At 34.6% G+C, this 483,889-nt stretch overlaps 1 protein-coding gene and 3 pseudogenes across 1 annotated transcript; 3 read left to right on the top strand and 1 right to left on the bottom strand.

Annotated features, from left to right (window-relative positions):
- Positions 1-3,474: 3,474 nt before the first annotated feature.
- LOC109248236 (CUGBP Elav-like family member 2) lies at positions 3,475-4,600 on the top strand (annotated as a pseudogene).
- A 74-nt stretch (positions 4,601-4,674) lies between these two features.
- Positions 4,675-5,609, top strand: LOC109248237 (iron-sulfur cluster assembly enzyme ISCU-like; annotated as a pseudogene).
- A 1,637-nt stretch (positions 5,610-7,246) lies between these two features.
- Positions 7,247-8,088, top strand: LOC109248238 (leucine-rich repeat-containing protein 17-like; annotated as a pseudogene).
- Positions 8,089-178,906: 170,818 nt separating this feature from the next.
- LOC109248239 (protein eyes shut homolog) lies at positions 178,907-480,682 on the bottom strand. The gene is made up of 12 exons (XM_053905309.1): positions 480,549-480,682; positions 391,289-391,486; positions 386,753-386,874; positions 331,130-331,251; positions 292,421-292,680; positions 282,673-282,769; positions 282,381-282,488; positions 267,703-267,848; positions 193,875-194,049; positions 192,868-192,946; positions 179,848-180,047; positions 178,907-178,919 (listed from the first exon to the last, which is right to left on the bottom strand). The coding sequence occupies exons 2-12, from the start codon at positions 391,413-391,415 to the stop codon at positions 178,907-178,909; spliced, it is 1,449 nt and encodes a 482-aa protein (XP_053761284.1). The 5' UTR covers positions 391,416-391,486; positions 480,549-480,682.
- Between the last annotated feature and the right edge of the window lie 3,207 nt (positions 480,683-483,889).

The raw sequence follows: 483,889 nt of genomic DNA, 5'->3' as shown, positions 1-483,889 counted from the left end.
TTTTTCCCCCTATGATCATCTGTTTTGTTTCTTAAATTCCACAAATGAGTGAAATCATATATTTGTCTTTCTCTGACTGACTTATTTTGCTTACCATACTATACTCTAGCTCCATCCACATTGTTGCAAATGACAAAGTTTCATTCTTTTTTTATGGCTCAGTAATATCCCATTGTGTGTGAGCATGTGCATGTGTATATATCACATTTTCTTTATCCACACAAATACTTGTGTGGGGAGATTCCCTAGTGACCCCTATTACCCTAAAACCTGGACACATTTAAATTTATAAAATAATTTTAAATTTAGCATATAACTAAAGCCATTATAGAAGGCAATATAACATTTAAAGTATTGGTTCTGCTTATTCTTGGTTTGATAGTGATATTACCTTTCATCTGGAAATTCTCTCATTCAAATGTGTTTGCAGAGATTCAGGAATATACAACTGTACCTTGCCTTGAGGTGATATAAAAGGTTGAACTGTGGTCCCTAAACAGTATGTCCAAGTCCTAATACTTGGTACCTGTGATCATGACCTTATTTGGAAAAAAGGTTTTTGCAGATGTAACCAAGTTAAGGATCTTTGAGAAGAGCTCACCCTAAATTAACCGGGTGGGCCTTAAATTCAAAGACAAGTCTCCTTATAAGAAGAGAAGACACATAGGGAAGAGGGGCATGTAAAGAAGGAGGTGGAGGTTGGTGTCATGCAACTCCAAGTCAAAGACTATGTGGAACTTCTAGAAACTAAAAAAAGGTAGGATTCTCTCCTAGCACCTATTGAGAAAGTGTGATCTGTTGACATCTTGATTTTAGATTTCTCTTCTTTACAACTGTGACCAAAAAAGTTTCTATTGTTTTAAGCCACAAGTTTGTAGTAATTTGTTATGTCATCCCTAGGAAACAAATACAAGGAATGGCATTGAGTGCATCTGCTTTGTTTCCTTTTCATATTATTCCTTCAAGGCTAATTTTATACAAACCACTAAAATGTCAGTTGTCAAACCATGGTCTAAGAAATGATGGAGGATATACAAACAATAATTAAAGTGCAATGTTCTGGAGTGTCTGTACTGAGTGCCTACAACATGACAGATCTTTTCTGAATCCTAGAACATATGAAAAAAATGAAATTTTGTGTCTGGCTTCAATATAACCTGCCTAATTGAGAAAATAGAGAAGTAGCAAATTTTATAACATATTAAGGATTATAGTAAAATAATTATAAAATAAAACATATGGACAGGTGCATTTGGCTTTAGGAAGAATATATACAAAGATGAGAATAAGAACAGTGTAGCTTAATCCAGAAATTACAAGAAATCTTAAATGGCTGACACATAATATGTGAAGGCAAGTCTGGGGTGTTGATAGAAAAAAAAGGATAGATTAATAAATGGAGATAAGAGAATTCTATAATTTTAGATTTCAGTTTATACAATAGCTAATATTTACTGAAAACTCATGCACAAGTAACTTTTCTAAGGTCACAGCACTAGCAAATTACATAGTTGGAATTTAAAACCAAAAAGTGTGATTGCGTGGCGCACAGCCTATACTCATTATCCAATTTTGGCTCTTTATTTCCAGCACCTGTCTCTACCAAGCCAAAGCTAATAAATAATTATGTATTAAACAATCCAGCATGTTCTAGCAACCCTAGTATGCTACACGCTCACTGAGCCTAAATTGAAGACTCTGTCCTAACAACAAAACCTGTTTTAACTATGTATGGATGTATGAACTCATTTTTCACTAAGAAGTAAAAATCCTTGATAATAAATTACTACTGAGACTACGAACTTTCTTCTTTGTAGCTTCTAGAAACCCAATTCCTTTTAGAGGAAATTCTCTATTGGTGGTGTTCCCCTATGGAAAATAAACAAATTAGGGTTCGTTTTGTTCATGACTGAAGTTTTCACTGCCTTTCCTTTAATATCATAAGTTGTTCTTCAAAAATACTCTTATTAATTTAGATACTTGCCAGCATTATAAGAAATGCCTAGTTATCCACATTCTAATCCATCATCAATATTAATATTATTTTTAAGTTACACTGCAAAGAAAAAACAACTATATGCCTCATAGTTCTTTTGAAGGAAGTAACTTTAACAATTATTTAATAGGTTCTTTTTCTTAAAATAATTTTAGACTTATAAAAAATTTATAGAAGTTTATAGGAAAGTTGCAGGGGTAGTTAAGAGAGTTTCCATATACTCCATACCCAGTTTCCTTTATTGTTAACATCTTACATTAATATGATACATTTGTCATAGTTAATTATCCAATGTTGGTAAAATATTATTATCTAAAGTCTGTATATTATGAGAATTTCCTTAGTTTTTCCCTAATGTTTTTCTCTTTCCTTTTCTTTAAAAAAATTTTTTTTAATGTTTATTTATTATTGAGAGACAGACACAGAGCGTGAGCAGGGGAGGGGGAGAGAGAGGGGAAGACACAGAATCTGAAGCAGGCTCCAGGCTCCAAGCTGTCAGCACAGACCCGACGCGGGGCTTAAACCCATAAACCATGAGATCATGACCTGAGCGCTGAAGTCAGTCGCCCAGCCAAGTGAGCCACCCAGGTGCCCCTCTTTCTTTCCTTTCATTTTCTCTCTTTCTTTCTTTCTTTCTTTCTTTCTTTCTTTCTTTCTTTCTTTCTTTCTTTCTTTCTTTCTTTCTTTCTTTCTTTTCTGTTACAGCCCCTTATCCAGGACACAAGAACATTTAGTTGCCATATCTCCTTAGCTCCTCTAAACTGTGATAGTTTCTTATACTTATTGTCTTTGTTTTAAAGTTTTATTTCATTTGAGAAAAACCAAGACATTGTGAGTAGGGCAGGGGCAGAGAGAGGGAGAGAGAGAATCCCAACCAGTCTCCCCACCACTAGCACAGAGCTGAAATGTGGCTTGAACTCATGCAACCACCAAATCATGACCAGCTAAAACCAAGAGTTGGATGCTTAACCAACTGTGCCACCTAGTTTTCAATTTTTTTTTAATAAACTCCAGAGTTCTGAGAAGTATTTGTTGCTGTCCTTCAACTTGGGCTTGTTTGATGGTATTGTCACGATTTTACTGGTGATAGGAGTATTAGGGATAAAGATAGCAAAACTCATTTTCATTAAGTCATATCAAGTATACCCTTTAGAAGGAAGTAGCCATATACATCCCACACTTAGGGGTGAAGAGTTATACTATATTTCCTTAAGGGGCAAGTATCTACAACATAATTTTTCTTTATTCATACATAAGTTTTGTTTATTGGAATGGTGATGATGATGCTCATCATTGTGAATGTTAAAATGTATTTGTGACTGTAGCTAAATATAAATATGCCATAGAACTGTGAAGTCTATGTAGTTATGTAAACTCAATAAAGAAATCATTTTGGATAATTTACAAAAAAAAAAGCCCCCTTTCCCCCCCATCCTGCACCAGAGCGCAGAGCACGTGCTGAGCACACAACTTCTGCCTTCAAGCTGGATTTTCTCCCTGACAAGATGGTTGAGGGCTGCCTGCTAATTCCTGACAGAATTAACAGCACAGCCAACAGATGAAAAGTGCTTTGGATCACTCAGACCAACCAGACCCAGATCCCATTAAGAAGTTTGTTGGACAGATCCCCGGTCCTGGTTGGAAAGGAAGCTGGGAGAACTTTTTGAGCCTTACGGAGCCATCTACCAGATCAGCATCCTCCCCGACTGGAGTCAGAACCCTCCCCAGAGTAAAGGTTGTTGCTTGGTAACATTTTATACAAGAAAAACTGCACTTGAGGCCCAGAATGCACTGCAGAATATTAAAACTTTACCTGGGATATATCATCCCATTCAACTGAAACCTACAGATAGCGAAAAGTCAGACGCCATGGAAGACCGAAAATTGTTCATAGGAATGGTTTTGAAGAAATGTAATGAGAATGATATCAGTGATGTTTTCTCCATTTGGCCAGATAGAAGAATGCCAGATTGTCCCGGGACCCGATGGGCTGAGTCGAGGCTGTGCGTTTGTCACATTTTCTGTAAGGGCAATGGCACAGAATGCAATCAAAGCCATGCATCAGTCTCAGACCATGGAGGGCTGCTCCTCACCCGTCATAGTCAAGTTCGAAGACACTCAGAAGGACAAAGAGCAAAGGCGCCTCCAACAGCAGCTGGCACGGCAGATGCAACAGTTCAACACTGCTGCCTGGGGGAACCTGACAAGTCTGGGCAGACTCACCCCACAGTACCTGGCGCCTCTGCAGCAGGCCACCTCCTCCAGCAACCTGGGTGCGTTCAGTGGCATTCAGCAGATGGCTGGTATGAATGCCCTGCAGTTACAGAACCTGGCAACGATGGCAGCAGCAGCAGCTAAGGCCCAGACCTCAGCCACCACCACCAAGCAAACCCTTTGTCCACCACGAGCAGCACCCCAGGAGCCCTCGTAAGTCCAGTGGCTGCTTCAACCCCCAACTCCAGTGCTGGTGCAGCCATGAATTCTCTGACCTCTCTTGGGACTCTGCAAGGGCTGATGGGAGCCACTGTAGGACTGAATAATATGAATGCACTAGCGAGTACCATCAACAGACATAGCTCCCTGAAAACAAGGGGTTTGATTTGATCACCTGCCTGTCCTTTCCTTGGTCTGCAAAGTAACATGCCAGTGGGAATGGCTGTCCTCCTCAGCACGTGCTCATGACTGCTGTGCGAGGTCCTCAGGTCCGTGTGTACGCCTCTCTGCATCCCATCTGTTGTGCTTTGTTGGTATTTTCCCTACATTACCATGAGGGACTACAGACGGACTCTGTTGAATGGCAGAGAAGCTATGACTATGAAGTTCTTGTGTGGAGTCTATGTCATACAAATGTTGTTTCCAGCAAGGACAACAGGCTTAAATTATTTTGTTTTTTATTGTTTGCAGTTGGGGTAATAAAGGTATGTATAGTCCATGGGGAATTAAGAATGTGTCTAGTTTCAAACAGTCCCTACGAAACAGTGTGAACCAGGAAAAGTGTTTACTTAAACCAAAAATCGTGAACAAAGAAACAAACAAAAAATATAACTGTCTTCTGCTTAGCCTGTGCAGGCGCAAGCCCACAAGACTGCAGCGGTTGGAGCCGACCTTCTGAGGCGGGCAGGGTCCGCCCTGCCGCTCTGAAGCCCGCATCTGTCTGCTTGGCAGCTGTCGGCTCCCACCCGGCTCTATCACAAGACAGTTGTTGATCACTGTGAAAATCTGAGGAATGTGCGCTCCCTTGACAAGACATCAAAAAATGTTGGATATGGATTGGTGGGAGCTCCAGCATGTGGTGACTGGATGGAATTACAGATTCAAGTAGATGAAAAAGGGACGACTGTGGATGCCAAGTTTAAAACATTTGGCTGTGGTTCTGCAACTGCCTCATTAGCCACAGAATGGGTTCTGCAACTGTGTCATTAGCCACAGAATGGGTACAAGGGAAGACAGTGGAGGAAGCCCTGACCATCAAGAACTCAGACATTGCCAAGGAGCTCTGCCTTCCCCTCCTGAAGCTGCACTGTTCCATCCTGGCGGAAGATGCAATCCAGGCTGCCTTGGTGATGACAGACTGAAACAAGAATCCAAGAAAAGAGAGGTAGAGAAGAAATGAGCCCTCAGCTAAGCGTCCAGCAGGTCATATACACTGTTTGTCCACCCACCACGCAATCACTTTAGATGTTCAGAAGCCCCTGACACTACAGTAAAAGAGCCCTGAGACATGCACAGCACTTGCTGGTCACATTGTGGCTATAACGCAATCAAAATACACAGTTTACTTGTTCCAAATCCCGTGCTTTATTTCAGCCCACTTCTATCGCCTTAACCCAGTTTGTGTATATTTTGAATTGTGTGCATGGCCTGAAAACTAAAATCAGAAACGAAGTCTCAAGTATGGTAGTCCACGAAGTACACAAATGCCAAATTTCACTTGAAACTATCTGAGGAAGATTACCAGTAGAAGGCTTTGGTATGATTGTTTGATACAGCCAATTACTGTACATAAAACAGATTTGCATACATATATATAATAAAATAATGTAAGACCATTATTTTATTATATATGTGTATGCAAATCTGTTTTATGTACAGTAATATACACATAGTTTTATATACATATATATATGTGTGTGTGTATGTGTGTGTATACGTATATATATATATATTTGATTCCAGTATAGAAACCCCCATGTTGAGATGGTCGGGAGTGAGAAGAGGTAAGCAAGGATGGCTGGTTTCTCAAGGCTACGTGATAAATTTCACATATATATATAATATATATAATTCATATATATATTGTCTTGAGAGAAAACTGAAGGAGTAGCTAATAGTCTGTTAGGCGAAAGATCATTAAAACAGGTTCTTTGATTACTGATAAAGGTGTGATTTTTGGCAGATTTGTTGGAAGGCGTTTAAAGAAGTGAGTGATATTGGTATAATAAAACTCCTTCTAGGGGTTCCTGGGTGGCTGAGTTGGTTATCTGGCTGACTCTTGATTTCAGCTCATGTGGTGATCTCACTGTGAGTTCCATTACCATGTGGGGTCTGAGCTGGTGCTGAACCTGCTTGGGAGTTTCCCTCTGCCCCTCCCCCCATTCTCAAAATAAATAAACTTAAAAAAAAAACCTCCTTCTGTTTCCCTATAGTTATGCATGTGAACAAGGTTTCTCAATGTTTAATCTCTGAAAATGGAATGTAGGAATGTGAAATATATATATATATATGACATATATACATGAAATATATATGCTATATGTTATATATATGTCATATAAATGACATACATATGAGACATATATATGACATATATATGACATACATATGAGACAAATATATATGACATATATATGTCATATATATGACATACAGATGAGACATATATATGTGTGTGTGTGTGTGTGTGTGTATTGTTGCTTGAACATGTATATTATCACCTAGCCTGGAGAAACCAGCAATCCTTGCTTGAACATGTACCTCTTCTTGCCCCGGGCTCATCTCAACATGGGGGTTTCTATACTGGAACTTTACCTGGCATTTGATTCCTATTTTGGGGCCATTTCAATTCTTTACTCCAATCCTACTATTATCTCAAATGGGACATCTCGAAGGACTAATGACTAATCAGCCCATGATCACACGTTACTTTGGTGTCATGGATTTGGTATTTTTAAATTTTAGAGGGGAACTTGCTATCACTCATCTATCTATCTATCTATCTATCTATCTATCTATCTATCTATCTATCTGTCATATATATATGACAACCCGTGGCATGTACTCATGAGATGGAAATGCTTATTTCAATGTTGCAGATTCCAAGAAACCTGGATTTGGGGAACTACACCAAGTGTGAAAGCCCACAAGATCTAAAAATCAAAAGCTGCTTCAGATAAACCTTGAACAGTTATGAAATGAAGAAGAAAGGGAACAATTAGACCTGAAACCCCAATGTCAGGGAGACCCCCAGTCATCAAGCCCGAGGTAGACTCTTCTCTTTGCTACAATTACATGTTTCCCATACAAACGCTGGACTGCAAACAGAAAGAGTGGAAGAAAGTTCCAAACAATATCCCTCCAGACATTGTTAAACTTGACTTGTCATACAATGAAATCAACCAGCTTTGACCCAAGGAGTTTGAAGATATTCATGAGCTAAAAAAATTAAACCTCAGCAGCAATGGTATTGAATTCATAGATACTGGTGCTTTTTTAGGATTCACACATTTAGAAGAGTTAGAATTATCAAACAAAAGTCTACAAAACTATGATTGTTGTGTATTAGAAGACTTGTATTTTTTGCAACTCTTGTGGCTCAGAGATACCCTTGGATATGTGACTACAATATCCACTACCTCTACTACTGGTTAAAGCACCACTACAACGTACAATATAATGGCCTGGGATGCAAGATGCCTGAAGAATACACAGGGTGGTTTGTGGGAAAATATGTTCACAGTTACTTTGAAGAATGCCCCAAAGACAAATTACACCCTGAGACATTTGATTAAGGTCGAGAAGATGATGACTGGGAGAAGATTCATAGGGATCATGCAGCAGAGAAGCAAAGTACAAGAATCCCTATAGTAGGATAACTTAGAAATTATTCTGGTTGCAACTAGTTTTGAATTGCTATACCAGTGTCAGAAAACCATATGTTTACATTTTGATTAGCTGTGTTGCCTATTTATGCAGTATCCAGCTAAAGGAAGATTCCCTTAATTATTATTATTATTGCAAGAAATTCTAGCAATCAAAGGAATGCTTTCATCCTGCTTGCCTGCCTGTTTGCAGACCAGCCTTTGGCAAAGACTCCACACAGGTAAACTGCAGGAGTTGGGTCCTACTGATGGCATTGGAATTTCATATGTCCTGTATATATGTTTTTACTGCCTTTTGCAAATAAAATTAAAAAAAAAAAACTTGGTTCATTTAATATATATATATGTATATGTATATATGTGTGTATATATATACATATACACATATATATGTAAATATATATGTATGTAAATATATGTATCATATGTATATGCATTGCTATATATATATGTTATATATATGTAAATATATATAATATATATATGTAAATATATATATATCATATGTATATGCATTGCTAGCTTAAGGAAGAATATATACAACTATATGTGTATATAATAAGCCCTATTATGTATATAAACTTTGCTGAGATTTGAGTGGTATTGTTTTTAATCTATAGATCAAGTCGGGGAGAAAACAAGTTGGGAAGAAATGACATCTTAAAAATATTGAGTGTTCTAATTAGTAAGAAATATTTCTCCATTGGGGTGCCTGGGTGGCTCAGTCAGTTAAGCATCGACTCCTGATTTCACAGGTCATGATCTTATGGTTCATGGGTTCAAGCCCTATATTGGGCTCTGTATTGATAGCGTGGATCCTGCTTGAGATTCTCTCTCCCTCTTTGCCCCTCCCCAGATCATGCTCTCTCTCTCTCTCTCTCTCAGAATAAGTGAATAAACATTTCTCCACTTACTTAGATTGTGAATAAGAAATATACCTCAATTTATTAGATCATGTTTATTTCATGAGTGTTTTGCAGTTTTCCACATACAGATGTTATAGGTATTTTGTTAGATTTATATATAAGTCTTTTATTTTGGGATGGTTGTTTTGTAAGTGGTATTTGTTTTTTGTTTCTTTCTTTCCAATATACCAATGTTCATTGCTAGAAAGCAATTGATTTTTGTATACCTTATATCTTGCAAACTTGTTAAAGCATCTTATTAGTTCCAGGGGTGGTTTTTGAAAAAAAAAAAAAAAAAAAAAAAAAAAAAGTAGATTCTTTGGAGTATCCCACAAAGACAATTATACCATCTGTGAATAAAGACAGATCAATTTCTTCTTGTCCTATCTGTAAATATTTTATTAGGTTAAGGAAGTTCCTACTAGTTTTTAGTTTTTTGACAGCCATTATCATGAATGAACTTTGACTTTTCTCAGATGATTTCTGTGCATCTAATATTATAATTTATGGTTTTTCTTATTCATCTGTTAATATCATATGGTCAAATGATACATGATATGCTAATATGACTGATATGATTATATGTTTTTTAAATTATTTGTGAATATGATTAATTAATTACATAGATTGGTTTATGAATGTTAAACCAGGCTTGCTCTCCTGGCATGATCCCCACTTGTTGATTTCAGGCTTGAATACAGTCCTCTTCTTGTAATCTGCAAATGGCTTATAATTTTAATTTAAACTTTTATCATTAAACTTTTACTCTTTTTGCAAGGTTGTGTCATCTTTATATTCTTAGCTTGAATAATGAAAAGATTCTATACATCCTCTTACTGTTTTGCTTTTTGTTTTAGATAGAGAATAGGAGAGGGGGGAGGGGAAGAGGGGCAGAGGGAGAAAGAGAGAGAATCTCAAGCAAGCTCCAGGCTCAGTGTGGGACCTGATCCCATGACTCTGGGACTATAACTTGAGCCAAAATCAAGAGTTGGATGCTCAACCAACTGAGGCACCCAAGCTCCCCACCCATCTTTAAAATATAGAAATGCATAACAGTTTTTAGCCCTATACTCTACAAAAATATTTATACCATGACTAAGAATAATCCTTAATATATCAAATAATTGAGCTATTTTTATTGCTGTTATAGGCAATTTAATCTCAAATATATCTATTTACCTCAGAAACATCTTAATGGGATTTCTGACATATTGAAATGATGTACCTGGTTTGTTTATACAAAAAGATGTATTAAAGAACTAATAATACACCTCTGTCTTAAAAAATAACAAGCTGAACAGACTGAAAAATTAAACTATTCCTGGTCCACAAGAGAGGGAGGGAATGGGGCAAACCACTGATCCCAACACTGAAGAGACAAGGGAATACAGGGAGTCCTGGGTTACTGGCATAGAGACTCACACAAGGAAATTGAGATGGGCACCAGAGCCTGAGAAAAAAGCTTGAGCTTTAATTGATGCATTGCTAGAGGCTTGGTGTGGAACAAGTCTGAGAGAGAAGTGCAGGGACTGAGTCATACGAAGGTCCCACAATATTTTGAGATTTACCCCCAGAAGCCTGACCACGTTCCAACAGTAAATATCAGAGAAAAACCTCCTCCTGCTTCTGACAAGGGAAGGGGGGGAAAGTTACCATGTTGAAATACACCAGAACATTCTGCTTTTTTTTAAATGTTCATTTATTTATCTTTGAGAGAAAGAGAGAGTAGGAGCAAGGGAGGGGCACAGATAGAGGGAAACAGGGAATCCCAAGCAGGCTCCACGCCCAGCACAGAGCCTGATGCGCAGCTCGATCCCAGAAACCATGAGATCATGATTTGAGCAGAAATCACGAGTCAGACACATAAATGACTAAGCCACCAGGCACCCCCAGAACATTGTTCTTAATAAGGGCTGCCCTCAGGAGAAGCTAGCTAACAAGAGTCTACCTTGCTGGGGTATTATCAGAACCTAACTCACCTAGGGAAGGGAAATACCAAACCCCAATTAATTTTAGCCTTCCATGTGGGGAAAGGGAAATACCCAACTCCATCCCACTCTAGCCATTCCATCCCACCTATGTGATCTGAGAAACACTTGTGAAGTTCACAGTCCAGAGACATACTCACCAAAAGACTGACCCTAATCATAGGACTATGGAATGCTTCCCCTCTTCCCACACTTAATCACATTATTAAAGGCCTATTTACAGCAATGGGATATTATTCAGTACTGCAAAAAAGAGTATAAAGCTATAAAAAGGCATGCAGGAAATTTAGATGCATATTGCTAATCCAAAAAGGCTATGTATTGTAAGATTTCAACTATATGACATTCTGGAAAAGGCAAAACTATGAGTAGAATAAAAGGATCAGTTGGTTGCCAGTGATGGGGAGGGAGAGAAGGGATGAACAGGCAGAGTACAGAGGATTTTTAGGGCAGTGAAAATATTCTGCATATTATAATGGATATATGGATATATATCCATATATATTGAATATATATTATCTATATGTATATTGAATATATTTATATGTAATATATATATTCAAACCATTGAACATACAACACTGAGTGTATATCCATATAACGGATATATATATCCATTATACACACACACACAGACACACACATATATATTTAAACCATTGAATATACAATGCTGAGTGTGAGCCCTATGGTAAACTATAGTTTTGGGTGATTATGATGTGTCAATGTAGGTTCATCCTTGATAACAAATCTACCATTCTGGTGAGTGATGCTAATAATGGGGGAGATCATGCATGTGTGGGGGCACGAGGTGTATGGGAAATATGGGAAATCTCTGTATCTTCCTCTGGATTTTGTTGTGAACCTAAAACTGCTAAAAAAAAAGTCTTTTAAAACACTAGTAAGAAACTACTAAATTATGAAACTGTCACATCGAGTTTTTAACGCAAGACTTGATCTACAAAACTAGGGGAAAGGCCATAAAACACAAATTAATTATGAAGCATAGCAATTTAAAACACTGAAAGCAAATTTATTTTAATGAGAACTCAAAAGAAACTTTCATAGAGACACAACATCATACTTCCATTGAGTACTTGGTGCAAAAAAGTTAGTTTGGACTTCTATTAACAAGTGGTAGGAGCTACCCTCAAATGATGATTCAAATTGGGAAATACTACTTCATCACCTGTTGGAGACAAGTTGCAAATAGAATCATTAAGTATGGTTTGTAGCTATTTTGTTAACAACCTTTCCTGGCCACTCTTCTATAAGCACTCTGCTGGTCACTACCTCTTGAACAAGCTCTTCCTGCAGATCCCACTGAAGTTGTAGATACTGTCCTTTTGATATGGCTATTTTTATTTCACATTTACTAAGATCAACATTGTGGTATTTCTATCCCATTATGTTCCTGTTCTTCTCTCTTAAACAGGGTGAAACATAATCCATGTCTGTTATTGTTCTTGTTTGTGGGGATCTCTATGGATTCCACCACACCAAAATAACCGCTTGGGGAATTAATCAAGTTAAACTCTGAGGCACATAACAAAGTCTGCAAACATGTAAAACAAATAAAATAATGCCTGGTATCATCCAATGGGGTAAGAAATAGTAAGTAGTATTTAAAAACTGAATTTCCCTCCCTCCCACACAATCAGTTCTATTCAAACCTTTTTCTTTTTAGTTGAGATGTGTTACAATTGAGTTTTAATAAGACTTAATTCAACTTACATTATTAAACTCTTACTTTACTTCAAAATATTTACTTTCCAATTTAGAAAGTAGTATAGTCACGATCTCTAATATTCCATTTGCCAGATTTGAATACCATAATTTAGTAGGATGTTGTTTAATAAGTATTAAGGAAGCAACCATATTTTAGTATCTTTTTTTTTTTTGCATTTGCAAAGCATCAACATTAAAATGTTAACTACAAATGCTCAGAAGCTGATCATTTATTCAATATCTGGAACCTTGCTGAAGCCAATAATTCTCAAGTTAGAATAGCTAAAAACTATCAAATATGCAAATAAATCACTTCATACAATTTCAGAATCCTCACAGTTCTTTTCTGTGATCTACCTTTTTTCCCCTCTAATAATTAGTGACAACCTTACATAAATCCATTTGCTTTAGAATACACCAAATTATGGAGTGCCTGGGTGGCTCAGTTGGTTAAGTGTCTGACTTCAGCTCAGATCATGATCTCCCAGCTCATGAGTTCAAGCCCTGCGTCAGGCTCTATGCTGACAGCTCAGAGCCTGGAACCTATTTCATACTCTGTGTCTCCCTCTCTTTCTGCCCCTCCCTCACTAGTGCTCTGTCTCTATAAAAAAAAAAAAAAACATTAAAAAAATTAAAAATATGAAATATATAGAATATACCAAAATATGTAGTATCTATCCCTCTGAATGTTAGATATTTCCTTTACAGGCTACATAACTGATTGCACTTAGTTATTAGGAATTCATATTCTCTGCTTAATTTTGTGTATTTACTTATATCTTAGTCAAAAATTCACACATTCTGGAATTGTTGGCTTATTTTCATATAAATAATCACACTTCTGGAGAATAGCCATAGGCAAAATAAAACAAAATAAAATTATTTTACATCTCTCTTATCATTGTGTTCTGATGCCTTCTTAGTCCTGGATGATATATTAGGTAATTAGACTGGAACTGAAATGGTTATATAACTGAATTAGATCTAGGAATCCAAATATTTTTGCTTAATATATTCATGTGAATGACTATGGATTCACACATTGACTTTTTTTGCTCCTTTTGCTTATATCAATATTTTGATATAGTAAACTACCTAATTCCTGGGAAACACAACAGGAACACCACGTTGAAAAGTTGGGGATATCCTAGTGAGTAGGCAAAACCAATGACCTGAACACAATGGTCTTGATCATTTGTTCAAAAGATATTAGGCTATGTTACTTATTTTCTGTACTATTCATTTGAGCATACTGTATCTTCTAAATATTTAAAAACATAGGAATTTTAAACTCTTGTGATTGATTTGTTGCAGAAATGGTGATAGACTGAAATCTGAATTATTATATGTATTTGTAAATGTGTAACTTAATTTTATTATAGCCTTAAGTAAATTGCATAAAGTATAATCCTAATTAATATGAAAAATAAGTACTTTTATTAGTATTTCCTAAATTATGAATCCTGAAGGCCATTTTTAATTTAACATTTTTACTTTTATCCTGATTAATTCTATTGTCATTTACTATTAATTATGCATACAAATTAAGAGAATATTCCCTGAAGGCAATTATTACAACAAAAATCTAAGTTTTGTGAGACCACTTTACAAATCAGAATATTGTCTAAATAGCTGCTGAAATTATATATATGGAGAGCAAAATAATTTAGATAAAAGGAAGCAATAATAACTACAACTCTCTCAGTGATTATGAATGCACAAAACTCACAATGAATTTTATTTCATATAAGTTTTCAGTAAAACATTGCTTCACATTTGACTCTTGAGAGTTTATTTAAGTTTCAGACTACTAAGTTGTTTTGATTTAGGATGCTCTACCTGCAGAAACAGACAAGGACTTAAACACAGGCTGCTTATTTGGGAGGTGATGCAAATAAGCAACAATGAAGAAGTAGGGAAAATGAAACAGGGACGTAAGAGAGTCATCTAGGAATGTACTATTTAGTTCTTTGCCACTGTGTGTAATGGTGCTCAGTCCCACTGTAGTGGTTTTAAAACTCTTCATCCTTTTCAAAGCAAAGACCCTAATTCTTGTCTCATCGAGTGTAGGCTCTACTTCATAATTCATTGCTAAGGTGTAGCCAGCATCTGGTCAAAGTGTGGCTTCCTCATTCTTCTCTCTTTGGTTCTCTCAGGCAAGCCAACTGCTGTGTCATGAAGATACTCAAGTATCTATGAAAAAGGCCGTATGGAGAAGAAGTAAATTCTCTGGTCAACAATCACATGAGTGTACTTGGAAGAGGACCTTTAGCCCCATACAGGTCCTTCATATGACTCACCCAGCTAATGACTTGACTGCAACCTAATGAAAGATCCTGAGCTAGAATCACCCTGATAAGCCACTCTTAAATTCCTGAATCACAGAAATGGTGAGATAATAAATGCTTGCTGTTCTAAGCCACTGGACTTAGTGGGGGGGGGGCAATTTGTTATATAGCAATATGTAACTATGCATTCAATGAGGACCATCTGAAGATCTGTGGAGAAGGCACAATAGAAGGTGTTCTGGAATGATTGAGAACCAGAGCAATTGTCCACTGACTCGTACTGCCCATTAGTCAAGGGTTGTCCCCATGGTATTAACATATTCATAGTCTAGATTGATTTATGAGGGGCTAATGGGTGTGTATGCTCACTAAGATCCCTCAGCTTCCAAAAAAAAAAAAAAAAAGTATAAGGTATAACAGTGGAGGTTGAAGTGAGATATAGTAAATGTGTTTAGGAACTTCCCAGCACAGATGCAATGGGATAAAAGCAACAAAAGCAACTGCTACAAATGCCACATATGGAGCCCCAACCTATTTTGTATGTTAAATAACTTCCCAAAAATAAAGAAAAAAAAAATGGAAAAAAGAAATCAATACACTTAAACTACACTGTGATCTTATGTTAAGAGAAAGTTTTTTCTTCTACATTCTGTTTTTAGGAATAATTCATTTAACATAAAATAAAGCAGACTTTTACCCTGGGAATTATTTTTAAGAGATAATATGCAAACAACCAGAACCAACCTGGGCAATGAAACTTATCTTAATCTATTATAACCTGTACCACTATGTCTATATTACTCTATTATGATCAGAATGATTTTATCAAGGCAAAATTCTCAATTATTATTCAGAAACTTTGCTTATTTATAATAAACTGCTATATTCCAGCTCGCAAAATACTATTATATAGTAACAATGGGTAAAATTTCTACCTATGTACAAGGCATGTTGCAAGATCATTTACATACATTTGTCAATCCCCAAAACACGATACAAGATAGATATTATTTTTAGGCTACCAGTGATTGGAGCTCTCTATTTGGCCTAAATTTAAATTAAAAAATTCACTACTTGGTATTTACCCAAAGAAAATAAAAAATACTGATTTGAAAAGATACATACATGCACCGCTATGATATCACAGTATTATTTACAATAGCCAGATATAGGAACAGCCTATATAACATCCTTAATGAATGGATAAAAAAATATGAGGGGTGTGTGTGTGTGTGTGTGTGTGTGTGTGTGTGTGTGTACACAGAGAGAATAATATTACTTAGCCATGAAAAAAAAAATGAGATCTTGCCATCTGCAACAAAGTGGATGGATTTAGAGGGTACAATGCTAAGTGAAATAAGTCATTCAGAAACAAATACCACATAATTTCATCATATATACAATTTAAGAAACAAAACAAATGAATAAACAAAAAAGAGATAAACAAAAAAAATGAAAGCTTAAATACAGAGAACAAATTGGTCATTGCCAGAGGGGAGATGAAAAGGGGGATGGGTGAAATATATAGAGAATTAAAGTACACTTATCTTGATGAACACTGAGAAATGTATACAATTTTCGAAACATTATATTATACACCTGAAACTAATATAACTCTGTATGTTAATTATACTTCAATTAAAAAAAAGCCACTTGGCAGGCACAATTTTAGGAGATTTCACTGGAAACAATATTCCCCATTCCAAATCCTGATGCACTCAGATACCCAGGTATGGAAGAATTTTCTGATGAAATCTTTTTAAAGTTTTATTTAAAGTCCACAATTTCTAGTACTGGAATATCCTAAATAACATATTCAAGAAATAGTTGGATTCTTCAGGACCTTTCCAAAATTAAAGAACACATGACTTTACGAAGAAACTCATTTGATTTTTCAAAAGTTCTATTAGCAAAAAGTAAATTACCTTGAACCACCATTATTTTTTTTACATGCAAAGTGTTAAACATTTTGCCAGAGTATCATTATAGTGATGACAAATACCTTTTTCTTATTCTTCCAATCACTGTATGACATTCTCTTAACAGCAGAAACCCATGGGCTTTCAAATCCATGTTCTAAGCCTTTGAAAATACATTTTATTTTGTCACAAAATTTTCCCATTTCCTTGGGAAACTTGCTAACATTCTCAACCTATTCCTTATGAAGCAGTGTCCAGACCTCTGTTATGACTACACATCCCTGGAAGAACAGGTTCTTCCAACAACCAGATTTTTCCTCCTACCCTTCACTCCCATATTACATTTAACAGATGTCTTATATGTTCTGGCATTTGTCTCAGTATATGGATACATATATGTATGTTGCTAGAGAAATTAAGGTCATCTCATAAAGAGATAAAGTTTTGTACTACTTTTCTGTGAATAAACAGTAATTATCTGAGTAATGTTGGAGAGATGGTGTGTTAGAGCTGTTTAACATTCCACATTTTAATATTTCAAATGTATTTTATTTCAAGAACTATGTACACATGAGCCATATGGTATATATGTATGTTTGTATTTATATCTATCTATTTACATATGATGAAAGCTATCACAGAATTATAAGGTGTAAAAAAAACTAAAAAGAGGATCATAATTTCACATTAAATTATGAAAAAGTCTTAAAACATTAAAATATATGCATTGCCAAAGTTTCCCTGAGGTTGCACAAAAATACACTTAAAACCCTCAACAAAGTAGGGATAGAGGAAACATAACTCAACATCATAAAGTTCACATACTAAAGACCCACAGCTAATATCATTATCAATGGGAAAAACAGAGCTTTTCCTATACAGTCAAGAACAAGACAGGGATGTCCACTCTAACCACTGTTATTTAACAAAGAAGTGGAAGTCTTAACCTCAGCAATAAAACAAGAAAAAGAAATAAAGGGCGTATAAACCAGCAAGGAAGAAATCAAACTTTCACTATTTGCAGATGACAGGATACTCTATGTAGAAAACCCAAAAACTCCACCAAAAAAATTATTAGACACGAATTCAGCAGAGTTGGATATAAAATCAATGTCCAAAAATCTGTTGCATTTCTATACACCAATAATGAAATAGCAGAAAAAACAAATCAAGGAATTGATCCCTTTTACAATTACACCAAAAAATATAACATACCTCGGGATAAACCTAACCAAAGAGGTAAAAGATCTATGTGTTAAAAACTATAGAAGACTTATGAAAGAAATTGAATAGGACACAAAGAAATGGAAAAACATTTCATGCTCATGGATAAGAAGAACAAATATTGTTACAATGTCTATACTATCCAAAGCTATCTTCACATTTAATGCAATCCCTATCAAAATACCACCAGAATTTTTCACAGAGCTAGAACAAACAATATTAAATTTGGAACTGCAAAAGACACCAAATAGCCAAAGCCATCCTGAAAAAAGCAAAGCAAATCTGGAAGCATCCTGATTCTGGACTTCAAGCTATATTACAAAGCTGTAGTCAACAAGACAATATGGTAGTGGCACAAAAACAGACATATATATCAATGGAACAGAATAGAGAACTCAGAAATGGACCCAAAACTATATGGTCAACTCATCTTTGACAAAGCAGGAAAGAATATCCAATGGCGGCGGGTCGGGGGGTGGGGGGAGTCTCTTCAACAAATGGTGTTGTGAAAACTGGACAGAGACATGCAGAAGAATGAGCATGTACCACTTTCTTACACCATACACAAAAATAAACTCAAAATGTATGAAAGACCTAAATGTAAGACAGGAAACCATCAAAATGCTGGGGGAGAACACAGACAGCAACCTCTTTCACGTCAGCTGGAGCATCTTCTTCTTTTTTTTTTTTAATTTTTTTTTTAACGTTTATTTATTTTTGAGACAGAGAGAGACAGAGCATGAACGGGGGAGGGGCATAGAGAGAGGGAGACACAGAATCTGAAGCAGGCTCCAGGCTCTGAGCCATCAGCCCAGAGCCCAATGTGGGGCTCGAACTCCCGGACTGTGAGATCGTGACCTGAGCTGAAGTCGGACGCTTAACCGACTGAGCCACCCAGGCGCCCCTGGAGCATCTTCTTACTAGACACATCTCCAGTGGCAAAGGAAACAAAAACAAAAAATGAACTATTTGGACTATCAAGATAAAAAGCTTTTGCACGGTGAAGGAAACAATCAACAAAACTAAATGGCAGCCTGTAGAATAGAAGATATTTGAAAATGACATATCGGATAAAGGGTTAGTATCCAAAATCTATAAAGAACTTATCAAACTTAACACCCCAAAAGTAAATAATCCAGTTAAGAAATGGGCAGAAAACACAAACAGACATTTTTTTCAAAGAAGTCAGCCAGATGGCTAACAGGCACATGAGAAGATGCTCAACATCACTCATCATCAAGGAAATACAAATCAAAACCATGATGAGATGCCAACTCGCAGCAGTCAAAATGGCTAAAATTAACAACACAGGAAACACAAAATATTAGTAAGGGTGTAGAAGAGGAGAACCCTTTTACACTGGTGATAGAAATGCAAACTGGTGCAGCCACTCTGGAAAACAGTATGGAGGTTCCTCAAAAAGTTAAAAATAGCACTGCTCTATGACCTAACAGTTGCTCTACTAGGTATTTAGCCAAAGAATACAAAAATACTGATTCCAAGGGGCACATGCGCCCTGTTTATAGTAGAATTATCAATAATAAGCAAACTATGGAAAAAGTACAAATATCCATCGACTGATGGATGTGTGTGTGTGTGTGTGTGTGTGTGTGTGTGTGTATATATATATATATATATATATATATATATATATGAGAGAGAAGAGAGAGGGAGAGAGAGAGCACGCGCGCGAGAGAATAGAATATTACTCAGTCATCACAAAGAATGCAATCTTTCCATTTGCAATGGTGTGGATGGACCTAGAGTGTATTATGCTAAGTGAAATAAATCACTAAGAGAAAGACAGTACCATATGATTTCACTCATGTGGTGGAAGTTAAGAAACAAAACAAATGAACACAGGGAAAGGAAAAAAAAGAGAAAGGGAAGCAAACCATAAGGGACTCTTAACTATAGAAAACAAACTGAGGGTTGATGGAGGGAGCTCAGTAGGGGCTGTGTTAAATGGGTGATGGTCATTAAGGAGGGCATGTGTGACAAGCCCTGGATATTGATTACATGTAAGTAATGAATCACTAAATTCTACACCTGAAATCAATTTTTCTATATATGTTAGATACCTGGTGTTTAAGTAAAAACTTGAAAAAAACAATAAAATAAAATGGGTACTTTGTTAAATAAAATAAAATTATAAGATTTTGGTTTCTGACATGCCCCCAAACCTAAACATACCCCATATTTTCTTACTGCATCCTTTACTTCTCCTTTGATTAATCTTTAATATATAAATTATTATCCTTTGAATGGCTTCTCATGTAATCATTCTTATTTTCTCTTCTTCAGTTTTAACTAGTCTAGATCTAATGTCCACAGCATAGTTTATGATTGAAGCAATTCTCCAATGGAACTTTTGTCAGTTTTATAAGATCCTGAATCCTTGGTAAGAATTTAAATTCTACTTTTAAGTTGGTTTCCTTTATATTTATATTGCATTTTCTGCCAAGGGGAAGATTCATGATTCCTCAATTTGTTTCCTCAATTTGTAGGTAGTATTTACTTAAGAGGCATGTTTGAGTTGGGGTTAATATTAAAAGAGAATTTTTAAATTTCCTATACAATTCTATAGCAGCAGGATTTAGAAAATTTGCACTAAATAAGAAATACCCAGAGAAAGAAAGATCCCTTGTAATTACTTAACAGTAAGAATACGCATTTTAAAAATTACACTTCTTAAGGCACCTGGGTGGCTCAGTGGGTTAAGCATCCGGCTCTTGATCTCAGCCAGGTCATGATCTCAAAGTTCATGGGATCGAGCCCTGCATTGAACACTGTACTGACAGCATGAAGCCTGCTTGGGATTCTCTCTCTTCCTCTCTCTCTACCCCTCTCTGCTCATGCTTTCTCTCTCTAAAATAAATACATTTTAAGAATTATATTTTTCTACTTTCCTTTTTAAAAATATAACAAAAGAGTTGCATCATGGCATTACATATTTTCCATCTTGCCACAAGGCATAACAGAGAAATAGAAATGTATAAAGTATATTTCTTTCTAGATAATTGCTTTTTTGGAGTTTAATTTTAAGCTAAAGTTTGGACGTATATTCGAATTCAGCATGGAATCAGAATTTTCTGAAATTCTTTAAAAGTCTTTATTGTTGTTAATATAGCTAAAATGGTTAAAAATTCTCAAACATGCATGTCTTTTATAATTTTCCAGGAAATAATAGAAGTGAATTAGAAAACTGACCACTCATCAGCCTAAATCAGATCATAATTAATAAATCACTGCATAAACTGAACTTTAAGAAATGCCTGTGGGATTTTTTATATGCAGATAATTTATTTCTCTCAAGAGCATCTATGGTTTCGATTAGGCTTATTAAAATGCTGATTAACTATTCTGACCTCTACTTATTTACCAAACTGTATATTTCCTGAGGATCATTCTTTCTGGTTTGCAATTTTGTTTTTAGAAAACTGAGTAAAGAAAAAACAAATCCAAGCTCCAATTATAGAAACTGATTTATGTAGTAGAGTCACATTTATGCAAAAGAAGGATAATGAAAAATGTCATGAACTCTATGAAACTCATAGCTGTGAAATTACTATAAAATATTTTCATTTTTCATTTCTAAAATAAGTACATAGCAGTGAGAGAACATGATATGTGTAAGTGCTTCTCAAACTTTAATGTATATATACATACTAGAATAAATTTCTAACAGACTGTTTCTTTTCGAAATGATGTTTAGTTATAGAAAGCTACATCTTGCTTCCCCAAAGAAACTATAACCAGGTTCTCTATTATACTTAAAATACTGAGAATTTCAATTGCGTTTTTAATGAAATACACAAATTAACAAATTTAATATTTATTAAAATCAGTAAATATATACTTTTAAAATTATAATTATTAAGATCCGCTAAATGTCACACAACTGGTTACTTTACCTTTACAAGAAAAAGCTCCTGTCTGGTCTCAAGCAAATTCTCTCCATTTTTCATGTTCTTTTAATTTTTAACATTTGTATTACTTTGGTGTTTTAGGACACTTCTAGAAGGAGTGAATCATCCAGCCTGTATATTTTTTAGACTATCTTCATCTTGGGCTGAAAGAATCCTCCCTGACACCATCTATCATCAAATAGTTTGTATTTGGAGAGTGGGCGGGGAAAGCAATAGCCTTGAAGTAAAAAAGCATGCTAACTTTCAAGCAATTTTCCCTGACCATTATTTTTCACTCTAGGATTTTCACTCTGTGTTAAGAACATGACACAGGTGTTCATAGTTCTCTACCAAATACCATTTTAATGTCAGATTATTAACCAAGGTATTTAATCTGCTATTTTTTTTTAATTTTTTTTTTACGTTTATTTATTTTTGAGACAGGGAGAGACACAGCATGAATGGGGGAGGGTCAGAGAGAGAGGGAGACACAGAATCTGAAACAGGCTCCAGGCTCTGAGCTGTCAGCACAGAGCCCGACGCGGGGCTTGAACTCACGGACCGCGAGATCATGACCTGAGCCGAAGCCGGATGCCTAACCGACTGAGCCACCCAGGCGCCCCATAATCTGCTATTTTTTTACTTTAACAATCATATATATATATATATATATATATATTTTTTATATATATACACACAAATATAATATATATTATATATTATATATATTATATATATGTTAATGTTTATTTTTGAGAGGCGGGGGGCAGAGGGCAGAGAGAGAGGGAGACAGAGGACCTGAAGCCGGCTTTGTGCTGACAACAAAGAGCCTGATGCCAGAGCTGGAACTCACGAACTGCAAGATCATGACCTGAGCTGAAGTCGGATGCTTAACCAACTGAGCCACCCAGGCACCCCAACAATTATATATATATTAAGTTTATTTATTTATTTTTGAGAGGGAGAGCTCGGGAAAGGGCAGAGAGGTAGAGAATCCCAAGCAGGCTCCATGCTGTCAGCACAGAGCCTAGTGCAGGGCTTGAACTCCAGAACCATGAGATCATGACCTGAGTCGAAATCAAGAGTCAGATGCTTAACTGACTGAGCCACCCAGGACCCCCAACAATTTTATATTTTTAACAGTTCTTTGGTTGCTTCAGGAATTTCCTTTCTTGTTCACTTCCTTACCCACTCTATTATTTTGCAATGGCTGACCTAACAAAGTAACACAGACTGGTTGGCTTAAAACACAGACATTTATTCTCTTACAATTCTGGAATACAATGTCCAAGATCAAGGTATTAGCAGGGTTGGTTTCTTCTGAGGGTCTCTCTCATTGGCTTGTAGATGTTTGTCTTCTGGTGTCTTCATGTGATTTTCCCTCAGTCTGTTTCAGCATCTCTTCTTATAAGGACATAAGTCATATTGGACTAGGTCCCATTTCTATGACCTCATTCTACCTTAATTATACCTTAATTACTTTTTAAATACCCTATCTCCAAATAGTCACATATGAAATTTGGGAGACACAATTCATAATCCCTGCCTCTTATCTGTAAATCAAAAGAAGTCTAGCCCTAGATAACAATGAGAAAAAATGCTAGGAATACACTCACATGAATGAAAAGCATAGACATGAATTCTGAAGTAAAGTTAAACATTAAAATATGAAAAAAAAAATAAGGCAGGTCTTAGAAAGAGACTAAAAGCTATTTTCAGAAACTTCACAGAAGTTTACACTTTCAGACACTAGTATTATATATAAATCTCTTTCTTGGTCAACATTGTGCCTTTTAAAATTATGGTTAATTATTAGGATTATACATTTTTTTCTATTTTTCACTATGTAAGCCCCAAAAGTAGAAGTTTATGCTATAAAATTAACATAAATTTAAAATTCCTCTGCATGACTTTTGTGCAAAAGGATTATATGGGAAAACCCAACTCTGAAGATTTGAAAATTCATGCAAAGGGTAGAAAAATAGTCATTATTATACTTCATGATGAAGACCAAAAAAATTATTTTTGAATATTCCCTACTGTTCTTTGTAATCACTAAGCATTTAGTGTCTCATTTAAGATAAATGGCTATTGGGGCACTCAGCTCAGAATCCAAATTTAGAAGCTTTGTTCAAGAAGCTTAGGATTTCTGGCATCTCTTCCAGTTAACTATGTGACATTTCTACTTTATGGAAAATGTTGAGTTGAAATGAAAATCTGCCAAACCAGGTAGAGCAGGCAGATATAGATATAGTTTTTTTCTTAAGAATTATATATATATAATTATATATATTATATATTATATTTTATAATATTATTATATATTATATAATATTATTATATAATATATAATATTATTATATTATAATAATATTATATATTATATAATATAATTATAATATAATATTATTATATTATATAAAAATATATATAATTATATTGTATTATATATTATATATATACATATATATATATATATAATTTCCAAAGCAGTATCATCACAATAGAACTGCTTAAGGACTTATATTGTCTTGCCACTTGACATGGTACAGATCATATAGTCCAGAGAGAAAATCAAATAAATGTGGAATTTTGTTTGGTTTGGAGGTGAGAATTTGACTCAAGCAATGCTGACTAGTTTTCTTAGGAGATGATTTCATTTTTCTTTCAAATTGTAGCCTGAGAAGATGGAGGCTCAAAGTTATCAATAGCAGTTTTCCATCAAGTATATAGAGTTCCCTTTTGAATAAAGCCAATATAGCATAGAGGGAAAAAAGTAAAAAAAAATAGAGAAATGATTTCTGGACTATATCATACCTGGATCCAGCTATGCCTGAAATTAGATTCATAAATGAACTTCTAGGTTTTATGAGCCATAAAAACTCTAGATGTGCTTTTAATTGAATTTATTTAGTTTTTTTTTAAAAAATTGAAGATGGCCAGATCTCAATACAGTAGTTTGTATGAGTTAAAAAAAAATGTAATGTAAAGGAGTGAGTGAGAATCAAGAGAATAAGAGAAATTAGGACTGAAAATTTTATTTCTCTTGTGAGTTACAATCATATGAGAATATGTACTTTTTTTAATGTTCAAAATGGCTTTAAGGAATGCATACTTTCTAAAGACAGAAACTATATTCATAAGAATTATTACAAAGCTAATATATCGTTAAGATTTATACTTACCCTTAACCATTTTAAATACCCTAATATCCAAAGAGGTAGTAGAGTATTATGACATTATTAAAACATGCTGATCAGGGAAATATCTATGAAAATATGTTTTACAAACCAGTTCCTGATTTCAGCCTATTATAATTTATCTAAATATAAATTTTAATGTTAATGTGGTGATCTGTGCTCTTCTTCGCAATTGCCAACTATAGCTCATGTAATATTCTCAGTGTTAGGACAATCGTTTATCTGCGCTAAATAGTTCTGAATCAAATGAATGTATACTGGATGGGAAAAGCTCCATACGAGCCTGCAGACTGCAGTATCAACATGTCAACTGTCTAAATTTCTTTGTTGGTAATTCTTTGCTATTTAAAGCTTTTTTTAAAAAATCCCTAATCACATTTAGTGAGCAAATAACTAGAAATAATCATTTAGGACTCCATTCATCAGAACATTATTATTTTACATCAGCTAAGCCTTTATGAGATAGCTGAATTTCTTTGGGGAATAAATAGTGTTTACTACTTCTCTTTGCTATTCAACTAATAGAATGTTTTAGGTCTATCTCAGTGCTAAAGCCCACAATGAACACTAAGCAACTAGGAAATTTTAATGAACACATCATTATCTGAGCAATGAAACACTGAAAACCAGACACCAGAGAAGTTGTGTGTTTGAATCAACAAATAAAACAGAAGAGTTAAGATTTCAATGATGTGTTTAAACAACTCAGAGTAGAACTATTTTAGATGAATTACAAAATTGGATTCTTTCAGGGAACATCAGTCTAGTATGTAGTTATGGATCTGAAATTGACTACATGAGGAGTTCTCCAGAAGATGATTTTAACTTAACAAAAATAAAGAGAGAGTAGTATGTAATAAGAAGGGTGTGCAATAGTAAGAGCTAAGGCTTTGATATTCTTGACCTAGAGATGACACAGAGATGAGTAATGTCTCAAGAAATTACCAGCTGTATGACTGTGATAAATGACATATTTTACATTTATAAATATGAGTAACTCTTTTCATCTGTAATTTCAAAATTATGTCGGAACTAAAATCACTCAAAATATGTCTATTTTGAGGATAAATAGTAAATGGGGAAATGAAAAAATCAATATAAAATGTACCTATTTTGTTATAAAATTTAGAGTACTTTTAAGTGCTAGTGATTTTTTAGTGTTCTCTTTTTATTAGTGTTGTGATTATTGTAATTTACATTATTAAGTGAAAAAAGGCATGATGTTGAAATGAATAAGTTAAATTCTTATTTCCACGTACCTTAATTCTCTAAGAGAATTAAGAAATTAATTATTATTCTATTAAGAATTAATAGAAACTCCTTGCTAATCTTTATTAAAAATATCTATATTTAAAAATGTATTATGGATTCTGCCCAAAATAAAGATTGTTATAATATCTGACTGCTATATTTAAAACAATTGAAATAACAATATTGAAAATATTATCTTATGAAGTAATGACAACTTGGGGATAAAAAGAATGGGGAAAATTATGACTTACTGATTACAAAATGCCATGATTAAAGATACATTTTTATAATTTTAAGGTGAAAATGTATTGGAGATTTTCAAGAAAAGATTTTGGTACTATTGTATATAGTATGGTTTGAAAGTAATGAAAAGAAACTTATCTTTAGAAACAGAAAGAACTAGTCAAAGAACCTTTTCACAATAAGACATTAAAAAATGTGAATGACTTTAAAACTGTGGCTGCAGCAAGTTCTTACTCAACACCTCTGAAGGCAAGGGAAACAAAAGCAAAAATGAACTATTGGGACATCATCAAAATAAAAACTTCTGCAGAGCGAAGGAAACAATCAGCAAAACTAAAAGGTAACCAACAGAATGGGAGAAGATATTTGCAAACGACCTATCAGATAAAGGGTTAGTATCCAAAATCTATAAAGAACTTATCAGACTCAACACCCAGAAAACAAATAATCCATTGAAGAAATGGGCAAAAGACATGAATAGACACTTCTCCAAAGAAGACATCCAGGATCCACATAATAGTGAAACCATATGGTATCTGTCTTTCTCTGTATGACTTATTTCACTTAGCATAACACTCTCCTGAGAAACTTAATAGAAGACCATGGGGGAGAGGGAAAAAAAAGTTACAGAGGGAGGGAGCCAAACCATAAGAGCCTCTTAAAAACTGAGAATAAACTGAGGGTTGATGAGGGGTAGGAGGGAGGGGAAAGTGGGTTATGGGCATTGAGGAGGGCACCTGTTGGGATGAGCACTGGGTGTTGTATGGAAACCAATTTGACAATAAATTTCATGTTAAAAAAAAAAAAAAGAAGAAGAAGACATCCAGATGGCCAACCAATACATGAAAAAATGCGCAACATCACTCATCGTCCAGGAAATACAAAACAAAACCATGATGAGATACCACCTCACACCAGTCAGAATGGCCAACATTAACAACTCAGGTAACAACAGATGTTGGCAAGGATGTGGAGAAAGAGGAACACTTTTACACTGCTGGTGGGAATGCAACCTGGTGCAGCCACTCTGGAAAACAGTAAGGAGGTTCCTCAAAAAATTAAAAAAAAAAAACTACCCTATGACCCAGCAATTGCACTACTAGGTATTTAACCAAGGGATGCAGTATGCTGTTTCAAAGGGGCAGATGCACCCCAATGTTTATAGCAGTACTGTCAATAATAACCAAAGGATGGAAAGAACCCAAATGTCCATCAATGGATGAATGGATAAGGAAGATGTGGTATATATATAAACACAATGGAGTATTACTTGGCAAGCAAAAAAATGAAATCTTGCCATTTGTAACTATGTGGATGGAACTAGAGGGTATTATGCTAAGCAAAAGTGATATTTGTCAGAGAAAGACAAATATCATATGACTTCACTCATATGAGGACTTTAAGATACAAAACAGATGAACATAAGGGAAGGGAGCAAAAGTAATATAAAAATAGGCAGGGAGACAAAAAGATAAGAGACTCTTAAATATGGAGAACAAACTGAGGGTTGCTGGAGGGGGGATGGGCTAAATGGGTAAAGGGCATTAAGGAATTTACTCCTGAAATCACTGTTGCACTATATGCTAACTAACTTGGATGTAAATTTAAAAAATAAATAAGAATAAAAAATAAAATAATAAAATAAAATAATAAAATAAAATAAAACAAAATAAAACAAAATAAAATTGTGTGTTTATGGGTGTGCACATGTGTGTGTGTATACCAAGACAGAATTTTCTTTGGATTTTGGATGGGCAGGGTTGTAGGGCATTCTTCAAATAGGCTAAAACTAATGAGTAAAAATTTGATGAGAAATAGGATATGTATTTAGTTTCAAAGTATCTCTGATTTAACTAGCTAAAGGGAAAGATAATACCTTTCAGTGGGGAAGTCTGATAGAAAGTGATGAAAGTTCATGTAAAGAATGGGATGCAACAACAACATGTACCTCCTAGAGGGACACTTTGGGAAGGACACAGCATAGCTAACATAGCATTTTTGCTGAAAGTGTATAATCTGAATCAAGTTGTATGTGTGTATGTGTGTTAGATAAACCAAAATTGAGATAGATTACACAAAGTAATTGTCTTATACTCATCCAAAAAATGAAAGTCATGAAAGACAAAGGAAAGTTGATAATGATTCCAGAAGACATAACTAAATAACTTCTAGAAATAGATCCTGGAGAGGGAGACATGGAATAGATAAATAATTTAAAAGGATTTTATTGAGATAATTGATAAAATTTTACTAAAGCCTATGTATTTGAAAAAGTAGTACATGGAATTTAATATCCAAATCAATAATTTATTGCAATTAATAATTAGATATTCTCAATCTCTTGAAATCCAGAAGTATTAAGTGGTAAAGCACTACAGCCTACAAAGTTCCCTCATGGTTCAGAAGAAAATGTGTCTGTACGTGTATGTGTGTATAAATGTGTGTATATTGGTTTTCATGATGAGATAAACTTCTGTTACTGGGAATGCACCGATATACAGGTGCTCTAAGTATACTAGTGGGAGTGAAAATTAGACTTCAGCAATATGTTTAAAAGCTTACATAAATTTGCATTTATTTTGAGTTAGCAATTTTCCTCCCAGGAATTTATTCCAGGAAAGCTATCATCAAGAAGACAAAGATGAACTAATGAGAACATTTGTAGTAGGTAGAATTCTAAGCTGACCGACAATCAGGTGTAATCTCCTTCCCTTGAGTGTGGGTGAAACCTGTAACTATAATAAATATTCTGTGATTATGTTAAATTGCATGGCAATGGCGAGATTATCCGGAGTGAGCCTAACATAATCAAGTGACCTCTTTGAAAGCAGAGCGGTTTTTTGTTTGGTTGTTTGTTTTCTGACTGGTCACAGAAGAGGCAGAGAGACTCACACTGAGTGGCCTAGAAGAAAGCAAAACATGTGAACATGGGGACTATGTGGCAAGAACCAAAGGGTGGGATCTAGGCACTAAAGATGTTCCCGGGCGGATAGGAAAATGGGGCCTCAGTCCTATAACCACAAGGAAATGAATTCTGCCGACAACCAGTGAACTTGGAAAACAACACTGAGCCCCAGATAAGAACTGCAGCCGAGTATAGCTTTTGATAGCAAGTAACTGGAAACCATCTATATATTATCCAGAAAGACCAGGTAAGGAAAGTATGACATGGTATATAGTAATTAACTCTCATGGTTGCAAAGCCTATCTACAGACTATGGGAGAACTGCATGCAAAATTCTGTATGTTGTGCACTCATATATTTTTTTTTATTTTTTTTTTAATGTTCATTTATTTTTGAGACAGAGAGAGACAGAGCATGAATGGGGGAGGGGCAGAGAGAGAGGGAGACACAGAATGGGAAGCAGGCTCCAGGCTCTGAGCCATCAGCCCAGAGCCTGACGCGGGGCTCGAACTCACGAACCTTGAGATCGTGACCTGAGCTGAAGTCGGACGCTCAACCGACTGAGCCACCCAGGCGCCCCTCATATATTTTTATAATGCATATTGTTATGGGTGGAGTTGTTCCTCTCAAAAGAGATATCTGAGTACCCCAGAATACAACCTTGTTTGGAAATAGGATCTTTGGCAGATAGATTCAAGTTAAGATGAGGTCATTAGAGGGCGATCCAATCCAATATGATTGGTGTCCTTATGAAAAAGAGGAAATTTGGACTCAGAGACAGACAAACTGAAGGAAGACCATGTGAAGACCGGGAAGCCACCATCTACAAGCTAAAGAATGCCTGAGGCTACAAGTGGCTGTGGAGAACTACTGAAGTTTCTTCACAGTTCTCAGCAAGAATCAACCCTGCCAATACCTTGCTTTTGGACTTCTAGCCCCCAAAACTGAGACAATAAATTTCTGTTGCTTAAGCCACCCAGTTTGTGGTACTTAGTTATGGCAGCCAACAAACTAATCTGCATCTTTATTTGCTCATGTTGATGGAACTACAACAAAATTTAACAAGTGACTATTTCAGTTGTTGGGGATTTATTTTGCTGGGTTCTGAAAATAAAATTGTATTTAATCACGCTTGACCTATTAATGTCACAATTTCATATCCTTCAGCCTTGTAATTTGTTTTATATTTTTTGCACTCAAGTTTTGAGATATTCATAATAAGTATTTAGTACTTTTATAGCTAAATACATTAAATAATAATTACAAAAAAAGATAACCCTCCTCAAATCAGCAAAAGTTGGGAGTATTTATATTTAATATTTATATTTATATTATAGATGTTAAATAAAGATTAATAACTAACTTGTAAAGTCATTTCCTTTCTTATATTCCCTTTTCTGCATTCGGTCTCTTCATAAGTACCTGTGACATTTCATAGTTTATTCATTATTTGCATATATGTCAGGTTTTAAGTTGAAATATTAGATATAGACATCACTAAAAACAGCAGTTTTCTGTTTCTACTGGGGCAAAATAATTAATGGGAGATTAATATTGAATAGTCAGAATATGCACTTGACTTTTCTTATAAGACTTCAATTCATTGTCTAATAAATTAATAAAAGCTCTCACTTGTGCAAAGAATATTCTTATCTGCACACATTAATGTTGATTCAATGACTCAGTAAAAGATAAAAATTTTCTAAGGAACATGCTATTGGTGTCTAGTGGGAAAGACAGGCATCAGACTATTTTAAAAATACATGGTTAGCATTATGATGGAAAACTTACATGAATTATGTGGAACTAACCAAGTCAAAGGTGAAAAAATCTCCCTGAGGAAGAGATTTGTAAGGTGAAGTCTTCTGATTTATGCAGGATACGTAGAAATGAGCAGCAGAGGAGGCTGGGGGTTGGGCTGTATAGAATGTTGATTAAAAATAGAACATATATCACTGCACAAAGCTCTGTGATCTTGGTTAAACACCCGAAAAATGGTTATGATGCCATTGTCTGTTAAATACATGATTTCTTTTGACATCAATCTTGATTTTTTAGAAATACTTTTCAAATCTGCATTTTCTGTCAAGAATAAATCTCATTAACTGCTCCACTCCAAACGGCCACTTCTGTCATGGAAAATTTATATAGGGACAGCTATACATTATTAACAAGCTATGAAAAGTCACTGGCTAAATGTCATCAAAGCTGAGATATAGCTGCACCTTGGGATTCATATAGCAAACAGTTTAGTTTTAATCATCTTGGACCACAAGATGTCTTGACATTTGAGCAGCAACTTTTTTCCTCTTAACTTGCACTGGAATCAAACCTCTATTATCTCAGCCATAATTTTCAGTTTAAACTGTGATAGAAAGTTTTACCTTTTAAATTAAAAACGTGAAAAAAAATCGATCCATCAAAGACCTTATCGTTCATTTAATCAATGCTCCCCTGCAGCTTTCTCCTCCCTTCCCCCCTTCCCAAAGAGAAATGAGCAAGGGCAGCTCTAAAATTCAAGCATCTTTAGAGCTGCCAGAAAGTTTTTGAGCTAACTACATTTCTGTTACATTAATACCAACAAGAAATGACCTTGCTGAACTGCATTAAGATAGGTGATTGATTTTGTTGTGGTATTTTTTTTTTATTTTGATAATATAAGTAGTTTTCATACTTTAAAAACATGTATTTGAAACTTTTTCTGCTCACGGTCTAATAATATCCTCAGGGCATAAATCTATGATGGCCTCAGAATATACAAATTTAAAATATATTAACAATATTTCATTTAAAATATTTAGTGTATATTATGGACCAAAATTTTATTAAGATCTATCATTTTAAATTCTTATCACAGACCAGTAATGACAGCAATATAAAGAAAATATGATTTTTTAAATTAATAATGATCAGAAAAATATAAAACAGATATATCAATAAAGAAATCATATTCACCAACAAAATTCTATCAAATATATCTTGGATTTGGGGTGCCTGGGTGGCTCGGTCAATTAAACATCCAACTCTTGATTTCACCTCAGGTCATGATCTTGCACATCTTGAGATTGAGCCCTGCATCAGGCTCTGCACTGACAGTGCAGAACCTGCTTGGGATTCTTTCTCTCCCTCTCTCTGCCCCTCTCCATTCATGCTCTCTCTCTCTCTCTCAAAATAAATTAAGTTATATATATATATATATATATATATATATATATATATATATATAAAACTTGGTTAATAAAAATACATTGCATAACTTGTGGGAAAACATGGATGCCTCATATCTTTTGTATTTTTTCTATGTATATAAGGCAACAAGCTACAGATGAGCATTTATTAGAAATAATTACCTTGTTCCTCTATTTCCAAATTACCAGGACATAAGTGTATTTAGATATAAACTTTACTTTTGCTTCTTGGGTAATTTCATGTTAAGAATGCAACACATAGGGGTGCCTGGGTGGCTCAGTCAGTTAAGTGTCTGACTTCTGCTCAGGTCATGATCTCACGGTTTGTGAGTTTGGGACCTGCGTCAGGCTCTGTGCTGACAGCTCAGACCCTGGAACCTTCTTCGGATTCTGTGTCTCCTCTCTCTGCCCCTCCCCTGCTCATGCTCTCTCTCTCTGTCTCTGCCTTTTCTCTCCCCCTCATAAATAAACATTAAAAAAATTAGAAAAAAATGCGACACATAAATAACTATAATCTCCCCATAAAATTTAAACATGCAATAAAGAAGGAATAATCAGGGACTCAGTAGCCTAGAAATAGCTAGATCATGCAACTGAAATAAGTAAGATATTCTAAGAAATAAGTAAGAGGTTCTAGGACTACAACTTCCCCATTCTATAGTACCCTGTAATAGTTGTTTGCTTTTCATAAACTTAAAAAAAAGACTAATCATTAAATTAATAGGTTACTTATAGGTCTTTATCAGTTGGCTTCTATCTTATTTTTTAAAGTATATCATAAAGTCAGGTATAATTAGCATAATAAATTTGTATGTGGAAATGAAAGTAGATGAAGGCGTATAAAACTGGCACATTGCTTCTTAACTGTTCTAAGTATGTTGATGCTTAAAAGTATAAGTTTACAGTATTTTCACTTATTTATTTATTTGTTTTGAGGGAGGGAGGGAGGGAGGGAGGGAGAGAGAGAGAGAGAGAGAGAGCGAGAGAGAGAGAGCAAGTGAGCAGGGGAGGGGCAGAGTGACAGGGAGAGAGAGAGAATCCCAAGCAGGTTCTGGGCTGTCAGTGCAGAGCCTGACCACTTAACTGACTGAACCACCCAGGTGCCCCACATTATTTGCACTTTTTATGTTGTCAGAAAATATATGTAATGAGAAGTGCCTGTGGATGTCTTTCGGTCTTTGACAAGCTGAAAAAGCACTACTTTTATCTGTGCTTCTCCTTCCCCTCCTTTATTTATTGAACAATATTCAAGTAATATCTTTTGCCTATTAGTATGAGACAGGGTAGTAGGATCTATACAATGATAAATAACAAAAACATGATACTTGCACGATTATAATCGAATAGAGAGAGAAAAACAAGAATCACACAAAACAATAAAGGCTACCATAGTCTATGCAGGTGTCTCATGGGAGATAAGACCTCATTTGTTCAATGGTTGAGAAGTGGGGACAGGTTTTCCTATACCTGTTCTTTTGAGAATGAGTAGAGGAACACCTAACCTGGAAAAACAGGCTTAATTTAGGTACACCACGGTATTTAGTCAACAACTGCCCCTATAGGTTTTATTGGTTGATGAAATATATGCTACGTTTTGAGAATCTTTCCAGGATTTGGGTGTCTTGGATGGGCTTCTCCAGAAACAGATCTGGGCAAAGAGTTTCAGTGGAATTGGTTTTGGGGGAGATGTAGAAAACACCGAAAGTTGAGTAAGTTGGTGGGGGGAAAAGAATGTAGGAAATAAATTATTTATTAAAGGGGTGATTAGAGTTTATTCTCCTGGGGAATCTCTGGTCAACTTTGGTAAACACACTTCAGAATTATGTAACCTGATGGGATGACAAGGTTAAAGGATGGACACTCCAATTCAATTCCCATCAACTATTGTTATGAGCTGCATTCTGGATTGGGAAGATGCTAAATTGGGAAAGGACATTAATTCCCAGGAATTTCAAATCTTCTTTGCAGGAAGAAAGTTTCTGAAATTTCTCAGGCTCAAAGACACAGATATAGATGGCTGGAAGAGGCTATGACAAGTTAAAATCATAAGATCATAGTTATGCCGGTGGGATACTGACATCTGGTAACATCAGCTAAAATTACTTGCATTTCTTATGACTATAAACTAAAAGTCAAGGTTCAGAGTTTTACCCAGTAGAAATGCAAATAATTTCTGTTCAGTGGAAACAAATAACTTTAAAGGTTATTATTCATTGTTCGGTAGAACAGTGACCAGATTTTTATCCCGTCCACCATGTTATTTTCAAATGCCTTTATTAAACACATTTACACACAATCAAATACATTTATTAAATGTATCACTCCTAAAATGCTCTATGAACCAGTCCTAATATCTTAAAGGTTCTTTCATCAATTAATAAGTTGAATAAAATATTTTACACTTGCTCATTTCATATTTACTTGAAAACCTACTTATACTGTTTAAAAATATAATTTAATTAGTCTGTGGTACATATTAAGTATTCTATAGGTGTTATCAAATTTAATTCTCAGAATAATACATGAAGACAGGTATTATTATTTTATAAATGAGAGCAATTGCATGTTAGTAAGGTTAAGTAATTTGCCCAAGGTCACACAGTTGGTAAATAATAGATTTGGATTAAGACTCAGGGAATTCTGACTTGGAAGCCTTTTGCTATACTATACTCCCTTCACATCTTGAGAAAAAGTACTCTACATTTTCTGATAGAAGAGATTTCTTCCACTTAAATACGCAACTACAAGGCAACTGTGCACATATGAGCCATAAAAACAGCCCTTTACTTAGGAGAGTCAGATTTTTTTTTAATTTATAAAAGAGGAAATTAGAATATGAAAATATGATGATTTTCCCAAGGAGATAGCAGAATTGGGCTCCCTAAAGTTACTAATCTTGCTAAAAATCCAAAATTCTCAAAAAATTAGTAGTAATTACATATACTTGTAAAACAAAAGAAAATGTATTCTGATAAAATATACCATCACGTATATGGGGGGATTTTTTTAGTTCTTATTGTCATTAAGTCACATAAAAGTCCAAGTGAAGAAGTCTTTTTTTTTTTAAATTTTTTTAACATTTACTTATTTTTGAGACAGAGAGAGACAGAGCATGAATGGGGGAGGGTCAGAGAGAGAGGGAGACACAGAATCTGAAACAGGCTCCAGGCTCTGAGCCGTCAGCACAGAGCCCGACGCGGGCTTGAACTCACGGTCTGCGACATCATGACCTGAGCCTAAGTCGGACGCTCAACCGACTGAGCCACCCAGGCGCCCCAAGAAGTTTTTAATTGGATACCACTTTGTGAGGCAACACAATTAATTGGTCAGTTAAATTTTTCAAAGGATTGGTAAGTGAATTGGTCATTGTGGACTCAATTAAACAGCTTGAACAAATAATCTCCATCTCAGGATTCTTAAAATAACACTTATTTCTTGCTTATGAGATAAGTCCACCACAGGTCAATCATGGCTGCACTCCTTCATCATTGTCCTTACTCTGGACCCAGTCTGATGGAGCAGATATCATCTGGAGCATCACCAATGAGCATATAAGTAAAAGAAGTGAGACCTTCAAAATTTCAAAGCAGAATTTAATCTCTCTTCCTCAAAGAGACACTTCATTTCTAGCCAAATTCATTAGCCAAAGACATTGATGCCGGTGCACCAATACAAAAGCACAGTCATACCATATGTCTGAAAAAAGAAGAACTAGAATATTTGGCAAAAAGAACTAATGAATACCCCAACATAAAATGAGGTGGACATCTACACCTATATTTATTTGTATAATCTGTATATATTACTATGTCTATTTCGTTGTAAGTCTGTGAAAAAATACACAGGAAAAGATTTGAATAGATATACATATTGCTGAAAATGTATGAACAGGATATAACTGTGATAAAATATATATTTGAAAAGTTTTCATAATTGACACACTATATATTTTTTCTGAAACTTTGTTTTAATAATGTTCTCACATTTATAAAGTTTTACACTTGGGATTTTCAAATAATTAGTAAATTTATAAATATGCTTTTTAAAAATAGTGAAATAGTCTTTTGTGGATAAAGGAGGAATAAACTGAGAAAAAAAGTGAAAGGGTAAGGAAGAGATGGCAAAAGCAAAACTTAATTAAATTATAGTAAGTGCTTTGTGTAAGGGATTTATCCAAAATTCAATTTCAAGCTATTATAGTCTAAATCAAATTTAGCTTTACTTGGCTCAAAGAAGATTTTTTTCCCCTTTAGACTGTACTTCACGTTCCAGATTTTATATAAATTTAGACTCAGAGCAATAGTTCTAGTCACTATCAATATTGTCATTCTCTGCCCTTTGGATGCTTCAAAATTATTATTTCAAAAAAATTCATATTATCTTTTAAATGTCTTAAATTAATGAGTCTGTTAATTGATTGTTACAGGAATTTAAAACAAACTTGGAAATCATTATTTTACTGACATAAGAAACACACTTTACATCTTCATGCTTTAGTTTACCTAACTGTCATCACCCCTTTTTTTTTTCCCACTCCCAAGAACCCTTTTCTTTTTGTTCATTTTGATCTCAGTCCCTAGTGTTCACAAGAAGCTATGCTGTTACTGCTTTTTAAAGTTAGGCCACCGGTCTTTATGTATGTACTAACATTTCATACATTTATTTCAAACATTCCCTTTCTAAAGAGAATATCCTGACTCCCTGACCTCTGACCCTATTCTGTTTCCTTTCACAATAATTATTTCAAGTAGTCTGTATTCACTGCTTTCATTTAAAATTTTCCACTCACTCCCAATCCATAACTACTTTTACCTGCAATGCTTAGTCCAAATTACTCTAACAACCAGATCTAATGATTCCAAAAGTCAGGACTCTTTCTTAATCCTGACTTTTTTTTGAAATTTGATGCAATAGATCAATTACTTTTTGAAGTTCAGTCCTCCACTAGCTTCCCTGACTGCCATTACAATTTTATTACTTATTTTCCCCCCACTGTTTCCAAGTTCATTCACCCAACTCTTAAATGTTGATGTTCCATTGAGCTCTAGTGTCTGTTGCCTTCTGTTTCTTTTCTGCAAGTTCTTGCTAAGTGATACCACACCTAAAAATGTCATTTATACCCAATGTGACAATGTTTCCAAACTTTTGTTTCTAGTTCCTACTTCTCTCATTGAATTAGAACTACTTGCTCCATTGTCACTTAGTTATCCCCCATGCATGGTCCACAGATACCTCAAAATGAACTTATGTAACACCAAACTGTTTATCCTACCCTCTCCCCAACTTAACTCCATGTATTCAATAGGCTATATAAAATGACTTTTCCCCTTATTTCTCCTGATTCATTAAGTCCTTTCATTAAGTCCGAAATATTTCTCAAACTTTTACCCAACTATGGGTATTTACTACTAATATCCTTTTCCTTAGAAGAAATTAAACTTTTAAACTTTTCCCCAGGTTTCTGTTCCTCCAATCTAATTTTCACCATCTACATTTTACTTTTCTAAACCCTAGATTGTATATGTCACTACCGTTCTTTTTGGGGAAAAAAATAAAAAGAGTTCTGATGTCTCCCCTTTCATGAACCATCAGCGTTAAATTACTCCTAGTACTCTAAACTGTAAATGGAGTGTGCTAGATTAGACAGTCATAGGCAATGAAAAGATCATGGCTGGAATGCAGATTCCCTCACTTCTACACCCATTCAATCTCACTTTGTAAAATGAAGTGTATATATTTAAGCTAAATTTATCATGAATTGTTTAGCATCAGAAGATAGCATGCAGTATCTGACACATACTGTTGCTGATTCATTCATTCCTAGGCATAATTATGTTTTTCTAAGTCCTTACCAACCTCTTATCTTTCCTGCAGTAGGAATTTCATCAGATAGACATAGAGAATGTCTATACCTCAGTCTGGAAAGAGAAAGAGAAAGAGAAAGAGAAAGAGAAAGAGAAAGAGAAAGAGAAAGAGAGAGAGAGAGAGAGAGAGAGAGAGAGAGAGAGAGAGAAAGAGAAAGAGAAAGAGAAAGAGAAAGAGAAAGAGAAAGAGAGAGAGAAAGAGAAAGAGAAAGAGAGACGCCTAGATCTTGGTCACTTAATCCTATTCATGTACTACTTACCTCAGAATAGTGTGTTCTACAAATTAGAAAATTATTCCTTGCTCTTGTCTAGATCCTAAGCGGTAGCACTGATGAGATGGGACATAGTGGCTGAACTGTAACTAGAGAGGTATTAGAGAAGCTCATAGGCGGGAGGAAAGACAAAATAAATCACAGCTAAGGAGAAATACAAATGTTACAATAAGGAAACTAGTGCTAAATACTATTTTGCAGCAGGAGACAGAGCCCAAAATTAAATACCAAGAAAAGAGTCGGACCAGAAAATAATATGGAGCAAATTTGAAGGCAGAATAGAAAAGAATGGAGACACAGTTTAGTATTGAGTCCAGGACTGATTCATGAGTATTGAAAGACCAGTTTCTTTTATTGTGAAAAGTAAGTCCTGGACATGATCCTCTCTTATTTGTCTGTTTTTCTTCTTATCTATTTATGTCTTCACTGGTTGATATTACTAACAGTTTTAGTAGATAATGTAGCTGTGAGTATATAGATAAAATTTTTTATTTTCCTTCCCTAGGTTGAGAAGCACACCTGACTCTATAAAGCAAGAAGAAATATTTGAAATAATCAAGAGGTACAATATAGGGGAAAGAGCATTCTTTGGGAAAAAAAGGCACTAGCTATATCAGTGATATGCAAGTGGAAGCAATTCTGTCCCCCCCAGGGAATATCTGGAAATGCCTGGAATCATTTTAGGTCTTATCAACTGGAGAAATAGAAACAGAGATGCTGGAAAAAGTCCTACAATGCACAGGACATCGCTCCACACCAAAGAATCACCTGGCCTTAAACTCTATGATTATGGGAAATTCACCTAATTTTAATCTAAAATGGACTTCTTCTTATGGGCTTGTTGGTGTTAAAAAAGATAAGTTATAACACATTAAACAAATGCTATTCACCACAGCAATGTTGAAAGTAATAAATTTTAAAGCTAACAAGTTTCAATTAAAAATAAACTTGTGATTCTGAGATGAATCAAAAATAAAATTTAAATATTGTCACAGATCCTTCCAAATACAAATATGAAAACAAGAAATTTTAACTTTATAATCAAATGTATATTCATATAAAAAATGAATAACTTCAAGCAAAATCAAGTTAAATAAATAATGGATCCAAGGCAAGAAGTTTAAAAAGAAAATTTTGTTAGAGACGAGATAATTAAACAATAAGGAGAAAAACAGCCATTAACAGATAGTAGGGTTTAAAAAGAGTCACTTTTTAAAATATGTAAGTGTTATTACTCTCAGTGACCAAGACAGAACCCACAAAAAAGTAACAATCTGATAAATTCAATTAGAAAAAAAAAAAAAAAAGAGAATAGACTAATGATAAATGGATGGGCTTGGGGTGGGAGTGAGATTAGATATTAATTGGAATAGTGATGTTTACCTGGAAAACACGTTTTCTTGATAAGCAATAACATATTTTTGTAAATGAAAGTCTCACTTTGAAGTTTCAACAGTTATAACTTCTAATACTTACTTTGTATTTGCATTATATTGGTTAAAGATTATAGAATACTATCATAGAACAGCAATGGTAATGTATATTTTTTCAGGATTCAAATTGGAATGTTCTTAATGTTTCATTGTTAAACTTCACATATTTGTGTTAACATACAGCAAATTTTTTAAGCTGAGTCAGCATCCTTATCTTCTTCATTAGCATGCCCCAATGATTTTTTACTGTGGATTCTTTTTTTAAAGCTTATTTATGTATTGAGAGAGACAGAGAGAGAAATAACGCAAGGGAGAGACAGAAAGAGAGGGAGAGAGAGAATCCCAAGCAGGCTCTGTTCTGTGAGTACAAAGCCTGATGCAGGGCTTGAACCCATGAACTGTGAGGTCATGACCTGAGCTGAAATCAAGAGTCAGATGCTCAACTGACCGAGCCACCCAGGCGCCACTTTACTGTGGATTCTTACCATCATTATTTATTTATAAAATTTGATGATAATAGTCTCTACTTCATAATTCTGCTTAAGAATTAAATGAAGCCATTCTACATAAGCTACTTAGAACTAGATAGCTTCAGAACATAAACTAGAAGACTTCTATATTGTATATGCTCTAGATCAAGTTATATATAAGAAGTGGCTGGTACTAAATTTGAAATCACTCATGTAAAATTTCTTGGCCTATGTTTTTTCTTGCAGACATTTTTTAAAATTTTTAAAATGTTTTTAACTTTATTTTTGAGATAGAGAGAGACAGAGCATGAGCGGAGGGGGTGGGGGGTGGGGGCAGAGACCCAGAATCCAAAGAAGCCTCCAGGCTCTGAGCTGTCAGCATAGAGCCTGAGGTGGGGCTCGAATCCACAAACCATGAGCTCATGACCTGAGCAAAGTCAGATGCCTAACTGACTGAGTCACCCAGGAACCCCTCTTGGAGATATTGTTTTAAACTTTTTCCTTGTCTTTTATTTTGATATTCTGCTCATGTTATTTTTCCCCTTCAGACAACTTTATTTATATTTTTCCTGAGTATTGAACATTTTCAAAGATTTTAAAATATTTAATCTCTTTTAACTTTAATATTATAGACTAAAGGGGTTCACTGATCACCAAGTACAATACATGAAAAAAAAGATCTATGCTAAAATATGCCATTATGGAAGTTCCAATATCTGTGTAGAGGGGAATATCCTAAACAAATGTGAAAAAAAAAAAAAAACATGGTAAATAACTGAAACTAAGAATAACATTTGACTTGCCAACATAGCAATTCTATCAATATTATGAGGAAACTATTTCCCCAATTGGTAATGTTCAATCAAGTGTGATGGTAAGGATATTCTTTGATGTCACAGATTTGAAAAGAAATCAATCTCCCAAGCATCAATTTTTTCCCTGGATGCTAATGGAGGAAAGCCAAGAAAAAATCCAAGGTCAGAAAGCAGTCAATTTGGCCTCTGAGATGCCTAAAAAATAAATAAGTAAAAATTTTTAAAAATGAACTGGTAGCTTATCAAGTAGTTTAACATTGTGTAGAATTTTGAGTGGATGATGAAGGATGTGGAAATAATAACTATGGAAACAGTAAATATTCTTAACTCTGAATCTAAACTCGACTCATTTTAGTGTAATTGGAAAAAAAATAATAAAATACACTCTATTAGAAATATTAAGCTGTTAAAATGTTAAAAAGGCCAGAAACTGTTTGGTGTATAAACATAGGAAAGATAAGTTATAGAGAAGGAAAAAACTCATTAAGAAAGGAAAGACAAAATGTATGAAGGAAGAGAGGAGCTCAAAAATAGGGCTTGATTTCTGACTTTCTGAACAATAGGAGTAAAAATCTATCACAAACTGATGGGAGAGTTGTTAACCAACAATATTCTTGGTATGTTCTTTATTAAAGTTACATTATAAGTTTAAATTGTACCATACACCAAAATTAAATCCAAAAAGTTGAACTCATGTCTAAACTAAAAGGAATAAAACAGAATGAAACAGATGTGGAGACATTGTCCTGTTTTTTTTTTTTAATGTGAAAGAAATTTTAATTATAAAAAGCAACAGGAGATATCACAAAGAAATCTCTAGTGGATTAGAAGAATCATTTCTTTAAAATGTATATAAGTAATAAAACAAAACCGTCAAATAGATGGTTTTGATAGAGAGAGGCTCTATTGCATCAAAAGAAGAAGATATCAGGCTTAATTAAGAGAATTACAATGTATTGTGTTGGTACATTAGGGTAAAATAAAAATATAGATATAAATATAGATATAGATCAAAACATTCTATGGAAAGACAAACACAACAGGCAGAACCACAGAATGCTTACACGCTTGCAACCACAAAGCTAGTCTGAGGTCAGAGTACTCAACTAATTGACAATATCTTTTCGGTACAACTGAGCCACTCATGCACTAATCCATATGGCCCTCAAAACATGACTTCACCTTTCTGTGATAGTGCTCAAGAGGATCCATGAACCATGCATAAATGGACAGTTTAAATTATAATTAGAGGTGGCTTAAAAAAAACACATATTTTAGTTAAAATCATCCCAGGCAGGATTTGGAATGGGAATAATGCTTTGGACCAAGATAAAGATATAAGAAAAACAAGTTGATTACATCAAAAGGATTAAACAAGCCCTTCCATGTGAGTGCATGAAGCTACAGGTACTTCTTTTGTCTCTCCTGTTCTATTGTAACAACCAAGACAATAAACTAAGAAGCTTTAGATCTACACTGTCTCACCTAACACCAGCTAGGACAAACAGCATTGCCCTTTCTCTTGGTAGACCATGTGAGCAAGCTTTAGCTACCTGTTGCTTATACTTCTCTCATTGCCTCTTGCTATTATGTAGAGGTAGGTAGTGGGATAGATTAGGTAGCATTAAATAAAAAGACGTAGGAAACTTTATAAAAGTATGCAATAGATGTGACAAATGTGTGAGAGTAAAAAACAAATTAAACCTTCCAAAAAAGGAGTGGAGAACTAAGGTTATAGAAACCTCATAGAAACAATGCAGTCAGTAGGTACACAATATAGAATCAAAGTTACGTATTTTAAAATAGGAATGAGATCTTTTGGACTGGGTAGTAAGGGGGGGATCTATTACTTCCCTTTTTTGTCTATCAAATTTTAGGGTTTTATGCAGAAATATACCACAATAAAAGAAAGACAGGATGGAGTTCTTCCTCTCACAGCTCTGGATTTATATTCCATATGTACTACTGGCTGTGAGTTCTCCAGACTCTAGATTATTCATTACTTAGTGAAGATTAAGTAAACTTTGTGAATAGTACTTAAACAAAAAGCTAATCACAAGTACAGCCACCAATGTTTTGATGAAATGTTAGCAAGTGTGACCATTCAAGAGTTATTTGGTTTTCTTGGTATCAGGAGGTATATATGCTATTACACTTCTACTTGTTTTTCTGCTATTAATCTTTTATAACGAGGGGTCTCAGCCAAGAACCTCAAAGGATAGAGGGAAAATTAATTTCCTCCCTTAAGCCATACACTGTATTATAACTTCTATATAGGTGAGGATTGTTTCAGGTTCACTCTACATTCTTCTACCTGGTTCATTATTTCACACATTATCTTCTTGTCACATTATTAAATAAGTGACTAAGTGAATGAATAGATGAACAAAGAAAATGATATTATAATCCAACATTTAGTTCCATGCCATGCCTATCTTTACCATGTTACATGAATCATGTCATACACTGGGGATATCAAAAATAATAGCATATGTCCCCTGCCCTCAAGTTCGTTAAATGAGAACTCTACAATGTCATCTAAGTTAGTGTTTAAAACGTGGGCTTCTTCTACTTCAACATAGTCTCCATGGATTTACTTACTTTGTTTTATCTCTAAGAAAACAAAGTGAAATGAATTGGCTTAAATCTTAAACATATGTAAGTGAAACTTCCCAAATAGGATTAAAACTAGTAGCAATTATAACAGAAATTTAGGTATCACCTATGTAGCAATCCGATCTTATTTTACAGATTAGTCTAAAACGCTGGGAGTAGCAAAGGGCCTTAAGAAGCCTGAATGGGTATGATCTATACAGAATATTATCTGGACCTAAAAAAACCCCTGTACTTCACCACTGGATGTAAAGAGAAGAAACAGAGATTGAGAGATGGTGGTGGTGGTTGGGGGCAGGTGATTTCAGAGAATGAAAAGGTGAGGAAAGAAAGCCTGGGTTGAGAATGTGTAAGAGTTTTGTGGAATTCATTGACCAGTACTGTGAGTGGGAGAACTGGGAGGAGGAGAAAGGTTTTAAAAAGCGATTGTGTGTGTAATGAAATGAATCTCCTCTAATGTTCTTTAAGAGACACAATTAAGGGTTGCAATTCCTTTTTAATTATGTACGAGCACTGGTCCATGCTTTAATAAACGCAAATCTCTGCAGAGTCTTGGTCATTTGGGCCTTGGGATTTATAAAGGTTACTGTTATTTTATTTGTTTTTAAAATGTCATTTATCTTGGTTTTGCTCCTTTTCAGAATGCTGAGATTGGGAGTGAGAAATACTTTCAAAATCAGGATTTCACATTAGTAGGGAAAAATGATACTTCCATGAGATAGTCAGATTCATAAAATGTTGCTTAATCTTGTATTTGATTTTGCATACAGGTCAAGACAGCCTTAACAATCCCCTCAGTTTGGTTAAACTTTACACAGGTTTCTTCCTATACCTAGGCCCCTGGTCTCCCTTTCCTTAAAGCATGGGTTCTAGAACACTTGTAATCATAAATTCTTCCCCGCCCCCTTCAGTGATGTAAATTTGTTTAAAGTCTCTCGTCAGTTTGAAGATCCAGGATTGTCTTTCTCAAGGACCTGGGAAAGGACCTTTGAATAAAGTCTTCTTTGCTTAACTTTGTCCAGTACAACTTTTGCTGTGAAAATCTAAAGTGGCAAAAAAATAAAATAAAACTAAAAGGCCAATAATAGTAATGGAAATTTACAGAAAGAACTGTGTTATGTGCGACCTTTTTGCTATTATTACATCACACAGCTTTCGTTGTTTATACTTCAAAATATAGGTATGAAAAATTTTGCATTCCTTTATTTCTCAACATCAAATTTAGTATCTTCTGAGCCATAGGTGACCCTCTGGCAAGAAATTCAATATTGCTTGTTCTGGCAACTAGCCTTCATCCCCTTCCATGAGCTCTTCCAAGAATCTTGGCCTTGATGGTGTCAGAAAACTGGCCAAATACATAAAAACATGTTCCAGAGGGGATGCTGGACTTTTATTCCCAGAGCTCAGGTCTGTGTGATTCCCCCCCCCACCCCCCAGGAGTTACTGCCTCAGGTATATCAAGGGTTACTCTGCCCAATAGTTTTCCTCCTTCCTCTGTCCATCCCCCCAAACCAAATGATCAGTAAAAGGAGGATCCTGGACTCTGCTGGTAGGATTCACTTCTCCACCAGTATTTGACAGAGCTCAGAATTTACCTCAAGGCTACATTTCTTTGTCCCAAGTAAAAAACAAAAACAAAAACAAACAAAAACAAAACAACACACACACACACACACACACACACACACACACACACACACACATTCCTCTGCCTCCATCATTTTTTCAGGGCTTAAAACACCTTATTCTTCTAAAGAAAGCCATTTCTTTCCCTGAAGGAGGGCTAAGGGAGATACAGGGGTGGACTATCTTCTTGAAACAAGGTATTGGTCTTTTTTTTTTTTTTTCCTAGATGTGTGAAAAGAATTCCATTTGGGTTAATCCTTTGTCTTTAATTCACTCTGCAAACAGATTATATATTTTTGTAATGATAACAACAGTGAATGTACATTTGACAGTTATGTGGCAAACATTACCTTAATATTTTTCAGATACTATATCATGATCATAATTGGAAACTTTAACAAAAAGTAATTTTAGAAGAGTAGGCCATTTACTACAATAGACTATGAATACTAATATAATGGTAAAAACAATAAAAGATCACATTATTATTGTGCACTTAAATTAATATGCAGATACCCACCAAGGAAAAATTACATATCCTTAAATTAAGGACATTTTATGGAATCCTTACAAGAAAGTAAGTAAGTATGGCGTTTTGTTACTGAACTACTCTGTATTTAGATTATATCTAGATACCTTTGAAGAAAAGCCATTTTGTAGCCTTATCTTCCAGAGGTTTTTCAAATATATATATTTGGTTTTGTTAGATTTTGCTTTTGAACATTCTTCTCCCTGTAACTGGTGCTCCAGTCCCTGTTTGCCCATTCCCTGGCCTACGCCCCTTTTAAAAATCATCTTACTCAGCAGAATGCAACAGTACACACAGAGGACAACTTTCCATGACTCATTTGCATTTGCCTATCACAAGGAAGGCAGTGCCTTCTCTCTCTCCCTCTCTCTCTCTCTCTTTGAGGTACAAATGTATGTGGTCCGAGTTCTCTGTTGTTTTTTTTTTTTTTTTTCTGTCATGCACTTTGTATGGCTCAATGACTTTGAAAACTAAACTTTCTTCCTCTTTCCCCAGACTAGGATTCTAATTTAGGTATAATGGGATTTGAACCTCCCTCAAGCCTTTTAAAATATTCAAGGGAGGCATAAAAGAAATAGCGGAGAGACATTCACTTTTCATTACTCTGTATGATGAGGATATTGTATTGCACACATACTAATGTAAATTCCTCTAAAATATATAATTTCCACCCTTTTATTCTCTCATTGTTCCCTTTCCACAATCAATTTGGATTCCTGAGACCTTACACAACTGAACTAAATAGCTTTTCTGAAGCTGATGTGCCTTGGTCTTTTGAATTCAGTAACTGCACACTAGATAGAAGCTATAAGTAATAAATTTCGCTTTGTGACTCTTCCTGACAACAAGAAAAAACATTAATTTAACTTCTCTGGTTAAACTTGAACCAAGGCCTGAAAAGTAGATAAGTGACTCAAGCTATTTACTTTACTCCTTCTGCCCTGTAACCCTCAAAGGGAATGAAATATTGCAAGTACCCTAAAGCTTAGTTGAAAGAAGAGCTTTTATATTTAGAAAAAGTTACAGATATATGGCATTAAAATTTAGAAATATCCATTTCTACTTCTGCAGGGCTTCTATCTTTCCCTAAATTTAGTCTGGATCCTCTTAAAGCTATATTGGGGGAAGTATTTTAACTTTAGAATCAATTTCATCTTCCTTTTTATAATTCAAAAATATGGAATATGTTTTTCAATCATTTCTGCAAAACCAAACTTAAATTGCAGGATTTCAGATTCAAGCTATTATTTTATACGTCACTATCCTAATAGATTCCTGTAGTCCCTTCTCGGCTACCACACAGGTAAATATGGCCCAGGCATCCCAGAAAAAAAAAAAGTCACTAAAACAATAATTTTGATGGGACATATAGGAAATGGAAGATACAGATTATTCATGTTGACCATAGGTGCAGCACAGTATAATCGAGTTATGATAATACTAACTCTATCATGTGAACAGATGCTAAGAAGCAACATGTTCAATTACTATTTGAATACATTACCTTATTCTCTGTCCCTAATAAAATATCCTGGTGCCACAGTTTAAAATGTCTTGAAACTTCGATATACTGCTGCCAGGAGCTACAGAAGTTTTAAACGTCACTGTCTAATTCTTTTGCCTCTAACATAAAAAATATTTTTGTTGATAATTTGAGTGAGTTAATCTTATATCTACTCACACTATTCATGATAAATCTCTCTCTTCAGGATCTTTAAAATACACTGACATCTCCTTGATGTGATATTTGCTGATAACTGCAGAAATAATCATAGGTGATAATTTTTATGCCAATTTAATATCGATGCTGGTTTTAAGGATGCCTACCAGAGCATATCTTGATGCCAATGCCTGAAAGCACACTGATGCAATGCTACAAAGCAACAATCAACAGTAGGTTAAAATAACAGCTAAATAGAGACCTTTATCCTACTAGAAAAATTCTTTTGTTTTTAATGCAATTGGCATGTAAATTAAGTAATGAATATAATGTATGGTCTAAATCCTACTATTATTTAAGGACTTAACTGTGGTGAGATAGAACTAATAGAAAAACAATGATGCAGCCTATAGACTTCAAAGACCAAAAAATTTATAAAAAATATGTTGATGACACTTTTGACTGGTGATACAGAAGAATGTTCTATAAAAGTTGAGTAGAGGCTAATAAATTTCAATAAATATTTAAAATCTATTCTCAAAGGTATGAATTTACCCATCTTTTATTGGCAGAGGGGAGCAGCAGTACAAATATCCTTGGGAAGCCTGACCTTTTTGAGCAGAGGACAACTGATACATCATGTAGAACTTTTCAGTAGGTTCTCATAGAAGACTAAATGTCCCTATTTATTTGAGACTTTATTCACTAATACTTCAATTTGGCAAAGTGTGTCCATTTTTTCCCCTTATGTGATGGGAAGAAATTTAAGGACTTTATTTAATAACTTCAAGCTCTCTGCTTATACAGAGCAAGCACTATTACTGCCAGTAAAATAAAAGTCCTCTATCCTTAGGAGCAGCCCTGAATCAGTTCATGGGGTTTCTTAAAGCAGAAGGAGGTTCAAAATCCAGATGAGATGGGGGATCATCTTTATTCCAAATTCCTGGTTTCATATTTACTATAATCTTTAATATGCAAAAACATGATTAATTGCCTAAGCAATGGAAAGTTCTTGGTTAATACTGTTCTTTCTTGCCTACACAGAAGACTCAGTTTTTTGTTTTTTGTTTTTTTTTAATCCACTATGTCTCTTCCTTTTCTGGCAAACACACACGTGTACATGTGTGTATACATATACACAATGACTATTCTGAAAAAAAGAAAATTTCTTGAAAAAAGAAACTGTCTAAGTTTTAGTACTTAAGTCTTTCCCCAAAGGCCATCTCTATATATGCTTGCTTTACTATGGGGCTTTCTTCATTTTTAGTCTCAATTATTTTGTGTTGATGACACTCTAGCCCTGATCTGACACAATGCTCAAATTGTCAATAACCTACTTATCCTCACACAGGTCAAAATCAACATGTCCAAAAATAATTGTTTTCTTCCCAAGAAAATCCCAAAACTTTATAATGAGTTTTAATTAAGACTGCATAAAATTTTAGTAATGTAGAGTTAAACTTCAAATATTTTGACTCATTTTCCTTCAATACTAAATTTCAGCCATATACCAAGTCATGTATAGTCTACATTCAAAATGTCTTGAACTTCTATTCCCTCCTTTTTTACATTCTCACTCCAGGTACCTCTAGTTATATATTACCTGGACACGTTCACTAAGATAATATCAAAGTACTTCATTGCTATATTCCTTGACTTCAATTCTTATTAAAAGCTGTGGTAAAATAAATACTCCCAAGCTGACATTCTGATCATATTCCTATGTGCAGAATCTTTTCTAGAGTCCCATTGTTATGGAATTAATTACAAATTCCTTAACCTCTTCAATTTACTAAAATTTTATAAAGAACTTTTGCTTATGTTAGGAGGACTATATTTTATACATACACACCCATGCAGACACATAAATACTTAATAAATTATGGTTTATTTTTAGCTGCATTTCTGACTTCACTTTTTAAAATGATTTAATTTTGGATTTTTAATACTTTTCATTATGAATAATTTTAACATAAAGGAAAGTTGAGAAATAGCATAATCCATACCAGTAAATTCACTGCAAGACTCCATATTTTTTAACATTTTATTAGATATCTTTTGTGTATGCTCATGTGTGAACATACACTTTTTGAAAATTAGTTGGAAACGTAACACTTTATTCTCAAATACTACAGTAAACATCTCTTAAAAACCAGGATATTCTGCTTATACCTAAGAATACTAATATAATCTTAATCGTAAGAATATAAGAGTGTTAATCATAAATCATAAATATTAGCTGACATATTGGTCTCATTTCGTTCTTCCCAATGTTCCCTTAATATATTTTACAACTGTTTTTGGTTTAGTTTTTTTTTTTTTAATTTTTTAACGTTTATTTATTTTTGAGACAGAGAGAGACAGAGCATGAACGGGGGAGGGTCAGAGAGAGGGAGACACAGAATCTGAAACAGGCTCCGGGCTCTGAGCTGTCAGTACAGAGCCCGACGCGGGGCTCGAACTCACGGACCGTGAGATCATGACCTGAGCTGAAGTCGGCCGCTTAACTGACTGAGCCACCCAGGCGCCCCTAGTTTTCTTTTTTAAAGAAGATATAATAAATTCTCCTGCACTGCATTTGGTTACTAGAGATGTTTTCTCTCAGGGCACCTGGGTGACTCAGTTGGTTAAGCATCCAGTTCTTAATTTCGGCTCAGGTCAGGATCTCATGGTTTGTGAGATTGAGCCCAGCATCGGGCTCTGTGCTGAGTGTGGAGCCTGCTTAGGATTCTCTCTCCCTCTGTATCTCTGCCCTTCCCCCACTCTCTCCCTCGTTCAAAATAAATATTTTTTAAAAAGAGAAATGTTTTCTCTCCTTTAATGTAAAAGAGCCTCTTACTTGTAAAAAAAAGCTTACCAGTTGCTTCATAAAATAGCTAATATTATGAAATTACCAATTGTTAACATGGTTTTTCTAAACTCTGTATTTCTGCTAAGTTGGAACTTAAATCTAAAGGCCAAATTAAATGATGTAAGCCATTTTTGGTTAGAAACATTCATGAGTCCTTTATATAGTATCACATCAAGAAGCATATGTCAGTTTGTCTTATAAATAATTTTAAATTTGGCTGATTAAGATGATGATTTCCATATCTTTTTCTTGTAGAGTGTATTTGTTAACTCCTTTTGCAATTAGCACATATGCAGTCATTGATACTTTTACAGTGATGGAAAAACATTTCTCCTAAAGGTTTTAGTATCCACTGGGGGATCTTCAAAATTCAAGTATTTAAAAATTAGAAGTTGGATATTAATGATTTTTCCAATTGTCACTTTCATACACAACAAAATTATTTTTTTTCTTACCAATTAGGGAAGAATTACAATTTCTCTTAAAAAACCAAAGTAAATGGGGGCGCCTGGGTGGCTCAGGTTAAGCGTTGACTTCGGCTCAGGTCATGATCTCACGGTCCATGAGTTAGAGCTCCGCGTCGGGCTCTGTGCTGACAGCTCAGAGCCTGGAGCCTGCTTCGGATTCTGTGCCTCCCTCTCTCTCTGACCCTCCCCCGTTCATGCTCTGTCTCTCTCTGTCTCAAAAATAAATAAGCATTAAAAAAATTTTATAAAAAAAAACAAAGTAAATGATTAATTCTTTCCTTTTAATTGCCAATATTAAGAATAAGGAGTTGAGGGACGCCTGGGTGGCTTAGTTGGTCAAGCATCCAACTTTGGTTCAGGTCATGATCTCATGGTTACAGAGTTCCAGCCCCATGTTGAGTTCTATGCTGATAGCTCAGAGCCTGGAGTCTGCTTAGGTTTCTGTGTCTCCCTCTCTGTCTCTCGGCCCCTCCCCAACTCGTTCTCATTCTCTCTCTCTCTCTCTCTCTCTCTCACACACACACACAAAAATGAATAAACATCAAAAATATTTTTAAAAAAGAATAAAGAGTTGAATAATCATTTCCAATGGCAATAAATTAAATTTTTCTCTCACTTTTTTTTTAGGTAACACCAAGAAGTTACAGATTTCTCTGTTATTTGATAATCACTTGGTCGTTATTCCTTTGGATGCTCACAATATGCCATTTTTGAGAACTGGTCACTCAGGCTGGGTCTTATGTCCTTTCAACATATCTCTATTAGCTTTTGAGTACCAAAAAGAGGAAATTTGATTTTCATGTACCAAAATATATGCTACTAAATACATGCAATAGGAATACTGTGTTAAAACTCACTTTAAATAATTTTCTCTATATAGTATTCTTACGAACTGTGTGCAAGTTAATTTGTTTAGCTTGTTTTTAATTTCATATTTTTATAAATATTTTTTCTTTTCATGTCATGACTATTATACATTTAACATGAATCCATGTCTATATATTTACAATCTATATAAAAAGTTACAAAAGTTCAGAAGTTACACTTTCATTCCTATACCCTTCTTCCCAACCCCTTCCCCTAGCTACTCTTCCTTCCAGATTTTTCTCTTTATTAGTTTCTGGTTTATCTTGCCAGTGGTTCTTTAAAAGAAGCCAGCGTTGGGGCGCCTGGGTGGCTCAGTCGGTTAAGCGGCCCGACTTTAGCTCAGGTCATGATCTCCCGGTCTGTGAGCTCGAGACCCAGGTCAGGCTCTGTGCTGACAGCTCAGAGCCTGGAGCCTGTTTCAGATTCTGTGTCTCCCTCTCTCTGACCCTCCCCCATTCATGCTCTGTCTCTGTCTCAAAAATAAATAAATAAATAAATAAATAAATAAATAAATAAATAAATAAAAAATAAAAGAAGCCTGCATAGCTTTTCTTTGGCACTTTATCTTCATAAATAACTTACATACTAGGAATTACTCTAGGTAAACAAGAATCTTCCCATGCTTTTTTTTTAATTTTTAATTTTTTTTAATTTGTGTGTGTGTGTGTGTGAGAGAGAGAGAGAGAGAGAGTGAGTCAGTGAGCAGGTGCAAATGGGGGAGGGGAAGAGAGAGAAGGAGACACAGAATCCAAAGCAGGTTCCAGGCTCTGAGCTGTCAGTACAGAGTTCGAGGCTGGGCTCAAATTCCAGAGCTGTGAGATCATGACCTAAGCCGAAGTCATAAGCTTAACCAACTGAGCCACCCACGGGCCCATTCCAATGCCTTTTTATAAATGTGTTCCTAGTATACCTTTATGTAGATACTTCATCATTATTTTCCCATCAGGCCAACTATTAGTAGACATTTGGATTGTTTCTAATATCATGATGTTGTATGTAACGCTCCAGGGAATAGCCAAATGCATATATTATTTCTCTTAGTAGAAATATATTTTATGACAGAGTCCTAGAAGTGGAATTGAGGGGCAGTGGTTAAGTGCCTATGTAATGTAATTATACTGGACATTACCAAGTGTTTTGGCTACTTCCAACACCCTCTCCCCGCTCCCCCCCCCCCCCCCCCCCCCCCGCCGGGTTTTTATCATTTTCTTTTTATTTGGTAAGAGTTCTTTAAATGTTGTGGAGATTAGCTCCTTGACTTATTTTCTCCCTGTGGGTAATTTCTAACTTTATTCTTATCTCTTTCATAATAGCTATCCTTTGCAGACCAAATTATTCCACAGGAAAAAAAAAAATAGATTCCATACATGTGAAAACAAGATGTCTTTTTTGTGTGCATTACAATGAGGGATACACACACACACACACACACACACACACACACACACACACATATATATATATATATATATATATATATATATATATATAAACTTAGATGACAGGAAATAAAATTCTATTCAATAAGTAAAAGAGGTCAAAATAAAATAGAGTTTGGAAAGAGTATTTGTGTGTGCTAGAGTCAAAGTAACTGAAAGAGAAAGAAGCAATGAGAACAGGAGGATAGGCCTATAAATGAAGAAGAGGGGAGTCTACTTCCAGAACGCCAGCATGAGCTGCCTTGTTGATGTGATTTCCAGAGAAACAATCTGAACTGATAAAAATTGTAACAAAAAAACCATCATTTTATATCCCATAGGCAGCCATAGAGCAAATGAACAAACATTTTTCAAGAAAACTTACTAAGTCTTGAAAGAGCATGAAAGCCTGTGCCACTTGAGGTAGAACCACTAACTGAGTTCCCAGCTCAGTGTGTTGGAATCTCTCCTTTGGGTGGGTGTGTGGAAGGAGGTGAAGCTTCCTCTGCCCTCAGCTCAAGAGATACAGTATCTCACTGTGAGGGGGAAGGCCACCTGCAGGCGTTTCTCCTCTCCTTAATCTTTGAGTCCAAAGGCTAAATTCTGGGAGTGTGGCTGAAAGGTCAAGGTCTCCTGCTCTACCCCACTCTCACTCTCGGGGCGGAAGTTCTACCCCCACTGTAGCAGGTCAAGAATACTGGGAGTCAGTTTTTCCTAGCCCCTGCTTGCCTACAGATGGAGGAGATTCCACATTCAGAGAAAACCAGAGGTCATCACATCCACCCAGGGTTTGAAGCTGTTGCTTAGAGATTTTGCCCAAGAGAAGAGCCAGTGCATAAAACAGAGGGCTGCTACACACTCCCTAAGGAACTGATTTTATTTGAAACAGGATGTGGAAAAGTTCAAGCCTAAAGGAAATTTTGAAAACAGTGCAGATTTTAGAGGTAAGCACTTAAGAGGAGGCTGGTATATTTATGAAAGTAATAGACCTAACCTTAGGCCAATTAACTTACTGGAGAAAATCAGAAAAAGAGGCAGCTAACAAGAATACTGGGTTGGGGGATGGAGTGAGAGGGGTTGGGGTCTGGGGGCAGTGTTCACAGTAAACCTCAGAAAGCAGCTTCAAAAGTAGCTACTTTAGGTATTGGCACAAGAGTTTGTATCAGAATAATCCTCTTGCAGATAAATTTTTTTTAATCTGAAAATATAAAATATAACTGAAGGCACTGGAGAGTGACAAAAAGAAAAAAATACAGGCAGAAACTAGAGGAGATTCAAACTTACAAGAAAATAATTGCACTGAATGCGATTTATTACTGAATTTCTACTGCCTGAGGATAAAACATAGTGCCTTCCTGTAAATGGGTGGCTACGAGATCAAGTGTAAAGCTGCAATCCCATGGCTTCATAAATCAGAGGATAGAGGGACAATAACTGAAAGAATAACTGGAAGGTGGGGGAGGGGGGCGCAAATGCTAGAAAAAAAAGCGCCACAAAGTGGGAGTTCAAAAATCTGAATTTGTTTGAAATATTCACCCAGGTCCTTAAATAACCCATGAACAGTTGATTCACAGGGGAGATTCCAAGTATCCCAAAGTATGGCAGTTGCTATAAAGTTAAAGGTACTCAGCAGAGACTTTAGCTGCTGCCCACTGTAGGGAAGATGGAGTTTAGGGATTTAATCCTGTTAAGCTGTCTGCTGGGTACAGAAGTCAAAATTTCTCCAGAAAAAGAGACTCAACAATATATCCACCACAATGTCCAGTATAAAATTACATTGTTATATACACATGAAGAAAAACAAGAAATTTTAACCCAGATACTAATTTTGCCTGTGTCCCTCAAATGCTTTAGCTAGCCTTAATTAACAAAGAACTCAAAGCAGCCATTATTAATACATCCAAATAGTTAAAGGAAAATATGGTTATGATGAATTAACAGATAGGAAATATCAGCAGGGAGACAGAAACTACAATACAGTAACAAAAGGAAATTTTGGAGCTAAAAATTATATTACTTAAATTAAAAATGTATTGGATATGCTTCATATTGGAATTGATAGGGCAAAAGAAACTAGATTCAATCACTAGATAACTAAAAAAGGAAAGGCAAAAAGATACACTCAAGAAAATAAATGAAATATTAAAAACCTTCAATCAACCAAAAAATAAATAAATAAAAAGAAGAGGATGAAAAGGAGATCAAAACCAGATGGGATGCATAAAAATTAATAACCACAAGGTAGACCTAAATTCAGCCATAAAGTTAGGAATCTCAAAATGGATAAAAATGGAGCCCAAATATATAGCCTAATAAAGATATGTAATTTAAATATAACTACACAGATAAGATAAAATCAAAAGGATGGCAAAATGTTACTGCAAACAAGAAGCATAAGAAATCTGAAGTTGATATATTAATATCAGACAAGAAAGAGTTCAGGAGAATGAATATCACCAGAGATAAAGAAAGAAATTTCAGAGTGATGAAATAAGCAAAATATTAGGAAGATATAATGATCCTAAATACAAATGTACCTAAAAATAGAGAAATAAATAATTGGAAATTTTAGTTTCTTTTTAGGCATTTGATGCACAATCTTGAAAATATAATAATGACATAAAAGATGTGAATTAAAATTTCAAGCACCTAGATCTAATTTAGTTGTAAAAATATACACTCAATAACTTCAGAATATATATTCTTCTGAAGTACAAAGAAACATTAACCAAAGAAAATAACATGCTGGGCTATAGAATATGTCTCAGTAAATATAAGAGATTAAAATCTTACAGACATGCTCAGAACACAATAAGTTCAAAAGAAAATAATTAAAACAATGTATTGACTGAAATCACACATATTTGGAAATTAAGCAATGAACTTCTAAATCCTTCAAGAGTCAAATGTGAAAATCACAAGGGAATTAGACAATGCTCTTAATATAATAGTATTAATAATAATTAATAATACATATATTAATAGTACATTAATAATACATTAATAATAATGCTCTAATACAAATAGTAAATATATAAGCAGATGCTAAAGTTTTTTTTTTAAATGGGGAGATAAATGAATGGCTAAAGAAGATATACAATAAAATATTACTCAGCCATAGAAAAGACTGCAATCTTGCCATTTGCAACAATAGGCATGGATCTAGACAGCATCATGCTAAGTGAAGTCAGTCAGTCAGAAGGACAAATATCATAGGGTTTCATTCATATGTGCAATTTAAGAAAGAAAGCAAATGATCAAAATAAGAGCGAGAGAAGCCAAGAAACAGACTCTTAACTATAGAGAATAAACTAGTGGTTACCAGAGGGGAGGTAAGTGGGAAGGGTGAAATAGTAGATGGGGATTGGGGAGGGCACTTACCATGATGAGCACTGAGAAACAGATGGAATTGTTGACTTACTCTATTGTGAAAAAATTGGGAGAGAATCTGAATGCAAACTTCAGAAGTATTAAAAAAAAAGATTTATACCAATGAAAGCAAAGTTTGAAATCACCACGTTCTGATGTTTTTTTTTTTTCTTATAGAAAATATTTTATCTTTCTAAGTCAGAAAATTAAATGATAATAGCTGAAAACTAAAAATAAAAAATAGATGCAAATAGATGTATTTTTCAAAAATATGATATCCAATTTTGTTGAATTTGACTTGGTATGTCTAACAATTGCTTTGAGAAAGGAGTACATATTATTTTACTATTAAAGTAAAATGCAGTAAAACTTTTATCCTTGTGCTATTGGTTGAAACTGATTTTTTTTTCTCACTAGCTGCCAATCCAGATATTTTTTGAAGTTCAACTTTACCTAAGTAAGAATAAGGTAGCCATTGTCTTTCAAGGTAATTGGGCTTTAAATATACTTGGACAATTTTTACACATTTGAAAAGAAAATTTCTAAAAGGTAGAACAGTTCTCTAGGATGGATGTTTATATAAGTAGAAGAAAAAATGTAAACTTTATACATTCTTTCTACAAGATAAAATACAGGATGGAGACTACCAGTATCAGTCCTTCATGATTACAGCCCCATGCTTCTCTAAATTAAAGGACCAAAAAGTATTTAATTAATATGCTCATACATATACAACACACACACACGAATAACTTTAAACACTTTATAATAGACTTAAAAAGAAAATGTTAATTAATAATTAAAAAATATGTGCATTCACTTAAACCAATCAATTTATGTAATCGGTTCAGAAGGTCATGTGAAATATTTGAACAGGTCTGGAAAGATGTACCACCTCAAGGAACATCTGTAAGTAAGTCCTCCCACAAAGTAATGATTTTCAAAGTTCTTTCTATTGAACTCTGAGTTCTTTATAGTTTATACTGTCAAGGGCCATACAAAGAACACAAAATCAGAAAGAGTTTTCATTATTCATTTATTTATTTAGTATACTTTTATTGAATATTTAATGCTATATATACTCTGTAGTGTGCACTGTGGATACAGTCATAAATATTTGAAAAGATGAATTCAAGCATTCTGGTATAGAAATATTTAAAGGGTAACTAACAGTTTCTATGGAGAATATGTGGTTTTGGGGGTAGGAAAGTCTGAGTGGCTAAAGCAATGCTTTAAACAAGACTTGAAGGAAAAATATTTTACTGGTAGAGAAAATTAAAAAAACATTTTACCTATCAATATGAAATATGTGACTAAATATGTGATTAAATAATACTGTGATTAAACTATTTTTTTACACTTTCAAGAACGAGGAAGTTTCTGAAGTTTGCCCTGCTCACAAGCTAAGATGTTAACATGGCATATATTATGCAGGATGGCAGAAGAAAAAGACAAGGTCAAAGAAAAAGAACCTCATTACTCATAGCTCAGCAGGTAGGAAGTTTTATATTTTTTTGTTCCCTTTGCTCAAGTCCCACAGGGCAATGTAAGAGTGACTCAGGTGGCTGGAGCTCATGAAGTCGTTTTGTGCCACCGAAGGAACGCTGAGCTTGGAAACCCAAATCGTTCAGAATGAGTTACAAACCACCTTACCACTGCTCCAAGGGCAGTATTTTGTTTATACTGGACAGTAAACAAATTTGTTCTCTGCTCCTGAGGGGAGAGACCATCCAGACTGTTTGTTATATCAATATACCAGAAAAGACAAAGGTGGTCAGTGTCTGTTTGCAAGGTGTATAAAATATCTGAGAAATCAATGAAGAGATGTCTCCCAACACACACCTCGGGATAAAACTATTAAACACCAAACTTTAAAAGTGAATATTTTAAAACAACTTTGATTGTAATTTTGCTAAAATTAAAACTTTGATAACTACAAAAGTCAATTCAGTGTCATCATCTGTTTTTCATTTTTTTTCATGTGGAATAAGATTTGTACATGAGAAATAAGATATCTTAAATTTTTTTAATGTTTATTTATTTTTGAGAGAGAGAGTAAGGGAGCAAGTGAGCATGAGTGGGAGAGTGGTAGAGAGAGAGGGAGAAACAGAATGTGAAAGGGGCTTCAGGCTCTGAGCTGTCAGCACCTAGCTAGTGCAAGGCTCGAAAGCTACGAACTCGGAGATCATGATCTGAGCTGAAGTCAGATGTTTAACCAACTGAGTCACCCAGGCACCCCTGAAATAAGATATCTTAATAAACCTCCAATACAAGAAAACTTTAGAGAATAATTATTCTTGTGCTGTATTTTAATTCAATAAAGGTATTCATAAAATTACATTTAACTATGTTTATATGTGTCATCATCAACTAGACAAAGCTCATTTGAGCCTTGTTATAATAATAAAAACCCCTGAATTTATTTCATGCACCAGCTTTCCGAAAAATGTCAGTGTGAGTGCATATTAGTTCTTAAATTCAACAAAATGACGAAAAAGAATAAAAATAAAGCAGAAAAGCTTATGTAGGCTAAAAATTGCCACACTAGAGTCTTTAAAAATTTTTTATTTCATTTATTTTTTTGTTTATTTCTTAGAAATAGAGTGTGGGAGAGGCGGAGAGAGAATCCTAAGCAGGCTCCATGCCCAATGATTGGGAGATCATGACCTGAACTGAAATCAAGAGTCAGACACTTAACCAACTGAGCCACCCAGGCACCCCATGCCACACTGCATTCTTTGAAAAATATCTACTATATACAATTTAATTTCAACCAATTTAAAAGAACAGTGTGGGAGACACACAGCTCTCTCATTAGAAATGCAATACAGTATTATAAACATGTAGAGAAGATCCTGAAGGGCCCCAAAAAATGTCTTTTTGGAGAGGCAGGAATAGAGGAATATTGGACTACACAAGAGTGGAAAATCTGACTGCAACCCCCTGCCTTTTTTCTGGGGATTAATGGTGGCAGTGAGAAAGAGGACCAATGGTAAGCCTTCCAATGCTATTTCCCCACCTTTAACCCAGCATTCTTGTAAGAATGGGCAAAACACTAAGAGAAGTCCACTTTGTTTTTAATGTTTATTTATTTATATTTGAGAGAGAGCGATAGATGGCAGGGGGAGAGTGGGGTGGCAAAGAGAGAGGGAGATAGAGAATCCAAATCAGGCTCTGTGCTGTTAGCAGAGAACCTGCTGCAGGCTTCGAACTCATGAACTCATGTGAGAACATGACCTGAGCCAAAGTCAGATGCTTAACTGACTGAGCCACCCAGGTGCCCCGAGAAGTCTGCTTTTTATTTACAGATGAAAAACATGTGTAAGAAGGAAAATACATACTGACATTTCAAATTAAATTTAGGTAAATCCTATTTCTAGAGAGTGACAAGTTTCACCTTAGGAGAGGTGAATCAAAGAAACTATGAAAGAAATTCTGAACTAATATGTATGAAATACTATGAAGGCATTTGGACAACTGACTTACATATGTATTTGAAGTGAAAAAAAATAAAAAAAATATATGGGGGAAATAGTTGAAAATGTATGATCGTAATCCCATTTATACCTGTAACTTGTTTCATTTCAATAGGAGCATTCTAATATAAAACATTTAACACGTGCTACATTTTTCCTTCCTTTTTTAAAAAACCTCTTTTAATGTCGTTTTTGAGAGAGAGAGAGAGAGAGAAGAAGTGGAGGAGGGGCAGAGAGAGGAGACACAGAATGCAAAGCAGGCACCAGGCTCCGAGCTGTCAGCACAGAGCCCGATGTGGGGCTTGAACCCAAAAACCCAGAGATCATGACCTGAGCTGAAGTCGGAAGCTTAACCGACTGAGCCACCCAGTCACCCCTACATTTTTCCTTTTTATACATCAACAAAATTGTAGTTGAGCATGAGTCTTCTAGATTGTATTTCCCAGCCTTCATTGTAAATAAGTTTGGGCAGGTAATGATATAATCCAATGGAATATGATTTTACTTCTGAGGCTAGCAGGTAAGGATTTTGGAGCAATGTCCTCTGAAAATAATTAAAAACAAAACAAAACAAACAAACAAAAACCCTGAGGGTAATGGGAGAACAATGACTGAATGACCTCATGAAGCAGAGTTACTCCAAAAAATCTGAATAGGTCTTATAACAAATCGATGGTTATAAAAGAGAGAAATACACATCTACGTTAATTAAGCCAAAATATTTTGAGATCACTTTGTAAAAGCAGCTTAAATTTTCTCTAACAAAAATAATTGAAAGTGAAGTTAAATTACCTATTAAAATAAAGTAGGTAGGTTACTATGAATTAATGTAAAATATAAACCACGGATTTTAATGTACGTAACTACAGAAAATAGAAATACACAAAGCAAAAATACCTGGAAAAACAAGAAGGAGCCCACAAAAATACAACTGAGGGAGTACTATTTAACAAAATCTTTAGTTCTCAACATAATAAGTTAAACCCAGGTAAGTAAAGGACCTGAGGAGAAGGAGTTCAGGCCTGGGAAAAGTGAGTACTCTCATATCTTGTTGACCTAGCCATTCTAAAAACTGGTTTAAAATAACAGACGTGTGCAAAACTGTATCTCCATTTGGCAGCATTGCATACAACCGTAAAACACACAAAGACAATCTATATTCAAAACAACTTATTCTGATATTGGGCTTTTTTTTTTTTTTTGAGAGAGAGAGAGACAGACAGACAGACAGCAAGAGGCCAGCTCAAGTGGGAGAAGGGAAAGGGGAGAGGGAGAGATAGAGAATCTTAAGCAGACTCCAAGCCCAGAGCAGAGCCTGATGCAACGTGAGGCTTGGTCTCAAGATATGAAGTCATGACCTGAGCTGAAATGAAGAGTCAGATGATTAACCAACTGAGCCACCCAGGTGCCCCTGGCTGATTTTAAGATATAAAGATAAATGTAGACAAATTAGATTTCCCAAATTTGTTTATGTCTTTTATTAAATAGATCAGATCAAAATAATTTAATCCTCTTACTCTCAATTCCAAATTTCTGGGTGTCTGAACTTTCCAGCTTGTTAAAACTACAGCCGTATGCTGGGAGATAAACTTCCATAGGTCTCTTGTGTCTCTGCATGTCATGTGCACAGAGACATTGACAACTTTTGTTCTCTACTATCTTTACAAAGATGCTTGTCTCCTTCTAGAGTAAAGGGCAGAGTTCTGTGCTGTTGACCTGAGTGGGAGCGGGTAAGATAATGTTTCTCTCCATGGGAAAAGCTGGGTATATTTGCTAGCAGCTCTCTATAAAGGATCAGGGTTTCCTAAACTTGCATTTTCCCAGGGGTGACACAAACCCACAGCATGTGCAGCATACACCTGAGCTGTTATGCATTGCTATATAGGACTGAGAGACTAGAAGAGCAAAAACAAACATGAAGGTCATGGTGTCTGCTGTACCACAACTAATCAAGTCCTTCATCTTTGACTTAATTGTCTCTTGTATTCTATCAGCATGTATGAAACTGTGGCAGTCTATCTAGTAAGCTTGCAAGTGGAGTGAAATCTCAGTCTCTTCACAGTTCTTGACATCTCATGTTTATTCTGAATACTATATTAGTTAATCCATGCAGAGGACAAAGATTATACACACACAGACATAAACAATGCACTAAATGATCTTTCTATGAACAATTGTAAAAATATATAGGCTTAAGTATAGTACTAAAAATATATATCTGGAAAAGTGATGAAAATGTGAACCATGATTATCATTGAACATTAGGACTTTCCTTTATTGGGCTTCTTTTTCCTTGGTGTTTTCTAACGAACATGTATCCATTTATAACATTTTTTCCATTTGAAAATATGAAATATATATTCATTATAAAAGTGATATTAATGGTCAGTGTTTTCAGAAATTTTAAACTTTAAAAAGGATTTTCTTTGATAAATATGTAAATGTATTTAAGGAATAACCTATAGCCCCTTAAAAATTAGTCAGTATCCCAAGCTTAAAAATAACACTTGATGGAATACATTAAGAGCATTTTTTATACATACTGTTAGTTACATGAAGAAGGTAGTAATGCCATCTATTTTCTACTTGTTTCTTTTTTCTATTTTATAGATCTATAAATTTACCTATATTTTAAACATTTGTATAAACAATTTATATTCAAAAGCTACGTAATTATTTTAAACAATATCTTTACTCATGTGTATACCTCTATTAGGAAAATCTGAAGATCATTGTCCATAAATCACTTTTAGATGTTTTTGGTGCAGTAAATATACTAATGTCAGTACTGGATATAAATTGTGTAGACCATTGAAATCCAAAATGAGAAGCTATACTGTATGAACAAGCCATTAGCCAGGTAAGAAAATTTGTCCTACAGAGGAAGGATGCAGTAATACATTGTTCGTATTAAAATGTGAGATACTCCGGGCACCTTGGTGGCTCAGTAGGTTAAGCATCTGACTTTGGCTGAGGTCATGCTCTCATGATTCATGAGTTCAAGCCATGTTGGGCTCTGTACTGATAGCTCTGAGCCTGCTTTGGATTTTCTGTCTCTCCCCCCACCCCCTCTCTCTCTTTCAAAAAAAAAAAAAACAAAAAACAAAAACAAAAACGTGAGATAACCATTAACATGATAGACCATTTATTTTAACTTTGCAGCATGAAAATTAATGTCATGAGCAACTGGTGATCTCGTTGGTGATGCTTTATTTAGGCCTATTATATTTTTTAGGCTGATTTTCAAAATGTTTATAACATATTTTTTTGTGCCCTCTAGCTAAAAATCTAGGAATCCACTTTGTGGTTTATGATAAAGTTTTTTCATGCTCAATACATCCAGAATTAGGACATTAGCTTTCTCAAGTATGAATAAGAAATATAAAAATAAGAATACGTTATAGGAGATATACTTCCAAAAGTATTTCCTTTTGAAAAGTGGGTGGGGAGATAAGCTAATAAATATCTTATAAAAAGGGACATGGATATTCTTTTTTAAATTTTTAAAAAAGTTATTCATTTATTTTGAGAGAGACAGAGACAGTGCAAGCAGGGGGATGGGTAGAGAGAGAGGAAGAGAGAATCCCAAGCAGGCTCCACACTGTCAGTGCAAAGCCTGATGCAGGACTTGAACCCATGAAACCATGAGATCATGACTTGAGCCGAAACTGAGAGTCTGATATTTGACTGACTGACCCACCCAGGCACCCCTATTCTCTTTACTGATTAAATCCTCAATGCACACATGACAAATATTAGATACAGAAAAATTAAGTAGATTGCCCAAAGTTGAACAGCTAAGAATTTACTGGGTCAAAAACCCAATCCATTATTTTATAACATACACAAAAACAAAATCAAAATGGATTAAAGAGTTGAATTAAGATATGAAACCATAAAACTCCTAGGAGAAAACATTAGGGGTAAGCTCCTTGACATTGGTCTTGGCAATGGATTTTTTGGATTTGACACTAAAAACAAAGGCAACATAAGCAAAAACAAACAAAAGCCCTACATGAAATTAAAAAGCATCTGCTCCACAATGGAAATCATTAACAAAATGAAATACAATCTATAAAATGGAGAAAATGTTTGTAAACCACATATCAGATAAGAGGTTAATATACAAAGTATACAAAGAATTCATATAAGTCAATAGCTAAAAAAACAAAAAACACAAAAAACACACAAATAACCCAGTTAAAAAATGGGCAAATAGCTTGCATAGACATTTTTCTAAAGATGACATACGAATGGCCAATAGGTTCATCAAACAGTGCTCAACATCACTAATCATAGAGGAAATGCAAATTAAAACCACAATATCACTTTACACCTGTTTTGTCTATTGTCAGAAAGAAAAGAGGTAACAAATTCTGGCAAGGATGTGGACAAAGGGAAATACTTGTACTGGGTGGGAATGTAAATTGGTTATAGTCACTAGGAGGTTCCTAAAAAAAAAAAAAAAAGAAAGAAATTAAAGAATTTTATATGATCCAGCAATCCCACTACTGGATATAAATCCAAAAGAAATGAGACCATTATCTTGAAGAGATATCAGCACTCCCATGTTCATTGAAGCATTATTCACAATAGCCAACATATGAAAAAAAAACAACGGAGTGTTCACAAATGAATGGATACAGAAGATGTGGTATATATACACGTGGGAAAGTGGTTCAGCCATGAGAAAAAGTAGGAGATCCTGTCATTTAAGATAACATGAATAAACCTGGAAGCATCATGCTAAGTGATAAAAGCCGACATAGAAAGACAAATCTGCATGGTATCAGTTACATGTGGACTCTTAAGAAAACAAAACAAAACAAAACAAAACAAAACAAAACAGGTCAAAGTTAAAGAAACAGTAAAAAGAACTGTGATTGCCAGGGTCTGAGGGGTGGGGGAAATGGGAAGGTTGGTAAAAGTGAGCAAACTTGACATTATAAATGAGTAAATTCTAAAGATCTTATGTATAACATGATGGCTATCACTGATAATACTGTATTATATAATTGAAATTTGTTAAGATAGTAAAACTTAAAGTTTCCCACAAAAAAAAGAAGATATATGTGAGAAGTGAATGATATGTTAAATAACTTGACGGTGAAACTTTTTCATAATATACATGTGAATTTTGACAACATGTATGTCAAAACATCATATTGTACACTTTGAATATCTTACAATTTTGTCTGTTAATTATACCTCAGTAAAGCTAAAAAAAAACCCTCCACAAATCCATTATTCTCTTTATGTAGATATTTTTCACATGATATTTCACAGAAGGTATTGTCATATTCACATTAACCTTGTGAGCACTCTTAAAATACATTTAATATGCAAATATTTTCACTTTGAACATATGCATTTGTTCATACACCTAAAGCAAAATTTGGTACAGAAAGTATATACAATTATTATATGTACAATATTTAAAATTTGGCTAAACTTTGGATAAATAGAAAATATGACAAGTTTACTGGATGCAAAATGAATTTAGAAAATAGCTTTTCCTGTATAATTCTATTCTGTGTAAATAAATACATATATAATACATATATACATATGTATATTTCAAACAACATGATTGCTTGAAGGACTTAATACTTATTCCATTATGTAAAGCCATAGTAAAAATTTAATGGAAAATCTCAGAGCATGTATCGTTAATTAGTCGTTATAACCAAAAGTAAACAAACTTAATAGTACATGCATAGATGACTTAATTTTGACTTGTTTCTTATTCTCTGCAACCCAGAATTTAATTTGTTCAGAAAAGACACTGAAATTAAGTTTTCTGGATATTCCTGAAAAACAGTAAATCAAGTTTTGAAAATACTGAATTTTTTTAAAAGCTCCCCTAGGGTATGTGACAGTTTATGAGTAAAAGATTATAACTACAGTACTAATTGGTATGGACACTCTGGGCAATAAAATCTGAGCAGAATTTACCCATGCATAATCAAAAGTGAATCTGGAATTCTACAAATATGGTGCAGTTTTAGTGGAAGAAAAATGAAGCTAGTAGACGGAAAATGGGTTCAGTCCATTTCTCATTCTTATAAAGAATAATTTCACTGTTGTTAGCAACTTGCACTTAGAACTTGGTAGTTATTGTGGCTCAGTTGGTTAAGGTTCTGATTCTTGATTTTGGCTCAGGGCATGATCTCACTGTTCATGAGTTTGAACCCTGCTTTGGGTTCCACACTGACAGAGCGGAGCCTGCTTGGGATTCTCTCTGCCCCTCCCCCACCACTGCCCCCCCCCCCAAGATAAATGAATAAACTTAAGGAAAAAAAAAGAATTTAGTAATTGTCATATACAGCCTGTTCTATGGGCTTTCCAAAGATTCTCATCTAATTCTCAGTACAAGCTTATGCAATGTATATTATTATTTCTACTCATTAAGTGGAAAACTAAGGGACAAAATGATTAAGTAATTTGCCCAAAGAGAAATTGATATTGAATACACAAAAGAATTTCAACCTAGGTATTCCTGCTCTGTGGCCCACACTCTTAACCACTAGGCTACATGATATCTAGTCCTAGATCTCATCCCTTTGCGTTTAACTAAACAAAATGAGCGCATGTGAACACTCACAGAGACACACACCTTGATACCTTTTTGTTTTTGCTTTTTGTTTTCCAAAGCAAAACGGTTTTGTTTGCAAAAAGGTTCCGGAAAAATATTATATACTTCATACCCAGTTGCATCTGTCCCTTTATAGCCACCAGCTAATATTATTATTACATGAAATATGTTAAGCTCTAGGTAAAATTTAGACAAAGTTAAACAAAACTAGATAAGACTTTTAAGTATTCACAGCTTCCCATTTTCTGCCCATCCTCTTTAATAAAAATTACATGGGGGGAGGGGGGAGCGCCTGGGTGGATCAGTCGGTTAAACGTCTGACTTCAGCTCAGGTCATGGGCTCTGTTGCTGACAGCTCAGAGCTAGGAGCCTGCTTCAGTTTCTATGTCTCCTGCTCTCTCTGCCCCTCCCCCACTCATACTCTGTCTCTCTCCCCAAAATAAAAAAAAAATTATTTTTTTTTTAAATTACATAGGTTTGATTTAGTATATTCTATTAATGGGGGTAATGAGTACAGGTGCTTAATTCAAAGAAGTTATAAAAAACAAAATTGACTTGGAGGAAGAGTGCTATGAGGCCTGTGAGACAGGCAAACAGAAGTTTTTGAGAAGTTTGAGCAGAAAGAGGGGAGTGAATTTGAACAGTTTTCATGCAATGCCAGATTTTGGAGAAAAAACAAATTACTAAAACTGAGCTTCAGGGTATGATTTCCCCTATTCTGCCACTTTCAGAATGTCAACAGCAAAGATTTACAGGATTCTTCATGCTGCTCATGTGAATTGTATTTATATTTCTTTAGCAGATAAGACATGTTGTGATTGGTCACAAGGGAGCTCAACTTCACTGAGGCATAATAATGATGATTTAAAAAGAATCAAGCAACATTCAAAATATCAACTAATGAGATGTAAGAGAGTTCTGCATTTAAAACTAATAGGCTGTCATGGAGCAGTAGTCTTGTATCACAAATATGGGGGGTTGAAATTGATGAGAAAAATACTACCCATCATGAAAAAGCATCCCACCTGTTCACATAGTTCCTTTTAGGATACAGTTGGGAAGATCACCATTTACTTCAGGTTGCTCATTTTTCTGTGGAACATTTACACAGGTACACACAAAAGGTCTTGGGGATAGCTTGAGTTATGGTCAGGACAACTTATTTTATAGTTCAAAAGCAGCAGCCTGGTTTTCACTTTATGAAATAATATAGTTGCTGCCACCTCTAATAAACCTGAAAGTTACACAGGGATTTTGTGGACCTGATGTCCAAGGACAGAGAAAAAGTATCACCCCGAGAAATGTACTAGAATATAGAGATACAGGGATTTCTGTAGAATACAGTTTTCTGACAAGGTCATCTCATTTCAGTAAGGCATGAATCAGCTGTTAATTCTGTACTTAGACACTCCATTAGTAATAATTAAAAAGATATTGTTTACCTCACAATTGGACCAGTAATTGATTTACATGTAAATAGTTAAAGGCTTTAAACCACCTGCTACAAGCTAAAAACAACATTATATTTTAATAGTTGAACTCAAAAACTCCTATTTCAGAGCACAGAAAATACTCCTTTGTATTTCAAAGATAGCTAACACTTTTTAAAAACCATTTTAAACACAACTTTATACATTATGACACATATATATGTATACACAGTCATTTGTTCAGGGTCAAAATATGTCATCTGTTCAAGGTTGAAATATGTCATATGTATTAAAAGTAATGAGGGGGATATTCAGGCACACGTGTATGGCTCAATGTACAAAATTGTATAAGAACAATACATGAATTTGGAGAAGAGACTGGACTTCTGTGTCTCTGAGTAAATGGGTCAAGACAGAGAGGGATTTATCATGGGAGTCTTATGGAGTTGCTTAAAGAATTTACTTTTTATTCATTTTTATACCCTTAGAGTACAGTGCCTGTCATAATAGGTACTTAGTAGGCACTATGATAAATGAAGAGATAAGTAAAACAAGTTTAAAGAATGAGCAATTGCACTACTAGGTATTTATCCAAAGGATACAGGAGTGCTGTTTCACAGGGGCACATGCATCCCAATGTTTGTAGCAGCACTATCAACAACAGCCAAAGTATGGAAAGAGCCCAAATGTCCACTGACAGATGAATGCATAAAGAAGGTGCGGTATACATGTGCGCGCATGCACACACACACACACACACACACACACACACAATGGAGTATTACTTGGCAATCAAAAAGAATGAAATCTTGTCATCTGCAACAATGTGGATGGAACTAGAGTGTAATAGGCTAAAATTAGTCAGAAAAAGACAAATATCATGTGACTTCACTCATGTGAAACTTAAAATACAAAACAGGTGACAGAAGGGAAGGAAAAATAATATAAAAACAGGGAGGGGTACAAAACATAAGAGATTCTTAAATATAGAGAGCTTAGGGTTGCTGGAGGGGTTATGGATGGAGGGATGGGTTAAATGGGCAAGGGGCATTAAGGAAGACACCTGTTGGGATGAGCACTGGGTGTTATATGTAGTGGATGAATCACTGGATTTTACTCCTGAAATCATTATTACACTATATGCTAACTAACTTGGAAGTAAATTTAAAAATAAATAAATATATTATTTAAAAAATGAGTCCAACCTAGCTAGCTAGAAAAAAATTTCTGAATTCATATTCTGAATATTCCATTCCACAGCCTGAAACAAGTTGTGTGTGGGAGGTGTATGTGAACATGAGTACAAGAAACCCTCTTAATTTGGCTCACCTAGAATTTGCATGGAAATATTAACCTATGAGGCACACAGCTTAGGTGGAACATACATCATAGGGAGTCTTGATTAAGGAGGGGAGAAGATTAGTGGAAATACATTTAAAAGGGAGGGGATGTGGTAAGAGAAATATAGAGTCATGAATTAATATTCTGTAAACAGTGAATGACCCTAGAGAACTTAAGGAATCTTGTGTGTATTTATTGGATAATAGCACCAACTACACAAGAATTCTTATACCAAAAAGTTGCAGTTCCAACATGGCAACTCCATCATCACTAGTGCTACTAGTGCCATTACACTAGTTTTGTGAACAAACGATTTATTCATCTCTCTTGCAATTTGTTTCAATGAGTGGAAATACTTAGGCACTTTGGTACCAATGCCCTGGAGAAGAAGTGGGAAGGCTGTAGAATGAAACAGAAGGTAATCGGGTAACAACAGAGCAGACTTCTCCAAGGCAATGGAGTGTAGCACAGCTTGTTTCAAAGGATCAAATTCATAAAGCCACACATCAAAACAACTGTTAGAACAAGGCATTCTGAAAGCATCCCCGATACCACTGACACACTCAAAATATTCATAAACCAAACTAAACAAGGTTCAAGCACCCACATGTCCCTATCCATCTTTTGAAGTGTAAAACAGCCAAGGAAAATGCATTTTTTAAATAAGTGCACCTAATATGACTTTGTAAAGTAACTATGTCCTAAAATGCCAGTATTATGGACAATAAATATAAAATCAAAGCAGTAAATATTCCTCCAAACATACTGAAACACTGAGCAGCGTTCCCTTTTGGGTTTCAGAATATGCTTTTCAAAACTGCAGCAGGAAAAGAAAAAAAAAACTGGCTTTGAACTTCCTCTTACTCCTATTCAACTTAAACTCATCTGGATTGGAACAATGGTCACCTGTAGCCTCTGCATGGAACGTGACGGCTTTCAAAATTCTTTTTATGATACTGTCAGCATGAAAACTCACAATCATGCCCCAAGTTTGATCTTTTAATGGCATTATTTTTTAGCAGAGTTTTGAATAAAAGAATTATTATGCTCTCCATTTGTTTAAAAGGGGGAGGTGTCCTTTATATGTTTATAAAAGTCTAGGTGTTAATTGTTCAGCTAACACAGGTTCCTGAAGGCATCCAGTCAAGCAGCTTGGCAGCAGGAACCTTGGGGAGTGTAGGGAACTTAGCAAAAAGAAATATGAACGTGTATTGCTTGTGTACATATTTATTGAAGGGCAAGACTTGTTCATGGTTGCAGGTGAAATGAACAATCCTGCAAAACTAAAGCCCCTCGAAATTGCTATGATTCTGAGACCCAAGCACAGGCTACTTAATATGTGTGTTAAAAAATGTCTTCTGTGAAGCTTCTTCTTATGCTGAGGATGGCTTTCCTGTACTTCTTATTTCAGAGTTCCTGGAAGAGGACTATCCCACTTTGGCAAAACTCCATGAAACTAATAACCTTGGGAAAATGTGCATAAAAATGCATTACTGCTTGAATTAAAAAAAAATGCATTACTGCAGGCATTATATTCCAATACATAAGGTTCTCTACTTTCTTCATTTTCAAGGGCTCACAAAACCATATATTTTCAGAGGCCTAATTGTGTTCAGTTATTGTGGATTTCTTTTTTTTTAAATTTTTTTAATGTTTATTTATTTTTGAGACAGAGAGAGACAGAGCATGAATGGGGGAGGGTCAGAGAGAGGGAGACACAGAATCTGAAACAGGCTCCAGGCTCTGAGCTGTCAGCACAGAGCCCGACGCGGGGCTCGAACTCACTGACCACGAGATCATGACCTGAGCCGAAGTCGGCCGCCCAACCAACTGAGCCACCCAGGCGCCCCTATTGTGGATTTCTTAATAGCAAGCTAAACATGTTGGTATTTTAAAAGATTAATTTGAAACAGTAGATCCTGGAGATGCTGGTCTCTGTGAGAGACAAGTTGCAATTATTTCAGTGATATTGTTTTCAGGTGATATGTTCCCCATTAGAATGGTGGTTAAAAAAATAGGAACACTGGGAAAGATTATAGAAATGCTTCAATAATCATTAAGAACTGACAAATTGGGGCACCTGGATGGCTCAGTCGTTTAAGAGTCCCACTTCGGCTCGGGTCATGATCTTGGAGTTTGTGAGTTCAAGCCCCACATTGGGCTCCATGCTGACAGCTCAGAGCCTGGAGCCTGCTTCAGATTCTATGTCTTCCTCTCTCTGCCCCTCCCCCACTTGTCATCTGTCTCTCAAAAATGAATAAATATTAAAAAAAATTTTTAAAAAGAACTGATAAATTATCGCAGGTGGTAGAGGAAGGAGGATACAAAGATAATCTCAAGATTTGGGGCTTGAATAACTAATTGATCATATTAATGAGAAAAAAAAGGAAAGCTATTTTGGGGGGATAGAACAGGTTATTTTTATATTTACTGAATCTAAGGAGCACCTGGGAGCTCAGTTGGTTGATCGCCCGACTCTTCATTTCAGTTTGGGTCATGATCTCATGGTTGGTGAGATAGAGCCCCATGTTGGGCTCTGCGCTGAGAGTGCAGAGCCTGCTTGGGATTCTCTCTCTCTGCTCCTCCCCAACTTGTGTGTGTGTGTGTGTGCATGCACTCTCTCTCTCTCAAAATATATTTACTGAATCTAGGTTATAAATTCAGATAAGGAATAACCAGGATGCGGGCACCTGGGTGGCTCAGCCAGAAGAGCATGTGACTCTTGATCTCAGGGTTGGGAGTTCTAACCCAGTGTTGGGTGTAGAGATCAATCAATCAATCAATGAACTTTAAAAAGGAAAGAAAGAATAACCAGGCCTTTAGTGTGGAGGCCACGATGTAACGGATTTCACTGCCAACTAACAGAGATGTTTTAAAATCCTCATCCTACACTTGACTGATGCATGTTATGGGAAAAGTTATTTGACTTATTGGACATTCATAATCATGATCTATAAAATAAATAGGTTAATAAGACATCTACCTCCCCCCAGTTGTTGGGGGTACAAAATTAGATTGTGTATAAAGTGCTTAGAACATATTAAGCACTTGAAAATATTCTCCTAATTTCTCCTCTCTCTCTTTCCCTCCCCTTACTCTATAGCTGTGCCAAGGTATAGATGACCGAAATAAACTGTAGCTTGAGAAATACAGAGCTCTTTCTGTTTATTTCAAAAAGAGCATATCAAATTGAAGTACATGCCCTTTAAACTATGCTATGAGGCTTTTCTCAAAATTCCATCATGTGATTGCTATGGATGTTTACACTTAGGTTTAAAGTTGAGTGAGGCCAGAAATTGCAGTACAATGCTGATTTATTGGGTCTTACGAGGAGAGTCAGTACCTCAAAAAATCTTGAGAAAGGGTTATAATATATATTTAACTCAATGTGAAAATTCCTCAAAATTATTTATCTTTCATACTGCCTTTTTTTTTTTTTTTGATGTGTGCAGAATGCACGTATCTCTCTCTCTCTCGATATGTAATAAGCTCCGGCACTCTTATGAAATGACACTGCTCTGAGCTATTTTGCCTCTTACTACAGTCAGTTTTGTTATAACACTTGTTTTGTAAACATAAATTCATTCCAGTGTAATTGACATATTAGGGAACAATTTGAGCATAACGTGAATTTCATGTTTGTCATGCACGAATTCAATCCTGAGAGACACAAGGTGAATGCTGAAAACACCTTCTTGCTGAACAAAGGCATGTAGGAATCCACCATGCGAACATAAACACACATCTCAAACATCTACCAATTCCCTCAGTTCACCATGTGTGTTAGGAGGCACGTCGGAGCACATCTGCAGTTACAACCTTCCATCTGACTTCAGATAACCCTCCTTCCACTACTTCACAATAACTCAGAAGCTGAACCCTTCCAATATCTGCTTCCAAAAAGCAAACTCAAGGTCTTTATCACGGTAAAGTGCATATTTAATGTAATTTTAAAATATTAATTATTTATGCATATATAATTATACTACCACTTTTATTAGTTCCCTATCTTTTTAAAAATGTGTTCCTAACTGTTGTTGAGTATCATGCCCTTTACACATCTTTCACATAAGGCTTGTGAATTTTATTGCATGATTTTGCTTACAGTGGTACTTTTTTATGAATGCATATGCCACAGAGCAGAATTGACTCTGTCCATGAACGTCTTGACCAGGCAACACGAACCTCTATGATACTGCTTTTCCTTCTGTGAAAAGGGAAAAATTGTGGTATCAATCTCATAGGGCTGTTGAAGAATTAAAGAAAATAATGTGCATTGAGCATTCAGCACACACCATGGGGTTTCATAGTACTTAATACATGTTTTATATCACGGTAGGCAGATTAACAGCCCCCCCCCCATTCCTGGAATTGCAAATAAATGGAAAAATGGACTTTGAATATGTAATTAAGATCTTGGACCTTAAACTAGGGATAGAGCCTGTCTTATTCAGGTGAGCCCACTGTAACCACAAGAGCCCTTAAAAGTAGAAAACTTTCTTAGGTTGGAGTCATGGAGAGGCAACAGGATTGAGTGAGATTCAAGAGAAGGACTGGGCACATTGCTGGTAAGTTGAAAATGGAGGGAGGAATTGGAAGTGGGAATGCAGGACAGGAGGCTTTGAAGAGAAGCTCCAGACTGACAGCCAGCGAGAGAAAGGAAAGGTCGGCTTTGTAACTACAAGTAATTGGATTCTGCTGATAATCTAAATGAGGTTAGAAGCCGATTCTGCTGAGCCAGCAGACACCTTGATTTTGGTCTTGTGAAGACTGGAGCAGAGAACCAAACAACCCCACCCATCTTCTGACCTATGGAATTGTGGGATAATAAGTGTGTAATGTTTTCAAGTGCTAAGTTTGTGGTAATTATTATAGGAATAGAAAACTAATGCAGATATTTTTATACCTTTCATTACAAGAGGAGTAAGCTCTTATTGGGTAAGGAAGACTACTACTTTAAACCAAACTGTATTTACAATGGAAACTTTTCTGGGCTCAGCCCTTTTACACTTTGGTTATGGATAAGGTATATGAACTTGGTTTCTTGTAAAAATATCAGGCATGTTAAAATATCATTTCATCAAGAAAACTAATGTTTCTGGACATAATTTTTTTTTCTTTATACAAGAGATTCTTTCCAACTTGCCTTCAAACCTGAATGTAGTCATATTTCTACTTTTTAAATTTAACCAATCAATCATAGGTTACTACCTTGAGGAGAAGCATGAAAGGAACAGAGAAAAAGCTCCAGAGAAATGAGCCTCAGAAAGATGGGAAAGGCACTACAGACAAATTGCATTTGCCCCCATAATTAGTTTTAGGCCAGTATTTCCTTATGCTTCACTAGAGTTTGTACACATACAAGTAAATCCTGAATCTTGTAGTTGGAAGAGGTGTAAGTAAGCCTATGTAATAGCGTCCTTTTGCTGCTGTAACAAAGTACTTCACAATTAGTGTCTTAGAACAATAGAAATGTACTATCTTACCGTTCTGGAGGTCTGAAGTCTGGAATAGGTCCCACTAGAGTTAAGTCAATGTGTCAGCAGAGCACAGGGTTTTTCCAGGAGGCTCTAGGACAGAATCTGTTTCCTTGCCTTTTCCAGATTCCGGAGGCCACCAACGTTCCTTGACTCCTAGCCCCTTCTTCCGTGTTCAAAACTAGTAACGTGATATTTTCAAATCTCTTTCCGACCTTCGCTTCTATTATCACATCCCCAATCTCACTCTATCCCCACCTGCTTCTCTTTTGTAAAGATCTTTGTGATTACATTGGGCCCACCTGGATTATCCAGGAGACACTCCCATCTCTGGATCCGTAATTATATTAGCAAAGTCCCCTTTGCGCTATAGGGTAGTATATTCAGAGGCTATGAGATTAGAATATGGACATCTTTGGAAAGCCATTATTCTTACTACAGTCTGGAACAAATATATTTTTTATATTTCTTATATTTCTATGGTAATAATAAATGTTTTGCAAATTATTAAATAGTTACAATCCTGTTTGTTCTTAAATCAAATTTCCTACAGACTTCCATCTCCTCAAGTCTTTTTTACTTAATAAATAGATAGAACTTTTTTGTAAGACAAATAGGCTGGAAGAGAAAAATCGATTCCAGAAGAAGACCATATTAGTGAAGGGGGAAAAAATAGCAAAACAAAATATATTTCTGAGTTCCTCCAATATAATATAATACACACACACACCTATCTTTATTTTTATTTTTATTTCCATCAATCAATTTTTATATATATATACATATATATACACATATATATGTGTGTGTGTATATATACATACATATATATATATATATATATATATATATATATATATATATGGGTTTTGGTGGTTCCTTTGGTATCCTACTTAAGTATCTAAATGTATAAAGATTTGCTTTTATTTTTTTAATAGCCTAAATAAAGTATGGTGAGCTTATTTCATATTTTTTAAAGTTTATTTATTTTTGAGAGAAAGAGGGCAAAGTAGGGTCAGAGAGAGAGGGAGAGAGAGAATCCTAAGCAGGTTCCACACTATCAGCACAGAGCCCAACATGGGGCTCCATCATCATGACCTGAGCCGAAATCAAGAGTTGGATATTTAACTGACCGAGCCACTGAGGTGCCCCTTATTTCATATTGTTGAGCACATTTTAGACATCTAAAACCAGGTAGCATTCCATAAACTAAAACAAATATAATAAATTACCCATATATTCTTTAAGCCAAATATTCCAACTTATACATTCAATCTACAACTACTTATTGTCTACAAAGTGCCAGGTGCTGTTCTAGGTGTTACTGATTCAGTAGTACCACAGACAAACAATAACAAAAGGAATAAGAAAAAACAGACACAAACATCTGCCCATATAGAGCTCACATTCCAGTAAGTAGCTGGAGAATGAATGGGTGCGTGAATGAATGAATGAATGAATCTTAAATAGGTAAAATGTATTAGATAACAAGGAGTGCTAAAGGAGAGTGAGAAAAGACAGGGATGAGGAACTAGGGACAGGTGTACCCAGGAGAAACTTAAATGTTAAATAGGGTGTTTATGGAAGGAGTTACTAAGAAGGTCATATCTGAGCAAAGAAAAAAGGAAGTGAGGGATCAAATCTTGATTTGAATCTCTGGAGAAAAGAGTCCTAGAAGAAGGAAGTACAAAGTCTCAGAGCAGGCAGTGGGACTTATTGTTTTGAGACTTATTCTTATTTCATCTTTTTTTTAATGCTTATTTATTTTTGAGAGAGATACAGAAACAGAGACAGAGAGACAGAGAGGCAGAGCATGAATGGGGGAGGGGCAGTGAGAGAGGGAGATGCAGAATCCAAAGCAGGCACCAGGCTCTGAGCTGTCAGCCCAGAGCCCGATGTGGAGCTCAAACTCACCAACCGCGAGATCATGACCTGAGCTGAATTTGGATGCTTAACCGACTGAGCCACCCAGACACCCCTCTTATTTCATCCTTTAACCAATAATTATTGATGGCCTCCAATGGATCAAGCAGTCTAATAAACACTAGGAATGTATCAGTGAACAAAAGATTCTTTTTCTTCAGGGAGCTTATATTCATTCCAAGGGTAACATTACTTCCTTACAATTAATTCATTCTACTCTACCCATTACCTTTACGAAAATGAGGGAAAATTATATACCCTCCTCTTAAAATTTCCCTATTTATGAAACTATGTAAGCATAGCCTGCTTACCTCAACAGGGTACTTCAGAGATTTTGTTGCTTACAGATACAGAGTACTAAGGCTGATTTTTATAGTAATATGTTTGGTTGGTACAATGATCATGTGAAAATCTGAATTTAGTTTTGTTACTGTTAGTTTGAATTCTAGTTCCATTGTAACTAGGCCTTACATTTGTAGGATTCCTCAGTTGGAACCAGATGACATTCAGAACAAAACTGATTTTATGAAGATGATTTCCTAGAGTCTAACACCCAGTAAATGCAGTCAGTTTATTCAAACGTTACACAGTTTCCAGAGTAACGTATGTTGCACAAATAAAATAAATCATGGATTTAGGGAGAAGCTAAAGCATTGTCAACTGGGCTGTAAATGTTTCAACATAATAAACAGTATAGCGGAATGGAAATGGCTCCACAGCTGAAGATTTCAGTTTGTGATGGAGGGAAAAAAAGATCTGCTTTAGGTAGGTAAAAAAAGAGAGCATTGTATTCAATTTTAACAACGGAGATGATCTAAAAGAAATAGCATATATTAGGATTGTCAGCATGACAATGGTTGGACTGTATATAATAAAGTCAAAAGATATTTTGACCAGAAAGGGGATAAATCTGACAGTTTCGCAAATCAGAATCCTAGGCAGCACAGATGAGAAAATATAATTGAATGTTTGCTAAGCTGATGCATAGTTAATTTTTCACAGCCCAAGGCAACAGAGTATGAGAGATGGACAGGAGTGTTAGCAGGTATGATAAAAGTAAGAGGCAGAGGAGAATAAAACGAATAAAAAGAGAAATAAGGCAACATTCTATCACATATAAAATATTATTTTCAGTAACTTATTTGGGAAAGCAAACTGAAACTTATAATTCTGAATGTATTCACAGCTATCATTTTGAACAATACAGAGCTAGATTCAAGTACTATTATAGTTTACCTAAAAATACAGTACCTGTTAATATAAAACTGAATTTTCCCATAGCCAAGAAGGGAATGCACTTCATTACCAGTGTTTCCCAAAATAATTCTAGGAAATAAGCTCATTTCAATTGCATTAGGTGTTCTTTTTGACACAGGTATTTGGGTCAGTTTTTCTCTGGCCATTTACATCAATTGAAATTGTCATTAACTTAAGGATAATTCTATTTTAAGCAAATTTGAAAAGTGATGATTTTTTTTATATAAAATGGATAAGTTTAATAACAGATTCCTCATGTTCCCTTCAGTAAGTGTCAACATTATGCTTCTAGTGTTATATAGGATTTTTGAATTGTTATCACAGAGACAAAAACTTAACTTTAGGTTGAAAATACATCTTTAAATTCTGAGTATTTTGTTAGCGTATGGTCTGTAGCAGCTACTCTTTATATTAAAACTCGGAAAGGGTAAAACGCAATGGCTCCATAGTTGCAGATTTCAGAGGAGGGATCTCTTTCCTCCTAAGAAATCAAGGAACTGATTCAAGAAAATATGATCAGGCTTCTGCAGAGGGGATAGCATTCTACATCCACAGTTTGTGTCCTTAATGCCCTTGCCATTCTGACTCATGAGCCATACCTGCAAATCCTCACCAACTCATTACCCTTGTCAGTCACTTACACATTTACAACAGAAAAATGAGAAACATATCAAAACTCTTTCAGAAGAAATGCAACAGTAGAGACAGTCCAATGCGGTCATCTTTAAAAATCAAGAGTGTGTGTATATCTTCTATGTAGAGTGCCCAGAGATATTTTCTTTTTATAGTCCAAACTAAAAATGGCACTGCTAGATGCTTTAATAATCTTTATTGCATCATATTTGTGAATATTATACTACATCACTGCCATCTGTGGCGATTCATAAATCACAGAGCAATAAAGCCTCCTAATAAATCTTATGCTCACTCTCTTCACATTATTGGCCCCTTTTATTTGCTGATGCAAGAACTCTTCCATATGTTGATGCAGCATCTGTGATCTATGTATCATTATCCTTTATGTCTAATATCATTTTCTATAAATCAATATCCTTCCTCCTTGAAGATGGCCCTGCAGAATGAGTTGCTGTCTGCTAGTTGGAGCATTGCGGAAAAGCTGGATGCATGGCATGGCTTGCCATCCCGTCGGTACTCTGCGGAAATGTGAAGGTGGTTTGGGGACCTTTCACAAGTTTTGTCACAGCCTTTCCCTGTTAGTTCTTTGGCCCCGGCAAACAGACTCAGCAGTTTTATTCTAATCACCACACTGTGTCCCAATGGTCAGCGATCTTTTATCTGTGCTTATCATCACTGTAACTCTGCTCTGCTATTTGACATTCTCCTTCACCATAACCTCATGGTGGTTCCACTTCTATCTGGCTCTATCTGCTAAAAAAATCAATCACTGAGGATTTATTTGGCACTCATAATAATCGTCTTATTGTTGCTTTTGTTTTTTTTGTTTTTTTTTTTTTTTGTTTTAAATGTTTAACGCAAAGGGCCATGCTACAGAGTGCACTTAGTGATGATTTGACAGTGAACCTGAGTTGCTGATTTAAGAGCTTAGAGGTGAAGTTAGACATACACCAGTTCTCCGAGCCATACACGTTGGGACTCCTAGAGGGAATGCTATCAGCAATTTTGTGTTATATGTCATTTGCCTGCCAGCATCTCAGAGCACGTGCAGTTTTGACATAGTTTCTGTTGTCTTACCTACTAGCACAGGTAGGTGACAGTACATTGCTGAGAAAGAATTCAGATTGCTTTCCACTTCCTATCATGAGTGCAGATTTTTAACTTGAAGCAGAAAGTCCAGTGTAAATGGAAATATGTCTGCTTTCATATTTTACAGACTTAGTCTAAAATGTGTTTGATTTGATATCACTTTAAACCACCAAAGTCCATGTGCTGCTCAAAAATCATAAAACATGCAATCCTATTTCTCAGTAAAGCATAGTTTATATCTTAAAATCAGATTTCTTTTGAAACTTCATGTGCTAGCACAAAGCGTTAATAATGAATGGGGAAGATACATAATCTTTAGCAATATGTCAGAATGCCTTCACAATAAATTATATATATATATATGTATATGTATATATACAATATATATATATAATTGCATACCTCATTTGGCAAATACTTAAAATATTAAATCTTTTTACAAAGGTTAAATTAAACTTACTTGCAAATAAAAATTTCAGAAAGAGAACAAATAATACACTACTAACACAAATATACCACATTTAAGTAAAGCCAATTTTAAGAGCCGGCTTCAAATTTTGCTAGATAAATTATTGATGAAGCGAGTTACTACAAAATCCCTTATAGTACATCTAAATAACCTGACTAAATTAAGAATCTTAACACTAGGCATTGAAACAAAAGAACAAAACACAAATACGAAGAGAACAAATAATATATTTATTGGGTATAATAAATAAAGAAGAATGTAGAAAAAGGTCATAGCACCAAGTATTTCTTCTCTCTATTCTCCCATTCCTGGTTTCACATGGGGAAATCTTCCATTCAAAATTCTCTTACATATCCGAAATGGATATGGCTTATAATAAATGATGTATTATCTGTCTGTCCCCTTTCAGACCAGGATTTTACTGACAGTAAGGCCTCATACACAAATACTTCTATCCAAATGCAAAGTCATTGTGGTAGAAATGGGTAAACAACTGTTACCTGACTAAACAAGTAACGCAGTACATTCATCCCACTCATTGAGGAGAGGCTATAAGGCTTTGTGACATTTTCCTGCTGTGCTCTGTCAGCCTAATCTGGCCATCCAGCCAGAATAACGGTCCAATCCTCCAAAGTCCTATATCTCATTGGCTTATTTACTTCTCAGACTCACTTAGAGAAACAATAATTTAAATCATTATTGGTTCAGTTGATTTGTCTTTGTAGAGAGACAAAATCAGAATCAAAACATTCTTATGCCCTTGTCCTTACTATCAGCACAGTATTGAATCTGACTCATCCATTCAGACAAACACATTTCTAAAAAGTAACTGTAAACCATTACTTTTATATCTCTTTTCCCAATTTGAAAAAAAATAAATAGTAATATTATGTGAGAAATGTCTCAAATAAGTGGTCAGAATTATAAAAAAATTATATGTATAAGTTACTATTTGTAGAAATTCAGTTTTCCTTTTGGTATTATATTACACTTTTTAGATTTGTATTTCTAGGCTTAAAAAAATAATAATTTAAGAAGAATTTTACCTGTCCTCTCAATTCTTATCTAGAAGCCCTTTCTTGACTGTTCAGTCTCCTTTAACGCTAGCTATTCACTTTTGCCACTTTCCACAATGGTCACTTAGAAATCCGGAAAAAGTAGCTTTCCCTGGCCCGTTCCACTTTATCCACCATCATTTCCAGGCCCTGCATACCTATGCTGTTATGTCTCATTTCTATGCAATCTGTATTCTTCCCTCACCAGTCCACCAAACTGCTTTTCATTTTCAATACACTTCTAATTACAACCTTAACAATGTTTTCTCTCATTTTTTAAAAAAAAATATATTTTCCAAGTTAAAGGTCATAACCACCTCTTTGCTTCCTAAGGCTTTGCTCCTTTTAGCTTTTTACCACAAAACACTCATTTCTTTCCATTCTTCTTGATCACCGCGTTTTTTTTTCCTTCTGCAGACACTAAATGTCTATATTTGCCGAGATTTCCTTTTTACATCTCTTCTTCCTTTATATTTTTCCACCTGAAATATCATCCATTTTCAAGTAATTCTCTATCACCTCTGTGCAGATAACTCTCAAGCCTGAATTTCTTTCTCTTTTTTTTAATGCTTATTTCTTTTTGAGAGAAAGAGAGAGAGAGAGAGAGCATGAGTGTGTGTGTGGGGGGGGGGGGGGGCGTGCAGAGAGAGAGGGAGATAGAATCCGAAGCAGGCTCCAGGCTTTGAGCTGTCAGCACAGAGCCCAACACGGAGCTCCAACTCAAAAACTGTGAGATCACCTGAGCCAGAGTGGGACGCTTAACCTTAACCGACTGAGCCACCCAGACACCCATCATGGCTAAATTTCTCTCTATGACTCACTCCCTGAACTGCAGATGTGATTTTCAGCTACAGGCTGGATATGCAGCTTGATATTTTAGCAGTACCTCAGATGTGACCTGCCAACAAGGACTTTTTAATTTTCTTTTTTTTTTTAATTTTTTTTTTAACATTTATTTTGAGACAGAGAGAGACAGAGCGTGAATAGGGGAGGGTCAGAGAGAGAGGGAGACACAGAATCCGAAACAGGCTCCAGGCTCTGAGCTGTCAGCACAGAGCCCGACGCAGGGCTCGAACTCATGGACCGCGAGATCATGACCTGAGCCGAAGTCGGACGCCCAACCGACTGAGCCACCCAGGCGCCCCGGACTTTTTAATTTTCAAATACAAAAGTTGTTTTTAAAATCTTATCTCAATTGCATTTTAATAATGTTGGTTTCTTTGATGCCATCTCTTTGCATGGATTGGGTCATACTGCTACTCCTTCCCTGTGTCCTCTTCTGGTCCCATCATTGTTAATCTTAACTAGGAATTTAGTTAAGATATTTTTTCCCCGCTGTATAAATGTATCTGTTATTTTGGCATCCATTATCACCTATTTCTGATATTGCCTACATCTTGATTCCTAAACTAGAGATAATTACAAATATTTTAATTTTTTTCTTGGCATTTTGAGTGAATATCAGATGGACATTACAACATATTAAAAATTAAAATCATATCTTCTCTGACCTGTTCCTCTGAGTCTTATTTCACAATTAAACAGCATCACCATCCAGCAAGACCTCTCTAGCCCAGAAGTTGGAAGACATCACTGAATCCACATCAACCTCCACATCCATTTCATACATAAGTCTTATTGTTTCTACCTTCAGAACTGCTTTTATCAACCTCCTTTCCTCTTCCTCTGTTATTATACTCTATAATTTCTAGGGAGCTGGCCTCATAAAACATGAAATTAATCATGTCACTACCTTGTTGATACATGTAAGGGACTCTCCAATGCCTACAAAATGTAATCCAAAATCTTTATCATGATGCAGTATAAACCAAAGTGTTTTAACGATTTCCATTTTTAATCAACACTTCACGTTACAGATTCAAAGAGCCTCTTACCTTTCCCACAATTTTATGATTTGACAATTTCCAAGACTTTTTTCCCATTCTATTCCTTTTGTGTAAGTTGCCTCTCATCTTTTCATCTGCCAAACAAAATCCAAATGATCGTCGAGGGTCCAATTCAGATCTCACCCCTCTTTTATGAGCCTAAAGCACTTTTTCTTCATGTTACCAGGCAAACTTAATGGTTTCCTTTTCTAGACAGTAAAATTATTTGGTTGTTATTATGTGTGATGGATATCCATTAATTTATTTGCCTGCTTGTAAATGAGCCCTGGAGGACAGAGAATGTCTAATTTATCCTTGAATTCCTAGCATTTCAAGTATTTCAACATTGCCTAGCACTTGAGTTCATAAACATTTATTGAATCAACTAAAATGATCTAATCTTTTAAATATGCAAGCATGATCTATGTGCCTTATTTAAGTAAACATGACTTATGACTTAAGAGCTAATTACAGGTAGATGTTATATAACTATTTTGTTTCATGACAATCACACTATATTTCTACCAAAATGCCAAAGTAGGAAAAGAAGAGATTCAGGTTGGAAATGTCCTTGGAAAGGACATTTTTCTTCTATGGTAAATGTAAGAATACAGCCCTGACTAATTCAACCACAGCAAAGTCCTTTTATAGAATTGAATCCTGTGACTCTATTCAATGAAGTTAATGGTTGTTTCACATGAGTGATAGTGATGTATTGAGATTTAAGGAAGGGTGTGGAAGATAACACAGTAGAAAGTAGATATAATATTTAAAATATAATTCCTCTAGAATGAAAACAAAATCTATAAGAGAGGGCTCCACAGAAGCGTAATGTTCCATTTCAGGCTTTCAGAACAGATTTACAAATGAAACATTTCATAAACAATGAATAACGTGCACTTAAAGAACCTCACACAGAGGAAAATTGCAACTGAGCATGCATAATTTGCACTACAGTAATCTTATTTTCTAGCAAAAGCAATGAATCCTGTCACCAAATGGGAGCCAAGACAAAGTGACGGGATGCATACTGATGTTACTGAAATTCTCTCTGGAGGACTAAGGAGACAAGAAAATAATTGTGATGAGTTTTGTATTTTTAATTCTTAACTGGCAATAAACGTAAACAAATAATTTGAAGCTTATTTTCATCAAAGTATAGATCTACAGCTTAAAATATTAGGTCACTCATAAAACTGAATAATTAAACATATTAAATACTATATTATTCTGGGGGACAATCATTTCTGCACTGTAAAATTCTACTTATTATTATAGATTCTGTTTGCACCAGCTTTTCTACTTCCCTCAAAGCATGAAAATCGTGGGCTTAAATTTATTAGATACTGAATTGTTTCTTTATTTGTATACATATAATTCATAGGTCATCCAGCAGTAATAAATTTTCCCAGGAATCAACTCCCTTGCATCAACCTATCACCAAGCAGCAGCCTTATTACCTATTAGGTTGTCAGGAAACACAGGTTATTGGTGCTTCTTTCACTCTCTCTAAATGTGTTATAGTAGTTAGCTGCATAACTATCTTCTGAAACTTAAGTAGTAAAAAACTCTCACATGTCTTGTGAATGAAGATGAAGACAGCAGCGTAACAGCATAGCTAAAGTAAAGGTGAGATTGAACAACACAATAAGCTACCTGGACCCAGAAGACATGTACAGAACAGTCTACCCAAGAATATATATTCTTCTCAAATGCACATAGGACATTTTCCAGTGTAGACAATATGTTAGGCTACAAATTAAGTGCAAATAGATTTTAAAAGACAGATAATATGCAAAGTATCTATTCTAACCACAATGAAATGAAATTAAAAGTCAATAAATAATAGAAGGAAAACTGGAAAATTCATAAATTTGTGGAAATTAACATATTTTAAGCAACTGGTGGATCAAATCAAGAAATCTTAAGGGAAATTAAGAAAAGCTTAGAGATAAATGAAAACATAAGCGCAACATACCAAAACACATGGAACAAAGTGAAAGCAGTGCTAAGGGGTAAATTTATGGCTATAAATGCTTATGTTAAAACAAACAAACAAACAAACAAACAAACAAACAAACAAAAACCAAGAAATATCTCCACTCTAGCTTTACAACTGGAACTAGAAAAGAAAACAAACTAAAACCAAAGCTAGAAGAAGGACTGACAAATTGTAGCTAGCTGGACGTAAAAAAAAAATAGATAAGAAGACTCAAAATATTTAAATAAAAAATGAAAATGGGGGCTTTACTAATAATTCTATAGAAGTAAAAAGGATTTTAAGATTATTATGAGCAACTGTACCTGCACATTGGATATCCTACACAAAATGGACAACTTTTTACACTTAGAAACCATGAACAAATAAAAAAATCTGAATAGACCTGTAACTAACAAGGAGATTGAATCAGTAATAAAATATCCTCCCAAAAAGAAAAGCCTTGGACTTTATTGCTGCCTGAATGGCTCAATTGGTGAGCATCCGACTTCAGCTCAGGTCACGATCTCATAGCTCATGAGTTTGAGCTCCGCCTCAAACTCTGGGTTGACAGCTCAGAGCCTGGAGACTTCTTCAGATTCTGTCCCTGTCTCTCTCTGCCCCTCTCCCACTTGCACACTTTCTTTCTCACTCTCTCTCTCAAATATAAATAAACATTAAAAAAATTAAAAAATTAAAAAAAAACCCTGCTTATCAATATCCCTTAAGAGCATGGATGCAAAAATCCTGAACAAAATATTAGCAATGCAAAACAGAAGCATATAAAAATGATTATATTTTACCAAATAGAATTTATTCTTGGAATACAAAGATGGTTCAACATATGAAAATTGCCCCATACAACACAAAATGTTTTTAAAAAAGGAAAAAAGTCCATAAAATCCTTTCAGTTGATGCATAAAAAGCATTTGAAATTCAACATTATTTCATGATAAAAACACTCAACAAAGTAAGAATGGATAAAAATTACTTCAACATAATAAGCCCATCGATGAAAAGCTCACAGTGGACATCATAGTCAACAGTGAAGAACTGAAAGTTTTTCATCTAAATCAAGAACAAGGGAAAGATGTCTGCTTTTGCCACTTCTATTCAACATAGTACTAGAAGTCCTTGCCAGGGTAATTATTCAAGAAAAATAAATAAAAGGCATCTGGATTGGAAAGGAAGAAGAAAATTATCTGTGTTCACAGATGACATGATTTTATATTTCAAAATCCTAAAGATTCCACAAAAGTCTATTCGAATTAATAAATGAATTCAACAAAGTAGCGGGATACATCAACATACAAAAAAATAGTTGCGTATCTATACAGTAACAATGAACAATCCTAAAAGGAAATTAAGAACACAGTTTCATTTACAGTAGTGTCAAAAATAATAAAAACATTTAGAAAGTAATGTAGCCAACATGGTAAAAATTTTGTACAATGAAACATAAAAACATTTATGAAATAAAATAAATAAATGAGAAGATACCAATTGGAATGTAAAATGGTGCAGATGTTGGAAAAATATAATAATTCCTCAAAAATTAAAAACAGAATGAACATATGATCCAGCAATTCCATTCTGGAAATGGAAATGCAGAGTCTTGCAATGTAATGGAAAGCAGAGTCTTGAAGAAATATTTCTACACCAATGCCCATAGCAGCATTATTCATAATAGCTAAAATGTGCCAACAACCCAAGTTTTCACTGACTGATGAATGGATAAACAAAATATGATATATGCATATAATGGAATATTATTCAGCCTTAAAAAAGTAAGGAAATTCTGACATGCTATAAAATGAATAAACTTTGAGAACATTATGATAAATAAAATAAGATAGTTACAAAAAGACAAATATTCTATGATTGCACTTATTTGAGGTAATCAAATAATCATAAATTCATAGAGTAATCAAATTCATAGAGACAGAAAGTAAAATGGTGGTTGCCAGGGGCTGGAGGACAGATGAATGGGGAGTTATTGTTTAATGACTGATCTATTCATTAATGATTAAATTATGATAGAATAGAAAATCTGAATAGAACTCTAACTGGTAAGGAGATTGAATCAGATATCAAAATTCTCGGGATTTACAAAATGGTGTTGGAGTAGGAGGACCCTAAGCTCCTTTCGTCCCATGAACACAACTAGATAACTATCAAATCATCCTAAATACCCCAGAAATCGACCTGAAGACTGAAGGGTAAACTCCACAACTAAAGGGGGAGAAGAGGCCACATTGAAGAAGCTAGGAAGTGTGGAGATGTGGTTTTAGGGAGGAAAGGATCACAGGTGCTGTGGAGGGGAGGGTGCTATGATCATGGAGAAGGAAAAGAGAGAGAAGAACACACAGGGGAATGCACAAGAACACTTCCCCAAAGCCATTGGCTTGGAATACGAGAAGGGATGGATATCATGAGTTCTTACAAACAGTGGGTTTAAAACCTCGAGTTTTAAAGGTCAGTGGGCTTGGCTGGGATAGAGCCAGGAGGGCAGTGCCATGCTCCTGGAAATAAGGCAGGCAAACAACTTGGAGCAGACAGTGTGGAAACAGCAATCTGAAAAACACTTGGGGTACATAGGGGAGAGATTGTTCACTATTCTACGAGCACTTCCCTGAGAGGCAGCATTCACGGAGACACCTCTCTGGGAGCAAAGGAGCTGGCTGGTGCTATTTCTCTCTCATCCCTCAGCATAAACACAGAGCCACCTGCAGGGAGTAGCTCAGCATGGACATTAGCTGCCTAACTTGCTTACACCACACCCCACCCCCTGTGTTCTGGCAGAACTGCCCCTCTCAGTCAAGCTTGCCTGAGCCCCAGTATGATAGGTCCCACCCACAGAGGACCACCAAAAACCCCTGCCATACCACATCTCCTGACCAGAGAGCACACCTAGTTAAAACTTGCCACATTCAGGCTAGGGACAAAATATTGCCTAGAGCAGGCAAAGAGAGCCTCTGCAGACAACTGGATTGAAGGACAGAGCAGCAAAACACAACAGTAGAGCACATGTAGCACACACTGGAGACATTTCCTGAAGTGGCAGGCCCTGGGCACTACATGACCTCTTCTTCCCAAGGCCGTTACTTTCAAGAGCAGAAGACACAGCTAGCTTTCCTTTCTTTTTCTTCTTTCTTTTTCTTCCTTTCCTTTCCTTTCCTTTCCTTTCCTTTCCTTTCCTTTCCTTTCCTTTCCTTTCCTTTTATTTTCTTTTTCTTCTCTTTTCTTTCCTCTTTTGTTTGTTTGTTTCTTTTTTTTTTAAATAGGCTTTATGCCCAGCACAGAACCCAAATCAGGGGTTGAACTTATGACCCTGAGATCAAGACCTGAGCTGAGATCAAGAGTTGGACACTTAAACAAATGACCCACCTAGACACCCTGACATAACTGCCTTTTCTAACACACAGAAGAAGGCAGAGACTTAGACAAAATGCCAAGATGGAGGAATATCAGTGACTATCAGGATATCAGCGAGACACTTACCACAGAGATAGAAGAGTTAAAAAAGAATCAATTAGAGGTGAAGAATGCAAGAAACAAGATTGGAATGAATAGCAGGCTGGAAGAAACAGAGGAAATAATTAGTGACCTAGGAGACAAAATAATGGAAAATAATGAAGCTGAACAAAAGAGAGAAAGAAAACTTATGGATCACAAGAATAGACTTACGGAATTCATTGACTCCATAAAATATAGTAGCATTCATATTAAAGAAATCCCAGAAAAAGAGAGAGAAAAGGGGGCAGGAAATTTATTTCAAGAAATAATAGCTGAAAACTCCCCTAATCTGAAGAAGGAAACAGACATTCAGATCTAGGGGCCACAGGGAATTCCCCTCAAAATTAGCAAAAGCACGCCAACACATATTAGACAGATATTAGATGTTAGACATCTAGATATTAATAACAACAGATATTAGAATTAAATTTGCAAAACACAGTGATAATGAAAAAATCTTAAAAGCAGAAAGACAAAAGAAGTCCTTAGCTTACAAGAGAAAACCCATACGGCTAGCTGGAGATTTCTCAACAGAAATTTGTAAGCCTGAAGGGAGTGGCATCATATATTCAAAGTGTTAAATGGGAAAAATCTGCAGCCAAGAATATTCTATCTAGCAAGGCTGTCATTAGAATAGAAGGACAGATGAAGACTTTCCCAGAAAAAAATTAAAGGAGTGTGACCATTAAACCAGCACTGAAACAAATATGAAAGGAGACTCTTTGAGTGCAAAAGAGAGACCAAAAGTGAAAAAGAAAGGATCAGAGAAAATCGCCAGAAACAATGACAAAATAATTAATAAAATGGCAATAAATACATATTTGTCAATAATTACTTTGAAACAAGTGATCTAAATGCTCCAATCAAAAGATATAGGGTGTCAGAATGAATAAAAAAAAATAAGACTCATCTATACGCTGTCTATAAGAGACCTATTAGACCTAAAGACACCTGCAGATTGAAAGTGGCTGGGTAAATAAACATTTATCATGCAAATGGATGTCAAAAGAAAGCTGGTATAGCAATACTTTTATTAGACAAACTAGACTTTTTTGTTCTTATATTGTTTTTATCCTGCTTTGGTATCAGGGTAATACTGGCTTCACAGAATGATTTTGAATGTGTCCTCTCTATTCCATTATTTGTAAGATTTTGCTAAATATTGTCATTAATTATTTTTTTAAATGTTTGGCAGAATTCACTAATGAAACCATGTAGTCTTGGGCATTTCTGTGCTGGGAGATTTTTGGTTACTAATTAAACTTTCATTCTTGTTATTGGTCTAAGAAGACTCCCTATTTCCTGGACTCAAGTTTCATGATTCAATCTTCGTGCATTTTTAGGAATTATCTATTTTTTTCCCTAAGTTATCTGATTAGTTAGCATATAATTGTTTATAGTAATCTTTATCACACTATGTATTTCTGTAGTTTCTGTTATATTGCTTTTTCTTCCATTTTTCATTTTGGCTTGTGAGTCTTCTTTCTTTTTCTTAATGTAGTTAAAGCAATGCCAATTTTATTTATTTTGTTTGAAAAACTGATCATAACTTTCAATGTTATTTGTTTATTCTGATCTCTATTTTATTTATTTATGGTTTTTCTTTGTTATTTCCTTCCTCTACTAAATTACAGCTAAGTTTCTTCTTTTTCTAGTTCCTTGTGGTGTAATATTAAGTAGTTTATTTGAACTCCTTTTTTTAATACAATCATTTATATCTTAAAATATTAAAATAGAAACAGAATTAACAACAACAATAACAAGGAAAAGAAGTCAAAACCCACTCAGCAAAGAAAAGCTCTGGACCTTATGGCTTCAAAAGTGAATTCTTAACAAATATTTAAAGAAGATCATGACACTAATGACTTAAAAACTGAAACTCTGCAAGCTGAAAAGACTTCTGGAGATGGATGGAGGTGATGGATGTACAATAGGGATAGACTTAATACCACTAAATGGTACACTTAAAAATGGTTCAGTACATGTTTATGTTGTCTTCTTAAAATTATTTTATTTTTCATTATTTTTAAATGCTTTATTTATTTTTGAGAGAACACAAGTGGGGGAAGCTCAGAGAGAGAGGGACAGAGGATCTGTAGCAGGCTCTGTGCTGACAACAGCGAACCTCACGTGGGGCTTGAACTCACGAACCATGAGATCATGACCTGAGTTGAAGTCAGGTGCTCATCCAACTGAGTACCCTTATGTTGTCTTTTTATGCAATAAAACAATTGGGAAAAAAGTAAAGGTGAGGCCTGTTTTTATGTTTAAAAGGATTCCATGATTTTATCTCAACAATAGTCTACTTTCTCATCACATGATGCTTGAACAATGACCTGACCCTGGCACAGAGCATGGGCTGCATTCATGTATGTTGCACGAAATATGAGGACATAGATGTTGTAAAACAATTCAAAAGAATAAGTGATTTTTAGGGGCACCTGGGTGGCTCAGCTGGTTGAGTCTGACTCTTGATTTCAGCTAAAGTCACGTTCCCAGGATCATGGGATCGAGCTCCTTGTTGGGCTCTGTGCTAAGTGTGGAGCCTGCTTAAGATTCTCTATCTCCCTCTGCCCTTCCCCAACTCATGCCCTCTGTCTCTCTCTAAAAAAAATATAATAATAATAAGAAGTGGTCTAGTCAGTGCAATGTCCAATGCCACATACTCAACTGAATATGACAATGTCAAATTTATCATCACTTCTAACTCTATTTGAAAATTGAATTGAAATCACTACCAAGGCTGTGTAGTGTCATAAAACCCAAGTGAGGTAAGTTACATTACTGCTTAGCAAATAATCATGCCCTATTTCCTTCCATGAGAAGAATACATTTCCCTGACTAATTGATGTTGGGCATAGCTATATGACTTGCTTTGCTGGGTGGGATAAGAGTGGAAATGATCTAAGCAAAACTAGAAAATTGTTTTTCAGATTTGACTGAGCCTTATACTTCTCTTTTCCCATAAGAAGAATGTGCGTCAGGTGGTTGGAGGTGTAAGGAGAATGAGAAACAGGTAAACTCAGTTCACAGCTAGGACACAAGTGCAACTGAGCTAAGTGTAAATGAGCTGAATTCCAGTTAATCTACAGATGAGTAAGTGTGAAACAGATGCTAACTGCTGCACATGATATTATGGCTGTAACTAACTAATACACTAAGGAAGAAATGGAATTCATCAAAACACAAACAGAATCAAGATTTTAAAAGCCTCAAGTTTGTGAGATTATATTGGTTTAACTGGGTGAAATAGTTGGAAAAGTGAAAGTATAGCTTTGCTTATGCATGCAAAGGTAACAACTGAATATTTTGAAAGGTAGGGTACCTAGTGAGAAAATAAAGAAGAAAAAATAGCAAATAGATAAGTCTTAAAATTTTTATTGATGAGGGGGCGCCTCAGTGGCTCAGTTGGGTAAGTGTCTGACTCTTGATTTCGGCTCAGTTCATGGTCTCACGGTTTGTGGGATCGTGCCCCGTGTTGGGCTCTGTGTTGACAGTGTGGAGCCTGCTTGGAAATCTCTTTCTCCGTCTCTCTGCCCCTCCCCTGCTCATGCTTCCCCAGTCTCTCTCAAAATAAATAAATAGACATTAAAAAAACATAAAAAATGTTTTTATTGATGAAAGAAAGGGAAGAAATAAGACTGATGCTAGAAAGGGCATTTGGGACGAGAGAAGGGTTTTTGATTTTGTTATTCATTTCCTTTTTTTTCATAAAAAAGAAAGGATCACAATGTATTTACAATTATAAGAGAAATACCAATAAAGCAGGAGAATTAAAATGCAAGAAAGGAAGTTATTGACTGACTTGAAACAAAACCATAGCTCAGTTCGTTTAAGAATGACATTCAGTACACAGTGAAAGACATGAAACAAATTCTTGCTCTGAGACGGAGAAATAGAAGAAAAGTGATGTTGCAAATAATTTCTAAAAATGTGTGGAAGGTGTGTCCACACAGAACTGTTGAAATGAGAAGAATGAAGATGGGACTTGTGCTGGATGGATATATTTGCCATCATGGGACGAGGGGATTGCACTGTTGAATAACATAAGACTCCAAACAACTTTTGGGGGGAATTTGTTGCCTGTTTAAAATGTATGTTTAAGATGATTGCTGACAAATAACAAAAGCCAAGACTACGATAAGTACACTTACAATGGCAACCAGGTTGAAACAATGGTTCAAAGATCAAGAATGGATAGAGTACAGGGAGTTATTTTGGTTTGAACATATTTCAGGTCTGGCTCCACTACTTTTTCTCTATTTGACACCTTACCAGCAGACCCCATAACTTCTGACCAAAGCCTTTTAATGGCACTCCAGTAGCCACGTGGCAAAGTTCACTTTCTTTGATGTGATAGATTATGATTCAGCAAATATTCACATATAGACCTCCAGCCAACAGGAGGAATATACTTCCCTATTCTGTTATACAACTAGTTATTTTCTAAGCTTTTACTCCATTATTACACATATCTCAGTGCTCCTCTCCTTTCATTACCTTGAATGCTCACGACCATTATAACTTTCCCCAAGAAACTTTCTTTAATTACTTTATCTCCTATGGATTTCTTATTATACAGAATTGTTTAGCTCTTACTATCTTTCATCATTTCCTTAATATTATGCAATTTTTCATTGTTTTTCTCTCCATGAATCTACCCACCTTTCTTCTGTCCTCAAGTAGAATTGCTAGCTCTTAGGGAGAGAGTGTATTGATGATCATTTTATCCCCTCTACTTAGAAGTCTACTGCATACTTTTGTGACTATTAATACATATTTATATCAATAACAAATATAATAATTAACAGGTCACACTTTCAAAAAACTTGACTTTATCCACGTTATTAAATATCACAATATCTCCCTCTTGGCAAATTTATTCTAAGATCTGACCTTAACTTCAATAACTAAAGATCCCTTTGGAACAGGCAACTCAATGTCTAGTGACCCTTTATTTCTGCTTTCTAGTTTTCAGTGTAGAATAACTAAAAATTCACCTTGGAAGAAACAGAACCGAAGAGATTTGATCAAAACAGTGTCATCTTTTATATAAACAAGATTACTATTTACTTTCATTTGAAAAATAAGGCACAGACATGACAAGAATATAAATTATATGAATTATAGTAATTTATTTTTAAAGGAAATGGCAAAATGTTTTAAAATAACAGAATATATGAGGCCCTCAGTATAGCTTCATTTAACATAATAATAAAGCAAACAAAATCCTGAGATGAGATCCATAATTTCTATTATATTTTTAGTGCTTACCCAATCTTTGACCTTCTGTTCACATCACAGATACTTTGGGTGGAGTGAAGATATGCTGGGGCCATATAAAGAAATTCTGTTTTGATCAAATTAATACAATTCAGGAAGACCTTTTTGAGGACTGAAGTGAATAAACACTTTGACCTTCACTCCCAGTAACACACATTTTATCTGTGAAAGTTATCTATAGAAAAATAAAAGGTTCTGACACTTTAAAGTTTTGTCTGAAGTATTCCTTAGCAAATTTGTTTATAGAGAAAAGTAGATGTATGGTATATACAATAGGCATAATTTTTACTTTGCATCTGTTTTGCTGCAATTTGTCTTCTGAAAATACTGCTATAAGAGCAAAGAGATCATAATAAGATTGATCTTCTTAGCAAAAACTGTGAAGTTTTGTTTATATAACCTGTCATAAATTGTTATTTTATGTGAACTTTTCTAAATATTTCTATTGTCTACTACAAGTTTTTGTAAAACACGAGGTGACTATGCTCCATTTTCTCTAAGTCCTCTCTCAATACAAAGACTGATTTTTTACCTAAAATTCATTATTCTAGAAAGTGTGTGTGTGTGGTGGGGGAGGTTGTGTGTGTGTGTGTGTGTGTGCATGAGAATGGAGGTGTGATATAAAGTGCACATAGATAGAAATGGGTACAACTAGGACCCTTTCAGACATGGGGTAAACCAAGATTACCAAATTTTTTTCTTAATTTTAATATATCTTTGAGTAGTCACATATGATGATATTCTCATTAATTATGTTCTAAGGAAAAAAAGTGGTAGAAAACCATATTGATGCTTCTTTTCTTGTTCCTCCATTGTTCCTCTATTTTCCCCTGATGTATGCCTGAAATTGCATGGAAGTATATTTAAATGAACCTAAATAAATTAATAGGTAACTAAGTCATGAATTTGTAGAATAAGTTATATTTTAAGATTAGAATGTCAAATCTAAATGACTCAATTCATAGTACAGTATAACTTTTCTGACTTTTTCTGCTGTCTACTTACATTCAAGTTTGGATAATGATACAATTGATCTTAAAATAGTATCGATATACTTCTCCCAAATACTAATTTATCCATATGGGAAAAATAAAACTATATGGTTTAAAAAATAAAAATAATAATTATACTGTACAACTTATACTTTATCTTATTGAACTATTTCTATTTTATAGCAATTAAATTATGTAATGAGTTGGGTTTCACTTTCTTAAAGTAAAATGAAATGATTGAACATATTTGAATTATTTTATATATTATTGAAAACTAGGAAAATATAAATACTTATAATTATTATAATTCATGTATAGGATCTGAGAAATTATTTTTCCTTTTGACTATCATAAAGTTGTAGGTAGCATTTTAGTGACATATAAAATGTAATTTATATTGGTAGACTAAACATCAATAAAATTCCTATTCCATGTTAGAATGTAAATAAAAGAAGAATACAGAAGAGTGATGATACATGTTGCAAACCTAAAAACAGAAGCTTGTATTATAATTAGCTTACTTTAAGACTCTTTTAGAATTTTATATTTCAGTTATGATCAAGATGCTATCTTGGTCCTGATGGGTTTTTTTTAAATGAATTAAATTTAATATTAATTATTAGATGCACACTCAAAAATTAGCTTCAGAAGTTCTCAAGCCTATCTCATATTATTACAAACTTTTTCCTCTAACAGCTTATCCTACTGATTAATGAAAATTCATAAGAAATGCCTCTGAAAATGTGTTAATTTAAATTTATAACAATTTTTGAAATTTTGAAACAAGCTTTTTCAATTTATTATTCCTATACTTTCTCCCTTATATATTTGAAGAAACTTGTATGAATATTGCCTTTTATAAAAGTTGGATAGTTCAATAATTAAAAATAAATAGGGATTATATCATTAAAATAAAATTATATTTTAAGAGCATTAAATAAACAACAAAGAGATGACTGACTCCTTGTAATATTTTCCATAAATTCAATATAAAGATCTGTAAAGAATGATTAAAGAAATAATAGAAATGTTGATTTCCTAATATTATCTTCATTCTTCCAGTGTTATTGCACTAACTCTGACTCAGTAACAATGAAACTACATTAACATATTTTTTCTCAGAATCATTAAGAGGTATTGATTACCAAATCTTTTCTGAATTCTCTCTACACCTTTGGACCATTATCATAATTGTTACTATTTCACCTTTTCTGTGCAGTCTTTGTCAGTAAGCCAAACATTTTCCTTTCTAACTGCTTTTTTTAAATGTGTGTGTGTGTGTGTTTTTTTTTTTATTTGGGGGCACCTGGGTGGCTCAGTCAGTCAAGCCTCCGACTTCAGCTCCAGTCATGTTCTCAGGATCACAGAGCCTGGAGCCTGCTTCGGATTCTCTCTCTCTCTCTCTCTCTCTCTCAAAGGTAAATAAACATTAAAAGAGAGAGTGTAAACATTGAGAGAGAGAGACAGAGAGAGAGACAGAGAGAGAGAGTGAGCAGGGGAGGGGCAGAGAAAGAGAAAGAGATACAGAATCCAAAGCAGCCTTCAGGCTCTGAACTGTCAACACAGAGCCCGAAGGGGCTTGAACCCACAAACCCCGAGATCATGAACTGAGCCAAAGTCAGACGCTTAATTGACTGGGCCACCCATGTGTCCCTTTCTAACTGCTTTTTAAAAAAATTTTTTTAATGTTTATTTATTTTTGAGACAGACAGGGACAGAATGTGAGTGGGCTAGGGGCAGAGAGAGAGGGAGACACAGAAGCAGAAGCAGGCTCCAGGCTCTGAGCGGTCAGCACAGAGCCCGACGCGGGGCTCGAACTCACGAGCTGTGAGATCATGACCTGAGCCGAAGTCGGACGCTCAACCAACCGAGCCACCCAGGCGCCCCTCTAACTGCTTTTAATATGATATCTCTATTGTGAAATGATTCTTTTATTAGGCATTTCTATGTGTTTTAACTGGTCATATTTATTAAGTATATATGCAGAGTCTCACCACTGTGTTATACACTGAGCCAGGGATGAGGGATACCAATGTGAACAAAATCAGTCAAGGGGAACTTACTAACAACCAGAGAAGACAGAGAATAAGGAATTACACAAAGGAATGTAAAATAACAGCCCTAAATTCTACAAAGGAAGATTTCATGATAAGCTGAGGGACTTGTCCCTGTCTGGGAAACAGAGGGATACAACTTACAATTTCATATTACTTTATGATGTTTCGTTACCTGGTAATTCTCACTTTAGATGAATATAATTTGCCCTCTGAGTTGTATACCATCCCAGCTTGCGAAGGAACAATGTAATATACTAGCTTTTATCCATTACTTTGAACCTAGGCACATGGAAAATGTGACTGATAGTTTATTGACACAAATGCAGACCAAGATCATTACTGTGGATGAAATCTTGTAATAATCCACTGTGACATGACAAGTTTCTAGAGATGTATCTTTAAAAATGTCATAAAAATAAATTTCTTTACTAGAACAACCTAATCAGACTTCACTTTATTTAGAACAATGATAATCACAAATAAAACAAGTCTAGACAGACCATGGAAGAAAGAAAAAATGTTTATATATTGGTAATTTTAACAGCACAGTTTTTCATTATTTGAATAAGAAGCTCACATTTTCATTTTGCAGTGGGCCCCTCAAGTTATTTTAGTTGACCCACCATAGCTAAAAATAATCAAAAAGTCTTGTCCACCCTCTGAGTAAAAAGGGTTAGTCATGCAACAATTATTTCAGAGACATCTCAATAACTTTATAATAATTAATATTTGGTTTTTGAAAACTAAAGCTATTTACTCAAATTGAGAAAATAAAACCATGCTGTGATACCATTTCCTAGAGAAATTCTTAATGCAGATATTTAAAATCTAAACAGGAAACAAGGTCAAAAGTACAGGCAATGTTTATATATTTCAACCAAGGAACTCAGATTATAATCTTATGGGCTGCAGTATCGATTTTCCTATAAAGACGAAAGAAGAACATAATTATCATGACCACATATAAGAAAGTTCTATGGTGCAAACATATCAGTGTATTATTACCGCAGAGATACGGTTAGGCACCTTAATTGCTGATGGTACCCAACAGGTTACAAATCTACTAGATGTTCAAAATTATTTTATTTCCTAGTTGAACCTATCGTTGTTTATCAGACAGTTCCATCCAAAGCTGCTATTTTTCTATACGCATAAGGATTTGTAATTTGTTGTCTAACACAAGTCCTTGATTGTTGTCCTGAATAACATTAAAAAATGGTTATTTATCAAAAACATTCTATAAGGACCTTAAAACAATGAGACAAAACCTCCAAATTTTCAGAAATTCCAAACTATAGTTTACCATAAAGGTTAGTGTCCTAGACTAACTCCATTAGGGGTTCATCGTCCATGTGGTGGTGAGGGAAGTAGAAAAATCCTTATCTTGGGAAAAGAAAACAATTGAATAAGAAATGTTATTTAGTCTTATTTCATGTTAATACTTGTAGAAATGTGTCACTACTTACTTCACTGAGAAGTGACCACTTTATATTGAGCAATGAAAACTATGAAGCCATGCAAAAATTAATACAATAAAATACACGAAGCTACTGAGATTATAATAATTCTATGTAAAATACATTTACAAGCAATTCCAATGAATGTTCTAAATCTTGAAATGCATTATTGTATTGCAGCTACAAAATTTACATTAAATGCTCAACTATAATTTCAACTCATAAAAACTGAAAAATATGAGAATGACTGATATTAGTCTTTTAGACTTAGTACTTCAGTCTAAGGTCACAGAATCTGTAAAACAGTTAAAGGATTATTAGTTTGCCTGTATTTCTCACCTTGGGGAACAGTGGTCTATGGAAGCAGAACAAAACATTTTTTTTTATTTGCTGCTTTTAATGCTTTATTTTATTTTAGTTTTATTTTGGAACCTAATTTATTTGGGACCTGTATTCTAGCATAATTAAGCAGAATGAGACCATACAGCATTTATGCCAGAGAAGGGTAATGGCTCCACTCTGGTTGGTACCTCTCACATGTCTGGGGTGGGGTACGTTTGACGCTTGTCACTGCATGGCTAAAAGTCAGAGATCCATATAAAAGTCACACATCCAGAATCTGTCCAGAAAGAACATTTGACATCTCATCTAATTTTTGTTGTTGTTGATGTTACTGATTCACAAGCAAGCCACATTCTGTTTATAGAAAATAACCAATTCCAGTGTAAATTCTAATAAGGAAGAGGATTGATAAGCTCCATTATTTTTCTTATTTTGAGACCTGAATACAAATGAATGATACTCTATTTTATAACAGTGCATGTGCAAAATGCTTAATTTTCTTGGCCACACACAGTTTACTTTATTTAATTTTTTTTTTTTTTTTACATTTACTTATTTTTGAGAAACAGAGTGAGACAAAGCGTGAGCAGGGGAAGGGCAGAGACAGAGAAGGAGACAAGAATCTGAAGCAGGCTCCAGGCTCTGAGAAAACAGTCAGCACAGGGCCTGATGCGGGGCTGGAACCCACAAACTGTGAGATCATGACCTGAGCCGAAGTCGGACGCTCAACCAACTGAGCCACCCAGGCGCCCCACCACACACACTTTTCAAGTGGAGAAAGTCCTACATTTTACAGTGACAGGGGATCTAGCTTGAGGCCATCCATTACATATGGCATAGTGATGATTTGCAATCTATAGCTTCAGGCATATACTGGGATTTATTAAATGCAATAATCTCTTCCTCTCTTTTGTTAATGACCAAATTTATTTGAGGAGACTATGTTAGGGATTCAGATGAGGAGGAGAAAGAAGAGGTATTTTGAGGGCGTGAAGAGTGAATAATTCTTTAAGAGTAGGAAAAAAAATCAGTGAGTTTTATGAATTAATTATGAGCTGATTACCTCTCCTTTGAAATATCCCCCAGTTACAGTACCTCTCAGGGAGTGGTTTCATGTACACAGCGAGGCTGATCATATGCGTTCAGTTTTCCAGTCTTGTGAAAGCTTCCTACACCCTAAGTTGAGTATGAAAGCTCCAAAACCACTAGTGATAAAGGAAATATGTAGGCAGGGCAGTAAGATAATTCAGTAGTAAATGTAGAAGCCCGGTGATCTGAGGATTTATTCCGCTTCCTCCAACATTGGGCTGTCTTCTAAGATTTATTTTTTGTTCTGGGATAAGGGAAAAGGAGATTCAAAAATGATCCCAGTTGAATTTCCCTCCAGCCAAGTAAGACAGAAGCTAAGGAAAGTTTAGGCTGAGGCTTAATAAATAAATATGGTGTACATGAATTTCTTGTATATGACTAATATGTGTTACGAAAGTTTGTTTCAATCATTTGCATTCTTTACACATTTAAATCTGTAATTTATCTGGAACATCAGTGGTAGTGCCTATAGAATGATAGAGTAATTTCATAAATATGATATATGTAAGTAACAAGACATAATATTAATCAGGACCAACATAAAATAGCTTTTGGTTTTATTATATCTGACTAAACATGTAATTGCATAATTATATAAGTTAAAATACTTGGTTGAGAAATTTCAAGGTATGTTTTCTTGGTTCTGTGTACTATAGAGTTTCTTTTTTACAGTTTTAATATGTTTACTATCGATCTTCAATTAAAAAAATCATGTATGTCATTCTTAACTACAGATATTTTAGAAATTTCTCACTAACAAATGATCTATTCTTACTGTTCCAACTGATTTTCAAAGAAATTTTATTATTTTACAATAAATGGGATTTTCATATCACGAGATCAAATGTTATAGAGCTTAGGGTATTTGTAGAAAAATCGATTGTTATCCATTCATTGTTTCAAATAGCAAAAGTGTTCTAGATCATTTACTTGATTTTTTTATCTGCAAATTTTATTTGGAGATACTGTCTACTATCTATCTGGAAATAAAGGCTAAAATATGTGGACTCATTATAAAGACAAAATAATTGCAGAATCATTTTCACTTTAAAACAACACAAACAAAAAATTAGATAAATAAAACAAAACAATCAAATTATAATGTAAACTGAAAAATGGGTAAAAGATGTCAAAATATTACTGCTCTTTAGTTGAAATATAAGTCATCATATTTTAATTACTGTTACATCATTCTAACAAACAGAAACCACTATCAAATCATTTTCTATTTCTACTGTAAGACAATTTTATAGTGCATAGATGACTATCTTTGTTAAGTTTTGACATATATTTATGTCTTTATAGATCAAAAATGTTGATGAGAAGTGTTGGCTAGGAGTGCCTGGGTGGCTCATTTTGTTGAGTATCCAATTTCAGTTCAGGTCATGATCTCGTGGTTCATGAGTTCAAGCCCCCCATCAGGCTCTGTGTTAACAGCTCAGAGCCTGGAACCTGCTTCAGATTCTGTGTCTCCCTCTCTCTGCCCCTCCCTTGCTCATATTCTGTCTCTCTGTCTCTCAAAAAATGAATAAACATTAAAAAATTAAAAGAAAAAGAAGTGTTGCTTAATTGGCAGTCTTTTATGAAACTGAACTATTATGAAGACTCTTATTTTCTAAAACAGATATTTTGCCATTCAGTGAGTTTTAGAAACAACAAAGTCTTCAACATATCATCCAGTAGCATCATTGAATCATTTTTCCAGTTGGCAAAGAAATCAGGAAATGAGCTGAAAACCACTAGGGCCACACACTACTAATCTATAAATTAGATTTTCTAGTTAAAAGAGATTTAAATCCCAAATTGGATAAGACTTAGAATGAGAAACAGATGCTATTTGTATTGTGCTTCTTATCAGATAGTGGGTCTCCTGAGGTCACATTAAAGTGACACAATCAAAGCATCTCATCACCTGCTCAATGTTAGGTTATTTTAGATATTTGCTAGGATGGTTCTGGAGTGTTCATAACCAACACTCAAGAAGAGTTTCACTGCCTGTATGGAAGTAGATTAAAAGTTAAATAATCTGCCATGTGCATTAATGCCGTTAGGTAGTATAAGAAATAACTGTATTAAAGCTTAAGCTAAAAACAAGGCAGCAACTGTCAAATGAATATGTGTATAATAATTCATACACATTGTACACACTAGACTAAAAGTAATCTAGTTTTAGAATACACATAAGTAAAAAAGAACAGTTCTGGTTTTGTTGAGGAAGAAACGAAATATGATCAAGAAATCTTTAACTCAGGGAATATTTATTTTAAATTTTAAACAAGAGTAAAAAAGAATTGACAATTATTTTGATCACCTGGATTCAAAAAATAATATTTGACTGCAAACTGTATACTAGAACACTCTTAAACAATATTTCTAGGTATAGTGGAAAGACTTCTGCTCAGAACTATCAAAATTGGAAATAGATATGTTTTTTGTTTGTTTTTTTAATGTTTATTTTTGAGAGAGAGAGAGAGAGAGAAAGACAGAGTGCAAGCAGGGCAGGGGCACAGAGAAAGGGAGACACGGAATCCGAAGCAGTCTCCAGGTCTGAGCTGTCAGCCCAGAGCCTGATGTGGAGCTCGAACTCACGAACCTGAGCTGAAGTCAGAAGCTTAACCAAATGAGCCACCAAGGAGCCCCCTAGATATGTTTTTTTTTTTTTTTAATTTAAAACTCAGAATAGATATGGGCAAATTTCTATCAATATTTTCTTAATCTTGTAAAGTAAAATTCTCATATGCAATTTAAGGGAAAGCAGAGTGTCATGTATCCTACTTTCTATTTTGGCTTTTTGGTTAAACAAAATATACTAATATCTGGTAATAAATTCACATAATTTTTTAAAAAAGGAAACTGTTTTATTCTTTCTTTTGAAATATCTCTCCAACAGTTAATTTTCGTTTTCCATAAAGTTCAGGAAACATTTTCTAAGCATTACAATGACCTTTCTGAAAGATGTGTAATAAAAATGCAGACTATTAGTAAATTGACAGGGAAGCAGGGATTTAAAAAGTAGATAAATACATATGAACATACATAATATCAACTATTTATAAGCCTAATAGGGGAATAGAGATTTAAAGTGTGCAAAATAAAAATAAATACATTTATTTTGGTAAGCAATAATATTTTTTAACTGAGGTAAATTCATGTACAATAAAATAAACCATTTAACTGAGGTACATTCATGTACAAATAAAATAAACTACTTGGAAGTAGCATTTAATACATTCATGTTGTACAAATATCACTTCTATCAAGTTCCAAAATATTTTCATCATCTCCAAAGAATATTCTGTGTCCATTAGGCAGATACCTAAGCAACAATGTTTTAAAACTTATTAGCCCTTGGGATACAGAAAATTTGCATTACTATGTAAAAATTCAGGAGAGAAAAACTTTATATGTTCTTGAAATATTATGAGGATTCTACATTGACAAATTCTTCTACTCATAGTAACTTCAATTTTAGTGGAAATAGTTACCTGTGAACACTTTGTTTGCTTTATATGTAATATAATTCAAAACAGCTGTAAGTAGGGTAGAGTCTAATTTAATTTCTTTGACTCAAAGTAGAGGAGTATACATCTTATAATTTCATCTCATTTCATTACAAGTGTTACGTACATTCTTACACAGCCTTTAAACCATAGCCTCACTAGGTTGCTGTGGCCCCCATAGTGGATATAGAAAAGGAACCACTGGGGTGTGAGAAAGAAGCATTTGAATTCTCATACTTTTCAATTTTTATATGGGCTATGTTTTCAAATGTTTATGATGAAAGAGTACAATAGTTCATCTGTATGTTTTTTAAACAACTATTTGGGGAATATGATTAACTAATTTGGTGTCATTGGGTTTCCAGTATCCGTCATGCTTTTTCCATGGCTCCCTCTTAAGTATTTTGAGTCAGTTCTACCCCAATATCCATTCATAGCAATCTTCTGTCCAGATTGTATAGAAGCTAATGTTTTTCTTATATGGATAAAGTAAGTTTGACAGCTCATCCCTCATTGGTCACCCCAATTCTCTAAATCTTCCTGCAGGCTGTCTAATGTCCTTTGGCATTGTAATACGATTCACCTATACTTTTACAGATTGTAAAAGGCTGGAAAATTTGATCATTTCAATTTTCTGTGGCTGATTAATTCTGCCACGGTATATGTCTGGTCTTAGAAATAGGAGGGCTCAGCAGATTACTAGTTGCTAAGAGCTTTCTTGCCTGGAGCTGTCTTCCTCAAAGCAACAGTTTGGGAACATAATATTTCTCTCTCTGTAACTGTCTGCAGGCCACCAGTCTTAACCATCCTACAAGTAAAGGTATAGTTAGTCAAAGTAACACACATTAAGCTTAGTTTTTGTGAGTGCAGAATACACTACAGTATGAATGTTGATAAGGATCAATAAGAACTTTTAGTATTCAAAGGTCATATATTCCAGGTCCAGGGTAATTTTTCCTGACTCTTTAATAACACAAGACTTGGGCTAAATATAACTACCTTTCATTTCCAGCAATTTCCTTCTTTGGGCAATTCCAATGCTTTTCTGAAATCTTTTTTCTTCTCTACATCTCCCTTTATGGTAGCCCTTATGTTACTATCAGTTTTGATCTGTGGTTGTCAGAATAATTTAATGGCTCCTTCATCCCTCTCAGTGATCTGTTCAAGACATTAATATATGCAGAAGAAAGCCCTAGAATATTCAGGACTCACACTGGGAGTTACTTCTCTCATACATCCCCATTCTCTCTCCTTCTGCTTTAGGATTTGCCCAGGGGTTCAGAATTATCGTCTTCTTTATCTTATATTAAGTCTATTCCCCCCAAAATACATGATTTGAAAGGCAATAATTATGTATGTCACTTAGATTGAAGTTTTGTTTTCTATGCCTGATGATGAATATTGTCAGCTATTGTTTTTTTCTTTGATGCTCTTCATATAATATCTACATATATATACAATTTATATCAACTAGAACTGTTGCAAATAAATATGATTAAGAATATAGCACTGATAAAAAGTGCTTAGAACATATATTTTTACTGCATTAGTAGTTAAATTGTACTGTGTGGTACTTAAAAGCAAAGAGACATTTTCATGGTAACTTTTGTTTTTGGGTCACATATTATATTTAAAGGCATATAATTCACTAGGAAACACACTAAACATACTTAATTATATATACACATAACACATTTCAGAGATGTTGGCATTCCAGCTACTTTAAGGAGGAAAATTTGAGTACTCAGAAATACCGAAATAGCAAATATGTCAGTGTCAAATATCTGTCAGTTACCTTGGTTATAGTGCTTATCTCTGTCTATTTTGTGGGAGGAACAGAAGGCAGATATTGAAAATTATGGTAAATAGACAATCTGTTCTTTGTTTATCATTGCTGTACTAGTTTTAAATCTCTAAGAATTCCTTTTTTTTTTTTTAAATATCTGGAATCTAGTTGATTAGTCCTTGGCTATGAACTTCCATAACTGGTGGGTCATATCATTCTGCCAATTATTCCTTAATAAAAGTCTCTCCCAATTCCTGTGTCTCTACCTGAATTTCCACGGTCTACAAGATTGGCCTTTGTAGCTAAGTATTATATATACTCGAAATACCTAGCCTTTCAAAAGAACTCATTTATCATGGCGCTCCACAAAAAGAAGGACATATGTGAATCCTGTGTGGCCAGAGAAGACAGAGGTTGAGAAAACACAGTGGAATCTGAATCTTCCAGATGTTTTAATTACCCAAATGGGTGTGGGAATACTAGCATGCCTTACACAACATCTCTAACTATTTTCAACGTTAAGAATTTAGAAAATTATAACTTCCATAATTTTAAAAATCCTATATGCCAGAGATTTTATGAGCACATATCTTTAACACTAGCTGATTATTTCTTTAAAAAAAAATTTGGGGCGCCTGGGTGGCTTAGTCGGTTGGGCGTCCGTCTTCAGCTCAGGTCATGATCTCACAGTTTGTGAGTTTGAGCCCCGCATCGGGCTCTGTGCTGACAGCTCAGAACCTGGAGCCTGCTTGGGATTCTGTGTCTCCCCCTCACTCTGCCCCTTCCCTGCTCATGCTCTGTGTCTCTCTGTCTCTCAATAATAAATACATGTTAAAAAAATTAAAAAAATAACTTTAATGTTTATTTTTGAGAGAGAGAGAGAGAGAGAGAGACAGTGTGTGTGTGGTGGGGGGGGGGGGGTAGGGGAGGCAGAGAGAGAGGGAGACATAGAATCCAAAACAGGCTCCAGGCTGGCTCTGCGTTGTCAGCACAGAGCCCTGACGCACAGCTCAAACTCACAGACCGCGAGATCATGACCTGAGCCACCTAGGCGCCCCAATACTAGCTGATTATTTATATTTTCTTACCAAAATGATGAGATATAAAACACAAACATACTTTCACATGTAGTACACTATTAATGTAGACTGTATTTTGCTCATCTTTTGTTCATCTACCTTTAACATTTTTCTGTTATCCAATTTCTAAACGATACAACACTTAGAATTTATTAGAAGCTCCATTGTCTTCTAAGACTAAAAAACACGGAGTTTGGAGATAGTTTTTTTTTTTTTTATTCTCTTCTTTAAGAGTTTGATTAGACCCAAATGTTCAAAGCATAGTTAAGTGAAAAGTGGCTATTGCTAACATTTGAAAGCTTACTACATGCCAACACTATATATTGTAGGTCATGCACTTGAGCCCTTAGAATTCAAAAGGCCATAAGAAATGGTTTCACTACTATTATGGATTGGATATCTTAATGATCATTCTAAAATTATTTTGACAAGTCTCCCTGAATAAATAAAATAAAATAAAATAAAATAAAATAAAATAAAAGGTTCAAAACCAGACTCAAGAACCTAGATTCTGTTAAGCAAATATGCCATCAAAAACTGCGAAGTAGATTTGAAGTACCATCTGCTCTTTGGTACCCCAGATATTGTGCTACAGGGGGATTCTATGAGGATAGTCAAGTTATAGTCAAACTTTCTTTAGGCTGTCTCTTTCCTTTTTATGTTGCATGAAGCATGTTTGTTTGTTTTGTTTTGCTTGCTTGATTGTTGCTTTTAAAGATTATTTATTTATTTTGAGAAAGAGAGAGGGAGAGAGAGAAACCCAAGCAGGCTCCATGCTGTCAGCACAGGACCCAAGGCGGAGGGGGGAGGGGCCTGATCTCACCACTGTGATATCATGACCCGAACCAATACCAATAGTCTGAGGCTTAACCAGTTGAGCCACCCAGTCACCCTGCATGAAGCTTATTTTTTTAAGCCTACCTGGAAATTCTGTGAACTACATCGTACCCTATACAAAATTCCTTTCTGTTTACACTAAGTTGGACTATACTGCCTGCAAAGAATAATATTAAAATAAATGTAGTTTATAAATTAGGTAATGGAGGCTAGAAGAAATTAAATGACTTGCACAAGCTTCTGTGACTAGTCAGTGTCAGAGCCAGGAACCCAGCTTGTCTGCTTTGGGGTCCATAAGTATAGCCATTGTGCTTTTGTGCATTTTTTCCCTCTTTCACAGACATTTTGACTTTTGATATTTGAGTAAATGATAAAGTTTGGGAGGAGTAAAATCTAGTATTTAGGCATCACAGAAAATATCTTAATATCGCTAATAATAGAATGCCTTAGAGTAATTGGAGTCATTTATATTTTCTAAGGATGTTTTATAATTGTATTCTATTATGTGATTCGGGATTAATTTGTAGAAAAAAATGGTTTTTGGTTTACTTTATAAGACTCAATTTTCCGTATGAACATGATATTTATTCCAAAAAGGCATCAAAATGACTAAACATTTTATTACCTGGCTATCTTTACAAAGCTATTCTTTACAAAGATTTTGCCAAAAGCTAAATATATAATTAAACAGGCAGCAAAAGAGGTACTAAAACTAAATCGGCTTGTTTCTCAGGTTTCATATGACAAATTTTGAGTCTCATCTAGTGGCTCTAGATCCAAGAAGTAATACAATAGTAAAGAAGAGTACAGAAGCAAAGAGCCCGAGAGTAAAGAAGGCATGAATAAAGACAAAACCATGACTTTGAATTTAAAGCACTAATGAAAGCAGTAGTAGCTAACACCTAAATAACAGTAGTAGTAGTAGAAATAACTAAATGGTGAATAAGATTTTTTCACCAAAATGTGTCATAATGTGTGTTAGCCATAGAAACCTAAATTAGAAAGAAAATAAAAGATAAGAGAGCTAGGGTTATAAATTTAAAAGTCATCTGCATTGCCATTCCCTTATAAATGGCAATTCAGAATAAATCATGTCACAAAAGGAATTTAAAGGCTATTTTACATGTCTATATAAATATTCATTTATATAGAATTGCATTTTGTATTTATACATTTATAAATGTTAAAACACAACAGTCAAACATATCAAGATAATATTTGTCCTGAGACTTGTTCTATTTGAAATTGCTCTTTTAGCAAATTATGAAGCAAAAATTATTTCCACCCAAAACAAATATATGAATTTAGTGTACCATAATAGAGTCATAAACTGACCTCTACATTCTTTAGGTATTAAACATTTAATATTTGTCCTTTAAGTTGAAAATTTGGTTCCAAACTTTGTTTCAGAATTAAGCTCCATCTAGTTGTTCCAAATTCTTTTGACTGTTATATTTGATTTATAACAGCATTTAAAGTCCTCAGCAGCACCAAAACATTCCATTCCATTTAATGATATGCTTGTAGGCATCTACTGTTTTTCAATCTGAGACTTTAATTTGAGCAAAGACTTTGATTTTTAGTCATTAGATGCATATAAAATATGAATGAGGAATAGGACCACAGCAGAATTCAAGCTGTGATATTTCATAGCCTGTTTCCAAATACCTTAGATCTAAGATTCTTTCTACAAATTTAAGATGTGTTAATTTAGCAAGTAATTTACAATACTTGCTAAAATAATACATGTAAGCTTCAAAAAAAAAAAACTTTCATGATTGTAAGCACTGGGATAATTATAGTTCTCTGACTTATCTTTATTTTTAGTTGAAAACAGAGCTGTATTAAAATTGGAGCATTATTGTAGTCCTTTGTGCTTCATGTCTTACATGTAAAACTAAGACAAGCAGGCCCCTTCTACTCAGTGCACAATAAATCTTCCTGCACAGAGTTCACAATAACATATATGTACTGTTATCCTACTATGTATCATAGGTACTTGCAGAAAAAAAAGCATCCTGAAAAACCACTCAAGAAACAGATAATTGAAGATAAATTTCAAAATCAAAATCAGCATATTTCCTGAATTGAAAAATAATAAATCTGCAGTGCTTTTTCTACAGACATGGAATTTCTTGACGAAGTTGTTCAGGAAGAAGAAAAATTTTAATATAGTCACTTTGGCATTAGGCTCATTTATACTCTTTCTTTAAGACTTGGTATATGGATCTTCACAAACACATACTAAATTATTATCTAATTTAAATGTTTTAAAATTTTTTTAATGTTTATTTTTGAGAGAGAGAGAGAGAGCAGAGGAGGGGCAGAGAGAGAGGGAGACACAGAATCTGAAGCAGGCTTCAGGCTCTGAGCTGTCAGCACAGAGCCCCATGTGGAACTCAAACTCACAAACCACAAGATCATGACCTGAGCCAAAGTCCAACATTCAACCAACGGAGCCACCCAGGTCCCCGATTATTATCTAATTTATAAAATACAAAATTCTTACAATAACACAGAAACCCCTATATAACCTGTTCTCAACCTACTCCCCATTCTTATCTCTTACTACTCAACTCTCTAACTTATGAACAAAATTCTCTCTTTCCCAGGAGAGACATGCCCTACATGCCTGATGCTCTCTGTTGGTTAGGAATGTGGTCATCCATAATCTCTCTGTAGAGAAGTCCTACTGTGCCTTGAAAAGTCACTCCTGTCAACTCCTTTTCTTAAGACAATGGGTAGTAATTCTCTCCTCTACTCCCTGACATCTTGTTCAGACTTCTATTGTAACATTTATTACATTGCCTTGGGATTATCTTTTATTTCATCTTTCTTATCCAAAAATTGAATATTGGAATTTTGGAATATTGGAATATTGGAAATTTTGGTGTCATAACTATTCTATAACATTTTAAGATGTATTATTTTAAAATGTATACATCCCTTTCACAGACAATTTTATCCCAATCCTCTAAATATATATATATATATATATATATATATATATATATATATATATGTAGAGAGAGAGAGAGAGAGAGAGAGAGAGAGATAGGTTACCAGTGATTGGTCAGCTTGGCCCCTGAGTGTTTGGTGTCTTTTGATTAGAACAATGACAAAGGAAAGAATCTATAACTCTCTTCCCTGAGTGATAACCTGAAGAAACAGAATTTGCTCCCAGTCTATATTATTATTATTATTGTGCTTGTGGTAAACCCCTGAGGGAGTTTTGTTTTTTTCTGACACGAGGACACAGACCCTGTTTCTTTGTCCTTGCAATGCAAGGTGTGCAATATCCTGACTGTAAAGCGAAGCAGTGACATACTACACTCTTCCTGGTACAGATTTATTTTCCTTCCTTTACATTGGTCTAGGAGAAAAATAAGAGATGGAGCTAAGTCTAATTTTTTTTTTTACTAAACAATCTGCTTTGGGGAACAGGGTAATCGATTTGCAGGGAAAAAAAAGAAAACACTCTTATATCTTCCTAAAGAGTAGAAAATTAGTTTTTATTTGTAATGAGACAGGTAGCTATTAAGAGATAAAAGCTACTTGGCTAGATAATCAAATTCTTTTTTGAAAAGAATATATCAATATATCACTGATCATTGTATATAGATCATCTCATAGATTCAGTGCTACGATGAACAACTTATCACCACTTCTCTTAGTCTACTTTCACTCAAAGCAAATTATAAGTTATTTTATGCATTTATAAATATAATTTTATCTATATTATTTTACCTAAAGCAATTCTCTTGTCATTTCACCTACTGTTATAGTGGAAACAATGTGCACATATAAAATGAATTGAAATGTATAAGAAGAGTCATCCTATTTTTGGAAAGAAATAATATAACACTGATAGTTTAATTCATTTCTGCTATCTCATTTCAAAATATAATCAGTTGCATTGCAAGAGTAGAATAAATTAGTAATTGAATGGTTAAAAAGGAACTAGAGTTTCTAAATATATGTCACAGGTAAAGAGAGAACTACATCTAAAACCAAAAAAAGGAGGCTGTGATTATCTAATGATCTACAAATGAGTAAGATAACTCACTGCTTTTGAGTTATTTTTAATAATAGCAAATAAGGATGAAATATTGACAATTAGCAAAGAATAAACCTTCAAGCATAAAATTCTTGAAAACAAGGTAACAAAACACTTCATAAAATGAGTAAGATAGCCTCTAGAGGATACTACATGTTAATACCATGGGTAATGGCCATATGTAACAGTGCTAAAATAAGTCAAAGCAAGTGAAAACACCTTTTTATGACATTTAAAAGTTTTGCATAATATTGAAGTCAAATAAATCTTCAGCACAAAAATGTACATTGAATTTTGCTAACCTACCCCTGCACTTTTGTACCCTCATTGAAAGTACAAAGGATATGATGTCTTTTTTTAAATTTTTTTTATCACATTTATTTATTTTTGATAGAGAGAGACAGAGCACAAGTGGGGCCGGGGCAGAGAGAGAAGGAGACACAGAATCCAAAGCAGGCTCCAGGCTCCCAGCTGTGAGCACAGAGCGGCGTCGTCAGCACAGAGCTCCACCCCGGTCTCGAACTCACAAACCACGAGACCATGACCTGAGCCGAAGTACGACGCTCAACCGACTGAGTCACCCAGGTGCCCCCCAATGATATGATGTTTAAAAATATTCTATACTTATCAGAATGCTGAGTCCAAACTCTCTGGGCAAAGATAATTTGGCACTGGCCTCCTGTCCTCTCACCCCAAATAGTTATACGCTTTCTATCCTTCCACATTAGCATATGCACTCTTCCATTTTTCTCTTCAACTTTTGCATGCCACACATACCGGCCTCTCCTTGAGGCTCCACTCTAGTGAGGATTTTTAGATATTATCTTGTATGTAGGGTGACCAACCATTCAGGTCTGCCTACAATGTTCCCAGCTTTAGCACTGAAAATCCTGTATCCCCAGAACTCCCTCAGTCCTGAGCAAACCAGAATGGTTGGTCACTCTACTTGTATGTTCTCTATAACACAGCTTCCGGTTTAAAGCTGCCTGAAAGCAGGAATGGTGTCAGGGCAGATGGAAGCAGAAAAGGAGAGAGAGCTAGACTGAAACAATCTACACACTCAAATTCTCTTTCGGTGGCTGTGAGGTATGAAATGAACCAAAACTACTTCCTATGGCTGGAGCAAAGGAAGCTTAGAACTTTGTGCCTGTGTCTCCTGCCAGATGCTGTGGACTCATCAAAAGGACCTAGAAGAAAGAAGCTATTGTGTGGAACAGACTTGAATCTCAATAAATCAGCATGGCCTTTAATTGGGATTGTCAGTTGGAGGTGATGAGCAAGTCAAGGGCACAGTGCCTTCCCAGGGCCAAAAGGAACGGCTACATGTGACCCCAGCCACGGATGCTTCAGTAGGAACCCCGTGAAGTCAGAAACTGACAAAGACAACTGATGAGATGAGACATGTCAAAAGGCCCTGGCGGTTCCAATGAAGAATAGTTGGCCCCTCAGAGCCAGCCATCCTCTCCAATTCTTTGATGTAGCTTCCTGGGAGAAGGAACAGCAAGAAAGGAAAATAAGCACGCTTTTTGAAAATACTTTGCTAAAAGAGACTGTCTTATGTGGGAAATAAAGGACTAAACATTTGCACGTCACATTTTCCTGCCATTGGTGGATTTGGAGATTTCTTAACTCTACTTGAATTCAGTTAGAGATTTCCGCATAAGTGAGTTGAAACTATCAAATATAAAGCCATTACAATTTTGTCTCTAGGAAGTTGGAAACTGAAGGCTCAGAAGAGATTCATATGGAACAGTGAGGGATGAAGAGACATTTACTTTCTCAATGTAATGTAGAGATGCAGCCTGTTTGAAGGTCAACCACAAATTCTGATTATCACTGAGAACTTACTTATAACTCCCCTTTTCCTGAGAAACTGACTTAGTTTCTCCATGTTTCTCCATATTTAAATAGGAATAATAACAATGCTAATAATAATACCTATGTCCTCACAAGTGGTTTTTGAGAATTATCAGAAACAACATATGTTTGTGGTAAATATTAAGTGCTCAAACAAAAAATAGCTATTGATGTTATTACTAGTATTAGTTTAATTTCTTTAAAAGCTTAAAAGCAAATAGAAAAAATAAGCACAGATAAAGCATACTGTATATACCTGATGTTTCTATTCTCCCATTTATAATATAATATATCAAATAACATTAATATGAAAATGTAAAAATTTCCGTTGTAACTGTTATAGTGATTGCTGGAACAAATTAAAAAGAAATTAATGGATTCCTCATTCAGCAAGTTTCAGAAGGCAAAGGCTAACTTGTTTCTGCAACACACACAATGGGGGCTCTGTTCCTTGATTACCTATACATTCATGTGCTAGAGTCTGAGCTGAAATCATTGGGCCCCCTGAAAAGCCATTAGTTGTAGCTGACATCAGCTGCTTGTAAAGTTTCTGTAAAGGGCAACATGAGGGTGATATGATAGGGAAGTGGGGCTTATTCTGCTGCCTCTGCTGAGACTAAGACATGATTAGTTTCTCCAAAAGATTTATCTTCTCTTTTTGTTATTTTTTTTTTCTATTTATCCACACAGGGAGAAGCAGATATATGTATGCATGTGGTTCCTAAGGTAAACATGCATATATTTTCATATATTTGAAAATGTGTACACACACTCATATGCACATACAGACACACACACGTTTCCTTTGATATAAAATTGTTTAAAATTTATTTGGTACCCTGAGTCCCTTTCTATGCGAGAGTGACTATACCTTTTAATACACCACTGCTTCACCATCTTGAAAGAAAATATGCATTTATAGTGTATTGATTTCAAGAAGTATATCTATTGTCTACTTTAGTTTTGACTGTTCCAGTTTTGAAATGGAATTTACTTCATAAAATTACCTGCAGAGTATCACGTTAAAAATAAATTCCCTGTAGAATAATAATATTAAAAATAACTTACTATAAAACCCAACTCTAAAAGGGGAATACAAATACAACAAGCAATATATTGCTTGCCAATTTTTCTTAAAACAAATATTCATTGCTCCTTTTATTTTGAAAAAAAAAATTTGCTCTAACATTACAAATTACCACAGATATACAGTAAAATTTTTTTTTTAATGTTTACTTATTTTTGAGAGAGAGAGTGAGAGTGTGAGCGGGGGAGAGCCAGAGAGAGGGAGACACAGAATCAGAAGCAGACTCCAGGCTCTGAGCTGTCAGCACAGAGCCTGACGCGGGGCTCGAACTCACAGACTGCTAGATCATGACTTGAGCTGAAGCCGGACGCCCAACCAAATGAGCCACTCAGGCGCCCCAAAGATATACATTTTAAAGAAATGAAGCTGGATGTTAAGGAATTACCTTTGTGAGTACATCTCACAATTAATAAATTCTGAAAATATTTAGCACAAAACTTTCAGTTGTACTTTGTTGAGTTGTTGGCTCTATTTTCAAATAATGAGGACCCAGAAAAAAAAAATAGCTAGGTTAATTTCAGTTAATAAGCTAGGAAAAAGTTTTGAAAACCTAAATTCTTAAAAGAAATATTTGTATCACTTTTTTAAAAAGTGTTTATTCAAATTACAGTTAACAGTCAGTATAATATTAGTTTCAGGTGTCCAATACAGTGATTTAACACTTCCATAAATCACCCTGCGTGTATCACAAGTGCACTTCTTAATCCTATCACCTATTTAGGATCACCTATCACCACCCACCTCTTCTCTGGTAACAGTCAGTTACAAAGAATTTGTTTCTTGGTTTGCCTCTCTCTCTTTTTATTCCCTTTGCTCTTTTGTTTTATTTCTTAAATTCCACACATAAGTGAAATCATATGGAATTTGTCTTTCTCTGATTGACTTATTTGACTTAGCATAATACTCTCTAGCTTCATCCATGTCGTTGCTCATGGCAAGGTTACATTCTTTTTTATGGTTGAGTAATATCCCATTATATGTATGTATACCTCTTCTTTATCCATTCATCAGTCGATGAACACTTGGGCTGTTTCCATAATTTGGCTATTGCAGGTAATGCTGCTATAAACATCAAGGTGCATGTATCCCTTCGAATTAGTATTTACGTATTCTTTGGGTAATACCTTAATGCAATTGCTGGATTGTAGGGTGCTTCTATTTTAAGTTTTAGGGGAAACTCTATACTGTTTTCCAGAATGGCTTCACCAGTTTGCATTCTCACCAACAGTGTAAGAAGGTCTCTCTTTCTCCACATCCTCACCAACACCTGTTGTTTCTTGTGCTGTTGATTTTCACCATTCTGACAGTTGTGAGATGATATCTTTTTGTAGTTTTGATTTGTATTTCGCTGACAATGAGTAATGTTGAACATCTTTTCATCTATTAGTTTATTTTTGTTTCTGTTTCCCTTGCCTCAGGAAACATATCCAGAAAGAATTTGCTATGGCCGATGCCAGAAACATTCCTGTATTCTCTTTTAGGATTTTTATGGTTTCAGGTCTCACATTTAGGTATTTGATCCATTTTGAATTTATTTTTGTGTATAGTATAAGAAAATCGTCCAGTTTCATTATTTTGCATGTTGCTGTCCAGTTTTCCCAACGCTGTCTGTCTTTTTCTCATCTGATATTCTTTCCTGCTTTGAAGATTAGTTGACCACATAGTTGTGGGTTCATTTCTGGGTTTTCTATTTTGTTGCATTCATTTATGTGTCTATTTTACCTTTTAAGTGATACGAATATAGTCTCACACCAAATCAAGCATTCTAAATGAGTAGAAAGAGGTAAAAGCCTTTATCACCTGCTCCTGAATCTTAAGACATTTTTTGCTTATATCTTCCTGCCACCCTTCCTCCCTCCCTTCCTATATTCCTGCCTTCCTCCCTTCCTCCCTTCCTTTACCATGAAAAAAATATCCAAAAAATATTCATTGCGTTTATCCTGTCAGTACTTTCATACTGGCCCTTCTACTGAAAAACAAATTTGAGAACATTTCACAGATAAACAAAATCAAATATACTTATTATTTTATGGTCTACTAAGTTCTTACTACATAAGCCTATGAACAGAATTTGGGTATTTTATTGTTTTGAAGTATTAATTAATTTGCATTATTTCTCACTTTCAGAAAAGGGTTGAATCAGGCAAAGGAAGAATTGATTCCTAGAGAAAAGAGATGTGTCCAGTTAGGTAAAAGGAAACTAAAAAGAAGTCAAATATTTTTTAAAATCTACATATCACTTAAAACTATGAATAGAAAGGGAAGAAAAGTTTAAAATAAATATATATATTTTAAAAAGATATACAATTTTAAATATATTTTATATATTTATATATTTATATTATTATATCTATTTATATATACATTGTAAATATAGTTATATATTTATATTAATATATATTATATTTATACATTTATATATTTTATATTTATATAAACATATATATTATACTACATATTATATAATTACATATAATACATACAAATTACATAGTATATATATTACATTTTTATTTTATATATTTATACATAAATTATAAATATATTTATATATTTACATTATTAACATATACATATATATATACACATATTTACACTGATTACCCTATAAGGTAATCAGAGACACACTCTATGTTCATGTGGGCTGCAAATAATTCTTACTCCTAAATCACATAAAGGCAAAAAAGCATTGTTTTATGGGTGAAGTATCAATTGAGTCATTGCAATATCCCCATTATTAAGATGGAAGAAAATTTAAATTATCATAGAATAATTAAGAAATATCTGAATAGCAATATATTTAAATATTACATTTGATTAATATATTTTTGATATGAATATCTCAAGGCAGTAATAGAGTAGAATATCATTTTAAAATATTTTGGTATCAGTTACACTAAAATTCTAAAAGTGTTTCTTAAGAATAAAAAAGGCAACTTCAGAAATTTCATATTTAAAAAATAGAATATATAAATATGATGATGCTGATAATGAGTTTTAATAATTCCTTCATATACATGAATATTTTAGCAAAATGGGTACCCACACAAAATGGGCAGGGGTGTGGAAATTGAATTATATTTTATGAGCAATTTAGAACAGTTGAAACAGAGCCTGATGGTATGCTTTGGTCCTTTTAAAAGGTCATTTACCTTTTTGTTCCTTGTAGAAAATTATTGGCAAGGAATTCTTTCTATAGGGGTCACCAATGTGAACCATTTCCTTTAACCATTTCCTTTCCTTGGTCATATCAGAAAGTTTTATTATAACTTCAGGGTAGTTCTTTGATAAATTGATAAGAATGTCCTTAAATGAATATGCAACCATAAAATATGCCCTTTGGTGATAAAGTTCAGGAGTAAAAGTTTCTCTCTGAGGTGGTTTGAAGTTTGAGGAAAATCAAATTGCCACAAACCACCTTAATGTGTGAAGTTTTGACTGCAGGACCATCCTTTAACAACAAAGAAAATGCTGCTTACAACCTTATTTTCTCCTCTGCCATCATTCATGTCTATAAAATATGTATATATTATTTGTGTATATAAAATATGATTATAATAACATTTATCTTATTATTTTAGTTTTTTAATTGTAAAAACAACTAACTTTAGATCTACCCTTTTAGTAAAATCTTAAGTGCACAAGACAGTATTGTTAACTATAGGCACAATGTTGTAATGTAGCTCTCTAGAACTTATTTATCTTATAGAACTAGGTAACTGAAACATTACACCTTTTCTCCACCAACTTCACTTTCCCCCCTTTCCCTAGCCCCTGGCAACCACCATTCTATTCTCTGTTTCTATGAGTATGGATAACAACATTAAAGGCAGAAGAAGATCATGAGAGATTTCTGTAGGCACAAGGATAAGGAAGAGTCTATGTTTCTTACATTGGTAATGATTTCAGGAAAAGAGTATTGCCAATCGCTTATGTGCTGAACAAGGCTTAACCAGCTGCCTCCTTGAGTCACCTAGTGGCTTGTTTATTGCACCTGGAGCCAATGCCAGGGAGTCACTTTGATGTTACAGTGAGATAGACCTGATTCTTCAAGAGGAAAATAAGAGCTTATATTATTTTCTTTTATACTCCAGATGAAAGCTACATTGGTTAGTGGGATAATGGTTAAACAAGGTGTGATCCATTATATTACTGCAGGGCTAAACATTTTTTTTTTTTTGTGCTTTTCAAGCTCTTCCTGAGGAATAGCTAAGGTTTCAGCACAGTTATGGTGTTGCCCTGCTCCATTTTCAGCAGGTGTGCGTGGTACTGACCACAACAATGTTCATTTAGAAGATGGCCAGTTTCTGCATCATTCAGTATCAGAGGCAGCGGTAATGAGATCTGAGCTCCCACAAGAGTAAGCAGGAAAAGAAATAAAGACACTAATCTGTACCCTGGGGATTCACTGAATGGAAAGGTAGTTGAGAGCTTGAAGTTATTATATTTTTGGACATCATTGTAAGTTGATATTGAAGACAAGGTGTAGGCAAACATGTTCTGCAATGGGTTATATAGTAAATATTTTTGGTTTAGTATTTTATGATCTCTGTTGCACCTACGCACTTCTGCCATTCTTGCTCAGAAGTTGCCAATACGTAAATGGGTAGGCAGGGTTGCATTCCAATGAAGCTTTATTTATAAACAATTAAATTTTAATTTCATGTAACTTTCACATCATGAAATATGACCCTAATTTTTATTTATTTTTAAGATTTTGTTTATGTAACAACTATTCTTAGCTCATTAGCAGGATTTGGCCTTCATAGTTTGTCTACCTATGTTGTAGCCAATCTAGTGAATGACTAATCATTTAAGTATAGTTTGATAAGTGCAAAGATGGAAAAGGACAGGATATGATATGATTGGATCACTTAGAAAACATATTCAGGGGTGCGTGGGTGGGTCAGTTGGTTAAGCATGTGACTTCAGCTCAGGGCATGATCTCATGGTTTGTGCGTTTGAGCCCATGTCGGGCTCTGTGCTGACAGTACAGAGCCAGCTTAGAATTCTCTTTCTCTCTCTCTCTGCCCCTCTCCCATTCACGTTCTCTCTCTCTCTCAAAAATAAATAAATAAATAAATAAATAAATAAATAAATAAATAAATAAATAAATATTTTAAAGGCCATATTCAGACATTTTTTAAAGATTCAGAAAAAATTCCTGATGGAGATAAGGAAGCTGAGGTAGAAAACATGGATAGAAGGTACCCAACTGAAGCTGAGGATAAAGTGTGTGAAGCCAAGGGGGACAACATAGTCAGAGACTGAAGAAAGTAAAGCAAGTTTAAGGAACTAAGAATATTATAGTAAAGTCGAACACATTTTGTCATGTCTCTATGTATACATTGTAATGTATGTTGATAAATGTACTTGCTTATTTATTTATTCTCACTGAGAAAATAATTTTCTTTACTTTTGTTCTCAGTTTCCTTCACATGAAGTTTGATAATAACTTTGGTGAGAACAGGCACTAGCTATAACTTGATCTTTGTTGTACTCCCTAGTAGTTTTTATTTTTTTCATTTATTTATTTAAATTAAAGTTAGTTAATATACAATGTAGTATTTGTTTCAGGAGTAGAACCCAGTGATTCATCACTTACATATAACACCCAGTGCTCATCCAAACAAGTTTGGCCATCCCCCCACCTATTTAGCCCATCCCCCCACCTACCTCCCCTCCAGCAGCCCTCAGTTTGTTCTCTGTATTTAAGAGTTTCATGTTTTGCCTCCCTCTCTGTTTTTACCTTATTTTTCCTTCCATTCCCCTATGTTCGTCTGTTGTATTTCTTGAAGTCCTATTATATCTCTTTCTCTGCTGACTTATTTCACTTGGCATAATATACTCTAGTTCCATCCAGTTGCTGCAAATGGCAAAATTTCATTCTTTTTGATCACCAAGTAGTATTCCATTGTGTGTGTGTGTGTGTGTGTGTGTGTGTGTGTGTGTATACACCATCTCTTCTTTTTTTTTAAATTTATTGAGAGAGAGAGAGTGAGTTGGAGAGGGGGGAGGGGCAGAAAGAGGGAGAGAGAGAATCTCAAGCAGCTTTTGCACCGTCAGTGTGGAGCCCAATGCAGGTCTCAAACACACAAAATGTGAGATCATGACCTGAGCTAAAATCAAGAGTCAAACACTTAACTGACTGAGCCACTCAGGCACCCCTCTGTTTTAAATTAATTTATTTATTTTTATTATTTTTTTATACCACCACTTCTTTATCCATTAATCATTTGATGGACATATGGATTCTTTCTATAATTTGGCTATTGTTGATAGAGCTGCTATAAACATTTGGGTGCATGTGCCCCTTCAAATCAGCATTTTTGTATCCTTTGGATAAATATCTAGTAGTGTAATTGCTAAGTCATAGGGTAGCTCTATTTTTAATTTTTTGAAAAATTTCCATACTGTTCTCCAGAGTGGCTGCACCAGTGTGCATTCCCATCAACAGTGCAAAAGTGTTCCCCGTTCTATGCATCTTTGGCAACATCTGTTGTTTCCTAAGTTATTAATTTTAGCTATTATGATTCTATAAATAATTAATCATCAGTAAGTATTAGGAAGCATACTGTGGGAGTTTGAGAGATTGTTTGGGATCTGGCCCTATGGAAATTTTCTTTTGAATGACTCTTAAAATAATTATACGGACATATTTCAGATGTAAAGGGGACACAGATATAAACAGGAATCGAAAGTCTTCAAAGAAATTAAAAACTATTTAATTTTTAAATTTTTAATGTTTATTCATTTATTTTTGAGACACAGAGTGACAGGGCATGAGTGGGGAGGGGCAGAGAGAGAGGGAGACACAGAATATGAAGCAGGCCCCATGTTTAGCAAAGAGCCTGACACAGGGCTCAAGTTCACAAACCACAAGATTATGACCTAAGATGAAGTCAGATGCTTAACTGACCCTGCTACCCAGACGTCCTTAAAAATTATTTTTGAAAAGATCATATTAAGGACATTTTATCTGCTGATAAAAAGAACATACACTGAGGGGCGCCTGGGTAGCTCAGGTTAAGCATTTGACTCTTGATCTCAGCTCAGGTCATTATCTCATGGTTCAATTCCTGAGTTCAAGCCCCTGTGTCAGGCTCTGTGCTGAGTTTGCAGAGCCTGCTTGGGATTCTGTCTCTCCCTCTCTCAGCCTCTCCCCTTCTCCGATTCTCCCTTTCTCTCTCAAATATCAAAATAAATAAACTTAAAAAAAAGAACATACATTGGAAGGCTATACAGGTACATTTTTTCTTTTCGAACAGTTCTAGTCAGAAAAGTCAGACAATCTATTCTCAGAGTAGTTGGTTTATCACTACTTGTTTTTATAACATTTTAGTTTCTGCACGGAAAAAAAAATCCCAGAAGGATCTATCCCATAGAAAAACAGATTATTTTACCACTGTAGTTGAGTGGAATTTGTAAGTGCATTGACCCATAACAGTGTCCAGTGATTCTGAAGTCCACCGTTTCAGTAAATTTCTTTTAAACTCAATCTTCAAAACTAGATGCTGCTTAAAATAAGTGACTTTGGGAGACTTTGAAGGTATGCAGCACCATGATGAGTCAAATACTACTTAAAGCACATAATATCTCCAAGTGAATTATTATTAGCAGTAATAGTATTCATAAAGGAACCCTCAAATGAGCTTTCACACTTATACATAGAACTCTTTGCTTGCATAAAGTATTTAAAAAAAAAGTGAAGCCAGCTACATTAGAGTTCAACAATACCACCAGTATCCCTAGGCCCATGCTCTTTGTAGGGTAATTCATTCTAAGATACAGCAAAGTTCACTAACAATGAATTTTAATTTTTTTTAATTTAAGAAAAAAATTATTTTTTTTTTTTAATTTTTGAGAGAGAGAGAGACAGAGTGTGAGCAGGGGAGGGGCAGAAAGAGATGGACACACAGAATCTGAAGCAGGCTCCAGGCGCTGAGCTGACAGCACAGAGCCAGACGTGGGGCTGGAACGCATGGACTGTAAGATCATGACTCGACCTGAACTCTGATGTTTAACTGAGTGAGCCAGCCAGGCCCCCCACTAACAGTGAATTTTATACCAAAGCCATCTTTAGTTATGTTTCCTGAGAGTCCTATGATTGAATTTTGGTTTTTATAGCAGCCTAACATAGGCCTTTTTTTATTAAAATATATGTTTTCTTTCACAAAGTTAATTTTAGTATAAACTTTCACATATTTTCTCCTATATCAGCTCTCCTGTTTATCATGGTCTTCTCTTCCATGCTGGTAGTTTTTCAAAGTTCTGTGAACATGGTTGTCATTTAGTTTAGAGTATAAGGATCTGTTGATTCGTGTAGGCAGCTATAATTTTATTCGTGTAGGCAGCTGTAATGGGTTCCTCAGTGGGTGTGTAGATCTTTAAGGGGTCCTGTGCCCTGGATAAGAAGGCTTCCTCAAATCCCTTCTAAGTGGATGTGGCATGGTTCATTTAGGTTTGGTGGATACCCTTTCACAATTTTTTGAATTATGAGGCTTTTACTAGAAGACAAACATTTTTATTCATTTCTCATCTTGCCTTTTCTTTCATTTTCCTTGTCTCTACTTCGGAGAACCAGAATTTACTTAACCTGTGATTTAATCTCAGGCCCTATCACCCATGTTAATAGGTCTTACTGCTGATCATTCCATTCCATTTCCTAAGAGCAGTCCAGTTTTGCCTGGGATCAGAACTGCTTGACTCAGAAAAAGCACAAGGTGAGCTAGAATGGCCTGAAGTTCACAGTACTATCTCGTAATTGCCCGGATTCCCCTGGGCTTGGGTCCTCCTCCTATTCTTTTTATGTATACATTGAGCTTTGATTATTACTGAAATTTCAATTGCCTCTACACTAGTTGTTTTTGTTGTTGTTTTTTTCCACCTTTGTGTGTTCTTTCTGCTATGGTTTACTTCAGTCTTGCTTCTTTGACAATCATGAGTTTGTTTTCCAAAATTTGTCAAAATGCCTTGGACACCAAAACTATTCTTTCTTAATTGCTGGCACTGTTAAAACTTTATCCTAAAAATAACAAAAACAACCAACAACAGGTTTTTGATTTTTCAAATAATTTAACTGAAAGGGGATGTAAATGCATATGACCAGTTTATCATCTCAATCCATCTTCCAAACAAACGTTTTCTAAAATAATCTTTTCTTATTATAATACTTTAAAATTTTGTTTTATAAAAATACAGTGCATCAATAAATAAAATTAGGCAAAGCTCAAGAATTCTATCCACAACAGATAAATACATTTAAATGTTGCCTGTGTGTTTGTGTTTGTGTGTGTGTTTCTTGGTAGACCTATATGAGCTCATATACAATATATGGTTTCTTAGGCCATGATGTAATGATACTCATCTACAACATCATATTTATTTCTGGATACAATTATTTGTATGAGAATATAGAAGAAACACTCCAGAAACAGATTCTCCTGGTGATGAAAATCAATAAAGAAGAAAAGAATAAATAATAATTCTATATTACCTGACTATACACTTAAATTTGTAACACATATATAAACATGTGTGTATAATCATATACACATATGTACATATATGTATCCAATCACTTATTGTGGTATATATTCTCAATGTTTCTATCATGAAAAAATCTCTGTTGTACACTGACACACACACACACACACATATAAACACAGGAAATGTCTCCAATTTATTTATTGAATTGTTAGATAATATTTTTGATTATCTATTGCTAAATAGTACAAACAATATTGATTATTGTTAAATAATATTTATTGAATTATTTATTTATTGTTAGATCAGAGTCTTTTGACAGACATTATCTAATGGATCCCTAAAAGAATTGTACTTCACCATTTTTATACATAATTACCAAAAGTATATATTACAGTATTTTATATCTTGGCTAATTTAAGAAGATTAAATGACATTGCAGTTTTGTCAGAAATCTGCTCTTTAATTAAAATATGAATTGAAAATTTTAATATACTTGTTAGCATTCCCTATTTTTTCAAGCATTAAATATTCACATTTTTGTTCATTTTATTATTGTTCATGTTTTGTTTCTTATTGATTTTTAAAAATCCTTTACTAATTAGGGTGGGTGGGTAGCTCACTTAGTTAAGAATCCAACTTCATGTCTTAGGTCATGATCTCACAGTTCATGAATTCGAGCCCCACATTGGGCTCTGTGCTGACAGCTTGGAGCCTGAAGCCTGCTTCAGATTCTGTGTCTGTCTCTCTGCCCTTCCCCTGCTCATGCTATGTGTCTCTCTATCTCTCTCTCAAAAATAAACAAACATTAAAAAAATTTAAAAAATAAAAATATTTTACTAAGTTATGCAAAAATATTTGTCACATTATTTCACATCTTTCCTTTTGTTATTAAAATTAGTTTTATCATTTCTTGAGGTACAGAATGTTTAACATTTTACATAATAATATTCATCAATATTTTGCATTTCTCCTTAGGTCATATTTCTAAAGACATTCCCACTTTCACCTATATTTCCATGTCTTTAATTTTCACCTAACAATCTTTAACATTAGGAATTAATTTTATTGCAAGTGTGTGGTACAGACCTAATCATGTTCCCCAAATGTATAGCCTTTCATCCTGACATATTTTACTAAGTGCTCTATTTTTCTACATTTATTTTTCATGCCACCTTTAATATATAATAAATATTCTATATCCTTATTTATGTGTTTGTATCCTCTCTCTCATCTTGGGATCTACTTACTGCCCTTATTGAAATTATGTATAAAATTATTAGAAATTGAAAACTACACATTCACAATTAAAATATCACCTAGCTAACAGGCCCCAACAAAGACACTTGAATTCCCATTGAATAAAATTAAAAACAAGAATGCTATTAATGGATTAGGATAGAAAGTTCAGAAATAGGTTCTTTCAGTTGAAGTAGCATATTTAACCAATGGAAATTAATGGGTTCCTTAATAAACCTGTTGGAACACCTACGTCAAATCTGGGAAAGCAAAAATAGGGTAAAAAGCTGAGTTTCTATTTCATGTCAGACACCAAAGTATTTCCAAACCTAATAATAAGTATTAAGATAGAAATGATAATAGAAAAATACTGATAATCTATAAAGCTAATAAAGTCATCTAATATTTATTAACTTTAACAAAATGAGGTGACTATTGTATATGTATTCAGCAATGAATCCACATACACAGAAATATACATATGTACATTCAGCAATGTTGTCTCTTCTCACTACTCCTTTTCAACATCATATGGAAGTCTTGTCAAAGGCAATATGACAAGAAAAAGAAATAAAACATGGTTCACGTATTACCATCTACATAGAAAATGCCAAAAAATTGACAATAAAACATAATGCCATTTACATCAACAACAGACAGATGAAATAAATGGGTATAAACTAACACAACACGCACAAGAGCTACATGACATAAACTATACAACTTTGGTTAAGTAAATCAAGGGAGAATCAAATAAATGGAGAGAATACTCCATGTTCATAGATAGGAAGATACAACATTGTGAAAATGTCAATTCTTCCCAACTTAATCTATAGATTCAATAAAATGCCAATGAAAATACCAGCAAGCTATTCTATTAACATTGACAAATTTCTCCTAAAATTTGTGTGTAGACGCAAAAGACCCAGAACAGCAACACAATATTGAAGGAGAAGAACAAGGTTGGATACTGACACTACCCATATTCAAGAGTTACTGTGGAGCTACAGTAAATCAGAGTGTGATTCTGGTGAAAGAATAGACAATTAGATAGACATCCCAGAAATAGATCCACACAAATATAATCTATTTATCTTTGACAAAAAAGAAAAGGTAATTCAAAAAGAAATGATAGTCTTTTTATGGAATATGTAGGAAATCATAAATATCTACATACTTAAAAAAATAATTCTTGACATAGACATCATACCCTTTAAAAATTAGAATTGATCATAGACTTAAATGTAAATCCCAAAACCATAAAGTTCCTGTAAGACAACATAGGAGAAAATCTGTATGATTTTGGGTTTGTCAATGAATTTTTAAATACAACACCAAAGCACCATTCATGAAAGAAAGAAGTGATGAGTTGTACTGTAATTTTATTTTATTTTATTGTAATATAATTCTAAAATTAAAAATTTATGCATTGCAAAAGACAGTAGCAGGAGAATGAGAAGACAAAACACAGACTGGGAGAAAATATTTGCAAAAGGCATGTTTGGTAAAGTACTGTTATACAAAACACAGAAAAGCCTCTTAAAAATCAACAATAAGAAAATAAACAACTTCATTTTAAAATGGGCCAAACTTTTGTAGCAACGTGGATGGAACTGGAGAGTGTGATGCTAAGTGAAATAAGCCATACAGAGAAAGACAGATACCATATGGTTTCACTCTTATGTGGATCCTGAGAAACATAACAGAAACCCATGGGGGAGGGGAAGGAAAAAAAAAAAAAGAGGTTAGAGTGGGAGAGAGCCAAAGCATAAGAGACTGTTAAAAACTGAGAACAAACTGAGGGTTGATGGGGGGTGGGAGGGAGGGGAGGGTGGGTGATGGGTATTGAGGAGGGCACCTTTTGGGATGAGCACTGGGTGTTGTATGGAAACCAATTTGACAGTAAATTTCATATATTAAAAAAATAAATAAAATAAAATAAAATAAAATGGGCCAAAGACTGGGGCTCAGTCGGTTAAGTGGCTGACTTCAGCTCAGGTCAAGATCTCACAGTTCGTGAGTTTCAGCCCCACAACGGGCTCTGTGTTGACATCTCAGAGCCTGAAGCCTGCTTTGGATTCTCTGTCTCCGTCTCTCTCTGCCCTCCCCTGCTCATGTTCTGTCTCTCTCAAAAATAAATAAACATTAAAAAAAATTAAATGGGCCCAAAACCAACAGACTCCTTACCAAAAAAAACATATAGATGGCAAACAAGTATGTGAAAGGATGCTCCACAAGTCATCAGGGAAATGCAAATTAAAATGTCAACGAGATACTCTACTCACTCATTACAATGACCAAATCCAAAACACCTACAGCACCAAATCCTAGGAAGAATGTGGAGAAATAGTCATGTTCATTCATTGCTAGCGGGAATGCAAAATGATATAGCCACTTTGGAAGATCAGGAAAAAAGCCAATCTGAAAAAGTTACATTGTATGTGATTCCAATTACATGATGTTTTGGAAAGGCCAAAACTATCGAGGAAGTAAAATGATCAGTGCTTTCCAGGTGTTGGGGGAGAATGAGGGAGGAATGAGTAGGCAGGCACCAGGGATATTTTGGACAGTGAAAATATTCTGCCTGATACCAAAATGATAGATACATAACAGTATATATTTGCCCAAACCCACAGAATATACGACATCAAGAGTGAACCATAAAATAAACTATGGACTTTGGGTGACTATGATGAATCAATGTAGGCTCATCATTTACAACAAATATACTATTCTGGTTAAGGGTTGTTGATAACAGGGGAGGCTATGCATGTGTGGCAGAGGGCATATGAGAAATCTCTAAATCTTCCCCATTTTGCTGTGAACCTAAAACTTCTAAAACAGTAAAGTCTTAAGAAAAAAACTTATCCATTTATAGAAGAATGCAACATAGAGTCAAATACATATGCATACACTGCATTGTGTACATTTAAATATTTACATGAAACAAGATCATTAAAGGGACTATCCTCGGAGCTTTCTATGATTAAGTTTAACCACCAGTGGATTTATATCCACAGTAATATGAGGAAACACACAAACAAACAACAAAAAAACTTGTTATTAAATCTTTGTTACAGCAAGCAGTTAATCCTTGATTACGAAATCAGATCTTCATGAGTAATAAAAAAACGAGAATAACTTTTTATGACTGTTGTAATGTAGCTCATAGGTAAGTATACAGATAATATTTATCAAAGCAAAATCAGTGTTTTCAGTATGATCTGAGCATTGTCACATGAGCATTATCAAGGGCAACAACTACATTATATCTTATGTAAACTAGAGGCCACTTACGTAACCATAGCTGGCCTTGTTTTTAAATTTTGCACTAAGTTGTAGCAAAAGCTCCAAGAAAAGGTGAAGACTTAGAAAAGCAGAACACAAGAACCCTGTTTCTACCAGCCCGTCTTCTCCCCATGTCACTAGCAAGACCCCACATGATCGACCCCAAGACATGACCTTTGCTGCCCACCTGCACGTACCCACTGACTATTGTCCCATATTTTCCTTAAGTTCCTATTTCCAGTTTATCTTTTGACTCAGAAAATGACCAGATGTGCAAAGCATCCCATGATGGTAACCAAAACTACCCGTTTAAGAAATAACGACTGTCCTGATGTAGAGCTCTGGCCAGCCAAGACCACCCAGACCAGTTTGAGCTCAACCACTGATTCATACCACACAGATGGACCATGGAGTGACCAAGAGTTACCTTATCCTGATTATAATACTAAAATCTCCTCCCAAGGAAAAGCGCCAACCTCATTAACATAACATACAATGTATGTATAGGCACGTTCCTTTAAGGTGTGTGCACGACCTAACTCTACATATGATGACAAAACTCCCCTTTCTGAATATTCACCCTAACCCTAAATAAAACAAACCCATTCATCCTTGCTTGGGGAGTCATGGCTTTGGAAATTACTTCCCATGATTTCCTTATTTGCTGCAAATGAAGCTTCCTTCCTGTGATAAGGTATAGTCTCTACCTGTAACTCAGCAAGAAAGGAATTTATTGTGTTAGTGCAGTTAAAATCCAGCTGTAGATCTCCATGTGGCCCACACTTCACCAGCTCCCAAAACCAGATGTAAAAGGGCCCTGGGTCTTTTTAGGAGAACCTCACAAATTTCATGTTAATCTCTCTCAGAATTTTGCTTGTACCTCCAAGATTTCTCCAGGGTTGGTTGTGGGAAAGAGATTCAGGAAACTGAAGATCTTTTGTCAAGAGGTCTCTAATCTTTCCTTATCATTCCTCTTTCTCTTATATTAAAAGGCAGGGGAAAACAACAGAAAACGGTTAACATAAACCAATGGTTAGAACTGCAAAGGCTTGTAATTGGGGTTATTTAATGTTAATTTGCAGGTTTATCTTCATTCAATCTGAAGTCACTCTTAGACCCATGTAGAGAAGAAAAAGCATAAAAGCACCTGAATTCACTTATGTATCTGCTTAGCATGGAGTTAATTTTAGCATTTTAATTAAACTTAGAATGTTAATTTTAGCATTTGCTTTCCATTTACCTCTGTACACCATTTTTGTAGTGACTAAGGTCCCATCCTGATCTTTGACTAATGCCCCTACAAGGACTTTGTCTTCTGCCCTTGGATCTTCATCTGTCATGTTTAAACTACAATTCCTAAAACTGAATCTCTTGATAACATGTACTTGTTTCCTAATTGTCGGTCTACCCTAATCTGGTCTCTCTAAAATCAGTCTCCAAATGTCTCACCTTCATTTGAACGTCCCGGTATAAAATCACTCTTCTCAGACTAGATTTTTGTTTCATCCATCCTTGTAACTACTTTCTTTGTTAAACTTACCACATTTTATCTGATTCCTTCATTTAATTTGACACCTTGTGCTCCTACCCACAGTTCTTCCACTTGATGGTAAATTAGAATATTGTAAATGATATTTATATTTCCAACTATTTAACATTTGTCTCACGGACTAGTGTTTTGTCTCCGGGGAAAGGTATTTCTAATACCTATCAGATAAGTAGATTTACTTATACTGTAATCTGGGAGTGCAAACTCAAATGCCTAGAGATGTTTGGGACAGATGTCAAGGAGTGAAACTCTCCCTGGGGTAAGCCAGCAGGGAGTGGTAAGGCTGAAAATCTCATGACTGCTTAAATCCTCCAAAATCAAATCTAAAACTGTGTAAAGTCCAAGTCAACAGACAAACAAATAAACAAACAGACCAAACAGGTATGCTTTGCACTGCAACCTTGAGCAGGCAGCAAAGTTTGTACTAAGACATTCACCTCCAGTCCAAATATATTTACTTCTACTCCCAAGGCTGCATCCAGTCATTCTGTGCCTTCTTGTTTTCCTTATATCAAGACTGCTCACATGGTCTACTTTTAACAGGCTTTTCTCTCAATAAAAATTAAAAAAAATTAATATATATTTTTGAGAGACAGAGAAAGAGCACCCACACAAGTCAGAGAGAGTTAGAGAGAGGGAGACAGAGGATCTGAAGCAGGTCCAAGCTGTCAGCACTGAGCCTGATGCAGGGATCCTACTCATGAACCACAAGATCATGACCTGAGCCAATGTCAGACACCCTGCCTACTGAGCAACCCAGGTGCCCCTATCAACAAAATTATCCTGAGGCAACAGGATGCTAGACCATGGTTCAAATCCCAAGTCTACTTAGTAGTTGAATCACCTGAAGCAAACGATTAACTTCTCTGAACTTCAGTGTTCTCTTTTATTTATTTAAAAATTTTTTTAACATTTATTTATTTTGAGACACAGAGAGAGACAGAGTGCGAGTGGGGGAGGAGGAGAGAGAGAGGGAGACACAGAATTCTAAGCAGGCTCCAGGCTCCCAGCTAGCTGTCAGCGCAGAGCCTGATGTTGGGCTCAAACCCACGAACCTTGAGATCATGACCTAAGCCAAAGTCGGATCCTCAACTGACTGAGCCACCCAGGCACCCCTCAGTGTTCTCTTTTATAAAATAAGCATAATTATTTACATATTGAATAGTTGTAGTAATATTAAAGGTAAACACAAAATAAAGGTTTCATGCTATTCCTGTCGTCACTCTCATACATTCTAAATATTGTATATTTTTTATTTAGGCCATAAAACCCTCTTAAGAACAGTCCTGCTCTTAAGTTGGACTTCAGGACCAGAGAAGCTACAGTAGAGAAATATTATTATCTATAGTTAAAATTCTCAATAACTATATTAGTGTTTTTATATGGAAACTTCTTCATGAATTCTTGTTAAAAGTCTGAAACCTTACAAGTATATAAAAAAAGGTGTAAACAGGAATGTGGTATATCTAAATTTGAAAAAAAAAACCCGAAAATGATAAAATATAATTGCTAGTTATTTGTGTTTTGTTTCCTCTGAGACTTATCTTTCATTGGTGCTGATGTTTTAAAACAACATTTTCTATCAGGTTCAAGTTCTACATACCCTTTACCTTTTTCCCCTTGCAAAATTTATCAACAAAACAGAGCCTGCTGCAGAACTGCTGTTTCTATAAAAATGCAAATGGCACTAAATCAAAATGGGCTGCTGAAAAAACAAGAATCAAATATCATACAAATCACCCAGCTGCCTGGACTTAGAAGGAGAGCATTTGAAAGCTCATATGTGGACTGATATTGCCAATTGACATACTCTGTTGTTTTAAGCAAACCCTTTAAAAATTCATTGCTTGAGCAGATCTAGCAAACCTGTTTTTCTGGCCAGATATGCTTTTCCTATTTCAGTGGCTTATGAAGTTTCATAGGATGAGTTTTAAATTACTCTAGAAATAGCTATAGGGGATCCTATTTACATCATAAAAGATACACTGACTGAACCAGAGGGTTTATGACAATCTGTAACACTACAGAAAGATTTTTCATTGTGATGCAGGGTATATAAGGAGCCATTTCTTGAACATATATAGGAAAAGAAGTAACCCTTTATATTTTCATTTAAATATATATTTTTGGCTCTCCGGTAGGCCATACACTCTTTGAGGGAGAAATTGTATTCAGTTCTTTGCTGACTACTGCTGTCTGTGTCATTATATAAAATTATCAGAAATAGTAAGGCTGCCTATATTTAAAGTGAGACTGCTCTAAGCTCTCACCATAAATATCATAATAAGCCTTTACTTTATTTCCAAATAAAAATATAAACACATGTAATAGTATTTTCTTTTGGTGCTTAGCAAATGAATACCAATTGCCACACTGTCAAATTGGTATCACAAGCTAAAACAGTTGACACTTGCTGAAAATCTCTTCCCATGCTTCATTAGCTAGACTAAGAAGTAAGACAAGAACATTCCTGTCATTAGGGTCCCTACTACATTTCAGATGTTATCTAATTATATAGCAGATTGTGATATAAAATAGGCAAGCCAGACTGCTGTATTAAGAGGAACTCTGGCTTCCAGATAATTACATGATTTTAGTTACTATTCTTTATACCTTGGAGTCTCAAAGCACTTGACAGCCAATGGCCTTAGTTTGGTAGTGAGCATGCTATTGGAATGTTCTGATAAAGTCTGATAAAGTTAAATAACCAAAAGAAATAAACGGCAGCTAAAAGGATGAAGAAACAGAATGCACGTAAGGCTGCGCACTTCCTTTGATTTGTTTATAGTGCTTCAAATATCACACTCTGACCAGAAGTAATGAACAGGTCCTGAGCTTTCCTTAAATGTGTTTTATGCTTGCTTTGCTGTTAATATGTTGATTAGTTTTCATAATGAGATCACAGCAAAGTTGTTACTTCTAAATAAAATCTTTGCCACAGGTTGCAAGTAGTGGACACTATAAACTATAAGTAATAAAATGCTTGCAATTTCATCTTGCTTGTTTTAAATTGAGACTATTCCTCCTTTGGTTCATATATGAGGTATCTTGGGAAATTAACAACCATCCTCTAACTTACTTCATGCTCTGTCTATAAACCTTAAATTCTAACAACAAAAGCTATCTTAATCGGAAGAAATTGCCATGAATTTGAAAATAATTTCAAGACCATGGGATAATTAATTATAAAATAAACCTTATCTACATTTATCTAATGCTGGTGGACAATATTAAAATATAGAGAATTATGAACATGAATATTTAAGGATAACATTTAAGTTTCTGTGAGATTCCAATCCAATTAAACAGCTGATTAAATGCTTTCCTTTCAAATTAACTAATTGATTTAGTTTGTTCATTTTAGAAAAGTACTGGTAGGTGTAATCTTGTAATAATGCATAATCCAAAGTCTGGCTGCTACTTAGAATCCAGAATGTGTTTACATACATGTATCAGATACCAGAAGAACTTGGATGGGGGCTGATGCCATTATGGGTAGCGAAGAATTTATCTTAACTTGAAGCTGAGAGTGTTAAGATCATGAAAAGGAAAGGATCCACATTTGAAATGCACCCCATGTGAGGTAAGATATTGCTTGCACCATGTTCAAAAAAATCTGCAAAAGCTTGGGCTCCAAGTGTTGGCAGAGTAAAATTAAAAAGTCCAAATGTTTGCAAGGGTTATTACACACAAAAAAAGAAGACCATCTACCGTTAGGCATTCTCCTCTATTTCTAACAGATCTACCCAGTTTCTGATGGATTACAATCACGAGAAAACTTCCTGCTGGATTGCTGCTTCTCTCTAAAAATTTAAGCATGATGCCCTCACTCAAAGAAAAAAGAAGTCTCTTGGGGTGTCATAAGAGAATAAGAAGACAAGCCTCTAACAGAGAAAATATTTCCAAAACACATATGAATAAAGGGTGGTATCTAAAATACAAAAGAAGTTTTAAAATTGAACAATAAGGACACAATAGAACTAAAAAATGGGCAAAGTATTTCGACACTTTACCAAAGAAGATATACAGATGGCAAATGAACATATGAAAAAGATGCTCAACATCATCCATCTTTAGGAAAATTCAAATTAATACAAGATATCACTACACACCTATTAGAATGGATAAAATCCAAAACACTGACAAAACTAAATGATGGCAAGGATGTAGAGGAACAGGAACTCTCATTTGTTGCTGGTGGAATACAAAATGTTACATCCACTTCAGAAGATATTTTGGTAGTTTTTTACAAAATTAAACAGACTCTTTCCATACAATCAAATAATCACATTCCTTAGAATTTACCCAATGATCTGAAAACATATGCCCAAAAAAACAAAACAAACTAAGAGACAAATAGCATATTTATTCAAAATTGTCAAACCTTGGAAGCAACGAAACATGCTTCAGTAGGTGAACGAATACATAAACTGTGGTGCATCCAAACAATGGGATTTTCAGTGACAAAAGAAATGAAGAATCAAGCCGCTAAAAGAGGAATCTTAAACATATATTGGTACGTGAAAGAAGCCAATTCTAAAAGGCTATACACTGTATAATTGCAACTGTATGACATTCTGGAAAGGTGAAACCATGGAGACAGTAAAATGATCAGTAGTTGCCAGGGGTTGAGGCTGGAAGGATGGAAGAATAGGTAGAACAACAATATTTTTATGGCAGTTAAACTATTGTGTATGATAATATGATGGTAAATTAATGCCATTATACATTTCTCAAACCCATAGAATAGTAACCCATAGTTAACTATGGACTTTAGTTAACAGTAAAGTGTCATTGTTTGTTCGTTAACTGTAACAAATGCAAGATGGTACCACATTCATGCAAGATGTTAATAAAAGGGGAAAAGGGGATAGTGGAGTATATGGGAACTTTTTGGACTTTTCACTCGGTATTTTTGTAAACTTTAAACTGCTTTAAAACATCTATTAATTAAGGGGAACCTGGGTGGCTCAGTTGATTACATGTCAGACGTCCGCTCAGGTCATGATCTCATGGCTCGTGAGTTCGAGCCCCACGATGGGCTCTGTGCTGACAGTTCAGAGCCTGGAGCCTGCTTCGGATTCTGTGTCTCCCTCTCTCTCTGCCCCTCCACTCGCACTCTGTCTCTCTCTCTCTCAAAAATATGTAAACATTAAAAAATTTAAAAAGTCAATTAATTAAAAGAATAATAATTTAAAAAGTGTTGTTAGATGAATTAACTGCAAAACGGAGTGATCAGAACAAGTTCAGTAATTATGTGATCTCTCCCCTGGAAATCACCTGTCTCCAAGGCCAACCCCGTATGCTTGTTTATGTGAGTAACATTCTCTAGACTTATACAGTGCTTATCTTGCAAAAATTATTCAGCAGCTACACCCTCATCTCCTTAAGAATAAACACAATCCAGAATAAATTTAAGAATAAACACAATCCAGGTCTTGGTATTTGGAGCTTTGTGAACATAAAATACTGGTGTCTGATATCCCTAGTTCAACATGGGTCAAATAAGTAGACACCTGAAAGATAATCACTATAAAAGAAAGATGACATATGCCAAATGAAGCAGACTTTTAAATCAGAAGGTTTAAAAATAAGCATGTTATATGGTCTTAAATATAAATGGAAGGGTATAAATAATGAGGCAAGAATAAGATCTCATTTAAAAGTGGATTTTTGGTATATGAAAAAATACAGTAGTTGAAGGAAAGAAAATGATAGATGGGATATTTAAATATGATTATTATAGCTGAAGAAAAAAAATGAATGATTTGAAAGTTTGATCTGAGGAATGTACTGGATCTATCTACATTCTGCTCTATTCTTATGATGAATACAGACACACAATAATCAACATGGCTGCCATCATGAAATATGAATAAGGAATTCTGTGTATCATATTCCGTTGCTATTTTTGTGAACTTGTACAAGTTATTTAAATGCTATGAGTTTTGTGGTCTTCATCTAAGAAAACATATGACTGTGTTGCTTTGAAGATCTTTTAAATGTCAAGATTATATAATATTGCATTACATTATAGGGCCCCATTTTTTAATGATATATTAGTACTGCATTTTCAGTATACATAGTAAGAACTATTACATAGTACTATAGCAAAACACTATGATTATATATATATAATACTATATATAAGAGAAATACTATATATATATATATATATATATATATACATAGTAATAGTATATACTATAGTATATAACAATATAGTATAGTAATAGTATATACTAATATACTATACTATATATAGTATATATACTAATATACTATACTATACATAGTATATTAGTATATTATATATTAGTATATATATTAAGAGTATAGTACTATATATATAATAGTGAAATAAGCAAATATAGAAAAACACCATATTAGTATATAGTACTATATATATATACATACATATGCACACTATATATAATAGTATACATACTATATACATACTATTATATATAGTATTTCACTATATATAATATATGTAATATATTAGTATATATATTAATAGCATAGTACGATATATAGTATTATATATATATATATATATAATGATAAAATAAGCAACTATGCCTAAAGAAATTAGAAATAGAACAGTAGGAAAAATAATTTATGGAATTCATAAAAAAGTAAATTTTGCCTTCCTTTCTTATGGTTCAAACATGCTTCTTACAAAGATAATGAATAATAAGCATTATTTACGATTCGTAAAATAATTTTATGGTTCACACAGTACCTTACAGATTCAAAATCTATTTTTTATTTTATTTTTTTATTATTTTTTTTTATTTTGTTAATATATGAAATTTATTGTCAAATTGGTTTCCATACAACACCCAGTGCTCATCCCAAAAGATGCCCTCTTCAATGCCTGTCACGTACCCTTCCCTCCCTCCCCCCCCCCATCAACTCTCAGTTTGTTCTCAGTTTTTTTTTTTTTAATGTTTATTTATTTATTTATTTATTTATTTTTTTAATATATGAAATTTACTGTCAAATTGGTTTCCATACAACACCCAGTGCTCATCCCAAAAGGTGCCCTCCTCAATACCCATCACCCACCCTCCCCACCCTCCCACCCCCCATCAACCCTCAGTTTGTTCTCAGTTTTTAACAGTCTCTTATGCTTTGGCTCTCTCCCACTCTAACCTCTTTTTTTTTTTTTTTTTTTCCTTCCCCTCCCCCAGGGGTTTCTGTTATGTTTCTCAGGATCCACATAAGAGTGAAACCATATGGTATCTGTCTTTCTCTGTATGGCTTATTTCACTTAGCATGACACTCTCCAGTTCCATCCATGTTGCTACAAAAGGCCATATTTCATTTTTTCTCATTGCCATGTAGTATTCCATTGTGTATATAAACCACAATTTCTTTATCCATTCATCAGTTGATGGACATGTAGGCTCTTTCTTTATTAACATTACATAAATGTATGGGCACAATAATAATAGGACACAGGGAGAACTTTTAGACCCTCCTAAAGACCTTTTTAATCTCTCTACTTTTCAGTCGACAGATTCTGTTATCACAGATAAAAGAGATTCTTTTCACATTTAATTAATTTCCTTGTCTTCTTATTTTTAAACAAAATCATAACAACATTGTACCCTGTAGTCCTAAATATTTCATAATTTTTCCCAACCAGTACTCTAAATTATAAACTACCACAATTAAAAATGGATTACATGTTTGACCTTTCAGTGCATTTTATTATTTTCCTCTGTTCTCCCATTGCTATGCTATGCTATCTCTGATTTTATAGAACTGGTTACATTGAATTGTACCTTTAATGCAATGGAATGCCTGGCAGGGGATCTATGCTAATTTAAGAGTTTCTTAGTCAGTAGCCCTTGTGAGAATATCCAGCATTCATACCAACTAAATGATACAGACTAAAAGAAATATCTTTACAGAGTCACATTTTACAGAAATTTTACATAAAGCGTGTCATGATCTGAATGCCAGATAATTTTCAGTTTATTCCCCCAAATGAAAGGTAAATCTGGTTTTAAATCTTATCTGCATACATATCAAACAACTTGCATTCAGACGTAAGGGAAATTACTGGAAGATAGCAACGTGGAAGTGGTACTAATTAATCATGTACCCTTGCAAAAATTAATTTTGTTCAATTTAAGGTACAGTTAGTTTTATGGCTCAGGCTCATTCTAACTGATTCTCAGTAGTCTAGTTTAGGACCATAAACACAGGATAAATCTGCAGATTAGTATTCACACAATTTAAAGTACAATTATAATGTAAGTTGTATTCCTATCAACATAAAAACAACATACAGTGCAATCTCAAGTCTCTACCTGCTCAAACTAACAATAAAATCATGGTTTAGCAACTTATACCATTTGTGCAAAGACCCCCCCAAAAATATTTTTTTGTTTGTTTTTGTGTGTGTGTGTGTGTGTGTGTTGTCTCTAGATTATCATACAATGTCCCTTCTCTTGCACAGGTTCCAACTCTCTTCTGTATTACTTAGGGTATATGCCAATTTTCAATGAACAAATATTTTCATTCCAGCAGATATCCCAGAGATGATTTTAACATGTAATGACATGTTAAGTTACCAAAGTCTAAGTCACACATAGTATAGTTACAGAATGGGAAAGGAGTGGAATGCTTTCATGGGCACATATGTGAATTTATGGACAAATACAGAAGTGCATACCTTTGGAGTATTTTTTCCCATTACTTCAATCACTTGTCAATTACAGAGTCATCCAATGGCAACAATATTGCATTCTAAGCACATATTAATATAAGAGTGGATTATCTTTTTTATTAAATTATTTTAGAAAAATCTTGGAGATTAGAGGGTAAAGAACTATGATTCTAATAAATGAAATTGAGGTTTGATTAATCAATTTAATTCTGAACATAGGTAAAACGAACTGTTAAACTTAATAAGAAGAAATCTTGTAACCTCCTGTCATGTTTTGAATCAGGTATCACCAGAATTCAAGCAGCTTAAAGAAAACCAACTTTACAACCAGGATCAAAGTATCCTTTAAATGAACAGACAGGCACATATGTGGGATTTCAATTTAAAAACATAACTATAATTATTAGAAAAAATCAACCAATATGGGTATAATTAACTTTCATTCAGTAAAATTTTCAGCGAAATGTACACTATTCAGCCACATCCCCCGCCCCCCAAGATTTACAAAGCGGAATTACCATTTCAAAAACTTTTACTCTTTCTGTATCGTTTACAACTCCTAACAGTTGAGGAATATTTATAGAAATTTATTGTTATTTAGTTTACATTATAAAGATACTTTCTGAGGCATTAATAAAGCCCCCATGCAGATACTGTTTTGGGGCTGTTTCTGTATACTTCCATGTATTCTAAAACGTATATACTGGTTTTAAAGATGTTTTAATCCACTCTGGGGAAAGGCACTATACCTAGCAATTTAAGGTATGGAATATCTTCAGTTTGGAGAAATTCAAAGATTCTTGCTTGCTGTTTGCAATTTGGTGTACAGAGTTTAGAATCTTCTTTATAATAACAACATTACAGATTAATCCTAATATTAATTACATCTTGATATTCCTAATGAAGAATCTTATAAAGGATATATTCTTTTTTCTATCCTCTTTCTTTATGGCATAGTTTCTCAATGTTATCACTATTACATTTGGAGCCAGATAATTATTTGTTTTGAGGGTTGTTTTGTGATTTATAGGATGCTTAAGGAAATCCTGTACTCTACCCATTAGATGATAAAAGCAACTTCCTCTATGAGTTGTGACCCCAAAAGTATCTCCATACATTGCCGAATATGCCATAGGAGATAAAACTATGGAGAAGCATAGTCTTATGGTATGCCATGAAATTTATTAGGCCTGCTTTATGGATAGGATGGCATTTAGATTTTATGGGAGACAAGTATACAGTTTTCCCATTATATTTTCACCTTTAGTTATTGATACAATTGTGTAGTGTCTCTTTGAAATTATTTTACTCTTAATTAAGAAGCATATTATAGATGTGATAGATGATTAATATTTTTAAGAGAATGAAATAAGAGGAAAAGGCATCAAAATATGCTGATTTTTGTAATCATTATACAATCTATCTCTGAGAAATAGCCATAATTTCATAGTTGTGCTGTTAGCATAATAATTACTCATGTCCCCAATAATGACTCTGAGGCATTAAAATAACCTCAAATGACTTCTGAATCATAGAAAATTAACTTACACCCAGGAGATTTTAGGGATAGCCACATATGCTATTTTCAGTCCATAGTTGATCATTTACAAAATTTTTATTGACCACCTCTTATAGGAAAAACATTATTGGTTTGTAAAAATTAATAAAAAGTATTCTCTAACTTCAAAAAATATATTTCTTAGTAGAGTTAAAATATATAAATTAATAGTATAAACAATGGTTATGTCATAGGAGAAATAAAAATGTGCTATGGGAATTTAGAGAAGATTGGGGCACCTGGGTGGCTCAGTGGGTTAAGCGTCCGACTTCAGCTCAGGTCACGATCTCAGGGTCCGTGAGTTCGAGCCCCGCGTAGGGCTCTGGGCTGATGGCTCAGAGCCTGGAGCCTGCTTCTGATTCTGTGTCTCCCTCTCTCTCCGCCCCTCCCCCGTTCATGCTCTGTCTCTCTCTGTCTCAAAAATACATAAACGTTAAAATTTTTTTTTTTTTAAATAGAGAAGATAAATACACATTACATATTATCCATGGAATTTATTTTTTTAGTATATCTTATTATCTAACCATTATATAATATTTTTTAAACATTTATTTACTTTTGAGACAGAGAGAGACAGAGCATGAACAGGGGAGGGGCAGAGAGAGAGGGAGACACAGAATCTGAAACAGGCTCCAGGCTCTGAGCTGTCAGAACAGAGCCTGATGAGGGGCTCGAACCCATTGGCTGTGAGATCATGACCTGAGCCAAAGTCAGGCGCTTAACCCACTGAGCCACCCAGGCGCCCCTATGTAACCATTATAAAGACAAGGCATTAGTACCAAGATAGTTTCAGATTTTCACAAACATTTGAATTTGTCAGAGAGTAAAACTAAACATTTGCATGATTGTAAATTTGAACTACTTTTATGGGACAGAATCTGAAGTCAAGGCTGATGATATAAAAGACAACATATTTGGAGTGAAAAGCCTTTAGTTTAATGATACTCTGCCTCTTAACAGCAGGATGACCTTGGCCATGTCTGTATGAAGAAGAAGCACACATACACACCCAAAAACCATAAGCACCTAAGTTATGGGGGATTTGGAAAGTTCTTCATATTTCCAGATAAATGGAATTGTTGTGATCTGACTAAATAAAAAATCAAGATGAGAATAGAAATATTGAAAATACACATAAAAATGACGTGGGACTTGTTCTATAGAAAATTAAGAGGCACTAAAGTTTTAAAAATAGTTATTTAGGTGGTGCCTGGGTGACTCAGTCAGTTAAGCATCTTGACTTTGGCTCAGGTCATGATCTCATGGTTTGTGAGTTCAAGTCCCGCGTCGGGCTCTGTGTTGACAACGTGGAGCCTGGAACCTGCTTCAGATTCTGTGTCTCCCTCTCTCTCTGCCCCTCCCCTACTCACACTCTAAATCTCTCTGTCTCAAAAATAAATAAACATTAAAAAATAAAAAATAAAATTTAGTTAGCATTCTTAATTTTTTTTAATATAAGCCCACTAGAAACTCTACTATAATGAACTGATTGGACAAAATATTGGACATAAAAGATGGCTTATAAGGTTATTGAATAGTTCTAAGAAGAAAAGATAAGGGCACAAACTGAGGAAAGGAATCTGCAGAAGAGGATATGTATGAAAGATAATGAGGTAGGAAGTATGTATAGGTTTCATTGGATTCCCCAGGACCAGACTCTTAGGCAAAGAGTAGTTTCTAAGTCCTCTGAAAAAATGCTCTTGGGGGAGACTATTAAGGAAATGGAGAAAACAGAACAAGAAGAGAAAAACGGGTATAATATGAGACTTGATTTAATGTAAAAGCTATGTAAAAGGAAATACACAATACATAGAATATGAGGTTATGCACATAGAACTAGAAATAAAAACAGAATAAAATTACTTAAGAGATGGATTTAAAACTGCAAGATATCGTGTATAATATTCAGTATTTTATTATTATTATTATTATTATTATTATTATTACTATTAGTATATTGTTCTATACTTAAAACAATTGGAAATCTCTTTACCAAACTATTCCAAATGGTTATCTCTGGGAAACAAGACTATAGAAGACTTTATTTCATACATGCTTAAGTTAATTATTTATAATGGTCATACAGTTACTTTTTTGGTTAAAATTAATATTATAATAAGCTGAAGTTGCAAAACCAATTCACAGTCTCTGGTGCATTTCCAAGGCAAAACAAAGAAGAATAAAAGTGCTTGGGTGCCTCAGTAGGTTAAGTGTCCAACTCTTGATTTTGGCTCAGGTCATGATCTCATGGTCAGTGAGACTGAGCCGGGCATCGGGCTCTGTGCTGACAGCATGGAGTGTGCTTGGGAATCTCTTTCTCCCTCTCTCTGTCCCTCCCCTACTCTCTCTCTCTCTCTCTCTCAAAATAAATTAATAACAAAGAAGGACTTGCGAGGGAGATGGCAGAGTAGGAGGGTCCTAAGCTTACCTTGTCCAGTGGATACAACTAGATAACACCTGTATCAGTGTAAATAACTCAGGAAATGACCTGAAAACTGGAAAGGCAGTCTCTCCACAGCTAAATGTAGAGAAGAGACCACAATGACGAGGGTAGCAAGGGCAGAGATGCAGTCTGGAGCTAAAGAGACGCATAGGACTGCCTGTAGGAGGGAGGGATGCCGCGGGTTTAGAGAGAAGAAAGAAAAGGATCCTCACACCAGACACCCCAAGCATGGGGAAACTGCATGGAGAGAATGAATCCCCAAAACATCTGACTAAACCAGAGGTACATAATTTTGTGAGTTCTTGCAATCAGTGGGTCTTAAAACCTGGATCTTTAAAATTCAGCAGTGTTGCTCTTCCAGAGGGGACAGAGTGATAGGAAGCTGAGTCTCCACCCTTAAAAGGATAGCAGAACAAACAGATACAAAGAGATACAGCATAAAAGTAGCAGTTTGGAAAATGTCCAGAGTATACAAGAGGTAGATTTGTTTGCTAATCTCGGAGTGCAGGCTAGAGAAACAGGGATCATTGAGAGAGTTCTCCATGACAAAACAATTGGCTGGTTCCATTTCCCTCCCACACCCACCAGTCCGGATACATGGACACTTTAGCAACTAGCTCAGTGCCAACACTCACTACTTTATTCACTAACAGCACACTTGATCCCCAAGTTCTCCCACAGAAAAGCCTCCTCCAGCCAAACTTCTACTCCATGTTGCCTCATGGAGGCAGTAGATTCACAGTAGATTCACACAAACCTTGTTAACATATATGTCCTGTCCCCTTATTCTCCTGTAAAACTTCCCCTTCCACCAATATGCCCTTGGAAGTAATAAAGATTAGGGTAGAAACAAATGAAATAAAAACTAGAAAACAATAGAACAGATCAGTGAAACCAGGAGCTGGTTCTTGAAAAGATTAACAAAATTGATCTTCAGCCAGATTAAAAAAAAAAAAAGCCAGAGGACTCAAATAAACAAAAATCAGAAATAAAAGGGAAGATATAATGACCAACACCCACAGAAATACACATATTATAAGAGAATATTTTAAAAATTGTATGCCAGCAAACTGGAAACCAGGAAAAATGGATAAATTCTGAGAAACATATAACCTGTCAAAATTGAAGCAGGAAGAAATAGAAAATTTGAACAGACTTATTACTAGCAATGAATTTGAATCAGTAATTAAAAAACAAACAAACAAACAAGTCCTAACAAACAAAGTGCAGGAAAAGATGACTTCATGGGTGAATTCTACAAATCATTTAAAGAAGAGCTAAAGAGTTAAAACCTATTCTTCTCAAACTATTCAAAAAAAATAGAAGAGGAAGGAAAGCTTCCAAATTCATTCTATGAGGTCAGCATTACCCTGGTATCAAAACCAGATACAGATACTCAGGAAAACAAGAGAGAGAGAGAGAGAGAGAGGGAACTACAGTCCAATATCTCTGATGATCATAGATGCAAAAATCCTCAACAAAATATTAGCAAACCAAATACAACAATATATTAAAATAATCATTCACCACCATCAAGTAAGATTAATTCTAGGGATGCCAGAGTGTTTCAATATTTGGAAATCAATCAATGTGATATACCACATCAATAACAGAAAGGATAAAAAAACACGATTATTTCAATAGATTCAGAAAGAGCATTTGACAAAATACAATATCCATTTATGATAAAAAAAAAACCCTCAACAAAGTAGGTTTAGAAGAACATACCTCATCCTAATAAAGGCCATATATGAAAAACCCACAGCTAACACAAACTCAGTGGTGAAAATCTGACAGCTTTCCCCCTAAGATCAGGAACAAGACAAGGATGTCCACTCACCACTTTTTTTCAACATAGTACTGCAAGTCCTAGACACAACAGTCAGATAAGGAAAAGAAATAAAAGGAATTCAGATTGGTAAGGAAGAAGTAAAACTTTTACTATTTTTAATGACATTTATATATAGAAATCCCCAAACACTCCACCAAAAACTACTAGAACTGATAAATGAATTCAGTACAGTTGCAGGATACAAAATCAATATACTAAAATCCATTGCATTTCTACACACTAATAATAAAGCAGCAGAAAGAGAAATGAAGGAAACAGCCCCATTTACAATTGCACCAGAAATATTAAAATACCTAGAAATAAACTTAACCAAGGAGATGAAACCTGTACTTGACAACTATAAAACCTTGTTGAAGGGGCACCTGGGTAGCTCAGTTTGTTAAGATTCTGACTGGCTTAGGTTGTGATCTCATGGTTTGTGAGTTCAACTCCCGTGTCGGGCTCTGTGCTGACAGCTTGGAGCCTGGAGCCTGCTTTGGATTCTGTGTCTCCCTCTCTCTCTGCTCCTTCCCCACTTGTGCTCTGTCTTTCTCTCAGAAATAAATAAAAACATTTTAAAAATGGTTGAAAGATATTAAAGATAATACAAACAAACGGAAAGATATTCCATGCTCATGTATTGAAAGAAGAAATATTGTTAAAAAGTCCATACTACCCAAATCAATCTACAGATTTAGTGAAATCCATATGAAAATACCAATAACATTTTCCACAGAACTAGAACAAATAATACTAAAATTTGTACTGAACCACAAAAGACCTCAAATAGCTAAAGCAATCTTGAAAAACAAGAACAAGACTTTAGGTATCACAATTTTAGATTTCAGGATATCGTACAAAGCTGTAGCCATCAAAACACTATGATACTTGCATAAAAAGAGACACATGGATAATGGAACAGAACGGAGAGCCAGAAACCCATGCTTATATGGTTAATTAATCCTACACAAAGGAGGCAAGACTATTCAATGGGGAAAAGAGAGTCTCTTCAACAAATAGTATTGGGAAAACTGGACAGCCATGTGCAAAATAATGAAATGGGACCATTTTCTTCCATTATACACACAAACTCGAAAGGGATTAAATACCCAAGGGATCAATACCCAAGGGATTGAAATCATAAAAACCCCAGAAAATAACATAGGCAGTGATTTCTTTGACATCAGTCATAGAAACATTTTTTTAAAGATATGTCTCCTCAGGCAAGAGAAACAAAAGCAAAAATAAACCATTGTGACTACATTAAAATAAAAACTTCTTCACAGCTAATGAAGCAATTAACAAAATTAAAAGATGACATATTGAATAGGAGAATATATTTGCAAATAATACATCCAATGAAGGGTTAATACCCAAAATATGTAAAGATACAAATCAACACCAAAGAAACCCAAGTAATTCAAATAAAAAAAAATTTTTTAACGTTTATTTATTTTTGAGACAGAGAGAGACAGAGCATGAACGGGGGAGGGTCAGAGACAGAGGGAGACACAGAATCTGAAACAGGCTCCGGGCTCTGAGCTGTCAGCACAGAGCCCGACATGGGGCTCGAACTCACAGACTGTGAGATCATGACCTGAGCTGAAGTCAGACGCTCAACCAACTGAGCCACCCAGGCGACCCCAAAGTAATTCAATTGAACATGGACAGAAGACATGAACAGACTTTTCTCCAAAGAAAACACAGATGGCCAACAGAGACATTAAAAAATGTTCTACATCACTAATCATAAGGGAAATACAAATTAAAACCACAATGAGATATCACCTCACACCTGTCAGAATGGTTAGAATCAAAAACACAAGAAAGAACAAGTGTTGGTGAGGATGTGGAGAAAAAAGCAACCTTCGTGCACTGTTGGTAGGAATGAAAACTGGTGCAGCCATTGTGGAAAACAGTATGGAAGTTCCTGAAAAAATTAAAAATAGGATCACCATACGATCCAGTAATCTCACTACTGGATATTTACCTAAAGAATACAAAAACACTAATTTGAAAAGACATATCTGTATCTATCTATATCTATACCTATATAGATATTTATATAGATATATACATATCTACATAGATATATAGATATCTATCTATATAGATATAGATAGATCCATATCTATATAGATATAAGGAGATATATCTTAGGATATATATAGGATATATCTATATCCTATAGATATAAGGAGATATAAGGAGATAATAAACATATCTATATCTATATAGATATAGATATATCTCCTTATGTTTATTGCAGCCTTATTAATAGCCAAATTACAGACATAGCCCAGGTGTCTATTAATAGATGGATGAATGAAGATGTGGTATATATACAATGGAATATTATACAGCCACAAAAAACAATGAAATCTTGTTATTTGCACAAAATGGATGGAGCTGAAGAGTATAATGCTGAGCAAAATAAGTCAGTCAGAGAAAGATAAACACCATATAATTTCACTCATATGTAGAATTTAAAAAAAAAGAGAGACCAATCAATAAAGATAGTCTTAACTATAAAGAACAAACTGATGGTTACCAGAGGGGAGTTGGGTGGGTGGATGGATGAAATAGGTGAAGGGGATTAAGAATGCACTTAGCTTGATGAGCACTTAGTAATGTATGAACTGTTGAATCAGTATATTGTATACTTGAAACTAATATAACACTGCATGTTAACTATACTGGAATTACAATTTTTAAAAAGACCAGAAAAAAAAAAACACATACACATAGACGAATAAAATATCTTCCTCATTGAATTTTGGGAAATTTCACACATTCAGGAAGCTAGTAAAAAGAAATTAATAAAGTTAAAATAAGTTTTCATAGGCCTAGTGCATGATATGTAAAGCGTTTAAATTTATTTTACAAAACTGGTATGAAACTGAAGCCAAATTTGATATGTATCCTCATTTTCACAGTAAATACACGTATGAAGAGACATGTATGAAGAGCTGGAATTCTGTCATCTATATGACGGGTATAAAATTTATTAAAATTTTATTCCCTTGGAAAGTTTTTCTTTAAAAAAATTAAACACAGGAATTAAAATCTGTTGATTTCATTTCACCAATGTTTTACAGTTATTTTCTTTTTTTAATGTTTAAATTTTTTTTTAATTTTTTTTAATGTTTACTTATTTTTGAGAGAGAAAAAGACAGAATGCAAGTGGGTTGGGGCAGAGAGAGAGGGAGGCACAGAATCCAAAGCAGGCTCCAGGCTCTGAGCTGTCAGTACAGAGCCCCATGCAGGGCTTGACCTCACGAACTACAAGATCATGACCTGAGCCGAAGTCAGACACTTAACCAACTGAGTCACCCAGGTGCCCCTAGAGTTATTTTCTAAGGACAAATCCATGAGAAAATAAATGAAAAACTAACTTCTCAAATAACTAAGTTGTGAAATCAAGAAATCCAAGGGAATAAAAAAAATATATATTTTTTTAATGTTTATTTTTAAAGGAAAGAGAGAGCGTGAGCAGAGGAGGGTCAGAGAGAGAGGGAGACAGAATCTAAAGTAGGCTCCAGGCTCTGAGCTGTCAGCACAGAGCCTGACGTGGGGCTCGAACTCACAAACTGTGAGATCATGACCTGAGCCGAAGTTGGTCGCTTAACCGACTGAAACACCCAGGCGTCCAAGGGAATAAAATATTTTTAAGTTTGCGTTTCTTATGCCACAGTTGATTTATAAAATCAATATGCTTTTTATTAATCATTCTGTTAATCCTGAATGGAAGTCTTCATGTCTCAAGATGCTGGGATGCTTCTCACAGAAGGACAAATTCTCACAAGGAAAGGATAGAAGTGTCTCCAAGATAGAGCTGCTAGATTTAGCAAATAAAAATATAGGATGCCCAGTTAAATTAGATTTTCAAGTAAATGTTGAATAATTTTTTGTATAGGTATTTTCTAAATTAGTATGTGCTTTTCTTATTGATATCTTAGCCCCACTCCAGACCTATTAAATCAGTGTCTGGGAATGGGGACCAAGGCATCTGTTTTCTAAAAAGTTCATCAGTGATTCTAATGTGCAGCTAAGGTTGAGAATCACTGTGCCTAATGATTATTCATTAATCAAACCACCTATGTGATATATGCAATAATAATTACACCGCCACACCATACAACAAATCCAGAGATGGATAAACTTTAGCCCTTGTGCATCCTGTTAGCCACAGTAATCTTTGGTTAAGAATTGCTACCAACTTTTCAACCTTACCCTGATCTCCACTCTGGCTTCCTATTTCCTATATTGGAGAGTAAGCTATAGGCGCATTACCCATTTCATTTCTTCATGTCAAGGTCATCAGTAAATGTGTGTAAAAATAAAAATAATGTCTATTTGGGGTGCCTGGGTGGCTCAGTCGGTTAAGCATCTGACTGACTCTTGATTTTCGCTTAGGTCATGATCTCATGGTTCATGAGTTCTAGCCCTGCACCAGGCTCTTCACTGACAGTGAGGAGCCTGCTTGGGATTCTGTCTCCCTCTCTCTCTGACCCTCCCCTGTTTGTGCTCTTTCTCTCTCTCTCTCTCTAAAAGAAAGAAATAAACTTAAAAAATAATAATAATGTCTATTATAAAACTGCATAATATGGAAATGTTTAATTTGCTATGTAATAGGCATTATGTTTCATCTCATAAAAAACATACAAGATGGTTGAGGATGCTAAATGAGTGGTTAGGAAATTTTTTGTCAGGAAACACAGTCATCTGCTTTCTTGGTATGCTAGTTAACTTTTCTGGGCCACCATTTCTTCATCGGTAAAACTGATAACTTGATTTGGTAACTGTCTAGTCTAAAATATCTATAATCTGGTGTTTAAAATGTCCCTTGGAAAAACTAAGATGGAAACATATAACTTATTAGATGATCAATATCTTCTGACTATTGTTATTAGAGATGTGCATTTTAATAAGAACATTGTGGAAATGAAATAGATTATTGTAGTATTTTTGCTCCATACTTGTCATTAGGGAGAATTCTTATATACAATTAAATGCAGACTAAAAATTGCAGTCTACAATTTATAGCAACACTGTGAACTTTTCAAAATACTGAAACTCAGTTTTGGAGAAAGTAAATGTGTCTTGCTTTCAGCTCACTGGCAGGAATAATCAATGACCTATTTGGTGTCATGAAGTGGGGACAACAAAACTTCATGAATTTTAATTAAGATTTAGCTTGTCCAATGACATAGAAACATCTCTCAATACTATCTGCTAGCAACTGACATTATTTCTATAAGTGACTAAAGAGTGGCTTTTTTTAAAAAAAATAATTAGTAGGCTATTAAGTTATATATTTTTTTCCTTCTAATCTCTGCCCTGGGATAAGTACATTCCACATTTTAACTTTTCTTGTTTTTTAATTTTACTATAAAAGATAGTGATTGATGATTATTTTCCTAAATTTAAAATATTTGGAATATGTCACAATTTACAGATATATTTTATCAAATACATCTCAATATTTTAACCCTGAAGAAGAAATAAATGTGTCATTAAATACTATATATAATAGTTGTAAAGGGATGAGAAATAGCCAGTTCTCAAATATATATTATTTTGTTCACCATTAAATAATACAAGAAATGAGTAGGTTCATTGTCACCCATAAGTAGTTTTAGTATTTATGATTCAAGTACATTATTCAATTTATCTTTTCATTGAGCTAAAGGAAAATCAACTTGAAAACATAAGTGAAACTATATCCATGTCTTCTGATGTGCCCATTGTACATCAAAATTATTATGAATATTGTTCTGATGCACAAACACAAATGGCAAAATTTGTGCAATGTAGATGAAAATTGGAATTAGCATCATTTCAGTGACTATGCCAATTAAAAACGTATGTCAATATCTGCAGCAGAAAAAGCAATCACTGTTATTTTCTAATTAGTCAGGCCTTTTGTCCTTCATTAGAGACATCAAAGGCTGTCAGCAAATTCAAAAATCTTTAATAACCCAAAGTGTTTAATATTCCAAACACTAAAATATTCCAAAGATAGGTCTGAACTTCCTGCCCATCTCTATTCTGCTTTAGGACCCCAAGTTTGCCCAGTATTTCCCAAGCTGAAAACTGTTTGAAAAGCAGATTCTTTGAAGAAACAAATTATCTTTTATAATAGAAGTTTAAATAATATACCATTTGAAAATGTTGTCTTCATGATGAAAAGATTATATGTACTTGATCTTACAAAGTTCAGGTACATATTTTGATATTTACCATAAACTTTATGTTTTGTTACTCACTTTTATATTCTTAATATTTATTATGTGAATATTAAAATTGCTTTTAACATTCTTAAGATTACTTGTGATATCTTCTTAATCAAATTTCTGAGTTTTGCCTGTATTTTATTGCATTTTCTTTCTGTTCTTTCTATATAAACAATTCTATTACCTTTCTTCTAATCTCTTTGAAATTATTACTTTCTTCTAATGATCAAGTTAAATACTTTGTTAGTTATTTACACTTCATATTTTCTAATATGTGCTTTAAAGAATATAAATTCCATTTTCTGTAATACTGTTTTATCTGTATCCAAATACCTAAATATATTATAATATATATTTATTTTATTTTGTCGAATGTAAGAACAGCTTTTTAACTTCCTTTTTTTTTTTTTTTTTTTTTTTTGTCATAAACTAACATGCTCCCTGATAGTAGGACTAATTTTGTCTGCTTTGTTCATTGTTGTATGCTCGCAATCAGAATAGAGCCTGGGACATAATAAACCTCAGTAATTAATTATTTGGTTCTAGAGGTTTCAGCAGTCTTGAACTATTTTTTACATCATTAAATTTCTTTGATATTGGTGTAAATCGAGCCATCATACACTTTTTGCACAGACTGGCATTTTCAATTTATCACAGTATTTTTTTCCCACCTGTTCCTTGGGTTGGATAAAAGTTCTTTTATTATTAATATTTTTCAGTTTATGAGTGTAAAGTGATTCCAGGTTTCCTTTCACAGATTGTGCAAGCACCTAGGGAATCATTTGCATTAGGGTCCTTTTTCTGTTTTTATGACTTGGGGAGACCCAAATAATCTTCTGACCCTGTATATTTGGTAAAATCTAGGCTGCAATTTCTAGAGAACATACAAATACATATTTAAGCCTGCTACCACTTGAGTTGTCAGTATTTTAGCGGGACTATACAATCTATTTCTAATTGCCTTTTTCATTTCTAGCCTCTAGCAGTTTCTATTTCTTTCTTTTGAGTTTTGGTGCATATTAAAATTTCCTTTATCATGTTTTATCTAGCATTTGCAAGTGGTTGTGTTAATCTCTGTTGTTGAAAGTTCATAAGCTTTCTTTAGATTAAGTCTTGATTTAAAATGAGTGTACCCAAGTTTTGCTGACCTAAGAACTGTTCTATTTCTTTAAGGAAAATGTATACAAATTAAAGGATTATCCTCTAAAAGCTATCATAACTCTCTTATTTCAGAATTCCTATAGCACTTACTGTTACACCCATGGATTGAGCACCACCAGGAAAGAGTTTCTCCTCTCAAACACATTCTTCCTTATTATCATGAAAAAATTGTATTTATCCTAATTTAAGATTGTTCTTAGGGTCCAAAATTGAACATATTTTACCTTTTGTTATTCTTGACAACTAACATTACATCATAGCCTGATAACTTCAGTATGGCCAAAGCCACGGTCCTTTAACAGTACATTTATTCCATAAATATTTGTTGTACTTTTACTACTTGTCAAACACTATTTGTTATTATTTACTGTGTTAGTTGCTGAAGGTATAGAGCTACATAATGCAGACAAAGCCCTTGCCATCATGGATCTTATTTTCAAAAGGGGGGGGGGATCAAAAAGGGCAAAGTCTGGTTAACTCAGACACAACTCAATCCTTCAAAACGTCAATAAATATTTCAAGAGTTCCTTCTATATTCCAGGGCTACAGAAAATAAGAATTGTCACTCTTATAGTCAAGTAGAGACAAAAGGCACTGAGATTGGCACATCACTATGTAACTAACTATAGGTGTGGGAGGCACAGGCTGAGAGAAAAAGATTATTTTAGAAATTCTAGCAGAATGCAGTTGGGGTTTTACAATGAGTACGTCTTGCTACTTGAAGTATTCTAGCCTAGCTAGACTGAGTTCTTACCTTGGGAGTTGGATATTTTTTATTGGTTCAACTTTTGAGCATGTCATTCACACTAACCTCATTAGTATTCAATACTGGAGCACTCAGGGGCAGTGGGGTGGCTCAGTCAGTTAAGCATTCGACTCTCAGTTTTGGCTCAGGTCATGGTCTCACGGTTATGAGTTCAAGGCCCACATGGAGCTCTGTGCTGACAGCGTGCAGGCTGCTATGGATTCTCTCTCTCTCTCTCTCTCTCTCTCTCTCTCTGTGCCCCTCCCAGCTCACACACTCTTTCTCTCTCTCTCAAAAGTCAAACAAACAAACAAATAAACGAACACTGGAGCCCTTACCAAATCATCTTAGCTGACTTCCATTTACGGATATTGATCCTCAGATATTCTAGGCTTAAGAAACTCTTGTCCATGTCTTGCCTATAAATCTAGAACCCTCCCTCAAAACTCATGTTTTTCTCAACATGTTTTTGTTTGTTTGTTTGTTTTTACTTTCCTTTGCTCAAGGGCCCTTGGTTGGAAGTTCATTCTTCTTTGGAGCTGAACTATTCTAATGATAAATCCTGGGACTATTCTCAAGTTTCTCTACACTCCCTCCAAGGTGATGAGAACCTTTTTATATGCTGCCAAGAAGGTTTGCTGACTTTCATTCTTGGTTTTCAATTGCTTGTTTATCACACTCAGCCTTTTTTTTTTTTTTTTTTTTTCTAGATGACAATGGAGTTTGGCAATAGCATACAACCTATTCTACATGTTTTTTTCCAGGCTCTTGTTGAGCCCTTTTCAATCTACAAATGCATGGATTTCGGTTCTCAAAAATGCTATTCAAATATTCCATTATTAATTTTTTCCTTCGTGTTATTTCCTTCTGAGAGTACTAAACATCAAATGTTGGATCATCTGAAACTTTTATTAATTTTCTCATCTGATCATCTCATATTGCATCCTTGTGATTTTTGAGGTAGGGAGGGCATCTGCCTTCTGGGAAACTTTCTTAATTTTATCATTCAAGCTTTCCCTTTAATTTTTAATTCTTCTATATATATATTTTTTTAGTTTCCAAAAGCTCTTATGTTCTTTGAATTTACTTTCCATAGCATGCTATTTTGTGGTTGTTGTTTTAAGTGTCTGTATATGTTGCTTACTTCTCTTAATTGAGGTTACCAATTGTACTTTTTAAGCTTTTTTTCATATTTTATTTTATTATTTTTGTAACAAATGTATTTATCTATTTATCTATTTAATTTATTGTCAAATTGGCTTACCTACAACACCCAGTGCTCATCCCAACAAGTGCCCTCCTCAATACCCATCACCCATTTTCCTTCTCCTCCACTCCCCTGTTCCCCCTTTGTTTGTTCTCTGTATTTGAGAGTCTCTTGTGGTTTGCCTCCCTCCCTCTCATTTGTAACTATTTTTTTCCCCTTCCTTTACCCCATGGTCTTCTGTTAAGTTTCTCAAGATCCACATATGAGTGAAAACATGATATCTGTCCTCTGACTGACTTATTTCACTCAGCATAATACCTCCCAGTTCCATCCACATTGCTGCAAATGACATGATTTCATTCTTTCTCATTGCCAAGTAGTATTCCATTGTGTATATAAGCCACATCTTCTTTATCCATTCATCAGTTGGTGGACACTTTTGAAGCTTTTTATTTGTCCTTCGGCTCCTGCACTGCCTTCAATTCCTCTGAGTTCCTCTTAGTGTTTCTTTATTTGATCCTTTTAATGTTAGAGTTCTCCAGATGTCTAGTGATCCCTGTCTGTCTGATCCTATTTAAGAGTGAGGCACTAAATATCAGATCGCAAGTTTGTTGTGAATTTGCAAATTTTAAGGGTCAGGTATAGATTAAGGTGACTAAGGAGGGACATGACTATTTCATCAGTATCTCCAACAGGTAATGTGCCCTTCCCCAGGGAGGAAGGATTGGTGCTTTCTGTAGCCTGAAAATTATGAATTTGAGGGCCTGTCCTCTGGCAGCTGAGTAGGAAGAGGGGTTTGGATCCTCACCATTTAATGTGTAGATAGACATCATTCCTTGGGGTCAGCACTGTACTCCCCACATTAGTAGTGCATCCTGTTCACAATTCCAAATTTCTTGTTTTAAACTTTCTTGAGGATAAATTTTCAATATTCTGCTTATTTGTGCATATGCTTGTGAAAAAGGGTTAGAGGGAATAACTGAGTACTTGGGAAGAAAGTATATCTAGGTGTTTAAATCTTTCTAACAGTGGCATTCAAGAGCCTTCCTTTTTCAGCTCCACCTTCAACCTTGCCTTCACAGGTAGCAATTGCCTCCAATTCTTCATCCTTTTAAGAATACTTCAGGATTTTTTTATTCTTTTAAGAATAATTCAGAAATTAAGAATGTTTCTTAATTTCTTTCCCTACAGTCACTTTCTCTTGTCTGCAAAGTTAACAAAAAATTACAGCTTCCATCATTCAATTAACATCTTTTTTTGTGTGCGTGTGGTGTCCTGTCTTTTTCTTTTGTTCTATGAAATTATTGTCTTTCAAAATATCCCTTATATGGCTATTTTAGTAGTGTTTGTGGAATTTGCAGTGGTAAAGACATGTATGTTCAACTTGCTACGTATAACCAAAAAGTCCATAAGTCACCTCGAAAAATGATTTCAATGATCAGTCTCTCATTCAGCACTCATATCCAGTTATTCTTTATTGTTTTTAATTTTTTTAAGTTCATTTATTTGAGAGAGAGAGCATGAGTAGGGGAATGGAAGAGATAAAGGGAGAGAGAGAATCCCAAGCAGGCTCTGCACTGTCAGCATGGCGCCCAACATGGGGCTCGAACTCAAGAACTCATGAACAATGAGATCACGACCTGAGCTGTAACCAAGAGATGGACACTCAACCAACTGAGCCACCCAGGTGCCCCTCCAGTCATTCCACTTTAATTCAAACACAGAAATACATCTCCAGTAAGCCCACTATTCTCCATTCCTTGTGCTATTATGTCACTATAATATTTGACCTGAGTTACATTTCCAATATTGTCCTAACAAATTCCATTCTTCAATTGCAACAAATATGTTTATCTTTCTAAAAAAACAAACATGACTATGTCATTCTCTTTCTCAAAATTTTTCAATAATTCCTCTAATTCCTAAGAATAATGTCTAAAGTTCTTAGTGGTACACGCAAAATGCATAATAATCCAACTCTCAGCCACCACAGAACTTGGATTGTACTCAAAAACCATCCCTTTGCCTTGCCCAACCAGATGACTATGAACATGGGGTTATGCACACACACACACACACACACACACACACACACACACACACACACACACACATATGCTCACATGCTCCATGAGTATCAAGCTATTTTCAGTTCTATAAATATGCACATTTTTCTTTTATGCTGTACTACCTACCCTAATTCCTCTATCAAAATCATCTCTTTCTTCACAGTCTTCATATTGTAGTTTAGCTATAATTCATACCAAGGTATTTTCCTGACTCTGTATTACAGGACCTACATTCATGGTATTCTCTTTTTATTTTTTTTTAAATTTAAAATTTTTTTTAACGTTTATTTATTTTTGAGACAGAAAGAGACAGAGCATGAACAAGGGAGGGGCAGAGAGAGAGGGAGACACAGAATCTGAAACGGACTCCAGGCTCTGAGCTGTCAGCACAGAGCCAGACGCAGGGCTCAAATTCACGGACCGTGAGATCATGACCTGAGCCGAAGTCGGACACTTAACCGACTGAGCCACCCAGGCGCCCCTGGTATTCTCTTTTTAGCCCAAGGTGTCATTCACCACACTGCATTCTTTTTTTCTTCCCTTTCTCTCTACTACCACCTGCTGTGCTTTACTCCCAAGACTGTATCCTCTTTAAAGGTGCTTATGCATTTCCTATATTCAATTTTAATTCCTTCCACACTACTTAGCACATAGCCAATGCTCAATAAGTACTTGGGAAAAAACAAAACAAAACAAAGACTACTATAAGTGCCAAAAAAAAAAAAACTAGGGGAATGTGAATAATATTTGTTATAATTAATTTGTGGGGATAAGCAACTTGTCATTTGATTCATTCTTTGTTTTTTATGAAGAAGCTACAACTAACAAATCCTGACACAAAACAGCCAATGAATCATTTATCATCAGATTTATTTTCTCATTAGATTCTTTTTTTAAATAAGAAATTTATCTTTTGGAAAGCACTAAGGGGATCTTTTTTACTTTGCTTTAATAGGTCTTACATGTAAAAACAAATAAAAGGAAAAGAATAGAGTTTGTGTTTAGTCATCAAAAGAACTGCAACAATATGGCAGAAATAGTAGAATGGGCCGTTACATATATTTTTTATTTCAAGACTATTAAAGCATAATAATTATTTATAGCATTTAAATGATGATCTAAATGAAATGAGAATTACAGATTCAAAGTTAGTTTGATTGTAAGACATGAAGAAGAAAAAATATGGGTGCACCTAATTATCAATTAGCAATCTCCTCATAAGCTGCAAAGAAGAAAAGAATACATATATTCTTATGACTATTCTATATGTCAAACACAAATGTAGCAGAAAGGAATACAGTTGGAGGGATTTTCTAATAAATTTGTGGCACTGAAACCAAGATAAATTGCAATAGATCCTTTACTGAAGATATTAAATAGTAGAGTAAAAGCATCCTACTTCAGTATCACTAAGTGTAGAAAAAGGAAACAAGAACATGAACATATTTTATTTTTTAACTGTTTCTTACCTGTATGTAATGCTTAATTTATAAAAAGGTTATCATTTTAAATATCCAATTGCTGGTATCTTTTTTAAAGGCAAAGGGAGATCAAAATGATATTATGAAGAAGCATTTTTGTCTTTAATATTTTATCTATTTATTTATTTATGCATTTTATTAATAAAATAAGAATGAAAATGGAAGGAAAAAATGATATGTCTACACAGTTTAAAAACATCTTGTGTTATATTTTTAGATTTTATTTGCAAATTTATGACCAATATTTTATATGCATTTTTGCACATGCTAGAAACATCAGTTTTTACTTATTCTATTTATGCTTTCTCTCTTTTTACTGTAAATAAAAGTCTAAGAATTTTCATGGATTATAGCTTTTCCCATTCCCCTTTCATCATAGTTCATTGTTTTCCATAATGTACAAAAAAAGATATATAACATACCCAGTCCATTTCAGCTTAAGACCAGGAAAAATCTATAAAGTTTACAAGTCCTGTAAAACCCTTCAAAGGTAACTCTGCAAGGAAAAAGTAGTGTTTTTTATGTTACTTTTTAAGTTGGCAAATAAACGTTAGTGAAATAATAATAACGAAATGGCTAAGTAGAGTTTTAAGTTGATGCATAAATGTTATTGAAATAATAAAAATTAAAAAACATGTTAGGTGTTCATTCACCAGGACCTAAAATTTACTGTTTATGCACAATGTTATTACTACAGAAAGGACATCAAGCACTGTAGACCATAAAGATTTTCTACTTCTTGATAATTGGCAAAGATAAATTTAAAATTTTTAAGAGGAAACTTCAGAATAGGGATAAACCACACAATGCAATATTTTCATGTTATTGAAGATTATACTTACATCTTAAGTAGTTAACTGGATAAGATATATATCACCAAAGAGAAAATTTAAACAATTTGTGACTTTTAATTAGTGATGATTTAATTGTTAGCAGAAACTACAAACATTTTTTTGTATTATTTTGTGCTTAAAATTGTCTAAAACCTGTATAAAAATCCAAACTAATAACTATATTTCATTGTTTCAAATACTAAATTCAATGTTTGCCAAGCTTAAGACCTATTTTAAAGAAAACACTATTCTCATGGCCTACCGTGTTGTACTGAATTATTTCTAGTATATCATTTAAATAGCAGCAAACTTAAAACATGCCAAAAACTCTATATACTTGTAGTTTTCACAGAACTGTATGACCAGGGAAAATTTTGACATAGTACACACAGAACTACAAATCTAACAAAGTTTAAATTAACAGTAAGTTTATATGATTGATGAAGTTGTTTGTTGAATTGTATTGACTTTTGCAACATGACTATGATATTCACCATCATCATGCATATGCTGTGGAGTTCAACCCATCTATATTCCTCTTTGCCTTATAATGACTCAATTCTTTCACACTTTTGTGTATTAAAATTATTGTGAAATCTTCACTCATCCTGTTGTAATATGATGTCAGGTGGCTATTGCTTGGCTCCATTTCCAAATATACAAAATAACACTGTCCAAATTATTTTCTATTAACCTCTGATGATGAAAGTAATACTACTAGGCTACAAAGTAATGGGAAACAGAAATATGCATGTGAGCCATAATATTCTGTGCCAGTACCTGATTACACACTCACAATCCAAATAATTGGGAAATAATTGGGTTTTGAGATATTGATAAATATTAAAATATTAAATTAAGATCATTACAGTAGATAATTGTTAGACATAAAGCATATGTCCTTGGGCCCTAGTCCAGAAAACACTACCAAAGAGTCATCATAAGGGTTAGATAATACCTAAAGTTAGGCAACATTAAAATGTGATAAGAGACTTAATTTTTATGTCCTATAGTAATTTCTAGGATTAGAGTGAGGTCATTTGCCTTTGAAAAATTAACAAAGGATAAAAGATATAGAAATAAACCTGAAGTGCCAAAGTATGGAAAATTCAAATATTTTAAGGAGTCAGTGTTTTCAGTTCAGCAAAATTGATGTGTAACTTTGAACAAAATTTATTTCACATAGTGTGCTATTAAATTTATAATGTTAGAACAAGAAAGACTTCCCAAAGGGTTTCTCTGTAAATATGTATATATATATATATATATATATATATATATATATGCACACATATTTTCCATATATATGTATATATATATATGTATATATATATATATATATGAAAGATCTTTAGTAATTATCTAAATATCCAGGATATACAGAGAAATGTAAATCTCTAATTATGCTGAAGCAAAAACTTATTCATATACAACTCAAAACTGATGTATGGAAGTCACTTAGACAATAAATGCATCTGACTGCTATTTCTACATTTGCCATGCTACTTATCATTATATGACCTTAACAAGAACACCACCTCCTACTATTAGTTATAAGAATAAATGGTATATTGAAATGCAAGGAATAAATGGTTCTTTACTGGAAAATAACTATGTAAATATCTTAGGCCTTGTGTTTATCAGTGTAAAGCAATTAATTCTATTTTTATCTACATTTTACTACTTGTTTGGGATACAGTAATAAAATATTTACAAGTTAAAACTACAAAAAGTTGATTGATATTGTACAGTTTTGGGGAATGTACTGATGTAGAGGATCTTATTTGGTCAGTGGAAGATGTAAAAGCCCTTTAGTAGCTGAAAAAAAATGCTCGAATGTATATTTAACAATCTTATCTAAATGTGGTTTTAATAGAGGGCTATAAATTAGCTGTTGAAGATATAACTAGATCTTGTCCTAGACCTGATTAAGAAAAACATTAACTTTGATAGCTACTTTTCATTTTATTTATGGTTTCAAGTTCAATGGCTTGAGTTTCACGAGTAAATATTCCAGTGAATGTTTTTACTTTTATTGGTGTCCAGTCACTAGAATAAATTTCCCCTTCCTCATCTATTTTATTATTATATAAGTTCCAATTCTTTTTATTTCTTGGAATAGGACAACTCAAATAATTAATCGCCATAGCTATGATATTTTGAAAGCAAATCACAGGAAACATAATTGAGATATAGACTGTCATTATTTTATCCTACACACACACACACACACACACACACACACACACAAACTAAACATCTCTTCTTCACTTTGAGCTTTTGTACTACAGGGACAGGAGTAGAAGTTGGCTTTTATTTTTAAAGAACACAGAGTATGATATTTGGGTTTCCTGGAGAAATGTAAACCAGGCAACAGTCTCTGAGAAAGAGCAAGATGGAGGAGAAAGTTGAAGATAGAGAAGTAAATATCTCAAGTATAAGAGAGGAAACAATTTCTGAGGGGTGGTATTTCTGTAGTATTCTTTAGTAGGGTATGTTGTCCTACCCTGCTAGGGTTTTAGAGTGGAGGGCATTTGATTCAGAAAAAAAAAGAATGTGGCACTTCTTATAAACATATACACACTTAGGTCTGCTATATATATAAGGACCACATCCAGCATTGCTAAGAGACTATAGTCAGGGCGCATGCATAGTATAATGGTAGCAATCTACAGAGATGAAGCAAGATGATTTTCAGACAAGAATGTTGACTCAGTTGCAGTATGACATATAGGGATGAGTCTGGAGTAACTACTGGTTTAGAATATACCTCTAAGTCTATGCTGAAACTAAAGTTGATTTAAAATGCTTACGTGATAGAATAAAACAAAGAGAAAACAAGACACATCTGAATGGTAATGAGTCAAATAAAGAAGACTAAGACATGCTTCTGAAAAGTCTATTCTGCATCCAAGTCACATAATAAGTTATTGATGTTTTGTTCCATAACGGAAGACTGTGCTTTTTATGTGGAAGCAATTATCCTAGGAATCTATTCAATGCCTCAGATTTATATGGGGCTTGTGGGATGGAGCATTCATTAAGAGGCACACAGGCTTCTGATGAAAGGAATCATTGAGTAAATAGTAAGGAAAGAAACATCTAACTGGTTGTTTTCCCAGTGAGTTGCTTTCCCACTATTCCCAGGAAGGAGAGACTAGTAGTGTGTTTTTAAAAGCCCATTGAAGAAAGAAAATGTAAGGCATGCCAGCAAGGGTAGGAGTTAGAGATTTGGTAGGGCAATCCACTACGTAAAAAAGAGATTTAATGTGGGGCACCTGGGTGGCTCAGTTGGTTAAGCGTCAGACTTCTGATTTCGGCTCAGGTCATGATTTCATAGTTTGTGAGTTAGAGCCCACATTGGGATCTGTGCTGACAGTGTGGAGTCTGCTTGGGATTCTCTGTCTCTGTCTCTGTCTCTGTCTCTGTCTCTATCTCTCTCTCTGGCCCTCCCCTGCTCGTGCTGATTCTCTCTCTCAAAATAAATAAATAAACTTAAAGAAAGAGATTTAATGTAACCCCCAAGTTATCTGATACAAAATTGAATTTCAGGTTTTGAAATAATAGGGACCAGCCCCTACTCCCCCACCGCCCCAAGTTCCAAGGAGAAAGGGCAGAACCAAAGGGGCAAATAACAACCTGACACACACAGAGATCTTCTGAGGTATCTAAGCTGCCAATTCTGGCCAAGGGTCGCAAAGCCAAGTTGAGCCACAAAGGGCAGAACTGCCTCTCCTCAAATTAATGATATAGACCTGAGTTTGAATGGTTGTACTAAAAAGAAGAGTCCTTTACCTGAATATCCTACATACCTTTTAAACCTAAGACTTTTCATATGACCCTAGGTTATGTGAGAAATTCCAGGACACATTAATGAAATTCAATATTACATCATCCTATAATTTGGGGCTTGGAATTCACTTATATTTTAATTTAGAAAAATTAAGTAATAGGTATTTCTTACACTGGGGTATGGTGAGGGAAAATTCATGCCACTTATACTTTCATTGTCAATACTTTCCATGATAGTTACAGATATAACTGCTTCTCTAAAGCACTGTAGGGTTTCAAGCAAGGAGAAAGTCTGAGGGGAGTTCAGTCTACCAAACCTACCAATCCTAATTAGGTCAGTCAATATCAGGCAGTTCTACCTTCCAAATTCCAAATGTTGTGATATATGCTGTCCAGGACTTGGAAGCAAGCAGTTGGCTGAAAGAAATACTAGAATCCGATGCAGGAAAGGAAAGCAAAGCGAAGCTGGAAGAACAAACTTACTCTTCAAGAGCACAGGGTAGTGGGGTTAATTACATTAAGGAATGGGGCCCTGAAGGTATAGCCAGAACTGGCCAAAAAAAAAAAAATTAATCTTCATAAGTGATTCCAAGTTTAAAAATCTTAATTCACATTCAAAGCCACTTTTGTGGCCCCCCAAAGTTATCTAAATACATTGTTTTGAACTTGGAAGTTTGGAATTAAATGGATGATTTTTCAGAGAAATCCTGACTGGTAAAGGAAAAGAAAACTATGAAGGTCAGTGACATCTATGGGCATTTCTGGTTTCCCAAGGCATGCTAATATTGTGCCTCCAAACCAAAGAGTGATAAAAAACGGTATATTTAACATTTCATATGGTAACATCTCACCTGGCCGACCAATTGTAGGAGATAAATCTTACTTACATTTTTTTCTTTGAACATAAGCTTATATTTATAGAACTAGCAGAAATAATATATATCATAAAATACAAACTATAAGAATATGTTTTAATTTTCTATACATAATTCTGAAAAGAAATCTTAAATGAACTTAAAGTTTAACACCTGCATATAAGGGCTTGCATTTCCTCATCTTCCATATAAATCTTAAACAAGAGATAGACTCAAGAGATCACTAAACCACAAATGCAAACTGCCTACTCACGCTGCCAAAAAGCCAGATGGCATTCAAACTTAAAAAGAAACAAAAACAAAAAAAAACCAAAAACAAAACAGAGAAAGAGAATGCTTTCCCAATTTCCAATACCCATATAACACCTGCCTACTCCAATTATTAGATACTCAAAAGAGATACTAAGAATGGGATATCTTATACATTATATAATTGTTATGAATAAACCAACGATATATATGCATATTAAAACTATTCTGGGGCGCCTGGGTGGCTCAGTCGGTTAAGTGTCTGGCTTCGGCTCAGGTCATGATCTCACAGTCCGTGAGTTCAAGCCCCGCGTCAGGCTCTGTGCTGACAGCGCAGAGCCTGGAGCCTGCTTCGGATTCTGTGTCTCCCTCTCTCTCTGCCCCTCCCCTGCTCATGCTCTGCCTCTCTCTGTCTCAAAAATAAATTAAAAAAAAAAAATTAAAAAAAATTTAAAACTATTCTTTCATTCATTATATTCTTTATAATTTTAATGATATTAAGTAATACACAATAAATATTAGAAATCCCCAAATTAAAAAGTATATCATTTCTTTTAGGTTAATTTCCTTAAAGGAATCAAAGGGAAATCTTGCCATACTTATGTATGCCTACATTGTGATATACAGTAAGTATTTAACTTGGACTATTACAAAAGCCTTTAACTCATCAATTTTTATGTTCCTTAATTTTATGAATTCTAAAGTTATTAACTCATATTTCCTGAGGATTTTAAGGGTATTCATTATCTTATTTATAGATATGTTAAAACATAGTTAATAACATAAAAAATGGTTAAATATTTTTAATCATAAGGATATGAGGTTTTGAGATACTAAGGAATATGTTTAAAATTAAACTATTTACAGATCAACAATCCTTTCTATGTGTTTTGTTACACGAACTTTATTTTATTTCCTGAAAAATTATTAGATTATTTTTTTTCTTTTTTTTATTATTTAAAAAAATTTTTTTTAATGTTTATTTATTTTTGAGACAGAGAGAGACAGAGCATGAATGGGGGAGGGGCAGAGAGAGAGGGAGACACAGAATCGGAAGCAGGCTCCAGGCTCTGAGCCATCAGCCCAGAGCCTTACGCGGGGCTCGAACTCATGAACCGTGAGATCGTGACCTGAGCTGAAGTTGGACACTCAACCGACTGAGCCACCCAGGCGCCCCAATTATTATTATTTTTTTTTCTTAGCTTTAATTTTTATTTATTTTGAGAGAGAGAGAGAGAGAGAGCTAGCCGCAGAGGGGCAGAGAGAAGGAGAGAGAATCCCAAGTAGGCTCTGCACTGTCAGGGACTTGAGCCCATGAACCCTCAGATCATGACAGAAACTGAAATCAAGAGTCCAATGCTCAACCGATTGAGCCACCTAGGTGCCCCTTAGATTATTTTAATTACGAAGAAGGAGAAGGAGAAGGAAAAGGAGGAGAAGGAGGCGAAAATATACGTGACAGAAGCTATAGTGTCTATATATTTCTATAGGTCTTATTTCTGTTTATTATGTTCCCAGGTCAACAAAATTCGTTTGAAAACTCACTCAGGCTGACTTTTTTGCATTATTTAAGTTAAAAGGCTTTGGGCTAACAATTATTTCTGACTGAACCACAGAACTACACAAAAGTAGGAGACCTAGGATCTATTCCCACTTTGACTGGAGACAACGATTATCAGATAAATGAATTTATATAAACAACAATGCCTAAAAAACCTAGAGCCATCCTTGACTCTTCATCTTACTCCCACATTCAACCAATATTAACATTTTTTATTTTAAACTCCCAAATCTCTTTCAACCCTACCCATCCCCTCCTTTTTCATGGTCTCTTCTGGACTCACTCAGCCTTATTTATCTAGATCATTACAGTACTTGGCACTTTATTTTATTAGACAGATAAATTGCTCCCAAAAGTTATTTCTCCAAAATACAAATCTGACCATTTGACTCCCTGCCTTATGAACCTTTAAAGAATCTCTTCTCTTGTCATTTACAGGATTAAGTCCAAAGTCCTACAATATTTTACAAATCTATGCAGGGTCTGGCTCCTTAGTAACTTAGCACATCTGTTTTTGTCACACCTGCAATACATTTTTAAAAGTTTTACTTTTATTTATTCTTGGAGAAAGAGAGAGAGAGAGGGAGAGAGACACTGTGTATGAGCAATTGGGGGAGGGGCAGAGAGAGAGGGAGAGAGAGAGAATTCCAAAGAGACTCTGTGGGGACAGTGCAGAGCCTGACAGGGGGCTCAAACTGAAGAACTGTGAGATCATGACCTGAACCAAAATCAAGAGTCAGATGCTTAACTGACTGAGTCACCCAGGAACCCCAATACATTTTTAATTTAAATGACAATGAACTCCTTATAACACAGCAAAGTCTGCATGTCATATCACCTTTCCTTGCTTTACGGTTTTTTTCATCTGCTTTTGTTATCAAATATACCAGTGTGATGAGCTCCTCCTTCAAGACAGTGTCAAAAACCACCTCTTTTTGAAACATTAAAGGACACATCAAAAGAGAATGGGTAACTTTTTTACTGTATTCCCCCACTGAAACTGTATGTATTTTTACTGCATTGCCCTTATACACCATGTTGCATTTTTCTTTTTCACAGATTTCCTTAATAAACTATAAACATATTTATCTAAGACATGTATTTACCTCTATGCCTTTAAGTATATGCCAAGTCAAAAACACTCAATTAATGTTTGTTGTATAAACAGATGACTTAGCTAATTAAAAAAAAGATATTTACATAGAGTTGGTCATATATGACACAATATAATGCTATTCTGAATATATGTAATCAAAATATATAAAAACAAAGTGAATGCCTTTCTATGTCTAAATAACTGGAAGATATTAAAAATTCTCTCTCATTCTCTACTCTCTCCATCTCTATCTCTCTCTCTCACACACACACACACACACACACACTCTGTCTGCCCGACTCTCCTACACAAACACTTGCACTGATATTTCAATTTAAAATACTGATATTCAATTTAAAATACTGATATTTCAATTTAAATAATTTAAGATCATCTTCAAGAATCTCATTATTAAGTTTATAGTTCTCCCAGGCCTAAAATATTTGGGAGAAGCTTGGAAACCTTATGGATAAGGAAAAATCATCTTATTAAATTTGGAAGGCAAGAAGACTTTTCAGCCATATAAATTGGTCTAGAAAAGGTATTACTAAAGAACTAAAGTATGCTGTAAATGTACTGATGCCCTGACCTGTGGTGATACAGAAATTCCACTGACAGTAAGAAGTATGAGCAATTTTTTTTTTCTTTCTTTACTGCCCAACGTCTTTGATGAAAAAGTACTGTCAAACTAGACTGCAGAACGTGGCATTAAAGTTTAATTCTGTCCAATCAGGTAGGCAGAGATCAAATTCTGACACTGGCTTTTATTGTGGAAGAGATAAAATTTGTGAAAACTCTTTTAAATCATTGTAGCAAACCAAAAATATTCTAATAGCCAAGAGGAAAGATTTCCAGTTTTATTATTTTTCTTCATTGTTAAAATATCTGTGTAAGTGTAATGTAAAATAAGTTTGGAAAGTTTTTTTTTTTTTTTTTTCCAGAGGAAGCATTTTGTTTTTATTTCAAACTTTAACACTGCCCTTATTTAATCCTTAAGAACCCTGGTCAAACTTTTGCATAAGTGCTATTACATATTAGGTAATCCTATACATTCAATGCATTAACAACAGAAAAATATAATTGTAATTTCTGATATTAAAGTTCTCCTACATTTTCTACTTCAATAATAAAAACAAAATTAATGTTTATAGAATTTCTTTTCCCTTGCAATGTCGACAGTATTCATCAATGACTTATGGCCAAAATTTGAAAACCAAGATACAAAATGGGTTATATTTTTTAGAAATAATAAAAAGATGTACATTTAGGACACTTGATTTGTACAATTGCAAAAGTTAGACTAAAATGCTATAACAGAGACACACAATGAGCACAATAAACTATTCAGCAATGTTCAAAATCATTATTTATTTTATTTCCTATCATCTGAATAAACTATCTTCCTAGAAAAATGGGATATTTATCCCATTATTAAAAAAAAATATGGGGCGCCCTGGGTGGCTTAGTCGGTTGGTTGAGCGTCCAACTTCAGCTCAGGTCATGATCTCATGGCTCGTGAGTTCGAGCCCCGCGTCGGGCTCTGTGCTGATAGCTCAGAGCCTGGAGCCTGCTTCCGATTCTGTGTCTCCCTCTCTCTCTACCCCTCCCCCGCTCATGCTCTGTCTCTCTCTCTCTCTCTCTCTCTCTCTCTCTCTCTCTCAAAAATAAATAAACATTAAAAAAATTAAAAAAAAATAAATCTACCTCAATCATTATAACTTAAATATTATGGGAAATTCACCCTTACTTTTGGAAGGGCTTTCCTTCCAGAAAACATTTGACTATAAAAGTCATGATTTTAGTAGCAGTGCTTAGTTGAAGGGAATGAATAACTACATATTGCTTAAAATTTGCATTTGACAGGGGCATTTGGGTGGCTCAGTCGGTTGAGGATCCAACTTTAGCTCAGGTCATGATCTCATGGTTCAAGAGTTTGAGCCCGACATGGAGCCTGCTTCAGATTCTGTGTCTTCCTCTCTCTCTGACCCTCCCCTGCTTATGTGCACGCTCGCGTGCTCTCTCTCTCTCTCTCTCTCTCAAGAATAAATAAACATTAAAAAAAATTTGCATTTGAAAAATTTCCATACAGTTAGTTTCCATACAGGACAAGCATTAAACACTAAAAATAATTAAACATATACTTTTAAAGAAAAAAAAGTGTTAAACTGTTATTCTGTCTGCTGATAACTCAAGCAGAAATTAAAAATCACATTCTATGAATTGCTAAATGATGTGAACTGGAAGAAAAGTACTTTTATTTTTTATATTTTATTTTATATTTTTATTGAAGTATAATTAACATAGTGTTATATTAGTTCCAGGTGTACAATATAATTATTCAACAATTCTTTTCATTTCTCAGTGCTCATCAAGATAAGTGTACTCTTAATCCACTTTCTCTATTTCACGCATTGCCCCACCCTTGGGCAACCACAAGTTTGTTTTCTGTATTTAAGAGTCTGTTCTTTTGTTTGTATCTCCTTTTATTTGTTTGTTTGTTTTGTTTCTAAGATTCCACACCTGAGTGAAATCATATGAAACTTCAAGATTCCAACCTCAAGGATATTGTTTTGTACAGTAGTTTCCCAAGAATTACTTGATGAGTTAAATAACATAAAAATTAATGTTACCATGAAATTCATGTTTTTCTCAATTCTTTTTTAAAACTTTTTTTTTTTAACATTTATTTACCTTTGAAAGAGAGAGACAGACAGACACAGTGTGAGCTGAGAAGGGGCAGAGAGAGAGAGGGAGAAACAGAATCTGAAGCAGACTCCAGGCTCTGAGCTGTCAGCACAGAGCCCAACGTGGGGCTTGAACCCAGGAACCATGAGATCATCACCTAAGCTGAAGTCTGGCAGTTAACTGACTGAGCCACCCAAGCACCCCTTGTTTCTCTCAATTCTAATCTTTAATCTTTTGAAATTAAATGAGTATTTGCCTAAAAGATATAGAAATCACCAATTTTCATTATAATTTTGTGAGAGATCAGTAATGTTCTTATTTTATTTTCTACATGTGGTAATAAACTAAAATGACCTTAACTATGTCCCCAAGAGGAATAAAAATCTATCTAAAACTTAACTTGGTGAAACAGAGCAATCCCTATGTGTGCTGTATAGAGTCAAATTCTTCATATTGAATAAAGAGGCTTTCTCTGTCACTAATATAAATTTTCTATTTAACACATAAACATTATTTTTCTTTGGATTTACTTTCACATTTGCTGTGTTCGACATTGATTTGTGTCTAAAATAATCTATATTTAACTTTTAAAAAGCAATGATTTGGTCATGAATTATTGTCAGGGATTTTTAAAGGCAAACTACCATATAAATGCTCACCATTGATTTTTACTTATTTACCTAGGGAATGACAAAGAACACATATATCACAATAGCACTAGCCAGAGAATAAAGTACATACATTATATTCAAAGTCAATCCCAAACGTTATAAAAAAGTTGGAAATAAGCAAATATTAGTGTAATTCTACCTTAATGTTTTCTGTGATGTTGATTTAGTAAAATGATATTTTAGAGTGATTTAATTTATTAATATTTGGAAAATCTATAATCAATGTTAAAAACACAGTGGTTCAAACAAATAGAAAGATATTCCATACTCATGGATGGGAAGAAGAAATATTGTTTTCCAAAGAATTTCCAAAGAAATCTTCAGATTTAATGCAATCCATATGAAAATACCAATAACATTTTTCACAGAACTAGAACAAATAGCACTAAAATTTGTATGGAACCACAAAATACCTTGAATTGCCAAAGCAATCTTGAAAAACAAGAACAAAGCTGGAGATAATCACAGTGCTAGATTTTAAGATAGACTATACAGTTGTAGCAATCAGGGGCACCTGGGTGGCTCAGTCAGTTAAGCATCCAACTTTGGCTCAGGTCATGATCTCAAGGTTCATGAGTCTGAGCCCTACACTGGGCTCTGTGCTGACAGCTCAGAACCTGGAGCCTCCTTCAGATTCTGTCTCCCCTCTCTCTCTGCCCCTCCCTGGTTCATGCTCTCTCTCTCTCTCTCTCTCAAAAATAAATCTTAAAAAAATTTAAAGTTGTAGCAATCAAAACAGTATGATAGTGGCACAAAAATACACACAGAGGTAATGGAACAGAATAGAGAGTCCAGAAATAAACCTACACTTATATGGTTAATTAATCTACAACAAAGGAGGCAAGACTATACAATGGGGAAGAGATGATCTCTTCAACAAATGGGAAAACTGGACAGCTACATGCAAAATAATGAAATGGGACCATTTTCTTATACTATAAACACAAATAAACTCAAAATGGATTAAATATCTAAATATGAGACTGGAAACCATAAAACTCCCAGAAGAAAATATAGGCAGTAATTTCTTTGACATTAGCCATAGAACGAGTTTTCTAGATATGTCTCCTTAGGTAAGGAAAACAAAAGCATATTAAAGTTTTGAGACTACAACAACAAACCTTTCCATAGGAAGAGAAACCATTAACAAATGACAAGGTAAACTACTGAATGGGACAAGATATTTGAAAATGTTATGTCCAATACGGAGTTAATATTCAAAATATATAAAGAACTTATACAAGCAAACACCAAAAAAAAAGTTATCCAATTAAAAATGGGCAGAGGACATGAATAGACATTTTTCTAGAGAAGACATATAAATGGACAGCAGGTATATGAAAAGATGCTCAACACCACTAATCATGAAGGAACTAGAAATCAAAATCACAATGAGGGGTGTCTGGGTGGCTCAGTTGGTTAAGTGTCTGACTTCGACTCAGGTCATGATCTCATGGTTCATGGGTTCAAGCCCGGTGTCAAGCTCTGTGCTGACATCTCAGAGCCTGGAGCCTGCTTCTGATTCTGTGTATCCCTCTCTCTCTGCCCCTTCCCTGCTTGAGTTCTGTCTCTCCCTCTCTTGAAAATAAACATCAAAAAAAATTAAAACAAACACAATGAGGTATTACTTCACACCTGTCAGAATGGCTAGAATTAAAAAGACAAGAAATAACAAATATTGGCAAGGGTGTAGAGAAAAAGGAACCCTTGTACCCTGTTGATGAGAATGAAAATTGGTATAGTCACTGTGGAAAACAGTATGGACTTTCCTCAAAAAATTAAAAATATAAATACACAAGATCTAGCAATTTTACTACTGGGTATTTATCCGAAGAAACCAAAAACAATAATTCTGGAAGATATATACACCCCTGTGTTTACCGCAGCATTATTTATAAAAGCCAAGATATGGAAGCAGCCCAAATATCAATCAATAGATTAATGGACAATGATGTGGTTTGTGTGTGTGTGTGTGTGTGTGTGTGTGTGTGTGTACATGATGGAATATACAACGAGATCTTGTCACTTGCATAACATGGATATACCTAGAGGATATAACACTAAGTGAAGTAAGTTACAGAAAGACAAATACCACATGATTTCATTCATATGTGGAATTTAAGAAACAAAAAAAAATTAATAAAAAAGAAACCAACCAACCAACCAAACAAACAAACAAAAAAAGTTCACAAACAAACCAACAAACCCAGACTCTTAAATATGGAGAACAAACTGATAGTTGCCAGAGGGTAGGTAGGGGTGTGTGTGTGTGTGTGTGTGTGTGTGTGTGTGTGTGTGTGTGTTTGTGTGTGTGAAATAGATAAAAGGAATTAAGAGTACATTTATTGTTTTGGTGTAACTGTAAATGGGATTGATTCCTTAATTTCTCTTTCTTCCCTTAATTACTGATGCATAGAAATGCTACAGATTTCTGGACATCGATTTTGTATCCTATGACTTAACTGAATTCTTGGAACAGCCCAAGTGTCCACTGGCTGATGAATATATAAAGAACATGTGATACACACACACACACACACACACACACACACACACACATACACACACAGAGGAATGTTACTTGGAAACAAAAAAGAATGAAGTCTTGCCAATTATAGTAACATGGATGGAACTAGAGTGGAAGTAGAGTGTATTATTAGAGTGTATTATGCTAAGAAAAATAAGTCAGAGAAAGACAAATGCCAAAGAAACAAAACAAATGGGCAAAGAGAAAAAAAAAAAACAAACTAGAGACAGAAAGGCAAACCAAGAAACAGACCCTTAAAGATAGAGAAAAAAAACTGATGTTTACCAGAGGGGAGGTGGGTGGGTTGATGGGTTAAATAAGTGATGGAGATTAAGGAATGCACTTGTGATCAGCACCAAGTGTTGTATGGAAATGTTGAATCACTCTATTCTACACCTGAAACTAATATTACACTGTATGTTAACTAACTGGAATTCAAATAAAAACAAAACAAAAAAGAAGACACCTTTTTTTTTTTAAGGAAAGTGTGATGGAAGTAAATCCTCCCCACACTTTTTTATTCTTAAAAATTATTTATTTATTTATTTATTTATTTAGAGTGAGAGAGAGAGAGAGAGAGAGAGCATGTAAGCAGGGGAGGGACAGAGAGAAACAGAAAGAGAGAGAGAGAGAGAGAGAGAGAGAGAGAGAGAGAGAGAGAGAGAACCCTATCAGGCTCCATACTGTCACCTTGGAGCTTGACACAGGGCTCAATCTCACAAATCATGAAATTGTGACCTGAGCTGAAATCAAGGGTAGGATGCTTAACTGACTGAGCCACCAAGGTACACCACTTACCCTGATGAGCACTGAGTAATGTATAGAATTGTTAAATCATTATATTGTACACCTGAAACCAATATAACACTGAATATTAATTATAATTCAATAAAAAGAAATGCACTAAAAATTTATAAATTAAATTTTAAAAAACTTAGTATATCACTTGATTTGGAGAACAAATTGCAAAATGTATAATTTAAAAAGCACCCCAAAATATTGAAAATTCCTGTGATGGGTTTTAAAGAGTATGAACATAGGAAAATATTTAATGATTAATTATAAGAGTTCTGATGGCTCAGAGAGTCATCAAAAGGAGTCCTCATTATTAAAAAATAAATTTTAAAATAAGGAAATACAATCCTACGTTTGAATATAGCAAAATGCATACTAATTTGATTAATGAAATATATATTTTAAAATTAAAATTTTATAATTGGTAAAAATAGCATTTTACATATAACAATCAAAATAGGTTCACAATTTAAATTTGAGTATCTTCTGAAGCAATGTGCTAAAATAGCAACTATAGTGTTGATATAGTCGACCTATTAAGGAAAATGAGTCCTGCTTATTATTCTACCACTGGTAATACTTTATAAGGCAATATAATGCAATTTCTTTTTCTTTTCTTTTTTTTAACACTTATTCATTTTAGAGATAGCATGAGCAGAGGAGAGGCAGAGAGAGAGGGAGAATACGAAGCAGGCTCCAGGCTCTGAGCTGTCAGCACAGAACTTGATGTGAGGCTTGAACTCAGGGGCCATGAGATCATGACCTGAGCCAAAGTTGGACACTCAACCAACTAAGGCACCGAGGCACCCCTTATTTTTCTTATAAATTGATTTTTTTTCATTATTAATTTAACTTTGGATTCATGGTAAAATGTTTATTTTTGGAGAGTGTAAAAAAATAAAAAGTTGTTAGAGTATTTAAAAGCCCATCTGATATTTCTGAAAACATAAATAGAAAGCCACCAAAGTGTGGTTGTTAAATATGGATATTTTATTCCAAGTTATAAAATGAATTAACTTGCAGCAAAGATGATATTAATGGTTGTTGAAAATGAGTTATTGTAGATCAATACCCTTACACTCTGTACACTTCATTAGTTACCTAACATCTCTGATTTTTCTATCCAAATATAGAAAGAACTAGAATCTATCTTTCCTTACTTATGATACTAGGGGACTCAGGAAAGCTTATCTCCAATGTTTGATGTACCAATATGTTTTGGTTGCTGAGATTTTATAATTAACAATTTATTATTTTTATTGATGTTTCTGAATATTTTCAAAAAATTTTAAACATTTATTTATTTTTGAGAGAGAGAGAGGCAGTGTGAGCAGGGGAGGGCAGAGAGAGAAGAGAGGGAGACATAGAATCCAAAGTGGGCTGCAGACTATGAGCTGTCAGCAGAGAGCCTGACATGGGACTCGAACTCACGAGCCATGAGATTATGACCTGAGCTGAAGCTGGATGCTCAACCGACTGAGTAACCCAGGTGCCCCTTGAATATTCTTTAAAAGGAAAAATACCAATGTGAGTAACCAAATATGTTTTACTTCTCTTTTAACATAATACATATAGTAGTATGAACTAATTACACTTGGTTTATGGCAGAACATGTAATGAAACTTAGGTGAATGAGAAGTGTAAGGGCCTAAAGTACTTCAAGAATATGGAGGCAATGACCAAGAAGAGCTGAATTTGGAGGAATTATCAGACTGAGGGGACACTTCCAGCTAAAAAGTTGTGGCAGATGGAAAGAGATGCTGCAACGCCGAAAGTAGAGAACACCAAGGGAAAAATTATGTGGAACAGGATTTCACATATTAAAAACAAAAACAAGTATCTTTTATGCCTCAGTGCTTTGTTTTATAAATTAATTGCTATATTCTTTATAATCTACATAGTGCCAGAGAAAAAGTTATGTATAGTGTTTTTCCTTATTTCTACAGCCCTCTGCCGTGTGATTCTAATTTGGATTTTAGTGTAATTTCAACATAGTTTTTATGGTTTAATAAAACTTGCACACATTAAAATGCTATTAAACTGTTACACATGGTTAATAATACTTATGGACTTCTGAAAGCAGCCATTATTAAACTGAACAAAGTCATTAATGTCTTTAAACTTTGCACCAGAATATAAAGTACAAAAGAGATGTTTAACTGTACCTACACAACAGTCATGGTATCTGACTATATAAGTTTTTTTTCTTTTTTTACCACATGTATATATATATTTTTTGTTTTAGTACTCTAATGAAAATTAAAAAAGAAACTCATTGTGTTCTTGAATTGACTTTCCCACCTATCATGACTTTGCAGGAACTGACTGCAAAACTCCCATGCTTTTGCTTTTTCCTCTACATACTAACTAGACCACCAGAGATAATCTCTATAATCTTCTTTATCCCTAAAATTCAATGTGTTAATAAGAAATACCATTTAAGTTTGGACTAGAAATACAAAAATAAATTATTATATTTTCTGCACAAAAGGTTATTTTCATTTCTTTTAAAGTAACAAATAATGCAAAGATTTTGAAAATCTTATCAATTATTAACCATTTTTAATATTTTAAACATTCATAATTATTAACTTAATATGTCTTCATTGGGAAATATAAATGACCTCACTTAGAGTTTGAGTTGTTTAACACATATATTGCTAAAAATAAATTTAGGTATTTGAAATGTCCTATCACTTCTCTAGAAATGATCTGAAGTACGATTATAAAATTGTCTTTAAATTATGATTGAATTACTTCAACATAATATTCCCCAGCACCTAACAGCCCAGTTGTTATTTATCCAAAACTAATCCTAGCTTATTTTGCTTGAAATGGTTAACTGATTTAAATTGTCAATATTCAAAGCAATATTACCTATGTATGTGTCCATTGTAATGAGGAAACTAGCTACATATCACTGGCTTATTCATTTTACCATCTTCCAGGATCACATTCTAAAAGGTCAGACTTTTAGTACATCCTTTCTTTTTTCCTTCATTTTATTTTACATTTAAAGATTCTATCTATGCCTTTCAAAATTTAGCAACTATCAGGAAGATTAAAACGTGAGTATTGGCTATTTCTTTTTTTTTCCTTTAAGTTTTTTATTTATTTAAATCATCTCCATACCCAACGTAGGGCTCAAATGTACAACCCTGAGATCAAAAGTTGCATGCTTTTACCTACTGAGCCATCCAGGTGCCCCAATAGTGGCTATTCTTAGTGTGTTTCATTGTTGTAGTTATAAAATAATCTAAACTAATCAGATGTCTTCATGAGAAGTATCAGCAATGACCAAACTACAAATCTGACACATCTCAGATCTAGAGAAATCCAACATTCAATGTCTAGAGAGTGAAGTGGAGATATTTAAATGGGCCCACACATGCCAAGCAATTTTACCCTGGATGTAAGCCACAATAACACATGTAGTTAAAATAGGCTTTCTCAGGCATGCCTCAGTACATGCTGCTACTCCACTCCTTAAGTGGTAAGTCCTATCATTTAAAACAGTCTTATAGACACAGAAATAAAGAAGAGTCTGGCCCATAGAGGTGGGATATAAAAGTGGTCATAGGAGACATCTGGGTAACAGCAATAAAAATCAATAAACATAAAAATGTTAGTAACTGAGACTTCAAGTCAAGTTAAAGAATTCTAACAAAAAATGAGGCAAGTTATAAAAACTTTGAGAAAAATGAACTCTTCAAATAAATTACTTTGAAAACAGAAAATAATACTATGGTTTGCTAAGTGGGCATTGCATTTACAATGGAAGAAAACAGCTACTTAAAAAGTGCATATCCGGGGCGCCTGGGTGGCGCAGTCGGTTAAGCGTCCGACTTCAGCCAGGTCACGATCTCGCGGTCCGTGAGTTCGAGCCCCGCGTCAGGCTCTGGGCTGATGGCTCGGAGCCTGGAGCCTGTTTCCGATTCTGTGTCTCCCTCTCTCTCTGCCCCTCCCCCGTTCATGCTCTGTCTCTCTCTGTCCCAAAAATAAATAAAAAACGTTGAAAAAAAAATTAAAAAAAAAAAGTGCATATCCATTGAAATGTAAGAGAAAATAATATTATCCTAAGGAAAAATTTCATAAAACCAGATAAAAATGGTTGAGAAGTAGACAAATTTAGAGGGAATTTTTAAAAAGAAATAAAAATAGAAAAAAGAATAAAATGCCTGACAGAGTTTAAAGGTTGTGATTGCAGTATGTAAGCATTATTAGTACCCAAAGAAGAATGCAGAATGAATGAACCAGTATTAATGCCGAAAAGAATAATAACAGAATAATAAAATTTTCCAGACATGAAGAAATAAATAAGAAAAATATATAACATCACATATTCTGGTTAAATGCTTCAATGTCAAAGATAAAAGGGAAGGGAATTAAATTATAAAGTATCTACGTGCCAGTCACTGAGTATTTTACACATCGTTTTTAATTAAAGAAATTAAAAATCATGTATCAGCTTTTATGAAGCAAGTGAATCAATTGCATTCATAAAACATAATGTTCATGAGAATAGGCCATTCTCTTGTTTATTTTCTACAATGATGGAAATGAAAGCAAAATAACAACATTAACTACATAATCCTCAAACAATAATAAGGTCTAAAAATTTGTACTTCTCCAAGTTCTAATTCATATGTTAAGCTAAGAACACAACAAAATATCTTAGGTTTTCAGTTTCAAATTTCCGAGTTTGTCATATAGGATAAGTTTTTAATCAGAAGAAAATTAGTTTTCTCAAAATCATTAGGAAACCAATAGTATAGAATATTCTATAGATCATTAAAGGCTGAAATCTTTTACTAACAAAATGACATCAAAAAGAAGACTTCAGGATAAGTGTCATGAAGGTGGAAATTTATAGGCTTTGACTTTTTCCCCATTTAAAATCAAACAAAATTTAGAAAGCTGATTAACTAATAAACCATCAATGAGAACACAAATATTAACACTGATTTGTGTAGACACTGAAGGAAAATGAACATAACAAAGACAATGACAAAAATTTTACCACATTTCTAAGAGTATGCTTTTTTGATTTAACTTGAAGAATGGAAAAAAAATGGGATCTAACAGTAGGTTTGATACAGTTTTTTAAATAAAGAAAGATGATTATTTTATTATGGTTTAAATATATCACAGATTAATCCTTAACCCACAAACAAATCTATGATTCAATTTGCAAAACAGTCTCTCCCATGAGTTTTCTTTTTAAATAAATGGCTTGATCATTGTGCTAACTTGGCACCAACATCTTTGGCTACTCACAGTCACTGTGCAAATCCCCTAAAAACTGAAATTCCCAAGGCATTTAATTACCATTCACAGACTTTCAGGAGCTTACAGGAATGTTGAATCAGCAGGGAAGTTTGAAGACAGACAACTCTTATTTAAATGCAATTTGGGGGTGCATGGGTGGCTCAGTCATTAAGCATCCCTCTTGATCTCAGCTCAAGTTTTGATCTCAGAGTCTTGAGTTCAAGCCCTGTGTTTTTTAAGTGGAGTCTACTTAAAAAAAATGTAATTTGAATAACCTTGCAACTGTAATGGCTGCCTATGTCCCTGGGAGATAAGCTAGGAAAAGAAGCAGGCCTCTTCAGTCTAGATTCCAATGACTTCATGCTTTAAGAAAGGTCAGTGTAACTAGCCCATGGATAACATCTCCTAAATGGAACATTTGTAGCATAGCTTGTATAGTGCTTGAATTAGCAAGGTTATAAAAATATACATTTTAGTTTTAGGTTCACTTATTTCTATTTTTTTTTTTATTGAACAGAATGAGTTTCCATGACTCGAACCTTCATTTGTAACATTGTATTAATTGGAAGTAAATGTTGAACTTACTGTTGTTGACTTCATCCAGGCACTGATTAGGTTCAATCAGAGGATCCTTACAGTGCTCAAGTGATCATTTTTATAATGATATTTTAGAAAATTACAATTCTATTGGAAACATCTTTACTTTCTGTACTTTATCAAACTACCAGTGTTAAATAAGCAAAATTCATGCTAAAAATACGATACAAAACAGAGACAACACACACAACCACACTATAAATAAAAATGGCATGTTAGGTCATATGTAATAAAGAATAACAGTGTCATAATAATAACTGAACACTGTATGTATATGTTAAATGAAACAATAATAATCTTGGGTTTATGTAAAACAATCACCTATGTGTACTTCATTAGAGATATGCCCTAAATAAGATAATACAGCAGAGATCAAAATAAATAAAAGGGCAAAAACACACTGTAGATATTGAACAAAGAAAATATGGTGGTGTCAATAATAAACATAATGCAGAATATATTAATATTTTTTTAAATAACTGATAAAATATAAAAATAATAGATATACTTTACTATTAAATAACTATGCACCAAAATAAACATGTTCAACCTTCCCAAAATTTAAGATATTTAGAAGAAATACAGTTGTTCACAGATTTTAACTTAATATCAAGCTCTCAAAAATCAAAATGAAATAGAAGAGGTAAACTATTTTTTAAATATGTGGGTTCAATTATATTTTACAAATAGAACAGGTAATGGCTAACTTCTCAAAATAAAAACCATTTATATATTATGTAATCATAAAAAACAAAGGTAATGGAAATTATCTCCTAAGAATTTTTAAAAGATATTTTAAATAGTAGTTGGTTCAAAAATACAGTGACACATTAATTTATTTTTATAAATCTTAGCACATAAAAATTTTTTATCAATTGTTAAGATCTTAGAATTGTAAGTACAGCAGGAGGACTAATGAATCTTTGTAATAAGTCTATTATAAATATGAACTATCTAGGTGTCATTCATGTAGTGTAATATTTAAGAAAAGAAACAATTCAATTCTGGGAAGGATAGGGGATATGAAACAATTATAAAATGAGAGATAATAAACTTTAGAAGTCCAACATGGAATTTATATGAGTATATAGTATTTTGAAAAATATGAAAGTAAATGCTTCCTTAGAATTGTTGATTTAAATTTGTGATTTCATTTTTTTAAGATGAAAACGTACTCAAAAACTTAGTATTTATATTTCAGCGTGCATCACTCTTATGATGTTTATATGCTTTCCTAAATATATGTTTAGTTAATTGTGGGTAAATAAATACTGACCTGCAGTAAAACATGTGTCCAGGTCCATCAACACAAATACTTCCATTAAGACAGAGGACCAAATTCAGTTCAGGCTCAGCACAACCATCAATATGTATTTCACAATATGCACGAATGTATCCACTCAGGCAAATGCAAGTAAAGTCATCGACTGATTTCTGACAGAAGTCTTCATTTATAGAAAGGTTTGATGTACAGTTCTAAATTAAGAAATAAAGAATCAAATTTGATTATTAGTGATAAGACTAAACATTTTATTAAACTTATTTTATTTAAATATTTGTAAGAAATCAATATGCAAGCTTATCTGATATTCCATTCCTCTAGAAACTGAAATATGTTTTTGGTAATAAATGATTTTCGTTTTTTATCACCAGAAATGTCCCATTATTGATTTTTCAGCAAAAAAAACCAACTTTATTAAACTTTGCTAAAACATGTGCCATGGCAGTGAATACCTACCCTCCTGCACACCCAAATAATGATGCTAAAACAAATTTCCTATGTATATAATATCAGGAATTCACTGACCCTTAGTATACATGCCAGCTTGCCTGGAACAGCCCTAGATTAATTCTGCTGTCTTAGGGTGATTAATAGTGCCTTTATTAACTCTCAAAGGAATCCTGGGTTTGAACACATACTTAGAACAGACAATTCACAATGGACTTACATCTACAAAACAAGGCATCTTTAATATCTGCTTTTATTCCATTCATAGTTGTTTTCCCCCCCCCAAATTGTTTTAATATGTATATTACTTTTTCAGACTTATTAAGGTATAATTGACCAAAAAAAAAAACAACCCTGCACTATATTTAAAGTGTACAGCATAATGATTTCATATACATACACATCGTGAAATGATTCCCACCACTGAGTTAATTCACACACCTATCACTGCACATATTCACCTTTCTTCTTCTTGAGAGTAGAGGGAGTGAGAACACTGAAGTTCTACTCTCTTAGCAAATTTTAATTGTAGAGTAGTGTTATTAATATAGTCACCATGTTATATATTAGATCACCATAATCTGTTCAACTTATAGCTGAAAGTGATTTTCCAGCATTTTCTATTTCTCCTATGCCCTACCCTCTGGCAATCAATTATTCTATTCTCTGTCTCTGTAAGCCCAGCCTTTAAAAAAATTTTTTTTTTTAGATTTTTTAACAAGAGAACCCATGTAGTACAGTATTGGTCTTTTAGTTTGGCTTATTTGCCTTAGCATACTGTCCTCCAAGTTTATCAATGTTTTTGGAAATGGTAGAATTTCCTTCCTTTTAAGACTCAATAATATTTCATTGTATATACAGACACCACATTTTCTTTATCCAATCATCTATTGATGAACACAGTTTGTTTCCATACCTTGATTATTGTGAATAATGATGCAGTAAACATGGAACTACAGATATCTTTACAAGGTGATGGTTTAATTTCTTTCATCTATTTACCCAGAAGTGTGATTACCGGATCATATGATGGTTATATTTTTAATTTCTTGAGGAACCTCCATAGTGTTTTCCATAGTGACTCTACCAGTTTACATAGCTATCAGCAGCATAAAGGGTTCCCTTTTTTCCACATCCTTGCCAATATCTGTTATCTCCTATGTTTTTGCTAATAGACCTAATAGGTTGGGACAATTATCTCATTGCAGTTTTGATTTACATTTCCCTGATCAGTGATGTTGAGCACCTTTTCATATATCTACTGTCCATTTGTACAGCATCATTGCAGAAATGTCTCTTCAAGTCTTTTGCTCATTTTTTAAATTGGATTATTTGGGGTTTTTGTTTGTTTGCTTTGCTTTGTTTTGCTACTAAGTTGTATGAATTCTCTATATATTTTGGATACTAATCCCTTATTATATATGTGGTTTGTGAATATTTTCTCCCACTCCATAGGTAGTTGTTAATTTTGTTAATGGTTTCCTTTGCCGTGCAGAAGCTTTTTCAGTTTTATGTAGTCCCACTTGTTTATTTTTGATTTTGTTGCATTTGCTTTGGGTGTCAACTCTAAAAAAAAAATGATTGCTAAGATCAAATATCAAGGGATTTACCAGCTATGTCTTCTAGGAGTTTTAAGGTTTTAGGTCTTACTTTCAAATCTTTAACCCATTTTGAATTGTTTCTGTGATGGTGTAAGACAGGAGTCCAGTTATTATTTTGCATGAGGCTATCAGTTTTCCAAATACCAGTGTTTGAAGGGACTATCCTCTCCTCATGTGCATTCTTGGCTCCTTTGTCATAAATTAATTGACCATATTTACATAGATTTATTTCTGGGCTCTTTACTGTGTTCCATTGATCTGTGTTTCTGTTTTTATGCCAAACCATGCTACTTTGATTACTATAGCTTTGAATATAATTTAAAATTAGGAAGTTTAATGCCTCCAGCCTTGTTCTCCTTTCTCAAGATTGCTTTGGCTATTTGGAGTCTTTTGTAGTTCCATACAAATGTTAGGTTTGTTTTTTTATTTCTTTGAAAAACCATTTGGAATTTTGATAAGCGTGGTATTAAATCTATAAATTGTTTTTGATACTACAGACATTATAACAATATTAATTCTTCCAATCCAAGAATAGGAAATATCTTCTCTTTTTTTCTTTTTTTTCCCTATACCTTCTTGAATGTCTTGCATCAATGTTTTATAGTGTTCAGTGTATGGGCACACTGGTTAAATTTATATTAAATTTATGTTTCACCTCCTTCGTAGTTAAATTTAGTATTTTATTCATTTTGGTATTATTATAAATGGGGTTTCTTTCTTATTTTCTCTTTCTGATAGTTCATTGTTTGTGTATAGAAATGGAAATAATTTTGGAGGGTGCCTGGGTGGCTCAGTAGGTTAAGTGTCTGGCTCTTGATTTCAGCTCAGGTCAGGATCTCATGGTTCGTGAATTCAGGCTCTGCATCAGGCTCTGTGCTGACAATGCAGAGCATGCTTGGGATTCTAAGTCTCTCTCTCTCTCTCTCTCTCTCTCTGACCCTCCCCTAGTCACAGTTGCCCTTTGTCTCTCTCTCAAAATAAATAAACGTTAAAAAAATTAATAAATGCAACTAACTTTTGTATTTTGTCTATTTTAGAGCATGGCATATCCATGTTAACAACTTAACTGTGAATGCATACAAAAGCTCTAGATTTATGCATTCTTAAAATTCGGGATGTTAGGGTGGGGTCCAACCCATAACTTCTCAAAGAGAAGATGGAAGTTAGGGATTTCTTCTTCTTGTATGGCAGTGTGCAGGAGTGGGATTTATGGTGAGAGTGTGTCTCAGCCTTTCCTACCAATTTCAGTGTGGGTATTTTCTCAGTTGCTCAATGTGTGGTAGTTTCTGAATTTCTCTCAAGGGGACTTGCTCTGTGCATAGCTGTACATTCAGTGCAGCCAGGGCAGGAGGGAAATTCAGGCACCTCATATGCCGCCGTCCTGGTCCAGATCTTATTGTGTATCCAATCATAATCTTTTAATTAGCCAATTTTCCCATGCATTTGCCCAAATTTGTGTCTGGCATTTCTGCATCCTATAATTCTAGAAGTACAGACAGAGGCTTTGTGGAACCTGTAAAATATCTGTCTCTTACTTTTTAAGCATTGGAATATTGTTATACTTTTATGCTACTTTTAGCCACCTATTAAATAAATGGTATTTTATTTATTGTAGGTACATTTATGCATAAAATGGTGACAATTTCATCCACTTCATACAGGCTCCTGTGAGAATTAAATAAAATAGTAAATATAAGGTAATTAGCCCTGTTCTTGGAACATAACAGCTGTTCAGTAAATGTTATATTCTTTCCCTTTATATACTGAAGGCCACAGGCCTTGTCAGCCTCTATTTCAGTCATTTGGCACTTCCCTACAACAGTAAATCAGATTTTGTTGGTATATTAATGTCTACCATATCATGCTATATGCTTCTTAAGTTTACATTTTAGATATTATACATGTGCCTATATTCTGGAAAGCAAAAAGCATGGTGCTTTAAATATGGTATGTCATCATTTTTCAAGGTAATGTTAACTCTGAAAATATTGGCACCTATAATTCTGAGAAATAATTTCTGGAACTTTGTGACATCATTAGTAAAACATTTTTATGTACTCTTAATATGTTGTCTACACATAATTTCTTTTTAAAAATTTTTTAATGTTTATTTATTTTTGAGAAAGAGCGAGACAGAGTGTGAGTGACGGAGGGGCAGAGAGACAGGGAGACAGAATCTTATGCAGGCCGTAGGCTCTGAGTTGTCAGCACAAAACCCGAGGTGGGACTCGAACTCACAAACCATGAGATCATGACCTGAGCTGAAGCTGGATGTTCAACTGACTGAGCCATCCAGGTGCCCCCAGGATTTCTTAATGAATATACAGAAATATGAATCATTTGCACTCAGGAATCTAAGTTACTACATCTTCAAACATAGACATAGAACTATGGTACACAAGAAGCTAGAGCATAGGCAAACATGTGATATTTCTTTAATATTTTACTCTGAAAATGGGTATTTTCTAGAACTACCATTAGTTAGACATTTATGCTTAGAAACATTTAGTGACTTTTAAAAAATGTTAACATAACAATAAAATTCACACTGAAAAGGCTAATGGAAACCATTGCATTCATATCATTTATCAAATGGAAAATTAAGGATGTCAAAATCACTAGAGAATTTAATTAGTATCCCTTTCAATAAGAAATGGATTGTGCCCTTGATTATAAAACTCAAGTCATGCTTGGAACTCAGATGGTGATCTTTTACACTTGCCCAAGTGATAGAGATAAATGCATGACTTTATACGTGAATGCCATTTGGATATTTGTTCCACCTGTGCTGAAAATGTAAACTCCTTAAGGATAACTGAGGGCACTTAGTAGACTTTGTAAAGGTACTGCAGTTATTTTCATGGAATGTAAATGCAGAATTCCACAGGGGATAACATGGAAACAACATGTTTCCTTCTTAGTCCTACAGCTGGGTATATATAGAATGATTTAATAGAAAGCATTACATAAACTAATTGAATTATATCTCCCATGGGAAGAAAACGATCATTTTTAGACTGCCAAAAGTTCTGTCTCTAGGGTTAACAAGAATCTTTTACCAAATTAATTAGCAGGCTTAATGGAAATACAAAAGCAATTTCTTTTCAGAAAAAGAAATCAAATATTCATTTATAATTCTTAATCTTTCCTGGTGCAAAACTTAAGGCAGATGCCTTTCCTTCTGTTCATCATAATTTATATTATTTTGCTATACTCTATTTAAATATAATAAAATGATTGCCAAGAAGAATTGACTAATTTAATTTCAGAAAATGAGAAAAGTAAAAGGTTGGGGTATTTAGAGAAAGAAAACAAAGCTAAGAGTGATGTTGCAGATCAGGGCAATCTGGACAATTAAGCTACACCCCAATACTATGTTCATTCAACTTGCATTCAAAACACCATGCCAGGAAATGTACAGAAGTGTAGCAGTAACAGAACAGTGATGTATTCATTATGGACTGCTTAGCCAGAGCAAACTACCAGATTGGCTAGTAAATGTGTCAATTATCTCTCTGATAGTTGTGTTCCATCTGAGTTGTATAGTTTAGATGCAGAAGTTGTTCTGTGATCTCTGAACTTCCCAGAAGAACAGAAAGTTTTTACTTGAGATCATCTTTATCATAGTATTTCTCTCATAGAATCATATGTTTTCTTTTTTTTACACTGCTGTTTTTAAGGTAGTGGACTACTTTCTTCAAATAAGATCTTGGAGAAACAATATATTAAACAGATAATCATGAAACTGTTCTATCTGAAGAATGGAAAAAGAACAAGGTACCCATTGCAGCCTTAACTTATCTGATGCAAAGACTTATTGAAAGTCACAGAATTTCTCAAATTGTGTGTAGCTCTGAATAAAAACTACTAATGTAGTCTACTGTTCCTAAGACTTAAGTTGACAATGAATACTCAGTAGCTTGTTAAATTGAAGATTTAAACTCAAAAGATTTGGTGTGAGGCCTGAGTTTTTCCATCTCTAACAAACTCTTAGGTGATTCTGATGCTAATAGACCATGGACCAAACACTGAGTAGAAAAAATCTAGTCCAAAAATTTTATTTTATTTTCAAAAATGAAACAAGCCCAAAAGTGTTACTGACTTCACCAATGTCCTATAGCAAGATGATGTCAGAATAAAATCTCACTGACACAAAATGCCTTGAATTCCAACTTAGAGCTCATTGTACCACCAAGCTTTGGTTTCTCTCTCAGAGGAATCTCTTGGCCGAGAAATATGACAATGTATATGGTAAAGACTAAATATCTCTAAAATTTACTTCCAATATAGTTTTGAATATGGGACTAAAGCAGTTAATAGGAAGAAGATTTTGATTCCCAATTAATCTGATTTATGATATTTTGATGTAAAGAAAATGCATTTTTAATTTTTTATTTCAATAAATTAAACAAGATTATAAAATACCAAAATTGGGATATTTGTAGTAAATATTTTCTCTTTTGAAAAATAGTTTCCTGGAAACTGTGTTTCTGAAGTAATTCCAGGAAAGAGAGCCACTGCAAAACCACTGTCTCAGAAGCAGCCTGAAATACACAAATGAATCAAATATGGAAAAGTACATCAGGGCTGAATGATGAACATCAATGAAGAATGTCAATATTCTTTAAAAGTAACGTAGAGTTCTAAAGACATTTAAAAAAGCTAACACTTTAATATATACTATTTCCTCAGGTAAACAAAGGGATGTTGCATAAGAAACCTAAACGTGGGAGTTCCTGGGCGACTCAGTCAGTTGAGTGCCCAATTCTTGATTTCAGCTCAGGTCATGATCCCAGGGTCATAGGATTGAGCCCCACATTGGGCTCCATGCTGAGCATGGAGTCTGTTTAAGATTCTCACTTTCTCTCTGCCCCTCTGTCCAGCTTGTGTTCTCTCTCTCTTAAAAAAAAAAAGAAGAGAAGAAAGAAGAAAGAATAAGAAGAAGGAGGAGGAGGAGGAGATGGAGGAGGAGAAAACAATCTAAAGACTTAAAGTATATATTCAAAATCTTGGAAGTATATTGTGCTATAACTTGGAAAAATGAGGGGTTAAGCATGGGCAAATAATGCAAAAGATTGAGAGCATTTTGAATATATTATTAAGGAATCTGTAACATTATAAGGGACATAGGGTTGGTGTTGGTGGCCAAGACAGGTTGGGAAAGGAAGTACAACTCCTTTTGCCCACTGGTTTGTTCTGATTCAGGTTTGGGCTCACTCTTGCATTAGGGATAATAGAAATCTGCTTCTATTTTGGAAATTCAAGACTCATGAAACAAGAAAAATGATGGAACGGATAGAGAAAATATGTGAGAAAAATATGTAGGAAAAGATTCCTAAAAAACAAACAAATACGGTGGGAAAGGAATAGCCTTTAGTGACAAATACATTTGTCACTAACCACAACATCCTATACCCTGAGGCCAAAAGGAAATACACACACACACACACACACACACACACACACACACACACAAATGACAGAGTTTTAAAAGTAATAATAAGTATTTCCTGCAATGAAATTGAGTAATATTAACTCACACTTTTTCATCTAATATAGATAATTTTTAGAAAATGTTTATTATTTATTTATTTTGAGAGAGAGCAAGATGGAGAGAAAGGGAGAGAGAGAGAGTGAGGAGGGAAGACATTCCCAAGCAGGCTCCACTCTTGTAACCTCAGAGCCTGACGTGGGATTCCATCTCACAGACTGTGAGATCATGACCTGAGCCGAAATCAAGAGTCCGGCGCTCAACCAACTAAGTCACCCAGGCTCCCCTAATATAGATAATTTTTAAGAGTAATACACTTAAAATAAATCTCCATCCAGAAAGTACTGATTAAATAAATATGGAACCTCCATACACTAGGATATTAATAAGAATAAAGTAGAACTATGTATGTTAATGTAGAATTATCTGCAGTGATAAAGTGAGAAAGCAAGGTATCCTGAGTGTGTGACAAATATTACCATTTGTGAGATCTATTTTATTTTAAAGATGTTTTTAATCAAAGGACATAGATATTCCTTGCAACGACCTCTGGGAAATAGGAGACATTTGGGGCAAGATTACAACTCAAACTTTACCCTGAAAAGCATTCTGATGGATCAATCATTTAATTGCAAATAAAAAGGAAATAAGAAAAATAGTAGAACTTTTTGAATAAGTCCTTGTTGAACTTGTAACAAATCATAGAACCTTTAGAAAGTATATCAGTAAATGTAAAAATTTTGAATGTCAGAATCCACTACATACTAATTGAACATTGACAACAAAAAAGTCAATGTACATAATGTATATGATAGATAAAGGTAAATAATCTTATTATATAAGAAGCCCCTTATGAAAATTTCAGCTTATATTCAAACATACACACAATCACACACACACACACACACACACACACACGCACACGCACACGCACACACAGTTATTTTCTTTAATCATTTCTTTTCTATTTAAAGAACTTCCTTTAGTCCTTCTTTTGAATTAGATCTGCTCATGATAAATTCTTAGCTTTCCTTCAGCTGAGAATGTCTTGATTCCTTCTTTTATTTTATAATCATATTTTATGGTTTCCCATTTTAGTACTTTTCTTACATATTTATAATTTGGTATTTAAAAAAAAAATTCTCCCTTGTAGCAGTTATCTTTCTCAGCCCCAATGTCTGCTTTCTATATCTCCGCACTCTCTGTTCTTTTCTGTGAGTGTGTGTATGTGTACCCAGAGTTGAGTTAATTACATTTGTCACTAACTACAACATCCTATACCCAATCATGGATTTGCTTTTATTGTAGAATTAATTCTAATGTTGTAAAGCCTGCCTCAAATTGTCAGATTTACAAAAACAAAAACAGAACAAAAGAACTTAGCTTATGGTTTTCCCCACTAATTCTAACATAAACTTTTCCTTCTCATTTTCCAAAGAGCTTCAGATATAACACTCTGCCCCATACTGACCTAGAATGTTCTTTTCAATGAGTACTGCCCATGTTTCTCTACTGCTCTGGTCTCTAGCCTAGAAAGACGGACTCGGACATCAATCCATGAACGCCCATTAGAGGCTATTATCTGGGCATTACAACATAGAGGAAGTTACAATAAATAGGTAAAGATACACATTTATATCTATATAGATATCTCCAAATGGAGCTGATGAGTAGGAGGTATGCCTAAAAATTATTTCATCTCCATTTCTCATATATATAAATTATCCAATATTTGCAAAATGAATGACAAAATTATATTTAGAGTGTACTTAATGTATTATTTAAAAAGACACTAAAAAAACTCTGTTGAACTGCAATAATTAATATAAATGACAGCATGAAATTTTATTTATTTATTTTTTAAGTTTATTTATTTTGAGAGACAGAGAGAGAGAGAGAGAGAGAGAACAAGCAGGGGAGGGGCAGAGGGAGAAGGAGAGAGAGGATCCCAAGCACTGTCAGTGCAAAGCCTGATGTGGGCTCGAACTCACAAACTGTGAGGTCATGACCTGAGCCGAAATAGAGTCACACACTTAACCGACTGAGCCACCCAGGCACCCCAACAGCATGAAATTTAAAAAAGCAGAACAGAATAAATAGTCCTAAAACTGACCCATACATAGGAACTTAGTGCATGAAAAATGAGGCAACCTAAATCAATAGAGAAATAACAGATCCTTTGATAAAAATTATTAGAAAATTGGGTCGCCTGGGTGTCTCAGTCAGTTGTTTCTCACCCTTGATTTCAGCTCAGGTCATGGTCTCATGGCTCAAGAGATCAAGTCCTGCAGTTGGGCTCCATGCTGACAGCACAGATCCTGCTTAGGATTCTCTCTCTCTCTCACTCTCTGTCCCTACCCCAATCTATTTCTCTCTCAAAATGAATAAACATTAAAAAAATCTCTTGGAAAATTATTTGCCCTACTTTTTATCAATCATAATAATATATTCACTGTGAATTAAAGTACTAAAAGTGTTATTAATCCTAAAATTGTACTGGATGAGAATATAAGAAAATAATTTAAATATTGCTGTATGAAAAGACTTTCTAAGGAGAGATGCAAAGCCCAGTGTCATAAAGAAAAAAGTAAAAATAAAATATAAAAATCTCACAATTTACAAGTCTTATAAAGTAAAAGTAGCTAAGCTCTAGACAAGATTTGTGATTTTGCAGAACCCAGTGGATTTTACCCATAATTTGGAATAATATATACAAACCAAAAAGGAGAAAGCAAGAAATAAAAAAAAATACTATTCATCAAAGGCTCTGAATAGACAAGGCACAAAGAGATACAAACAGCAAATAATCTTATGGAAAGGTGCTTAATCTTGATAATAACCTAGGAAAACAATAAAAACAATGCATGTCACATTTTCCTCATCAAATTAGTAAACAAAGAAAATGATTTTATTTACTAGGATCTAGGGAAGTTGGCATGTTCATAGTCTCATTAAATAAGTGAAATTCTTCAACACTTATTAAAAGGAATGAGTCAGGCTCTTTCCACCATCTTTCCACGGCGCCATAATGGGGCTCATGAATGTCATGGCAGATGCTCTCAAGAGCATTAACAATGCTGAAAAGAGAGGCAAATGCCAGGTTTTTAATAGCCCATGCTCCAAAGTCATCGTCTGCTTTCTAACTATAATAAGAAGGATGATCACATGGATGGATTTGAAATCATCGATGATCAAAGAACTGGGAAAATTGTTGTGAACCTCACAGGCAGGTTAAACATGTATGGAGTGATCAGCCCCATATTTGAGGTACAACTCAAAGATCTAGAAAAATGGTTGGCAGAATAATCTGCTCCTGTCCTGCCAGTTTGGTTTCATTGTACTGACAACCTCAACTGGTATCATGGACCATAACAACCTCAACTGGTATCATGGACCATAAAGAAGCATGATGAAAACACACAGGAGGGAAAATCCTTACCCCATAAAATAAACTTACCCCAAATCACAGACCTGACAAGTGGAGGCAGAATTCAAAGATAGCTTTAAGGTACCAAAATCAATGCCTTTTAACTATCCCTTGTTGTTCTGTATGACTTACATAGTTCAAGCTTCTCAGTTCCTAGCAAACCGTAAAAACACATAAGCTTTATATGGGTCTTACTAATTCAACTTTGATCCTTTTTCTAGGAATGTAGTACAAATGTGCAGATAAAATGCCTCAATGGACAATAAATCAATAAGTAAGTAAGTAAGTAAGTAAGTAAATAAATAAATAAATAAATAGATGAAAGGAATGAGTCATGGCTCTATGTATTATGGTGCAATGGTTCCTAAAATACACTAAGTGAAGCAAAAAGTCACTAAATAAGGAGGATAACGAATCCGGTCTCTTGTTAAAATAAAAATATTAGGAAGAAAATTTAGGTAGAATTAGGAAGAAGTATATAGGTAGAATTTAAGAATGGTTCTCATAATATTGTATGTATGTGTATACGAATATATATAAATTTGTATACAAAGAAAATATTTATTTATTTATGTATTTAATTCTGAAAAGAATGCCACATTTATACTATCAAAAGAGGGTTTTAGAGATTGCCGTAGGCAATATGTGTAAAGAAGATAGATGCCTTGGCCATTCTCCACCAAGGAACTTACTAGTTACAACATTTCCTTTTCCATATCAAGTATGGCTTCACTATCTAGAATAAATCAATGTAATATCAATAAATAAGTTTTAAAAAATAATGTGTCAGAAAATGTGCTAATTATTTTACATGTATTATCTAATTGAATCCTCACAACAACCCAAGACAGTGTTACTAAAATTACCCTCATTGAATAGTTAAAATACGATTTCAGAATATAAATAATTTATCCAAGAACACACAGCGGGTAGCAAGTAAACAGCAAAATAATGGCTCAATCTTGTTTCTCCTTAATGCATTTAACCACCCCATCACTCCCTCTGAAAGGACTGTTTACTGTGTACCTATCATGTCACATGTGCATTATCCCATCAATGACTTTGTGATGTAGGAGCTATTATAGCTATATTTTACTGATAAGGGAAAGAGACAAAGGATTTAAATAAAATATCCATAGTCTCACAATATTAGAGGCTCTTTTTAGTCCTTTTACTTCCTTTCTTTACTATGTCAGACAGAAAAGATTTGGAAGAATGTCCCATTATTCAGGAAGGCTCACAAGTTTCTCATCTACCAAATATGATCCTAAACTTCAGGTAACTGACATTTCTCAATAAATGAGGCATAAAATACCATGACTCAATCACATCACAGATTTCTGAAAACTGGTAAACAGATCTTGAGAGTGTTACAGGTATTGGTGTTCTTTACCTGTACCACCTCTTGGCACATACATCCATTATTTACTTTCTTCTTGTGATATCTGGATCAATTTAAACTCCTCTCATCCTTAGACATCCACAGACACCTGTGAGTCTCAAGACCAGAATGGGGAAGGTAGAGGGCAAAGCACAAGCCTTTTGAGGCTTCTTTTGACAATGACCACTTTCAGGAAGTAATTATTACTATTTTCTAAAATTTTTAATGTTTATTTATTTTTGAGAGAGAGAGAGAGACAGAGCACGAGTGGGGGAGGGGCAGAGAGAGCCAGAGACAGAATCTGAAGCAGGCTCAAGGCTCTGAGCTGTCAGAACAGAGCCCGATGCAGGGTTCCAACTTGCAAGCTGCAAGATCATGACCTGAGTTGAAATCAGATGCTTAACCAGCTAAGTCCCCCAGGGGCACCCCAGGACTTAATTATTGAGGGATCCAGATTGTAGAAATTGATGATAACAAGAGATAAAGGAGGAAAACTGAACAGAAGCTGTGATTTTTCATTCTGTTTAGAACAATGTAGAAATTCCAAAGGAGAAAATTGAAAGAGCAGTTAAATCTTTAATAACTGTTCATTAATTTGAAACCCATAGCAAGTAGTTTGGTTTTTATTTTAAATTACTTTAGATTTAATAAAAATTATGAAACTTACATTAATCTTGATCTCACATCTTGAGCTAGTCCATTCTGTAACACATGAACATTGATATTCAATAATGAGATCTATGCATCTGAAACACAGAATTAAATTTTTAAATAATTAAGAAAATAAAGTCTAATTTCAAGGGAGTTTCACCATTTAAAGTTTTTCTTTTCTAGTTACTGTAAAAAAATACATTCCCATAAGCAACAGAAGGCAGAGTCTGTTCCTGGTTTCTTATCCTTCAAGGTGACTGGACTGAGAGAACGGATCAATTTTAATTTTTGCCGTCTTCCCCATGGCAATGTAAAGAAAGAGCAGTTTCAAAGATAAACAGTATGTCTAGAGTTCATGTAGGGAACTGAAGTCAGCTATGGCCAAACTGCATTGCAATGAGCTACCCATCCTCATCCTCTCTTCCCTGTTTACAAGGTCAGTGGCAGGACTAGAAAAGAGAAATATTGTTGCAGAGGCAGTCTGGTGCATCTACGAGCCATTCTTCTTTGCCACATGCATCTCCTAGAAATATCCAGGGTCTGAGTTTGCATAAACTAATATTCTATCCATGAGCAGAATGGTCACTATACAATTCCATAATGTCAAACAATACCTTACATGCACATAGGGATGAAAGAACCAGTCTACTTAGGGACATTTTAAATACTAAGTGTGTGGCATTATCCCTTCACAGAGCAAATAATAGAATGTCTCATCATCTTACCTTCTACTTCTATTACTGAAAGCAGTTACCTTTAAGTATATTAAAGTCCAATTAATCCACATTTATTGAAAATTACTTTATGCTAATGAGCAGAAGTAAAAGAAGGGCAGAGATAATGTATCAGTACACTGCATTAAGTAAAACAGGCAGCATCTGTCATCTTAACTGTGCTTAGCTCTTGTTTTATGAAAGAGCGTAATTAAAATTATCTTTATCAACTTTCCCTTGACATTAAGTCTTAAATATTGTGAGTTAAATTTACTTTCGCATTTAATAATAGAAAAATAAAAATAGCAACCTTCCATGTAGACAAGGATTTGAGAGGCAATCATTTGCATTTGCTTCACAGTGTGTTCCAGAAAAGCTACTCTTGCAGTCACAGGTACAATGATTGATGCCGTCAGTGCCAGCTCCATAATGGAGACAGGGCTTTGATAGACCTTCATCTATATTTACTTCATTACAATTGATGCCTACAACAGAAGAGACAAGACAAAACATGAGACCATTTAAATGCAAAACTCAAAAGTTTGTTCCTTATGGTAAATGTCACCAAGAAACGAAGACTCCGTCTCCATAAAGGTAATTTGACACATTGTAGCAAAGGAAAAACATTTTTCAAGGTTAAACATGTTTAGAGGTCTATGAACTTGCACACTACTAATTTAATGTAAATGAGAAAAACAAAGCACAAGCTGTCACTGTAAATAGTAATCATAGTTTTTTTTTTAATAATGATTCTTGACAGTTTAACATTTCTTACCAACACAAGTTAAGAAAGAGCTTGAATTTTTCTAAATTTGGTCTTGGTGAATCTGTTAATGGACTGTCTGAGATTTCTAAATGCAACCTAATTTTGGTGAAATATCTAGTGTTTTCAAAGGCCAAGTTTTAAATATTTATTAAGCACCTACCATGAGTTACCTCTGTGATCAACTAGGGGCACCAAACAAAAAAAAAAGGAAAAAAAAACCACAACAAAACAAGAAAAGAGAGTGACCCTGTTAATCCAGAAACGTGATGTCAGAGGCAATATTTATAATTAGAAAACATCTGGAGAACAACATAAACAAAGCTTAATGGAAAGCTAGATTCTATTTTAGGTTTTACGTGTGAGAGATACTAGGAGAAAGTAGAGAGACAAGGTGAAAATGGTTGGAATAATCTTTTAGTCATTGTGTCCATCCCTACTGAGCACCTAGCTACCATTGATTGAGCACTTGTTGATGCATCAGGCCCTGCGCTGAAGCTTTTACATATATTACCTCAGTTAATGGTCATCTAACCAGGAGGCAGATATCATTAACTCTAGCTCACTGGTGAATAAACAAGGGTTTGGAGAGTTTTAATAATGTTTTCAAGTCACACAGGCCATAACAGTAGACTGGGATTCAAATCAGTCTCCTGGAATTATGCTTGTGATTATTAGTTTAAATGGACAATTCTGCAACTACTATGATACGTGCATAAGCTACTGTGCTGAGTAATACAATAGACACTGTTAAAAACAAGACAATAGACCCCAAATAGAGTCATGTCACCAAACCAAGACTTAATTACAGTTTCAGCTCTCCTAGAAAAGGAATCTTAAACCAGTCAGTCAGGAATCACCTGATCGGCACTAGTTAGGTAGTCTGCCTGAAAGACCTCTGTCATGCCCTAATGAGTGCAATAATCAACCTGCTTTCCTGCCTAGAATAACTTCCTAGTTTCTGCTCCCTTTAGGCCATAAAAGTCTTTCATTTTGTACAGCTCCTCTGCTCCATTCTATGTATTAAATGGATGCTGCCCATTTGAATCAATTTTGGGGCAAAGTAGCTCTCAAAATTTTTAATATGCCTCAGTTTATCTTTTAACAGTTCCAATTAAAATTGTCTCTAATATCCAGAAACATAATATTTACCTGAGAATAAAGATAAGCTTATTAAACACGTAGTTATCATAATGCTTATAAACAGATAGTTGTAAATAAGCTAGCTGGAAATAAAGAGAAGGTTATAAGTAAATAAGTTTATTACAATGAAGAGAATAATAATAATAATAATAATAATAATAATAATAAATAACTGATACTTGGAGAACTTACTTTGTGCCAGGTACTGTTGAGAACTTATATAGATCAACTCATTTAAACTATAATAATTTTTTGACATGGAAATTGGTCTTCCCACTTTAGAGAATAAGAAAATAAAGCGCAAGATCTCACAGCTAGTAAATGGCAGAGTGCCTGCTGTTAGCCACTATGTTATACCATCACACCACATCTTAATATGCAACAGTATGGTGTCTGTCCTAATGAGAGAGGAAACTGAGTGCTTTGGGAATTTAAGAAATGAAGTAATTGAGTCCATGTCTGAAAAAGAGGATCAAGAAAGCTTTGATGTTTGTGGAGAAAAGGAATCTGAGAAAATTCAGATAAATAGTTTGAAAGCGTACATTCTAGGTGAGTTAGATATCTCAGCATTTGTTTGCATATCAGGAAAAAAGTTGACTATTGGCAGATAGGCAGCCATTTCACAAAGTGATATCATAACTTTACTATATATCTATATCTATATCTATATAATAGTAGAATTATCTATTCAAGTTATCTAATCATATATATCTATATACATATCTATATATATCTATATATATGGCATATATACCATATATAGAAGATTGTCAGTTTTCAAGTCAAAATTCTATTACATAGTGGTTACTTTTTTTTTATCATAAATGTTATTACCTATATAGAACTTTGGATATTAATGATGTTATAAAAATAATGTGTGTAAATTGGTCAAATCTGCAGCCATATTTAAAAGGACTATAAAAACTTAGGTTCAGAATATGGATTACATAAGCATTATAGAGCACATTAGGTTATTAATAATAAAACCAAAAACGGATTGGACCCCCTTTCCTAAATCTCAGTGGCTCATGTCACACAGCTCCATGACCAAGGGGAGCATACCCACTTTACATTATCTTCATTCTGGGCCCCAGGTTAATGGAACATCTCCTACCTGGGACATTGTCATCATCGTGGGACAGGGAAAAGGGCACTTGGCAAACACATACTGGTTCTTAAATCTCCCACCTACATTTCATTTGCCAAGTCACATGAGAAAGCCTATCTTAAGTGGAATAGGCATTAGCGGTCTTCCACAATGGAAAAGAACAGATATTTATAACAATAGTAATTTTAGTGAAGACACATTAGTCATTGATTAGGACATCACAGGTTTATTCAGATGATCAAGTAAAACTATGTATTTAAAACAACTAGTCCAGGGCCTGATACATATTTAACACAAAATAAATATCATTTTCTTGGCAAAAAATCACAACTACATTGTATAAAACAAGTGATTTGGTGTTTCCAGAGGTATCTTTCTAATTAACATGACAAGTAAAAAGTGTCTCTGTAGGACTATGTAGAATATTGGCAGAATCGGTGACAAAAATTTCAGTTAAAAAGAGATGTTCAATTCACCAGAAAAGTGTGGCGCAAGGGGTAAAATGATAAAAGGGAATTTGGCAGGATGCATCTAGCACTATTTAGAGCAGGAGACTTGATAGAAGATACTACTCTCTGCTGTTGAATTATTCTCTGTAGAGAGGGCAAGTATGTCTCAAATTCAGTTTAGCAACATCATCAACATCATCTTAGGAATTTTTCATTCCCCTACTGTTTTATTTAGCAATTATAGTATTAATTTGACTTCCTAAGTAACTTCCAGAGAGAATAAGAATGTAATGATTAGCTGACTTGGACACTCTTGTCCCTGTAAGCAATTTTTTTTTTCATTTTTAACACCATAATCCTTCAGCACCGTATAGATTGTGCCCTCTTTTCACCTCTTTAGTTCATTATATTCTATCCTTACCCTTGACTACTATGCTGTAGTTACACTGAACTTATGTCTCCTCAAAGACTTTGTTCCTCCTCCTGGCCCTCTCTTTTCCTAGATTTCACACAATTCATTCCTTCACTTTCTTCAGGTGTTTATTGAAATGCCATTTTCTCAGTGAGGCCTAGTTGACTACACTAGATAAAACTGCATCCCCTTCCGTATTCACAATCACTGTTATCCTAATTTTAATATTTTCCCCAATGGCAAATAAAAATATGTTCATTTATGTTTTTATTTTTGTCTACTTTTCCTGTTACAAGCTTAACTCCAAGATGGCATGAATTTTGTCTGTCTAGTTCAATGCTTCCTTCCTTCAATTCATTGTGGAGTGTGCGTGTGTGTATTTATATTTTGCTTTACACATCATTTTTGTTTTCGTTTTCCCTCAGAAGTCTTTGACTCTTCCCAAACAAGAACAAAACAGTTCTTGTGAATCTGGGGAAACTGTCAGTCCTTGGAATGGTGAGAATCAGAATCTGGAATAAAGTGATGTCTCTGAGGTGTGTGCCTGAAAGGCATGTCTTATCTGTGCAGTCGGGGGGAATTATTTAATGGAATCTCTATTTTTCCCTACCTTCAAACAGAGAAGAATTCATGACAAGTTAAAAAGTAATAAAGGTGTGGAGAGTGTTAGACTTTGGTTTAAAATGATCTCCCATACATAATTACCAACATTGAGAAAGAAGGAAATACTGTTGTTTGTGACAACATGAACTTTCAGGGCAGTAAGCTAAGTGAAGTAAATCAGACAAAGACAAATATTGTACCGTATCACTTACATGTGGAATTTAAAAGAAAGAGAGAAAGACAGAAAGACAGACAGAAATAAAAGAAAAGAAGAAAGAAAAAGAAGAAAGAAAGAAAGAAAGAAAGAAAGAAAGAAAGAAAGAAAGAAAGAAAGGGTCAAGCCCACAGAAAGAAAGAAAGAAAGAAAGAAAGAAAGAAAGAAAGAAAGAAAGAAAGAAAGAAAAGAAAGAAAGAGTCAAGCCCACAGAAAAGGAAGAAAAGCAGTTGTCAGGGGCTGGGTGTAGAGGAAATAGGAAGAGGTTGGTAAAATCACACAAACTTTCAGCTATAAGATGAATAAGCTCTCAGGATCTAATGTATAATAACATGGTGACTATAGTTGATAATATTGTATTGTATAATTTCAAACATGTTAAGAGAGAAATATTCTCTTAAAAACAGATAAAAGTTCTGAGGTGTTAATTAACTACATGGGAGAATCCCTTTATAATGTACACATGTATCAAATCATCATGTTGTGCACTTTAAATAATCTTACAATTTTGTCAATTATAGCATAATAAAGCCAAAAACAGAAATTGTATATTACCACCATAAATGGAAAAACATTATTATGCTCAAGAAATGAAAAATAACCAAAAAAAAAAAAGCAACAAAACATAATTGTCAACCCATCCAAACTTTAAATTAGTCATCTTCAAACTATGGATCAAAATATCTACATTGTAGCATAGTTGGGAGACTTACAGAGAGTACATATACATTTCTAGCAGCATGAAGAAGAAAAGAAATGGTGTTTATAGTAACTATTATTATAACAGTAGGTTCATTTATTTTCTTTACAGTATTCGAATCTGAATGCTTTGACATTATCTCCATGAATCCAAGCAAATCAAAAAGAAATATTATTAGTATTTGTTAGGCATTACCTAAGGCTTGCTCAAAATCTCAGTCTTAGTTCTTTGCCTACTTTGCCTTATATGCCAGATACTTCCTACTACTCTTCAATGTATCCAACACAGATTTATTGAGCATCTATCTATTTGGGGTCAGTCATAGTTCTGGACTCCTTCCATACTTAGTTCTCGTTGACCTGGTATGTACTTTCACAGCATGTCTCCATCACAGTGTAACAAAAATTTTCCAAGTAATTTAATGAGAACATTATGGGTTTCATTTGACCAGAGAAGAAACATCACAATTTTTTTTTTTTTTTGCTACGCCTAACTTCTTTTCTTTTCTGCTATCTTGCTGTCTGCTTTGGGGCTTAGAAAGCCACAAAATATATCTTAGAATAATAGTTCTATAGTTACGAAATATCAATATATCTCTAAAGAGACCAAAAGATTATATAGTTTTTAAATATTAAGAAAAAATGAGAATTTTATAGGATTTTACTTATTTCTTTTTCTTGGGATCACAGGTTGATTCTTAATCTTTTTTTTTTTTTTTTTCAGCTAACAATATTTCTAGACTTACTTTTTAGACTATGCTATCTTTTTTAAAAAGTTGGACAGGCAAAGGAGTGATTCAGTGGTTATAGAAAGCTATAAATGCAATAGAGTTGCATAAACCAGGAGTAAATGGTATACATACAAAATTAAGAAACTAAGAAAACAAATTTACTAACATTGATGGTTGACAGCACATAGTTGGGATCACATTAAAAAAAAAGTTTGCTCTCTGTGCCAGAGCCTCCCAGCTTTAAAGTCATTTTATTCCCTGAAAAATATTTTTAGTAAGAATAAACTTTCAGATGTAATAGGTTTCCATACAGTTCTAGATAAAGATTTGTGTATTTGTGAATATACTAGATCTTATTTAAAATCATTTATAGAATTTCATGCCACACATCTTCTGCCCAGTGAAGTTTAAGTGCTTTTAACATACAACCCATATTATCAATATTATTTCTTTGGAAAGAAATGTTTTAATTTTGGCAAACATATCCACAACAGACAAGTTTATATTTGGAATATTTTCAAATATTAGAGTCCTCAAAAACAGTAGAGTCCTTTATTTTATTAATAGCATAGACAACTCCTTTTCTAAGCAGAGTATATGATAACTTGTGGAATTTGGAAGACTTCCCATGCCCCTGTCTGTGTCAAAACCTTCTTTACCAGACTGTCTCAACATGTGCCTCTGTACTGAACATTTTCACAGTAGAAATTAAAGAATCCTTTAGAGAAATAAGCCATTAAAGTATATGAACTGAGAAATGTGATCAGTAAAATATTTGTATGCATAGACAATGTTATAACAGAAATAATATATGCAAATATCTATCATCTATCTATCTATCTATCTATCTATCATCTATCTATCATCTGTCATCTATGTATCTGTCATCTATCTATCTAACAAACTTTTCTCAAGTCTGTATTCCTTGTCTTACTTTCTCTCTAAGCCCTCTTCACCCAACTTTCTCCAACTGGTCAGTCTTACATGTTGGACAAGTTTTCCAAAATGGCTTTTCTGATTCCTAATCCTTTTCATTTATGTTATCCTAACAAAATACTTAACCATCACTTTAGTGTCTCCTGAAATAAACGTAGTATTTTTAGCCTAAAACTATTTTCTCTGGGTCAATTGCCTTGCTTACCATTCCTCTGATGCTAATAACTACTCTAGTACCCTAGTTTAGAAACCTAATAGAATTATCTGTGGAGTTAAAAAATATATATATAAATTCCCATATTTGAATCTCTGGGGAGTATGTCTGACAAGCTGTATTCTCAAAAACATCTCTCCAGATATTTCCAAAGCACAGGCAGATGTTATGAACCACTGTTTTCATCAAACTAGATTAGAATTAAATATTATATTTTCCTATATCTATGTTTACACCCTGATAGTTCTGCCTGGAATGTTATACCCTTATCTGCTTATTGGAAGTGTGATTTTACCCAGGCCCTCTTAAAATCCTAACTCATTTTTAAATGTTTTTTTTTTAAATATTGCCTAACAAAAATTAGCTAACAATTTTTATCAGATTATCCTTAAAGTATACTTATTTGAATTATTGTCTTATATTCCATACTTAATGATTGAGGACAGAGATCATATCTACTTATTTTTACTTCATATAAAATTCCAAAAACAAAACTTCTCATGTTGTCAATGATCAGTCTGCTCATCTAATGTTGAAAATATCCAAATTATGATGACATTTTGAAAATGATTACAACAGACATAATAGGATGATACATATGAATGACCTGATAAATTAATGCAGAAACACAATACTCACATAATCAATGGACTTAGTAATCAATGACTTTGAAAATTCAAATGGACACATCTAGACATTTATTTATTTATTTATTTATTTATTTATTTATTTATTTAACTTAGAGAGACAGAAGCAGTGCGGGGGGAGGGGGGAGGGCAGAGAGAGAGGAGAGAGAGAATCCCTAGCAGGCTCTGTGCTTACAGCAGGGCTCAATCTTAGGAACCAACCCAAGAGATCAAGACCTGAGCTGAGATCAAGAGTCAGACACTTGACCGACTGAGTCACCCAAGCGCCTCTATTCTTCTTTGTTTGCACTGAAAAATGCACGAGAGACTGTGAATTGGTTTTGCAACTTTAGTTCATTATAATATTAATTTTAACCAAAAAAGTATGACAATTATAAATAACTAATTTAAGCACGTATGAAATAAAGTCTTCTATAGTCTTATTTCCCAGAGATAACCATTTGGATTAGTTTGGTAAATATATTTCCAATTGTTTTAAGTATAGTATGTTGGTACTTCTTTGTCCAATGTTGTCAGTAAATAGACAAACACAGCACCAACAGCTTTACTAAGAGATCAGAACTCAGGCATAACATTCTAGATTACTCCACCAGGCAAACCACTAACTAGCACATTTTACCAAATAAGGATGAGAGTAATAGAAATTGCAGAGAACAGGAAGATGTATATCAGCTATAGTATCAAAAACTGCTTCAGTGGCAGAAGTTATAGTTCTTTCCAGTCATCACCCTCTTGTATATTTACTCAGAAAAAAACCAGACACATCAGAATTTATGGGAAACATTTTTCAGATGAAGTATATTTATTTTTGAAAGTAGTTGTGGTTGACTGTGGTATATGAAGTAATGAGCATCCCAGATCTTTGTTCAAAATAAAGGAACTCATGTCTCCTGCTGCTGGAGGTGTTGCTTTCCAAGAGTTTGGATGTGAATTCTTCCCCATGAATTGAATTTTCCTTGGCAAAGGGAATTGCCTTGCTCAAGTTTGGGCTCTCTCACTGGTTGTTATATGGTATATGAGAGTGACTCAATTTGGGTCAACTCTGAAGGATGCTTCAGCATGCCTGGGTGATTAACTGAGGCTTCTGTTATAACTACCTGTTAGTTCAACATCTTTCTTTCCCAGTCCTACTCTTGTTTCTCTCTAACAGGTACTGTTGTTGAAAATATCCTCAAGAAGTTCCCTGCATGTAAATCTCAGTTTCATTTTTGGGAAGCCTGACTTAGGAACATTTTTCTAGGAAATGAACTTTTCCTTCACAATATTTGGTTAGAAAAAATAAAAAAAGTGTTGAAGGTAAATAAATTATAGTTATTAGCAAAACATATATCATTAATGCAAAAATAAACTTATGTGATTTTAAAGTTTGAACCTTCAAATGCCATAAAACAAGTATAATTAGATTTTATATGTTGATCTCAAGAGATGCCCTACAGTACTACTATATGTTGAACTTCCGAATAAAAGTACTAACATATTAGGTATTGGATTAAACAAGGATGGATTAAGCATTTAGTTAACAATCATTTTGCTACTGTTCTCGTTGTGAGGAAAGATTTTATGGAGATGATGTTTAACCCATGTTTATTTTCAAAAGCTCTCTCAAGAAATTTTACTGATGCTTTCTTTTTCTATCTATAACTAGCCCAAGATTGGGCGAGGAATTTTAAAATTCATTATAGTAGTCCTTAGAGCTTTGGGCATAGGACAAGTATCAATAAATATTTGATGATAAAAATGATGATGATAATGATGCTCATTTGTATCTTGTCTCTCCTTATCTTTTTATACCTCTTTTATGAAAAGAAGGGAGGCAACTCTTCAATATCAGGCCAGGATTAAATGAAAGCTTCTCTCTCTTAGACTTCATTACCATAGGAATGTGGCCTGACATTAGAGTACTTCATAGTTCATTGGAAAAGTCATAAAAACAATTACTACACCATTAGGAGGAACTTTTAAAGAGGAGATCAAAGTACCCTTCACAGAATTGCTAAGACAAGCAAAAACAATATTCCAATTCATGTATGTTGCTCCCTTATTGTTTTTAGATCATATCAAATGAAGAAGTCAAGAAGCATGTGAAATGAGCCATGTATTTAATTAGGCAACTATGTTGAGAGCTTTGGAAAAGTGAGAAGTTGTTCAAGGTGAAGGTATGTAGTGTATATGTAAATGCAAATAGGCATATGAGGACAGATTAAAAGTGGAAGATATCAGACAAGAGAAAGTGTTAATATTCATAACAAAGTGAGAGAGATAAGTCAGAGTCCTGTTCTAATGTATAGATAATCATTTATTATCTCAGGCATTGACTGAAATGAACATGTTAAAATATTGTCAGAACTTATGAAATTCACACATATATACCTTGGAGGACACACTTTAAGAATGATTATTGGAGGCTAGTCTGAATGAGTGCCCAGAATAGCCTACATGCAGTTAGTGTGTGTTACTGAGTATCAGCAGACTGTTGCACTCCATCTTCCAACTCATAAGGCTAACAACTGAGATCATTAGGATTAACTTTATGGTTTATTATATATAGAGATAATTGCATACAACTCTTTGTTTCTGATTCTGCATACCTTATTCAATCTACTTCAACATCAAATTCTTATTTTATCTTATATGCATATCAAAATCTTTACATAACAAAGAAAGTACTTCAGTAGACAAGACCGAATATTATAAAAGAGCCATAAAAAATAAGTTTGGAGAAGAAAGCGATTTTGTAAAAAGAATTGTATTTTAGGCTACTTGTGTTTACATTTAATGAAAATAAGAAAAAAATAACTAAGAAAGAATATCTTGATATGATTAAAATTTGAATATGTGACAATTTCATTTTAGATAAACATGGCTGATACTCAATGGGATATACTGACACATGACTAGTGTCAAAATATTGAAAAGTACATGTAGTGTTGCCTCAGTTGGTTAAGCGTCCGACTTCAGCTCAGGTCATGAACTTGCAGTTTGTGAGTTCAAGCCCCCCATCAGGCCCTGTGCTGACAGCTCAGCCTAGATTGCTTCAGATTCAGTGTCTCCCTCTCTCTCTGTTCCTTCCCCACTTGCACTCTGTCTCTCTCTCACCCTCTCTCTCAAAAATAAATAAAATTTTTTTAAAAAACTAAAAAAAAGAAAATCCATGTATTTTAACCACCCAATGTGACTCACATTTCTTGGCTGACCCAGGCTCTCTACTGACTATCCAGACTTCACCTCTGATAAGTAAGGGATGACATGTGGTGCAGAAACATTAGGGTGTGCTTGCGTGCTTATATCAAACTGATCGTTACATAATTTTATTATGACCTCTGAAGATAAATATCATAAATACATTTTGAAAAGCACCTCATATAAATCAAATGACATTTAGTTAAATTTTGTTGAATTTCACTAAATTGTAATTTTTTGTATTTGGTAGCAATCAGAAGAGAACCAGTCTTTTAATGCCTTTAGTAGGCCAAATTATATTTCTATAGAGAGGAAATATATCTTGAGCACTTGAAATCTTTCTTTAATAATTCAAAAAAAAAAGTAAGATTAAAAGACCTACAATTATGTGACTGGCAGCTGACAAATGGAAGCACTTTACAGAGTCCTGGGGCTGTGAACAAAATGTGTGACATTTTGCAATGCATGTTTCTCTTATTTCTGACAAATCCACCAGGAACTCCACCAAGGAGATCAATGAAAAGCCCAAAGTTTTATTCTTCATTTGAATGGGCCCTAAATCCAGGGTCTTGATTAAATTTAAAGATTTCGTTTACCTCATACCCTCCAGGTTATGCACAGAGACATTCTGACATCAAGACTGATTTAGGTTCTGTGAAGCAATCTAACATATCAAAGAGAAACACTGCGGGAAAACAAAGCAGACCAACCAGTCCCTTGGCCCAAGCTGTGAACAAAGATAGAGTAGAAAATAAATGTTCCTGATTAGAAACAAGAAACCTGTTCAGCTTATAAAATTTGGGGGTTCTTCTTTAATAATAAAAAATGCAATAATGACAATAATAATAAAAATGCAAAATCATAAATAAAAATCAGGTACAGTAACTTGGAAGAACAACTTCTAGGTGAAGGTCCCTAAAGGTCAAATCAATTAGCTTCATAGTAAACTCATCTGTACTCGCTATTATTTTTAATACAGAGCTGCATGGAAAAAAATGAAAAATTTTCTAAATAATATTATTTCTACTATTCTCCATATGCTTAATTCCACAATTTACTTAAGTGGGAAGTACACTTTAAAACTAAGTCAATTTTGGAGGGAGCCAAGATGGCAGAACAGCATGGAAGTTTTTTGTGTGTCTTGCGTTCATGAAATACAGCCAGACCAACATTAAACCATCCTGCACACCTAGAAAACCGATTGGAGGATTAACACAACAATCTGCACAACCTGAACCACAGAATTCAGCAGGTACACGGCATGGAGAGGTGAATTTGGAGAGAAAGAATCCATGGAGGGAAGGGAGCCTCTTCTGTGGGTGGAGAGAGGACGGAGATGGTGTCGGGGGGAGAAAAAGGGAAAAGCACCCCTCCCCAAAAGCAGCTGGAGAGAAAGTGGAAAATTGGAAACAGCCGCAGGGACTAAACTAAAAAGGGAGAAAGGAGAAAGGAGAAAGGAGAATGTTTAAATTCCATTAAGACTGTTAACAAGGGGAGCGCAGAGTCTACAACTCCACAGCTTGATACCTGGCGGTGCTCTGGTGGGAAGGGTGAATCCCCAGGAGCACAGTGGGGTCCTGGAGGTTCTCGGGCCACACGGGGAAAAGCATTTCCACTGCTGGAAGGACACTTGGTAGAGCTTTTTGAGGCCACCTGGTCCCAGCAGACCCCAGAGAACGGCCACATTTGCTGGTGCTGGAACAAGGTCAATAAGGGTGCAACCTGGTGCCAGATGTGTGTTGTGATTTTCCATTATCCCTGAAATGCTGCTGCTACGCTATCTCATGAACTTTTTCTGGGCGGGCTGGCACCTGGCCACAGTCTCAGGGCACCGGCAGCAGCAGGGTCCAGCACGCCTCCCTGGGTGCAGCCGACATTCGGCCATTGCTCATTTGGCCATTGCTCGGTGAGACCCTCCTGCAGAGCGGTGGAACGGGTCAAAGCCGCAGTCCTTCAGAAGTAAAGGGCCGGGGAAAACAGCAGCATCTGAGACAAAAATTGGGAGACAGGTACTGTCTGGGGCCTGGTCACGGAGAGTGAAAAAGCGGGAGTGGGCGAAACCTGAAGACAGAGGATGGGTGCACGATTGCTGATCCGGGAAAACAGACTGGGTAGCTGTGTGGCGCAATTTTCACTGCTCCCGCACATGAGCATAGGCACCTACCAGCACAGCAATACACCCCAGTAAGATAGCAGCGCCATCTAGTGGAGAGCGGAGCCATTACGCTAAGCCCTGCCCAAATGGGCCAACCTCACTCTTCAAGAACACAAGTCTCATAGCCGGTTTAGTTTACGGACTATAAAGCTCTACAAAGACTGACTTCTAGGGGAAAACGAAGTAATTTCAGTCCTATTTCAATCTGTTAGAAAGTTCATTTATGCAATTTTCTTTCTTTTTTTTTTCTTTTTCTCTTTTACACTTTTTCTTGAATACAGAAAAAGAAAAAAATCCTTTTTATTTTCAATTTTTATTAAAAATATTCTTTAATTTGTATTACCATATTTTTTACTTTTCTGTAATTTTTTTCACATTCTATTTTACTTCCATCATTTTATTCTAGTCTACATCAGTGTATTCACCTTTTCAAATTTTCAAAAAATTTCCTTTTTATTTCTTTTTTCTCATTCTTTTTCCTTTTTTCTCTTTTTCATTTCTTCTCTTTTTCTTGATTGTGGAAAGAGAAAAACTTCTTTTTTACCTTCAATATCTATTAAAATATTTTTATTTAATTTTTTACTATTTTTTTGCTATTATGTAATTTTTTTCAAATTCTATTTTACTTCCATCATTTTATTTTAGTCTACTACAGTGTATTCACTTTTTAAAATTTTCAAACGATTTCCTGTTTTCTTTCTTTTTTTAAGTCTTTTTTCTCTTTCTTTCTTTCCTGAATACAGAAAAAGAAAAAATTCATATTTATTTTTAATTTTTATTAAAAATATTTTTCTTAGTTTTTTTTCTATTATATTCTTTACTTTTGTGTATATTTTTTCAAATTCTATTTTACCCACATCATCTCATTTTAGTCTACTTCAATGTACTCGCTTTTTCAAATTCTCAAACGATTTCCTTTATTTTCTCGCCCCCCTTTTCTTTCTCTGTTCTGTCAAACCACTTCTGACACCTAGACCAAAACACACCTAGTATCTAGCTCACCTATTTGATTTTTGTGTGTGTGAGTGTTTTTACCTTTTAATTTTAATATTTTTTTAATTTGATTTTTTTAATTTAAATTTTTCTACCTCATTAATTACTTTTATCCCTTCAAAACGACAAAACGAAGGAATTCACCAAAAAACAAAGAGCACAAAGAAATGACAGCCAGGGATTTAACCAACACAGAGACAAGCAAGATGTCTGAACCAGAATTTAGAATCATGATGATAAGAATACTAGCTGGAGGCAAAAATAGATTAGAATCCCTTTCTGCAGAGATAAAAGAAGTAAAAACTAGTCAGAATGAAATTAAAAATGCTATGACTGAGCTGCAATCATGGATAGAGGCAGCGGCAGCAAAGATGGATGAGGCAGAACAGAGATCAGTGATACAGAGGACAAACTTACAGAGAATAATGAAGCAGAAAAAAAGAGGGAGATGAAGGCAAAAGAGCATGATTTAAGAATTAGAGAAATCAGTGACTCATAAAAAGGAACAACATCAGAATCACAGGGGTCCCAGAAGAGGAAGAGAGAGAAACAGGGGCAGAAGGGTTATGTGAGCAAATCATAGCGGAAAACTTTCCTAACCTGGGGAAAGACACAGACAGCAAAATCCAGGAAGCACAGAGGACGCCCATTAGATTCAACAAAAATTGACCATCAACAAGGCATATCATAGTCAAATTCACAAAATACTCAGCCAAGGAGAGAATCGTGAAAGAAGCAAGGGAAAAAAAAGTCCCTAACCTACAAGGGAAGACAGATCAGGTTTGCAGCAGACCTATCCACAGAAACTTGGCAGGCCAGAAAGGAGTGGCAGGATATATTCAGTGTGCTGAATCAGAAAAATATGCAGCCAAGAAATCTTTATCCAACAAGGCTGTCCTTCAAAAGAGAAGGAGAGATAAAAAGTTTCCCAGACGAACAAAACTTAAAAGAGTTTGTGACCACTAAACCAGCCCTGCAAGAAATTTTAAGGGGGACTCTGAGAGGAGAAAAGATGGAAATAAAATACATACATACATACATACATAAGTAAATACCAAAAGCAACAAAGACTAGAAAGGACCAGAGAACACTACCAGAAACTCCAACTCTTACAGGCGACATAATGGCAATAAATTCATATCTTTCAGTACTCACTCTAAATGTCAATGGACTCAATGCTCCAATCAAAAGACATAGGATAACGGAATGGATAAGAAAACCAGATCCATCTATATGCAGTTTACAAGAGACCCACTTTAGACCTAAAGGCACCTTCAGATTGAAAGTAAGGGGATGGACAACCATCTTTAATGCTAATGGTCAATAAAAGAAAGCCAGAGTAGCCATACTTATATCAGACAATCTAGAGTCTAAAATAAAGACTGTATCAAGAGATGCAGAAGGACCTTCTATCATAATCAGGGGGTCTATCCACCAAGAAGTCCTAATAATTGTAAACATTTATGCACCAAATATGGGGGTCCCCAAATATATAAATCAATTAATCACAAACATAAAGAAACACATTGATAGTAACACCATAATAGTAGGAGACTTCAGCACCCCACTCACAGCAAAGGACAGATCATCTAATCAAAAAATCAACAAGGAAACAATAGCTTTGAATGATACATTGGACCGGATCGACTTAACAGATATATTCAGGACATTTCATCCTAAAGCAGAAGAACATACATTCTCTCCAGTGCACATGGAACATTCTCCAGAATAGACCACATACTGGGACACAAATAAGCCCTAAGCAAGTACAAAAAGAATGAGAACATACTGTGCATATTTTCAGACCACAATACTATGAAGCTCCAAATCAACCACAGAAAAAATTTGGAAAGGTAACAAATACTTTAGGACTGAAGAACATCCCACTAAAGAATGAATGGGTTAACCAAGAAATTAAAGAAGAAATTAAAAGGTATATGGAAGTCAATGAAAATGATAACACCACAACCCAAAAACTTTGAGATGCAGCAAAGTATATAGCAATCCAGGCCTTCCTAAAGAAGGAAGTATGATCTCAGATATACAACCTAACCTTATGTCTTAAAAAGGTGGAAAAAGAACAGCAAAAAAAAAAAAAAATCCAAAACCAGAAGAAGACAGAGAATAAGAAGGATTAGAGCAGAAATGAATGCTATGAAAACCAAAAAAGCAGTAGAACAGATCAATGAAACCAGAAGCTGGTTCTTTGACAGAATCAACAAAATTGATAAACCACTAGCCAGTTTGATCAAAAAGAAAAAGGAAAGGAGCCAAATAAGTAAAATCAAGAATGAAAGAGGAGAGATCACAACCAACACAGCAGATAAAAACAATATTAATAGAATATTATGAGCAATTATGTCCCAATAAGATGGGCAGTTTGGAAGAAATGGACAAATTCCTAGAAACATATACAGTACCAAAATTGAAACAGGAAGAAATAGAAAATTTGAACAGACCCATAACCAGTAAGGAAATCGAATTACTAATCAAAAATCTGCCAAAAAACAAGAGTCCAGGGCCAGATGGCTTTCCAGGGGAATTCTACCAAACTTTTAAAGAAGAGTTAACACCTATTCTCTTGAAGCTGTTCCAAAACATAGAAATGGAAGGAAAACTTTCAAATTCATTCTATGAGGCCAGCATTACCTTGATTCCAAAACAAGACAAAGACCCCACTAAAAAGGGGAACTATAGACCAATTTCCCTGACAACCATGGATGCAAAAATCCTCAACAAGATATTACCCAACCAGATCCAACAATTAAAAAAATCCAACATTAAAAAAATTATTCACCACGACCAAGTAAGATTTATACCTGGGATGCTGGGCTTGTTCAATGTCCACAAAACAATTAACGTGATTCATCACATCAATAAAAGAGAGGACAAGAACCATAAGATCCTCTCAATAGATGCAGAGAAAGCATTTGACAAAATACAGCATCCTTTCTTGGTAAAAACCCTCAAGAAAGTAAGGATAGAAGGAACATACCTCGAGATCATAAAAGCCATATACGAACGACCCAATGCTAATATTATCCTCAATGGGGAAAAACTGAGAGCTTTCCCCCTAAGGTCAGGAACAAGACAGGGATGTCCACTCTCGCCACTGTTATTCAACATATTATTGGAAGTCTTAGCCTCTGCAATCAGACAACACAAAGAAATAAAAGGCATCCAAATCGGCCAGGAGGAGATCAAACGTTCACTCTTTTCAGATGTCATGATACTCTATATGGAAAACCCTAAAGATTCCACCAACAAACTCCTAGAACTGATTCATGAATTCTGCAAACTTTCAGGATGTAAAATCAACGCACAGAAATCGGTTGCATTCCTATACACCAACAATGAAGCAACAGAAAGAGAACTCCAGGATTCGATCTCATTTACGATTGCACCAAAAACCTTAAAATACCTAGGAATAAATCTAACTAAAGAGGTGAATAATCTATACGCTGAGAACTATAGAAAGCTTATGAAAGAAATTGAAGAAGTCCCCAAAAATGGGAAAAAATATTCCATGCTCCTGGATACGGAAAAACAAAGACTGTTAAAATGTCGATACCACCCAAATCAATCTACATATTCAATGCAATCCCTATTAAAATAACACCAGCATTCTTCACAGAGTTAGAACAAATAATCCTAAAATCTGTATGGAACCAGAAAAGACCCTGAATAGCCGAAACAATGTTGAAAAAGAAAACCAAAGCAGGAAGCATCACACTCCCAGACTTCAAGAGGTACTATAAGCTGCAATCATCAAGACAGTATGGCATTGGCATAAAAAGAGATACTCAGATCAACTGCAGAGGTACTATAAGCTGCAAACCCAGAAATGGACCCACAAATGTATGGCCAACTTATCTTTGACAAAGCAGGAAAGAATATCCAATGGAATAAAGACAGTCTCCTTCGCAAATGGTGCTGGGAAAACTGGACAGCGACATGCAGAAGAATGAACCTGGACCACTTTCCTACACCATACACAAAAATAAACTCAAAATGGATGAAAGACCTCAATGTAAGACAGGAAGCCATCAAAATCTTCCAGGAGAAAGCAGGCAAAAACCTCTTGATCTTGGCCGCAGCAACTTCTTATTAAACACATCTCTGGAGGCAAGGGAAACAAAAGCAAAAATGAACTACTGGGACCTCATCAAAATAAAAATCTTTCCCACAGTGAAGGAAACAATCAGCAAACTAAAAGGCAACTGACAGAATGGGAGAAGATATTTGCAAATGACATATCAGATAAAGGGTTAGTATCCAAAATCTATAAAGAACTTATCAAACTCAACAGCCAGAAAGCAAATAATCCAGTGAAGAAATGGGCAGAAGACATGAAGAGATACTTCTCCAAAGAAGACATCCACATGGCCAACCGACACATGAAAAAATGCTCAACTTAACTCATCATCAGGGAAATACAAATCAAAACCATAAAGAGATACCACCTCACACCTGTCAGAATGGCTAACATTAACAACTCAGGCAACAACAGATGTTGGCGAGGATGTGGAGAAAGCCGATCTCTTTTGCACTGCTGTTGGGAATGCAAGCTGGTGCAGTCACTCTGGAAAACAGTATGGAGGTTCCTCAAAAAATTAAAAATAGAAGTACCCTACAACCCAGCAATTGCACTACTAGGTATTTATACAAGGGATATAGGTGTGCTGTTTCGAAGGGACACAGGCACCCCAATGTTTATAACAGCACTATAGACAATAGCTAGAGTATGGAAAAAGCCCAAATGTCTATCGACTGATGAGTGGATAAAGAAGATGTGGTATATATATTCAATTACTTGGCAATCAAAAAGAATGAAATCTTGCCATTTGTAACTACATGGATGGAACTGGAGGGCATTATGCTAAGTGAAACTAGTCAGTCACAGAAAGACAAATATCATATGACTTCACTCACATGAGGACTTTGAGACAAAACAGATGAACATAAGAAAAGGGATACAAAAATAATATAAAAACAGGGAGGGGAACAAAACAGAAGAGACTCAAAAATATGGAGAACAAACTGAGGGTTACTGGAGGGGTTGTGGGAAGGGGGATGGGCTAAGTGGGTAAGGGGCCTTAAGAAATCTACTCCTGAAAACATTGTTGCTCTATATTCTAACTAATTTGGTTGTAAATTAAAAAGATAAAAAAAATAGGGGCGCCTGGGTGGCTCAGTCGGTTAAGCGGCCGACTTCGGCTCAGGTGATGATCTCGCGGTCCATGAGTTCAAGCCCCGCGTCAGGCTCTGTGCTGACAGCTCAGAGCCTGGAGCCTGTTTCAGATTCTGTGTCTCCCTCTCGCTGACCCTCCCCTGTTCATGCTCTGTCTCTCTCTGTCTCAAAAAAATAAATAAAAACGTTAAAAAAAATATAATAAAAAAGATAAAAAAATAATAAATGATAAAACTAAGTCAATTTCATCATAAAACTAGAAATCTATGATGAAAAATATCTATTGAACCCACTGCTCTCATATTTAACTTTCTAACATTAAAAGTACTTTGACTGATGTGCTTGTTTTAATCCTTAAATCAACAGTATAACATTTTACTCATACCAAAGGTTTAGGCAATGGATAATGAGCTGCACACCAATTCACAGTTTCATAAATTTTAGTATAGTTTCTGGAGTAGCATTTTAAAGACTATATGTCTTAAGTATTTAATTTTAAAATCCAGTTAAAATGCAAAGTCAGGTGATAATTATAATGCTTTGTGTTTTTTTATGGCAGTTTATGATTTACAAATAAACTGCATGTGTCCATTTGATTTAATCTTTAACCAAGCTGTCAAGTTGATGTTATCCACAGGAAACAGATGAGGCACACTGAGAGCTGTACTGCTGAGTGACTTTGTCCTATATCAAATAGTCATAAAAGCCAGCTTTGGATTGATGTCTTCTGATTTAAAATGAGTGGTCCAATGCATGTTATGTAGGAATCTGAGTTTAAAGGTATAAAGATACAGTGGTGTTCTGGTAAATGTTTAACAACTTGCTCTTAGAAGAAAAAACTATTAGGGGGAAAGGTCTTCTTTATAACATTATCTAATTCCCCTTGTGTAAATCATCCCATTTTTAAAATTTCAATTAGCAAAGTTATGTCAACCATCTCACTAACTTCATAAAAATTTAATATTCAGCATTCATAAGCCAGTGTGAGAAGGCTTTATCACACTACAGGAAAGGTACTTTCCTGACTGTTTTCTTGAAGTTGATTAAGATATTAGAGAAGTGCAAACATGTGTATAATGGATGAGTAAGGCAATCCAGATGGTCAGTTATGGAAGTTGGGATGTGGCACTAAAATGAGAAAATCTGTGTAATGTATGTGTGGCAGAAACCGTTCCTCAACATGTTATCAGATATTATCATCATTAATGAGCATAATGGGGCTGAGAATTAAAAGGTAACTTGGGGGAGTATTTACACTACTATGAGTATGAAGGTCATAAAATCATTTTGTTAAAAAACTCATTGAGTCTTGGAGGAGGGGCCAAGATGAGGAAGAGCATGGAACATTTTTTTACATATCTCATCCCTGAAATGCAGCCAAATCAACACTAAACCACCTTGCACACCTGGAAAACTGATTTGAGGATTAACACAACAATTTGTACAACCTCAACCACAGAACTCAGCAGGCACACAGTGCGGAGAGGTGGACTGGGGGAGGGAGAAGCTGGGGAGGGAAAGGAGCTGTTTTTGCCTGTGGAAAAAGGACAGAGATGGCAGGGAGAGTACAGGAAAAGCAATCGCCACAAAATAGCAGCTGAAGAGAAAGTGGAAAAGTGGATACAGCCACAAGGACTGAACGAAAAAGGAAGAAAGTAGAAGGGAGAGGGTTTAAGTTCCATTAAGACTCTATAAACAGGGGGAGCGCAGAGTCTGACCTCTGCAGTTTGATATCTGGTGGTGCTCTGTTTGGAACCCCCAGGAGCAGAGAGTGAGGAATGGGGTCCTTGGGCCACATGGGGGGGGGGTCCCCTCCTAGGAGGACATTTGGTAGAGGCTATGCGGTCACCCCACAGGCAAAGGTCCTAGTGGACCCTAGAGAACAACCACCTTTGCTGGTGCTGGAACAAGGTCATTAAGGGTAAAGCCTGGTGCCAGATATGTGTTGTGATTTTCCATAAAACCTCAACCACTACTGCTACAAGATCGCACAAACTTTTTCTGGGGTGGGCTGGTACCCAGCAACAGTCTCTGGGCATCAGCAGCAGTGTGATCACCCAAACGTTCCTGGGGGCAGGATGGCACCTGGATATTGCTCAGCAAGACCCTCCCCCAGAAGGTCTGAGTGGGTCAAAGCTGCAGTCCCTCAGAAGTGAGGGGTTGGAAAACACAGCTCCATTTGAGATAAAACTCAGGAGGGAGGTGCTGCCTGGCAGACTGATGGCTGGGTCATGGACACTGTAGAAGCGGGGAGTGGACGGAAGCCAGAGACAAAAAAGGGGTGCTTGATTGCCAGTCAAGAGCACGTAGCTCCGACATTAGAGACTGGGTAGCTGGGTGATGTCATTTTCACCCCCCCCCCCCGCCATGCATGTGCATACACGCCTAGAAGAGCCACAGCAATCCACCCCAGTAAGCTGAGCAGCACCATCTAGTGGAGAACGTAGCTGTTACAATAAACCTCGCCCAGCAAACTGCTCTTGACAAACACAAGTCACTCCACCTGCTTAGTTTACAGACTGTAAAGTGCTTCACAGCTTGAATTCTATGGGAAACCAGATGTAATTTCAATCATACTTCATTCTGTTCACTGGTCTTTTATTTAATTTTTTTCTTTTTCTTTTCTTATTCTTGAATACAGAAAGAGGAAAAAAATCTATTTTCATTTTCCATTTTTATTAAAAAGATTTTTCTTTAATTTTTTCTACCACATTTTTACTTTTTTGTAAATTTTAAATTCTAATTTACTTTCATCATTTCATTTTATTCTCTTTTATTACATTCATTTTTTTCAAATTTTCAAATGATTTCCTTTTTTTCCTTTTTTCCTTTTTTTTTTTTCTTTTCTTCCCTTTCCCTTTCTTCTCTAATCTGTCAAGTTTATTTCAACAACCAGACCAAAACACACCTCGGATCTAGCATCCTTTTTGATTTCTTTGTGTTGTTTTTAATTTTTTAATTTTAATTTTTTTCACTTTATTAATTCCTTTTCATCCTCCAAAATGATGAAATGAAGGAATTCACCCAAAAAGAAAGAACAAGAAAAAACGACAGCCAGGGACTTAACACAGATAAAAGCAGGATGTCTGAACCAGAATTTAGAATCTCGATAATAAGAATACTAGCTGGGGTTGAAAACAGATTAGAATCCATTTCTGCAGAGATATGAGAAGTGAAAGATAGGATGAAATAAAAAATGCTATAACTGAGCTGCAATCTTGAAAGAATGCCACAGTGGCAAGGATGGATGAGGCAGAGCAGCAAATCAGCAATGTAGAGGACAAACTTACGGAGAATAATGAACAAGAAAAAAAGAGGGACACCAAGGTAAAAGAAAGAGCATGAAATAAAAATTAGAGAACTCAGTGACTCATTAAAAGTCAATAACATCAGAAGCATAGGGGTCCCAGAAGATGAAGAGTGAGAAAAAGAGGTAGAAAATTTATGTGAGCAAATCATAGCAGAAAACTTTCTGAACTTGGGGAAAGACACAGACATCAAAATCCAGGAAGCACAGAGGACCCCCATAAGATTCAACAAAAATTGATCATCAACAAGGCATATCATAGTCAAATTCACAAAATACTCAGCCAAGGAGAGAATCATGAAAGCAGCAAGGGAAAAAAATCCTTAACCTACAAGGGAAGACAGATCAGGTTTGCAGCAGACCTATCCACAGAAACTTGGCAGGCCAGAAAGGAGTGGCAGGATATATTCAGTGTGCTGAATGAGAAAAATATGCAGCCAAGAAGTCTTTATCCAGCAAGGCTGTCCTTCAAAAGAGAAGGAGAGATAAAAAGTTTCCCAGACAAACAAAAATTAAAGGAATTCATGACCACTAAACAAGTCCTGTAAAAAAATTTAAGGGGGACTGTCTAAGGGAAAAAAGACATAAAAACAAACAAACAAACAAACAAACAAACATGAAAACCGAAAAAGACAAAAAGCAACAAAGACTAGAAAGGACCAGAGAACACTACCAGAAACTCCAACTCTTACAGGCGACATAATGGCAATAAATTCATATCTTTCAGTGCTCACTCTAAACATCAATGATCTAAACGCTCCAATCAAAAGACATACAGTAACAGAATGGATAAGAAACAAGATCCATCTATATGCTGTTTACAACAGACCCATTTTACACCTTAACACACCTTCAGATTGAAAGTAAGGAGATGAAGAACCATCTATCATGATAATAGTCACCAAACAAAAGCCGGAGTAGTCATACTTATATCAGACAATCTAGATTTTATATAAAATACTGTAACAAGAGATGAGTAAGGGCATTATATCATAATGAAGGGGTCTATCCACCAAGAAGAACTAACAATTGTAAACATTTATGCTCCAAGTGTGAGAGCACCCAAATATATAAATCAATTAATCACAAACATAAAGAAATTCTTTGATAATACCATAATAGTAGGGAAACTCAACACTCCATTTAGAGCAATGGACAGATCATCTAAACAGAAAATCAACAAGGAAAAATGGCTTTGTATGACACACTGGACCAGATGGACATAACAGATATATTCAGAATATTTCATCCTAAAGCAGCAGAATACACATTCTTTTCAAGCACACATGGAACTTTCTCCAGAATAGATCGCATACTGGGACACAAATCGGCCCTCAACAAGTAGAAAATATTGAGATCATACCGTGCATATTCTCAGACCACAATGCTATGAAACTCAAAATCAACCACAAGAAAAAATTTGGAAATGTAACAAATACTTGGAGACTAAAGAACATCCTACTAAAGAATGAATGGGCTAACCAAGAAGTTAAAGAGGAAATTAAAACGTACATGGAAGTCAAAGAAAATGATAACACCACAGCCAAAACCTCTGGGACACAGCAAAGGCGGTCATAAGAGGGAAGTATAAACCAATCCAGGCCTTCCTAAAGAAGGAAGAAAGGTCTCAGATACACAACCTAACCTTATACCTCAAAGAGCTGGAAAAATAACAGCAAATGAAACCCCAAACCTGCAGAAGTTAAGAAATAATAAAGATCAAAGCAGAAATCAATGCTATCGAAACAAACAAACAAAAAAACAGATCAAGAAAACTTGAAGCTGGTACTTTGAAAGAATTAACAAAATTGATAAACACCTAGCCAGTTTCATCAAAAAGAAAAAGGAAAGGACCCAAATAAATGAAATCAACAATGAAAGAGGAAATATCACAACCAACACAGCAGAAATAAAAACAATATTAATAGAATATTATGAGCAATTATATGCCATTAAAATGGGCAATCTGGAAGAAATGGACAAATTCCTAGAAATATATACAGTACCAAAACTTAAACACAAAGAAATAGAAAATTTGAACAGACCCATGACCAGTAAATAAAATCAAATAGGTAATCAAAACTCTCCCAAAAAACAAGAGTCCAGGGCTGGATGACTTAAAGCAGAATTCTACCAAACTTTTAAAGAAGAGTTAACACCTATTCTCTTGAAGCTGTTCCAAAAAGTAGAAATGGAAGGAGACTCTTCCAAACTCTTTTGATGAGGCCAGCATTACCTTGATTCCAAAACCAGACAAAGACCCTACTAAAAAGGAGAACTATAGACCAATTTCCCTGACGACCATGGATGCAAAAATCTTCAACAAGATATTACCCAACCAGATCCAACAATACATTAAAAAAATTATTCACCATGACCAGGTGGGATTAACACCTGGGATGCATGGCTGGTTCAATATCCACAAAACAATTAACGTGATTCATCACATCAATAAAAGAGAGGACAAGAACCATATGATCCTCTCAATAGATGCAGAGAAAGTATTTGACAAAATACAGCATCCTTTCTTGATAAAAACCCTCAAGAAAGTAGGGATAGAAGGAACATACCTCGCGATCATAAAAGCCATATATGAACGACCCAATGCTAATATCATCCTCAATGGGGGGAAAACAGAGCTTTCCCCCTAAGGTCAGGAACAAGACAAGGTGTCCACTCTTGCCACTGTTATTCAAGATATTATTGAAAGTCTTAGCCTCAGCAATAAGACAACACAAAGGAGTAAAAGACATCTAAATTGGCAGGAGGAAGTGAAACTTTCACTCTTCACAGATGACATGGTACTCTATATGGCAAACCCAAAAAATTTTTTCCACCAAGAAACTCCTAGAACTGATTCATGAATTCTGCAAAGTTGTAGGATATAAAATCAATGCACAGAAATCAGTTGCATTCCTTTACACCAAGAATGAAGCAACAAATAGAGCTCAAGGAATCAATCCCATTTACAATTGCACCAAAAACCATAAAATACCTAGGAATAAAAATAACCAAAGAGGTAAAAAAATCTATACACTGGAAACTATAGAAAGCTTATGAAAGAAACAGAAGAAGACACACAAAAAAAGTAAAAATGTTTCATGCTCCTGGATTCGAAGAATATTGTTAAATGTCGATACTACCCAAAGCCATACTACCCATATGTCAATACTACTACTTATTCAATGCAATCCCAAAATAACACCAGCATTCTTCGCAGAGCAAGAACAAACAATCCTAAAATTTGTATGGAACCAGAAAGACCCTGAATAGCCAAAGCAATCTTGAAAAAGAAAACCAAGGTAGGAGGCATCACACTCCCCGACTTCAAGAGGTACTACAAGCTGTAATCATCAAGACAGTATGGTATTGGCACAAAAACAGACACTCATATCAATGGAACAGAAAAGAGAACCCAGAATGGACCCACAAACGTATGGCCAACTAATTTTTGACAAAGCAGGAAAGAATATCCAATGGAATAAAGACAGTCTCCTTCGCAAATGGTGCTGGGAAAACTGGATAGCGACATGCAGAAGAATGAACCTGGACCACTTTCCTACATCATTCACAAAAATAAACTCAAAATGGATGGAAGACCTAAATGTAACACAAGAATCCATCAAAATCCTCCAGGAGAAAGCAGGCAAAAACCTCTTTGATCTTGGCCGCAGCAACTTCTTACTCAACACGTCTCTGGAGGCAAGGGAAACAAAAGCAAAAATCAACTATTGGGATCTCATTAAAATTTAAAGCTTCTGCACAGCAAAGGAAACAATCAGCAAAACTTAAAGGCAACCGATAGAATGGGAGAAGATATTTGCAAATGACATATCAGATAAAGGGTTAGTATCCAAAATCTATAAAGAACTTATCAAACTCAACAGCCAGAAAGCAAATAATCCAGTGAAGAAATGAGCAGAAGACATGAAGAGACACTTCTCCAAAGAAGACATCCACATGGCCAACCGACACATGAAAAAATGCTCAACTTCACTCATTATCAGGGAAATACAAATCAAAACCACAATGAGATACCACCTCACACCTGTCAGAATGGCTAACATTAACAACTCAGGCAACAACAGATGTTGGCGAGGATGTGGAGAAAGTGGATCTCTTTTGCACTGCTGGTGGGAATGAAAACTGGTGAAGCCACTCTGGAAAACAGTGTGGAGGTTCCTCAAAAAATTAAAAATTGAGGGGCTCCTGAGTGGCTCAGTTGTCTAGCATCCGACTTCAGATTGGGTCATGATCTCACAGCTCATTAGTTCGTGTCCCACATCGGGCTCTGTGCTGACAGTTCGGAGCCTGGCACCTGCTTCAGATTCTGTGTCTCCTTCTCTTTGCCCCTTCCCAACTCGTGCCATGTCTCTGTCTCTCAAAAATAAATAAACATTAAAAAAATTAAAAAGTGAATTAAAAATAGAACTACGCTATGACCCAGCAGATGCATTACTATGTATTTATCTAAGGGATATAGGTGTGCTGTTTCAAAGGGGTACATACACCCCAATGTTTATAGCAGCACTATAGATAATAGCCAGAGTATGGAAAAAGCCCAAATGTCCATCGACTGATGAGTGGATAAAGAAGATGTGGTATATATATTCAATTACTCGGCAATCAAAAAGAATGAAATCTTGCCATTTGCAACTACATGGATGGAACTGGAGGGTATTATGCAAAGTGAAATTAGTCAGTCAGAGAAAAAAATATTTTATGACTTCACTCATATGAGGACTGTATTTATTTTTCACATGAGGAATTTAAGATATAAAACAGATGAACATAAAAGCAGGGAAGCAAACATAATATAAAAACAGGGAGGGTGACAAAACATAAAAGACTTAAATATCGAGAACAAACAGAGGGATGCTGGACTGATTGTGGGAGGGGGATGGTCTAAATGTGTAAGAGGCCTTAAGGAATCTACTCCTGAAATCATTGTTGCACCATATGCTAACTAACTTGGATGTAAATTAAATAATAAATAAGCCCTATTGAGATTAAAAAAAAAAACAACTCATTGAGTCGTATGTACTAGGCAAGCACTGTGGTAATAGCACAGCAACAGGCTTAGGTACCATTTGAATGTTAATATTATGGATAAAACTTAGCCACAAGGATGATATGAAACCTCTTAAAAACCAGGCTATTATTAACTGGTAGAGCTGGGATTCAAACCCAGGGAATCAAATATGAGAGTCTTCATTAAACATTCAAATAATTCTGTGAATAATGTATTAGGGAGTTGTCAACTTTATTCTGTTAAAATAAGAATGACCATTGAAAACTATGTGTCAAGGCTAGAGACAAGGGAAGCAGTGGGGTGGCAGTTTCATCAGCACAGTTGTTAATCAGTAAGAACTGAACTGTGATGATGATAATGACAATAAAATTAAGTGACACAAAAAAGTATCTCCATTTCATTTTAGCTCATCATCAAATTTCTCTTTCTTCTTTCTTTTTTCATAAAACCATATTAAATTTTAGAAAATAGTGGAAAACAGGGGCACCTGGGTGGCTAAGTTGGTTGAGTGTCTTACTCGATCTCAACTCAGGCCATGGTCTCATAGATTTCGAGACTGAGACCTACATTGGGTTCTGCAATTCTGTGCTGACAGCAGGGAACGTGCTTGGGATTCTCTCTCTGCCACTTTCTCTCTCCCACAAAAATTAAATAAGTAAGTAAATAAATAAATAAACCTTTAAAACAATGCTGGAAACTAAACAGAAATAAAAATAATTTCTATAATCTCATAATCTTAATATTTTTGTATATTCCCTTTTTATATTTTAATTTTGTCCAAATGATTACCTATATGAGCACTTTCATACATACATATATTCCTTTTCAGTTATTGTTACTCTTTATAATTTACACAGGGGAATATGTCTTCTATGAGAAAATATTATGTCAAATGAATATTTAACTTCACAGGTGTCTACCTCCCTTGCAAGCAGTGACATGGGTATTCAAACTATGAGGCATAATTTTTCACCAAAAAAAGTCGCTATTTTAAAAATAATTTTTTGTTTATTAATTTTAGAGAGACAGAGTGTGAGTGGTGGAGGGGCAGAGAGAAAGGGAGACACAGAATCCAAAGCAGGCTCCAGGCTCTGAGTTGTCAGCACAGAGCCCAACACAGAGCTCAAACACACAAGCTGTGAGACATGACCTGAGCCAAAGTAGGATGCTTAACCCACTGAGCTACCCAGGTGCCCCAGAAGTGGCTACTTTTAAAAAAGTAATAATAAGTAATAAGTAATAATAGCAATAACCAGTAATGGTGAAGATGAAGTAAAATACACACTCTCTTGCATTCCTGGTTGGTCTTCAAATTACAACAATCCATCAAAATACAGAAAAAAACAGGCTTTAGTAAGCAATTTAGCCAAATGCTCTAAACAGTTTCTTCATCTGTGGCAAAAGACAAACATGCCCAAATACATTTCCCATAAAATTCTACTTTAGAAATTTGTCCAAAGGACATGCTCATAAATGCTTCATATATACTTAGGAAGATGATTATTTCAGTATTTTTTAAATTTTTATTTATTTTTTGAGAGAGAGAGAGAGAGAGAGAGAGAGAGAGCAGGGGAGGGTCAGAGAGAGAGAGGGAGACACAGAATCCGAAGCAGGCTCCAGGGTCTGAGCTGTCAGCACAGAGCCTGACATGGTGTTTGAAACCACAAGCTGTGAGATCATGATCTGAGCCGAAGTCAGACACTTAACTGACTGAGCCACCCAGGTGCCCCTCATTATTTTTGATAAAAGTGAAAATTGGAATATATACAGATGTCTAAGTTTGAAATTAATTATACTAATTCCTTATGATGAAATTTTAGGCAGCTATTAAAAGTCATGCCATGAAGGGGCACCTGGGTGGCTCAGTCGGTTAAGCGTCCGACTTTGGCTCAGGTCACGATCTCACGGTATGTGAGTTCGAGCCCTGCGTCGGGCTCTGTGCTGACTGCTCAGAGCCTGGAGCCTGTTTCAGATTCTGTGTCTCCCTCTCTCTCTGACCCTCCCCCGTTCATGCTCTGTCTCTCTGTCTCAAAAATAAATAAACATTAAAAAAAAATTAAAAAAAAAGTCATGCCATGAAAAATTAATAAACATTATGAGGTATTTTTAAGAACATGTTATTGCTAATTAAAAAAGTCAGGTGACCAGATACTATGTACTATGCATAAAACTAATTATAAAACTACCTCTAATATGTTATCCAAATAATGCTATAGCACTGGACAACTGTTACTAGGTATTTTGCATTCTTTGCTTTTGAGTTTTCTATAATTTTCCTATTTCTACCTTCTGCATGTATTGTACATTTTTAATGAAAAAAATTGTATATTGATGGATTAGACTCTTTAATTTAAAAATAGAATGTTTTCACATCCTTTATATCTAACCAATGTGTTTTCAAAGGACCACTCTGATTTCTGATGGCAATATTGCCACTTGTGCTTGCTTTAGTTCAAATTTATTGATGTATTGTAGCTTAGTCTTTTATTTTTAGTATCCTGTGCAATTTAGTTTTAGATGTGCTTTTTAAATGAAGCATCATTTGGAATTTTGTTTTGCATCTGCTCTGGCAGACATTGTCTTAAAGATGGCAGTATAAAGATATTCATGCTTGTTTAGGATTTATTATATTTTGTCCTGCATCTGATAGACTCCTTTTAACTTTTTTACTCCCTCTCCTCTCTCCCATCTCTTTAGGTTTTGCTGTCTAGTTCTTTCACTAGTCTGCATGATTTATATTTTTTTAAGTTTATTTATTTTGAGAGAGAGAGAGAGAGGGAGAGAGAATCCCAAGTGGGCTCCATTCTCAGCGCAGAGCCTGATGCAGGCTGGATCCTATGATCTCTCTCTTTTTTTTTAATTTATTTATTTCTGAGAGAGAGAGACAGAGTGCGAGCAGGTAGGGGCAGAGAGAGAGGGAGACACAGAGTCTGAAGCAGGCTCCAGGCTCTGAGCTGTCAGCACAGAGCCTGACGCGGGGCTCAAACTCAAGAACTGTGAGATCATGACCTGAGCTGAAGCCAGACGCTTAACCTACTGAGCCACCCAGGTGCCCATGGATCCTATGATCTTGAGATCATAACCTGAACTAATATCAATAGTCTGACACTTAACTGACTCAGCCACAGAGGCACCCTTGCATGATTTATCTTTTATCTCTGTACCAAACACAAGTGCAGAAAGTTTATGATTTCTGAATGAATGAATGATCTAATAATCCAAATACAGAAATGACAGTTCTGTCACACAACTTAAACTTTATTTACATTCACATTAAACCAAGTGAATGTACATATATTTTTAATTATAATGTAAGACACATAGAAATCAAATGGAGAGACTTTTCTTGATTGCTGTTCTTTCATTTTCTCTATACACAGATCATTTAACTTTTTATCTAAAACTCCATTTCATTTTCTAAAATATTACTTTGTCTTATACTTTTTTTCAAAATAAGGAAATAGTTAAATTTCTCCATACAAGTTTTGTTTCATGATGTATTTATGTGTATCAATAAGTCTACTAGGTTTAACCCAAGAGTTCTTTTTCACTACAACTTTCAAATTTAAGAATTCTCTCTCCTTGTTTTACCTGTTAGTGGCTTTTTATATATTTCTGGTACATCTGTAAGATTTATTTTGCAGGGAAAAGAGACACTTAGCTAACATGTTGTTTGAGAATATAAATCTGAAAATGCCTTTGTGTGGTCTTTTCAGGGAAATGGCAGCTTTGTATCATATGTGACTCTCACACCACTGTCTTTTATCTGTTATTAAAGAGGAGGAGAAAACATAAAGTCATTATGAATTTAACTCTTCTGAAATCATCTCAGCAAGAGAAATTCTGGTGCAAACTGATGATATATATAAGAGTATGTTCCCATTCCTCATCTAATTTTTCATCAAAATCAACCACAAATTGATGAAAACAAAAACTAAGAACTGACTTAGAACAAGAAAACATATTTCTACCGAACTTAATGCCTACATGCGTCTTTTACATTGATTTCTTATGTCTGAAAATCTAGGTCCAGAAGCTCATTAGGGCAGCTTTTCAAGTGGTGGTTAATTCCATAAATTCATTTGCTTCAAGGTGCTGGTTAGATGCAGATAAAACATTATAAGTATCATAATCAGACTTGCAGATATAGTAGCAATTTCTTTCATTCGGCATTATCTTCCTTTCAAAAATTAATTTGAATGTTTTCTAAGAATTAATGACATATAACAATATCAGCTATTATGTAGTGAGTCTCTCTCTTTGTGTCTGTGTGTTTGTGTATATGTATACATATAAAACTGTTATTTGATATGTACATCAAATGACACCATGTTAAGCCTTTAATTCATTAAGTAAATGCTAACAGAATTGGTATACTTCACATTGCTCTAGACTTTCTATAGATATGTGTGGGGTAAGAGAAGTGACAGTTACATTTGTTTCCTTATACCCCACTTATGATTATTTTCTTTAATGCTTGACTTGGTTAATTGTGACTCTAAATGAATAATACATTCCTTTGCATTTACATGTAAAACCTAAGCAACTAGGAGGAGCTACAGCTCCATGGTAAATTATAATCTGTACTTGAAGAACTTCAATATTAAGAAAGAGTTTAAAAAAATATATGACATGTATATAATTTAAGGTACCAGAATTAATTTTGCCTCCTTCCTAGATCTTACCAATTATATATTCTATTCATAACAAAAATTCTGTCATTATTCTTGATGATTAACATCTAGTAATTAAAAACATTTTGCTATGCTTTCTAGATCTGCCCTTATTTCTGCTGCATTGATCCAATGCAATCATATTGAATTAATTTTTGCTTGAGTAGTTCACTATAAATACAATGAAAACCCATTATTTCATTTTGAAAAGTTAGATTGGATACATAAATTTCATTATTCATTAAATAATTAGTGACCCCAAATATATTTCTTTTGTAGATTCAATCAGTTATATAATGATTTTTTTATTTTAATTTCAGTATGACAAAAATACCAAAATTGTCTTACTTGGTTTTTAAATTGTGTGCACTGTGGCTATAGTACATTATACCGCTTAAAGCAATGTTATTTATAGTAAAAATTTACAGTGAATATAAATTTAAAAATTTAAAAATTTAAAAATTATGGGTGATGATATACTCATTTAAATAATTTTCCCAGAGAATTTAATTTACCACATTTTAGGATTTTAGAATATTTGACTAGTTCTTTTGTACTCATATACACATATAGACATATGCTCATATATCAAGATCATTCCAAATGACATATTTTACTATTACTTGCATGATGACTAACATTACATTGTCATGATTGATTATGAACACAAATTTGTCATCAAGTAGACTTGACTCAGAATCTTGCCTCTGTGACTAATTAGGTATGTGACCTTAGTTTTGCTAGACCTTATCTATAAACCTGTCATAATATTTACCATAAATATTTTTGCTACAATATTAATTAACTAGGTGAAAAATTTCCAAGTTTATTGTTATTATTGTAGGATGCTATTAAATATTATTAGGTTGGAACTGGGTAAGAAAAGATTATTTGCCTCCCATCTTGGGACATATGCAATAAGATAAATCATTACAAATTGAAAAAAATGTAATTTGCAGTCTTTGATTTCACTGTGTTTTGAAATTCTAAGTGAGGGTGTTATGAAAGTAAATAATATAATATGGGCTTTGAGAATTGAGCCTTCCCTATATTTGAATTAGTGGGTTGGCCCCTAGGTGGGGGCCACTTGATGGGAGGAAGGCATCTTGGATTCCTTCATATCCAGAATATTTTCAATTTCCAAAGGAAAAATGCAAGAGACTTTCCGACTAATGAATAGCCCTGAAATTTGTGATTCATTTCTTGGGATTAGTTAGGATCCTATTGTCTTTTGAGAACTGAAAGAAAATCTATAGGATATAAAATCATAAAACAACTGATATTAAATATTGTCATGTATAGAATCATAAAACAACTGATATTAAATATTGTCATGTAAAGAAAAAAATCTAGTTAGTGGCAACTGTTACATAATTGCTCAAATGATTTGGTTTTTATAATTGACACATGTGACTTCAAATCAGGTTTTTTCATTAGAATACAGAACTGTCCAATATTGCAATAGGTACAGGTGGTGATTTAAATTTAATTAAAGGTAAATTTAATTTAAAATTCAGTTCTTTAGTCAGACAGGGCACATTTCAACTGCTTAATAGCTACATGTATCTTGTCACTATAGTCATATACATCACAGAATAGACCATACCCATCATCATAGAATGTTCTATTATACAACATTGTTATAAACCAGTGTTCCTCAACTTAAAAAAAAATCCTATAGTCTTTTGAGACTTTTTCCCCCCAATCACCCATACTGTGAAATTTTAATGCCAGAGATATATGTTTTATGCAACTATGTCTTACACATAAAAAAGTAAGATCCTCCAACTTCATTGAGAACGCATGATGTAGACTTATGGAAAGAAAAAGAATTAATCCACAGACTAATGCCATAAAAAGAAGAACAGAATTTTTCCACGTGTTCATTCACATTTAAAAATTCTATGAACCATTTATTTACCTTCCTGAACATGCAAATAATTGTAATTAAAGTGAATATGTTGAGGAGCAGTCACGGAGCCAACATGGTGGAGAAGTAGGGGGAATCCATACTTCCCGTGTCTCTCAAACAAAGAAGTGTAGAAGCCAAAGGACTTTGAACACCGGAGCCTGGGAGGAAAGGAGACTGAATCTACTAGGAAGAAAATGGGAAGCTAGAAAAAAATAGTTGGTGTTTTGGGGTTTTTGTTTTTAGTCTTTAGGTTATTGTTTTTGTTTATTTGTTTGTTTGTGTTATTTGTTTGTGTGTTTGCATGCTTTTGTCTCCTGTTTGTCTGTTTTCCTTTACAGGGCTATTCCAAAGAACAAAAAAAGCACATCTGGTGGAAGGTCCAAAATATTACTAGGAGTAGGGTAATAAAATAAACAAAGTCAGCAATAAACAAAGTCAATAAAATAAACAACAGAGAGCAAGTAACAATCCCCGAAAAAACACCTCCTGAAGGGCAGGGCCCTGGACAGTGTATGACCCTCCTTTAATATAGCAGTGCTCCCAGGTACAGAACACACACCAAGCTTTTTTTTTTTATTTTATTTTAAATTTATTTATTTTTGACAGAGAGTGCGAGCATGAGCTGGGGAGGTGAAGAGAGAGATAGAGGGAGACACAGAATCTGAAACAGGCTCCAGGCTTCAGGCTGTCAGAACATAGCCTGATGCGGGGCTTGAACTCACAAACTGTGAGATAATGACCTGGGCCGAAGTCGGACGCTTAACAACTGAGCCACACAGGCGCCACCACAGCCAGCTTTTAAAATGCATAAGGGACAGAAAATTAGCCAAAATGATGAAACAGAAGAATTCTCCTCAAAAGAAACTTCAGGAAGTAGCAACAGCTAATGAATTGATCAAAAACTATTTAAACAATATAATGGAACAAGAATTTAGAATAATAGTCATAAAATGAATCTCTGGGCTTGAAAAAGCATACAGTATAGCAGAGAATCTATTACTACAGAGATCAGGGGACTAAGAAATAGTTATAAGGAGCTAAAAAATGCTATAAATGAGGTACAAAATAAAATGGAGGCAGCTACGGTGCAGATTGAAGAGGGAGAAGAGTGAATAGGTGAATTAGAAGACAAAATTATGGAAAAAGAGGAAGCTGGAAACAGAGAGAGAAAAAAATCCAGGAGTACGAGGGGAGAATTAGATAACTAAGTGATGCAATCAAACAGAACAATATCTGTATGATAGGAATTCCAGAAGAAGAAGAGAGAGAGAAAGGAGCTGAAGGTGTACTTGAACAAATCACAGCTGAGAACTTCCCTGGTCTGGGGAAGGAAAAAGACATTGAAATCCAAGAGGCAAAGAGAACACCCTTCAGACGTAACTTGAATCGATCTTCTGCACGACATATCATAGTGAAACTGGCAAAATACAAGGACAAAGAAAGAATTCTGAAAGCAGCTAGGGATAAACAGGCCCTAACATACAAAGGAAGACACATAAGGGTAGTAGCAGACCTATACTGAATATTGGCAGGCCAGAAAGGAATGGCAGGAAATCTTCAATGTGATGAACAGAAAAAATATACAGCCAAGAATCCTTTAGCCAGCAAGTCTGTCATTCAGAATACAAGGAGAGATAAAGGTTTTCCCAAACAAACAAAAACTGAAGGAATTCATCACCACTAAACCAGCCCTACAAGAGGTCCTAAGGGGGATTCTGTGAGTGAAATGCTGCAAGGACCACAAAATACCAGAGACACCACTACAAGCATGAAACTTACAGATATCACAATGACTCTAAACCCATATCTTTCTATAATAACACTGAATGTAAATGGACTAATGCTCCAACCAAAAGACATGGGGTATCAGAATGGATAAGAAAACAAGACCCATCTATTTGCTATCTACAAGACTCATTTTAGATCTGAGGACACTTAGGATTGAAAGTGAGGGGATGGGGAACTATCTATCATGCTAGTGAAAGTCAAAAGAAAGCTGGAGTAGCCATACTTGTATCAGACAAACTAGACTTTAAATTAAAGGGTAACAAGAATGAAGAAGGGCATTATATAATAATTACAGGGTCAATCCATCAGGAAGAGCTAATAATTATAAATGACTATGTGCTGAATATGGGATCCCCTGGATATATAAAACAATTAATTACAAACATAAGCAAACTTATTGATAAGAATGTGGTAATTTAGGGGACTTTAATACCCCTCTTACAACAATGGATAGATCATCTAGACATGGGATCAATAAAGAAGCAAGGGCCCTGAATGATACATTGGATCAGATGGACTTGACAGATATATTTAGAGCTCTGCATCCCAAAGCAACAGAATAGACTTTCTTCTCGAGTGCACATGGAACACTGTCCAAGGTAGATCACATAGTGGGTCACAAAACAGCCCTTCATAAGTATAACAGAATTGAGATCATACCATGCACACTTTCAGACCACAATGCTATGAAAATTGAAATCAACCACAGGAAACAGTCTGGAAAACCTCCACAAGCATGGAGTATAAAGAACACCCTACTAAAGAATGAATGGGCCAACTAGGCAATTAGAGAAGAAATTTAAAAATATATGGAAACAAATGAAAATGAAAACACAACAATCCAAATGCTTTGGGATGCAGCGAAGGCAATCCTGAGAGGAAAATACATTGCAATCCAGGCCTATCTCAAGAAACAAGAAAAATCCCAAATACAAAATCTAACAGCACACCTAAAGGAAATTGAAGCAGAACACCAAAGACACCCCAAACCGAGCAGAAGAGAAATCATAAAGATCAGAGCATAAATAAACAATATAGAATCTAAAAAAAAAAAAAAAACCAGTAGAGCAGATCAATGAAACCAAGAGTTGGTTTTTTGAAAAAATAAACAAAATTGAGAAACCCCTAGCCAGGCTTCTCAAAAAGAAAGGGAGAGGGCCCAAATAGATAAAATCATGAATGAAAATGGAATTATTACAACCAATCCCTCAGAAATACAGGCAATCATCAGGAAATACTATGAAAAATTATATGCCAACAAACTGGACAACCTGGAAGAAATGGACAAATTCCTAAGTACCCACACACTTCCAAAACTCAAACAGGAAGAAATAGAAAATTTAAGCAGACCCATAACCAGCGAAGAAATTGAATCAGTTATCAAAAATCTTCCAACAAATAAGAGTCCAGGACCAGATGGTTTCCCTGGGGAATTCTACCAGACATTTAAAGCAGAGATAATACCTATCCTTCTCAAGCTGTTCCAAAAAATAGAAAGGGAAGGAAAACTTCCAGACTAATTCTCTGAAGCCAGCATTACTTTGATTCCCAAAACCAGAGAGAGACCCAGCAAAAAAAAAAAAAAAAAAAAAAAAGAGACAGAGAGACAGAGAGAGAGAGAGAGAGAGAACTACAGGCCAATATCCCTGATGAATATGGATGCAAAAATTCTCTACAAGATACTAGCAAATCGAATTCAACAGCATATAAAAAGAATTATTCACCATGATCAAGTGGGATTCATTCCTGGGCTGAAGGGCTGGTTCAATATTTGCAAATCAGTCAATGTGATACATCACATTAATAAAAGAAAAGATAAAAACTATATTATCCTGTCAATCAATGCAGAAAAAGCAATTGACAAAATTCAGCATTCTTTCTTAATAAAAACCCTCGAGAAAGTCGGGATAGAAGGAACATACTTAAACATCATAAAAGCCATTTACGAAAAGCCCCAGCGAATACCATCATCAGTGGAGAAAAACTGAGAGCTTTCCCCCTGAGATCAAGAACACAACAGGGATGTCCACTCTCGCTGCTGTTGTTTAACATAAAGTTGGAAGTTCTAGCATCAGCAATCAGACAACAAAAGGAAATCAAAGGCATCAAAATTGGCAAAGATGAAGTCAAGCTTTCGCTTTTTGCAGATGACATGATACTATACATGGAAAACCCAATAGACTCCACCAAAAGTCTGCTACAACTGATATATGAATTCTGAAAAGTCGCAGGATACAAAATTAATGTACATAAATCAGTTGCATTCTTATACACTAATAATGAAGCAACAGAAAGACAAATAAAGAAACTGACCCCATTCACAATTGCACCAAGAAGCATAAAATATGTAGGAATAAACCTAAACAAAGATGTAAAGGATCTGTATGCTGAAAACCATAGAAAGTTTATGAAGGAAATTGAAGAAGATATAAAGAAATGGAAAAACATTCCATGCTCATGGATTGGAAGAATAAATATTGTTAAAATGTCAATACTACACAAAGCTATCTATATATTCAATGCAATCCCAATCAAAATTGCACCAGCATTCTTCTCAAAGCTAGAACAAGCAATCCTAAAATTTGTATGGAACCACAAAGACCCCAAATAGCCAAAGTAATATTGAAGAAGAAAACCAAAGCGGGAGGCATCACAATCCCACACTTTAGCCTCTACTACAAAGCTGTAATCATCAAGACAGCATGGTATTGACACAAAAACAGACACATAGACCAATGGAATAGAATAGAGACTCCAGAATTGGACCCACAAAAGTATGGCCAACTAATCTTTGACAAAGCGGGAAAGAATATCCAATGGAAATAAGACAGCCTCTTTAACAAATGGTCCTGGGAGAACTGGACAGCAACATGCTGAAGAATGAAACTAGACCACTTTCTTATACCATTCACCAAGACAAACTCAAAATGGATGAAGGACCTGAATGTGAGACAGGAAATCATCAAAACCCTAGAGGAGAAAGCAGGAAAAAACCTCTCTCACCTCAGCCACAGCAATTTCTTATATGACACATCTCCAAAGGTAAGGGAATTAAAAGCAAAAATGAACTATTGGGACCTCATCAAGATAAAAAGCTTCTGCACTGCAAAGGAAACCATCAACAAAACTAAAAGGCAACCAACAGAATGGGAAAAGATATTTGCAAATGACATATCAGACATAGGGCTAGTATCCAAAATCTATAAAGAACTCACCAAACTCCACACCTGTAAAACAAATAATCCAGGGAAGAAATGGGCAGAAGACATGAATAGACACTTTGGTAAAGAAGACATCCAGATGGCCAACAGGCACATGAAAAGATGCTCACCGTCACTCCTCATCAGGGAAATGCAAATCAAAACCACACTGAGATACCACTTCATGCCATTCAGAGTGGCTAAAATAAAGAAATCAGAGACTATAGATGCTGGAGAGGATGTGGAGAAATGGGAACTCTCTTGCACTGTTGGTGGGAATGCAAACTGGTGCAGTCACTCTGGAAAACAGTGAGGTAATTCAATTTCTAATCGTTTTATAAGTCTGCTGCATTAAGGAATTATCTAATCCTTTCCATTTCCACTGCCACAAGTCTAAATCAGATCTCTGTTTACTTTATATTTAAAATCATGTAAGAGATTATTTGTTTCTTTTCAACTTAATCTATGCTCACATAATATTTAAATTGATTGTCTTACACAGGCAATTCCTGTATTGCTACTCTATTGCTTTAAGACTTTCAATGGCTACCTGTTACCAAGACTTAAAGTACAAATTCCATATTTCTTATTTCTTATTTTTGACTAGTACTGAAGAATTAAATCAAAACTTGTCCAACAATGAGTTCTCTGGAAGAAGCTCTCTGGAAGAAGAAATAAGAAAAACGAACCATTATCTCAAAACTTTTTAAAACACTGCAATATCAAAGAACAGCTCTCATATATGTGTTCTGGAAGAAGATTAATGGTTGATGAAAATTATTCAAAGTTCAAGTTGTTCCTAGAATTGAACACTGTTCACATTCTCAGAAGGTGTAGGGAAAATGAGGATGTGTTAGTAACAGAACAGGATGTTGAGCAGCCAGTCTGGGGTCATAGGTTAGTAGTTGTTGGTTAGACAATTTTGGAGTTTAGCCACAGGGATTGGGAAGAACAATTTGGGGCCAGGCTTTTGCAAGTGTATATGGAAAAATTAAGTCCTATTGGACTTTCACAGTTTGTATTTCTAGTTTGTACATGAAAAGATGATATAATGTTATCCTCAACAGAAATGCAGAGACATTTCATAGCTTTACTACCCGCTATTTTATCAAAGCAATAGTTAATATTTCAGTGATAAGAATTTTTGAAATCTAAACTGAGATGTCACTGTTGATTTTGACATAACATAATTATATTAACTTAATGTGGTAATACAGTATATTTGAGGGAAGGATTAGATTTTCTGTATGCAACTAATGTGATTGTATTACAGTTTTCTATTACTTTATTAAAAATTATAATACAAACATTAACACAAATCAAAAATTAACTTATTATGGGAAACAGTAAAAATTAGACAAAAAATTAAAAATATATGATCCAACAATTCCACTTCTGGGCATATATCCAAAGGAAAGAAAAGCACCACATCACAGAGATACCTGCATTCCCATGTTCACAGCAACATTATCTATAAGAGCCAAAACATGGAAACAACTTAAGTGCCCATCAATGAATGAATGGATAGAGAAGTTGTGGGATAGATATAAACTATATATTTATAATTATATATTATTATACACAAATATAGTAATATTTATATAATATTTAGATATTATATATCTATATAAATGGACAATTGTTCAGCCATAAAAAAGTAGGAAATCTTGCCATTTGCAACAACATAGATGGAGTTTAAGGGTCTTATTCTAGTGAACTAGTTAAAGACAAATACTGTATGATCTGTCACTTACATGTGGAATCTAAAAAACCAAATAACAAACCAAACAACAATAACAAAAAATTCATAGAAAAATAGATCAGAGTTGTGGTTACCAGATGTGGGGGGAGGTAGAGGTTAGGAGAATTGGATGAATGTGGTCAAAATATACCAAGTACCAGTTATAAGATAAGTAAGTACTGAGGATGTAATGTACATGATGACTATTGCTAATACTGCTATGTAGTACATTTGAAAACTGTTGAAGGAATAAATCTTAAGAGTTCTCATCACAGGGGAAAACACACATATTTTTTTCTTTTTTTCTTTTTGGCAACCAAATTACATGATAAATGTTAAGTAAACTTATTTTGGTAACCATTTAATAAGGTATATAAGTCATTATGCTGTACACCTTGGACTTATACAGTGCCATACAATTATATCTCAATAAAACTGGAAAAAAATTTCCAGCTCAGAAAAATTTATTTATTTATAAGAATTCTAACAAATATGATTAATATATTTAAATTACTATAATGATAAGAAACTGTTTCCCTTAGTTATTATTGATTCTCTTATATCTTGTGTTCTTCATTTTTCTATTCAGAAGTACAAATTAGAGAAGTCTGAGTCATCCATGAATTCCTTATGTCCCAAACCTGACTTTTTAAAAAAAATATTTTTAATATTTATTTATTTGAGAGAGAAAGAGAGAGAGACAGAGAGAGAATATGAGCAAGGCAGGGCAGAGAGAGAGAGGAAGACACAGAATATGAAGTGGGCTCCAGGCTCTGAGCTGTCAGCACAGAGCCCAATGTGAGGCTCGAACTCATGGGCCAAGCCATGAGATCATGACCTGAGCTGAAGCTGGACACTTAACCAACTGAGCCACCCAGGCACCCCATCCCATACCCAGCTTTTTAATAATAAAAAAATTTTCTACTTCCCTGGCAACTGCCTTGGGTCTGTTTCACTACATCTCAAATGTGTTTTAAGGACATTATTTTTCTAAAAAGGACATTATTTCAACAACATCCTTTTTGGATTTACACTAACTTCTACCATATCAATTTATTTTTTTAAACGCTAATAATATTTTATGTTTTCTGCTTGATAACTTTCAATAATTTCTCCATGAAAAAAATTCTTATTGAAATATAATGCCCTTCACATTTTCTATACCTTTTTAGCCTTACTGTGAACCATTTATAGAATGGAACTCTAATCATACCCCTTGACACTCAATGGAGATGCTCCATCTGCAATAATTTGGATTTCCTTTTCCTAAGTTCTCCAATTGTGAAGGTGCATTTTCCTTTGAATCTAAATCCATATGCCACATTATCTTTGGATAATATTCTGATACATTAGAGTGGATAGTTTCTTCCTTTATCGCCATATAAATATGTATAGTTGCCACAATGAGGCTAATTATTTATTTGCAAGACTCTGAGCTCGTTAAAACTTCATTCATGCAGTTCTAGTACCTAATACAAATGCTTGTCACTTTCACCTTACTGTATATGGAGAAATGATTTTTATTATAATAATTTTCATTAGATGATTGGGTGATTTCTTAGGTAACTTTCTTTAAAACTTTTTATTTCTTCATAAATTTTAAGAATGATTATATTATTATTTCAAAATAATTTTTAGTGACTGTGGCTATGCCTTGATTATTGAAAAAGCAGTTGTTTACACATTTTAGTAGTTGATCTTGAGTTGTAGACGAGGTAAATGGCAATGGCCCAGAGGTTTGAAAAATGCATATGAGGAGTTAAAACTGCTTTTATAGTAAAGGTTGTAAAAGCAAGAAGCACTTCTGGGGAAGTCTTTTCAGTTAACAGCATTGCTAGGAGATTGAAGAGAGAGATTTATAACGATGGGTTGATGTTTTCAAACAATCAACAGGCCCAGGAGACAAAATTATGACAAATAGCTTGTTTCCAGTGGGAATGGAGGGAGGGAGTATAGGAGATCAGGTGTATGAGCTGGAGGATAAATGTCTTAGTTGCACTGTACACGAGAATACAGCTGGTGTAAATAGCATGACCTGGGTAATAGTACACAGAACAAGTGAAGGAGAGGATGATAAATTTAGAGATTGCCACTGTGGATCATAGTGTGAGTCCATCCAGTGTAAAATTCTTCCTATGGCAATAACCAATATTTAATGTTCAAAAAGAAGATGAAAGCTCACAGACTGTGCCTAGGTGACTTATTCAATGTTATTCATCAGGTGACAAATTTCTGTATCAGTCCCATATGTAATCATTGAACATCTTGAATCATGCAGTTTGAATAGTCTCGTCATATATTTTTCTGGCGGATCCGCAAATAGTATTGGTGGACATAAAGGTAGTCAGGCTTATAAAACAATTCCTGTCCACTATTTGTTTTAACGATTTCATTTGCCATTAAAATCTGGTAATCCACTTCAGGTTAGACATATACAGAAACTGAGTATCATTTAGACAAGCTGGAGTCACAATACACTTAAACACATGTTAAACAGTAACGTACTGGCATTCACATAGCCAATAAAAGCCAGCCTGCTTTAGAATGTTCAAATTACTCTTAACTTATGTTTCTGTATTTATAATTTTTAAAACTGATATTATTTTTAAACTACTGAAATCCTCAGAAGAATACAATTGTTATACATTCCTACTCAAATAGACAAAAGTAGATTATATCAGGTTATAATCAGAGGAAATGGAGTGAAAAACAGAACATATTTATCAAGTATAATGCTGCTACTGATTCAGACCTTGCTCTTGAGAACATCAAAAAGGAATGATTAAGAGCAATACAAGGACACTGTGTGCCAGGAAGATGAACCAGTGAGAAAGAAAAGCCATGTTAAAATCTTGAAGACACAAAACAAGTAACTCTTTCATTTAAAGAATATATCTTTCATAATCTTCCTTATTATACAGGCAGTGGCTGTGAACTGTTAACTAAGGTATGCAATGTACTCTTAAGTACAATTATCATAATTTAATTTCATCCTAAGAAATGCTCCTGATGTAATCACACATCTAGGTTCAGTAACTAACAATGGGGTTTGTAGATGATGAAATGGATTCTGTCCAAGGGATGTATTTTTTTTTCCTCGTGAGCTTCCTAGATGAAAGTTAGCTTCAAGGTTTACAGTGACATATATAGAAAAGGATCACTTTTACATTTCAGAAGTTCTGTTCACTGCTTCATAGTTACTAAGGAAGAACTACTAAGGTAGCTGTAGGAAAGCCACCATCCACCTACAATGATGAGATATGCACTGATAGATGTATGCTACACACTGTTGGGATAACAAAAAATAAGTCAGGATAGTTCCTATATTTTAAGGCTATCTTGTTTGACAACCAGAGAAACAAACAACAGAATTAATAGAAACTGGAATTGGAAGGGATCTCCTTTTAATTAAGAAAAAATCAGGTATAGAAAAATAATAAAGCTAATGATGGTAGCAGAATTAGAACTTGGATCTCCTAATCACCACCTGAACAGCTTTTGAAAATGGTACTACACTGTCTATAACATAAGAAAGAATATACAATTTCTGATCCACCTGCATTGTCTGTTTTGCCTCTTGCCCCTTATATATTTGTATAGTGAGGTGGGCATTTAGTGCAAAAGCTGTTAAGAGATTAGAAATCAGAAATGTTTTGGGCTTTAGTCCTACCTTTGCCACATTTTAGATATAAGATGTATGGGGAATAATTTATCCTTCAGTAGATATATTAGTTTGTTATTGCTGCATAACAAATCACCACAAATTTAATAGCTTAAAGCATGACACATTTATTAGTTCACAGTTCTATAGGATAAAAGTCTGGGCAGGCTAAGTAGTTTTTCTCCTTAGGGTCTCAAAAGACCGAAATCAGGTACTGACCAGACTAGGTTCTTATCTGGAAGCCCTGGGGAGAAACTAGCTTCTAAACTCATTCAGGTTATTGATAGAATTTGGTTTCTTACACTGTAGGTCCAATATCTCCATTTCCTTGGTCATTCTTTTTTTAAACTTTATTTAGTTATATTGAGAGAGAAAGAGAAAGTAAGCAAGTGAGTGTGAGTTTCTGTGTGTGTTGGGTGGGGGGGCCAGAGTGAGAGGGAAAGAGAGAATCCCAAGTAGGCTATGCCCACATGGGGTTCAATTTCACTGAGAGATCATGACCTGAGCTGAGATCAAGAGTCTAATGGTTAACCAACTGAGCCCTCCAGGTGCCCCAGCCACAGACCTTCTTTAGAAGGTAAACTACATGACTTCTAAGGTTAGACCCTTGCATCCTAAATGCCAGTAAGGGCAGGTTAAGTCTTTTCCATGCTTTGAATCTCTTTGACTTCTCATTTTACCCACCAGCTAGAGAAAACTTTCTGCTCTTAAAATGTTCATGTAATAAATTAGGTCTGTCCAGATAATCTTCCTTTCTCCATATAATTTAACACAGTCATGGAACTGACATCGCATCATTTTCATTGGTTTCACTCACATTCAAAGGGGAGATTATACTAAGGCATTTCTAGAGAGTCATTCCTAAAATTATTCCTATTGCACAAGAGCTTTTGTTATCTGCAAAAATTGAGTTTATATCTCATGCATGGTTTTTGCCAGTAGTAAAAGAGCTAACACTTAAAATCACCTGATATTTATTTCAGTAAATATCCAACTCTCAAGGAAGCATATTTCATTTATTAACAAGAATATATGTTAGAACATTCTTTCTGTAGTAATCTAAAATCGATTTGCCTAAACTTTACCCCTACTTTTGAAGTGAAATAGATTATGTGAAAATATCCACCCATATTCATTCATTGTGTGACACCAAATCAGCATAATAGCAACCTTATTCCATGGCAGTCACTCTATTTAGTGAACAAAAACAGTATCTCCCTGCCTTCTTTAAGATAACATTCTAACAGGGAGTTACACATTCATCAATGAATTACACAAATATACGTAAAATTGAAATAATGAAAAAAATACCATGAAGGTAGGATAATTAATGCTATGAAAGCATCTATTAGAGTAATTCTTAGATGTCAGGAGAGGGCCTTCCCTGAAGAAGTAACTTAAAATGAGACCTGGTAGAAGCTGAACAGGAGATAAATGAGCTTTTCAGAAATAAGCATAGGTCTATAAAAGACAGAAATAAGACGAAAATAGTTGGAGGACATAAATTCAGAGGAAAGATGCTGAAGATTAGATTGCAAAAGTATTCAGAACCATTGTAGAATTTGTAATAGACAGAATAATTGAAAGCTTTTAAGGTTTTTTGAGTATAGAGATAAATAATAGAGACTACCTGTGCAAATAAAATTGCTCTAGTTGCTATGCAGAAAAAGATAAATGAGCTCCAAAGTAATTAAAAAGACCAAGTCCGTACAATAGGATATCAGACTAGGCTGGTGATGGCAGAGATGGTGAGACATAGTTGGTTTTGAGATATCTAGGTTATCAACCAATACAACATTGTTGTGAATTGGAAATGGTCAGGGGAGGGGCGGGGACTGAAGAGGGTGTTAGGAATATCTTTAAGATTCCTGATTGACACAATGGATGATTTTTGCGCCTTTCACTGTTTTGAGTTCAAAACTCAATAGTTTTTAACTTGTTGATACTGAGGTGATTTCCTCAGTTTCCATAGATGGAAATTGTGGATGGATATGAATGAGCAGGGTAACAGGCATAGGGTAATTAATGCCTAAAGGGACTTCAGGAATTAATAACCGGGAAGAGGTGACTGAGCCTGTAAAGGAGCAGACAGATCCAGAAAATGGCAAAGTGGAATAGAGGTAAGAACGAGGTAAAAAGAATAAAAAATCCAGAAAGAGGGAATAGTCAAATGACCAAGTAAGATGAAGATTTAAAAATACTCAGAACTTCTTTTCAGAAGGAGGTAAATTAGTTAACATTTGGGAGAACTGTTTCATGAGAGAAATGGTGGTTGAAGCCAAAGATTGCTGGGTATCACCAGAAACTAAGAGAGAGGCATGGAACAGATTCTTCCCTAGAATGTTCAGAAAGCACAGCTTTCATGAAACCTTGTTTTCAGATTTCTAGCTACAAGAACAATAAGGGGAAAAAAATGTCTGTTTTTTCAAATCACGCAATCTGTGGTGCTGTGACAGCAGCTCTAGGACGTTAACACAGATTTAAGATACAGTAGACCGGTAGAGGCAAATGAAAGGATTTTTGTTTCTTGTCTGTTTACATTATTTGGAATGAGAGAGACGCAAAGGTATTTTATACCAGTGCTTCGAGTTCAGCTGACTGTATTATATCCCTTGTAAATCTACAGAATCTCTCATATAATGTTTTCAAGTACTCACATTATCTTGACTTTTAAACTCTGGATGCACTTGACTCTGTCACTAAGCCTCTTTCTTTGACAAACAATATTCTTCCCTTTGAAACATTTCCCTTTATTACTAATGCCTTTATAAAGAAGCCATATTATTTCATGACAAAGTTTGTCTGTTCAGCCTGGCATCACAAAATACCACAAATTGAGGGGCTTAAACAACAGAAATTTATTTTCCCACATTTTGGAGTTTGTAAGTGTGAAATTAGGATACCAGCATGGCAGCGTTCTGGTAAAAGCTCTCTTCCAGGCTTGCAGAAGGTCACCTTTTTTGCTGTGTCCTCACATGGCAGAGAAAAAGAGAGAGAGAGAGATCAAGCTTGCTGGTGTCTCTTATAAGGGCCCAAGTCCTTCATAAGGGCAGGGCTCTTATGACCGCCTCATAAAACTAATTATTAAATTTCTGGAAACAATTCAGTCTGTATCATTCTATTATGCCATATTTAAATGTACAGTCCAATTTCAACTCCTAATTCTACTTCATGTAGAAGTATGCTTCTAGTATAAGACATATATATTGTATATCATATATATGCAATATATTATAATATATATGAATATAAATAATATAATAAATATTACATACTTCATGTATATAAAATACATGCATATTTATTTATATATGGAGTATGCAGTTAGGTTTGGATCTAAGTGCAGAACTGTTCATTTATTTATGTTAATAGCCTAGTCTGAATTAGCCTAGTCTGTTTTCTCGTCCAGAAAGAGTTTTTCAAATTTTAATTATTTTTCCTTGAACTTTATCAGTCTTTCCAGTTTGGGGTCATAAATTTAAAATACAAGAATTAAGGAGTGCCTGGGTGGCCCAGTCGGTTAAGTGTTGGACTCTTGATTTCAGCTCGGGTCATGATCTCACAGTTTGTGAGTTCAAGCGCATCGTAGGGCTTTGCACGGAGAGCACAGAGCCTGCTTGAGATTCTCTCTCTCTCTCTCTCTCTCTCTCTCTCTCTCCCCCCCCCCTCCGCTTTCTCTCTGCTTCTCCTGTGCTTGTGCTCTCTCTGTCTCTCTCTCAAAATAAATAAATAAACATGAAACATAATCATAAGTTGGTAGAACTAAAATTTCTTAAAAGGCAAATATATATTCACAATTGGAGATTTTAAAGCCTCTTTTTCAAATTGAAAGAAACATAGGTGTTAAAATCAGTAAGAGTAGAGCAGATTTGAACAATCTATCAACCAAGTCATTCCAATCGAAATTATACAGAGTATTATATCCAACAGCATTACAATATACGTTCCCTCCAAATGAACATATAACATCCACAAAAGTAGACATTGAGCTTGAAAATATAGCAATAAGAACTATGCAACTATGCTGAGTGGAGAAAAGCTATGAGCACAGGATGGGAAAAATATAAAAAAGAGGACACATTTTTGGAACCTATGGGAAATATTAAGTGTCTAATACATGCGCCCTCATATTAGGATTGCTAGAATAAAGCAGAAAACAGAAACATGCTGTTGAAAAAACAATAAGAATATTTGTTCAAAATTTGATTAAATCTATGCAAAAATGATCCTATGAGATCATCAAACCACTACCCAAAGAATAAACAAAAAGGAATATCACACCAAAGAAGACCATAAGGCAATTGCTGAATACTACTGATAAGAAAATATTGAAAGAATACCAATAAGAAAGACACTGCAAATAATATTTGAAATGGGATGGCAGAATAGGAAACCTCAGACTCTCCATCCTCCCATGGATACACTGATTTAACATCAACACCTGGATCAATTCTGTGAGAAATCCAGAAACTAGTTGAAAGGTTCTTGTACCCTGGGTAAGTGAAAATCTAGCTACATAAAAACTAGTAGGAAAAGAGAAGACATTCTCTTGCTGTAACACCCATTCCCAGCACCGTGCCACTCCTACAGTCAGTATATAAGAAGAGTGATTTTTCAGTTTTTCAGTTTGTTGTTGTTGTTGTTGTTGGTGGTGGTGGTGGTGGTGGTGGTGTTTTAAAGATAGGAGTGATGACTTCCAAGCTCACTACATGTCAGAGAAGATACCAAATTCCTGAAGTTGCTTAATAATTCTAGACCTTCCATTTAACTTTTTCTTATTTTTACATGTCTGCTATAATTGTCCATCTACTCATTTATATTAGTTTCTATTTCTACTAGATCTTCTAACATATTAATAATACTCTAAATTTTAATGTTCTAAAGTTTAATATCAATATCAAATATGCTGCTTGTAATTCCAGCACTTAAGGTCATTTCTGAGTCTGGTTCTGTTGATTACTTTGCCTCTTGACAAATTTTTCTAATTGATCTTTTTGTGTACCTTGTCTTTTTTTTTTAAATTGAATAACAGACATTGGTATAGAGTGATAGAGGCCAAATGAAATACTACTTATGACTGGATATGGGCATGCCTCCTCTTTCGTCAGGACATTAGTAGGAGCAGTTGAGTCAATCTACTTAAAAGTTGATCTTGACGTGGCTTTTGTTCTTCTACCACAAACTTCACATTTGTTTAGCACTGGGCTTCCACTGCCTCGTGCCTTATTTAGGGGTTGGTGCATTGGTGGGTGGAGGACTTTTCTCAATGACGGGTACCATCATCAGCTTTTGGTTATTTCTGCATGTCTGTACCACAGGTGACTTTCTATGCACTCTTTTCCCTCCTCCATTGTATACTTGCTACTATATTTGTGGTGGGGGATGGAGGTTTCTGTGTCCTGGTCTAACCTCAGACTTAGACTGTATGCCTCTTTCTAGGAATGTGTTATTATTAAATAAAAAATGTGTTATTAAAAAAAGTGCATTTCTCTCTAGTATCAATCAACCTACAAGCCATTAAATCACATGGGAGATTTTTAAGACTGACACCTAGGTTACAAACTTAGAGATTCTGATTAAATAATCTGAGCATGAATCCTGACATTTATATGTTTTGAATCCTTCTTGGGTATTGGAATATTGTACTAGAATTGTTGAATGCAAAGGAACAGACACCTCCTTTCTAATACCCTGCCATATAAATTTTATCCCCTATAGCAGCCCCAAATGCTGAAGTTTATTTCCTCTGTTCTACAACACCACTGCTCTCCATATGAGTCTTAACTTCTAGGCTTTAGTTTAGAAACTATCCCTAGGTAGAAAGTTGGTTTGAATGTGAAGATCATCTTCTTGAACAGGAAGAAAACAATTCATATCTCTGAATGCTCTGTAGTTCAAAGGAAAAGAGTTGCTTTGCATATTTTGCAAGGTTTACATGGGTTTACAGCAGAAGGGTAGGTCCAATCCTTATTTCTCAACTGGAACCCGGAGTTCTTTTTTTTTTTTTTTTAATTTTTTAGGTTTACTTATGTTTGAGAGAGACAGAGAGAGACTGAGGGTAAGCGGGGGAGGGGTAGAGAATGAGAGACACACACAGAATCTGAAGCAGGTTCCAGGGTCTGAGCTATCAGCACAGAGGCTGACACAGGGCTCAAACCCACGAACCATGAGATCATGATCTGAGCCCAAGTCGGACGCTTAACCAACTGAGCTACCCAGGCACCCCTTAGAGTTCTTAATACTAATCACGGGCCAATCAAAAGGGGATTTTGCCACATGGGAGGACAAGTTCTCATGACTTCACCCATTGTCTAATGCCAAAATTATCTTTTCAGATTTATACTGGATTTATCCACTCAGGTGAATTTTTTAAAAATTTTTGTTAATGTTTATTTATTTTTGAGAGAAAGACAGAGCATGAGCAGGGGAGGAACAGAGAGAGAGGGAGACACAGAATCAGAAGTAGGCTCCAGGCCCCGAGCAGTCAGCACAGAGCCCTAAGCGAGGCTCAAACCTACAAACTGTGAGATCATGACCCGAGCTGAAGTTGGATGCTTAACCGACTGAGCCACCCAGGTGGCCCCATTCATGTGAAAAATTTAAAGCTAAATTGGCACTATTGCTTTTGAAAAGGAAACAAAAATAATTTTGGAGAAGTGCAGAAATGCTATAACTTCCAATGAACTCTTCTAAGGATGAGAAATTTGTTTGAGTTGATTTAGACAGTTTAATAAAGTGATCTGAAGATACAGAAATATTCTAAAGACTCCATCTTTTCCATCTTAGAATGTTGGTTACTTTATCAGAATGTATTCATATGGTCAAAATCCAGTTATTGATAGTCTACCATATGCTAGGGATGTTTCTAGGTTGGGAACAGAAACATCTCTCTGTTCTCCAGGAGCATATATTACAAGATGTGAAGATAGAAAATATAGAAATATACATGCTAAGAATATTCAAACTATGGTAAACACTGTAACAGAAATAAGAAGATTACATAATAGATATTAGCTTAGAGATAGGTTAATTCTATAGGAAAAACTTTCTGAGAAGGTGATATTTGAGTTAATATCTAAAGAAGTCAGTCACGTGAAATCAAATGGGAAAGCATTCTTGGCAGACAAGAAAAACAAAAGTAAGTGTTTTCTGTATAAAGAATGATTTTGAGATGTGTTTCAGGACACAAACAAGCAAAAGATAAACCAAGTTTAATGTAGATGGAATAGGAAGTGCAGATATTTAAAAATCCGTGTCCAAATCATATGGGTCTTTAGACCATCCTATGGAATTATCTTTTATTGTAATCATAAGGGAAAATTATTAAGGGATTCAAGTGCAGGTGTAAAGTAATTTATTATTATAGATATTTTAAACCATGTTTATTTTGCTATTATGAAAAAGGAGGGTGAGGATTCAGAGGCACAGATACCAGTTAAGATTCTAGATCTAAAGGCTCAATAATATATAATGGTAGCTTAGACTGATGTGGTTGTAATAGGGGAAATAAGTGGACTAACTGAGAAATATTTTGATGTGCAAACTAATAGGACTTTATAATGGACTGGATGTTAGTGTGAAAGAGATATTTGTATCATACATGGCACCCAGTTGTGTGGCTCAAGGCTTTTACTGAGGTGAGATAGAAATGAGACAAGATTTAAAAAAATAATAAAATATGTGTGTGTGTGTGTGTATGTGTGTATATTTTTTATATATATAGTTTAGGTTTTAAGTACTCAATTGAAGATATTCAGAGGTTATGATGTACCACCAGAAAATAATTTGGTTTTGTTCCTTTGTTAAATTATTTATTTTAATCTTATTTTTATCATCATATCACATTTAGCAAACTGCCTTGCTCTTATTATACAGTCTTTGAATGCTCCTAAAAATACATGACATCAGTCTGGCAATACCATAACATTTAATCAAATCTTTCTCACGCACATCTAGAATTTATTTATAAAGTAGGCACTTTAAGGAAACTTAGCTCTTTCTTCTTTAGAGGACCATTTAACACAATCCTTTTCTTGTTGATTAACTGCATACTAAGGGCATCAAGAAATTGTGATTGTCTCTCTTAGACTTTGGAATCTGTTTCATCCACCAAAATTGTCTGAGAGTCATTTTATGAAGTACAGATATGAAAGCAAATATCTCATCCGTTTTTTATTTCCTTTTACCATACCTATATAGGCCATGTTTCTCTATGGTTTATTATTTATTCAGCAACCTTTAAAATATTTAAAGCAATAGGATTTTCCTTCCTCAAATGAAGGAATGTTAAATATGCTCAAAAGGCTTATGGTTAGCTATAATTCCCATGCTTCTAAAGCTGTTTGCCATTTTTACTTATATTTTTCTGATATTAGAGTTCTATCATTAAGTCATGCTGTTAGGCCATATTTACAGTTTTACTTTATAATAAGATATTATAGTTGTATAAATTATATCTTTAAAGATTAAAATTTTGATTTTTTTCAATGACATTCTACTATATAATAAATATTTTAAATTGGCTCTACTGTACTGAGAATGTAAATGTTCCTATTTCAATAAAATCAGCAGAAGGATCATATTAAAAATTAAAATAATACAATAATATAATTAAATAATATAATATAAAATATAAATAATATATTTAAAGTAAATACAATATAATAATATAATTTAGAATATAACTATCATTCAATAAATGTCAATCAAATCCAGATAGTTAAGTGGAAGCATAGAAATATCAAAGAGAAGATATGTCATACTTTATTTTCGGCTTTAGTTGACTGATATCCTAGAAATTTATAATTAAGTTTACAGACTATTTTTTTAGTTTGTTTTTACCTTAAGTTTGCAGATTGAGTTATACAGTTTAGAAAATGCCATACCTGGATAACGGTTCCAAATCTTCTAAGCGACATTAGACCTCAGACAACATGTCTAAAGTTGGCCTGTCTTCTCACTCGTAAGCCGAAATAATGCCTAACACAGATTATTGAAATAGCATATGATAAGGGTTTTTAAGTATGGCCCACAGGAGGAACCCTTTCCTCCTGCTTTTCACAACCTAATAGTCAGGATGCCTCAGGACATGTGAACCCAAATTCTGCCCAGCCTTCAGAACAACAGAAGTGTTTGATTGTCAACAAAATCTGAAGGCTTTCTCTTCCTTCTCTTATTTATGTTCTGTGGAGTTCTCTATAAAGGCTTCTCTGCTTGGCAGGGTTTTGTTATCTTTGAAGGCAGGAGCTGTTTTTTAGATGTCATTTGCATTATTATACTATGTAGTCTAACAGTCACTTACTGAAGTGAGCTGTTTTCATCTCTGAATTTTTTGTAATCGTGACATTTAAACTTCCTTTGAATTTCCAGAAATTTCCTAATCCCTGCTAGGAAATCGTATCAAATGAGATCCTACTTTTGAAAACATGCATTCAGACTAAGTGGTTTGCAATTACTTGTGTATATTTCCTGGTCTTTTATCTTCAATTAACATTTGTCACACAATGAACTTTCATTAGACAATTGCCATCATTAGATAAACTTCACTGAAAGCATCATTAATTTTGATTCCATTTATTTAATAAAAGCCTGTGGTTAATTAAAATCCTTGTGTACATTATAGGAGAAGTCTAATATCACAGAGCATTCCAATACTCATACTATATATAAAGAAAAAATAGAATATTTCAAAAAATGTTGAAAGATTGCCTAGTTTAGAATGTGTAGATACTATCATTTTTATCTTTGTTGAATCATATTTTTAAGTTAAAAAAATCACTTCAAGTTTTTTGATGTTATAGTGGTCTCCCCTACCCATGGTGGATATATTCCAAGACCCCAGGAGACTCCTGGATACTACCAAATCCTATATATACAGTGTGTTTTCCTATACATATGTATTACCTATGATAAACTTAAATTTAAAGTAAAAGATATAACTAATAATAAATGTGGTCTTTGTCTCTCAAATATCTTATTATACTGTATTCATCCTTCTCGTGATGATGTGAGGTGACAAAATGCCTGCATGATGAGATGAAGTGAGGTGAATGACATAGTTATTACGGTGCAGCATTAGGCTACTATTGACCTGACAATGCATCAAAGAAAATGCAAGAAAAAAAGGGATGATGGTTTGCTATAAAACTGAGAGAAAAGATTGCATAAGGACTTGAGTGCTGGGTTAAGGAGTTTTGGTCTTATCAAAAAAAAAAAAAAAAAAAAAAAAAGAAGAAGAAGAATCCATTGAAGTGTTTTATATATAGAGTTATAAGATCTGAATTTTATATAAGGCCATTCTATAAAAAGAATTTATTGCTAAATTGCAAGAATGAAAGCAAGGATATTGACAGAAAACATCACTTCAGTAATTAGCCTAAGAAAGATTCAGTAACCCAGGAGAGGAGAATTGAAGGGGATTTTAAGGAATTGTGAAACTCACTTGAGGGACACTAACATCCTATACCTAAAATGTGCAGGTTTGAAAATATAGTTATATATTTTATAAATAACAAATATAAAAATATTAACATAACATGTTACAATTACAAATAGAAATATAGTAACATATTTATTCATATAAGTATAACACAAAAAAAATATAAAATCTGAAACTCATGCCTTTATCCTTTATCTCTTCAAACAGAAAGTAAAAATGAGGGTGCTTCAGTGGCTCAGTCGGTTAGGTGTCCGATTTCAGATCAGGTCATGATCTCATAGCTTGCGAGTTTGAGCCCCACGTCAGGCTCTATCAGGTGCTGACAGCCTGGAGCCTACTTTGGATTCTGTATCTCCGTCTCCCTCTGCCTCTCCCCTGTTTATACTCTCTCTCTCTCTCTCTTTCTCAAAAAATAAATGTTAAAAAATGAGGAAGAGGAATGGATGTGAGTTGATTTTTTTTTAATATTCTCAGATAGTATCTTCTAAAAATAACTACTAGAAAAGACATAGGGTGGCTCTTAGGATACTGGGGACTCATGCTCCGTATACCCCAAATAATGGAAGAACAATAAACAAGCAGGGCAAGATTTTTGTCTCAAAAATCCCATCCCAACTGATCACTGGCCTTTTGATCAAAGGAGTTTCAGGTGCTTTTAGACATAAACTACTGTGCTTATTCAGTGCTCTGTACCACAGTTAACTCAGCTCCATATTTGAATTGATGTATGTTGGGTAAGGTGGGTTGAATAGGTTTAGTAAATTTAGGGAAATGGAACTGGGACGTTTATTTTTGTTTTAATTGGACAGTTGAGTGTGATGTTCCTGATTCTAAACATTAGAGTCTATAAAGACTCTAACGCATATTTTGAGAATATACCATGGTTTGATTATTTTCCCCTAGCTTTTCCCAGAATGCTTCATACATACACAAAAATGCCCCATTTGGTCTTGGGGCAGAAAGCATCCGCATGTCTACTTAATTGATCTTGTGTAAAGATTAGGTGGGCACGATGGTACTGAAGTTAAATGTTTTTAAGTGATCAGAATCAACACATATTTTTAGTCCTGAGATTAATATTATATTCATATAACTCCTTAGATAAAATTTAAAATAATATATTAGGGAGAAAAAAATGCTATCTTTCCTCCACTTCCTCAGAGAGGGCAAAAAGATAAAAGAACTCTTGTGAGTTGACTAAATAAAGGTATAACTACATTCACATTCTCAGAGCCAAGATTTACTCTAAAAGCAAACACCGATACAATGTCAAAAAGCTAATCACTATTTCAAAAACTCTGCACAAATGTTGCAAATATATCTTAGCTTTCTTTTACTCCTCTTTGGGGAAGGTGAGTTTTTATGAGTATAAGCATTTTCCTAAATGGAAATTTCCCCTAGAAAATTTAAATCCCAAATGTTTAAAGGCACAAAGTATCTTTCCATTATACCTCTAAAGGATAAGCAAGTCAAGTGATGACGAGCAAAGAGTTGAAAGAAAAGGGATGATTAATTTGCCAATAAAATGAGCAGCCCACCTGAAGGTGAATGCAAAAGTTTTCATCCAAGAATAGACAAAGAATTCTGGATAAGGACAGTAAATGAAGAGAGTAGAGGTATTGAGAATAGAGAATCTTGTCTTTATGGTCCTCTGAAATTTTGGTGGTGACAAACTCAAATGCATACAGTGGTCAGGTAAACAGCATAAATAAATGCAGTTGATAACTCAGGTAAAATGGACAGTATGTGCCCTATCTCCAGGAAGCAGACACTCCTCGCAGAGAACCTGTTGTTTCCAAAATTAAAGAAAAAAAAATTATGTATGCCCAGTGTTTCTAGGTCTTCTAAATTTTCATTAGAAGAGAAAATTAAGAGTACCATGACTTGTCCTAATTTTAAAATCTTATGTTTATAAATCATACCACTTAAACAAACAAAACTAGATTCAGCCTGTGGGTCGCATTTAGCAAGGTGCATGCATAATAATTAAACAGTGGAAAGCTGTGGTTTAAAAAGTCAAAACTCTGATCTTTTGAAGATAGAAGGAGAATGGATTGACTGGGGATGTCTCCTTGAGGACACAGGGCTTAGGACAAAGTCTGACTATAACCTGGGGAGGAAGTGGCAGAGGTCAGGCATAAGTCTATCTCTTATGAGTTCCCTGCCTCCAGGGAGAATTACTTGGCTCTCCTGTGTTTCAAGATGAAAAGGTAATATCTCATCTTTCCTCAATCCTCACCTGCTGTTGTCTCCATTGAAATGACTGTGAGAGTAAGTGTAGGAAAGCTTGAGTTCTGTCAGGGTCTCATAAGAATATAAGCAGCACAAAGTCAAGGGGTTTAACCTGCCCTTTTCACTTTTCCATCACCCAGACAAGTTGACACAAGGTAGGAGCTAAGTGAAAGGACCTGGGAGGATAAGTGGCACAGGGGTGTCAATAGTCACACTTACTAAAGCGTGCCTTGATAAAGATGCTTCACGTGATTAGTTCTGTGTTTTTAGTCAGATAATGCTGGTAACTATTACAAAAGGACTTAGAGAAAAAGACACTCAAGACAAGAAAACCAGGTGAAAGAATGTCTCAGAGAGAGAGAGGATAAGGAACTAAAATAGAGCAGTGGGATTAATCACTCATTAAATGCCTTCCACCAGATGGAAGGCATTTTTATATTCTATGCATTAGAGTTATTGGGGGTCAAGATTTCAAATCACAAATGTCTCCAAAGATCTTTGCTCTCCAATGGATTATATTTCTAATTATTTATCTGATTAAAAGCCAGGGTTAACTGGCCTGTTAATGCTTTGATGCTTTGATTTTAGAAGGCCTTTATTGTTTCTTTAAATATGGTTATATTATACATAATCACAGAACATTTCAGTTAAATAAAGACAGTGTGGGAAGGAACTATACTGCAAATGAAAAACATTGACTTTCTGGAGCTGCTACCAACAGTCATTTAAATGCTAGGAGATTATTTCAGTCTCAAAAGTAAACATATTGTTTCTCTTATAGGCAGTACATTTCATTTTTGATAGTTGTGGGGTTATGTTTTTGCCTAGTTTCAATAGGTGAATAGGTTCAGACCCACTTGCCAAAAGGGGTAGAACAGGTGTAAGTTCATCATTTCTCTTTCCTTCCCTTTCTAGCCAATTAAGGAAAAGCTGATTTTCAAATAGCAATGTCTCACAGACTGATGGCAAACATTTCCATGCTTCCAAAAGTAGGAAATATGCTCCATGCCTCAGTTTTTGGGAAGCTTCATTGGATTCCTGCTCTTATGTCATAAACCTACTGTCTTAGTTTGGATTCTGCTAAAATCAGACTGTGAGATCATGACTCAATTTATTCTGTAGAGTTTCTCAGGAAGTGAGAATGAGGGAGTGGGAAGAGTGAGACCAGAGAAAAATTAAAAGTTAACAGAAGAAGCTTCATTAAAGATACTTTTGTGTCCAACTCTTGATCTGGGCTTGGGTCATGATCTCAGGGTTTGTGAATTAGAGCCCTGCATTGGGCTCTGTGCTGACAGCTTGGAGCCTGCTTGGGATTCTCTGTCTCCCTCTCTCTCTGCTCCTCCCATGATCCTTTTCACACTCTCCCTCTCAAAATAAATAAACTTAAAAAAAATATATTGAGTGAATAATATATAACCAGGATTAGTTGCAAGAAAGGAAAGTGGTTGGGTTATTTATAAACTGTCTTCAATCTCTCATTGTTTGAAGCATACCTCCTGTATTTTGAGTTATGCATGCATGGAGGCTAAACTGGCTCCATGGTATAGGAAAAGACTCTAGAGATGGAACAGACATTCAACAAGCACTTGACATGGGGAACTGTCATGATGAGGTGAGCTGAGAGCACTCAGAACTATTCCCTTCAAATGCAGTTGAAATCAGAGGCTGGCCAAAAGGGGGTGACCTGGGGACCAGATGTATTTGCTAAGTTTACCTCAGAAAGTATATCAAGGCCTGTTTTCTGGAAATACACCCGTAGACCTGCTACACTCTATGTGCATTTGGTCTTTATCATTCAGTTGACTTTAAACCTATAAGAAGTGAAACCTGTAAATCTTACTTGGAGTTGCTCTTCACACCTAACTCTTCTCTCAGTTTGTACCAAAGTCTCTGTTTATGATGGAGAGATTGTTAGAATTACAATATTCTTACTTCAGGACACAGGTTGCAGGTATATTCTTCAAAATGGCTTTATCAGAAAGCCCTGTAATTTAGAAGTTATTGAACCCTCATGGGGCACCTGGGTGGCTCAGTCCGTTAAGTGGCCGACCTCGGCTCAGGTCATGATCTCACGGTCCGTGAGTTCGAGCCCCGCGTCGGGCTCTGTGCTGACAGCTCAGAGCCTGGAGCCTGTTTCAGATTCTGTGTCTCCCTCTCTCTGACCCTCCCCCGTTCATGCTCTGTCTCTCTCTGTCTCAAAAATAAACGTTTAAAAAATTAAAAAAAAAAAGAAGTTATTGAAACTTCATGAATAAAACTCATAATTTGATCCACTCTTCTTTTGGGCGCTTATACATGATTAGAACGTGGGAAGAAGGAAAACTTAAGAAACAAAACCACCTCAGTACCTAACACTTTGAATTGTCCTATAATTATTATTTTGGGTACTCAAAGGTCTTGAGCATCATTCTAATTAATAATTTGCTTGCATAATAAAGTATTTTTTAATGATAGAATATAAAATATATTTTAATAACGTATCTATAGAATTTCTCTAGGCCCAATTACTCTGTAAAATATCAGATGGACACATTTACGACATATAAATAGTGTTGCCCTAGAAAACTAAATACAAGTGGATAATGACCTATAAATATCTGATAATTGATACACTTTTATGAGGTAGTACATCATCTCAACCATTATTTTTAGCATCTTATTTTGTAGGATATAAAATATTAACTGCCTCAAGATTGTTATATATTATATAAAGAATCATCAAAGATAAGGTCACTTGGCTTAATTTGCCATTGGTTTCCTTTTAGGAAGATTTATTATAAGTTAATGAGTAATAGAAAAGGTCTAAATTTTACATTTCAGGTCACTTTTGGATTTATCTCATATAACTATTTTACTTTGTAATATTAAATCAAATTATATTGCCCCTGAATTTAGAATTGGTGTTATGGTGTTATGGATTCACGTATATATGCTTTTAATTCAGAATGAGCCGGATATGCACAGTTTTCTTTTTCAGCATACAGGCAGTAAAATCTTCTCTGAATGGTTTGCCACAGTACCAATAAATCAACATTATAAAAGTGAGAATTTTATCTCCTATTTAAAAAAGTTTATTTTAATGGCATTACGGAAAGTAAATGAAAAGTGAAAACACTTAAAAATCTATAATCACTAAGCAGTTATGTGCATTAACACATAAAAAAGTTAAAATCAAATCCAATTAAGAAATCTAGTTACTTTTAGTGTATAATGTCCTTCCATATATATATATATATATATATATATATATATATGTGTGTGTGTGTGTGTGTGTGTATATGTATGTATACATACACACACACATATATATATATATTCAAATATATATATATTTGAATGCTTTTAATGTCCTAGGCACCCTTCTAGGCAATGAGATACAAAGGTGAACAAAAGACAGCAAAAATCCTGCTATTGAAGATATTCAATTCTAGTCAGAAGAGATAATTTAATAATTAAGTGGTATAATTATTAGACAGTGATAATTGCTATGGAGGAACAAAAGAAGTAGGTAGATAGAGGAAAATAGTATTATTTTTATGTAATGTAGATAGGCCTATAAGAGGAACTCACGTTTGAGACCTGATGAAATGAAGGAGAAAAACTATGCTCATGTCTGAGGGACATGATTTGTACCCAGACAGAACAGTAGGTTAACTGGGGGAGTGAGGGAGAATGTAGTAGGAAATGAAATCAGAGAGGGAGCCAGGGACCAGCCTGATACCTCATATAGGGTTTACAGGCCAAAGCAAAGAGTATGTGCCACCTACAAAGTATTATAAGAAGCACTGGAGGATTTTAGCCTGGGAGCGAAGTGATTATATGTATATTTAATGATCACTCGGGGTGCTGGCTGAGGGATATATTTTAATGCAAAAAGAGTGAAAGACAAAAACAAGTTAAGTTATTATAGTCTAGGCAAGAGATGATGCTAGCTTGGATGAGAGTGATTGTAATGCAGATTGTAAGACCTAGTTGAATTAAAATATATTTTGAAGATCAGCCAAGATGTGCTGATGGACTTCATAGTGAAGTATAAACAGTCAAGAATAACTCCATGATTTTGGCCCGAGAAATTGGTGAACAATGATGCCATTCACTGAGGTGGAAAATACTGGTGCAAAGCAGAGATAAATCCTTAGAACTGGGAAATCAATTTGAGATGTTTTATGAACATCCAAGTGGAAATGTTCAGTCGTTATTTGAATATAAGAGTTGGGAGTTCAGGGGAGAAGCCAGAACTCATGAAACAAATTCAGTAATTTTCAATATATGTATGGTATTTAAACAAACAAAAACATGGATGAAATCACTTACCAAATATATCTAGTGAAGGGAGAGCAAAAATGAAATTTTAAACAGTTATAGGATCCACCAAAGGAAACAACGAAAACATTAGTGATGGCAGAAACATGTAGTCCAAAATTAGAAAGTGTTTTTGTAAAAAGAATGGATAAAATGCTACTGATAATATGACTAACATGAAGAAAAATAATTTGTATTTGAATCTTACAATGTGGGGCTAATTTGTACCTACAACAAGAAGAGTTTGATTTTAGTCTTAGGATTAAAAGCATTACTAGGGAATGAGCTTGAAAAAGAAAGAGAAGTGAGGAAATAGACATTCAATATAGACAACAGATTTGATAATACTGTTCTAAAAAGAGAGAAATGAGGGATGCCTGGGTGCTCATTTGGTTAAGCGTTGACTTTGGCTCAGGTCATGATGTCATGGTTCTTAGGTTCGAGGCCTGCTTCAGGCTCTGTGCTGATAGTGCAGAGTCTGCTCCAGATCCTGTCTTTCTCTCTCTCTGGCACTCCCCTGACCTCATGCTCTTTCTCTCTCTCAAAAATAAATAAACATTGAGAGGAGAGAATAAGATGGCGGCTTAGGAGGATGCTGGGCTCACCTGGTCCTGCTGATTGCTTAGATTCCACCCACATCTGCCTAAGTCACCCAAAAAACTGCCAGAAGATTAGCAGAACAGACTCTCCGAAGCCAGCATAGACGAGAGGGCCACGGAACAGGGTAGAAAGGGCGGAGAGGCAGTGCATGCTACACGGACTGGCGGGAAGGAGCTGGGGAGGTGGAGGGGCAGCCCTGCAGGCAAGGCAGAGCCCCCAAAGTCTGGCATGCAAAAGTGGAGGAGCCAGACTCCGTGAGTTCTGACAGCCAGCGGGACTTAACATCTGGAATGTTAAAACTCAACAGCTCTGCTCTCGGAGAGTGGGGAGGGCAAGAGGACACCAGGAGGGAGAGTTATTGAGCCCTGGAGGACAGAGCTCAGCTCCACAGCGGGGAAACAAAGGCACTGGCAAGTGCCATTTCTCTCTCCCATCCCCCAGCCGAAATTCCAAAGGGAACCAGTTCCCCTTACCAAACTTGCCTGCACCACACAAATGCTCAAAGCTGTGCTTCTGTGGATCCACCCCTCTGATGGGCCTGCCTCCCTCCTGGTGCTGCAGGGCCCCTCCCTCAGGGGACCACCTAAGGCAAAGCTACCTTGGCCTGCCCCTCCTGCCCCTGTGCACCTTGCAGATCTACCCCAGCTAATTCGCCCTTGGCCAGATCCCATCAAAGCAGCACCACAAGCCTGGCAGTGTGCAAGTAGACCAGACAGGGACCACACCACTCCACAGTGAGTTCTGCCTCTGCAAGAGGGGAAATCAGGTACACACCAGCCTGACTGCGGCCCCAGCAGTCGCTTGGTCTGACTATGGCCCTGCCCACCAACACAAGTTACTCCAGACAGCACAGGGGAAGTGCCCTGCAGTTTGAGGCTACTTCAGGGACTACCCAAAATGAAGAAATGGAAAATTATCTTCAGAAGAAACTCCAGGAAGTAGCAACACCTAACGAATTGATCAAAACCGATTTAAGCAATATAATGGAACAAGAATTTAGAATAATAGTCATAAAATTAATCGTTGGGCTTGAAAAAAGTATAGAGGACAGCAGACAATCTATTGCTACAGATATCAAGGGACTAAGAAATAGTCATGAGAAGCTAAAAAATGCTATAAATGAGGTGCAAAATGAGGAGCTAAAATGCTATAAATGAGGTGCAAAATAAAATGGAGGCGTCTACAGTGCAGATTGAAGAGGCAAAAGAGAGAATAGGTGAATTAGAAGATAAAATTATGGAAAAAGAGGAAGCTGAAAACAGAGAGAGAAAAAAATCCAGGAGTACTAGGGGAGAATTAGAGAACTAAGTGATGCAATCAAACAGAACAATATCTGTATCACCGGAATTCCAGAAGAAGAAGAGAGAGAGAAAGGGGCTGAAGGTGTACTTGAACAAATCATAGCTGAGAACTTCCCTGATCTGGGGAAAGAAACAGGCGTTGAAATCCAAGAGGCAAAGAGAACTCCCTTCAGATGTAACTTGAATAGATCTTCTGCACAACATATCACAGTGAAACTGGCAAAACACAAGGATAAAGAGAGAATTTTGAAACAGGTAGGGATAAATGGGCCTTAACATACAAAGGTAGACACAAAAGTGTAGTAGCAGACCTATCTACTGAAACTTCGCAGGCCAGAAAGGAATGGCAGGAAATCTTCAATGTGATGAACAGAAAAAAATATGCAGCCAAGAATCCTTTAGCCAGCAAGTCTGTCATTCAGAATACAAGGAGAGATAAAGGTTTTCCCAAACAAACAAAAAGCAAAGGAATTCATCACCACTAAACCAGCCCCACAAGAGATCCTAAGGGGGATTCTGTGAGTGAAATGTTGCAAGGACCACAAAATACCAGAGACACCACTACAAGCATGAAACTTACAGATATCACAATGACTCTAAACCCATATCTTTCTATAATAACACTGAATGTAAATGGACTCAATGCTCCAACCAAAAGACATGGGGTATCAGAATGGAAAAAAAAAAACAAGGCCCATCTATTTGCTATCTACAAGACTCATTTTAGACCTGAGGACACTTAGGATTGAAAGTGAGGGGATGGAGAACTATCTATCATGCTGGTGAAAGTCAAAAGAAAGCTGGAGTAGCCATACTTATATCAGACAAACTAGACTTTAAATTAAAGGGTAACAAGAGATTAAGAAGGGCATTATATAATAATTACAGGGTCTATCCATCAGGAAGAGCTAACAATTATAAATGTCTATGCACTGAATATGGGTTCCCCCGGATATATAAAACAATTACTCACAAACATAAGCAACCTTATTGATAAGAATGTGGTAATTGCAGGAGACTGTAATACCCCTCTTACAACAATGGATAGATCATCTAGACATAGGATCAATAAAGAAATAAGGGCCCTGAATGATACATTGGATCAGATGGACTTGACAGATATATTTAGAACTCTGCATCCCAGAGCAACAGAATAGACTTTCTTCTCGAGTGCACATGGAACCTTCTCCAAGATAGATCACATACTGGGTCACAAAACAGCCCTTCATAAGTATAACAGAATTGAGATCATACCATGCACACTTTCAGACCACAATGCTATGAAGCTTGAAATCAACCACAGGAAAAAGTCTGGAAAACCTCCAAAAGCATGGAGGTTAAAGAACACCCTACTAAAGAATGAATGGGTCAACCAGGCAATTAGAGAAGAAATTTAAAAATATATGGAAAGAAATGAAAATGAAAACACAACCATCCAAATGCTTTGGGATGCAGGGAAGGCAGTCCTGAGAGGAAAATACATTGCAATCCAGGCCTATCTCAAGAAACAAGAAAAATCCCAAATACAAAATCTAACAGCACATCTAAAGGAAATAGAAGTAGAACACCAAAGACACCCCAAACCCAGCAGAAGAAGAGAAATAATAAAGATCAGAGTAGAAATAATATAGAATCTAAAAAAAAAACAGTGGAGGATATCAATGAAACCAAGAGTTGGTTTTATGAAAAAATAAAATTAAGAAACCTCTAGCCAGGCTTCTCAAAAAGAAAAGGGAGAGGACCCAAATAGATAAAATCATGAGTGAAAATGGAATTATTACAACCAATCCCTCAGAAATACAAGCAATCATCAGGGAAAACTATGAAAAATTATATGCCAACAAACTGGACAACCTGGAAGAAATGGACAAATTCCTAAGCACAAATGTATGGCCAATCAAACTTTGACAAAGCAGGAAAGAATATCCAATGAAAAAAGACAGCCTCTTTAACAAATGGTGCTGGGAGAACTGGATAGCAACATGCAGAAGGTTGAAACTAGACCACTTTCTCACACCATTCACAAAAATAAACTCAAAATGGATAAAGGACCTGAATGTGAGACAGGAAACTATCAAAACCCTAGAGGAGAAAGCAGGAAAAGACCTCTCTGACCTCAGCTGCAGCAATTTCTTATTTGACACATCTCCAAAGGCAAGGGAATTAAAAGCAAAAATGAACTACTGGGACCTCATGAAGATAAAAAGCTTCTGCACAGCAAAGGAAACAACCAACAAAACTAAAAAAGGCAACCAACAGAATGGGAAAAGATATTTGCAAATGATATATCGGACAAAGGGCTAGTATCCAAAATCTATAAAGAGCTCACCAAACTCCACACCCGAAAAACAAGTAATCCAGTGAAGAAATGGGCAGAAAACATGAATAGACACTTTTGTAGAGAAGACATCTGGATGGCCAACAGGCACATGAAAAGATGCTCAATGTCACCCCTCATCCGGGAAATACAAATCAAAACCACACTCAGATATCACCTCACGCCGGTCAGAGTGGCTAAAATGAAGAAAACAGGAGACTATAGATGCTGGAGAGGATGTGGAGAAATGGGAACTCTCTTGCACTGTTGGTGGGAGTGCAAATTGGTGCAGCCACTCTGGAAAACAGTGTGGAAGTTCCTCAAAAAATTAAAAATAGATCTACCCTATGACCCAGCAATAGCACTGCTTGGAATTTACCCAAGGGATATAGGAGTGTTGATGCATAGGGGCACTTGTACACCAATGTTTATAGCAGCACTTTTAACAATAGCCAAATTATGGAAAGAGCCTAAATGTCCATCGACTGATGAATGGATAAAGAAATTGTGGTTTATATACACAATGGAATACTATGTGGCAATGAGAAAGAATGAAATCTGGCCTTTTGTAGCAACATGGATAGAACTGGAGAGTGTTACGCCTAATGAAATAAGTCATACAGAGAAAGACAGATACCATGTTTTCATTCTTATGTGGATCCTGAGAAACCTAACACAAGACCCTGGGGGAGGGGAAGGGAAAATAAAAAAAGAAAGTTAGAGAGGGAGGGAGACAAACCATAAGAGAGTCTTAAAAACTGAAAATAAACTGAGGGTTGATGGGGGGTGGGAGGAGGGGAAAGTGGGTGATGGGCATTGAGGAGGTCACCTGTTGGGATGAGCACTGGTTGCTGTATGGAAACCAATATGACAATAAATTTCATATTAAAAAAAAAAAGCTGATGAAGAGCAAAACAAACAAACAAAAAAAAACGTGTTGAGATGAGACCACTTCTTCAAAATTTTTGGCATATTATTAATAAAAATAATTTTTCGCTAAAAAATAAACATTTAAAAAGAGAGAAATTAGTATTAGTTTAACAGAGATATAAAAGATGAGAAAGAGGTAAATATTAACATTTACATGCTAGTAGTAGTGACAGTATGGAGGGAATAATTTATGTTACAGACAGTAATTGCAGGATGAATATCCTTTAATAGTAAGTGATAAAGGATAGAATCAAATTGCCGGGGGAAGGGTTAATTTTGGACAGGGACGGAGAAAAATGGAAAAATGCAGTGTATGAGTGAAAATTCACAGAGAATGGCAGTTTGTGAGTTGGAGCCCCATGTCCGGCTCTGTGCTGACAGCTCAGAGCCTGGAGCCTGCTTCAGATTCTTTGTCTCCCTCTCTCTGCCTTGCTCGCACTCTGTCACTCTCTCTGTCTCTCAAAAAATAAATAAACATCAAAAAAAATCTTTTCTGATCACTTGTATTTTCTCAGGAATATGAGACAGAGTTATAAGTTGAAATTTAAGTAGAGGAGGGGTGATGGGTATTTAAAAAGAGAAGAGAGAACTAGAAATAATAGGTAGGATACTGGGAAACTGAATTGATTAGAGATAAGGCACATTGTCATGCTACACCCAGGGCTTCCTTAAGGTCCACGCTTTAGAAGGGAAGAACACTAAGTGTGTGTGTGTGTTTCTCCTGGCCTATACAATCCATGTGAGTGAAAAAATATATGGAAAGTTGGGATTAACATCAGAGGTGAGGTTTTTTAATGTGAGTATTATGGAATGGGAGAGAGGTAGGATAATGGAAGCAAGTGAAGCAGTGATTATAACTGTGAGCCATAGAATTTAGGCTGGGACAGGGGAGATTAGGACTTGGTGGAGGAAGTGGCAAACATGGTCTGGAAGTGGTCTTAATGAGCAAGATTTCTTGAAAGACTCGTGAGTTTCCCACTTACTTCTTCAGCTAGTCTATGCCAACCTCTTATCCAATACTTTGCTCCTTTCCTCCAATGACTTCTGTCCTCTTTTTTTTTTTTTAATGTTTATTTATTTATTTATTTATTTAAATTTTTTAATGTTTATTTATTTTGAGACAGAGAGAGACAGAGCATGAACGGGGGAGGGTCAGAGAGAGGGAGACACAGAATCTGAAACAGGCTCCAGGCTCTGAGTGGTCAGCACAGAGCCCGATGCGGGGCTCGAACTCACGGACTGCAAGATCATGACCTGAGCTGAAGTTGGACGCTTAACCGACTGAGCCACCCAGGCGCCCCAATGTTTATTTACTTTTGAGAGACAGAGAGAGACAGGGTTCTGAGCTGTCAGCACAGAGCCCGAGGCAGTGTTCAAACTCATGAGCCCCGAAATCATTACCTGAGCCAAAGTCTGACGCTCAACTGACTGAACCACCCAGGAGTCCTATTCTGTCCTCTTTTTGTACCACTTTGCCTTGTGCTAGAGACCTTATTGGTCTGTTTATTTTCCCAAAGTTCCACTAACACACAATTTTTACATTATATATTCACTAGAGATTTGAAGTAATAATTTTAAGCAATTAGGAAAAAAAAGTTGACTATTAAATATTGTTCTCCTAAAAATGTGTTGGCTGTTTCTAACAAACAGACCTATCTAACTGGCTCTAAGATTCTGGCTTATCAAAATCGTGTCATCTTTTCCTGCTAATAATCCCTATCTGTATCTCCATTTTCTTTACCTGCCTTTCCAGGAAAGCCAGTGAAAGGGAAAATCCCATCAGTAATGACATTTCATATTTTTTCAATAAAATATGTGGTATTTATGTTCACACACAGTACAAAAGTCCCCAGTTGAGCACTTTCATTCACTCAGAATATTCAATTAACATTTTACTGGTTCTCTCTGAGATATCAGCTGATACTCAGGGAGTATCTGATTTTAAAAACACATAAACACACACACCTCTAAATAAAGAGATACATGGAAAAAAAGAAAATATACACAGAGGAAAAAAATGAAATTTGCAAATTAAGATAATGCAAAGGATAAAATAATTGAAACCCTATACATACTATTATAGAGAAAAGAGAATACTTCTTAGCAACAAAAATTACAGGATGACCTAAAAACATTAGACAAGAAGAAAGCTTTTGGAAATTAAAAGTGAGAGGCAAATGATTTTAACAATATAATAAAGTTGTTGGAAAATATGTCTATCAAAATCAGTAAAAATAAAATGAAAATAAAAAAGGAAAACTGATATAGTTATAATAATATTATAGTAATATTAATAATAATATTAATTCCTAATAAGATTTTAGATATAACCATTTTGGGAGAAAGTAGTGGGAAAAACATGTATAAATTGGTGAATAGAAATGGTGATAACACAGCAAAATCTTTATTTTCTATAGGAAAAACTATTTAGATAATGTAAAAAATTGGAAAAAAAATAGTAGTATAAATATACTATATAGAAATATGCAAGTAAGGCTGCCTGGGTGGCTCAGTTGGTTTAGATTCTGGCTCTTGATTTTGGCCCAGGTCATGGTTTCACGGTTCATGATCAAGCCCCTAGTTGGGCTCTGAGCTGACAGCATGGAGACAGATTAGGATTCTCTCTTCCTCTCTCTCTGTCCCTCCCTCACTTGCATGTGTGTGCTCTCTCACTCTCTCAAAATAAATAAATAAACTAAAAAAAAGGACATATGAAAGTAAAAATCGTAAGAAATATTTTAAGATAAAAATAATCTTTTAATGTTTGTTTATTTTTGAGAGTGAGATAGAGTGGGAGCAGAGGAGGGGCAGAGAGAGAGGGAGACATAATATGAAGCAGGCTTCAGGTTCTGGGCTGTCAGCACGGAACCCACGTGGGGCTCAAACTCACGAACCCCGAGATCATGCCCTGAGCTGAGGTCGATGCTTAAGTGACTGAGCCACCCAGGTGCCCCAAAACCAGAAGAAATATTTTAAAATACTGAAAGAAGTTGCTTCTGAGCACAGGTTTGTTATATTTTCTATATTTGCCCTAAAATATCATCGCCCCACTCCTCACCCTACTTTAAGTTAAATCATTGCTAAGACAGGGTTCACATTACACACAGGTATGGAAATGAAAGCATTCTGAGAAATATGCAAATCTTTGAAAATTTAAAATTAGATTAGTCCTTGTGCAGTTCCTATTTTTTTTCCTAGTTTGCAGACACTAGCTAGACTGCCAACTACAACTAAAATTTTAAGTGTTTCTCTTACTTGATTTGTGATGTGATAATGATTTTTTTAAATATAATTTTATATATACACACTATGAATATTCTAATATCCTCTTGAAATATAAAAACTTCTTTGTTGTTTTAACCTCTTCCCTTAATGGTCCAGTTATATAAAAATATAAAAACCTGTTATTAGAGAAATATTCTCATCTTTATAGGTTATTAAGTGTACTTTTGGTTCTTGATGCCTTACTCTCTCTCAATCTACCACTTTATCTATAAAATATGGATGTGTGTACCAAATGGTATGTCAATCTTAAATAAAATCAGTCTTTCCATGGCCTTCCCTAACTGCTGTGTTTAAATTTGCCTCCACAACTCCTAACCTTATTCCAGCCCCATGTAATCATTTTCCTACACAATCTTTCACCATCGCAATTAATATCATTTGGGGTATATCAGGTTATAATCTCTCTCAGATATATCTATATTAGGGAGAGAGTAAATATGAATGATTTCTTTTTATGGTCATAGCTATCTAGTAGAAGTCTGAGAATTCAATCCTCCCACCCTTCCAGGAAGCCATGTAGCAAGCTGCCAGTCTCTGATACACCTGGCCTGAAATGACAGCTAAATCATCTCAGAAATGACTGTGCCTAACAGAGACACTTGGACTACCCCCAATTACTCCATAGTAAATTCATCTGAGGGCTCGTACTAATCCATCGAACCAGGTATGAAAATCCCCTTTTACAATGGCAAGTAAGCTGGGTATTTATAACTTTCCAATAAATCTTGAAATTAAGAAGAAAGCTCATTTCTTTTCATATGAGAAGCCTACAGTAATTAACCCCAACACAAGCATAATTTCCTGAGTTTGACATTTAAATTTTCCTTGGAAAAGAGGCCAAACAAATTCAGATTTAGAGATTGAATGGAAGCCCAAGGAATCATAAGTGGCCTTCCCACTAACCAATTATGTGGTGTATGCCTTGTTGATGTATATTTATGAGAGCATCATTCCAGAACAGCTTGAGTCCCAAAAGTAAAAGTAAAAGTAAATAAAAAGTGTTTCAGAACCCAATGAATCAGTGAGAGGGAGTTAAATAATTTTTCTTCAACGATAGAAAGGGAACATAGTTTGATTAATCAATGATTAGTTGAGTGGTAACCTTAATATTTGTATATTATTAATATTCATCTATTCATTAATATTTTGAGCATGCATAACATGCTACATATAGGCATGTCTCACCATCTCTACTATGATCTAATCTATCACTTAAACTACAGCTGAGCCTTGAACAGCATGGTTTTAAAATGCATCCGTCCACTTATGCATGGATATTAAAAAAAAGTACAGTATTGTAAGTGTATTTTCTTTTTGATTTTCTTGATAATTCTTTTCTCTAGCTTACTTTATTGTAAAAATACAGTATATAATGCATGTGATATACAAAATGCATGTTAACCAACAGTTTATGTTATTGGTAAGACTTCCAGTCAACAGTAGGCTATTAGTAATGTTTTGGGAGAGTCAAAAATTATACATGGATTCTTGACTGCATGGGGGTTGGTGCCCCTAACCCTTGTTCAAGGTCAACTGTAATTCCAAAGCCTTCTGATTTGTCTCTCTGCTTCTATTGAAACTCTGCAGTCTATTCTCCACATAGGAGTCAGAGTTATTTTTTAAGTATGTGAGAAAAAACTTTTATTTTAAATCTCTCTCCCTCCTCAAGCTACTGCCCCATTTCTTGCTTCCATCTTAAAAAGTGCAAACCTTCCTTTAATAAATTTTGCATGTTCACTCTCAGCAATCTAATTTTCTCACATTATCTCTTAAATCCACTTCAAATAGACTTTTGCACCCTCCACTCCAACCATACTGCTTCCTTGATAATGTTACCAATGACATTGCCACTGCTTCTCCAATGCTCAGTACTTAGTCCTTATTTTATGTGACCTAATAGTAACATTCGACAATGTTGATCATTTTCTCTACTTGAAAGAATTTACATGGCTTTCTGCACTTCGTCTTCCTTTGCTTTTCTTCCTGTATCTTTGACTTCTCTTTTCAATTTCCTGTATTGACTCTTCTTCCTCTCATGGACTGCTGAATATTACAGTGCTCCTGGGCTCAGTCCTTAGTCCTCTTCTCTCATTCACTGTTGTGTGATCTTATCTAGTATTATAGTTGTATCTGAAGACTCTCACAATTTCTGTTTTCATTCTAGACTATCTCATACAGCTGACTGTGTACTCAACTTCTCCACTGTGGTGTCTAATTGGCAAATCAATCTTATTTTTTTGTTGTTGGTTTTTTTTTTTTTTTTTTTTTTTTGGTTTTTGGAGAGAGAAAGAGCACACATGCATGAGCAGGGAAAGGGGCAGGTTGGGGGAGAGAGGGAGAGAGGGAGAGGGAGAGAGGGAGAGGGAGAGAGGGAGAGAGGGAGAGAGGGAGAGAGGGAGAGAGGGAGAGAGGGAGAGAGGGAGAGAGGGAGAGAGGGGGAGAGGGAGAGAGGGGGAGAGAGAGAGAGAGAGAGAGAGAGAGAGAGAGAGAGAGAGAGAGAAAGAGAATCTCAAGCAGTCTCCACTCCCTGTGTGGACCCTATACAGGGCTTGATCTCAAGACCTTGGGATCATCACCTGAGCCAAAATCAAGAGTGGGATGCTCAACCCGCTGAGCCACCCAGGTGCCCCCAATATTAAATTTTGAAATAACACTGAGCACATCAGCTTTCAATAAAAATAGAGAGGTTGTGAAAAAAATGCTAAACCTTCAAATTTTACAATGAATTTAAAATATCAGAACAATGTGTTACATCAAATAATTTTACAAAATGTGTTTCTCACTCACATTGAACTCAGTGTGTCATTTCTTATTTTAACACTGTTACAAGCAGTAAGCAGCAGAAAACAATGGCATGGCAAATGATATTGCTGGGTGGTATCTATGGTCCCAAATAAAAATTCTAATAATTTGGGATTTGATGAGTGACATGGCATTTAGAAAGGATCCTATTTTATAGTCAAAAATTTAATGCCTCTTCCTTGTGTAATAAAATCTGTAGATATGAGTTTAAGCCTTTTTTTTTAATTTAAGCAGAAACTTCTGTGCATATAACAATTGTTACCAATGTAACCTTCTCTGACGCCATCAGGATTCCTTAGGAAAGTACCTGTGTATTCTTTGCTCATGTCACTTAACTTTTTCTTGCCTTTTGATCACTTATCCAATAGAAATACCTCTAATTTTTTTTATCAGTTTGCTTTCCAATTTTATTTCTATTTTTCTAGTGTATTTTATGCCTGAGAGAATAGAATGTAATATTAGATACACTTAATTAGTTTCCCTCAGGAAAGGAACCCAAGAGATCCCAGTGGTATAAAAATCAGACATTAATAAATTGGAACTTGAGATTTCAATACACTTTTTCTGGATTCACATAATTAATATTGGTAATAAAAACAATATAGCTTTATGTATTTCATAAAGTTTCTCAGCCAAAGTTTAGAAGGCTAATATGTTTTTCTTTCCTTAGTTCCTTGATGACTGTTGTCTTTATATTTGGATAGCATTTGTGTTGTGGAATAATTGATATTAAGACAAATCATATTTTTCTGCTAGAAGGTTAAATTCACAATGGTTCCTTGATTTCTGGCATATAAGTATATTTAAAAGAGCTAACCTTACTATATTTTTAGATGACATTTGTGTAATTGATATGATAGTATTATTTCTTAGTTTATTCATACACTGATACTTCTCTGTATTATAAAAATAGAAATATAATTCAGATACATCTCAATTCAAAAATCATAAATGTGTAAAATACCTTGAAATATTATTCATATATTTCTTAGTTGTTAGCAAATGATACACTAAAAAGCATAATATTTGTTTTTACTAATTTCTTTTACTAAAGTCTCTTGCACTTCCTGTGCTACCTGCATGTGTCAGGTTGATTCAGGTTTTGGAGAATAAATATAAGATTGCCAATTTTTTACAGATAGCCATATGTTGATACAGACAGGGCAGATAGAGGTTTACCTGTATAACCAGGAGCACAGAGGCAGTTGTATCCACCAGTTCTGCTGACAGAATCTTCTCCATCTAGACAAGGTGAGATTTCACATTCATTCATATCCAATTCACAGAGAGATCCATGGTAACCTGGCTCACAAATGCACATAAATCTAGAGAAAAGCAGGAAAATGAGAAGTTGTATGTAATAAGAAAAAGCATTTCGTATATACATAATGTATATGTATGTTTTAAATTTTAGCCTTTTAATTTAAATAAGTGGTAGTATTTTCTTTTCATTTTTTTTCCTCTGGAGGAAATACAAATTACCTTTGTTGGTTCACACCCTGGGAAGTTCCTCAAGTGAAATTCGAAACTGGTCCCCACAGATTCAAAGCAAGGAGAGCCAGGAGAAAGAGGCAAACCACTCCAAATTGGTGGGGGACAGGTTTAATATGCAAGGGAACTTACATTCCAGGCATGTCTTGGGCATCCACAAGACAAGAAGATCTTCACACACACTCCCCAAATCTTAAAAGTTTATATAAAAGCATTAATGAGGTTGTCATGTATCAAGTCCAGATGGTCTCAATAATGCATTACTCTCTCAAAACTTTGTCTAGTGGACAGAACATACATGCCAAGGACAAGGAGAAGAAATGAGTTGCTTCCTAATTGCCGGGATCCAGTTTTCAGGTCAACACAAGGTCATATCGTCTCAATGACTTCCTTCAACAAACTTCTAGATATACTTCCCCTTAAATGTTCTTTATGTGGGGAATTTTTTTTTAAAAATGAATGTATTGGGGAAAATAATTAATAAAACTTTGATAAATACTATTGAGCTTAATTCTGTACTGTATTCATTTTATAATTTATAATCATAAAACTTTATATCCTATGTTAACAACTGGGTATTATTCTGCCCATTTATTGAATGATATTTTTGATATAGAAGCACTCTGGTTAAATTTAAAAAATCATTTTAGCAAAAACAATCTCATTACTGCTTAATTCAATGGACAGATGTTGAAGAAATTGGATGCATTTCAATGATTAGATGCCAGGTTCAAAGTATCATGCATTTAATAGAGGAAGGGTCTTTCAAAAGCCTTGCCATTGAGAATGGTCATAACTATATGTGGCAGAGTCACCCTGAATTTATTTTAGTCTATTTCCGGATATTGTGTTGAACATATGTTTGTTTCAATATTTAGTCAATCTGTATCTATTTGCCAGATGATAGAAGACCAATTCTCCTGAAATGGAATTGTGATTAGTTTTAGTCGTGTGTGTGTGTGTGTGTGTGTGTGTGTATGATAAACCAATAAATAATGTTAAGAGAAAGCAATAATTCAATCTTTTAACTTGTATATTCATAGAGAAAAACATTCATGAGAACATGAGTAATTTCCATAGATAAAATTAAATTGAGAGAAAAATACACTTAGAAAAACAAGCTGTATATAGTTTTTCTTTTTCTTTCTCCTTTTGTAGAAGTCTATATAAAAGTGCTTTCCCAAGTTTTCTTGTAATGTTTTTGAAACAGATTTTTATTCTGATTTTTCAAGGGAACTCTTCCTAATTAACTTGTTTCAACATAATTGTAATTACAAAAACAACCACCAGAAATTTAACATGCCTCCTCTTTTGCTCATTCATCATACATTAACTAATTGAGTGCCAGACACTAGTCATGTACCCAGATCCAAGTGCTTGGATAAGGCTTGGGCTTATTTTTTAAATTCTCATAGAGAAGTTAGGAGCAGTGATATGTAAACATTACAGGAAATACATGCCAATAGAGGAAAGTGTGAAGTCCTATAAAAACAGAGCTGTTAGAGAAGGTGACAGGAAAGGTTTTACTGTTTAGTCAATAAAGAGTGGAGTTTTTGTACCAGTTGGACAGAAGGCATTAAAATTCCAAGTGCAATGTCATGATTGTGTAAAAAAGATTTGTATTTCTCAAGAGCACTCCATGTAACTAAGATTTTGACCAAAATCACTTTTTAGAGTGATCCAATTACTATGACTCTTGCATTTGTGTTCAAATAGAAAAAAATTTTTTCATCAAATATTTTGCTCAATATAGTCCAGAAGATGTAATGAATCTTTTAAATACTTTACTAAAATCAAGATATGTTCATTAATGATACTCTCATTGATTGCTGTCGTGTGTTCCCAGTGAATCAATGATGATTCCGAGGGATCACAGAGTAGGTAGGAGTTTGACAGTGTTTTCAGTTGTAGCAGTAAAAGGTACATCCGGGAAATAATTTTTTCACACTGATAGATTTGAAAATGGTGTATTAAAACAAAATGTATCAGATAATGACTTTGAACTCAATTTATACATCTGTTGCAAGTATTTAGGACACTTCTATCATACTTCCAGAAATTACTGAATCTATTGTTTACTCTAGAAGAATGAATATTAGAAAAATATTTTCGGACATCTTTCCTGTCAGTGATGGACTTATAATAATTATCACTGATTTTCTCAATCTATTATAAACATTTATTCATTAAATTTACAGAATTCTCTCACTCTGTGTGTATGTATATATGTGTTTCTCTTTTCCCCCTCTTTCTTTTTGAAAATCTGGAAATACCCATCCCTTGCCTTTTGCCACACAAATTTTATTTTCTGTGATTACAAAAAGGTTCCTGAATGGCTTCACTATCATGATCATGTACCCTAGAATCTGGAGATTTCAACCAACTTAAAATAGGAGATATTCTCCATTGATGCTTCTAAATTGAATCAGTTGTCTCTATATTCTTTGCCAAATAGTACTTTAAAAAAAATGTTTATTTTTTAATCTATTTTTGTTTGTTTATTTTTAAGAAAGAGAGCGTGAGCAGGGAGGTGCAGAAACAAGGGGGACAGAGGATCTGAAATGGGGTCTTGGCTGACAGCAGGGATGTGGAGCTCGAATTTATGAACCATGAGATAGTGACCTGAACAGAAGTCATAAGCTTAGCTGACTGAGCCACCCAGGCGTCCCCCAATAGTGCTTTTCTAACTCCTCATTTATTTCACATTTACTAGATGACATTTGACTGTTAAGATGGGCTTTTCCTTTTCATTAATTACTTCATCCATCCATCCATCCATCCATCCATCCCTCCCTCCATCCATCCATTCATTCAATTATGGATTTGTATCTAAATGGAGTCAAGACTTTTTATCTTATTCAGTGGGTCAAATATATAACTATTTTTATTTATTTGATGCTCACTTCATCTGAGAGTTGGATAGTAAGGACCTCTTCAAGTTTTCTCCTCTATCCTTTTGACATCTCCATCATTCTTTGAACAGTTTCTTACTTTCTAACATAAGATATTCCAGGTTTATCTTATACGTTTCCTTTTCCAGATCTAGAATAAGCCATTTATTCTAGAAGTCCTAGAAACCAAGTTATTTAGAACCATGTTATTTAGAAACCATGTTATTTAGAAACCAAGATAATTTCTATGTGTATGTGTATTTATGTTTATGTATACATATAGTTATGTGTATATAACTATATGTACATACATATGGCACATATATGCCCATATTTATATTTATTGTTGTGTGTGTTCATATGTATATATGTATATTATAAACACATACATATAAAAGTATGAGTTCATACTAATTTCCCAATTCTAATTTAACATAATAGGGTTCATTTTAGTCTAGCTGATTTCTGTATTTGCCGTTCTTTTTCTAACAATGAGAAACCTTGTTATTATTTTAAACATATTTACTTCCTCCATTAGTTAATGTGAAATGCTTTTCATGGTCTTTGTCTTCTTGTATGGTGAAGATATGAGATTCTTTTTGGTTTTATTCTTTTGTTTGTATGATTTTGAGGAAGTATGAGAAGATTCAGATTTTCTCAACTACCTAGAATTCTCTTTTGCTCATTTTTCAAGTTTTGCTACCTTCTGAACTTTAGCTTCCTGGATTCTTTTATAGATTTTACTAAAAGTTATTCATTTATTATATAATAATAGGGCAAATTTCCATGAAAGTCAAATCTTTATTTCAGAATAGAGCATCTACCTTGAATTTCTGTGCCTACCTCGTCTTTCCCAGAAGAATTGAAATGTATACATGTACTCTCTCCCTTCCTTACCCCCCACCTCCTACCTCCTTCTGTCTCTTCCCTGCTCTTGCCCCCACACCTCCTCTCCCAAATAGGAGAGATAGGCAAAGTGTAGCACATTGCCAACTTGTTCTCCGCACCTACCTTGGCCCTTCAAATGAAACTGCATAAGGAGTGTCTGAAAGGAATGCCACCAGATTCCTCCTCCTATTGGCCTCCAGCTAAAATATACAATTATTCAGCTTTGGTGTATGTTTCCTTCCATCATTACTTGCTGAGACCCTCATCCCTACAGTATTCAGATCACATCTACCTAGGCTGAGAGGAAAAAATAAAAGTGAACCTTGATTTTTATTAACGTCTTAAGTGACCCAGTTAATCTTATGGTAGTATTGAATTATACATTAAAAGTCTCTAAAACATTTTATTCTTTTGAAGAAACCCTATTCTAACAACTTTTAAAACACAAATATGCACATATTAAAAATCGCCTGTCCCAAAGCAACAATTAAGGCCATGAAATTAATAACATATTTTTGATAACATGGAAATTTCTAACTAAAAGTCAAGGCTTTATTTCATAAGTTTTAGTGGAATTAAGCTTAAATAGGTTGCCAAGGTATGGAACAATTTTTGTTCAAATTTCCTTTAATTTGATAGTGACCTTAAATTTTCCAGATAGGCTTTCACCATACTTTTCCAAAACTAAAATGAATTTTAACAGGTGACTTCTAAAGAAAATTCAATACATTGAAAAAATGTAGGGGTAAAGAACAGTAACTTCATTTTACATAAAGTGATATTGCCATAATGAAAGGAGAGGGAAAATGTAAGATAATCACATGGGCTTGTAGCTCTAAAATGTGTTCCTGCCTTAAATTCTTCCTTTATCTTGTTTTCATCTTATTTCAGATGAGAAACTAGTTAATAAGTAAAGAAATTGTTTTTATGCTTCTAGAAAGCTGAGATACTTTAAAATATAACGTTAAATTAAGTCATATTGTGAGATCCAAAATATAGATTTTAATGAGTTTTAATTTTAAAATGCATTTGGGGGTGCCTGGGTGGCTCAGTCAGTTAAGTGTATGACTTCGGCTCAGGTCATGATCTCACAGTCCGTGAGTTTGAGCCCCGCATCGGGCTCTGTGCTGACAGCTCGGAGCCTGGAGCCTGCTTCAGATTCTGTGTCTGCCTCTCTCTCTGCCCTTCCCCTCTCAAGCTCTGTCTCTTGCTCTCTCTCAAAAAAATAAACATTAAAAATATTTAAAAAAATAAAAATAAAATGCATTTGTAATATTAAGATTTAATATGTATTTATTCTAATAGATCATTTTATAAAAAATAGAGTGCAAAGACAAAAATAAAGTACAAAAACTGTTGCAGGTAAAACTTTATGATTAAAATGTGTTAGCCTTGGGGCGCCTGGGTGGCTCAGTTTGTTGAGTATCTGATTTTGGCTCCGGTCATGATCTCAGGGCTTGTAGGTTGGAGCCTTGCATTGGGCTCTGTCAGTGCAGAGTCTGCTTCAGATCCTCTGTCCCTCTCTCTCTCTGCCCTTCCCCCGGCTTGTTCTCTCTCTCTCTCTCTCTCTCAAAAATAAATAAATATTAAGAAAACAGCCCATGTCACAGCTATTAAAATTTTGAGAGAATTTATAATTCATTTTAAAGCAATTTATAGCTCTTTCTTGTAATTCTATATTGCATTCCTGAACCATAGTTCATTATAATTAATGACATTTCTTAATCTTAAAATGAACAAGCTATTTATATTTGTGACATGGGTAAGGATTATTATACTAAAATTTTATGACAAAAGTTAAATAAGTCTTTTAAATAATATTTTAAAATTTTAGTAAGTTTAATCTGTGTTATAATTTTTAATGAATAAAAGCATATTTAAGTATAAAAACATATATAATAAAAATAAATACAATGCTTGTAAAATTTGCACATGGAAAAACTATCAAATTTAATATTAATCTAAGAGAATAATAGACATGCTATGCTTGACATGCACAGTTTACTTTTTGTTTTGTTTTAACCTAGCATCTTTAAGATGCTTTACTTTAAGGTACTGTACATTCTGTGTATCTCAAGGAAAAGGAAGAAGAAAAAGTAAACCAACTTTTTTCTACCCAATATATTTGCTTAATAGAGTGATTACTTTTAAAATAGTCTTTATATGTCATTATAATTTTACCACACATGGGTGTGGAAACAATGGTGTGATGGAAAAATTTTCAGTAGATTATAAGTCATTTAGATTAATAACTGGTTTTTAGGCAACCAATTTATTGAACAATCTATTGATTTTTATCTCTTAAATATACATTAACCAGTCATTTTCAAATTTGTACAGCAAAGAATTGCTGAACTCATGGATATCACACACTGGTCAAAATATTCTTGTTGATGATTTCTGTGTGATAATCACATAAGCCATTTGGAAATTTTCCTTATTCCATATCCTTTGAATGGACAAAACACTGTTATAGTAATTGTTAGGGTGAATTCTTTCTTTAGCAGTCCATTTTCAGTAGTTAAATATTACTGTCAGTTATCTAAGTAAACTGATGACTGTGGCTTAAATAGACAATTCTAATGGATAACATATGTAATAAAGTCAGAAAATGTCAATTCTAATGTTCAGTTTGCAATAGTTTGTAGTTGAATTGGGGCTGTCATATCTCTAGGAATTCATCTTTAAATAATTAGTCATTAATTGTGCAGGCCTCAGCTTCAATAATCAAAAGAGAGAATGGAACAGATTAAAAATATAGATGCAATAACAAAGTACATTATATAATAATTAATATTTTTAATTATTTGTGCCTCTATAGTTTAATTTCTACTAAACATACAATGATTGGTTTTAAATGACTTGTTATATTATTTCAAAAAAAATTAATGGTAAGTTAATATCAACATGCTAAAAAACACCAAAAGAAAGTCCTGTATCAAAAAACATATTCTTGGAAAACAGAATGTGATTACCTATTTTTCAGCTGTTGATGATTTTTTTTGTCTTTGAAAGATTTTAATGCATTGAAAATGGCCTTTATTATAACAATGTAAACAAAGCAATTTTCTGAGACTAGAATAATCAACCCCATATACCCATCATCTATATTTAACACATCTCTATCTTTTTCCAAGTTGCTGAATGATTTTAAGGAAAATGTATTTAATGTATATTTGAAAACCCTTTGGATACATCCCTATTCATTTTTCATTCCTTTCTACTGGGAAGAAATCACTATTCTTGGGTTGATATGCATTCTTCCAAGTATGTTCTAAAATTTCACTAAATATTATATTAGTACCTCCAAAATAAAATATTTATGTATAAATCTAATAATATATGTGCATGATTCGTATGAGGAAAATTATAAAACTCTGATAAATGAAATCAAAGAAAAATTAAATGGAGAGATACTACATGTTCATGCATAAGAAGACAATATTGTCAAGATGTTAGTTTTGCCCAACTTGATCTCTAGATTTGATGAAACCCCCATAAAAATTCAAGCAGGTTATTCTGTAGATATTAATAAAACAATTCTAACAATTATAGAGAGAAGCTAACGACTCAATGTTGAGGAGAACAAAGTTGAAGAATTGAAACTGCCTGACTTTAAGACTTATTATAAACCTATAGTAATCAAGATAGTGTGGTATTATCAAAAGAACAGAAAAATAGATCAATGGAACAGAATACAGAACTCAGAAATATACCTACATGACTATTGTGAACTAACCTTTGACAAAAGACAAAGGCAATTCAATGGAGAAAAGATGATGCTTTTTTTTTTTTTCTTTTCAACATATGGTGTTGGAACAACTGGACATCCACACTGAAAATTTAAAAAAACTAGACACAGACCTTAAAATCCTTGTATAAGTTAACTCAAAATGGATCAAATACTCAATGAAAAATGCAAAATTATAAAAACTCAAATAAAGGACAAAATCTCAATGATCTTGGGTTTGGTTGCCTTTTAAATATGACAAAGAAAGAATTGGTAAGGTGGGCTTAATTCAAATGAAAAAAGAATGTATTCTGTGAAAGACAATGTCAGGAGAATAACAATAAAAGCCACAGACTGGAAGAAGATATTTGCAAAAGACATATCTAATAAAGGATTATTATCCAAAATATACAAATACTAAAAATTCAACAATAAGAAAAACAATCCAAATAAAACATGGGCCCATAATCTTAACAGATACCTCACCAAAGAAGACCTATTGATGTCAAATAAGCATATGAAAAGATGCTCCATATCATATGTCATGAGGGAAATGCAAATCAAAACAACAATAAAATACACTATACACCTTTTAGAATAGCCAAAATCCAGAACACTGACAATACCAAATCCTCATAAAAATGTGAAGCAACAGGAACTCTCATTCACTAGTGATGGGAATGCAAAATAGTACAGCCAATTGAGAAAATGATTTGGCATTTTCTTACATAATATTTTACTAAATAATGTTATATACATTTTCAGAGGAAAATCGCCTTGGGGTTCCAAATATTTCCTGTTTATTATATAATCATCTTTGAAGGATGCCTGTGAATAGAGGCCATGACACCTCCATTTCCTTTCTTACATTTCCAATTACTGGGAAGGGCCTTTGGAAAAAGATAATGGTACTAGGCAGTTCAACAGTAATCAGGTGGTCAAATGTCATATCCAGAAACCTCCAACATCTGTTTAATGTCAGGAAGAGGCTGTTTCAGGCAGTATATTGTATTGGCAGCAGTTTTTCCTATATATGAGCCAAGCTTGAAGATTAAGATTTACAAAAACTCTTCAGCATTCTGTATATTGGTTGCCAGACTGCTCACCATTAGTAGTTGGCTATTTTCCATCAAGCTTTTTAGGATATTCTAAGTTTGATAAACACTTTGATTTTATCAGCTACATTGCAGAGTCAACATCAACTTTATAATCAATTTGGTTCTCTGTAAATGAACTTATAGTTTTTATGTTCATGAATCTACCACAGGGTTCTCTTTTAAACAGAGGGCATTTTGTCTGACTTCTTCCTCTAACTCTTTTGAGATCTCATATTGGAACTTGGAAGAGTGGTCTTCAAAAGCCATAAAATTAATTGATGTGAAGCACCTTCATTTAGACTTGTAAGATCATTTTGATTCTACTATTCATTTCATTCATTTCATTCTCTCTGACTCAGAGCTGTCTCCTAAGTCTCACAGGGAAAATTGGGAATGCTAGGCAGTTTGTGACCCAGGCTTCAGTTTGCATATTTTCTGTGAGTTTATTTTCCAGTTACTGATCCTATCTTCTGTTTGTTGACAGCGTTTTTTGTTTTTTGTTTTATTTGTCTTTTTAATCTTAATTTTTTACCACTCTTCTTCCTGGCCACAGCTTCGCCATGGGAAGAGTGTTTGCCCCACACTTTCAGGCATGGCTACGATTATGTTTTTGTACAGTGATCTACATACAGGTAAGGATAAAGGGCACTATTTCAGAGCCTAGGGCTTAAGAGGGTTTGCATGTTTTCTGCTTGTTCTCTTGAATTTCTGCCACTCTGTGAGAAGAACATGCTAGTCCAATAAAAATGAGAGACATTAGGAGCAACAGACTGGCAAACTCTTCTCCCTCCTCAGCTAGGTCCCAGAGAAATTTAGATGAACCCAGCCTATATGATAGCCAAATACCTGTAAACCACAGATGTGAAACTATTAATAATAGTTATTTTTTAAGCAGAATTTTCAGTTGCTGATAAGCAACAACAAACCTGTATAGTCTGTATAGTAACTTTGAAGGAGTTCATATACCCTGTAGACAAAGGATAGATATGGCTAAGGAACTTAAACCTTTGAATTCACTTTAAGCTCTATTAGTGGTAGAGGCTAAACCTCTCCTGTGTCTTACGGAATCTGTGCGTTTTTGCATATGGGCCCTCCTCTATATTCTGCTGAAGGAGTTGAGTTACAAAATGTTGCCAGTTTTCACTCGCTCATGCCCCATCATTTCTCATTGGTTCCAGCCCATAAAAAGGGTTAGATTCCAACTTTGCTGATGAGAGATGGAAACCCTTAACTGGGAACAGCTATGCTATATACCCAAGAAGAGATGCATAACCCCACCAATCTGTTTTGTCACAAAGTTGGGGAGCATGTGTGGGATTGAATCTAAGGTAGTCAGACCAAAGGAGAATAAATATAAAATTTAATGAGCTAAATGTGTTAACATGGATGGGAAGAGAAGATTCAGTGTGCTAATATTAGCATCCTGGGTATGGTGTTAGATAAATTGGCTAATCAAAAACAGGAGTTAATTTCAGCTTAGATTAGTGATGTAGAAGTGCCAGGGTATTCTTGGTATATATTAGGAGAAGTTCACAGGCTTATTGTTATGGAAATTGCTTGAATGGATCTATCATGTGTCAGCTGTTCAGTTGCCCCTTAATTTCTATCCCAAGAGAATAAAGGAAGGCATTCCTATCTCCTAGGAAGAAACTGCATTCACCCAGGAGGGCATTTTATTCACCAAAATGAAGAACAGGGTTGGTGAGGGAGCACCAGTGTCTTAATGAAGTTTGTGGTGATTGTCCTTTATAGGCTGGAGTGAATGTGGGATGTTAAAGTAAAATTGGGTTCCCCAGTATAAATTAGAATAATGGGATCCAAGAATGGATAAAAACTGTTGGATATGCTTGACTATAATATTTAAAAATGAGGAAATAGCCACATAAATCAGAGAAACATAAATAGAATTAAGTATGTAGGTCTGCAGGACAGAAACACAATTCAATTTGCTTATGTAGGGATTCCTAGCCTCTTACACAATTACAGACTTATGCTATGTCATGGACTCAGGGTCTCAACTGAAGGACAGTAAGTCCCTTTGAAGAAGGATCTTGTCATATAGTCACAGGTGTTTCATGTATCTTCCTGAAGGTTTCCACAGAGGATTCTGAGGCCATTTACCAGTATGATTGCGCATTGATGAAAGAAAGATATTCAGGCCTTCTAAGTTCCTGGGAAACGAATGGCCCTAAACTTATGCTTATCTTTGAAATACTCTTTCCACCAGTAGGAGTGCACATTTATTTAGGTCTGGTAGATGGATCATAAATCCATCTTTTGTTTTGTTGTTTTATTTTCCCCCAGAGTCTCTGAATATATAGTGTAGTCAATATACTTAGTAATAGAATTTCCACATTGGAATAAGAACTGTTACGCAGGAAAGCCCAACTGGAAGGTCTTGAAATGCCCCTTTAGACTTATCAAGGTTTCAAACCAAAAGCAATTCTGTATCCCTATGGGACTTGTAGTGATTAGTGTCCCCTTCAAGCCTTGTGAGTTACAGGAGTGGTGATTCAAAGCATGTTTCTATTTACTTCACTAGATTAGACAGTGCAAAAGCCAGATGGCCATACAAAATAGTAGAAATAATAGAAGATTATCAGAAACTCAAGAAGGTTGTGATATAAATTTTGAGAGCAATTCTAGATGTTAGATCTCTATTAAGATAAACAAATGTAGCCCTTGGTGCCTGGAGAGCAATAGTGATCCGGCAAATGAGTCTTATTTATCCTAATCAATGTGTGTCCGGTTGAATTTGTCCAACTGTTTTTTTGAAAGATATTTTAAAAGACCTAAATAAAGACATAGCAATTCTTTTCAAATTGATCTACAAATTCAATGAAATCCCAATAAAAATTCTACCCAGTCTTTGTTTGCTTGTTTGAATGTAGGGATTTATGTGGAACATGTTGATTGTAACAGAAGAAACTGTCCAAAATAACTAAAGCTTCTGGAAGAAGATTAAAAATATTGCATTACCAATATTGAGATATTTCAAAGTTAAGTAACTAAGATTTATGGTACTGGCACATAGATAGCTAACTGAAATAAGGAAACAGAATAGAGGCAAAGAAATAAACATATTCATTGATAGGGATTTGATCTGCAACCAAGAAGGTGTTGTAGGTCAGGCCAAGCAGTAAGTAACAGATGAACTTATGCAATACATATAGCAGGCACAATTGGTATAGCATATGGAAAATGAATGTAAGATTCCTACCTTATACACGCACAACATACCACACACACACACACACACACACACACACACACACGCACACACTTTCCAGATAAATTGATTTAAACGTGAAGGGTGAAACTTTATTTTATTTAAAAAAAAATTTTTAAGTTTATTCATTTTTGAGTGAAACAGAGACAGAGAGTGAGTGGGGGAGGGGCAGAGAGCCAGAGAAACACAGAATCCAAAGCAGGCTCCAGGCTCCAAACTGTCAGCACAGAGCTCCATGAGGGGCTTGGGGCTTGAACTCATGAACCATGAGATCATGACCTGAGCAGAAGTTGGATGTTTAACCAAGTGAGCCACCCAGTTACCCAAAAACTTTAAATATTTTAAAAGGAAATCTAAGCAACATCTTTTTGTTATAGAATAAACTTTTTTAAAAATATTGAACCAGTTTTGAATCCCTGGATTAAATCTTACTTGATCATGGCCAACAGTTTTTTAAAAATCTATTATTGAATTGAGTTGCTAATATTTTCGGTTTTTCCTTTTATTTTTTGTTGTGTCTTCATCTGTTTTCTTCTTTTTTTATGAGGGTAATGCTGGCCTCATAGAATGCATTTGGAAGTTTTCCTATCTCTTCTATTTTTTGGAATAGTTTGAGAAGAATAGCTATTAGCTTTTCTTTAAGCAGTGTAAACATTTTAAACAAGATGAAAAATGCAACCCATAAGCACACATTAATTTGGTTAGATTAAAATTAAATTTTAGCACTCAAAACATCATAAAGATGGTGAAATGTCAAGCCACAATCAATAGAATATTTTTAGTACATACAGTACAACTAATGAAAACAGTAATAATTAAAACACATAAAGATTCTTACAAATCAATAAGAAGAAAACATAAATGGGAAGATGCCATAAATAGACATTTCTAGAAAGGAAAAATTAGGGATTCCTGGGTGGCTCTGTTGGTTGAGCATCTGACTCTTAGTTTTGGCTTGGGTCATGATCTCATGGATTTGTGAGTCTGAGCCCCGTCTGCAGCATCGTGCTGAGAATGTGGACCCTGCTTGGGATTCTCTCTCTTCCTCTCTCTCTGCCCCTCCCCGACTCAGGCTGTCTCTCTCTCAAAATAAATAAATAAACTTAAAAATTGCATTAGGATGGAAAAATTAAATATTTTGAAATAGCTGAAGAAATGCTTAAAGTCATAAGTTATGATGGGAGTATAGAAAAAAAAAACACAGACAAGGAGATACAATTTTGCACACAGCAGATAAGCCCAAATGAAATATGTAAGAATGTAAATAGGGACATTTATTCACTTTTGTTAAGAGTGTGAATATTCCATTTTCAAAGTGAATTGAAAAAAAATGATATAATACATGTGAAAACATCTACTCAATAGTGCAATTATTCCATTTTTAGATACCAAACTAAGGTAACATTAGTACTTGTGTATTGGGGAAATATTTGAAAACCGAAATGATATTATTATGTCTAAGAAAGAAGAGTCAAATAAACCAGATATCTATGATCAGGAGAATGATAAACAAATGTTGGCACATGTTTAAATGGAATATTCTACAACAGTTAAAACTGAGCAACTGATACATGAATAATGCAGAAATATTTAACAAAATGAATTGTTTCTGAAGATGATACACAATATTATTTCACTTATATTAATATGCAAGCTAAGTGTTTTATTGAGGCAGGCATACAAATGAAATGGTTAATGCTGTATATTTTTTAAGTGTTTCAACGTTTTTTTTTTTTGTTTTTTTTTTATTTTTGGGACAGAGAGAGACAGAGCATGAACGGGGGAGGGGCAGAGAGAGAGGGAGACACAGAATCAGAAGCAGGCTCCAGGCTCCGAGCCATCAGCCCAGAGCCTGATGTGGGGCTCAAACTCACGGACCGCGAGATCGTGACCTGGCTGAAGTCGGACGCTTAACCGACTGCGCCACCCATTTTTTGAGAGAGAGAGAGAGAGAGAAAGAGAGCATGGGTGGGGAAGAGGCAGAAAGGGAGGGATGTGCAGAATCCGAAGCAGGCTCCAGGCTCTGAGCCATCAGCACAGGGCCCCACAGGTTCACGAACCTGTGAACTGGGCTGAAGTTGATCATGACCTGGGCTGAAGTCCGGTGCTCAACTGACTGAGCCACTCATGTGCCCCAACTTGATAGTGTATGTTAAAGGCAAGGTAATGGGTTAAATAGATGATGGGGATTAAGGAGAGCACTTGTGATGAGCATCAGGTGATGTATGGAAGTGTTGAATGACTATATTGTATACCTGAAACTAATATTACCCTGTATGTTAACTAACTGAAATTTTAATAAAACTTAAAAAACAAACACAAAATAAAATCTTGAACAACTACAAAAATCATGATATTCAATACAATTGTATGGAAGAGTAGAGGAGTACTTGGGTTTAAGCAAGTAAGTACTTGGGTTAAGGATACTGGGAATATTCTGCTTAAGTTGAATGATGGGTGCATATATGTTCACTTTACTATTTAAATATCATGTATATAAAATAACTGAATCAGTAAATGTAGTCTCTAACCTGTTTGACAGATCCACGCAGGTTCCATTATTTTTGCAAGGTCTAGAAGAACACTCATTTGTATCAAGATCACATAGAGGTCCAGAAAACCCAGGTCTGCAAATACATCTTTTAAACAAGACATTTAATGACTCCATTAATATAAACATACAAAGTCAAAGCTTCAAATAATTGTAGCATGGCAAACTGTTAATAACCAGAAATGTTGTTTAACTGAAATTATAAACATGGATATATTTAGATACATCTAGATGCATAAACTTGAATCCATATATTTTGGGGTTTTCTGTACCTGAAATTGTTGACTCCATCTTCGCAGTCACCATAATTCTGGCAGGGAAGAGAGAAGCACTCATTCACATTAATTTCACAATGTTCACCCTCAAATCCTGCAGAAAAATGAGATGGATATAGATGAGCAATCCTCACTTTAGAGTGTGAAAATCAGTCAGTGGTAAAGAGTCTGGAGAATATGCTCTTAGTGGAAGTTTACGGGAAAAAAGAATTAAATAAAGAAAGAGAAAACACCTCATCTATGGCCTCTCATATAACTCTATTTCACATAACATATGAATAAAATTATGTTAGTTTCTAATTAATGAGTTCAAATGAAAGAATCAGGGGAGGAATATTTTACTCAATCCTTTGGGAAAGTGGGGTCGTTGCTAATGTTGCTGTTGTTTTAAGGTATTTAAATGTTTGAACAAGAAGAACTGAAACAATCTGGGAAGGAAATGAATTAATGTGATGGCTGATCTTAACATAAAATTGAGCTTCAGCAATCAAATTTATTCAAGGCAGTTAGCAGATGAGGCAAATTATTTAATTACTTTCCATATCCAAGTGATTCAAAGAAAACAAATTATTTTGATCCATAACTACATAATCAGTCATCCATTTAAACACATGCCAGTTATTTTTTTTAAAAAACAAAGAACATGAAAAAAAATGTACAGAATTATGAGAGGCACTTGTAATTATTTCAACACTTGCGCCAGAAAAAAAATCAGTATATCACTTTTTAAAATGCATTTAATATTTTAATATTTATGATGACAATTTAAACAATTATTTCCATAGTTCTATATTAACTAGGTAAATTGAAATATAGTCTTATACTCATTTTTCTTGCTAATATTTTTGTAATACTAGTTAGAGAATGTATGAAACAAGAGGATTTTCCTTTATCTTACTTTTCCAGTGCTATAACTAAGTGCCAAATAATTGCAAATTTCTGACATTACAAATGACAATATCTACTCAGATTTTTTAGTTTCAAGAACATGTCATTCAAGTTGTTCTATAAAACCTGTAATTTTTATTGGCATATAGGCTAGGATCTCAAAGAGCATGATCTAGGGACCCATGAATGGCCATCTTCCTACCACAGTTCTATCTCATAAAGTTTCTCCTCCTCTTTCTATCTTCAAATATCTCTTCACGTTGAAAGTTTCAAATCATTTGTAATATCAGCATGGAGATGACATAGCACTGCTTCTTTGGTCTCTATTTCTACTATCATGATCTTTTAGCTTCAGCATCTACTGCTGAGTGGAATGTCCTCTACACTTCCCCATTTACAGTCCCAGGAGAGAACATGGGCTTGTCCTACTTTATCCTTTCATGTCGTGCTATTAGCCATTGCCATTCTCTGTGGTGTCTACCACCAAGTCAAGTGGCAAACCTGCTTCTACTTGGAAGTTTGGAAAGCTGGTATTACCTCTTATAAAATCTGGCTGCTTTTAGGTGGGAGATAATATGGAAACTTAAACATTACTTAATCCAAAAGAAGGCAAGAGTAAAAAGGAACAAAGTAGAGATATGGTACCATAGAAAGTAGAAAACAAATAGCAAGATGATTCATTTAGAGCCACTATACACCAATATTTATATCAAATGTGGTTTAAAAAAAACACTTCAATAAAAGGCAGTGACAGCCAGGCTAAATAAAACAACAGAACCAACTACATGATTTCTAAAAGAAATTCACTTTAAATATAGAGATGACAATAGGTTAGAAGTAGAAAGACAGAATAAAGATGCACTATGAAACACTTATCAGAAGAAACCTACAGTGCCTATGTGTCTAGCAGATTAGGTAGTCTTTAGTACAAGCATCATTATTAATTTGTCCTATTTTTTTCTTACTCAATTATCAAAGCCTACAAGTTAAGTTCTGAAGTTTCATGCTTACAATTTCATTCATGTACTAGGTTTGTATTGTCAGTATTAAAAATAAAATTAAAAAGAGTTATTTCCAAGTTAATACGGTTCTCCTAATTTTAGGTAAGCAAGGGTATCATTCCAACACATTTCACCATTCATCAATCAATCCAATAATGCTATCCTATTTAAATTGTAACTGTTATAGCATAGTTATAAATAACATAATAAGCTTTTTTTAACGTATATATGTAAAAAAAGTTAAAGATTTAGAACAGTGGATGCATTACACTATTCCTACTTCAAGCATGACTAGCTTTCTCTAGGAGGTAGAGTCTTCTGACACTAAGCTGTTTCTTAGAAGTGTTCGTTTGAGGCACTGGAACTCAGAGGCATTGGCTAGCTAGAGAAGTGGTGCCAGTGTACCTCCCTGAGTTCAGCTGGGCTGATAAATCAGAAGAACATTCAGAACCTGGAAACTCAGGCAGCTCACAGAATAACCTTGTGCTTGTGATTTTGCCTTATTCATTTAGTTTGACATTTCTGAGATGGAGCTTTGTTACCAACCAGCAACATGTCAATGGGTTGAGGAAATTAGATTGCTACAATTCAATAGACATTGGGAGAAAGAAATAAAGTAGACACAGAGTGCATTTAAAATAAACTGAAGCTTTGCTAAGAAAGCTTGTGTTTGGGGGGTTTAAAGGAGAAAAATGTATATATACTTAGTCCTAAACTATACTTTCCATAGTCCTTGGTGTTAGAAGCAGATATTCATTCGTGTGAAGGGTATTTGTTTTGAATATATGCAGTGACAACTAAAAGTCTGTCAAAACTTTATAAGTACAGTTAATTCATTCCATGCTACTCTCCAGTTATTTATCCCTATCCAGACTATTAAGCTGACTCTATTAACTGCAATAGGGTTTTTTATACACAAACTGATTTTCTTATAATGTCTTGCCTATACATTGTCATAGAGAATGCATGTGACTAATCAATAAATATTTTTACATTTTCTCATCCTCTAAAGCATAATGGTAAGTTACTAAACTTACTGTTCATGTTTAGGAGCCAAATCAGTGTCAACTATAGGCATAATCTTTAAAATCACTTAATATTTTCTCATTTCTAAAAAAAATCGTTTTCACATGATTCTTTAGAGGGGATATCATAGATTATTTTTTTTTAATGTTTTTAACGTTTATTTATTTTTGAGACAGAGAGAGACACAGCATGAACGGGAGAGGGGCAGAGAGAGAGGGAGACACAGAATCCGAAGCAGGCTCCAGGCTCTGAGCCATCAGCCCAGAGCCCGATGCGGGACTCGAACTCACGACCATGAGATCGTGACCTGAGCTGAAGTCAGACGCTTAACCGACTGAGCCACCCAGGCGCCCCGGGGATATCATAGATTAAAGTACATTAACAATAGTTCGATTTTCGTGAAACTCTATTAAGAAACATTTTGTTATTCAGGGCTATACCTTGACAACTCTCCCATTAGAAGTAATACCACTTGGAACTAGGAATGAAAGTAAATAGGGGGAAAACTAGAGCATATCTTTTATGTATTCAATAAGTTAGTGTTAAAATCATACATTTTAAAATAAAAACTAAAAATATTAAAAGTTAATGATTTTCAAAAGCATTAGAAAGACATTATTTTTCTTTTTTCTTTCTTTTTCCGAGAGAGAGAGAGGGCATATAAGTGGGGGACAGAGGCAGCAGAGAGAGAGAGACAGTGAGAGAGAGAAAGAGAGACAAAGAGAAAGAGAGAGAGAATCTTAAGCAGGTTGCATTTTCAGCACTAAACCCTATGTGGGGCTCGACCCATGACCCGAGCCAAAATCAAGAGTCTGACACTCAACCACCAGAGCTACACAGGTGTCCCTATATTTTTATTTAAAAATTTTAATTTATCTAGATTTTAAAACTTTATGAAAACAACTACAACAAAAAAGATATCTTTCTCTTGGCAAGTCAGAATTTTTTTTTAAATATTGTTTTATTTTTATTTTAAAACAATATTAATACAAATATTAGCATTGTCTTGAAAAATTAACCAACTATTACAAAACAGTTGCATTTAACTCTATGAAATAGAAAAGACAGAACTAATTTCTAGTAGGCTTAATATGGTTTTAACACTGATTTTAAGAAAATTAAAAAAAAATGAGTATAAAAGCTGAAATTTTCTTTAAAAATTTTTGATGTTTTAATTTATTTTTGAGAGAGAGACACAGAGAGTTGGAGAGGGGCAGAGGGAGAGGGAGACACAGAATCTGAAACAGGCTCCAGGCTCTGAGCTGTCAACACAGAGCCCAACACGGGGCTCGAATTCATGAGCCATGAGATCATGACCTGAGCTGAAGTTAGATTCTCAACCGACTGAGCCACCCAGGAACCTCTTAAAGCTAATATTTTAAAATACAATAAATTATTGACATGTTTTTAAAGTTAACTAGCAACAATATATATTTTCTCTGAAGAATTTCCCCAATATAAATATCTACAGCTCTTTAAACCTAATAGATACATGCTACCAACATAAGCACATATTTTTAATTCTCAAAAAGAGTAATTTTTAATTTAGACAAACTATATTGTCAAGTGACACATTTATTTGGTGCTTGGAATTATACACCTCAGGTAACATGGCATTACGTAGTAATTGTATATGTGTTGGAGTAATAGACACATTTGAATGTAACTACTTGCTTCCTCTGGTACTACAAATCCATCATGCTTAGAATCCCAATTGTAAATCGACAGTACATGTAAATGATTTGATTCTTCCTTCCACTGTGATATTTTACAAGTACTCTTTGCCACATTCTAATCCTTTGTAAAGTGTCATTTTAAAAAACTTTTGCTCTGGGGCACCTGGGTGGCTCAGTTGGTTAAGCCTCTGACTTCAGCTCAGGTCATGATCTCAGTTGGTGAATTCGAGCCCCACATCAGGCTCTGTGCTGACAGCTCAGAGCCCGGAACCTGCTTTGGATTCTGTGTCTCCCTCCCTCTGCCCCTCCCCAGTTCACACACTCTCTGTCTTTGTATTTCAAAAATCAATAAACATTAAAAAATTAAAAAAAAAAGAACTTTTGCTCCTTTCACCTTGGAGACATATGGATGAAGTGGGTACATTTGGAAACTAAGCCCTGTAAATTAAAAGTAGTGGATAAGGTGGTGTCCTTGCCTACAAACCAAGATATAATTCAAAGTAGAAAGATAAAGAAGCTTTCCTAAAGAGAGTATGAAAAACAAAATATACTTTAAGCTGAAATGATTTTAGGTCTCCCACGGTACACACACATACTAATAACTCCACTGTATGCTGTACTCATTTTATCCACATGCATTTTATCTATAGTCATCTCTACCTCTGTATCGTAACCCTCATGCCATTCTTATATTTCATTTCTACCAGTCTGAAGTTGAACTGCATTTGTTCAACCTCTTGAACTTTATTAGCTCTTTCCCTTTACTATATGCATTAGAAATCACTCTTTTGATCACATACAATATAAACAAAAATACTAAGCTAGATAGAAGGAATGGCATTTGCTGGAAGGATGCCCCATAGTCTGTAGAATTTATAAAAGAACCATAGGAACTGCCAGGATGAGTTATTCTTTCACAAACACTTCTCTCCTAGTGAATTCAGATCTCCATGTGAAGAGAACATGGAGTTGGCTGCATCCACTGAAAAACTCTGGAAAAAAGAAGAAGCCTCTTTCCTTAGTGTCAATTCCAAGGAAGGGCTCTCAGTGCCAATATTCCAGTCCCATGCTGATGTGGATCAATCATAATTGCCAGAGAGATGGAATTTTCTATCTCTCTTAGCTTGAGCTCTTCCAAAATAAGAATATGAGATAATAATATGTACTCAGGTAGCTTATTTGAGAGGTGATCCCAGGAATTCCTGCAAGGGAGTGGGGAGATAAAACAGGGGAGAGAGGGGCTTAATGAGTAGGCTACTGTGACGGGCAATGAAGGCTCCAAGGCTGCTGGGGATCCTCTTATGAATCATGTGGAACATAACTCAGAGCTCTCACACTCCATAACAACCTTTGCATCTACAAAGTAGGAACGTGGTACTTTAATGGTTAGTTAATTTATGTGTCTTTCCTTGAACTTAAGTTCCTTGAGGGTGTGTCTTTGCCATGCTTAATTTCCCCAGAACCTGTTGCAAGACTTGACACATGGTAGGAAATCAATATGTGTTTGTTGAATCAGTTAATAAAGAATACAATTTTTAGATTTCTAGAACCCTACCAACATCTATTAGCAAGATTGGGCAGAGCATAGTTCAGAGAGACAAAAAAAAAAAAAAAAAAAAAAAAAAAAAAAATATATATATATATATATATATATATATATATATATATATATATAGCATAAATGTTGAGGTAAGCTAATTGATTGCATACTAAATCACCAAAACCTAACACTTTATATAAGGTACCTAAAGTAACCCATTTGTTTCCAGGAATCTTGAAGAATCATATTTGTCTTTCTATGTGCTATTTTTATATTTATTAAAGCACTTATTTTTTTTTTACCACAGAAATTATTTAAACAAATAAGATTAGATACAAAACAAACCTGTATTGAATTGTTACTAGTAGACACCTTTCTATCTACCTATTTTTCACTAGAAAATGGTGAATGTTCATAGGGATAAAGTTAACTTACCTCAGTTCTAAACAGAAGACAAAAGCACTGCCTTTACTTTCTCTTGCAAAACATGATCACCATAGTTCTGGTGTTTTACTACACTTATAATTTTTAAGTTGCTCACACTGTACCCAAATGGATTAGATTGTTTTGACTCTAAGTTTCAATCACACTAACCAAAGTAGTTTACCTGGTAAGCATTCTATTTGGGATGAATCATAGTATCAGTTTTTCTAGTTGCTGTTCTTCAGAGTGAATTTTAATGCCATTTATAATTTAGTTATCTAGTACATAGTCACATTACTACTCTGGCTTTGAGGTTTTATTTATATTCATATTTAAATTGTGATAGACCATACAGACTGAGTAAAAACTGTGAACAGAATTTCAAAAACGCATATGCTGAACTCCAAGACCTTAAGCCTTAAATCTCTTTCCTCATGATACCCTATATCCTAGGCACTTAGCAAACACTAACAGCTTGCAAAGAATTCCAGTGGAGCTTCTAAATCCTGTATCTATATATGAGGTTAAGTCTTGGAATTCTTCATGGTTTTAAATTTCAGTACTTTTATTATTTTGTTTGTTTGTTTTAAGTTTATTTATTTTGAGAGAAAGAGAGAGAGTGTGTGCGAGCAGGGGAGGTGAGAGAAAGGAGACAGAATTCTAAGAGAATCCTAATCCTGCTCTATCAGTCCAAAGCCCAACATGGGACTCAATCTCTCAAGAACTGTGAGATCATGACCTGAGCTGAAATCAAGAGTTGGATGCTTAACAGACTGAGGTACCCAGGTGGCCCTTAAATTTCAGTACTTTCAAAATTGAATTTGATCAGAATATTTTCCTTAAAAAAATAGTATGATGCCTTTGACGTAGATACTTTTTCAAACAACAAGTATTAAAGTAACTCAGGGCATAGTGTCTAAGCTATTCCACAGTCACCCTCTTTTTAATATTTTGAGGTAGTTTTTTAAAGCAATGTCACAGGCTTCAGTATGATATGCTACAGAGGTTGAAGTATTAAAGGGAATAGTGAGTAAACATTTTTTACAGTAGTTAGATCTCATTTACAGAAACTTACTCCTACATTTCCTTAGGTTTCAAAAAAAATTTCAGTTTCAAATACATATATATATATATATATATACACACACACACACACACACATACATGTATACATAAATATATATATGAAGCAAAATAGTTTAGAAACGATGTACACTTCAAATATCTCTTTGTGCTGAATCACAGTTAGAAACACATGATTCGTTGTGCCAGCCCACTACTCTGTCCAAAGCATTGATTTCAGTGCTCATATCTCTCTTAAACCCTTAAGTAGAACGATGAATTTTCAAGAAAAAAAATAAACCAACAAGATTTTACTAATATACAAGATGAAATAAATCCAAATTGTCCTCAAGATATTTTTGTGATGTTCATGAGGTTAGAAAATATTATTACTAATATGATAGTTGATAAGGTTTTATGATATCTCTGAACTTATTTTTCCTTCATCCCTCAACAGGAAAGGAATCTCACTAGATTATATAAATTCATTAAGTACATCTGTGAATTACAAATAAATTGTCAAAAAATTTATATGGAAAAAAATAACATGCCCCCAAAATATACCTGTCTTGTAGAAAACTGTCTTTGGCAAAAATAGAGGAGGTTTTATTTTAATAGAGGAAATAGGCTACTGCCTCTCAATAAATATTATCCATTACTTCTATTCTGAGAATATATTAGTAGGCTAAGTAAAGCATCACAGAGTAATCCTGCTAAATAAATCAGCTCCTCCCTTGCTACTGAATAATATTTCATAAAGTTTCATACTCAACATTTATTAAAAGGAAAATTCTTCATTTAAATTATTTACTTTATAATTACTGAGGGTTTCAGGGTATTAGGTGTTCCCCTCACATTTTTTCCTATCTTGCTTTTCCTGAATCATTCCTGCAAACATTTATCCATATACCTTATATGCCCATATTATTTGTTTTATACAGCCCATGTCATTTTTGCAAAAACAATTGCTAATGGCTTTCCACTTTGTAGTTCCAATCCCTCCTAAGGTCCAGAAGTTTCTGTCATGTATGTACATTCAAGGACTTGCCTCTATATCCTTACAATAGATTTTCTTATACATCAGAAATTTCTAGAGGTTTCATAAAAACAAACAAAAACAGCTTTGACTAAGATACCAATTAACTGGTACAGTCTAAGCTGACCTTTTGGGACAGAAGAGTAAAGAAGCACTATCCTTAATTTTAATAAACATCTATTCTAGTAGAATCGGTAACAAGGAAAGAGACATGAACCCATAAGTTGGCATTAGAAAATAACTAACAGTTGTAGGCTTTTATACACAACATGGTTTTTATATTGTGCTTATGACAAACACATTCCAGTTATAATGACAATGTGCTAGTTTTATGATAGAAGCATTCCTGCTGAAGATAGTAATAGCCTTTGAGTAGTCAGCAATACATGAGCAGTAAACATTTATGCAGATCACCTAATCAGATCACTAATCAGATTTCTTTCAGTTACATCTGAAGAGATCCCAATCAAGCACCTTGAATAACTTGATATGACCCAGAAAGCCGGAAGTTACTCACTTCAGGAATAGCTGGATTTGGAGCTCCAATAATGTCTTTTGTGATCTGCCCGTCCTCTATCCCTTTCATAGGCTCTATTTTAGCGCACAAAGTAGCCACAAGAGTCACATGATACTGGCTTAGCAACCACAGCAGACATAAATGGTGTTCATAGATCCCTCCAGGAGGGAAGTTACAGTGAAGCATTTGATTACCCTAGATTCTATCTATGCTCATTTCTAACTAACTGCTATTGTAAGGAACACTACATGGACAAAATTCAAGAAAAAGAAGCTATTAACAATAGGAGAAGATTTCTTAAAAAACAAAAAAAAAGAGCCCAAATCTATGAAGTTTTGCCTTTCCCTCACCCACTCCCCCTGGCCCCCCAACATCATGCTATTTAAGTTAACTTTTTAGATTATTTCTGTGGTCTGTTTATATACCTATATTTGGAGTCAAATACTCCCCCATCTCCAATGTATATATGTAAGTTTTCTCTCACCCATTTTTAGGGAGTCATAATACCATAAAAACAAAATAAACCAAACAGACAAAAAAGTGAAATATAACATTAAAACAAATATAGGCTCTTACCTTCTCTACACACACAATAATGATTTCCATCAACCAAAGTCAAGCACGTTGAGTTGTTTCTGCAAGGGTCACTGAGTGGATCACAGGGGTTATAGTGTTGATGGCAAAATTTTCCAGTATAAAAGGGTGGGCACAGGCATACAAAGTGCCCAGGAATGGAAGACTCATGACAAAGAGCTCCATTCATGCATGGGTCAGAGTCGCATTCATTTATTTCTTCACTACAGTTTTGTCCAGTCCATCCAGGTGTACACTCACAGCTGAAATGAAATTTTAACAAGTATGAACAGCTGTTTCAAATGTATTCTTTGAATTTTGAATGTATTACTACATTGAACTAATTTGTAGTATTTTTATTTATAACAAGATTAATAAACATAGTTTAGAAACATCGTTTACCTAATTTCCTGAGACAATTCAATGTATAATACGGCAAAACTGACTACAATGGCAAAGATAAGATTTAAGAAGCATTTTCTAACGTGGTAGGCCATTGACACAGATCAGAGAACAACAGCACTACCAATTTCAATTTTGGCAACTATTGAGTTTAATTACCAATTGACAAAATTTCCTCAATTATTTCTTTTATGCAAAATAATTTTCACTGTTTATAAGCCTGAGATGATATTTATGCAATGTCTTTAGCAACATGTGACTCTTATAATCCCCAGAGTATTTATAACAAGGTGTTCCCTTATGCTAAGCAAGTTTTTCATCTCACTTTTGCATGCTTTTAAGAACATCTTTCCTACTAATATTTGAATAATGTGGGAAAACTGAAGAGAAAGCAAATCACTAAAAAGTGAAGCATTTGGATCTTATCTGTACCTTCCAGACTCTAGCTAGGTCTAACCCTCAACCATCTGGCATCTGTCATTCTCTCAGAAACTTTTGAGTTCAAATAGCAATTTAACCAAACATCTTCCATCAAACTAGGCTAATTCTTTTCCTAAGAGGAGGAGGATTCTAACAGAGCAGAAAAAATGTTTGTCCATGTAATGTATTATTCAAACAAGGGAAATGGACAGGAAATGAATGGAGTAATACTGAAACCTGCCAATATGGAATGAATGGGAGGATTGTCCACCAACAGGTTGAGTGGAAGTCAATCAAAAACTGTGTGCATGTTCAGAGAGCGAGAGCACTCAAGTTAGTCTATGGGCAAGGTAGAGCTCTAAATCTAAAGTAAATGTGTTATTTGGCAAGTGACAAATCATGAGACAAGGCATAGAGGATATTAGAAGAATTATTTTCAGAAAAACATTTTTTACTGATATATTAAATATTTAAAATAACTTGAAAAGAATATTATATTCCTGAAATATTTAACTTGCTTCATGATAAAAAACATCTTGCTAAAAAAGAGAGATAGAATAGGGGAAAAAAAGAGGACAAGGAAACAAGGAAGGGGAAGGGGAGAAGGAAGAAAAGAAAGAATAAGTTATCTCATTTGCACTATGTTAATAAATACAGAATATACCAATATAGTGAGAGGAAATAGTTGAATGATTGGCTTGTACCATTTGAAATGAATTGAAAATGAATTCTAAATAGATATAATACTCATTGAAATAAATACTAAAATGAATAGGGGGAAAGATAGCTTTAGGCATAATTGACTAATAATATGTTTACTAGTTTAATAAGATTGAATACAAACTAAAAAAAAGTGGAATTTACAGCTGTTTTTTAAGTTGGTAGTGTGCATAAAGTTACTGCTACAATGCAAATTGAGTATTTATTTGTAAGGTATGTTTACAAGGCAAACCACAACTGAAACAATCTGTAACTCTGAAATGTAAAAATATATCTATGAATATGCTATTTCCTTAGAATGAGTAAAAAATGTGGATGTTTTATTTTCTCTTCTAAAAGGAAATGACATTATTTTCTTGACTATATATCCTGGTTTGCCTAGATAGTCCTGGCTTAGGCCTATTGTTCCAGTACAATGATTTACATGGTACCCTTTGATTTAACAAAAGTGTCTAAAGTGCTTTTGTCTTCATTTTTGATTATACTATTAAGAAAAATGAATGTTTTCCAAAAAAGACTATACTCTCAGTTATTTTCTAATCCTGCATATGATTTCATCTTGCTCTAAAATTTGTCTGTCATACCTTTGAAAAATGTGTCCCATATACGACCTTATATTATAAACATTTCCATGACTAGCCTCCATTAATTAAACTTCTGGCTCCTCATTGTGATTCTGAATCTCTATATTCTCATGTACATAACATATGTTGAAAATATTATAAATATTGATGGATATATGGTCTTCAGTTGGAATCATATAGAGTTATCTGAATTCTTTCACTTGGGAAATTGAGGATCAGAGAGTTTATTGAAATTGGTAATCTCCAAGAATTATTATAAAGATAATATAATGAGTAAAAAGCATACATGATGCCTGACATCAATATTGCCTACTCACCCATGGTGGCCTCTAGGTGCTGTCACAGAATTAAAAAAAAAAAAAAAAAAATATATATATATATATATATATATATATATATATATGCTTATATGCATATATATATATGCATCCTATTTATATATATATATGCTTATATGCATATATATATATATATGCATCCTATTTATGCTTAAATGAAATATGCATCTCAACAATGAGAAGTGCTTCAATTTCTAGTGGTACTTTTCACTTATTTGTCAACCACATCTTATTTTAAAATGGCCAAATATAGTATTCAATTGGATATCTCCAATAAAGCTTTGAAATAGGTAGAAAAATGTATTTTTTTATTCTCACTTTATAGATGAGACAGTCAGAAGTGCGAAGGATAAAAGTGACTTATCCAAAATCACCTGGTTGGCAACTTGAGATCTGAAGCCCAGACCTCTTCCTTCAAGGTTCCCTCTTTTCTTTTTTTCTTTCTTGCAGGTTTCAAATCCATTATAAGAATATCCAAGATGTTGTGTAATAATATTAAGTATAATCAAATCCCAATACAATAGCTTCAGTGAATTTATTTAAAGTAGCTTTACTTCTAAAGTGCTGTTGCATAAATATTTATCTTTTTCTTTTTCTTGTATTCCTTCATGAGTACATAATTTCAACTTGACTAAAAGAGTTCCCTGTGAGAAACCAATAATGTTTGAATATTTAACATATGTGCTGACTGTTTGTTTTATCTTCTCACATAACAGGTGGCTCAAAATTTCATGTGGTGTCCTTACAAGGATCAAATCCTCAGGAAAGCATCTGGCTATATGTCAACAGGACTGATGATGCCAAGGTGAGGCCTCTGGAGATGAATGGATATTTGCAGAAAATAAAGTTCTAAAGAACAAAGGCACTATTTACAACTAACAGACCTATACATTTATATATTTGAATCTGCTTTTATACATATCAGAGAAACTAGTCTGATGAATGGAAAAACATGTTTTATGTGAGAGCTTCAGTCTGGTTTTTAGCTTGTACTATGAAATAATTTCTGGATTCAGTATGAACTGGCAGGATTCTCCAAACTCACAGCTAGAAGCAGGATTTTTATGGATTGAAAAACCAAACAAGCAAAAACATGTACTCTGTGACTTTTTGAGGATATGATTTCTAGTAATAAATACTCAAAAACTAATTTAGTGTATACTTAAAAGTAGATTAATATGTTCTAATTTGCTGTCTTCCTTAGTGAGATAACCAAAAATTCACTGGCATAAAATACAATGAATTCAATGAATTTTCTTCTAAGTAAGAACAACATTTAAATTCTTAAATGTTGATTTAAACTACCGAAGCTAGGGGGCGCCTGGGTGGCTCGGTCGGTTAAGCGTCTGACTTCGGTTAGGGTCATGATCTCGCGATCCGTGGGTTCGAGCCCCACGTCGGGCTCTGTGCTGACAGCTCAGAGCCTGGAGCCTGTTTCGGATTCTGAGTCTCCCTCTCTTTGACCCTCCCCCGTTCATGCTCTGTTTCTCTCTGTCTCAAAAATAAATAAAAAACATTAAAAAAAAATTTAAACTACCGAAGCTAAGAATAGAAAATAAAGTAGATGTCATTGTTACAAAACAGGACAAAGGAATATTCATGAAAAATATCATTAGCTTAAATAATCTTAGTAGATTCCCATTTCTAAATATTAACCATTCTATATGCTTACCTTATCAGAAATATTGATATCCAATGATTAAATAATATTTGGCAATATTTATGTATGTTTGTTTTGTATAAGTATACCAGCTTTTTTGGCTGTAAACTTATAAATACAAATCTAACAGTATACATAACTTAAAAGAGTCTTCTTATATGAATTAATTCACTTATTCTTTGTTGCGGCCACTATTTTGATGCAAAATAAAATCCCAATTGAAACTAGCAGGTGAAAAAGAAATAGTAATAATATAAGTAATAAAATAGAATTGTTATCTTTGTTAATGTCTTAAAACGTTGAGGGCACATAAAAAGGAAGAAATTTAAAAAATACAGGCTATCAGCTAAGTCATTCACTTTGTATTTTATTGTTTTATCCATTCACCTGTTGTTCATATGTAGTTATCTCATCAGGTATACCTTAACAAAACCACATTAATAATGAACTCTAAGATATTCACTACTATACTTTTAGCCACTGCAATCCTCTTGCAATAAAATGTGGAAAACCATTTAGCTCACTTAGACTGGTAAAATTTGTGTCAAATAAACTATTTTATTAGTAACAATAAAAAACAAGAAAACGGGTTCAAAAACCATTCTGAAGAGCATCATGCGAGTGTAAAGATGTAAAACATAAGAAGATTGTATATGGGTGGAATGAACAATTGGAGCGGCCTAAAAAGTTATAGCAAGGCAAGACTGAACAACAGCAACGACAGTGAAACTAAGTTATTTTACATTCTACCCTTGAAGATATTTAACACTTTCGTTTTGTTTTTAAGTATGGTAGTGACACAATCAGATTGCTCTAGAGTAGAAGATGGATAAATGGGGAGAGCTTGGTAGCATGAATATCATTTAGGAAGCTATTGTTTTATTGTTGATAAGAGATTATGAGGATCTAAGCCAAGACATTAATTAGTTATACCATATTTAAAGTACATTTCTGATGTAGGTTTGAGAAAATTTGGACAATGATTAGTGTAAGTTAATGAAGCAGAGGGAGTAATGGGGGGTTCTTGGTTGATTTTAGCTTATTTATATTATTTTAGAAAGGTAATGGTGATTACCTTTAGGTGAAATAGGAAATAATACAGAGGATGGCAGAAGATGAGAGGCTACCGATGTTTAATATATAGTTACTTAAATTAACCGCATGATTTAAGACGCTGTCCTATATGTAGTAAGATATTCGAATATGGTACTCTGGAAAAGTTAAAGCTTGTGATAAAAATTCAAGGGCCATTCTAACAAGCATTATCAGGAATAAGTTAGTATCAAATAATTTTAACATTGACCACTTTTAACAAAAATATAAAGCTAATTTATTAAAAATATAGAATAGCACCTCTATATTATGTGATATAATCTTAAATGTTTTATATTGGACCTATATTTTATAAAATATTTATATGGCACAGAATAAGTAGGAAAGGATCATACTAGTCAGATTACCTACAAGCACTTGACTGGTGAAAACAAGTCTTTCTTTTATGTTTTTTTAAGGGTGAAGAGAGGGTAGGTGGAGGGAGGGAAAGAGACAGAGATCCACTCTTTATAATTTGGGATACATACTATTAATCTATTTATAGACAGAATATATAAATCATTTATATATACTGAAAAAATTATTTTCTATACTTAATCTTAAGCAATGTACATTTTGATGTAAATGAACTATTTGGATATTTCCTTGGAATAATTCTATTTAAATTATCTGTACATTTCTAATATTCTACATGATTTAATCTCCTGTGCTGTGTGAAAAGACAGTTGATCAACAGGCTTTTTCACAGTTGTGGAATTCAAGTTGTTGATCAGCATCTCCAAAAATAATTCTAGGCTTTTTCAAGATTCAAAGGATTCCTCATTTCATAGCAAGAAGTTGATGTTCCAGGCAAGCAGAAACACAAAATGCATTGGGTCAAACCTCTAGTAGATTTACATTTAAAACCTAAAGAATCCGGTGAAATGCATGTTGCATTTGGGAGAAAACCCAAAATTTACACATTTAAATCTGGGACTAGAACATAGATCCAACTAAATATTGGATAGTAAAAGCAGATGAACATTTTTGCCATAATGATCATAATATGGAAACTGTAAGAATGTGATATTTGATCACTGAGACAGATGGTCAGATTTTACTAGGGTTTTTAAAGCTACAATAAACATAAGAAAATAATCTTCAAAGTTAAATTAAAAAAAAAGAAAGTGGATTTTTTTAATGACAATCTAAATAAGGTGAAATAAAACGCTTACAAAGAAAGGCTGAATATACCATCCTTTGGGTTTACCTATTGATATAGGGATATGGCTTAATGCTATAAATATGAGGAACATGAATAAGTACATGACTCAACTTCAATCAAAACCTCAGTTCATATATAAAATACATGAATTTAGTATCTTTTTAGGTTTTTTTAATGTGTATTTTTGAGAGAGAGAGAGAGAGAGCGCGCGAGTGAGACAGCATGAGTGGGGGAGGGGCAGAGATAGAGGGAGACACAGAATCTGAAGCAGGCTCCAGGTTCTGAGTTGTCAGCACAGAGACCGATGCAGGGCTCAAACCCATGCACCGAGAGATCATGACCTGAGCTGAAGTTGGATACTCAACCGACTGAGCCACCCAGGCGCCCCATGAATTTAATATCCTTAAATTCTTATACACTATATTTCATTTTTGTGTTTTGACAGGGTGTGTGTATGTTTGTGTGTGTGTGCGTGTGTGTAAAGAAAACAAATTGATGGTGTGTCAGTTTTCCTGAGCAAGTAAGTATTTCTTCTGGCTCTTGGTTTTTCCCAAAATGGGTCCTTTGGACAAGTCAATGTAAGTCTGCTTTTACATATAATTTTCTAAATATTCAGATAAATTTACAGTTTTTATTCTTTAAGTGTTTATCTAAGTATATGCATGCATGTGAATGAGAATGTAGATTATAAAGTATATACACTGTGTTCAAACTGCATTTAAAAATACATACATATACATATATATATATATATATATATATATATATATAGCATTTTAAATACAGTTTGAGAATATATAAAATCTCTACATACATATTTTTTCTTTTAAGTACAATTTGAGTAGGAGACAGACATTTAGAATACAAAATAAAAGGCAGAATGTTATTTAAAGGAACGAAAGTACTGAGATATGGAACTTAAATTTGTGAACATTTTGAAAAATAATTCATAAATGTGCAGTATGTCAGAAGTTTTACAGGGAGAAACATTTTAAAGTCCAAATTTAATAAACGTCAGACTTTAAGTTGCAAAAGAAAATCAACTGAGCAAGCAAAAGCCTAAGTACTTTCATACATTTTGAAAATGTATTATAAGCAAATAGGAAATGAAATAAATCTTTGGTTTGTTGTTGGGAGTAGCAGTATAATAAATGCTATAACTGTTAGAAACTGTGTGTGTGTGTTTGACATATATATGTATCAGGAATTTATACTAATTACTAATTGTACCTTCTTAGTTCTAGGCTGTATGCATATAATACATACAATTGTTTATGAACTATAACACAATTTTGGTTAACTAATGTCAAAAATATGTGAAATAAAAATACTTAAGAGGAAAGCTAATAAGTATTTAGAGACATAAAAATTACTATGGGCCTATTTTTTCATTAAAATTTAAAATTATCCCCTTTAAAATGATCTAGATAATATTCCAAACTGCCTTTTATTTCTTTTTATTTAAAAAAAAAATTTAACGTTTATTTATTTTTGAGACAGAGAGAGACAGAGCATGAACAGGGGAGGGGCAGAGAGAGAGGGAGACACAGAATCTGAAACAGGCTCCAGGCTCCGAGCTGTCAGCACAGAGCCCCACGTGGGGCTCGAACCCACGGACCGTGAGATCATGACCTGAGCCGAAGTCGGACGCTTAACCGACCAAGCCACCCAGGCGCCCCTCTTTTTAAAGGAAGTATTAGATTATAGAAATAAATAAGGAAACAGAGATGAGAAAAGAGGAAAAGGGACAAGGGAAGAAACAGAGAAATCTCATTCAAGGGTCATCTGTCTCATAGGAGCTATGTGGAAGGTATTTATATGTATGATCCTATTTCTTGACTGGCTCCTTCTTGGCACTTGGCTAGTCAATCCTAAGAAACTTTCATAACTTGGTGGTCCATATTAACTATGGAAGAGATTCCAGAATTATTACAGTAAACAGTGGAAAAAGAAATCAAAAGTTCAGAAAAATAAGCATGCTAAACTAAGTATTTTATGTAAGGGCACAAAACCGATCTCGTTCTACTGGAGGATGTGCAGACCACTCTTTTTATTAAAGTGGTTAACACATATGCTTTTCAGAAGAGCATCAGCTTCACTGAGAATCTTAGTGTCAGTCGTCCCTTGAATGATAGAACTGATTATAGGAGATACTATTACCAAAATTAGCTCCTGTAAGAAATAGAGATGATAGGAATGGAGAATTTAAAAGAACCAGGTGGTGACACATAATCTTCAGAACAAGTAGGGCACAATCATAATGATCACCAAGGCTAGTGGGGTAGTAAGGGGGGCCCTGATCCTCAGAGAACCATGGAGACATTTAATAAAACACATTGCCTGTAGGGGCAGGATAGATGAGTAGATAAGGATATTCTCCAATTTATGTAATCAAAATAAATCAAGACTGGATAATTAGGAGGCTGAGGGTAGCCTCTCCAGTTAAAAATGATGATCCTTTGCCCAGTTTTCAGACCTCAAACCCACTTGATTGAAAGAGAGGCCAGGTGCCCTGGAGAAAACACACCATATCACTACAACATATAGTAATGATTCCACCAGCAGGATCTATGGCCATTTACTTTTGTAACTACATTTAGGAGAAAGAATGGCAAACATTTCAAGTATACTGGACTTGAGTTCAACGTAACATTGAAATCTAGGTTTCAGAAGCTTCATTGCCCTAGTTTTAGAATGGAGGAATATGGAAGCAAGGTAATAAATGCACCTGGCCCAGGTGTAGCTCACAGCTAGTTTCACAGGTCTGTTTTCCAGACCCTGAATATATATACCTGAAATGGACTTTTAAGTTGGTAGAACTTTCACACCATTTCTTTGTCTGGAAATTATAATCATAATGAATGCTAATTGGAAGCCATTAAACCTGTCTCCCCACTAAACTCCCACTCTCCAGCCAGAAACATGATTTAAAAAACAAGATATCACCCTATGGGAAAAGCATAAATGGTGCCACCATTGAGGCAAAAAGCAGATCCAGTATTATTTCTCCACTCCATTCACCAGATTGGCCCCTACAAAAAATACATATCACTTTGAAGATGACAACAGACAAGTCAAGCTCAACCAAGTAGTAGTTTATTTGCTTCCATTGTCCTAGATGGCACATTTGACCAAGCAGAGTAACACTGACTGCCTCAGATACACAGTATGTGGCCAAGAATGCAGAAGTCTTTTCTTTTCTCTTCCTATCAGGCAGGAGGCTCAGAAACAGTGTATATCATTTGGAACAGAAAACAGTATACATCTAATGTCTTAAGGCTACATTATCTCTCCCACTGTATTATAATCTGAAGGTAACTGGACTGTCCAGACATTCTTCAGACTGTCACACTGATCCACAATATTTATGACATTATTCATTATTATGTTAATCAAACTGGAAGAGCAATAAATGGTAAATACGATGAAAACTTTGTGAAGATACACATGGTCCAGGCAGTGACTGATAAAATTTATGAAGACTCAAGCTCCCATCACAAAAATGAAGTTGTTAGAGATCCAATGTTATAGAGCATCCTGAGATATCTCTTCAAATATAAAGACAGATTATTTCATCTTCTACCTCACACACTAAATACAAATTAGTGCATCTTATACTACACACCACCAAAAGGGAAGCACAACACTTGGAAGGCCTCTTTGGTTCTAATGGCAGAAACATTGTTCCAACCTACTCACGTAAGGATAGAGATGGCTGGACAGTATACATGAGTCCCAGACCAGGAGAAGACTTGGTAAATGGTTCAGGCCAAAATGCAAGTAGATTTGTCTTTTGCACTAGGAAACTCAACAGGCTCTGTAGTATTAGAGTTATTAGTGGTATTAGTGATGGCAAACCCCAGTAGATGAATTATTACACAGACCCCTATGGTTAGAGCAAAAGACTAAACCCCCATGCCTCCATATGGGACAACTCTATTGGGCCATCCCTGTTCTGGAGTTCCTGGTGGAATTTGGGAGCCTCTGATGTCTTTCCATTGCAATTCATCCTCTGCTTCTGCCCAATTATGCATCTTTATTATGCCCCCAAGTATTCTATTTCAAAAAAAACCTTTATCATGATGTAAATGATGTATAAAAACATTGCACATACAGCAAGGGTACTCCACAATAAACTTCCAACGTAAATTTCCATCTCAGAGTTTGATTCCTGAGGATTCACAGGATGCAACCTGTGATGCATTCACTATGAGTGAGTGCCAAGTGCTTTCACTCTACTTCTAGAAATATACACATGCATGGGCACAAAAATGTGTTTTATGTTCTTTTTTGCTTCATTGTTTATAATAGCAAAAAATCAGAATAATATAAATGACATTAAGAGGGTACTGGTTATATTATCTGGAATAATTAAATAAAATGATATACTTTTGCAAGTAATGAGTTATAAAGATATCCTTTTAAGTTGTCATTAAATAAATACCACTTAAATTCTAATGTAAAATTTTAATTCCTATTATATGTGACATAATGTTTGAATGTATATGCTTCTGGAATTATTGAAAAATTTTAGAAGCTTATAAGAGACAGTAAAGCATACGGAGTAAAAACATGTTATCAGAGGGTCATGTGTTCTGGAGTCAAATGCTATATAGCAGCTGTGTAAACTTGGATAGGTTATACCTCAGAGAATCCATTCTCTAAAAACTGGAACAATAAAATATAATTCTCAGGTAGGGACTATATTAGCCACTACTCATAAAATATTGAGAAGTACCTGAAATACATGAACTCTTTATATGAACCTGAAATCAACTCTTTAAGACTATTATTATTAAATATAACATATTGAACAATGTGTTGAGTAGGAGATGAAAAATTTTTTCCTTAATATAATTCTGTACCAATAACTTTTTCACTTAGATCATGTGATATTCTTAGAATAAAACAACTTCTATTTTCAGTGGCTTGCTTTTTATCTAAATTATGAAGCCTACTTTCATTCTATTGCATGGGCTGCTAACCCATGCTTTTTCTTTTATGTGTTCTATTTTACCTTTTACATATAGAGATCTGTGTGTAGTATTTGCCCATAAAGGTGAATGCATTCCCTTTGGATCCCCTCATTGTCAACCTGGTGGCTGCTCAATCCTTTTAACATCATTCTTTGGAAATCTGATTAAGACACATTTCACTTTTTCTTTGCAGGACATCTCTGTTATTGGGTGACAGCACCAGAAGTCATCATCCATCAATTAACTTTCTGCTTAGCTTGGCATCGTTGCCAAAGTGATGATGTGGATGTGTCCACTTTCCTTGCTGGTACTTCCTTTCTCCTTGGGGAGAAGAGTGCTGCTGTACCAGAGAGAAGCCTCTTTGCCCTGCCTGGTTTCTGCTGCAATAGGCTTTCTACAAATCCTGAAGCCCCCCAGAAGAGCAACTTCTGAATTCAGTTGGCCTATAATGGTAGAAGAGATGCTTGCCTCTATCCCTCACATTTCTAAAATAGAAGATAAAGACTAGCCCTTCTCCAGATTCCTCACCATTATGCTGGAAAGATTGTTAGAACACAGGTCTGCAATTTTATTTATTTGTTGTTTTTTTTTCACTCTGATCCTATCACACTATATGTTGCTAACATCCCTAATATTTCTGGCAAGTGCACGATGCTACTCTCTTGTCACCAGGGTTGATGCTATCTTCCTTCTTAATTTGGCATTGTTCACTTAGAAAGGATGTAGGAAGTGTCAACTTAGATAGTTATGATGAATTTGACATCTTAGTAAGAGTTTTCAGACTACCATGTCATTAGAGGTACCACAAACATAAATTTTTGTCATATGAAGAATTTGAAGCATTTATTGAAAGAAAGTTTATTATTTCTTCACATATGCTCAACAGTAAAATATCTGACTTATTTAGTGATGCAGAGATTGTCTTCTCTAAATATTTTATAGTGACACTAATGATTTCATTTCCTTTTGGGATGCCTTTAGCAGTGAGTAAATGCCAAGTCAAGTTGACTAATCATAGTAGAAAAGTTGTACAGTGAAAATAATAGTCCAAATTTGACACATGTGGGATTGAAATCTGGAAAATTGAACATATCAAGTTGCTGAAAGCATATATTGCTTTCCAGGGCTTGATTGTGAGTAAATGAAAATAAATGATCTTTTAGTGTTTTGTTTTGAGTGCAGACATGTATAAGCTATCAATCAATATGCATATATTCGTTTTGCTCCAAATATGAAAATATATTCTAATTTGAGTATTATATTGTTGAGTTTAATTTTTTCTTTGAGATTTTCTAAAGGAAATGTTTGAAATTCAAAAGTTTTGTATATATAAACACCACTTTATTTATGTCTATATTACATCTAGTGTTATACTTCAGAATATTTGTTAATATATTAATTCCAGTGCTACTAGATGATGCAATTGTGAGGTATGTAAAATTCTAAGATATGAAGCTCTACCAGTTGACTCTCTCAGATCCATTCTCCAGTTGCTCAAGGCATTTATGTTGTTGTCCAATTGACCATCAGATTAAGGTCCCATCGTATTCTGTTTTAAGAGATTTCCTGTTCTCTCTCCAACAAATCTTATCTGTCTGCACCCCATGTCCTTAGTAATTTATTCAGCAACTAATTAATATACTATTTTTATCAATGAATGGAATAAAATGTTTATCCCTTTCCCACATGTTTTCAGTTTAATAAAATCCTTCAATGTCTCCATTGAAAGTAGGTTGCAACATCTACCATTAAAACCAGACAATATGTTAATGTTTTTAAAGATAATAACTGTTCAACACCAAGAATTATATTCATTTTAATTTAAATACATTCTCTAACATTTATGACAAATTTAGCTTATTTTTTCATTTTTATTATGCCTATAAAGTTTTTATTAATAAGGAATACATATATGTTAGAATTTTTTAATGTTTGCTTGTTTTTCTTAGTTTTCTTATTTTTATACATAAATCTATTCATTTTTGAGTCAGATTTAATATAATTTATGTTCATCTGTTTCCTCCTAAACTCTATAAATATATAACTGATTTTCCTATGCCAAAGGCTTTTTATTTTTAATTTCAGATTACAGATACTGTAATATAGAGCTGGGAAAGTAGTGTGGAGATTATCAGTTATGTATGACACCCATTCTCTCTTGCCTATTCATGTAATTGATTCTATTCAGGTATCTACTCCTTCCTTCGTATTTCGCATGATAAATGGGAAGTTGATTCTATGACCAAACCTCATGTCAAGGGTGAATATGATTGCTCTAAGACAGTGAATTTCAACTTTGACTACACGTTAGAATTACACACTAGTTTTTGAAAATCCTAAAGTTCAGATTGCATCAAAAGCTGAATAAATCAAAACCTCTCTGGGTGCAATGCAGGTCTTCGCATTTTTTAAGTGGTTCTAATGTGCAGCCAAGTTTAGTCAACTTCTGAAGTAACTTGTTTAGGAACTCAGGTATAAACTAATTAACATTGATTTAGCATGGGTTATTTGACACAATGCATAAGAGGCATGATGTTTGCTAAGGTCTTGTGATAAATATGTTTTCTCCCTCTAATGAGGGAGCCTCCAGAAATTATGCTCTCTCTCTTTCATTTGATGCCATGAGGTATATAAGTGAAACTAGGATGGCTAATACCTGTCACTTTGCCACCATGAAGGAATACTTTTATTGACACTGTAGGAGCCAAGGACACATTGTCCCAAGATGGGTGACCTTGGTTAAGATGCAATCAAAACCCAGTAGATTCAAGAAAAGCTCTTTACCTCCTTCTCAACTGACTGCCAGTACCAGGTAAAAAGCTATTAACAGAATTTCCTCTTTACCTAAGAAACTTACCTGCATAATAGGGCAATCTTTGTTTTCCAAACATCTCTTTGGCCTTCCTGCTAATAGTCTTTCTCCCCTTTGTGTCTCCAGATCCTATCCCTCTCCTTAGCTCATATAAGTGTCTGGATGCAGGACTGTCTTTGGAAATTCCATGTCTGTGTTGATTCTCCATATGTAGAAAACTAAACTTGATTTTCTCCAGTTAATCTGTCTCATACCAACTTGATTCTTAGTCCAGGTAGGACCTTGAAGGGCAGAGTAAATTTTTACTCCCCAACAATACATTCAGCATGCATAATATGGCTCAGACAAGTTAATCTCAGAGAAATAGGGTGATTTCCTACTCATGTGGATCACCTTATCTCTGGACTTTTAGATAAATGAGCTTGTGATTTTGTTATCAGTGAAACCAGTTTGAATCATATTTTCTCATACTTACAGTTGAAACTCTTTCTAACATATATCTAAGAATTATATAATTCTGGTAAAAATAATATTCACAAACACTTGATATTTTTCATTAATTTTAATTCATAGTAACATGTTGCATTTTTTTTCATGTGTTGGATCATTAGGTCAAGGAAAACTTATTAAAACTATTTTAATATTTGGGACACCTGGGTGGCTCAGTCTGTTAAGTGTCCGACTTCAGCTCAGGTCATGATATCATGGTCTGTGAGGTTGAGCCGCATGTTGGGTCTATGCTAACAGCTCAGAGCCTGGAGCCTGCTTTGGATTCTGTGTCTCTCTTTTTCTCTGCCCCTCCCCTACTCACTCTCTGTCGCTCTCTCTCAAAAATAAACATTAAAAAAACCTATTTTAATAGTTTAATGAATATAGCAAAAATTTCAGCAACTAGCTTAAATTCTTCAGTTTTTTAAAGATCACTGATTGAAATACAAAATGGGGTTAGTTTATCTGAAGGAATGAAAGTAGGACTTTAAAATCAACGCCATCTATAGACCAAAAGAAAAAAAGAATCTATGGATCCACAATAGATCCATAATGGAGATTATTTACATCTGGTGCCTCTATTAACATCTCAATATCTAAAATAAGTCCACAATCTTAAGTTTTATTTAATTATTTTGTTCTATAGTTCAGGTGCTACAAGGTATAATATTGATTAAATGAGTCTTTTTTTTAACTTTAATAATTTTATAAGCCAGTTACATCCCACTATTATTAAGAAATAAGGTATTCCCAAGTTATTTGAAGCTCTTTATGAATCCCTGTCCAATTACATTTTTTTCCATTGTTCTTTCAAAAAGAACCACTGCCTCTAAATGAGATTTATCATTTCCAAATACTTCTTCACAATGTTATCTATGTATGTATCTTTTTTTTAAGTTTATTTATTTATTTTGACAGACAGAAAAAGAACGTGCACATGCGAGGAGGCAGGGGACAGAGAGAGAGGTAGAGAGAGAATCCCAGCAGACTCTGCACTGACAGTGCAGTGTGATGCAGAGCTAGGTCTCACATACCATGAGATCATATCCTGAGCCACTATTAAGAGTCAGACACTTAACTGACTGAGCCACTCAGGCACCCCTACGTATGCATCTTTAAATAACATACAGTTCTGTTTTTTTTAAATGTCATTATATATGTTCTTTTAACCTCTTCTTCATAGTTCCTTGCATTATTTTGAATTTGCTTTTTGATAAATATCTCAAGATATATAAAGTCGCAGACATTCTTTCTTTGGTATCTTTAAAAAAATACTCATTTTCAATATCTGCCAAAATAAATCTTGATAAATTTTGACATTTTGATATGTTAATATACTAGCATTAGCAAGTAAGATTGAACTTTAATTCCAGCATATATAACAATAATCTAGGCAAATAATGTCTGAAGATAAACTATGGTCTGCTGACAAGGGATAGTGTAAATGTTATTAGAGGGTTCTATAGATCCCTAAATCTGGTTGAAAAGTTCTAAGGAAAATAGAGCTTTTGGAAATGCTGAGGAGTAAAATTAGAAATAGGAATATGAAACAGAGGAAATTAATATTTGTGAATTCCTCCTATGTTCAAAACACTGTATTTGGGTCCATATACATGCTATTTCAACAAGACTGAAAAATAAGCACTATTCTTGTTAAGTCCCCAAATTGCTCAAGAACATAGGGCTAAAACACAGAATTCAAAATGGATCATAGACTTAAATATAAAATGCAAAATTGTACAACTTCTAAGATATAACATAGGAGAAAATCATAATCTTGGGTTTGGGGATTTAGATGCAACACCACAAGCACAATTTATAAAAGAAAAAAAATGACAAGTTGGACTTTGTCAATGAGCAATAATTCTTCTCCACTTTAAGGGTTCTTCTAGCTAGACTAAGGATCAAATTCATATAAGACATATTAACAGGAGAAAATAAAATTTAATAGTGTGTGTATGGGGAATCCACACAGACATAGAAATCCAAAGACAGGCAAAATGAGGTTTATATGTCATTCTGAACTAAGGAAAAGGATGTAGGCATCTGGGACTTTAGAGGAAAGGAATGCACTTCACAGGATGATAGGAAGATGTGTGGTAATTAGATGCCTGTCCTGCCAAACAGATGAGTCACTCAGATAAAATTTATCTCTGCTAACAACCCTTTTTCTGGGAAAGATACCCCATTGAAATTCGTCTTTGTAGTTGAGGGAGGGGCAAAAGTTTCTCTTGGGTCCACAGGCTCTCACTTGCCTTCAGCTCAGAATAACCTTCATGCCTCTGTGGCCCATCTTGGTGTGGTGGGCCCTCAGCTCCTACAACTTCATTAAAACTAAAAACTCTGCTCTGAAAAAGACATGGTTAAAAGTATCAAAAGATAAAGCACTTACTAAGAGAAAATAATTGTAGAATATATATCTGAAAAAGGACTTGTTTCTAGAATATACAGAGAACTCTTAAAACTCAACAATTTCAAAATAGAGAAAATATTAAAATATATACTTTATCAAAGAAAATATAAATGAGAAATATACATATGTAGTGATGCTTAGCACCATATATTCCTGGGAATTCCAAGTACGACAACAATGAGATATCACTGCATACCTACTGGAATGACTAAATCCAAAACCCTGATAATACCTAATGATACTAGGGACTGGAGACAACAGGAACTCTCACTGATTGCTGGTAAGAATGCAAAATGGCTCAACCACTTTGGAAGACAGCCTCACAGTTTCTTACATAGGTAAACATTCCTAGGCTTACCATAAAATTCAGCATACTCCTAGATCTAGACATTTATCTAAATAAGTTGAAAATCCATGTATACACATAAAACCTGCATATGGACATTTATAGTAGCCTATTAATAATTTCCCCAAATTGAAATCAACCAAGTTGTCCTTCAGTAGGTAAACAGATAAAAAAGAAACAAAACACTAATAGTATTACCTATACAATGGAGTAGTATTCAGCTATAAAAAGAAATGAGCTATCAAGATATAAAAAGGTATAGAGGAAATTTAAATGCATACTGCTAAGTGAAAGAAATAAGTCTCAAAAAACTACATACTATGATTCTATCTATATGACATTCTGGGAAGGGAGAACTCATAAATACAGTAAAAATATCAGTGTTGCCAGAGAATTAGGGGAGGGGAAGATGAATAGGTGGAGCACAGAGATTTTTAGGGTAGTGAAACCATTCTGTATGTATGCAAGTATAATGTTGAATGCGTTTGTCAAAACCTATAAAACTGTACCACACACAAAAAAATGAAGCCTAATGCAAACCATGAACTATAGCTAGCAATAACGTGTTAATATCAGTTTATCAGTTTTAATAAACAATAAAAGTAATGTAAGATGTTAAAAATAGGAGATACCATTAAAAGTTGCCTAATAGAAGACACTGTGTGTATGAAGGGGGCAGGAAGTTATATGGGGATGCTGTATATTTTCTGCACCATTTTTCTGTACTCCTAAAAGTGCTCTAAAAAAATTAAGTCTGTATACAGATGTATTCAGAAAAAAATGGCCTGGCTAGAGTTTGAGCCAGATCAATATATGGTCATTGAGAAGACAAAATCTGAAATTGAATGAGAACAGAGAAGAAATAATCAATTCACTAAGGATACATTAAAATAAGAAAGTGTGAAGCCCACACAGAAGATGTAATGTATCCAAAAGAATGTGAAATTCTCAGAAAAAATAGAAACCCAGATTCTGAAGAAAGCAATTTCACCTCGATTTCAATAATTAAGGAAGGCTAGACAAGGAAATTATCCTTTTCAAGAGATCTGTTTCTTTAAAAAAATATATCTTGCTGGGGATCAGTGGTTATGCATCTGGACTCTTGATCGTGATCTCCACTCAGGTCACGATCTCACAATTTGTAGGATCAAGTCACATCTGGGATACACTCTCTCCCTCTCTTTCTGCCCCTCCCCTGCTGATGTTCTTTCTCTCTCAAAATAAATAAACTTTAAAAAAAAGGATATAGCACAATTCATGGGGTGCCTAGTTGAACGTCTGACTCTTGATGTTGGCTTAGGTCATGATCTCAAAGTTTGTGAGTTCGAGCCCTGTGTCAGTCTCTGCACTGATAGTGTGGAGCCTGCTTGGTATTCTCTCTCCCTCCCTCTCTTTCAGAGCCCCTCCCCCCAATAAATAAATAAACTCAAACAAAAAGAAAGAAAAAAAAACTTGTACCAAGTACATAATTTAAATGAAATGAATAGCAATACATGTCTATCCTCAAAAGTTGGTGCTAGAGGACAGACATACTGACTAAAAATAATAATAATGATAAGTTAAAGGTCCAATAGCGCTTAAACCATAAGCAAGAATGTGGTAATCAGGACAAGAATATTTAGTAGTTATCAAAAAAATACATTTCAAACCAGAATTTGTTTAATGCCTAGGTATGTGCACATTTATTCATTATAACTAATTGAATGTATAGTCATTAATTTATTTATTTACAGCCTTCATCAGGTTCTTGAAGCATGCAGGATGCTTGGTGTAGTGTAGTTTTTTAATGAAATAAAGCACTTTAGCATAAGTCTAGTAAAGGACAGGGACATAAAGTAAAGAAATAGATTTAAAAAACATCAAAATTACAAAGTGTGGTAATTCTAGTAAGAAAAGAATATGGGATACCGGACTGGAAATAAGAGAAGTTTATTATAGACCATATTAAGGTGATATTTAAGTCTTAAAGGCTTTGGGAGAAGGGATGAGAGATGGAAAAAGATGTAGTATATCAGGCAGAAAGAATAGTAAAACAAGCAAAAATGAAACAAAACAACAAAACAACCTTCAGTGTGTTTGAAACACTGAAGGAACACTGGTGCAAGGTTTGGTGCTAGAAATTAGATAATTTACACACACACACACACACACACACACACACACACACACACACGGGTTATATGTGTGTATACATACACAGATGTTTTTCTCCCTTAATTATTTTTAATTGAAAAGTATTTTGAGAGCCATTTATGTTCAATTTTTATTCTACGTTTTTGGTTCAGGGCAAAACAATAGCTGTATTCTTAATCATTTTATAAATCAAGGATTAACAACCTGCCACAATACCATTTAAGTCCTAACCTCCAGTGTATTGTAAAGAAATACAGAGAAATGTTTACAATCCTAGTATATTTTATGTGAGGTAAACCCCCCAAATCACATTTCATAGGACTTTTATTCACATGCTCAAAATATTTCAAGTGGCTTTAACCCATAAAACAGGGTCTTCCAGGAAAAACTGAAGTGCAAACATAATGTTTAAAACTCTTGAAAAAAGAGACTCTAAAGATTAATATTTGTAAAGAATTGCTACACATTACGATTACTTTAAAAATCAAGACCAGGCGGCGGCAGGAGCCCACTCCTCCCTCCGGGGCCCACCCCTCAGGGGCTCTGCAGTCTCCAGCTCTCGGTCTGCACGCGTCCCTCCCCTGGCCAGGCCCGGCCTCAGGTCCACACAGAGACGGTTGCTGCTTCTGCAGCGCCGGCAGCCCCGCCTGCCCGGCCTGGCCACTGCCACCTGGAGCCGCCAGCGAGTTTGAGGCAAGTGTGGGGCTCCCGGCTCTGCCTCGATGTGCCTGGGACCGGCCTCGGCACCCCAGCCCTGCTGAGCAGCCCCCAGCGCACAGCTGCCAGCTCGAGAGGGCGAGCCCCAGAGAGGGGGCCAGTGAGAGAGGAAGAGCGAGCCTGAGAGCCAGCGCAGGGAGCAGACACCATGCTGGGCTGGAAGAATAATATCCCCATCTGCTTGCAGGTGGAAGAGCAGAAGAGAGGCTGCCAGAAAGATCAAAGTCAAATTTAATATACACCACAGTGATATCTATACATGCTTTTCTTTAAAAAATAGGCTTATAGAGGGGAGGGCGAAGATGGGGGTGTAGGAGAACGCTGGGCTCACCGCGTCCTGCTCATCACTTAGATTCTACCTACACCTGCCTAAATAACCCAGAAAACCACCAGAAAACGAGCAGAATGGAGTCTATGGAGCCAAGCGCAACCAACCCAAAGAAGAGGGTAGGAAGGGCAGAGAGGCGGTGCTCACTATAGGGACTTGCGAGAGGGACCCAGGGCGGAGGGGCAGCCCGCAGGCCAAGCAGAGGCCCCGAGTCTGGCTTGCAAAAGCGGAGGGGCTGGATGGAGTGTATTTGGACAGCAAGCAGGACTTAACATCTGGAAGGTTATAAGTTAACAGCTCTGCTCAGAGAGCAGGAGGGCTGGAGGACAACGGGAGGGAGAGTTGTTGAGCCCCGGACAACAGAGTGCAGGTTGGCGGGGAAAAAGGTGCTTGCCAGCACCATCTCCCTCAACCATCCCCCAGCCCAAATCCCAAAGGGAACCAGTTCCTGTGAGGGAAATTGCTTGTACCGCACAAACACCCAACGCTGTGCTTCTGTGGATCCATCCCTCCAGCAGTGGCGGGTCTGACTCCCTTCCGGTGCCACAGGGTCCTTCCCAAAGCAGATCACCAAAGGAAAAGTGAGCTGAGCCTGTCCCGTCCTGCCCCCATGCACCTTGCCCATCCACCCCAGCTAATATGTCAGATCCCCAGCACCACAAGCCTGGCAGTGTGCAAGTAGCCCAGACAGGCCATGCCAGCCCAAAGTGAATCCCGCTCTTAGGAAAGGGGAAGAGAAGGCACACACGAGTCTGACTGTGGCCCCAACGGTGGGCTAGGGGCAGACATCAGGTCTGACTGTGGCCCCGCCCACCAACTCAAGTTATTCAAGACAGCACAGGGGAAATGCCCTGCAATTCTATCCAAAATGATGAAACAGAAGAATTCCCCTCAAAAGAATCTCTAGGACATAACGACAGCTAACGAACTGATCAAACATGATTTAAACAATATAACAGAAAGTGAATTTGGAATAATTGTCATAAAATTAATCGCTGGGCTTGAAAACAGTATAGAGGACAGCAGAGAATCTATTGCTACAGAGATCAAGGAACTAAGGAACAGCCAGGAGGAGCTAAAAAATGTTATAAATGAGCTGCAAAATAAAATGGAAACAACCATGGCTCGGATTGAAGAGGCAGAGGAGAGAATAGGGAAACTAGAAGATAAAATTATGGAAAAAGAGGAAGCTGAGAAAAAGAGAAAAAAATCCAGGAGTACGAGGGGAAAATTAGAGAACTAAGTGATGTACTAAAGAGAAATAATCTACGCATAATTGGTGTTCCAGAGGAGGAAGAGAGAGGGAAAGGTGCTGAAGGTGTACTTGAAGAAATAATAACTGAGAACTTCCCTGATCTGGGGAAGGAAAAAGACATTGAAATCCAAGAGGCACAGAGAACTCCCTTCAGATGTAACTTGAATCAATCTTCTGCATGACATATCATAGTGAAACTGGCAAAATACAAGGATAAAGAGAAAATTCTTAGAGCAGCTAGGGATAAACGTGCTCTAACATATAAAGGGAGACCAATAAGACTCATGACCGATCTCTCTACTGAAACTTGGCAGGCCAGAAAGGAATGGCAGGAAATCTTCAATGTGATGAACAGAAAAAATATGCAGCTGAGAATCCTTTATCCAGCAATCTGTCATTTAGAATATAAGGAGAGATAAAGGTCTTCCCAAACAAACAAAAGCTGAAGGAATTCGTCACCACTAAACCAGCCCTACAACAGATCCTAAGGGGGATCCTGTGAGACAAAGTACCAGATTCATCCCTACAAGCATGAAACCTACAGACATCACAATGACTCTAAACCCGTATCTTTCTATAATAATACTGAACGTAAATGGACTAAATGCACCAACCAAAAGACATAAGGTATCAAAATGGATAAAAAAACAAGACCCATCTATTTGCTGTCTACAAGAGACTCATTTTAGACCTGAGGACACCTTCAGATTGAGAGTGAGGGGATGGAGAACTATTTATCATGCTACTGGAAGCCAAAAGAAAGCTGGAGTAGCCATACTTATATCAGACAAACTAGACTTTAAATTAAAGGCTGTAACAAGAGATGAACAAGGGCATTATATAATAATCACAGGGTCTATCCATCAGGAAGAGCTAACAATTATAAATGTCTATGCGCCGAATACAGGAGCCCCCAAATATATAAAACAATTACTCACAAACATAAGCAACCTTATTGATAAGAATGTGGTGACTGCAGAGGACTTTAACACTCCACTTACAGAAATGGATAGATTATCTAGACACATGGTCAGTAAAGACACAAGGGCCCTGAATGATACATTGGATCAGATAGACTTGACAGATGTATTTAGAACTCTGCATCCCAAAGCAACAGAATATACTGTCTTCTCGAGTGCACATGGAACATTCTCCAAGATAGATTACATACTGGGTCACAAAACAGCCCTTCATAAGCATACAAGAACTGAGATCATACCATGCGTACTTTCAGACCACAATGCTATGAAGCTTGAAATCAACCACAGGAAAAAGTCTGGAAAACCTCCAAAAACATGGAGGTTAAAGAACACCCTATTAAAGAATGAGTGGGTCAACCAGGCAATTAGAGAAGAAATTTAAAAAATATATGAAAACAAACGAAAATTAAGATACAACAATCCAAACGCTTTGGGATGCGGCAAAGGCAGTCCTGAGAGGAAAATACATTGCAATCCAGGCCTATCTCAAGAAACAAGAAAAATCCCAAATACAAAATCTAACAGCATACTTAAAGGAAATAGAAGCAGAACAGCAAAGGCAGCCTAAGCCCAGCAGAAGAAGAGAAATAATAAAGATCAGAGCAGAAATAAACAATATAGAATCTAAAAAAACTGTAGAGCAGATCAATGAAACCAAGAGTTGGTTTTTTGAAAAAATAAACAAAATTGACAAACCTCTAGCCAGGCTTCTCAAAAAGAAAAGGCAGATGACCCAAATAGATAAAATCATGAATGAAAATGGAATTATTACAACCAATCCCTCAGAGATACAAGCAATTATCAGGGAATACAATGACAAATTATATGCGAACAAAGTGGACAACCTGGAAGAAATAGACAAATTCCTAACACCCACACCCTTCCAAAACTCAATCAGGAGGAAATAGAAAGCTTGAACAGACCCATAACCAGCGAGGAAATTTAATCAGTTGTCAAAAATCTCCCAAAATAAGAGTCCAGGACCAGATGGGTCACAGGGGAGTTCTACCAGACATTTAAAGCAGAGATAATACCTATCCTTCTCAAGGTATTCCAAAAAATAGAAAGGGAAGGAAAACTTCCAGACCCATTCTATGAAGCCAGTATTACTTTGATTCCTAAACCAGACAGAGACCCAGTAAAAAAAAAAGAACTACAGGCCAATATCCCTGATGAATATGGATGCAAAAATTCTCAATAAGATACTAGCAAATAGAATTCAACAGCGTATAAAAAGAATTATTCATCATGATCAAGTGGGATTCATTCCTGGGATGCAGGGCTGGTTCAACATTCGCAAATCAATCAACGTGATACATCACATTAATGAAAGAAAATATAAGAACCATATGATCCTGTCAATCAATGCAGAAAAGGCCTTTGACAAAATTCAGCATCCTTTCTTAATAAAAACCCTCGAGAAAGGCAGGATAGAAGGAACATACTTAAACATCATAAAAGCCATTTATGAAAAGCCCACACCTAACATCATCCTCAATGGGGAAAAACTGAGAGCTTTCTCCCTGAGATCAGGAACACGACTTGGATGTCCACTCTCACTGCTGTTGTTTGACATAGTGTTGGAAGTACTAGCATCAGCAATCAGACAACAAAAGGAAATCAAAGGCATCAAAATTGGCAAAGATGAAGTCAAGCTTTCACTTTTCACAGATGACATGATATTATACATGGAAAATCTGATAGACTCCACCAAAAGTCTGCTAGAACTGATTCATGAATTTAGCAAAGTTTCAGGATACAAAATCAATGTACAGAAATCAGTTGCGTTCTTATACACTAATAATGAAGCAACAGAAAGACAAATAAAGAAACTGATCCCATTCACAATTGCACCAAGAAGCATAAAATACCTAGGGATAAATCTAACCAAAGATGTAAAAGATCTGTATGCTGAAAACTATAGAAAGCTTATGAAGGAAAGTGAAGAAGACATAAAGAAATGGAAAAACATTCCATGCTCATGGATTGGAAGAATAAATATTGTCAAAATGTCAATACTACCCAAAGCTATCTACACATTCAATGCAATCCCTATCAAAATTGCACCAGCATTCTTCTCGAAGCTAGAACAAGCAATTCTAAAATTCATATGGAACCACAAAAGGCCCCGAATAGCCAAAGTAATTTTGAAGAAGAAGACCAAAGCAGGAGGCATCACAATCCCAGAATTTAGCCTCTACTACAAAGCTGTAACCATCAAGACAGCATGGTATTGGCACAAAAACAGACACATACACCAATGGAATAGAATAGAAACCCCAGAACTAGACCCACAAACATATGGCCAACTCAATTTTGACAAAGCAGGAAAGAACATCCAATGGAAAAAAGACAGTCTCTTTAACAAATGGTGCTGGGGGAACTGGATAGCAACATGCAGAAGGTTGAAACTAGACCACTTTCTCACACCATTCGCAAAAATAAACTCAAAATGGATAAAGGACCTGAATGTGAGACAGGAAACCATCAAAACCCTAGAGGAGAAAGCAGGAAAAGACGTCTTTGACCTTAGCCGTAGCAATTTCTTATTTGACACATCCCCAAAGGCAAGGGAATTAAAAGCAAAAATGAACTACTGGGACCTCATGAAGATACAAAGCTTCTGCACAGCAAAGGAAACAACCAGCAAAACTAAAAGTCAACCAACAGAATGGGAAAAGATATTTGCAAATGACATATCGGACAAAGGGATAGTATCCAAATTCTATAAGCTCACCAAACTCCACACCCGAAAAACAAATAACCCAGTGAAGAAATGGGCAGAAAACATGAATAGACACTTTTGTAAAGAAGACATCCGGATGGCCAACAGGCACATGAAAAGATGCTCAATGTTGCTCCTCATCAGGGAAATACAAATCAAAACCACGCTCAGATATCACCTCACACCAGAGTGGCCAAAATGAACAAATCAGGAGACTATAGATGCTGGAGAGGATGTGGAGAAATGGGAACCCTCTTGCACTATTGGTGGTAATACAAATTGGTGCAGCCACTCTGGAAAACAGTGTAGAGGTTCCTCAAAAAATTAAAAATAGATCTACCCTATGACCCAGCAATAGCACTGTTAGGAATTTACCCAAGGGATACAGGAGTACTGATGCATAGGGGCACTTGTACCCCAATGTTTATAGCAGCACTGTCAACAATAGCCAAATTATGGAAAGAGCCTAAATGTCCATCAACTGATGAATGGATAAAGAAATTGTGGTTTATATACATAATGGAGTACCACGTGGCAATGAGAAAGAATGAAATATGGCCCTTTGTAGCAACGTGGATGGAACTGGAGAGTGTGATGCTAAGTGAAATAAGCCATACAGAGAAAGACAGATACCATATGGTTTCACTCTTATGTGGATCCTGAGAAACATAACAGAAACCCATAGGGGAGGGGAAGAAAAAAAAAAAAAAAAGAGGTTAGAGTGGGAGAGAGCCAAAGCATAAGAGACTCTTAAAAACTCAGAACAAACTGAGGGTTGATGGGGGATGGGAGGGAGGGGAGGGTGGGTGATGGGCATTGAGGAGGGCACCTTTTGGGATTAGCATGGGTGTTCTATGGAAACCAATCTGACAATAAATTTCATATATTGAAAAAAAATAATAATAAAAAATAGGCTTATAAAAATAAATTAAAAATAAAACAAAAAATAAAAGAAAAGAAAAATCAAGACTAAATAGGTAGAATATTTAGACAATTATAAATTCTGTTAAAATAAAGCATATGTTTTCCTCTGAAGAGAGATATTTTTTCATATAGAAGTCAAAGAAAAAAGGTATGCCTCACTCTTAATGTGGGACATTGGGAAACATAATGTGCCATATCTTCAAGTATGGCTTTGCTGGAGATAAAGAAATTTTCAAATGAACATTTCTTAAACTGATTCTGTATGCAATTTGAAAGCATAAAGTAACATGGTAACTTTGTGAAAAAAAATTTTTTTTGACTAGCTCACTTAATGGGCTCTAGACAAAGACCTAGGAGAAAAATCATGGAATGGATTTCTAACTTTTGTTTAGGCCTTTGCTACATATCAGCTGTCTCCTTACTTTGGAAACTACTGAATCCTGGCATGCTTTTGAAATATCAGCAAATTTTAATTATTTATTAATTTTAATTAATTAATTATTAATTATATAATTAATATAATAATATTAAATATTTGAATGTTCTCATAAGCATCTAGGACTATGAAGGTGTGTTTTCATTATGTACCTTAGGTAACCTGCTAAAGATCTTATTTTCAGAGTAAAATGTCTGCATGTTTAATATTATAAGGTATATTCAGTAAATGTGCATATTGTCTTAAAGATGTCTTTTTTCTATATTTTGAATGACAATATAGTGTCACTAAAACAATAGTGTTTTAGAGAGTTCAGAATTACTTCTAATCAAAGCCACTTTGACATTTATGCTAATTTGAAGACAATGACCCTCTAAAAAGAAAAGAAATAACCATGAAGAAAACTAATACAGGTTTCCAATATACTAGAAAAAAATTGTCAATTTATCTGCATGATCAATTCATAGAGAATGAAACAATTTTGTATAATAAATATAGATATGCAAGTTTTCATCATTAAATTTATATTGAGACTCCTCAGTATAGGAAAAACCTAACATTGAACAGTTATTTTACCACTGAGAGGGAAAAGAATGGCAGGTGGCAATCAGAAATAATGGAAAGTGTTGAGTTCCGGAGAGGTCCTAAATTCTATACTGCTGCTGTTAATAACATCTCATTGAAAAATCAGTTGAGTTATATAACTTTTGGTTTTCTCATGAATGAAAAAGGAATAATAACAATATATCATATGGACATAGTTATAGTAAAAGGAAAATGAGTAATATTTATAAAAACTCTTTGTTAAAAAACAACGTATAAGTGTATGTTTATTTTTTGTGCTTAAAAGAAATGTATTAGTGGTATTTGGAATAGTTTACTCAGAGATGATTATAAAAGCACAATTTTTAAAAGTTCAATAAATAGTAGGAGGAAGGAGGGTAGAAATGAGCTATGAAGAGACAGAAAATTTTCTGCATTGATGGATATGCTCTATATCTTGATTTTGGTAGTATTTTACAAGGGTAATTACAATGCAAAAACTCTTTTAATTGTGTATGTATGATATTTATATAATATTACATGTAAATTATGCTCTAATTAAAAAATAAAAAACTTAAAAACAATTGAGTAACTTATGTAGAGGGTGTTTCTCTTAAAAGATTGCCCTGTCTACTCCATGGCGAAAAAAAGAAACAGTAGGAGAATATAGGCTATTTAGAAAAATGAGAAAAATGCAGGGGACTAGTGTACTTGATTATACTCTATTATTATTTTTAAGAACATGACTTGAAATTCTAATTAATGATCTATTCAAGGAAAAAAAAAGAAAATACAGATTTTGCATAAAGAAGACTAACATTTACATTCTTTCCCTTTTGGTACAATTGTTAACTATCTTTTTTCCATGGTTCAACAAAAAATAATTTATTAGCAAAACCCTTAAATCTTAATTTAACATTTTGTGCCCATCATAGTCATTACTCTTACAGGCAACATCACATCTGAAGCAAACAATGGTAGTTCTCAATTAATTTCTAATGAACCATTTTTGGGTGTTTTTGGATTGCTTTGCTTTTATTTTACATTTTTCTTCAATTTTATGATTTCTCTGGTTTTGTATAAAACAATTCAGCATTTAAATTTACTTTTTTATTTTTTTATTTTTGTTTTATTTTTGAGAGGCAGAGTACGAACAGGAGAGTGACAGAGAGAGGGAGACATAATCTGAAACAGGCTCCAGGCTCTGAGCTGTTAGTGCAGAGACTGATATAGGGCTTGAACTCACAGACTGCAAGATCATGACCTGAGCGGAAGTCAGATGCCCAACCGACTGAGCCACCCAGGCACCCCGTCAACATTTTTTTTTTAAAACAAATGTTAAAGACAAGCAAACAAACGCATTCTAAGACAATAATATTTTATTTATTTTATTTTATTTTACTTTACCTTCTCTTTACATTTTATTTTATTTTATTTTATATTTTATGCTTATTTATTTTGAGAGGGAGAGTAGGGTAGAGGCAGAGAAAGAGAGAGAATCCCAAGCAGACTCCATGCTGTCAGTGCAGAGTCCGATGTGGGGCTTGAACTCACTAACTATAAGATCATGACGTGAACTGAAACTAAGAGTCAGATGCTTAACCACTTAATCGGCTAAGCCGACTGAGCCACCCAGGTGCCCTATGATATCATTTTTAATTTAGACTTTTATTAAGGTTTATATGAAATAATGAGATAACCTAATGCAAATACTTTCTCTAGCTATTGTTTTATATAATAAAAATAATCTTTAAATATGTTCCTACACAGCTTTGCAAATAAAATTCAAGAGACTATATGTATATCTATGCTAAATTTTAAAATTCTGGGCTGTTATGGTTATATAAAATGTTTTTATTTATTTATTTATTTATTTTTTAACGTTTATTTATTTTTGGGACAGAGAGAGACAGAGCATGAACGGGGGAGGGGCAGAGAGAGAGGGAGACACAGAACTGGAAGCAGGCTCCAGGCTCTGAGCCATCAGCCCAGAGCCCGACACGGGGCTCGAACTCACGGACCGCGAGATCATGACCTGAGCTGAAGTCGGACGCTTAACCGACTGAGCCACCCAGGCGCCCCTATAAAATGTTTTAATATCTGTAGTCAGAATACATTAGGGTGTAATAATTTGCCTTGGGTCTTCCTAAGATCTTAAAGTGCTAACCCTTGGTACCTCAGAAAGTGACCTGTTTTGGAAATCGAATTAAAGTGAGGTCATTAGAGTGGGCCTTAATTCAGTATGGCTGATGTCTTAGCAAAAAGAAGAAATGAACACAGAGACATGCACATAGGAAGAATGCCATGAGAAGATGAAGGCAGAGACTGTGGTGATACAACAGAAGGTAAGGAACACTAACTACTGGCCTAACAAACTAATAATACAAAGTCTATATGGGGGACTTTTTGAAAGTAGGAAACAACCAGGAACTTGATTTATTCTGAAAAATAACATTGTGCCAAATAAAACTCTTTCCTCTTACCTTTCAAGCTAGCTTCAATGAATAAAAGAGTTCATTTATTCATTCAAAAATGGTTTTTGAATGTGATTTCACTTTATCACTATCTTCAAATAACATAATACCATGCCACATATAACCTAAGAGCCTTAACTACAAAATACAGTGATTTCCCTTCCCTTCCTTTGTACTATTGTTATCAGAAAGCAATTTTACTTAATCAGTGAATTCTAAAGCCTATTTGTAAAGTTATAATTGCTCATAAGATGTATTCATCTGTCACTTACTCCTTGAGTTACTCTTTTTTGATGAAATTGGAACTATGTCAGTTTCCAACTTTTCCACTGAAAGAGAACTATTTAATCATTCATAAATTCATTGGAACTACAGTGATGGCTGCTCTCCCTTGGAAACTGAGGCGTAGGCAGTGACAATATATGTATGATTTTATATTAAAGGCAAGACCAGTTGGCAATCATCTGAAATCATGAATTTGGAGTCACACAGACCTTGGTCTATTTAGGTTTGCACTTTTCTAACACAGTGATTTTGCTTATGCTACTGAAAATATCCAAGTCTTGGTTTTCTTATATTTAAAGCAGGCATATATAAAACCTCACTGAGAGATTTTATACAAACTAGAAGTGTATGGTACATAGAGTTTCATTAATTGCTCATGTGAATGTCATACTAAATCTGCTTATAAAATTAATTTGATAAAATCTGTCTAAATCTTAAAGATTGACACACTTTGATCCAGCATTTTCAATTCTAGGAATTTAATGTCCAAATATACAAACATATGTGTGCAAAGAGGCACATGTAATTAATTTCCCCAAATAATAGTTCATACTGGAAAAAATTAAAAACTGCCACTGTGTTATATCCACAAAATAAAATATGGCGTAGCTATCCAAAAAGAAGGTGAAAATCTACATACCAACATATATTTTGTTCAAAAATCTAGTTTTTGTTTTGTTTTGATTTGATTTTTTGAGAGAAAGAGGGCATAAGCAGCGGAAAGAGAGACAGTGAGACAGGGAAAAGGAGAGGGAGAGGGAGAGGCAGAGTGGGGGGAGGGAGAGGGAGAGGGAGAGGGAGAGGGAGAGGGAGAGGGAGAGGGAGAGAGAGAGAGAGAGAGAGAGAGAGAGAGAGAGAGAGAGAATCCCAAGCAGTTTCCATGACCAGCGTGGAGCCCGACACAGGCTAGATCTGATGACTGTGAGATTATGACCTGAGCTGAAATCAAGAGTCTGATGCTTAACTGACTGAGCCAGCCAGGTGCCCCCAAATTCTGTTTTTTTTTCATTAAGGAAAAATCTTCCATCTGCTAAAGGCAGATATTGTATTGCCATTGCCTGGATTAAAATTCTGTTACAGTTTTACTTTTATATTAGTAATTATTTTACTTTTATATTAGCAGTTTGGGCTCCTTGCACAAAGAAAATAAAACAAAAGCAAAATTTTTAAGAAGGAAAAAAAAAAACCAGATCTCTAGTAATATACAGACTTGTGTATTTTCACTCAATATGTTAAAAACACATTGATCAACATAGATTTTTATTTCTACTCATTAAATTTCAAAAAAAATTTAGTCATATCCATTCAAAAAATTTTAAACATATCCTTATAAGAAGCATGAAAAGTTCTAATACATAGTGTTACATAATTTAAGGCATCTAGGATGCATTTGCACAAATTATAAACTGAGAAAAAGAAAAAAAATCATATGGTCAACTGGGAACAAACCTTCATGTCGTCTGAAAGTCTACTTTGTAGTGTCCATAAGAAAAACAGGCCAAAGCATCAACACGGATGCCAATTACACAGACAGCAAAGGAGCCAGATGCTGTTGGCAAAACATGTTCCAGAGTGTGGCATCTGGGTCCAATAACTGCCATACAGAGCCCCATCTGTAGCTAAAGCTGTTGACTCTGCTTTGGGGGAAGAAAAATCAGAAATAAAGAAGGCAGTTAAATTCTAAACCATGCCAGGAATAGCAGAAGGCAGGTTGCAGTCAGCATTCAAATTACATCCCTAGCCCATTTTGCTTTTTAATGTCTTGAAACTGTGTAAACACTAAACTATGTTAACTCCAGTTGTTTAGAGATGAGCACACGTAGGTAGTTCAGTAACTCAGAACACACAAATCACCTAAGGGATTCGATATTCTGGCAAATACTCATCTTCATAACATTTTTGTTCTCAAGGGATATAAGCATATAGTCAATGAAATGCAATTTTCATTTGACCTATTAAAAATATTTGCTATGTTAAGCACTCATTATGGTACACAATGTGAATTCCTTCAAAAGCATGAAATTTAAGCATCTTCCTTGCAATTTCTGTTAAGTTTTCTCTGGACTGACTCTTCATAAAATGAAGTAAGATGTTCATTGTATCTTTTACTGAGAGCCCTGAAATTTTTGTTCAGTGGAAATTTGTGAGAAAGCTTCAAAGAGCACTAAACTCTAACTAAATTCTTCCTTAGTTACAAAGAATAATGTAATCTCTTTTTAATGTTCTTCATTTGCTCTACACATGAATATATAAAATGAAACGAGTTGATATCAATATGATCCCACAGATTCATCATTTATAAAATACTGCTCTAGTTTTATTCATACATATAGTTTGAAAACAAGATCAATGTTGGGAATAATAAAAGCTAATGATATTTAGAATTTAATATACATCAATAAATGAGCTAAATACTTTGTATACAGAATTGTATTTAATTAACATCATAACTCTGTGAATTATAACTATTATTATTCACAATTTCTAGATTAAAAAAAAACTTAGGGATATAAATAAAATTCCTTAACCCAATTCACACTAATCTTTAAGGATAGGACTTGATATCCTATATCTAGATAGTGCAACTCTAGAATCCATGCTTTCTCTGTCTCTGTCTCTGTTTCTGTCTTCTCTTTGTCCCATATAAATAATATAAAATGTAATTTGGTATAATTACTTGAGTAATCATAGATGAAAGACTTCTGAATATCTACTCTTCCATAAAAGAAACAAAAACACTGGCAATAACATCCAATCAACTCTCTCAGAACTCTATAAATGAACTAAAGACTTGCAAAAATCTGAGTGTTTCTACAAGAAAAATGGTTGACTCTCATAAACCTAGTCAGCTTTGTGTGGTTACGTCCAGTATTCCCATCCCCCTTTCCCCAGCTCTTCAATAGACTTGAAAACCAACAGCACTGCAGTTATGGCATCTGTGAAATCAGCAGCCTAACAGCCACTGAGGGGCATTACAGGTTTAGAGCTCACCCAAAAGATCCTTACCAGGAATGTCACTGTTTCATTGGTCTGGTAATGGAAAAGTTCCATTTTCAGGAATAGAATTTATTTGATCTGACTCAAAACTTACTCTTTTCAAAAAGTCCTTATAAAGGGAATTTATTAATAACAGTCAGTGGTAATTGCCTAACATTGCAGCTGCTTGTAATGATGATTCCAGTTAAGGCTAAGAGGCTGACCAATATACTTAAAGTAAAAAGTGGTGAATGAGATGTTCATGGAGGTCTTTGAAAAGGTAGACCTATTCTTGGGAAATGAAAGTGTGGACAGGACTAAGAAACACATGAAAAGACCTTAATCTCTTATCTCTGACTGACCTTGAGCCTCCGTGAAAGCAGATACTGGAGAGTACGACAGAACTGTAAAATGCCTGGCTGAGTGTTGACTGCATACCTCAACATATACACACAGAGTCCCTCAGTAAAGCTAGAAGACTTACTAGTTTGAGGAAATATAAAAAAAGTCTCTGCTAACTCATTCATTGACTGCTATATTAGCCACGCTGAGACTTGAATAGCCACGTGTGACACGATAATTTATAAATTTAACTCTTTTGGAAAAATCACGAAACAATAGCAAAAACAAAAAATAAATACAATAAAAAATGCTGTAACAACTCTGAAGAAGCAGGATGTGATTTACAGATTTGCCAATTTAAAAGGTTAAGTGTTCATAAAAAAATGATGAGTCATACAGAGAAAGAAAAGTATGACCCATTTATAGGAATAAAGCAACCAGTAGAAACTATTCCTGAAGAAGCCTCAATATTGGATTTACTTAACACAGATATTAAATTAGCCAAAATAACTGTGATCAAAGAAAAATTGAAGCCATATCTAAATGATTAAGGAATATATGAGATTGATGTTTTGTCTAACTGAGAATATAAAAAGATATCAATTATAAACAAGAACGCAATAGAAATTCTGGAGTTAAAAGTATAAAAAATGAAATTAAAAAAATTATGAGAGGGGCACATCACCATATTTAAGTTGGTAGAAGAAGGAAGCAGTGCATTTGAAGTTAATCAATTAAGATTATTGATCCTAGAGATCAGGAAGAAAAATGAAGAGCTTCAGATACCTGTGGGACACCTTAAGAACATTAACATACACACGTGAGAGTTTTAGAACCAGAAGAGAGAGAGAGAAAAAAGACATATAAACTATTTTAAGATATAAAGGCCCAAACTTTGTAAATTTGATGAAAATTATTAATCCACACCCCCATGAAGATCAATGAGCTCCAGGGAAAATAAACTTAAAGACATATAATGCTAATCACATGATAGTCAACCCTCAAAAGACAAACAGAGAATTTTGGCAGCATCAAGAGAAAATGATTCATTATGCACAAGGGATCCTCAATAAGATTAACAGTTGACTTATCAGAAACCATGCAGTCCAGATGTACTTCAAATGCTGAAAGAAAAAGACTGTCAACCAATAATTCTATACCTCTTAAACCTATCCTTTAAATTAAAGGAGAAATTAAGACATTCCCAGATAAAACAGAACAGAAAATTCATCAATAGCAGATCTGCCCTCTAAGAAATAGTAAAGAGAATCCTTTAGGCTAAGATGAAAAGATACTAGGCAGTAATTTCAATTCACACACAAAAATACAGAGCACTGGTGATGGTAACTATATAGGCAAGTATAAAAACAGTATAAATGTATTTTTGCTTATCCTCTTTTTGTTTCCTATCTGATTTAAAAAACAGTACATAAAACATACTATAACATTGTGTTGATGGGCTTATAATCAACAAAAGCCTGAAGGATGTGGGAAGGAATAACGCTATAGTGGAGCAAAGTTTTTGTATACTATTGAAATTAAGTCAGTATTAACACTATGGAGACTGTTTTAAGTTAAGAAGTTAATTGTGATCTATAGGACAACTACTAAGAAACTATGTACAAATGCAAAGTAAAAAATAAAAAGAAATTAAAGTGTAATACCAGAAAAAGAAGTAATGCAAGAGTAGCCAATAATGGAGAAAGAGAGGAACAGCACCAACAACAAAAATATAACATATTAAAAAAAAGAAACTACACATATAAACTTTATTTCATTAGTAATGTTAAATGTAACCTAAGGAGACATTCCAATAAGGGTAGAGATTGACAGAGTGGATTTTTAAAAACAGTCAAATTATATCCTATCTATAAAAGACAAGCTTTATATTCAAAGTCACAAGTAGGTTAAAACTAAAAAGTCAGAAAATATACACTATGCCATCAATAATAAACAAAGGGCTGAGGCAGCTATACTATTATCAGGCAAAATACACTTTAAGACAAAAAAATGTTACTCAAGACAAAGAAGGACGTTTTATAAATATTTAAATCCATCAGTAAGATCTAACAATTAGATCCTAGAGCCTTAAGATCTAACTTAGGTAAATGAAGCAAAATATGGCAGATTAAATGGATAAACAATATTAAATTAGCCAATAACAGGTAAACAATAACAATTGCAAACTTTAACTCTATATTAGAACAAAGTCGCAGAAGATATAGGATATAGAAGACTTGATTAAGATATAAACCAGCTAGGCCTAAAAGACTCCTATAGAACATTCCAGCTAAAGTGGAATACACACTTTTTTCAAGTACTTATAGAATATATGTTAGGTTATAATATATGCCTCAGTAAATTTTAAAAGACTCAACTCACACAAAATAAGTTTTCTTACCACAATAAAAGTAGAAATCAAGATCAAGAGAAATCTAGGGAATTCACAAATAAGTGAAAGTTTAACAAAACCAGTGAGCCAAAGAATAAATCACATGGGAAATTAGGAAATTATTTTGAGAGACACAAAACGTCAAAAAATATGAGATAAAATGATACCAATGCTTAGAGTGAAATTTACAGCTGTAAACCCTGTATTAAAAAAGAACAGAGACCTCAATTCAATGATGGAACCATTCACCTTAAAACTAGAAAAAGAAGAGAAAACCAAACCCCAAACGGATAATCTATCAAAATCTGAGGAATGATAAAATGACTGTATGAGTTTATGTTAAGTGGCAATGTCTTCTGATACATTTATAAATTTAAGTCATTAAGAGTTCACAATTAGTGGTGTCAAAGTTATCTAGAAAGACTGATTGTGTCTCATGAATATTAAAATGTATTTTAATTAAGCCTCATAAACTTTGTTGCTTGTTTTGTTTTAGATCTTCAAGATGTCTATCTCAAATAGCAAATAGCAATTATCTAAATAAAAGTATTATCGTGTTGGATAATTAATATTTATTCTCACTCTGGTATTTTGGACAAATAGGTGGACAAACATAAGTCACAGATTTCATATAAATACACACATACATATACATTTTTTTCTGCACGTCTACATGATAATGTATTTTGGGAATGAGAAAGCAAAAACTAACATCCAGGGTACCCAGGAGCTGGTCAGGCACTATAAGCAGGTTTACAGGTAGATCTTGGTGTTCTCCTGGTGAACATTTCAACAGACAATTTCACAGAACATCAAAATGAGACATAGTTACTCCACTACCCTGATTAATCATTACAAAGACAACCCTACCCCACAATCATATCTAAATGGTGACAAAAACTTGAACACCATCTAAGCCACAGGAATGGCCAAGCATTCTCCTATCATGGTTGATATAAATGGTTGCTGTCTCTATAAATTTTAGCTTTCACTCTGTCCAGTCTTCATTTCTTCTAGGTAAGATTTATTATGAATGTAGGCAACTCTTCCCACTTCCTGACAGTCTCCTTATCCAGGCCAAAGGCCCACTTTTGTAAACCCTCTTCAAAGTTATATTTCACAAACTCAAACCTCTAAGTCCTTCCAGCATCCTTTTACTGAGATGCTACATGGATTTAAATGGTGTGTGTTCTCCCTTATGGCAATGAGTTATAAACCCAACTTTTTCAACCACAGGTATGTCCCTGCTGGTGTTTGTCTGGAGGTGATTGACAGTAAGTACACACATACACAAATGCGTAAACAAATTATCGCTAGGAATTACATAAAAAGCTGAATGCTAAAAAGTATATATCAGAATTTTGATACATATATGTGTTTATATACATATGTATATATAGTATATCATAATTTGTAGGTTATAATAAAAAGAATCATTTAAGAAAAGTAAAATAAGCATAGAAACTATGGGAAGTTTTCCTTTCCTAGTTCAACAAAAGTGGATTGTTTCTCCTACTATATAGATGGAAAGCCAGTTAATATTAATTTATGATGATATGTCAATTTTAAAAATTGATAATGTCACAAAAAGTAGCTCTGGTTTTTTACATTTTTACATATTTTAAACTAGTGTCAACTGATACCATTGTGAGTTTTTCTACATTAATAAAATTGTTAATTTTTTCTCTGTCATTGAAATATAAATCAAACTATTGCCAGATTATTTCAGAATTGCCTTTAAAGGAAATAAACTGCCTATTGTTGATCACTCTGGATCTTATGTCCCATTTCAGTCACCAAAAATGAGGAATAGTGTACAAGTTATTTTAAATTTTTTTTTAACATTTATTTATTTTTGAGACAGAGACAGAGCATGAACAGGGGAGGGTCAGAGAAAGAGGGAGACACAGAATCTGAAACAGGCTCCAGGCTCTGAGCTGTCAGCACAGAGCCCAACGCGGGGCTCGAACCCACGGACTGTGAGAACATGACCTGAGTCAAAGTCGGACGCTTAACCGACTGAGCCACCCAGGCGCCCCAGTACAAGTTATTTTAGAGGACACTCTGAAATCATTTTGATTTATCCCTGAGAAAATGATCACCTAAATATATTTATATTCAATTAATCTGATTCTGTGACAAGAAGAAAATCATTCTAGTTACACTAAACCTGGTTTTGCTGGAGAGACCTAGTGTATAGTTCTCTACACTCTACACCTTAACAAGTTAAAGGATAAAAGCTATTTTTTACCAATATTGATCTGGTTACTAAATGTTTCAAATAATAGTAATAACTACTCAGAATTTCTACTTAGAGCTTCTTCAGATTTCTCATCTAAAACTAAAACAATTGGATTATGGGATATGTGGAGTAATTAATGTAAAATTCATCAATAATTTGACTAAAGTAATCCAAATTCATGATAATCTCTGGATAATAAACTGAAAGTTTTAATTCAGTAGACCCACTAACAAGTCATTTGTGGCACCCATTTTGCATGGAGGGATCCAAAACAACATTGAGATGACAAAGGCATGTTTTGAAGAAGTGAAGACATTTGTAACGTGTCAGATTTGGACATTGCATTTCCAAGTTTAATATTATTTACGACTTTTGACACAAATTTCAAATGAATGTTGACGCTATCTTGTCAGAAAATGGCTGTTCATCTTGAGATCATTTTTTTAATTAATGGATGCAAAGTGAAAATAATCTCTGGAATTATCCCAAAGACACGAACACTCCAAGTGATTTCATGAAGAAAATTATAAACACATTACTCACCGATAGCTATTGTAAAGGTCAGTACAGGTGGAATTATTCTTACAAGGATTCATTTTGCAGTCATTGGATTCTTGTTCACAAAAACTTCCTTCCCAACCAGCTAAGCACACACACTGGTAACTCTATGGGAATATGAAAATCATACAACCTTTAGGTTATTTCTTGCTATTAAGACTATAATCCAGTTATTACTCTTGGCTATGTTGATCTATGTCAATTTATGCCTATTTCAATTTTTATAGAATGTCAATACTTCCCCAAAATTACTTTTACCACAGTTTAAAAACTATGTGAACAGTATTTGTATCTAATTCAATAAAAATAAATATGTATTATGCTCACACAGAACTATTGGTTTTGTTAAATATCTTAATATAAACATAATGGTAAGTATGTAAAACTAACTAAATATACAACTAAGCAACTAGCTCACTCATTAAAAAATATATAACTATATTATATATTTACTGTACTACTTATAAATAATCTATCAGTACACTATTGTTGGTCGATTGAAATTGAAAAACTTTGAATATCATTTTGCTAAGAGATAGAGTCGTCCTATAACAATATTCAAAATACTAAAAGTAAAACTGGTTTTCTAGGATTGGAAAAACAAACAAAATTGCCACGGGACAATAATTTAAAATATTAAAAACACTTTGAAAGAACAGGACTCTTGTTAAAAAAAAAAACACAGAATTTGGGCTCTTTAGAGATTCTAAATTTATAATAATGAAAAATACTAAAATCAATGTTAGTTGTTCTCTTGATCTTCACTGTTCAATACAGGAGCCACTAGCCCCATGTGGTTACAGAGCATTGCAATGTGGCTGGCCTCAAATGAAATGTACTATAAGTGCAAAATACACATTGAATTTTCAACAAATGTAAAATAACTAATAATTTTATTACTTACATACTATAATCATAATAATTTGCACATAGAGTTAAAACATATTAACATTAATTTCACCTGCTTCCTTTAGCCTTTTTTAATGTGGCTTTTAGGAAACTTAAAACACACACACACACACATACACACACACACACGGTCTCATTACTTTTCTATTAGACAGAGCTATGGTAGCTAATTATGGCCACTTAGTTTTTCTACTTGCAAATAGAGTTAAGAAGTCTACATAGTTACATCTACCAGAAAAGGAGCTCTCTGAAACTCAAGAACTTGTTCTATAATACACATTCCAGCTTCTTGAAGAGGTCTGGCACCTCACAGATGCTTAATACATGTTGGTTGAACATATGAGAAAGAATAAATATGACAGGAAAAGTAACATAAAAACTGAAGTAACCCACATGGATTTCAAAAGGATTCTAATGTTTGCTAGAGGTACATAGCAAATTTCTTTTGAACGTTACAATCAAACAACAATCAAACAAGCATAAATTCATGCTCCATGTATTTGCATTTAGGTTACAATAATTTGAATGCCACTGAGTATTTTGTTTTGGGTTATTAGGGTAAATTGGTTTGCTATGGCTTGAGAGCAGCTGAAAAGCAGAAAGGGATGAGAGCCACTGTGTTATCAACACTGGGTTTTATTCCTGACATATGTGTTAATTCTCCAGCATACTCATTAATAGTACTCCTGGTTAGCTGGATTTTGGCAGTAATTTTCTCATGCATTGTGACCCCCACATTGTTAACATTCTCAATGATTTTGGTTATATATGGAGTTTTCACTTAATGTAGTTAGCTCATTTTTTCTTCCCTTTTTGACAGCATTAAAAAAAGAATTCCATGAAAATTGATGTAGTGAGTATATTGATTTGAAAGGCAATTCTATAGTAAGCAAGACAAGCGTCTGCTGTAGGTACATAGGAGAAACTACCCAACTCAGTGACGGAAATTAAGGTAGAGTGGTATGGATAACATGTGCATGAAATCTGTGGGACAAATGATGTGCCCTGTTCACTTTCTAAGAGGTATGAATCATTTCTGTAAAGACAAAAGCACAGGTTTACTGCTGGTTTTTCTTTTGATATCTCAGTAATAATTTGAAACTAATTTCGTAATTGAGTCAAAACCAATCAAATATCTTTCCCATTAAAGATATATGTTCCATAAAAGCTAATAATTATCAGTGTTCTTGACAATTTAATAATTAGAAGAAAATTATCCAATGTAATGGTATAATTATCATTAAAGTGTCAGGTACTACAGCAATGATCTAATCATATATGATATAATCTGTACATAAAGGAAACATAAAAAATGAGAGAAATAGATTTTTTAAATATTTAATATTAAAAATATACATAATAAGGAAGCAGAAATGAATATTAACTAGAAATAACACAGAGTTCAAGTATTTCTATTAATCTGTTGCATACTTAGTTCAGAAGCATTTTTCTGAATTTGGACACTCTTACTACAAAACACTTTCTCATTCAACATTGCAAAATTAATAATTCCAGTAATTTTAAATAGCACTTAATGGTGAAATACTATTTTTAAACCATATTGTCTTGGCATTAAATAAATAATAATGTTTTGAACTGGTTTTGCTGAGGAAGGAAATTTATTTAAAGATGTTTACTAAAATGAATAAATGTATGAGGGGCGCCTGGGTTGCTCAGTCAGTTAAGCATCAGGCTTTGGCTCAGGTCATGATCTCATGGTTCGTGGGTTCAAGCCCTGCGTCAAGCTCTGTGATGACAGCTCAGAGTCTGAAGCCTGCTTTGGATGTTGTGTCTCCCTCTCTCTGCTCCTCCCCCACTCACACTCAGTCTCTCTCTCTCTCTCTCTCTCTCTCTCTCTCAAAAATAAACATTAAAAAATATTTTTAAAGAAGAAAAAAGTTTGTATGGTTTATGAAGTTGGAGCCACATCATTTTTATCACTTAATACAAAGTATTAAGTAGACATTATCCTTCCAGACAAAACATTTTTTTGTAGTTTTAAAATACACCAGTAAGAAGGATAAAGGGAAGACAGTAACATGATAGAAGATGATATGTATCTAGCATAGTGAACAACACAACCAGTGAGACAAAAGACAAAGTGGTCCAGTTTGATAGGTATAATGACTATATATCAAATATATATATATATATATATATATATATATATATATATAAAATATATGTGTATAATATATTACAATAGTGGCTTTCCATACTAGGGCATTTACCTATTTAAATTAGGTAAATAGAGAGGGAGAAGCCAAAATGACAGAACAGCATGGAATTTTTTTTGTGTGTCTCGCATCCATGAAATATAGCCAGATCAACATTAAACCATCCTGAAAACCTAGAAAACTGATTTGAGTATTAATGCAACAATCTGCACAACATGAACCACAGAACTCAGTAGGTACATAGCGCAGAGAGACGAACTAGGGGAGAGAGAAGCCACAGAGGGCAGGGTCTGTTTTTGCTTGCAGAGAGAGGACGGAGATGGGGTGAGAGTACAGGAAAAGACAGCTTGCTTATATCTGTGTTGATTAAGTTCCTGGCTGTCGTTTCTTCCCGCTCATTCTTTTGGAGTGAATTCTTTCATTTCATCATTTTGAAGGAAGAAAAAGAATAAAGTAAAAAAAATAAAATCAAAAAATTAAAAACAACACACACACACATACACACACGCACAAAAGCAGCTGGACAAAAAGTGGAAAAGTGGAAACAGCCGCAGGGACTGAACAAAAAAGGGAGAAAGGAGAAATGAGAGGGTTTAAATTCCATTATGAATCTATAAACAGAGGGAGCACAGAGTCTGAAACTCCTCAGCTCGATACCTGGCAGTGCTCTGGTGGGAAGGGCAAATTCCCAGGAGCAAAGTGAGGTCCAGGCAGTCCTTGGACCACACGGGGAGAGTTGATTCCCTTGCTGGGAGGACATTTGGTAGAGGCTGTGCGGCCACCTCACAGGAAAGGTCCCAGCAAACCCCAGGAAACAACCACATTCACTGACACTGGAACAAGGATGTTATGAATGGGCTAACCAAGAAATTAAAGAGGAAATTAAAAAGTACATGGAAGCCAATGAAAATGATAACACCACAGCCCAAAACCTCGGGGATGCAGCAAAGGCAGTCATAAGAGGGAAGTATATAGCAATCCAGGCCTTCCTAAAGAAGAAAGAAAGGTCTCAGATATACAACCTAATCTTACACCTTAAACAGGTGGAAAAAGAACAGCAAATAAAACCCCAAACTAGCAGAAGATAGGAAATAATAAAGACTAGAGCAGCAATCAATGCTATCCAAACCAAAAAAACCTAGCAGAACACATCAGTGAAACCAGGAGCTGGTTCTTTTTTTTTTTTAATTTTTTTAAATGTTTATTCATTTTTGACAGAGAGAGACAGAGCATGAGCGGGGAGGGGCAGAGAGAGAGGGAGACACAGAATCCAAAGCAGGCTCCAGGCTATGAGCTGTCAGCACAGGGCCTGACGTGGGGCTCAAACTCAGACTGTGAGATCATGACCTGAGCTGAAGTCGGATGCTCAACCAACTGAGCCACCCAGGTACCCCTGGTTCTTTGAAAGAATTAACAAAATTGATAAACCCCTAGCCAGTTTGATCAAAAAGAAAAAGGAATGGACCTAAATAAATGAAATCAAGAATGAAAGAGGAGAGATCACAACCAACACTGAAGAAATACAAACAATAATAAAATATTATGGGCAATTATACACCATTAAAATGGACAATCTGGAAGAAATGGACAAATTCTTAGAAACACATAAACTACCAAAACTGAAACAGGAAGAAATAGATGCATAACCAGTAAAGAAATCAAATTAGTAATAAAAAATCTGCCAAAAACAAGAGTCCAGGGCCAGATGGATTTCCAGGGGAATTCTACCAAACATTTAAGAAGAGTTAACACCTATTCTCTTGAAGCTGTTCCAAAAAAATAAAAATGGAAGGAAAACTTCCAACTCTCTGTGAAGCCAGCATTACCTTGATTCCAAAACCGGACAAAAGACCTCACTAAAAAGGAGAACTATACACCAATTTCCCTGATGAACATGGGTGCAAAAAAGCTCAACAAGATATTAGCCAACTGGCTCCAACAATACATTAAAAACACCATTCACCACGACCAATTGGGATTTATACCTGGGATGCAGGGCTGGTTCAATATCCACAAAAGAATTAACGTGATTCATCACATCAATAAAAGAAAGGACAGGGACCATATGATCCTCTCAATAGATGCAGAGAAAGCATTTGACAAAATACAGCAACCTTTCTTGATAGAAAACCCTCAAGAAAGTAGGGAGAGAAGGAGTATACCTTGAGATCATAAAAGCCATATATGAAAGACCCACTGCTAATATCATCCCCAATGGGGAAAAACTGACAGCTTTCCCCCTAAGGTCAGGAACAAAACAGGGATGTCCACTCTCGCCACTGTTATTCTACATAGTATTGGAAGTCTTAGCCTCTGCAATTAGACAACACAAAGAAATAAAAGGCATCCAAATCGGCTAAGAGGAGGTCAAACTTTCACTCTTGGCAGATGACATGATACTCTATATGGAAAACCTTAAGGATTTCACCAAAAAGCTGCTAGAACTGATCCATGAATTCAGCAAAGTTTCAGGATATAAAATCAACGCACAGAAATCAGTTGCATTCCTATACACCAACATGAAGCAACAGAAAGAGAACTCAAGGAATTGATCCCATTTACAATTGCACCAAAAACCATAAAATACCTAGGAATAAATCTAACCAAAGAGGTGAAAATCCATACACTGAAAACTATAACAAGCTTATGAAAGAAATTGAAGAAGACAAAAAAATGGAAAAAAATATTCCATGCTCCTGGATACGAAGAAAATATATTGTTAAAATGTCAATACTACCCAAATCAATCTATACATATTCAATGCAATCCCTATCAAAACAACACCAGCATTCTTCACAGAGCTAGAACAAACAATCCCAAAATTTATATGGAACTAGAAAAGACCCCAAATAGCCAAAGCAATCTTGAAAAAGAAAACCAAAGCAGGAGGCATCACAATCCCAGACCTCAAGCTATATTACAAAGCTACAATCATCAATGCAATATGGTACTGGCACAAAAACAGACACTCAACAATGGAACAGAATAGAAAACCCATAAATGGACCCACAAACGTATGGCCAACTAATCTTTGACAAAGCAGGAAAGAATATCCAATGGAATAAAGACAGTCTCTCCAGCAAGTGGTGCTAGGAAAACTGGACAGTGCCATGTGGAAAAATGAATGTGGACCACTTTCTTACACCATACACAAAAATAAACTCAAAATGGATGAAAGACTGCAATGTAAGACTCTATCAAAGTCCTCGAGGAGAAAGCAGGCAAAAACCTCTTTGATGTTGGTCACAGCAACTTCTTACTCAACACGACTCTGGAGGCAAGGGAAACAAAAGCAAAAATGAACTATTGGGATCTCATCAAAATAAAAACTTCTGCACAGTGAAGGAATCAATCAGCAAACCTAAAAAGCAACGGATGGAATGGGAGAAGCTATTTGCAATTGACATATCTGATAAATGGTTAGTATCCAAAATCTATAAAGAACTTATCAAACTCAACAGCCAAAAACCAAATAATCCAGTGAAGAAATGGGCAAAAGACATGAATAGACACTTTTCCAAAGAAGACATCCAGATGGCCAACCGACACATGAAAAAATGCTCAACATCACTCATCATCAGGAAAATACAAATCAAAACCACAATGAGATACCACCTCACACCTGTCAGAATGGCTAACATTAACAATTCAGGCAACAACAGATGTTGGCAAGGATGGGGAGAAAGAGGATCTCTTTTGCACTGCTGTTGGGAATGCAAACTGGTGAAGCCACTCTGGAAAACAGTATGGAGGTTCCTCAAAAAATTAGAAATAGAACTACCCTGTGACCAGCAATTGCACTACTACGTATTTATCCAAGGGATACAGGTATACTGCTTCAAAGGGGCACATGTACCCCAATGTTTATAGCGGCACTGTCAACAATAGCCAAAGTATGGAAACAGCCCAAATGTCCCTCAATGAATGAACAGGTGAAGAAGATATGGTTTATATATACAATGTGTATATACAGAATAGTTACTTGGCAATCAAAAAGAATGAAATCTTGCCATTTGCAACTATGTGGATGGAAATAGAGAGTATTATGCCAAGCGAAATTAGTCAGTAAGAGAAAGACAAATATCCTATGACTTCACTCATATGAGGACTTTAAGATACAAAACAGATGAACATAAGGAAAGGGAAGCAAAAATAATATAAAAACAGGGAGGGAGACAAAACATAAGAGACTCTTAAATATGGAGAACAAACAGGGTTGCTGGAGGGGTTGTGGAAGGGGGATGGGCTAAATAGGTAAGAGGCATTAAGGAATCTACTCTTGAAATCATCGTTGCAATATATGCTAACTTGGATGTAAATTTAAAAATAAATAAATAAATAAATAAATAAATAAATAAATAATAAAAAATAAATAAAAGCTGACTGAATACAGTAAAAAAAAAATCAGGTAAATAGAAGCTAAGCAGAAAGAAGTAGTTGGAGTTTGCCACAATCTCCCTGAAATGGAAAGGAAATATTGGTATTCAGTTTTGTCAAGGACATATGTCCCTGAAAAGAAGAGCAAAGTGAGCCCAAACTTTGATGAATAGTCTTTTGGAGGCACTTGTCCCCAATGCAAGCCAAAAGTAGCCAAAGTGAACAACAAAGATTTAGTCATCTTATAGTGCAGGGAAGCTAGAGGCAGGAGTATGGGCCTGCAAGATGGAATGGTCCCGCTAAAAACTCCTGGCTTTCATTTGACACCTCAGAGGGCCACTATCTAAAAGGAAGGGCACACCAGCAAAAATCCCAGCTCAGATCATGCTAAAATTCCATTCAATGACAATGAGGTTATGTATCCATATTCTATTTGTCTGCCAGGGAAAATTAAGTGGTCTTTGGAGAAAGTTAACATTAGAGCTTTTCAGTGTTTGATAGAGAGTGGTATTTGATAAAAAAAAAAATAAACAAATAAAGGAATGCTGATGATCAAAACTCAAGAGAAAAACAGTAAAAATAGCCTCTCCAGATATTGTGCTTATTAGACATTTTAAAATAACTGATTAATATGCTCAAAAATATACAAGGTAAGATACAGAATTCCACTAGCAACTTTATATAATAGATTTATATAGGAATAATGCACATATAATGCACAATAATGCATATATAGAGTTAATAGGAATAATGCACATTTGAATATAATAATAATTGAGGTCCGCCTGGGTGGCTCAGTCAGTTAAGCATCCGACTTTGGCTCAGGTCATGATCTCAACGTTCGTGAGTTTGAGCCCTGTGTGGGGCTCTGTGCTGACAGCTCAGAGCCTGAAGCATTCTTAGAATTCTGTGTCTCCCTTGTCTCTGGCCCTCTCTCTTTCTTAAAAATAAAATACGCATTTAAAAATTTAAAAAAATGAAAATAATAAGTGAAATTTAATAATTTAATCCATTATTTTAATATCAGAAATTTTAGCAGAGAGGATTAAAAGTAAATATCCAGGTTGAGGTACATAAATTAAAAAGGATAGAGAAGGCAAAAAGGAAACAAAATATGGGAAATAATGTGAAGAATTAATATGTTTAATTGTATTACCAAAAAAAGAGGAGTGGGAGAGATTAAATCAAAGCACTATTTGAAAAATTACTGAGAATTGTCTAAAAATAGCAAAGAAAGTAACCACTGATTTAGAAAGCTCTCCAGACCTACATTGGATGAGTACAAAGAAAACTCTTCCAGGGAATATGAAAGATGGAGAATAAATTTTAAAAGCAGCCAAAGAACAAAGACACATTATCTTCAAAGAGCCAAGACTGACACCTCACTTCCCGGTAGTGGAAGCAAGAACCCAGTAACCAATTTTCGTATGGAGTGAAAGAAAATAACTACCACCCTAAAAGTCTATGCCCAGTAATAATTACCCTTTCAGGGAAAGAAGAATAAACACATTTTTAGAAAACCCAACACCTGAGAATTTACTACAGTGTTTAAGATTGTGGGGATTTGGTGACAGCTGGGGTTTCAACTAAGCTTCATGAATTATTATTATATAATTATAAGCATATTATTTAATCTCAAGGAACATCAGAAATAATAGTAACTGGGGTGCTTGGGTGGCTTAGTCGGTTAAGCATTCTACTTCTGCTCAGGTCATGATCTCACGGTTTGTGGCTATGAGCCTCACATCAGGCTCTGTGCTGACAGCACAGAATCTACTTTAGATCCTCTGTCTCCCTGCCCCCCATCCCTCCCCTAATTCTTCTCTCCCTCTTCTTCTCTTTCTCTCTCAAATAAATAAATAAACAAACAACAACCACAACAACAAAACTTAAAAAAAAAAAGGAAAGAATGCTATGTGATAAGAGTGTGAAGATTAAATGAATACTTAGTATAGAACTTCCTGTGATATCTGGCTTACAATAGTATACCAGAGAATTTTAACTAAAATGTTCTTTTATCCAGTGACCTATTCACGTAGTCTGAGCTACTCCTCAGACTCTGATTCATGCTGCTTTGACATTCTTCAGCCTGGAAAACCTTTGCTCACTCCCCCAGCCCCAACTTTCCAAAATGTCGCATTACATCCGAATCTTGATCATTTCTTCTGGTATACTTTCCTCGCTCACAATTACTATTTTATTTTTATCCTTTACAGTAGTTTTAAAGTACATAAGTTATTCATATACACATTATGTTTTCCATTTAGTACTTATGATATTTAAAAATATTTTATTGTGTTTTTCTCTAATGTAAAATATAAATTATAAAAAGGCAGAGACTTAATCTTTTTTTCAGTTATCATCAGTTATGTGGAATACTGTCTTATATTTGACTAAAAGAATGAATATTAGAAAATAAAATATATATGACATTAATTGGTAATAATATAGTCATAGAGAATATTTTATTTATGAAGTTTCTAGATATTAAATCATCTCATTTTCCTAGCAAGAAAAAAAGTCTATTTTAGATTACATTTAAATAACCTTTTAAATAAACATTCAACTGAAAACAAGTTCTACAAATAAGGATTAATAATCCCAATAAAAGAAAAATGGGATTAGTTCCATTATGAACAGTGTTTACATATTGAGATAATTATATTTGATTCAAACCTAGCCACAAAATTCATCTTACAAAATAGGTCCTGTGTGAAACTTCCTTTTAGATTCCTGAAAATTTATATATACACCAAAGAATAAAAATAACAAAATTTTCAAATTGTGGTCTCTTTTTGACTCATTATTCATATCTAGGCAGAAGAACAAAGATGTCTTTTTTCTTTAATAAAATTTCTAAAAATGAAGTAAAATTCATAATATATCCATCCTTCTAAGAATAATGAGCTCTGCCTGTTGACTTAAAGTCTGTTTCCTTTTCATGTTATTTTTAGTATTCATTTTAATCTATAAAGACTTACAAAATTGGCTATAGACACAGATTCCTAAATACTGGATATAAGGATACTCAGGTCTAGATATAATACAGTAATATTTATTTTTAAAAACAAACAAAACTATGTTAATATGATTTCTTTCAACCACAGAAAGTGATTTATTTTGGCACTTTAAATCTAAAGTGAAATAATATGTATTATTCTGACAGAAAGTTAATGGAATATTTAAAAACAATTTCTGTGAAAAGTTATAAATGCTGAATTTGATTGAACATATTCTGAAACAAGGTAATGAAAATACATGCTAAATTGAGAGGTAGTTTCAAGGCAGAACTGTTTTAGAGAACACAGTTTCTTTAATTTGGGAAAATGTAATCTATGAAGAGAATGAAAAGCTATGTGTTAGATGTGGATGTGGATAGGGCATAAATCAAACTATACTGAACTTTAAAAACAGTTTCTAAAGGAAATATAAACCTGTAAGACAATTAGTCATCATTTTCATGTAAAGATTTTTTTGTTAGTAACAAGAAAAGCAGATAAGTATTTTGTTCCTATTCTAAATGAAGAAATGATTTGAAGTGCAAATTTCCACTTTCATTACAATTAGTTCTCTTTCATTATAATTACTTCATTATAATTTAGTTCTCTTATTGAATGTCCTACCTTCATAAACTATTGGCAATCCTTTCCAAAAGGTTTCCTTACCTTTAACATTCCTTCCCTTTTTTTCCTTCCTTCCTTCCTTCCTTCCTTCCTTCCTTCCTTCCTTCCTTTTTTTTAGAATTTAGGGGCACCTGGGTGGCTCAGTCGGTTAAACATCTGACTTAGGCACAGGTCATAACCTCATGGTTCATGGTCATGATCACACTGTTTGTGGGTTTGAGCCCCTCCTTGAGCTCTGCTGACAGCTCAGAGCCTGGAGCCTGCTTTGGATGCTGTGTCTCCCTCTCTCTGCCCCTCCCCCACTCATGTTCTGTCTGTCTCTCTCAAAAATAAATAAACTTAAAAAAATAAAAATAAATAAAATAAATCAAGTTTAAAAGTAGACTCAAAGGGCTTAGGCTACCAGTACCAGAATTTTATTCTTTACTGATAATATAGCTACCATGAGAAAATAATTCATCTGCCATCAGACACATTTCCAATATCATGAATACTGCTTTCCATATTGACTCAATTTGACAACTGGCAATACAGTCTTATTACCCAAAGCTTTATCCCCAGGACATATATAATATTACAGAATACAAAACTGTAATCTTCTGAGAGACCATCACAAACATAAAGATACCAGAATATGAATGCAATTTTGCTACAGATAGTGAGGATGTTTGGGACAATTACTTTCTGGCCTGAAAGTCAAATGACAAAGATAATCCAAGTGCATCATAAACCAAAAATTCACTTTTTTACCCCCTGTCAGGCTCTCTCTAAAATATTTCACAGAAAGATAATATATAGCTCCTTTTCTTATGCTCCATTTTCTGGCACATTAGAAAGCCCACAAAATTTTACATCTCTTATTGTTCAAAGCTGTGTTAAACATTAGATTATTTGGTCCAGTGGTTTTGAAAATTTTGTTAATTTTAAGTAAGAAACCTTCATACAAACATAATTTCCTAGGGAGGGAAAGGAAATAAAGCAACTTAAAGCAGATCTGCTCTGACTAAAGCAAGGGAAGGAAGCTGCAAGCTTTTCCCATTTAGCTGTCTTAGACACCCTCTTCCTTCCCCATCTCCCCCTTAGGACATCATTAACACAGAGTCTCAAATCACAGACTAAAAACACTGATCCAGCCACCCTATTTCATTTTCATTTTATAATGAAGAAACTGAACTCATGGATGTTAAATTAATTGCTCAAGCTGCTATAACTAGCTGATGGAAATACTGGAATTAGAACTCATGTCTCTTGACTCCCTGTCCAATATTTCCAAATGCAGCTTAAAAAAATCAATTTGAAACATCTGGTAAATTAGTAAATTCAGAAATATATTTCTTGAAATGTACCTTCAAGACAGCCTGAGAATTTTTTTTTTCTAATTTTTTATTTGAGAGAGAGAGAGACAGAGAGAGAAAGCACAAGGGGGTGAGAGGGGCAGAGGAAGAGAGAGAGTGAGAATCTTAAGCAGGCTCTATGCTCAGTGCAGAGCTTGACACAGAGGCTCAGTCCTACAACTCTGGGATCATGACCTGAGAAGAAATCAAGAGTCAAAAACTCAACCAACTGAGCCACCCAGGTGCCCTGACAACCTGAGAATTTTAAGGTAATCTTCAAATCATGTACATTGAATAATCAATTCCTATAATCTTTTTTTCTCTGTATATCAGAAAGTTACTAGATCATCTAGTTGACACCACCATGATGCCATGCGAACAGCAGTGACCAATAATTGTTATCCTTACTCTAATAGAGATGACAAAGGAGAAAGCCCTGGTAATAACATTATAACTGATATTAACTGGTTTATAACTGGTATTGAATATATGAATCTTAAACTGTACAAGTATGGACTAAAGGCAGCTTCCCTGACTGCAGGTTATTTTCAGGTTACACATCCGCAATGCTCATCCTCGCTGAACTTGATAGTGAGCAGAGAGTAAAAATCATTGCTTTGATAGAAGGATGCAGTCATGGGATATTTGCAGTCTCAGGATATATGTAAACTATATATCAGGCAAACTTTTCAGTATGTCTAAAGTTTTCAAACCACAAGTATGGAACTCAGATCGTGCACAGCGACTGCAAAGAAAATGAGCATCTAAAAAATTAGAAAAGTAAGATAGTTTTTCTCACAGTAGCAGTAGAAGTACCAAACAAATAATGCTGTATTTCCATATTGTTTTAGATAATTCCAGTACTGCCTTACATTAGATATATTATAATTTAGTGAAGTGAAATAATAAAATAATGAACATGAGATATTATAAAGATATTTTGAACACATTTTTCAAGCTATTTTGATTGTTTTATGTTTTATAAGACTTTGGCTCTTGACAATATTTTTAACTTATAGGATTTTTATTTTAAGTTTTATAAGATTAGGTAGAGGTTTTCTTTAGGTTTAAACAAAAAGCATTTATGTGCAACACTATTATGTATATTAACATATATATTTCACATAATTATAGATACATCTAACATATATGACAGATGCATATATATCATAAATTCTACATTATATACATATAATTGAATTTAATGCCATCTGAATATGCCAGCTTATTTTCAGAGTTAAACCTTCAGCAAATACCACATATTTTAATGCTTCTGTATTTTTCCCTTTTTTAAACATAATTATTTCCTAGCAATTGCCAAGAGAAATTCTAGCACATCATAGTTAGAAAAGCACTGATTAGAGAGTTGGAATGTAAACTGGCTTTGTCTCTCATGACCTTAACAATTTGAACGCTTTGTATATCTATAGGTTACAGTTCCTTGACAGAAGGACCATCTTGTCTTATGGGTAATCATCATGGTTTTATCGCAGGCTGAAAAGCCACCTTTGCAATAGAAATCAGTAGTAAGAAGGGTGGAAAAAGAACTCAGCCACAGGTGTTGTAATGGAGAAAGCAGGGGGCATGAAGGGCTAGGATGGGGTAACAATGCTTAGAAAAGAGTGAACTACAATTTCAAATATCCTTCTAATCCAATAATGATTCCAAAAAGCAAATATGTTATTGTCAAATTTAATTAATTTTGAAACAAGCATTTTGGAATTTAATGTTATTGATTTGATCACTACTCCTCCCTCTCCTCAGGATAATTAGACATAGGCATTCCTTTCTTTCTTTCCTCCTCCTTTTTCTTTCCTCTCCTCCTTCCCTCCCTTCTTTCTTTCCTTCCTTGCTTGCTTGCTTCCTTCCTTCCTTCCTTCCTCCCTTCCTTCCTTCCTCCCTCCCTCCCTAACTCCCTCCATCCCTCCTTTGGAGTCAGAAAATGAAGGCTATTCATTCTATCCACAAGTAAATAATTTCTACATTATTTATTAAACCACCTATGTTATTAAATTAATGTGAATGAGTAATATACCCAGGAGGAGGAATCAGGATATTTTATTCTGTTCTAGAATACTGCTACATATAGGCTATTGAGCCACTCACCTAACTTGATCACTACTGGTCTTAATTTCTAAATGAATAAAATTAAACTAGGTGATTCTTACCATCTTTTTCTTTCTTAAAGTGATCATATTCTTTTAATTTTTTTTAATGTTTTTATTTATTTTTGAGACAGAGAGAGACAGAGCATGAGCAGGGGAGGGGCAGAGAGAGAGGGAGACACAGAATCTGAAGCAGGCTCCGGGCTCCGAGCTGTCAGCACAGAGCCTGACGTGGGGCTCGAACTCAGGGACCCTAAGATCATGACCTGAGCCGAAGTCGGAAGCCCAACCGACCGAGCCACCCAGGCGCCCCAAAGTGATCATATTCTTAATGCTTTATTTATATTACCTAGAAAAGCCAGGTATTAACAAGAATGGTCTCTCTATTGTGCATTCCCACCAGCTGTCTGAAACACTCCTAGTGATTTGTTAATTCCTGTTTAACAAAATTATGCTCTGAAATGACAGCTGGAGAAACAGTAAGTGGTTTATAACTTACAGATTTTTTTCTTAGAAGAGACACTGCTAAAGTTTGTCTTTTGTTTCCAAATCCTCACACAGGCTCATGAAGCAAAATATATTTTTAAAACACAGATAAAAATGTCTTATTATATCACAATAATTAATATTTATTCACCAAGAACATAAGAGAAATTACTCTTAATGTGTTTTAATTGAAAAAAAAATCAATAGTTATTGTCATATATAAAAAGGAAGCAGAATCCTTATGGCTAAATTTTGACTTGTGATTTGAAGTTTACAAATAGCTTTCCATATAATTTCCTTTATCCTGTTACTATAAATTCTTTTAATAAGAGGAAATTTCTAAGTATGAATAATCTACTTTGATTATTTTATTACTAAAATTACTTTATTTTGTGAGTATGCGACATACGGAATCCTTAGTCTATAATCATGTATTATGAAATTATTTTTTTGAAAAATAATGTAAAAATTTAAGCAATTAATTTAAAATTTTAATACAAAATAATTTTGGAATAATTTTTCACAACACCTTCTTAAATTATTATCAATGATTTCTTCACTGATATAGATCCCAGGTGACCTAATGTAGATTTTAATATACCTTTCTCTTTTCCAATATATCTTTCACATAATTAAATGCTTGCTTTGACAAGCATTTAATCTACAAATCTAAATCTGTCCCCAGAAACATTGATGTCACAAAATATATTCATGTCCTCTCACATTTCACATTTCTCAACTATTGATTCAGAATATAGCCCTGTAAAGCCAACTTTCCCAAAGAAACATTCTGCTGTTGGTCAACAGTGTTGTATGTATTTGTTGTTGTAAGTTATCAATTATTCAAAGATATTTTGGCATGAATGAGAGAAGTCCCATTGTGATCACCTGATGTGAGTGAACAAGAATAGTACATGAGGATCAATTACCCTCTCCCATACTGCTAATTCATATATATAAAAGACATAAATGTATACAAATAAAAATTCCTGTTTAAAATACTCAACGGGTATATGGGAGCTACATTGGTCACCCCTGAGGCAACCACAATCTAGCAATAATACTAAAAAGATTCATGCCTCTTTGTTAGAGTGGTACAAGTCCAAAAGGAATTTATAAGATGTTTTCACATATTGTTTTCATTTTATTATGTTTTTTAACCTCACCCCATTCTCCATTTGCCAATTCCAATACCACTTTTCACTGCTCACTGGGCTCAAGTTGCAACCTAACTTCTGTTTTCTGTCCATATGCCATTGAACAATTTACTTAACCTATGTTCTCACTTATAAAACTGGGCTGAGAATAGAATTATTCGGGAGATATATTTTTGAAGTTCTTTCTGTGTACTCATATATTAAAAATTCATTACAGTTTAGTTATCATTATACGTATTTTATTGTTCATTCTCTGAGCATTGTAAACCCATGAACCCTGATTTCTTGGTCTTCACCTCTACTGAAGCATAACCACAAACCAAACTCATAACCGCAACTTAGTTCTCATTTCCCCTAAGGCATTTTCAACCTCCAACACCTCAACTCATGATATTCCAACTTTGACACCATCTCGTATACTCTCATCTCTTTGAACACTTCACTTCTATTCTATTTGCTATTTTACTTTTATCAATACTGCTCACTTAAGTACCCCTGTTCTCCAAGTATATTTGACCAGATCATTAGTTCTCTTTCTTCACTTCCCAGATTAAAGATTATCATTTGGCATTTCCCAAAATGGGATACCTACACCACTTGATATATGAGAATTACAAGTTTATTTTATCATAATATTTATTTGTCATTACTCTAAATTGTATTAGAAGAAAAGTGCACCCAATCTGAATAAATTACTTGAGAACAAATTTATTTTAAGAAAACAATTGAGTTGAAATAAGTGGTATATAAATTTGTGGCAAAACAACACATTTCTCTAATTTTAATGAGCTGACTGTGGCTGAAAATTATGTCCCCTTGGCCTTCCTATTTTGCGTGGCTCCTTGATACTCTATTAGTATACTCAGGTCTGTTTGAATAACTTTTCTTATGTAGTTCAAAATACTCAGAACTGTGGTGTGTGTATGTGTGTGTGTGTGTGTGTGTGTGTGTGTGTGTGTGTGTGTAAGTAATTCTGATTGCCGCCCTATAGATAATGTTTTTCCTTTGCAAAAATTCTTTAGGTTTGGTAAGTTAATATTTTGCTTAGGAAGCCCACATTCTAAAGATGGTTACGACAAGTACTTTAGTTATCTTTATTTCTGACCAACACCAGATTTTTTTTTTTGTTAGTGTAGGTTAAACACAGGAATCCATTGGGGTGCCTGGATGGCTCAGTGGGTTAAGCATCTGGATTCAGCCAGGTTATGACCTTCAGCTTTTAGATTCAAGCCCTGCATCTGGCTCTCTGCTGTCAGTGCAGAGACTGCTTCAGATCCTCTGTCTCCTTCTTTCTCTGCCCCTCCCCCATACTTTCTCTCTCTCTCTCTCTCTCTCTCTCTCTCTCTCTCTCTTTCTCTCTCTCTCTCAAAAATAAATAAACATTAAAAAAACAGGAATCCATTAGTGAAAATATTATGCAAGATAACTAGACTGATTAAACATTTCACAGGCTTCCCTAAAATATTTTAGAGACATCTCTTGCTCCTTCATGACCAGGTGTAGTGAGCCCTGTAGCCTGCAACCAAAGAAATTCTAATCCTGGTTAAATAAATTACCCTGTGCTCCTTTTCTTGTTGAGAGGTTTTCCATTCCCATGACTCTGAAAGATACTGCAAATGAGTCCAATGGCTGGAAATACTGTCAGAATTGCCTAGGAAAGTCTAATGCAAGTAATTTCTGAGACCAGCAAAAGATAGAGAATGGGGATATCATTAATGTAAGAAATGCCAAAATTATAACATAAGTCAGCCTGGCTTGATTTTATTATGACCCAGTAGTGTAGAAGTGATGGAGATAACTCCCATCTATTTCTAACTATTTGTAGCTATGGGGACCTGTTCATAATTAGAATGTTTAAACAGATTTCAAGTTCACTTTCCAAATCTTTAAGTACTATTTCTGTTCACTCTTGTCAGATGATCTCAGTAGAATTTCTTTTATACCCTAATTTCATGAAATGATTTGTTATTTACAACAAACACATAAAACACCAGTGACAGCAAAATATTCCTTTAGAAAACACTTAATTTTAAACTGTGCTATATGATATACTGTTACATCATATTATATATTTTATTAATTATGTTCCTTTTATATTAGTTGAAACATGCATGAATACACATTTATACAAAAGAGGTTATCACCTTCTGCTAAAAAGTGTAAGATATCAATGAATTTTACGAAGTCTGATATCTAGTAACTTCTCAATAAACTCTATGTTTTATAATTATTACTATTAATACAGATTCTTAATATAGATACTTCTAAAAACTTGAAAATTAGATATGTATCATTTGGAGTTTAAAATGAAAAATATAGTTTTCTTTACTGAGTTTTTAAGTAAGGCTTTCAAAAACATATGTATTTGTATAAATTATAAATTTTTATTTTTACAGTTTAACTTGGAAATAATTATTATCTCTAATATACCTCTTCTTCCTCTAAAGACATTTACAATTTGTTCAAAATGAAATGTCTATGAAATGTTCTTTATTCATTAAAGAAAAATCTCTCGGGCACCTGTGTGGCTCAGTCAATTAAGTGTCCTACTCTTGATTTCAACTCAGGTCATGATCTCACAGTTTCGTGAGTTTGAGCCCCACATCAGACTCCGCACTGACCCCATGGAGCCTGCTTTAGATTTTCCCTCTCTCTGCTTCTCCTCACTGCCCACATTCTCTCTGTCTCTTTCAAAATAAATAAGTAAACTAAAAACAAACAAACAAAATCTCAACTTTTTCAACTGATTTCATTGAACTACTACATGTTTTACAGCTTTATGTTGTTATTAAAATAATTTATCAATATAAAATCTTATGTTAAATCATAAGCGTATTTACTTTTGTTTCCCTTCCACTAAGATTATTCAAATGTGGTAATTTTTATTCAACATTTGTTAATAAAATATTTTGTATTTTGCAAGGTAAATGTTTGGGAAATTTCTTACCATAGTGATTAGCACCAGTAAACAATTCTCCAAAACATAAGCTTATCCATTGCTTTAGAGCAGATGCAAAGAAATATAAAATTAGCCCTTTCCCTAAGAAGCAAGGGCATGGAACATTTATATTAATAACATTAATAATAGTTGAGTTCACAGAAATGAATTCTACATAAAACTATCCTCATGTTCAATATTAACAAATGAATGCTGTTAAATCATTTCATCATAATATTGACAAAGAAAAACACAAAAGAAAGTTCATATAATGTTTTTTTCTTAATTCCACAAATATTTACTAATGGTATATGATATCAGTGGAATTCTAAGTGTTTTTGGTACTTCAGTGAACAGGACAAAATATGTGTCTGAAAATTACTATAATATTCACATAGAAACATATACATATAGTATTGACTACAAATAAGAATACCTATTGTCTGTAGACTTTTTTGTTAAAATGTTATGTATACTATAGTTCATGTAATGTGGGCTCCACTGGGAATCTCTAGGGGAGAATCAATTTTCTTGACATTTCCACTTATAGAGCTGCTTCCTTATATTCCTGGACTTATGGCCCCCTTCCTTCATCTTTCAAGTCAGCACTGTAGCATGGTGCTTTAGTCCTTACACTGCCTTCTTTTGTCTTCATATCTCTTTCTGTCTCCTTTAAGGATACTTGTCACATTTAGGGCCCACCCACATAATCTAGCACAACTACCTCATCTCAAGATATTGAATCTAATCACATTTGAGAAGTCCCTCTTACCATATAACGTAATTTTCACAGTTCCAGGGATTAGGTCCTAGATATCTTTATCTCCAGTCTACTCATTGTTCATCTGTCTATCCTCTGGCATTCTATTCATGAAGGTAGTCTTCTAGTTAGCACATAAAAAATAGATTTCAAATTAAATTCCATTACATTCTTAAATATCATTCTATTAAGTCTATTAAATTAATATTTAAAATTTTTCTAATTTTTCTATTTAAAATTTTTTTCTAATGTTTATTTATTTTTGAGAGAGACAGAGACAGAATGCGAGTGGGTTAGGGGCAGAGAGAGAGGGAGACACAGAATCCAAAGCAGGCTCCAGGCTCCACCCTGTCAGCACAGAGCCTGACATGGGGCTCAAACTCATGAGCTGCGTGATCACGACCTGAGCCGAAGTCAATCAACCGACTGCGCCACCCAGGTGCCCCTAATTTTTTTTTATTTTTTAAATTGTTCTTTCTAGTTGCCGACTACTACCTTTTTACTGGGCTATTAGAGTTAGCCTCAGTTATGGTATCTACTTTCTTAATAATCTGCGTGTCTCTGACCATATTCATTCCTACTTCATAATAGCCAAAATTACCTTTCTAAAAATTAAACACAACCAAGTTACTCAGCTCCTGAAAAAGACCCTGTTGACTACTACCATTTATAGGAAAAAAATCTAAACTCTAATTTTGAATAAAGTGTCCTCCCTATTCTGAGACCAAAACTCCAGTCTCTTTTTGAGCCTGTTCACATCTTTCCACAAGTATACCAAGAATTCCAACTACAAAGGAAATACCACCATTTTATAAGCAAGTGATATATAGAATTAACTTCAATATTTTGTTTGGCAAATTCCTATTTGTCCCTCAAAGGGAAGACTAAACTTCATTAAGATTTTTGTTCCTTCAGTAATGTAGAAATAATGGCTACTCCATCCTTGGGTCTCCACATCCATTCATATTTATTTTATGCCATTTGTGTGGTATTATTTTTTTAAATTATAACTCTATCTCCTCAATGTGAATTTGAGCATGTGGGAAATACTGTGTCCATATCATTTTTGAATCTCCAGAAACTAGAACTTGGCAGGAAGGAGACTCTCTACAAATGTGATTAGTTGGATGAATGAGGCCTTCAGAGGCAAGTGAGAAAAACTAGTGCTTATAATAATGACATAACTGATGAACACTTCTCTCTTCAAGATACTATCATATATTAAACTAGATATATCTTCAGAAATAACCATTGCTTAAATATGAAATTAGCTCTTGTTTCCGCTTTTACTCCTTATTCAGAAACAGCAAAATACATACATACATACATATTTGTATACATATGTACATAAAATATACATATATACACATATGTGTATATATGTAAAACATATAAAAACATAAATATAAATCATATATATGCTATACACACACACACATATAAAACATTTGCTGAAACATACATTTTGGGCCAAGTTTTCTTTGACTGGAATTTTAAAACTACTCAGTAACACATTTATGTAAATATAAATACATTTATATAAATTTTTCACTGCCTGCAAATTATGGTGATTTTATATTTTCTAAAACTGTTCTTCTTAAATGAATAATTATGCTGCTAAAACATTATTCAAAGTATATTCATATGAATTCTTTCATTCACATATTAAATAAAGGAACATGTTTGAAGGTTTCTCTGATTTTAAAACTTCTGTATACTTACTTAAATACAGTCTTCTCACTCAATCTTTTTTTACTGAAGTATAATTAACATAAAGTATTATTTTGGTTTTAAGGGTATAATATAATGATTCAACAACTCTATACATTGATCTCAATCAACCTTTCTTTTAGAATTATTGTTCTCAAAAGGAGTGAGGGGCTGCTTGCTTTGCACAGAGGCTCAAAGCATTTTTTTTTTTTTGTCTGTTTGTATTTTGTTGTTGTTTCCTAGACAACAAAATAATCACATCTTATAGCTGGCCGATTTAGCATCTCAAATTCTATTTATCAAAGTCTAGACTGCTTAGCTAATGTTTACTTTCTTTACTAGTCAACGCCATGGGCTGTTGTGGGTTCTGTGGTTCACCACTCAGACTCCTCTTCATATCTGAAGTTCTCTTAACCCCTGCTGCCTAGAGTACTGGCAGTTGACAATCCATAGCTGAGTCCTTTCCTAGGATTTATCCATGACTTAAGGGAGCTGCTTTGCCCAATTTTATGTCACTCTCTCCAACCCTCAGGATAGCCTACAAGCAATTACCTGTTTATACAAAGGTACAAAGACCAAGCTCGTTGGCCTCAATCAGAGACATCTCTGAAGGGGTAACTCAGCTTAAGCACTTCCTGTGGGACTTGTCTAAAATCTCTGTTACAACCACACCATTGCTAAAATTGTCTCTGTCCATTTCTCTTTCCTTCACTCCCTTACAGATATTGTTCCCTGAGTATTTCGCAACAAAGTCTCTCTATAAAAATTTCCTCTCTATAAAAAGTCTCCCAGGAAATCCTATGTAAAAGATTCGGAGCCAGGAGTGGTTTAGCACATGAACTGTAAAATGGCCTTTTGGAGCTGGCTTGTCTGAGAGTCAGCTGGGAAAGAGAACTCAGTCAGTGGCTGTAGCTATAGTGTGGATGGCATACAGGGCGGTATAGTAATGTGAGTACTAAAGCATTATACTAGTTGGGAACTTCATTGGAATAAATGGCAGAAGGGAATATACTGGCAAATGCAGTATTACAGGCACTTAGGAGGTTTAGTGGAAGTAGGAATCATCAGAATAATGGAATTAAGCGGCTCTTGCTAAGTGTCACTGATACACGGAGAAAAAGACAGATTAGGGTGAATAATAACAAATAATAACACTTTTGTTTTTAAAGTAAGAGTGAGGAAACCTCTTTGGAATCTTATAAAGAAGCTCTCATCTCCTGCAGCTGGAGAGATGTAAAAACTGAGGAGCAGGACCAGGACTTAAATACAAGAGCAGGAGTGCCCGAATCCCCCTGGAATGCACTAGGATTGAAGAAGAAGCCATCCTCTCCTTTTGTTTGAGGATGACACAGAGATCAAGGTCTTGCAAGATAACATGCAACTGCCCTCCACTAGGATTTAGCCCCACCTAGCTGTAGGTGTAAAGATTATATGACAAGACTTCCAGAACATACCTTCCATCACAGAGGTCACTGGCCTATCTCCACACTTACAGAAGTAGTAAAAGGTATATGCAATTGTACCAACAGTAAGTCTCAAAGGACTGGTAGAATCTCACCTTGGCACCACACAGTTTGTGACCTTGGATATCTCCTAAAGCCTCCAAGCCTCCTAATATATAAAATTACTATAGAATGTTGTAATAGTTATATAATGTATCTGTGACTTCATTAAGGTAGCTCTTTGTATAGTAAAGATCCGATACCTATTAACTACAAATATTAACATTAAGAATTACAGATCTTAATTCTATATCATGCTTTATAGTCAAAATTCCCAAATTCCCAATTCACTTCTAATTTATATACAGCAAAATTAAATGACTGAGTTATTGAGAAAAATTGCTGGGTAAAAAATTGTAGGCATTTTAATTATTAAATATCTTCCATATACCAAGCATCAATTTAAAAATGATACTATGTAATAAATATGGATCAGACTCTATTAATTTATATTACATATATATGTATATACATAGACATATAATACATGTATGCATATAGATATATAATATATACATTTAAGAGTATATATAGTATATAACACATATACTGCTATACACACACACACATATAGTGTCACTTTCATAGGAGGCATGAGTAAGTGTTTTCTTACAAATTACATCTGTAGGAAGCTCAGCCTTTCATAAAACAGGCCTGGAGAAAAGGCATCTTGTTCGTTCACCTAACAGATATTTACTTACTCCTTTTTATGCTTTTGGTGTTAAGCATACAATGATCAATAAGTGACATAAGGTCACTACTCTGAGGTCACAGTACCCTGAGACTCACACTCAGGGTGACAGAGGAGAAAACACGCACACACATACACACACACACGCACACACAATGTGTATATAAAATCACCAAAGCCTATGATATAAAGACAAGTAACACCTGGCATTTAGAGTGTCACAACACATATTTAACAAAAAAACAAATAATTTAGTTTAATGAGTCATGTGATTTTTTTTATCATACTTTATGGTAACAAAGTTTATTTCTGTCTATAAGAGTCCTGAGGGAAGGGATTATGTATAGTTACCATTTTGTCTTCAATTAAGAGTATAACATTTTGTGCCTTGATTATATTCGAATGGGTATACAAACTAATCTTGCAAACCAAACTGAGAACACCTAAGAACAATAATTCATGAAACATTTGTTTGACTAAAAACAGTGCTAAATTCTGCCCTAGGTCTTGAAGATAGAAACTTATGTACAATTGCAGACACCAAATGATGAAAAATTATTATTTTGCAGAATTACTGCATTTTTCATAAATACATGAATTATTTCTCTTTCTTATTTTTGTCAAATTTATTTATTTATTTTGAGAGAGAGAGAGGGATTGTGCACATGAGTGAGCAGAGGGAGGGCAGAGAGAGAGAGAGAGAAGGGGAGAGAGAGGGAGAGGGAGAGAATCCCAAGCAGGCTCTGCGCTGTCAGCACAGAGCCATTTGGGGGGCTGGATCTCATGAGCCACAAGATCATGACCTGAACTGAAATCAATAGCCAGATGCTTGACTGAGCCACCCAGGCGCCCCAATTATTTCTCATTTTTCAAATGAGCTTTACTATCATTTTCCAAGTGAAAATGATGAAACACTCTTTTGTAAATCTAAACATGGATATGTTAAATAAAAATATGAGACAGAATAAAGCATATAGACAAAATAATTTCTCTTTTCTTTTCAAAACCAAATCAAGTTTCATACAACTAAACTGTAGAGAACAAACATACATTGAGGAAAGTATAGAAACAGTAAAATGAAAAAGACTTTAGCATTTAATTTCATCATCAGATTACATATATGAGCTTTTTAAAGAATTCCTAAGAATTCATATGCACATTAACAAAATATTTAAGTTCTTAAAAACAGGCTTTTTTTTTTTTGAAAGAGAGAAGGCGTAAGTGAGTGAGGGCAGAAAGAGAGAAAATCTGAGGAGGGGCAGAGAGAGAGAGCGAGAGAGGGAGAGAGAGAGAGAGAGAGAGAGAGAGAAGGAGAGAAGTGGGGCACACCTAAAGTGGGCTCGTGCTCACCCAAAGAAGCAGGGCATGAGCTCCCCTGATGTGGGCTTCGAACTCACGAACTGTGAAATCATGACCTGAGCCTAAGTGAGATGCTTAACGACTGAGTCACCCAGGTCCCCTATTTAGATCTTTTTCTAAAAATAACCTTAAGGAGCAGCTAGAGGCATTGATTCAGAGATAATTTATACAGCCTAGAAAACAACAGAAACAGATTCTGGCTAAATTAACCAAAACAATGAGAAATATGATAGGGGATTAGAACTTACTTGAAGATGTGTTAACTTCAGTAACAGAGAATAAATGTCTCATAGTGTAAAATCCAAGGCAACCCCTATGATCTCAAAATGTTACCTTTGGCTGCTTGATCTGAATCACCTGAGGTGGTTTTTAAAAATGAGGGATTGCTGGGGTGCCTGGGTAGCTCAGTCGGGTTGAGCGTCCAACTTTGGTTCAGGTCATGATCTCAGTTTGTGAGTTTGAGTCCTGCCTCAGGCTCTGTGCTGACAGCTCGGAGCCTGCAGCCTGCTTCGCATTCTGTGTCTCCCTCTCTGCTCCTCCCCTGCTCACACGCTGTCTCTCTCTCAAAAATAAATAAAGTTAAAAATTTTAAAAATAAATAAAAATGTGGGATTGCCAAGCCCAGCCAGTATTACTGAATCAGAATATCTAGGGAAGGCCTCCACATATTTCCTTTTGAATACCATCATGAACGAGAGTTAAGACTTCTAATATTAGTCATTACTTTGCTACAATATGCCAAATGCTATGCTTTTCTACTAAAGTCAAAATTTCCTGGAAGATAAAATTGTGCTTTCTTCTCCCAACTGGCAGAGCAGTGTCTTCACTCTTGTTTTCTCTTATATGATAGATATTACATTCTATATATTGCCATAATTTGGGGGCGCCTGGGTGGCTTAGTTGGTTAAGCACCTGACTTCGGCTCAGGTCATGATCTCACGGTTTGTGGGTTTGAGTCCCACCACGGGATCTGTGCTGACAGCTTAGAGCCTGGAGCCTACTTCAGATTCTGTCTCCCTCTCTCTCTGCTCTTCCCCCACTCACATTTTCTCTCTCTCAATCTCAAAAATAAATAAACATTAAAAAAATTTTAAATGCTTTAATTTGTATGAACATCACACTCTTACTTTTCTCATAATTTGCAAAGATTATTGAGGTTACCAGTATCTTTCTAGTCTGTGTATAACCCACAGCATAAAGAACAAGGACTTTTAATGTATAAGTCCTTTAAAAATATGAATTGAATTGAATGAAATTGATTTCACATACAGGTTGGTAGTTTTTGGGGGGTAAGAACACAATGTTGAGTGGAAATTTTGGTGTGCATATGATTTTAAAATCATTAAAATTAATTCCAAAATTTGTTGGTCCATTTTATGTAAGAGAAAAATAATATATAGCAGGCTAAGACTTAAACTTACTTGATGCAGTTTCCCAATGAATAAAAAGGTAGAAGCAATAATTTTAACTCTCACATATTTTAGTAAAACATGCCAAGTCCCAAACTCTTTTTATTTCTCTGAAAATGACATTTGAAATTGATTAGGTCAGTAGCTGCACATATTTTATTATCATTTAGCTCCTCAGCCTGATATCTATCTGAGAATTTCTAAGGCTGATTAAAAAGTGTACCACTTATTGAATAAGACATAACAATGATAATTTTGTTTCTGACAACACCCATCGGTATTAGATTGTGTGCAAAAATCAGTTTTCGTTATTTTCCAGATTTCCTTATAAATCAGTTCTTTATAGTACATGACTATACATAATGTATAATTCAGACTCAAAGCAACAATTTGTCCTGTCTATGAAATAATTTAAGAAACATTTCCCAAGAGAAAAGACCTCTGGTTATTTGGACACTGTATGTGTTTATAATATGTGAGATGCAGACATCTGTTGAGATGTTCTTTTTCATTTTTAAATGTATTTTCTTTTTCTATTGTAATTCAGACTTCCACATATATTGCATTCAAATGAATAGGTTGTCCTTAAAAAAAAAAACACCTTGAAGAACTGATCATTAACAAATGGTCATTTCCGGCAAACGTGGTTAGGCTATATGATTATATGTTGCATATAAATGAAGGCCTAATAGAATTACAAAGGACTTGTAATTTACTTGTAGTAAATTCTTGTAAGTATATTTTGCTGGATGAGCTCCTAAAAATACCTCCTTTTGATTTTCCTACTTCATAAATTTTATTTTAATTTGTTAAGCAAAGCATAATCATTCAGTAATACTTATCTTGAAAACAGATTTTATGTTAAACAAATACCTAATTTATTGGTACTAAATATTAAGATTTGGAGGATATATGTCATTAGGACCTTTTTACAAAAACAGATTTGATAAAACATTTAAAATTATGTTTTAAGTAACCTCTCTATGTAAATAATTGCATTAAGTTCAGGTGAGTTTTTTTATTTAAGTTTATTTATTTATTTTGAAAGAGTGCATGAGCAGGGGAAGGGCAGAGAGAGAGGGAGAGAGAGAAACCCAAGCAGGCTCAGTGCAGAGCCCAACACAGGACTGAAATCAGGAACCGTGAGATAATAACCTGAGTCTAAACCAAGAGTTGGACGTTTAACCAACTGAGCGACCCAGGCACCCCTCAGTTAACATTTTAAAATAAACTACTTAAAGTGAAAATAATAGTTGGCTACCATTACATTTATTAAATGAATTCATTAGAGTGATGTACACGAATCTTTAAAGGTACAGGAAGAAAGATAAGACTACAAATAATTATTACTGAAAAGTAGGTGACAGTGAAAGAAGTGGTCAAGTTGGACATGTTTACTTCTATCAAATGGCCACTTTTGCGGGAACGTTTCTTGGAAGGGTCTTAAAAATCAGTATGTGATGAATATAAAATGAAGTATCCTCAAAATGGCATGGCTTATAGTTTTATAGTATTGGCCTATTTTACAATGCAAAGCCCTTATTTTATAATAATCATATTTGTCAACAAGTATTTATTACATATTATGAAATCCATCTCCACTCATGTGGAGACAAAAGAGAGCTATGATTCTGTCACTAATGTGTCTCAATGATTATATGACATAGCCAATGTGAAATTAAAACGAGATGCAAATACATTTTCACACATATTAGTATATTAATATCATAAGTCGCCAATTGTGGAAAACTTGGCAGAGCTGGTGTAGGTAGAGCTAGGTGACTATTTCCTTTGAAAAAGAAGAGGAATCACAATGACTTTCCTGATGGCACTGAATACAGTAAATCTGATTGAGAGATATATTACACTTGAAACTGTTGTTCTTTGAGTTTTTTGAGGGGCTGAGGATTTAAAAGGAGAGTTCATAAATAAGAGATGTCTCTCTATAGGCTGAGATTAAGCTGTGCCATTAAAGTTAATATAAGGTCCTAGGAGAGCATCTACACTAAAATCACCTTGACTGGCAGTACAGAATAATGAAAAGAGTACATTATTGTCAAATATTTGGTATCAAATAATCCAGGCTTGTCACACACTATAGTATTCTGAGTGAGAACATGACTCAGAACCAGAAAAGCAAATTCAAATCCAGGCATATGTGAAGGGAAAAATCAAGGCCAAATCCATTGTAGATGGAAGAAGAAATTCAAATTCCTAATGACACAAAAGCCTTATGACTATGATTCTCACACTTTAATGTAATTAGAATTATGTGGCAGGCTTTTAAAGTTTTCAGGTCTCACGCCAGTGTTTCTGAGTCAATAGGTCTGAGATGAGACCTGAACATTTGCATTTCTAAAAAGTTCCCAATTGATGCTAATGCAGCAGGTTCAGGAGCCACATTTTGCCTTATGAGATCTTATCATCAAAAAGAAATTAAAAAATTGAAGTATAAGCAGTATATCTTCCACAATTGATGTAGATTCACTACCAAAAAATAAAATACTGAAAAGCAAAGCAAAACAAAACAAACAAACAAAAAACCCCAGAACCATCAAGTGTTGGAGGGGTAAGGCAAAGGAAAAAGAAAGAGAGAAACAAATTATTTGGAAAGGGGCTTAAAGATAGATATTGGCTTCAGCTGGCAGTTTTTCAAGATTTCTATGAGCAGCCAGATCAGAGCATGTACCCTGGAAGTGTCTGACTATAGTTAAAAGAGTGATCAGCAAAAACAAAGATCACTTGGTGACAGGTGGGTCCTTGAGACTCCATTACATCAGAAATGGAATAGGATTTGTCAAGAGGAATGAGGAAAAATAAACAACTCATGAGGACCAAGGTCAAAAAGTCATGCAAAATAGTTATTGTTATAATATATAATCAAAATAAAGGACTTCTTCTGTTATGAAATACAAATATGTTTAAGCAATATAGTCACCTGGATAATAATATTTTCAAAAATAGACTATTACATAGATTAATTAACAATCATGGATGGCAATTTGAAAATTCTGTTAAGACCGCCATCCTTTGGACCATAGGAAAATTTTTTTCAGTATATAACGCAGTTGACAACATTGTGGGCATTACTTTGAGATGTCACCATAATAAGAGCCATGCAGTCCCAAGAGACACCACCCAACCCTGTCATTCCAAGTGACTGTATATAGTAGAAAATCTTTCAAGTAAAATAAATGACTTTGTTTAGTCTTCCATTGCTAAAATTAAAAAATAAAATACAGAAACACTTTCTACCTCAGAATGGGCAATAACAGAAAATATGCTGCAAGATTATTTTTTCCCTCCACATAAAATACGTCAATGCTAACTTTTATTATTATTTCAACATGCTATAATAATGTGCAATGATTATAGAGAAATGGTCTTATTTTAAATCCTACCCTACTCCCTCAAGGCATTAAAAATACTGCAGGAATATTTTAGAGGAGCCAAGTTAAAGCTAAGTCATGAATAGAATATATGACTGTTTTCATGAAATAGCTCAGAATGTGTGATAAGAAAAATAATATTTTAAATTAGTCTGTAGCCTCAAGATAATTCTCCAGAATGCCACACTAAATACATCATATATTCCTTTATATGCTGTATTTTTATTTTACATTATTAATGAAACATGAATTATTAAATGCATATTTCAATAATTAGTGGCTGAATTCATATTACAACATGTCTGATGGTAACTAATATAGTTGCTTTTATGCATCTGTATTAATGTGTATGTTTTAATGCGTCCCTATTGTCTTTATACGGAAGAGTAATGTAGGTTTATGTGTAGTATATGCTTTGTTAAGTTTTATGAATTAGACAATATGAGAATATCAAGGGAAAAAGTAGATTCAAGATCATTAGCAATGTCAAACTGAATGGGACAAAGCATTTTAAAGTTTTGTAAAACTAATGATTTCTCAATAGGCCTAAGGCTTTAATAGTTGGGAGACAGTTTCCAGTCTTCAATTTCATTAAAACATACCTGGGAAATGGCCCATTTGAGTGAGTTAAGACAAACATTCCTTGAGGCTCACAATCCCCTTAATTTAGAACTGGATATCTTGAGAGAACAGAACTTTACAGGTAGGTATAGCTCTCATTGTAAAAACAAGGACACCAAGTCCCAGATAATTTAAGAGATCCATAGTTTTGTTCACAGAATTAAGTAAAAAAAGATGAATGAGTTGATGATTATATAATTGCCCTAAGGTCACAAAGCTAGTGTTTCTGAACAAAAATATCAAATCTATGGAATTTCATAACACAGCTCTTTTCACTGCTCTCAGCTGACTAATTCAAGACTGAATTTTTCTCTTTTTTTGTAATTCATTCTTCCAGCTCATAATTGTGGAACATCTAATCTTGACAGTATACAAAGCTCTGTAGATTCAAAGATAAATAATTAATGGTTCTGGCACCCAAGAAGCTTACATGGGGAAAAAGGACAGGTTAAGCCACTGAATTAGAATATCATGTGGTAGAGCAAAGGGGGAACTAAACCCCAGGAAAAAATAAAACTAGTCAGCTTCTATGCAGAGTCCTTAATTGCCCCCATCCTCTTTCAGAGTTTAAAACAGAGTCTTTGTAATAGCATACTTGGCCTGTCATCATCTGCCTCCATACTTTCTTTCTGAACTAATTAATCCTTGAGAATCTTTTCCTATGCTAGACACACTCTTCTCTTTTTCTGTTTCTTGCCAGACCAAACATACTTTTCCTTCAAGAATTTGACACATGCTGTTCCCTTCACCTTTACAAATCTCCCCAAAATTTCCATATGCCATACTCCCTCACTTTTTTCAAATCTTTCCTTAAATATCACCTTTTAACTTTTCCTGATGACTTCACAAAAACAACAATTGTTTCCAAAACTATGTCCACATATGTCCTCATGTTGTCTGGGGAACTAAAGCACAGAAAAATGACACAATTAGCCCAAACTTATAGAGCCTATAGATGGCTGAGCCACAACTTGAATACAGCAGTTGGGTTTCAGACCCCATATCTTAACTACTTTTTCATACTGCCTCAATCGTGGTGGAATCCAAAGAAATGGAAGAAATCCTGCAGACCATTTTTAAAGAGATTCTCTCAAGAGGGTTTCCTCTTTGGCTTTGGGCTCAAGGAGAATGCTAGGATGCATAATGCAGCAAGAAGGGGATTGTAAGTGACAGATGGAGAAGAGAGTTTAACCTTGCCAGAGCTATTGTCAGATATTACCAGTGGGAGTGTCTCAGAAGAATTAAAAAATAAAATAAATAAATGACTTCACTGGAGGAGAGTTACCTTTTAACTAAGGAACCACAGATTTCAGGAGCATCCAGGCCACACTAGTACCTATAGTAAAAAAGGGAAACAGAGCAGAGGACCAGGCCAGCAGTAGTACTTCCTCTTTCCTTCCACAGGACTTACATACGTAGTGAATGTGATTGAAATGCAAGTGTAATGATTTAGTAAGCACAACTGGTGTTATACTTTATCCATTTTTAACTAAGTACCACTGTATAGTATCTTCTTCATCTTGGTCAGTCCTTAAAGTAAATATTTTAACACAGTGAAATTAGAAGCTAACTTTCAAATTCCTATGGCAAAATTCAAGAATAAAAAAAGGCAAGACAGCACATCTAACTACATTGTACTCATCAATTATAACTTTTAAATAAGCAAAATTTTTAGATTTCTAATAACATTAAAAAATTTGTGTTCATTGACTATATTACATTTTTATTAATATTTTGTGTGTATGTTTTATTAGTGGAGAAAGCCATATACATAATTTATAAATAATACATATTTCAGAAATATATAAACAAAATTTGTTATTGATAGAAGATCAAAATCAAAGAAGTTTAGAGACTGTTGGCAAAAGTTTCAATCAACAGGGACACGGATATCCATTGCAGTTGAGTTCTAATTGTGATTTATTATTTTTATATAATAACTGACAGATTCAACCCCTATGAATGTATTTAATTTAAAAATGATTTTGAAGCGTTTAAAAAGACTTAATTGGGCGGGGGGGGGAGCCAAGATGATGGAACAGGATGGAAGTTTTTTGTGTGTCTCACGTCCATGAAATACAGCCAGACAAACACTAAACCATCCTACACACCTAGAAAACTGATTGGAGGATTAACACAACAATCTGCACAACCTGAATCACAGAATTCAGCAGGTATGTGACACAGAGAGGTGAATTTGGGGATCAAGAAGCCGCGGAAGGTAAGGAGCTGCTTTTGCGGGCAGAGAGAGGACTGAGACTGGGGAGGGGACAAGAATACGGAAAAAGCACCCCTCCCCAAACCAGCTGGAGAGAAAGTGGAAAATTGGAAACCCTACAGACTCAGGGACTAAACTAAAAAGGGAGAAAGGAGAAAGGAGAAAGGAGAAAGGAAAGGGTTTAAATTCCATTAAGACTGTAAACAAGGGGAGTGCAAAGTCTTCAACTCCGCAGCTCCATACCTGGCAGTGCTCTGGTGGAAAGGGTGAATCCCCAGGAAGAGAATAGGGGCCGGGAGGTTCTTGGGCCGCACGGGGAAAAGTGGTTCCACTGCTGGAAGGACATTTGGTAGAGACTGTTGAAGCCACCTGGTCCCAGCAGACCCCAGAAAATGGCTACATTCTCTGGTGCTGGAACAAGGTCGTTAAGGGTGAAGTCTGGTGCCAGATGTGTGTGGTGATTTTCCATTATCTCTGAAACGCTGCTGCTACACTATCTTGTGAACTTTTTCTGGGGCGGGCTGGCACCTGGCCACAGTCTCGGGGCACCGGCAGCAGCAGGGTCCAGCAGGCGATCCTGGATGCAGCCGACATTCGGCCATTGCTCATTCGACCATTGCTTGGTGAGACCCTCCTGTAGAGGGGTGGAACAGGTCAAAGCTGCAGTCCTTTAGAAGGAAGGGGCCGGGTAAAATAGCTGCATCTGAGATAAAACTCGGGAGAGAGGTACTGCCTGGGGCCTGGTCACGGAGAGTGAAAAAGTGGGGAGTGAATGAAAGCTGAAGACAGAGAATGGGTGCACGATTGCTGATCCGGGAGAACAGACTGGGTAGCTGGGTGGTGCCACATTCACTGCTCCTGCACATGTGCATACACACCTACAAGCTCTGCAACAATCCACCCCTGTAGGCTAGCAGCGCCATCTAGTGAAGAGCGGAGCCATCACACTGAGACCCGCCCAACGGGGCCAATGTTGCTCTTCAAGAACACAAGTCTCACCACCAGCTTAGTTTATTGACTATAAAGCGCTACACAGACTGACTTCTAGGGGAAAACGAAATAATTTCAGTCCTACTTCAATCTGTTAGCAGGTTCATCTATTCAATTTTCTTTTTTTTTTTCTCTTTTACACTTCTTTTCTTTTGAATACAGAAAGAGACAAAATTCCTTTTTATTTTCAATTTTTATTAAAAATATTTTTCTTTAATTTTTATTACTATATTTTTTAATTTTGTGTAATTTTTTTCAAATTTTTTTTACTACCATTATTTGATTTTAGTCTACTTCCGTGTATTCAGGTTTTCAAGTTTTCAAACAATTTCCTTTTTTTCCTTTTCTCTTTCTTTTTCTTTTTCATTTTTTTCTTTTTCTTGAATTCAGAAAGAAAAAATACTTCACTTTTTACTTTAAATTTCTATTAAAAATATTTTCTTTAATTTTTTTACTATATTTTTTGCTTTTATTTAAATTTTTCAAATTGTATTTTACTTCCATCATTTTATTTGAGTCTACTACAGTGTATTCACTTTTCCAAATTTTTAAACGATTTCCTTTCTTTTTCTGTTTTTAATCTTTTTTCTCTTTTTACGTTCTTTTCTTTTTCTTGAATACAGAAAAAGAAAAAAATCATATTTATTTTTAATTTTTGTTAAAATATTTTGTTTTAATTCTTTTCTACTATATTTTTTACTTTCGTGTATATTTTTTCAAATTCTATTTTACTCCTATCATCTCATTTTATACTACTTCAGTGTATTCATTTTTTTCAAATTCTCAAACAATTTCTTTGTTTTCTCCCCCTCCCCCCCTTTTTTCTCTAATCTGTCAAACCACTTTCAACACCAAGACCAAAACACATGTAGGATCCAGCATCATTTACTCGATTTCTGTGTCTGTGTGTTTTTAATTTTTTTAATTTTAATTTCTTTGATTTTAATTTTTTTATTTTCAATTTTTCTACCTCATTAATTCCTTTTCTCCCTTCAAAATGACAAAACGAAGGAATTCACCACAAAAGAAAGAGCATGAAGTATCGGCAGCCAGGGATTTAACCAATACAGATACAAGCAAGATGTCTGAATCAGAATTTAGAATCACGAAAATAAGAATACTAGCTGGAGTTGAAAATAGATTAGAATCCCTTTCTGCAGAGATAAAAGAAGTAAAAAATAGCCATAATGAAAAAAAAAATGCTATAACTGAGCTGCAATCACGGATAGAGGCAGTGGCAGCAAGGATGGATGAGGCAGAACAGAGAATCAGAGATATAGAGGATAGACATCTAGAGAACAATGAAGCAGAAAAAAAAGAGGGAGATTAAGGCAAAAGAGCACAATTTAAGATTTAGAGAAATCAGTGACTCATTAAAAAGGAACCACATCAGAATCATAGGGGTCCCAGAAGAGGAAGAGAGAGAAATAGGGGTAGAAGGGTTATGTGAGCAAATCATAGCGGAAAACTTTCCTAACCTGCGGAAAGACACAGACATCAAAATCCAGGAAGCACAGAGGAGCCCCATTAGATTCAACAAAAACCAACTATCAACAAGGCATATCATAGTCAAATTCACAAAATACTCAGGCAAGGAGAGAATCATGAAAGCAGCAAGGGAAAAAAAGTCCCTAACCTACAAAGGAAGACAGATCAGGTTTGCAGCAGACCTATCTGCAGAAACTTGGCAGACCAGAAAGGATACATTCAGTGTGCTGAATCAGAAAAATATGCAGCCAAGAATTCTTTATCCAGCAAGGCTGTCATTCAAAATGGAAGGAGAAATAAAAAGTTTCCAAGACAAACAAAAATTAAAGTTTGTGACCACTAAACCAGCCCTGCAAGAAATTTTAAGGGGGATTCTCTGAGGGGAGAAAAGATGAAAAAAAAAAAAAAAGCAACAAAGATTAGAAAGGACCAGGTACCAGAGAACATCACCAGAAACTCCAACTCTACAAGCATCATAATGGCAATAAATTCAAATCTTTCAGTACTCACTCTAAACATCAATGGACTCAATGCTCCAATCAAAAGACATAGGGTAACAGAATGGGTAAGAAAACAAGATCCATCTATATGCAGTTTACAAGCGACCCACTTTAGACCTAAAGACACCTTCAGATTGAAAATAAGGGGATGGAGAATCATCTATCATGCAAATGGTCAACAAAAGAAAGCCGGAGTAGCCATACTTATATCAGACAATCTAGACTCTAAAATAAAGACTGTATCAAGAGATGCAGAAGGGCCTTATATCATAATCAAGGGGTCTATCCACCAAGAAGACCTAACAATTGTAAACATTTATGTGCCAAATGTGGGAGAACACAAATATATAAATCAATCACAAACATAAAGAAACTCATCTATACTAATATCATAATAGTAGGAGACTTCAACACCCGACTCACAGCAAAGGACAGATCATCTAATCAAAAAATCAACAGGGCAAAAATGGCTTTGAATGACACTCTGGGCCAGATGAACTTAACAGATATATTCAGAACATTTCATCCTAAAGCAGCAGAATATACATTCTTCTCCAGTGCACATGGAACGTTCTCCAGAATAGACCACATACTAGGACACAAATCAGCCCTAAGTAAGTACAAAAAGATTCAGATCATACTGTGCACATTTTCAGACCACAATGCTATGAAACTTAAAATCAACCACAAGAAAAAATTTGGAAAGGTAACAAATACTTGGTGACTGAAGAACATCCTACTAAAGAATGAATGGGCTAACCAAGAAGTTAAAGAGAAATAATAAAGTATATAGAAGTCAATGAAAATGATAACACCACAAACCAAAACCTCTGGCACACAGCAAAGGTGTTCATAAGAGAAAAGTATATAGCAATGCAGGCCTTCCTAAAGAAGGAAGAAAAATCTCAGATACACAACCTAACCTTACGTCTTAAGGAGCAAATAATACCCAAAACCAGCAGAAGACAGGAAATAATAAAGATGAGAGCAGAAATTAATGCTATCAAAACCAAAAAAAAAACCAGTAGAACAGATCAATGAAACCAGAAGCTGGTTCTTTGAAAGAATTAACAAAATTGATAAACCACTAGCCAGTTTGATCAAAAAGAAAAAGGAAAGGACCTAAGTAAATAAAATCAAGAATGAAAGAGTAGAGATCACAACCAACACAGCAGAAATACAAACAATAATAAGAGAATATTATGAGCAATTATATGCCAATAAAATGGGCAATCTGGAAGAAATGGAAAAATTCCTAGAAATATATACACTACCAAAACTGAAACAGGAATAGAAAATTTGAACAGACCCATAACCAGTAAGGAAATCGATTTAGTAATCAAAAATCTGCCAAAAAACAAGAGTCCAGGGCCAGATGGCTTTCCAGGGAATTCTACCAAACATTTAAGGAAGAGTTAACACCTATTCTCTTGAAGCTGTTCCAAAAAATAGAAGTGGAAGGAAAACTTCCAAACTCTTTCTATGAAGCCAGCATTACCTTGATTCCAAAACCAGACAGAGACCCCACTAAAAAGGAGAATGATAGACCAATTTTCCCTGATGAACATGGATGCAAAAATCCTCAACAAGATACCAGACAACCAGCTCCAACAATAGATTAAAAAAATTATTCACCACAACCAAGTAAGGTTTATACCTGGGATGCAGGGCTGGTTAAATATCTGCAAAACAATTAACGTGATTCATCACGTCAATAAAAGAAAGGACAAGAACCACATGATCCTCTCAATAGATGCAGAGAAAGCATTTGACAAAATATAGTAACCTTTCTTGATAAAAACCCTCAAGAAAGTAGGGATAGAAGGAGCATACCTCGAGATCATAAAAGCCATGTATGAAAGACCCACTGCTAATAAAAACTGAAAGCTTTCCCCCTAAGGTCAGGAACAAGACAGGGATGTCCACTCTCGCCACTGTTATTCAACATAGTATTGGAAGTGTTAGCCTCTGCAATCAGACAACACAAAGAAATAAAAGGCATCCAAATCGGCCAGGAGGAGGTCAAACTTTCACTCTTCGCAGATGACATGATACTCTATATGGAAAACGCAAAAGATTCCAGCAAAAAACTGCTAGAACTGATTCATGAATTCAGCAAAGTTGCAGGATATAAAATCAACACACAGAAATCAGTTGCATTCCTATACACCAACAATGAAGCAACAGAAAGAGAAATCAAGGAATCAATCCCATTCACAGTTGCATAAAAAAAACATAAAATATCTAGGAATAAATCTAACCAAAGGGGTGAAAAATCTATACACTGAAAACTATAGAAAGCTTATGAAAGAAATTGAAGAAGACACAAAAAAATTGGAAAAAGATTCCATGCTCCTGGATAGGAAGAACAAATATTGTTAAAATGTCTATACTACCCAGGGCAATCTACATATTCAATGCAATCCCGATCAAAATAACACCAGCATTCTTCACAGCGCTAGAATAAATAATCCTAAAATTTGTATGGAACCAGAAAAGACCCCGAATAGCCAAAGCAATCTTGAAAAAGAAAACCAAAGCAGGAGGCATCACAATCCCAGACTTCAAGCTATACCGCAAAGCTGTAATCATCAAGACAGTATGGTACTGGCACAAGAGGAGATACTCAGATCAATGGAACAGAATAGAGAACCACGAGATGGACCGACAAACGTATGGCCAACTAATCTTTGACAAAGCAGAAAAGAATATCCAGTGGAATAAAAACAGTCTCTTTAGCAAATGGTGCTGGGAACGCTGGACAGCGACATGCACAAGAATGAACCTGGACCATTTTCTTACACCATACACAAAAATAAACTCAAAACGGATGAAAGACCTAAATGTAAGACAGGAATCCATCAAAATCCTCCAGGAGAAAGCAGGCAAAAACCTCTTTGATCTTGGCCGCAGCAACTTCTTACTCAACACGTCTCCGGAAGTAAGGGAAACAAAAGCAAAAATGAACTACTGGGCCTGCATCAAAATAAAAAGCTTCTGCACAGCCAAGGACAATCAGCAAAACTAAAAGGCAACTGACAGAATGGGAGAAGATATTTGCAAACCACATACCAGATAAAGGGTTAGTATCCAACATCTATAAAGAACTTATCAAACTCAACACCCAAAAAGCAAATACTCCAGTGAAGAAATGGGCAAAAGACATGAATAGACACTTCTGCAAGGAAGACATCCAGATGGCCAACCGACACTTGAAAGAATGCTCATCACTCATCATCAGGGAAGTATAAATCAAAACCACGATGAGATACTATCTCACACCTATCAGAATGGCTAACATTAACAACTCAGGCAAGAACAGATGTTGGCGAGGATGTGGAGAAAGATCTCTTTTGCATTGTTGGTGGGAATGCAAGCTGGTGCAGCCACTCTGGAAAACAGTATGGAGGTTCCTCAAAAAACTAAAAACAGAACTACCCTACAACCCAGCAATTGCACTACTAGGTATTTATCTAAGGGATACAGGTGTGCTGTTTCGAAGGTACACATGCACCCCAATGTTTACAGCAGCACTATCAACTATAGCCAAAGTATGGAAAAAGCCCAAATGTCCATCGATGGATGAATGGATAAAGAAGATGTGGTATATATATACAATGGAGTATTACTTGGCAATCAAAAAGAATGAAATCTTGCCATTTGCAACTACATGGATAGAACTGGAGGGTATTATGCTAAGTAAAATTAGTCAATCAGAGAAAGACAAAAATCATATGACTTCACTCATATGAGGACTTTAAGAGACAAAACAGATGAACATAGGGAAGGGAAACAAAAATAATATAAAACAGGGAGCAGGACAAAACAGAAGAAACTCATAAATATGGAGAAAAAACTGAGGGTTACTGGAGGGGTTGTAGGAGAGGGGATGGGCTATATGGGTAAGGAGCACTAAGGAATCTACTCCTGAAATCATTGTTGCCCTATATGCTAACTAACCTGGATGTAAATTTAAAAACATAAAAAATAAAATTAAAAAAAGACTTAATTTTGTTAATATTAGTAATTTCATGTTTATTTATTTTAAGAGAGACAGAGACAGTGCAAGCAGGGGATGGGCAGAAGGAGAAGGAGACAGAGAATCCCAAGCATAGGGAGCCCATATGGGGCTTGAACTCATGAAACCACGAGATCATGACCTGAGCCAAAACCAAGAGTAAGATGCTTAAACAGACTAAGCCAGTCAGGTGCCCCTTAAATATTAAAAATTTAAAAGTAGATATTTCATCATTTAGAGTTGATGATAGATGTCTTAGAAAATACTAAAGATCTACTCTATAACTAATGCAAAAATTTTCTAATTATTTATTGAGTTATTTATACTTAATAAATTAGCAACTTTTCAGTAAAATCTTCTATACAATTATTATTAGTAATTACATTTTTGTATTTAATTTACACAGAATCCTTATCTTTCAGCTTTTTAGTAACAAGGTCTAAATCTATTTGGGGAGGTGCCTGGGTGGCTCAGTTGGTTATGGACCATGTGTATGATCATGGTTCATGGTTCATGAGACGTAGCCCTGCATTGGGCTCTGCACTGACAGCCGGTATCTGCCTGGGATTCTGTCTCACCCCCTCTCTCTGTCCTTCCCCTGCTCACACTTTCTTTCTCTTTCTCAAAATAAATAAAGAAATAAGTAAATTCAAATAAATCTATTTGGGAAATTAAGAAAACAATCCTTATGTTGTTTGCCTGTGCCAGAGAAATGGATGTCAAGCATAAATCTATTAAATAAATAGATATCTTGTATTAAATGGTTCTTATTTTATTACATTATGAACTTATGTCAGTTTTATTTTTCCTTCACATTGATATTCTGGATCCTTAATAAGATAAACTGTTCATTTTATACTTTATCTTTTCATTCACTTACAGAGGACAACTGAATAGGAATTAGCTTTGAAAGAGGTCACCCATGGGCAAAATGTCAACAGGATTGTTATGCTGCCTAAACAGAATAATATATAATATGAAGTAAGAGTGACTTAATTAACTGAATCTGTCTCAGTAGAGTGCACTTTTTCTTTAGTGAAGACATAAAAAAGATAGATAACTGCATTATGTCAATTAATCTACTCATATTTCAGTGTAAATATAAGAAATTAAGAAGTATATGTGCAATTTGTGTCAAGATAAACAGATAATAAATATATACACACTCATTTGAATCCACACCAACATCGTCATCAAAAAACTAAAAAAAAGTACTTAGATGTTTTTACTCACAAAATATGACCCTCCCAACATAAAATGGATATGGTTAAAAAAATTGTTGTCCACAAAATTTTAAATCATTACTTAGAAGATATTCTGATGCTATTATAAAGCCCCTTTAAGGACCCCTTCACTTTTTCATTCCCCTGAACTGGTTAGTACATGTTGATGAGGTTACTATAAAACTCACATGCTGTTTTTCCAAAAAGTAAAGGATATTTTCTATATTTTTTTTTCTAAATTTTTGACCCAGTTTGGGGTAATTTCTCACTGTTTGGGCCTTAGTGGAAGAATAGCCTATAGCCTAGTCTTTAAATGGAGAGTTCAGGAAACCATGAAACTGAAGAAGATCAGCCCTTGGGACAAGCTTTCACTATTTTGTAGTGTTTAGATACCAGCATATTTTACACCTGGTAGAGGGCCTCGGTAATTAGTAAACTGAGCAAGCAGAAAGGTAGAGTACCGTCTAAAGCATGTAGAGACTACCAGCTCCAGGAATTCCTTCTATCTTACAATCTGGCCTGGGCATACTAAATATCCTGATTCTTCAAAAGAAAATGAACATTCTTATTTTTACAAAACATTTTTTCTGATATTAAATTTTGGAGGATAATTCAAAGATAAACCATTACAGATCAACTAATGGGTGCCAAACCAAAGATGTGCAAGGCCAGAAATAAATCACCCCTGTTTTACTCTTCCAATCTTGAAGAAGGAGAGATGACCCCATTCTGAACTGATTATCCTACTGGATGACTTGTCTTCTAAAGGAGGGGATAAGTTATTAAACAACTGAAACTAAAAAGTATGTGACAATAATTTCCACAACAATGTCCTAAAACCGGATGTACTGGTTACAGTTCTTTTGGTAGTAAGATTTGAAATGACTTAAAAAAAATTGTCTTTTCCCCTCCCTTTCTAAACTGGCTACAAAAGAACATGCAGTAATTTTCAATTAGTTAATAAATGTTTTTAAAGAGGCATTCACAGAATTAAACAAAAGTAGCTTAGTACTTTGTGTAGTAATCAATCTTGGTATACACGAAAAGCAAGACAATGGAATTATTTGAAAACAAAAAATAATTAGCTAGCTATAGGTAATCAGAGAAGACATGATTTTAACTTAGAATATTCACTCATAAACTTATTTACAGTGGATTTATAAGATGTTTGACACAGGAAAGAAATCCATACTACCTCTGTAGCTTACAGTACAGCCCAAGGTCTATTTTCCTGGTGGATTTCTGATGTAATCCAGGTTTTATTCTCATTCATCCTCCTCACTACTCCTATTACAACAAAACCAGTTTCTTCTAGCAGAAATAAACGTTTCTTTCCTAGCTTCTGGAAATTTTAGGTTTTGGCCTTTAACAAAGCAATAATAAATTGTTTTAAAAATTCATGGGATCTATAATTCTTGCTGAAGATCAGAAACTGAATATATATGGGTCCTCTCTTGCCATCACATTCATTAATTTCATGGTGTAGTCTTTTACATATAGGTGCAAGAATAATCTCTTGTTTTATGGATAAGCAGATGTAGGAAAGGCCTTATATAAATTAGTTCAATAGGTGGCAACTGAACTGATGCAATCAAAGGTCATCTGAGAACAAAAGCCAATGGCCACTAAAGACAACTGTTGTCAAAATATCACCAAAAACCTATGAAAAGATCTTAACCTATATGAATGTTATGACTTTGCTAAGGGCCAGAATTTGTCCTCTTTGATCTGTCTGTTAATTGTGTGAACAATAAGAAGTAACAAATTATTTTGGGATCTCACTAATTAAGCCTATCATTAAACACCTTAGGGACTGGTTGAATTTGTTTGATTAAATTGCTAGTACACAGGATGGGAGAGATACTTACTGCATTCTTGTCCTTCTTTATGCTCTACTCCCCTCCACAATCTAAGTGGTTCTAGAAGAATTTTATCTTCTCTACCTAAATTGAATCACTTTCCTTATCTAAGCAAGATAAAAAAAAAATAAACTCCTTTTTTTTGTAAGGACAGGAACATCACAGTAGGCATATATGATGATTGATACATAAATTATGTCAAAATAAGATCCGATTGTATTAGCAGTGTTAGATAAATTATGGGGCACCCAATCAATTTGAATTTCAGATAAAAATTCATTGTTCTTTTTGTGTAAGTATGTCCCATGCAATATTCAAACATATGTATCTTTATTTGCTGGATCTGGCAATCTTAGACTGAATGTATATTTCAGACCAGGTGTAGAACAAGTATTTTTTAAAGTAGGTTGAGAGAATTTAGATAAAAACTAAGTGTGGAAGTTTGTCCTAAATCGCTGGACATATTCTTGTCCTGCCCCAAATATCCAGCAGCTTATTTTCAGTTTTTCCTATTTATTACACTTTCCAGAAACTAGCCTGTTTTATGTCACAGCTCTTCATATTCATATCACCTCCATTTTTACTAAGGCAAAGTTTTGATCTGTCATTATTTCATGAGAGATTCTCTACATATCATATAGTTTTTTCTAATCTATTATATTTTTCAAGATTTAGGCAAGTAAAGAGTCTTGCCACCCACAATGGAATTAAGGTATATTTGAATTTCTATTATAAGTTAATAACTTGATTAAAACAAAATCTTTATATCTTTATAATGTTTCTCTATAAACAAGAAAAAGTCTTTATAAGTGGTTCTAGGCAAAGTAAGATAATCTCATTCCATTCTTTATGCTTCACCTACTTTTCTTCTAAAACTCTCCATATCATATAGGAAAAGAGTATACATTTTTATACAATGCATAATATTTTCTGAATCACATCAATTTATTATATATACATATATTAATCATTCACAGAAAGGATAACAGAAATGCAATATAAAATAAATGTAATTTATTAAAAAATCTTAACCTGACTCTGCCTTGAACTACAGGAAGATCTTTTAAAATGTGTGTTGTAAGGATACATATATGTGTGTACATATACACATATTGTTTTAAATTTACTAATGCTTGATGGTGATTCCTTCAATGTTTTACAGACATACAAGATAAATCATAATGACATTAGCTATTGTTTGGTTTTAAATCTAAATTTTCATGAGTTGGGATATTTATTCATTTAATGGTCTCCACTTAGAAACCATCAGAGCCAAATTACACTTGGACAATATGTAATAAATTGAAAAAGTTTTGCATATTGCATTCCTTTGGAATTGTGTAGTATCAATTTTAAATTTTGCTTTGGGTTTAGTTAAAATTCTTATAATTTAAAGTATGCCTAGTTTGTCTCAAAATACCAAAACATATTAAAAAATCAGAGCAAAGTTTGATGGTATTGTGGATATATTTATTCCAATCCAACACACAAGATCAAAGAAAAACCTGGGTGGACAAATGACAGAAATCCATTGATAAAACTAGTTGGATTGGTAAATTTTAAGAGAAGATTGTTCTGCTCCCTTTTTCTACTAGAACACAAGAGCAAACTTCCTGATGGCTTAAGTGCAGTAATTGGTACCATTTGGGAAAAATGAGAAGTGGTTCATATTCTTAGAAAAATGTTTCAAAAGCTTTGAATTTTTTTTGATGTTTGATTATCAGTATAACAGTTTTTAATAATGTAAAAGAAGGTGGGGGGCTTACTTTTATGATTTTTTTTGTTGTTAAGTTTTCTTTTAATTAAAATAGAAATTTGGGGTAAATTTTTAGCTTATTAAAATATACTTATAACTGGATTAAACCACAATATCTAAAAAGAACCTTTTCCTAGTATAAAGACTGGTTCATTCTTACATACATTTATTTAATGAGATATCTCAGGGGCACCTTGGTGGCTCAGTCGATTAAGTGTCCAACTTTGACTTGGGTTGTGATCTCATGGTTCGTGAATTTGAGCCCTGCATCAGGTACTCTGCTATCAGTGTGGAGTCTGCTTCGGGTACTCTGTCTCCCTCACTCTCTGCCCCTGCCCCACTTGGGCACTCTCTCTCGCGCTCTCTCTCTCACTCTCTCTCCCAAAAATAAACATTAAAGGGGCATCTAGGTGGCTCAGTCAGTGAAGTGTCTGACTTTGGCTCAGGTCTGATCTCGCAGTTCATGGGTTCCGAGCCCCACATCAGGCTCTATGCTGACAGCTCAGAACCTGGAGCCTGCTTTGGAATCTCTGTCTCCCTCTCTCTCTGCCCTCCCCCGCTCATGCTCTGTCTCTCTCTCAAAAATAAACATTAAAAAAATAAATAAATAAACATTAAAAAAAATAAGATATCTCAAATGTCAAATTCTGAAAACTGTCATTCTTTAAAATTAAAATTATTTATTGAGGACACTTATCTTCACTAAATAGTTTTAGTATTTAAGCTTTAATTTGCATAAATAAATTTTATGCCTTCACCTTGGGTAATTTCTGAATTGAGGTCATTTACCTGACATACTCCTAATATCTGAAGGATGGAAATTGGACTTCTAAAATCTGTTGCAAGGCAATAAATACCTGCTCTGAGTGCGTGGGACAGCAATCATTAATCTGCAATATATTTCTGCATATTTCCTCTCAGACTCCTATATCCTCATGACACTTCCACCAACTCTCAGTTTTCTCTTAGTGCCTATTGCTAGAGTCCTCCTTAATTTCCCATCCCACTCCAGGAGTGCTTTTTATGCTCCATAACCTGTTTCTGATTCTGCCAATCTCTCACTGACCAAAAATAAATATCACACCAAGTTCTAAAATGCACTGAATCACAATTACAGAGGGAACAATAAAAGTCCTTTCCTATCACACAATCAGTACTAAGCAGTTGGGTAAACTGATCCAACTTCTCAGGTAGTCTGAGTCCCCAGCTCTTCAAGCTATAGCTTGTTTCAGTTACTGTAGTCATTAGCTTCTCATTGAATGAGTTTGCCAGGCTGAGTATCCTACCACAGAGCAAAGCTGCTTAGTTTTTTAAGATTGCAAATTATTTTCCAGTACTATATTTCTAGTTCATAAGTAAGTTATACTCTAGCAACCTGTTTATAAGCCTAGAGACTTGCATTCCTGTGTTTCATTGCCTCTCTTAGGTCCAGTGCAATTGTACCTAGATTGTAAGTTTCTCTTACTGCATTTCTACTAATGAACTAACTCCATCTTTCCTAACCAATATTCCCTCTACAGCTCTGGTTATTTGCCAAGCTTAAGCAAGACCCAGTGAATAGCCATTCTCAGCCTATGCCAGGCTGCTTGTAACATTAAAGATATGGTGTATCTTGGATGAAATTCCTATCTTAAGCTCCCACCCAAATCTTGGAGGAAAATCTCACTGGGTAGCAATCGGTTGGCATCACACTTTCAAATGCCAAGTACCCAACAAGCATTATGTATAGTAAAAACTGTATATTCTGGAAAAAAAAATCCCTAAGACCCCATTCTGTTCAACAGCCTTTCAAATAAATCCTCACCAATGTCCCTTAATGGGTTTGTCTGCTCCTTCCACACCAATGTCCTTTAATAGCCATTTCCTTGATGACTAGGGCTTCTAAAATAGAGCATCAGAACTAGCGGAAGATAGCATTTTTTCCATAAAAAGTTCCCATTTGAGAAAGAAATGTTTAGCATACTAACTCTATCTTAATCATAAATTCACTTTTTAGAATTCTAGCTCTAAATCCTCCTCAGACCCAGTTAGTCTGCAGATGAGAAGCTGACACTTAAAATTTAATCTCAATGGCTGCATCCTATTACCTGTTGATAGTACCATTTCCTGAATCGACCTGTCCTCTGAAAACCTCTCAGGACATTCCTCATTTTAGGCTTCTGGTACAGATTAGCATTAGCTGGGTGCTCTGTTCTCCAAAAAGAGGCTTACAAACATAAACTATTGCCATGGCTATACCCTTTTCCATGCAGTTCAAAGGACATGGATAGCCCAATATTTATGCATTATGGCTTTGCATGTGAATCTTCTGCAGAGTATTTTAAAAACTCAGACCTTACTTCCAATTTGCTAAATCAGAATCCCCAGGAGGTGAGTCCAAAATAAGCATGTATTTTTAGCAACAGCACAGGAGACTGCTGGAGTCTATTGAGGAGTCTCTGAAATACTGACTTGCTTTTGGGATTCTCATCTTCCCTAGTTGCGTGAGTCATATGGACAACTGCACTCAAACTCTGTTACTTTCAGAGGTCCAGCATGGTATAGGACACAAAGAAAATCTTGAGAGAAGCATGTGATCTGCAGACCTGCCCTAACTGCTATGCATTACTGTGTGACCATGAGAAAACTACTTCACTTCTATGAGCACTATGTTTTTCTTCGTAAAATATATGTTCTATGATATACCAATGAACTATAATAGAAGTCCTGGAAAGGCAAACCACACTACGGAAAAAAAAAAGTGGTATCTATGTTTTCTGACAAGCCATTATTCCTTGACTGTATATTTAAAAAAGTTACAGGATCAGTAATAACACTCCAGACCAATATCTATGCCTATATGTTCATATAATCATTCACATTTATATTCACGTCAATCACATTGGTCTCTTTTGAGTTTTTGTTTCAATTATTTTTAAGTAGAGAGGATAGTTTGTTCTTTTTTTTTTTTTTTTTTTTTTTTTTTGGTTTCGCTCTTTTAAGCACAGCAGTTTGATGAAGGGAGATTTTCTTACTCTGAGAGGGCAGCAAAGGCTGGTACCTTAAATCAAGGGAACTGACCTGGAAGGCTGTGGGACTAAGATGTAAGTGACACTAACTAGATTAAAGGCCTGATGTCTGAAGAGAGAGGGATCAGGACAAGGTGTTTTGCTTTGTGCCTATCAGATGCGGAGTGTTTCACCAGAAATGTAGCGATCTCACAGCAAGCCCTAAAGGATGGCTCAAGAGTCCCAATAGCCTGAGATCATGAAAACAAAAACTATCAGCAGCTGCCAAGTCTCTGGGACCTTGGCATGGGTACAAACTCCATGGGTTTCACACTCTATGAGAAAATCTAAAAATTGTTAAGGAGATATAAAGACCTCACCATTCAAATCGTTCATTCATTTATTCATTATCCTTTATTTTCTTTCTCCTCTTTCTTTCTTCCTCCTTCCCTCCCTTCATTTCTCTCACTTCTTTCCTCCTCCTCCTTCCCCACCTCTCTGTCTCTCTCTCTCTCAACAGTTAAATCATTACCATCATCGTCATCATCATGAAACATGGTACACATTTGTAAAGTGCTTTATATGTGACAGTACCTCATTTAATCTCCATAACAACTCTGCTATTAGTATCTCCATAACAAAGTTGCTATTAATATGTCCATTATTTAAATGAACTGACTGAGGCTTACAAAGGTTAAGTGACTTGTTCAAGGCAACACATCTAGTGAAGGCAAAGCTATCAATCTCAAAATCCCATCCTCTTTTGTACATGCAGCCTTTTGGTTTTAAAGGCATGCTGCAAAATTTAACCCTACTATAATCAAGATGATGCCACAGGCCACTCTCTATTATTTCAAACCAAAGTTTTTCATCAATTACAGAAAGAGGCTACTTATCTGCAAGCTGTAATTAATATGTACATATTATAACCAAGATAAGTTCAAATATTAATTGACCTGGGCTCCAGAGCTCGATTCCAGAAAGCTCTTGAAATCTGTTTAAACTAGGAGGGCAGGCCAAAAGCACAACAATATATTCTCGTTTCTGTGTATGTGCACACATGTATGCATACACATTTGCACATATGCTTGCTTCCACAAATATACATCCAATTTCCAATTCAAAATTTCTTGGAATTTCTACCACTAATGAACTCCACACAGATGAATGGGGAGTTATGCTGGCATGGTTAGCACCTAATGGAGTTCTTTACTGATGGGGACAAAAGACTTACTATCCTCTGACCATTGTTCTTGCCAGTTAATAATAAATGGTTGAGTCAACTTGTTCACATGTGTGTATGTATGTGTGGGTTTCTCTTACTATCTTCTTAGAAAAAATATATAAACACGACAAAATAGTTTTAAAAATAGTCTTATATAGATTTAACTAATTAAAAATGGCATACATCCAAATAGCAAAGGATGATTTTTGGGAAAAAAGGAAATTATTGTGGACTATAACTATCCACTAAATTCTCAATATAAAGTGTGAAGCCTATAGTTGAGTCTTAGTTATAGTTATGTAAAGATAACAAGCAATAATATAAAAGTATAATACAATGTTCATATTGAAATAAGTTGAAGCTTACTCTGTCTCATAATTCTTTCAAAATAAACCCACTTATTGATGCATTTTGGGTAATATTGGCAATGCAAACATTATTTGATCAGTTCTAAATCATTTTTTTACCTGGACTATTTCTGGAAACTGTCCATTTTTTATTAGAGAGTCTGAAAATGGAAAATTTCTCTCTCTGATCAGTTATGTTCTCACACAATATTTATGAAATGCAGTTCTGCTTGATAGATTTCTTAAACCTCAAAATTCAACCATCTGTAAATCTCACTTCTCTATAATGAGTCTTGGAATAAGGAATAAGGAAGAAGGGAAAATATGTCTGAGCTTCCAAAATAGATTCTACAAGTCCAAAGTTATTAAATCTCATGTATCTCTTTACTCAGGTGGATCAACAAATATTTTCTCAGGTTCTGTTTACTTTTACTTTGCATATAATCCTAACAGACTTGATTATCTATTTCAAGGCCATGACAGATTCAAAACAGATTAGAGGGGAAGAAATGGGGTACTTCAGACAGCATATTCACTGTGATAAAAATTTACTATTGAGGAGACTATATTGAAAGAATTGTACAAGCCATCAAATAAGTGAACTAAATTTTTATATTAGTCTTGGATTATACAAGAAGAACAATTTTGTTATCTACTCTATTATAGAAACAATAGAAAGCTGACAGCCATCATAATAAATGTTATGTTAAATTATTCTCAATAAACTCTTAAAGTAAGGATTTGTATAATGAAAGGTAGAGGTTTGGGTAATAAAAAATAAGCAGATTATACATAAACAAAAATAGGTTATTTAGAATGGACATGGCAAAAGGACTTCATTTTGTGTTACATCATTTCAATGCCTCTTTTATCAATGTGTTTGGTTGTTAGCTAATGTCTCAAGATTTAGATTAAACTTTTGGCTGAATATTCACTACTGAAGATGTTGTAACTAATCAAGTGGATCAAAACACTTAAATAAACCTTTGTGATATCACTGTAATTAATCAGTCATTGATTATTTTTAATACTTTAAATACAATTTGAACCATTATACCCACCCTCTATGAAAAACTATAATTTCATGCATAGGTTTTCTGATTAGCAAATGTCAATACACAAAGTGTCACTTCACTAAGTTATTACAAAAGAAGAGAAAGCAATATATTATTATCTCCCTCACAAAATGATTGGGATGAAAAAATTATATTTATTCTTTTTGTCTTAAAAACAAAAGCACTAAAACAGATGGAAGAATCCAAAATAAAAGATCCAATGAAATATGCTGCTAAAAACTCAGAGGATAAATCTCTCGATTTTTCAAACCATTGTTTATTTCTTTTTTAAGGGGCTAAATTGTGAGTGTCAGTACAAATGAAATAAAAACCTTCTGTGCTCCACTTGTGATATCACAGACGTTTTGAGCTAGAAAATGCCATCTAGATACCCAGTCCAGTGATTCTCAAATATAAGTACACATCAGAATTACAAAGAATTATAAGATATCCAGGTACCAGATGGATCCATCTACTAAATCAGAATTTTAAGCATATGTATTTTCAAAGGCAACTCCTTGGTTAAGAGCAATTGTGTACAACTCTTTGATTTTATTGAAGAAACTGATAATCAAACTAAAAAGTCTAATAATAAGTACTTGTTATGTATATTCTGGCATGTAAATAAAATGGAAAACTACATTGTTCTTAAATTAATAAAATAGTGCCAAATATAGTGGACAGTGACTATTCTGTCAGTTCATTTTATGGTTCCAATAAGTTGTGACTTGTAGTAAATCATAGAACAAATCCATATCATTGTCAATCTCCAAATCTTCTCTCTAGCCTTTTGTTACTCAAAACTTACAAGATATTTAACCTAATCACTTTTGAAAAATGAATAATAAAAATTCTGTTTTGTGGAGGTTTACTATTTCAGATAACATTCTACAGGACCCACAACTTAAAAGCAATACTAATATACAACACAGCCATAGTAGAGATTAAACATAAGAGCTAAAACATTTGAGAACTGATAAATGTTTTCATCTTCCTTATAACAGAAGTTATTGAGAATAAAATTGTCACTTTCTTCTTTGGCCACAAAAATGATTTTTTATTCTCCATCAAGAAGTATTAGGCAGTTTGGTGTGTTTGAAAAATTCTAGAGCTCCCAAGCTCTGACACTAAGTCAGAGTCTCTGTTACTCTCCATTAAGTGAGATTAAGCAAATCTTTATGGAGAGGGAGGGCATGAAAGAAATAAAGGGTTTTGTATTTGGCCAGAGAACAGTTGGACGGATTCCACACTGATGGAGGGTTTGTAATCCTAGAGAGAGAGCAGAACCAGAGGTTTTACTGGTTCCCATTGGATATGTTTAAGGGACAACTGGGACCTGACTACTAATTAGCTAAGCACCATGCCCTTGAGGGATGCAGAGAAGGTCCTGGGAGCCAAATCTGGTATGAAAGGATTGGAATCATTTGTTAGATTAACTCATATTTGAAAGGAGCATGGGGATGACAAAATGGGCATGTCAGTAGCAGCCAAGATGAACTAAGGGGCAGAAGTTACTCCCTCATGATCCTCTGTGTTTACTCTCCAATCCCAAAGGGAGGAGATGGGCAATTTCAAATGACAAATGTGGATTTTTCAAACATATGGTGGTGAAGGTAAAGGCAGTTTTATTTTTCACTAGAAAACACATAAATTCAGTTTGGATTTTGCACTGGAGTGTTTGGCAGAAAATGTATATCTGTAGTATACTAGCATATATAGTATGTGTAAATTTTAACATAGTTGCATATGAATAAAAACTTTGTCCTTTCCAGGTTTGTTCTACTGCACTAGTTTTGCTTCTTCACTGTAATCAAAATTAAGCATTCATTATTCATGTTAAGATACAGAGGAAAATGAAAGTAAAATGAGAGGGGAAAATACTTGAATAATTTGATCATACATATTTAAATAACCACAAAGAAATACTTATTCTCAAATATAACTAAGAAAGTTACATGAGAAAATAAATCCTATTCTACCCATTCTTAACATTTGTGTCTTATTATGTGTTGAGCATTCAAGTGTTTTCTTTTTTCTCTCATTGATTTTTTAGGTTTACTGAACCATAAAGAAGGGAAAGAAAAAACTGGCTCATTGTTGCAAAATACTTCTCATCCTGGTTTCAAAGTCTTCTGATTTTTCTGTTTTTTTTCTAAACTCATAGTCATGATGCTACATATAATCGTAAAGAAATGCTCCAAATGTAAAAATGCTAATTTAAAGCTACACCCATACCAAATTCAAAGAAGAAGCAAGCCTAATGTCAGTGGCATTGCCTGGGTGGGTTTGGAAAGGTCTGCTCATAAAAAAAACAAAACAAAACAAAAACAAACAAACAAACAAACAAAAACAGGCTGATGACTCTTACAGCCAAATGTAAGTGCCTTATAGGTTGAATAAAGTCATCTTTCTATTTATCATAATTATTAAATATTTTACAGAAACATCACCCTCCATGGCTTTCTTTTTCTTTTACACTCCAAAGCCTTCAGCATTTCATGGTTTGTCTTTTTCCAATATGTTGGTGAAAGATAGCAAATATGAATCTCAAATTGGACTTTTTTTTTCTTCTTCTTTTTTTTTTTTTGATTGATTGAGAAAGAGAGAGAGAGAACAAGAAGAGCCTGAGCAGGGGAGGGACACAGGAAGAGGAAGAGAGAGAAGCCCAAGCAGGCTCCACGCCTAGCACCAAGCCCCACATAGGGGATTCCGTCCCACAACTATGAGATCACAACCTGAGCTGAAATTGAGTTGGGGTGCCCCTGGACCTTGCTTTATTTCAATTATTATTATATTTTTTTAGCCAGGCTTTATTTAAAAATTATGAGTTTTTAGCTCTTTCTGCTTTTTTTTCCTGTTTATTATTATAATATATAATGTATTACTTTTTAATTATATAGTATTTATCCTACACAAAAATCCAATATTTAATATAATATTGGTGTAATAGTTAACTTGGCAGACTTGAACTCAAAGGAAAGACTGACCTTTTAACTGGGTCCTGGAAGATAACCTCTGAGCATTGGAATATTCTGCCTGAGAACAGTGTCCTTGACACCTAATGACATAATATATGTACACATTGTGAAATGCTTACTACAGTAAGGTTAATTAACACATCCTTCATGCCACATAGTCACCTTGTGTGTGTGTGTGTGTGTGTGTGCGCGCGTGGTGGTGTTGGTGAGTATGCTTTATATATACTCTCTTAGCAGATCAAGTACGCCATACAGTATTAACTATAGTTATCATGCTGTATATCAGATCTTTTTAAAACTGATGGCTTATGCCCTTTGACCAGTGTCTCCCTTTTTCCCCCAACCGCCAGCTGCTGTTAACCATTCTACTCACTGTTTCTGTGAGTCCCACTTTTTAAAAATTCTTATTTTTCTTTATTCTGATTATAACAATTTCTGGAAGTAGGTATTAAGACTTTAAACTAATACAAATCTAGAGTTAGTTTGAATAGCTACTAACTGGCAATTTATAAAATGAATGAGAGAAATACTGTACTTGGAAGTTCTATTCTTTGATATGATAGTTTCTAAAGCTGCAGTCCCTCTGTCAAATGATTGGCTTAGTATCAGACAGATAAGCTGTGGCAAAGTCAGGTCTAGAACTGGAGTCTCATAGTTATGGGTATGAAGTTCTTTCTACTAGAATAAACTTCTATTATTGCTGAAGTTATTGCTTAAATCCTAGCCTAAAATAAAGTTTAACTGCTATGGAAATTAAATGACTTACCTGCAAGTAAAAAACAAACAAACAAACAAACAAACAAACTCTGACTCAAGCCATATTAAAAAATAATCCATAAGTGATCTCACATTATTAAATCCAAGGGATTTCAGTCAGGAGTTCAACAACTGATCAAGCACCAGGTTTCTTATGTCTTTCAGCTCTGCCACCTTCATGGTCACTCATCATTTGGGAGCACCCTATTCTCTTCCATGGGCTCTCAAAAGGGCAACAGTAATTACAAGTATAAAATCTAGATGTTATGGGGTGCCTGGGTGGCTCAGTTGTTTAAGCATCCAAATCTTGATTTCAGCTCAGGTGATGATCTCATGGTCGTGAGATCGAGACCCACGTGGGGCTCTGAGCTGAACATTGACCTGCTTGGGATTCTCTCTCTCCCTTTCTCTCTGCCCCTCCCCTGTTTGCACATACTTTCTTTCTCAAAATAAATATATAAATAAACATTAAAAAAAAATCTAGATGTTAGAGGGCTAGAAGAGGTCACACCTACCTCTTACTTAACATCCTATACACAGGTAAGGAAGCCTTTTCTCAGACAGAATGCCACTCTTATCTTAGAGACCAGCATAGAGTCACAGGGCCCACTGTTTCAGGATTCCCCCAAAGTGGGATGGAATTACTATGACTAAGACAAAGCATCTGATAGGAACAAAGACAAAGCAACAGGGCCATATACTTAATATATACTTAAATGGTATCTAGGTATCTGGTACACCATCCGTTTCTGGTCATGGCCATCTAAACATTAATTATAATTCTCCATTTGGATGCCTGCCTTCCTTATGGGAAAGAAACCACTTGCCACAAATTATCTTTTCATTGTAAAAACAAACAATGTCAGTACACTGATAGTCAAAATACATCAATGAAAATGAGTCTGTCTTTCAAAGCATTTTCTTCTAACTTCAACTATGGTAGTCCTTTGTGAAAATCAGCTTTGTTGCTAAAGGATAAACTATAAGCCTGTACTAGTATTGAAGCATTAACCTGTGTTGTATGTCATTTATTTTCTGAAGCCAGTCAGTGAAGCCACCTTGAGTAGATATTTTTTATGTCAGGCTTTCTGATAAATGAGAAGCCTGAAGGGATCCCATTGATTTGCCAACTGTGTCACAGTCCGTTTAAGGCAGAATGGCACATGCTTATGACAAAGGTGATGACAAATGGATATGTACTGAAGGGACAGCACCAACACAGATGAATGAAGGAGTTGACGGAAGTATACAACACAAGATAGAAAGCAATATCAAATTTAAGATTATAAATGTCAATGAAATATATAAAATACCTTGAATTATATAAAAGTAGGTACATATAAGACTAACATCATTTTTAGAATAATTCTGAAATTTAACAGAAATTCAGTATTACTAAGAATTGTAAATCCAAAGAATGAAACTGTTGCTTTATAATATTTACATCAACTATACATAGGAGTGAATAGAACACCTTTTTATTACTATTAAGTTAAAATAATATTGCTTGAATTTCTTTTTTCTAATCTTAATCAGCATATATATGTATACATATATATGTATATCTCAACATGACATATAGACAAATGCTAAATATATTTGTATGGGTTAATTTATGCTGCCCACATTAAGGTACATTAATAATATTCATGGATACTAACGAGATGCAGATCTTTGCAGGTAGAATTGTGCTCACAGGCATTCAAGATGCAGTCATCAATGTCCTGTTCACATCTCAGGCCAGCAAAACCCGGTTTGCATAAGCAGGAGAAGCCATTAACCACTGAGAACAAGAGAGAAGAGAAAATAATATGTCTTTAATAATGGTATGGGTAATGCTAACCATTCTAAAGAATGTTGTATTAAACTAAATACATTTCACTTTTAACCAAAGAAAATGTGAATTCACAGCTCTCTACAATATTTTCTAAATAACTATTTTGCTCAGTTCTATTTAGCTTAAAACTTTAATTTGAAATTAGAACCATCACAATAAACATTTGATAAGTTCACAAAGCAACAATGAAAATATCCAATTTTCTTCTTCTTTCTTCCTTCTCCTCCTCCTCTTCCTCCTCCTCCTCCTCCTCCTTCTCCCCTTCTCCTTCTCCTCCTCCGCTTTCGTCGTCATCGTCGTTGTCGTCGTCTTCTTCTTCTTCTTCTTCTTCTTCTTCTCCCTTCTCTCTGTCTCTCTGTCTCATCAGTAAACAATACCTATGATAAATAGGCTACTTTTGCATCAATTAACTTTTTCTGGACTGTTTTAGGTTTAATACACAAGAAGTTAACTGGTCGTTAAAGTTTGTGTGTGTGTGTGTGTGTGTGTGTGTGTGTGTGTGTGTTTGTGTGTGACAAGTTACATTAAAGTGGGTATGTCTGAAAGTTGATATTCAACCACTTAAGCCTTAGTTAAAAAGAGCTTTCACATTTCATCATGATCTTTTAAAAGTAATAATCAGAATCCGTCCTCTATTTTATCATTAATGATAGAAAAAGGACGGTCTCAGAAGCATCTCAAGGAAGTGGTGACAGTATGAATTGCAGATAGAGCAGGCAAGGATTTATGGCTGCTTTTAGTCAGTCCCTGGGTTCTTCATTATTCCTGACACTTAGTGTGTAATCTACACTGCCACTCTGCCTCTGTGCATGTATCTGCTATTGCTTTCATTAAGTGTTGAGGTCCTGGGTGGCAACAGCATTTTCAAGACATTGTGTGGTAGTTAGCTGGTTTCTAGACTTCTGCAGCCATGCTTTTGTACAGCACTTGTACCTGGGCCTTTAAAGAAAATCAGTCCACAGCTGTCAAGAAGAGACAAGGGAGACACAAGAATGGCAGCCCTCTGGAGAGGATTTTATTTTACTTTTTTCATGTAACATAGCATTCTAATTTTTAACATCTCACTGAATCAAAATAATTAATAAATATACAAGTAGAGTTGTAAATAAATTAATGAGAATGATGAGATCAGTTATGCTTCCTTATATATTATAGATGGCATTATATATGTTAACAAATTAAAATTAAATGTTATATGTAATTAAGACATTATAAAGTATCATCAATCATAATGGTATTTAAAAGTGTTAATGATTATAAATTCAAGTCTGGATACTGATGCAAATTGGCAAGTGACAAAAAAACAGAGTCAAACTAACTTTCTGTGTAGATAGAAATATTCTCTATGCAGATTGATGAATTATTTTAAAAGAAAAACAACAACAATAGAGACATTTAAATTAGCAAATCTGTCTGAAAGAGATTAGTGTTAGGAAATAAAGTTTGCTTTTATTATCAAGAAATACGCTTTCTGAATGTTGACTATTCTGGGCTAAGAAGCTAAGAAAAGAAGCACATGAGAGCTTAGGGAATTCAATTGGATACTACAGGGGAAATAAATAAACAAACGTACATACATAATTATTTAAAATTTAAACCAAAGAAACAAAAAATGTTTTTTTCCCCCACATCTAATTTGTTAACTATGGGCTATGTGGTAACTTATCAACATTTTATTAGGAAATGCTTTTTAAGAATATTACCTGGTTTGGTTTTATTGTTTTTACCAGAAAATACAGTCACTGTTTTTATTAGTTCTTCTTTATAACTATTCCACACTCTTGATTTGAATTGAAATTTTCATCAGATAAGCCCTGTATGATTCTGGATGTATTTTTATACTTAAAAATATTTAAATATACACCAAACATCATATATTAGTTGTACTGAATCAAAGCTTCGATATGACAAAACTTCATGGTGAAAATTCAGAGATATTTTAATAATGTATTGCCAATATGGTGAATAAACACGTTTGAAAGGTAAAATTGCATATTTACATTTTAATAATTATTTCTCACATACAGTCATGTAATAAATACTGAATCAGGAATTTTGGCTTACCAAATTATTTTATTTTTGAGAAAATGTTAAGAATATAATGTCTTAGAATTAAGCTGATAGCTTTTAACATGTATGATCTAATTTTTAATAAATGTTTTGGTTCTCTGGTAGTTAAATCTCAAATTATACTATGGATCATTCTATTATGAAACAGATTAATATATCAGGTATCCAAAGTTTACATTTTCCATAATATGTTATATATGACCTCCAAAATTTTAATAGGTAGCACTGTATTATAAGTAGCATATTTGAAAGTATATTTTGTTATTGTATAAGGAATTATGATTTAAAATATTTTAGACCTTTTTTATTTTTTATTATTATTATTTTTTTAAGTTTTTAAATTCCATATAGTTAAGATAGAGTGTGATATTAGTTGCAGGTGCACAACAGTGTGATTCAACACTTCCATACAATAGCTGATGCTCACCACAACTTACAAAAATCATATGAATATTATAAATATAGGTCACTCAGAATATATCAGAACTGCCCCATATATAACCATATATAACCATTATCCTAGGGCTACCTAGATCTAAAAATGTTGCTAACCACTCTCTGAGGCATACCATCCTGCCCCTTCCTTATTTTGTAGTGAACATCAAAAATTGAAAAGTCATTCCCAGCATCCCCAAATACTTATGGGCCTGAGGTCAGAAATATGATAATAGTGATTTATTTCAAGGTAATTTGAAAATACAATTTTTTATATTCTTTAAAAAAATTTTAATGTTTATTTATTTTTGAGAGAGAGAGAGACAGAAAGACAGAGTGTGAGTGGGGGAGGGGCAGAGAGAGAGGGAGACACAGAATCGGAAGCAGGCTCCAGGCTCTGAGCTGTCAACACAGAGTCCCACGCGGGGCTTGAACTCACAAGCTGTGAGATCATGACCTGAGCCGAAGTCAGACGCCCAACTGACTGAGCAACCCAGGTGCCCCTGTATTTTTTGTATTCTTAAAAATACAATTTTTAAAGTGACAAAATCTGAAAGAAGAAAAAAAAAGAAAAGAGAAAAATGATGGTAACGTCGGTTCAAATCAGGAGTAGCAAATAGGTGGCCCACAGCCCCAAAATGTATCTTGCTTAGCTTCCATACGTGTTAGAAGAGTTAATTCTACATTAATATCTACATAGATATTCCAGTTTGCAAGGGCCCCACTACTACCTGTTGTTTTAAACTTGGGCTGCCTCACTTAATTTGAAAAAAAGTGAGTTATATTCCTTCATGTCATACATTTGCAAAGCATTACTTTAAAGAAAATTAATTCATAATTCAGTTAATTATACCATTTCAAAATAAAATGACTTTCTATTAAAATGTGTTTTTTCCTTGATTACATTATCCATTTACTGAGGGATCACATAAAAATATATTTTAAAGAGATAAAATAAAACAAAATAAGATGGACAGCTTTTTGTCAACATCCTTCTAGCTCTTTCTTTCCTCTTAATGCCCCTTAGCCACATCCATTTCACAGAGCTATTTTGTGCCATTTTGCCTGTGTCTCCATAAAAATTATCCATCTTAGGCAGGTTCTTCCATGGCTAAATCTATGTTTTGAAAAATGTTATGTTTATTTATTTTTGAGAGAAAGGGAGGGGGCGTACAGAAAGAGGAAGACAGAGGACCCAAATTAGGTTCACTGCTGTCAGCACAGAGCCTGATTCGGGGTTCAAACTCACAAACACTGGGATCATGACCTGAGCTGAAATCAACAGCTGCTTAACTGACTGAGCCACCCCAGGTGCCCCAAAATCCATGTTATAATACCCAATATTTTTTTTTCTTTCTCCCCTTCATACCTCTGATTTTTCCTGTTCTTCCTATCATCTTCTTTTTCCTCTGTAAATTTAAAGGAATACATATTCTGGTGGGAGGAAATGTGTGTGTGTGTGTATGTGTGTGTGTGTGTGTGTGTGTGTGTGTGTAATAGACGGGATAAAATAATGATTTGTTTTAAGTCACTGAAAATAGTGCTTCCCCTACCTACAAACAAACACTCTTAAAAACCTACCATTAAAAATAAAGGAAAGAAAGGCTAATTCTAACATTAGAACATAGAAGCCACATCTCATTACATTTTCTCATTTGCTACCATTATGACTTATAAAAATATAAATGATTCATCAGATGTGGGGGTGTTTTGTGAAAATAATGGGGTTGGCTTTGATATTCAGGGCAGGATAAAGTCAGTAAATAATCAAGGTTGCATACTGAGTTATTTCATTACTATGTCAGATTCTAAGTTGGACTACTCTACAGGAATTGCTGCGGCTGAGTGAACTCACTGTCATAGCAATAACCATGCAGGCAAGGGCTGGAACTGCACTCATTGACATTGATCTCACAGTGTGGACCTGCAAAGCCTTTCCCACATGGACACTGGTACCCAAGAGGAGACATTTCCAGATTCATTGTCTCTCCACACGCAGCTCCATTCTCACAAGGATTACTAGCCTCACAAGGCTCCAAATCACAAGAAGAACCTAAAAGGAAAGAATCAGAGTGTCAGTGTTTACTTAATGAACAAATCCCCCTGACTGCTGTCAGTTGCTTGGCATTTGTCTGCATAAATGCATTCAACTTAGTCTCTAGGCAAAGATTCATAATTCTCTTCGATATTATCATTGTGATTCTCTCTCTCTCTCTACATTACAATTTAAGAAAGAAATGTTATTTATGATTTCTATGCTTCATCTAACAAAGTACCAGCAGGCAGCAATGTTAAGTGACAGCATTTTTTAAAACCCCATTTTGTTTCTTCATACTTCATACCTCTTGTTCAACAATGTTCTCTGAAGACATTGCAATTAAAAAAGTACATTATTGATGATTTGATGCTCCCTGTGGTTTGTTTTGTTTTGTTTTTTGTACCCTGGAGGTTGCTATCACTATAAGCTTTTCTTGATAGATTTGTTGCTATACTCAAAATAAGTAAACAATGAAAAAAGAACATTTTGATAAGGCTTTAATCTTGAGTAACACCTCAGCCCTGAAACTAAGTTTTAAATTTTACTCAGAGAGTGTATCTACATAAAGCAATTGTCATTGGGTAAAATATACAGAAGTATTTGGAGATATAAGTAAGATGGCTGACCCAAGGTAATTCAAAAAGTGAAGCATAAACAGCACTAAGTTGTTCAACAAAGCAAAATCATTATTCAGGTGTCAGTTTTCCAGACATAGTAAAAATATTTGTATATTAACTATTTGGCAAGTTTTTAAATAATAGCATTCATTCACCAAACATGTAGGATATATGTATACTTCTAAGGCTTCTAAAAGTGCCTTGCTGAATACCTGAGAGAAGAACATATCCAGCAACCATAAGTCCTTTAACTGCTCAGATTTTCTTAGTAACTTCACAACTATAGGGATGAAGGGATGATAAAATGAACTGGGATAAGAGAGAAAGCTTTCAAAGTTTTTGAACTACAGTGGTAGTTGGAGAAATTCTAAAACCTCAGGATGCCTATGGTTCTCCCAACTTTTTTTCTTGATAACAAGAAAAAAGGTAAGACAACCCTAGCAACTGCTGAAGATATCAGCAATGTATAATAGTGAAAGACTTAATATAGTTAGTGCCCATAAAATAAGAGCAAAGGAAACTGTACTAAATTGAACACACAATGCTTCAAGTTCCAAATACAGTGAAAGAAGTAAAAATAAAAACTACTTCCAAAGAGCATAAAAATAAGTAGTTCCTTAAATTAAAACATCTATTAAGTGGTTTTATTTTTTCAAGAGCTATCGTATAGTGTGGAGAATTCAAATAGGAACAAGACCTGTTCCTTCTCCTTAAAACATTAAGAAATTGAAGTATATTGCAAATGGTGCATTCCTAGATACTATTTTATCATAATGAAAGTATTTTCTTTGCAAAATAAGAGAAATGACATTGAACAACATTCACCAGAAACACATAAAACAATGAATTATCCTTAACAAAAAGTTCTCATGCATACCCTTCTTTCTAATTACCTACTTCTAAATATTTAATTGTGAGAATAGGTGTTTTGCTTTGCTCATGAGAAGTTAATTTAGCTTGTCTCTTTCATAAATAGTTGCATACATATAATCCATTAGATTGCTGAACAGTAATTTATACTCATATTTGAGAAATCACTCATGATATTCTCTTTTACAGAATACTCAGGGGTTCACTGTACCTTGAATACTATGTTCACTGTACCTTGAATACTGCACCGTGAATACTATGATTTGTATATTATTAATTCACTATATAAATACTTAACGAACCCCTACTAGGTGATGAACAATGAGGTAGAAGTTGGGGTTATAAACAATGAAGGCTCATATAAGCAAGTAAATCAATGCAGTACAATAAGTGGTAAATGTGGTCAATTTCTCATGTTAAAGAATCACAATAGCAGGAGGAATTCTAATATGCCCTCCATAATCCCCACCCCCAGGGTACATGACCTGTAGAATCCTCTCCTTTTGAGTATGGGTGAGATTTGAGAATGTAATAAAATATCACTCCCATGATTATATTACATTATACTGCAGAAAGGATTTGTGGAAATAATTAAAGTCACCTGATCAGATGACTTTGAGTCAATGAAAAGAGAGATTATCTTGGGAAGCTCTGACAAAATAAGGTGTGACTTTAAAAGAAGTGAAAGGCATTCCGATTACCTGGAAGGGAGAGGAAATTAAGAAAACAATCTCATTTACAAGGACAGCAGAAATTATAAAATTCCTACAAATAAACTTAATCAAGGAAAGAGATGTATTCTGAAAACTATAAAACATTGATGAAAGAAATTGAAGTTGAAACACATAAAAATGAAAGATATCACATGCTCTTGGGCTGGGAGAACAAATATTGCTAAAATGTCTGTACTACCCAAAGCAATCTACACATTTAATGTGGTCCATATCCAAATACCAATGGCATTTTTCACAGAACTACAACAAATAATACAAAAATTTGTATGGAACCAGAAAAAAAAAACCAAATAGCCCAAGAAATCTTGAAGAAGAATAAAACTGGAGGTATCACAATTCCAGATTTCAAGATATACTACAAAACTAAAGTAAGCAAAACAGTATGGTCCTGGCACTAAAATAAACACATAGATCCAGGAAACAGAATAGAAAACCCAGAAATAAACCCAAAATTATATAGTCAAATAATTTTTGACAAATAAAGAAAGAATATCCAATGTTAAAAGACAGTCTCTTTGACAAATGATGTTGGGAAAACTGGACAGCTACATGCAAAAGAATGAGGCTGGACCACTTTCTTATACCATACAGAAAAATACACACAAAATGTACTGAAGACCTAAATGTGAGACTTGAAACCATAAAAATCCTATGAGAAAGTGCAGGCAGTAATTTCTCTGACATCAACTGTAGCAACATTTTTCTAGATATGTCTTCTGAGGCAAGGGAAACAAAAGCAAATATAAACTATTAGGACTACCTCAAAATAAAAAACTTCTGCACAGCAAAGGAAACAATTAACAAAACTAAAAGACAACCTACAGAATAGGAGGAGATATTTGCTAATGACATATCTGATAAAAGGTTAGTATCCAAAATATATAAAGAACTTATACAACTCAACAACCAAAACAAATAATCCAATTAAAACATGGACCAAAGACATAAACAGATGTTTCTCCAAAGAAGACATACAGATGGCCAAGAGACACATGAAAAGATGCTCAATATCACTAATCATGAGGTAAATGTAAATCAAAACCATAATGAGAAAACACTCCACACCTCTCAGAATGAGTAAAAAAAAACAAAACAGAACAAAAACAAACAAACAAACAAAAAACCCCACAAGAAACAAGGTTGGCAAGGATGTGGAGAAAAAGGAATCCTTGTGCACTGTTGGTGAAAATGCAAACTGGTGCAGCCACTGTAGAAAACAATTTAGATATTCCTCTAAAATTAAAAATACAATTACCATGATCTAGTAATTTCACTACCAATAGGTACACAAAGAATACAAAACACTACAGGAATCAGTGCTATCTATTGGCTCAATGGAATCTTTTTTCTATTCATGCAACTTTAACAAAGAACCTATCCAATGACACTTGCTTTTGCCTCCTTTTGAGGATTTTGTGGAAATGGGACATTGTGTTGTCACTAAACACATTCATCACTTGCACTGCTACAGCCTTATTCGGGTGGTGCATTTATACAAAAGTTTGCACTCTTTTCCATATTTTACACATCTCCCTAACCTCATTTGAAATAAGGAATTCCTCAGCCTTTTTCTCCTTCTCCTCTGCAGATGAGGTGCAGATGTAGACTTCTTATCAAATCTTGCAATTTCGGCCACTCCCATACTTTGTTAGTACCTCTCGATGATTTCCTTCTTAACTTCCACCATAATCATCTTCTTCTTATCGCCTTTCTTTTCATCCTTTTTCTTAATGGGGGCCATTGTATACATTTGCACCGATGCTGACTACAGTACAGTATTAATAAACTCTTGTCATACACTGTATTTAATGTAACTGACAATACAGTAGCAGAGGAAAGGGTCTATATCTGCAGGCAGCCTGACCTAGAATGAAGCAAAGCATTCCTAAGCTTTCTTTTATATGGAAAAGCAAAGGACTATCCATAGGTGCTTTGAAGTGACAAAAAATCCACTAGTGTCAATTCTGGGCACCTTCCTATGTTCTATTTCTGCCAAACACCACAGCCTGAGACTGAGCTTCTGAGCATGGGAGATGATCCCCACAATCCTGCAGCAAGAGAGAGAAAGAACCATTGGCTCAGTTGTGATCATGTGACGCTCAATGTCACGTACTACTCATATTGCAAGACATTGCTCATTTATCAAGTTAAAATTTATTAGAAATAAACAAGTTACTCACAATCCCAGAATCCCAGATTATAATATATATATATATGTATATATATATACATATATATACATATATATATATGAATATTACTACTCAGCCATAAAACATAAAAAAGATGAAATCTTGCCATTTGCAACAATATGAATGGATTTAGAAAGTATAATGTTAAGTGAAACAGGTCACTCAGAGAAAGACGAATACCATATGATTTCACTCATATGTGGAATTTAAGAAATGAAAGAAATGAACAAAGACAAAAAGAGATAAACCAAAAAAGAGACACTTAACTATAGAAAACAAACTGATGGTTACCAAAAAGGAGGTGGTCGGGGAGGATGCGTGAAATAGGTGATGGGGATTAAAAGGACACTTATGATGAACACTGAGTAATGTACAGAATTGTTGAATCACTCTATTGCACATCTGAAACTAATGTAACACTGTGTGTTAACTACACTGGAATTTTCAAAAAATGATGTTAATATCTTATAAAGGTGGGGATGAGTTAAATGAAATTCATTTAAATAATATCTCTCAGTTTGGGACAAGATCATACAATGCTTTTCGGTCCATAGGATTTGGACCTATGTGCATTAAGAGGTCATTAAAATCCTTCCTTAAAAAGTGGTAATGAAGTATACTAAGCCTGTTCACAGTAAGAATTACATTGCATTTCCAAGTTGTACTTAAAAATACATGCATAATGTTTATATTTTACCTGAGGTTTTATTTTGCTGAAAACTGTATTTTGTTGACACAATTTAAAATGGAGAAGCCATGGTAATATGCATTTTATTTGCATACATAGTTGGTGGGAAAAATTAAAAACCTATTTTCATTAGTTTCCTTTTACAACTGTGTCATCAATTTACAAAATCCCAAATGCTTATGTTCCAACTGAAGTTGTACTGGTGGTAGAAATGTATGTTTAACTGAACTATTTTTCCTCTAATTGAAATTTGCATCAATCAAATTAGTATGCTACTTTCAAGTGTATGAATCACTTTTAGTATCAAGTTCTCTATGATATTGTTAAACTCAAAGGAAAATACTGTTTTGGAAGCTTTGAGTGGATGTAGATGTTTATGAAAATGTGAAAATGCTAAACATGCTCGTAATATGAGTCTATATTAGTCTAGTGGTTTGAATTTTTTATGACGATTTAGATAAACTTAAAGAAAAATGCTTAAAAATTCTTCAGTGATAGCAGAATTCAGATATTTATAAAAAATGTTATAAATAGTAAATAACAGGTTAGGTTAGGTTACATTTCTGTTAGGAGGTGTCATATAGGAGGTATAAATGACAGTAATAAAGGCATGGTGGCATCCACTACAAAAATACAAGAAAGAGAAATCAAGTCCTCCGACTTTTACAATCTGCAACAAAGACTTGAAAAGATCAACCTGGACAGTGTAAACTCGTGTCTCTGCAGAGAGTTATAGGGATATGTATTAAGTAAAGAGAGTAGTTCTTCATGAAGCATACATTGAAATATTAAAGATGTGCTCTTTATATTTTCTTAAAATCCATTATATGTCTATTATCCAAATTGCACAGGAGAAACAATGTTTACTAAACAGAAGAACTATAGGACACTGTCTGTCTTTACTGAACATTAAGGTGGTAATAAATATTTTTTGTGCCTTGTGAATGACCAGGGAGGTCTGTAATTATCTACCATCAGAAATTTCATGTAGACTAATGAAATCTGGGCACTGATTTTTCTGGGGAGATATTCTCTTCCTCTCTCTTTCTCCTCCATCTCCATCTTATCTCTTTCTGTCTCCCAAATGCCCAGAATCACAGCTCCCAATTATATTTTGAAGTATAAGTATACTTTTTGAAGATTTGATTAATTCTCAAAGTTAGTGAGCAGCGAGACAGAACGATGGAAACAACCACATTTTTTCTCATAATTCTCATAAATTTCCTCATTTATCTTCCCATAATCCTCATGTATTAGTGGAAAATGATATAGATGTATTTTACAAGTATTGGTTATATTTTAGAATTTCTAATTTAAAAAACTTAAATAAATATCATATATAAATGGTCCCTGACTTACTATGGCTTCATTTATGATTTTCCAACTTTACAGTGGTGCAAAGTGATATGCATTCAGTAGAACTGCACTTCAAATTTTGAATTTTTATCTTTTCCTGGGGGTGGCAATATGCAGTATGATACACTTCTGTGAAGCTGAGCGTTGGCAGCCAGCCTCAGCTCCCAGTCAGCCAATGATGGTGAGGATAAACAATTGATATATTTGCAACCATTCTGTACCCATACAACTATTCTATTTTTCACTTTCATTACAGTATTTAGTAAATTACAGGAGATATTCAAAACCTTATCATAAAATAAGCTTGCCTTGGGTGATTTTGCCCAACTAAAGATTAATAATTATTCTGACTACTTTTAAAGCATCTTTGGCTAAGCTACGATGTTCGTTAGCTTAGGTGTATTACATGCATTTTTTACTTATGATATTTTCAACTTACAGTAGGTTTATCATAACATAAGCCCGTTGTGAGTTGAGGAAGCTCTGCATATTTAAGGTGTACAACATGATGACTTGATATACATACTGAGATGATTACTGTGGTTAAGCTTACTAACATATCTCCTCATGTAGTTATAATTCCTTGTGTGATTGAGCACCAGAAAAAAAAAAACATATGTATCATTTTAATGTATTTTAATATATTAATGTTTTTAATGTTTTTTTAATGTATTACAATTTTTTTAACTTTTTTTCAATCTTAGCTTAAGTTTTATTTAAAAAAATATATAGGTACAAAAAAGAAAATTTACTTTTCTTTATTATATCATTTTCAATTTTGGAAATTAAAAAATAAGTTGTATTAGATTATCTCAATTGCATACAAACTGGAAAAATGGCAAAGATGTAAGATAATGTGAGACCAAAGCAGAAAGGGGTGATATAATTCTTTTAACCCAATAATTTCTGCATTAAGATTTATTTTAAAACACTGTAAATTTTACATTAAGATAAATCCATTGACAATAATGTCTATCAAATAGGTATATTTTACTCTTTTATAATAAAATTCTTTATGGAGCTACAGACCCCCATAGAAACATGAACTAATTATTCTTAACTCCACCTTTGCTTTCTTCTTCACCTGTGTTTCTTTTTTTTTTCATAATTTTTTAAAACGTTTATTTATTTTTGAGAGAGAGAGAGACAGAGTCCGAGCAGGGGAGGGGGCAGAGAGAGAAGGAGACATAGAATCCAAACCAGGCCCCAGGCTCTGAGCTGTCAGCACAAGAGCCCAAGGCGGGGGGAACCACGAGATCATGACCCGAACTGAAGCCTGAGCCATGAAGGTGCCCCTTCTTCGCCTGTGTTGCTAAAGAAATAGAAACAAACATCAGGTCTTAATCCAGTCTCATCACACTTTAAGTACCTTTGTCCTGTTATTTTTTTGTCCCATCCATTTTACAAAAACATTTCAGTCATCCACATAATAAAGTGTGTGGTTAAGACTGTGAAGACAGGAATCAAAAACATACACTAGAAAATATTTATTTTATGGGGCGCCTGGGAGGCTCAGTCAGTTAAGCATCCGACTTCAGTTGAGGTCATGATCTCACAGTTTGTGAGTTCAAGCCCTGCATTGGGCTCTGTGCTGACAGCTCAGAGCCTGGAACCTGCCTTGGATTCTGTCTCCCTCTCTCTCTGTCCCTCCCCCACTCACACTCTGTCTCTCTCTTAAAAATAAATGAAGATTTTAACAATTTAAAAAAAAGTAAATACTTATTTTATACAAAAAGAGAATAATTGAAGATAAAAGAACAAAAAAGATATAAGACATATTAAAGATAGCAAAACTACTGTCAGAAATACTACGTTATTGGTAATTATGCTACGTGAAAGAAGCCAGCTACAAAAGATCACATCGCATTCCATTTATATTAAATGTCCAGAATAGGCAAATCTGCAGAGGAAGAAAATAGACTGGTGGCTGCCTAGGGTTGGGGAGAGAGATGAAGAGTGACTGCTAATGGGTAGAGTTTCTTTTAGATATGATGTAATGTTCTTTTTTTAAATGTTTTATTTATTCTTGAGAGAGAAAGCAGGGGCAGGGGAGGGGCAGAGAGAAAGGGAGACACGGATTCTGAAGCAGGCTCCATCCTCTGAGCTGTCATCACAGAGCCCGACGCGGGCTTGAACCCATGAACTGTGAGATCATGACCTGAGCCAAAGTCAGTCACTTAACTGACTGAGCCACCCAGGTGCCCCAAGGTGATGAACTGTTCTTAATTTAGGTTGCAATGATGGTTGCTCAAATCTGCGAATATGCTAAAATCTACTGAATTGCATAAACTTGTGAATTTTATGATATATGAATTATATGTCAATAAAGCTACTGAAATATAAAAGGGTAATATCTTTTTAATATATTAACTGCTATTCCTGTTAAACTTTGGTTGGTCACCATTAGGTCAATTCATTAATTAATTGATTAAGGGAAGAACAGATACCATATACAATTAAGAATTCAACTGATCAGGGATATTTGCTTATAATTTTATTTTCTTGTAGTGTCCTTATCTGACATTCATATCAGGGTAATACTTGCCTTTTAAAACAGGTTTAGGAGTGCTTCCTTCTTTTTTTTTTTTTTTTTTTTTTTTGGAAGAGTTTGAGAAAGATTCTTCTTTCAACCCTCAGTAAAATTCACCATGAAAGCCTCTAGTCCTGGGCTTTCCTTTGGTGGGAGGTTTTTGATTACTAGTTCATTCTCTTTGTTCATTGGTTTATTCAATGTTCTATTTCTTTATGATGCAGTCTTGGTAGGTTATGTGTTTCTAGAAATTTATCCATTTCTAAGTTATCCAATCTGTTGGCAGTAATTGTTCATTGTAGTCCATTATGACCCTGGTATGTGGCTTTCTGTAGGCATGGGTGAAATGATTTTTTAGCAAAGGTCTGAAGGGCTGAACCACTGATCTTGATAGCCATGGTAAATTTAGCAGCAGTGAAAGCTAAAGGGAATCCCTGAAGTGCAGGGTGGTGAGGTGAGCTTGAGAGAATGAGAGAATGATCTTACAATGAACAAGGAAAGCGAATGGACCACAATTTACATCAATCTTGGTCTCTCAGCAGAGGGTGGTACAATGGCAGAAAAGGGCAAACAGATCAAGCACTATGAGAAACTTCAATAGAAGCCAGAGAAAACTCAGGTACAACACACAAATGAAACAATTTCCTCTAAGCCATGATATTACATAAACCACCTTTAAACGAGATGTCACACTGAAGTGGAAAAAAAAATCCCAAAAGGAGAAACCCTACAAAACACAGATTATTGAACACAAAAGAAGTTGACATTTAACCTGGGAATAACCAACAACCTTATATCGACAATGACAGTACCTTTAATAGTCAAGCTTATTTTATATCTGCAGCAGCAGTAGTACCTTCAATGGTATGTTGAGATAAAATATAAAAGGAAGTTGCTTGTTTGCAAAATTACATTTTTAGTACTGTATATTTTCATCCCGTGTACAAACTTCAAGATGCTGACTCTCAGTTTAATGAAGAACAGGCAAACTTGGGACACATCATTGAATATTATTGGGGAGGTCGCTTAAAATAATACAAAATCTTTTGCTTTTAAGTAGAACAGCAAATATTTATCAAGGAACACATTCTAAAAATTCATTCTGGATCCTTGCCTAGCCATTTTCCCAATCATATATCTTATTGGCACTGACAGGACTAAAATTTTCAAGAATTTTTCTCCTGTGACAAAACATTTAAATTCAAATTTCAGATTAAACTATGGCACATATTTGCCCATTAAAAACAATCTCAAGTGCAAAATAGTTGGTAAGGTCAAAAGTTTGAAGAATAGCACAATACTAGTTAAGACTCAGAGCCTCTTAGGTCACATGGCTACAACCCTCTTCTTTAATGTAAACAACTTTAGCTTCCCAGATGGTCTTATTTTTTCATCATATTTTATAAAATTAAGTTTATTTTGGAAAAATAGTCATAAATGTAAATCTGTAGTTTCTGTAAGCTTCTACTCAGAGTAAATACATAAAGGATAAAGCTAAGAGTGCAATGAAAATATTTCTAGTCTTTGTATGTGTAGGGAGTTTTGTATCAGTAATGAGGTACATAAAGTCAATGTAAGGTAACACCTGAGACATGATTTAGGTAATATTTATAATAATAACAATCACTTAGAACTTAAAACACACTAGGTACTATTTTAAGTGATTTATGTATGTTAACTCCTCACAAAGAATCTATGAGTGGGTACTGCAATTATCCCCACTTTTTTAGATGAGGTAATTGTGGCACAGGTTGATTATGTCAGTAGGGGAGCCATGCTCTGTCCCGGACATCTGGCCCCAGATTCAATGAACTCACTCATAGTGCATTGTTACTCCTCCTGCTCTTCAGGTTTGCAAAATGATGTTTGTTGGCTTGTTCTTTAATGTAAGAAATTCTAGGTAATTTCATGTAAATTATCTTACATTAAATATCCATTTTGCTTTATTTAATCTGAGTTGCCTACCAGTTGAAAATCATAGGTTTTGATGAAAATTATTACTTTAATTCTGGTGATTCTATGTAAGCAGTATACGTACATGGCTTTTAAAAAATGCCCCCAATATTAAGTTCTAGGAAATAACATTCACTCTTGTTTGAACGTGCTTCAAAATGACTTTTTAAATAACCTTGAAAAAAGCTGTACTCTAGGCATTCGTTGAGTATTATCAGTCACATGATTGGTTACAGCAATTTCATGGCATAAATCCTTGACTAGAGTGATTAAAGGTAGTGAATATAGGTTAAAGCCTAACACTGAATAAAACAGAAGCAGATGAATTCCTATATCTTATTCCTATATAATAAAACTCTTCTTGTATATGAAAAGCATTAATACATTACGAGGAATATTCAGTCACATTTAAATTGCCAAGAAAAAGTGCTCTTCTGAATATCTTAGAGATTAAATTATTCAATAGACTACAGAGTATATTTGTGTCCATCATAACATTGAAAATCAATATGTGTAACTCACAAAATATACACATGATAAAACATATTTAGCCATAACAAATGTTATGAGCCCTGAGTTCCCTTAAATCCATTAAACATATAAACCATCAAATGCCAAAGATGAAGCAATTGGATATTATCTATTTAAAACAATATAAGAGAAAAGCACATGTCATCCTTAGTAAAATGTCTGCAACAAAGAAAATGCAAATGAATTGATTTTAAACAAATGGGTTTTAATGAATATATAAGTCCAGATAATTTCCTATAGAGATATACATAATATTTGATTCTGATCTTCTCATCTATTTAACCATTATAATTTAGAGAATATAAGTTGTCCAAAAAAGAAAAAGAAAGAATTCTTTCATTTAGCAAGTATATAGTGGGTGCACATGGTGTAAGACTGGTAGTCTGGATGAGTTAAACATTCAAGCAGTAAAAAAAACAAACAAAAAACCAAAAAAAAACAGACCTCATGGACTTTGAATTTTAGAGAATAGAGCAGATGTATGTCTTTGAGTGTAATACTGTTTTCTTTAAAAATTTTTTTTTTAACATTTGTTCATTTTTGAGAGAGAGAGAGACAGAGCTCGTACAGGGGAGGGGCAAAGAGAGAGGGAGACACAGAATCTGAAGCAGACTTCAGACTGTCAGCACAGATCCCATATGGGGCTCAAACCCATGAACTGTGAGATCATGACCTGAGCCAAAGTGGAACACTCAACCAACTGAGCCACCCAGACACCCCTGAATGTAACACTGTTTTAATGGAACTTTACAAACTGTTCAATGGGACAAAAAGAAAGAGTCCTTAAAACAGACTACCCAGGGCAGTGATTCTTTAACATGTGTCTCAAAATTAGTTTGAGTCATTCAAATACAAAATATGTTTCGGAAATTAGTCCATAAATACATTCCTGATAGTCAAATTATCACCCAAAGTACTCTAAATTGTCATATGTGTTTTTATTTGTAAAGTTGTATCCTGTTTCTAATTCTTTATCAGTCATTACCTTACTATGACCACTTAGTAATTCTTCAATGCCTTTCCTTGGGGAGATTGAAAAGGAGATTGAAAAGGAGTCACTTATTTCACTCACAAAGTCTTGTATCTGAAGTTTATTTAGGACAGCACAGTCCAAAAGTCTACCTAGCACTTTGGAAAATGCTTTCAGGTAACTAGTGGCCATTCATATATCTCTGACTAATACATCACCACATATATTGTTGTAGTCTTCCTCACTTGTTTATTTATAATGTTTTTTCCTTCTGATGGTGAGCAGCTTGGTTCCCATTATCTATAATTTATTTACTTAGATGTTCAACCCTAGTATACAAGTAAAGTAGTTTCAGACTTGCTAAACTTTACCTCTGTGAGAAACAAATTTACCCCAAAATATGGCATTTATGTTTAGATTTTTTTTTTTTTTTTGGCATTTACCTTACTATAACTTGTCAAACCCTGTTTTTCAAAGTTATTTAGGTCAGCTCCGATAGTCCCTTCTTCATTTTGTAAGATTAGGTCATAAATATGTAATGAAGTTGGATTTATTTCTGATAGTCTGCATTCTGTGATTGCACCCTCTAATACCCTGGTTGATTTTGTTTTTAATTTGCACACAGTAAAGTTTACTATGTACTATACGTTTCTATCAACTTGACAAATGTATAGATTGATGCATCTCCCATCTCAGTACCATATGGAACAATTACATCAACCTAAAGGATCTCTGGACTGCCCCATTAAAAATAACCCATCCATAAACTTCCTGGCTACCACTTATCTGCTTTCCTTATATTCTGCCTTTTCCTGAATGTCCTATAAATGAAATCACGCAATATATGTCGTTTGTGTTGATTCTTTTACACAGCAAAGTCATCAGTAATTTGGTCCTTTTAATTCCTGAGCAGTATACCATTGTATGGGTATACTAAATTTGTTTACCCAGGCATCTATCGAAAGGCATGTTGGTTATTTCTAGTTTTTTGGCGGATATGAATATAGGTATAAATATGCAGTAGAGACATTTGTGTTTGAGTTTTTGTGTAAATGTAAGTATTCAATTTACTTGAGTAAATACCTGAGTGCTGGTTCGTATGATAAGTGTATGTTTAATTTATAATAAATTGCCAAATTATTTTCCAAACGGGCTTTACCATTTTGCATTCCCACTATTCCCACTAATGACAGTTTTGGTTGCTCTGTCTCCTCACAAACATTCAGCATTGTTGTTTAGTTGTTATTTGTTTATTTCATCCTATCCACACTGATAGTGTATGGTGGTTACCATGGAGTATTAGGACAATTTTTTTTAACTTTTAATTTTAATACTGTTTAAAGCTTTCATGAAAATTTAAAAATAATACAAAAAACTCCAGTAATTTGTTCAGTCACAAAATTGTTTATATTTTGCTATATTTGCATTCATAATTCCCCTGATGTTTATTTATATATATTACATGTACTTCTATTATATATAATCTATATCATCATTTTTGTGAGCCATTTGAGGGAAAGTTGGAAATATTATGACTATCTACCCTTAAGTATAGCAGTGTGCCTTTTTTTTTTTTTTTTTTTTTTTTTTTTTATTTATTTTTGGGACAGAGAGAGACAGAGCATGAACGGGGGAGGGGCAGAGAGAGAGGGAGACACAGAATCGGAAACAGGCTCCAGGCTCCGAGCCATCAGCCCAGGAGCCTGACGCGGGGCTCGAACTCACGGGCCGCGAGATCGTGACCTGGCTGAAGTCGGACGCTTAACCGACTGCGCCACCCAGGCGCCCCTCAGTGTGCCTTTTCTAATAACAATGTTATTCCTTATATTGTCACAGTACAATTATCAAAATCAATGCTATTATTTAACACACAGTACACATTTGAATTTTGTCAATAACTCCACTAACATCTTTCACAGATAGTTTTTTTCATTTGCTTGTTTTTGGTCTGCATCAAATCCAAGCTCACATCCCAAAGTTAGTTGTGATTATCTTTAGTCTGGAACAACTACTTATCTTTTTTTGGTCTTTTTGGAACTTGACATTTTTTTTTATATTACAGTCCAGTAATTTTGTAAAAGACCCATCATTTTTGGCTTATTTGATGTCATCTTATGATGTAAATTCAGGCTTTATGTACTTTTGGAAGAATCACTACAGAAGTTATATGGTGTCCTCAGTGCATGATTTCAGGGGACATTGTTAAGTTCCTTTGTTCAATATTGGTGATATTTCAATAAAAACTTATAATTTGTCCCTCTAGATTTAACAAATATCTTAAGTCTATGTACACATACTATCTCTTATGAATTCTCCACCAATTATTTCTAATAACTATTGATGATTTTCCAACCCTTATCATTACTTTCATACTTGTTACATGATATTCTGCTATAATAAAGAGTTTTCATTTTGTACCTCCTATTTGTCTATTTTTCCACTACGCATTTATGTAAGAACTGAAGCATCACTTATTATAGTGTTAAATGATTTTCAATCTATCAACTCTATTGTTTATTTTAATGCTCAAATTTTCTTACATTTGGCCAAAGGGAGCCCATTGAAAAAGCTGGCTCCTTTTGATAATTCTCATTTTTCTTTGAGTTCTGCTTTTTTATTAATGCAAAAAGATATTTATGGTTTATATTATGTTTTCCTTTGGAATGTGTCTTTTCTCTAAAACGTCACAGACACTTTAAATAGAGATTGATATTTAGAAATAAAAATCTGGTTTTATCTATATTATATAGGTATATAGATATAAACACACATACATATATATAACATATATATGTATACACACAGATATACATGCAGATACATAAACATAAACACACACATCAGGTTCAAGGCGATACATGCAACTTCACCCAATCATCCAATACCCCTGGGCACATTCCAGTATAGCATAACATAATAACGCATGCGTGTAAATTGTCACATTTATGTTTCTATGTCTACTTATTAAGAACCATAAATTCATATGCATACCTCCAATTTATAGCTAATATCATTGGAGTGTCTTTTAGTTCTCTTTCTTTCCATATTTGTAAATTCCTCCATTACCAGTGAGATATCTAACTCCTATTATCCTCAGTATATTCACTGATTTACTCAAGTCTATATTAAACACACACACACACACACACACACACACACACACACACACACACACACATATACAGAATTGCCAACCAAAACCAAAGCTGCTAAGCAAAACTAATGAAAAATCTATTTGGTATTGTATTTTACTAAAATTTACATTAAGAATATGGGTTGCATAGGTGGCTCAGTCGGTTAAGCGTCCAACTCGTGACTTCGGCTCAGGTCATGATCTCATGGTTCATGGGTTTGAGTCCCACAGTGGGCTCTGCATAGACAATGCAGAGCCTGCTTGGGATTATCTCTCTCTCTCCCTCTCTCCCTGCCCCTCCACTACTCATCCTCTCTCTCTGTGTCTCTCAAAATAAAAAAATAAAAATGTACATAATAAATCTTAAGTGTGCTGTAGATATTTTTTTAATGAATGCATACTTTTTAGTCCATACAAACTCCTTTAAGATTTAGAACATTTTTATTACCTTAGAAAATGTTCTGCATTCCCCTTCCCAATGAACTCTGTCTCTGGAAACGACTTTTATTATTTTTTTTTCCTATTTGAGAAGTAACATAAGTGGAATCTTAGAATACATTCTCCTTTCTGCTCATCTTCTTTGTTAAGCATACCGTCTAAAATATTCTTGTTTATTAGTAGCTTGATCCTTCCTATTGCTATGTAATAGCCTACTGTATGTACCTATCGCTAGTTCGTTTATAAATTTTTATGTTGACAGACATTTGGCATGTTTCTAGGTTTGAAAAATTATGCGTAAGATTGCTACAAACATTCCTATAAATGGTTTTTATAGACAAATATTTTGATTTCATTTGTTTATATACCTAGGATTCAATTGGTGTTCCTATGTTAGGTGTACGTTTAACTTTAAAAGTAACTTCCTGTTTCCCCAAATGTTTTACATTTTATTTTCTATCAATAATTTTAAATCTGTATCATCAATGTATAAGAGTTCTATTTACTCCACAATTTCCAAAACAATTCTTTCTTATTTTAGGCACTTTAGAGGAATATCCACTTCTAGTTCTATTTTGCATTTCCTCGATGATAAAGGATGATAAGAATTTTTTATTTGCATATCTTCCTTTATGAATGTTGGTTCTAGTCATTTGCAAACTATTTTCAATGCTTTGTTTTGTTCATATTATTGAATTATTGATGCTCTATGTATATGCTGCTTTTTAGTCCTTTTTCAGATAGATATGTGTATATATTTTCTCTCATGCTCCTCTTGTTATTTTCTAATGGTATCTTTGCTAAGTAAAAATTTTATATTTAATGAGACTAAATTATATTTTGTTTCTTTTATGGGTATTGTTCTCTTTTGCCTTTTCTAATAAATAAAAGCTTCCTCCTAGGTCAAAAAGAACATCTCCCATGTTTTCTCCTCAAAGCTTTATAGTTTTAGTTTTTACATAAAGATTAATGATTGTCTAAAATCAATGTAGTGTGTATGGTATGAGGTAGAAGTCAATTCCATTCTTTCCCACATAAATATCCATTTATTCCATTACCACAAGTTGAAAGGACATTCATTTTCCTATTGAATTGCTTTGGATCTTTTGTTGAAAATAAATTGTATAGATGTGGTTCTATTTCTGTAATATCATTTCACTTTCATTAATCAATTTTTCTTCCTTTCTCCATTCCTTCCTCCCTCTCTCACCCCTCCTTCCTTCCTCTCTTATTCCCTCCTTTCTTTCTTTCCTTCCTTGACTCAATTCTAATAAAACTAATGCCTAATTTATCTATTCTAATATCTCTTGGTATTAATTCATGAACTCAGATATTATAACTTCTCCAGACTTGTTCTTTCACTCAGTAGATTATTTTTGCCATTATAAGTACATACATTCTCATATTTTAAATCAAGTTGCCAATTTAAAAAAGAAACCTTCTTACATTACAACAGGCATGACTTTTAATTCATAGATCATTTTAATCATATTCATTCTTCTAATGTGTAATCAGGTTACATTGTTTCCATCTCTATAAAACTTTAATTTCTCTCAGCCATGTTTTACAGTTTTCTGCATAGACATTTTTAAATTTTAATTTAACCCTAAGTTTTTTTGTGTTTTTGTAACTTTTGTAAAAAACATTTTCTAATTTTCTAAGTTTCTAATTTTCTAAGTTTCATTTTCTAATCTCAGCGTAAGCCTGATGCTTATGCTTTTAGGGTCTTCTCTTAGAAGAGAGTGTGTATTTTGCTTGTAAATGAAATGTAAATAATTTGTGTTCGCATGGCAGATTACAGCAGAGAAAAATAACTATGACCCCTCTTCTTCAATCTGGATGAGTTCTGTGAACATTTGCCTAGTGAAACCCTGCAGAAGTGTTACTTCCTCAATTTCTGTGACACAGATCTTGAAAGACTTGAAGTTTCTAGTTCCTTCCTCTCAAAATACTCACTTTAAGAGGAGATTTCTTAATATCAGCAGTAATGACATTTTCATCAAATACTTTTTTGTGTAAGGCTATTTTGTTAATTTTAAGGTGTTCGTACAGTATCCCTTGACTCTACCTGTATTTGTTTTCCAGGGATTCATTACAAACTGGGTAGCTTAAACAGTGGAAATTTATTCTGGAAGTAAGAAGTCCAAGATCAAGGTGTTGACAGGGTTGGTTCCTTCTAAGGATGTTGAAAGAGAATCTGTTTCATGCCTCTCTCCTTGCTTCTGGTGGTTAGCTGGCAATCTTTGACATACCATGGATTGTAGAATAATCACCCTGATCTCTGCCTTCGTCTTCACATCGTGATCTCCTTCAGTGTGTGTCTGTGTCTCAATTTTCCCTTTTGATAAAGACACCAGTCATATTGGATTAGAGGCTCATCCTATGTCTATATGATTTCATCTTAACTGCTTATATCTGAAATGTTCCTATAGCCAAGTAAGATTGCATTATAAGATACTGGAGATGAGAACTTTAACATATAAATTATGGAAGGGCACAATTCAACTCCTAACATAACCACTGGATGCCTCTGTCACTTCTCCAAAATAGTTCTAGGCTTTGCCAAATGTCCGCTGGAGGGGCAAAACCATATTTATTTGAGAACTGCTGCTCCAAAAATCTGACTTAAAAAAATCTGATTACACTTGTATTTGCCATGTTATAAGGAATCCCAAGGTAGGCATAGAGAGAGACACATGGACAAGAATAGTCAGTCAGCTCCAGTTGACCAAAATAAATACTCAATGATCAGTTTGAGATATTATCTGACATAGTCCAACCACTGGTCACTGTAACTCACAACCTCTATATGAAAAATATATTATTTTCAGTCATAAATGTCTTCTCCCATTGGAATTGGCTTAAAATCTAGGCTAACATTATTTAAATTAAGTTCAGATGTAGAAGAGGCTACTTGATTATAGCTCCTTTGTTTCAGCATTTGAATATAGCTTTCCTTGATTCAGAGACCTACAAATTAAAAAGACAAATGTTTTGCTCACCCATATTGTCAACATACAAAGCTGAGGCACAGACAAGAATACTGCAGTGGACAAACATTCAAAAGGAGGAGGAAAGGGAGGAAGAAACATAGTAAAGACTAGTCCATAGTACTTCTGTAATCTCTACTCTGTCAGCCATAATTAATGGCTCCTGTTTGCAGCTGAGTAACTTTCTCAGCTTGTTTCCTGCCAGACCTAAATATTTCTTTGAAGTATTTCCTCTGTACCTTGGGGTGAAACTTAGGCTATGTCCTTAAGTCTTTTAGAAGTACTTTGTCTAGCTGAGGGGATCTGCGTGCCTTTGCCTTAACTTATACTATTGTCTTAACACAGGGTTTTAAATCCATGCACCTTTGATCTTGCCCATGAACTTCCTGGGAAGCTCAATTTTACTGGTAATATCCTGGATTTGATCATTGCCCTGAGTCCATTTTGAAAATCTGTTGCCAGCTGGAGAGTCTGGAAATAACAATCATATTTATTTTCCAACACAGCAGTCCTGAGTTAAAAATATGTTTTCTAAAATCTGGTTGAAAACAGTCACATCGTTAACTCATCTACTTCCTTTCCCATTTTATCACAGGCGATTAAATGAAGCTATTTGATAATTTCAACATTTTACTCTTAAATCTTCTTTGCCAACTCTATGAGGTCTTTGGGTGTATTTTCTGTCTTCCACATTAGCACAGGCAAGACTCTTGCCAGTATTTGCCCATTACCTACCATGATCCTAATGTCTCCAGCTCCCAACAATAATGTGCTCACTGTTCTTCTAGATGTCATTAAAATTGCCTCACTGTTCTTGCATCCTCTTCCTCAAATCATCCCAGTGCTACATATACTAGGTTTCTGCTATGAGAACAACTAATTCACTAGATACTAATTTCTGTTTCAATTATCTTTATCTATGTTACAAACAACTGATGTATATAGAGACTCACAGCAACAACCTATCATTTCTCTTGAATTTGTGTCTGATGGGTGATACTGCTGTTCTACATGTTAGCTAAGGTCATTGATGAATTGACCTTTTATTATGATAATCACTTTCTACTCTGGACTCAAATTTATTTTTCTGATATAAATAGAGCTTCAGCACATTTTTATGCTTTTAAAAATATTAAATGTTTACCGTTTTTAAATTTTTGTTAATGTTTATTTAGTTTTTGAGACAGAGAGAGACAGAGTGCAAGCAGGGGAGGGGCAGAGAGAGGGAGACACAGAATCCGAAGCAGGCTCCAGGCTCTGAGATGTCAGCACAGAGCCTGATGCTGGGGTCCAACTCACAAGCTGTGAGATCAAGGCCTGAGCGGAAGTTAGAGGCTTAACTGACTGAGCCACCCAGGTGCCCCAATATTTACCATTTTTTAACTTATCTAGGTCTTCATACACATTTCTTGAGACTAAATAAAATTGAGTCTTGGTTTTTATATAACTGGGCAATGTGAAATTCAGCTGAATGTTTTTTTAATAATTTTTTAAATATATTTTTTAGTTTATTTATTTTGAGAGAGACACAGAAAGCACGAGTGGAGGAGGGACAGAGAGGGAGACATAGAATCTGAAACAGGCCCCAGGCCCTGAGCTGTCAGCACAGAGCCCGATGCTGGGCTCAAACCCACAAACTGCAAGATCATGACCTGAGCCGAAGTCAGATGCCTAACCAACTGAGCCCCCCCAAGCCCCCCTCAGCTGAATGTTTTTAATTCATTAACATTCAATTTAATTATGCTATGGTTGAATTTATGTCCACCATTTGGCTTTTATTTTCAATTGTCCTTTGCTTTTTGTTTGTTTGGCTTTGGTCTGTTTTGGTTTATTTTTGTCTGTATATTTTTCTGTTTTCTTTTTGCTAAATATCTTTATTAGTCTATTGGCTATAACCATAGCTATACATCCTTACATTAATTTTTAAATTGTTTCTCTTTGGATTGGCATTTTTATATTCCACTTACAATTGGTTTGTACTATTTCACATAAAATGTATGAATATTACAGTAATTTAGTTCTATTTGCCCCATTTGCTATACTACTGTTATCACTGACATTATACTCACTTATGCAATAAATCACACTATTCAGTGTTATAAAATTTGCTTTAAACATTTGTATATGTTGTGGTGCCTGGGTGGCTAGGTTGGTTCAGAGTTCAACTCTTTGATTTTGGCTCAGGTCATGATCTCGTGGTTAGTGAGATCAAGCAACGCATCAGGCTCTTTGCTAACGGTGCAAAGCCTGCTTAGGATTCTTTCTCTCCCTGTATCTCTATCTCTGCCCCTCCTCATCTCTCTCTCTCTCTCTCTCAAAATAAATTTAAAAAACGGTAAAAAAAAAACACAATAAACAGTTGTAAATGTTTTAAAGAAATTAAGAGACTAAAAATATAAAAAAGAGAAGAAAAATTATATATTTTGTATATTTGCCTGTTTCTCATTCTCAAGGCCTTCATGTCTTATAAATCTGAGTTTCCATTTGGTGTTATTTCCTTTAGCCTGAAGAACTTCCTTCAAGATATCAAGTGAAGGTATTTTGAGAGTCAAGTCTCTGTAGTCATATTTAGTCATTCTTGACACTGTGATAATATTTTGTCCTTATGTTGATATTTGTCCTTGGATTGTTTTCTTCCTATAAATAATGATGCTATTAATTATAGCAGGACGTTGACATAGCCAAAAGAAAACTCCATATTCTACCTCACAGATTTGGAAGCAGCAGAAACTGCTAGCCCTTCATGTGTTCAGTGGTTGCTTTCACTGGGAACCTTGGTGCCACTCAAGCATTAACAAGGGATGTGTGCAGTTTATGTGAGATCTTGCTGCTCCTTCATATTCCATTCCCTCCATTAGCGGATCACTTCTGCTATTTTGGAAGTCTCGAAATATCTTCTTACTTTAAACATATGTAAGATTGAGGCTTTCTGCTATTGTTTCCAATGTCCATACAGTGAAGATTAAAGGTTTCCTCAGATAAAAAGCCATATAAACACAAATTTTGTCCAATCTGGTTTCTTTTGTTTTTGGGTTGACTCCACTCCAATTTCTACCTGCTTTTAGTCACTCATCAGTGCCTTCAAATAGTTGTTTTTATAATTCGTGCAGGGTTTACAATTGTCATCTGAGGAATGGCTTGTTTATATACTGGTACCATTACTAGAAGTCTCCAGGATTAATTTTTGCCTTTTTTGTGTGAGTCCTCCTAAGTCCACTTTATCTGAAAACTCTGGTAATTGTCAAAATAAAATATTCACTGCATGCAGTCTTTTCTAACTCCTTTGCTCTCATTCATCTCTATGCTTCTTCTCCCGTAAACCAACCTCCCACTGCTATTGTCTTCCCAACCTTGTCACACTGTATACCTTTTACAATGAACAACCTTCCTATATTATTTATTGAACATACCTTCTACCTTCCTTCTCCATTAAAACCTTCCCCATTATACTGCTTTTAGCCCTCTAAGGGCAGGAATTTTTCCTATACCACTTAAACTTCAGAGTCAAGAAGTGGGACTGAATTACCCTTATAACTCATTGGTGCACAAAAACATATAGTTTTCTCTGTGTTTCCTCAATTCCTGGTTAATCCAACTCATTTCTTCTCTCTGCCTCCTTTTCAGCTATTGAGGACTGATGGGGAAATATCACACAGATTTGAATACTGATGCCAACATAAATTTGCTTCACATTCTCATTTAATCCATTTATCCCCCATCCTTCATTCAACACCACCATCAACAACTAGCGATTTCTTATGAAACTTTTCTTATGAAGGTCTTCAAGGCCTTTCTAATAATTATTTTTCTGGACCATATTTACACCCGGCTGTCCAAAAAATACTTGACACTTTCTTCCCGTTCCTTCCTAATAGAAACCCTCTCTTCTATTGTTTCACATTGTTTATTCCCTTCTCTATCCATTCTTTATATTTTAGTCTTCCTTAGTGCCTATCCCAAGAATTCTTTCCTTGTCATTCTATCCATTTCTTCCAGATGTCTTAGTAAACTATAGGCTTTTTGCTCTCTACTGTGCTTTAGACACACATATTAGGATTATTTAAGGGAGACTTCTACTTTAATAATTTATTGTCTGACAAACTCAGTATGTTTGAAGCTCTGCTGATTTCTCTCTTCATTAAACAGGCTTCTTCTATCTCTGTGGCCCCAGAGCAATAATTCATTTATCTACCCTGGGATGCTGAGCATATTTTTTTTTCTCACTTCACACATCTGAACATCATAAAAGCCTATCCTGTTTGGTTTCTCACCTAAATTATCTTCTGAAATTGTCTAGTTACCTAAAGTTTTGTTTCCATGTCTATACTTTAGATAATAGCTTGATTATTACAAGCACCTAAATTTTTCCCTTCTTCTGGTATATAACGCTTCTATAAAAGAAAAACAAAAAGTGAAACTCCACTTTATAATCCTTCAAAATACGTATTTGATTACGTTTTTCCCAGATTAATTACTTGTCATTGGCCCTCGTATTCCTTAGATGGCATTAGTGATTTTGATGGTGCTTAATACTCTACCCTCATTGCTCTCAGGATAAATTTTGGCTGCACTGAATATCTTTGAGCCCTTCAAATTCCCATGCTTCCTTTTCCTTCAGCTTATTTTATTTTTTATTTTATTTTATTTTATTTTATTTTATTTTATTTTATTTTATTTTAAATTTATTCCTGGAATATTCATAGTACTTAGCTATCACAGTAGTTTAGAAATTAGCAACACGTAGTTCTTTCAACTTGAAGGAAAAAGTCCATTCTCCACATGCTGGGAAAGAGGTCATTGAAACATGTGGATAGATTTGATCAACCTAAAAGCATTTGAAAAGTGAAAAGGTAAAAGGTAAAGGAGTTGAGTACAACATGCTGGATAATACCAGAAATTAAAGGTGAGTCATACCCTAGGAAACAAGGAAGTTAAGAATTAAAAAAAAATAGTGGTGTCATCATTTTCCAATTTTACAGAGTTGCTCCTCTGAAAATTTCAACTTAATTATAATTTTCCCTAATTGTTAGATTGTCAAGGGTACATTATTTCCCTTTGGTAATGTAAATCAAAACTGACTGGTATAAAATGTATGTTATAGCCAAGCATTTCTCTGACTCTGCCAGACCTGTCATTCTATCATTGCACATACTGGGTTACCCAGATGGGTTTGGAGTATGGGAGTATCTCTACAACATCTTGTTGATTAAACTCCATAGCATGTTCCATATAATATGCTCATTCTTACAGTCAGTGACAGCAGTTTTTTCACTTGATATGTTATTTTTATAGAAATATCATCAAATATAATTATCCATACAAATGTAGTCTACAGGTTATAAAGAAATAAGGTAGGGGATGTCAAACTGATAAATAAGAAATATAATTAATTAGAAATTAATAGGAAATACAATTGAAATCATACAATTAAATAAATATGTGACCAAGATATTAAATACTGATGAATTCTAAAAATAGAGAAAGAAATTAATGTACAAATAGTACAAAGAAATATAATTATCCTCTACTCAGGTTCCCTATATTCTTGCTGTCTAAATGACCTCAGCATCTAATTATTTCTATCAGACTAAAGGTAATGATATAATCACCAAGAAGTTGAACATAATACTTGTTTTCAAACCAACGTGTGCTCTGGTTTAAATTGCTATGAGAACAAATAGGAGACTAAATCATCAACATCAACTATTAAATGAATATTTTTTATTGTATTCTTATTATGAACTCAGTACCTTACAATTTGTCTGATTTGACCTCTGCAAAATAATTCCCATATTACTTTCATTAAAAGACTTAAATCAAGTTAACTTTTTGTTAATATACTCAACCAATCTGTAGTTGAGTTGAAGACATTTTTCGGCCAAAATATTCTGGTCTCCAAGAATGTTTAGTATAGCCGTGGACTGACTAGACTGGAGCATTTAATTACAGCATCCGTAGCTCCCCATTGTAGTTTCAACCAAGAATGACTGAGATATGGCCTGTGAAGGCTGAAAAACTAATTGCTCCATTATCTGTACTCTGGTCTTTTTCACTTCACAAGCACTTAAAAATATGTACTTAAATCTGCTTTCTAATTACAAGTTCCCATAACGGAGTGTCCTATCCGGAAAACAGCATTATTATTCTAGCTTTCAACACACTTAGGCATTTTTATTTTGCTGAGTTTTCTTTCTTCTTTGTTTACTTTCTTTTGCAAACATGTTTAATGGCTAATTACCATTTCTGCTCTTTTATCTTAATTGCTACACATTTAGGGACATGTGTCATTAAAGCTTCAGCAGATAAGACATTTGCTCAAACAATATTTCTATTCTACTTGTACATACGCAGCCTTATTAAAATGACATTCTTATTAGTTTAAGCACTTATTTTCTTGAGAACCAAACAGTAATTTACATCAAAGCCCTGTCCTCTTTGTATTAGATATTGGAAACTTTTATATTTTAGAAGTAAAGGCTAACAACTTAATTTTTGCCACCAAAACATGACAAAAATACAGACTATTGCTTTAACAATGATATATGCAACATTATTTTCTCCCAGGATTCCTTCATTTAATGAAATTCAATATGCAAATGGTTCATTTTATGAATTATACAATCAACAGTTTTGTTAGTTGCAAGTATATATACACCTAACATTTTGGATTTATCAATCATACTTTTCTTTTTTATTAAAAAATTTTTTAATGTTTTATTTTTGAGACACACAGAGCGTGAGTGGGGAAGGGGCAGAGAGAGAGGGAGACACAGAATTCGAAGCAGGCTCTAGGCGCTGAGTTGTCAGCACAGGCACAGAGCCCAATGTGGGCTCGAACCCAGGATCGGTGAGATGGCCTGAGCTGAAGTCTGACGCTTAACTGACTGAGCCACCCAGGCACCCCATCAATCATACTTTCCTATAGAGAATTACATTAACTTAATACAGCTCAAAGTATCATTAATGTGTAATAGGCAATTTGAGAGTTGTGGTCTTTGTCAGCTACTTAGAAAACACTCCCAATTCTGAGATGGACTGCCTGTTTAAGTGCTTTATTGGTAAGAAGTGCACTGGCTGAGTCTGTCAGCAGCAATTTTCATTATAGTTAGCCAGCTTCAGCTTTTCTTTACTTGAATTATATTTCGAGGATATAACTTCTAGAATTTAGAATTGTTGATTGGGTAAGGGCTACATTATTAGTTTGCACTGATTATATTTTTTAAACAAAGAGTAATAACTAGAATTTATAAAACATGGCCTCATACACAATTGCAATTAATTCTGGAGGAAAGACAAGTAAGTATACGTACACAGAGCAAAAGATAACACTTTGAGGAATTATTTATTCCTACTTATTCCATACACGGAAACATAAAAACCAATACTTAGTACATTTTTCACAACAAGATAAATTATTATTACTGATTTCTTTTTGGCAGTGTTGGGCATAGAGGGTTTTAGTAGAGGGTGTGCCAGTAAGCAATGATAGGCTGTGACAACAGACTAGTTAATGAAGAGTGCTCATTGTGAATGACTGACTTGTATCTTCTTGCTTTAATTAAAATATAAAACTGCGGTATCCAAACATGTAGAATATGTATATAGTTCATATCTTGTTTTCTTATATGAAAATACCAGGTTTTCTTTAAACTTTTTAAATGTTTATTCATTTTTGAGAGAGAGAAAGGGAGAGAAAGCATGAGCAGGGGAGGGACAGAGAGAGAGGGAGACAGAATCTGAAGCAGGCTCCAGGCTCTGAGCTGTCAGCACAGAGCCCCATGTGGAGTTCAAACCCATGAACTGAGAGATCATGATGTGACTTGAAGTTGGCCGCTTAACCAACTGAGCCACCCAGGATCTCTAAGCATTAAGTTCCCTTGATGGAAATCATAATTACCTCTATTAGAGAAGGTGAAAACCCATTTGCATTTATTAAAATACTCTGTTCATTGCTGAAGAAAATTTTGGTTCACTGTAAACAGAAAACAAAATAATAATGCCCTTTATGTCTGAAGGAAATCCATTTTTGATGTTTACTTGCTAAGTTAACTTCCTAAGACTAGAACTTGGAAGGGAGCCTAGATTAAATCAAAACTAACCACCAGCTAACTCTAGTGGATGAACACCTCATGAAAAAAGAATTGTTGTATTAATGACTTTATTATCCATCTTTATGTTTTCTTTAAAAAAAGAGAGAGGATTGTACAGATTTCAAAATTGATACATAGCATTAATAATATGTGTGAAACCTGCACTCTTTAAGGAACATCTGTAATTATAATGCTAGAAAATAACATGAATAAAAACACTGTATTGTTCAGCTTTCCAGAAGTAATTATACAAAGATTTTTTCTAATTATTTCTATTGTCCCCATAAATAGACTATATAATCATAATCTACTTTTTGGATAAATTCCTTTTTCTGCTATATGTTTTAATAAGTTATAACTAGGAATGAAATATAACTTCTGCAAATGGCAAAATGTTTGAACCAGGGTATATTCTTAAACACTCAAAGGACATCGATCTTACAAATCCACATATTTGGTTAATAGAAACTGTACATATTTTTTAAATTTAAAAAAAAAGGGTCTTATAATTTATAAATTCTTAATATGTATATTATTTTTCTGGCATCAATTTTTACAAAAATAAAAAATCATATTAATCTGAGATAGTAGAACAGAATTAAATCCTTCCTATAAAAGACAACATTTTGTACATTACTTTAACAAAATATATATTAGTACAAAAAAAGAACCAATAAATAACACTTGGGAGTATACCAACAGAAAGCTACAACACATAGTTTATAAAATAGCTTATTGTTTAAGCATTTTCTACAGCAAAGGTGAGTAAATGTTTTCTGAAGTGGTCAAACAATAAATAATTTAGGCGTGACAGGCAAAGAGTGCATACACTCTTGAAGTTACGGCTGAAGCCATCAACAGTAAAATGAATGAGTGTGAGATTTACAAAATAGGGAGGGGACTGGACTTTTCCCACCTGGGGGCATAGTTTCTTAAACCATCTACTCAATACAAGTAACCTCACTGACTTGATGAATCAACTAAATATTTTTTTCCAACTAAATCTTATAATTTCAATGCATTTTGCTAAAGTTTCATTATTTCTTAATAATATTTTATTTCTTTTCGAAACAGATTGCAAAATTGCTAACAAACTTAATCAGAGAATAAATAATTACAAATTTAAAAAGAAGAAATTTTAGGGGCTCCTGGATGGCCTCAGTCTAAGTGTCTGACTTTGGCTCAGGTCATTATCTCAAAGCTTGTGAGTTAGGGCCACATGTGGGGCTCTGTGCTAACAGCTCAAAGCCTGGAGCCTGCTTCAGATTGTCTCCCTCTCTCTCTGCCCCTCCCCGACTTGCTCTCTCTCTCTCTCTCTCTCTTTCCCTCTCTCTCAAAAATAAATGAATATTAAAATTTTTTTAAAGAAAAAAAGAAAAAAACTATATGTATATTTCCTATAGAAATTATTCATAACTGTATTACACAGACATGTTTTTCAAAAAATATATTCATTCATGGGATTTAAAAATTCCAGTGAAATTTTGAAGGAAGTGTTTATGAGGATGAAAGCAGTAATTTTTAGTATAAATAATGCTAGTTGCTGAAACACACACACACACACACACACACACACACACACACACACACACTACTGACCTTAATGGCTTACCACAATAAAAACTTTTATGCTTTCTGTGCACTCAGTATAAGGGGGATATTTCTGACCCATGGACATCTTTCTACAGGGGATTTAGGGACCTATGCTTTTCTATCTTCTGATCCTTCTTTCTTCCAATTTTTTAGACATCTCACTTCCAACAAGAATGGAGAAGAATAAAGGGAACAAAAGACTTTTAGGACATTTTTATGGACCAGAGTACAAGATTAAAACTTCCATCCATTTTCTATTGGTTCTGACCATTCACACGGTCCCAAATATGTGAAAGATAATTAAGCTTATGCTAAAAGCAAAGGAAAAAGTGGGACAAGAAGCTAGGTTTTGTAAAACAAGGCAAACTTTCTGGCAGACGGATGTATACTAATGTAAAGTGAATTAAAAATCGTGAAAAATGTATTTTTGACAGTATAGTATATTTGTACTATTATAACTTATATTACATGTCATTATTATGAGAAAAAATTATTATATTCATTATTGGGAACATTCATTTTATAATAGTTTAACTTCATTTTTGCTTACGTTTTATTTATGCCTTTGGGTTAAAATCCCTTGAACATTTTAATATGTTTTACAAATTTAAGGCACTGCTATTAACTGAAGAATTCTTTCCTTCATTATAATTAGTGAATTACAATACATGACAAGGTGAAATTATATATGAGTAACTAAAACGACTATTTATGTTTTAAATATTTTCTGTTTTCTTTAATTATAAATTATTTGAATCAGAAATTCTTTATTTGCAGTCACTTATTTTGTGACTTTTTAAATGTTTAGCATAGTTTTAAATTTACTGAACAGTCACAAAGATAGTTCAGAGGGTATTGTACACTCTGCAACCAGTTTCCACTATTATTAATAACTGACCTTAGTATGGTACATTTGTCACATTAGCCAACATGGTACATTATTATTAACCAAAGTCCAAATTATATTTGGATTTCTTAAACTAATGTCTTTTTCTTTTCCAGAATCCAATCCACAATACCACATTTAGTACTCATGCTTCTTTAGGCTCCTTTGGCTTTGAAAATTTTTCAGACTTTCCTTTTTTTTTTAATAGAAGTATAGTTGACATATGATATTATATTAGTTTCAGGTATGCAACATAGTGATTCAACATTTGTATACACTATGAGATGTTCACCTCCATAAGTGTAGTGACCATCTGTCACCCTATAGTTACTGTAATATTATATACCCTATGCTGTATACCACTTTTTAAAATTTTTTTTGAATGTTTCTTTATTTTTGATAGAGAGAGAGAGAGACAGAGCATGAGTGGGGGAGGGGCAGAGAGAGAGGGAGACACAGAATCCGAAGCAGGCTCCAGGCTCCGAGCTGACAGCACAGAGCCCGACGCGGGGCTTGAACTCACAGACCGCGAGATCATGACCTGAGCCCAAGACGGACGCTCAACCTACTGAGCCACCCACGCGCCCCTGTATACCACTTCTTTATCCATTTACTTATGAAGGAGACTTCCTATGTTTCCATATCTTAGTTAATTTAAATAATGTTTCAATGAACACAGGAGTGTGTATATCTCTGCATTAGTGTTTTCATTTTCTTTGGATAAATACCCAGAAGTAGAATTGATGGACTGTATGGTAGTTTTATTTTTAACTTTTTGTGGAATTTCCATATTGTTTTCCAGAGAGGCTGTACCAATTTATAATCCCACCAACAGTGCACGAGGACTCACTTTTCTCCATATCCTTGCTGACTCCTGTTATTTCTTCTCTTCTTGACATGAGGCAATCTAACAGATGTGAGTGATACCTCATTGTGGTTTTGATTTGCATTTCCCTGATGATTAGTGATACTATCTTTTCATGTGTCTGTTGGTCATCTGTATGTCTTCTTTGGAAAAGTGTCTTTTCAGGTCTCCTGCCCCTTTTTTAACTGCATTTTTTGATTTTTTGGTGTTGATCTGTATGAGTTCTTTATATATTTTGGCTATTAACTGCTTGTCAGATATATCATTTGCAAATACATTCTCCCATTCAGTAGGCTGCCTTTTCATTTGATGAGTTCCTTAAGGAAAACTGACAAGTTACCTGCAAACAACTGGACTACTTTCTTACATGGTATACAAAAGTAAATGCAAAATCAATTCAAGACTTAAACATAAGACCTGAAACCATACAATTCCTAAAAGAAAAACAGGCAAACCCATAGAAATCAGTAATAGGTATAAGTTTTTTGTATCTGTGTCCTCTGGCAAGGTCAGCAATAGCAAAAATAAATAATTGTGACTATACCAAACTAAAAATCTTTTGCACAGACTTTCCTTGTTTTTGATGACCTTGACAGTTTAAAGAGTACTGTCAGGGGTTTTGTAGAACTGAAACTTGTCTGATGATTTTATCATGATTAAACTGGGGTAAAGTGTTTTTAAAACGAAAATAACGAAGATAAAGTGTCATTCTCATTACTTCATATCAAATGTTTGTTATTAACATGACTTAGCACTGTTGATGTTAACTTTGATCACTTGGCTGAGGTAGTGTTTATCAGATTTCTCCACTGTAAAGTAACTCTTCCCAACCCCCATTTCCTTGCTCTATATAGTTTGAAAGGTAGTCATTACCTGCAGCCCAAACTTAAGAGGTAGGAAGTTATGTTCTATCTCCTTGAGTGCAAAGTATCTACATAAATTATTTGGAATTATTCTGTATAGAAGATGTGTCTATTATTCCCATTCATTTATTCATCAATCATTTATTTTTTTCTCAGTAGGGACTCATGGATATTTATTCTATATTTTGGGTAATAACTCATTATTCCTTTATTTTCTTGCTCAAATTATTCTAGTTTTGGTCATCAGGAGTCCCTTGGGTTGGCTCATATGGCCCTTTGACACACTCTCATACTTTTGTTTTTTAAGTACTTCACTGCTTTTCGGCATTACAAGATTCTCCACACTCATTTGTACTTTCTGTGTTTATGCCTAGAATCACCTAGATCTCTAAAGAGATACAGATCCTTTTATTGGAAAATGGTTTGAGAAAGTAAGATCTAGGTACTGGTCAAACTTTTTATTTTTAAAATGAAATCTATAACTTAGTTTATACAGATACAAAATATTTGAAATTTGTCAGCAGGCATATTTGTTCATTAATAATTATAGGAAGAACTAAGAAAATTAGGTACAATATTTAAAAATATTTAAACCAATTGTATTTAGTTGAACAGTGTGATAGCTATTTTTGTGTGTCAATTTGACTAGACCACAGGTTGCCCAGATTAAACATTCTTTCCAGTGTATCTGTGATGGTGCTTCCTGGTGATCAGCATTTGAATCAGTAGACTCACTAAAGCAGATTAGCCTTCCCAAACAGGCTAGGCAGCATCCAATCTGTTGAGGGCCTGAGTAGCACAAAAACCAAACAAAGGGAGGACTTGCTCCTTTTCTGCCTACCAGCTGAACTGGTGCATTGGTTTCTTCTGTCCTTGGACTGGAATTTATACCATCTGTTTTCCTAGTTCTCATGCCTTTTAATTCAAAAGTATAACTTTTAATTCAAGACTATAACCAATGGCTCTCCTAGGTCTCTGGATTGCAGACAACAGATCATGAAACTTTTCATCCTCCCTAATTTTATAAGCCAATTCCTCATAATGAATTGCTGTAATACATACATATAGATAGATAAATAGATAGATAGATAGGTAGGTAGGTAGATAGCTCTCCCATTGGTTCTGTTTCTCTAAAGAACACTGGCTAATTTAGTTTTCAAATTCCGTATCTTACAAAAAGATACTGAAGTCCAAGGAAGTATCCAGTGATTTACTTTCTATATACTAGTTTCCTTTCTATATACAATAATTTACAAAATTTATAATTTATAATTTATAAGGCAAAGCATAAATTTATTTAGTTTTTGAAAATAATTATAACTCCATTACTAAAGCTAAAGAAATATTGTGAAAGTTTAAACCAAATAAAAAGTATCTATTAATGGATTACTAACCTTGACAATTTCATGAGAAATTGAGTTAATAGGAAAAAATTCTTAAAACATGATAGACTGGTACTACAGTCGTTACTTTTCACTTTATCATTTGGTTGTATCGGTGGCCTTTCCAATAGAGAAATAAGAAACTCGGCTGTTTTAGTGGATGTAAACAAAGCTCATTTCACTCCAGTTTCTGCCTAAGGGATAATTGGTTGGTCACTTTAGAAGCTGACTTTAAAAAAAAGAAGGACTAATAATGTCGGAAGACTGAAATGAGTTCAAATAAGAGACAGAAATGCTTTTTAAAGTTAATTATGTTTGCTTTTCCTTTTCCCTTGGTGTTCATTACCTTTAAATGGAGCCACACACTGGCCAAAGTAATTACCAGGTTGGTCAATGCAGGTGATTCCCTTCTTGCACAGATATGAAGCACTCATATCTGCATCTATTTCACATCTTAAATCTTTGAAAAAAATAATTAAAAGATTTTAAGTTTTAATAAGGCAAGCAGGTGCCAGGTTATAATTCTTAAAATTGCCCAAATCTTTTAATCCATTGGGGGTGATAATCTGAAACTAAAATTGTCAGATAAGAATGCCACATATATTAGTGTCAGAATCCATTCATTTCACCTTACAAACCTTGTTACAAACTGCAACAACTTCTCTTGGAATTACTAAATGCAGACTAATCTCCTCTGAATTGGTAGGTATTCAAAGTCTCTTTAGATATGAAAAATGTATCTTCTGCTTTGAGTCTAGAGGTGGAATAGATATTTCAAGTTATTGGGATGCAAATCAAATGTTAGTCTAAGGGCAATAAAAAAAGAAACAAAAAAAAATACTAGCGAATCAATACCATCCTTATGTATGTCCCCTAGGGTTAAATGTTCTCTACAAGGCACAGTTGTCAAATGTTACTAACCAATAAAGCCAGAGGGACACAAGGATTTGAATTTATCCATGAACTTTGTAGATGTAATGTTATGGAGGCAGAGTGATGAATCACATTGTTTTTGATTAATTTCACATAGCAGGTCTATATGGAAGGAAAACAAATCAGAAGTATTCATTAACTGTATATCTAATCTTAACATTATTATTTCTTTTTTAAAGCAATCTCTACACCCAGTGCAGGGCTCAAACTCACAATCCTGAGATCAACAGTCACATGTTCTACCGACTGAGCCAGGCAGGTACCCCTTCACCTTTCCTTTTAACTAGCTCTATAGTGCAGATTTTCCCTTAATGTTTCACTTAGAATTTGTGTTGCTAAAACTGACCTTTCATATTATGTCCTTGGATTGTTTGTTGATTTGCAATGAGTTGAAAGCATAGCCTAAACTGACACTGAATTGATTCTTAAGACTTTTTTGTTTTTTAAATTTTTTTTAAATCTTTATTTATTTTTGAGAGAGAGAGAGAGCACATGGGCTCCTGGGGGATGGGCAGAGAGAGAGAGAGAGAACAGAGGATCCAAAGTGGGCTCTGTGCTGACAGCAGAGAGCCCGACCAGGGCTTGAACTCATGAACCATGAGATCATGACCTGAGCCAAAACCGAAGTTGCACACTGGATGGACTGAGCCACCCAGGCACCCTGATTCTTAAGACTTTTGATAGCTATTTTTTTTTTTTTTGCCTATTTTGAACAAGATTAGAAAAATTGGCATTGACACATAACACACGGTGTTCACAAATTAGATGAATGGAAGTCTTTCTAATATTCTTAAATGTTTTTCTCTAAAATAGTGAAATAAATCTGGGCTGGAGAAAAATTAATGGAATAGATATTTAAATAGGAAATAGCATACCTAACTAAATAGAAAAGCTATTTATATTATTATTATCACTGACAAAATATTAAGTGAAAATATGACATTAGAACATCAAGGTTAAACTGAGGAAAAAGTGAAAATTAAAAATAATAGTATGAGTAAATAAATACTTTGTTTAAATCTTAAAATATTTATTTGGTAATTCTCCTTATGAATCAACAGAAAAACAGCACTTTTTAAAACCTTGTGAGAGAAAAACAGCACATTTAAAAACCTTGGTTTGTTCCTTGTAGTTGGGAATATGCCAAAATTTACCTCTCCAAAAGACTTTCTTTTTGCTCTGTCTCATACAATTTTAAAAAATTATCTTGAGTTTTTGTTGATGATAAATAGTACGTTAAGTTTTTAATAAGTGGCCACACTATCTGGATATGGTCATTCTTAAAGTCAACCACATAAAACCAGTTTCTCAAATTCAATAGAATAAATAGCTGTTTCATTCATGATTTTCAAAACAAATTTGACTTTCTCATTGCTTAAAGATTGTGCAGTGTTTTTACTTTTAAATCAGTCACATAAGAATAGAATTAGGAAGAGGTTTGGAGAGCTAGATTTTGAACAACATTTTGGCTTGCAATCATGCTTGTTTGACAGTATTTGCTTGCATATAAAATATTGAGAGTCTTACTATTTCTTCTAATATTGAAAAACAAAGGTCTATTATTAGAGTTTCCCCTAAGGTAAATAAAAAGAACATAAATATTTAAAAACTTAAACAGCTCTTATCAAAATAAGTGATAAATATTGACAAAGGTCCCTGTAAGAGTTACCCCAGTAACAGAATGGAATGTGGTATGCAAGGAAATGTTACAAGTTTTAAATAAGTGTAATGGACTTAGCGTTGATAAATCTCCTAAAAAACACTGGTTGACTTACAAAGACAAAAAAATATTCACTCAACACTGCACATACCTGTTTCTGTGATTATGTGAAGATGCAGTAAAATAATCCAAGTAGATATTATATATTCAAATGTTCTCACGGAAAAAGAAACTAATATGCATGTCTATTAGATGAATTGTATCTTCTAAAAATAAGGATTTATTTCCACCTCAAATTAACCTTCAGTTATCCCAGTTTTGCTTAGCATGTGTGCCTACCTTGAAATCCATTCGGACACAGGCAGCTGAAGGTGCTGTAAAGATCAACACATTTGCACAGGCCTCACTTAGGCACTGATCTACCTCAATCTCACAGTTATTATTTAGAAACAAGCCAAGGATCACTTCATTATAAATGTGTCACTGATGCAACTTGCAGCTAAATCTAAGACTAAGTTCAGAAATATGAGACTCCCAACTTGTCTGCAAAAAATTTGCATTGCTTAATGCTATCAACTAGATATTTACTCTTTCTTTTTTTGTTTTGTTGTGACTGAAAAGCTGTGGCTTTACTTTCATTTCAATGAATCCAAGAGAATTCAAAATGTACATTATTTCCTTAAATTAAACACATACATGACTGTGTTTGATATGACTGTATAATGTTAACCAAACTGACTTTCCTTCAAACCAGGCCATTATACACATTTGAGTCCTGCATGCAATTCTTTAAAAACAAAACAAAAACAAAAACTATGACCATCTCAGCTTCTTGTTTCATTAAGTTACTGCTGGTCTGCAAACTGGCCCCCCGTATATGGATGGCAAAAAGAGACCGAAGAAAAGAAGTAGACCACTTCAGATGGGTAGGTGGTAAGTTTATTAATAAAAGGAACTTACATACAAGGCCTGTCTTGGGCTGCCGCAAGACCAATAGATTTCTGCATCCACCCACCAGAATCTCAAGTTTATTTATAGTCTATAACTTGGGTCAGTCATTTATTCAGTACAGATAATCTCAATAGTACCTTCCTCCTTCAAGGTTATGTCCTTAACACAGCTCCCAGTGTGAGAATAGTGGGTGGCATGTATATTCTAAGGACAGAGGAGGGTGTAAGAAGCCTCCAAATGTCCAGTTAACACACGAGGGTCAACAGGCAGTCACATCCTCTCAGTGATATCCTTCAACAATTACTGTAAACTAAATTAATTTTCATAGTCACAAATTACTTTCGACAGTTTCTAAGTAAAAAGGTATGTTTTTTTTTTTCAAAATCATTTAAGGAAAGATGTAGTGGAATATGTCTATCATTTATTTGCACTATTCATCCTCTGAACTTCCTTTTGCATCTGGATAATTAACTACTTAATGATTCTTTAATAAAAGTTAGAGACCACTTCTCATAATAGAAGGTGAAAATGCAAGATATATCTTTCCCAGTCTCAGTTATCCCAAAATGTGGGTATGCAACCCAAAGTGGGCTAATATATCCAGGACCCACCATGGAATTTGAATGTAAGCTGGTGACAAAAATAAACAGGAATGGAGAACTCATTTGTTTTGCAGGTGGCAAAATTAGGACAACCATACCAATTTTCAAGGACTACTGACAACACTGCTTCAGTGTTATCTAGTGTCAATGCCCATCCCTACTGACATTGTGTTCATATATGATGTTGCCTTATCTGCTGTCTAGACTCCCTCATTTGTGCCTATTTTCCAGATCTGATTCTAAATGCTCCTATAGGTCCTACATGTAATGTTCTTTGAATAATCTCTAACTTAAATCATTTTCGTGTTAAACCTCCCTGAGTATATTTCTAATACCCACAATGAATAACTCCATTAGTGGTATGTATAACAATTTGTTTTTGCCATTATTATTACTTATATTTCAATTTTATAGATAAAGCAACTAGGGGAAAACCTAAAAAGAATTAATGAGAAGATTCACCTTTCACAGTGGAGAACCAATAACTAGTATCTCTAATTCACAAAACTCAAAAGAGCAAAGACATTTTTTTCAATGAGCAAATAAGGCATAATAGAATAAAATAAGGAACTATTTAAAAATGTTTGTCTCTAGCAGACTTGAAGGTAGAGAATCTGTTGTTTTTTACTGAAAGTCGTTTTGATTTTATTTAGCATGTTCAATGCTCAATTTGTTTTTTTGTTTGTTTTTAAATATTGTAACAATTTATTTTTTAATTAAATTTTTTTTTAATGTTTATGTATTTTTGTGAGAGAGACAGAGAGAGAGACAATGGAAGAGAGATGGAGCATGAGTGGGAGAGGGTCAGAGAGGGAGACACAGAATCTGAAGCAGGCTCCAGGCTCTGGGCTGTCAGCACAGAGGCAGACATGGGGCTCAAACTCATGAGCCATGAGATCATGACAGAAGCCAAAGCTTGACACTTTAACTGACTGAGCTACCCAAATGCCCCAATATTGTAACAATTTCAATAACCTTTTAAGAAAATATCCTATCTGTCATGAAATACCTGAATTTAAATGGATGAGTATATATAAGGTTAGTGTGAAGTTCATAAAAATACCTAGCTCTGTGACTATCATTAGGTAAGCTAGGATATATGGTTCTTAATTTTATAATCAAAACAACAAAAAAGTTAAATCTCAATTTTCTATTGTGCTATATATAAAGTTTTCAGCGTTATATGCAGCCACGATTCAGATTCTGTGAATCATTCAATTATGCAAAAGAGATTTTGTAGTTAATTCTAAAAAACCCACTTTCCATATTTTGAAGCTAATTTATAATCAGTACCTCTACCTTAATAAGATATTTGAATAAGAGAATAGTATCTTTCTACAAAAATAATCATATAGCACCAGAAATATGGATTTAAGAAGAGAAAAATAAATGCAAAGAAAAATACATTTCATTAGGAAAAGTTAAAAGCTAATGAATTGTGATATATCCTTATCAATCTCTTATAAATTTGAAAAAATATATATATCAGTTTGTTTATAAATAAACTGAGAGCTTAAAGGTGGCATTTCTATTCACTCAGTGATAGATACACTAGCTAATATGCCAAAGAGAGCATGATTTCCATTTCACAAAGAGAAGAAAAGATTGCTTCCTTTAACTGTGAAAAAATGTTTTATTGAGTTTCTGTGCATCTCTTTCCTGCTATTATTTTAGAAACAAGGGATTTTCAGAGAAAAGCTGGAAGTGATGTTCTCTAAAATTACCTATTTTTGTGAATGGTTTATGTATCTACAGATCAAACCAGCTGGGTCACAATTACACAGTGCTTACATCTACTCACTTCTGTAATCCCTATAGCAACATGAGGCAGGCACTGTTCTTCTTTTTTTTTTTTTTTTTTTTTCTTTACTAATATAAGCATTTTATTTTATTTTATTTATTTTTTTTCCAATATATGAAGTTTATTGTCAAATTGGTTTCCATACAACACCCAGTGCTCATCCAAAAAGGTGCCCTCCTCGATACCCATCACCCACCCTCTCCTCCCTCCCACCCCCCATCAACTCTCAGTTTGTTCTCAGTTTTAAAGAGTCTCTTCTGCTTTGGCTCTCTTCCACTCTAACCTCTTTTTTTTTTTTCTTCCCCTCCCCAATGGGTTTCTGTTAAGTTTCTCAGGATCCACATAACAGTGAAAATATATGGTATCTGTCTTTCTCTGTATGGCTTATTTCACTTAGCATTACACTCTCCAGTTCCATCCATGTTGCTACAAAGGGCCATATTTCATTCTTTCTCATTGCCATGTAGTACTCCATTGTGTATATAAACCACAATTTTTTTAATCCATTCATCAGTTGATGGACATTTAGGCTCTTTCCATAATTTGGCTATTGTTGAGAGTGCTGCTATAAACATTGGGGTACAAGTGCCCCTATGCATCAGTACTCCTGTATCCCTTGGGTAAATTCCTAGCAGTGCTACCGCTGGGTCATAGGGTAGGTCTATTTTTAATTTTTGGAGGAACCTCCACACTGTTTTCCAGAGTGGCTGCACCAATTTGCATTCCCACCAACAGTGCAAGAGGGTTCCCGTTTCTGCACATCCTCGCCAGTATCTATAGTCTCCTGATTTGTTCATTTTGGCCACTCTGACTGGTGTGAGGTGATATCTGAGTGTGGTTTTGATTTGTATTTCCCTGATGAGAAGTGACGTTGAGCATCTTTTCATGTGCCTGTTGGCCATCCGGATGTCTTCTTTAGAGAAGTGTCTTTTCATGTTTTCTGCCCATTTCTTCACTGGGTTGTTTTTCGGGTGTGGAGTTTGGTGAGCTCTTTATAGATTTTGGATACTAGCCCTCTGTCCGGTATGTCATTTGCAAATATCTTTTCCCATTCTGTTGGTTGACTTTTAGTTTTGTTGGTTGTTTCCTTTGCTGTGCAGAAGCTTTGTATCTTCATGAGGTCCCAGTAGTTCATTTTTGCTTTTAATTCCCTTGCCTTTGGGGATGTGTCAAATAAGAAATTGCTACGGCTGAGGTCAGAGAGGTCTTTTCCTGCTTTCTCCTCTAGGGTTTTGACGGTTTCCTGTCTCACATTCAGGTCCTTTATCCATTTTGAGTTTATTTTTGTGAATGGTGTGAGAAAGTGGTCTAGTTTCAACCTTCTGCATGTTGCTGTCCAGCAAATGTCCCCCAGCACCATTTGTTAAAGAGACTGTCTTTCTTCCATTGGATGTTCTTTCCTGCTTTGTCAAAGATTAGTTGGCCATACCTTTTTGGGTCTAGTTCTGGGGTTTCTATTCTATTCAATTGGTCTATGTATCTGTTTTTGTGCCAATACCATGCTGTCTTGATGATGACAACTTTGTAGTAGAGGCTAAAGTCTGGGATTCTGATGCCTCCTGCTTTGGTCTTCTTCTTCAAAATTACTTTGGCTATTCGGGGCCTTTTGTGGTTCCATATGAATTTTAGGATTGCTTGTTCTAGTTTTGAGAAGAATGCTAGTGCAATTTTGATTGGGATTGCATTGAATGTGTAGATAGCTTTGGGTAGTATTGACATTTTGACAATATTTATGCTTCCAATCCACAAGCATGGAATGTTTTTCCATTTCTTTATATCTTCTTCACTTTCCTTCATAAGCTTTCTATAGTTTTCAGCATACAGATCTTTTACATCTTTGGTTAGATTTATCCCTAGGTATTTTATACTTCTTGGTGCAATTGTGAATGGGATCAGTTTCTTTATTTGTCTTTCTGTTGCTTCATTATTAGTGTATAAGGATGCAACTGATTTCTGTACATTGATTTTGTATCCTGCAACTTTGCTGAATTCATGGATCAGTTCTAGCAGACTTCTGGTGAAGTCTATCGGATTTTCCATGTATAATATCATGTCATCTGCAAAAAGTGAAAGCTTCACTTCATCTTTGCCAATTTTGATGCTTTTGATTTCCTTTTGTTGTCTGATTGGTGATGCTAGCACTTCCAACACTATGTTAAACAACAGCAGTGAGAGTGGACATCCCTGTCGTGTTCCTGATCTCAGGGAAAAAGCTCTCAGTTTTTCCCCATTGAGGATGATGTTAGCTGTGGGCTTTTCATAAATGACTTTTATGATCTTTAAGTACATTCCTTCTATCCCGACTTTCTCGAGGGTTTTTATTAAGAAAGGTTGCTGAATTTTGTCAAAGGCCTTTTCTGCATTGATTGACAGGATCATATTGTTCTTATCTTTTCTTTTATTAATGTGATGTATCACATTGATTGATTTGCGAATATTGAACCAGCCCTGCATCCCAGGAATGAATCCCACTTGATCATGGTGAATAATTCTTTTTATATGCTGTTGAATTCTATTTGCTAGTATCTTATTGAGAATTTTGCATCCATATTCATCAGGGATATTGGACTGTAGTTCTCTTTTTTTATTGGGTCTCTGTCTGGTTTAGGAATCAAACTAATGCTGGCTTCATAGAATGAGTCTGGAAGTTTTCCTTCCCTTTCTATTTTTTGGAATACCTTGAGTAGGATAGGTATTATCTCTGCTTTAAATGTCTGGTAGAACTCCCCTGGGAAGCCATCTGGTCCTGGACTCTGACTTGTTGGGAGATTTTTGATGACTGATTCAATTTCTTCGCTGGTAGGGGTCTGTTCAAGCTTTCTATTTCCTCCTGATTGAGTTTTGGAAGCGTGTGGGTGTTTAGGAATTTGTCCATTTCTTCCAGGTTGTCCAGTTTGTTGGCATATAATTTTTCATAGTATTCCATGATAATTGCTTGTATCTCTGAGGGACTGGTTGTAATAATTCCATTTTCATTCATGATTTTATCTATTTGGGTCATCTCCCTTTTCTTTTTGAGAAGCCTGGCTAGAGGTTTATCAATTTTGTTTATTTCTTCAAAAAACCAACTCTTGGTTTCGTTGATCTGCTCTACAGTTTTTTTAGATTCTATATTGTTTATTTCTGCTCTGATCTTTATTATTTCTCTTCTTCTTCTGGGTTTAGGCTGTCTTTGCTGTTCTGCTTCTATTTCCTTTAGGTGTGCTGTTAGATTTTGTATTTGGGATTTTTCTTGTTTCTTGAGATAGGCCTGGATGGCAATGTATTTTCCTCTCAGGACTGCCTTTGCTGCATCCCAAGGCGTTTGGATTGTTGTATTTTCATTTTCATTTGTTTCCATAAATTTTTTAATTTCTTCTCTAACTGCCTGGTTGACCAATTCATTCTTTAGTAGGGTGTTCTTTAACCTCCACATTTTTGGAGGTTTTCCAGACTTTTTCCTGTGGTTGATTTCAAGCTTCATAGCATTGTGGTCTGAAAGTATGCATGGTATGATTTCAATTCTTGTATACTTATGAAGGGTTGTTTTGTGACCCAGTATGTGATCTATCTTGGAGAATGTTCCATGTGCACTTGAGAAGACAGTATATTCTGTTGCTTTGGGATGCAGAGTTCTAAATATATCTGTCAAGTCCATCTAATCCAATGTATCATTCAGGGCCCTTGTTTCTTTATTGACCATGTGTCTAGATGATCTATCCATTTCTGTAAGTGGAGTGTTAAAGTCCCCTGGAATTACCACATTCTTATCAATAAGGTTGCTTATGTTTGTGAGTAATTGTTTTATATATTTGGGGGCTCCTGTATTCAGTGCATAGACACTTATAATTGTTAGCTGTTCCTCATGGATAGATCCTGTGATTATTATATAATGCCCTTCTTCATCTCTTGTTACAGCCTTGAATTTAAAGTCTAGTTTTTCTGATATAAGTATGGCTACTCCAGCTTTCTTTTGACTTCCAGTAGCATGATAAATAGTTCTCCATCCCCTCACTTTCAATCCTAAGTGTCCTCAGTTCTAAAATGAGTCTCTTGTAGACAGCAAATAGATGGGTCTTGTTTTTTTAACCATTCTGCTACCCCATGTCTTTTGGTTGGAGCATTGAGTCCATTTACATTCAGTGTTATTATAGAAAGATATGGGTTTAGAGTCATTGTGATATCCATAGATTTCATGTTTGTAGCGATGTCTCTGGTACTTTGTCTCACAGGATCCCTCTTAGGATCTCTTGTAGGGCTGGTTTATTGGTGACAAATTCCTTCAGTTTTTGTTTGTTTGGGAAGACCTTTATCTCTCCTTCTATTCTAAATGACAGACTTGCTGGATAAAGGATTCTCGGCTGCATAATTTTTCTGTTCAACACATTGAAGATCTCCTGCCAATCCTTTCTGGCCTGCCAAGTTTCAGTAGAGAGATCGGTCACGAGTCTTATAGGTCTCCCTTTATATGTTAGGGCACGTTTATCTCTAGCTGCTTTCAAAATTTTTTCTTTATCCTTGTATTTTGTCAGTTTCACTATGATATGTCGTGCAGAAGATCGATTCAAGTTACGTCTGAAGGGAGTTCTCTGTGCCTCTTGGATTTCAATGCCTTTTTCCTTCCCCAGATCTGGGAAGTTCTCAGCTATTATTTCTTCAAGTACACCTTCAGCACCTTTCCCTCTCTCTTCCTCCTCTGGGATACCAATTATGCATAGATTATTTCTCTTTAGTGCATCACTTAGTTCTCTAATTTTCCCCTCATACTCCTGTATTTTTTTATCTTTTTCTCAGCTTCTTTTTCCATAATTTTATCTTCTAGTTCACCTATTCTCTCCTCTGCCTCTTCAATCCGAGCCGTGGTTGTCTCCGTTTTATTTTGCAGCTCATTTATAGCATTTTCAGCTCCTCCTGGCTGTTCCTTCGTCCCTTGATCTCTGTAGCAATAAATTCTCTGCTGTCCTTTATACTGTTTTCAAGCCCAGCGATTAATTTTATGACTATTATTCTAAATTCACTTTCTGTTATATTGTTTAAATCATGTTTGATCAGTTCGTTAGCTGTCGTTATATCCTGGATGTTTTTTTGAGGGGAATTCTTCCGTTTCGTCATTTTGGATAGTCCCTGGAGTGGTGCAGACCTGATGTCTGCCCCCAGCCCACCGCTGGGGCCACAGTCAGATGGTGTGTGCCTTCTCTTTCCCTCTCCTAGGGGCGGGATTCACTGTGGGGTGGCGTGGCCTATCTGGGCTACTTGCACACTGCCAGGCTTGTGGTGTTGGGGATCTGGCGTATTAGCTGGGGTGGATGGCAAGGTGCACGGGGCAGGAGGGGCAGGCTCATCTCGCTTTTCCTTCCGAGATCTGCTTTGGGACGGACCCTGCAGCACCGTGAGGGAGCAGAGCTGCCGGAGGGATGGATCCACAGAAGGACAGCGTTGGGTGTTTGCGTGGTGCAAGCAAGTTCTCTAGCAGGAACTGGTTCCCTTTGGGATTTTGGCTGGGGGATGGGCGAGGCAGATGGAGCAGACGAGTGCCTGTGTTTACCCACCAAGCTGCGCTCTGTCGTCCGGGGCTCAACAACTCTCCCTCCCGTTGTCCTCCACCCTCCCATTTTCCGAGCAGAGCTGTTAGCTTATTACCTTCCCGATATCAAGTCTGGCTTGCTGTCAGAACATCCAGCCCCTACGCTTTTGCAAGCCAGACTCGGGGGCTCTGCTTGGCTGGCGGGGCCACCCCTCCACCCCGGCTCCCTCCTGCCAGTCTGTGTAGCGCACACCGCCTCTCCGCCCTTCCTACCCTCTTCCGCGGGCCTCTGGTCTGCGCTTGGGTCCAGAGACTACGTTCCACTAGTCTTCTGGCGGTTTTCTGGGTTATTTAGGCAGGTGTAGGTGGAATCTAATGATCAGCAGAATGCACGGTGAGCCCAGCGTCCTTCTACGCTGCCATCTTCCCAGGATCCCCCCTCCCAGGCAGGCGCTGTTCTTATTTCTATTTTGAAGGTGTGGGATTTAGATGAATAGAGGTTATATAAACTTGCTTATTATATCTCTCATCTGGTAAGTGACAGCTGTAATTCAAATCCAAGCAACCTGCTGTAAGATTTCTTATTCCTTATAACTAATTCACTTTAATAAGATCTCTCACTCTGTAGAATTACCTCATATATTTCTGGTTATTTGTGCCCATAGAATAATTCATTTGATTATTAAAAGAAATGTGGCTTTCCCTTCATCTCCTGTTCTGGATCTATTAAAATGTTGGCTGTTGTAATGTCTCCTGCCAAGGATTTAGGGTCTCTAAAATTTCTGTGAAGGAGCCTTTTCAAAGTTCACTCCAAAAAGCTAAGTCAGGAGTTCCAAAACAAAATCAGTCTGGGTTCCCTATAATCATACTACTAATCCATTTAGCTATGTGTCCATTCATTTGTGTGTATCAGTCAGGGTGTCCTTAAGAAGATTTGAAAGCAAGTGAAATAGAATACAGAAACTTAGTCTCAAAGTCAAAGCTGGAAGAAAATAAATGCAGTGGGTTTATAAAATAAATTCAGGAATATGGCTAAAAATGCCATATCTTAAGGATTTTAGGTTGTCTACCAACTTGATCCTAGTATTTCTAGCACACAGTACAGAAGAAAAGCTGACCAGTTACACCATTTAGCAGTGCTCATTATATAACCATGCATTATTGATTCAAGAGAAGGAGTAATTATTCTTGAGACTAATGCCAGAAGGAAATGTCACTAGAGGGTCCTCTTAAAGAGGATGTGGGTAACTTTTCTAAGACGTCCTTCAAGTGACATAAGATGAGTTTCATATAGCTGTTTCTTGAAATTTCCATCAATAAAATCTGTTTTTACATACATTAAAGTTCCAACATGTAAAAATAATTACATAGGAATTTAGTACATGTTTCTTCTTAATTATATTTAGAAATAGATTATGGGATATCTAAGGCACAGCTTATTTAGATCTTCCCTAAAAAGGTGTTTTTTCCTCCAGTCCAATTTTTGGTAAATGTTGAATAGAAATAAGGTTTAGATTAGATTAATATACACTGGGGAGGCTGAAATGTTGCTTTTATAAAAACAAAACTCCATGCTTCAGCAAATAATTGAGTTTATTTACACCGGTATTCAGGACAGGGTTATGTAATTTTGTGGAAATTGAAGAGCCTATTGTCAAAGCAAAAGTTTCACCAAATTTAAACAAGCAAGAAAAACTTTATTCATGGCTACTGCAATAGAGAAGAGAGGCCAGAACTCAGATTGAGCTTGACTACAACTGTCACAAAGGATAAGAGAGTTTTTAAGATCTCTCACCTATGATCATAAGCTGTATGTACTTGCTAGTTGGCCTTACACAAAAGAAAAGTAAACTTTCCCAATCTTCAAGATAGGAGGCAGTTTTACGACTTGGATGAAGTGCTCTAAGAAAAGGGAGGACAGGGTCTTCTGTGGTTAAGCCACTTGGAGTCTGTAGAGGAATGGAGTAAGCAAGAAGGCAAGAAGACTGTCTAAACTTTGCTCAAACCAAGGGAAATCTGAAGGCTGTATCAGCCTTATTAAAGTCTTGTGATGATAAGTGTATGAAAATTCCTACAACCCTGGAGCTCCCAACGAGTTGAAGGAACTAATAAAATATTAATTTATATTGTTAATATGACACTCTTCTTGCATTGTGGTAAAGTCTGAGAAACATGGGTCTGTCTCATCTCCACACTTACTGAACAAGATCACCCATGTCTTTCCTCTGGTTATGATTCATAAATATGTCTCTGAGTGGTCTGATCCCAGTAATCTCTGATCAAACTGAATGCTTGCTGCTACCAGTCTATATTTCTAAAAGACAAATTCGATGGAATACCTTACAATTTCACCCTCCAACTGATCCCTGCCCCTCATCCATATTTTGAAGCTCGTCATTAAAGCAGTCCTAACTCATGAAGACAGGGGATTTATCACAAGTGTTTGACAGGATACCTACCAGTAAGACTTTTTTTCTCCCAAATTTGACACTTTAAACTTAAAATTCATGCAAATCTTGAATTATACACCCTATTTAATCCCTGTGAAGATATAGATCATTTTATAGCATAGTACATATAAATTTGTATGGAACTTGACAAGATGATGCTTCAGTTACTCTTGTGAATTTCCCTAAGCCTTATATACACGCCCCTGAAGTATAGTGTCTGAGCCTGAGAAATACAGACTTAGAGAATAAAGTAAAAAGCTCTCATTATAGTCTACAGAAATATCAAAACCTGTACCTGGCCTACCTTCCAGGTAGTATCTTTCTTATCCTGCCCTTTTCTCATGCATTCTCTGCTCCAAGCAATATCAACAGGTTTTTAAATGCCTGTGATTTTTCCTGGTTCCTTTTTAAAACTTTGATCAAAAGTCCTCTCAGGCCTCTGCCTGTCTTTGCCAGGTACAGGTAGTCATTTCCACCTTTATATTATTTACACCTTTCCCTGTAGGCAGTTAGTTATGGATCTGTCTTCCTTAAAAATGTAGGCTTATAAAAAGATTTAAGAGTATGTTTATAAATATCCATTCTGGCATCTCTGACACTTCAAATAGCTACTGACACATATTGGTGCTCAAAACTGTTTGTTAAATGGATGAAAAATTAACAGTGACTGAATGCAAATAAATGGCAATAGTATTGTAACTCTAAAGGACAGATAATCATTACCAATCCTGTTTAGGACAACTCGTTAACAAAACACTAAAATTCCAAGTGATATAATGAATATCATAAAGTTTGTCAAAAACAAAATTTATGATTGACTCTCTTCAATTTCTGATCATGTTCCACATGATTTGTCAACAAGAAGCTGCATTTAAGGTGTGCATGTATACTACTTTAGAGCTTTCATTGCCAAAATGTAGATAGAATTTAAATGACATTTCTAATTTGATTCAATGAGCAGCAATAAAGTCTCCTCTTGTTTGACAAATTGTTAAGCATAACCAGTTTGAATACATTCAATAAAGTAGTATTCGTGCATCCTTTTAGTTTGTGAGTTTTAGGATACACATATTGAATAATCAAGCATTCTATTTATTCTATTCTATTTATTTTATTAGAGAGAGAGAAAGAGCATGAGCCAGGTAGGGGGGCAGAGGGAGATAGAGAATCTTAAGCAGGCTGCATGCTGAGTGCAGAGCCGGATGAGCCTGATCCCATGCCCTGTGATCATGACCTGAGTGCAAATTAAGAGCTAGGTGCTCAACCAACTGAGCCCACCCAGGAGTCCCACTATATCTTATTTTAAAATACATTTTAGATATTAATTTCTAAATAATATTCATTCTTTCCTTATATATTTCCAGCTCTGTATTTCAATTCTGGTTAAAACACACACACACACACACACACACACACACACACACACACGCTTAGTTTTCCATTTCTATGTTTAGCTAGCTTTTTATCTGTGTTTTATAATATTTTCTTCCTTCTGATTTCTTGATTTGTTTGCTCCATGTGGGCTAAATCTGACTGTGATAGGTTACTCTTCACCGAAACCATAAAACAGGAATGATCCAGTGGCCAAAAAGCAATCCTAAAAATCAGATTCCTGCTTCATACATAGTATCTCAATCATCCTATACTTTCTTTAATCTGTCTCTTCAACTTCTTCATACTCCTTATCTTTTGTGACTTGCCTAGGTACTAAAATTTTTTCCTATCTTCTCCTGTCTGCTGATTGTTGCTATCATTTTTTATTTATTAATTCTTTCACTTAAACATGTATTTTTCTACCTACCATTATCAGTTCACTTAAAACAAGTGATCGATTGATTTATAGAAAATATCAGCCATGCCACAATCTCTACATAACAGACTCTCAAGCAAAATCTCCATTCCTAACTGGAACTCTAGGGCTGAACAACTAATTTAGTGTCAGTTGACAATACCACCTGCATATCTATTAGACATCTCAAATTCAAAGTAGGCAAAACCAAACCCTCTATCTTCATCCTTCCTTATTAGCTATGATAAACTGTAAAACTTACTAGTTATTTATCCTTCCGTACTTTCACTGAATTTACCAGCAAAGCCTGGCAACTTTACTTCTAAAAAATATCCCAAATCTGTCTATTTATCTCTATCTCAATTGCTAATGTCCAAGTCTATCACAATTATCTACCTTCAAGTGAGAATACCAATCATTTTAACTGTTTTCCTTGTTCTCACCTTCACTCTACTATAGTCTGCACTCACATGCAGAGTGATTAAAAACACAGAATATAGTTATGATATGTGAATCCGATATGACAGCTTATGGGAGCACTTTAAATATAATCCAACTTCTTTACCTTCTATGCTATGGGCCCTAAACAACTTTTCAGCCCACAACTCACACTACTCCTCTCTCATTAACTTAGTTTCCAGACACAATGTACTTCTTTAGATTCCTAACACAACAAACTCATTTTTTTTACCTGAGGGTCTTGTACTAGCAGCCCTCTAAACCTACAGCATTATTCTCCTGGGGTTCATTCTCTCTTATTCAGATTTTGGTATACATGGAAACTCCTTGAAGAGGTTATCTTGACTGTACACTCTCTCACATCACTCTATTTTATTTTGCCTTGTAGAACTTATTGTATGCACACACACACATGCATGTGTATATGAGTGTGTATGTGTTTCTTATTTTTGTTATGTGGCTTTTCTCCAAATGGAAAGTTAGCTACATAAGAGCGAGGACCTTGTCTGTCCTGGGGTTAACTATTTCTCCATCAACAAAAAAATGTTTCCTACAAGTTGGACTACAGTAAATATTTTAAGTGAATTAATGATTTCCAGAAGGCAGCCCATTATTAGTATACAAAAATATACAGAAATATGACTATATATATATATATATTATATATATATATATATATTAAGGAAAACTTTAGAATAAGAATTAACCTATTCTAAAATCAATTTTTCTTAAATTATACATAAATGACTTAATCTTCAGAAAAACTTATTAATGTTAGTATTATTAATCTACTCAATAATTAGTCTGGAGGCTGAAGTTGCTGTTTATCCTACTGAATTTTTCATAAGTATCAAATTCCTTTTTATGTGTATTTGGCTTTGGGTATGATTAATAATATTTTTTAGAAACTCTGAATTTGTTATAAACAAAGATCTCACTGTATAGCACGGTATGTTAGGTTTCTTCTTAAGTAGAAATGAGGGAGTTAAGGTACTCAGTACAGCTTCAGTACTTCTGGGGATAATGTTGTATAAAGTCTGGCCAGGAAGGTAGGGGAAAGGATCCTCTAATTTCAAATCAAGTCAAGTCTGCAGCTCTTTCATTTACAACCCAGATCAGAGTTGATGGCCAAGAAATCTGATCCAAGGATCAATACTTCCATCACTGATGGATTTGAATGAGGTAGAGACCTACAGTAAGGGGAAATTTCTCTTCCATTCCTCATTTCCACTTAGAGGAACCTTGTCTTAAAACTCCTGGCTTCTTTATATCTTCTATTTATCCTCCCACAAATGGTTCAGTGAATTACCTGGGTGGTGGAAAACAGCGTTGGTTCAAAGATCTTAGTTTTTAAGTGGAGCTAATCTTTCAAAAGTCCAGTTTCCAGGGGAGCTGATCTCTGTCTATGACAGAGGTAGGAGGCAGCAACCAAGTACTCTGTTTTGCAGACTGGGTGCACCCATTTGGATTCTATACGAAACTATATCCTTCCAGATATTATCATTACTAAATTTAACATTTTGATTCTCAGTTAAATGGATGTGCTATCATTATACATTAGTTAAAACTGAGGCATGAAAGAAAAATGTTGTTTCTTGGTTCAAACACTCACGGACCCAACAGCATTAAGGGTGATATATCTGTAACACTGGAAATATACTTTCCCTCTATCCTGTCTTGAGTATTATATGTAGAATTTAGGACAGGTTTTTATTACAATGCCTCTACTTAATTAATCCAATAACAACCAGAAACATAAAGTGGTTAGGACATTGTTGTTTATTGGTGTTAGGGCATTTTTAAAGCCATGGAATCTTAGCTTGGGTTAATACCAAGTCTTTTTATTCTTGATCTCTCAGAAGGATCCTCATATTTATTGGATGGCTAATGAATAATCTCAGTTTCTTAATAAATGTTAATACTTTTCACTGTCCAACTACAAATATTGTTATTAGAGTTAAGATGAAGGTGGTGAAATTATGTAAGTTTATTAAAGCTGTGAGACACATAAATGTTAGAAATTAGCTCTGGTTGTGCCTTTAGCAATTTTGAACCTATTTTCAGGTCGTGAACAATTGGTAATAACAAGATTACTCTTGGTAATTATACACTTGCAGATTTCTTAATAGTCTATCAGGTGGAATAACAATATGGAAACCCATTTTCCTATAATGCTCATTCTCAGAAATGATTTTTTTTTCTATATAATGAAGCAGGAGTTTATTAGGCATGTCATCAGAGTTGAATGGAAAAGTACAACAGACCTATTTCATGGTACAGTAGACTTTATATCCAAGAACACTTCAGAAAGGAGATATTAGATTTACAGAAATAATCTTGTTTCAGTTTTTAGTCAAAATTACAACACATTCAAAAGTCTGAGTACAAATTGATTCAAGCTTGAATTCATCAGGGAAGCTATCAAAATTGGTTAGATTGTATGCTTTCAAATCAGTTCCTTTCTTAGTAGACACTTGCTAATCATACGCTAATCTCACTCCAGTGAAAGTATTTATTCATTCTCAAATAGTTACACATAGCACTATGAGGATACTAATGAGATACTGTGCATGCAACAATTGGGAGATGGACTATGTAATATCTGCTCAATCCTGGAGGAACAGCAAATGGGATGGGTCATTCAAATATGATAAGTCATATTTAGCACGTAGAATTATTATTCTTGAAAGGACATAACACAAAAAGTTAGTGGTCTATTGCCTAATTCTACTTTTAAGTAGTTTATGAAAATTGCCTTGTTAGAAAGAAAATGGCAATGTATTTTTCAAGAATTAAGATATCTACTTCCATTACCATTGATCCTAATGATCTGTGTCTGCTGGATTAGAGTGAAGGAGGGAAGACAAGTAGACAAGGAAAGAAAATTGAGTATATAAAATAAGTGAGAAATAAATATATATAAAGAATTCAGGTGGAAATTTCAATTTCAGGACTAACTCAAAGATCCAAGAAAATCATTTTTAAAATCAGGATCAAATACATATGTCTAAACCAAAAAGAGGATATTTTTCTATGTGGATGTATATAAGTGATCCTACCTCTACAGTCCCTGAATGATTGGTATGCAGGACAGAGATAAAGCAGGAAAATACCACCATATTTAATGAAATGTAAGATGTCACACATTACCAGATACTCCAGAAATTGACAAACATACCATCAACTGTTGGGTATTCTCTTGTTTTAGAAATGATAACATGTGAATAAATGAAAAAGGTGTGCTTTAGATTGCATGAAACACTGTTGCAGTCCAAAAATCAACAGTTGCTATTCTGGTTGTATCAATCAGGATCCAGAGAGAAGACAGAAAACACTTTAGTGAATTTAAAAAGGAAAAATTTAACATAAAAATTATTAACTAGTGAAAATAATTAGCTACTAAGAGGAGTAAAGAGACTTCTGAAGAATATTAGCATTAGAATATTCCTATGTTCTGGGGTGCCTAGGTGGCTCAGTTGGTTGAGCATCCAGCTTCAGCTCAGGTTATGATCTCAGGGTTGGTGAGTTCAAGCCCCATGTAGGGCTCTGTGCTGGCAACTCAGAGCCTGGAGCCTGCTTTGGATTCTGTGTCTCCATCTTTCTCTGCCCCTCCCCTGCTCACACCCTGTTTCTGTCTCTCAAAAATAAATAAACGTTACAAATTTAAAAAAAAAGGAATATTCCTATGTTCTATAATATCCACTAGTGCATGATATATGGACAGAATAGTGCAAGAAGCGTGCCATAGCAGAGAGAAAACCCCTCTCCCAAACTTAACATTAAAAAAATTATATTATTTGGCTTTGATACTTTTAATATCTCATATTACATATTATGGAATTAGCATAGATCTAACTAATAATTTAATCATAGTTTCAGTGAGGCAGCTTAAAGAGGAAACTTAATTCTATACCATGGTAGGAAATTAACAGTATGAAGGTAGTGTTAAAATTCTCCGTTTCCTGCCCATTAACTCATATTCATGAAACAAAATCATTGTATTTTAAAGCTTACTGGTAATTAGTGACACTATCTTCTACACTCTCATTGCTAACTTTTCTTATTCTGTTAGAACTTCTCCTGCTGTACTGAAGAGATTAATGCCTGAGAAGTCTTTTTTCAATCCTAATTCTGTTATCTTGGATAATGCCAACATTTATTTGGACTACCCTTCCCATTATTTTGGTGCATGTCTCATTTCCTCAACATTCTATTTTCCAATGACCTTTACATCCAATTCACATCACCTACACACTCCCAAGAATAAGCCATGGCTATTGTTCTCATCATCACACTGATCCATCACTTAAATAAACACAGTCTTTCTGCAGATATATGGTTATTCAATTAGTAATCTGTGATCTCCATCACCCATGCTTATTGCCCATTCTCAGTTTCTCCCACTACACTTTTACTTTGAACTCTAGGTCTCTGTACCTTTTTTCTTTCATTCCGTAAACACATTCTCTTGCAAATATTCAATTCCTTTGTTGTTTTCTTTTGTAAAATTCACCAGGTAAAGTAAAACTTGGTCAGAGCTTCTCAGATGTGTGTCAGTGTGCAACACATGGGTTTCAGGTCAGCCTAGATATTGACCCTTAGAGCCCATGGCCAGGTGGCAGTTTTCAGATCAGCCACGTATTGTAGGCCAGCAATCTCTGGCTTCAAGGGGGCTTATCAGTGTACACCATGGTCATAAAATGCTACTTATTTTTATGTGTTTTGTTGTTAAAAAAATGTTGGTAAACACTGCTCTGAATCAATGCAGTAATCAAATTTGCTGATGCAAAACTCTGCTAATGAATCATGTTCTCCATTATGGGTAAAATCTGATGCTGTCATGAAATTTCTTAGATACCAGAGTATACTTCTAAATTTCCCTATACTCCTTTAACCTTTAATCTTGCACCCTTTCAAGAGATGAACTAACTCTTTACTCCTTAGAAAGAACAGCAATCAAAGAGCTCCATAAAATTCAAGACTTTTAATCTTCACATTTTACCACATTTGCTCCTTTTGCCCACCACATACTCATTCTTCTCTACCATCCACCCTGGAAGGGGATATTATGTACTATCACATCTACACGTGTGCTGGTTAGCCTTTCCCACGGTTTTGGGGGCTCTTCCTCTATTACTTCTTCTTTTACCTCGTGAATCTTCAAAATGTCCCTTTTCACTCTTTTCTCTTGTCAGCATTTAAAAATATTCTGCCTCAAAGAAAATAAAACAAAAGAGAAAACTACATTGTTCACTCTCTTCTTTTTTTTTTTTCTTTCCCTCTCTTTGTTGCCAAGATTTTTCTCTTATTTTAGGTGCACTCTTCCAAAATAAGTGCAATTATTTTAGTTTCTCACTGTTTCTCTCCTTTGCTTAATGTGGTCTCCTGATGTAGTCCCTCTTTTTCTACTCCCATATTAAACAGTGATAAGTGATTCCAGAGATAAAAAATGGTGTTAATACTTAAGTTACCAAATAAGAATCTTAATTTTCAGCCTATTCGGTATCAGAAAAATTTTTTGGAAAATTCACATAAATTTAAAAATATATGAAAATACTTATAAATAAACAGAATATGAGTGGTCTGTTTTAGGAATGGGATTTTGGAGAAATTATGATAATATTGGGATAGTTTTTAAAGTTCTCTGAATATCTGCCTAAAATCAGACCACAATTAGATAATGTAACAAAAACCCATGCACACCATTTAAAACACAATTTAGTGACATGGTATTCCCATGACATGCACACACAATACCAATAGCAACTATTAAATATATTCACAAGAACTACAAACTATGTGCCAAGTGGATATAGTCCAGTGATAGCCATAGCAAATAGTAGGGCATCTTACAGACCCAAAGATAAGAGAATCAAAATAGCTATCCTGTATTCACTGGAAAGTACAGGAAATCAACTTGGAAACAGTAGTGAGGCTTAGATCTGTTTATCTACTCTTATAAAGGGCAAATACAAAGAACAGTCAAAACGCCTTCGGAGAAGCGTAGCTACATAAATTCACAAAACTGCCACACCCGCCTTTCTAAACAGGGTCCCACTATGGGGAGAAATTGTTCAAAACGGAATAGAAATTAAGTAGGATAGGGAGAACAGAGGTGAAGGAGAGAGATCAGACATATTTGGGGGAGAGGGACAGACCTAGGACATCTCAGCAGGCCAGCCATTGTACACTAAAACAATAGACAAACAGATGAAAACAACAGGAAGGGAGCTCTGTGAGGTAAAGAAAGCTACACTGACTTATTTGTCTTTCTCAATGTCCAAATAGACTATTAACACATGAAAATAAGTAACAGAAAGTATCAAGGCTAACTTCAATACAAAGTTATTAAAAGAAAAAGAAATAATATCATTATGGACAGTGAAAGTTTCTGAAATAATGAAAGCAAATGACAAAGACATTGTCAAAAAATCAGATCAAATATGCAACGTATTACTTCAAAATGAGCTAAAAGACATTAAGAAAATAGCATAAGCTATGAGTGAACAGCATACACAGAAATTAGAAAAACTCAGTAATGAGGTCACAGAACTCAGAAAAGAATCAACAAAGTAAAACATTTCCAAAAAGAACATAAAAAGAATGAACACAGCAGATAATTACTTATAATTAGAAGATGGAAAAAAAAATAAAACAGAAATGAAGAAAAAAATATATAAGGGATTTGAGAGAAACAGACAAATACTGAAACCAGGCAAAGATGCAATGTATGAATTAAGGATTTCCTGAAAAATAAAAACAAAATTAAAGAAAACAAACAAACATCAAAAATATAATTCAAGAACACTTCATTCTAGTAAAATTACTGCAATTTAAAGGAAAATGCAACTTTTGGTCATAAAGAGGGGGGAAACAGCAGCAAGTAACTTATAATGGAAAAAACAGATTAACATCAGACTTTTCAAGAGCAACATTATGCCATGAGCAAATAAAATATTTAGATACTCAGGAAAATTTACAATATGTAAGAAAGAATGAAAGAAAATGGGAACAAGGGATTTTATATCAAGCAAATGTACTCTCAAGTATAAAAGGCACAGATCTATGATTATCAATACACAGAATTTAAGGATTATTATTCCCATGAGCCCTCCCTGAGGAATCCCCTAAAGTCTAAGGCAACCAAAATAATTGGAGAGACACCAACACAAGAATAGGTGTCAAGCATTATACATCTATATACTTGTAGGAATAAACTAAATGAAGGATAAAAAGGAAAGTGCATTGTACATATTTCCAGTAGATTCAAAATACAGAGATATAGTATAAAAAATTAGAGGGAAATTAAGAGAGTTCATGACCAAAAATTAAAATATTATCCATAATTATGTTGACATCTTCTATTAGTATTTTTGTTCTATTATTTTATGTCTATACTGCAGTATAAAGTAAATGAGTAATAATGGGATATTCTGATTTAGTCACCCTTTGTATTCTTGAGACTAGGATTTTAAGTATGAAGGAGAGAATATACAGATATTATACAGGAGATGTTAAGTATAATAGTCTATAATTCTGAATTTGAATTGGTAGTCCCAGGAAGAGTAAAGAAATTGAAATCTGCCAGACACTTAAAAAACATATTTTAAAAATGGGCACAACTAAACAATGGCATCTAGAAAAAACAGGAAATAAAAAAAGCACAAAAGTGAGTCTGTCTGTAATGGTTACAAGAGTGGTTGCTTTTGAAGGGAGGGGTTCACATTGACACTAGAGGGTCTTCAAGGGTATCTAGTAAAGTTCAGTTTTTCTACCTGGGTGGTGGTTATAAGGGTATGTTACCTAGTTCACCTTAGAATAGCTTACTATGATATGTATTTATTTTGTACGATTTAATGTTTTTAATAATAAAAACTGAAAATAAACTGTTAAAATTGTTTTTCAACTTTGAAAAACAAACAAAAATGAGAAGTATACAATTCCCTTTGAGACTGCAATAAGTTGATCCCATGGCAAAAACGGGTTCCAAACTGCAATTATTCATTTCTTTAGCTCCTGTTTTTCAGTCAATATAGGGGTCTCAGGATCCTAGCAGGTGTAGCACTAAGGTTTTTTTCACTGGTTGTATTGCATCTCAAAAACTATCTTCCTGTGTGAATTTCACACGATTTTGCCCTTGGTAGTACCTGATCAAGGCCACGTCTACTCAAGACTTTGGCGAGACCTAGGAGAGACTATGTGGAAAAATCTTATTAAATACAAACACCTGTTAGGGACTACTAGAAAGGGAATGTTTAGTAATTTTACAAAGGTTCTGTGGTGAAATTTATTCTCAAGATACATTTCAACCAGGAACTTACACTTCCCCTTTGCAGTAGTGAGAAGGTGAGTACAACATGGTAGAAAAGCAGTATTCTAAAGACAAACTAGAGTGTCAGATCAGAGCAGTTAACAGTACCAAAAAAGAAGCTGATTTGCAGAAGTGAGTAGCCACTGGAGAAGGTTTTAAATGAGAAGATTTTTAGGAATGTAATTCACTGCCAAGCCAGATAAAGATATGCCTTTGTTTCAAGAGAAAAAAAAAAAAAAATGGCCGGGTACCCCGATGCGTGCTTCACCAAAGCATGTGAAAGCAAAAGAAATATTCACACAAGATTACTCTAATAAGTAAGACATATTGGCTAAGAGTTTCAGTATCTTCTTATAGAAGGACAAGTTGAAGCAGTATTAAAATCACATGATATAATTCAAGTATTCATTGTGTATAATTATACTAAAATTACTGCCTAATAAAATATATATAATTTTCATTTCATGTTGTGAGCTCTCATCCAATCTTCTTGTTATCTTCAGTATGTTTGTAGGAGGACTTAGAAGCTGTGAACATGAGTTCTTAGTCACTGTTTTGAATATTCTTGTCCCTTTTACACTATGTTTGTATCCCACGAGAAGTTTGGGTACTTTTGTTTAAAACCAAGGGCTTAATAATCTACCCACTTTTATGATTCACTGATTCTATGGGTTAGCAAAAACACTGCCTACATACACTCACAATATTAAAAAAATTAATAATACCAATAGCTTAAAAAAAATTATTCACATTGTGAGAGCAGTAAATATTGTTAGAGGATGGGAACACTATATAAATATTCAAGCTTTGTCTGTATATTGTAACTACCTTTTAAACAATTAAACACAATACATATTAGTTAATAATTTATGAGTTTTTTTAAGTCTTAGCTTTACTGAAAACTTTTTATGAGAAAAAGAGACATTTATTAATAATCCCTGAGGAAATTCAGGTTAATTCATGTTTAGATGAAATCAAATTATACTATTAAGTGTATGCAGTGCATTTTCTAAATACTACTGATAAGTTTGTTTTGATTCAAAAATTTCTTAGGATACTATCTGTATAGAACTTTAGTTCCCACATCTATGGTATATACTTTTAAAAAGATTTATTTAAATTTCAATTAGTTAACATACAGTGTAAGATTAGTGCACAATATAGTGATTCAACAATTCCATACAACACCTGGTTCTCATCACAAGTGCCCTCCATAATCTCCACTACCTATTTAACCCATCTCCCCACCACCTCCCCTCTGAAAACCATCAGTTTGTTCTCTACAGTTAAGGGTCTGTTTCCTGGTTTTGTTCTATCTCTTTTTCTTCACTTTGCTCATTTGTTTTGATTCTTAAGTTCCATATGAATGAAATCATATGGTATTTGTCTTTCCTTGACTGACTTATCTCGCTTAGCATAATACTCTCTAGCTCCATCCATGTCTGTGCAAATGGCAATATCTCATTCTTTCTTATGGCTAGTATTTCATTGTGTGTATATATGTGTGTATGTATGTATATATATATATATATATATATGTATGTTTGTATATGTATATGTGTATGCATATACGCCACATCCTCATCCACTCATCAGTCGATAGACACTTGGGCTCTTTCCATAATTTGGCTATTGTGGATAATGCTGCTATAAATATCAGAGTTCATATGTCCCTTTGGGTTAATACTTTTGTATTCTTTAGATAAATACCTACTAGTGGAATTGCTGGACTGTAAGCTAGTTCTACGTTTTCCTTCCTTTTTTTCTTCCTTCCTCCCTCTTTCTTTCTTTCTTTCTTTCTTTCTTTCTTTCTTTCTTTCTTTTCTTCCTTTCTTTTCAGTAGGCTCCATGCTGAGTATGGAACCCGATGTAGGGCTTGAACTCATGACCCTGAGATCAAGACCTGAGCTGAGATCAAGAGACAGACAATTAAAGGACTGAGCCACTGAGGCTGTTTTTAACTTTTTAAGGAACCACCATACTGTTTTCCAGAGTTGCTACATCAGTTTGCATTAGTAAGGTAGAATCTGAGTTTTTCAGAGTCTAATATTTCTTTTTTTTTTTAATTTTTGTAATGGTTATTTATTTTGATGGAGAGAGAGACAGAGTGTGAGCAGGGAGGGGCAGAGAGAGAGACACACACAGAATCCTAAGCAGGCTCCAGGCTCTGAGCTGTCAGCACAGAGCCCAATGCGGGGCTCAAACTCATGAACTGCAAGATCATGACCTGAGCTGAAGTTAGACACTTAACCAATTGAGCCACCCAGGTGCCCCTGGAGTCTAACATTTCTAAGGAGAATTATATAAACTCTTGGAGAACTGTTAACACACCAGATATAACCTGTAGTGAATTGAAAAATTTCATTTGAAATGAAAATTCATTTGATAGGCCTAAAATATATAAATATCTCGTTATTTATCTGGCTGGTAACTATGGTGAAATCACATACTTTGATTTTTACAGGGCTTGGAAGCACATTCATCAATGTCTACTGCAGCTTTTATCTGACAGAAAAATAAATAAAACAGTAAATCAGTAAATCAAGTTGAATTTGAGGAAACAGAAAGTTACCTTATAGTCCAAATGACAACTACATAATATAACTGTAAGAGGTTGGTTACACCACATTTGATTTTTGTTGGACAGTTTTAAGAATAAGGATGATAGATCATAACTGTTATTTATACAAATTAAATTCTCCAAAGAAAAATAACTATAAATATTTAAAATAAATTTGTAAATACATGTTATAACATTTTTATTATAGCATCTTAAGAAACATGTTGTTATCGCTACTTTAAAAATTAGGAAAAAATTAGCTAAAATAGGCTTGTGTTATATTTCTGTTATCTTTTGAACTATAAGGCTTAATTTTGCTTTTCTCATAAAGGTAGAATGAATATGATGAAAACTTAATCTGAGTCAAAATTATAGATATCTCACTATAATCCTATAGTTTATTTCTTACAATAAATTTGAGTATATATTCTTATACGATGTATTCCTAAATGATATGCATAAATTCTAAAATGATAATAGGAATATATGGTATATCTCTAATATAATATGTTTATTAGTATCATTTTTCTCAGTAAGTCTCACACTAAAAAAAAAAAAAAAACTTCCTTTGCGTTTTCTGATTCATTCTAAATAAAAAGAACTATACAGAAGAGCTAAAATTGAATTGAAAGAGTTCTGATCTTACACACAAACTTACATAGTTTTCTTAAACACAAATTATATCACACTTCAGAAGAGGACAGATCAAATCACCTTTTTCTATATAGTAAATGATTTCTTTTTAGTGATGGCAATATTATTTACCATTAATTGAACCTTTATAATGTGTGATGCATCACTCTAGTTGCTCCATATATATTCACGCTTTGTACTTCAACATATGTTTGTAAATAGCTATCATCATCATAATTTTAAAGATGGAAAACCTGAGACTCAGAGAACTAAAGTTGCTCAAGTTTACATGTTTATAAAGCAATAAAATTATGATTCAATTTTAGTTCTGTCTGAATCCAAAGTTCGTGGGATTTACCCTTTACACAGTTAGAGTGAATTGCTCATCTTTCTGCATTGTCCCTCTCATGTTGGTCCAGTGGAGAGGGTCTGCTGAGTACTTTGGGTATCAGGAACCTGGGAAGCGGCAGCAGAAGTGTAGAAGAGAGACAGCTGTTGGCCACATCTAAAAGGACAGGCACTCACTGAAACTAACAACCTGAAGTAGATTTCCCCAGCTGAGATACAAGTCCCAGATATTCAGAATCTCCTTTGGGGCCCCAGGTCCAAACTAGGCCATAAACTGAACTGGGAATAAAGAATCCAGAAATAAGAGGGAAGAACAGTGGTATCATCCACACTACACTGAGGTAGACACAGAGGTGAAATTGCAATAATCAATGAGTATATGAGTTACCTATGCTCACCTGCAAACATATACTGCACCAAGCACGGAAACAGCAGAGTCACACACAACTCCTCTGGAGTTCCTACACCAGGATCTACTAATATACCAGGCACTACTAGCTCTGGGTCTGAGTTTGAACAAACCTATAGGGGATTGCTAATTTTAACAATCAACTCTGAGTGGTTGTGGCCTCTGCAGAATGACATTTTCATATAAGGTCCACAATTTTAGTCAAGGAATGCACTTACAAGATAGCTGCTTGAATTAAGGTCTTTGTCACTATTAAAGAAAGAGAGACAAATAGGAAACAAAATACTGGTTGCATTAGTAATCCTACTTAACAAGCTAAGCTAATAATGCACAGAAGAAAATGCTCTAGGTTTATAATAAAATTGCATGGTATAAACAGAAGAATGTAAACTCATGAAACTGACAAATTAGATATATAATATGAATATTTTCAATGTCAAACAGAATTACAACTTCTTAACATTAATTTCTTCTCAAAATCAAAATTAAGTTAAAATAAAAAAAAGCATTGAAGTGTTATTATAGAAGAGCTCTGTTCAACATGAATGTTGGAACATAGGCCACCTCATAGATGAGACTCCATTTTTTTCTAGATTAATATCACATAGATAATAATTTCTTATAAGCACATTTTCCAACATTCACAATTGTAGTAATTGTATTTCCTTGATTTGCCTTAAAATTAGGGTGTCTATAAAATGTTCAAATGTTTATAAATGTATCATTTTGTATTTACAAGAGAAAACCTTCAAAATAATTTCTTAAGTACTTTGAAGTAGGTTTAATGTTTCTGGAAACAAATGAATATGTTTCTCTCTCAGATGGTTTCAATTGTACTTTCCACTATAATTAAACAAGCAACGCTTAATATTCATAGATGAAGAGCTGTCAGAATATTATGCCATTGGACTTCCTGTAAACAAGGCAATTTTGTTATTTTTAATTAATTGAGAAAGTGGTATTATCGAATCATAATTGATTTTCCCTTTTCTATTTTGTGTAGCCCACTGGTTGTTTTGCGTGGTATATTACTATATGATGGTTCCTTAATTTAATTTTTGGAGTCTGAACAGGCTTATTGCATTCTAGCAGTCTGCATATTTATTTGCCAGCATGCACTTGATGTTTGCAGTCAGATTTGGAATCTCATTTCAAACTGTTACTTCATCACTTATGATAAACAAATTCCAAAAATGAGAACAGCAACTTCAATCTGAAATATTACAGGATAAATTACATAAAGATTTATTTGTTAAACCATCTTTCTTAATCTATCATCTCTACAGCTCAATTGCTGATGAAGTTACAGGAAACAAGAGCAAAACAGAAGATGGAACAACAAAGCAAGAGTGCCATGAAAGAAAATGTCTTTTAAATGATGCCTTTAAAACAAGTTGGAGGTCAAGAGAATGTGACTAATATCTGATATTTAAATTAACCTAAGCTGCTGAGAGTTATTATATGTATATGAACGAAGTTCCAAGGGTGGACTAGCTAAAAACCCAAAGCAATAATCCTGTTGGATGTATAATGCATGTAAAGTGGGGTAATTTGTATAGATTACAAATAACGAGGAGGCAAATTTAGGTATTTGTTGCTCTTGTAAGTAAAAACCAATTACATATAGGGGGCGCTGTGTGGCTTAGTCAGTTGGCTGTCCGACTTCGGGTCAGGTCATGATCTTGCGGTTTGTGAGTTCGAGCCCCACATTGGGCTCTGTGCTGACAGCTCAGAGCCTGAAACCTACTTTGGATTCTGTCTCCCTCTCTCTCTCTGCCCCTCCCTCACTCATGCTCTGTCTCTCTTAAAAATAAGTAAAAACGTTAAAAAAAAAAACCCTAAAAACAAAAAGAAAACAATTACATATAAAATTAATGAATGTGATATCAAAAATGGTCAGAGTTAGTGCATTCAATTGATCTGATATCAATGACTTTGGTTTCTTATAATAAAAGCACTTTTTAAAATAGGAACATTCATGAATGCAATGTTCAATATGGTAGCCACTAGCCATGTGTAGCTGTTGAGCACTGGAAATGTGGTTAGTGCAAGAGGAAGTACACTTTTTAAAAATTATAATTGATTTAAGTTAATTTAAATTTAAATTTAAAAACTTATCCATTTTAGTTACTTGAAAAAATTTCAATATGTTTGGACAACTTGATGTATATAAGTCTATATTTTCAACTTTAAATTTTATAAGTGAAAATACAGATCAAATAACTCCAAAGAAAAATTAGTATCCAAATTAAGATGCTCTGTAAGTGTAAAATACTTAACAGATTTCAAAGACTAACTAGAAAAAAACGTATGAATAACGTAACGTATGTTAGTAATGCTTTCATGTTGATTATATATAGAATAGTTGTATACAAAATATTGAGTTAAATAAAAATTTAAGTTCTTTTTTTTTTTTTACTTTTTAGTGTAGCTACTGAAAAATTAGAACTATATAGGTGACTCACATTATATTTCTATGGGATAGTACTGAGAGAGAATAGAAATCTATGGAGTATTGAATTTAAACAGATTGTTAAGAATATATTTTAGGCTGAGCTATTTTAAGTTTACTTACAGTTTTCCCTAGTCATCTCCTTCCCCACACTGTTCCCACAACCAGAAACTCTGACAATGTAATTCATTGTTTTGATTGGCAGAGAAAGGCATAAATATTTTAGACTTTTCTTCTGTCACAGTATATTAGTCTATTTTTATTCCTATCACCGACTAACAAGAGATGGCAAAGAGAAAAGAAAAAAAAAAGTGGGAACATTAAAGATTCAAAGAAAAGGAGGAATGTGAGAACGTAGGAGTGAAGTACCCATCTTTCCATAAACTCTGTTCCCCAATGGCCACTAAAAGGTCCACATTTTCTCCAAGGAGGTTGTGAGAGCAGGTCACCACAGAAATTTTTCAGAACAGGATGAGGGAAAGAGCTGTCCACTGACTGAGATTTAGTCAGGCCAGGTGGAGAGTTACAGGATGTTACCAGAATAGTACTGGTGCTATTAGGAAGTGAACGAATGGGAGGCAGTCTTTAAATTTACTCAAAGTATACAACTTTGGCAACTTTCCTTTTATGGCTGAAAGAATGGCTTCTAGTATTTACCTAACAAATGATATGATAATTGAAGCACTGCTTCGGGATATTAGGGCCTATTATGGACAGATCAAAGAACCTGTGAGCTGCATTAGCTATAATTTTGAGAGTAAGAACTGATATACTTGAGCTTTCATGTCATAAAAAATCTCAAAAATTATTTTTAATTAATGAAAAATGGTGAAATTGTTTTTTCTAAGCTGTTTATTGATTTAAAAACATAAAAAAAATGATTAGCTAAGTCCTTAACATTTGAATCAGTTTACTGAAAGCAGAATATGTTGTCTCAGGACGATAATACATCCTAATAGTTTTAAAACACCAAATTTTGCATTATTTTGCATCTTTTTACATTTACATCTTAGTTTCTCTGATTTAATTTGAATTTTATAAACAACCTAGGCTTTTTATCTACAAATCCATCTAACAGTGAAGCTGAAGCCTAAACAGCAAACAAAAACATTCTGCATTAAAGTCTATACAGACAGAAATGCTCTTACTGAAATCATAACAGTTTCTCAAAGCAGATCTCACAGTTACGACCCCCAAATCCTTTCATTCTAATAGCAAAGCATAAACAGTAATTTCAATATTTGCTTCATCATGAAGTACTAGTTTAAATGGTCAATACATTTTTATTAGGTAACACTGTGTTGAAATGATAACAATGGAACCACCTTATGTGCTCATTATATATCAGGTATCAAAATGACCACTGTCTCTATCTCAGTGACTCCTTACAAAAACTCTTTTTAGTAAAATCACTGTCATTTCTACTTCAAAGATAACAAAAGCAAATTTAGTGAGGATAAATAAATAATCTAAGGCAAGAACTGAGACATGTTGGAGCCTGGACTCTTCCAAGCCTCTGTTTCTAAGCCAATGCCCTTACCCATTATGTCATCCTGGTTTTTTTAATATCCATCATTTGATATTTTATTATAAATTTATAATATTCTTTTATCATATAAAATTTTATTTATTGCACCCGAAAATTCTTAATATTACTTTGTTACTTAAGTCATTCAACAAACGTCAGATCTAAGTTTGCTTTTATCCTACCCTATGTTCAGTTAAAAAATGAGAAAAGTAATTTATTGACATAATTGTCACTTAAAGAACAAACTTTTATGGTATTTTTGGGGGGGGGATTTGATTGTCAATATGGTTGACAATCAAAATGATACTTGTTTAAAAAAATAAGTCTAAGTGATTTTTAATCAACATTTTTCTATTAATCTTGAGATTATTATACATGGGTCACAATTCCAAGAAACATGAATTTCTGGGAATATAAGGCTTCTTGTGCCAAGAACTGCTGAAAAATCTTTACTCCAATATTTGACATTTTATGCTCCTCTAAATGTATTCTAATGCATGGTCACGCTACAAAATGACTATCATTAGTGCTGTCACAGGCCATGGCTGTGGGAAGACCATGACTAATGCTAAGCTATCAGCACTGTCGGTGTAAGGTGTATTCTCATAATTTCTCAAACTGACCATGGAACCAATTTCCACTGATCCCTAAGTCATAAAACTTTACAATTACCCTGAGTTCATTAATAATGTATTACAGTTCTCATTCTCAATCAGAGTTTAATCAGACCCATGTCTCACAGGAAGGTTGACAAGTAAGCCACAAAATTATCCATATAAATGTCAAGATTTATTTTCCTAACATAAATGATCTAACCTAGTCAAGCATAGTTAATAATAAAATCACTCTTTCTGAGATTACCATTCACCTGATTGTCATACCCATTTTGGCCTTATATCTCAACTTCTCTAATGGTGGAGGTTATGAATATGGTCCACATAAACAGACCAATTTATATGAGTCATGTTCATTTTTATATTAAAAATACAAAACCATGAAAACATATACTATTGCTTATTACTTGTTTGAAATAGGGACAAAACCAAATGGTTCAATTTATTTCATGTCAATGAAATAAGTATTAGGAGAGAAAAAATATGTTACAATGGTAATTTTAGTTGTATCTCAGGCTGCCATCTTTGCCAAAGTCATAATGACATAATCTCAGAATACTTCCAAATAGGGAATTATGTATTAAGACACTCTTTATTTATTTATTTTTTAATTTTTTTAACGTTTATTTATTTTTTGAAACAGAGAGAGACAGAGCATGAACAGGGGAGGGGCAGAGAGAGAGGGAGGCACAGAATCTGAAACAGGCTCCAGGCTCTGAGCTGCCAGCACAGAGCCCGATGCGGGGCTCGAACTCAGGGACCGTATGATCATGACCTGAGCCGAAGTCGGACGCTTAACCGACCGAGCCACCCAGGCACCCCAAGACACTCTTTAAAAAGTAACTGCATCGGAGGCGAGCCTGAGTGGCTCAGTCGGTTAAGCGTCTGACTTTGGCTCAGGTCATGATCTCATGGTTCGTGCATTCAAGCCCCATACAGGGCTCTGTGCTGACATATCAGAGCCTGAAGCTTGCTTCAGATGGTTGTCTCTCTCTCTATCTTTGCCAACTCATGCTCACTCGCTCTCTCTCTTTCAAAAATAAACATCAAACAAAAAAAGTAACTGCTTTGGAAAATTAACATAATCTTGCCTCTGCAGTGCATTTTGTCCACATTCTGTGAATAAAAGTATTTGATATTTTAATAATGAAGGATGCATATAATAGATTCCGAGTTCTTGTTGCTGTCTAGTTAGTGTTATACTATCTACCCATTCTTGATGCATTGTGATCATGCCATAAGTTGAAAAACATATATTATTTTCTCCACAATAAATATATGAATTCTTAGTTTTCTAGAAAGGTAACACATTAGATTACTAATTACATAAACATTTATCAATTTAAGAAAATGTATGCAAGAGTATAATTTATTTGCTTTGGGAAGACTGATAGAGGTAAATGGATAAATATATGTAAGATAAACAAATGCAGATGAAATTTTAGAAACAACATATTGATTGAGAAGTACTAGACTATCAAGGATGCTAGTGAAGAATTTTAATATCTTCTGCCAATTTTTATATACCGCCTGTCTTAATAAAAACACATTGTTTAGAGTAGCTTCCCTCCTGGGCACAAACAGACAAATTTGTTGACACAATTCTGACAGCTCCATTGAAGCAAAAAACAGAATTGCATTCATTTATTCAATTTCTAAGCATTAGATTCACAAACCTTTAAAAGAGGAAAACATTTTAATATAGATAATTAGAACAAAAAAACCAGTATTGTATCATTTTACTTTATCGGAAAAAATGAATTAGTATGGATTAATCAAAAATTTAAAAAGCAAATTTATTTATTTCTCTTTCAGTTGACTTATTTTATCTTAGGCAAGCAATTTAAATTTCACATTTATTAAAGTTAAATTGATAATACTGATAGAAATCTATAGGGGGTATTCAATGCTATGACTCTACACATGACTATGTAGAAGTTGTGATACATTTAGCATCATATTAGTAAAATCTTCTACATAATAATTTTCCTAGATGCAATAACTTGACCTCTATTCAATGTTTTAATAGTAACAGGGCGAATACAATAAATAGCTGATACTGCAAATATTATTTCATAAGGACTACTACTTATTGAACCCTCTTTTCTAATTATTTATATCATTTCCTTCAGTTAAGGATACTTTATTTAATCTTATCTATTTTCTTTTCCTCCAATCACTCCTTTTTCAAGGAGATGTATATGCCTGTGATATTGTGATTTATAATAAGTAATAGACATTTAGTTATCATGTTTCTGGCACAGAATTCCTAAAACCCTTGGAATTCTCTATGAGAGAGTGATAAAAGTGTCTCCTATTAGGTTAATGAGCCGACTTTGGAACTCACCTAAGAATGGGAATTAGTTGCCAGGGGGACCAACCATGAATAAAGGGGTAGAACTTTTAATCTCATCCCCTGATTCCCAGGAAGGGGAGAGGGCCCAGAAGTTGAATTCAATCACCAATGGCCAATGATTTGATCAACTGTGCCTTTGTAATGAAGCCTCCATAAAAGAGAAACAAAATTGAAAGCTACTACCTTTGCCTCCATATGCCAGAATGCCTCCACATGCCATGGTTCTGGGCTCCAAATTCCATGAAAGTAGAAGATCCTTTTTGGGGGACTTCACCCTACGTATCTCTTCATCTGGCTGTTGATCTGTATCCTTTAATATCTTTTGTAATAAATCAGTAACGTAGTGAGTAAATAGGTTTCTGGAGGTCTGTGAGCTACTCTAGCAAATTAATCAAAACCAAACAGGGGGTTGCAGGAAACTCTGATTTATGGCCAGTTGGTCAGAAGTATAGGTTACAACCTGGACTTGTGATTGTCATCAGACGGAAGAGAGTTATTGGAACCCGCAGTCTGTAGCCAGTGGATCAGAAACACATATAGCAACTGAGCCCTTAATCTGTGGAATCTGATATGATCTCCAGAAAGATAGTGTCAGAATTAAGTTGAACTCCATGATATCTATCAGATGTCAGAAAACTGATGGTATGTGGAGAAAACCCCAAAAACATTAAAATTGAGTGCAGAACCAATATAACATTTAACAAACTATTTCTTTTGTTGAGCCTGTTCTCTAATTATGCTTTCTTTTATGGATTGTATTTAAAACCTCTTTCATAATAGAACATTTCCATACATTTCTATAATACATGCAAGCAGATTTGATATTTCTACCATTTAATGTAAAGATGTAATTTCATAATTAATTTATTAAATTTGTATATTTTCCAAGCCACATGCTGAGATGTATTACATTCCTCAAATATAAATGACTCATATATACAGAAGTTCTTTTATAAAAAGACTACATACTATTAGAAATATCTTTGTTTTTAAATTTAAAAAAGTTCTTAGAAGGAAAACATTTATATTTCTAAACCTCAGTTCATAATTGTTAAAAATCAGTTAATATCTAATGGCTAATCCAGGGTTCAACCTTAATGACATAGAAACTATTCAAGCTGCAGGGGAGATGATAACACTATTCTATTCCTGTCTTCTCTCTTAGAATCTCTCAAAAGATTCTCTAACCTTGCACAATGAGTCACTGTCAACCTATGAAAACAGGTTGTTTCTCACTGCAAAGCAAATCCATTTGTTATGACAATTGCCCGTAGCTTACTATGAATTTAAAACACAAGAATACAAATTCTGATACTGAGTTGTGCTTAAGTGTTAGAGTCAAACTGGTTGCAATTATTAGGTGAAGGCACTTTTAGAATCAATCCACCTCATCTTCTTTAGAATGTGAAATAACTTTCACTCAGATCACCCACCCACATAAGTATGGGCTTGCTCCCACAACACTAACCACCAGACTAGAAAAGTAGAACCAGGAATGAGATTTAATTACTACCACCTTTTAAAATATAAACAAGATCTGCCCTACAAACTATTTTGTCAAAATATGCCCTTCACTCTAGTGTATTCTATTGTCTGGTATCCAGTTTTAAGCCTAATGCGTCTTAACTAGCTTAAAATTAGTATACTAGGTCCTTTTCCTATTTAAACTAATGCTCTCCCTAATTTAAATGTCATGGATGGGGAAATCATAATTTGGACCAAATTCTTCAAACCAGTAAAAATATATAGGGGTTTTAATTCCCTTCAATCATCTATAATTTAAATACAAATGTCTAACTTTTAATTTGTCAGCATTTTTATGGTATTAAAGGTTGATAAATGTCTCTAATTATCTCAATGAGTGTTGTGAAAGTCTAAGAATGATTCTCAAAATAAAATTAATATTTTAGGAGAAAAAGCTACAGCACCCAGTACTCTAAAAAGTATAAGGAATATGAATCAAGAAAGTAGGAATTCTGGAATTAATAAGAATGTGGATCACTGGGATCAGGGAAAGTTCTGGTCATAGTACACATATCACAGGCAATATCTTCCCAGAGCAAGGCATAAAGGGATTCTACTCTTATTGATTTGTCAGGATGCTGAGAGAATTATAATTAAATATTAAAGAATTCAATTAGTCTAGAAAATGTCATTTGATCATTTAGCCAATGAACAGAAGACAGTAGTAAATAAACAAACATTAGAGTTGTGAGTGAACCTGGAAGCTATGACAAAGACTAAAAGTAAAACAAACAAGACCTAGAAAATCACTGGGGCCTCAGAAACCCCCAAACTGTGGCACGACTCTAATACTGAGGCTGTTTTCAGACTCAACTGGAATCTTCTTGCTGTAATTCCAACAATCAGTAAGAGGATATTAGCAACTCAGAGCATCCGTGAGTGATCCCATGAGTACCTACACCTATTTCTCACTATTCTTATTCCCTTAATTTCCTTTATATAGTAATTTTACCATTATTTAATCTTTAGATCCCCTCTCTGTAGAAGAAACATGCATACTTCCCTCAAACTTTCCCAGCCAAAAGGAATACACAAATGAATGATTACTGTGTTTTAATCTAGCCAGAACAAGGATACATTACTTTCTGTGTGATTTTGAACAGGTTGCTTAAAATGGAATTAGACAAATTCCCAGTTCTTACAGGAAGAGAATGAAATAGGACAACGGAAATATGCTCAGTAAGATTTAAGGTGGTAGTATAGTTTTATCTAATTCTCTCTTTGATCAAAATTGTTCAATGATGTTTTTAAATTCGCAGAACACAATTCAAATATCTTAATGAGGAGCTCAGGTCCTTCTCTAATGGCTTCTTCAACAGCCCTTCCGTATTCACTTCCCACTGCCCCTCTCTATGTAATTTTGGTGTAGTCACACTGAATTATTGCATTCATTCTTCCTGTGCCTTTGCTCCTGCTTCTTTCCCCAACTCTATAAGCATTTCTACCCTCTCCTTCAAGGATCAATTCAATGTTTATTTTCAATAAAGTAACATTTCCAGATGTCTCTGCCTTCCCCCTTCCTCCAGATAAAAGAGATTTCTCCCTTCTCTTACCTCTGAATCTAACCTTTCCTGTGTCTTATGGAGCATTTGACTCCATGCATCCTCTCTTTTCCTATTTTTTTTCATATTCTCCTTATCCATTATCTCACTTCCTTCACAACTTTTAAGATTTTTATATGAAATTAATCAGGCATTAACAGGAAAAAGACTAAACCTTCTATTTAGATCTTAGGCACAAGCAACTTCCTTTGTTCTTTCAAGTTGCACTACTGCAATACACATGTAGCATAAATTTCAGTTGTTTCCTTTTTTTTTTTTTTGCATATCATAGATCACATATGGAAATAAAAAACAGGAAATACATGTGGTAATGAAAAGAGAAAGACAGCAGAGAATTTTTCAAAACCTTAAAAAATCAGTTCTTTGGACAGGCACTGCAATGGCAGAGTTATTTTGAGACTGCTAAACACAGTATTAATACTGAAAAAGCAAAAAAGAGTGTGTCAGCCTATTGGAAAACAACTCATGACAGTGTAATTTAGTGCAAAGTGCTGAAATGTGAATGCGACTTTTGAGTTGTGAAATCTTGCCTAAAATCTATTGTTTTATAAATTTCCATCACATGTGTGTGGACAGAAACATATATAAATATATATTTATATAATACATATATATACATATAATACATATATATTTATATAGTACATATATATATTTATATAATACATGTATTTTATAACTATCTATCTGATATATTATTTTGTTTTAGTCCAGTAACAATATCCAGGAAATAGTGAAGGGTGCAGATGCTTTTAAATGTCCCATCCTAAAGTACTCTCTTCATACACTAGATCTCAAATCCCACTTCAGCTGCAACCATATTTCTCCCTTTTCATTACTGCAAATTCTGAAAGCAACAACATTCATTGTCTTGAGTTACTCATTCCTATTGACTTCTCCATTAACTTCAATTTAGCTTCTTCACCCATTATTCCATAGGAACTCCTAATTTTCAAGTCGTTGATGCCTTTCTTATTGCCAAATGTAGTAGGTATTTTAAAATTCTTATCTTTGCTTACCAATACTCAACACTCAAATTATCACCTAATTTTCCCCTAGTTTTTAAATTATTTGTATTGATTGATGACATTACACATTCGTGTATCTTACCTGACTGCATCCACCCAGTCTCTCTGTTGTCTCTCCTTCCTCTTCCTATCGAATGGCAATCTGTAGACTTGTATGAGTGCCATCATATGTCAACACTCAGAATGAGTGGTTTAGTCCTGGAGTGGAGAGATTTGAACTATGGGCCAGAGCACATACTAAATCGCTAGTACTCAGTAAATGAGTTTCCAAGCATTAAAAGGGATATGTGTGTATATATGTATATATGTAGATATGTACTTGTGTATGTATATGTATATACTGAATTAAGAAATGAAATTCCATGGTTTTCATTTTTAATTTTCTGAACATATTCTTTACATTGTAATAGTTCATCCACAAGGTAGCTCACAGTAAAGTCTTTGTAGATCAGAAATGTATTAGATTTGATTTCATATTCTCTATATTGCAAAGTTGAGAGACTTTCAAATAGAAAATACTAACTAAAAACATTAAATAGGGGTACCTGGGTGGCTTAGTCAGTTAAGCGTCCAACTTGGGTTCAGTCATGATCTCAAGGCTTCTGTGTTCAAGCCCTGTGTCAGGTTCTGTGCTGACAACTCGGAGCCTGGAGACTGCTCCAGATTGCATCTCCCTCATTCTCTGCTCCTCCCCTACTTGTGCTCTCTGTCTTGCTTTCAAATATAACATTTAAAAATATTTTAAATAAATGGAAATGGGAGAGAAGTAAAAAAGCAAGTCATGTGAATGGCTGATAAACTTTATGACAGTGTGTCATAACTCCAAATTATTTGAAAGACATTATAGCATTATATCCATTATAGAATCGAGAACATGAAGCTGTCATTCCCATCTTTTTCTTCTACTTACTCTTAAATGTTGGGTGATTAGACTAACATCTCTTTGCTGTTGTTTTCTGGTTTGTGATTTTGGGATAATAATATTAACTCCTTATAAATTATAAGAATAAAATGCTCTACAGATAAAAAGTATAGCACAGGACCTAGTATAGAGTAAGTATCCAATGGCATTTATTCATTTATGTATTATTGACCAACCTTTGTGGAGTTACTATTCCACATACAGTATTTTATGGTTATTTCTTATCCTTAAAAATTAATTATACATGATTAAACATGTATTTTTTAGGACATAAGAAATAAACATTTGTATAGTTTTTAATAATATTTCAAGGCATCTCTTCAATAAATGGTACTAACCTAATTGGATATTAACATTTAAAAGAGTGAAACTGGACCCATATCTTAAACCACTCACAAAAATTAACTCAAAATGAATTAAAGCCTTAAATATACGACCTGAAACCATACAACTCTTAGAAGGAAATATAGGAATAAAGGTCCTTCACATGGGTCTTGATAGTGATTTTTTTAAATGTGACACAGAAAGCACAAGCAACAAAATGAAAACATAATAAAATAAACAAGTGGGAGTGCATCAAACTAAAAATGTTCATAGCAAAACAAACCATCATTAAAGTGAAAAGAAAATCTGTGGAATGAAAAAAATATATTTGCAAATCATATATCTGATAAGAGGTTAATATCCAAAATATAAAAATAACACACGCAACTCAATAGCAAAAGTCAAATAACCTAATTAAAAATGGACAAAGAGCCTGAATAAATATTTCTCCAAAGAAAACATTCAAAAGGCTAATAGGTACGTGAAAAGATGCTCAACATCACTATTTATTAGGTAAATGCAAATCAATACTATAATTAGATAGATATCTCATGCATGTTAGAATGACCATCATCAAAAAGACAAAAGATAAATGTTGGCATGGATGTGACTCAAAGGAACTATTGTGCATTGCTGTTGGGATTGTAAATTGGTACAACCACTATGTGAAACAGTATGGAGGTTCCTCAAAAAATTTAAAAATAGAACTACTATATGATCCAGTAATTCTACTTTGGGATCTAATGTATTTCCTCATTATTTATGGTTGAATAAAAACCATTCACATATACACATACATTATTCAACCACAAAAAATGAGGAAATCCTACTATTTGCAAGGACATGGATGGACCCTTAAGGCATAATATGCTGAGTAACATAAGTCAGACAGAAAAAGACAAATACTGCATGATCTCACTGATACATGTAATCTAAAAACACACACACACACACACACACACACACACACACACACACAAAACAAAAACTCAGAAGAAGAGATCAGACGTGGTTATCAGAGGGGGAGGGAGAATTGAAAGAAAGTGGTCAATTCAGTACAAACTGCCAATTATAAGACAAGTAAATAAATACTAGGGATGTAATATACAACATGATGACTATAGCTAACACTGCTGTAAGATATATAAGAAGGTTGTTAAGATAATAAATCCTAAGAGTTCTCATCACAAGAAGAATTTGGTTTTTTTATTCTTTTTTTAAAATTTTTATTGTATCTATATGTAGAAGATGCATACTAGCCAAAACTATTGTGGTAATATTTTCATAACATATGTAAATTGAGCTACTATGAAATACACCTTAAATGTACACAGTGCTGTATGCCATAATTATTTCTCAATACAACTGGGAAAAATTTTTAAACAGTATTTCATTTGTCACATTCTGGATTAGCAGAAATTCAGTGTTTTTCTCTAATGCTCAAGTTTGCACTATGAATCAAATAAAACTACTTAATAATGAAAAGCGTTAGGAGAACGACACATATTTTGTTATGATTAAAAAATAATCTGAGAGCAGCTGAACTTCATGTAGTAATTGTGGTCCCAATATTATAATTTCCTAAAAAAACAAGGCTCAGGGGTGCCTGGGTGGCTCAGTAGGTTAAGCATCGGACTCTTGGTTTCAGCTCAGGTCTTGACCTCAGGGTTCCTGAGATTGAGCCCTGGTTGAGCTCTGCATTGACAGCAGGAAGTGTGCTTGGGATTCTCTCTCTCTGCCCCTTCCCTATTTGCACATGCTCTCTCTCAAAATAAATAAATAAAAATAAAATAAAATAAAAAGATTGTTTCATTTTCACAGTTTGAGTTTTTACTTTATTTATCTGATGTTGCCTTTTTGTTTAGGTTCATGTAAATTTTCAATATAGGAAACTATATTATGATTACTACTTAATTTGTATTTGCTGTGGATTGTTTGATCTAAGAGTAAGAGTATATATATTACAACACACAAAAAAAATTACTAGAGGAAAAGAATATCATATTTTGCTCATAAATGTACTATACAAATGTCAGAAAGATTAATACAATTACATTTAATCCAGTCACTCTTAAATTAATGTAAAGTTTATAGTATTGAGCAAAGTTACAAAGATTTGTACTGTTAACAGATTCAAGTTATAGAAGTGATCTAATAATGAAATTTCCAGAAAGCCAGAACTTAATTGCTTTATTTCTTAGACTATTCTACCATTATTATTTGTTGTACAATGAAGTTTTAACTGCTTGTATATTTATCATTACCTGGAAATTAAATTTTTTATCATATGAATTATCATCAGACTATATAACTATACAAGTGCAAAAACAAAAAAAAAATCATGCAATACACTATTCTAACATAACAATCTTTTCACATCCAATTTTTTCACTTCACTTATTTCTTTGAATCCTACTTTTGTTAGTCTTTTTAATTGGATATTGAATAGTTAAACTTTTGAAATACAGCTAGGCATAGCTCCCTACTTGTCCTGGTATCATATAGTCCTCTTCAGCCTACATATTTCACTTTGTATAGCCAAGTACATATGTGATGATCTTTCTGACTGAATTGACAACTAAATGCATAGATGAAACATAAAATTAACTGCTCTATTATTATAATAGAACTCAAGGTATTTGAAAATACATGGAAAAGAGCATGACTAACTTTTTATGAATAACTGACAATGATGTGGATAAGAACTTGGTTCTCAAATCAGTTCTAGAACTGCCTTGGTTGGACATATTCTAGCAATTTAAGAATGGGTGAATTATTCAAATTCTCGGTGCCTCAATTTTCTCATCTGTAAATTGAATAAATAGTAATAACTAATCCATTATCTACTGTAAGCAATAGACTATCTAAATACTATGCTCATTGCTTGTTACTTGTACTCAGAAATTATTACAGTAGCTTGTTGTTATATTTCAGCCAATGAAGTATTTATATTCACAGAAAAGTAAAATATCTTATATTTAAATAAATGTATGACATTTATTGCTAATTATATAAACAGAAGAGGTTAATTCAATTGTTTCAAAGTACAAATGGCTCAGTATTAATGTACTGTTACCCTGATAAGACTAATATATTAATTTCTTAGGCTGCTATCATAAAGTACCATAAACAGGATGGCTTTAAAAAATGGAAAATTTTTGAGTCACAGTTCTGGAGACTAACGGTAAAACCTAGGTGTAGGGAAGGTTGATTTCTTGTCTGGTTGTGAGGGAAATAACTGTTTTCCTCTCAACTTTTGGATGGGTGCCTTCTCCCTTTGTCTCCTCACATGTCTACTCTTTTATTCATATCTCTGTGTCCAGAGTTCCCCTTTTTAAGAGGAAACCAGTAATACTGGATTAGAGCTTACCCTAATGACTTCATTTTAACTAAATTGCCTCTGTTAGAACCCTATCTCAAAATAAAGTCACATTCATAGGTGATGGGGCTTAGGAGTTCAATGTATAAATTTTGTGGGTGTGCAATTCAGCACATTACACTAAGTATATAAATCTAGTTTTTCATTTCACTATTTGATGCTTTTCTACCTAATACTAAATGTTTATTTAGAATAAAAATACTACCTTCAATTTATGGAATTCTATTCCATATTCTCTAAATTCACCTCCACTCTGTCACACTGCTCCTCAACTCCTTGTGCCACATGCTCCCCAGCTCGGTCTCTCCTCTACTTCTATGATTGTTCTTTCTTGGTCTCCTCCATTGACTCTCTTTTGCTGCCCATAGTTAAATATACATATTGTCAAGGAAAGTGTTGCTTCTTTCTAGAGAACTCATGTGTTGTATGTACTAATTCACATTTGACTTCAACCAAAAGTATTAAAATCTTAATTGCCTGTGGAATATACCTGTTCCACAGGCATCTCAAACTTAAAATGCCTAAAACAGAATCCTCCTCCTTATTCTTTCCTAATAGCTTGACTTAAATACAGTTCAATTAAATACACCATAATTAATTACTCAGTCACTATATCTGAAAGGTTGATAACATTAATTTCTCTCCCTCGTCCACCGCAACTGGCTCACAATATTTGGTTGATATTACTTAAGGTGCTCCTCACATTTAACGCATGTCCTCCACCTACATTATTGATTTTTTAATCTTAGCCCTTAACATCTCTCATCCTGCTATTATACTGATTTCCTGAAATGAATACCTGCCCTAACCCTTGTTAATCTATTCTCCTCTCACTTCTCAAGAATGAAAGCTAACCATTTTCCTCTTTGAAAATGTAGTTTGGCTACACAGAAAAGTTAACACTGTTCACTTTGCTGTACAAATAATTTCACAATTTTGTTCTATCTGCCTTTGAATTCTCTGCATCTCTGCCTCACTACATTGATTACAGTTTCCTAGGCTTGTTAAATTATTTTTCTACTTCACTACTTTGGGCATGTGCGAATATTCCCTTGCTGAGGAACATACTTTCCACTTCATCTTCCCTGTCTCTCCCTACCATCTATTTTTCACCCACATCTCCCCGTGTAAAAATGCCTATCCATCCTTCCAATATCATTTCATACAGAACCTTTTCAGTGAAGCCTTGTGAGACTTCCCTAGAGAGAAAAGTTCTCTGTCCTTTGTGTCCCTGTGACCCTTTGTCAGTATACTGTAGATTATGCTCTACCTTCCCTTCATAGGATTATACCTCTATCAGACTCTACACTTCTCAAGGGGATGCTATGATAATGACTAAGAGACTCAGAGACAAGTTAAGGTAAGATCCTGGCTTTGACAACTATAAGCTGCTGACTTCTAAAATTTGCATAAACTCCCTGAATATTAGTTGTCTCATATGAAAAGTGGGGACAATGATACCTATATTTCCAGCTGATGGGATGATTAAAGTATATATTATCTAAAGCATTTAATGCATTCAAATATTACCATTAGAAGTAATAATATTGTTGCTATTACCGCAAATTCATGATTAAGGCAAGTCATGTGCTCAAAAGTAGCATTCCACTAATAAATGCTTTTCACAATAATTTAATAAAATGGACAATAAAACCACACCCACACTTAATTAGATGAGAAAATAGGTCCCTAAGAAGGTAAATTACTCATCCAGTTTCACAAGGGTAATAATTGCTAGATCTAAATTTAGAACACAAATCTTCTGACTTTTCTTTGAATACTTCCTGTATCATGAATTTCATAATTCCACTTTATGAAGACATAGTCCCGTAAATGTTTCCTATTTCTAAAAAAGCTATAGTGCCCGGGCACACATACCTGTGGCATCAACTGATGAAGTATTTCTGTGTATAAAAGATACACTTCAGTAAAAGAACCATAACATAAACATGATCAAAGACTTCATGAAGTTGAGCCTTTCAAGATAATCTTAGAATTTAACTGCATTATAAAAACAGAAATGGCAGGGCATATCTGAGTATTTTATATCTTTGTCTGCTTTGCTAGCAGTTAAACTGCAAAATACATTTCAGAATTGTTTCTGTGAAGACAGTATTTATTAAATGAGGGCATATGTATTAATTAAATAAATAAATAATTAAATAATTAATTCCAAGTTCCCACGTTATGGTAGATTAGTCAAAAAAGTTAAACTTTACAAATTGTGATCCTTTTAGTTAATCTAATTCATGCATTTCATATTCACCATGCACAATATTCAGCAGCAATGTATTCATTCATTGATTCATTCATTCATCAAATATTTGTTTAAATGCAGTCAAGCAAACATTTATTCGGCTAACACTGTGCCAGATACTTGAGTACAAGCACATGAACAAGATAGACATGGCCCTTACTTTCTCAAGATTTTAAATCTATTGGTAACCTAAGTTACTTTAGTTGTATTTTATCAAGAATTATGGAAAATGCTTCTTTTTTTTTTTTTTTGAAAGTTTATCTATCTATTTATTTATTTTGAGAGAGACAGAGACAGTGCAAGGAGGAGGGGCAGAGAGAGACGGAGGGAGAGAAAATCCCAAGCAGGCTTCCTGCTGCCAGAGCAGAGCCTGATGCAGGATTTGAACTCATGAAACTGTGAGATCATGACGGGAGCAGAAACCAAGAGTCAGAAGCTTAACTGACTGAGTCACCCAGGTGCCCCAGAAAATGCTTCTTAATTTAGCAGTACATTTTAATCATGAAAGAAAAGGCAACTGTTAGGTCAAAGATATCATTTTTTTTCAAATAAAGTTTTCCCTATAAGATTTCATATTGTCTCAGTGTGATGTAAACATAAGCATATGATATTGCTTTTGTTTTTAATCCTACTTTGAAATAGGATTCTCACTAATCCTAGCCAGTACTGTATCACATCTCAAAATGTCCTACATATTAGCTCTTGAGGCATCATTCCTTTGTAAAATGTAAATAAAAGGAGATGAAAAAAGCTTAAGAAGAGGCACAATATGAGAATGTTTTCCTTTTCCAATGTACTAGGAAGTAATTCATAACTGGATAGAATTGCTTCTGTTTAGAGGAATGAAAGGATATATTGAAGTCGGTAAATGCATTTTCTTTGAGTAAAAGGGTTATCACACAGACATTTGTAACTTTAGAGATGTCACTGCTATAGCTGCAGGGTTTCAGAAGGAATTTCTGTGCTTCAGGATGAAGATGACTGAGGTTCTATTCCCCTTAATATGAGAAAGAATGACTTATAAATGAAGATTTAAAGTACTGGAGTCAGCTTTGAACTAGTCAAGCTTGAAACTAAACTCCCATCTCAACTAGTAAAGCTCTCACTGCCAGAATGTTTCCTGGTTGTGGAGGATAAATGACAATATGTACCACCAGAAGGGATACTATATACAGAAGTCAAAAGTAAGTGTCATCAACTCATAAAATAAATATAACTTATAAGAAGTCATGTGCATTTTAAGTTCAAAGTAGCCCTACATTATGCAGTAATTAGACTAAAGTGGTGTTTACATTACTGGGAAAAAAAAGTTTTCATCTTGATTTGATCAAAATATATTTCACCACTTTGGGGCACCTGGGTGGCTAAGTTGGTTGAGTGTTCAACTCTTGATTCAGCTCAGGTCATGATCCCAGGGGTGTGGGATTAAGACCCTCAGAGCATGGGACCCACTTGGGATTCTCTCTCTCTCTCCCTCTCTCTCTCTCTCTCTTTCTCTCTTTCTCTCTCTCTCTCTCTCTCCCTCTGCTCCTCTCCCCCACTTGCTCCCTCTCTCTCTCTAAAATATAAATAAATAAATAAATAAATAAATAGAAAAATCTATTTTGCTTAAAATGAAGAATAATAAGACATTATTTGCACCTCCTCTGTCCAATTCTAATTTCTGAATTTTATTTATTTATTTATTTTTAACATTTATTTTTTTATGAGATAAAGAGAGACAGAGCATGAACGGGGAAGGGTCAGAGAGAGAGGGAGTCACAGAATCCGAAACAGGCTACAGGCTCTGAGCTGTCAGCACAGAGCCCGATGCGGGGCTCGAACTCACAGCACGCGAGATCATGACCTGAGCCGAAGTCGGAGGCTTAACCGACTGAGCCACCCAGGCGCCCCTATCTTCTGAGTTTTTAAGTGGAGGAAGAGCTAAAGGCAAAAATACTATATACAAAAAAAAAAAAAAAAAAAAACTAAAATTAAAATCTGAAACCAAAGTATAATGAAATTTAAAGAATGATATCGATTTATTCATATATTCAATTAATAGTAGAAGGTATATTTATCTAACACCATCAGCTAAGTCAATTACAATGTTAATTTTATTCTAAATGTTGTACAGACCCAAAAGAAAATGACAGTTATTTAGTTCAAATAAAACATAACATCAATTAAATACATATTTACTTATAGTTAGATGTGGGACAAAAATGTGCATTCAACAAATCCAAAGACCTTTTAACTAATCTGTAATTATGAACTGTGTATGATGTAAGTTACAGTGAATTATGAATACACAACAAATACTTTGCACTGATTGAATGACTATGAATATTATAAACAGTGTGGTTTCCTCAAAAGATCTGTTCTAGTGGTAATGAGTGTTTTACCATTTACGTATCTGGATAAATAGAAATTGTCAGAGTGTCTGGGAGGCTCAGTCAGTGAAGCGACTGATTCTTGATTTCGCATCAGGTCATGATCTCACAGTTCATGGGATTGAGCCCCACATCAGGTACTGCACTGACAGCACAGAGCCTGCTTAGGATTCTCTCTCTGCCCCTATCCTACTTGCAATCTCTCTCTCTCTCAAAATAAACAAACATTAAAAAATTAGAAGTTTTTGGGGCTCCTGGGTGGCTCAGTCAGTTGAGTGTCTGACTTCAGCACAGGTTGTGATCTCACAGTCTGTGAGTTCGAGCCCCTGATCAGGCTCTGTGCTGACAGCTTAGAGGCTGGAGCCTGTTTTGGATTCTGTGTCTCCCCCTCTCTCTCTGTCCCTCCCCTGCTCATGCTCTGTCTCTCTTGCTCTCAAAAATACATGGAACATAAACTTTTTTTTTAATTAGAAAGTGTCACTAAAATCATATATTGAGGTTCATTTTTCACTTTGATAAATAGCGAGGATGACAAAAACTATATTCTATAACATCTGGAAAAATATATATATATATATAAACATTTCAACTATGGAAAAGAAATGATTTTTTAAAAAGGTAGCAGGCTAAATTTTAGACTATAACAAAGACTGCAAGGGAGTATAAAATATCTAAAAGTTAGAGAGGCAATGGTATAGTCAAGGCTTTAAAAAATGACACTGATAAATAAGGAGTTTTGGCTTAAAATGATACATTCTGCTGACATAACTAAGAGGAAATTGATAAGGCCATGGTAAATAAATAAAATGTAAGATTATAAGGACTTTTAAATATAGTTAAATATATCAGAAAGACAGGGGATAGAACAGACCTCCTATTAAATGGATTAAATTAACAGATAACCTATTCTAAGGAAATGGGTCTTTACTACAGAAGACAGAATATTGTTTTATACCAAGATATCTCTAAACTGCTATCAATCCAAGAATTAGATATTCTCAACAAATTATTTCATCAGAGATTTAAAAGAGAGAGAGAGAGAGAGAGAGAGAGAGAGAGAGAGAGAGAGAGAGAGGAGATGGAGGTTTTAAGACCAAAATTGAAACAAATTAAACATCATTTCATTACAAAGGGGAAAGACAGGCAAATCAAGATAACAGTTACCAAAACATGTGGTCATCCAATTATCTGTTGGAATTACCATTTATTTAAAAAACAAAGTTTAGTAATTCTTGAAATCCCATCCCCTTCCACAAAGAGATACTTCAGATTTAATTGTAACTAAGTAGGGATTATTTATAGTGAATTAGACATGGAGGGAACCTAAGGAAGGGGCAACCTTATAACCTCATGTGGGAACAATTCAATACAGCCAGATACAACTCCAATAATATTTGAACAGTTCTGAAAAATAAAGATCAAAATCAGATTAAACAAAATTACAGAAATTATGGGGTCAGTTTTGTGTCCTCAATTCTTTTTTTTTTTGTTTGTTTAATAAATGAATCAAAGAACAATGATGCAAGCATTTTCTTAAGTCTAAAATGCAACCCCCAAATTCTGACAACTACATTACAAGTTATTCTAATGAGGAGCAAAAATAAATTATTTCATATGTACTCTAGGATAAATGCAGAATTAAAAGGACATATTGAAAAGATGAAAAAGGAAATTATGGAATCAGAGCTACATATTGCTATATTTGAGTTTTGCACAAAATAGTATGATTTAAATGATTGCATAATTAACACGTCAAATACAAAGAGGTTTGCAAAAGCCCTTGAAGGGTGACAAAAAGGGTAACAAAATTATGTTGCTGTCAAAGATATTTTTTTAAAGTATTCTAGAGTTCAAGACTAGTGAACTTTGTTGTTGTTGTTTTGTTTTGAGATGTGAGGAAATCAGTTGAATGACTTACCAGAGTTAACACAGTTGTTCAGGAAAAAAGCTGGAAATTCATTGCTGACCTTGTTTGTTCCACCAAATTAAAAATGCAACTAAAAGAGTCCCATGGGGGTGGGGGTGGAATTAAAAAGAGCCCCAGGGCATATCATAGGAATCTTAAAATATCTGAAGGTTTAGTTGAGGAAGAGGTGTTAATTGATCGTTTTTAATCACTTAAGTAATGTAATTAGAGAGGTGGAATCAAAAGATGAAATTAGGAGGACACAGATACTCATTTCAAATATAAGCGAATTTTCAAAATGATTACTGAAAGATGAAATGAGATACCTTTGGGAAGTATTGAATTATTCATTAGTAGAAACGTTCACATTTAAAGGGGATAAACATAAGTCTGAAGTACTGGAGTTGGGATTCAAGAACCATTGGGATGGTTAGACTAAATGAAACCTTATCTCTTACAAGTCTGTCATTAAAATTGCATGCTCAAAAAGTGACATATTTGCAGAAAGTGGCAAACGTCAACTGGCCAGGTCACTTAATTGCTGAATTCTCTAAGATTTGGGGAACTGTTCAAATAAAACTCTGTATTAAGGTTGAAGGATGAAGTAACTTAATATTTTAAAACATTTTTATTTCCTTCAATTGAGTTACGGAGCTATTGTAAATTACAGACCATTGTGTATCTGATACTACTGTATGTACTCAGGAAGTGAGTACTAAATAAATAGGTGACACAACAAATCCAGCTTCTAGAAAAAGACTGAGGAACACAGTGGTCCTTCCAAGTAACTCAATTATTCTCCATTCAGAATTTTCCAACCATTTAATTGATTCTCCTTATTGATCCAACCAGGCCATTTGATTCATTGATTTTCATTACTCCACTTAAAAATCTCAAGTTCTACAGGGAGCTTGGGTTACCCATGCTATTATGAAAGATAAGAAAAACTAAATCTTCAAGAGTAAACTACCTCAGATAACAAATAGTATGTGTTCTGGTTGACTTTCCTGTACTTACCGGCTTTTTGGTTTGTCAGTTGTTGACAGATCTCTAAAATACACTGTCCTAACCAAACTGCAGAGCATCCTGTCTGCCTTTTAGTTTGGAGTCACTGTTCATCTTGACCTTGCCATTTGTGTAAGTATCAGACTGGGTAATGACCTTATTTGCTACTATACTGCAGTCCCTAGTTATCTGCTTGGCATTTATGGTCAGCTTTTCATTTACAGCCTGATGCTGACATATTCCCTAGACAATACTATATGTTACTCATTAGCATTAGTGTCCTCTCTCTAAAATCATGGTCTAACATAAATCCTCTTAGAAACATTGTGCTCTGAAATTCTTATGAACCTGTAGCAATTTACTAGAGAAGTAATTGTTTCACCTAAAATTGTACTTCAAATCATTATTTGAATACATGCTTTTTTCTCATTAAAATAAGACATGTTTTCTTTCAAAAGAGAAAAGTCAATTATATTTTATTATGTTTATGAGAGTAAATGACAATGTGATGCATAGAAAAAACTATCTTTAAACATTGCAGTACTATTTGAATTATGTAAAGATCTCTGGAAGATTTCTTAAGATAATTTATTTTCTGTATCCTTAATGACTTTAAGAAAGTCTATGTAACTTGCATTTGAACATTGTAAAAGCAAAGTGACATTTATTAATATTAATTTGTATTTCCTGAAGCATATTATTCATTTTCAATACAGTATTATGTACTGTAATATTCCATCATGTTTATTCAATGCTGATTTTAAAAAAAGGACAACTCATACTCTAAAACCAATTAGCAATTTAAATGTAGTGAAAGAATATTAGTCAAAACAAGATATTTTCATTTTTTCTAAAGCAAAAAAGCTTAAGGACATCATTGTCTTTTCTACTTTTTAATGTAGCTATTAACAATACCCAAGAATTTGTATGCATATTTTATATCCTTTAATTAAATTCACTTCAAGGTCCTAATTTATGTGTAAAATATAAAGATAAATATATGCAGTGTTTTTGAAACCTTATAAGTAAACTTTTAAGGAAAGTTTAACAGGAACAAATTTCAGCTCAAGTTTGACTAATTTCATATAGGTGGATGGAAAATTGAGTTAGTATGCTGAAGTTAAAAATTATGATTTCTGGCAAATTATGACAGATTAAAAAAAACTATTTTCCTTTAATAAAATTTTGATAATGAAAGTCCATTGCCAGATTACCAAGATACAGCTTATTTCTAAAAAGATGCAACTAATTATATGGGTTTAAGTTGTTTTATTAGGATATTGTTTTAATAGGACTTAATTCATAAACTATTTTCCTTTAAACATATGCAATTGTAGATGTGACATAAATATTTAAAAATATGCCATTTAAACATTTGACATCCAAATTATCAGGTATCATTTTGTTGTTGATAATGATGTTTTGTTGTTTTAATATAAATTGCAGTTCTCAAAGTGACGTCTTTGAGAACAACAGCATCACTGTCACCTAGAAACTTGTTAGAAAAGAAAAATCTTTGACACCATCCCAGACATACTAAGTCAGTAACTCTGAGGGGGAGGTCAAGCAATGGGTGTTTTAACAAGTCAACTGAGCAATTATGATGCATGCTAAAGACAGAATAACTAATCTGGATGTTCTCAACATTGGTGAAATATTAGAATTATCAGATGAATCAATATAAATAGATTCATAAGTAACATCCTATACCAATTAAAATGAATTATCTGATGAGAAGACCAGAGTTTGTTTAAAGCACCCCAATTTTAATGTGTAGTCAGGGTTGAGAACCACTTCTCACCTAACAACCAAGAGAGCTTACTTCATTCCTTTTTTACTTCTGTGGAACTGAAGGCATGCCCGTTATTTCATTGACATTGCAAAAGTTACTGCCGGATCAACAAATTTTAATATCTAATGAAAATCTTTCTCTTTTTTGCCTGTTCTCCTGATGGGAAACATACAATGCCTTATTTTTTGTATTGTAATAGGTATGCCAATTTAAATCCACTACTACCTATATACAGATAACATCTTATTAGTAATTTTAAACAAATATAAAAGTGACCTGAAAGATTCATTGCTCTTCTAGACTACCCATCTTACCACATAGTATTGGTTTCCTAATAAATATCTAGGTGGAGTTAATCAGAGTGGAGATACATCATAAGTACACTGAATTTGCTGCTCATTTAACAATTTAGCTAGTTCCTACTATGCTATGGAATTAATCTTTACCTCCAGAAATAAAACTAATAATTTATAATGAGAGTGTAGAAATTTAAAACTGACATAGAAATACAGGCAAGTAGTAATACTTCAGTAATAGTATTTTAATACTATCTAACTAGTCTATGTAACTAAATAACTAATACTATCTAACAAACTCAGTTACATCAGAGATTTGACAGACATTTACAAAGTTTGAGTATCCATGGGTGCCTGAGTAGCTAAGTCAGTTGGGTGTCCGACTTCAGCTCAGGTCATGATCTCATCGTCCATGAGTTTGAGCCCTGCATCAGGCTTTGTGCTGACAGCTCAGAGCCTGGAGCCTGCTTTGGATTCTGCGTCTCCCTTTCTCTCTGTTCCTCCCCCACTCGCACTTTGTCTCTCTCTCAAAAATAAATAAAGATTACCAAAAAAAAAAAATAAAGTTTGAGTATCCAAACATTTTAGGTAGCAGGTTTCTTTTAGTTATTTTGTTATTCATTACTCTAAACTCAGTATTTCTAAAATAGTTGTAATATCTAAAATTAGGGGATTCATTCCTACAAAATTATGAATAAAACAGTTTACATGGGAAGTAGATAATTTTCAAATAATTTTATGTTTACAATATTTAACCCTGAGTTAATAGTTGATAACATTGTAACCATCCCATTTTTCTAAAGCAAAAATAGCAAATGACTTTTTTTTTAATTTGCACAAAATAAGCTTATGCTTGATTGGAATAACTGATTATTGTACAAAATGTCTTCAATATGTGTGAAAATTTTAGAATCTACATTGTTTCTTCCTCCTTTCTTTCCTTTATTCAATACAACACTAATTATTGACACTTTTTCATGAAATAGCTCTCAGATATCTTATTGTAAGCCTCACAGCATTATGCCCACAATTTAACTCAGTGCTAATACTTTTTTCTGCCTCCAGTTTTCCTCATTCATCCTAAATTCAGATGTGGAATAATTTTCAAGAAGTAGTAATTCTTCCCATCATGAAGTAAACTGAATAAAAGACCAGCTATTCTAAACTAATATCTTCAGGTTTACATGAAAGTTTCTTCAATGCCCAATCAGTTGATTTCTCACTAACTCACTTCATACTTTTTTTTTACTTTCTTTCTCTCCTACACTGTATGTCACAAATTTACCTTGATTAATATTATGACCTTTCCCCAGAGGTCTGGATTGACTAGAAATCTTATGAAAAACTTGTGTTTATCAGTCTGAAATCACAAATCATGCAGCCTCTAAAGGTCATTTTTATTTTCTTTTTAAGAATTTCAAAATGGTACATTTTTTTCTTTTCAAATATGTGAGTTAGAATATTTCTTCTGCAAAAATAAATACTGTTCAGTTAAGAATGATACATTTAATAAAATAGATATTAATTTGGGGGAAGATCCAAATGTTCTAAGAACAAGAATAAGGACATAGAGAAATCATGAAAAGATGTCTACAGGCACGCGAAATTGAATACATGCACTACCCTTTTGTTAGAGCGTCTATATAGATAGAACATATTTCGTTTTAATTATTGTTTTTGAGGAAACATATCTGGAGAATTATCTAGAGAATGTGTGTGTATACATAGGTTTGCATGCATTTTATGGAAAACAATACTTGCTAAACATTCAAGGATCAAACGCTTTTAAAAACAGCTTATCTGCCAGAAATCAGTTTTGCTTCTACTAAAATACAACTTGTTCACTCTCTCTATTGATCATGTTTGTCATGTTGTATTTCAGTTATTTAGGAAAACCTCAAAAATTATTTTTTAAAGTTTATTTATTATTAATTTTGAAAGACAGAGAGAGAGAGAGACAGCAAGCAGGGCACAGGTAGAGAGAGGTAGAGAGAGACAGAGAGAGAGAGAGAGAGAGAGAGAGAGAGAATCCCAACCAGGCTCTGTGCTGCAGCACAGAGCTGGACATGCAGCTCAATCTCACAAACTGTTGAGATCATGACCTGAGCTGAAGTCAAGAGTCTGACACTTAACTAAGCCACCAAGACACCCCCCAAAATTATTTTTTGAGTAATAATTATATTAAATAGAATTTCCAGTTATATAAAACAAAAAGTCTATAATTGTATTGTAGTAGTTATAATTATATGGGGTACACACATAAACTATTTTTGTCTTTATGAAAATCTACTCAGGCTTCCTTTTATAAGAATGCTTCATTGTTTTCCATTTACTATTTATTTAAGCATTCTTTGGCAGTATGTTTCATGGGAAATTTAAGAACATATATATTTACATTCTTATATAAATGCATATCTTTATATATGCATATATAAACATATATATGTACATTTATGCAATATATACAACATAGGTATATTTATGTAATATATATATAGAATATATATATATATATATATATATATATATATATAATTTTTTATTTGTAAGAGACACTTACATTTTTTATATACCAATGTTTTCTTATTTTGAAATACACCCTAATCATGTCTGTGAAACACTTCAGCACACTATATAAAGGATAGGAGAGATGGGGTGAGATTCACTTACCTTGTATATGAATGAAGTCTAGTGCACCTCGGTTTCCTGGAGCTGTGAAGATTCAAAGAAAAAGTCATAAGCATGTGATCCCTCTATAAGACACCATGAACCTACAAGTGGAGACCAACAGGAATGTTACTGTTAGAGCTGGAAAATTATCATCTTTGGAGAGATTAATTGAAGAATATTAAATCTTGACTCATACTTACAGGAAACACAATCTCCTTTATAAGCCAAGAAAACAAAAAAGATTTAAAGAGTTGATTCATAGATGACCATACAAAAAAGGAGAGTGAAACTGGTAATAGCAACAAAGGTATTAGCATGATAGTTCTTATAGACCATACAGCAATGTGATCATATCACCATAAACTGAAACATCATGAAATTGGGCTACCTACTCAGCCATTTATGGAATGGAACTTTAAAGAAAAACTAAACATGAAAAATGTCCTTATCCAAGATGTATAAGTGATGTGAAATATTTGCTAACAATATTAAAGTTCATTGAAAAATCATGGACATGAAATGGTCAATTTAATGCAAATATTCACCCTGTTAAAGTCACATTATGGAAAATACTTATCTTGCTCACAAAATAGATGCTTTTCCAGATGTCTGACATACAAGGTGCATGGAGTGGTTATAGGCTTGTGTCAGGATGTGTGATAATAAGTAGATAAAGTTCCTTCTCTATTCTCAACTGTGCAGTATGAAGAATCACAGACTGAAGAATTAATTGAATAATGCCATGAAAAAGTTATATATTAGAAAGATTACAATGAGAAGTCTTGTCACCAAATTGAAAATAAATTTGAGTAGGAAAACTGAAACAAAGAAGACCATCTAATGCTTTAAAAATGTGATTATAGGAATCTGAGCCACATCAATAGTAGTGGGTATCAAAACTTGAGTTTACATTGGGAAAATATGGCAGATGGAATTGAAGGGACTTAGCAGCTCATTGTAAGTGAAATGAGGGGTGTGAAGGAAATATTAAACTTAAATAAGACTCCAGGATTTGATTTTACTTTTTGGTAATTTAACTTAAATAGAAGGCATTTTCAGAATGGAGAAATAATAAGTTTTGTTTGGTCTCTGTCGAGTTGTTATACATATGAAATTTATGAACTGAACTATGACTTCTTACATCAATGAAGAACCCTAGGTAGAGAATAAATGACACCTGCTTTTGTATTTTCAACATTTTTGGTAATTTCATTATTATTCTTTTTGGTATCTACCTTCAGTCAGGATTTCATAACTACTATTTTGTTTTATCTTTCTCCCCAAATTGTTGAGAAACCCTCCTAGCATATAGAGACAACATTCAATTTTGTGGTTTTGGTTTGTTTGTTTGTTTTATGGTTCAGCAATTATTTTCTCACAAATTTCTATATAATTTGTGTGTATTTCAAGCTTTAATTTTGGACTGACTGCTACAATGGTTTCCACATCTACTCTGGTTGCTTAAACTCTTCATTCTATAGCACAAGTGTTCATTACATTTCCATCTCCCAGAGAGCATGACTCACTTTCAAACTGAAGCTTATTTGTTGCAATATCAATATGAGGTCTTTTAACCTCTGCTTCATGTATGAAATAACGGAGATGTAGCATTTCAGCAACTTGTCAAAGGCAGACCTAGAACAACAGGTTTTCTGACAAACATGTTAACATGCTTTCCATTGCATTATGCCTATTCTCAGGTCAAAGATTTTATTATGCTTGGAGTTTTATTATATTTTTTCTTTGAAGCTGAATACTAATAATTGTGAAACCCCCTGGTTATGCAAAATGACAACCTAATTATTATGAGCTCATATTTATTATTATTCTCATAGGAATGAGAAATATCACCTAATTTACTATCCTAATGATCTACTCTAATAATTTCTCAAATCTTATGCCTGAAAAGAATAGAAAAGATAGAATTTTCATCTTGTAATTTTCAATCTCTGATCATGCCTCATCAACTCATATTGTAAGAATATGAAAATGTTGCAAATAAAAACAAAATAAAACACATTCAAGTCCCTCTGGTTTTTTTTTTTTTTTTTTTTTTTTTTTTTTTTTTTTTTTTTTTTGGCAGGGGAGAGAGTATTATGGGAAGGGTCCTGAGAAGAAAAAGGCTTATTTAGTACTCAATACTGACTCTCTCTAATACCTGGAATGACTAACTCTAAAAAAATCCTCTCTCTCTCCTCTCCTCTCCTCTCCTCTCCTCTCCTCTCCTCTCCTCTCCTCTCCTCTTCCTCTCTCTCTCTCTCTCTCTCTCTCTCTCTCTCTCTCTCTCTCTCTCTCTCTATATATATATATATATATATATATATATATTTATAACCTCTCCCCAAAATGCTGGAATGGCCCATAAAGTTAAGTAATATTATAAATGATTCAATGAATAGCATACATTACATTGTGAATTCCTGTATGCTTACATCAAGTTAATGTCCAGTAATTCAATTAAATGAATACAATTTCAAAGAAGAGATTCCTTTAATAATGTAACATTGCAGTTTCTGGGTAAAATATATGATAGTATTTATGGTCATTTACTCAAACCTCTACTAACTTCAGTGGATATTACTTTATGAATTTTGCAGTAAGAAGCAAACATAAGCTCAGTGAAGCAGCTATCTCTCTACCAGTTGCAGATAATAAAATACTTTATATTAAGTAGTCATTTGTATTAGATTAAGGTTGTCCTTCATAAAGTACTGGTGCTGTATATCTTTAGCATTTGCTTCCACTCTTATGATATGCAAATATAATCATTATACCATTTTACTGAAGTGTTCGGCATGTTTCTACACCATCTAAATTGGTGAAAATGAATTGTGATAGCATGCAATATTAATATGAAAAGCCAGAAAAATTGCTCACATAATACAACTTTCATATTAGAGGATTTAAAAACTTCAATATTGCTGTCACAAACCTTTTCTTAGTTGTGCACATAAGCAGAAAGATGAAGTACCAAGTGTTCTATCTCTTTTGAAAACAGTCCTTTCTAGGGATCAGAATGATAATACTGCTTGGCAAAACAATATCTGTAGATTCAAAGAACAAAATACTAATTTCAGCTAAATCTGACTCTATTGCTTTACAGCTACTGAAATTTAGGAAAAAGACATGATTCTCCCTATGAATAATAAAATGAGAAACTGAAAGTCTATTTTGTGTATAGAACTATCCACTTCCCTTTCAGTTTTATCCCTTTCAGTATTGAGTTTAAAAAAAAAAAAACATGAAAGAGAAAATTGTAGGGACTTATCATTGGGAAAATACTGACAGAATTGAGTCATAGAGTAATGCTTTTGACCAAAGGTAGAATTCAAATTCATCTT

This window comes from Panthera pardus, unplaced genomic scaffold, assembly GCF_024362965.1.
Source record: "Panthera pardus isolate Hobbes unplaced genomic scaffold, ASM2436296v1 HiC_scaffold_17, whole genome shotgun sequence".
NCBI classification, from domain to species: Eukaryota; Metazoa; Chordata; class Mammalia; order Carnivora; family Felidae; genus Panthera; species Panthera pardus.
The sequence above is the reverse complement of the archived record's forward strand: the minus strand, read 5'-3'. Positions and strand labels throughout refer to the sequence as shown.

What these genes read in the sequence shown, in the direction of transcription:
- LOC109248239 (XM_053905309.1), bottom strand. Translation starts at nt 391,415, where the DNA reads ATGAATCTGGAAATGTCTCCTCTTGGGTACCAGTGTCCATGTGGGAAA. An exon ending in TTATTGTGTGTGTAGAGAAG is followed by an intron (nt 282,770 to 292,420) that starts GTAAGAGCCTAT and finishes ATTTTTCTGCAG; the next exon opens with GATTTGAGGGTGAACATTGT. An exon ending in AATCCTTGTCTACATGGAAG is followed by an intron (nt 192,947 to 193,874) that starts GTTGCTATTTTT and finishes TCTGTGTTTCAG; the next exon opens with ATGCATAGATCTCATTATTG.